Source organism: Haemaphysalis longicornis, unplaced genomic scaffold, assembly GCF_048455015.1.
Source record: "Haemaphysalis longicornis isolate Haplotype H1 unplaced genomic scaffold, Haemaphysalis longicornis Haplotype H1 scaffold_9, whole genome shotgun sequence".
NCBI lineage: Eukaryota > Metazoa > Arthropoda > Arachnida > Ixodida > Ixodidae > Haemaphysalis > Haemaphysalis longicornis.
The window spans coordinates 33738874-34192965 of NW_027526460.1; the positions used below are offsets into that span (position 1 = coordinate 33738874).

Below are 454092 nucleotides of genomic sequence, written 5' to 3' on the forward strand. Positions count from 1 at the left end.
GACAAATGCTAGCTAGAAGTAAATCTCAATCCAGCTAGAAATGAACTAGAAACTGAATTTCTAGCTAGAAATTCTGCTATTTCTAGCTAGAAATTTGCATTTTCTAGCTAGAATATTTCTAGCTAGAAGAAATTTCTGGTTCAATAATCCAGCTAGAAAAAAACATACATTTTCACCTGGGATTTTAATTTAAAGGAAAACAAAAAGCTCTGCTGATGTCCTAGACCAGTGGTTCCCAAGCATGAGTGGTCCGGTACCCCTTTGGGGATTGCAAGAGTGATGGGGGACACCACAACGATGAACTATGTAGATGCTTGTCAAGTTTTCATAATGGCAAACAACTTTCACCGCCAGAGCCGGCCACTTTTCACGCCCAATACTTATTCAATTCCCTCCTTGTATGTCTGACTTTTTTTCTGGTGAAACAATTTGATCTTGCAGGTAAAAGTAACTCAATCACCTATACCTGCCTTTTGTGCGTCTGGATTTTCCCAATAGTTGGCATGTTTAAAAAAAAAAGGAATTGATAAAGCGGTGTTTGATACTGCAAGCGGAGAAAATAAACGTACAAGTCATGCAGCGAAGCCCCCTTTTTGCATTCCAGCAAGGCTTGGCAATAATGACTAATGAACTGGAAAAGGGAGGGGGGGGGGGGGGGGGGGGGAGTCGGGGAGAGTTTTACGGATCCCTGAATTGCCCTCGTGGACAATTCTTTTTTTAGAACACTGCAACTTGGGGGGTCCACGGACCGCCATATGAGAACCACTGGGCCCGGGAGAAAGTTTTCCCCCCTCTATGCTACATTAACATTTACCCAGCTTTTTTAAATGTGCTGTTTCTTTTCATCCAGCAAAGCTTTTCTTTCCTCCATGGTCGTATCAGTGCTGTAAAAAGTGTAAAACGGAGTCAGGGAGTTGCGATTTTGAAATAACCGCCTTCTTGTGTGCGTGACTAATAGCGTCCTCGATAAACACGCACCGGTGTTGCCCCCAAAACCGGCGCGGTGCACAGTGCCCCACGACGGTGCGTACCGGCACGGAGCGTTGATCGAGGACAAACGGGGCGGTTCTACCCAGGCGCCATCTCTTAATCTAAGAAATCAACTCATAAAAACGTTCACAAGTAACAATACAGCACTGTAATGAGACACAGCGCTATTTGAAAGTGGTATTTATTGAAGGCCAATGATTATATGTACGCACAACTTAAATCCGTCACACATGCGGAACAACGTACCGCCACCGCTTCCACTAAACAGCTACATACAAGCTGCTTCTAATCTTCGTTTGAGCCATAATGCGAGTGCCTGTTTTGTTCCGCCCTTCCGTTACAGCAAAACAAGTAGGTCTTCATCGTCTAGGCACTCCGGTAACAGTTCATGATAATTCGATCGAACGAAACGAATGTCAATATCCCCAACTTTCTGGCAATGCATGCAGCCGTCTTTGAAGTACACAAAGTTCGCGCCCTCATTTACAATCACTGGCCGTTGTTACCGCCCGTTATGAGACTGTCGCATCGTTGACCGATGAATTCACAAGCACGCCATCCTTGTCAGCAACAATACACAGCTCCGTCCGCCTTGACACGAGTGCGGCGATGCGCCGTCGCTGCAGCAGACGGCGGAGGAAGCTCCTTCGCCGGCATCGTCCGCGATGCATCTCGGGACTGCACGCCGGCGCACCGTCGACTCTCTCGGTGCGCGGCGGTGCAACCAAAAATTGCCCCGCGACGGTGCACCCCGGTTTATCGAGGACGGACGGTGCACACCGGTGCGGTTTATCGAGGATGAAAAGGCGCACCGGTGTGCCCCGGTGTGCACCGGTGCGGTTAATCGAGGATGCTATAACGTAATGTCCTGACGTATGATGCAATTTAATTAACCAATTTGTAAAAAAAATACATTTTCGCGAGGTAGGTTTTTGTGCTCGTGTTTTAAACAGTATCCACAAAGTACCAGAGCTACTATGCAAAATACTAGCGCGCCGTTATTTCTCGCTGTCGGCTACTTCTAGCGAAACGATGACCTGACGTCTGGGTACTATGAAAACGATTGTGGCGCGCTCTAGAAACACGTAGCGCCACCTTTTTCGCTTCTCTCACGCTGGCGATCTGTGAATCTTCGTTGCGATTCCCAGGTAAGTGTCTACTAAATGCGTCAAACATTTTTTTTAATTTCTACCCACTATCCTCCAAAATCTTCTAATAGTCCCCGCCTCATCTGGGTACATAGGAGTTGTAAATTTGAGCTTTCGGTACTTCATAACCGAGCAACGATTGTGGTATTACTGTTAGGCTTAGTCTTTACGAGCGGCGTGGTTTTGCCTGTCGTGGATTTGCGTGTGGCAGCTCAGGAGATAAACAAAATAAGCACTTCTGAATTAACGTTTATAGTAAACTGCTTGGCACGGCTTTACCGTTCCTGTCAATATTTTCCTGGAGTTGTCATGCCATTCTGCCGCGCCTGGATCGCAGCTTGATGCGATTGCCGACCTTACGGGGTTAGGTAGTGATTGTCACGAACTCGAAAAGCGGTGATAGTGATTTGCTTCGTTCCTTCGTTGAACCGTTCTGTCCGCCAGTCTGACCTTCTGTTTTCGATCGTGAGTTGCAGGAATCAATTCGAAGCAAGAGTTACGATCTCAACATAGGCGTCGTTACCGCGACAGGCGTTACCAACTGTTAGAAATCAGATAAATTTGTGGTGAACTGATAGTGGGAATAAATGTGAACGATCGAACCGCATACATTCATTATCCGGCTATCCGCACAGCCGTTTCCTTTCCATTTCTGCTGTGTTGCGTCGAAGGTGGAGATGTAACGCTTACTAGTGTAGGCTAGCTCGAGTTTAAAAGTGGATAAATTTTGGCGGATGGCGCGAGTGATTGCGGGTGGTCGTTGCATTTGCTCAAGGTGCAGTCGTTTTCTCTTCACCATTTCTGATTTACAGAAAACAGCTGAACATGAAGATTGTTATCCAGTGTCAGGAGAGCCATGCCGTTGAGGTGACCGGCGACGAGACCGTTGCCTTCCTCAAGGTAAGATGATGGGTCGTAGTTACCGAATGAAGCGTGCATTTTGTTACGCGCGGAAGATAAACTGTAAATGGTAGCATTCACTGTTCTTAACTGTTGTTTCGCACGAAAGCCGTAACAAGGTATGGTGTACGGCCAAAGTCAGGTAGCAGATGACATTGAACTCTGCTCAGCCACTATAGGCCAGTCGAAAAATTGACATATTGCTGCAGGGTTACTTGCTACTAGAAGAAGCGAATATGTGGGTTCTAATATTCTTAGAGTCGGTGCGTTGCACTGTGCCAGCACCGCAGCATGGGCAAGACGAGTTTTCAGGCCGTGCTTGAAGTAAAGCCGTGAATGTCACTGTGGGAGCTACTTCTAACAAGTTTACAGTATAAATTCAGGACAAAGGGCAAGCTGGTGTGGGGCATAAAGACAGTTGCTTTGAACAAGCAGGCTGTCTGTCAAGCTACACTGGTGTCCGAATGTCATTTGAACCGAATGCCATTTGACTTAAATGAGTGGCTTCGAATGCCATTCAAAATCCCCCGTGCTTCACTACAACTTTGATGGTACTTGAAAGCTTTAACAATCTTGACTTGGACTTGGAGCCCTCCGAACGCTTTCTGACTTTAACGCTGTGCGCGCGAGTTCAAGAAATGTCTCTTGGGGAGCTCATTCGACTCGAATGTCATTTTAACTGAATGCCATTTCAAAACCCAGTGGAGCAGCACAACTTTACATTTGAGTCAAATGACAACCGGTTCAAATGACATTCGGGCACAAGTGTAGCAGGGGTAGTATGCACCTTATTGCCGACAAAGAAACATATTGGGTTCCCTGCAGGGTTCTTCCCAGAAAGTGCTGTGAGGTGTCCATATTCAGAACGTGGCGGAAGGGGGGGGGGGGGGGGTCAAGAATTTCAAATTTTCATCACAAAAATTGAACGCCTCAGTCAAATACCGAATATTGTGGTGCAGCAGCGCGGTGAAAAAATTGAGAAAGCGGCATCGACTTGAAGATTTGCACGCAGCTGGCAATCTGAGACTTCAAAGCCACTTGCTCAGACTTCTTTTCGCGTAACCGGGTGGAGGGAGGTGTGGTCCGCTGCCACTGGCGCTGCTTTTGCACAGTAGCCGTTCCTAGATCCTTAAGCCCACATTTCAGACGGGTGGTTCAGTGGGAGTGGTGGGCGGCCAACCAAAGGCAGTGGGCGGTGAAGCAAAGGAGTGGGCAGAATTTCTACCGCTGCCCACCGTGGGGAGAACCCTGGTTCTGTGGTAGTGAGCTGTAAAGAAGCATGACTGTGCCGGCATTTCAGTTGCGAAGGGGAGCGTGTAACAGAAGGTATGTGTTTTGCAGGACTACCTCCACACCGCTGAGGGCATTGCTCCCGAGAACCAGCGGCTATACTGCGATGGGGGCAAGCCGCTGAACGATGAGGACGTCCTGTCCGCCTGCTTGACTGAGGGCGCCCTCGTCAGTGCTGTTGTGCCTCTGGTCGGAGGTGAGACCAGGTTTCTTCTCTCTCTCTCTCTCTCTTTCCCTCCCAAAAGTGGTCATCTTTCTTGGCTACTTAAATGCGGAAATTTTGTTCTGTCCATCTGTGTGTCCCTCGATTCGGCTGCCCTGGCAAAGCTGAGAGTTGTTGAACGAAACGGAAATTTGTAAATCTGGTGGCAATGTTAATTCTTATGAACATCGTTGAGCAAAAAGGAAACATTAGGCATATTTGAGGCAAAACATCAATACATAAGTGATATTTGCAGTGCCTTTTTTTTTTTTTTTTAATTAAGAACACATTGTCTGCTTGATAAAATGAAAAAATGTTCCCAGGAAAATACAAAGCAGTTCAAAAAGGAGTCGCCTGCAACTCTAGCCCTCCTGGCGGCATTCGAAGGAGTCAAATGGCAACAGTAATGGCAGGTTCCAGTTGATGGCGCGAAGAATGCGTGGAGCAGCAGTACACGGTAAATTTGAATATACTTGAGCAAACCTTTAGCATGTTTTTCTTGGAGGACCAATACGAGAGAGCATGAGAGGTGAGCAGGAAAGAGAAGAGAGGCATTTACCTGGCAGGTGTGGCAGACAACTATAGTCTTTCACGACATTTTCGACGAAGTGAGCAGATACGCGGCTAATTTTTTCGCCTGCTTCAATTGTTGCCCATTAAAGTGGGATTAAAGATGAGTCGGGCATTGCTACCGAAGGTATGAATAAAGTTTCAGCCACTAGGTCAGTTTATGACAGTTTCGGTGTCCGATGAGCAAGTTTGTGTAGTGGCATCAGCAGTATTGTTTTCTGTTGGCTAGTGGGCAGAATGCCGTGGCCGTGTGTTCGGAAGAGCTTTGATAATTGTGGCACTGTTTGTTGATGCCAGTGCTGCACTAGCTGTGGGCCGTCTGGCTCACCTCGTACGAGTTGGTATTCTTTGAGTGCCTGAGAAAGGGCCGCCGCTTACATGCTCCACAGCTTTGCTTTTACAGTGGTGACGTCATTCGTGATAGCTGTTGCAGGGGTGAGACAGCTGCGCATATTGCGCAGATTTGATACAAATTTGTTTTCCTGCGCCAGGCTGCTCCAAAAGCTTGAAAATCGCAAAAATTGCGCCAAACTGCTCCAAAACAGTCTGAGAGCGAAGGATTTTAACGCTCCCGTCAGTTCCAGTGCAGAAAAATGCTTACTGACGGCATAATTTTCCAGCACCCTCAAGGTGATGCTGTTTGTAAAGGGTTCGTTGATTAATCATTCCATAAAAAAACCTGCATAAAATTGTCCCCGAGGTAGTTTTTTTCTAAAGTCACAATGTCGGGTTGCACGTGTTATATTCTGTGTGTTTTTAAAATTTTCTCATCGAAAACCATTGCAAAGTCCTGTAGAAAAAATGCTTAGGTGTACTGAGGCGTCAAACTGCTTGTGCAAGTTGATGAAAAAACGGCAATTTTTGGAGCGCCGTATCTCCGGAACGACATTACTGGGCACCGCCACCTTGGTGCGATGAAGATATGAAAACATGGCCACCGGGCGAAGCAGTTCCTTGTGGTTCAGGCAGAGCGCTCTTCGACACTTTCTACCTTGGTTTTAGTTATGGGGGTGGCGGGGCTTACATTCAGTCGTTTGATCGGTTGCTGGAAGGGGCGTGACTCAAAAGACGGGAGCTCATCAAAAACAACACGGCGCCCGCGAATTCGCCGTGTTTCGGCCTTGAGTGTGAGGCCGGTATGTGCTTGAAGGGAAATTTCGGACTCATTGCGGTGTTATAAAACACTTGAGTTATTGATGCCTTTCCCAGCGGACTTGCAAGCGACGGGAATGGGACGATCAACGCTGCAGAAGTGGTGGCGCAGGCTACATTGCCGCGAAATGTTCAAGCAGTCTTCGATAGCTGGACGGGCTATTATTGCACGCTAGTAATAATGGTTCATTTATCTGAAGTGAAATTTATTGTCAAAGGAAGGGAGGTGGATAAACATACCAACGTTACTCAGATTACGATCGTAGTGAACATGCGCCTTGGGGATTGAAATGGGAGGGCTGGTGGGGTGCGACGACTGTGACCTCGCTTTGGCCGTGGCTCTACACTTGTGCGTAAAGACGAGTCTGCATGGGGTTACAAAAATAACAATTTTGGCATTCACTTGATAATAAAAATGCCTTACGATCGCTTAGTTTTTCAATTCGATATTATCAATGGAACTCCACGCTATCTATGCATAGAGCCTAAGAATTCAAAATGGCTAGTAAAAAGGTAGTGCAGTTCGTACTTTGTGATACTCTGGTAGAAAAAACTTTATTGAAAGGGTGTTTCAGTGTTATGTACGTTCAAAACCAATTAAAAAGTGCACTTTTCACCCATGAGTTGCCAAAAATTTGATTTTTTTGACTCCTAAGGTGATATAATAAATGTCGTTCTGCTCCAAAATCGATATTTCGCTGCTCCAAAAACTGCTCCCAAATCTGATTCAGCTGTCTCGCCCCTGATGGTGGCATAACATGGTTTAAATCAGCACTGTCTGCAATCCAGTGGCATGGGCTTGTTCAGTTCAGAGACTTGCACTTAATGCCTTATCCATCTTGGCTTAAGGGGGCGCACTGGTCTTAAACCGAAAAAGTCTATTTCTGCAGTTATGATGATTAAAATTGGGGGCAATATGGAGTTTTTCATTCTGACTAGATATAAAATTTGTTTTTCTGTAAAACGACTATATTCACATTTATAACGCTTTTTACATTATATTTTTTGACAGCTTTTTGTAAAAGAACTGCTGGAGGAGGGATGCAGCTGAACAAGGTATCAGTGAACTCTGCACAAATCAAGGAGTGCAATAAGGCTGACATTATCATTCTGTCTGGTCTGTAGCAGAAGCTTTGACCGATTGAAGTTTGGGCCTGGAAGGTGGGAACTAGAAAAACCACTTTTGCCTTCAAGGCCCAGATTTGAAACCGTCGTAACTTCTGCTACAGACCAGATAGGGTGGTGTTAGCCTTATTGCACTCCTTGATTTGTGCAGCGTTCACTGGTAACTTGTTCAGCTGTGTCACTCCAGCAGTTTTTTTTTACAAAGGCTGTAAAAAAAATCAAATCTAAGAATCCAGGTAAATTAGAATATAGCAGGGGTGAGACAGCTGCGCATATTGCGCCTTTTTGATACAATTCCATTTTCCTGCGCCAAGCTGCTCCAAAAGCATGAAAATTGCGAAAATTGCGCCAAACTGCTACAAAAGAGCCTGAAAGGCACGGATTTTGATGCTCATGTCAGTTCCGGTGGGGACGAAAGCCTCCCGCATCCCAGTGACCGCTTTTATTGGCGGTCAGTTGCAAACACAGAAATGGCAAAAATAGAAAGACTGAAGAAATGAAGCAAACGATAGCTTCTGAAACACGATTGGCTTTCTGTCCAGGTTCGCTGAAACGGCCTTCCCGATTAGGCCTCGGTGTGGCTACAAACATGGCCGCCGCCTGATCTGCCTGCTACTGCCTACTTCACGCGCTCACTGCGCATCGCCGATATTTTCCCTGGTTTATTTTACGCTATCAGCTGGGTTCCAGTCTATTCATTCTATCAATTGTCGCTCTGAACAGTGACGTTAACGCGGGGATATGGTTTGAGATTGGTGCGAGATTACGAGAAGTTGCGCGGCTCGTAAAAAAAGTTTTGAAATGTGGGGCCTACGACTTCGGCGTGGTTTGTCCTTGAGTGCGAAACGCGGTGCGTGCGTCTATAATCGGGTTCGTGAATTGAACTTTTTGGCTCGTTGTGGTGTTATAAAATGCTGAGGTGTTGCTATGCTTCGAAGCGCGATCGCGAGCCTCGGCCCGGGAGGGAACGGTCGGCACGAAAGTTGCGGGCGGCGCTGCGGCGCCGCGACCTGTCCAGGCAGCGCCCAATAGCTGCAGGACTGCATGGTTCCCATAGCACGCGACTAATAACACTTGATGTATGCGAAGTGAAATTTAATGTCCAGAACTAGGTGGCTAAACAGTAACGCTACTCAAATGATCACCGGGTGGACGTGTGCCCCACGGACTGCAACAGGTAGGCATGCGACCGTTAGCTCGAAGTTGCTCAACTGTTGCCGTGACTACTCGTTCGTACAACGCAGCCTGGGATTACAGAAATAATAATTTTAGCATTGAAACGGTAAAAAAAACACGCCACAATTGCAGAGCCCTTAAATTTGATAATGTTAACGGCAGTTTTGTTGTCAGTGTTGTGTACAGCCACAACACAATCTCACCAGTTAGGAAAAAGGTAGTGCAGTTAGAACGTTGTGATACTCTTTAAAAATTCTTTCGCGTAAGGCTGTTTCAGTGTACGTGTATTCAAAACTGATTGGAATGTGTACTTGACCCTTCAAATTGCTGAAATTGTGATTTTTTAAGCTCACAAGACGATGTATTAAATGTCCCTACCTGCTCCAAATCAAGCTTCTTCTGCTCCAAAATCGAAATTTTGCTGCTCCGAAAACTGCTCCCAAATCTCTTTGGGCTGTCTCACCCCTGCTGTTGCTGCTGATAAGAGGATTATCGGCTTCGTTGCAGCATGAACTTCCTTTTCTTGCGTCGCCATGCCGTAACACAATTATATTCATGGTTTGACAAGTCGTTGGAGCATTGCGCAGTTTTAGGACAAGCTAAACGTCCGTGAAGCAGCGCTGGTGATGCCGATGACAGGTTGGTGCTGGGCTCCCGCTTGCAGCACTCGCCTGTCACCAGACCACCGCCGATGAACATCGCTCACCGAGACTGTTCACACCTGATAGTGACAAGTGGCAATGTGAACTTGGGTCGTGGGGTCGTTTCCAGTTCTGTACAGTGAATTTTCTTCTGTCCTTCCAACAGACGCTTGTCAAAAAATTTCACTAGTGGAGCAAGCACAGGTAGAAATTGAAGTGAAATGCATGCTGCTCACCTGAAACTGCCAATGGGATTGTGGGTTGCAAAAGAAGGGAGCTGAAAATAACGTAAAACTTGTTTCATTCAACGTAATATTGCAGGCACAAACATGCACAGTTTTTGTCGCGCCACGGCACTAGCATTACTCTTTTTTTTTTTTTTTCCACAAAGCAGTAATTTTCAGTACTGTTGAACCCTGTGACATAGAATCTCATTTGGTATGCACCGACTGAACTAAGAAAAATCTGGAAAGTCAATCAGCCATTTCGCCATTTATCTTCTTGGCCACGATGGTTTCACAATATAACATGTTTCTGTGATATGATTCCCACGCTGTTTGCTTACTTGATTGAATAAGTGCACCTTGGGCCACCTTGCTGACTGGACGAGTCGCTGTTGTTCAAATTAAATAAATGCTTTTCTTCCGGTGAATTTGCTACGTCAACGTGTTCTGGCGCAGTGGTGTGGGCTAACTTGTTTGCGATGACACTGTCATGCAGCAAGGGAAGTCAGTCTGGGGGTGACTCGTTCTTCCATAGTCATGCCACGGTTGGAAAGCATTGGGAAGCCATCACGCAACATCTGTGGTTCGCATATACAAGAGTGCCTTAAACCAGGACAATAGTTTTGGATACAACAAGCAGATACGTTGGCTGCAGCAATACCTCTGTGCTCATTCTCATTTCAGGTGCCTAACCTGCCCTAACATTTGCATTTTTTTTCCCCCTTGGGATCATGGCTGCAGTAAAAAAAAAGAACATGGTGCTAAGCAGACGTGGACGAAGGCAGAAACAAACGACATTTACGGGCACCATGAATGCTTTGAACTATATTCTTTTTGATTGCTGCCATGAATCAACTGGCTCAACAGCAAGTTTTGGATCATGGTCTGAGTAAAAAAGGTATTAGCTAAAGCAGCCAGCGATTTTGGCAGTGCAACAACTTTTCATTCTCATGTGCTTCGTATGTGTGTTGTGTGGGCTTTCTGCTGTGCACCATGCACTACAAGTGCCCCCTGTCGGAGTGGTACTCTGTGCAACACTCCATACTCGTGAGAGCAGTCAGTACTGCTAAAACAGGAATAGTATAGGATGAGGGTTGCACTTATCTTCTGGAGTGGTCATTGGCAGAATGCATGCAACCATCAAGGTGCAAGCGTCTCACGTGTGCCATTTCTTCTGCGCCTGTTGCACCCCGTTTCATGCGTTGATGGGATATATCTTTCCGTGTAATTGCTTTGCAATGGGGGTTGAAATGCTGCTGTACAATTTATTGGATTGTTCGGAATTTTAGCAGGCAACGTTTAAAACTGTGCATCCCTTTTCCAGGTAAGGTCCACGGTTCCCTGGCCCGTGCCGGAAAGGTCAAGGGACAGACCCCCAAGGTCAGTGTGACACCTTGTTGCATTTGTGGGTAGTTACGCAACAGGGGTGGCTGGCTGTGGACGGTGTGACCACTGGGTGCCTGCTTGGCTACTGCTCGGAGTGGCAAGTTTTTGGGGTGGCTCAAGATCTGGGGTCAGTCTGAAATAGATGGGATCAATTTCCTCAGTCTGCATTTTACTAGCGAAAAACAGACGTGGACGAAGAAGTACACACGACTTTCGCTAGACTAAAACTGACATTTTACTTAGCGTCCGTGAAACAAAGACAGATAACATATCACCACGCCCTTCCCCTACACCACCCCACACACGCCAGCCTATGTATCGCACATGCGCCCTCGTAGGAAGCCTATCTCCTTTTCTGTAAGGTTGATTGAAGGAGTACTCACACAATTAACTCCTTCCCTGTAGACATAAAAAGCCTAGTTAATCTCGTGACGGGTTTGGTCACATCCAGATCCTAAAACACGTGTTTTATCAAACACCAGCGTACAACCAGGGCACCGCTTGCAATGATCAGTCAGATGGCCTCCCGCCGCAAGCGATTAAACTGCTGCACGGTGCTCTCTCAGTCTGTCGTTTAAACACCGCCCTGTCTGTCCCACGTAGCATTTGCCACAGGACGACAGAATGCGGTCGATGACACCTTCTTTGCAGTTTGCAAAACTGGTGGCATGTTTTCTGGTGCTAGCCTGCCGTGGCTCGTTTACGGCGGGGCACATCCGCATCAGCTTGCCAGGTGCGATTGCCAGCACTTCCACGCCGCATTTTCCCCCCACTTTTTTGAGGCAGTGTGTGAGCTGATGCACGTATGGCACGGCTACACGTCGCAACCTGTCCCGGTTGGCGTCTTCTCCCGTATTAAGAAAAGGAGATAGGCTTCCTGCGAGGGTGCATGTCCGAGACAGGCTGGCATGTGTGGGGTGGTGTAGGGGAACGGCGGGGTGATGTGTTATCTTTCTTTGTTTCACGGACATTAAGTAAAATGCCATCAGATAACCAACTAGCCGAACTTTCTGCCTTAACTGTAACAATTTCCTCGGACTGTGTTTCTTTGTTCGGCAGCCCGCATATTAATTTTCATCCAAATAATATTAGCTGTGGTTGAATTTTTTTTTTTTGTAGATAAATCAACCATTCCATTTTCCGGAGCAAAAGGATAAAAGGGGGCACATACCAACATGGCTGTTTTGCAAACATGCTGTCTGAAAGCGAGCAAGGCACTCGGGGGGGGGGGGGGGGGGGGGGGGGGGGGCTGTTGCAGTGTTGGCCATACGCATTTTGTAAACATGCTCAACAGACAGATGTATGCATTGTTGCATTCTGTGCAATAGAGGTACACCTGCTTACCTAGCAAGCAACCTGTTTCTCATACAGGAAAAGGTGTAGCAAACAGACAAGAAAAAGGTACCATTCGTGAACCTACATTTCAACCTAAGCCATTGAATGCACTAACACGATTTTATAAACAAAGCCATGGTTCGGTGACTCAGCATATGGGTGGAGGATGCAGCACGTAGTCGTACTTCTACAAGAAGGCGGGAAATTACCAACTGTACATTACTGAATTACTGTACCGACAATACTGTACCGACTCACTTGAGCTACCACTCTTGCATATACTCAACGATAAAGCAATGGGAGAGTAGCAGAAGCTCTGTGTTTACATTGGTAGATTGCAATGCTGCTTGGGTGTAACTTTGTTTTCGGTTGCTGTGTTACTTGTTGCCTGAGGGGACCCTATAAAGTCTCCTTTGGGTTGTGAGGTGAGGCCTGGTGAATGAAAGAAGCGCTTGCGTTCTGTAATGCCCTCGCAGGTGGACAAGCAGGAGAAGAAGAAGAAGAAGACTGGCCGTGCCAAGAGGCGCATCCAGTACAACCGGCGCTTTGTCAATGCCGTGGCCACCTTCGGACGCAGGAGGGGACCCAACGCCAACCAGGCTTCCTAAGAGAGGACCGCCCATCGCTACCATGGCACATTAAAAAAAGAGGCTTTCTCACCAAAATTGAAAGAAAAGACTCTGCCCTTGGCATGCTTCTCACATCACTTTTTTTTTTTTTTAATCCGATTTCAGTACACAAGGACCGTACCATCACGAAAGACACTTCCTGTATGAATGTAGAATGATTTCTAACACTGGTGGCACGGCTCATACATGATAATTTTGTTAAGCGCAAGGAAAACTTTCGGTGCATTTGAAGCAAAATTCTTGTGGGTAACTGAGGTTTGCAGTGTTCTTTTGATCAAACATCTCCACTAACGTGAAACCTGGGAGTGGCAAAGCATGCAGTGTATAAGTGTATTCTTGTTGCCTTGGCATTTTTGCCAACGGGGATGAAACCATTTTGGGGGTAGAGGTATACAGCTTTGCAGTAAAAGTCTCTTGTCTTTGAAACACGAAGCATTCTAGCGCAAGGCGTTGGAAAACGAGCGTCCTGGTGTTTTTTTAGTGCGTGTTACAAAGCACGAGGCGGAAATGAGTGTCCCGACGTTTTTTTAGTACACATTACGTTCTAGCACGAGGCGTAAACGAGTTCCCCAATGTTTAGTTCCGTGACTACATGAAACAACAGTTACGACGACAGGAGATGCCAACAGCCTCAGCCCCTAAGGGGCTTTGCCCCTAAAATACACAATGGAGTGGTTGTGGCAAAACAAAATTGTAGGCCCTGGTTAAAAAAAAAAAAAGCTGTGTCGAAAAGGGGCTCGATGAAAAAGTGACGGGAAATCTGCGAGATCACCATCATTCATGTGGCCCGTTTGGTCATGCCTGGCGTAAACCAGGCAAACATCACTCGTGGTGGGAATTTCAATGTGATGAAGTAAGTGCTCTACATTGCCTTAACAGTTAACACTCGGAAATTCCTCAAAATATTTGACTCGCAAGCCTACCTTGCGCAGATAAACCACCTCAATATGTTGTACCTGGCAAGGAGGCAGAAACAGAAATGCTACATAGACAACAGTGTAAACAGCTAAGGTGTAAAGTCAAGCTAGTTGTGTTCCTAGGTGTTCTTTTTCCACCTTGAGGATGCTGGCTTAGGAGTTGGACATAACTTTTTACATGTAAACTGCAGTCTGTCCGGCTACTTTACTGTAAGGAGTGCAATCTGGGGCATTTAAATTCACAATTTTTTTATTTTGTGTAGTTGTAGGCTATTTCTGCTGCAAGATTCTGTTCCCTTGTGAATGCAAGCCAGGAATTTCCTGTGTGCATCCAATGCCATTCACTGCTTGACTTGGAACATCATTCTTTTAAGCAACTGTTAAAAGAGCTCCGTGCTCTCCCTTAGTAGTGTAGGGGTACAATTGTGGGTTTTGGAACGGACACCCAGGGTTTGAGTCCCAATGTGCTGTTTTTTTCCCCAAGCCCCATGGTTTTATTTTACTTCATAAAATCTTTTAGCCCAATTTTGTGCATCCTTTAGGTCGGGTTAGAGGTAGGGCGCTGTTTATCGACACATTCAATTAACCTTTGGTGCTGGGCTTGTACCTCGAAACGGAACATAGCATTTCTGCTGCATACAAGGTTAATGCTGCAGTGTTATGTGAGTGACTGCAGCTGCCCTGTATGACGGTTCTAAAGTGTCCAAAGTGGAACAAAGGCAAAAAGCACGCCATAATTTCTTGCGATAATGTTTGACCAACCGTTACATTGATAAAGTTCTTCGTTCTGGCCATGATAAAATACAGATCTAATGTCACTCAGCCATTCACGGGTGATTAACTGAAATAATGTGAAGGGCAGCAGGGTTTGCTTGCTGACTTATTTGTCTTTAAAAGAATGCTCCCGAGCCCAAGGTCGCGGGTTCGACTCTCGGCAGCGATTGCCACTTTTCTGCTGGAGGTGGAAAGTGAGAACGCCAGCGTGTTTGAGATTATGGCACACGTTAAAGATCCCCAGGTGGTCAAAATTAATCCAGAGCCCTCCACTACGGTGCGCCTCATAACCCAGGTGTGGCTTTAACGCTTTAAACACCACAATCAATCTTTAAAAGCCTTCTTCAACCATACACGGTAGTGGGGAATTTGCCAACTTCTTGAGATACTGCCGTCGTGAGTCTTCTGGATGATGAAAAAGCTCCCAGGAGTAAGGTGAGTGGGTGAAGCAAGGAGAGCCCAAACTCTGAGGAGTTCCCCCACACCCTCCATAGTTACGCAAACATACTCTCGCTGTAGACATTACATCAATCCCCCTTACCCAAGCAGCCGAGGCAACCACTCACCTTCATGTCTACCCCATTCAGTTCTACAGCACCTGCCATCTCTGCCCTAAACCTGGCACAGTGGACCATCCGGATTGGGAGTGCCAACAATCGATCCCTTGCACCCAACGCCTGTCCCACATGCCAGCAGTGGCTTGGGCCGGCTGACCACGTTGGACCTCTCGACTCGGCGCCTGCTCGGGTCGAGAGGTCCAACATGCAGCCAGCAAGGACCAGGCCATTTCAGATGGACCCTGCAGGGCTGGTGTACGATCTCGCACCAATCAGCTAACATTTAAATGCATTTATTCTCTCTCTCGTTAGGTCATCTTTATTTGAACAAGGGTTAATAATTCCTTAATGTTTACAGGAAGCCGGTTTTCCATTCATACAGTATAACGCAACATTTTATGTGTTGTTACGTGATGGCAGGAGAAATGAGGTGAAGGATGTTTGATAGTGAAGCGTTGTATGTGCATAATGGTGACCATGGCCATGGCAGCACTGACACCGGACCGGCTCTGTGCGGCACAGTGCTTCTTATCCACTAGGATCATACGTGCCACATCGTCTTCTTTCTTGTAATACAGCCCCTGTGCTGAAGTCGACCGTCCCGACCTTTGCCACATGCCATGGACAGGTGCGGTGAAGATGAGATTAGATATCGACAGTGATATTCTTGCTGCCACCAATGACGATGATGGGCTCCCTGAAGAATGGCCCGAAACAGCGATGTTGGGGACACCACAAAGGGGTGCCCAAAGCCACTGGATACGCGCCGGTGATCTGCTTTCAGATTAAGCAAGATTAAGTGATCTGGGCAGGGTAATTCCGCCTCATCTGGTCACATCGGCTGGCCTTTGCAGGTCATTGGCTGGGGACATTGAGCTGGGGATGTCCGCATTCATGGCTCACCGGGGCTGGGGCAGGCCGACACTGTCCAGAAGGCTTGGAGCGAGGCGCCGAGACAGGGTGAAGCTGATGAACCAGATGGGGATGAAAATTTCCACCAAAGGTGTTATGAGGATAACAAAAGAGGGAACACAATGTATTCTCAGTATTTACAGTAGAGAGGAAGGCAGGGCGGAATCTGACATAGTCCTCTTCTTCCTTCAAGAGCCCAAAAACATCCCTTGTCTTCGTCGTCGTCGCTCAGCAACACCGGCGGGTAACAGTATTGTGACAATAAAAGGCACCTTTCTGTCGTGAAGCAAGCTAAACTGCAAGTTGCATGCATTTTACTAATTAGTTTCTCAATCTAATTATTCACTGGCAAACTTTAGAAGCAAATTGCACTGCCATATTGTTCATAAGACAGCTGAAGCGCTGAGCACTTAGACGTGATGCTGCATTTTTCCTTTGTTAGAAAGGCTGCCGCAGTTAGCTAGGCACTGATTTAGCATAGGTATTGTGCAAACATTTTGTCGGCATTAGCAAATGTCCCGAAGCTGCGTTTAGCTAGGCTGCACTAAAAAAATTATGGCCATTGCATCACTGGTGGCAATTTGTATGAAGTGATACGAATGGGAAGCAGTTTTTCTCACAAGCGTCGTGTGCAGTTGACAACAGTTTCCTAACTTTGCAAGTACTTGAGTCACTGCCCAGTTTCTGAGCATTGTTGTCCTGATATGGGGCACTGCCTTCCGAATACAATGTTTAAATCGCTGGTGTACTGCGTTTTGTCGGTCTCCGTCTCCGTTCGGTCTCCGTTCGAGACCTGCATGTCCAATCGTTGAACGTACCTCAGCCGGGAGAAAGTTCTCTCGACATCACACCTTCCATTAGCTAGGCACAAAAATGTCAGTGCAGAATTTGCCAGCCGGGGGTAGCGAGCGGTCTGGCCAGTGTCCAGCGAGTTCGAAAGCTTAGTTTATGGGGCTTGCTTCCAGCAAGTACTGGGTGAGAAGGGCCGACTGTCCAAGGCCCCTAATTTTAGGGACCTTACGACTGTCAGCCCACAATTGTGCAGATCGATACTTTGAAAGGGTCTATTCGTGGAAAAATCAGGTTCAACCCGATTCTCCTGAAACAAGTTCGGGACGTAAAAATCGGGTTTTATCCGAGGACGAACCCTACCTATACTGCCCAATGCCCCTTTGGCTTCCTGGCATCACTGCTGTACCAACACAAAATTCATCGACACACAGATAGCTACCTGCATAACTAAAACATTGCTCTCATGTGAGTAAAACCCACTGAGTGCTCAATTTAGCCTCTCGATTAAGATCACCTTCATGTACTGCCTTTTCATTTCCAGCCATTTTCGCACAGCAATGCTAATGACGTCTCTCCCTGAAAGACGCAGCAAAGTCAACAAATTTAAATGAAGATCCATTGGTGAATCTTTAAAAATGTGTAAGTATATCTCGTTTCTATCCTTTGCAAACCTGAGGCTTGGTGAATCAAGGCTCTGCACACACCGTGCGGTGGGCCTTTAGAAGTCCGCAACACAACGTGTCTTGCACAGCTCTCGTACAGTGCACCAACTGTGTGTTGCACTCTAACCATCCCAGTGGTCATGTTCGCTTGTTTTAGCACTGTCATTCCTGCTGTTGTCCACCAGTAACAGCATTTCGTCGCCATCATTTTCATTCCTCCCTCATTTGCCACCCCAACCTGACTGCACACTCTACTTCCCAATACAGTTGAACCTCGTTATAAAGAACACTGACATAGCGAAATATTGGCTATAGTGAACTAAATACAAACTTTGGTTGGTCAGGCCCTATTTCAATGACACTTATTCTTTTATAATGATACTGAAACTAGGGAGAGTTGCGCGCGATGTCGGATATAACGAAGAAACATTTGGCTAAGAGGCTGAGAAGCTACTTGTAAAAACCCCCCTAGTTCGAAACTGCAGAAGTATACAGGCTCTTTTGTTCGTAGACACCGTGGAAAACTTCATCCTGCTCAGTGTTGTGAGTAGCCACCAGACAAAGATCACATCCTTCATCAAATAAATAAGGATGCAGGCTTGTTCTGCCAAGTGAACCTTGTTCTGTTGTAATTTCACGTACTCATGTTCCGGTTCATTGAGCTTGAAATGCAACAAGGAGAAAGGTAAGGGTTACCTTGTTTGTAGTGGACTTGAAGCCTTAAAAAATGCACTTTGGTATCAAGTATTTTTGTGCGAGCCAGATTGTCGATTTGTTATAGCCGATTTTTACCTCTACTGTTGCAACGAATGTCAGTTGTAGCGAACTAATTTGCCTTCTCGATACTACTTCATTATAACGAGGTCCGAGTGTACATACAAGTGGGGATATCGGGGGCCCATCAAGACTGCATTACGATTGCATCAGTTGAGGCAGGTGGCGGCCCACACTTCGACTTGACATCACCCCCGGCTATGTTAGCTGCAGTGAGAGCACCACAGCCACGCAATCTTTCAGGGATGGATTGACAGCGAATATTTTTGCTGACATGCCTTATCTACTGCTCATGCAATAATAGGAACTGTGTTTTGAAAGAAGCAGCGTAACTCGTGTCTCAGTGCTGCACATGCTATGCATGTAATGCAGCCGTTGGAGTCCCACGACACCAGTCTTGCATCCATTTGCACTCACGTGGGTCCACTATGACAATGCGTGCCACAAAGCCATCGAGATTAGACGTCTTGCTGTATAGCAACACGCTGTGCAGAACAGGCCCACCATCACTGACTGAATCGAGCACATTTATTAATACCTGACAGCAGTTGTAAATGAAAAGGACCGGTTATATACACAGAGAGTAAGTAGTGAACACAAGGCACAAAACAAAAGCCACCGCTCTCACGCTACGACGGGCTGTAAATACTGCGAATTCATGGCAAACGTTAAAAGCTGGGATGAATCCGCATACCCCCGGTTCACACGTATTTTGGCCAGATGCTTGAACTTGATGTGAGCGTTCAGGAAGCTGTCCTCAATGCTTTTCACTTCCGCGGGAAGAATGTTTTTGATGCCCTTGTTCCACAGAACGTGCAACTTGATGCACAGCTTTAGCATTGTCAGTATTGGCTCCTGCAGGTCGACGAGCGGCTCGCCCAACAAGCACTGGCGAAACGCTTTGGCAACAAAATCCTCGTGGCACTTTATCACAGTGTCAAGGTCCGTGGCTCTCTCTAGATCCCCGTCAAAGACCAGTTTGCTGCCATGAAGGGCTTCTTGCATAAGACAGCTGTGGAAGGCAATCAGGAAACTGATGATCTCGAACCTAAGGAGCTGGAGGGAATGGGCGGTCTGCTTCATTGCAGGCGTGTCCGCTCTGCAGCAAAGATCGTGGAAGCTGAGTTCCTCAAGGGCAAACTTGGCACATTTAACCTTGCAGAGGAAGACAAAAATGCGGTTGTAAAGGGCGAGGGTTTTGTCGGTCAAGACAATCGTAATTGGCCACGCAACGCTGTATGTGAGGACAACGTTGTCGAACCCATCCAGCCATAGCTTGGGCGAGCTCTCTCTCAGCTTCATGCTGAGGCCTTTCAAGAGAGGCGTTTGGCTATGGTACCAAGACAGGGCTTCTTGCAGCGCAAAACTCAAGAAGGACAAGTTTTGCCAGGTCTCGGGAGACCTTGACAAGAGTCTGGAGAACAGTTCGGTCGTGAACGAGTGCATGATGTCGCCGGCAAACATGAGGAAGTGATTGTGGACGACGTCAATGTGCTGGGCGAGATTGCACCCTGACTTCAGGTAGTGGATAAACTTGGCACTGTTTTCCGAACACCTCTCTGCTACAGCGTTTCCAACTGCTTGCTTAATCTGAAGCAGAGTGCACGAGAGGGGGCACTTGACATCGATCTCACTCAACGCGGGCTCGGGTGGCAGGCCGATCAACCCTTCACACTTGGCCTCTTGAGACCACTGGATCAATTCTTCCCGTATTTCCTTCACGTTTGCTAACCCTGTAGATTGCTTTGGAATTGCATGTTTGCTCTCTTGTATGCTTCCTGTGCTGCGAATGCTGCTGATGATGGAACTGTACAGAGTTCCCGGTTTACTCGGCAGAACGGCCCTTCTGCTTTCTGTGGCATGAACCAGATGCTCCATTGACTTGCCTGCCGATATGATTGGGGCTAAATGTGGGCCTATAACTGTGTCCGAACAGCCTGGATCACAGACGCAGAGGGAATCCTTCCAATAACTGACTCCAGCGCCCTCCGAAAATTTGGCATCCTCGTTGCGCCGGATCGGAAACTCTTGGAACGGATCCTGCAATATCCCGCTGCCGCTGAACGTGTCGATGAAGTCAATGTAGGGTTTCACGCTGTCTAGGTAGAGCGATACTGTCTGTGGCAGCACATTTTTTTGGTTCACAACAGTCGCATTCTCCAAGGCATGCTCTAATGCACTGAGCAGCTTCACTGTCTGTTGGACGCGGTTTTCTGGGCAATCCGTCACCACGGCACAGCGAAAGATGTTGTAAATGTGGCAGACTCGCTCAAAGTGGGGCTTTGCGTCTTCAAGCAACATTGCTAGCGTCAGTGTCTCTTTCTGTGCTATGAGCATTCTTTCCAGCTCCACGATGCGCCTGCTGTAGGGTTGTAGCTGCTCGAAGACCGAGCTCGCAAATGCCTTTACGGTTAATGTAGAAGACTTGGCTCCGGAGACTGATGAAATAAATTCTTTCAAATGCACCACGTAGGACGCACAGCGGCAGATTTCCTCCAGGACTGTCTTTACGGTACCAGTGGTCACATGCGACAACTTGAAGTTATCGTTAACGATGAATTCATTTCCGTTCCATGTGAACACGAATAGTTCCTTCGTGCCGGACATCATCCAGAGCGTTTCGCGCAGTAAAAGCCGCTCTGACAGCAAGGTTCGTTCGCCGGTAGAAATACCGTGGCTTTTCAGGTACTTTTCCCATTCCTTGACAAGATTTGCGGATATCGAAGTGCTCGAAGGGGCTTCGACTTGCGGGTCGCCAGGGTTCCAGTAGGGGGGCACAACGTAATCTGAGAGCGCCATATTATCGATGGCTATCGCCTGAGCGCTTGCTGCAATTGGGAACGAACCGAAGTTTGATCGGACATGCTTGTGTGCGCGTACTTGCTCATCTGAACACTGATTAAATGCAGTACTCAAAATTGCGCACTGACGGCGCCATAGAAAAAAGAAAACTACTTGGCTTGACTTGGCCAGCTAAATTTGTTTGGAGCTAGCTGATTGAACGATCTGCAGACGATCCAGGACGATCCGACATTAGACAAGTCAGGAAGCGCTCTTTTGCGCATTGCGTGTGATCGTGGTCGGGGTGCACTGCGCGGTCCGTGTCATTTTGCGGAATTTGGTATCTGTGTTAACGCAACTTTAAACAGCTCGAGAGATGGCGATCCCCGAGCAGATCATCATGCGAAAGATCAAGAAGCGCCAGAAGACCAGAAAGAAGTTGCGAGCCCTGAAGGAGCTGGAGGACGAATGTCGTCAAGGTAGGCTGCCCGCTCCCGTCAGTTTATTACCACGTGTATGGCGTGACATACTTTGTGAACAGCAGCTGAAAGCTCAGCGTTTGTTTGTCTTTTCGTTTGTTCTCTTACAAAAGAAAAAAAAGTGAAATCGAAAAAGCAAGAAGAGACTGCTGACAACGTTGACGAAGGCGCTGGAGAACCCTGCCAAGATGAGCCCACCGCTGAAACGGCTGCGGAGCAGAAAGGTAAACGACACCTACATCAAAACCGCTTCTCTGTGCGCAGTCGATACCTTGCGATCGAAAGCTTTTCTTGCCGCAAAGATGCCGGCTACCCAATTTGTTCCCTCTTGCGTTTAAGTTCGCTAATAGGAGCTGTTTGTGCTAGAGTGCTTGTGAGATTGGGCTAAAATGAACTGTTGACAGGCAGATTTATGCTCCCGACCAACTGGTTCGGAGATTTTAAGAGTTAAGGAAGAGTCTGTATCTGCTTATCTGTCGTGTGTACTTTCGTGGCTTTAATCTGATCTCTTTTTCTCGTATTTAATCAAGACGAAACAGAGGCCGAACACGCCGAAGAGACGACGGAAGCAGAGCCCGAGCCTTGTGAGTGTCGTCAAACTTCTATTAACATCTACCTTTAATGACTGAAACGTCTGATACTAACTTCGTGAAAAAGACAGAAAATCCTCGTTGAAGGCACGTTTCTTAAGTGGTTTCGCGGTGCTGAGTTTTAAAAGATGGAGGAAAATTTGCTGCCTTGTTTTCCTATTTGTCTGTGACAACGTTTGAGTCCACGCTAAAATCCCCCCTTTTTTTTATGTGATTTCTGCGCCGTGTAATTTCTAAATTTCTCAACAGTGATAGAACGTTTAATACCCCCGTCACACGGGCACTTTCAATCCGGATTGAAGCGAAGCACGATTGACCTTTCGAGCGCGTTCCACGCACCGCCGCTGCTACACGGCAGGTTTCAATCCTGATTGAGAAGTTGCACCGGTTGCGCTCATGTACGCCAGACGGTGCCAAAAATGTACTTCGCGGCCGGCGTCTGGTAACTTTGTGCGGTCGTAGGTATGTGTCACTGTATAAATGTTATCGCACGTTTGTTTGATTTAAGTTCTTTGACACAATTTGTGGCGTTAGTTGAAGGTGTCACCTTCTGTGCCGTTAATCAGTGGGGATGAGAATCACCGCTTTTTTCTGATCGCACTTGGAATCCCGAATCACACTTGGGAAACCAGGGTTGAGTTCGAGTGGGATCAGGCTCCATCGCGATTGAAACTGCCGTGTAGCAGTGCCCGATCCGGATTGAGATCTATCCGGATTGACTCAATAACGATTGAAAGTGCCCGTGTGACAGGGGTATTAGTTCAGTGACAGGAAGTTGTATGCACAAGAAGCCTTGGCTCACTTTTCCAACCTGTAGTGGCACAGATTGAAATGGCATTAAAATCTGTGTTTTTGCAGGGTTTTGTCTCCTCCAATGAGGAGCTGCTGCTCCTGTATGCTTCATTATTAATCTGAACGTGCCTGCTGTTTTTAATGGTTTTGAAGGTACGTTGCGCTTGCTGTGAACATAGAGACGGGCACGGGAAAGTCTATGTTTTTTCCCGTTCCCGTCTCTGTGTTCACAGCAAGCGCAACATACCTTCAAAACCATGTTACACCAACTAGCCCAACATCAAGCTTTACTGAACTGCTGTTTTTAAGAAAAGCACAATGAGCTCTACACGGTGGTGTTTCGTTTTTACAAAATCATTTTCTTTAAGCTCTGTGGAGCCGCGTATTTGGCAGAATTGCAGTTTTAGTTGGTTAATAAAGACTGTCTTGTGGTTTACGTGAAGATGGTTACTGATGCTGTTTTTGTCTCTCTGTCTCGTCTCTTGCGCATGGCGGCAGTGCCAGGGACAAGCTTCGGGGTGTTATCCGACACTCGGTTCAGTTCCCTGCGCGGCAAGGTTGCAGACGCCACCCTGAAGGCTATTGAGAGCATGGGCTTCACGCAGATGACCGAGATCCAGGCCATGACAATACCGCACTTGCTGGAGGGACGGTGAGTCGATGTGTGACAGTGCTGGCTTTAAATGTTTGCACTCTTCTCATCACTGGACTGCCCATCTCTTTACATTTCTTCTATTTTGACTAATCCGATGCCCCCCCCCCTTCCCTTCCCCATCAGTGCCAGGCAGGTTGCTTTCACTCCTGTTTTGTGCCCGTGGGAGTGACTCGTGTTCGGTCATTTTGGACAAGTAGTGTCACAGGCCAAACTGACCGAGCGGCTACATATCTCCTCTCACAGGGCAGTCAAAGACTTTGGCTTCTCTCAGTGGCAGTGTCAAAATTACTAAAACAAGAGGATGCAGTGTCTGTGTTCTCCTTTTCCAAATGAAGTGTTGCCGTCAGTTGAACTTTTTGCATGCCCAAAACATTGGGAGGGTGTTGAATGGAGAAAGTTGGCAACAGTGGCTGGAAAGGCTGCTGAACAGGGGGAGCCGATTCATTGGTGTAAAAAACTGTTCAAGCAAGAAACATACAAAGTGCTGAGATTGAAGCTTTCTTTTTATGTCAGTGCCATAACTAAGCTATGAGGAGTGCCACAATCAGTTCGCACCACTGCTGTAGCATTTGTCAACAGGCAAAAAAAAACGAAAAGGGAAAGCAAAGGGTACAGTTAGATTTGGGGATTGTTAAGCTAAAGCTAAAGTTGAGGGCTTGAGTTAGCTTAAACCGCCCGGGGTCTTTTAACACAAACCTCGCGTGTTGTACATAGGCGCTTTTGCTTTTCATCTCTACATGAGAGGTGTCTGCTTCAGCCCAGTTTGAAACTTTGGCCACTGTACCACCCCGGTGCACGTTGTAGTTTTGAGCCTTCCTCCCCTTGCACGTTGGCAGGGACGTGGTGGCGGCGGCCAAGACCGGCAGTGGCAAGACGCTGGCCTTCCTGATCCCGGCCGTGGAGCTGCTGAGCAAGCTCAAGTTCATGCCCCGCAACGGCACGGGCGCCCTGGTGATTGCGCCCACCCGGGAGCTGGCCATGCAGACCTTCGGGGTGCTGCAGGAACTGCTGCAGGGCCAGAACCAGACCCTGGGGCTCATCATGGGTGGCACGAACCGGCAATCGGAGGGTGCCAAGCTGGCCAAGGGCGTCAACTTCCTCGTGGCCACCCCGGGAAGGCTGCTGGACCACCTGCAGGTACAGTACGGCGGGGCAGTGGGGTGGCCAGGAATATTTTTCAAAGGGGGTGTTTTACGCTGCCAGATAAAGAGAGAGAGAGAATGAGAAGATGCCACTCTCAGGGTGGAGGGGGTATGCCGTGCTCAGAAAATTTCCAGGTGTGTTCTGACACCAAAACACCCCCCTGGCTACGCCCCTGGTACGGGGGTTGCATGCCTTGGCTTCACAGAGTTTGCCTTGCATGCAAGTTGGCTAACTGTCCACTGGAAAAGCAGTGATTTTGGGTAGTCTAAGAAACAATTTTTTCCCGCTCGCACAAAATATCCAACATACAAGTGTGTGGTTTCAAATTGTAGAAGAGTAAATTTCCTTTGCAGTAGTAATCGTTTCAAACAGAAATCCTTATTTGAAAAAAAAAAAGAAGAAGAAGAAAAAGAAAGCTGTACAGAAAAGTTTTGGGACAAACACAATGAAATAACCAAAAATGCCGGTGTTGCTTCACACAGAAAAAAACACAGAGAAAAAATTTAAGAGATACATTTTGTGCATACAGTGCTATCAGTGCAAAACTCCTGCAAATACTAAATGCCTAACTAAAATTTCTTGCCTTCAAAAAAAAAAAAATTCTAGCACTAGTGGGTTTCGTTCTGCTGTAGTTCCTTGAACTTGGGAAGCATAGATTGGCCGCATGTGCATTGCAGAAAACCTTGAGTTTTCTGTGATGCATATGTGTCCAAATCGCTAAAAATGCGGTGTTTCCGTTGCGCCGTAACATGCAATGTCGACGGCATATCCGTATCATCCGAGTGCCCGTCACATGACACTGGCGATGTACAAAATTATGGTGTGCAGGAAAACAAACCAAACAGGATGCAAGTGTCTCTACTACTTAGTAGATGGCTCCAGCTCTGAGAGCACACTCGGAAAGTGCCAAATTCGAATTGCAAAAACGTCAAAACTTGAACTTGAAAGCATCGATAGTATACTATCGATTTGAGTAGGCGTGGGCAGGAAAGTGTTAAATGGGACCCACTATTTCATCACCTGTGGGCTTAAAAACCATCCTGCTCCAATACGAAATGTTTAGCAAATCCGTAGCAATGTTCCTAACAGCCTCGTTTGCTTGTTTTAGAAAAAATGTCACTTGTTTACTGAAATAAAAAATAGGCAAGAAACACATTTTAGTTTAGCTAGTTTGCACTAGATGGCACTAGCCTTCCAGCAAGTGAGAGTTTCATTTCTTTGTTTCAGTACAGAAAGGACACATTTCTAAAATAAGCAATTGAGGCCGTTGGGAACATTTCTATGGATTTGTAAAACTTCTCATATTGGTGTGTGATGCTGCTCAGGCCTGGGGTCATAGATTAGTAAGTCCCATAGGAATCTTATCAGGTGAAATGGTTTGAGAGCATAGTCAATAAGTGCAAACAGTATGAAGATTAGATGATGAGAAAAATAACTTCAAAACTGGGTGAAAAGATTTTTTTTTTGTTCCTTATTGTGGGCATTGTTCGCTCACGAGAACGACATAATTGAAGCTGTATAGCCGGTATTCAATGGCGTGGAATGCATGCAGGCAACCAAGTGCGTGCTGCCATATCTGTGGCCAAGCATCTGTTGCTAGGCGACATTGTGCGTACGGCCCACAGATCAGGCACCCCTCTTCTCTTGCATGCAACCAACCCTGCGAGAGCGCCGTCACTCGTTACGTTGGGCTCCGCGGGATGGCGGTACTTGTCCATGCTAAGCACGACTGTGAAACACATGACTGTTTCACATTACAAACTCTACCTCAGCGAACGCAATGTATTGCCTCGAGTTCAATGTGAGCGCGATTAATAACATCTCTGTTGACGCCACTGTTTAGAATCGGATTGGAACGGAGCAGATGACGCAAGCCAATGTTTTTTTTTAATTCGGCGTGCAGCCGCAGTGGCCCAAGCAGCGCCGTGTCTGTGGCGCATCGGCCATGTCTGTGGCCGTTACCAGCGTTTCCAAGCGAAGAAATTGACCGCTAAACTTTTCAACGAATACCGCCTATAGTGGTTACTGGTCGGCTGCCTTTCAGTTGCTGCAATAAATGCTCTCGATGGCCATTGTGAAGGAAGTCTCTACAAAAGCAGAAGCTGGAGGCCTAATCGGCTGCGACAAGCAACTCACACACTGCCGCTCCCTGCTGGCAATAACTGAGCTATCGCAGCGCTTCCGGGTGCAAAGGAAAGAGTGCAAATGTTTATCTGCAGGGTTGTGGGGCCTCTTTAGAGCTTTACGGAATGGATACAGAAATGTGTTCGTTGAACTCTTATGCGCGGCTGCATTTAGGCATCGGGTTATTTCGGAGCTTAATTTGTTGGGAAAAGCGCACGAGAAAACAAAAAGAACATCATGCAATCGTCACGGCTGCAGCAGCGCCGTTACGTCACATGCATTTGCAATGTGGTTTACTGTCTCACTTAGCCAAAGTTCGGTTTTCATCTATTTTGTGGTTTTGTTTGTTTGCACACACAATTTGTGTAGGTTTAGCATGTTCACAATCAGCCAAGTTCTATCCTACGGACTTGCCAGAATCGATAGCATCACCAAATTGGCAAAAAGCATGGTACATGGGGATTGGCATGTTTGAACCTATTCTTCTCGTTAATAAAACGTGTAAATCTTGTCTCTAAAGCTGAGAACGTGGCTCGTAGATACTAAGCTTTAATCAAGTGAACAACTTTGCTTTCCTCTCTTTGGCATAACTCTCATAGCTTCTTCTGGTCATATGATAGACATCAGCTGAGGGTGAAACATAACATGTCTGGTTCAGTGGTTGGACATGGGGTGACAAGCTGTTTTATCCACCTTGTTCAGGTTCTCGAAAGGACGGCATATAACTAAAAGGTGCAACGTGGCTTTGTCGTGCCTTTTTTTTTTCTCTCCCTCTTATCGGGAGGCAGCATCGTGCCATTATGAAATGCTAGTTTCGATTGCATGGTTAAAAAATAGCAAGGGAAAATCACACTATGGTCACATGTCTGATTTGGACCCCGGAAGAGGCTTAGTGAAAAGCTGCACTCTCATTTTAAAATGGAAAACAATACCAGCGATGACAGAACAAACAAACAAACAAAAAACGATTGTGGGAGGTTTTTTTTTTTTTTTTTTTTTTTATTATTACATGGGGTAAGAAGTTGGGCCTTCATGGTGGGGGATCATTTGAAAAGTATATTGCACTAGGAAGAAGTTCTGCTGAGGACCCAAAAAATGGAAAAAAACGTAATGCCTATAACCAAATATCGCACGCTGCCCCCCCCACCCCCCTCTCGCCCTTTTTACACGGTGCTGTTGGGGTAGTGTTCATTGGAACAGCAGTTAATAAGGGAAAGGAGAAATGAGCATTGAGCTCTTTGCATCCTCCTTGCCCCCAGATTCTGAGGATCCAAGTTTTGAGGCCACTATGTGGGCAGTTCCAATGACGTAGTTCTCCTCAGAGTGGCTTATCTGAGCGTTAAATCAAATTGTTTCTTCTCATTTAATTTCCAGAACACGTCAGAGTTTGTGTACAAGAACCTGCAGTGCCTCATCATTGACGAGGCGGACCGTATTCTTGACATTGGCTTCGAGGAAGAGATGAAGCAGATCCTTCGGCTTCTTCCGAGTAAGTCCTGCTTTCGAGGGCTGCACTGCGAAACCGCTCTCATCTAAGCATGCGTGGACTCCGAATGTAATACAAGAACTTTGGTCAGCTGGTGCATAATCCATACCTGCCAGGTTTCCCGAATTTTCCAGGAGACTCCCGAATTTTCATGGTTTAGTACGATTGTACGACCGAAACAAAAATCTCCCGAAAACGCACCCGTCTTTGGCCAAATCTTTTTCCCAGTCTGGCCACAATGCGCCGGAGGTATACCTGAACCCGACACCAATCGGCATCGTTATCAGTGAAGTGCTTAAAAAACGTAGTCGGCCGTGCGCAGACGGTGAACCTGTTCGTCCCATTGTTAGTTTACTGTTAATGGAAGCGCAGCGCCACCGCCACTTTCATGTACGCACGAGCACGGCCATTCTGGATGGCAGCTCTGAAGATTTAGCAAGTCTCCAGTGGTGTAGCTTGTTGTTAGTTTAGACGAAAGGACAAAACAGTTCAGTTCCTGCTGTTTTGTATTGCGCTTGCAGTACTATTTCCAGGACTGTCTGAAAGGGGCGGCGGCAGCCACGTCGAACACTTAAGTGGTGTAGCTTGTTGGTAGTTTGGACAAAGAAACAGTTCATTTCCTGCTATGTTGTAAGTTAATAAAAAACAGTCTGTAAGGTTACCCATTCTGTTGTTGCTACAACCCCCCCTCCGGTCAGATCTCCCTAATGCCATCCCGGCAAACCTGGCAGGTATGATAATCTTCAAGGATTGTCCAGCATTAAAAGTTACTAACAAGAGCAAAGAAAGGGGATATCCAAGGCTGTGTGTATACCCTGAGTGTGCGCTTTGCATGCCATACTTTCTTCAAGTTACACATCATCTAGTCAAGTTCACTTCTATTCCACCAGGCGATGTTTAATGTGTTTCTTTTTGGAAATGCCACTAGAGCATTTCCAGCATTGAAATTTGTAAGAAGCTGTACCGTGCTCGTCATCCTTTTCTCCACTTCTTTTGTCACTGGACATTGTCTTTGTTATGCCTTGCTACCGTTAACTATAGCGATGCTTGGAAAAGAAGAAAATATGTGGTTGATCCTTCTTTCATAGGAATCGGCAAAACAAAAGTGAAATGTGTTTTCACAGGAGCAGTTGAATGTTTATTGTGCATCGATATGAAGATGTCGATGTTGCGACATCGATATTGCGAGTTCGGCAGACGGATAAACACACCAGCTTACGCTGCTATACGCTGCCCTATCGAGGCGCCAACTATCGGCGTTCATTAGCGTCGTGACGCACTACTTCGCGTCGCCTCTCCTAGATGGCAGCACCACCTGAATGGAGCAGTTAGAGGGAAGGCCATAAGGCGCATTTGTACAACCATGCGGGCTTGACTTCATGGCCCAGTAGGCAGAGCATTTCACACCTCCCGTTGCGGCCAGAGTGATCATGAAGTCGAATCCTAGCGCGGCCACGTCAATTGAGAATTTTCTGGTGAAGTCATTTCCGTGACGGATATGATGTCGGTGAGGTTTGTGTACCCCGGCATAAAACACTTTTGTGTTAAAAAGTTGCACTAGTTATGCAACATACCAGTGCCGCAGGCATTTTTTCTGCTCATGGTGACATTGTAGTCGTTATCTTCGCTGATGAAGTTGCCCAGGCGGGGTGCCATGTCAACTGCACACTGTACGAGGTATCCGTGTGAGGGTACATAGGAGCATGTCAAGGGGCCAGAGGTTCGACGTTTTCCTCCACAGAACATTGGTGAGGAGAATGTGTGGCTCTTGCAGTTGTCATCACCATAGACTTGCAATGTGGCCTTGAAATTGGATCTATAAGAAGCTGAGCTGGAGTGCCAGGGGTGTGTTTGCACCAAGTGAGGCAGCGCTGTCGAAATAAGAGCAGTCCCTTGGTTGGAAGAGTATTCTTTTGGGTGTTGACAACATTTTTCAATCGCCTGTTGTGGTGGCTGAGGTGTTGTGCTGCTGAGCCTAAGGACTTAGGTTTGATCCTGGCTGCGGCGGTTGTTTTCTTTTGATGGAGGTGAGAAACACCTGTATGTCAAGATTCCAGTGCATGTTACAGATCTCGAGGTTGTGGAAGTTAATCCCTAGCCCTCCACTACAGCGCGCCTTAAAGCCCAGGTGCTGCTTCGGCGTGCAAAACCCCAAAATTTGAACCCTTTTTTTTTATTATTTCATGAAAATAGTGATCGGATATTGCCACTTTAGAGAATATGGATGAGGTCGTTTGGGGGAACTTTTTTTAAGGAGTTTGTAGTCTTCACTTGTTCCCCACCCCCTTCTTTTCGATGAAAGGAAGTGAATAAAAGAACAAAAGCAAAGCTTGTGGCATCTCTTCATAAGAAGTTGTATTTGAGCCGTATTTAGTATTAGACAAAACGGCTTGTCCACTAACAGCTGTTTACGGGTTTCTGAAGGCAAATTCATTGTCCTTTTATGACCCTTCTATTTTGTTCGTCCACATCACACGGTGCTTGGGAAACTAAATATCCACCTTCGGGACCCGGGCAGTGAAGTAATTTTGTAGGGAACAGACAAAGGAGCGACACTTGCCGATCACAGCCATGCCTGTATGTCCTGCCTTTGCAGAACGGAGGCAGACAATGCTGTTCAGTGCAACACTGACCAAGAAAACAGAAGACCTGGTGAAAGTGGCGCTCAAGACCGAGCCGCTCTACATTGGTCTCGACGAGCAGAAGGAGAAGGCCACAGTGGAGGGCCTGGAACAGGTGGGACTGACTTTTCATAGCGTGGTGCTTGCATTTCCTGCTTCCCTTGGGCTCAGTGCAATCAGGGACTGGCTTTTGGGAGTGTGCTTTCATTTATTCACATGGCTTGCTTATTCGAGCTGTGGGAGCGCAATCAATTTTGTGACAAGGCCGTGTCACCCAATATTTCTGGCTTTGTCTGCAGCAAGTAATGAGCTTCAGATACGAACGATAACCAAGTTGCAGTGCATACTTCTGCAGAACATTTGTTAACTGGAGTCGCTGCCAAAGAATATAATATCCTTTCAGTGAAGAGCAATGTGCCCTGCCAATGTTGCTGACGGCTTGGCTTGTGATTGTGTAAAGTGATTGTGATTGTGCTCCGTTAACTCACCGCCAATACACAAGGTTCGTTTGTTTTGTGTTCAGCAGGGGGCACTCTTGCAGAGCACAATTTTCAAATTGTGAGCCACAGCATTCGTGCTCATGTCTCCGGCTACTGTAGAGATTTATTTTGGTTATAATGCATTTTTAGTGTTTCTGCTTGTGCTGTGGCGTGATATGAAGTTACTGCGATCGTCCATGGCATCAGCAACCACACCGAGATAAAAAAATATGGAACAATACCTTTTCTATTTCTGCTGCATTTTTATGCAAGGTAACAAGAAAGTAAATCCTCAAGAATTGCAGTGTGTGTATGGAGAGGGGGAGGGGGGAATTATGCGAGTAAATATGGTATGTTATTCAGTCAAAACTCAATCTAACGAAACCCAATGTTATGAATTCCCTGACTTAATGAACAAATTCGGATTCCCCCGCAGGTTCCTATACGGCTAAATTATTTTCTGAACTCGAACTAACGAAATATATTTAGTGCCATATTCCTGATTAACAAAATATTTTGAGTTCCACAAACCCTCAACATGAACAAGAAGGAGAAATTGCACCCAGTTCCTGGGAACAGCTTCATCTGCTTAACGAGGTGGCAGCAGATCTGAGCTTCCACGGCTATCTGAGCACCGATGCAGACACCGACAGGACGGAGGTTTTGAACAGTGAAGAAATCACACATTTAGTTTCCGGCACACAAAAGGTGTCGGAAGTTGCTGACAACCCAGAAACTGTTGAAGCTCCTGTGCCCACTCCAGGCCAGGTTATGGGCGCTGCTGACTTGCTCAGGTGCTTTGTTGGGGATTGAACATGCTTGCATGCTACGAAAAGTTGTTCCGACAAATGCTAACAAGGCGTTTGCAAGCAAAAATCCCAAGCTTTTTTTTTTTTTTTTTCCAGGAAATAAATTCCTTTCCCGCAGAGCCCCTAGTGTTTTATTATTATTTTCACCGTGGACTTCAAGCTCATTGCTAAATTATCGGCTGGTGAGCACTGCAGCCCCCGCAATTACGATGTCATGGTGGCTGCTGGGATGCGCCTTCCTTTAGACATCAAATTTATGGAATCAACTGCTTGTAAAATGACAGTCCTGATTTTACGAAGTTCTCGATTTGACGAAACAGTTCGTGGTGACTTCGTGAGATCGGGTTTTAACAGTATAGTAGGTTCAAACTAAAGAACAATGGTTTCATACTTACAGGCTACGGAACTGGAGCACCCCATTTGAACAAGCAGCACACTCTGAACTAATTTTTCTTTTGGAGTGTTGTGTTCCGCTGTGCGGCCTGTAGTATTGTCATCCTTGCGGGTGTCCTCTTCTTTCCCCCAGGGTTACGTGGTGTGTCCCTCAGACAAGCGGTTCCTCCTGCTGTTCACCTTCCTCAAGAAGAACCGGAAGAAGAAAGTGATGGTGTTCTTCAGCTCGTGCCTGTCGGTGAAGTACCACCACGAGTTGCTCAACTACATTGACCTGCCGGTCATGAGCATCCACGTAAGCGGCGACACATGGCCATTCTCCTCTTTCTATCTGACAAGTGTGGGATAGAGTGTGTTTGGCAATCGTGCTTTTGAACAGGAGTTCCTGAGAGCATTTTGTTGCATTTGCAGGGAAAGCAGAAGCAGGCGAAGCGGACGACAACCTTCTTCCAGTTCTGCAATGCAGAAACCGGAATCCTGCTTTGCACTGACGTCGCCGCCAGGGGCCTCGACATTCCCGAGGTCGACTGGATTGTCCAGTACGACCCGCCTGATGACCCCAAGGTGTGGAGGGACAGCTTCGCTTTGTTCTGAGATGCACCCCGTTTTGTGGCATAGTTTGGTGCTTTGTAGATGTGGTGATGACGGTGTCATTGATGCTTGTTGATATTTTGCTTTGTGGCCGACATGTCACTTGGCTCGTCGGGCAACGGGATGGGGCTGTGGTAGAACACAATCTTTTTTTTTTTTTTTTAACAGCATGTTGATGCTTTGATGAAGTTTTCAAAATGGACTTCTACATGGGTGGTGGTGGTTTTTACTTTGCCGTAACAGTAGAAGAGAAAGTGCACTAAAATGAGCTGAAGAAGAAGCCTGCACCAGTGAATAAAAGACAGGGCGAGTGTGAAATGCTGTGCAGAAGGAAACGTTTATGAAATCTCCAATTGCTGTGAAGAGGAGTGTAAAATCAAGAAGTGTGAACAGAAATGGGGAAACAAGGAAAGTATGAAATTTAACACCTGTGGGTAGCAGAGAGTTTGTGCAGGAGCAAAGGCAATGATGGCCAAGTGAGAATGTCCCGAGAGTCTTGTATGGAGGTGTGACAGCCATAGAGTTTCATACTAATATATACTAGAGGGAAATTTGGCGCCACTGTCTAGGGGAGCCGCGCTTAAGCGAGCGTGCCGTCATGTACCGGGTAGGCACGTTCCACTTGTCCTTGGTATGGCTCACGAACAGGCGTAAAAGTTGGCTTTGGCTGCAAAAATGCAACAATATTACTGCAGAAAAGTAATCGAATTTGTTCTGTTATTATAAAATTAAAGCTTCAGAAAGATTTATTTGTCAGGGATTATTTAGAAGCTTCATGAAAGATAAACAAAAAACAATGTTACCCCTTTTGACTTCGAGACGAAAAAGAAGCCATGTGGCTAACCGAGCCAAGGAGGCGAGGAACGTCGCTAGCTTCAATGGCGCCGCCCACGGCGGCCCGCGAATGCAGCGCCAGATTTCCCTCTAGTATATATTAATATGAAACCCTATGGTGACAGCAGGCTTTTTGAAACGCGAAGGATACTGGAGGGCTGACTTCAAGAGCAGTGCCTTGAAGAAGTGCCTGTACGTCCAGTCCACAGGGACTTGACAATTTTTGCAATCTTGGCCTTACAGAGGCCATGAAGACAAAATACAAGAACTAGCCTTTGGTAGCTCACTCAGCTTCATTACAGCTATGGAATACGTTTTTTTTTTTCTAACTGCAAAAATGCAAGAAATATTGAAAATTTTCAAATTTAATGCTACAGTGACGTAATATGGGCCAGCGCTTTTTAAAAGCATGTTTATCAGAGTGTTGACTGAACGTTAGCATTCAAGTGATACCATCAAACAGAACCATAGTCCATACCACAAGCTGCATGCAGCACTATGGAGGCTACATTGTTGTTAATAGAGCATCCACTGAGGGCACCTAACTCACCGCAAAGGGGGTTTTGAAAGGACCTTTTCGTCTCCCCTCTCGGCCGGTGCCTATTGTCACTTTCCTTCACGGTGAGTTAGGCGCCCTCAGTGGGCGCTCTATTGACAACAATGTAGCCTCCACAGTGCTGTATGCAGCTTGTGGTATGGACTATAGAAGCCCCACTGCAACTGCCCGGTCATGTTTCTTCATGGGGGCTTAGGTGGGTGGCCGCCAGTCACACAAGCATGGTTCTGTGACGTCATAGAGAAATTGCCGGGTGGGCTACCACTGCTTCCGCTATTTCCTGACTATCCCTATTAACTGTTTGAAGTTTGCTATAGAATTAGTGTCGTCGTTATCGGGACAAAGCAGTCTTTTGTCACCCCACTCATCTTTTGTCTTCATTGCGCCTTTAACGTGTGTGTTTGGGTGTTCTTTGTTTGCGCAGGAGTACATCCACCGGGTGGGCCGGACGGCTCGAGGGGAAGGCGGGCGCGGCCATGCGCTTCTGATCCTGCGGCCCGAAGAGGTGGGCTTCCTGCGCTACCTCAAGGTGGCCAAGGTTCCCCTGCAGGAGTTCGAGTTCTCCTGGGCCAAGATCGCCAACATCCAGCCACAGGTGAGCTGGAGGAGGAGGAGGCTTGGAACAGTGTTCAGTTGTGCTCAGTGTCCGAAGTGAAGGGAAGGGAATTGCAGGTGAGGGCTGACAGCTCCTGGTGCTTGAGTACAGTATACTTCTCATTTTTGCACGGTGCAAAAGGCCGATACAAAAAATCCACTCTGTGGAGGTGGATGACCTGTGGTTATTGGGTGTCCAAAAGCTCCCGCTCACATTGTGCTGTCGCTGGGGAAGCGGTCAGCGGGATTGTAGCCATGCTGCCGTCTGGCATTTTCCACCTCATGGTATTGGGATCCGGAAGAGAGTCATGCTTACGCCTGGTGTCTGTGGCCTAATTGTCTTCCTTTTTTTTTCTTTTTCTTTACGAGTCCATGTCACTGTGCAACACACAGTGTGGGAAGGCCAGCTTGCAAGACCCAAGCTTACACTGCCCCCTTAATTAAAGTCAGCTTCGCTTGTAAGCACAAATGCATTGCTGGAAAGACATTCCTTGTGATGCAGTATACAGCTTCTTGTATCAAAATATGAAGTGCAAGAGGCAAACAGGTAGCCGTAGAGAGCGAGTGTGCCAAACTGGGGAGGAGTGTAGCAGCTTTTTCCATATGGGGAAGTTAGTGTATAACGGCTCTGCTGTGAAAGGGGCATACTACTGAAAAAAAGGCTATTTGGCTGTGTGTATGTGCCTTGGGAAAAACCAGTATGGAACGAGTGACTGTCTAACTTATTACACCCTCACCTCTGTTGTGTGCAGCTGGAGAAGCTCATCTCGCAGAACTACTACCTACACATGTCGGCCAAAGAGGCGTACAAGTCGTACGTGCGCGCCTATGACTCCCACCATCTCAAGTCCATCTTCGATGTCAACACTCTGGACCTGATCCAGGTGGCCAAGTCCTTTGGCTTTCTGGTGCCTCCAAACATCGACCTGCGTATCCTTTCATTGAACGAGTGCCTAGGTGCAAGAAATGCTATAAACAGGAGACAGAACATGGTGCAATAGAGTTAAAAGCACCAAGACAGGTGCAATGCTCAGCGTTGCATTGCAACATGTCTTTCTCCAAGCCGTGACTTCTGCTGGGCTATTCTTTTACTGTGAATATCCATTAGGTAGCCCAACCCTTCATATGTGAACGTTTGAGAGCAACTTTCAGTTCTGCATTCAGCTATCACGGTGACACTTTTGTCCTGAAATAGAGACTTGGCAGTCTTATTTTTAAAGGAATACTGACGCAAAATTTTGGTGTTACGTTTTCTTCCCAGCTATGGGTGCCTACCAGCCCACTAATCATAGAATGGCACATTAGGGGGTTGATCGCAGCATAAACAATCACTTACGGCGTCGTTTATTCGTGTCAGTTTCGGTTTCAACAAAACGAACGCTGAGCGGCTGCCATGACAGGAGGGTGCCCCTGACGTCTGGACACTCACGCAAGCGAGGGCATGCGCGCTTACCGGCCGACGTTTTTACCATCCCCGCACGCCCGGGCAGCATGACGTCAGTCCCAAAGCCATGGCGTGATACACATGGCGTAGCAGCGCGTGCCAACTGCAGCCAGTGCGTCGGCCACGTAACGGGAGCCCCGACATCGGCAGTTTGGGGCAAGGAGCAGATGTCATTCTGGCCCGCTCTGGGCTTTTTCGTGCGGGCAAAGATTAAAAGTGGATTTAAAATGTGTTATACTGTGCGGTTACTGTTGAACCTTGCTGGGAGATATCTCCTGATAAAAAGGAAGCATTTTACTTAGTTATGTCAGCTTTGAAATTTTGTGTCACTTCTTTTTTAACACTGTCTTGCACCGCTAACTCTCGTGTAGAGTCACCACGACTGGAGGCAGCAAGGCACGTTTTCACAGCAGCTGACACAAACAGAGCGAAGCTCTCTCTGGGCTACTTTTTCTCTTTTCCCTTCACACCATTCCTTCCCATTCCTCTTTTCGCTGTTGCTTTACTTTTATTCCATGCTGAGCTCTCTGCTGCTCGTGCCGGTTGGCTATGCCGACGTTGCTCAAGGCAGAAATGGGTGCATAAGAACTGTGCCTTGAAAGATATGGCAGTACATGCAATTGCATATTTCTTTAATATAGGGATCAACAGCTTTAGCATGGACTTGAATCAGGGCATTGTGGGTCGCTAAAGGAATGAATATCCTGTCATTCTTGTCTCTGCTTGGGTCCCTTTTTCTCCACTCTTGGTTAGGCGTGGGTATTTTTCTGATTAGCTGTAAATTACCGCCTGAAGGTAAAGAGGAAATCATGTATTCAATATATGATACTCTATCAGAGTTCCCACATCATTAATAATTGCAGTTTTCTCAACCACCATACCGTATTTACTCGTGTAATGAACCCACTTTTTTTCCAGAAAATTTGCTGTGACTCTGGGGGGAGGGTTCCTTATGCAGGAAAAATTGCAACAGATTTCTAAAAGTTGAAATTTCATACAATAAAGTTGCCTTACCATTTACGTAAAAACACGTAGGTAAATATGTAATGAAATTTCGTTTCTATTCCATACATGCTAGTGGCCCCCTGCTTGCCAAGGAGCTGTCTTTTTCGATTAAGTCGCTTGTGGCTTTACATTCATTGTTGGCCCACAGCGCACAGTCTTCCGTGCCATCAAGGCACTCCGAAATTTCTTTTCTGACACTGGGAAACTTTCCTTCTTTGGGCCCACGAAACACACGGCGATCCCTGTTCACCGCCCAAAAACCTCTTGTTTTTGCCTGCAGCGTACATGCACTGGGTCAACACTAAAATGCTGTGTAGCTCATGTACTAGCCCATCGTACGGCGTGCACCAGGAGCACAAAAAAAGGTCGGAACACAGCTGAACAACACAACCACGGAGTGTAATGGCGAAGTCGCGGAACAGCAAGAGTGCAGGAGTGTGGAATACGTTTAGTGCTTTGTTCGCACCCCGCCAAAACCAGCCAGAACAGCAAAGGGCAGGGAATGAGTGCGGAGTACATTTTGTGCTTTGTTCGCACGCAGCAACGTTTTTATGGCACAAGAAGGTTTATTTTGTGTTCAGCAGGTGGCGCTCTGCAAGCACGCAATTTTTTAATTGTGAGCCACAGCATTCGCGCTCACGTCTCTAGCTACTGTTCAGATTTCTTTTTGTTGTAATGTAGTAATGTATTTTTAGCATTTCTGCACGTACTGTGGCATGATATCAAGTTACTGTGATCATCTTCAGCATCAGCAACCATGCCGATATAAAAAAATATTCCCGCTGCATTTTTTATCCAAAGTGACAGAAAAGTAAATTCTCAAAAGAAAAGTGGAGGGAGGGTTCATTACGTGAGTGGGTTCGTTACATGAGTAAATACAGTACTTAGGTGCAGCAGACATGTGCCCATTAGTCTTTGTTCTTATGCCTAACTGCACAGTATAAATGTTTCACTAATGTCTCTTTTATGCCCTTTGGTCGAGTGATCATTCGAGAATTCTCACCGGACTGACATAAGCCTGAGTGAAATGTTAACAAAAAACAAAATGCTGCTTTTCAGTGGTGCAAGTGAGATCCTAGCCTAAGGCTGTTGTGCCTCAGGGTGGCGAGTGCTGTGTCCTTAACTCGGTCTTCCCTCAGATGTGGGCAGCAGCAAAGCGCGGCCCAGGAAGAAAGGCCGGGCAGCCAACTACGGCTACGAGGGGGCTCCGCCCAAGAAGCGCGAGAAGTCGGTCATCTACAAGCCTGTTCCCGTCGGCACCGACAGCAGGAACAGGCAGTTCTCCCGGTGAACACCGCACAGCACCATACCACACCACCTCCACTGCTGGGCCTACAGACCAAGCCATTAAATTGGACCGCACACTTTCATCGTTGTATTCCTTCAAATTCCTCTACCAGTGTAGGAGAGGCATCAGCAGGACAGGTTCCATGTTACTTCCCAATAACCAATGTTAATTTTAATGGACTTTCCTGTATGATTATAACATGTTTGCCTATGAATAGTGTTGAGTATTTTGTGGCCCACTAAAACAACTTTTGCAAGTTCAGTGCGTTTTTCGAAATAATGAGACAATTACAAGGTAACAAATGGTAAATTCTGTTTGGTTATAACGAGACCTTTGACCTTCTGCTGCTTCATTTCCCACAGACGTCATGGTGTCTTCAAATAAAGAACACCAAATTCGCACATTTGGGTGTGACATGGTTTATCCAGCTACAGCACTGTTAGCTGTATAGAGTAACATGCTTATCATGTAGGCCACGGTTATTACATTTGCCTGCAGCATACTTTTGGTTTCGCTAATTGATTATCTATCCATGTAAAAAATCAAAGCACTTTCTTATTAAGAGAAAAATGGTTAAAAGGTGGAGCTTTCTTCCAAGCAACCCGGAGTCAATGTAAAAGTCCAAAATCCAAACTTTTTTAACTGTGTTGGAATGGTGAATAGAACAGACGTCAGCTTCATAATGCGAGGGGCCCAGGTTGTATTTCAACCACAAAAAACCTTTTTTCCCCTTGAAGTGTTTAATGTGCCTTCGCTTATCATCATCATCATTTTGTGAAACTGTGTTAAGTTGGCTTTCCTGCAGTGCGTTTTACTTGGGACAGATGACGCCGTCAGTGAGGCATAGAAAGTTTCGCTTTAAAAACGAACTAGCATGGGGCTTCTAGAAGTGTGCGATAATAGCGTCTTGGCACATAGCTAAGTCAAGCAACCCTGCCATGTGATATTATTGGAGAGCTACCAGACAGCAATGCGAGGCTGGAATGAATAACTTGAAGCAAGAGAAAGTGGCTGAATGTTTAACAAGTGTTCTCAGAATGATCCCGAATTTTTTAAGGAACCAATTCACACACAGTTAAGCTCACATGCTTGACACCACAGGCATTGCCGAGAACCGTAAGGAAAAGTCAGATTAAACAAAAAGCTTTTCTGAAGCAAAAAGTCCGAAATATTCAAAAAAACCATTGGGCTGCGTGAATTGATGGACTTGTCTTACAGGGGCCATTCAAACAAAACACAAGTTCGGTTCATTCGAAAGATTGCTACGTTAGAATCATACTTGCACCACTTTTAACCTAAACTTTGCTCAGAAAGGCTATATACATAATTAGGAAAAAAAAAAGGAATGGCCATGTGATTCACTAGCTCATTTCCTGCACTATAACCATGACGTAATATGCACAACTGTGCGATTGGCTGAGGCTGGCAATAGCAAACGCAAGTTAGGTGGGGCTTATAAGCTTGCAGAAAGAGCTATTTTCGCTTAAATGTAATGCATGTTCATTTTATAGCAGTAAGAATGGTGGGGCAAAGAAAGTAAACAATGGTAAATTAACACCCCAGTGTTAATTCACCCCAGTGCATACTGCTGTTGGCACTGCGTGCACTATGCTTGTTATAGCTGCACAGCAGTCCAGCGCTTTGGGGTTGCCTCACACGACTCTGGCCGATTGGCACAAGCGACATTGTCCTATGTGACCCTGTTTGTTGAGCATACCAAATGTTTCACAGAGGGTGCGTTCCAATTTACCGTTTAGACAGCTTCGTTGCCGTCTTCGCGGACAGTCTGCCATGTTAAGCCCTGTTCCAATTCGAACGAAGCAGTCAACGAAGACTGCTTTGAGGAGACAGCATCGAAGTCAGCAACAATGCAGGCTACCTTCCTGTCTAAAATAATAAATGACGCCAGCGCCACCTTTTTGAGTATTAATGTTAAAACAAAAGCACTTGTTATTTTATTGAAATATTTAGCATAGTTTACTAGTGATAAAGATGACTTTGTTTCATTTTTAAATTACGGAACGTTTGTAATAGCAACGGTAATATTAGTTGCGAAACTTGCGGCTTGCAAATATCAACATGTCTGCTACGACGCTGTCGTCTGCACTGGTGTTGCGTTTGTGACTGCGGCGCCGTTCCAATTTTATTCCTTTAGACGTCTAGTTAGACTGCTCCGTAGGCTGTCTACTAAGCTGTCCGCAAATTGGAATGCAGCCAGAGAGATTACTTCTAACTGCAACAAAAGCAAGCCTGGTGCAAATACGGTCAGAAGCAAAGTGAGGGCATACAGCGGTCCTGCACAGTATGGTGGCGCCATCTAGACTGACGGTAACCAAGACGTCTGGGGTCTGCTGCAGGCTAAATGGCGCACTAATGTTCACTTGAAGACCGGTCCTCATTGCGTCATTGCAGACGTCACGAAACGCATGATTTGGCAGGAGAATCAAAATTTTAACTCAAATTGATTAATTTTTTTAATGAATAAAGCATCGTTTGCTTCCGGACAAGCGCTGGGGGCACTATAAAACCAAATCTTTTGAATAAAACAAACTTGTATTTTGTCTGCATGGTCCCTTTAAGCGTGACCTGCTTGCAAACAATCCGGGTCTGCCGGTTATAGAGAACGTTCAGTGGCAAGTTCAGAAATCCTTGTGGGGTGCAACAGCCGGCTCTCCGACGAAGGGAGAGGGGCCGCCAGCTGAGCTGCTTCTCCAGCCTTGAACCACTAGTGCAAGCTGCGCCAATATTTTTTTTTATATATATAACACATCACAGGCTAGGGTTAATCAAGAAGGTCAGGCTGCATTTTAGGCCTCCTTGTACTTCTGTTTGCACTGCATTCGCTTTATGACTGGCTTCCATAAATTTGCTTGTCGCTCTTGGTCAGGCCAAATCATTCTTTAAGGGGACGCATTCATACCATGCATAGCTGTGTACGCTCATCTTCATGACAATCGTATGTGGGGCCGAGGCTAACAACAGGCTTTATTAGCCTAGAAGTACATGTAATTACAAAAGTCATCATTATCATCACCACCAGCCTATCTATGCCCACTGCAGGGCAAAGGCCTCTCCCATAGAGCTCAAATTACCCCGGTCCTGTGCTAACTGCAACCAATTTATCCCCGCAAACTTCCTGATCTCATCTGCCCATCTAACTTTCAGCCGCCCTCTGCCACGCTTGCCTTCTCTAGGGATCTACTCTGTTACCCTCTGTTACAAAAGTAGTTGCACCTAAAAGGCAAAGTAAATTGAAATATATAGTGGACTCCCGTTACGATGAACTCAGTTTTAAGACGAACAACATTTCTGCTCTCTTGTAACGTCCATAATGCCAAAAACCTCTGCTTAATTTAAGACGAATTTCTGATAATACAAACAAATTGTTACGGTGCCTTCAAGTTCATCTTAATGGGAGTCTACTGTACTACTGTGCAGCTTCACGACCGGTGACTAGGTGTGCTGGGAGTTTCACTAGACCGCATGTGGCCTCCAGCAAGGTAAGTCTATGAGTAGTCTTGCCATGGTGGTCAGTCATGGGACTAGTGGCACCTACAATGCGTGCAGACCATTGAATGCGTGGAGACCATTGAGTCTAATGTTTTTTTCTGCATGAAGTGCGCCATCCGCTTCAATGATACGGGAGTAGGAGCAATAAACATCTCTATGGAGCAGACCATCTCAGTTCTTGGGAGACGAGATTCGTGGGTGGGTAGGGGTGCCGGCCAGGGAAGCAAAGTTCACCAGTGCATGGGCATGTGTGATGTAGGTCATGGCAAAATGAGCATACACCGCTGCGGGATCATGCGATATTAATTTCTGTGCATATGGTAGGCTACATAGCCCCACTATGACTGTGGGAAGAAATAGAGGCCATCCATGGGACCACTTAAGTTTCAAGTTGATAATGGCAAATAAATTTGAGAATGAAGCTGCTGTTTGCTTGTTTGCGTTACCAGTTAGCAACATTAATTTTAATTAATGGGTATCTCGGTAAGGGAAGGGGGGGGGGGGGGGGGGGGGAGAGCTTTTAAGGCCAATCGCACTCAAAATTTTGTCCTCTTGAAAACCTTATCTCTGTACAGTCTGCAAAAAAGACTGCAGATGCAAAATGACAACTGAAATGCGCGTATCCACGGGGCAAACTGCCATCAAAAAGCCACGATTTTGGAATTGAAATTGAGAAGAGCGCGGTTATCATGGCGAGGCTGAAGCGATGTTGCAGCCGACGGGCGAGCGGCCGGTCGGCCGCAGCAAACCTGCGCGGAACGCTTCGCCCTCGTAGCAGCCCTGGGAGCAGTGCGCCCAGCGGAGCTCGATCGGTTCTCCAGTCTGACCGGAGGACGAAGGACTAACCAGAGGCCAGAATATATTTGGCCGATGTGAAATTTGAACGCTGTTGGAGGTTAATGAAGTAACTGTCCGCTTGGTGTTTGCTCGGACACTCTGTCAGTGATAGCCATGATGGGGTCCCTTGTCCACAGCCCTGTTGAAAGATATCCGCTAGGAAGCCTGCTTGGAGATTCAGTCGACGTTGGATTTTGAGGGGCATCGTCTTCCTCCAGCAGCGCTGACAGATGTCTGAGGACTCGTTTCCTGTATGGACTCGGTTGCCTACAGGCGGGTACCTACAGGCAGCAGGGTGAAATATGTGCATGCTGCGGCAGTGATCGGGAAACTATAGACCATACTGTCAGGGGCTGCACAGAGGTACGACCACCGCGGGGCGAGGGGGAAACGACGTTGGCGGAGGCTTTGGGATTTGGGGTGAGGGCACAACTTCAAGGCCATAGAGATGACGAAGAGGCGACTGAAGTAATGGAGGAAGAAAAGTAGGGAAGGGATGGGTACGCAGGCGGAGTAATCATAAGGATGAGAATTTAGAACAGCGGGGGCAGAAAAAAAGGGGGGTGGGAGCGATGAGAGTTCAAGACAGGAGTGAGGAAGAGATGGGGGGGATGAAGCAAATCTATTAGGTAAGCTAGGAGTAGGGCAAGTAAGTGTAATAAAACAGGCAAGTCGGTTGCTGACAACCGACGCCCCGATTCAAAGGGAGAGCCACTGATCATCATCATCATTAGCAGGAAAGAGCTTGGTTGGGTGACTGGCTCATGCGTTTGACATTAAAAATAGGGAAGGCAATGACACAAATAAAAGCTGTCTCCCTTTTCCTCTGCACCATGAGAGACGCGAAATCTATCTGCGGAGGCTCCTCCGCCCATAGATTTTTAAGTATGAGCTTCATAAATAATGGAGACTTATTACAGCCTGTATGAAGAAATCTCAACTACTGTCAACCATCAACTACTGTGCTGTAAGCCATGAGAACTGTTAAGACGCTGCCGTACCTCCACAGCAGCAAAAAATTGCCCGAACATCCTCCTCGAGTGGCAATTGCCCGACGAATGTGTAAGCTGCAGCTCCGATAAATATCGAACCACTCTTTACCGTCAGCTTTGCTGCTATACTCTATTGTCTTGCTAGGAAGACATCTTTAGTATCAATATAAGACGTCTGATATCAAAGTTAGCGCCTTTTATTAAATACATTCATGAGACCTGATAAGATAGATGCATTTCTGGGAGGAAACTTTTCAGGGGCGATATAACCGATCTTATATGATGACCCTGGGCTGCGGTGGCTTGATAGCGTGACCGTGGACGAGCTACGACGGCAAGCCGGATCCCTAATTGCTCTGCACTTAATAAAACGTCCAAACGAATGGCGCACGGGCGTGTGAGTGCAGGAAAATTGAATGAGTCCGATTGAGAAAACTAATTTGCTTTCGCCATGCAAGAAGGGGAAAACGTGAGGGGTTGTAGGGGAGAGAAAACAGGGTGTTGCGCGGATAGAGCGACAGAAGAATCGTTTTTTGGCGAAATTTTCAGCGAATTAGAAGCACATACGCGGCAAGTCTTTTTGTGGAGAAGATTTGTGCATCTACCAGTAAAATTCTGGAGGACGTTGTGTGCTGTGGGTGCCCTATGATACGAAGGTGCTGAGCTCGGGCTGTTCGGAAATCCAGACGGCCCCTAGGAGATGCATTATCCACGGCCATTACCGTGACCGAGGATGAGGGCCAGACCGGACAGGACGCCCTATAGCCTGTATTCATGCTGTATTCAATAGCGAGGCACGCATGCAGGCAACTATGTGAGTGCGCCGTCACTGGTTACGTCGGGCTCCGCGGGATGGCGGTACTTGTCCGTGCTAAGCGCATGATATGGGTTGGACCTCCCTGTTCTGTGGTTGGACATCCCAAGCTCAAGCCCGCCGAACGCAATGTAATGCCTCGACTCCCATGTGAGTGCGATTAATAACAACTCTGCTGACACCAACCGTTGAGAATCGGGTTGAAACGGAGCAGACGACGCACGCCGGTGTTATATTTTTCTTCGGCGGGAGGCCGCACTAGCACAAGCCGCGCCATGTCCGTGGCGCTTCGGCCATGTCCGTAGCCGTTTCAGTGTTGCCAAACGAAGAAATTGACAGCTGAACTTTTTAATGAATACCACCTATACACGTGACTCGGATCGCAGAGGTGACACGCGAAGACTTTCTTATAAGCGCGACCCTGTTGCAGCGGGGGGTAATGACTCATGAGGACCACGCGTAGAGGCAGGGCGCTTGACAGGAAAGCAGTCCTGTGGTCCATTCATGATAATGACTCGTGGACGCCAAATCAAGATAATTAAAAGAGAAAGCAGGGGTAGGAAATGACAACGCGGTGAAATGACCGGTGTAAAGTTTCTCTTTGTAGCATATGCGGTCCTTTCAAAACTCGTTATTGCGTATCTTATTGTTGTTGTTCCTTGAGGTATGGACATCCCCATTCACGGGATCGGCCAATCAACAATAGACAGTGAAAATAAAAAAAATTATTTTCTAATTACGAGGCGCCATTTAGAAACGATGACTTAGACCGGTTGGAAAGCGTTTTAGATCTATAAACAACAGAAAAAAAAAGAACCGTGATGCGAAAAAACAGTGAGCGCATTCCTCCCGAGCCATATGATCGTGCTGCGTATGTACACTATGCTGCTCAAGGCAAATCTAACGACCCGCTTTGCCTCACGTTCTTGCATGTGTTATGCCGGATTTGTGAAGCGTTGCCGTTAGGGGGTACGTATGAATTTCCCTGGTCTGAAAAGCTCACATAGCTGACACTGGGTTTCGGGGGCGGTATTAAAGCAAAGCTAAACTAATCTCGTCGATCGTCTCGCCGTCGCGGTAAATTTGACCTTCATTTGACCGCAGCTCATAGAGTTTCATACTAATATATACTAGAGGGAAATCTGGCGCTGCATTCGCGGGCCGCCGTGGGCGGCGCCATTGCAGCTAGCGACGTTCCTCGCCTCCTTGGCTTGGTTAGCCACATGGCTTCTTTTTCGTCTTGAAGCCAAAAGGGTAACATTGTTTTTTTGTTCATCTTCCATAAAGCTTCTAAATAATCCCTGACAAATAAATCTTTCTGGAGCTTTAGTTTTATAATAACAGAACAAATTTGATTAATCTTCTGCAGTAATATTGTTGCATTTTTGAAGCCAAAGCCAACGTTTCAGCCTGTTCGTGAGCCACGCCAAGGACAAGTGGAACGTGCCTGCCCGGTACATGACGGCACGCTCGCTGAAGCGCGGCTCCCATAGACAGTGGCGCCAGATTTCCCTCTAGTATATATTAGTATGAAACTCTATGCCGCAGCTACGCCGCACCCTTGGCTACTCATCACGTGACTCGCCGGGCCGAGCTCGCGGAGGAGGGAGATGGCTGCTACCGGCTCTGCGCATGCGCTGTCCGCAGCTGGTTCGCGCCTGACCACGTGACTCGCCGCATGCATGTGAGCTTGGCCATGAATGAGAGCGAGGCTGTTTTGTCTTCTGTGAGGGTTGCGCGGTAACTGGAGGCTTCGAGTCATCGTCGGTAAGCGGTATGCTACCACCCCGCGGATACCGTCCGGCATGTTGTTCGGCTCGGAAAATGCCGGAAGCGGGACGGCAACCGCAGACAAAGGCAGGCTTTGGACGAATAGTATAATAATTACTGCTAAATCAAAAAGTTAACGAAGTAAAACAATCAGGCTAAGCCAAGCTTTCGCTTTGGGTATCCAGGGTAAGCTGAGTTACGCAGCGGCCATTTTTCTCAAAGCGGGTGCGAGTCTTCGGACGTCGGGATGCCATTCTCCAGACAGTGTCAAGCCGATAAATGCGCGCGAATGCACATCGATGTTGCAGCGAGAACTAGGTAGTGCGCACACTTCGAGGGTGTGGAATCAAGGTACTCTAAAGAGTCTTCGTGGGATGACTTCACAGCAATGCTCCCGACTAACGAATTGAGGTGGTGCAAATTGGACGAATGGGCTTCTTCATTCACCGAATTTGCACACCTGGTCACTTCAACTGGTCATTCTGCAGCGCTGTAAGACGACCTACGGTGACTATAAGTGTAGATCCCACAGCCGTATGCATCTAACTAATCCGAAAATAAAAACGGCCGTACATCCCGCAATGCGCGACTTGGCGTTCCTATACTGACTACACTGGCATTCTCTTGAGGACTATGGTGGCACAGCTCGTCTTTAACGTGGTGGGAACAGAAAACACACAAAAACTGTGATTGATTCCTCTGTCAGGAATCGGTAAAACGCGAAAGTGAAATGTGCAGCGAAATCCGCAGCTGAGCATGATTTGTGGGTCGGTGGCTGTCTTGTGGGTATGCTTGGCGAGCGATGTCCTGGTGGTGGGTCGCTTCGGGAAAGGTGTACTGGCGTAATTTCTGTGACGGATATGACGTCAGTGAAATCGGTGTATTCCGGCATAAAACACTGCCATGTTAAAATATAAAACCTGAAAACGAACAACCCTAAATATAACGTACTCTTTAGTACTAAAGGTTGCTTCCCCGCAAGAAGACCCTGTGTGCAGGGGCGCACCCTTTACAGGCCGCTTGCTTCGTTGTACTGGCGTCACATCCGTGGCGGATATGACGTCATCGAAATCTTGGTGTACCCCCGAATAAAACACTTTCGTCTTAAAAAAACTGAAAATTCAAGGCGAGAGTACTATAACCAATCTCAATCATAAAGTGAATAAATTACAAGGTTTATTTTCTTCTTCTTTGCTTAATCCGCCCGCGATTGTGGCCGCGCTCAGCGCGCGCCACACCGTTCGTCGATTCGGGGCACGGACTGGTCAGCCTCGCATCTTTCGCTGGAGGGCCGCTCAGGGCCCGGTCCTCCGACTCTGCGCGAGGGATGCGCACTTCCTGGTACGTACGACTCGACCCTCTGCATGATCGAAACTTCCGAGACCCGTTACGCTACCGCGTATGATGTTCCGGAGCCAAAGCTCACGCCCCTGTCCTGGCCGCCGCCGGAATGGTTTCCATAGTGCGAAGACGCGTGCGGATACGCGTCCCTCTTCGGTCATGCGCCCCCTGTCCGTCCGAGCAATCCGGTTCCCGACGCGATGCGTCAAAATTTCTAGCAGGTCCGATGCTCTCGGGAGAGGGCGACGCGGCGGTTCATCCGGCAGCCAAACCGGTTTTCGGCGCGTAGACGCGTGCGGGAACGCGTGCTTTTCCGCTCATGTGTTTGACCCTTAAAGGGGAAAAGGGGGCATGAAGAGAAAACACAAGTTTGGTTCATTCAAAAGATTGCCTCGTCAGAATCATACTGACACCACTTTTAACGTAAACTTCGCTCAAATAAGCTATAGAATTAGGAAAAAGGGGAATGGCCATGCGACCCACTAGCTCATTTTTCGCAGCAGGACCCATGATGTCATACCAGCCAGCTCTGGGATTGGCGGAGGCCGGCAAAAGCAAACGAAAATTAGGCAGAGCTGTCTGGACGGCTGAACGGAAACACCGCCTGGGGCTGGCCGACAGCTCTGCCTGCCAGCACTGCCGCGCACCTGTTCAGTCCCTGCCGCACCTGCTCTTCGAGTGCCCTGAGTATGCGGCAGGGAGGCCAGAACTGTTGGCAGCCCTGGGGGGAAGGGCTCGGCCGCTAGACGAGCTCCTATGGCCACCGGGCAACACCAGGGAGAGGGACAGCGTCCATGGGGCGCTGGGCGGATACCTGGACGCCTCTGGGCTCCGCCTGGCGCTACACTCCCTGTGACTGTGGACCCAGTGACTGTGTGTCTAGACTTTTACTTTCTTTTTTCTTTTTTTTTCCTCTTGCGGACCAGACGTTGTGTGTGCGTGTGTGAGTGTGCGTTAACTTGTAAATATGCCCCTCTCTCCCCTGTCTTCTGTAAATATGTCACTGCTATCCTCTGTATCTCCTCTCTATGAATATCTCACCCCTGCCCCAACTCCCACACCAGCAGGCGTTCCGGTGTCCACCCCTAGGTGTGACAATTTACGCCTGCTGGTGGTCTTTCCTTTACTTTTCTTTGTCAATAAATTCATTCATTCATTATAAGCTTGCCGAACGAGCTATTTGCGCTTAAATTTAGGGCTTATTCTTTTTAATGCAGTAAGAATGGTGGGACAAACAGTGGAAGTAAGAAAGCACACGTAAACATAGAAGTACCGATGCGTACTGCTGTTGGTACTGCGCGCACTATGCTTGGTTTAGCTGCAGGGCTGCGGGGCTTTGGGGTTGTCGCAGGCGACACTGGCCGATTGACGCAAGCAACGGTGTCTTACGTGACCATATTTGTCGAGCGAGCAGTAAGTTTCTCGAAACGATTATTTTCTGTGTCCGAGAGATGGACGCGTAAAAGCCGCTGTCATGTTTAACACAACACACATTTAACGCACTCTTGAAAAACCCTAACGCAAAGACCTAGTTCCCATCGAGCGGCCGTGGCTCAGTCGACCGAGCGAAAGTCGGCGCACTAGTTCTGGACTGCGTCGACATAAGCGGCACTCGTCCGCGCAATCAAACTTCGAGGCAGTGCCGGTTTTTGCGAGGACTCGATAACTTAATGGGAGAATATTCACGACATTGCCGTCTCTGTGCGGCCTCCCTATATCCCGAACTTCGATATCTCCGCGTCGTAGACGCTGACGAGCCACGCTCCGCTAACGTTCTACTATATACATCGTTGGGCGCGACAGTGCTGTCCCGCCTATGCAACTTGTACTCGCGTGTTTCTTTGAACGCACCGAATTTTTGTGCAGCGCAGGAGCAGGAGCAGAACTCGAGTGAGGTCCATTCCATAATGGGATGACTTACCGAACATCCCATCGGCTAACTTGCTGGAAGTTGAACCTACCGAGTTGGTTTCACATTTCCAGCTCTCTCCCGTCCAGCTCCGGCAAAAATCGAAGCAGTGCGTGTAACCGGAAATGTGCGTGCTGGGCGAAGAGTCTTCTCTCTCTCTCTCTCTCTCTCTCTCTCTCTCTCTCTCTCTCTCTCTCTCTCTCTCTCTCTCTCTCTCTCTCTCTCTCTCTCTCTCTCTCTCTCTCTCTCTCTCTATCTATCTATCTATCTATCTATCTCTCTCTCTCTCTCTCTCTCTCACACACACACACACACACGCACACATACGTGAAAATTAAAATAAACATAAACTTCTGCTCTGGAAGCAATTCTGGAACAAACGTAATCATTCCTCGCTAAGATATTTCTTCTGGATATCCGCCTCGATATGCTACAAGTAACGTTAAAATCCCTCGTTCCAAGTCCCAAGCGTAAAACCTAGGACCGGACTCCTACACAAAAATTTCCCACAAATACACAAGTTTTAATATTTCAAATATCGCCGGTACGTATCACTTGTCCTTTCGTTCTTTTCGTTCCGACGTTTATTCTTTATTTACTTTAGGTAAAAATCTGAAGAGGCTGAGTCGCTGGGAAGTAAAGTGATGGCGACAGAAATGGAACCCCAGGTAATCGACTTGGATAGTGAGGGCGAAATGCCGGAAGAGGCTGGAAACAGCAATGACCAACCTAAGAAAGCCAGGCAAGAGCATTGTAAGTACAAATTTTACACTAGCATATTTTTGGGAACAGTTTAGAAAGTAAGAACGCTGTAAGCAGGTTGTGCTGCCCGAAAAAAAAAATCGTATTTTGGAATGCAAAATTTGGCAGTAGGTAGCTAAGTTGTCTGCTCGAGCAAGAGGACTATCTGTTTATTTTATTGTGCGTTGGTTCTACAATTCTAGAATTACCCTCTGTCCCTCGAATTAATCGACGCGCTCAGTTTGATGCGAGGTTCGGTGGCTCTTATACGTTCGTCTACACCGTGAATACTACGATTGTGTGAGGAAGCAACCTTAAGTACTACAGAGTGCGTTATACTTAGGGTTGTTCGCTTGCGCGTTTTATATTTTAACACGGAGGTGTTTTGTGCCGGGATATACCAAGATTTCACTGGCGTCATATCCGTCACAGAGCTGACGCCAGTACACCTTTCCCGAAGCGACCCACCAGCAGGACATCGCTCGCCAAGCATACCCACAAGACAGCGCTGCACATTTCGCTTTCGTGTTTTACCGATTCCTATGACAGAGCCATCAATTACAATTATTTTGGGTGTTTTCTGTTCCCACCACGTCAACGACGAGCTGTGTCACCATAGTCCTCAAGAGAAAGCCAGTGTGGTCTTATCAGTATAGTCCTGCGTCAGTATAGTCCTCATGGGAACGCCAAGTCGCGTATTACGAAAGTACGGCCGTTTTTATTTCCGGATTAGTTGGATGCATACGTCGCGGCTGAGGTCTACTCTTATAGTCACCGTAGGTCGTCTTACAGAGCTGCAGAATGACCAGTTGAAGTGACAAGGTGTGCAAATTTGGTGAATGAAGAGGCCTATTCGTCCAATTTGCACCACCTCAATTCGTCATTCTTGAGCGTTGCGGTGAAGTCATCCCACGAAGGCTCTTTAGAGTGAAAAAAGGTACCTTGACTTCACACCCTTAAAGTGCGCGCGCCACCTAGTTCTCGCTGCAACATCGATGTGCGTTTATCGGCTTGACACTGTCTGGAGAATGGCATCCCCACGTCCGACGACTCGCAGCCACGATAACAAAAAATGGCTGCGGCTTAGCCCAGCTACCCCTGGATACCCAAAGCGAAAGCTTGGTTTAGACTGATGAAGTTTTTGTTTTATTTCGTTAACTTTTGGTTTAGCTGTAATTATTATACCATTCATCCAAACCCGGCCTTTGTCTACGGTTGTGGTCCCGCTTCCGGCGTTTTCCGGGCCGGACGGCCCGCCGGGCGATATCCGCGGGGTGGTCAGACGTTGCTTGCCGACGATGGCTCGAAGCCTCCAGCTCCCGCGCACCGCTCAGAGAAGACGGCACGGCCTCGCCCTCATTCATGGCCAAGTTCGCATGCAGGGCGAGTCACGTGGTCGGGCGCGAACCAGCTGCGGACAGCGCATGCGCCGAGCCGGCAGCAGCCATCTCTTCCTGGAGCTCGGCCCGGCGAGTCGCGTGATAAGTAGCCAAGGGTGCGGCGCAGCTGTGGTCAACCGAAGGTCAAATTTACCGCGTCGGCGAAACCGCTCGACGAGATTAGCTTATCTTTACTTTAATACCGCCCCCAAAGCCCAGTGTCTGCTATGTGAGCTTTTCAGAACAGGGGTCTTTAATGGCAACGCTACAAATCCGGCATAACACAGGCCGGAACGCGAGGAGACAAAGAGGGTCGTTAAATTGGCCTTGAGCAGCATGGTGTCCATACGCAGCACGATCATATTTCTCAGGAGGAATGCGCTCACTGTTTTTTTTTTTTTTTTCGCATCCGGTTATTTTTTTTTCTTGCATTGTAGCTGCGGCGCAAGCAAGCAACGGTGTACTGTCGGGAACGCCATTCAGTTCCCTCAGCGGCAAGGTGTCCGACGCGACGCTTAAGGCCATCAAGGCTATGGGCTTCGAAGAGATGACCAAGATTCAAGCAAAGGCGATCCCTCACTTGCTGGAGAAAAAGTAAGTTGGCGAATGTCAGCCGCCTTGATCGGAGTCCTTGTGTGTCTATATAGGTACTATTAAAGTGAAAGCTTTCTCAGTGGGGCCAATGGCGTCCTGTCAAATAACTAGTACCTCACTTCCCCATATACCGGTTGGTCGACTGAAAAGCTCGGATAAGATCTCTGGACACACGGCGCGTGCGCGAAACCGGTCTTCTATGGTGTCAAAACGGTTACTTGAAAATAGCGAAACAGGAGCGGTTCTAGATAAGACAATACCCGCATCGATCATGAAGAAGGAGTACAATATTACTATACCTTTATCTTCTAAACCACGTATCGGTATACATTTAGATCGGTCGTAGGTGCGTTAACTTAGTGCGCGGATAATCCATCGCATGGGTTCGTTCTTCGTTCGCGATTTGGGTCTTTGAGGGTTAGACGATCGATTGGGCGCACTTTTAGCGGCTGTTTTGGCGCACTGTTGACGCAGTTTTTGTTTGAAAAAGCTTTTACGCTTCTGTCAACTTTCTTTACGAAGGGATGATAGTTTTACAATGGTCTCGTCTGCTAACGTATAAATGACGTAATCAAAATGGAAATTTTGAATTTTCGGTGCATTTCAAAATGGCGGTAACATGTGCAATGGGTGTAAAAAGGAAGAAAGGGACCAGCGCATTGTCATCCCGTTCTTCCTTGTCCCGTCCATTGTGCTGTTTGGCCGTGCCTTGACAGCAGACGGTAATTCTGTAACTTTACAATTCGCTATGAACTATTTATGGCAGGTAAATGAAACTCGGCGTTATGACTGAGTCGTCCTAGCGGCCAATTTCCGTGTAATTTTTTCCCCCCAAGATATGCCTATATTAGACTGAGAACTACAGACCATTCATCAGAAAGTTGGCTTTGCCGCAATATTCAAACTTGTGTCGGCGCTACGTTGTCCGCGTGCGCAAAACTTTTCAGACGCTAGCCATAGACGGCTTCGTTGTAATAAATGCAACTACGATATTACTCTCAAACGTTCTCCATTATTGTATTTATTACTATTATACAACGCCAATGCGACTATATGGTGAGCAGTGTAGAATCTCTTTGAAGCGCTCAAAACTTTATGTCCACCGACCGCCATCGGCCTGCTACTGCAAGCCACAATCTTTCATGGTCTGAGGCTAATCTCCATTAACTAGCATCATCGCAATGCTGTCCCATGCTGGACAAACGCATGTCTTGCTTCTTCTTCAGTTCGCTGTCACATTAAACTAGGAACTACACCGTCACTCCTCTGTCCCCTTAGAGCTGGAGTCATGGACCCTTGGTGGTCGACGGATCCCGCAACCACATTTTCCAGCCCACTGCGTACACCCGTGTAGCTGGAGTAGAACGCGATTATCCGTTTAACAGTAGCAACAAGGACTAGAAAGACAACACCGACGAAGCACAACTGATTTATTAACACACATCAAACATATATACTATACGTGCTTGTGGAAAATAGAAGTAAAATAAAGTTGTTAGTTGCGCTTCGTCCGGTGTTATGTCTTTTTAGTCTTCGTTGCCACAGTTCTAAGTGCTTTCCACTGCAGCTATACAGCACCAACTAGCCCCCACATATGTCCTGTTTGCGCACATCTCTTATTGTTGCTGCTTACAAATGCGCGAAGTCGCTTCCAGCCTGCAGGTTCCCAGCGAAATTGCTCCCAGTGGAAGCGGCGGTACCATACGGGGCATGACGAGTGGAAAACTTACTGTATTTTTGCGCGTATAACCCGCACCAAAAATGCGAAAATTTCAATGGCAAAGGGTGCATTTATTACGCGGTTTTTTTTCTTTAATGCAGCTTCACGGCAATGCGCGTTGTGTCGTGAAGCTGCACTGCGCGTTTTGCCGTGAAGCTGCACTGCGCGTTGTGCCGTGAAGATGACCTTGTGTACAACAGTGAGGACTGCGGCTCAAGTGGTAGCTCCAGCGAGAGCAGTGGCACTGAGTGAATTGACTTTCGCCTTGCAGTCAGTGTATTCTACGTGCTAAATAATGCTTTTTCTGTCTACATAGTATGTTCTGTGTTGCTTGAGCAGTAGCTTCGGTGCAGCCTTTCCTACATCAAATGTGTGGACAATACGTAAGGATTTTTTTCTTTTCCGGCGGGCTGAAAGTGGGGGCGCGGATTATATGCAGGGGAAGGTTATAGGCGCGAAAATACGGTATTACGCGATCGGTGGCTACCCCGCAAAGTGGTTGTAGAACAACCATTGCGGCGACGGGGTAACCTGCAGTCTTGTGTCGAGCGCTTGCAATGCGTCCTGCAGGGACGTAGCGGCCGCGGCGAAGACGGGCAGCGGCAAGACCCTGGCCTTCCTCATCCCCGCCCTGGAGCTCCTGTCCAAGCTCAAGTTCGTGCCGCGCAAGGGCACGGGGGCGCTCGTCATCTCTCCCACCCGCGAACTGGCCCTGCAGACGTTCGGCGTGCTCGAGCAGCTGATGCGGTGCCACAAGCCCATGACGGCCGGGTGTCTAATCGGAGGCAACAGCCGCCGCGCCGAGGCCGCCATGCTCGCCAGGGGCGTCAACTTTGTCGTCGCCACACCCGGAAGGCTGCTCGACCACCTGCAGGTCTGTCAATGGCTGTCTTCGCAGTGGCGACCATAGGCGTTTCATATAGAATAGGGACGCATGCTCGTATAGGCAGCTCGGCCGGGTTGAACGGGGCATAATATGCTTTACTTTAATACCAGCCCCCAAAATCAATGCCTGCTATGTGAGCTTTTCAGACCAGGGAAAGTCATACGTACCCCCTAATGGCAACGCTTCACAAACCCGGCATAACACAGGCAGGAGGCAAAACGGGTCGTTGGAACGCGAGGAGGCAAAACGGGTCGTTGGATTTGTCGTGAGCACCATAGTGTCCATACGCAGCTTGCCGCATACGGTTTTGAAGCCGTACGTGTATGCTGACGACCACCAGTGCCACCGTCTCTACGTGACGCATCAAGTATATATACGCCTGGTAGCTGCAACAAGTAATGCCGAAGAGTTGAATGAACTGTTTTAGAATACGTTTCATTGGTACGCGTTTGGAATTTTCTTGCAAAGTTTTAGAGCGCCCGTGTGTGTGGTTACATGATTGTAGCTTATCAATACTATCACATTGAAAGTCCAGTTTGCTTGATTCTGGAATGTCGACCCATTAATTGGGCTCGTTGCATAAAGTGCCAACTTGAGCAAGGGAACGACGCATCTGATCCGTGTTGCGAGGCTGTTGGAAGAATTTCTGGCTACAGTCTGACGCTTAACCGCCGCGAAGTCGTCGTACTCCACGAGGCGCAACACAAGGCACAGCTGACTTCCTGCTCTTCTCGTAAATACGTCCTCATGGGGCTTCCTTGGGGGAACAATTCACGTGCAGAATCGTTGTGCTTCATTTCCATTTACATAAACTGCTCCGACAAATTTTCCCATTCATCTCGTACTACGCAGGGGTGCGTGATGACAGGGTTCGCGATGGTACAGGTGTGATAAGCTTGAGGAATGATTAGAGGTTTGATAAGCCTTGCAAGACGTGCTGACAAGTGCCCCGCCCCAGCGGTAGTACATTTTATTATAATGCATTATACTACACATTTACTATAATACTCGTGGCACACCACCAATGGTCACAAAAGTTGTTCAGAAATCAGAGCACTATGTGCGAGATATGTCGCCAAAGAATCAATGTTAGCGCGCCGTGTATTACGATTTGTTGTGTTCATGCGTGTTTCTTCTCAAAATAGCCCTCGTTTTTTAACACGAAAGTGTTTTATCCTGGAATACACGAAGATTTTACTGACGTCATATTCGTCACGGAAATGACGCCAGTACAAGGCAAGCGGCCTGTAGAGGGTTCACCCCTGCACACAGGGTCTTCTTGCGGGGAAGCAACCTTTAGTGCTAAACAGTACGTTATACTTATGGTTGTTCGTTTTCGGGTTTTATATTTTACACTAAAGTGTTTTATGCTGGGATACACCAAGACTTCACTGACGTCATATCCGTCACGGAAATGACGCCAGTACACCTTTTCCGAAGCGACCCGCCAGCACGACGTCGCTCGAAACGCACACCCACAAGACAGCCGCCTACCCGCAAATCATGCTCAGCTGCAGTTTTCGCTGCACATTTCACTTTTGTGTTTTAACGAATTACTAGGACAGGGGAATCAAGCACAGTTTTTTTTTCCTTCTCCAGAAAACGCGGAGATTTGTGTACAAGGACCTGCAGTGCCTCGTCATTGACGAGGCTGACCGCATACTCGACATCGGGTTTTTACCACAGATGAAGAAGATTCTTCGCTCACTTCCAAGTAATCATTTTTCTGTTGACTACTTGTTAAAGCGGGAAGCCAAGCTGTGCCACATTCTTGGTCTCGGTTTTTAGTTACGTATCGGGGTGTAATTAATAATCATACAGCCTTGTACGGTAGCTCCCGTATAAAAAAGAATGAAACGATATCAATTCTGGGCCTTAATTGGATGTGCATACGCGTTCGGGGTGTTTTGCGCAATTGAATAAGTCTAAGAATAAACGTTGATCATTCCAGCACCAAAGTAATAGGTCCAAGAATTAAAATTATAATAAATTAAAATTAGAAATGTTGATTACTCCAGCAACAAAGTGATCAGTAATCACTTAGGGGTGTGTCAGATGTCTCAGCCTATTTTTAGTGTTTTACTTAAAGGGTTTACGAAGCCAAAATGCAAGTTTGGTTCATTCAAGGGCCTGCGTTGACCCAACAACAACAGTGACACCAAATTTAGAGAAAAATGTCAGCAGCTAAGCTAGAAATTGAAGAGCAGGGGCGTAATTCTCAGTTTTGTCCATTTAACGCCCGTTTCAAAGTGTGCATTTCGAGCGAGCCCTGATTGGCTGAAAGCAGACGATCAGGTGTGACACAGCAGGTTTCAGTGCGCGTCATTGGTCAGAGGCCTCGCGATTGCGACTACGTCACGACTGAAATTGACGCGAAATGGGCATCCTTGAAAAGGACACAACTCAGAATTCCGCCGCAGATGCAACAATGGAGGCTAACCGTCCGCTTTCTCGCCTAGTCTTTATGACATCACAAGAATTTGCCTGTGCGATTGGCGGCCGCTGATGAAAGCCACCGCCACGAAACATGGCCGAACGTCCGTCTAGTTCCGTTTGGTAGTCACACTGAAATTGATCATTACCCGTATACAACGTTACTGCTGATGTCATGTGGCGCGAAATTGAAAGGGCTTTCAACATTTATTTTTTATTGTTAAAAAACGTCGTTCAATCGAGGCAGAAGACAGGCCCGCGTCACCCGCCTCCCAGCCGAATACCACAACAAACCGGACACCCGATACACGGACGTCGCTCCGTATACATCCCGCCCTGCTCACGCACTGGTTGTCGTCGACTCCAAATCGGTCAATATTACCTCCCTCAGCTTTCTCCACGCAAGCACCACGACGGCTGAAGAGACAGCCATCGCTCTAGCAGCGACCACTGCTTCATCTACGTGGCAATCCTCACAGATTCGCAACAGGCTTGCCGCAACTACTGTACAGGTCGCATCTCTCCCTCAGCGCTGAAGATACTATCATCAATCAAAGATCCCCCCCACATCCAGATTGTGTGGACACCAGACCATTCTTCCCTCGAGGGAAACGAGGTGGCACACGCCGCTGCCCGCGCTTTACAAGATGACCTTTCCGAACCCTCCATCTATCCCCTGGTCCCTCTCCGATACACTGAAATCTTATATAGTTATCGCGAACTGCGACTTCAGTACCCTCCTCCTCACCCATCCCTCAGCACACAGGCAGCTCGCATTTGACGTCGACTGCAAACCAACACATTCTACAAAACCTCGATACTCCACTACATCTCACCCTCCACACACCCCTACAACTGCCCCTCTTGCTCTGTCCCAAACACTACCTACCACCTGGTGTGGGAATGCCCCTACGCGCCAAACCCCCTCCCTTCCCATCCCCTGAGCAGCGGGAGCGCGAGCTGGCCAGCTCACGGTGCGAGGACCAAGAAAGCCTCATCGCTCGCGCCCAAGCAGCTGCGCTAGCTCGCGGCTATCTGGACTAAGAAAGCCACCCACTTTTATGCCCAATAAATATTTTCCAATCCAATCCAAATTCGGGGCGGGAATTGAGTGGGTAACCAAAGAGATAAAGTGGTATGTTGTCTTCATGGCCAATTTAGAGAGTAGGATAAAATAACATTTTTAACGTTTTGATTCAGCCAAGCAATTTTACTTCAATGTTAGCTTGTCAAAAGGAGCATGAAATGCAATAGACTCAACGGAAGCGCACCGAATTCAAACGATCAGCTCTGTGCTTAGCACGCTCTAGTACTGGGCATCGCCAAGCTGCTACACGCGCGCGCAGCCAATGACTGCACGTACAAGGACGGCAGTGGCCTTGTGCGCTTTGGTCTTTCTCCCATAATGGTCTCGTAATTTCCACAGTGCTTGAGAGGAGCGAAGAAAGGGCGAAAGCGCCAGGACTGGCCCATTTTAGTGAACGGCCCTTTTTAGTGAACGATAAATGTTTAGTGAGCGACAACTTTTTTTTAGTTTTAGCGGCCCTTTTTTGTCAACGAAAAGGGCTGGCCGTTTTTAGTGAACGATAACTCGGCTAATACTTAACACTTTTAAACCATTTTTGCGGGAGGACGTTCTTTGGATAGTACTCTAGCGATTGCGCGTGTAAAATTGCAACCTCTCGAACCCTGTTTAGGGCCTCTCTAAGGATAGTGGAGTTAAGGCCCAACCACATGCAGCGTATTTTCGGCGTCGCGCGAGCGTCAGCGTCGTTCGGCGTCAACGCGCGGTCCCGCAGGAGAGGGCGAGTAACCGCATGGGACCGGCGAAATCGCGCGCCTGCGTGCGCGCTCGACGCTTCTTTCGGCGTCCAGCACGAGATTGAACAGTCGCCGGTATTTGTCGCGCAGAGACTTCCATTTTTTCTGCATGGTTTCTGCGGCACAAACACACGAAAACAACGACGACTTGTTACAATAACTATGCGCACAGGCTGCAGCGCAGGTGACAAGTGCCTTACCTCCGTCCGCAACACCAGGCGCCACGGCTGCTGCCACTTCATCCCACAACGTCTGTTTGCGGGGTTTGTTCATGTTATCTCTGTGTTTAGCCTGCCACAGAGCGGGGCGGGCTGCGACTGCAGTTATTAATGCCTCAGCGTCGATGTTCGGCAAGCCGGCCACCATTAAAACAGCGAGACGGACTGGCACAACCAGAAACTGGCACCAGCGCCGCTTCCGCCGCTCGCGCCGATATCTGGCGAGCGTAGATATCGGCGTCGTCCGAGCGTCAGTCCGCGTCGCCATGCATTTTGGCGCGCGCGCTGACGCTCGTCGACGCCGAACGACGCTGACGCTCGCGCGACGCCGAAAATACGCTGCATGTGGTTGGGCCTTCAAACGCACCAAACCCGGCCCCTGGGCTACGAGGCGTGCTACAGTAGAGCGTTGCGGATTGGTCGTAATTTTTGGCCCCTGTCAAATACATCCGCAGCTACCGTGAATCGAACCCGCAACTTTGTGTTCTGTGGAGCAACCCCTTAGACAGAGCCTCAAGGCGGGTAGGCGCCGAGTAATGCGAACCTGCATTCGCGGGTCTATATTTTGGACGTCGCAAATTCTCCCCTTTCATGAAATGTTCGCAGAAACTGTTCTACCGGAAATGTTTTTGGATGCTCTACAGCGCTTCGATAGAAAATGTTCGCTTACACGCACTCGTTAGTAAGCTGTGCCCTTTTAATTTGTCTCATTAGTTAATGAAAACACCGAAAACTTTCGTTAGATGGAGATGTAAGATAGAGAAGATTTTTAAGCAATATAAAATTTATGCGAAATTTATATGAAATGTAGGTGCATGCAACCTGCGGTTTGCTATCCTGGCGACGCCACCAAATGTTGCGACGAATAGACTCGAAACAGACTACACGCACAAAGCCTTTGACATAGTAATAATGTGATTAGGAAATGTTCACACGTCTTTTCCGCGCCCTTTTGTGGATGCGAGGGGATTGAGAGGTCGTTAATATCGATGGCTCGCTTGCTGTTCTCTAACCTCTCACAGGGGAAAGGCAGACGATGCTGTTCAGTGCCACGCTCACTGGAGACACGAAGAAGCTGATGAGAGTGGCCTTGAAGCGCGATCCCCTTTGCATTGGCATGAACGAGAGCGAAGACCAGGCCACCGTGCAAAGCCTCGACCAGGTGGGCTCTCGGATGGTGTACCAGTAATGCTACGGTTCATAGGCACCGTATGGCGCCCTCTTCACCTCGAGGCACGCCTTCCCACACCGAAGTGTGCGCCGTTCTGCGCCAATGAACCTTTTTCCAAGTGTTTTATCTGCGCATGCGCTTGGAGGCACTGCCATTACTTTTGGGGGCTCGGTGTTATCTGAGTCGCCGCTGACGACTTAGCCCTCATCCCCACAGCCGTCACCTTCTCCGTCACGGCACCGTCACGTCAACAAAATGCGACGTTGGCGGAACGGAGAAGTGTTCAGACTGGATCTACACGGAGCTTTCCGTCAGATTACAGGGTCGTCTTCCTAGTGATCAGTTTAGCCTAGAATTGAGCGTTTTTAATCTGAAAAGTAAAGAAAATGGTTTGTGCTCACTTTTCGCTAAATTTAGCCGTAAAAATTTGTTTTCTGATTAGCTGGTTTAACGCGGGGCATGGTCCCGTCACGTTGACGTTACGGAAACGTAGAGCTCGACCAGAAATCGGCCGAAAAACGGCGCCCATGACGGAAGACGGTGACGTGACGGTGACGTGACGGGGTGAAAAACGGCTGTGGGAATGAGGGCTCAGGCCACATTCACACAGCCGTCACCTTCTCCGTCACGGCACCGTGCACGTCAAAAAGCCGCGACGGAGACGTAACGGAGCAGCGTTCGTACTGGAGTTCTCCGTCAGAGTACAGGGTCGTTTGCCTAGTGATCAGTTCAGCCTACAATTGAGCGTGCTTAATCTGAAAATTAAAAAAAAATGCCGTGATATATACGATACAAAGTGCTGTGATGCAAAAATAAGTTTTCTGATTGGCTGGTTTACCGCGGGGCGTGGTCCCGTCGCGTTGACGGAACGGAAACGTAGAGCTCCTATTCCCGTCACCATCGCACCGTTTTCGGCGAAAAATCGCACAAGAAACCGTCGCCCATGACGGAAGACCGTGACGTGACGGTGGCGTGACGGTTCTCAGGCGATTTCTCGCAAAAGACAGTGCGACGGTGACGGGAGGCAGAGCTGTATACGTTTCTGTTCCGTCAACGCGACGGGACTACGCCCCGTTGTAAACCAGCCAATCAGAATATTTAAATTTTTACGGCTAAATTTATCGAAAAGTGAGCCCACGCAGAAATCTGAGCCATTATTTATTTTTTTGAATTGCAGCAATTAATCGTATACATCACGACATTTTCTTTACTTTCCAGATTAAGCGCGCTCAATTCTAAGCTAAACTGATCACTAGGCAAACGGCCCTGTACTCTGACGGAGAGCTCCAGTACGAACGCTACTCCGTTACGCACTCCGTCGCGGTTTTTTGACGTGACTGGGCCATGACGGAGAGGGTGACGGCTTTGTGAATGAGGATTTACGCGGTGGGCACGCAGAGCCCAGCTCCAGACAGAATATTGTCGCTGATGTTCGGTGGCCGCTGGGAAATTTCTGAGTCACCAGATGGCCTGTCACCGGCGTAGGAAAAGCGAACTTCGCGCACGAAGTTAAAAAAAAAGTGCAGAGTGATCACCATGCCGACCGAGCCCCTCCAATAGGCCGGAAGTTCCGCCCCAAAATTTTTTTTCTCATCCGTGCATCTACGTCTGCTTAGAACCTACTCCGTAGCTCTCATTTCTATAGAATTGGAAGGTATGCATGCAGGAGGGTTGTCGTCCACCTGTACTTGTTCCCGTTCTCGCCCTCACTGTACGGCCAGAGGGACTGCCCTTTCTGATGCTCTCAGCATATTGCAGGGTTAACCACGTTGTACTTGCGATTATAATCACGTTGTACTCCGTTATTATAATCAAGTTATACTTATGGCTATAGCCATAAGTACTATCTTGGTCACCCTAACTATGATCAAGATAGTACAACGCCACTACCAAGATAGTACAAGATAGTAAAACGCCACCACCAGCAACCGTGGTCGAAAGAGCCTGTGCTCTCCCTAGCGGTATTCTTGGCGTGGAAAAGGTCAATTATTCCTGTCGAAGCTATGAGCATGGGGGCGACTTTTACAGGGCCCGTGAAGAGAAAATACAAGTTTGATTTATTAAAAAGACTGCTTTTTCGCCGATAACAATTGTACAAATTTCACCACAGACTTTAGGGGGGAAAAAGAGAAACTCCCCACACGCGTTTTGGCAAGGCCTTTATGACGTCACAGAATCATCTTCGCGCGATTGGCGGCGGCCCACCAAAGCCACTGTCAAGAAACTCGACTGGGTGGCTGGAGTACGGCCCTTCCGGTTGCATCACTTGAATGCTAACGAGCAGTTAACACACTGATAACTGTTTTTGTGTGCCTTATATGCGGCAATTGCGTCACTGCTGACGTCATGTAGAGCGAAATTTGAATTTTTTAACACAAAAGTGTTTTATTCCCGCATACAGAAAGATTTCGCTGACGTCATATCCGTCACGGAAATGACGCCAGTACAACGAAGCAAGCGGCCTGTAAAGGGTGCACCCCTGCACACAGGGTCTGCTTGCGTGAAAGCAACCTTTAGTACTAAAGAGTACGTTATACTTAGTGTTGTTCGTTTTCGGGTTTTATATTTTAACACGAAAATGTTTTACGCTGGTATACACTAAGATTTCACTGACGTCCTATCCGTCACGGAAATGGCGCCAGTACACCTTTGCCGAAGCGACCGGCCAGCAGGACATCGCTCGCCAAGCACACCCACATGACAGCCGCCGACCCGCAAGCCATGCCCAGGTGCAGGTTTCACTGCACATTTCACTTTCGTGTTTTACCGATTCCTATGACAGAGAAATCAACCGGGTTTTTTTTTTTTCAATATTTCTTGAGGTTTTTTTTTTTTTTTGGTTAACAAGTCTTTTGTGGCTGGAAGAGAACTGAATGAGTTACCAAACGTCTAGTTATTTCAAACTGAACAGGGTTGTCCCCTTATAGCACTTACTTCTAATACACTTTAAATACGATGGCAATGCTCAACCGGAGCGCGACTAAACAACGATCGCATTTCCCCCACTTCTGCAGGGCTACGTAATCTGTCCGTCCGAAAAGAGGCTCATCCTGCTATCGGCTTTCCTCAAGGACAAACAAAACAGGAAAGTCATGGTGTTTTTTAGCACATGCCTGTCAGTCGGATTTCACCACAAGCTACTCAATTCTCTTGGCCTGCGCTCTTTGATGATTCACGTGAGTGCCTCTACTTTATTTTTCAGGTTAACAGATTAGTATTGCTGTCATTACGTATTATAAATTATTCGCTCGTACCTCCACTGTGGTGTTCTCGCTTTGGCGTTTTTTAACAGCAAAGCTGTTTAAGCTTTTAATTCCGCCGTGGAGCGTTACCAGAAAACTCAGCCCAGTCGAGCGCACGTGAGCGCGCCTCGTGAGGAGCGCTCGGCGTCTTCCCGGCTTGCGCGTGGGCTTGCGCTACGTGAGGTGCTAACAAAAGTCAATACCGATCGCGCGTGAGCGTACGCCTCGTGAGGAGCGCCCGGCGTCGGCCAGCTCGACCTTCTAGAACACACTGCCCAGCGTTCGTGGGGTAATCTCTCGCATGCTGTTCTCCTCGCCAGATCACGTGCGTTCGCGCCTCACGTGGGGAGCACAGAACAGCTGTATATAGCTACAGACGCCGAGTTCGCGAAGCTAGTTGCCGCGGGTTCTAGCGCGCGTTCCGCTTTGGGAGAGATGTGACAGGCTGCGGACCAAAAGGTCGGGGCCCGCCAGTCATGGAGAACTTTCAGCGGCAAGTTCGGAAATCCACCTGAGGTGCTGCAGCCGGGTCTCCGACGAAGGCGGAGGGGCCGCCAGCTCTGCTGTTTCTCTAGCCTTGTACCACTAGTGCGAGCTGCACCAATTTTAGATGCGAAGCATCTCATGGTCGGGCTATGTCCCTCCCTTGTTGTTGCGCCGTCCACACCCCACTGCGCATGCTCGGATTGGTGAACGCCCAGTGGTGTTCCTGGAGCGACAGTGTTGCCGGTGTCTTCCTGGGCCGGCACGAGACGAGCACGCTTCCCCTTTAAGGGCTCCTGGAGCGACAGTGTTGCCGGTGTCTTCTTGGGCCGGCACGAGACGAGCACGCTTCACGCGCCTTCGACGTTTCATCGTCGTCGGCAGCGGCGTGCGTCGGCGAGTCTCGGCGGGCCGTGATTACAAGCAGCCCACAACCATCCGGGGAACGTGCATCGACCTCATCTTCAGCAACTTTAGGGTTCATCCTCTACAACAGCCGTTAACTTTACATTTCACAGACCATAAGGCGGTCATAATCAAAGCGGAACGCCAACCACAGCTCGACGTCACGTATACGTTGAACATGATGATGATAATGCTTAAATAAAGGCAAACTCGTACCACGTACAGCGTCTCTCTCTCTCTCTCTCTCTCTCTCTCTCTCTCTCTCTCTCTCTCTCTCTCTCTCTCTCTCTCTCTCTCTCTCTCTCTCTCTCTCTCTCTCTCTCTCTCTCTCTCTCTCTCTCTCTCTCTCTCTCTCTAATGCCTCTCCACTCTAACACCCCCCACCCCCCTCCAATAAAATTACACCATCTTACCGTAGGGGAGCCCTGAGTAGGATGCGAAACAGCCATGGGGTCAACGCAATTTCCCATTTCGTAGTTCCGGTAAGTGAAAAGTTTGGTAGTTACCATGGAAACCAAACGGTAAATATAACGGTAGCTACGTACATATACCTAACGTAAACGACGAACTGAAAACTAATGGGCACTTGAATCGACCCCATGGCTGCTTCGCATGCTACTCAGGGTTCCCCTGCGGGAAGATGGTGTATTTTTTTTTTTGGTCAGCTTAACGCAAGTTCAATTCAACGCCACACGTGTAACGCAATAGTGCTTTCTCGTATAATTGGTTTTCGCTGCCTGGACTGTCCATTGCTCATGGATTCTGCTGTCTTCGAATCTGTATACGAAGGACACCAAACATGACTGTTGGCTGTCGTCCCTTCGTCTGCCTCGCAGGGGCGACACAAGCAAGATGTACGAACGAAGACGTATTTCGACTTCACCGAGGCAAAATCTGGAATACTGCTGTGCACCGACGTTGCTGCCCGAGGCCTTGACATTCCTGACGTCGACTGGATTGTGCAGTACGACGCTCCTGGAGACGTTAAGGTTTGCTCACAAAGGCTGCTGTTTGCGGGTCTTTGTCTTGCGTCATTTTTATTGTGTATAAGGTATTCGAGAGTGCTCTAGAGTTAAGGACAGCAGAGGTTGATGCACGGTTCAAAAAGTACCCGAAGGGGTGCCCTCACTTAGTTTGGAATCTCCTGGCCACAAAGCAGTGACGGGGTTAGGCAGTGGTTCTTTAGTAGGTGTCGGTGGACCTGAAGTGGCCCGTGAGAGCACTTGAAGGAATCTGCGAATTTCTTCGCGACACTCCGCTCTTCCCTTTCGCGAAACCTTGCTGCCAATGCAAAACAACTGGCTTTGCCGCATGGCACGTACTTTTCGTAAAGTCGGCTTTTTGGTCGGCGTTGCAGTTGTGCAAAAAAGCCAGACGCACAAAGGGGGGGTATACGAATAATGTCAGGTGACTTCGGCTTCCAGAGTAAATTGTTTAACAACGTGACACGCGTTGATATACTTGATCGTAAGGTTCCCTATCCCTTGTTTAGTTCCAGAGGGTCTTAAACAAGTCCGTCCCGGGTACGCTGCCGGTTCAGAACCACTTCAGTTGAGAGACATCGTGAATATTTACGAGGGAAGTTGCTTCTTGTTCGTCATTATTTTATCTCTTTATTTCAAAATTTTATTTGCCCAGTTTGAGTGGATAGTAAATAGCTGTGTGCGCAGCTCGTCGGGTCCGCGGCCGTTACAGTGCAAGGCAGCCACATGGGCAGGCGATAATACAGACATAACTGCTGAAGTGAAAATATAAAAAGTGATCCGCATACATCACAAGCCTAGATATAAAAATAGTAATTACTGTGTACAACAGCAACAAAAACCATAGCCGCGAACAGCAGACGAGGAAAGTCTTTTTCGTGGAAGGAAAAAAAAGTTCGACAAGCTGTCTTTTGGTACCAATGTACCACACGCTTTTGAACTGTCGGCCTATAGAGACCGTGAAGAGCTCACGTGGAGGGGCGCAGCACAAACAAGAAAAGCACGACGAAACGTGCGTTTATTTTACTTGACATCACTATTAAAAACACGCGGTGTGACATATTTGCCCACCATTTGATTGCAGAATCGCAACAACTTCAGTGGGCAAATCATAAAAAGTCGTTGGGGTCATCTAATCATTCCTCTGCTGCTCAAGTTGCAACGAATTGACGAATCAACCTTTTTATTGTGTAAATTACCGGCCCGGTCAGGTACCCTCAGTTCAGGGCACCTCTAATCTGTTCATTAAAAAATCTTCCAGACGGTGATCTATAGGGCCGGGTACTGGAATGCTGCTTTCCCTTCGGGAAACAGACCGAATCGGGATGGGCAGGGCAGTGTCACTCCTCAAGAGGAGTTACAGGCTTAGTAGGAGTGCACATCTTTTAGGGGCGAGCACCTTAGGGGCTGGGGCTGTTGGCGTCTCCTGTTGTCGTAATCGTCGTATCATTTAGTCACGGTACTAAAACACCGGGAAGCTCGTTTACACCTCGCGCTAGAACGTAACGCGTACTAAAACACCGGTACACTGGTTTACACCTCACGCTGGAGCACTTCTTGCTTCAAAGACAAGAGACTTTTACCGCAAAGTTGTATGCCTGTACCCCCGATGATTTCATCTCCGTTGGCAAAAACGCAAAGGTGCCAAGAATACACGTATACACTGCATGCTTCGCCCCTCCCTTCAGGTTTCACGTTAGTGGAGATGGGCCGGCATTTTATTTGTAATAATGCTAACCTATTATATAAGGCCTTACAGAAGAGTGAGCGACCAATTTGGCAACTCGGGTTCTAATTTGCTTATTTTACTTCACTAGGATATGTTTGTGTCCCGCACTTTGCTTCACGTACACTTCTAGTTTTTTTTTCTATACATCAATTTCAGGCACGGATAATGTCGGCAGAAGTACCCTTAATAGCTTTTCTGCAAAACGCGTCAGCAAGCAACCAGATCATGACGATCTAATCACGTATACTTCAGTGTCCGTGCAAAACCAAGGGCACCAGTGCTGGGTATAGGAGCTATACTTTTTTTCCGACAGACGTGCACTGTTTGCGACTGCCTGAATACTTGCTATGTCCTGTATGACGTTACCACCAGTGTAATCGCCAGGACATAAGGTAGAAAGAGCCGCAACCCCGCATAAAATTACACAATAGCTGTCCGAGTTTCGTAATCCAGGAAGGAAATGTTTGCTAACTCAGGCAGCGTCTAGAATTTGAGGACAGCGTGGCGTATCTGTGTCTGCAAGTATATAAAATCAGAACGAAGAAGTAACACTGCGAACACTGGTAACTCGCAGGACAGCTGCCCCTCGATCACGTTACGATTTCCGTTTTTTTTCTTAACTTCCATTTAGGTAGTGGTAGTGCGTCTTAGTAGTACGCACTTCGTCCTTAAACTGCACGAAATTCGAGTTTAGCTAGGCAATAACCTAGCCTGGTGTTGCTGGAGCGCTTTGCCTTAAGTGCACTCGGCGTCCCTCGCAGGAATACATCCATCGGGTGGGCCGCACAGCTCGGGGTGTGGACAGTCACGGTTCCGCCCTTCTGTTTCTTCGGCCCCAAGAAAATAAGTACCTGAGACGCCTCCAGGATGCCAAGGTGCCCCTCCACGAGTACGAGTTTTCGTGGGACGAGGTGGACGACACCCAGGCGCAGGTAAGCGCAAAGAAAAAAAAGGTGGATGCCGAGCGAAGCTTACTAGCGGACGACGTAGAAGCGAAGCAGAATTTACGTGAAAAGTATTAGGAATTTTTGTTCTTGAGCGTTGATGACGGTTTAAGAAAAGACACATACACGCACACACGTTTGTTTCGACAGCACTGTTTTTAAATAATGGTGCCTGTCGACAACTAATCTACTCAAAGTGTGTATCTAAATGATACAAATAATTAAATGATGTTTTGATATTGAAAATGGTGTTATCGATAACTAGTATACTGAAAGTGCACATCCAGGTGATGAGACGTATAAGCCAGAGGACCAAATCATGTTTCAATGTGAATGGCGGGCGACTTTGGTAGTGACCGCGTGGTAATAGCACACACACAGGGACGTCCGTCTTCGGACGCCTCACGCTATAGAATGCCTCGCGCTTCAAAAATCCGTGAAGCGTCGGCAGATTTCGTTTTCTGACGTGAAAAATACATGAACCAGACACCTAAACTTCTCTTAAAATGTTAGGGACGTTTCAGTTCGTAACTGCAACGATGGTTCGTATCATCTACTGAATGTAAAATGTGTCGGGGAGTAATCATTTAAAAGCCGATGGCGGACGCCCCTTTCAAAAAATTAACCCTTAAAGGGACCCTGCAACCGATAGACGCTGTCACTCTTTCCTTCGCGTCTGGCAGCACTGCAAAAGCTATCGTTGTCGCTACCACGGAGAGGCATGCTCGTCGTAGCCGATCTTACGTCTTCCGTTTCTGCTTTGCTTTTGTGGCTTTCTTTTTAAAGCTGCTATGAAATGCGTTCATTGCTGCGACTGAAGGAAAACCGGCCAATAGCCGCTACACCGCTGTAATGACGTAATTCCAGCGGCCGAAGAACGCCAAGAATGGGAAAGAGAGAAAAATATTTTGAGCAAGTTTTCAAGTTATCTGATGGGCATATAGTAGTGATTTTTGGCTGACGTTCTTTGCTACCCCCTAATGTTATTCTTTGCGATCCCCTGGACGTGCTTGTTGATTACACTATGCAAGCATTCAAGATTTCGAAAAAAGTTGAAGCAAGTGTTCCAGGGACCATTTTGAAAAAAAAGTTGGATGTAGTTACCGTTTTTATTTATTATGTAGTTTCAAGTTACCTTGAACTGGTATAGGCCATCAGGGGTGACAAAAGCGGTTTTTTCCTTGTCCAAGTCATCTACAGAAATCTGCCAATAACCGGAACGGAGGTCAATGGAAGAAAAGTATTGGGCACCATGGAGGCAGTCAAGGGCATCATCGATGCGGGGCAGGGGATATACATCCTTCTTGGTGATTTTGTTCAGGTGGCGGTAGTCGACGCAAAAGCGCCAAGTGCCATCTTTTTTCTTCACTAACACCACCGGTGAGGCCCATGGACTGCAGGATGGTTCAATTATGTCCTTTTTCAACATTTTATCGACTTCGCTTTGGATGACGGCGCGCTCGGCATGCGACACGCGGTATGGTCGTCGGTGAATGGGACTAGAGTCACCAGTGTCGATACGGTGCTTTACGGCCGTCATTCGTCCCAAAGGACGATCGGGGAAGTCAAAAATTTCGGAGTAATTAAGCAGCAGGCGGCGAAGATCATGGGCTTGCTCTTGTGAGAGGTCCGGGCTCATCATGGTCATCACCTTGTCAGTGGACGCAGGGGCAGCTGTATGAGTAAAGTCACAGTCAGGGGTAGTGGTGGCCAAAGTTGAGACTTCGTGGTCGTGTAAGGGGCACACTGACGCAAGCGTGATTCCTTCCGGTAATACCTGTGCATGAAAACCGAAGTTCAGGATAGGTAGAGACAGTCTGCTGCCAGTGATGGAGGCGACTGAGTGAGGCAGCGTTACATTTCGCGTCAGCAGAACGTCAGTCATTGGAGTAATAACATACTCGCCATCAGCAAGAGTGCCGGGGACTGCCAACGAAACATACGTGATGGCCTGAGGCAGGAGACGGATGTGCGTTGTTGAACACAGGCGGGTCGGATGAGTGTTATCGGCCACCGGCAGACTAGGTAGCTCCAGGCTCAGGAATCCTCTGGCACAGTCGATGAGCGCTGAATGGTCGGCTAAGAAGTCAAGGCCTAAGATCACGTCATGTGCGCAGTTTTCTAATACGGCAAACAAAACAGGAACAGTACGGCCAGCAATCGTAACACAAGCAGTACACATTCCAGCTATTATGGGCGTTCCACCATCAGCTAGTCGGACATGAGATAGGGCAGGCGTCAGGACCTTATGTAGGCGAGAGCGTAGATTTGAGCTAATCACCGATATTGTCGCCCCAGTGTCAATGAGCGCACGAACAGGAATGCCGTCAACTTCAACTTCTAGTAAATTGTCTGTGGTAGGAAGGGTCAGAAGAGGATTTGCGGGCCAAGTCGAGAATGCAGCTTCACCTCCGGGAGCTGCATCCTTTAGTTTTCCGGCGAGTAGCGGTTGGAAGTGGTCGGAGATGATGGTCTCCGAGACTGCGGCGAGCGAGACTGACGTCGGTGCGGTGAGGGCGAGCGGGCGAATCGGGTCGTCGAAGTGGCGGCGGAGTCGTCTGGCTGCTGTTGGTTACGAGATGTAAAGCGGCGGGGCGTACTGTCGAAGCGGTCAGGGGAGAAGTTATCACGAGGAAACTGGAACCAGCGGCGCTGACAGTAGCGAGCAACATGTCCCACACGCCTGCAGTTGAAGCAGATGGGCCGGTCGTCTGGTGTTCTCCACTCAGCTGGATTGCGATACCGGGAAGAAACATAGTCGCTGCGGAAAACGGCTCGTGGAGGTGCTTGTCGCAGCGGGTGGTGGCTCACCGAACAGACTGGATGGATGCCCATGTTAGCAAATTCCTCCCGAACAACCGCTTGAATAAGGGAAACAGTGGGAAAGTTGCTCTCCGTCATGCGCGGTGGAACGGCCGCTGGAGCCATGGCTTCAAGTTCGCGGCGTACAATCCTGGTCACCACATTGTCAGAAGGCCCAGTATCCATGCTGCGTGTCACCGGGGGTGGAGGCGATGGCAAAAATGCTGCTTCGCAGGTTGAAGTAGCCGCGGTATTCGGAAGCCGTGCGAACTGGGTCGTGATACGACGGCTTTTGGCTAGTTCAAAGCGCCGGCATTCCTTAATTATCGCGTCGACCGTGTTGCAATCCTTGCAAACCAGCAGATTGAATGCATCATCAGCGATCCCTTTCAGTACGTGGCCGACTTTTTCTTCTTCATTCATTCCGTCGTCTGCGCGCTGGCACAGGGACAGAACATCCTGTATATAGGCCACATACGGCTCGGTCGACGTCTGAGCGCGAGTCGCGAGTTCTTTTTTCGCAGCAAGCTGGCGGCACTCTTTCTTTCCAAATACCTCACAGAGCCCTGCTTTGACGGCGTCCCAACTAGTAAGGTCTGCTCCGTTCGTTTCATACCATGTGAGTGCTGCTCCCTTCAGGATGAAAGGAACATTTGCGAGCATTATAGTTGGGTCCCAGCGGTTGAAGGCACTTACTCGTTCGACAAGTTTGATCCAGTCTTCAAGGTCGGTGTCATCGGTACCGGAGAATTTTCCAGGCTCACGGGGCTGCGCCATGACTACGAACGGGGCTGCGGCGGTGCCCCCGGTACCCGAGGTGTTGGCAGTCATCACGGTTGAGCCGATGCGACGCCCGCTTCGGAGATCCGTGGCGATGAGACGTTACCCGGCTCCTCCACCAAAAGATGTTACGGGGAAAATGGTATATTGCAGGGGTAATTGAATATGCCACACGGTGGGGAACACAGTAGCACACAGTCTCAAGTGGGTGCAGCCAGAGAGCGAGATCGTTCGTCCTCTTCCTCCTCGTCGGTGAACCGTCCACCGCACCAGCTGTCCGGGCTGGGCCCAATCCCTCGGTGTCCATATTCCTTTCAGAGGGTACATGCCCAACCCGTGACAATATTGTGCGTTTGGCATAAACATCCCGTGTTACGTAAGAGGCGGTACGTGTCGACTTCTCGTTAATTTCATAAAGTCGGTCCGCGGAGGCCGCGTATCAAATGCTTGTCATAAAATAGAGGGGCACGTAAGTTAGCTTTTATCCGCTTTATGTTGTGCGCAGATCGAGCAGCTGGTTTGCAAGGACCGCTACTTGCGAGCCTCGGCCGAAGGCGCCTACAGGGCGTTCATAAATTCGTACAACTGCCACTACAGACCGATTTCGACCGTCGAAGACCTCGACCAGAGAAAAGTGGCCGCGTCGTTTGGTCTTCAAGAGCCCCCAAGGAAAAGGGGACGAGGTATCCTTCTTTGATCATTAAGCCGCATGTAGGGTTAAACGAGAGGCTAGCGTGACCCTCATTAGTGCATTATTAAAACATAAGATGTTTTGTCTAGAGCAAAATCAAATCTAATTAACAGTGTGAAATAGAGAAAATATGGTACTGACTATGGAACACAATGCGATTGTTAGCGACAGTTGTTAATGCGGGAAAATGAACAAAGCAACAAAAATGCGAAGTAATGTTCACTGGGTGCTCTTTAAGGTGGCTTTAAGGTCAACATAACTGATGTTAAAATGAATTTGATTTGAATTAAATTGAACTAAAGAAGACATTTGTGCATTCTCGTACGGCCATTTGTTGTACGAGCCGCTGGCACCTCTTGCAGGGGTCTAGCAAATACCTAGCTGAACTGTTGTTGTGAATGTATTCTTTAAATAAACTAGCTCAGCAATAAATTTTAGTACAACTAACCGATTTTATTCAAATCATCGCCCTTTTTCATTTCACGTTTCACATGACAGCCCGGCTTTGCTGTAACTTTATTCTTGTTATAGGTTAAAATGCCACGCCGACAATGAGCAGTTCATTTTTACCGGAGATCTGACTGCAGGTTGGTATACGTCTCTAACTTTCATTTTCGTTTTTATTTTCAGGTTTTAAAAGCAGCAGTTGGCCGCAACCGAAGAAGAGGGCCAGGTCAGACAGCTGGGATAATCGGGGGTACCTCCCGCCCATGAAGCGCAAAAAGAAGTTCAGTTTCAACGATTAACGATCAGGCAGACAGTTGGCAGCCAACCACGGTTTTCCGTTCTTTCATCCAGGAAGTGGGGCTAAGCCAGTAAAATTTCCTTCGGCCCTTGTCTCTCGACTCAGTTAAAAAAAAAAAAAAAAAACAACAACAGAAGCCCCTCCGTGTAACGATGACAATTGCAACGCTATTTTTTTTGGCGGAAATGAAATGGCGAAGGGCCGAAGTCAAAGCCGCTGCAATCAAAGTCCAAGCGTCAACGATCGAAGTGCAAAGTGCGAGTCAAAACCCACTCAGACGACAGCCAACGATTCCCTCACAATGCTGAACCCCCCGCCCCCCCCCCCCCCCTTCCCCCCACACTGCATCGTAGTCGATAGACCATCGTGGTTGTTTAAAATCAAAACTGCCAAAGTCCAAAGCCAAAGTCGTCCAGTTCAAGTAAGTCCACAGCCAACGCCCGCTTCAACGAACACTAAGGAAATGCTGAGCGACTCGAATGCGATGATGGCGCAAAGGGATAGACGTCGGATTCATAACGCAGGGACCAAGGTTCGTTTCCGATCACGGGAGGCATTTTTTTCTTGTTTCATCATTATCATTATCATTATCATTATCATTATCATCATGTGCCCGCCCATTGTGTAAAATTGGCTTTCCTGCAGCGCGTTTTTGTTACACCATCAGGGAGACCAAAAAAGCTTCGCTTGAAAACGTTACTGGGGGCGCCCATAAGTAATGGTAATGAGTGAATCGGCCGCTAGAGCCTGACGGTAGCTGGCGTGTTCACTCGCCAAGTGCCCCAATGGTCAGTCATGTTGACGTCGCATCCACGTGGGAATTGGTGAATGAGCCGTTACCTTCTGGCGGCAGCCGTCATCGTCATTCGTTAATTTTCTCGGGTGGGTATGTGACCAGTCTGAAGACCATTCAGAACTCCCTGCTCATCAGCTACGAAGGTGTAGTATATAAAGCCGCCTCATAAAACCAGCACGATGCACGCGATGCAACAGTAAACTACAGCCTGTAGAAGCCGTAACGCTCTCGCGCACGCAGGCAGGTTCGAGGAGAAGGGCCGAATCGGTCCATCAAGTCTAGGATGCCTCCAATACCTTCTCCAGGAAGCCAGCAAGGTATACTACGAGACATGTTAAAGTCGGGTGCCATTACACATATGCTTCATGAAAACCCGCGGTCCTTTTACACTGAGGGCGGGGGAAAATAGGAGTGGCTGGATCATATTTTTGTGATCACGTTGCTCATAGCAAGTGGACCCCTAGACCCACGGAGTAAAGTCACAATGTCAGAAGGGATTCGGCCGAGATGGTCAACGTGAGTGAGGATGACCTCGCGGAGTAAAGCCGTCATTGAGCCTAAAGGCGGTTTCATTCAGTGTAAGCACGGGATAGGACACCTGTGCCAAAAATTGATTGCCTTACATCTCTCTAATAAGTGAAATATTTTCTTCACAAATGCAGCATACCTCCTGTCCGGTGTTGGAGATATGCTGCCACAATTTAATGCATTTGTAGTTTGTGCGTTATATTAGGTTAGAGCATAACTTAAAATAAGCTTCCTGGATAATCTTTGCAGGGTGCGTTCCATTTCTCAAGGAAACCAACCAGAACCCTAGATCATGGTGCTCTTGCTGCTTTGAAAGTACCTAACTATGTCACTCGATATGTGCGAAACCTGTTACTGCAGCTCCACGGATCTATTTGGAAACTTGATCCTTTGTTCCGTACACTCTTTTACAACGGCAGACTATATGCGAGTTCGGAGCAAAATCATCTAGGTGCAAGGAGAACCACAACCTCGAACCATGCTTTAGGATTCTTGTATATTTCGTTGCCAGCGCGTGGTGGCAAAGAATGGCCTCGAACAGCGCAGGGCAGTAGCGGTTGGAGGTCATTGGGAGAAGCCTGCGCCCTGCGCTGGCCGAGTTTGATGATTATGATAATGATGATGATGATGATGATGATGCTGATGATGATGAAGTGTTTAACTTATCTATCTTTGCGTTTCAATGGGGGAGCTGTTTGTTCCTTTTAGGGTGTTGCTTGATGGTTGGTAAAACGTTTTTATTGAGATTTGAGGGACGACCAGTTGATCTCGCGTCATTCAGCTTCAGATCTTCCCAGGTTCCATGGGTGGGAGAGGATGGGGTCCGGTTGCGTAAGACTAGGTGCCGCTCTCGGCAGTCTTGTTTGATATCCCGTATGCAATATCCGGCTCGATTCACGGGGCGAACGTGGCACGCGCTTAGTGGTGCGGCCGTGGCAGTCTCTCGTACCGCTGCTCCCGGGCCGTTCTTTGGGCGACACGCTAGTGCGTGAGCGCGTCGGATGCTTTCCAGTGGGATTCGAATCGAGGCTCCGCGGACCGATAAGGCGGCGCAGGTCTGCTTCTCTCTCACTCTCTCGTCCGCCGCAGCTTCTGTGGCTGTGCCTGCAGCTACCACACGTCTTCTGTTTATTCGGCGGCATGAAGCGCTCCGTGGTTGGTGCGAAGCCCGACGGCGACCATCTTGTCGGTGAAGACAAAGACCCTAAGAACCGCGACCTTCCGCCTCCGGGATGGAAGCGTAATCCGTGGCTGCTAATGATGAAAGGAGTGGACGAGCTGATTTCGGCGCACCTCTTTCTGGCCGCCACCGAGACCGCGCCGCTGGCCAAGTACCGGAAGATACTGTCCACGTTTGAGTTGTCGGCGCACTGTGCCATCTGGTTCGGCGGCCTCCTCTTCCTGACGTGGTTCTTCTCCGTTGACCGTGCTCTGCGCACCTTCTTCCTCAACGTTTTCCTCGCCCTGTTCATCGACGTGGTGCTGGTGGCCGTGCTGAAGGCAGCCACGCGTCGTCGGCGGCCCGGTGTGAGTCGTGAACAGTACGAGCGAGAGCCGCTCTCGTCCAACCTGAGCTTCCCGTCTGGCTTCACCTCCCGGGCCTTCCTGGTCACCCTGATCGTGGTCAAGCACAGCCACCTGTTCCCGCTCTTCAAGCTGCCCTTCCTGCTGTGGTGCATGGCCGTGGCCGTATGCAAGCTGCTCATGGGCAGGCAGTTCCTGGGCGACTCCTTGGCGGGCGTCGTTCTGGGCTACGTCGAGTACTACTGGATCGTGTGCCCCCTCTGGATGTCCGAGAGGACGGCTTCCCTCTTCTATAACTCTTTCAGCACACTCTAGAGCCCGTGTACGAGCCGATGCTGTGATCTGTAATCGATGAGAAGATGGACATCCGTCTCTACCTAGCCCGGAGCCAAAGAACTAATCGTGGGTTCTTGCCTTTGTTGTTCAGTTTCGTAATAAACTTTCTGATGAAAAAAAAAAAAAAACATGCCAAGGTATGTTTCTTCTCAGTGTGCATGAACCAGTATGGCATGAACATGCATTATGTTAATATTTGGACACACATGTCCTTGCACGGTGGTCTGGACTACGCGCAGCAAGACTGGTCCTCAATGTCCGGCATTTGAGCTACGTAATAAGTTTGTTTGCGGAAATTAGCGGGCCTGATAAGTGTGGTGGAATCGTCACTGGCTTCTTGCTCAACTCAAACGCGAAGGGTCGAAAGCTATTCTCTGGATCTGACGCAAACGGATGGTTGTGCCCCATTTTAGAGACATGAATGTGTAGCGTGTTTGGCCTTTCGCAGTCATCTCTACTCAGAGCTACTTTGGGATTCTCTTTTGCTGGTTCATAGCGTATCTACAAATTTGTGGGGTTTGTTTAATGCAATTCATTGTGTTTAACCTATTTCCGTTACCAGTGTTTGCGGAGTCACCCCGCGTATACGCTGTTTCGCGTCTCGTACATTGCGGGCGTCTTTGCCATCATCATGATCATCACCGTCATCATAAACCCTATTGAAAAGAGGGGGGTTGGAGGAAGAAACTATTCCTATTCGCAAGGCGCACAGACGGTGGCGCCGCCCGGTCGCAGGAGGAGAAATCACCCCATGGAGGATCGGCGAGCGGAGCCCGTCGGAGCCCGCACGCCCGCGCGTTGGCCGGCAGCTTATTATCACAGGGATTTTGACGCCGTTTCACGTGATAAAAAGCACAGCATTCACCGGATACATGTTATTTTTCTAAAAGGTGTCGTGCTTGATACACCGCGTGCAAGAGATTGCGACGCGCTGCGCGAAAACTAGGAACCTAAACACGAACCGAACACTGCGCATGGTGTGTATTGTGATGTTTTAGCCCCTCGTCTTCATGCAATGCTCTTAAATCCTTGCAATTATGTACCAACTCGTCTAAGCAATAACTCTGCTGTTACAGGGTGGACGCCTTTAGTTTCCGTCGCCCTTACTTGACGTTTGTATGCATATGACAAGTTCGATCCAGGTCGCCGATATGTCCGTCGCCCTAATCGTGCAAGGCACGATAACAATTCGTTGCTATAATTTGATTTTCTTCGTGCTCATGTTCTTACAAAGCAAAGCAAGAGTGTAAGAGCGCAGGCATGACACATTTTACTCGTGAGATGCTATGCTGAACCATAATCTGTTTTCAAAACCTGCCGCTGTTGACCGTTTCTTTGCTTTGCGCATCGTGCGTTGTGCGGACGCGTTTTCAGATATAGGCTCATATTAACAAAGCTGTTTGTACGTAACACACCGCGAGGGCAGTTTTTAATTTGGGGACACCTTGGTCATCACCTCACATTTCACAGACAACATGCAGGCTTACCCAGGCGCGCTAGTTTATAACCAGCATATTACAATCAATGATTTACGTGCGAAGAGCTTTGTGTTTTTTCCTTGGTTGTCCTTGTTTCAGGGAGTAGCTTCTAGCAATGCAGAAAACGTTAGTTGATAGTAAGAAAGCAGCTCAAACTGGTTTTCAGGTTAATCCTCTGCATAGAAGCTCCAAGCGTTTAATCAGCTCCAATAGAGCCACAAAATTGTTTGGCTGGTTTGAATGTGTGTTTTTTGTAAGCAGCATCCAACGCTCTACTAATACTGCCTCTTGTCAAAATATTGGTTTTAGTAGGGAGCAATGCGACCAAGGCTGCAACGGCATCGACCGCTCGGTATTGTTTTAAACAAAAAGAAAATGTCACGTTTAGGTACTTTGATTAGAAACGTTTATATTCTTGCCTTCGCTGGTGGTAAAACAGACCTAGTGGGAAACTATTACTATTCACGCTGGCCAGGCCATTGACTTGCGTGTTCTGCACGGAGCGGCAAAACGTACCGAGCGGTATACTATGAAAATGCCTTGATTTGTCAAGTAATTGGGCGGTAATAAAACGCCTAGTAAGCGCGCGTACTCTAAAAAGTCTCAACCGCTAATGAGTGATTTCTACTAATTGTGGTGGTGACTAGTGAACCAGCGATATTTGCAGGCAGAAACTTATCTTTGTAGCGTCACAAATCGAACGCTGGCAGCCCTACCGCCGCTGCAAGCGACGTGAGCAGCTTTTGCCATATCTCTTCACCTTCGCTTGTGGGGTGAAATGTTCGTCTTAGTTCTAATGTGGCGCGTGATATCTTAGTTAAGGACAGCCATTAAAATCTGGAGTCACCGCCCCCTAACGACGTTAAAAAGTAGAGGTAACCCCTTTGCTTTCAACGCGCACACAAGCGGCGGTCCGCAGAGGGAACACCAGACAGCCATCTTGGATCGCTTTGCGCGCCTCCTATAGGGCGTGCCCCTTGCGAATAGGAAGGAGCCATCTTTCCAGAGCCCCTGTGGCGTTTGTCCCGGCCCAGGCCCTGTCAATCAGCTTGTGCTGGTCCTCCAGGTTACCAGCGTAGTTGTAATAAGGTGAAGGAAAGGGGTAAGCATGCGGCATTCCGTTTCACTGCGGTGCACTTCCTGTGCACACCCAACGCCATCTACTGGTTTGCTGGGAACACTCCTCCTATTCTTTTTAACAACCGCTAAAGGACATACGCTGTTCTGCATTTGTAGGGGTATAATCGCTGGTTTCGGAGGTAATGGTCTAGGTTGGAGCCCCAGCAATGCTGAACTTTTTTGAAGAGCCGCGATTATTTTACTGTACATACCCTTACTTAAATTTTACGCATAGTTTTGGTAAATAAAATTGGTTTGGTACCTTCTACTGTGGTTCAAGAGCGGGGCGCAGCATATCGACACATTTAAAGGGGTCCTGAAATACCTTCCGCCGATGCATGGATGTACATGTACCCAAATAAAGCAATGTATTTGCAATCTCCTCCCGCAAGAATTTTGTTAAAGCGATGAGTATTAGCTGAGAAATCGTAAATCAAAAACCGCGCATTATCGTCGCTCCGCGTTTCCTCCTCCTTTCGACTTACTCTCCGCTGTTGACGGCGCGCGAGCTTTGCCTCCCATGATGCTGCGCTCCGCAGCGGTTACGTACTTCCGCCATTGCGCTGCTACTGTCGTCTGCTACGGGCAAGCTTTGTTGACACCATGAATCCCGCACTTCGCTCAAGGCTGGAAAACCGAACGAAAAATCTGGCCGCATGTGTGCGGCGGCCTGGCCTTGCCCTTTCGCGGTGTTCGTTGGTGCAGTTGCTATCGGTGGCACGTGACTTTTTATCGGCGGCGAACTCGCAGCCGTACGGGGAAGATCGTGCGCTCGTTCCCTTTGATGCACCGACACTGTTTATCCAAAAAGTGCCGTATCAGATGTGGCCCCGCTGGTGCCGGGTCTTATTTTGCGGCGGTCGTAATTCCTGCCGGCGGCATGTGAAAAAGACATTTTAAATCGATACAGAACCCGTGCACAAAACCCTTCAATCATGTGACCAGTTCAGCTTGGGGCGACGCGTGGTGGAGAGCGGCAACGTTGGCAAAGCATGCTCCACCGCGGCTCTGAGCTTTCTAGCGCTGGAGCGAGCGCCACTTCTTTGAGAATCTCAAACATCGGTTGCCTTGACAACAAGGCACAAACCACTGTAGAACTCAGTTACGGTTGCGTGTTCCCGGTTCAGCTCGGGGCCCCACCTCGCGACATGTGGGCACTGCAGGCGTACCACCCACTCCCATTGGGAAGTGCGAGATGCGTTTGACATTACAGGAGGCGATGGTGTGTGTGTGTTGTGGACGTCTTTGTTTCGCGATGCAATGCGACGTTGTGCTTCTGCGGGTGGATAGTGCTTCCCATGGTCTGGGTTATCTTTCTCGAGCGACGTACGACTCAACTTCGCATGAGGTATGTGCAGTGTGCGTGGCTAAAAGCCATCTCGGCTTGTGCGCCGGAGTTAAGTGACTTGCTGTTCGTCCCCGCAAACCGCGCGCGAGGTGAGTGCCGAATTTACGACGGGCAGGAGGAGGCAACCCATCGTCTTTCAATCGCGGTTCAGACTTGCAACGCATGTTGTGACGTTGTGTTCGTTCGAAACCCATCTCTGGATTGTTTTGAAGTAGAATAAAATGTATGCGTCAAACCCGGGCATTCGGCTCAGGGCGTTCTCTGCGATTGCACGAAAGAAGTGCCACGGGGCTTCAACGCTTTCTTTACGGAACGTACTCAGGTAAGGGAATATCCATGTCGTGTTATGGCCGTGCTGCATTTAATACAAACGGTTAAACGTTTGTTTACACTTGTTTCGTTTGTCGTAAAATGTCCAAGCACTCCGGCACTCCGCCGGCAGATCAGCCGGCGAGCCGACGCTGAGCAGACGACTCATCTCTTTGCCGGAAGTGCGTGAAAAAGCCGCCCAATAGCAGGATGTCTAGCTCATGACGAACATCTGGGAATCGATGATGTAGACATGTGAAGATGGCGGCGTCCAAAAACACGAAGGAAAGGGTGAGAAAAAAGCGACAAACTTTGCAACAAAAGTGTGAGCTTTCCGCTGCACGTAAAAGAGTAATACTTGGCACAGATGACGTTGACGACCCAATCTAACGATTGCGCTAGTTCATTTAGTGTGCTCAAAACGCCTTTCAGGGCCCCTTTAATTAATGTCGCTCCGGAAGCGCCGGGCTCGTATACCTGTCTCGGAACGGGCTATCACTCTGCAGCACTATAGGCTCCGTTCTACCCAATACAATTAATTTTCAATACTGGATTTCTTGCCAATAATCTGCGGGTGCATCCGAGAGAGAAAGGAACTTACCGTGCTGAACGGTGGGTTATATTTTTGCTATTAAACCAAATTCGTCTTGGCCAGTCCCTATGATTGGGTAGATGCCATTTTCTGTGGTGAATACTAACCATCATCATCATCATCACAGCAGCTTCCTTTTGGCGGGTGCTGTAGCTATGGCTCGGTTCCCGGTGGCATGGCGCAAGCCGTAGTACGCGCAATAATACGTTAGTACTAGTTTTAAATGCAGAGCATTTCAGTAACTCACGATGTCACCCGCGTTGACGTCCGTAGTCGTAGTCCGCACCCCTCCCCCTACACTATATAAAAAAAAATACTATCCGGCGCCTGGTTTCGATCCCTCGACCCTGCGGGCGGAACGCAATGTACATGGTGCTCTACCCACTGCGCCACAAAGCCGACACAGAATGGGAGGCTACGAACGCGCCTTATATCCTTGACTCATTCAAACTACGTCAAGAAGCTGCTGATACAACGCATACCACCAACTCCCCAAACACTTAACGTTAACGCAATACACCCACCCCCTATGCGACGCATTTACTCGAGTCCCCCTCGCGGGGAGATGGGCCCAATTTTTTTAATAGTGAGTGTGCTTTTGCCGGTTAAGGACCAACTAGATGAGTGGATTGGCGGAACTCAGTCATACAAGATGGGGAAACGACACGTCTGTTTAGCGCAGAGGCGTGCATCAGTGTGGAACATAAACGCTCTGCAGTCTCTCATTCAATGGTTGAAAGTTGGACTAGTTTAATTGCTTTGACCTGAAAGGGGCACTGACACAAAATTTTGAAGGCGAGATAACGTCGGAGATAGATTGGTGGGAACACATATACATCATCTGCAAAATATCAGCGGCGAATACAGCCTAGAACATATTTAAAATCAGTTTTGAAGTGTGCGAAACGCAACCGAGCAGCCAGCAGAGGACCACGCGCAATTGTAAATAAACAACATCCAAACACGTCACGAGTTTGTGTTTGCCGCTTCCGCACTACCGGCGTTTTACGCGGGCTCGCCCGGCTCGCCGCTCCAATCGGAGGGCCGGAGGGCGGAGCTTCTGCTCTCGAGAACGAACGACCCGATCGTTGGCGGCGGAGGCGCCGTGATTTCGTAAGCTCATCGGGCAGCTGGCCGCGACCAAAGTTCTACAGCGATTCCAGGCACTGTTTCTATGACTGTTTGTTACCATTGGATGCGAAAACGCGCCGGAGGCACGAAAAGCTCACTGAGCTAGCCGCACGGTCGCTGTGCAGGCGGCGGCCACGGCCGCGAAGTGGCCCAGGCCGGCGCAGGTAGCTCGAGTGATAGCTTGTTACCGCTGCACGAAATTGTCCCCAAGTCCCGACCATAGTGGCTTACATGAGAAAGGAGTTAATGATGCGATGGCGGGTTGCATTAAAAATTGTCATCTGCACCGCTTACGAGAGAGGCACTCGAATATCCGCCGCAGTGCTGAGCCGAACACATCTGTAGGCGGACCTGTAGGCAGACCGGCCGGCTGCTCCCAGCGCGCGTCTTGCCACCCACCGTCTCGAGCGTCGCGCGTCGTCTTTAGCCGCGGTAGCATTTGCACTCGCAGCGCCTGCGTCACATCCACGGTCGCTTTTTAATTAAGCGCCTCACGAGATCAGTACGTGGGGGCATTCGCAGAAACTGCCGTCGATGCGGATTCGACAGTGCTACGGCGGCTCTGCTCTGTGATATCCCTCCGATGGTCACGTGGTCAGCTTTGTTCACACAAAATCCATCGTTTCGCGGCACTCGCTGAAACCGAAACTGCGACTGGCCGCATTTAAAATCCCTCTAATTAAACAACCGTCGCACGCTGAAGCAAATGAGGTTTCTACAGGTTATAAGTAGGTCACTAGCTACTTATCGCGACGAAAAAAACAAGATGCTAAAAAAGCCAGGGCAAGGTCGAAGAGAGATGCCCACAGGACGCTCACATGGTTTAAATCGTAATTCTGCTAGTTGAAGTCTAAAGAGTGTCTTTGGTGCATCTGTCTTCGCCCTTGTCCTGGTTTCGCTATGGTTAACCGCATTCGCGCCAGGGTCCATCACATTTCCTGCGGTGCTTTGGGCGTTCCTCTTCTTGCGTGCGCTTTAATGTGACAGAAAAACGAGGACGGGACTAAAACAAGCAGATACGCGATCGTACAACCAGAACACTGCAGTCAGCCCAAAACTGAAGTTTTGGCATTTTTGAGCGTAATTCCTCTAGCTTCAACATGTTTTCCGCGGTACCAGGCGGTTATTTTAAGTTCAGAATGGTGTCAGATCCCGTTTACAGATGCATGTTCCACGAGTGCCTGGTTGTGTCGACGCTCTTGGGCTCGGCTTGACGCCGCCTCTCCGCGCGTGCTCTGTCATTCTCTGTTCTGCCGTTCTGTGGCCGCGGATCGACGGCGCAACCTTTTTTTTTTTTTTTTTCTTACAGCGGAGGTGAATTTTCCCAGGATATGACCAAAATTGCGTGCGTCTATATCGGGTCGCGTCGACAAATTATCGCACGCGCTGGCTCCAAAGATAGTGTAAAATGCTCCGTAGCTCTCACTCTAATATAGGTAGCTTGTGAAAAATCACACTGAAATTGGTTGCTAGAGGACGGCTCTATCATTACGCCGAAGGTTCATTTACTTGTCGTGATTAGTTCACAGTGAAGGAGTAAACGTCACAGAATACCCGCCTGCTATCAATACGTGGCCGTCCAGTATATGGATACAGAAAACAGCTGCAACTCTTGTTTTATCGAAACTATCACAAAACAGATTACGTTAGAAATATATTAGCGTTAACTCTTTTCAACCAACTGCTTGGTGGTGATGAAAGACCTGCAAAGTGGAAGGGCTCTAAACTATTTTCTACATGCCGCGTCTATTTCGCGTGAACGATAAGGCCACTTAAACATGGCGAGGACGACCTGAGCACAGAGGGGGCTGATCAAGGTTAACCAGTGCGGGTATGTAGGTGTGCCCGTGTACTTCAACTGAAGCACGGACGGTCTCAGCTCCTCTCCACTCAGTTTGTGCTACCCATAAAGTGCATTACTCGAAAGCTTGTCCTAATATCATCTAGTTTATTTTGCAATTTTCGTTTCATCTTACTGCGGCCTCCCCCCTCTCTTTAGCTTTCTGTTCAGAGCTATGCAAAAGCAAAATTCGAGAATGCTGGTGCGCCGGTAGTTGAAAAAATGGCGGCAACAACGGAACCTTTTGTGATCTGCACCGATGACAGTGAAGAAGAAACCGAGCTCGAGAAATGCAGCATTGATGATTCGGAAGAAACGCCTGATCCTCCAATAATCTGCATAGAGAGAGAGAGAGAAGAAACTTTATTTAACAGTCGTTCGTTGCGAACTCCACACTGGACGGAGGTGGTTCCCTGTTCACGGGAATCCATATGCTGCTCTCGCCGCCTGGCCCCTGGTGACCAGTAGTAGCTGATCCTCCAGGGCGGGGCTGGTCAGCAAGATCCTCCATCTCTCGTTAAAGGGTAGAGTGGGGTTGGTGCGGCGAGACTCGGGTAAGGGGGGCGGGTGCTTCGGGCTAAACCTACACTCTCCTATCATGTGCTGGAGAGTGCCTAGTTTTTTACAGATTGGGCAAGCTTCTTCGAATTGGTTTGGGAACATGCGGTTGAGTGGACGGGGGTGCGGAAAGGACTCTGTCTGGATTTGCCGGTATATAGTTTGCTGTTCCTTCGTGAGTGCTGCGTGGGGTGCTGGTAGCGTCCTCCTATCGTGCCTGTAATAAGTGGTTATTTCCCTGTAGGTAAGCAATGGTTGGTTTTTTGCCTCTGCTGTGGACGTGGCCCGGTAAGTCAGTGCTCGGGCCTGCTGGTGGGCAAACTCGTTACCCTCCACCGCAGAATGGGCCGGTACCCACACTAATTCTACGCTTTCCTTCGGAGGTTTTTTCTCCTTGAGCACTCGGAGGGCCAACCGGGACACCCAGCCGCACTGGAAGCTTCTGTAGGCTTGCTGGGAATCCGTGACCACCTTGGTCTTGTCCGGTAGAGTAAGGGCCAGAGCAATCGCCAGCTCCTCTGCCTCTTCAATGCTCTGAACTACAGCGGATGCACACGTCAGCAGCTCTTTCGTGGTTGTCACCGTTGCTGTTGACCGGTTCGTGCCGTCATTCATGGAGGCGTCCGTGAAGATAGCCCCTTCTTCTTTTGCCAGAAGCCTGTTGAGAGCACGAGCTCTTGCCTCCCGCCTGCCGCCATGGTACGCTGGGTTCATGTTCTTGGGGATGGGCTTGGATTTGATGGCTTCAAGCCATTCATCTGGCAGCTGGTTTCTGTCCTCAGATAGCGTCGCCTTCCAGCCGATTTCCTGCAAGATGCGTCTGCCCGCTTTTGTTTGGCTCAGCCTTTGTTTCTGATTGGCGAGATGGGCCTCAATGAGCTCGTCGACCGAGTTATGCAAGCCCATTTCCAAGTGTTTGCATGTAGACGCGCTCATAGGAACTCCAATAGCTTGCTTTGGTACAGAAGATGAGACTGAACCACCAGTGATCTGCATTGATGATACAGAAGATCCGCCTGACCATCCTGTACTCTACAGGGATCATCCTAGAGGAAGATGTTATCGCGCGTTACAAAATGCATTTGTCATTGTACGGTTCTGAGTGATTGAGCAAAATGTTTTTGTGCAGGGCTACGTGGTGTGTCAGTCACACAGGCGGTTACTGCTGCTGTTATTGATTCCTCGAAAGGAAGCGGAGCGAGAAAGTGAGGGCATTTTTCAGGCATTGTCTTTCAGTCAAGTACCATCATAGTCTCCTCAGACATCTAGGTCTGCCTGTCGACAGCATTCTGGTCAGAGCCAGTACTTTCTTTTAATTAAGCTGAAAGTTTTCTACTGCATGACAGCTAAGCAAAGAGGTAGAACACTTTATTTTGAGTGACTGAGTGCGCGTGCTGTGGCGTGTGGCCTGTAGACGTGAGCTTTTAGTGGTGTCATACAAATGAGCATTAGGACAAAGTAGAGCAAGCGCATTATTGGGAAGCAGGATAAGCACATTATGCAAGAGCGATTGCCTTACATAAAAAGCATCTCTGCCATTGCGGCTGATTATGTGTTGTAATTTGGCAGGTTGTTTTTGACAGGGTAGGCAGGAAGCACCACAATAAAAGACAACCGGGGTAACTTTCTTCACCACAAAGAATATCAACTTCATCGTTCCCCTCATTGCACCAGCCATCTAAAGCAGAAATGCGCACTAGCATAAGTATGCTTTTGAATATAACGCCAAATCGTTTAGGTGCGCAGCTTAGAAAATCTTCTCAGTGGGCAACTGCGTTTCACCTTGCTTCATACTAACCTTAAGAGTGCAGTGAAGATCGAGTACGAGCGGGATCCTACTACTGAATATCTTAGGGCCGTTTTGTCAGGACATCATTCTTTAGGACATCATTTAGGACAATCATTCTGCTTGTAACATGAGTGGCGAAGCGGGGAGCGAGATCATGCCAGCATGATTTTTGTAGGGTACAATTTATGATGATGCATCTATAGTTGCTTCCCCCTAGAGCTCCCATTGCCATGCACACTGGTTTCAGGTCAACGTAATCATGACTGTACTCAAATTTGTCACTTCTCTTTCTTGATGCTCAAAATGTAAACACAAAAGCCAGATCAGAAAATTGTTTGACGATCCTCTACGCAAATCTTGCAGGGAAGAGACAAACAACAAAAGCGAACCAACACATTCTTGGCTTTCTGCAAGGCAACGTCTGCAGTACTGCTATGTACAAACGTCGCGGCCACGGGACTTCATATTCCTGAAGTCGACTGGATCGTCCAGTACGACCCGCCCCATGACCCAAAGGTTTGAAGCCAGCATTTTCTAGAGCGAAGGTCCTAAACGCGAGCTTTGACTTTCAGAGAGAAAAAAAATACATAATAAGAAGAGGTCTGCACCAACGCGCATCACAGTATTGGAAATTGTGAAACAGAAGTGGACATACATTGGTCACTGTGTGCCTCATTCCCCCATCAGCAACAGATCTTTTTTTGGTTTGTAAATTTTAAGTGCGAACGGAGTGCTACTAACGCACAGCAGTGGTAGCAGACGCTTGAATCGTGCAAGGCTTACGCATGTAAGGCTTTTCTGCACAACCGCGGGATCATACAAGAAGCCAACGGAGGGGTGCGGTGTGTCATGCGGTGAGGTTCTGAAAACGCATGTGGTGGTGGTGGTGGCCCGAGCCAACTTTAATTTTTTTTCTTCCTTTAAATTTTTGAATTGTGAGAAAAAAAAATCGAATTTTTTGAACGGCTGAAGAACAAGGCAATTTGCGAAGTGATCAGAGTATCTAAAATTAGCAAACTTCTAATTTATAGCCACTGGAAGTATAGAGGGTTAGCAGAGCAGTGAGGTGTCGGAATGGTATGGAAAGAAGTGCAGAAAATAAAATGAAGAAGAAGCAAACGTAAAAGAGGTAATGTCCCCTGAGGCCTCTGCTTGCGGCACTACTGACCTCATTTCTAATCGCTGAACTTTTTGTTGCCTGCACGTTGAAACTTCACTCTTAAATGGGCCGCCATGCCATGAGGACAAATTAAATACAAGTTTGGTTCATTAAAAAGACCTATATGACCCGATAACAATGACAATGATTTTATAGCAACCTTCGAACTAATAATCTAGATATTAAAGAAAGCATACAAAGCATTGGTGACTCGCCAGCCATGTTCTGGCGTTTTCTCTGTGACGTCACGGAATCTTGCTTGTGCGATTGGCGGCCGCTGTCCTCAGCCTCCGCCGAGAAAAGACTAGGCGGTTGTAGTGGGATATGCTACCACGCAGTTCACACATGTATTACACATGCTTTTAGTACTGGCTCGTCACACCTGCCCATATATTCCATCACTCTAGTGCGAAATTTGAAAGTTTTTCTATATTTCTTGCGCTTTTCTGGTTAAAAAAAAGCGTCTTACGTGGCTGTAGCGGAGCTGAGTGAGTTACCAAAGGCTAGTTCTTTCACACTGAACAAAGTTGTATTTTGTCATTTCATGACCCCTTTAAAAGTCCCCATTCGACGACTTTCATGGAAGTGGTCCGGGACTTCGTGAGCATTTGGAGCTCTGTGCAGGAGTACATTCACCGGGTGGGCCGAACAGCCCGGGGTGTGGGCGGCCAAGGCCAGGCGCTGGGATGGCCCGCCGCTGGGATGGCCAACATCGATGCACAGGCAAGGGAAAATGTTAGCTGTCACACTCGGTGCTTCTGGCCATGCCAAAACGGAGCAATGTGCATTTCCATCAATGGTCATTACAAATCCCGGTTTGTGCAAGGACTGAATAGGGTGCGTGGATTACCAATGTGTGCGGATGCATAGTCACTCATGGGACAAGCCACATTGTGTTTTTTTAACAGCAGAGCTATTTAAGGAAGCAGAGTGTGAAAAAAAGAAAAATCAAAGCCCCTTTCACATAACGAGAAAGGTGGTTGAAGCACGAAACTTTCACTGCGCAAAATTAAATAGGTGGGTGGTGAAGAGGTAAATACGCTAAATACACCAAAGTATATTAATAAGAATTGTCCCAGGGAAAAAGACCCATTGAAAGGGACCGCTTTCATTAAACGCCCTTGGTTGGTGTATTTGCCTCTTCCTCAACTTTGACCCAACCAGACAGTTCTGTCGAAGATCACATTTAGGTAAGTGGGTGTTTGCAGTTGATTTGTTTGTATTCGATTCATTTCAAAGTTTAAAGAGCTTAGAGTATGAGTAGCTGCTTAGACCGGGTAACAATGGTGCAATCAAATAGACATTGGCTCCATAATGCGAGAGACCCGGGTTCAATTCCAACCAGGGGAAACGTTTTTTTGTTGAGGTGCTTCGTGTTTCATCCGTCATCTGCCCTTATTGGAAACTCACTGTGTAAAGCTGGCTTTCCTACAGTGCGTTTTGGTGTTGCAATCTCCGGCGCAGGTGAAGCATAAAAAGCTTCGCTTTAAAAACGCTGCCTAAGCAACCTAATAGCTTTTTTAAATCTTCAGTGCTATGTACATTGTAGTCAATCCACAACTGTAAGTGGAGGCCTCATTAACACTTTCTATTTTTCAGACACTGGCAGGTTTGCGCAACAAAAAAAGAGAAAGAGAAGCGGCAACCATGTAGTATACTCGCCCATAAAATGCACGAGGTTCTAGGGTTTCCTTTGGGGCTGATAGTGGGACGAATGGTTGTTAAATTTTTTCCTGTTCTTTTAAAGTTTATTCAAGATGCAGAAGGTTGAGATTGGCGATTAAAATTCTCCAGAGCACTATTTGTCATGAGCATGTTTCGTTTTGGCATAAAAATTACATCACAGTTTGTGGAGGCACGCGACACCCACAAAAGGCCCTTGCCCAAGGAAGAGATAGGTGAGTGGTAGTCGCATTGCTTGCGATGTGTAGTTCAAACTCACCATGTTCAAGATGGCCTTTTTAATACATAAAAAAAATAAAAGCCGTTCCACTCAATGTGAAAGCTGCCGAAGTGCAGAGCAGTGATTCGCCATAATGGGCTGTAGCGCCTTTATCCGCTCACTGCTGTCACCCAACGCATTTCAAATTTCCCACCTTCGCAGTGCTCGCGCGCCCCCTGCGTGAAACTGCGCCAGCGGGAGTTCTGTTCTTTTTTGTGCTAGCTTTTCCTTCCGCACGTGCCAGCATTGCACTGCCGCTTTTTTTTTTTTTTGCTTACTATCGTAAAAACCGACCCAACGAGTGTTCCTAACTAAATGAAAGCGGGTGCTGCCAGTTAATTACATATATTTTGCCTCAAATGTACCTACAGCTTTCTTTGCACTAAACAATGGGGAGATGTATGGCAAGCGCAAGAGTTTTGAATTCTTATGACTATATAAACCGCTTGGCTTTCGAAGCCTATGGGTTACGCCGCAATGACAGCGGCTATGAAGGAACGCCGTATGGCTCTACTTGGGTTCAGCAAGCGAGCTACGACAACAAGGCGTGGCCCTAAAGTGCTCTGCACTTAATCTTGTTACATGGCGGCAGGTCACAAATGAGACGTATGATGTGATGGCGTGAAGCTATTTATTTACATTATGTACTTAGCGGCCATTACAGAGCTCGAGCAAGGTGCGTGCCAGGCACTTAGTTGTCGTTGTAATCGTTCATGGATCAAGTTGCTGTGAGGCATTGCCCACCCGAGTCCCATGACAATATCTGCCGTACTGAAGTCATTATGCAGAAAAAGCAAGCAACTCAGAAGCTTTGCTACGTTGGAAATATGAACTATTAGACGGTGCCATGCGCCAGGAAAACCCTGCAGTGCTGCATGCTTGTAGATTTGCCATTTATCAGATTAGCACAGTAAGCTTAGGAGCAAGCAAAGGCCTCCTCATTCTTTTACAACATTAAGTGCTACCTTTGCCAAAAATCTTTGCGAGCGCATCGTCGACGTAGACTAAGAACTCGAAGCTCCAAAACATTGAAGCCCTAGAGCCCGGAAGACCATTCTATGCCTCACAACCCACCATTGTCTCTTACAAGGAGCCCCATCGTGATTCCCGGCAAGTTCAGAGCAAGCTCACAAATGCTGTTGCACAGCTTCACTGGTCACTCATTTCTTACGCAATGAAGTGTGTCTCAGAATTTCTCGCCTACAATTTGGAACACTCCGAGCACATGAAAAGTTCGCCTCGTTGAACGTCATGGACTTTGAAGAGTGCTGAATTGACTCAGTGTGCAATGTGTGGCTGCATAGGCTGTGTTGAAACACTGTGCTGTGACATTCTGTCACTTTAAGTAGAAACTCCAGTGCATTCACTCCTTGCTTGGATACACGACACTGCTGCACTTCATGCAAATCTCTATCACACGCACACACAGTCAACTGCATTTCTGCCACGAGAATTTATTACATATTTACATAACTCCAAATTTCTCTACACAATTTCAGTGCAGACATTCTTCACTAGGACCAATCGCTGCTTCTTTGCGACGGGGTAACACAAAAACACAGCTCGCGTCCTCGTGAGCCGTCTCAAGCAGGGTGACCGCATGCTCAGGTGAGCTTGAAGTGGCAGAGGAGGCCCCAGTGGTCGCTGGGGAAGCACCGGTGTGGCTTGAGCCTCTCCAGCCCCACCAAGCCGAAGAAAGCCGGCTTCATGACGGCCGGCTTGGCAGCCCTGATGTACACCCGGTCGAAACGGCAGCGGGGCTTGAAGCGGCCGTTCCAGGTGACGTTGTCGTTGCGCGTCATGTCCCACGTGTAGCGGGCTTCCTTGCGCTGCCCACAGGTCTCCCACAGGTCCCTCATTCCCTGTGGCAGGCCACCCAGGTCTTCAACCTGCAAATGAAAGCAACAATACCTCAGCAACAATGACAGCAGATGTTTCGATACAGCTTTTACACAAAATAGTGCGAGAGTGATAGTTACCTGTAGCAAGTCGCTACTAGTAAAACTTCCCTCCCATAGCAGCTCAGGCATTGTGCTACCGAGGACGACGACTCGGGTTCAATTTACAGCCTTCACGGCTGTTTTTCGACAGAGGTACAAAACAAAAACACTCACGCGTAAAGATATTGGAGCACTTCAGAAAGGTTCCCAGGCCCCTGCTATGGCACAACTCACCGCCCTGGCGTTGCTTTGGGGCATAAAACCTTAATCTGAGCTTTTTTTTTTTGGATTAAATTAATCCCTACCCTTTGATGCAGCATGCCTTGTAGCCCACGTGCTGCCTCAGCGAGTAAAAGAACATGAATTAGTTAACAAGTCAGGTGTATAAAATGGAGCTTGGTCATAATTAGGCCTTCCATTTTTCAGGTCATAAATTTTGAAAATGCCTTTTTGAACACTGCATCTTTCAGACACTGCTTTTGAAGGATTGGTTTTTAATTAATACAGTATTATGTTATCAAAATTTGCCTGGTTTGCCATTTGAAATCCCTATGCCAAGCTGTGGACGAGTGAATGGAGCTCCGTGTAAGGTTCAAAATATACTGCCTCTCTGCCACCTCCAATGGAAATTATTGATGTTGCCAGTGCTGTCACTCTTCTTACATACAGTAAATTTCCTTCAATCTTAAAAATACTTAAGAAGACTTGAAAGCCACCCATTAAAAATTGTTTACTACACTGAGGATTCTGCGCTGTATTTGTTGCCAATGGTAGCTTGCACTAGGAGCCTTCAGGTGATGGTGTTGCATGCAGTGCGAACTCACTCACCGAAAATTACTCAACCACACTACAGTTTACGCGATTGCAACAACTGTAGACACGTCAAAACTGCTTCTACCAGTGTAGCTACAATCACATTGTACATTGGTGCAGTCAAGACTCTGAGACTGCACAGATTCACCAGATGGATAATATCAGCGCAGGCCCTTACTAATGATGGACACGGACCTTTAACAAGCAAGAGTAATAAATGCACCGCATATAAGGTGACCAGTGCAGCTTGGCTTCATTTCTGTTTTGCAGTTTGTATGCCCACAAAAAGATTTTCAGCCATATGCTCTAAGCTCGTAGCAAAGACTGCCAAAGCGATGTTTCTACTGCTTGCATTCACTGGCGAGGTGCGCATGCAGGCAACCGTGTGTGTGTGCCGTTGGTGGTTACGTCGAGCTCCGCGGGATGGCGGTACTTGTCCGTGCTAAGCACATGACTGTGTTGCACATTACAATCTCTACCTCAACGAAGGCAAAGTATTGCCTCGAGTCCAATGTGAGTGCGATTAATAACGTCGCTGTTGACCCAACCATTGAGAATGAAGTTGAAACGGAGCAGATGACGCACTCCAGTGTTATTTTTTCTTTGGCGTGCGGGCGTAGCGGCCCAAGCCGCGCCATGTCCGTGGCGCGTCAGCCATGTTGTGGCCCTTTCCAGTGTTGCCAAGCGAAGAAATTCACAGCTAAACTTTTCAACGAATACCACCTGTAGTGTTTAAAACTCTTGATTAAATGATAGTGCAGAGATGGTATGGCAAAATTTCTCAACAGCAGGTTTTTGCAGCGCCCCCTAGCAACACGTGCCTATCGTCTATGACCATTTCTTCATGCAGGCGCCCACAGGTGGCGACACCGTCCCATACCCATGCCCGACTGTCCCACTTTCACGAAGCCATCCACAGATGGCATCACCATCGTAACTTAGTGCTGACGGGGCGGTAGCTGAGTGCTGACACAGCGGGTCGGATGTCTGTGAGCTAGAACAAGGAAGTTTTTCTGTCGACGTCTGCCTGGCTGGCTTGCTCAGTTGGCCACACCATTCCACACAAGGCTTGAACATCACAGTGTCCATTGGCATAGTTTGGGACAAATTTGCAATGGATCCACCAATACAGTGGCTGTGGCCAAAAATGGATCTGCAACCTGCTGTTTAGCAGCGGAATAGTCAGGTTCCTACTGCCCCTCCAGCAAGTTGGACTTACCATCATTAAAGGGACCCTGCAACACTTACCATCGACTACTCGGACTGTATACTAGGGTAAAGTCTGTTGTGCCAGCAATCTCCTTCCGCAAGAATTACGAAAATCCGTTAACTATCACCAAAACTATGCACGATGAGAAATCACGCATAACTGTTCCCTCTCAACTCAACCGTGGACAACGCGACAAAAGCTGCACGCTCTCTCTGGGAGAGAGCGTGCAGAGTGCAGAAGAGCGGCGTCTTCTCCGGCGGCCTTCGATATATAACAGGCCGGAGAGTTTTCCCCTTTTCTCCGAAACGTGGAGGGGTCTATTTCCGGTTTGGCTCCACAAAAAAGCAGGCACGGCTGCCTGCTCGCAAGCGCACGCTCGGGTTGGTAGGGCGTTTTGAAGCAATAAACGGTTGTTGTCATGTGATCCGGCCGAAAGGGGAGTATTAAGTCTATCACTCAAACTCCACGTGCACTCAAAACACAAAAGAAACGTCAAAACTCTGAGTACAGGCTCAGGCATAGAAGAGGTTGGTACACAGCACCGACAACAGCGGATCGTCGCAGGAAATGCAAGAAATAAGTCGCGAAGCTCACCAGTGACAGCCAATACGCAGCCATGGCCTCAATGACGTCTTTTGGGCCATGCCAGGGGTGCATAATGAGGAAAATTGAAGGCAGCGCGGTTGGTTTTTCCGTGTCTTCACAGCGATTTGCGTGCTCATCGCTTCACGTGCGCGTGTAATATTTGGCTCAGGTACTCCTGGCTGTGTAATCTAAACGTCGCACAGGTTTAATTTCGCTGCTGAAAGAGTGTTGCAGGGTCCCTTTAAGCTCCATGGACACAACACGTCTATGCAGGGGTACAAGAAATGTGTCAAAGGTTACAAACAGCCCCTCCTTACCTCACTGTCTCGCAAGTTCAGGTCACCGCCAAAGATGACCGTCCTGTCCTCGGGCTCCTTGAGACACTTCTTGAAGCACTTGAAGAGTTGGACCTTGCGTTGCTCACTGAACTCAGCCGTGCTCTCCAAGTGGGTGTTCATCAGCGTGATGGGGTAGCCCTTGAACGATGCCTGCAAAGCAGTTGCAGAATGCAGCAATGATGAAAACACGGCTGGCCACACAGGGGGCCACCAATTACATCAAAGAGGGCCATAAAGGCAAAATAGAAGTTTGGTTCGTTAAACTAAGAGACTGCCTTGTCCCAATAACAATGATACCAATTATATCGCAAACTCTGAACAACAAATCAAGGGAAAACAGTTGGAGCAGTGGCGACTGCCCAGCCACTTTCTGGCTATTAAGTGCAGAGCACTTTAGGGGCTCGCCTTGTCGTCGTAGCTCGCTTGCTGGACCCAAGTGCAGCCACACAGTGTTCTGTCGTTGTGGCGTCCCACAGAGGCTTCGAAAGCCAAGCGGTTTATATATACTCGGTTACAACTCAAGAATGGCACCACCTCATGTAGGGTATCACTCCGGCGAAGCGCCGGACCCATGACGACAGTGCGTGCGCGTTTTGAAAGGGGTTTGCTATGAATGCGAGATATCGTCTGCTTTGTCTCACGCAATTTGTTTGTCGTCACTGGAGTCGTTTATAAGCATATTAAGTCCAAAAAATCACGGGAACGGCTCACGCCATGTTCAAAGTATTCCCAGTAACGCCCTACTTACGCCGCGCAGAGAAAGATCCGGCTACGGTGATAAGGCACAGCGGCAACTTCCAGTGCCGCTCTTAAGTTGTCACCGAGTATAGTCATAAGCGTTCGAAACTCGTGAACCGCTCGTGCTTGTCATACATCTCTCCATTGTTTAGCGCAAGAAAAACTGCAGGTACATTTGAGGCAAAATATACATAATTAACCAGCATCGCCCGCAAACAGTTAAGAATGCTCGTTGGGCTGGTTTTTACAATAGTAACGAAAAAAAAGTGGCAGTGCAACGCCAGCACGTGCGGGAGGAAAAGCGAGCACAAGAAGAACAGAACTCCCGCTGGCGCGGTTTCATTCAGGGGCACGCGAGCACTGCGAAGGCGGGAAATTCAAAATGCGTTGGGGGGTAGCAGTGAGCGGATAACAGCGCTATCCACTCTTCAGGTCCCTTCATCGGCTAGGCCGATGAAGGGACTTTAGCCTGGCTAATAGGAGCGCCGCGTTCACCTGGTCAGTGCGAGTTTGGCCATAGATGAGAGCGAGGCTGGGCCGTCTTCTCTGCGCATTGTGTGGGAGCAAGAGGCTTTGAGCCGTCGTCGGCAAGCGGCGTCTGACCACCCCGCAGATATTGGCGAGCTGCTTCACTGGAGAGGGTCCAAAATGCCAAGCGCTTGAAGCTAGCATTGGAGAATGAGGAAGAGCGAGCCATTCTGCTCGCGAAATGCCAGAAGCGGACCAGGCTAACACGATCTTTCAGTTTGCATATCCATGGTTAGCTGATCTAAGCCACAGCTATTTCTAAAGATGATAGTCTTTTTTGGGCTACTTAAACCCAGAAATTGTACTGTAAACGGTATTGTGCTTTCGGCAACCGAATTATAAGCGGTACATTAATGCATTGAGTTCCATGGAGGCCTACCGGTGGCCAGGAAAGCCCACTCTATATCTATATCTGGTCCCACACTATGAACGGTTACCTTATAAGTGGTCTACACTGTAGTAGTGAAATTTTCCTCCTAGTCCGGTTCAGACTTGCTTTCCCACTTGGTGTAACACAGGGAACAACCTACCTTCACGTATGCTACATGCCGGCCCATACAAGTGTTTGAAAATGGGTAGATGACATGGCTATCGTAGACGACTGTAGCCTTCCTGATCAGTGTGACCGTGAAGTACTCGATGCTGTTTCCCACAATGCACTTGAAGCCAGGGAGCAGGCTCTGATAGAGCCTGGCCGTCTCAGGTACCACCTCTTGGAGAAATGCCACGTCTATGCCGGCACTGGAAAAAGAAAAAGGCAAGTCGTGCACAAACATGATGACCACTGGTCACAAAATTGTGACAAAGCACAGCGAACAAAAACCAGCAGCTATTTATGCATTTTCATGCGTTTGCAACCATCGTAATCACAGAGAGGACTTTTTGGCTAAAACCAAAGAACACCGAGAAATGTATGCCAAAGAGACTTTGTTGTTGAAATACAGTCGCAACCAAAAAAGGCCCGTATCACCTTAAGGTCATCAAAATTCATTTGCGATCGAAAAAGGCCGGTATCACCTTAAGTTGAATAGACCTTGAAGACGAATTGAGTTCTGCGACAAATTTGTCATCTTGGGATGCTGTGAAGCTTGCCACAAACCACACGAATGTGCCACAATATTTGGTGCACTGCCATTAAGTGTTTATGCTCCATCATCATTTCATTTGGCCTCACAAATAACCATGCCAACCTTAACAACTACTCCTCCACTTCAGCATAGGCTCACATTTTCTTTATACTTCTAGCATGAAAACATGCATGGCAACACCGAAAGTTGTGTTGCTTACGTAGCTGCACTTGCTATATTGGTACTAGACCATTCATTTTTCGTGTTTCAGCTGCGGTAAATTTCATAAATAAGCATGCAATTTATTGCACTTAAATCGTTAGTTTTCAAACCCTGTCACTTAGATTGCAGATAATCTCTCTTTCGGATACAGCTACTGCATGTTAAGTTCATCCAAATGCTCTAGCTTTTGGCAAACAAACACTAGGCAGTTATTTCAATTTCCAAATTCGTCAAGTTGTTTCTAATCCGTCCTGGCTGAACACGAGAGAAAGATGAAAATACAAACACAGCAAAACCGCGCTCTTGTGGAGAGGCTCCATGCACATGACTGAAAAGACCTCATTAACTTGCATGCAAAACAATAATTCCAAAATAAACCTAGCATCTCATTTCCAAAACGTACTAAAAAAGTACTCTGGATGAACAAAAAACAAACCGAAAGTCATAACCATATTATAACAAAGAACCAGCAATTTTCAGGGTGTTCATCAATTCAGGTACCTAACCTTTTCAAGTGAAATTGCTAGGCTAAAATGATGATGAAACCTCACTTCAGCAATGCTGCTTGCATACTACAGCTCCAAAAACCAAAAATACCTTCCAGCAGGCCAATAACAAAAAAAAGTAGGCAAGCACAAGATGCCCCAATCTTTATACAGGGCCAAAATACCAGAAAATGACCAAGTCCTTTCCCGCTGCTTGTTTTGCTGTGGAAGGAAGTGTAGTAACAGTTAAAAAAAAAAAAAGCTCCCCACTGTGCCAAAAATAGATTTACACAAATCATACCACAGTCAATACTGTTATTGACTGTGAAGACAAATTTTATGTTCATGTTCATTTGTGTTCATTATTTTATGCTCATTTAAAAGAACTAGACTTTGGTAACTCAACTCCATTTCAGCCAGTATAGACGTGTTTTGTAATCAGAAAAAACATGAAAAATGTCAAATTTTCGCTAAAGTGAGCAGAAGCGACCAGTGTGAACAGAAGCGGCCAGTGTGTTAACTGCACATTAACATTCAAGTAACACGATCAAACGGAACTAGGAGCCGCACTAAAATCGCCCATTCATGTTTCTTGGGGGTGGCTTAGGTCTGGGACCACCGATTGCACAAACAAGATTCCGTGACATCATAAACACGTCGCCAGAAAACGGCTCGGGACTTGCCACGGCTTCGCCTGTTTTCCTTCACCCTTTAGCGGCCAACCCCGAGCTGTACTCATCACACAAGTTTGTACCACTATCGCCAACGACAAGTCACACTCGCCCGGCCCGATTTACCGCTCCTTCCGCCGACAAAAACGTATAATTGCTTTGCTTGCAATTTTCAACCCTAGATGGTGGTAGTTATCTAAGAAAAGCCCATTTCGTGCCTTTCGCAAATGTTTCAAGCCTGGCAACAGCCATTTCATAATGGCGCTTGCAAGTAGAATGCCCGTGATGGCAATGCTCCAAGAAAACGAGGCACTTCTTGGCGCAATACAGAAAGCGGCGTTAGTGACAACATGGAATTTAAGAGACAGCGACTCGGGTGTCGAATTTACCCTGCATATTGCTTCAGATGACAACGACGCACTGAGCAGTGCACGCGTGTGGCAGCGTGTGAACACTGATAACCCACCATCTGCGCCTGTGCAGTTTTCCTTCTCTTCAGTGCCCAAAATCTTGCGTGTATTGCATCAAATGAATGCTTTGACGTGCAGTACATTCTGACCCATTTCCACGGCATGCATTGAAGGACAGACGCCCTCAACAGTAGTTTTTTTTCTTTCTTAATTTCTGCACTAACTGTAAACCGAAATCAATGATGGAATATATTTTAAGAATCAGGATTGCATGGAAAAAATTATGACTACTTCTAAAAAAATGGCAATTTTATGGCGATCTTGGAATTTTTTGGAGATTTTATGGCGATAAATGGCGATCTTGGAAGTTAAATTGGCGGCTAAAGGGTTAATATCTCTATTATTTGTTTATATTTCGCGATACAATCGGTATCAGCGTTATTGGGACAAAGCAGCCTTTTTAATGAACCAAGCTTGTATTTTGTCTTCATAGGCCCTTGTATGTCCCTTTTTTTCCCGTTAAGACAGGTGCAAACAAGAAGGGTGTCAGATTGACTGGAAAGACTTTAAGGGGGGGGGAGGGGGTTTGAAGGCTAAGCAGCCCAAAAGGTGTCAGAGCCCAACATGACGTCTGTTGTGCCTTGCCTCTCGATGGTGGAGCACACGGCCTTTGCACGAAGCACGAGGTTCTTGTCGTCAATCCCGTCCGTGTTCCACGAGATGAGCTTCAGGACGTTGGGGCTCTCCGGCAGGACCTCGGGGGCCCTCGGACCGTTGCTGCCGCTGGTGGCTGCCTCGGCAAATATGGCCGTGGCAGCGGCTGCAAGGCTGGGCCGGCTGCCACTGGAACAAGCAAACAAACAACGTTGCAAGCCTGATCTAATCCACTTAAGGCCTCAGAGCCATCCTTCGGAATGGTAACAATAAAAAACAGTACTGGCAAATAAATGTTGTTTTTGCTGAACCCATATATTCTTGTCTACTTTTTTATTTTTGTCTACTTTTTATTTTTGTCTATTCTTGTCTACTTTTTTATCTACTTTTGTATTTTCCCTCCATCAGCAATACAGCCTCCAGCTCGATCAAACTCTCAACCTTGCTCATAGCAGCACATCTTAGCTGCTTTGCAGTGTCTCAGCAAATGGTGCATGAAATGCAACTGGGAGACAGGGTTTGAAACCTAAGTGTGCCAACACTCAGTATAACAAAACACTTACTCCACAACAAGCACGACGTCTGCTCTGTTGTCCTCCCCAGACACCCTGACAGCACCCTTGTTCTTCCGGTCTTCAAAAAAGTCGTTGACGGACCTCTGAAACAAGGAAGCAAAGCAAAAAAAAAAAAAAAAACAGGATGAGGGTATCTGTAATGAGAGGAAGTAATAAAGTCCTGCAGAATAAATTCTACGCACATAGACGTTTATGCAAGCTGAAAAAGCACGACTGTGCTGCTATAAGGCGGCCCTCCAGTGAGCAGTGAAACAAACAGCTATCAATTTCAATGTAATTGGGCCTTGAAGGCCATAGGATGTGGCTGCGGATGTAGTACCTATGCGGACTCGTCTCCCTGGTGGAATATTATGAACCCTAACCTGTTGTTCCTCCTTTTGGACACAAACACCTAAATCAGCTGCCACTAAAGCTCAGAGCATGGATGTTAGGTTGCTACATTACCAGCTTCAGGTATATGCCGGGAAGCCATTGGCAGCTGCATTTCCTCAGAACCAGTAGCACGCCACCTCAGAGACTTAATAAGGTCAGCTCCACGAAGTGGAATGCCTAGCAATCAAGCTGTTAGAAGATGAATGGCCAGGCAAGAAAGAGTAAGGCACCAGTGCACCTATGTAATTTTGGAAAGGAAGGTAAGATTTAGCCCCATTAATGATATACTTTTGGGCTGCCGGCTAGTCAACCCATAGGCAATGTGAGCTGGTGTGTGAACCGTCCTTCATAAGGGGAATCTTTGCAAGGAATGAGCAAGAGAAAGCGTCTGATGGCCTGTGTGCAACACTGAACATACAGTTACAGGCTGGAACCAAGTGTGCAAGCAGGTGGTGAATGCTGAACCATTTACGTCTACAACACAAGACTGCCCATGGCAACATCTTACGACTGACACATTTCACAGCCGAGAACACCTTGTTGTTGCAGATGTTGCAAATGCAGTCGAGAAAAGCTGTCTGAAACGTCACGGGATCCCTATGTCAACTGGAAGGGGAACGGTCCCATTTTCGTTAAAACGAGCATGCATGTTAGCGCAAACATACGGTTTTCATCTGGAAATTAGCATCCAGCAGCATTTGCAAAGTAATTTGGAGGCAGACCATATGGTATAGATGGCAAAGAACCTTCTAGAGAAAAGGGATGACTCATATGTGGCGCTCCTGCCCAACTGTTACAGCAGAAGAAAGGCCGCAGGGTTCCGGGTCATGGAACACTGCTGCCAGTCCCCTCCTGCCATAACACCTACCATGGTCTACAAGGACAATAGTGACTTTCCCCAGCCTTGTTCTCTGATAGGACGCAGACATCAGACAAGATTTCCCAGCCTTCCGGAATGCCTGAACCCACATACTCCAAACCATCAGAAGTCAAGGGCACAGGTGCTGCCAACAAGGCCCAACCAGCCAAAGCCTTCAACTCTCGGCATGGCGCTAGTCAGTCACCGCCTTAACAGCAGGTGACCACGTATGTCCGGGAACACTCCTCAGCCCTGCCCGAAGGCCTCGGTCATTCGTGGTCGAAACATCAAGGGGTCACTGTTCTAAGAAACCGCCGTCACTTGGAGTGGTTCGAGTATGACGCGACGCGGGACTCGACGTTAGACGAGGAAGAAGCGAGATCAAACTTGCGGTTCATTTTTTGTTCCTGATTCGACGCGGTCTCCAGGCCTCTATCGCACGACGTCCGGCCGAGTGGTCCGACCAGACGCGCTGGAATAAAGGCAGTGGCTATTTCCGCTGCTGATTGGGTCGGTCGCCGCTTTCGTGGGTTTCGAACACAAACAATTCGTGTTTGCGCGAAGCACCTCCCTCGTTGTCAGGTGTCAATTTCTGTTTTAATGCGCTCTCCTCGGTCTTTTCCACATACCTTGTTGCGTGAAACGCTGAACCAAGAACAATACCGTAAGCCCTTTTGCCTAGCACGGGCTACAACGCTTTCAACGCCCTGAGCGCGTCGGGCGCGCACATGTGCGCGCAAACGGAGACGGAGCTCCAAAAGCAGGTTCCTAACATACGAGATGCTGCAGCTACCCCTGATTGCATTTAACACGAAGGTTACACCGAAGGGGGTCGTTCTGGTCAAACAAATCTCGAACGAAAGCAAGCTTACCTCAAGGTTCCACGACCTGTCTTGAAGGTAGAACTGCGCACAGGCAGTGTCTGTTTGTGTTATGGCAGCGAATTCTTCGCAGAGCTGTTGGCACACCTTGCCATCAGGAATATCGTCATCAGAATCCGAGTGCTCGGAGCTGCTCATGGCCAGGCTGCGACGGCAAAAATTTTCGGTTAACCTGTCGCAGGAAATATCGCTACTATCGCCCTTCTACCGCGCTTTTCGAGGCAAACACTACAAACAAAATGACAGCGCCCTGGATCGAGTCGGATTGGCTATTGGGTGAACTTTCGATCCGGATCATGGAGGAAAGCTTTCCTCCATGATCCGGATGAAAGAGCCCAGGGTTTACGCCAGTGTTTTTAGATTACGCTAGCCGCATAAAATCTGAGGGCGGTCGGGAAGCGCGCAGAATTTGAACGACGACAGTGACTACACTTCGCTTTGCAGATACGCAGATACCCTGCACGTTGCAAAATGTGCGGATATGGATTCTCCAGCTACTACTTCAGCTACTATACTACTTCAGCGTCCATAAATGCTACTATTTGTTTTAGAGTAGCCGACATAAGAATGAAAGTTTTGTCTGTTTTCCTCAGCCATACGCTTTCACGCGAGAACGGCGCGAAACGGAAGTCAGATTCAAATAATTGGGATTGCATAAATTTCTAACACAGCGCTGCCAATTTCTTCCTTTGGTAGGCGCAAGAAAAAATCACACAAGAAATTCCCGAATTTTTGTCATACCATATCATCTCACTTCTAACGGTACGTTAATATTAAGACTACGTAGTAGCCAATGGGATGCCTGCTTAATATTCACAACGGCATTCACTATACGGCATCGAACAGCTGAGGTTAGCCGAGCCGTTCGAGATTTTGCGCAACGTCGAATTTGAAGAGAGGTTGAGGACGAGGGGAGGTATACATGGTGTCACGGTGTTAAAGGTGTTCAACTAACACTGAAGCGAGCTTGTGTAAGCGGACCACATGTTTAACCGTGAGGTCGAGGAAAAAATCTCGGGCCGTCTCCACTAACATGAAACCTGGTGAGGAGCGAAGCATGCAGTGTATAAGCGTACTATTGGCGCCTTGGCGTTTTCGCCAACGGAGATGAAAGAGCCGGGGAATTGAGGTACACAGCTTTGCTGTAAAAGTCACGTGTCTTTGAAGCACGAAGCGTTCTAGCGGGAGGCGTAAACGAGTATCCCGGTGTTTTTTTGTTTTTTATTATTATTATTATATATACGAAGCGTTCCGCGAGGCGTAAACAAGTGTCGGTGTTTTGGTACCGTGGCTACATGATACGATGGTTACGATAACGACATGAGACGCCGACAGCCCAAACACTAAGGGGCTTTGACCCTAAAATCAAGAGAACTGATGCGAGTGTGTTGAGAACAGACAAGAATAGTTAGAAACACGGGTACAAAGCTAGCGAAATCCCCTATCAGCACGAGGCATGTAGTGAGGATTTACGATGGAACAGCGCAACACAGAGCACACTCCTGTCACTTGTTTTTGTCCTTCTTGTACAAATTAATCGAGCGTACTTTTTGTGGTTATCTGAATGCAGCGTTACAGTATTTCCATGTTTATATATATTCAGGCCGAAGTTAACAGGTCTTAATAACTGAAATAATTCTTTAAAAACATGTTATGTACCGGGTTTCTTTTTTTTTTTTTTTTACCTGTCTAAAGTTGCTGCAACTGCAGTCGAATAAGCGACCAAATTACTATAATTTGGAGAAAATTGTTTTCCATTTATTAAAATCTGGGAAAGAGGCTGCCTCGCAGCATTTGTCCTCTCCGACATAAATTACTTTAAATGATTGTAATTATCGCCCAGCGCTGTAATAATTCCCGTCCCTTGTAACTCCGTTATCAAGGCGCTGTGGTTATGAACCTTTACCAGCTCACCCAATTCCCGACGCCACTACTGTTTGCTGTCTCCATAGGGTTAATAAGCGTAGTTATTTGCTGTGGAGTACCCTTCAAAGGACAGGCTCGGTAATGGTGATATTGGCATTGACATAATGAAAGTCCGGCTTTTTTTTTCTTTTTTTAAGCTGCAATAGCATGCATGACAGTGATGAAAGCTTGGCATGCGCTCAAGAGGTCCCACACGCACCCTTCCTCCTCTCCCCTCTGGCTTACGCCTCTGATGTATGGTCGAACATTTCCGGTTTAGCGTGCAGTGGAGTTGGGATGCGCGCTACAGCTCAGCGCCCTGTATGCGCTGCTCAGCGTTGACGGAGTAGGCGGTCAATTGAGCGGCGCTTGCTTTCCATACGGGCCGAGGAGCAGCGAGGCGATAAGGCGGCTCGCAGAGGCACAGAGCCTGATTGAGAGGGCTCTGAGCGGTTCTCATGGGTATAAGGCCGCCGCTTATCGCATGCCGTCCATTGTACAGCCTCCTTATTCGGGCGGTGGCCTCTAATCACGCTGTATGCTGCGCTCGATAGGCTGCTCTGCACGCTCGTTTACAGCGTACTACCTGCAGATAAGGCACGCAGTGTCCAGGAGTGAGACCTTGTTTGTTGATCGCGCTATGTGGACACCCGCTTCGCTTTCGGGCACGCCTGAAGGTGGCTTATTGATGCCTTTCACTCGTCTTCCCCTAATGTCCCTTCAAGGGCCTGCAAAGTCGGCTTCTCCACGCGGCATTCCTTCTACTTAGTATTATCATGCAGCGGCATGACCTGCTGCAAACTGCAACAGTGTTACCTTAGTATTACCTGCAACATGGAACTAGCGTTCTGGAAACGGGAGGGGGATAAATGTCTGCCAGATAGAGACTGGTTGCAGAGTGGTGACGAGGGTACACAGTCGCCTGCGCGATTTCTTCGTAGCGAAACATGCATTTAGAATGGCGTACCTGTATTACGGTGGGAACTGAACAGGCATGCGTGCGGCTAATGGTCGACATTTGCGACTGAGCTCGTGCCGGTGTCAATGACAGCATTACAACTGTACCGGCGGAGGCAACACTGAGTCGCTCGTGCCCGCCATAATGTGCAAGAAACCGTACGAGTCAGTCGCCAGGTGCTTAAGTATTTTATTTTTCTTAGCTCCTTTCGGTGACCTTACAAAGTAAAGTATGATCAACTGTTTCCGTACTATGCATTACTTTTACCTAATTTCCCTTCGACATCTCATGGCCGAGATGCATACGCAGCAGCCGCAAGCTTAAAGGGAACATGAAGACGGAATACAACCCTGTTATTTTAAAGAACTCCTTTGATCAGAGGAGAAGGCTACGTAAGGGAGGGGGGGGGGGGGGGGTCGGAGGCTTAAGCTTTTTCCAGTGTTTTCAAGGAGTGTAATGACACTCCCGAATTCTGATAATGACATTCCCGAAAGTGTCATTACCAGAATTGTGTTACCTACATCATTTATGGTTTCTTTTGAGTTGCACCTATCTTTTTTCTTAAAATTTCCTTGTGGCTGAAAGCTTACTGCATCATCGCTGGCGCGTTGCGCTGCTGAGCACGAGGTCGCGGGTTCGATTCCCGGCCGCGGCGGTCGCTTTTCTGATGGAGGCGAAAAGCAAAAATGCCCGTGTGTTCGAGATTTCGGCGCACGTTAAAGATCCCCAGGTGGTCAAAATTAATCCGGAGCCCTCCACTACGGCGCGCCTCATCGCCTGCGTTGCGTCGGCGCGTTAAACCATACAATCAATCAAATCAGCATCATCGCTGGCGCGGACGTGCATGGCTTTCAATTGATACTTTACGTTAATATCTCCACATTCTGTTCATAGGAGGACCATCGCTCTACCCTCTAGCGCACCAGCGGCGGTTCCGTCATCGGTATTTTTTTTTTACTTATTTCGAATCCTTATTGTGAACTCAATGTACACAAAAATGCATTTAAATACGCAGACGGGAATAATTATTTTATATTTTTAATGAGAAGGACATAGCCTACTAACAATCATTTTATAATGTTAGGGGTAGCCTACGCTCAGGGAATGAAAATGCTGCTCCACCTTCACCTCGTCTCAAATTGTTTTGCGCAATTTTTGACCCCGAAAAAAAAAAAAACCCTGCAGTCCTCAGTGAACAATTCGGCAGATTTTTATCAGGGGCTTGCCAAATAAATGCACGTGTGTGTTGTGTGTCTCAGTATTCTTTCTTTCTTTCTTTCTTTCTTTCTTTCTTTCTTTCTTTCTTTCTTTCTTTCTTTCTTTTTTTCTTTCTTTCTTTCTTTATTTGGTACCCACAGCGCCTTTTTGGCATTACAGTGGGGGGGAATAACAAAAAGCAATACATCAACTAGTCACATTGACAACCAAAGATCAAAAATGTTTCAGAGGCCGCGAGCCCCTTTTAAGATACATTCGTACACACAAGGAGGAAAATACAAATATAAAAATTAAAGAAAGGATGTGCCATGCCCTTGAAATTTCGGAACTGACGGTTGTCAGTAACAGCACAAATGGTACAGAATATCAGCGAGCTACAATAACTATAGAAAGAAAAGGCCGCGGCAAGTCGCTCCCTTCACTCTTAATCTGGTTCCATGTAAGTTCCAGTTAAACGGGGCGATCCACATATTTTTATATGGATCCAAACGAAGAATAACTGGAACGATAGATATAGGTGGATCTTATCTGGAACTGTCCATTTGTTTTCTTTAGGTTTGTGTTTATTATGTGGAACCGAATAAATGAGGGGATGCGCTGTCGGCCGTTCCAGTTACTGTTCCACTTATGTCCCAGTAAAAATTTTGGACAGTGCTTTTGTATATTTTTTGCTCGTGTCTTGTTCCACATAACTTGTGCGCTGCAGTGAAGTATGCACTGAATCGTGCATTAACTGGAACAATGAACCACACATATATTTGACGCGCTTTGGCGCACAAGCGCACGCAGAAGCACTTGCACGCACACGCCCACAGACATAGATACAGACACGAACGCACACCCGCGCACCCACACATACACACACACATGCATGCAGTCACACACGCACACACGCACGCACCACATAAAATTTAATAAACTTCGTCGATATCTATGGAACTGTCTTAGAGCAGTTTACTTATATAAGACGGCTAAGACGTATTTTTAGTGACGTTATTTGACAGAAAACAATATGTCCACTGCTATAACAACCCCGTACAAAGCATGAAAGGTGCGAGAAAAGGGTATCTTAGCGAAAATAGAAATTTCACGAACCCCTTTCAGGTTGTCTGCGGCGCTCAGACCGCTTTAGTGAATATCGTCTTTTGCTAATTGCAGACGCGCAGTACGTCTGAAATCACCAATGACTTGAATTTCAGAAGGACCAGATGTCCCCAGGTTCTCCTTCTGCGTTTGGGATAGAGCCGTGGTAGTGCTGAAGAATTCATTGGGCTTTTGTGGAGAGAGAGAGAGAGAGAGAGAGAGAGAGAGAGAGCGATCTTTAATGAAGTCTGGCGATGTTAGCTGGGCTAAAATGCCTAACTTGCTACGCCCTCATAAAGAAATATATATAGTTGTTGAGACTATTGCAAGTTCTGCATTTGGTTCACAAAGCGTCGCAGAAACATTGTTTTTTGCTCAATGCTCAGCCATCAGCTCGCTGTGTTGTAGTACGTGCACAATTTTAAGTGCTTTACAGGAACGTATGAATGGCTACAATCTGCTGTAAAATAGGTACTTAGTCCACTTTATTTATGCCCTGATGCGGTATATACATAGTGTTAACCGACTGTGCCGCATTTTACACTGCACGCAGCAAGTCACGAATGCAGTTATATATGCTTGGATGTTCGTTAGCATTTTTCGTCTCGTGCATGCTATTAAGGGTGACTCACCTGATCCAATTCATATGGGACTCACTAATTCATGACGCAAATTCATGAGACTTACTAATTCAAAAGCACCATGTACCGATACAAGAAGTTTTACAAATTCACAGAAATGACACTAACGACCTGGTTTGCTTCTTCTAGAAATACAGTAGACCCTCCTTAAGACGAACTTGGTTAAAACGAACACTGATTAAGAAACACAACATTTTTCTCTTGTAACGTCCACAATGCAATACACCTCCGCTTAAGACGAATTTCGGATAATACGCATACATTTTTACGGTCCGTTCGGGTTCGTCTTAACGGGAGTCTGCTGTATATCGTTTCTTTGCGGAGATAAAAAAAAAACAAGAAACGCATTTTGGTTTATCCAGTCTTCACTGGAAGGTGCTAGCGGTCTCACCGTGCGAGAGTTTTATTTCTTTGTTTCAGTAGAGAAGCGACATATATCTAAAATAAGCAAACTAGGCCGTTGTGAATATCGGTATGTATTTGTAAAACAATTCGTATTGGTGCACGATGGTTTTTAAGTCCGTTGGTCATGACGTAGTAAGTCCGATAGGAATGCTAACATGTGAGTCCCTTTTAATTTCCACAAGCAAAAACAAGAGCCTCTTTGCAAAGAGCGGTTGACTGGGTGAACGGAACTAAACCTAGATATACCACGTGATACCTGCATTATTTTGTATGTATTAATGCTGAAATGACATTGTAATTCCTAATTATGCTGTGCAGTAACGGCAAAAATACGCAGAGTTAACTTGCTGTTGTTGTGTCTTGTCATAGTAATTGAAGTTCATTGAATGACCCGCCTTCTCCAGCTGCTTCCCCAGTTGCTGTTTTCCTGTAGTATTGGTGTTCAGGAGGGAAAAGGGCTGGGAAACGGGCCGATGTAATATTACTTACTAATTAGCTTTATATAACGTCGGTATCTAAGAACGTCGCAGTATATTTTATTGACTAAGGAAAGGCTTGTTGTCAAGAAAAGCAGTAAATGAAGCCACGCCCTTTTGCATTCATTGTGAACAGTAACGGAGAAATTGTCGTGCAAAGTTAAGCTCGGATATCGCACGCACTCACGGCCCTCCGCGAGAAACAACTTTAGCCAGTACTAACGCGCTAACGCGACTATTATCTGAGCTTTGTTTCGGCCTCAGCGGGCGTAAACGTCCGCTTAGACGCATACGCCCGTTTTCCGAATCCAATAAAAGCCATCACGTGTGCCGAGTTTGTATGAGTTCTTATGCGGGCGCATCGCCAAAGCCTCCGCGAAAACGAAAGTACGCCGAAGCCATGAGGAAAAGACCGCCACTCCAGTAGCGCATTCAATGCGCATGCGTCAGCAGCAGCACGGCAGAGCTGTTTTTGCGTTGATTCACGGTACAGTGGGGCTGCAACGGGTACGATGACGACGGATGAAAATCGGGACTGCGTCAACACTTTAAACGACAGCAGCGCTCCCATATTCCAGGATTCCCTCCGCTAATTTTACGGTCTTCCGCATGCAGCGCCACCAGTGGCACTCCCAAGCGGGTTTCTCAATTGCTCGCGCGATGCGCCTGATATTTACTAAAGAAATTCTCGGTCACGCTGGCGAGAACCGTTAGCGCCGTTAGCAGTTTAAATTGGGTTGATTGCGGCGTGCAACTGCGAATTTTTTCATATCCCTGGGCTGTATTTCCTGCTCGACGAAGTGGAGTTTTGCCAGGAGGCGCAAAAAAGGTCAGTGCTGCTTATTTATGTGCTGGTAACGGTTGTTGTTCAGTGACATCCTTGTTAACTGCGTCCGATAAACATACCGCGTCTATGCCCGTTCCTGTGTCGTTCATGCTTGTGGTCGCGGCGTGTAATATTTTGTGTTGGAGAAACGTTTGCAGCCGTAATTTACCAAAACTCCCGTGTTCGTGGGTCAGAGTCGGCTGGACATTTCTGACTGCGTACGTCACAAGTTCCTGGTTTGCGCGTTTCATGAGTGGATGTTCCCTTACTGTGTGGCTTTGCTTAGTTGTATATTGACGGTAGCTGTGTATGTCTGCGGTAGCGAATCTTCTCGGATTAGTCGCTCGCGATAATCGCGCGTGCACACGTGTACAACTTCCAAGCAAGTTTGTCGGAGCGTCCGTCCTTAGATTTATTGGTATTTTTAAAACTTGCGTGGTAATTGCGGCGTTGTGTTAGTCTGATGAGTAGAATGCCATTTACTGTGCTTACCAGACCGGGAGTCTTCGACCTTGCCCGTTGCGCGCAAGGTAGACGCTATTTCGAGTTGTGTTGATGTGCTTTCAAGGCGTCAGCTTACGTTTATCTGTGCAGTGTGTTATGCAGTTCCATGTTTCTTCTAATTCCTTTGACCAATTGAGATGATCTATTTTACATTGCCTGAAGTGTAGAGAAATGGAAGGGACAGTGGTTGTCTTAGCAGTACCGCAGTAACAAACGTTTCTTTTGTAGAGGGGAAGAAATATGTGGAAACACGCAGCGGGTATATAGAAAGTGTGCTGCCGTTTCTATGCTGTTAATGTCAGTGGTAACTTGAGACTTCAGGATAATTATCCAATATCCATAATTAGTGGTTGCTACGCCACGAACCGCGTTAGAAATAAGCCACTCTTGCATTTTTATGCCGTCAATGTCGGTGGTAACCCTAGAGTCGAAATAATTTCCGACAACGCTCCGGTGATAAGTTCTTGCATCACTATGTGCACCCAACATTTACCAATTTCTCTGCTTCCTTGAACTTAGAAAATATACTGCGAAAGCAGATTGCTACATTCTGTATTCGATCTGTGTAACCTGTCCAGATGCAGACTATGGCTGACTGTGGAGAAATTTGTCTCTACACTGGTAGTTTGCGACAATTGTTTTCCTTTGTCTGAAGAACAGAAATTAAAACGAATTATTTCCATTCCTTACATATACCTGTGAAATCATGGCTGTGGCATTCACTGTGGCTGAAGACATCTTCGGCACGCCGAGGCGTCGTCGTGACAAGTGTGACAGATTGTGAATGCATTGTGGAAGTCATAAAGCCACGAAAGAGTGCCTCTTGAGTGTTGCGTATTATACAGACGTTCACCACTCCGCATGGAGCAATGACAGGTGAGCCTAAAAATGTTCAAATATTTTTATATTTAAAATTGTTTCGCCTGAAAACGTTACCAGGGCTCGTGATGCAAAATAAATTTTAGCACAACTAATCAGGCCTTGTACGAGATCTTGTAGCACTCCCTTCTTAGAGGGAAGCGTAAATTTATGCTTCGATATTTTTATACTGTTTTTTTTTCTAGGAAATAGGGCGGACCAGGACTTAAAACAATGGAACAAGGAATGCATACTGCCATTTTCCTGCTTCTTGAAGGCGTGTGTTCACCGTTCTTGAAGTCGTGTGTTCACAAAAAGGAAACACGTGAAAGCCGTTGTACGGGATGAAATCATTGCATTCTACAAGTAAGTACGCACTCCCAGTTCTGGAACTTTGATGGTCCCTTTTTAGGTAGTTGCATTATACGTGATGGCTTCGGAACACCATTTCAGTGACAACTTGACCTGTAGGTGAAAACGACAGTAAGAGCTTTTGGGAACACGTTGGCAAAACTTTCCTGGAAAATCACTCCGAGGAGGCCCTGCCAGGAACGCCTGCATCTTAATTTTAGTTGGGTAAGTTGGCATTTTATTTTTGTTGGACTCAATTTATGGTAGTGTTTATTGAAGCTGGCATTTTATTTTTGCGAATCAATCGTGAACTCCAAATTGGGAAATACCTTCACATTCAGCCTGTTTCGGATGCTGCAACATGTGGACAAAAAGACTATTATTTTGCATTCAAGTTTTGCAAACATTTTGCTTTCACATTGAGAGTTGCTGCTGTGATAATACGGCGCCACGGCCACGCCCAATGCGGTTGCTTTCCAAAATTAGGGAACTGCCATTGACAGTCTGTGCTAATATTTTTTGTACATTGTTAGCAGCATTCCCAGAAAAGAAACCAAGAAATCGCTGATATTTCAATCAATTACTGTGCTATAAGAGGGGTATCCTAAGCAACTCACTCATTTAAAGCCATCGTCTAACAAAATTTTCTTGTTCCTTCCTTAAAGGTACATGACGTGGTCCAGTTATTCTCGACGTCCAGTTATTTTGAGAGAAGAGAATGACAGCGTAAATATTGTCTGCAAGAAACACGTCATGGATTTTCCGCCTGCATTGTCGCATCAAGATGTGGTCTTCCTCCTCGCCGTATATTTCATCTTAATCTCCTGAAACTTATGCGACTTTGGAGAGTTCTTGGGACTTTTGCAGAGAGTTCTTGGCCATTTAACAGTGGCCTGGTGTCATTTAAGTTTAAAGCTCTGTTGAAAGACTTGATGTGGTCACTCTACTTGGGGTTTTAAAATATTGTTAGACGTTTAAGCCTATTCGGAAAGATATGTCGTGGTTCAAATGATTGGTAGATGCAAGCGGCATGTCTACTGCAAAAGTGAAGTCGTGCTTTCCTTTGCAATTTTTCATTATTGGCACAAAGCGCAGGCTGCCTTTGCCGCTGCTCTGTTACTATGTTAATGTAGCTAATGGCACTGCACTGTAACTTTTTTATTATTCAAGTGCAGCTCGAAATTTTTTTCCATGGCAGTGCTGCTGTTGATGGATGCAAACGTGAAAGTAATTATTTACACAGACGGTTTGGGGTTTTAATAATCAATTTTAGTACTGTATCTTAGCTGACACCTAAGCCCTAGAAGAATGCGAAATATACATATTTGGCTTGAAAAAGTTGTTTACTTTGGACAAAGTTGCATTTCTCGCTTGTTAGAGGCAGTGCTTTGGTCACAAGCATACTGTCGTCATGATAGTAGGGTTTGTATAGCACGCAACTGAATTTTACCTCAGATAAATGTTTCGGCTGGAAAAATGCTTCCAAGTTCGCTTGGTAAAATTGGTCACCTGTATGTTTCAACGCTAGCTGGCTTGGTTATTTGGGATGTCTGTATTGTTCTTGAGGGAACTAATAACGTCTTTAGAGTTAGGCTGCTTGATAAATTTTAAAATGCGTAACATGCTCCGAGCTATCTGGTTTGTAAAATTTTGTAAGATTCACACTGGGTGCTATGAGCTTTTTTTTGGATAAGTTATTTTAAATAGCTACAAATTGTCGGGGAAAGAACGCGGCTTCAGTGAAAGGCTTTTTCAGGGCGCGTATATAGTCGGTTTTGGCTACAGTTAGCTTGATATTACAGTTAGCTTGATATTGATATATGGTGTATGTTTTAGTTGTGTAATAGTGCCACATGCTTCCGGTAATTTTTTCTGTGCAAATGTTAAATTGTTAGTATTGGCTCCGGTGTTCTTTTCCTACACTCTTCCAGGTCTTGTGATAATCCAACCGTGTATGGCTTGTATTTTTGGCTTTTCCCTACAAATTAATAGCAAACTGCATTTTTTGGAACCGGGATGCGTAAACATGGTATGGCAAGCGCTGTGGGTACTTCCGCATTTGCGGTACCTGATTTCATGTCATAAAACAGCAGATTTTATGCTCAGTGTTGTGTAATGCTTTTTGAGTTACTGCGAGGGTAGATGTACAAGTATGTTTGTGACGCGGTTGCGCTTAAAGCCGTCTTTATTACCCACGTGTTTTTAGCAAAAAAAAATGGTAACTATTAGAAAAAATAGGAAAATGCCACTTAGATCGTTTTGGCCACTTGATATCGTTTTGGTATTTGATCCTGTACGCTGGTCATTTTCTGCCCAAGTGGAAACAGATATGTCTCCGTATCTCAAATGTACGCAATAATACGAGCGAATAAAATTTCCTTAGTGTTTTTAAAAGCATTGTATCAGTGCTAATAGTTGGTTTGGTGTGTATTTTAATGCGAGTCTTGTTTCTTTTACATGCAGCCAAAACCCAGAACAGGATTCGGCGGATGAAGCCAAAGTCTCTGTGTGCCGCTCCAGGTATCTCAGACCAACTTTTATATAGAACTGTGCTCCGATAGGCAACTGTTGGGAACTGTCAGGGACCACACTGCTGCGGTGGTTTCTGCTTTCCAATTGTTGGTATCACTTTGGACCATATGTCAAGGCTGCGTTAGAATGGTGCTTGCGGTTTCCTTCTGATACCAATGCATCCGCCAGCCTGGCAAATGACCTCAGTTTATACCAACAGGAAAGCAGATATGTTGGAAAAGTGGAGTCCCATAGACAGCTTCTCAACGTCTATCGGAACACCGTTTTATATAAACAGCTGGTCTGAAGGTACCTGGAACGGCGCACCGGATAAATCCATAATCATTTTACGTGGATCAGTGTTCCAGTAACTAACACTACCAGTTTATTTGGAACAGTGATCCGTATATTTTTATTTGGAACGCCGATCCAGATAATATAGCTGCAAAAATATGTGGTGCACTGTTCCACTTACATTTTCAGGATATGTGCAACACGGTTCCAAATATATAAGTGGAACTTTTTTGCAAAAAAGTTCCAGTTACTAAGTGGATCTTATGTGGATCCAGATTAAGAGTGTTGCTTCCACTCAGTTACTGTCGCACAGGAAATATTACACACGGCATCAACTCATTGCTACTCATTGCAGTAGACAATTCTAACGACTCATGGAAAAAATTTGATCCTCTAATAATTCACATTTATTAGGGAAGGAGACATCGTCGCTTGCATGTAGAGATCATAAATAAATAAAATTCATTCAGTCCCCAATATGAGGCCAAGCCGGATTCACCAGAAATCAGAATCAATAGCCGCCATGCGGGGTAGCACTTATACTCAGACCCGCAGTAAAATAAAGGCGGAGCAGCAGTCACTTCGCTCGCTCCTTTTAGCCTCCTAACGAACTCGAACCAGGACGCCTGATCATAATGCAAACGTTGAAGTAAAGTTGCTATGTTGTGTTGTTCTAAATCCTGTCCGGCCAATTACCTCCAGTTACGCTATTATAACGATAAGAGGGGAAACTTTCACGAAATCTTCATTATTGTGGAAATGCAGGGCGTTACACGCTTCGCCATTTTCCGTAACTATTTGATATTTTTCTTATTTTTTATTTTTAAAATTTTTGCTTGGGCAATTATGTCTATTTACGCTATTATAACGATTACCGGTGAAACTTTCGCGAAATCTGCATTATTATGAAAATGCAGGGCGTTACACGCTTCGCCATTTTCCTCAATTTGTTAATATTTTTCCTTCAAAATTTCGTCCGACCAATTATCTCCATTTACGTTATTACAACGATTACATCTGGAACTTTCCCGAAATCTGCATGATTATGGAAATGCAGGGCGTTACGCTGTCCTGGCTGTGGGAGAACTCGGCAAAGAATGCTACGCATTAAAATTAATCGGGAATAAAGCATTAATGAACTAATCTGAAGTTTAATCGATCAATCGACCATCCCTGGTGTCTTGGCGCTGGGTTTTGTTTGCGGCCGCCAATCACACAAACAAGTGCTTGTGACGTCAGTAGGGCTGGAGAGAAAGTGTATGATGAGTCGCAAATGGTTAATCCGTTTTCTTTATTATCTAGGTTAACTGTTAGAAGTTTGCGTTAACAATGGGTGCCATTATTCACGTAAAAAAAAGTTTCTCGCTTATTTGTTCCAATTTTTTTGTTTATTGGTAGGTAACAAAACAGCATGTGCGTATTCTGCCTATACATTAACTATGCACAATGCCCATAACACAAAGGACCACGTAAGGGCACCTCAGGCACACATGTTCTTGCAAAACGCCTCTATGTAGCAACGCCTACTCACTGCGGCATCATCCCGAGGCAGCCACAATGCTTTCTTAAGTGGCTAAGCTAAGTAAGTAAAACAACTGTGGTTGACTCCTCTGTCATAGGAATGGGTAAAATACGAAAATGAAATGTGCAGCGAAATTTGCAGCTGAGCATGGTTTGCGGGTCGGCGGCTGTATTGTGGGTGTGCTTGGCGAGCGACATCCTGCTGGCGGATCGCTTCAGCAAACGTGTACTGGCGTCATTTCCGTGACGGATATGACGTCAGTGAAATCTTGGTGCATCCCGGCATACAACACTTTCGTGTTAAAATACAAAACCCGAAAACGAACAACCCTGAGTATAATGTACTCTTTAGTGCTAAAGGTTGCTTCCCCGCAAGAAGACCCTGTATACAGGGGTGCACCCTTTACAGGCCGCTTGCTTCGTTGTACTGACGTCATTTTCGTGACGGATATGACGTCAGTGAAATCTTCGTGTATCCGGGAATAAAACACTTTCGTGTTAAAAAGCAACGTTACGAATGAAAGGTGAAGAGATCACGCGTGGTTAAAATACCAAAACGAAAATGAGCGGCTACGGAGCAAGCCGCAGGGGCATGTCGAAGCCTGCGCTGGCTTTCGCGTCCGCGCACGTCACAAACTCGTCACAGCTGTGCAGCACACAGCGGGCGGGGAGCAGCTGCCCAAGCGTTTCGGCACGTGCGCGAAGTGGCGGTAACTGGGCAGCGGGCGTTGCCTTTTACGAGCTTCCAAAGCTGTCATAAACCTCATCGTGTCATCACCAGAGTACAGGAAATTTTATCTCCCAGTTGCGGCTGGGCGGCTGCAGTGCATCATGTCTGTGTGTGCTTTTGTTTCAGAGGAACACCTGGGGGCCCTGGTGAACACGTGCGGTAAAGGAACTTCCTGTTTGACGGTGGACAACTGTTCACGGAGTGCGGGCGGCAAAGCGAACTTTGGGTGCCTTTGGGTGATAGGTTTGCCCCGTGGCAAACCTATCATCGGGGCCTCGGACTGAGGGGCAGAATGCATTACACATTACTTCGTAGCTACGGGTGAATGTGTGCGGCTTTGTCGCGCCATGATATGGATATGAGGCGTTTTTTTTTTTTTTTTTTTTTTTTGCGAAATGAGCCAGATCCACCTAACTTGAATTCGAGAAACGAGCGGAAGTTTGCTGCCGGACCTAAATGCAACGCCGTCAAAGCTATTATATGATACATTTTACATGTCAGCTAGGGGACGTTTATGTCCCCAAGTAATTAAAAATTACGCCGTGGATTTGAGCGGTAATAAGTTTGCATTTGGCTCATATTGAATTGAAACACTCAAGTTGATGTGGGATTATTACGAAAACTTTGTTTAAATTGACTATTAAGCATGGTACGGTTGAGTTTTGTGGAAAAGTCACTAACAATATGCAACGGGGCTTCAAGAGTTGTAGAACTACACCAGGAGAGCAGGTGAGCCTTCTAGTCACCATTAGCAGCTCTTTTCGAATTTGTTCCTAGGATAGTTTTCTTTGGCACTCCTGAATGCACCCATGAAGTAAGCAAGCTCTTCATTGCTTTGCCATGAATTTCCAAAACGCTTCACAAGAAGGATGCTCATGTCTTCTTCACCTTAATGAAGTGGTGCGTATACCTATCAGAGGGAGTGCGGGGGGGGGGAGGGGGGGAAAAGGGGGGGGGGGACTGCCACTGTTTGTAGGCGGCGGCTATATATAGTTAAGTACCAAAACATAAACATAACTAGAGTTATTTCCTAGGGACGGATGAGCCGAAATGAAATCATTGTGTGACATCTCTCAGTTTCATTTCGTTCACTTTTTCTTCGGTTAATTCCGTCATTGACATCTGGGGTCAGATGTCTCGCCCATTTCCGAATGGCTGTCCGAATTCATAATAAGCCAGCTCCGAGAAGAAAAAAAAAAAAAGAGAAAATAACCTCCCGGAAACACCAACAAAATAATCTAAACAGTCAAGCAAAAATTGAACTCCCATTGGGCAAATGGATTTGGCTCATTTTTATCCGTGAAACCACGGGATCTGGTTCATTTTCGACACGAACTATAGTCTCCGTACACGTTTTCAGGCGTTATCCGAACTATTTTCTTGCCAACCCGTTTTTTAGGGGAAAGTTGCCGAGTTTTTCTTGTCAGTGCAGTTTTATCCGACTCAGTTTCGGTTTATGGATATGGCATATTTCGAAAAAAAAAAAAGCGCCTCATATGCCTTCATGGTTGAAGGCTTACGAAGACGTGACCATGTGAAAATTGCGCTGTATATAAACATTCCCACGGCCTAGTGTTCAGCCAGTTACAGCCAACCGCGTATATACTATATATACAGAATTTGTACACCACTATCGATTTTAAAAATTTAAACACGGTAAACAGGCAGAACACGGGACGAAAGTCAAAATCTTTCCTATTTTCCGTTCCTCGTGCTGTGACCGTAAATCTTGGCCAAATGGGGACAGCCCAGGGGATGTGGTTCTGACGACCACGTGCTCGTAGTGAGGAAGCCACGTCTCCCGTCCCCTTCTCGCAAGCAAGCTTCCCTCGTCCGTCCAAGGAGCAGCGGAACTTGACCCAGGGAGGAGGACATGCTGGGGGCAAGCGGCTGCACATATGGTATCCATTTCGGTGTTCTGTGTGCCTAGGCTATCGTTCAAAATGTATTTCGTCTGTGGGGATGCCTAGCTACAAATGCGCGCCTCGTAGATTAGAGAGAGCTGTTTGTAGTTCCTGGGTTAGATTAGAAAGATCTGTGTGGCACAGGGGCCGGGTTGGATGCATATAAACAGGCTCACAGTGAGATAAGCATAGGCGCGCAGCAATCGAGCGTCCCTCCAGTTCCTCTACCCTCTTCTTGGCCAGCTGTTGTAGACTCACCCTTCGAACTCCGAGACGACGCAAACGGACCAAATAGGTGGCTCAACAATGCATCTTTTTCGCGCTCTCCATTTCGAGGAGGCATGATGATTCAGCACTCAGAACCACAGCACGTGAAGGTAATACGGTGCTTAATGGACAGATGGCTCATGTTCAGTGTCCTTCTCTTGTTTTCGTTCTTTATTACTTCGTACTAATCTGTGTCGGTCAATTAATTAAGACATCTGGCAATTCAAATTTTTATGTTGAACAGAGACACCGCTTTTGTATATTTTCCTAAACCTTATGACTACGTGAACTTACGAACAAAAAATGTGCTTCGTAGTGCACGTATTGATAGATTTACAAGCTTGAGAAAAAAACTCAGAAAGGCATTTTTTTTCAGCCTCAATGTCGTAATTTCGTCTTCACCGGGTCTTATTCTTTGAAGCGTGCAGCTCCACTAAAATGAAGCAACAGTGATATCTATCGCAATCGGCACCATTGAAGAACAGTTAACCAGAAAACTAGCAGTTTTGCTTTCGCTCTCTATGCGCTAGAGGAACTTTTAGGTGATGGCGGCACCATTGAAGAACAGTTAACCAGAAAACTAGCAGTTTTGCTTTCGCTCTCTATGCGCTAGAGGAACTTTTAGGTGATGGAGTCAACTGGCGCCACAAGAACCGAAAGGGTTAATCCCTCAATCTCCCTCGCTCATACAGTGCTGTAGAACAGAGTCCATAGAGTTTATAGAGTTCTGTCAAAGATGTTCACATGCAAGCCCCATAATCTCAACAAGAGGTCGCAGGGCCGCCGTGTGGTGTCCGCGCGCATTCGTAGGTCGCCCTTGCCCGCTCGCGAAGATTTCAAAAGAGAAGTCTCACAAAAAGAAAAGTTTTCGCGAGTGCCTAGTTTGACAGAAACTGGTACCTAGTTTTGCGGGTCCTCGTATTGCCTTCAAAAGCCATCCACCGCATTTCGAGGGGAAAAAAAAAAAAGAGAGGCAAGAGCACGAAGTGGAAGGTAAGGGAACCCGACACACTCGTTACGCTGCCTCCACCTGATTTTGCTACAAATAGTGAGTTTCGAATAGAAGAGGGAACAAGGAGGGTCAGATTTGGCATTAAAGAAGGCAAGAAGGTAAAAGGGTTTTTACAATTCAGCAATAAAATATTGACTTTTTAACAATTTTTATCCCAAAACTATTCCCCTGACTGAAACAAAACTCTCTGGTCCTAAGAACAACCGCATCAACTTTATCACGAAGAACCGGACGACAAAATGGCAGCGAAATGCTTTGCCCTATCTGACACTGACTTCCTTATCCGCGTCACCCATCAGCCCGGCACACGTTTTCCGTCGCGTCGGAAGTAAGAAGAGTAACAAAACAAAACAAAACAAAACCAACATAGCTACATAAACAAAACGAAAGAAGAAACTTGAGACGTTGAGAACAGTAGCGATCCATTATTTCACCCAATAATTTTCAGCACTTAGGTAAGATTAACGTTCGACTTTTTCACGGCCCCTGAACCTGTTAGTGGTTTATTATTGGACCACTCCGTATTTATTGCTGTCATTATATGCATAAGTTATATGCCTACGCTGAGCATTTAACCCAGGAGTAAACTTTATTGATTCAAAGCTACCGTTGAAAGCCGCTTCACCCTATTACGTCATCACATCCGCACGCTCAATATGTTAATTCGCGTCGCCAGCTATAAATATGCAGCTCCAAGAAGACAATAGGTGAGTGAACGAATAATAAAAAAAGAAGAAGCCTTTTTATAACTTTGAGGAGCTGTTTAGATAAGAGGCCTCCCCGACCTTTTATTGCGAATTTCCCGTTCAGGCGTGCTCCAGCACGCTCCCAAGCCAATATCCTAGCCTCGCAGTGCAGAGGAAGTCAAAAATAAACGAGCGAAAGGAACAAAAATTAGGAGCTCTTCCGAAGGGGGATCGTAGGGAAGAACCCTTCTCCGCGGCGGTAGGGCATCCCTTGGTTCGAGCGTGCCGGTACGTCCCTCCCCATTATATTTGCGTTTGGCTCCTGTTTGCCTCAACCCCACCCGAAGTTGCTCCCCGGCTTGTGACAGCCTCTGTTTTAAAGCAAACAGCGGCGGTGGGCTTCCTAGCGCGGCCCGCGTAGTGTCTGCTACGCGCTACGATTATCGACCGCCAGCAGACGACAAGAAAGCCGGCGGCGGGAAAGCAGACGCTCGCGCAGCACGCGGCGCGGCAGCACCGTTCAAGAAAGAGGAGCTCTTCCTTCCTCCGTCTCTCTCCACTACGCATGCGCCGTAGCGCGCGCGTTGAGGGGGAGGCGGCCATGTTGTCAACAGTAGCGCAGCCGGTCCGCGAGTCGTCGTCAGGCGCGCCGGCAGCTGCTTGGCTTCGCTGCTGCCGCTGTGCGCACCGGCGCGTCTCGTGAATGGCCGCCGCTCGATCTGTGGAAATCAAAGCTGTCCAGTGACTTGTGTGCCGTGCCGACGTCTTTGAAAAGGTTTGCCCCGAATAGAGCGCCCTTCGCCGGTAAGCGATCGCCCTCTTTCTCTGTTTGTCCACGAGTGAATGTTGTGAGCGCGCGGATGCGCGCCGCCGGAAATGATGCGAAGCGTTTGGATTCGTCTACGCATCTGATGATCTCGCACTGCGCTTGTAGAGTTAACATCGGCGACTGCGAGCTGACGGTAAACGTCGGAGAGTTTGTGAGTGTAAGTCTGCGCTCGGATTTAAAAATGATCTTGCTGGGAATTTCGAGCGTCGTGCAAATTGCTCTTGGAGCTCCGCACGTGCGGGTTCGCACACCGGAGCGTGACAGAATCGATGCTCTGGATAGCTGCGCCGAATTTGATGTCCCGAACTCTAGTGTTATACCTGGCGTAGAGAAGTAGTTCCATGACCATCGTTTTTTGCGAACTTACGTGCCAAGAACTCTGACGGGGATGATAGCGCGCGTTTGTGAGAGCGTACATTTCACAATGACTGGGGCCCTAATTCAGTACTTAGGCACCCGGCATTGTCTTTTTATCTTATTGAATTTATCGGGACGTTTCTAGAAACACGTGCGACTCGTTGTTTTGATTCTATATCGGGAACACTTTCCAGGTTGTTACGAGGACAGGCTTTCCCGCAATGCTGGCATCCGCAGCGACGTCTTCTCCGCATCAATTCTCGTTTGCACGGCGTCAGTTTTTCGTGTTTCCGATAGTGACCGCGGAGATGGCGTACTTCCGTTGTTATATCGAGCCAGTCATCGTTACGCTATCGCTCCTGCATTTCTTCTTTGAGGGATGACTTATCTGCTTTACACACTTTCCCTTTTTTTGCTGCAAACGCGCGTACGACGACGATGACAACGCTTGCGCTGCGCGCGATAACGAAATACTGCTTGTGGGACGTGATGCAGTTCTCCGGGCCTCCTACTTAGCCGGCGAATCGCCTATTTATTTTCTCTGCACGCATACGCGATAAAGAGTGTCTGGTCGTGTCAGCGCTCGCGTCATTCGAGCCGCGTATGTCTCGGCCGGAAACGTGTTCCGACGCGTATGCTCCACTCCGTTCAGGTGTGCGCAGTGCCGGCGATGCGCGAGCCTGTCTAGGTTGGTTTGCATACTGCGTCAAGTAGTGATTAAGCGGAGTGGCTGGGCCAGATCGTCGAGTGCTGAAGTTTAAATCAAAATGAAAAACGTTTACCTAAACAGTGTTCTGCCCATTGTTAGTTCTTATGGATGGACTGGAGTCCTGTCGAGTTTTTTCTGTAAGTACGACCAACGAATCGACTGATTACATTTGACAAGAGACGTATCTGTCAAATGCGTTACCGCTTGCCGCATTGAAGTTCGTTTTGTGAGGGGAAGCTAGATGAGCAAGGAATACATAACAGACGTTCATTTTTCTTTTCTTTGAGAATTTGTGAATTTGAATTTCCTTAGAGTCGCGTTGAGTAATAACTGGAAAAAAGAACAAGCTGCCAGTCTATTGCAGAAGAAGGGTGTGTTGCAATTTTAGTGCAGCTGTCGGTGACTTTTACTTTGGCTGCCAGACGATCGCCGATATCTCCCGTGTTGCGACACCGCTACAAATTTACCGCGCTCACAAAGATGGTGATACTTGTGATGGCTTATACTTGGCCTTCTTGCCGGTTTTGCGCGTCTTCGACAAGGATCATTTTGTGCGTGCGGTCAGAGCGAGCGATAACCTGACCTCCCAACACTGCGAGGAGAAACAACCGCACTGTGAAAATGGTACGAAAGCTCGTTAGTATTCTGAAGTCGTTTATTCCTCAAATTTGGATCCACATGGCAAACCTGCAACCGGTCCTTTTTTTTTTTTTTCGTGTTTCTGATTATTCGTATTGCAGGTACTAGCCGTACCTCCCATGCAAATTGCACGCTACAAAGTACGCTGTGAATATTTTTGCTTTGAATCGGCTCCACCAAATCATCAACCACAAAAGTAGAGACTTCTGGAAATAGCATAATTAAATGCGCGCGTTTTGTACGCGCTTATTGCCCATACAGAGCAAGCGATTCGTGATGCATGTTTAACTACCTAATTAGTACGCCTGCGATATTTATAGGCGCTGCCTGCTTAAAACCGTAAATAAGTGTATTTTAGCGTACTCGTAAGTGCACCATTTTTTTCTGCGCGACTTGTTAATTAATCACTAACCTCACTGCAGAGGCTTGTGGTTCGTTAATTAGAAACCGGCGGTATTGCTTTACGGAACGTTGCATTCTGCCAGAGTCTGGGGCTATAAAGTGATAATAAGAGGCTTAATAAGTTTGCAGCAACAACTTTTGCGATAGAAGCTGAGAGCAATAACGGCCGTACGTACTCCCTAAAATCGCTCAGCTCGAATATCTGGTGTGTGTTTTGTGAAGTTGATCCGAAAGAAACCACCACGACGGCGCGCTCAGTGACCGAAGTGTGACCTCGGTTTCATTAATAGCAAGGTTTTAATTTCAAACGCTGACTTGAACGCGTGGCCGGTCGAACCGGGCTCAGATATTATGCATTCTTATTGCTCTGAATTTGAGCTGCGGGGATGTTGATCCTGAAGCGTGGCCGGAACCTTCGTGTCTCCATTAAAGCCGAAGTTTAAACTTTGAGAGTTTTGCTCGCCGTAGCCTCGCCTGAGCTGTGAGGCGCGCTGTAGCGGAAAGCATTTAGACCACCTTGGGGTCTCGACACTCGGTCGTTTTCGCTTGTCCCCTCCGTCTGAAAAGCAGCCACGGCGGTGCACGGGATCGAACCCACGTCCTTGGGCTCAGCAGCACAGCGCCTTAGCCACTGAGCCATTGTGGCGGGTGAAAAATTTGAAAGGTAGTGTACATCAAAGCGAGAGGGGAAATTTTTAAAGTTAGACAGCTTAGCCTGTGGCACTCGGTGCCGTGCGTCCGATTTTGATTTGTGTCATGCGCGCGCGGTATGTGAACTACTGTGTCGCAGTATCGAAAAATTGGGGTGGCTTATGATACACTTATGATGAAAGAGGCAGCCGTCGGTGTACGAGGTTTTGATGCTGACGCACATTTTACTTACGAACAAACGAAGAAAGCGCCGCGGTTAATCATCGAGACCAAAATATTAACCTAGAAGAAGCTCATGTTCGGATAATGAAAACTCGTCCGGCCGCCTAGTAGATTCGCAGCAGCAACGATATGACGCCGACCGCAAGTGAAAGGTTTGGAAATAGGACCTTTGGGCTTCCCTAGGGACGCGCCGCACAATGGTGCAGTAAACGCTCGTTACAACGTAGTCCTCGGTACAGCGAACTGACTTCCCTATAGGCGGTACTTCGCTAAAAAGAGTAGGTGACTTGCTTTCAATAGACAGCAGTGAGGTCCAGAGACGATTGGAATAAGGCGAAATTTCGAATAAAGTTAAATTTCGTTATAATTTCAATAAACGTTTTAATCAATCAACGTCGGGATCAGCGTATTTCCATTTAAACGGCCGTTCTTCGCGTGCCATGTGCGGCGCTGGTTGTTTGCTACCATATTGCCAAAGTTTTCGCCATAGTTTCAGTTTCAAGTTTCTGTTTCACTGATGTGACAGTAGCAAGCGTCGGGATTTCGATGACATTCGATCTGCAATTCCGTAACCTCCGTTTGGTGTTTTTTTTTAGTTTAGTTTAGCCTAGTTTTTTTATTACTTGTTTAGTGTTTGAGCAAGCAGCAGTGATGCCGTTGTTGTAAGAACCCGGCGTTGTCGTTGCCCCTGAAGCTTAGTCGAAAGTGGATAGAGGAGGAGAAGGAGAAAAGCGAAAGGAAAGGCCGAGAGGTTATTCAGGCTTAGAGCCCGGATTGCTACTCGGCACTGGGGAAGGGGTGTTCAGGGGATAAAAGAGATGGCAGGCGAAAAAGGGTGGATAGGAGCGGGGTCGCGCACACACTTTAGTCCCTTCGTGGGCACTAGAGTCTCTCAGCTAAACCTGTGAATTCAGATCAAAACAAATCTGTCACACAACTGCAATCCCACTTGAGCCACTGCATCGATCAGAAGGATCGCCCGTATTTCTTTTTTTTTTCTTGCCCACTTCTTGGAAGAAGGTCTTGATAGGCATACGACTGTATCCGAACAGGAGTGTCGTGTGTGTGTGTGTGTGTGTGTGTGTGTGTGTGTGTGTGTGAGAGAGAGAGAGAGAGAGAGAGAGAGAGAGAGAGAGAGAGAGAGAGAGAGAGAGAGAGAGAGAGAGAGAGAGAGAGAGAGAGAGAGGATGTCGCCCGTTCCCTATGAATACGCAGACTGAAACGCGGCAGTGCGCTGTAAAGAAGGCCTTTACCTGTCCTCCTAATGATACATAGGAAAGCGTCGGTACGGAAAACTGACTTCGTTATAAGCAGTACTTCGCTAAAAGCGGTCATAACTTGCTGTCGCTGCACTAAAGTTGGGGTCACAAAAGAGGATACTCTGAATAAAGAGACTTCGCGGTCTAACGGGGGTTTGCTGTAGTAAGAAATAATTTTGCTGAAATGCCTGGGGATTCGCTTCTTGGCCCTTGTAGCCCTGGTTGGAAGCACAAGGAATAATTCCGACCCGGAGCGATGGCTCAGGGGCTAAGGCGCTGTGTGCTGCTGAGCCCAGTGACATGGGTTCGATTCCCGACGCCGCGGCGGCCGCTTCTCTGGTGGAGGCGAAAAGCGAAAAACGCCCGTGTGTTCGACATGTCGGCGCACGTTAAAGAACCCCGGGTGGTAAAAATTAATCCGAAGCCCTCTACTACGGCACGCTTCACACCCTGCGTAGCGTCGGCGCGTTAAACCTCATAACCAACCAAGCAGGAATAATTCTGTTGCCGAATGCTATTCTCAAGGCACACATATGCAATACATGTTCTTGCCCTGCATTGCCGTCATCTCAAAGATCAGCCCGTTGAGACTCGAAATACCAGAAGTTACGACTCAACAACGTGCGTGGTCGCGAACAATAAACCTGCCCAGTGACGAATGCGTTTCAAAGTTAGAACAAAGAAATGTCGACATGTATGTAAAAGCAGTGCAACCATTACGCAAGCGGCGGCGCTTGGGAGGTGCAGATGTCTTTAAAAGCCATTTGCGACAGCAGCAATGTATGCGCGTCTATCCTCATTCCGCTAGTTTCCTTTGCGTAATTGATTTCGCCGACCGGCTTCCTCCGCTCGCATTAGGCAATCAAAGGCGCTAGACTCGACTTGGAGCGGCGTAAAGCGACGTCGCCGCAGCTCCCGTTCCTCGTCAGTGTGTTTTTCGCGTCCTTCTTGCGATAAGCGGCTTTTAGCCGCGCGCCACCAAAGCGCTGGTTCCGGACTATTAATTAAGCGAGATTTCTCCCGCGCCCCTGCAGCCATTTATTTGCTCTTATTAGGTCTCTTTATTTAGTCGGAGTGTCGCGACGCTTCTTCGAGGGTTTTTTATTCCCCTCCGCTCTTTTTTTTTTTCCGTCGCCTTAGAGATTCGCCTAATCTTGAGTGCCTCCTCAGCGCCACCTTTCCCGTTTCCTCATTGCTTCCTGCGTACGAGGAACTCTTCGCGGATGGCGTTGACCGGGTGAACGTACTTTAGCGCAGGCGAGAAAAAAAAAAGGCCCTTTCCGCGTCGTTCGCGCTTGTGTGTCGTTTAGCAGTCGCGATTTTTTTTCTTGTTCGTTTATAGTGTCCAGATAGTCATTTAGCCAAATAAGCTGTATGGAACGGTGGGTAAAGTCGTTCGCGTGGGAATGACCTAATTTAGACTTCGGGGGGCGGACGTGTCTGTTTAGTTGTTATATTAAATTGACGATGCTGCCGCGGAACCCGTTATATCGGTTCTTCTATTACATTCTGGAAATATATCTGCTTACGGGGTCTTCAAGACCTCTGTGTAGCAGGTGCGGAGAGGCCCTATCCGTAGTTCACATACTCATTCAGTGCAAGGCACTTCACACGACACGACGGAAGCACTTCCCACCACTGTTAGACTACACATCCCATTGCACCCAGCTCTTTTCCTCTCTGACGATCGCATGTTTTCTGTCCAGCGTCTTTCCAATTATTTAGCAGAGGTAAAATTTTTGGACTTAATTTCATACCACGCATAATCACAACCTGGCCTTCTACACCAGCCATCCTCATTGTTTTTCACTGATTTTGCTTTCGTTCTTGTTGAGTGATTTTAGTGTTTAGATTTTCATCCTTCCGACATGACCACTGTTTTGGCGCTCTTTGCCCTAGTTGGCCTTGCGCCATAAACATACAATCATCATCATCACATTATGGAAATAATCGTGGTCGCGTAAGCTAGAGGGCCGTCGGTGACATCTTGTAGTTTAAATGAAAAGACACAGACTTTAGCTGCTACGCGGTGGCATTGTGGTGCGACTTGGGGGCGTAACGAAATTTTCGCCAAAGCCAGGATGCGCCACATTTTTTTGTAAAGAAAAAAATTGGAGCGTAACGGGAAATGCGCTACGGAGGACGAATAACGGCCGGACCACCGAGTCTACCGAAGAACTCTTTAGAGCCTGGGTATGCGGGTGATAACTCGGTGCAGAGATGAAATGACGAGAGACAGAATGAATAAGTGAATTTATTGTCAAGAAAAAAAAAAGTAAAGGAAGGTCCACGTAATTTGACACACCTTGGACACCGGAAAGCCTGGTGGAGAGGGGAAGAGGGGAGGGGATGCCAGAAAGGTGGATGGCTGGGGAGAAGGAGAGATGCTGGTGCATTTGTGGACTGCGCTATAAACCTTTTCATCAGTTAATCTTTCATAAGGTCAGGACATGTCCTGGGCTGTGTTGCGCATGCGCAGTTACATCTTCCTGTCGACTGCGCCAATTAGAGGGCCGCTGGCACAGCCCACTGATAAAATGGCAGCTTCTAGGACGACGAAGTTAAAAAGGTGCATAGGCGTCGTATATCAGATTCCACTTAAATGTGGAAAAGCCTTTGTTGGCCAGACCGCCCGATGTATCAACAACCGAGCACGGGAACATGAATTGTCGGTAAAGAATAAAGGAAATGCGCATTTGCCCGCGCACTGCGATGCCTGCAAGTGTGAGCCACTTCTGGGTGAGATTAAGATTCTGGGTATATAAAGGTATACACATGCTGAAAGCTAGAAAGTAACCTATAACTCAGCAACCCTTACGTGTATACTTATATAAAGGTTGCTGAGATATGGGTTACTTTTGTACCTTATAAATTATAGGTTACAAAAATTCGAAAATGTATACCTTTATTAAGGGTTACCCAGCTTAGAGTGATAGGAGCAGAGATGCGACAGCACGGGAACTCTTGGAAGCTCTTTTTATCAAGCAAAAAGGCGACAAGTGTATCAGCGATACGTCGGTGGTCCTGTTTAACTCTGAGAAATCGTTTTTCGAGTGTTTCGGTGATTGACGCATATACCTTGTGATAGTCTTACTGTGGCGCATGCTGCGCATGCTCTAGTCGTTTCTATATTTACCGGCTCCTGCGGTGAATAAAGTTCAGTTGAAAGTTAGCGCTTGCCCCTTCTCCTTTCTTGTGTCCTGTGTGTGGTTTTTTTTGCGCTAAACATATTTTTAAGAATGGATAGGGTGACGCGGGTTGCAGGAGTTGTCGGGAGTGTGTATGAAATGGGACTTTATCCTAATGCTGATGTCAAAGTCATCATGATGATAATGATGATCGATGATGCCACCTCACCAAAAGCCGGGAAAAAAATCACGGTTCGCCTCGTTGTAAGTGACACACGTGGCTCATTCATGCGTGCGCACAACCCAATGGCGCCGTTCGACTCGGCGAGCGCGGATATCCTCGGAACAAACAGATTGTGTCTATTTGGTGCGTTTATACGAGCGCTGTAGCTTAACAAGGCACGGCGGCGAAGTCTCCTCCCTTTCGACGTATACACTTGCGCCCAGCTGCGGGGCGCTCTTGAAAACAACAACAAAAAGTGCCGCATCGGTGCTCGTGCACGTCACGCGAGGAACACCTGAGCCACGCAGTCTGGATAGGTTTGTATGCGTCTGTGGAAAAAAGCAAAGTTTCTCTCTCTCTCTCTCTCTCTCTCTCTCTCTCTCTCTCTCTCTCTCTCTCTCTCTCTCTCTCTCTCTCTCTCTCTCTCTCTCTCTCTGTTTACTCCTCGCGCTTTTGCGCACATGCGCCAATACTCGCTAAGTGTACTCTTCTCCGGGCTATTCTGCGATTTTCCTAGTTAACGCTTGACGGGCTCCATTTTCTATCGAAACGCGGTGAGGGCTGCGTTTTCTCCGAGTAAGCAGAGTAAGCACTGTAACTGCACTATTGAATAAAACTAACGAAGCAGCCGTACGAACTGTATGCAGCATATACAAGCGCTGTCAGATCTCAATTGTGACGTATGTTTCATTTTTACATAATAAATAGTGATGTCGGATTTTTTTCTTACGCTGCGGGCCTGCTTCGACGTTTTCGTTTTGTTTGTATTTTTTCATCTCTTTAAAGTCTGTCGGGCTGCAGACGGGCATGGATGCACGCGCTGGCGTGCTTTAACGTGTATAGCGCCTTTCGGCATTCGTCCGAAGCGGCGCTTTTGTCCGCGCGTTTTTTGTCATGCGCGCCGCGCCAGGAGCATTGAGCAGTTGTCGTCGGAACATTTGTCCTTTATGCATGCGGCGCACGTTCTTCCAGTGTGCGACGACGAGACAAAGAGCGAGTCGGCGCGCCAAGAAAACCCGCTGCTTCTGGAAGACTGTTCGCAATTATGCAGATGAGCGGGACCCCTCCGATGCCTGATGGAAAGCAAATTGCGAAGGGGTACTCACTGCACCCCCCCCCCCCTTCTTTCTTTTTGCTATCCTTACGTTAATATGAAGGGCGGGCGAATGGACTGAACCGAGGACACTTGGGAGGAGGGAGCGACGTTTATGCTTCTTTTGTTGCGCGCAAAAGTGCCGCAGGGAACGAAGGGTTAATGGCGACCAAGCAGGAGGAGCCTTTGTAGTATATGGCGCTGTTCCGAGCCGTTGGCGTCCCCTCTGACCGGGATCTTGCAATCCCCGATCGCTTCGCTATGCAGATACTAGCGGTGCCGTGGGTTGGCTTCGCTGCGTCTTTTTGGAGCTATGTGGGAAAGCGTGCTGGGCAAACGCTGGAGTTTGGCGTCGAAGGCGGGCTGCTGGGTCGGATCGAAGCGAGCTCATTTGTCTTTCCTGCTACTTGGAGTGTGCATATTTGTTCCGTTCGCGTTCGGCTAGGCTTGCGTGTGCGTGGTGTAATTGCTGGAGGTGCTGTAGCGTTGCGCAGATATGCTTTGTGAGGTCAGCTTTACGCGCTTTAGCCTTTCATGCGAAAGGAGCGTTCCAGGGTGAACTTTATTAGGTTGATGGAAAGCTGGGTTGTATAGCGCATAATTGCTAGGACGAAAAAAAAAGTGTAGCGTGGATCCTTCCTAAGGTTGTTTAAACGTGTATTGGAGCTCTGTGGTGGAACGAATGTTCGCCGTTGGCGATTGTTTATTTGTTTTAAATAAAGTGAGTTATTATGGGATGACTATAGTTCATACCACAAGCTGCATGCAGCACTGTGGAGGCTACATTGTTGTCAATACAGCCCCCGCTGAGGGCGCCTAACTGACTGCGAAGGGGGTTTTGAAAGGACCTTTCCGTCTCGCCTCTCGGCCGGTGCTATACCCGGCGCCTATTGTCGCTTTCCTTCGTGGTGAGTTAGGCACCCTCAGTGAGGGCTCTATTGACAGCAATGTAGCCTCCACAGTGCTGCATGCAGCTTGTGGTATGATCTATATCTAGAGTTTATTATTATCCGCTGCATTAATGTCCTCTATTAATTACGTCCAAACGAGAACCCCGACGTTCATCACAACGCAATCGTCAGACGCGAAATGAGCGACTTCTAACGCAATAAGTCTTGTTTGTGGCCTTCGAGTAGCAACTGAGCGTGGTATAGTGCGCATGTTTTAAAAGTTGCTTTACTAGAAAAAGAGTCACTTTTCGCGCGGCACAAGCACGCCCTTCGAAATGCACAGACGTATCAACGAACTTGTTCTTCCAAAGCGGCGCTTATATATGCGACCTTATACGCGAAGGCCTTATTTATAATGCCTTCTGTGTCACCGCAGTTTATTTTTATCTCTTATGTCAGCTGCACGTTTTACAGTACCGGGGAGAGCGCTCAGAAAAGCTGTTCGTAAGGCCCGCGGTCACACGTTAAAAATCTAGATTCTTCGCGGAAGTGTAACGAACATCGAGCGGCGTGTGGGCCTGTCCTCCTGAACTAACGAATGACAGGAAGGTCATTCTCCCTCGCAGTTCATAGAATGGCCGAAAAGGCAACCAAATCACACCGCCGCGTCGCAAATGTATCGCGCGTTCGGATCGTAAGCCAAACGGCGCCACGTTATCGGTGGACGCAGCACACGGGCCGAATTTTTCGGTGCCCGATGCATCCTCGTCCGCTTTATTCCCCTCCCGCACAGGATGTACGTGGTACCGCAACGCGGCCGCCGCATACCGTGCGATTGGATGCTTCGTTACCGAACGCAAATTACGAACATCTCGCGTGCGCGCGCCCGCTGTAAGAAACGCCGACGTGGCACGCAAACACGTACTACTGCTTGCTGTCCGGATGGAATTCTCGGCCGCGGTTTTTTTACCTGGAGCTTTGTTTTAGCCCTGGCAGTGTTATTTTAAACGCGAGAGGAGGAGGAGAAGAAGTGGAAAGGGTGAAGCGCTTGTTTACGAGCACCCCGGCTTCGGAGCGGCATTTTACGAGCTCGGTCGTTGCTTGCGCTGCAGGCCCGACTTCTCCGACGAAACTGCTGCGTAACGACCGCAATTCGCTGATGGCGGCGCCAATTTTCTTGAGACTCTATGGGAGCGGGCGGATCGTGAATTACTCCCCCCTCTATTCTTTGTGCCCCCCTTTATATGCGTGTTATCACCTCCATCCCGCCTCTTCCTCCTCCTCCTCCCCCAGCTCTCTTAGCGCTCGTTGGGAGCCTGCCTGGATTAAGCCGAGCCCGCAGCCTTGAATCTGATCAAGGCAGCCAAGCAAGACGTACTCGGAAGCCGTGTTGTTGCTAGCCTTTTTGTTTTTGTTTCGCTCCAGGTACGCGACTTGAACTGAGGGACAGAAGAAAAAAAAAAAACGACTTTCCCGCGTTTTGGGTGAAATTACCCGATTCAGAGACCGGAGCGGATACCCGTGCACACTTGGTGGACATAATTTAGTCTGTATGTACGTTTAATTGGGCTGCGAAATAGGATCACGGAAAAGCTGTGTTTGTGTTGAGGAACTGCCTTCCGCGTTCCTTGAGCACGTTGTTTACAACCGGTCGCCTAGCAGATTTCGGGCCGTCTCAAGAGGTGTTAGTGAATGTCCGCCTATGTATGTTCGTGCGTGTTGCATTTCGTTGCGCTGGACATAGAGCAGTAATCGCAATGAAGAAGAGGTCGTTGCATGTGGCAGCCAGGGGCGGGCAGAAAAGAAGATAAGAAAGACGGGGATCATTGGAAGCCATGCACATTAATAGCGGTATAATGTAAATACAGTTGTTTTTTTTCTTCGCGCCGGCTTCCGACCTTTTTCTTCCACAGTGCGCGTTGTGTGCGCGCGGCTTCGTTCGGCATTTGCCAAGCATGTGTTCGTGGCGAACTGGCCAAGCGTAGACAAGTGCACGACGTGAAATTTCGTGTTGTTCCTTAGTCGGCTGCCTATAAAGACCTTCACGTGTGGACTGCTTTCTCGTTTTGATGTGCTCGTTATAGCAATCTCGCGAGTAAAACACACTACCCGGAGCTGGCATTACACAAAGCCACGAATGACTCATTTGGGAAGCGTTATATGCCGTCTATTACGACGCATCGGGGTTTTCGGGGTCAATGTGTTTAGACGGCTCGGAATTCGAATAACGGTGCTCGAGGCCCGGCGTGAGTCAGTGTATTGCAGCCGGTTCGACAGACTCCAAGGCTCATTTTTCGTCTGGTATTTAGTGAGCGTGCGATACCGGAGGGTTACACCGGATGATGGCGTGGTCACCTTAGGGAACCGCGTTCGCACTGAGGTTATTTAGAGTTCTGCCGTTTGGGGCTCATGTAATCTGATCACGTGCTCATGTATAGGGATGCCTTTTCCCAGGGCTTCAAATAGAAAAAGAAACAAGCACGTCGTGCCATTTTATTGCATACCGTCTGCTGAAGCGCTCGATTGTAATTTTATTTCTCCTCCTGCTTCTTCTTCTTCTTCTTATATTATTATTATTATTATTATTATTATTATTATTATTATTATTATTATTATTATTATTATTATTATTATTATTATTATTATTATTATTATTATTATTATTATGTTGGTGGCGTTTTCTCGGTCATGATGGCCTGTAACCAGGAAGACATCGTATTATAGTGTCGCGAAGCCCCGGTTCCATTTGCTTTTTTCAATTTTTTAGCATCCCTCTTCGGCCACCGAGGCCCCGCTTTTCTAAGAAACGTGTTGCCGAGTGTGTGTTGGCCCGTCGGCCGACCAGGAGACGACGGGGAGCGAGCAGGCGCCTCGGCTTCTGTTACCTCGGCCGCGGCGTTCCATGCCCCCCCGTGGCGTGTGCGCTGGTCGCGTTCGGGCTCCGTGTCTCCAGTGTTCTTCCGACGACTTTCCCTTTGTCTAACTACTTGCTCTACGCCCGTAATTCTCCAGGCACGCGTTTTCGAGTCGAAACCTTGTGTCTGTGTTTTTGGTCTTTTCACTTTGGCGGGGACATGTCTGATTGGAGCTAAGAAGCGTCCTCCTGATTGGCTGCGGGTGTGCCTTAGCCTTTTTCCGCGCGGTCCGCACACGCTAGGATGCGCTTTTTCCCCCAGTGCGTCCCCCCAAAGCAAATATAACGCGGCCCCTCTGGCGATTGCGAGCGGTGAGGGCGAGCAACACCAGGAGAGCCGCTTGCTGCCGATCGTCGGGGCCAGACGCCGGGAGCCCTTCGCCCGTCAACCATGTTTCGTTAAGTACTCTTAATCTTTTGACTGTCCTTTTCATCTATGTAATAAGTGTAATTGTGTCAAGTTTGTATGTGCCAAATTTCATCAATGCCATCTGTAAAGTAAACAAGTTAACCTTAAAACTTCTTCGACGTCTCGACTTTTTCCTTCCGATCTTCATGCTACAGTAGCGGCAGTAGGTAACCAAAATACTCCGTTACAATAGAATAAAAAATTTGCAATTAATTTTCTGTTTATGTATTGGTAGGTTATTCCTAGACTGCTTCAGGAGTATGAGTCAACGTGTTTCTTCGTTAATATCAACGCCATTAATTTACCCGAAAGCAGCAACTTAACGGTTCACATCATTATCTTCCCGCTCTTGTCTCCTTTTTACTGGCGTTGGCGACGCTCAAGAGCGGCCGTACTACCGCAACAAGAGCTACATCATTACCGCGCTTCAAAAGAACGCGTGCCCCAAGTGACCGAAGCGCCAACAGCTCATTCAAAAACAGGCCCCCCATAAAGCGTCGCTTTCTACGTCGACTGGCGCCCACGCCTGCAGCACGCTGACGAGAGACGGGCCTCCCTGGCGTTGCGCAAGCGAGGAAGAAGACGCAGCGAAGGAAAAAGTGCCGGCCGCTTATTTTTCGCCGCCAGCTGCGAGTTTCTCTTTGCTGAGTTCAAGAATCCCGCGAGCGCGCGGACAACGGCGTCACCAGGAAGCGCGGTCGTCCTTCACGGCGGCGGCAGGAGCGAGCAGTGTGTGCCGTGACCTGCGGCGGGGACCCTGCGTGACGGCTGACCTTATTCCTCAAAGCGAGCGCTGACGCCATCCGAGACGATCCTTCCTTTCTTTTGTCTTTTTTTTTTGTTCATTCCTTAGCAGGGGTTACTGTTGATGGCACTTCGCTCTCGTCTTCCATTGTAGACGTTCTCTTCTATAGGTGAACGTGCCTGCGCACACAAGCTATGTAAGATGACACTGGCGGTCATCGATACGATGGACTGATGTTATTTCTTACCTAAACGTGTCTTCTTTTCGCGAAATATGTTTGAGCCGAATTCCCGAAAAGCAACTCTCCTCTCTATGAATCTATCATCCTCTGCCCCAACTCCCACACCAGCGGGCGTTCCGGTGTCCACCCCTAGGTGTGACAATTTACGCCTGCTGGTGGTCTTTCCTTTCCTTTTTCTTGACAATAAATTCATTCATTCATTCTCATCCCGGTCTGGAAGGAAATCGGGTGAAAGGGCTCTGCGGTTTCAGCTGGACTTCGACGGATTGCTGCAGTAGCCTTGCCCAAAACGTCTCTTCTTTAGTCGAATCGATGTAGCCGAATTACCGAAAAATTCAGCCCAGTCTGGATGGAAATAGCCTGGAGATGTTCGGCGGTTGCTCTGGGACAAAATTTTGGTTGCAGACAGGGGCAGCATATCCAGTTTATTTCTCAGGGGAGGAGGTGGCGGGTCAGCGTCTATCAGTGGTGGTGGTGGTGGTAATGGTGGTTGTGGTGGTGGTGATGATGATGATGGTGGCGGTGGTGGTGGTGGTGAGAAAGGGGAGGAGAATAGTAACTTTTTTATTTACCGAAATTCCGAAAAAAATTACAAATACAAGAAAATTAAAAAATCACCTACTACGCTTCTTTTACGACCTAAGAGGTCATCTTATTGCGGGTATAAATTTAAAAATGAAGGGGGGAGTGGGGTGTCAGGACATACGAAACCCCCCTGTGGATCCGCCAATTGTCGCAGACGAGGTGTAGTCTGAACGGGCTTACAGCTTTGAAACACCGGTACCGCCTACCCCTCGCATAAATCCCGAGACGAACCCAAGTGCGTCGTAGGTCCCCTTGGCAGTACGCGTTGTTCTGATGCACGAAGTATTCTAGCGCAATCTGCGGCGTTTTGGCTCCGCAGTGAAGCCCTGCTTTCAGATTTTGAAGCCTCGATTCAAACGCGCTTATTCATTCACGCAAGAGGCTTACGTTCGTCGCGCCAAGAGTGTTCTGCGCATCCTATTCATTGTGCGTCCTTATTTCTTGCGGTATTGTTTCCGCGATCCATTCTGACCTACAGCGCAAGCAGCGCCCGCCTGCTACACGCCGGAGGGGCCTCGCGACGGGGTTGGCCGCGGCGCAGCACTGCGCGCTCGCTCGCACGCCGGCGGCTTTATGGCTCGGGCCTAACGGAGCGTGCCGCGCGACGGTCAACGCAGCCTCGAGCGCGGACCCGTAAAGCGCGTGTACCACGCGTCGCCCTACACTACTACGTGGGAGGGGAAGACGTGGCCTCCGCGGTCGCGCAATGTTCCGCCGTAGTCTCGGACCATTTGACCGCCGTCGCAGACTCCCCCTTTCCGGCTGCATGCGTTGCCCTTCCACGGGGCGAAGGCTGGTGGGTTAGGCCTAGTCTCTGCGAACGTTGAACGAGACCACCGTTGTGTGCTTGGTTGTTTGTTTTTCCTTTTTTTATTCTTCCTCTTCTTCCTTGTTTTTTTTTTTCATCGTCATCGTCATCGTCGTCATTATCATCTTCATATTCTTTTTTCTTTGTTCCTTTTCTGCTTCTTCATCTTTCTCCTCTTATTATGTGTTGTTGTTGTTCTCCTTCCTCTCCTTATTGTTCTTCTTATTAAACATTCGTAATTTCAACGCGAGCCAACCAGAAATATTCGCGTACGTTCTCGGAACCTCCACGAGTTTTAGAGTTTGCCTTTCGTTCGTGAGCTGTAGTGATTGTACCTGCTCTAAAATCGCGCAGTAAAGCATTTTGATGCCTCCAGAGTTCGCCTCATTGTTTTATAAATTAGCGTTTGCTGAGCTCACTTCGAGGCGACGAGGCGACTGTTTGCTTCATAGGCAGGAAAAAAGGAATAAGGTATTCTAAAAGCAGGCGACGTTTCGTGCTCCACGAAAGCCCTTGGACGAGTTTTAACCATGCTAGATGGTGTCGCAAAGCACTACGAGTGATCAAAATAAAGTGCTACGTCCTGTGCTGCAGCCCTGAATCTTCGCAGCGGACGTCTGCGGCACAAATCCTCGTAATGACCCCGAATATTTCTCCCAGCCGACATCCACAGACTTGGCACACGTGCGCCTTTGCATTTCGCAGCTATCGCGAGGAAGATTGGCATTGGCGGACTATTCGAGACTCGCACAACCGAGCTTTCACATCCGTGAAAAGCGTCCGCCAGCGCACGACCCACTGAAGAAAGCCGCTTAGAAAAGGACTTCATTAGCTGTCTTCCCGTCCTTAGCTGTTCCTCTCAATTCTATCCACTGAAAAGGGGAGAAACTGCGATGTATATGGGTGCGGTGTAAATAGGTTAAGTGAACGATTTATGGCTGAACTGATCTTCAATTCACCCGAATATACAGAATACCTCGTTAACTCGAACTCTCATATCTCGAAAAATCGGCTAAGTCGAAATTTTCCGCGGCACCGAACCATTTCCTACGCGTCCCATGTATTTCTTTCCCTTTATTTCGAAGTATTTTTGGGCCAAACTGCGGATATCTGAGAGTGGAACGAAAATTTCGCCGCGGCGGACCGTGTCACAAGATTCGCGCGATGCTGCCGCGCGTAAGGCCGTCGATTTTTTTTTTCTTGTTTATCTGCGCCTACCACAAAGCCGATGTTTTCCCCGAACGTGAAGTCTGAGCCTAGAGGCACATCAACTTCGTCGAGCAACCCTGTGGCACGTCATGTGACGGTAAAGACATGCGCAGAGGTATACAGTGTACAAAAATATAGAGAAGCTTAATTCTTGTATACCGTGTACTATAAGCTGCTGCTGAAGAGCTGGTAAGTAGTAGCGCCCTTTTTTGCAAAGAACTCGATATTTCATGGCAATTCGCGCAACTTTGCCTATCTCTAAAACCCGCTTACCTCGAAATAGTTCGCGCTTTTTACTACTTCGAGTTAACGAGGTATTACTGCATATCAGGGCAATAAAAAATAACGGGATAAGTCATGGAGTCAGTCTTTCTCACTCTCTCGTTCTTCGTGGTATTCTTTTGCAATTCACATAATCTGGGAACATTTATTCGTTATTCTCGAATATGTATGCACTAGAAGCCGTGCAGGGCTGATATCTTCAGGTTTCATTAAAGACCCGCTCTACCTCTCACTCTCTCCTTTCCTATCTCCCCTCTCTTTGTCTTCCTCTCTCAATCGTTGTAACGTTGTTCAGTCGAACGAAAAAAAAGCCCTTCTTCCCGCAATTGCCTACGTTAACTACTCACCAGTGAACGCTATTTGTGTCCTGGCGCACTTACGGCGTACTCGGCATCCTGCGCGCGGAAACCGTTTGGTGCTTACACGCTTACTTTGAGCGCAGCCTTGTCAAGCGTCCGCGTATATCACGAGCAGCGGGTTCGTTCAGCCGTTACAAAGGCGTTCTAATCCCCAGACCTTTTCGGCAACCTCCGCGCGCGGCCGGTGGGGCGGTCGCGTGAAAACGACAAAGGAACTATAACAGCCGCAGATGTTGCCAGCTCGGTACATGCGTTTCGCTTGCTCGCGAAGCGAACGCGCTTCACCGCTTTCCTACCTCGCCCCCCCTTCTTGTTTTTATTTATGTTTGCACCCGATGCCGCCTCTAATCTTGGTAACACGTCGTGTACACATTTATGGGCTGCAGCACTCCAAGCGCCCGCTGTCGTTTTCTGTCCCTAGGAGGCTGAGACCGCCTGCATATTTATCTTCTCGTTTTTCCTTCTTTTCCCTCCTTTTATGAAGCGGGCGCCGTGAGAGGGCGCTGTCAAGTGATGCGGACACGCATCGCTTGGCCTCGTTAACTGCCTTTCACCTAAACGAGAGGAGAAACAAAATAAAATGTCGCGAGAAAGTGAAAAAAAAAAAACGGCAGTTATTAACTCCCTCTTTCACCAGGTCGCTGGAAACTTTGCCTTTGGAGGGAAGGGACGTGTCTTGATTTTTTTCTTCGCGCGTTCGTAAAACACCTTCTAGGTTACAAAGGTCCTTCGCAGTGTTGTCATGCCTATTTTACCGCTTGTCTTCAGCCCCTTATTACCTGGATTTCTTCGTGAGTGTCACCCGCCGCGGTGGCTCAGTGGCTAAGGCGTTGCGCTGCTCAGCACGAGGTCGCGGGTTCGATTCCCGGCCGCGGCGGCCGCTTTTCTGATGGACGCGAAAAGTAAAAACGCCTGTGTGTACGAGATTTCGGCGCACGTTAAAGGTCCCCAGGTGGTCAAAATCAATCAGGAGCCCTCCACTACGGCGCGCCTCGTCGCCTGCGTTGCGTCCGCGCGTTAAACCCTACAATCGATCAATCAATCTTCGTGAGTGTCGTCTTGTGGTATCGAATAACAAGAAGAGCGCAGAGTATGCCAACGTCTGCGCAACAGTGACGCTTATCAGATATACCTGGCCGTCTTATCTAGCAGGTGTTGTTCGAGCGTCGCCACCAGCGCGAAAAAGAGGACCTCAGGCTAGTGACACCCACCAGGAGCTAAACATGATTTCGCCAGCGCAATTGGCCAAATCCGGAGAGTGCAAATGGCAGATGTCCTCAAGTAATTTCCAGAAACAGCTGATGACGGGAAGGACCCCCAGGATTTCGTTTTCGGTGGTGAACGAGCATTCCTGCGTCGCGCTTTCACATTTTCGGTGCCCTTATTTTACTTTTTTTTTTTTTTTTTTGCCGGCAGCAGTAGCGGCAGCAAGCAACCCACCGGTTCTCGTCGGCTCCGCACGGATGCATGAAGCCGCGGCTTGGGCGTGCACCGTCGCTCACGATGTTTCGCATGCTTGGCCGTGCGTTAAGTCGTTTGTCGGGGCGGTTGTCGCTCGCAAACGCTCAATAAACGAGCCGCGCGCGTCGGCCGGTTAGAAAGAAATAAACAAACAAAAAACAAAAGAAAAGTTTGAAACACGGCGGGGTTCGCCGGACCACGTAAACGAGCCAAACAGTTTGCCAGAGGTATACACTACTCGGGCGCGGAGATTGACTTTATTGATCTTTCCTGCATTCTCTCTCTTTTTTTTTAATCCGCGCCGATGGGCAGAGTCGCTGGATCAGCATTATCGCGGATGCAATCTGCGCGCACCCGTGCGTTACGCGTCGGACGACGATCTGATGAGGAGGTGCTTATTACAGGGGGCGATGCGCTGCTGCGGCAGCAGAGCTGGAGGAGCTGACGACGGTGTCGGGCGGCGCTGGCGCGTCGCATCAATATTAATGACCGCGCATCTGCGCCCGTATTAGCAGGTGTGAGGACAACGCGTGATCTCTGACCCGGCGCGCGTACGCGCCGGCGCGCGTGGCTGCCTTTAAGGAGCTCCCGTATTTATAGCGCGCACACGTCGCGTGGACGAGTGTGAGCAGACGCGCGGGTGTCATGCGTCGCGGCCGGTCCGTGGTCAGGTGGTAGGGATACGACCTACGCGGAACACTTGCTGGACGAAACAAAACTCGTTGTTTTTAACAGCAGAGCTGTTTAAGCTTGAGCTTGGTCCGGTGGCGTTAGCAGAAAGTGTTAGAAAAAAAATTGGGCCCATCTCCCCGCGAGGCGGACTCGAGTAAATGCGTCGCATACGGGGTGGGTGTATTGCGTTAACGTTTAGTGTTTGGGGAGTTGGTGGTAGTGAATGCGTTGTATCAGCAGCTTCTTGACGTAGTTTGAACGAGTCAAGGATATAAGGCGCGTTCGTAGCCTCCCATTCTGTGTCGGCTTTGTGGCGCAGTGGGTAGAGCACCATGTACATTGCGTTCCGGCCGAAACCAGGAGCCGGATAGTATTTTTTTTTATATATATAGTGTAGGGGGAGGGGTGCGGACAACGACGGTGCGGACTACGACGGACGTCAACGCGGGTGACATCGTGAGTTACTGAAATGCTCTGCATTTAAAAGGGCCCATCTCCCCGCGAGGGGGACTCGAGTAAATGCGTCGCATAGGGGGTGGGTGTATTGCGTTAACGTTTAGTGTTTGGGGAGTTGGTGGTAGTGAATGCGTTGTATCAGCAGCTTCTTGACGTAGTATGAATGAGTCAAGGATATAAGGCGCGTTCGTAGCCTCCCATTCTGTGTCGGCTTTGTGGCGCAGTGGGTAGAGCACCATGTACATTGCGTTCCGGCCGAAACCAGGAGCCGGATAGTATTTTTTTTATATATATAGTGTAGGGGGAGGGGTGCGGACAACGACGGTGCGGACTACGACGGACGTCAACGCGGGTGACATCGTGAGTTACTGAAATGCTCTGCATTTAAAAAAAAAATACCGAGCCCGCGTGAGCATGCGCCTCGTGAAGAGCGCCCGGCGTCGCCCAGGCTTGAGCGTGGACCTACGCCACGTGAAGAGCTCGCAAAAAATACCGAAAAAATAGTTCACGCGCGTTGGCGCCTGAAGTGGGGAGCACAGGACAGCTCGCGCTACAGACGGTCAGTTTACGAAGCTGGTTGCTGCCGGTTCTAGCTCGTGCTAACGCGCGGTCCACTTCGGGAGAGATGTGAAAGCCTGCGGACGAAACGATCCGGGCCTGCCAGTCATGGAGAACTTCCAGCGGCAAGTTCAGAAATACATGTGAGGTACAACAGCCGGGCCTCCAACGAAGGGAGAGGGGCACCAGCTCTGCTGATTCTCCAGCCTTGCACCACTAGTCCAGGTGCACCAATTTACTTTTTGAAAGCGCGTATCTGATATACTTATTTCTGATGTGGATGGGAATTTGTGCGCGGGCGCGACGATTGAGGAATCCCGTCTGTCTGTCTTCTGCTCTTCACGTCCCATATTTTTGTCGCATAAGAAAATTTACGCTACCCGCAAAGGTCAAATAAGACCGCTTCTATTGCCCTTAAAGATGTCTTGCCACCAATGCAGTTGTGTATACCCTGAAGCCGACTTTCAAGGGGCTCGGTGTAGAATGCGCCATGGGGACAAACGGGGTCTTATGGAGGTATTTAATAAAATATTTAAGGGTCCTCATATCTTTCCCGGTGATGCGTTTGTATAAAGCAGTGAAGCAGAATTTAAAGAGGCTAGGTGTACAGCGCTCCGTCCAACGTTGGCTCCGTCGGGGTACATCTCTCATGAATGTGTTGAATAATGGGCTCGGTGTATAGATAGCGCTCCATTAAAAGGCCCTTTTAACTTATTACTTTGATATGAAACTGCTTCTATCGCTTCTGGAGAAAGATGCTTTCGGGAAGTTTCAGCGATGTACTTGTGTAGAGCAGTAGCGCGAGGGAACCAAGTTCGATTCCGACCACGGGAGGCGTTTTTTTATTCTTTTTAGCGGCTTGACGTGCCTTTGGTTATCATCCGATCATCGTTTCGTGAAACCCATTGTGTAAGGTTGGCTTTTCTGCAGTGCAATTCCGCTTTTCGACGTCATCAGTGAGGCATAGAAACCTTCGCTTTAAATATAAGCCACGAGCGCACACGTCCCGCAGCGTGTGCAACAGGCTTTAGCGTCTCGGTCGCATAGATGGCGGCTCCAACAATAGAAGCTATATGTAACCACACAGCGTTGTTCGGGCGCGCACCGCTGCCTGTGAAGCATTCTTTAAACCGAAGGAAGCGAAAAAACGCGGCCTCCCTACCGGTGCCCACACGTCATTGAAATTTGAAATTTGTTTCTGAAGAAGCTATTTTGTACGCCGCGGGCGCCCGGCTGCCTGCGATGCTCCCGTGACAGGTAAAAACGTCGGAGGCAGGCGCGTTGTCGGAATGGAAATCGGGTTTCTCTTGTGCCAGATGTATTGCGTCCCCTCCTCAGACCCGCATATCGCTGGGGTAACTTGCAGCTTTGAGGAGGTATATACATTGGAAGGGAATGCGGGGGGGTGTGGCTCACGACTGTTTGGCTCAGAATCTGCATGCCCTTGTTCGCTGTGGTGACTCGGGCCGTTCAATTTCTCCGAAGACAGACACGAAACGCCGTTTCGTCTACGGACGTCTTTAGGTGGGGAAAGAAGTACGAACAATCGGTCTCTTTGAAAACGGAGACCGCGGAAAAATTTGGTATCCCTGTGGCAGCAGTTTTTTTTTAAACGATCTAGATTCCAGGAAGGAAGGAACAGTACAGGAAAGGCAGGGAGGTTAACCAGGATATTGTCGGGTTGGCTACCCTACTCAGGGGGGAGGGGATACGGGAAATGAAAGGGAAAGAAGAGACAGCGGTATATATTAAACGAGAAAATCAGAGGAAGAAAATTAGGTAAAACACAAGGCGCGACCATGGCAACTACAAAGGCAGTACAAAAGAGGCACACAAAACCAGAAAATGCACAAAACTAAGGCGGTACACTGATACAATTGGCGAGCTAAGAGCACTGCACTGTAGTAATGACCCTACAATCGTTCAGACAGGCCGTTGTCCTTCAAAAAGTGAAGTAAGGCTTTTGTAGCCTTTTCGGCCTGTGACGGACAACGCCTATGACAGATTCCTAGGGATTTTGCTAACCCGCAATCTATGCTTTTGCGGCTTTTCCGGGCGTTCTCAGCTTGTTACTTTAGGCACTAAACCTGCGTGCAAGAGAATCCTTTGAAGATGCACGTTTCTTCAAGCTTTGAGGGCGGTTGTGTCCGGGAAATTAATTACCGGAAAAATTCCCGTCGACTTCCTAGATAGGGGTCCCTCCGCCCTCTACCGTCTTCCGCACAAGCATCGACGAAATAGTAGCTTTGCCGAGTCCTCTGATGCTCTCGTCGCAGGAAATGTAACGTACAAATGTAGAGTACTGTATTTAAATACGCGAGAAGAGGGTCCGGGAACTTGCGCCTCTCCGCGGCACAAGAGGAAAAGAAAGGTCCTCTTACGCAACACCTCTCTTGTGGGGATGACGGACACCCCGAAATGAACGACACATGTTTTCAGAACGAATTACCCCCTAGAGTGCTGCAAGATTCTCGTGCTGGAGCCACTACAACTACCACGACCGTCGAAACAGCGTGTGTCCTAGTGTACAAACAGAAACAAAACGCTCGAAAAGGAATGCTCGCTGCAGTTCCGCCGGAAACCTGTCGGGGTTGGGAGGGGGAGACGCGCGGATTCCAGGGGCCCCTCTTCGCAGCGCAGTGTAATCTGCGGGGGCGACGCAACTCTTGCTTTCACCGCACGAGCACACCGAACGCGCGTTCCAATTACTCTCCATCGTCCGCGTCATCCTCTTCTGCTGCTGTCGTGTCCTCGTCCGCTGCCTGTGTCGCACCACGGTGATCTCTCTCTCTCTCTCTCTCTCTCTCTCTCTCTCTCTCTCTCTCTCTCTCTCTCTCTCTCTCTCTCTGATAATTTCGCTTTCATTCCTCCTCTCCCTACAGATCTCCACACCGCTCCTTCTCCTCCACGCCGTCGTTTTTGCTGTCGTCGTCCGTGCTTCGGCGCCGAGCCGTTGCCGCCGCGCTTGCCGGATGGTGATCCTTCTCGAGATTGATGAGATTCCTGAATTGCCTTTGGGAGCGTGCTGTCTCTCGATGCGAACGCGCGTCGACAGCGTCGCCGCCAGTGGGGGCTGTGTACGTTCGCCCGGTCCCCAGGGGGAGGCGCCACAGCGCCGAAACATCGCGTATAGACGGGCGTATCGTTGAGAAGTTTGAGCCCCGACGCCCGTTGCGCCCGTATGACCGATGGTGCCCGTCCTTTTTCGCTTGCCTGGGCTGCGCCGGTTTGCTGAAACTTTTTCCCCCAGTCATTCAGTCGTTCCAGGAGGGGGCTTCGGGCGGTCAGTGACAGATTGCATCGCAACTTGTCGAGAGTTCCGAATGCGCGTATCATCGCGCGCCGTGAGCGCGCGTATTGGCTGGGAATTGATAATTTTAGCGCGGAGTATCGCTAATGTCGATGTGTCAGGTGATATGTTCTAGTAACATGTTTTTTTTTCCCTTTCACCAGCTGTCACTATGATGGAACACGATCAAAGGCGCGCCTGTTCTTTCCCGTCACATTCGGTAGCACGAAGCATGTGGTTCATTTCATAAGTGGTATATTTTTTGTTTGTCTGCTCAAAGCAGTTTTGAGCAGCTCCAAGCAGATCAGTATTTTATTTGCCCATAGAACGTCTATGGCGGGAGCAGTTTTGGGCTGCTTGGAGCTGCTTAGAGCTCCTCTGAGCAGAAAAAAAAATACCTAAGATGAGGCTCGAATGGGACGGAGCAGAACTTCTTGCGCTCTGCTTACTCTATAGCCCGGCTGTGAGACTCCTAAATTGCAATGGCTCGACGCACAGTCCGCTGTCTGGTGTAGACCATCCTTGTAAGCATCTCGAAAAGCGGTCGTGAAGGGGGGTATAATACGGCGGGCTTTTGCAGCCCAAGAAAAACTTCTCCGCCTCCCCGACGGGGATTCCCATCGGAACGGAGGAATTCACGCTGAGGCAGGAATGTTCCCTCTCGCGGCGGCATTCATGGCACCGAGCCTCGCATTGTGCGCGCCGTGCTTCCGCGATGTGGTGCGAGACGATCGGAAGGCATCGCGTGATGTGAGCGAATCTGAGGAGCCCCCGCTACCGCTGCGCCGGCCTGTCTCGCTGACTAATGCGCGACATCTGCGTGATGGGCCGCGCACCGCGAACTACCGCAACCGCTCGCCGAACCGATTCCGCTCCCGTCCCCGTCGGCCGGTTATAAAGTGGCCGCCGTTGAGCGAGGAAATATGGGCGGACGCGAGACGCGGGGCGTCGGGAGAGCCGGCTCTATTGAAATTACTTACGTCGCCTCCGATAGGGTGTAATTCGATTATGGCCAACGTATCATGGCCCCTCTTTTTCTGCTTCTTTCCCTGCCTTTGTTGCGCAATAGACGAGCGGGTCGATCATAACGGCGCGGAGCATACCTGCGCTGCGCACCATACGGCTTACGCGGTTCTCGGGGAAAATGCCGTGTTTTGTTTTGGCCGACTTTCTTTTTATGCCCCGCACCTAAGTTTAGCTTTGTATCCCTGGGCGAATTCGCTATAAGCTTTGAGGTATTGTTGCGAGCATTCGCTTCAGATGCCGTTATCCGCCGCACAACTAGTGGTCATCGTAAGAATTGAAAGAATAAAGAAACCCACAAATAAGAATATAATGATCAGTTTCACCGTTTTTCCACTAAAGCAAAAAAAAAATTTACTCATGCGTGTATAACACAGAAATAAGGGTTGGCAGCCAAGAAAACCTCGGAAAGCAAAGGGGAGGTTGTGGTAGGTCATTGAAACAGATAAAGAATTTGGAAAGAAAGAAAGAAAGCGGAGGTCGTGGGTTCGGATCCCACCTGGCGGGCATTTTTTCTCCGCTTTCTTTCTTTCTTTCCAAATTATTTATCTGTTTCAATGACCTACCACAACCTCCCCTTTGCTTTCCGAGGTTTTCTTGGCTGCCAACCCTTATTTCTGTGTTATTTCTACGAGCCCCCCCATTTCCTATTCTGATTCGCTATATATATATATATATATATATATATATATATATATATATATATATATATATATATATATAAATTCATGATAGCGAGCGCGAGCTTTACTCTCGGCAGCAATTTCACTCGAGAAGGAATAATCCAATTACGCGATCGCTAAGTTTAAATCCAGGCCATATAGGTTTCCTGAGGCGATTTCCGGAATGGCTAAAGGCAGCAGTTACGAAAGAAGCCTGGACGCCTTCTGGTCGCCTGCTTCAATGTTAAAGCTGAAATTTGGTTTCGGAGCTCAACGCTGCGGGAGGCTAGTATTTATGAAACGCAACTACGCGTCGACAAGTTTCGCTGTTTGTCCGCCAGAGTCTTTTCTGGTGTCGTGTACGCTCGGCTAGCTGTTTGAAGGATACGTACGGTTTGATACAGGCACGTTGCACCGATGTTTGCCGCGCGAGCAACAGCGCAATTTTCCATATCCTGGTGGTTCAGGGAGTCACTTCTATTGCTAAAGATGCCATGCCCATCGCGACTTCTGTTCGTAACATTCCATCTGAGCAAGCGTCGCCGCCCTGACCGAGATACCAGCAGCCATGATTATTACGAGTGAAGCCACGGGCGCCCACACACAGAAGGCTCTTGGTAATGTGATAACAAAAGCCAAAACGAACAAACAGTTTAAGCGGCGCAAGTGACAAGAGGTCAGTCGTTGACATTGTAGCCGACCAATCAAGTCGTCTACGTAATGGGAAATGCAAGGAGGAACCGATGCATTCGTCACGGCCGTCTTTCTTTACGCCTTGTCTCAGTGTCAGCCCTGTAGACCTGGCACGGAACGGTGCACAAAGTGGGTGATAACGGGTCCAGAAATGTGCCACTCATTTGTCGTTGCCCTGGCGTGCGCTACGGGAACCTTATAGGCCTCCTGCGCTGGAGTTTTGGCGACATGCAGCGCCCCTAGCGGCCGACGCCTCTGGGTAGTACAAAAGCAGACGACCCTCGCCGCCCTCCATGTGTTTTCAATTAGAAGCCAGAGTGAAAGTTGCTTTTGGCGCTTTGTGGCGTGTTTCAATGACTGCATACTGTATGAAATAGCCCTTAAAGTAGCTGCAGAGGCTAAACAAAATAATATCCGCTAAAAGAAGCCGATTTGTCGGCTTTCTTTTGAGCGAGCTGTCGCGGTGGTCGCGGCGTGGGACAGTATCGCCAGGTCGGGTGGTTTAACTGTTTGACGACAGTTACAGTTTTTTTCTTCTTGCGTGCGGTCGACAAAGGAAAGTTCACGAGTAGCATAAACACGGAACGCTGCTCATCTTACATCCTGAGGTAACTGCAAAAGGTTGCTTCATCGGAAGCATGCAAGCGAACGCAAGAATTGCGCAGCCGACTCAGCTGACACTGCTGGCCTGGCACCGCCTTTGAAACGAGTGGAAATTTTGTTTCGTATTTTCGAAAACTAAATGATTCTTGCGTAACGTTTTACGCCGCACGATTTACGAATGGCAGGGTACATGTATACTAGCGAGTAGGTGGGGAATAGCGCCAATTAAATAAACAAATTAAGCGTTATTAAAGGACGCAAAACACGCACCAAATCACACGCCCGCTGCCTGCGGAGATGTGTACTTCTATAACATCACATAACACAGCCGTATACACGGCGCGGGGCCCCGAATATTTATATACGATCATCACTGACTGTGTTGGTTTTCTAGTGCAGGGTCGTCGAATCTGAACGCCGACACGACGGGACAAGAACAGAGAACTGGCGTCCTCCAGTTGAATCCCCCCCCCCCCCCCACCCCCACATCTTCACACTTCGCCAGATTATTGTCAAATATTATTACAAATTCGCTGAATTTTTTCTCTTTGCATTCGAAGCCCCCCTCCTCCTCCTCCACCCCCCCCCCCCCCCCCCCGCGTTGCCGTCCAGCCCTCGCGCCGTGTCGGCTGCATGGAACTCGGCCGTTGCTGACCCTCATTCTAGGCTATTAAGTGCGAGCTGGGAATGTATGCTGCAAGAGCATAATTAAGTAAAGTATGAGCAAACAAGGAAAGCGAGCGGCCTCTTAGTTCGCCCGACCATGTTTACGCCCACTAATTTCGGAATCGCAAAACAGATTTCACGCTTCTGACGGTCGCGGCATTTTGTCACTGAGACACGCAACAAAACGGCAAGCTAACGCTGCACCATGTATTCGTAACGGCGACGCAAACGAGAACTGCTTAATGAAAGTGCACGCATAGTGTGCAGGTACGCAAAAGAGCGGCGCACCGCAGCAGGCGAGCCTGCGGTCCGCCGGACTCGCTGGCTTTTTAAAGCGCGATCATCGCCGATTGCGTCACTCTTCTTTTTTGATCGGCTGTTTTTGAGAAGTCTTTGTCACCTAGAGTATTAGTTTAAACTAGAAAATTTACTTAAAATTTCACTTCGTACGACCATCGATCGGAGAACCTGCGAGTAGCAGACGCCGTCACGGTCCCGGTCAACGTTGGTCCCGGTACTTTCGTCGGCGCTGTAAACATGTTTAGCGCTGCAAAGCTTTTTCCCCTAATGCCAAGTTGATCGCTGAAATAGATCGGACGCGTCGGGGATGAGGTGGTGACCACTTCGCAAAATAATTGGGAGTGTCGAGCTCATTTTGCTTCTGTCAACACGGGATCCTATGGGACCCACGCAGCTTTGTACTACCCGGAAGTACTGCCCGGAAGCCGCTTGCGCAGCGCCCCCTGGGCAGCGCAGGAGGCCTATTAGGAACAGTGCTGCGCTCACAGCTGCCTCTGTCTGGTGCAAGGTACCTATACCAAACTGATGAAGCTTCTATTAGCTCTGACCATGTGTACAAGTGAGAACGCATGTTAAGATTGAACAGTGCTCCACAACAAATTTTCGCATGCCTACAAACAAATAATTTAAAAAAAAAACGTCAGAAACGATCGCGAGGTGTAGGAGCAGAGCTCGTGCTACACTCTTTGTAAACGTTTTGGTACTCGTACATTGATACTTCCGCGGATATTATTTGCTAGGCTTCTATTTAACTGTATACCCATGCTATAACTGTTCGTTGCACTATCTTCTAACGCAGCTAGTCCACCCATAATTCCTTCGCCCGGCATTCTCAGCGGCTAGCACGGAAAACTTCGACTTCGCTGTTTCCTTGTTGATCAGCACCAGGCCGTGAGAAGACGAAATATCAAATCGATAAAATAAAATTATGTGAGTTGCTGCGACGCTTCCCCAGGTGGTGTGCACCCACGAGAAGGGAAGGAGTTGTTTTATTCGTATTTTCTTGCTCGTGGTCCCAGGTATGGAAAAGAGGAGCGGGGGGGGGGGGGGGGTAATATTCATTGTATTTTTTAACCGGAACCGGCCGTGATCTCCGGAAACTTCCCGTTAACAGCTGACGCTGTTGAAGCTACAATGCTGTGCACGTGACTGTGCGAGACATAGCTGCTACAGTTCAACGTTTACCGCCCTCCACGAGGCCGAACTTCCGGGACTATTTTGCAGAGCATCATTACTTACGCCCAAGGTATTATTCGGGCCAGACACAACGAACGTCCCCTTCTTTAGTAGCGGAATCCAGTGTAAGGATTCTGAGTGGACCGGCTGCCTGTGCGTTTACCAAGACAACACATTTCGCTTTTCGTTCCCTCGCGCTTTTGAAGACACAAAAAATGTTATCCCCCCCCCCCCCTCCTTTTCCAGCTTGCATGGCTTATTTTGCCCTTTCCGTCCAAGCTGTTGTGAAGCAAGCAGGCGATTTTCGCGGAACCACCGCACTGTGGTTGCTTCCGACGTTCGTCGAGCGCAATTCGTACTGGAAACACCTGGCGGCCGGCATGAAGCAGGGAGAGGGCGTCAGACGACTTACAGCGGAGATTAAGCGAGAACAAATAGCACTCGCCGCGCAACATTGCTTGCTCCCGACCCTCCTGGGCGTACGTGCGTGCAAGTAATGGCTGCAGACGGGGGGGACAACATCTGCCAGGAGAACAGATATCCCCACGCAACGCACCGCGGCATTATCGTCGAATGAGCAGGCGTCCACCAAAAAAGCAGACTCGCCGGCGAGACGGCGACAGGGGAGATCTTCTGCGACCGGGTCGCTGGTACCACTGATGTTGAAGCGGCGCCGTGCCGGCGCGCCGCCGCCGTTGTCGACCGGGCGTGGGCGCGCGGATCTTCCCGAACTGCCGACCGCAACGGCGGCGGTCTCTGCTCTCTGGCGCGTGCGGCCCGGTGATCTCGGTGGGAGCCGGCCAGACGGTGAGCCGAGCCCCGTCTCCAGGACGTCCCACGCGCGGGGTGCGTTCGCGGCACGCGAGCGCTCGGCGCCGCGGGGTCGCCCTCCCTGCTCTCGTAGAGGGAGTGGATGTACGAGGAGTAGATACGCCCGGGTTTCAAGGGGCATCGCGATGTCCCCCCCCTTACGTAATGCCCTCGGGCCTTTAAGGTGGAAATAAATGAAATGGAATGGATTGAAATGAAATGAAAATGCCGAAGCAGACAGGGTGTAAACGCTTTATCAAAACGAGCAAGTTTGCTGCTAGGTGGCAGAGGCATCGTCAGCACTGTGGCGGACGTCCTTAGTGCGAGGTGCCCTTTGTCCTGGCTGACGGTCTGGGCTCTGTCGACGACTTTTGCAGAGATAACACCACTAGGATGACAATTCGTGGCCGTGTACTGTTTTGTTTCTCGCTTGCTTGGATTGCGTTTCTTGGCCTTTCGTTTCCACTCCGAACCACCCTGTACCGACTTTTAGTCGCCGTTCGATAGTGTGGATCTGCCGCGACGTACGAGGTGGCTGCTGCTACTCGCAATCCGGCGTGCCACAGCTGGTGTTCAAGGTCTGTGCGGAATGTGCCTATTTCGGCATAAATGGAGCACGTCGCGATTCGGACACGTTATAAAAGGTGGAGCACGGTTTAACAGTAAAAACATGTTTGTTGAGGCATCGTTTTAAAAGAACAAGAATTGCGATAGACAATGTCAGATTTATCTCCGCAGTGCTCTGCGCGTTTCCGAGTTGAGGCGTAAGCCGCACTAAGCGTGAATACCAGAGACGTGCGAAAGGTGACCGGAATGCGCCATGCGGCAAAGCCAATAGTACAACGTGCGCGAAATATATGTACTCAAGATGCATTGAAATACGAACAATAGAACGTGTGGCCTTCCGTTCATGCCGTACAGGTGCCCCAAAAAGTAAACGGAGCACGGCTTCCTGAAAATATAATATTTTATTTTATGCGGCCGCCAGCATAAAGAGAATACGCGCGGTCTGATTTTATTCTAGAATGACTTTCTTGAAAAGTAATTTAGAGGTTGCTGGATAGACACACGACCGAGAAATCCCCTCAAAATCTCCAACCCGCGCTCAGTGTACTTTTGGGGACACCTGTATATCCTAGTGACAGGCGGCCTATAATAATTTGCGAGAGTTCCGTGTCCAACTACGACGTGGAAAGAGCAATGTTTGGAGTGTGAGCATAGTGATTTGGGTCCACTGCCATGTTTGGCACTGGAGCAATGTACCGTTTTCTCAGTCACTGCACAGCATGAAAACGGTGCACGATGAAGTTAGATAAGGAGCACGAACCGGCGCAAAACCAGCCCATGAGCCAAATCAAAATGGTCACACGTCTGCGCAGATCAAGGTTGGACGCAAACTTTCACAACCTATTCCAACTGTGAACCGTCGTTAGAATGTGCGGCATCTACTGAAAGCCACGTGTGTGCTCTGTTCTTCGTATTTCAATGTACACGTGCCGTCATAAGTAATTGGAACAAGGATTTGTGAATATCACAAAACATTTGTCTTACTGGCTTCGTGACAGCCATTACCCGTTCACAGGGAGTTTTTTTTTTTTTCTATTTGGAAAGACTCCTTTCAAGCGCACACCAATGCTGCCGGGCACTTTCTGGAAGAAAAAAAAATCATGTAAATTTACGAGACCGTGTTCTAATTACTTTTGGCGACACCTGTACTTGATAGTACACCACGAATGGAGGACTACTCTACACCGACATGCCGCTGGCTTTCGCTCTCAATCTTACGCAATACAGTAAGGGTAGTCACGCTTTCTTTTTCGGAAGTGGGGAGAGAGGTGGTGCCGCCTGCAGTGCAGCGGAACGCTCCAGACGTCGTCGCATCCTTCCGAGTCATCGGGAACGGGATATGAGCTCCTCCTCCGGCAACTTTCTCGCCGCGTTTCTTCTTTTTTTTCCAGTTCAGTACATACTGTATTCGCCTCTGGGATGGTTGCTCCTTCGTACGAAGAACTCGCGGCTTCTTGCCTCGCGGCCGCTGCGCGCTCGTTCAAGAGCGCTGTAAAGGCGGGAAGAGCGCTCTGGCTTCGTTGTTTATTTGGGACACGTGGCGCGGCCGATCACACGAGTGCGCGTGGAGCTTGCTCCTGCGAGCGGCGTCTTCTTTGCGTTCAAGTCAGCGCTGGGAGATTCCGCTTCTTTTCTGGCCCCCGCGGCATCTATGGCTTCAGGGAGAGGCGAGCACTTGGATCGAAGTGGCGTGTTTGTAAACGTCGCTGAGCGTTCGTAAATAAGTGGCTGGCTGCGCGCGCTTCGAATGCCGCTGCCATAAATTCCAGCGGTGATGACGACGCGTGCTCCGGGTGGTGCCGCGCACCGTTTTGTATAGTTGCCTCCTTCTGTGTGTCTGCGATGTTTATGTTTAGTTTCTCTTTTAGGGTGGAACATCGATCGGTGGGCCGCGTGGGTTCCGGAAACTAACACTGTGTGCGCACCCTGGGTCCAGGTAGTTTTGTAATTCTCGCATAATTGTGGGCTCTTGCTAATTTAGATCAGCGTGGTTTTCATCTTTCTCTCATTTATGTATTTCACTATCCATGGAGTTTTTTTTTTTTTGTTTTCTTTAGTGACAGTTTGGTGGGTGAGTGAGGTTTCTGGTCGTTTAAGGAGGCCAGCTTTCGGAAAGTTTGCCGGGTGATAAGTTGCTTGGATTGTACCATGGGTTTCCTGCAGATACTTTCTACAGCTGAAAGCATTAGTGACATAGTTGCCAAATAATTTTCGCGTGCGTCTGTACCTCGGTCCGCATTACGAACGGGTTCGTATCTGATTGGAAATGAGGCGGCTCTTCGTCGTAAGCAGAGGAAGCAGAAAGTTTATTCCCTCTTTCTCTCTTAATTGAGCCACTAGTCCCGTTATATGAATATGAGGCGTCCAAGTTTCTTTCTTGGAACAATGCAACCATCCAGTTCTCCTCTACGCTCGAGATTGGGTCCCACCGGTCGTTACGGGAAACGGGAGGGAGGAATGGGCTGAAGCGCCATAGCCTCTGAAAGGAGCGGGACTACGACACCACTCCGTTCTCGTGCGTGTAGCACGAGGAACACCACTCCGTTCTCGTGCGTGTAGCACGAGGAACGGAATGGTGTCGTAGTCCCTTGTAGCACTTGCGACTCTGTAGCACTTGCGACAAACGCTTTAACTCTTTCCTTCGCGTCTGGAAGCACTGCGAAAGCTACAGTTACCGCCAGCCCGGAGCGACACTGCGTGATTTGCTCGTCGCAGCAGATGCACCTTCCGTTTCTGCTTTGCTTTTGCGGTCTTCTTTTTGAAGCGGCTATCGAGTGCGTTCATTGCTGCAACTGAGGGCCGCTACACCGCTGTAATGACGTATTTCCGGAGGCCGACGAATGCCAAGACCGGGAAAGAGAGAAACATCTTCTGAGCAAGTTTCTAAGTTATCTGATGGGCATGGGGCAGTAATCTTTGGCTGAGGTACTTTGTGACCCCCTAATAAAGCACTGGATGTGTTGGTTCACTACGTTTTGCAATCTTTTCAGATTTCGAAAAAAAAAATAGAAAAAAGTGTTACAGGGTCCCTTTAAGCACCGCTGTTCCTTATGAGCGAGACCATGATCATCGTCCCCATGCGACTGGTCATTCCCTGCGCGAATGAAATTTCTATATTTGGAGGAAATTCCCTAGCGTCAACAAAATTTCTTTAGAGGAAATGTTTAGGGAATTTCAGCTCATTTCTCTTCTTGGGAGCTGGATTACGTTATCTCTCGGTCTGGGGAGTCCTTGTGAACACGCATAAGACAGCGCGTTTGCAGAGGGAAAGTCCAGCACTAAGCCGTTGGTATTGGCGATTGGCCGGCGCCTCATTCAATTGCGGCTTGTCGCCGTAAAAACACCCGGTCACCCCTTATTAAGGCGTGCAAAATTTCTTGCGGCACAAACAAAAGGCCCGTACACAAAGCTCCCGTGCTAATATACGCGAGATGCGCGCGCGGGCGTTGTCGTCCCTCCTCCCTCTCCTCTTCCCTCTCCTCTTCCCTCTCCTTTAAGTCCCGTTCTTCGATCGGGAAAACGTGCGCTGCTTGGCGCCTTGCCGGCTCATTGTGTTATCGGCGGCCTGTCAGGACGCAGCCACCTTTGTCAAGTGGCGCTCGCCGCAAATCCGGTTTCATGGCGAGAAACCCTTCACATGTCTCGCGGCGGAGGACAGCCCTCGTTTCGCCGCCCGTTATGCATGCACGCACACACAGAAGCGCACGCCTATTGGCGGTGAGCGCGAACACAGGCGGCGCTGCGAAGCCCACCTCCGTGACGTCAGCTTAGGGATTCTCGCATTTGTCGTCTGCTTCACTCAGGCTCGCTCTCCCTGCTGTTTCTTTGCGCTCGGTCAACGTCTGATGCTTGTCCGCACCAGAATTGGCATGTGGGTAACTTTCTATCATAATAATAGGCTTAAAATCGCATACACTAACTCATGGTGTCAATTAAAGTATAGTTTTGGATACCGCGACGGGAGAAACATTGCCGGCGCCACCCCATTCCTTGCGAAGCCGGTCCTGAGCGGAACGCGAAGAGTCCGAGCTAGGCGTCAGCTTCTCAAGTAAGCATTCGAAAAAAAGGAACAGTCAGCTGCTAATAACCGACAACAGCGAAAATGGAAGACCAAAACAAATTCTAGGCCTTCAGGGCTGTCGGCTTTGGCAGAAGGCATCACGATTCCCGGTAATCATATGTAAGGTAAAACAGTTTTTGCAACCTTGCCCGAACGTGTTTTGTCACATCACTTTACGTTGTCAAGGCATGAAAATTTGCCGACATGCACTATAGACTGCAAAAACTGTAGGTTGAGTTCCAAATAACCCAGTGTGTATATACGCGCGTGCTGATTCTATACCAGGCATCTAACCAGTATGGAGGTTTATTGAACATAACGAGTCACGTCTTCGTTAAATTTATAGTAAAACATATATGTTTGTTAAGACTTGGAGGGATATTTCGGAACATTTTGCACAGCCATATCTTCCCGATATTCGGATATGCGTTATAGGAAAACTGCACTCAAGAGGAGGAGGAGGAGTAAGGGGAGGAGGGGAAAACTTTATTTAACAATTAAATCGATTTGGTTAGTGGGACGGGTCCTCAGTCCAGGACAAGAAAGTAAAAGTAATTTTCTTCAAATCATAGAACGCCATCCCGAGTAGAATAGGATTTGTTCTTCGCGCCTGGAAGGGTTGAAAAGCAATAAAGAGCTACTTCGAATTCTTCTTCGGTTTCGATTCTTGTAATATATGCAGGTATACTATTTATTACGTTAGTTAGCGAGTATATCATGCCTTAAACACTGTAATCATGTCATCATTGTTCGAGTTGAGAGTCAGTTCGTTATGATAACGATATAATTACGATAGAAATTCGGAGCACAAAAGCCGCCTTCGAGTACTGTAGACCACGTCGTTTAGGGCGCGATCGCGGGGGCGTAGCACAAACCTTCTCATTGTATTTGCATGTGAATAAACAAAGCACGTTGCGGATATACACCTTCTTGCACGCAGCCGTAATGAAACCCAATTTGTGAAGAAGGGAATGTATGACATACAACATGAAGGAAGTATCCACACGACCTTTGTGAGCCTCCCAGACATCCCGAAACCTCCTAATAAGAAGTTGGTGACGGCGCAGAAAAATTAATGCGTTGGGCAGAAAAAAAGCAAGCAACATTAATCTGATACAAGACAACAACGGAAGAAACAGAAGAAAGCCACTTTATTTCCTGCTGTGCGATGCGCGTGTAGATGCCGCTGCTTGGTACGTAGCATTAAACTGTTGAGTCTTCATAGGAGCATCTCAAAAATACTGCAGGGAAGCCTACGCATTTTGAATACTTATCGAGAAGCTCTGACCACTGATCCTCGCGAATAAGCAAGAAAGGACGAGTTACACACGATCTTCTGACCGATACTCTGAAGAAAGATGTTCTCTATCTCTTCGTGTGTTGCAAACTTGTGGGGAATACAGCTTCAAATTATTCAGATGCGTCAGAAGCTGGCAAAATAACTTAGTCGCTAGAAATACGCTTTTTAACGCACTACAGCAACGAAGCGGGTGATTTCTAGCCCAGGCACTGCTGCCCCTCACAAGCGGAGTGTAGCAGACGACAGCGGCGCGAGTCCCTAAGCCGACGTCAGAGCCAGGGGGCGCCACTCAAACATCTCACCGCCAATCGGCACCGCGACCTCTTCCAGGGGGGGATTCCATCTCTCTCCCTGTATATATATATATATATACACTTATATATATGCTCGCATTGTGTATACGCGAGACGGCGTCCTCTAAACGAGTACAAGGCAGGCAGCGGGCCGCCGATAAATTGGACGGACAGTGGCTGCAGCAGCAGCTTCGTCGCGGCGCCAATGGGGCCCATGATGGATGGCGCCGACCCGGCATTAATGGCCGCGCACCGTTGGGCTCGCTGCTGCTGGTACCGGCGACTGAGCAGCGGCGCTGACTCACCGCGCCGTTATATTGTCCCGCTTCCCGTAATATATAGAGGTCGGACGCACCCCCGGCCTGAGAGATTGGGATGCTTGCGAGTGCTCCGCGAGCGAAAGCGAGGAAGAAAAACCTGCGCGGGTGAGGGGCGGGGAAGGAGAGAGTTTGTGCGGATACATTTCGCCGAAATAAGTGTCGATAGCACGGATTCTGGGCACACCGCACCGTGGTCACCACCCCGCGTCGTGGTTAGCCTCTGCTTTAGTTGATTTACCATTATTATTAAGACGAAGGCCTTAGATGCCTCATCAAACGCGGAAAGGGGCCGTCGTCGGTCAACTCGAATGGCACCAAATTGGCCGCCACTGTTAAGATTGGAGTGTATTTTGTAGAATATAAATAAATAAAACACATTTGTGTTCGTGTGGGATTTGAGCCAGGATCGCCAGAGCAGGGGCCGAGTGCGCTAACCACCGCGCCACTCCCTGCGCGAGGGGAAACAAGAATTACGTAGCCTGATGCCTGCCCGTGACGGGTGAACGCGACGGCACGGGAGTAGAACAGGTACGCGCGGAAGAGCCCTCTGACTGTGTGGGAGCTACGGCGGGAATTGCAGCCAATCTGCCTGTCGGGGTATGATTTCCATGAAAAGACAGAGAAACGAAAGGGAAGCAAGAGACGCGAACGCGATAGCAGTTTGATAATCGCTATGCTTCCACCTTCCAAGCACGTAAACAGACTTAGGTTCTCGAAGAACTTAATTGAAAAAGGACGAGCAATATCGTTGGCGTCCTCGGCTTGACTTGTGTGACCACGTAGCAGTCGTCGTCGCAAGTTGTATGACGGTGGCTCCACTTCCGCTGGTTCGTGCTCTTCATTCTGGTGGTGGTAATATGTGCGGAACCTTCGCCTCTACGTGCTGAAACGTGCTCACCGAAGGTGGAATGTTGTAGGGTGAAGCGGTACAGTTGTTCCGGACGAAGTACATATATCGAGGTAGCCAGTGGATCTGGTTCTGCGTCCATGGGTGCGTGAAGTTATTGGGTACATGCATGATGGATGTTCGTGTTCTGCGCTTATAGAGTTCCGCAATTACGCAAGTTCATTTTCTTTTCTGGTGGGCAGGGGGCTAGGAAGGGAGGCCTGTAAGGTATTGCCGATTTTAGTGTCGATATACGCTCACGTGCAACCAAGCGTGGGGAAAGAAAACGTGTGTCACGCTTCAGCAACTTTGTGCTCAGCCATGAGAGACCAGCTGCTACCCGTACACGCGCATCGCTATCGGGTTTGGGCCGTCTCTTAAAAGAGGCGCTCACTCGCTCGTTGGTCCCTAATGTTTCACGGACCTTAGAACTTACAGCGCTAAAAGAAACAGACAGGGACGTTGTGTATGTCACATAAGATGTCGTATATATGTCACGAAAGGACAAATACGAGCTACCCTTTTAACTCTAAGTTCTGGTATTTGTGATTACTGATCAAACTTATTACTCAGCATCAAGTTCTCCTGTTTGGAATTTATGTCACCTTGATATAGGCTGTTAGCAAAAGGTGGTACGCCTCAGTGGCTAAAGGAATTGGGCTGCTGAGCAAGAAGGACGCCGGTTCGATACCGGCCGCGGTAGCCGCTTTTCTGATGGAGGCGAAAAGCGAAAACACCCGTGTGCTCGAGATTTCGGCGCACGTTCAAGATCCCCACGTGGTGAAAATCAATCCGGAGCCCTCCACTACGGGGCGCCTCATCGCCTGTAAGTAGGCGCGTTAAACCTCACAATCAATCAATCAATCAATCAATCAATCAATCAATCAATCAATCAATCAATCAATCAATCAATCAATCAATCAATCAATCAATCAATCAATCAATCAATCAATCAAAAAGGTGGCACGCAGGAAAGCTGAACGCACAACTCTCAAAATTTCCGTTCACGGAATAAGAAATAATGGTGCGGCTCGCGTGCCCTTTAAAAATTGCGATTAGATTGTTAGAAATACCACTAGTACGTGGCCGTTGCTTATGGAAATCCCGTGGTTTGTTAATTCTCGTTCATGTTCTGGCGCTCGCGTACCCTCCGTCGCCGAGTTTGCTTTAACTGTCTCGTTTAACGTACATAGTTTTGCGACATCATCTTAATCATGATCATAATCATCATCGTTATAATCATCATCGTCGTCGTCGTCGTCATCATCCAGTCATCGTCTAGTGCCGAATAGGCCTCTCCCATGCTGCCCCAACCGTTCCTCTCTTGTGATGCACGCCTAGTAGTATGCACTCCTATCTCATTTTTACGAAGTATCACGTTAGGAGCATTTGAATGAGTGAACAAACATATAGGAAAATATGGGCCACTCGCCTTGTGTTGGGACCATGGTTGGGACTTGTGGTGCGGGAAGATGAATGGGTGTGTCGGATTAAAAGCTGATGCCTTGGTGGAGCATTTTGTTCCTCAACTCCAGGGCGGCGGCATTTACCACGACCTATATTATAGTTCAGATAACTTCTTTCGTGCTCTTCCGTAGTTTACTTAAGTGGTCGAGCTGAGATTTCCTGCAGAGATATGCAGGTAAAACCAGACATTCGCGTTTCGCAGGGTAGTCTCGTTTTTCGCTAGTTTAAAAATAACTATATGATAGCGAACACAAAACAGCGTCGATAGGTTTGAGAAAAGCGACTTTTTTTTTATCATCTCCTCGCCGAACTCCTGCATAACCGCAGCCCCCGTTTAATAGTAGCAAGCGCACGCAGTCAACTCCTGTAGGGCCGCTAAGCGACGCACACACACATGCACGTATACATAAGTGGCTTTGAGACAACGGCACCGTGCAACCACAGCCTCCCTTATCGCGAGGCGTCAGCTGCTCCGAATACCGTTGAAACGCGCTCGTTTTGGGCGCGCAACGCCCGCCGCCGTGCAGGAAAGCATCTCTGCGCGGTGTTTTGTTTTCGAAGCCGCCTTCACGCACGTATGCTTCCGCTCTTGTGTCTTGTTTTCTCCCTGTTTATCAGCGCGCGCGCGCGGTCTCTTTCGTGTATTCACCCGGTATACGCGTATATCGATGCGCTCTGCTTTCGGACCTGTTCCTACAGTCCGCAGCCTCTTTTAAGGCGGCGGCGGCGGTGAGATGTAAGCCTTTTCTTTTCTCCGAGATACCAGCGATGGACGTGTGCGGGCAACGGTGGCTCGCGTTCGACACCTGCGCTCTGTCTGCCCGCCTCATCTGTTAAAGGGAAAGCGGCACAGCTTCACGCCGCCTCGTTGTGGAGGCCGCTAGGTCCGATTCGTTCGGCCCAGATATGCGGAGACAAAAGCGCCGCTGCGCCTTTAGTCGCCTTGATTCGGCGCTTTAGCCTGCTTTCTTGGCTTGGCTTGGCTTGCGAGTTTTGCCGGTGTGTGCGCGCGAGGAAGGAGAGAGTATGTATAACTCGCGGTTATTTCATTCAGAGAAGCGCCGTGAGCGAACCTGTCTGTGTACAGTGTTCGCCTACGCTGACGGGAGTGAGTGTGCGTGCGTGTGTGTGTTGAATGGGAGGCAGAGACCTTGTGCGTTCGCGTTGCGGGTGGTCTGTTTGGGTCGGCCGTGGCTTTTGTACCTGCGTGCTCTAGAAAACAACGAGCCGAGTGGCGGAGAAGATTCATGTTAGCGGGACGCCTTGCCTGCTTGCTCAAAGTTATGGGGACACTGACCGAACTTGTCGTGGGCAATCCGCAAACTGCTTTTGAGACCATTAAAAAAAAGGAAACCAAGGTGAAGCAGTTGCTTGACAGCTCCACGAGGCTGAATATTTCGGCTTATATATTTTGCGCTATGTATTATCATTTTTCGTAACACTACAGTTACTTTCTAGAGACTGTTCCGGTTCACCAATTACAGGTACTACTAGCTCAAACAACGTGAGTGTGATTTCACGGTTATTAGAAGAAAATTATGTCTATGGATAACTTTTGCGCGAGCGTTACTTCGCTCTGTTCAGTAAGTTGCGGCTCTGAAAAGTGGCCAGAGAGAGCAAAGGTGTGGTGTTTTGTTCATTTAAATGAAAATGAAGTGAATTGAAAGGATATGAAATGAAATGAAATTACACATTCTAGAATAGCACTACTGAACGTTTACGCAGCCTGTGGTAATACAGGTTTCGTGAGCGCGCTGGCATGGAGTTCAGTGAACAGTAGCAGGCAGGTTTCGTGAGCGCACTGGCATGGAGTTCAGTGAACAGTAGCAGGCAGATACTGGAGGAGTACTCCCAGCGGGTTGCACGACGTTGAATCTTTTAGTTTACAAAATCCTTGAACTTCCCTCAATTGATGGGACACGCGGAAAAAAAAGTACAACAACCATAGTAGTATAATATGGTAGCGCGTCTCAAAGAATGCCTATCGCGGCTGCATACTCTATGCTGGGGAGTTCAACAGATGGGAAAAAATAGTTAAGCTTCTTCAATTCTTCTTTCGCAAAAACCGAAGTCGCTGGCGCAAGTGCGGGTGGTGATATAATTGGCTTTCACTGCTTGCACTTTCGCCTTATTATTTTATTATTATTTCGCCATCATATTTCGTCTTATTATTTCTTTGTCGTTTCCGGGAAACGATGGAAGTAATTCCCGTGGCTTCGTAGCCACCTGCGCAAAGTGGTTGGTCAGCCGCAACTAATTAGTAGCAGTTTTCGAAGAAACCCAGCTACCACTTGCACGCGCCACAAACTCGCGACACGGCCGTTGCACGCCCAGCCGTGGTGTTGTTCTCTGGTGAGGCCGCCGCGTTGTACAACACACGCTTCAGGGTCGTCGGCCCTGCAGACCCGGAATGAGAGCTCGATGACGGCGCCGCCCTGTCAACTGCAGCTTGATTTACGCCAGGACTGGCAGGGAAGCCCGCCGCCTGCGGTTTCTCTCTGGAGGCCAACACCGCGCACAGCCACGATGCGCCCCCGGGGACCGAGCGACGAACCGCGCGCTCCGACGCATGCAGCAGCGCTGCGTTTGCGCGACCCGCTAGGCCCAACGTCTCCATCTTCTCCCCCCTACCCCTCTTCGAACTCCGCGCGCCCGTGGCATAGGCTGCAGTAGCGCACGACCGTCACCGGGCGAGAGCGGAAGGCTAGCGACTTTCCCCTCTTAACGGGAAGCTTGCGTGTATAGGTTGTCGCCGCGTAATGGGTCGCCGGGAAATGGCTGAGAAGTGACACCGTTTCTATTGGTTGGTTTATTGATTGATTGTGGCGTTTAACACGCCAACACTACACAGGCGATGAGGCGCGCCATAGTGGAGGGCTCCGGATTAATTTTGACCACCCGGGGATTCTTAACGTACGCCGAAATCTCGAACACACGGGCGTTCTTGCTTTTCGCCTCCATCAGAAAAGCGGCCGCCGCGGCCAGGAATCGCACCCGCGTCCTTGTACGTTTTTGCTTTTCGCCTCCATCAGAAAAGCGGCCGCCGCGGCCGGGAATCGAACCCGCGTCGTTGTGCTCAGTTGCACAACACCTTAGCCACTGAGCCACCGCGGCGGGTACATTTCTTATTGGTCACGCCCGTTACTTTTCGCGCAAGAAAAAAAAAACATTTAAAAAAGGAGCGGCAAGTATAGGATAATATCAGTTTGGGACCCGTTTAAACGTCTGTTGTCAACGTTTGGTTAGTTTCAAAACGTCGTCGAGGAAAGTCGAGGAAAGAAAGGTACTTTGAGAAACAGCGGGCAATCCACAGGCGCGTATGTTGTTTCCCGTTCGAAGCCTGAGCAGCTTGAAGAAGAGCGCATAAACGTGGACAGAGAAGCAGACAACACGGGCGCTGTTTGGCTCTCTCGTGAGATATTTTTCATGCGGACTCTGGATAAGAAGGATGGCGACCAAATTTTCTTCTCTATATATACACATTTTCGTATCAGCATGCGTGCTTGGGAATGCGATAGTTCTAGTGCCTGCATATGCTGCAGCTTTGGTTCTGCTCCAGTTCGCAAATGGCGCCAAGCCAAGCAGGGGATTGGCCAAGAACTGTTGCATTTGCGGCACTTTTTTTTTTTTTCTCGTCTTTGGTCGGTCGACGTGGTTAAACCCGTGCTCCGCCCGACGTACGAAGCTTCGTTGTCATCTCTCCCGAACCTGCCACAGAATGAGCGAAAGTCAGACTGGAACCCATATACTTTTCGATGGGATGTGTATTCAACCGCGGCGCTCAGTTCTCGCAGTCACAGCGTCGAAATAGCTGCGCAAAATTTCCTCCGTCTAGACCTGCAATAAAGGTCAAGCGGCGGCTGAAGGATCATCGACGCACCGAAGCTAGGGTTTTTGGAAGGCTTCTAAACTCCGCAGGGGCTTCCGCTCCGGGCGAGAGTATGGCGGCGAGCAGCGTCGACAGGCCCTTTCCAAGCGTCGCTGCGAACCCGGGTCTCCCCTGGGGGACCTCGTTAGCGAGCCAATTGCCTATTCCAGGGGAAAAGGGGAGGAAGGGGGGAACTGGGGAGCAGGGTCTGCCTCGGTTAATTTCACGTGGCCGATGCGCAGGAAGCGTAGTCTTCGTGCTTCGACGCAGAAAGTGCCTGCAAGGCCCACGTTCTTTCAGCGTTTTCCCTCCAGCTTGTGCGCCATTTATTTGCAGGGCTGCGCGACGCACCTCTTGTATAAGTGAACCCGCCGCGCAGTCTTTTAACTCCAGTTTTTGTGTTCGTGTGATTAAGAACTTCGACTGTCACTTTGTGTTTGTACCTTTCCTTTTTTGGTCCGTACGCTTGACAAGAGTAGAATGTGAATTGACGTATTGCAGGGGTTATATCCTTATCTATCAGGTGGCGTTGTTCTGTGTTGACGTTGCAGACGCGACTGTAGGTGCTCGATTGTCGGCGCGGGTGTAACGCACACACATGAGTGATATACAAACGAGGAGGGGAGGGCTTTCGACAATCGAGGAGGTCGCTGCGTTGACGTTTCTAGTCACGTAGTCTTTCGCTGCCGATTCGGCGCGCTAGCCGGCCCGACGTAAACGAGTCCCGACGCAGCGCGGTTTGTTTTCTTCGGCCTCGAAGAGTCGGACTCGCTTTGGCCGGCGCCGAATTGCAATGGGAGGGTGGATTTGTGGATGATGGGTCCCCCGCCGAGCTCGGGGGGTCTGTCTGTTGTCGGCAACGCGGGCAAACGGAGAGAGATTAGGGCGGGACGCGGAACTCTTTTGCCCCGGGCGCCTCTGAGTAAGGGTGTGAGCACTCTCGCGGGAGGTTAGTGTTTTGGGAGCTAATTGCGGTCCGGCGGCGGCGGCTGTGGCGGATTGATGCTCGTCTAAGCGGACGTGAAAGGGCGGATTGGTTCGGATTGAACGAGAATTGGCCGACTTCGCTCCCTGCCATTGGCGCGTGCATCTACCCTGCCGCTTTGTCGAGCAAATTTTAGTTCACCTGCAGCCACCGTCAACATTCAAAAGAATGCGCCAACTTTCGCATATGATGCATTAGCCGCCAGATTGCACGTTGACACGTGGTTCTGAAAAGAAGTGCCGGATTTAAGTTAGGCGTTACGCCGCTTTGTTTATTAAAGCATATGCCGGTTTGATCTGAAATGTCAGAAGGAAGCTGCTATAATGACACCATTTGGTATGAAGCCTCGTATGACAGGAGCTTTGAGACAGACCTTGTGACGATTCACTATGGTGTTTACAAAAAAAAAAAAAATAACACTGTCAATATGGCCCCCATTTCTTTTATTTACGTGGGCAAGCCCCGCATCGCCGCCTTATTGGTGCCCCTTGCAAGACCACGTTTCTTATCCTCTGCCTTGCTCTCGGTCGCCGTTTGCAGCCAGGAAAACTTTTGTGCGAGAGGTGAACTTTCACGCTAGGATTTTTTTTTTTTTGCTTTTACAGTTCACTTCGGCGTTTACAGCGGACTTTTTTCGAAACAGCTATAGTCATGATGACGATTAAGATGATGATGATGCCCTGGTGGCGGCGCAGGTGGCCACCCTAGTCAGCCTTGAAATGACTAAGGATGACAAAACATACCGAGTTTATCTAGTCATCATAGATAGATAACCGCCGCGATGTTCCCGTGTACAGTCAAATGTCGATACAACGAATTTCAAGGGACCACTAAAAATAGTTCGTTATTTTGAATGATCGTTATAGTGAAAAAATAAAAAAAAATGCGCGGTAAAAATTGTGAACGTAACAAAAGCGTTCACCTACCTTTACTGGGAACACGTGCACAATCGCGTTAGCCTCTAACGCGGGTCTGGATGCACGTTTATTTGAAGAAATCGGTGATCTTTGCCTGACGCGTGCCACTCAACTGCTGCAAGACGAACGATTCGAAGCTGTCCACGTTCTTGTGCACTGCCGCGGTGGCATTAGTGCACCTGCTAAAAAAAAACTACCACCTCCCCTCGCGGGAACCCCTGTGTAGATGCGACGCATAGGGGGTTCACGTTGCAGCGTTGGACAGCGGAGGAACGGCGCTGGAACGATGGAGCGGAGCGGCGCAGGCACCGCGTTTTATAGCGCGCATAACGGTGAGGGGACGCGCCGGCGCCAGTGCGTCTGCCGCGGCTGTGACGCAACACAATCCAACACAATCCACTTTAATCCAATCCAATCCAATCCAAATCCAATCCAAGCCAAGCCAAGCCAAGCCAAGCCAAGCCAATCCAATCGAATCCAATCCATTCCCCTCGCGAGAGAGTGTTCGCTATCGGAGAGGAGAGGGGGTGAGCGGCGGAGAGCGCAGCTGGCGCGGCGAGGAGAATGGAGGAGGGGCGAACGCCGACGACGCCGGATGCAGGGACAAGGCGGGTGAATGAGATGCGGTCGCATCTAAAAGTGCGCATTTTTGCTACGCAGTGCGCTAGGAGCAAGTTGGTACCCTCGGTGCAGCTCGGTGGTCTTTTGCCAGGCCTTCAAAATTGCTGCAACCATCGATGGTGCCATCCCCCACTCCTTCGAGATGTCGATTTGTTTCTTCCCAGCGTCCACTTGACGAAGAATATCCATTTTTTCTTGCAAAGGAAACTGCCTCCGTTCCTTTTTCGTGCACGCTGCTTCCGGAGCACATCGCGTACGTAGAAACAAAAACAGCCGTATGACTAGCGTGCCGACGTAGCTGCGTAGCTAGACGACGGAACAAAGGCGGCGACAGAGGCTAGCATGGCGGCGAGAGCCCCCAAGCACAGGCGATGGCGATAGAGCTAACGCCCATTTAGTATGCTGATCATGATAGTTGTACATGCCCACCATTAGCCGTTGTTCACACCAACACGAGTTATTTCGTACACTCGGAATTCGTTATTTTGAAGTGTGTTTTATATGAGGTTGATAAAATTCGATACGTTATTCTGAAATAATCGGTGTTCTGAAATTCGTAGTAGTGAAATATTTTTACATAAAAATTAATGGGGATTTGGTAGGGGATTTCAAATTGTTTGTTAATCTGAAAAAAAAAATCGTTAATCTGAGGTTCGCAATAACGGGATTTGACTGTGTACCTTCCCGTGACCACGTTTCAGACCGACTACAAGCGCAGCGTACCCGGAGGGGGGCGGTTGCACGGTGTCTTGTGTTGTATACGCGCGTGGGCCGTTCGTCTGCACGCCCCACAGCCCTCCGCGGTGTTGTTCCCCGCCTGCCTTCATATCTCCTGTCGCGCAGGGCAGCAGCGGCTCGCCGCTTTACGTCAGCGACGACTGCGCGCCCTCTGCACGAAAGTTAAACGCGGTGTTTTTTACCGGCGCAGTTCAAGTAAAACAAACGAAAAGGCGGAGGCGTATAAGGCTTATAACTGGCCCAGGAGGGCGGAGGCGAGCGTGGGTTATGCTGAAAGGAAAGTGCGACGCGCATTGGAGCGTGCAGCCATGTCTGCGCGCGTTCGTGCTCAGCTGACAGCCGTGTGTATGCACACAGTCGCAGGAGCAGCTAAGACATCGCTCGCTTTGTTTCCTTGATTCCGTATACAGCGTCTCGAGGGAGGAAGGAAGGAAGCTGAAGAGACGTGATCGTGACTCATGTCCGCTTCAGCGCGAACGTCGTGTCTTTTGGAGCGCGGGACCCGCGTGGGCCGCTTGTATGGTGATGCGCAGCTGTTGCGTCTTGCCCCTTTTGTCTCCTTCTTATCCTGTATAGAGCCGTCGCTTTGTCGGTGCGTATCCTGCTTTTGAAAGGGCGCTGATTGTACAACACTCGGACCGCCACTAGTCTGCTTCCCACCGGCGGTTGGAAAGTGTTGAAACAACACGCGTGATAAGCAAGATCGGTGTCGTCCACCGCGCAAACTCTCGTCGTCGACGATAGCGGACGGTTTGCAGGATAGGATGAGACTTCACTTTTTAAAGCGAAGCTTTTTACCTCTACCCCCCAAGGGTTCTGTCGTGACCGTTGCTGTCAACAGAAAACTCGCGCGTACAAATAAAAGAAGTTGCTGGCACCGCCAGGAATCGAACTTGGAACGAATAAAGAAACGGAGCGAGAGCCCGTTGTCTTACCGATTGAGCTATGAGCCCCCGCAGAGACGGGGGAGACAGGCGGTGCACTCACCGAGCACATCTGCGGGTTTACCCCCTGAGTTCTAGCTGAATGCCACGTGATAGCATCACGCGACCTCTCACGCCGCTGTGCGCTCCGGAGCGCCCATGGCAGATGTATGCGGCCGTGTGCGCGCCTTGCGCATGCGCTAGGAGTTATACAAATTAAAGGAAGCTCACAACAACGCATGGCATCTCTCTTCTCCGCTCTGCCGCCGATCTCGTCGGCTCCGGCGGCGGCGGCAGCGACGCAGAAGTGAGACCGTCTAACACCGAGTTTGAGCTTTTTAAATTTTATACAAAAAGAGTTTCCACTCATGTGCTTCACCAATACAGCTCAACCAACCGCTGTTCATGAATCATGCATTGATTTAACATTAGGAAATAATATCTCTTCGGAGTAATAAAGGGTATGGTCAAGTGCTTTTAATTGCCTCTGGTTTCACTGTTTGTAGAGCCACGTGTGTGAATTTAAGTGACGTCCCATGGGTAATCGTTGTAGGTGTCTTGCACAGCTTCGGTTTCCAGTAACATTCGCACGGTGGATTGGCGCGCATGTAAACGGTGTCGAACTGTTCACTGCCTGTTCTGAAAGTTACCGTAAAGAAGGCTTCACTGCGATATGCCTCATTGTGGAGGGAAAGCGACGTAATGAAGGAGGACGTGATCGGGGTTAATGTAGAGTAAAAACCAAGTTCTGTGAAGCATTTTAGCGCGAGAGAGATAGCTGTGCTGCTTGCGAAAAACTGACCAACGATTTACGTTTTCCGGTGGAGCCGAAAAAACGCACTCCCTTGATCGCCTTGTGTGACGACTGCATAAAAAGAAAAAAGCATGCGCCCCTCCGTCTAACGACGACCGGACGGTTGAACGCGACGCTTTCTCGTGAGCGATTCCTCGGTTGTCGTCTGAGTTTGAATTTTGACTCGCAGGCGGTTTGGACTTTGGCTCTTTGAGCTTTGACTATGACGCAGTTTGGACTTTTGATCGAAGGCTTTGACTTCGGCCCTTCGCCATTTGATCTCGCACAAAAAAAGCTTCGCGTTTAACCATCGTCGTCGTTAGACGGACGGGTGCGTAATTTTCGGTCTAATTTTGCACGTATGCGTTCCTCTACAAATCCAAACTGCTTCGACCGTGTCGGAATGGCAAAATCAGATAGACTTCGGCTTCATAACGCGAGGGACCCAGGTGCGATTCCGACGGCGGGAATAGTTTTTAAGTGCAATGCACTTCTTAAGCGACCCTGAACCTGCGTCCACCGGCGATGTCCGCATCACATACCCACGTGGGGGATTGGCCAGGAATCTCCTCGTCTTCCTTGGCAACGGGGGGAGATGGGCGCGCGCTGCCTGGCCGCTGACATGGCACATACCCACGTGGGGGATTGGCCAGGAATCGGGCGTGAGAAGGGCTAATGCACCCGCTTAAAGGAGTACTGACACGAAATTTCAAAGCTGAGATCCGCTCTAGCAATCAAGTACAACGACAACACAAATAGGTGTCTGTGAATAAATGCATCTTTCTTTCTTTGTAGTTGTGTGTGTGTGTGTGTGATCTCTCTTTCGCGAACATTACCGAACCGCGCAAATTCAACTCGTGCATTCGCACTTTCACATTCTTCCCCTCGGGGAAATGCGGGGAATTTTTCTTTTCTTTCACTTCACCCACACCAACGACCGTCATCATCATCATCATCATCATCATCATCGTCAGAGAAAGTTGGCTCTCCTGCAGTGCGTTTTTGACGGGACAAACGCCATCAGCGATACATGGAAGGCATTGCTTTAATATTACGTGGGCCGAAATGACCAATCGGGAAAAATGTGCCGGTTGCCGGCGGCCCTGAGACGCGCATCGTTGATTATGACGCGAGGCTTCATAAGCTTGTCGCCCCCGTGGTTGTAGCATTCAGTGTTCGTTATCGGTCATTCCTATCGATAGGAAAAAATCCTCCAGTCCGTGCCAGTTACCCCAACAATAGACGCCAGCACAACACCTGTTTCACGACAACAATTTCCATGATGTTACGTGCTATGCTCCAAGTATAACGTGTTCCTGTATCTAAAGCGTACACCGGACTTAGTCATACTGCTCGTTTGTGCCAAAGCCTCAGCGGCCTATACGAGCCGCGAAAGCCTCACAGAAACTGTCTCACATAACCACCTCTCCTCATGAGTGTGGACGGAGACGCACATCGACCTCGTGCTTGGCTCCCTTTACGTGCAGCCGGTATAGTGCTGGGGATCTCCTGTCCGGTGGTGTGCGTCTCGAATGCAGATCTATACGGCAGATTTTCTTGCCGACGGGTCCCCCGGCACGTCCTCACTTGCGTTTTCTGTTACACGAAGTGTTACGTTCTGCAGGGATCCTCGGTTTCTTCGAAGCTTCTCGCTGTGCCTTCTCTATCCTTAGGCGCCTTTTGTTACAATGCCTTTCTGCAGGGACGAAAGGTGCGCTACGGGTTTCGCGTTCTGGGCGTGCAGCGAAAAGCACCACGGGCGATAGCTGTTGCAGAGCGGCGGGCAGTTTGAACATTATGCGGAAGCACGCTCAAGGAAAGGTGTGTGTGTGTGTGTGTGTTTAAAAGGCCGTGCAGTTGTTCTTGAGGCTTGTTCTTGAGAATGCAATCGTTCTAGAGAACTGAGGATTTGAAAAAGGGCACGGTAAAAGGCACGCTCACAATAGCTTCTAATTCGTCACGGGTTTATCGTAGCCAATGTATTTGTTGTTGCGGGATGAAATACCAACGCCTTTAACGTAGATTAAATGACTAAGAGGGGATGTTACCTCCCAACCTGAGGGCTGGATCTAGAGACTCGAAATTTCGGGAGCAGATACCCACCATAACGTAGGGGCTCAATAAAGATCCATTGTTTTTTAGGGGAGAGGCCCCTTACGGGCTGGGGCTGTTGGCGTCTCCTGTCGTCGTCGTCGTCATAATCGTCGTTCGTCTCACGTAGTCACGCCACTAAAACACCGGGAAACTCGCTTGCGCCTCGCCCTAGAACGTAACGCGTTCTAAAAAAACACCGGGACACTCGTTTACACCTCATGCTGCACTTCGTAATGCGTACCGGGACACTAGTTTACGCATTGCGCTAGAGAGCTTCGTGCTTCAAAGACAAGAGACCTTCACAACAAAGCTGTCTGCCTCTACCCCCCAAAGGTTTCATCTCCGTTGGCAAAAACGCTAAGGCGCCAAGAATAGACCCGTACACTGCATGCTTCGCACCTGCCCAGGTTTCACGTTAGTGGAGATGGCCCGGGATGTTCTTTTTATTATTATTACACCCCTACGGGAAGCGGAAACGGGTAAAATGTCGCTTTTGGAAATTCTGGATTTTCTCGGAGGCACCCCACTCAGATATCAATCTGGTTTGTTGCGCATATATGTAACGCTTGCCAGTGTCCACAAAGCAATTTAAGGGTTGGTCCCGAACAACGCCTAACGAGGAGCTTCTATAGAGGGAGGCTTTTTGCCTGGTCAATGGCTACGCGGATCGTGAAGTTTTGGTGAAAGGCCGACCAATGTTTCTTATCGGCATGCAACTCATGCTGGACACGGGCGCTGACAGGTGGGGTAGTCGAGCTTGGAGTCCCCAAGTGGTTGCCATAAAGGAAGTGAATACTGAAGCACGTGAAGACATGCATTTTACGTTTCTTCTGCCGTCGTACTTTGCCGTCAACGGAATGACCAGCGGGTATACTTAATTCATCACGTTGATTTCTAGTTTCACGCGAATAGGCAAGGCTGAGTAAAACAATTCAAAAGGGGGTGAGACACCTGCCGGATATACGATGGCCGGAAGCGTGCACTCCGTGCAGTGGTGAACGTGGTTGTAGAGCATACCGCTACACCTCCTTCCGGGACGCTTACACACTCCGAGCAAAGGCAAATATATTTTGCACGAAGTCTGCTGACGCTGCGGTGAATTAGCATAAGTGCGCGTCTAGCGTCTGCGGGGTTTCAATTTGTTTCCGCGCGTGTACATTGAGTTTGTGTAAGCGTTGAAGAAGCGGCTGCAGAACCCTCTCGGCCCTCGGCGTTACTCGCAGTGGCAGGGAGGCAGGCAGAGTTGCCTGTTTGCTTGGAAAACAGATATTTCCATCAGCGAAATTGACAGGCCAGCAGCGGCGGCAGTGGCGGCGCCTGGGGCACGCCAGCTGTGCGTCGCTGTCGGAAGCGCTGGAATAAAGCGACAAAGGAAGGGGTCGGAAGGGCAAGCGTGTTGGGGGAGAGAGAGAGAGAGAGAGGAAAAGGTGCTGTCACAGCCGCCTTCGACAAACGCCGCGGCACGGAAGACTCTTTTCACGAGACAAGCCGGACAGGCACGCGCGGTATCAATTTTCTATGCGGCTGTGATTGCGGGTCCCGCGGAAGGTTGCTTCGATCCGCTGCTGCCCGTGGACACGGAAGAGAAGGCGGCCTTTTCAGCTACGCTTGCGGGGGCATTTGTGCTTCAATTGCGCTTTGTGTACGAGGCTTTCCTGGGTTTCGAAGTGGTGTTTTTTTTCATGCGTAGCATTCTTTGCGGACTAGCGGCGCAGAAAGGACGGTACCGTGTAACGCCCTGCAATTACAAAAAAAAAAATGCATGAATGGCGGAAGTAACACATTTAATCGTTATAATTGCATAAACGGAGATAATCGGTCCAACGGAATTTTGAAAAACCACAAAATACAGAAGAATTGAACAATAATTTTCAAAAATGAGCCGAAAAAATCATAAATATGCATCTTAGACACGGCCCCCAGAAAACGAAGGCTAAGCTAGAAAAGCCCGGTAAAGATTGTGGAAATACGAGCGAAAAAATAGTGAAGACGGACCAACCCTGCACTACGCCTTGCATCTGCGGAAAAATACACACTTGGCCAAGTCAATGCACTTAATCGCTATAATTGTGTAAATTTACATCATTGGTGAGAGGAAACAAAAGAAAGCTTAACAATAATGAGATAGCCCGAAGTATTTGGCTACTCACAGCCAAGTCTGGTTGTAAAAAACTTACAGTGAGACAAGAGGCGTAAGAATGCAACGCATTGGTGGATAATTCTCTCAATTTCTGCAGATTTTTCTTTTGTAGCTACACGGGATAGCTCTGGGTGTACGCTTCGTCTCTCTCCCTTTCTACCTACCTCCGTCCCCTCCCACTTTCGTTGCCTGTCTCTCTTTTACTTTAATGCCTGTACTCTGTCGCATTAATTTAACTACGTGACAGGAGACAAAAAAAAAATGAATAAATAAAATGCGTAAAAGCAAAGACATAATAAGATTACAGTGTTTTAAAAGAAGGTGATCAATGATCGCAGGTGCATGTCGGAGATGCAAGGAACGGGCCGATCTTGCACATATATTATGGGCATGTCCTCAGGCGACTCCTCAGAGCCGCAAAATTAGCAGTAATGAGCAGTGGGAGACCGTACTGCTCAGCTCAGACCCGGCGTATCAAGTCTGGGCCGTCCAGTTAGCCGAAGACGCTGCTAGGACCCAAGGGCTCCTGGCCGACGCCTAGGGTGGAGGTCTAGCTCTCCTCCACAAACTGGACAAATAAAAGTTATTTCTCTCTCTCTCGACCCTTCAACACTCCCGATGAAACGGTCTATGATGATGATGATGATGATGAAAAGAAAAAGAAGTGGTTCAGTTATAGAGGAAAAACTGTGACGCTGCTAGTACGGGCACTTTTATTCAGCATTCTATTCTCGGCACTTAATGGGAGAGGAGGTACAGTGCTAAGTGCTATTTTCGTTCTTTCCTTTTTCCCGACTTTCTTTCTTTCTTCCTTTCTATCTTTCTGTCTTTCTTTCTTCCTTTCTTTTTTCCCGACTTTCTTTCCGTTTTCCCAACTTCCGTTCTTTCTTTCTTTCTTTCTTGCAAACCTTACTCTTTTGTTTTCCAAGGGGTCCCACTCCGCCACTATCGACGTTCGTCGGGCCTTTTCTTCTGAGTTTCAAACGGACACTTAGTCGCTTTCTTCTCCGTCCACAGCATTAACGGGGGCTGACGCGGCGAGTTCCACCAACTGAAGACTGCGAACAATAGAAGTGTGGGATCCTCTCCTTTGTCCGTATTTTCTTGTACTTGTTACTTTGTTTTTTTCGCCGCAGTGATCGACAATGTCGCAACACTTTTCCAAGCGTGCGAGCCTGTGCGTCTGTGTGCGAAAGCGAGCCATTCGTGCGGCTCGGGAAGTTACTGAGCGAGAAATCTTTTGTTGTACGCAGCACATGCTTTCTCACTGCGTTCTTGTCCGCTATCAGGGCTCTCGATGCGTCACCCTGCAATGACTTGTCAATGTGCCAACGAGTAGGTTAAAACGCGCGTTATTAAAGGCCAATCTGGTAATTGACGTATGGCGTTTTCGTTTCTTTCAGAGCGTCCCTTGTATACGTCAGGACCGTGTCCGTTACCCTGCTACGCGTACAACGACTTCGACGCCACGTTTGTGAAGCCTATGATTAGGCCACGTTAAGTATGGGTTGTTACAGTGTAGCGCGTTTTATTTTTCCCTCCGGGAATCCTTCCTTTTCCCACTCGATTGGACCGCATGGCTTTCCTTAATATCAGCCATCAAACCTTCCAGTGCAGCTTGACATATCTGTTGATTGATTGATTGTGGGGTTTAACGCGCCGATGCAACGCAGGCGATGAGGCGCGCCGTAGTGGAGGGCTCCGGATTAATTTTGACCACCTGGGGATCTTTAACGTGCGCCGAAATCTCGTACACACGGGCGTTTTTGCTTTTCGCCTCCATCAGGAAAGCGGCCGCCGCGGCCGGGAATCGAACCCGCGACATTGTGCTCAGCAGCGCAACGCCTTAGCCACTGAGCCACCGCGGCGGGTTGACATCTATATCTGTGATGCTTCTTAAATGATGTACGGTCCTGTTGTATTTGCGGTGTCGCCGAAATCCGCTCTGAGGAAGCCGCTCCTTCGAACCTCGAATCAACACCGGCACGATAAGAAGACTCATAAACCCGCCCACAGCTTTACACTAGCTAAGCGTTTGTCGAGACGCGTCCCATTTTCACCATTGCCGGCTTACATTTTTGTGGCGTTTTTCCCATTTTCGCCATTCATACTAAAGAGTGACTTCCGATTGACGAGTGATGACCGCTTTCTCCTTATCCATTGGTTATTTGTCCACTGTACTTCCGGGGACGAGTGCGGATGATAAACTGAAAAGGCTGCTATGCGACGAACACGGTGTGCATGATTAGCGGCTGTGCACACACTATCGCCGCCTTATCGCGCGACAGGTCAACGCCACTCAGACGACAATGCTCGTTGGCGTTCTAAAAACCCTTTTCCCTTGCCAAGCCCTTCTTTGGCCCGCCATTTCGCGCGTAACTCTCGTTGTCATTTACCACTCAAAGCAGATGGCGGTCAAAACATCCACCGTAGACTGCGCGCAGCGGGCCTTGTCGTCTGGTGGTCGGCGTCGAAGCCCGGTTCCCCCTCCTCTTCCACGGTCTCCCGGAGCATGTTCGACGGTGGCGACGGCGGCCATTTCCTGCGCCGCTATTATTGCGCGGCTCTTGGCCCATTTCCGTCGGCGGCGATCCTCGCTCGGGCTGCGCTAGCAGCCGAACGACGAGCTGCCGTCCGCCGCCGTAACTTATGCTTCCTGCGGTGTACGCCCACGTGGGCAAGTTTTCGCGCTCGTGCGTGTCTCGTATACGGGTGGAGTAGGGTCCCCGTTGGACGAGACACTACCGGAGGTTGTCGCTTATGGTGCTATCAAATCTTGTATGACACTGAAGGAGAGTGAGATAGAGGAGAGAGAGGGAGATGAATTGTGTAAAATAAATAAAAAAACGTTTTAAGAGCTAGCGAAATGGCGGCAGAGAAAGAGAGAGATGATGTCACAGTTTAAATAGCTGGGTAATTCAGGTTTCGTGAGGGTCCTTCCTTGCATTGGATAGCGCTGGATTTCTTGTTTTCTCCCAATTTGTACGCGTGCACCATAGTAGCCCCAACGGTCGAATAGAACTAAGTGTACCCTATTTATGTGTTCGGCCCGTATCGTGGCTGATGTTGCGCATCGATATTATCATGCTGTGGCAATATATCTCACGCACCTCTGAAAACGCGCGCTTCTGTGTTGGGCTGCAATCTTTGGGCTCCGCGAAATTTCTTGGGTTGTAAAAATTTGTTTTGTTGTGGCAAAATATGAAGATTTGCAACAGCTATGCCACTTCATTTATCATGTAATGCTATTCATTATAAGGTTCGGCTAGTCTTCATTCCTTTACGTATATATGCCTGAAATAGAGGAGAAACGAACTGGTTATTGTTTGGTTTCATTTTAGCTCCCGCTGTTATCTGGTTCGCACGGTTCGTCTGAACAACGTGATCTACGCGCGGACCATACGCATGCACGGTACCTATAGCCGGGCATAAAACATCTATATGGCCATTAAGAGTGCCTACTTTGGCGAAAAATAGGTTACGAACAAGCCCGACGAAATTTTCTTTGGAACCACGAACAAATACCGTCGAAAAATATCGACAGATGGGAAGAGATTGTGTTAACAAAATATCAAATATGTTGTTAATGTAATGTGTATTTAATACGACCGTAGTTTGTAGGTCATGTGTAAGTTCAAAGTAAAACACACATGACCTAGACCGGTTTGGTATGGTTGTATTAACGAGGTATGGTTGTATGGTTGTATGGTTGCTAGGTATGGTTGTATTAACGAGGCCGTTAGATAGTAGTGATGTTTTTGTTTATTGCTATTGATGGAAAAAGTCTTTCTCTAAAGCTTCTTGTCTATAATGATTTCTAGTTTCGATTCCGGTGTTTTTCTGCGTTCAAAGAATTACTGCGCTGTATTCTGGTCGTTCCGGCTCTTAAAAAGCTTCCTATACAAAACCTCTTCCTGCACTAAATCTTCCGCAAGTCCCGACCTCACTGCTACACGAAGTGCTTGGGCAGCTAAAGCCTGCATTCATATGGCGGTCTCCGTAAGATGTTTCTTTCCCTTAACTTATCCTCACTCTCAGTTTCAGATGCCGCGGATAAAGCAGCGTAGGCAGCTAAGGATAATTATTTTCTTTCCCCTTCTCCTGCAACGGGAATATAGAAATGGAGAAAAAAAAAACAACTAAAGAATGCGATTTATCACACACGCGCAATGTCCACACCGTGCAAAAACAACTCTCTCGTACTTTGGGAAGGCGCAACTTTTTACAGTCGTGCTAGCCAGAGATAATCGGGGAGAGCCATCCTTACGGTGGGTGGCATTGCCGCACGTGGCGATGGCGATGTGTGCAGGCAGCGCGTGTAGGCAGCGCGTGTATTCGCGGAGGCCGCCTCGCGCGAGGCGTCATTACGGCGGCCGGAGCGAGACAATTAGACGGACGCCGGTGCCCCGTAATTGGAGGGAATTGCGAGCATCTAGCGGGACTCCAGCCGCTATCGCGTGGCCCCTTTCCTTTCAAAAGCTGACCGCGATTTTTCTGCGCCCTCTCACCCTCGTGCAGGCAACGTCACCGCCCGTGTACGCTTCGCTACTGCGCTCGCGTGCGTATAAATAGCGCCCGGTGCGTGGACTCCACACGTATGCGCGGCGTCGTAAAGCTCGCGCGCTTGATTAAAATCTGGCGTTCGACGCGCCGAAGCGACATGCACCGTGGCTTTGCGGAGGGCTACCAGACTAGCCTGGACTTCTGCAGAAGTTGCCAAAGCGGGAGCGTTGCGGTGGTTTATCCTCATCAGGTATAAAGCGTTCGCGGACTGAAATCGGACCGGTGACCTTGCTCTTGTCAGTGCAGTAGTTACTCTGCCCCCAGGCAGCGAGTGAGCGCGTTCTCGATGAGAGCCGTGAGAACATCGTCACCATTGAACCCCTTAGGGTTCGTCCTTCCTTCCTAAACGGTTTAGTTGACTCTATATCGATCGGTTGCAACTTGTTGAGTCCCGAGATAGCTTCATAAGTCTACCTACCGCTTTCCTCGGTGCGTATCAGTGTCAAAAAGGAGGATAAAGGTTGTTTTAAAGCTATTAAAATTCGCGCTGTGAAGCAGGAGTTACGTCGCAAATACACGCGTGCGTTAAAAGCCATGCAAAAGGTGCTACGCGAGAAATTTGGACGAATTTGTTTCAGATTGATTGTTCTTCTAATCCGCGTGGTCAACCTTTGCCTTCAAAAAATATTGCGCACGTTCTGTCTTTCTGCGAAAACTCTAATTTATAGTGTATCGTCTAAGTGGAGTGCATCTTCCGGCGGCGAAGCGCACAAGAGTCGTTTATAGAATTTCGTTGTCATATACAACGGCCGCCTTAAGCGTGAACAAGCATCCATCGCATCTTGACGGTTGCAGTTAAACATAGCTGCATATAATGTGCTGAGCGAGCGCGAAGCGTCATTCGAAATGACGTCATCGTTTCGTTCGCAAGCATTTTGACATTTAAAAGTTCGCGCCCTTTGACGCACCCCGCGAATGTCAGCGTACATAGGTGGAGGATTTTTGCATATATTTCAGTTGTGTTCGCAGTCTAAATGGCGCCGCAGTGAGCGCTACATGGAACACTCCAAGAAATAGCCGTAGATCGGCTTCCCTACGGCGCTCTAGAGGGACAAATAAGCGTGACCAAATGTGCGAATTTGGCGAATGATGTGGCCCAGCACGCACTCCGTCCGTCATGCGCCTGGACGCAGTGCTGCACATTTGAGGTGACTAATTTTAAAACTAAAAGGTCGGGGCAAATTCGAGGTCACAAGCAATTAGGGAAGGCTTCCGGTGACACGGCTGTTTGCCACTGGGTTCAATGTTGTTATATAGACCTGAGGTGTAAAACGTGAACTATACTTGCATGTGAGAAGTGTCCATCTTAAGTGTACAGTAAACACCTTGAATTCTGACCCATAAACAAGAGAGAGAGAGAGAGAGAGAGAGAGAGAGAGAGAGAGAGAGAGAGAGAGAGAGAGAGAGAGAGAGAGAGAGAGAGAGAGAGAGAGAGAGAGAGAGAGAGAGAGAGAGATTTGTCACGAGTCCTGAGATGTCAGCCGAGCTAAGATGCCTATCTCGCTGTGCCAGATGAATCTGCTGGCGTTGATATTGATAACGATGTAGATGTTGAAGGTGTAGCACACGCATTCACGACGTGCTGTGTGTACGCAGGGAAAGAAGCACAGGGTACACGAGGACAAGGCAGAGAAAACGTAAAACAACTGTCTCTTGAGGCATATCAAATCTATTAGGCTCGATGCCTCGTAGGCTCCGTCACTCGCGTCAGAATTGACGCTCTTTAGCCGCTTATTATGACGGCAGTCGGCGGCGGATTCGCTACGCCTTGACACGAAGATATACACGGGGGACCTTCGCGACAATAGCGTTTCGTGGCCAATAAAAAAGCGTGAAGAGCGTGGGGACGGCGCTGCTGGCCGCGTCGCATTCAGACGGACGTGCAGCCTTGCGGAGACATTCTAGCAACTCTTAGCGACGCTTGACACGTGCCACCTTTGCTCAACGCCAATTGTGCGGTGTGGTACTGTATGCACGCTTAAGAGCCTGGCAGGTGCGTGCGCAAAGGAAGGAGACGAGACGTCCCCCTTTTTCTTCTCGAGACGCGCATTGTTCCTCGCTTAGACGTGGCGTGCCGAAATATCTCGCGGTGTATAATACCGTCATTGCAAATGCATGCTGCTGGTTTCTTTATTTCCCGTTTTCTCTAGCTTGTTAACTGTGCAAACATTTGGAGACGCCGTCTAGGTGGCAATGTTAATGCACTGTGTCGACACCGTCTGAGACATTATCATCTATGCCTCAAAAAGCGGTCTATCTAGGGCTCTTTAGCCGTGGTGTACGTCATTTGTAAGTGATCTCTCTTCAAAACGACTTCATAAGGCCTGAGCCGCCCCTTCCCCTCTTCCCCCCGCTGGCCACAGACCTTCGTTTCCATTTAAGCTCCCAACAACAATAGCAACAACACGGCGTTGGAAATAAGTCACCAGTAGGGTTTGAGGTAGCCAATGGGAAGACTTGAGGAGTTAGCCGGGCGGTAAGGGGTCGTTGTAGACCATGCGTTACTTTACAAGCCCGTGTCTTTGTACCGGGGTATTCCTTGCTTGCTGCGGTGAGAACGACGCATTGACTCGAAGTGGATTCTCTTGAGTGACTACACGTACACAGTGCTTGCATGCGACTGCTGATTTGTAAGACGGAAGTTTGGATTTCGGGGCCGCCGCCCCCGTTGCCTTATCGCTCTTTGGCGCTGTTGTATTGAGCAGTATTCAAAGAATCTCTGGTCCGACCACTCTACTGCAGCGTAAATGGATCCATTCTCTTACTCGCTGAGCCTATGCGTTTCGTCTTCCACTCATCAGCCTTGCGCATGACGCCACTCACGCAGCCTTGTATAGAAGCAGTCTGAGCCTTGGGAAGTTTTCTACTGTTCTAACAGGAACATGCAGGAAATATGCTGCCAGAGACAACGTACGCCGATATTTGCAAAGTACACCCGCCCGAATATTTACCGATATCACGGGAGCGTCGACCGTTCTGTGCACCCGCGCCGTAAAACGGGGCGATACCGCAAACTCGGCTAGAGTTGCCGCATGCGCACTAAGCGCTGGCAGCGGCGGCCGTCGTCTGCTAGGCTGTTCCAAGAGCAGAACGCTGCCCGGATTCTTTTGTTTGCTTATCAAACTTCCTGCGGGACAGCCGCTAACAGTGCAAAGAGGGCAAGTGAAAGTGACTAAATCTCAAAATGTGAGTTTTTTGGCGATTTGTGAAGTACTTGGCGGCACGGGCTTTCTCGTTACCGAAGACGGCGAGCAGTGTGTTTAGCGGAGGTAAGGATTCTGGGTTGCACTCAACTCACAGAAGAGCCTAGCAGACGACGGACGTCTCAGCCAGTGCGTAGTGCGCATGCGGCAATTCTCTTGGTGTTTTCCATGTCACCCCGTCATACGGCGCTGATCAACCAAACGGTCGACGCTGCCGTGAAATTTACAAAACATTGGGCGGGCGTGCGCGTGATTCGAGGTTCGGGGGGCCAGTTGTTTACCAGCTGCTTTTGTTTGCCCTCTAGAACTCGCCATTCCGTCCCTCATTTTCCGCAATGGTCCCTTGAAGCTGGGTGTTCCTTTCATCTTGCCGGTTCCTTTTTGTCCGCCTCGATGTTCAGCACTGCATTTAAGCTTTCCCAGAGCATCGGTAAACAAGCGTCCACGTATTAAAAAAAGAAACGCTTTTGGTAAAGCGTCGTTCCTGTACATGGTCTAGAATAGGTGTCCTGTGGGACCCGGGAACGGGGTTTTCGTTGTATGCCTTGTCCCTTTGCATATTGCAACGAGGTCGAGCAGCGCTGCAGTGTACACTACGCGGGGGCTTAGTCGCATGCGTTAGTAATCAGGCTTCGGGAGAATTTTTTTTTCTTTTTGGTGCGATTGGCTTTGCGGCGCGTGGCACAAAGCCCGAGCTGGGTAGAGGCTTCAGCCTCGGGCTAATTACGGCCGCATTAGCTGCGCGGTCTGCTGGTGGTAGCCCTGCGAGAGCGGCCGTCGGTTCTGCAAACGTTAGAGACACCAGAAAACGCCTTCCAGATGAAATGAAAGCCCGTGCGTCACCTCTTCCTGCTCATTCTTGCATCTCAGCAACATGGGTTGTACTGACGTCACCTTATTAATAGAAACGTGCGTCGTTTCAGGTGATTTTAAAGCCCGTCGTTGGTTGTATTATGATGACACTGGCAGGAGGCTTTCGGTTCCACGAGTGTTGCTGATCCCACCCAGGGGGGCGCAAGGTCGTTGGTGCGACGCGTGCCTCTATCTGATTCCTAATCAACTTTATAGCCGCGTTCCGCAGCTTCTCTGGGCTCCATGCCGACAGAGCTAAGGTTGAAACCACCGCTTTGGATTTTTTTTTTCTTTATCTATGTCAGTCTAGGCCTGTAAGATGTTCACCTGGTTAGCGTGCATCTTCTGGGACTCTGGCTGTGGCTATGGCTGAAGGTTCTGAACAGGGTATTGAGCAGAAGGCTCTGAGTAAAAGTAAACACTGGACGGCATCAGTTTGGATCTATGCTGGATGGATTCACTATAGGGATGCAGTTTTTTAACTCGCAACAAGTTGTGGTGATGCTGCGAAAACAACTGTCAAGAACGCCACTTGGTCCTCAGGTATCTGGGGAAACCTTTGATGAAGTACAAATGGAGGAGGTGCCATAGCGAAGAGCAAATGCGCTTTGAAAGGTCTGTATAGCTGATTCAATAAAGTTAAGAAACGTGACTAGGGTTCGTAGCTGCGTAGCGCTGGCTAGGGCCAGAAAACACAGCTGTTGCCACTTATTCTGCTGTAGAAGTTTCGTCTGAGTCCCGCCTATTCGTCTCCGTGCACAAGTTTTTGAGACTGCTTTGAGACTGCTTTTGAGACTGCTATCATCACAACCTGTGATCTAGCGCATTCCTTCCAAACAGGAATTGAGGCTGAATTTCTTTCTTTTTTTTATTTTGCAGAGATGACGACCTCCTTGTGCTTCTTGGGTTGACTAAAGCCTGGACAAAGAGTAAGTGGTTCCGTAACTTTTGTACAGCGTGTTCTGACTTGGGCCTTACCCATCCCGCGTGAAGCTCCGCGACAACGACAAACATCTCTCGTTCGAATCGTTATCATGGTGGATACATAGGCGGTAAGGGGAAGGGGATGCAAGACGTCCTTTATATGTTTAAAGAGACTTCCGTACATGTTGAAGGTTGAAGAACCATAAGGACAACCCGTATAGTTGTCGACTTTTTTGAAGGAGCGGGATGCACGGTACCTTCGTTGCCGATTGATTGTAGGGTTTTACGCGCCGACGCAATGCAGGCGATGAGGCGCTCCGTAGTGGAGGGCTCCGGATTAATTTTGACCACCTGGGGATCTTTACCGTGCGCCGAAATCTGGTACACACGGGTGTTTTTACTTTTTGCCTCCATCAGAAAAGTGGCTGCCGCTGCCGGGAATCGAGCCCGCGTCCTCGTGCTCAGCAGCGCAACGCCTTAGCCACCGTGCCACCACGGCGGGTTCCGAAGCACTATCTGTGATGTGGTTGTCATTAGCTTTCTGTTCTTTTCTTGTGTTTGTTATTTTAAAAAAATGCTACACTTGTTACCGAGTGTGCGGCTGAATGTGCCGAAAATGTCACGTATGAAAGGTGTGTCGTTGGGGTCGCTTAGGTTTACATACTCACGAAGTGTTTCGTGAAAAAAAAAAAAAAAAAAAAAGGTACGAGTCAGCGCTTGTTGTGTCTTTTTAATGTTCTCCTCCCGTCCAGCCTCCGCGTTGCTGCTTGTATGATGAATACAAACTTTCTACCTTTTTATTGACGAAGGTGAATAGGAAAAGAACGTACAGCGCCCAATGTGTAGGCCACAATAGTGACGAAACATCTATAGTGCGTAAAGTAATTAATGACAAAAAATATAGGGTGACTTAACGCAGCTTCCTTCTGGAGGCGCAAACAGTTTGGATCATTTTGCCTCGCTAGGCGTGTACAAAATGATCTCACTTGTTATTTTTAACATGTGTACGTCGCATTTAGCACAAATTCCTGCTTTTGAATATTTGTTGGTGGTTTGTGCGCTTGTTTGGGACTCGGCATCTTTTCTACTGCGTTGGCATTTGTACTTTAGCGCTGAATGAAGGGGACATAAACGCCCTCGTCGAGTTCGCCTTGATAACTTATTTTGTACACACGCATGAACGATCACTCGTTATCACGCAGACACGTTCTCACCGTGTAGGGCTGGACTTGTAGATCTTGCTTGCCCGTTTTCAAGTATCTGCTGTCTATCGCTTCAACCAATTCTTCGTCGGGTTGACACGTGAACGTCAAAACAACCCAAGCACGCGAAATGAACATTAGGACAACTAACAACAGCAATGTATTGCGGTAAATACGCGCATCCGGACAATACAGCCCGGAGAACTAAGCGTGCCCGTTGCTCGCTCGTAGTACGCGAAAGAAAAACAACCCTTCATCACCCGTGGTCCAGCTTTCTCGCGCTGTTCTGTCGCTCCGAGGCGCCGGGCAGCACGAAAGGTCACAAGGCGCCCTGGCGCCGTCGCCGGATCCCCTTCGGTCACGGCTGACGTCTCCTACAGCAGAGAGAGGACTCCGGCGAGCAACCTCTGCGCAGTCTCCGGGCCTGCCGCCGGCCCGGGCGGGCAGCAGCAATTAGCGTGGGCGACGGTTGCCCACGGGGGCAAGCCGTGAGGGGAAGGCGGCTCTGAAGGATTGCCCTGAGATTGAGCGGCTTCGCAGACGTCGCCAGCAGCAGCGCTAGCCGCGGCACGGCTCAGAGCTGGAGAGATGTTAGGGGCGAGTGGGAAGGAACGAACGAGCGTCACCTGCGTTGTCTATTATTCGTAGCCGCCCTGTATCTTCCATCCAGCCTTCTCGTCTGAAACACTCCCCTTGCTCTCAAGCTCCCGGTTTCGCGACGACAGGGCAGCGGAAACACGGTGGGAGGGCGAGGGTGATGGAACAACGTGACCCCGTGTCTCCGCTTCTCACCTTTCTGCGGGTGTCCCCCTTTCTCGCTCTAGATCATACTGCTCGACCCTCGCTGGAGACGTTAATGCCCCACGTTTACACTTTCGTGACGGCCGGCGGCCGGCCGGCCTAGTAGTTGCCGCGGCCTCTCCCTTTTTCGTCTTCCGTCTTGCTTGCTGCCCCGGCGTGTCGCTTTCTCCGACGCGTAATTGCGCACCGCAGAGAAGCCGAGCCTCCGGGATTGCTGCCGCTCGGATTACGCTGACCATGTTTCGTTTCCTTTTTGTTTTCTGTCGTCCAGTCCTTGGTAGGCTTTTTTCCCCTCCTTACCGCGGTTAGAACGACTCTCGTGGAGAAAATTTCGGTAATGAGAATGTCGGCTAAATGTATCTTGTTCCCGGTGTTGCTTGGTGTTGCTTTATTGGAATGGAAAAGTCTGACTCCGTCGTATTCGTGCGTATTTAAATTTACTCGCGGAAAGTCGGAATTTCGGCGCATGTTAGTAGGGAAAAAATGCAGAAAAAGCCGCTCTGCTGTATACCAAGCACCCTTGAGTCGGCTTCACTGCCAAACGCAGATGCATTGCTTGAAAAACATTTATTTTGGGGCACTATAAGAAGTCTGTTACCAAAGTATTATGTCCCAGGGACCTTTTATTAGGTACCTTCATAAGACCCTATGTATCCCTATGAGACTCTGAGCCCTTCAAAGTCGGCTTCACCACTCTACACAATTGCATTGATAGGAATAAAAATCAAAATCCCTTTTGGCTCCGAACACCTTACAATAATAACAGATTCCCAGCAAGCCTGCCGTAACATTCAACGTGGGCGCATCTCACATCCGGCATTACGCATCGATCAATCCCCTCACCGAGCTGTCTGGACCCCTGTCGTTTGGACCCCTCGCCACTCGTCCCTCGAGGGAAATGAGGCGGCTCACGCCGCTGCCCGCGCCCTTCCACACCGGGCATTCCCCTCAGGAACAGAACCCACGGTCCAGCCCTCCTCCACCTCCTGCTGTTCCATCACGCTACCACGACATGCTGCACCATTATCGCAACCTTCGCCTTACTTTGCCTCAACCTCACCCTGAACTAACCAAGGAGGAAGCGAAGCAATCATCTGGCGTCGATTACAAACAAACACCTATTACAACGCACCCATCCTCCATGCTATTTCTACCCAATACACCCGCAGCTGTCACTTCTGCCCCTCTCTTAATACTACCTACCACATGGTGTGGATCTGTCATCGCTTACCCCCAATCTCAAACCATCCCCAGAGCAGTGGGAGGACCTGCTGACCAGCTTCCGTCGCGCTGACCAGATCTTTGTGGTCGCCCGTGCCAGGGCTGCAGCCAAGGTCCAAAAGTACCTGGACTAAGGCGAACCCACCCCACCTAGTGACGGCTCAACCACCACCGTTTGCTCTATTAAATGTTTATTCTCTCTCTCTCTCTCTCCCTTTTTAAGAGAAAAATAAATGGTCAAAACGCGAAGCTTTCTCCCATTCAACCTGAGTGAAATACCAAAATCCGAACTGCTTCAACCGTGTCGGAATGCAATCGGATAGACGTCGGCTTCATGGCGCGAGGGACCCAGACTCCATTCAAACCACGGGAAGCGTTTTTTTCCTGAAATGCTTCGCGTTTCTTCTTCTTCTTCTTCCTCTTCTTCTTCTTCTTCTTCTCCTTTTCCTTCTTCTTGTGCCCTTTGTTGAAACCCATTGCGTAAAGTTGGCTTTCCTGCAGTGCGCTTTGCTGTTACAGTCTACAGCGCAAGTGAGGCATAGATAGTTTCGCCTTAAAATTTTTTTTCAGGGTCAATATAAAGAGTCTGAATTACACTACGAAAGCCCTAGCGCGTTTTATTAACAGCGTTCTGGTATGCGGCGGCAAAAGCGTGAAACATCCAACATTACAGGCGGACAGATGGATTTACTCGTTCAGTCCGCATAGACGTGTTTATTAAGCACTCACAAATGAAGTACCTATCGAGTACGAATAATAAACCTGTACGTCGTGTTGTTCGCCTCGCGGCGGGTCTTTGCGTACTCGTGAACTAACTGACCTGAGCGCTAAATGTTCCCAGGCATGTAGGAAACTATACTGCTGCGAGATTCAAAACCAGTGTGCTGTTTTTACCTCTGCGCTGTGCTTGAAAAGCACCATCAGCATTACTGCCTCCGGTCTTCTTTCCTGGTAGATGGTATTTTCAGCAAAGCCCTCGAGTTGGGACAGTTTTCGTCTGGCGGTAAGCGCATACGCGAAGAAGTGGTGGTGGTGTGTTCGGAAGGCGGACGTGTCTCGAAATTAACGTCGACGTGCGCGATCCCTCCCCGCTCTCGCGTTCTTCGTCGCCCTTGGCGCCCCGTACGCTCCTCCTCCTTTGCCGGCCGCTTTTGCTGTTTTGCGGCCGTGCTGCTTTCGGGGCCAAAAGCGAACGCGGAACAGCAGCTCGGCGACGCTAATGGCGCGTTGTTCGGGGCCCTCGCGCGACTAACAAAAACAGAGCTGCGCCATTTGCCACCGCTGATGACGGCTGGCGTGCCGCCTGGCATGGACCGTCGCAGCGCTGGCGCCTTTTTGTGTGTGTGTGTGCACGTAGAAACGCCGAACGTGGCTCGCGGGTGCGCTGTTGGCTGTCGCAGCTTGCCGGCATGAATCGGAAGGTTCCGCAGCCACATGAGGTGGAGGGGAGGGCCCAGCACAGCACACGCGACGACATCCTTCCTCTGGTCGAAAACAAATTCGAGCCGTTCGCATGCCTTTTTAATACTTCGATGACAGACTGGGAGGAGGAGGAGGAGGAAGAGGAGGAAGGGACAGCGACGATGATAATGCAGACTATGGTTAAGGAGGTAATTGGGGGAAAGAAGAAGAAGAAGAAGACGAAAACGTGGAAGCGGATGAAGAGAAAATGGAGGGGGAAGAAGAAGAGGAAGAGCAGGAAGAACTTCTGAGCCTCCTAGAAAACTTTAATAGATTCCCCCTCTGATTGGATTCCTTACGCTGTCAACTTACGTAATTGGTTTAAGGCTTTTCCAGTTATTTTTTCATCTTAAATATTTACTTTCAAAAAGTATTTTAAACCTCCCTAAATTTCCTATTTACAGGAGCTTGTAAATAAATAAGATCTTTTTTCGTACCCCTGATGTTTGGCTGATCCCCTGTTTGGGTGTGTGCCCTCCTCCTCCTCTTCCTCCTCCTCCTCCTCCTCGCAATACTCATCATCATCATCACCACTTCAGCATTCATGTTGTGACTCCAGTCAGAACTGCTTGAGGGTATGGTTTTCGAAGCTAACTCTCCAGGGATGGCAGCTTCTCTGGTCTGCTTGTCAAGTACATGCCGTCGGCGCGTAACCATCTATCTGCTCGCGTGAGAAAAGACTTCACTGCTCGCATTAGGGTGAAATGCCACTGCTTTTCGCAATCGCCGCGCTGCTCTTCGCGCGCGAGACAGTTTTAATGAACTTGCGAGGTCAGTTGGAAAGACGGACGGACTGGTATCGAGCGGGGAAGGGGTATTCTAAAAGTGCGTACGCATTGAAACGCAGTGCTAGGTGCCCTACAAAAATAGTTTCCCTCGTCGCCCCCCTCCCCCTTAATGGCAGGCACTCACGAGTCTCAAGATTGGGTAGAAAAGCATCGACATGGAATGCCTTACCTAAGAACGGACGGAGCACATCTGCTCCGGCAGGAGGGAGAAATGGCGCAAAAAAGAAAAAAAAAAGGGTTGACAGCTGCGCCCTCTTGTTGACACCTTTACAGCTTTTGCCTTGAAATGGTTCTTAAAGAGCTGCTCCCAACATCTTGCTCCGCATAGGAGCGTGGGAGGAACGGGTGTTGCCCGCGGCCGCCAAGCCGGAAAGCGGACCCCACGGACGAGAGCGCGTATAAATCACGCTCGCTTCTTGCGCGCCGTTGGATCGTGGCAGGGGGCGGATTTTAAAAGGCGCTCAAACTTTCTCCCGGCTCCTTCTTTTATTTTTCTTTACTTTCTTGCTTTAAATAAGGGGCGGCTGCCGGAGCGCATTTTCGAAGCCTTGCCGTACGTGACTGAAAATAGATTGGGCCTCGCAGCAGGCTGAGTTCTGTAGCGGCTCCGATTCCGCCTCCTGTTCCTTTGCGTCCGCTGTTATTTTGTTTCTTTCGCGCAACAGTTGCAAGGACTCGTAAATTTTTCGTTCGCTGGTGCGGCTAGAGATGATTGAGCTGACTCTTGCTTCTCCGGAGTGGGTGTATTCTATGTAGTCTTCAACGGGACGCGAAAACTAAGTTTGCTGGGAGAAGAGGCTATGACACATGACTTCGTTTTTATGCCTTGGTGCTTCGTGGTTAAATATATATCGCACGCGCAGTTCGTACGGAAGTCGGCGCAAATTCGGATATTTTGTTTTGGATAGCAGTTCTCGGTGCAACATTAAATAAATAAATAGTCTACTACATATGTTTATATTGCTCTGTTCACTGCTTCAATTCAAAAACTTGAGATGGTTGGAACGGTTCTTTTGATGTGAAGTTATTACATGGTCCACGAAGCAAAGAAACTGGTGTAGGAGGCGTCTGTAGCAGCGAAATGGCTTCCAAAACCACGTGACTACGGCGCGTTCTTAAATGCGAGCTTCGCTTTTATGAAACACATAGAAAAAATATAGGCTGGTTCCACGCCTGCGAAATCTGCTGAAACATCCGGACTGACTTAATTCGGCAAGCTGGCGGCCACCTTACGCAGGGGCGGGGGTCGCTCGTAACGCCACTCGCCGCGGTATGTACGACGTACTCGGTGCTCAACCACGGAGGTCTGGTAGTTTACCTGTGCATATATAGGGCGGTGGAGATCGCGCACTGGACGGCCGTCGAGGTGGTGGCGCCATCTGTCGGCCCAGCGAAGTACCTTCGCCTGGCATGACGGACATCAACGGACATTGCGAGCCCCTAAACAGCTTCTATGTTAAAAGAACCGCGCTGCTAGGCAATGCCTGGGCATGCGCAGAATCTTGTGTAAAGCGGAGAGTGCGGCGGCTCTGCGGCGGCGTTCAGCATCCGGCGGCAGCGACACGTCAGCAAGCATGCGCCGCGCTGGCCCCACCCGGCGGGGCAACGGTCACCAGCTGTCCAGGCCGCTGTGTGCGCAAAATGATTGCTGTCTAGAGCCAACATGCCCACGAAGAAACTATAAGCAGCACAAATTTAATCACGAAACTATAGTTCATTTCAAAAGCTACGCGCAGCACTGCGGAGGATACATTGTTGTCAACAGTCCGCCCACTCAGGGCGCCTAACTCAGAGTGAAGGAAGCGACAAACGGCGCCGGGGCCTTGCTGTTCTATACCTGCTGAGAGGGGAGAAGGCAATGCCCTTTCAAGGCCCCCTTCACAGGGAGTTAGGCGCCCTTGTTTGGAGGATTGTCGACAACAATGTAGCCTCCACAGTGCTGCACGTAGCTTGTGGAGGGAACTATAAAACATATTACTCGCAGCGTAAAACTAATGTGCACTCAGCGGAGTTCAATCGGACAGCTCATAACAATTGCTGTTTCTTCAACTAGAGAGATAGTTGAGCTTGAACTGCCCTGCGTTGCTTCTAAGTGCCCGTGGCTTTGCAGGAAACGGAGAAATGCAGCTGTGTTAACCAAGCAAGGTCGTCCGTGGTCACGCAGTGGATAATGTATAGGCTCCGATAGACTAGAGCGCAGCGCAGTGCTGCGGGCAGGAGGCTTTGAAGCCGGCTGTGTGTTGTTTGGACAGCATACTGTAGTGCGCATTTTGTATTCGTGCAGTTCACCGGCCTTGCAATCGTCGTTCTACTCAGTTCAGGGACACAGATAAGCTAAGCTACGCTTTTTTTTTTTTTTTCAATGCCGACACGCATCTGTAGCACATCTGTGCCAAAACTGAACTCTCAAACGCACACTTGGTTCGCTCTCATAAAACGGCATACACTGACATTTATTTATTTTTCGCGTTCAAAAGGCTGCAGGGGGGGTTGTGGAGAGGAGAGCTGCATATATGGTCGGTGACCGCATTAGGCATTGATAGAACCATTCATGGCAGTGGTGACGTAGGTCGTTCATTATTTTCCGAAACATCGTATCATTGTCGTTCTTGGGGGATGGTGTACGAACATTTGGAGGGAATAATCCGCCTTAATGCGTGATCATCACTGACGCATAAAATTCACTCTGTTGCCGAAAAAATCGGCCTCCCCAGGTCCTTGTGGCTAGAAAGATTCCCAATGGCTGCGTGTGGCCTGAAACCTCTCAACAGTTGCAGTTGGGAGAGAACGCGGGTATGATCGGCCTAATGTTTCCATTGGCTACGAACGAACGTATGTGCCGGTTAGACGTCCACACTGACTGCTACGCGGATGTGGTTGCTAGCGGCTCACACAACGGCCAGACGTTAGCCCTAACAGTGCTCGCTGAGTTCTAACGTCGTCAACCGGTACACACAGCTCGACGTACTATGAGTGATGCATACGCCGCGAATACAACAACATCATCATCATCACCACCACCACCACCACCACCACCACCACCACCACCCTATATCTACGCCCACTGCAGGGCAAAGGCCTCTCCCATTAATCTCCAATTATCCCGGTCCTGTGCTAACTGCGACCAATTTATCCCCGCAAACTTCTTGATCTCATCTGCCCATTTAACTTTCGTCCGCCCCCTGCAACGCTTGCTTTCTCTAGGGATCCACTCTGTTACCCTCAATGACCAACGGTTGCTATCCTACGCATTACATGCCCTCCCCACGTCCATTTCTTCTTCTTAATTTCTGCTAATATCTCCTTAACACGCGTTTGTTCCCTGACCCACTCCGCTCTCTTCTTGTCCCTTAATGTTACACCTATCATCTTCAGTTCCATTGCTCGCTGAGTCGTCCTCAATTTAAGTTGAACCCTCTTAGTCAGCCTCCAAGTTTCTGCCCCGTAGGTGAGTACGGGTAAGATGCAGCTGTCATACACTTTCTTCTTCAGGGACAATGGTAGGCTGCCATTCATTATCTGAGAATGCCGGCTGAATACAACGTAACCACTCAAAAGGATTGACCAGTGACGACGGCAGTTGTCCTACGGCGCTCTATTTAATCGCGCTCTCACCCCAGCTGAGCTGCGCGAGCATGCACAGTTCGAGAACTGGCGCTTTACGCTCCGGAATTGCACCCGCGCATGAAGCTTTTCGTGGTGCGCCGGTGCGGCAAGGGAAAGGTGTCTGCCGTGCCCTCACTGTCTCTATGCGCAACGTCATACTTGTCTGTATGTATGTTGGAGTGATCTTAGATATAGATTTACGTTAGAAGAACAGCCCCTTCTCAGGCAGTAGGTGCAGCGAAAGGCGGCCTCTTTTCAGCAGCTTCCGAACCGAATTAAGTTCTCGGCAGCCGTCACTTGGCATCCGTCTTCGCCGGTTCATTGCGTATCATGCGGCCATCGATATGCGGGTGTGGGCAGTGTTTGGCTTCGCAGATGAACGCCTCGCTTGCCCCGCCCGCCAACGTATGGCTTTCGCTTTGCCAAACCCGTGACCCACGCGTCGTTGATGCATATGAAGCAATGATAGCCCACCTTTTACGCTTTCCAGGGCAGATACGAAATCTGTTTTGTGCGTTTATGCATGTCGGTGCGTGAGCGAATCTGTAACGGTACGGAAGCTGCGAGCGCTCTCTCCGGGCGGTTTCCACTCTGTGAAGGTCGCGCCAGCGTTTTTTCGTTCTTGTACTCTTACGAAGCCGAGGCTTGAGCGAGTTCATGGAAGTGTATCGTAGGTTACACCCTCGTGGGTTGGCGCTCGTCGCGAGCGATCTTAATGATGCCGACCTCGGGGCTAATTAAGATCCCGCAAAGATACCAGGGCGCGCAGTATACCCCCGCTGTCAGCTCAAATCGTATCGGCAACGCGCGCCGTGGGAGCTGTCGGGCATCATAACTAATTTGCGCCCCACTTCACCCAAAGAAGTGAAAGGATATACATACACATATGTCTATATATTTGTTGCGGAAAACCTCCGCTTAATAGGGATTGCTCATAATACGAACAAATTTTTATGGTCCCGTCGAGTCCGTATTAACGAGAATCTACTGTGTCTTCTATGTGCGCGTGTGTGCGTGTGTATAATATATATATATATATATATATATATATATATATATATATATATATATATATATATATATATATATATATATATATATATATATATATATATATATATATATATATATATATATATATATATATAGAGAGAGAGAGAGAGAGAGAGAGAGAGAGAGAGAAAGAGAGAGAGAGAGAGAGAGCTTTTTCTCCATAGGCTCGGCATTTATCAGCTTCTCGAAAGTGACACGTTAGGCTGACGGAAGTATTCTTTTGAGTACATTGTATGTATAGGACACCAAAATTTGCCCCATAAGGTAACACTGTAAGTGGGTATTCGGGGTTGAGCTTGATCAAGCACTAGGGTAGGAAAACAAAATACAAGTTAAGCCATGTGGTGCTTCTTGTGCAAAAAAAAAAAAAAAAATCTCAATATACAAAAAAACTAAACTGAACGGGCCTGGCATTCGCCGTCGTCGTGCATTCCTAGTACTGAATTCGCAAATGATAAAATGGAGCACCTGCCGTTACGATGCGGTCGTATACAGCGCCAACTGCAAGCAGAGAAAAAAATGCGTGGGACTTGAGGCCTGCATTTTTGGTTGTAGGTTGACGCTTCTTGCAGAAAATCAGCTTTAAATAAAACCATTTCACGGAGAAAGCGCTCACCTTAGCGCGCAAAAGTAAGACGGAAGGCGGAGAAAGTGTTTCGGCGCCGCTCGTTTTCTCCTTCGCAGCCGGGCTTCACGACGTCGGGCGGCGCGAGTGTTCTTTTCCTGACCCAGAAATAGTGGCTGCGCTGACCAGACGGCCGATGTTCTCTCTTTAATGAGAAAAGGCGAACAGGTAGCGTCGGTGCTCTGGACGCGGCGTGTTCGGGGCGTGGTCGCGTTCGCGCTGTTGCCGACGGCCGGATGGAGCAGTCGGGCCGAAAGAGCCCGAATGTCCCGACAGTTGCGTGCAACGGAGCCGGCGCTGGGCTGCTAACGCTCATCACCGCCCGCTCTTCGCTCGCGAGATAACAGCTACTTACAGTCGCGCTCGGTATGACGTGGAAATCTCATTATCACTCATATAATGGAAGTCTATAATTGAACCCGTAAGCACTAGAAATGGCCTTGAAGTTACTCTATTAATGAAGCCATTGCCTGGCACAGGCACATTTTTTTTTTTTTTTTACCGTAAGCTGTGCCATGAACTGCATTTGGTCTAATTGAATGACCGTTAAATGAATCTATTCCGACGTAGGGCTCACTTACCGTGGTGTGTTCCGAAAATGTTGCGAATTTACGGCATATATGTGTATATATATATGTGTGTATATATATGTGTATATCTAGCGAATATATATCGCTAGATAGCCTGCTATGAGGACCCATCGATTTGCAGCCGACTTTGAAGGAGAGAGGGGGTGCTCGACGGCGCGGGTGATTAGAATGAATGAATGAATGAATGAATGAAATCTTTATTGAAAACAACAGGTGCAGTTGTTAGGGCACCTGCCCGGTGGAGGGGATCCCTAGTCCGGGATCACCTGGCTGCGCCTGGCTGCGCGGGCCCTTTGCACCAGGTCAAGCTGGAACGTAGGGTCCCTGCTGGTCAACCGCGCCGTCCACTGTTGTATGGGGGGGGGGGATTGGTTGCAGGTCCGGTGTGGATAGTGCGTACATGACTGGGTGGTTGCTGAATAACTTACTAATCCTTTGTCATTGGTAACAGGGAATTATTGTCTCTCAATAGTGGGGTGGGGGGGGGGGGGGGGTCACTAGTACATTGTATGTAGTGTATGTAGGAGTGAAAGCAAGCTGTATATGTGAACCAATAAACAATGAAATAAAATGGTCAATTCGTCGTTAGACACTTGAGATAAAAGGCGCAGAAAACATTGCACCTGCATCAACACCAATCTACTTTTATGTTCAGGTTATCAACTTGCGCGATTATTCTCGCAGCGTGTATTCGACGTCTATTTTAATCTCGCACTTACTCACACTTGCAACCTACTAACGATACAGGAGACTCTGTCCGCAAACGTTCATTCGGCACACTCGCAGATGCCGATCGCACAGCCGCTTTCATCAACCCGGGGAGCGCCAAAGCGCCGCTTCATCTGCCCAACTTGGTCCCGTCCTTTAGGTATATTTATATCAGCCACGATGGTTGTCGTTGCGCGGTGTCTAGGAGAAATAAAAAGAAATGGTAAGCCGAGTCTTGACACACTGCAGCCGCATGCATGCATACACAGAAAAGAACTACAGAACATGACACGAAGGCCGTGCCGACAGCAGAGGCGGCTTTCAGGAGGCGTCGTTGTCTCCGTCGTGGCCCTGCTTGGAATGTCACCGCGCAACACCGCCAAGATCGAAATGACTCCTCCGCCTACCGCAATTATCGTTCGGAGATAGGTCTCGTGACCCGTTATGTTTGAATGGTTGGAAAAGAAACTTGTTCAGTAGGCTGTGTCTGATGTTTTGGAAGAACGCCTAATGCAAGTCGCGGGGAAAGGTAAAGTGATGCTTTCTGACCTAGGAGGTGTTTGCCGAGCGCGTGCAGCGCGGCGTGGTCGTGTCGCCGACTGGCGACAATGGCCCGGAGAGCAGCCGGAGGCAAGGGCCGTTATTCTCGGACAGCCGTTATCTCGCCTCCCTTCTCGGCTTTCGCCCGCGGCGAACATCGTTGGCCGCACGCGCGCTCTGGCCGCCCGGTGGGGGTGTCCCTTTTTGTAGTGGCTGTACACCCTGCGGGAATGCTTCTGCATGCGTGCGCTCACCCGTGTTTCACACAGAGTCTGCCGGAAATGTTGCGCTCCAGAGAAACTTATGGGCCATAAATACTGGTTATGGAGTTCGTAGCAGCTGACCAAGCCTTTAACCGAAGTAGTATATCCGCACCGCTAAATCCGAAGCTACCAATAATACTTGTTTTATCATCGCACAGGATCTAGTGCGAGCAAAGGTTTGCTCGTTCGTACGCACATACGCCACAGAATTCTCATCACCATCATCATAATCGAATCCCCCATACCGCTGGGAAAGGGGGGGAGGTGGGTTGCACCTGGGTCATGAGCCTGCTCTCCGTGGTGGAAGAAAGGCACAATCCCACACCTCATGTAATTGCGTAGCGGGCGGAGGGAACGAGTTCGGTATCGGGATCCTTACGAAGGACAGGGGCATATATGAGTAGAAAACCGTGTTGATTGGCAAACCAGCGTACACCTCGGGCAGTGGTGCGAGAATCCCCCTCCTTGGCCCGACCTCCCCTGCGAAGTGCGCCGTGGGGTCGAAATGTCGAATCGAGGGGTCGGGCTTTGGTACGTCGTGCATGTCGGTCTTTCTGATTTGCAGCCGTCTGCAAGTTTTTCACCATCTGCGAATTCTAGGTTCGTGCTCTGTCCGCAATCTGAGGTAGCACGTTTCTTAATTTACCGTAAACAAAGAGTTTCTGCCAGGTATTTAACAGAAAGCGTTGAATTCGGCACCGAGGGCAAAAGGGGATTTACAAAAATGATTAATTATCTTCACGCAAACCTGTAGTGGCGGAGATATTAAGGTCTCATTAAAGATAAGTGGCTAACACTAATTTAACCCACTGCAATGAAGAAAAATCAACGTAGCGCTTATTTTTATCAGGTGTTTTGAGAGATATACTTCTGCTGTGGTCGGCAACCCTCAGCAACAGTTTCATCATTGTACCTGTGTTCTTAACTTACTCAAAGAAAAAAAAGGGTATGTGCTCAGCTTTCTTGAACTGCCCAAGATTCTCGCAATGAGGTATCGTTAGACGATGCTCAGGAATGAAAAAGCATTGCCGACAAAACAGGACTTAATAACTGTACAGCGAGTCAATCTGTGATTTGGGCTGAAATTTCCCGAAAAGTCGGCATAAATTGTTTTTCAGCACCTCATTTAACAAGGCAGTGCTAAATTGCAGTTGTATATATTTTTTATTTTGCCTACTTTTCGCGTAGGTGGGTCCTTGCGAAAGCGCCGAGGCTATTTTCGAAAGATTTCAGGCGCCGTTTATTATCCGTCACTCTTTCCCGCTTGCACGACTTGGAACGGCTCAACTGAGAATCCATTTTCATTAGACGGAATTGAAAGCTCCAACCGACTTCATCCATTTAGATTCTCCGTTCTCTCAGCGACTGGGGGAGAACCTCTTACTGCTAACGTTCTAGATGAAATGTCCCTGTCCCGTGATTTCTTTTTCGTTTGTTTTTTGTTTCCTTTTACTTGCCTCTTAAAACTCCCGGTGTTGAGGTTTTATTGTACGGTCACCATTATCATTGACGAGAACGAAAAGGCGATACGCTCACTTTTTATCTTCGCACGCGCTACTTCATTGCAGTTTCATTCTTATGCAGCACTTTTGCGGCCGCCGTTTCATTCGTGATTTCTCGCCCTGTAATATTGCAGTAGTTGTTGTGATAACCGTATTTTTGCGGGAATACCCGCATCAATAATGCGAAAATTTCAGTGGCAAAGTAGGGGTGCGGATAATACGCGGGGTTCTAGTAGCGTGAGCTACACTGGCCGTGGTTGAGCAGTTCCGCGTGGCTCCTGGAGAGCCGTGCTGCGCATGCGCGAGGTGCAGTGACGTCACACGACACACAGAGGAGGAGGAGGAGGAGGAAAACTTTATTGTGAGTCTGGTGATGTGGGAGTGACTTCTCAGTCCAGGAGACCATGGGACGACCTTGCTGTCTCAGCCCTGGACACCAGGAGTTGCTGTGCATCCAGGCCGGCGCTGGTCGTCAGGTTCTCCCACAACGTTGCTCACTGCCCAGCGTCTTCGCCGACCTCCGTTCCGCACGTGGCGGCCCGGTCCACTTGATGATCATGCGAGGGGTGGCCGGGTGTGCAACCGATGGCTCGTGCGTCGCAGAAACACCGGCGTGCGCCTGTGAAACCAGCTTAGCTCTGCAGCGATTGGTGACGCTGCGCCGGAGCCGCTTGATAAATATACATGCGTCACATAATGCGTCTACCGTGAGTGTGTCATTGAAGCAGCAGTAAACATGATAATCAAGCTAATCCTAAACAACCAGGAAAGCAAAGAATAACCAGCTGACTTAGCTCACGCTACATATATCCTGGCATAGCCGAGCTAATCCACTGCTAATTTTTCATTTAGTGCAGCTTCACGGCAATGCGCGTTGTGCCGTGAAGACGACCTTGTGTACAACAGTGAGGACTGCGGCTCAAGTGATAGCTCTTGTGAGATCAGTGGCACTGAGTGAATTGTGACTTTTGCCTTGCACTCAGTGTGCTCTACTTGCTAAATATACGCTTTTATGTCTACATAGTATGTGATGTGTTGCTTGAGCAGTAGATTTGGTGCAGCCTTTCCTGTATCAAATGTGCGGGCAATACGCAAGGATTTTTTTGCCTGTTCCGTAGGGCTGAAAGTGGGAGCGCGGATTATATGCAGGGGCAGGTTATACGTGCGAAAATACGGTATTTATCTTTTAAACTTCACTACAATCTGTGCCTTGACCTTGGTTGTCGCAGGAGGGGTAGATGGGGGAGAGGAGTTGGATGATTGGGAAGGGGGGGTTGGGGTGGGTGAGTGTCCCGGATAAATGTGGTCCGGTATGCCGGCATCTCTTAGTGTTCGTTGAGGCCTGCGACCGTGCGTCGCTATACATGACGAATTGCCGGCAGCGTTATGAGTAGCACTGGACACTCAGCGCGTCTCCGATGTAGGAGTGCTATGGCGTCCTCGTATTTACTCCGCAGGGTACCAATTCGGCTGTGCCTTTTCGTTTTGTTTGGAATGGTCAGGAAACTCGCCTGCTAGTTTTGTTATCATAGGAATTGATGCCTGCTCGTATACAAGGGATAAATTGTGTACGTGCATGCGTCGTCGTCCGCCTGGTCGTCGTCGTAGCCGTCATCATGACCCGCGATTTGTCTTCCAGTCGGAGGCAGTGGCAGATAAGTTAAATAGATAATGATGAGGCCCTCGACCAGGAGCGTAGACACGAATTCATCTTGACAGGATGGATCGCAGTGTTTTTTTCCGTAGAACTAGAAGCAGAACCGTCATCACTCTTCTCCAGAGGGAAGATGAGTATCATCCGCTGCTGAAGTTATAGAGCGGTGGATTGAAGACGATCATGTGAAGTTTGCGTATCTATAGAAGCACCTGCGACGCGTCATCGTCCCAAATCTTTCGAAGAAGAATTAACCCAAAGCCTTATTTCGTTACTACTTCGGTCTCCCGTTGAAAATAGAATTGACCTAAAGCCTTATTTGGTTAGTTCTTCGGTCTCCCGTTAAAAAGACGAAGCTGTCGTGGCTGAGTTGGCACTCGTCAAGGTGGTCCAGACGCTGGGATAAAAATGGAAATCTCCGGCCGCGTGTAATTGAAGCGGCCTACTGTCGAATCTTTCGGGATATAATCGAGTTCGCTGAGCGCGAACGTGCCTTGAAATTGCTGGCGCGAGTGGATCGAGTCTTACGAGCCTCTCGAGGCGAAAAGTATACGCCCTCCATCCACTCGGGCGGAGCACAATCGACGACGCGTGAGATCGCTTCGGAAGTTTGTCCCCCCCGTACGCTGGGGACGTATAGCTGCTCTCGGCAATGTCTCCTTGATGTTGTCGGGTAATTTGTCTCCTGGAAACCATACACAGATAGCTTTTTTTCCTCGTCGCTTTTTCGAGGCGGATAAGGTTGGTAAGACAGACAGAGGGGACACTGTTATTCCGAATGGTTGCCTTCGCACTTCAGCGTCTTTCTTGCGGAGGTGGTCTTGGTGATTTGGTATCGTTAATAAAATGCTGTCGCTAATAAATAAATTTGGTGACGTTAATAATATGGAGGATACGAGCCTTTGACTGTTGGACGCACTGATTACCTGTCACACGTCGTTTTATTTTTGTCCAACTAGCGCGCTGACCGCGTAGCCGACCGTGAAGAAATATCCCTTCCCGTGTTATCTTGTTAGCATCTGTATAGTCGCGTTAAAGAATGCGTAGCATTGATGTCTTTTGCACAGGAGCATCGGTCACATGCATGGTCCAGTGAAGCTGAACATCATCTGACCAGTTTTTAGGAAAAAAGCGACATTAACTCTATGCAAGAACTTTGTTTGTTTGTTTGTTTGTTTACGCTTAGTGCCACAGATCATCGTTTAGTTATAAACACGCACGCGAAACAGTACTTTACAACTTCCGACTGGACACTTCAGTTGGGCTCCTGCGTCTACGAGCACCGGATCTGTTGAGAGCCAACATCATATATGCACGCCTAAGCCCGTTGAGAATCTGGCTGCGATTTAGGCGGCGTGACCGATCAGGGATTATAGGCAATCAATAAATTTTCGTTCGCCAGCGCAGTAAACCAGAGCCTCGTGGGTCACCGTGGCCTCCGACATATGCTAATCTGAGCTTGCTATGAGGTGCACCGTGCATCTTATCTTCCGTTAAACCAGTTGGCTCACCAGGGCCGTACCAACGCTTTCTCATAAAAAAAAAATTAAAATAGAAGTACACACGTGAGTAAGCGGCGACGTGTTATCACAAGAAAATTGTGATGAATGCCTTTCTACGTATGGTGCCCTTATATGCACCATCATAATCATGTGCATCATCATCATCATCATGTCTACGCCCACTGCAAGGTAAATACCTCTCCCATAGATCTCCAATTATATCAGCCCTGTGCTAACTGCGACCAATTTATCCCCGCACACTTCTTGATCTCATCTGGCCATCTAACTTTCTGTCGCCCCCTGCCACGCTTGCCTTCTCTAGGGATCCACTCTGTTACCCTTGATTAATGACCAGTGGTTATGTGCATATACAGCTTGAAAAGTTTCACAGCGGAAGTTCGGGAACGTGATTCTGAGAGGCCTACAGTGTCGCAGTTTGTGTAATTTAAGAGATTCGCTTGCCCATATAAGCTCAAATGTTAAATCAGCCTAAGCTGCGCGTGTCTGCTTTCCTCATCAACCGGGAAAGGGGCTGCTGGACTGCCGGACCATTGATTATTGCGTTCCGAAGTTTAAATGAAATAACACATTCAGTAAAGAACCCGCTTGTTTTAGCTGTCGCCTTGTTCCGATAAAATGAAACAGAGGGGAGGGGGGAGGGGGGGGGGATAAGACGTATAATGCAGGACATACGTCAGCCAGTGTTTCCGTACTCGACTGACTTGCTAAACAAGTTTGTCGTTGAAACAATTTCGTGATATCTCAGCGCCTTTACACCCGGCACCGCCGACAGTCGCGGTAGTAAAATCCATTTCCGCCCACGCTTCTGCGGCTCATGCGTCCCGTCCGTGGTCCTCACCGCGTCGTGCAGCGGAATGGTGACAACAACGCACGTCCGCGCGCGTCGGCCGCCCTCCTTTTGGGCGCCGTCCTTCTAACTCGGCGTGGCGGCGACTTTTGGAGATCGATGGTGGTCGAGCCCGTTTCGAAACGCGCCCTGGTTGAGACAAAGGGCGCCTTTGTCTGGCCCGCTTTGTCTCGGCGACCTCGTTGTCCCGTGCGTCTCCTCAATTTGTCCGGACGACCACGACGCAGTAGAGTGAACGCGATGTGACGCCGCGGCGCCACAGCAGAAGAGGGGGGGCAGCGCTGCTGCGATGTCGCTGCCGGGCGCCGCGTTGGAGACTCTGATGGCCCGTTAACTTGATTTAGATGGGAGCCGGTCGTGCGGTAACGGTCCTTGCTAAGCCGAGGGTTTCGTCCCGCCCTTAAAAACTGCATGTGCGCGAGGGCCGCGCTGTCTGTTTGGAATAAAGGGTCAGTTTTTAAGCTAACGCTTGTTTGCAGAACGAACTTGCGTCGTTCGTGAATAAAACATAGCGAGGCAGGCCTAGCTGCGAATATCGCGTCGCCTGGGATGTGCGTCGTTGTTTTTTTGCGGAGAGCTTGGAGTTGTGACGGTGTGTACGCCTTATACGCCATTCATTGGGGAGATTGAGCCGACCGGCTGATTGTTTTTTGATTGTAGGGTTTAACGCGCCGACGCAACGCAGGCGATGAGGCGCGCCGTAGTGGAGGGCTCCGGATTAGTTTTGACCACCTGGGTATCTTTAACGTGCGCCGAAATCTCGTACACACGGGCGTTTTTGCTTTTCGCCTCCATCAGAAAAGCGGCCGCCGCGGCCGGGAATCGAACCCGCGACCTCGTCCTCAGCAGCGCAACGCCTTAACCACTGAGCCACCGCGGTGGGTCGGCTGATTGTTTGCTTGACATTGTAGACATGAACATTAAGTTGAATAAAATAGTTATCAACGAGTATTGGTTGATTGATTGATTGATTGATTCATTGATTGATTGATTGATTTTACCTGTAAAGTCAGAGTCCAACGAAACGTTCGCATTGCTGACATTATGACCTTACGGTACACCTGATAATGAATTGCGGTGGGTTGGCTGAGGGCGACGACTTTTTTCATTATCACCTGGTGAGATATATAGATCATAGAAGAGCCATTTACACTCATTGAATACCGCATCATAAGCAAACACTTCGCTGAACTAAAAACTAGAAAGGGAGGTTTGAAACGTCGCGTAGTTTTGTGGTTGTAAACTGGCACCTGGTGCGTTCAGTAAATTAGGTGATAAGCAATAAAAAGACCCGGCTGCGGCGGCCGTTTTCCCGATGGAGGCGAAAAGCAAAAACTCCCGTGTGTACGAGATTTCGGCGCACGTTAAAGATTCCCAGGTGGTCAAAATTAATCCGGAGCCCTCCACTACGGCGCGCCTCATCGCCCGCGTTGCGTCGGCGCGTTAAACCCTGCAATCAGTCAATCAATCAAGCAAAAAAAAAAAAGGGGGGGGGGGTGAGGTGAAAGAAAGTGAAACACAGCTGCACTTCAGGTCCATTCTGCTCTAATTTCGCGCGCTCACTTAACCAGAACTAATTTTTATGAACACGTGCTTTCAGGACCTTTCTTATTTTTGCTCTGTAATCCCCCAAATCCGGGAAATCTGTGGCGGAATAAAACGTAACAAAGGCGAAAAAAAAAAATGCGCAGGATTTTTGCGCACAGTAGCTGGTACGAACCGTGCCCAAGCAGTGAACACACTGTACACTGGAGCGGACCGGGCACAGAGAAAGTCAAGCATGAAAGTTCGCCGCTCAACGTCCGTCGCTAACGCGCCAAGCGTACCTCACAGCTGTCCCGACCTCAGTGCCGCAACCCAACCCCCCTGCAAAACAACCTGCTGTGTATGCGGTGCTTGCGTAATACCCTCAATAAAAAGCTGTCCGCTCGAGTGCGAGGTGGCGCTTCCCTGCGCGTACACGAAGAACCCCGCTTTACACGTTAGTCGTCGTGCTAGATCCTTGTTCACGCTTATGTAGGAGGCGCTAGTTTCTGTAGGTGTGTGTGCGTATATATATATCCTGCTGACTTCTAACACACGTCCGGGGAGGGGTGTATGGGGTGGGGGGGGGCGCTTCTCCGTTCGAGGCCCCGACTAATGGAAAATACGCGGAGCGCCCGGGGTCGTTGCGAGAGTAATGAAGCGCGCGCCATGCGTGTCCGGGGCCCTGGCTCGTTTATATTCCTCCTCCCCCTCCCCCTCACACACGTGCACACCCTCTCCATCCATGCTCCTGTCGCAGCAGAGGGTGCGAGAGCTTGGCAAGACGCATAGGTGCGCATAAATTGGGCCGTGCGCACGCCTCGTATAGCTGCTCGGACGGCCGATATATCGCGCCGCGTGGAACTTTACTAATCGAAACGCTCCCTTGCTTCGAGGGATCACGCTCATCTCTCGTCATATCTCTATTTCTGTTTTTTTTTTTCCTTTTTGGACTGCGCGATTTTGTTTTGCAGCTCACACTGGTGGCGCCATGCTTTAGGATGGGTCATATCTCTAGTTTTGTTCTTCTTCCTTTTTGGCCAGCGTGATTTTGTTTTGCACCTCACACTGATGGCGCCATGCGTTAGGATAGGTACTTTGAGCTCTTGGTTAGTGATTTGCTGTCTTCCGGGTGTTCACATGTGCTTGCTTTTCTTTGGACGGTGTAATGGTGAAGTCGATGATCTTGCTTGTGTAGAGAAATCTTCCCTGTGCTCTATCGGCACTGAATAATAAAGCTAGGAAAAGTTGCCGTCTGTAACAACACGGTCGTTGCGGTGTTGTGCGGAAATGGCTTCACGTTAAATAAATAAAAAAACTGGCTTTCTTTCTCACACTCTCGCTAAAAAGATAACACGGAGAGAAATAATGAGTGAAACGTCTGTCACGAACGCTGAAGAGGTCTGCAGCAGATGTGGCTGGCTGTTGTTATACGCTAACTGCCTCGGGTTCAGGGCGCGTAGCAATTAGTCACGAAACAGTTTGTGCGTGAAGGTGCAAGGCGCCGGCGGAGGCAAAGACATTTCCCACGCGCCGGGAGACACGCTGTCGCAAGAAGAAAGCGGGGCAGTAGGCGATTGGCTCACGCAGCAGCTGTGTCACGCACAAGACTGTCAAACAAGCGGGTATCAGAGAGAGAGATAAAAACGTTTATTTATCTTAAAGAGAATGGAGTAAGAGCGCGGTCAGCCTCCCAAGTCCAGGAGGCCGCGAGCCCGCGCTGATATCAAACATTTTTATTGTTGCAACCGAAAAGAAACCGCGAGTGAGAGGTCACGAGCTCCAAAACTGTTATGGGCGGAATGGTGAATATGAGGCAACAAATAAATGAAAAGAAAACGAAGATTTGAAGTAGACGAGCTAGTATGAAGTGTTTGATGACCCACCTGACGATACTCAATCCGCAGAGCTTTGAATAGCCGAGTTGGAGTTGTGCGAGCTGCATTTTTGCATAGTCGTAGTATTTATTTATTTATTTATTTATTTATTTATTTATTTATTTATTTATTTATTTATTTATTTCTAATAAATGTGAAGAAAAAAATCAAAGCCCAGACCCATAATTAAAATGCACAGACAGGCTAAAGCTAATCTTTCCGACATACCTATTTTTCTTATGAGCAAAAATATGGTGTGGTTGTGGCGTCATTATTATTGACTCCATTGCAGGAAAATTCAATATTTCTAATTCTAATTCTTTATCCCAGATATTCTTTATATAAATTGAAAAACACCCTCAATATTTGGAGAGACAAGGAGATACAACTTACTGATCACTAGAGGTAGCTGCAAGAAATTTTTTATGCATAGATGTCAGGCTAGCTACCTGACTATAGCTCCGAATAACGGAACGGGTGGCCATGTTTTCTGGGGAAGTCATGCGGTTAAAATGAGAGTTTCAGATCTCGGCGTCCAAATCGACTCCGCCCGTTGAAAGCATGGTGTTTGCTTTATAACTGCGACATTTACCCTGCGCTCGTACGCGCCTGGGAGCTACTTTCTGCTTCCAAGTTTGAAACTCAAATTTGACTTCGTGCACACCGCAGCCAGGACTAGTCTAATTAAACCCTAAGTTTAACGCGCTTGAGTTCATCGCACGCGAGTTAAACGCGCACGAGTTCGACGTGTACGACTTAAGCCTGCTAATTGTTTAACGCGCGCAAATGTAGCGCGCACACGCTTTCCGAGTTTTACTAGAGGCTGCTGATACATGTTGCAGATCTTTAGCGGTCGTTATTTATATATTCTCGACACTCCCCCCTGCTGTCCAATCTGCACGCCGAGTTGCAGAAAACACATTACCCGCACACCCGGCCGCTCATCCGGCTCGTCTCTTCGTCAGCCCTAAGGAAGACACCGCGAAGCCAGCAGACACGTCCAGGACACACACTCCGTATCCGCGTAGCCGCTGACCCCGGCGTTGTTGGCGCCTTCCGAAGACCACGTAGACGACGCCGTCTTCCCCCCGAGAGGGCTTCGGAATTAGATCTGACCGCGCGCGTCCCTCCTCTGCCTTCGCCGCCCTCCCACGGAGTGCAGTATACTCCATCAACATTTTCTACTTCTCACGCGTTGAGCGCGCGGCATTCACACCGTTGCGTAGGCGTTTGCCGGGGTTTTTTCCAGGGGAGCGGAGGAGATGGGCTCGAGCCCTGCACGCGAGATGACTTTCCCTTATACACGCTCATCTTTTTTTTTTTCACTCCCTCCGGGACTCCCACGCGAAATTCCCTCAACTGGGCGAGTTATTCTTTTACTTTCGTCCCGGAAGCGGCGGTGCTAGTCGCATTTTGCGGCAGATTAAGGGCGGGGACCCGACTCCGTAATTGAGTTTTTGCCACGGACCGTGCCCGTGCCGTGCGCCGCGCGCAACGCTTGTTACGCGGTTATTCTCCACACTTTCTGATCTTTTGTTCTCGCGCGCTTTTTCCACCTCTGGTCGCCCGCTGCCCTCTCGGCCCGGCCTGCCCGAACGCACGCGGAGCCTGGAATGCTTGCTGTCAGCCGGTGCGTTACTCGTGCGGACAGACGCGCCGGGGGCAGGGCAGCCCAGGGTGAAGGGGCCGCGTCCTGTGGGGAAGGGAAGGGTGGTCCTGCCGTGTCTCGTTAACGAAAAGGATTGACGTGAACCGGGCCGCTTTCGGAAGGTTCTTTTTTTTCTGAGCGTATATCTTGCCTGGGGCGTGCAGCCGGGTGCTGGCTTTGTATGTGCTGCGTCAAAAAAATGAAATGGCTGCAGTGCTAAGGATCGGACTAAAAGGCGTGTTTTAAAGCGAAGCTTTAGTGACCTCACTGATGCCGTTGTTCGCCAATATGCCCCGAAGGAAAGCCAACTTTCTCTGACGATGATGATGAATGATCGTGGTCGGAAGTGAAAAAGCAAAAAAAAAAAAAAACCGCTTCCCGTGGCGAATCGAACATGGGTCCCTCGCGTCATGAAGCCGGTGTCTATCCCATTGCTTCATTATTTATACGTGGTCGAAGCGAACGCCGAGCAGCAGGTATCCGATTCGCGCCGTACACCCCAAACCCAACCGCTAGGCCTACGGTGTGCACACCTGAGGGTTCCTGTGGGTATTCTAGAAAACTTGTGCGTACCGTCAGAGTAGCAGGTACTCGCAGTGTGGGATTGGCCAACAAAGAAGAAAGCTTCGCGTTCTACCACCGTCGTCGTTGTTAGACGGAGGGGTGCGTGATTTTTGTGTGGGAATATTTTTCGTCGATGTGGAGTAGGAAAATTTGGAAGACACTGGGTGGTATTTTTTATTAAAAAAAAAGCCTGCAGTAGTAACGGATAAGGCTGATGATGATAACGTGATGATGCTGTCGGTAATGATGGCCACGATAATAACGGAAAGGGTTGCATTTTCCTGTGGTCTTGGCGTGGAATTATCAATGCGAATTGCGAAGTGCCAGGCTGTGCTTTTGCGGTATTATAATTTCGTATTCCGAATATTATCACTTACCGACGTTGTTACTGCGTTTTTGCTCTGCTTGTAACATTTACTGCGTTTTTAATTTTCTTTGTTCAGTGATACCAAATTCGGGAAAAGCGGGGGGAGATTCCTAATTATTTTGATTTTTTTTTCGTAACTCGTGCACATATATGTCACAGTCTGACATTTATTTGATGAGCCTTTTCAATGGCACCGATGATAGCTTTAGGGTCACTCAAGTGTACCACCTTCACCGTGGGTGGTCTCCGCCAGAGCACATGTGTACGCTCGCTGTAGCGGGCTCTGCGTGACCTGTTGTGATCTTCGGCCAAGTACTTTTCAGCACAAAGATGGTTACCGTGAAGCGCCGGAGCTTCGGGGAACTGACGAGAGCACTTGCTTCGAAGGAGGCAAAAATCAAGTGGCAAGGTCCGCGCAATCACATACATGTTCCCCAAAACACACGTAGTTGGTCGAACCTTGCGTCGAAGTCGTTGCGCCTCTACCGCAGGTATTTTCTGAGAAAGGTCGAGGGTGTCTCTTTAGAATCTGCTGTACTCGCTCTTTCTTGGCGACATGGCCGCATATGCTAAACGCATTCCTGACTTCTTTTTTAGTGGAATTGCGAGGTTCCCCTAGTGCGAAACGCCTAATACAGCTGACGCTGCAACAGTAAAACTTCGCCGCAATAATGCCTTGTGTGCGGTGGTGCACTCTTTACAGGCTACTCCGCCCGTTTAGTATGTATACGGCGTTCGCCCAGTGCGACACGCCGAATAAGCTGACACTATTGGTAGGGCTTCTCCTCAATAACGCCAAGTCTGCAGTGGTGCACCCTTTACAGGCCAGGGCCTTCGTTTTTGGCTCACCCGTATGCCGCTATATCGCCTATTTCGAAACGTACATTTTAATTGCTGACGTTATAGCGAACATTCGCAAGATGTGGCACGTACTGCCGCTGTCAACAAATGTTACGTTGATTTTTTTTCCCGCTTCACACGGATGCACCACCAGCTCAACCGCGTCACGTCGTTAGCCGCAGTCCCAGAAGATTTCCCCGCGCCACCCGTCTTCACTGCGCGCACATTAGCGTTTTTCGCTGTCTCACTTGGCCCTCGGCCACATGGGGCGCACCAACGTAACGTCGGGGTCGAGACCGCAGAGGCATCGTAGATCTACGCGGCTCTCAGAAACGCAAACCATGTACAGATATACATAGCGACGTATATAGAGCGACGGAGAGATATAAAGAGCGTATATACGACGCGTGCTCCGCAAGCGGAGCCGACCGTGATCCCCGGAGGCCCCCAACGGCCTGGTGTGGGCTCGGTCTTTTTCCGGCTCGCTGGGAACGCTCGCGGAGAAAAAAAGGGGCGCACGAGAGGAAAATCCTCGGCCGCTCCCGGGCGCGTCGTCTTGCGCGCACCTTAGAGACCGAGGCTGTGGTGCGTGATCCGCGAGCCGGGCGCGGTGACAGGGCTAATCGCGAGCCCCGGCCAGAGGTCCCGGTGACTAATGATGACGCCACGGCGCCTGATCGCCACAGGGTTCCCTCCCTCTGCCTCCTCCTCCTCCTCCCGCCAACCATGACAGCCCATATACTATATGTTCTACGTGGGACGCGCGACCACGGACCGCGCACCACATCCGCGTATTCGAGCGCATACTTCTGCGGGGCTCCTGCGAGACGCCCGCGCGGAACGAATGCTCGCGTGCCCGCTACACCACTTTCGAAAACCCATTGGCTGGCTTCAGTGGATGTTACGATGGCTGTGTCTTATATACGTGTCTGGCTGCCTCGACCGCCTCGTCTTTTTTGAAGCCCAGCAATATATCGACGGTGCCATCGTTGCCTCTATTTCTCCTCCCATTTTTATTTCCCGGTCTCTCGTTATATATATGTAGGCAGTACGGCGCCCACCGCCATACTGTCTTATCATTCTGTTTTCGGTGCTTATTCCCTTCGGCCGGCCGCGTATGTTATCCCAAGGCCTCGATATACAAAATCTGTTTATTTCCTGTCTTCTAACCTGGTATTTCGTTTTTTTTCCCTTCGTTTGCACCGATGGGGGGATGTCTCTGCGGGGCTTAGCGGGATATGCGCGTGTGCGCGCAGCTCTTTCCAGCTTTCATCTTTTTTCTTCAGCTAGTGCACCTCGGACTTTTCAAGTTACGGCTGGATTAAATGTGATTTTGAGCAGCGGGGGTTCAAAAAACAGTGGGGCGGTTCCATGCGCCGCGAACTCTCGAAATCGCGCAATCTCGCTACTGACCGCACATTTGCGCCTGTTAATATGTAAAAAAAAAAAAAAAAATGTTCTGCTCTCAGTCTCCTCTTGCCATCATTGTTGCTGTTGTCTTGTAAGGTAAAGGTAGTTTAGTTTGGGGAGGCGTGTACACGTCAACTGGCAGAAAAAAGAAACAATGCCGTTTTGATACGCTGTGCCCTTCTATTCCATAGTGTTTCCTTTCTAGTTGTTCGAGCCGCTGCCGATGAGTAACATCTGTCACGCAGATAGAGACGCCGCGGGCATCCCGATGAACTCTTGTTTCGTAGACAGTAGAATACATGTAGTGAATAATGGGATCGCCTTATTGTGTGGCATTAGCACGAAGACACACAGCTCAGACAGGAAAGAAGACTCGCCGCGTTTCGTTCGCTTTTGTTACGCGCTGGGCGATGATAATGTCAACCGTTTCTTAGTTTTCCATGTTTTATCTATTCACGGCAGCATAAAATGCGGGAAGAATCTGCGGACTCTTTCTTTGTATTGTAAGGTAAGTTGCTTCTCTTGCGGCTCCGCGTACTTATCCCATTTAATCCACCTGTTGCATCAGGTAAGGTGCGTAACTCACCGTGGCATATTTTTATTCATATGAAGCAGCAGCAGTTTTTCTATCATTTATGGTGGCGGAACGCGTCGCCATGAAAACTGTTTCCACTTTAGCTCCATAGGGCGCGTTTTCGCATTTTCACGCGCCTGTTGCATTTTTTTGCTGTGCTGCACCTATATATCCCCTCATTTTACGAGCTTCTTTCGGTGTGTATACGTGCACCATGGGAGCTCCGCTCTTACACTCTGGCGTTCCGTCGTGCTGCTCCGTACCACTTTCGCCTGTAATATCTGTCGCTGGAAATTGCTTTGAAACGATTTCAAATTCCCGCCACAGTTATCCCCGACAAAAAGAGAAAGGAGTAGAAAGAGAAATCGACTGGATTGATCAACGATGCAAAGCGCGACCACACTCTCGGTCGTCTCTTCTTTTGCTCAACAGAGAGAAATTTTATTGTCTTCATTTGATAAAAATGAAACAAAAAGTGACCCCTTTTATATTAATAACGCACATTGTCAAAGGGAGTGAGGGAGTATCTTTTCGTTCCTTTTCATTCCTTTTTCATGGCGCTTTCAATAAACTGAATGGCTCTCTGCGCCCATTACTCAAACAGTGGCCCGCCCAGTCCGTGTCATTATAACTGCCGTCTTTAGCCCCTCTCGCTGCTGTGAACGACGCCAAAAAAAAAAAGAGGAAGAAAAGAGAACTATAGAAAGAATTGTCGGAAAATTTTTCTTCCAATTTTGTACATCTGTGGCTCCATCTTTGGTGTCATTAACCGCGGGGTTATTCAGTCGAGGCCTACGCGCCAGAAATTAAATGCCTTTAGCTTAGGCAACGCGAGCAACGATGTCATTCTTGCATTTCTTTCTGGGACTGCTTCGTGCGCATGCGCCGAGCACTGTGTGTGCGTACTTGCATGTGTTTCCTTGCATGTCTCCTCCTTTTCAGTTCAAGTACATCGCTCTTTTCCCCTCGGAAACCTGCGCAGCTTTTCCTTTGCCTCGTGTACAGCAAGCTTTACCTTGTAGCTTAAGTGCGAACAATTCCTTTCCCCCTCTCTATCTCGTGTAAGTGAAATGTTGTACTTCGCTTAATTAAGACGACACCGTCTGCTGAAGCTGTTTTTACAGCCCTTAATAGCGGTACTATTACGTCCAGTGACGAACCGTTGACAGGCTCCCCTAATGAACACCCTTTGAGTAAAGCCCGCCTGCGTATACTTATCGAGCCTTCGCGTTGAAAGCGTCTCTTGTCTCTGAGGCAGTTACAAGTGAGCATCTCGATTCACTCGGCTTTCTAAATAACCCCCTTCCTTCCCAGCTCGCATTAAAAGCCTTCTTTATCTTCACCCCTTCTCATCGCCCCTCTACTCCTCCGCCGCATTGCGCGTCGTTACGAGCTAACGCGCGTGCGCTTTTCATGCTCGACGCTCTGCCGACGCGAAAAAACAAAACAAAAAAGAAAGGGTAGTTGCAATTGCAGTTTTCCCCGAGACGCTGTTAAGAACGCGCAGAGGCAACTCGATTCTCCGGCATATAGTGCCTTTGTGTCCCGCACTTGTGCACACGATTCTTTCCGGCTATGCATGTGGCGCTGTAGTGCGCCCTGCTCTCGACGCAGGCCCGTTCGCGCAGCGAAAAAGCGCCATTCGCGAAGGAGATTGGTCTGATTAATGACGCCCGCTGCTGCTGCTGCATTGCCGCACGCACCAACCCCCTCCCTCCGGCTCGCTCGGGCTTCGTGTATCGTGCGTTTGTGTTGCCGTCGTCTGCCCGTTTTCCTCGGTCGTCGCTGTTTCTATTTTCTTTATTGCCGGAACCCTGGGCGAAACCTCGCGCTCGAAACCCGGCGTCTTCGCGCGCGGCTCGCATTTCTCCCGCTATCCATTTGCCTGAACTGTTTCGGGAGTTGGGTGCAGCGAGCGGAAGGCTTCGGCGAAGGCTCATTAAATCGGAGTCAGTGGATGTATGTGCGCATCTGTGCTGGGTAATTCCCTTAGAAAATTGTTTGCCTGAGCGAATATTCGAGTTTACGCTGTTTTAGGCGATCTTTTATGGCCTACTATTTGTTGGACCGCGGTTGTTCGCCATGGTTGCGTATGTTCGCCTCAGAAATAAAGGAGGTAATTACTACAAAAGAACCTGGCGCTGCTGGGAAGTTTTACCTAGGGTACTTTCCCCAGAGCTGCATCGTAGTAGAAGGAGAAGTGTGGATTACAAGTACAGTATTATAACCATGTTCTGTGCACGGATTCAGCGCCGGCGAATATGCTCGCTGTGGGGAGGAACCCCGAGGTGGCTGTGATTTTAAAGCCTTTTGGGTACGCACGTGTCAAAATGGACAGGTAAAAAACGGATGGCCTGTTGTAGTTCATGAATGTGAAACCATTACGAGTACTCCTAAGTTAGGGGTCTAATTCTGCAACTTCCGTTTCTCCACGAATTCACTACTGTTTATAATGATTAGTGGCGGAACGCTGTTTTGTATTAGAGACCATTGTCGCCGTTGCGTTGGCGCCAAGTTGCCTTACGGTGTATCACACGCGCAATCCATTGCTGGGCATAAGTGTACATAAGTGCAATAGGATTGACGAAGTGTATATCGAAGTAAAAAATCATGTTACGTACCAATTGATGATCTCCTCCTTCAACTTCTGCTCAAACTCTGCACACTGCACGCAAATTGAGGCTGTCTGGGTATCCTTAACGTCAATGCTTGCTTTCTTTTTATCGTGAGCCCTCGAAACGAAGCGGCCCCTCGTCGATTTGAGCCTCGCACCCGACGACGGCCAGTTAGGATCCGACAGAGCGAACAAAAGGACCAATGCCACTCGCAACCGGGCGGCTGCAGCAAGAGCGAACGGATACCAAAGCGAAGCCGTGCTGCCCCGGTCCTCTTGTTCTTATTCTTCGCAGCTTCGCCCTATTATTGCTCCTTTTTGCACTGGCGATGTCCTAACGAGACGTGGAGCTCACTCTTCTAAAGTGACAGTTTCGTTTATTGCGGACGCTGAGCTTTTATATGTAACCATAGCACGTGTCTCTACAGCACTGCCTCTGGTTGAAGATACGCTGCCTGAATATTTTGGTCCCGAAGGAAGAGAAAGTGGCTGGCTGAATGCATTAAGGGTGGAAATAGTTTACGGTATCCCGGAGGAAAAAGGAGAATGGTTTTAGGCCTCGCGCTAGAACGCAACGGGTAATAATAATAATAAAAAAAAAAACACCTGGCCACTCTTTTACGCCTCGCGCTAGAGAACTTCGTGCTTCAAGGCAAGAGACTGTTACAACCAAGCTGTGTACCTGCACCCCGAATGGTTTCATCTCCGTTGGCAAAAACGCCAAAGCGCCAAGAATAGACTTCTACAGTACATGTATGCTTCGCCCCTCCCCAGGTTTCACGTTAGTGGAGATAGCGCGGGATTTTTTTCCGGGACCCGTCTCTGGGTGTCCACTTTGTCACCCTCGTAGTCCACCGATTTTCATTTCGCCTAATTACGTGGCCAGCCCAAGTCATTTTTCTTCTTTTTCCCGTTTATTTTGTCGGAGGGAATAGTTGAAGGTATATGATCAGGTGATGATGAGGAAAGGTGATCAGGCGAACATGAAAAAGGTCTTCCGCGGCATTCTAGAGTCTTGAAAACATGTCTTGATTTAGGCGGTTGGTTAGGGTGGTCACTACAGTGTTTGTTACCGTGCACGCAGCATTACTTCACACCCAATTCAGGCGATGTGTTCCCGCTCACATTGGCATGTTTCAAGTTAAAATTGCTGTTTTACGAGCCGAAGTTACTAGGAGGCTATGGCGTGCGCCGGAGTGGAGGGCTGCAAATTAATTTATGCAATCTGCGATTTTAACGTATGCAACACATGGGTATTCTCGTTTTTCGTGTAAATGAGAGAAACGGCCACAGCGAAAATCAAACCCGCTCACTCGCGTTCAGAGCAGCGCAACGCCTTTACTATGGTCACTAGATAAGGTTACAGAGTATCAGCACTCTTTTCCCCTATTGTTCCGTGTAGCCGCAGTGATCATTCGTCAGTTCGCATCACGTTACATTTGCTTACACTGCAACGGTTCGTGGGCACCGCCATTTTGTTTTTTATGCGTTTTCGATCGGTCAGCTGTGGTAGTCTAAGCTTGTCCCCACTGCTCTGCGGCTGCGCGCGACCGGCGTCGTTCCGAACGCGAATCAAAGATAGCGCGCTTCGCAGCATTTCATCTGCAGTAGTTATCCGGAGATGCGGTGTTGCTGCGTCTCCGGCAGTGTTGTTTACAAAAGACCCCGTCAAAGTTAGCGGTGAGGCCGCTGAAGCGGAAATCTGGCAACACTGATAAACACCAAAATGGCCGTCGTCGCTCGATACTCTGTATCTTATCTAGTGACACTAGCCCTAACTAGAGACTCATCGTTGCAGTGAACAATCTCATGGAGGGCGAACGAGAGTTATGTCTGTTAGTAAGCATAAAAAATTGCCTAAAAAAGGCAAAGACTTGTTTCAAATGCGCGAAATTGCAGAGTGTGGACCTTCGAGGGGGATCTTGTAGATTTATGTGTCCAAACCTTAGCCAGGCTCCGGTTTTAATGCGTGTCATTCTGTTATGATCGTCTCAGGGGAAACCCCAGAAGTAAGGACGTTACGAAGACAGTGCGGCAGCGCTGAGCGCCGCGAAGAAGGAGCAGACGCACTGGTGACGTGTAGAGACGACGGCTTCCCACGCTAGAAATCGGGGGAGCGTTTATTGTTTCCAAGATATCCCCCTATCCCTCGTTTGCCCCGCGCCCGAGAAGCGGAGCAGTGGCGGGCACAGGCGGCCCCTCGCTTGCAGCCTCTCGCTTCGTAGTACAGTGGAATACACGAATATAACACATTCTTTGCCAAGAAGCCCCACAGCCAGGGCCGCGTAACGCCCTGTACTTCTACAAAAATGCGAATTTGGCGGAAGTTCAACCTGTAATCGTTATAATGGCGTAAATGGAGATGGTTGGTTGGACTGAATTTTTAAAAATAAAAAAATTGGTTGTAAAGGGCTCAACTCTAGACTAGCGGCATTAGAATGCTAGGCATTAGCAGTCAATTCTATGAAGCTTAACAAAGTGTACTGTTGGGCGAGTTGGTAGTTCACTTTAAAAAGTAGCTACAGCGCAAGTAGAAACAAGGACGCAGCGCTCGTCCCGTCGTCTTTCTGTGTCCGTGTTTCTATTCGCACTGTAGCTATTCTTTAAATCCTGTGAATTTCAGCAGATTTTTTTTTGTGATGTGTATGGGCTTTACTTTTTGCCACGATTTCCTTATGAGAACTTCTATCTTAAAACTATTCATTGGCTTTCGCTAATTAGTCATGCAGTGTTTACACATTTTGTTGCGCATAATGTCCACCATGCCCTTACGCCAGCTAAACTCGCGTTACAGGGCTGAGTAATCCGAAGCGCTTCACTACGTTTCACTACGCCTTGACAACAAAAGCCATAATTTCATCTTTGATTTTTAATGTCCCCGCTCTAGTTAGACTATGCTCGCTGGAGAGAAATCCACTGAAATGCACATTTAGTCTTATTCAGTGACTAAAAGCGCATTTCACCGTTGTCGCAGACGCCCCAAGAGAATGGAACCGTTTGAAATAAGTAAGCCTGGCAGGCATATATTAACTTCTTCAGATCAGCAGGGCGGTGTTCTAGCCACGAGGGCGCACTCCCCGCGCTTCGCTCGGGGCACTGACCTCTTTGCCTGCCTCCTCACATCTTCTTTTGTCACCAACGGCGGCGTCTTCGCAACTGTCGCATTCTCCGGGCGGTTATGAGCGTCGCGACAAAAAATAAGAGGAATGAAAGCCCGAGCACCACGCCGCAGAAAAAGGAAAACACTTTCCGATGAAGAGTTTTTTTTTTTTATTCCTCTTCCCGGCCTGGTTTAAAACCCTCTGTCCGCCGCTTTGTTCGCCCAACCCGCTCACCTTCTTTCCATTTTCCTCGTTTCTCGGTATACTCTCGGCATTCGCCCTGGCTCCTTTCTTGTTCCCTTTAATGCTGTGACGTCCACGTCAACTGCGCTTATTCCTTCCTCCAGCGCTCTCCTGCTGCTCTTTCTCTATTTTATCTTCACATCTTCGTTTGCCGGGGGACTTCAACTCTTTTCATCGTCAGCCTCGAAGGTCTATAGCGCGCCAACGCTTTCTCGCCAGTCTTCGCTGGCGCAGATAAAAAGGCCACTGGGAGCCGTCGCTCATCAGGGAAAATTGGAATGAGGCCGAACAGACGTCGGGGGAGCGCTTCCGCGGATGAAAAGGCGGAGGAAGAGGGCAGGGTTGACGCCGTTTAAAATAACGGTAATAACGAGGCGGCGCGGGACGTTTCGGCGTGGGGGAGAGCGGAAAGCACACATAGACAGGCGGTGAGGGGAGAAATAAGAAGTAACGGGAGGGACGGAGAAGGCGGCCGATAAAAAGTGAGCGATATTAAAACAGGAAAATATGGTATAAGAAGCGAAGGGCCTGTATTGGGAGCGGGGCATGGACGTCCGTTCGGTATACTCTGAAGCTATGCGCTGCAGATGGGAAATTTTAATATATCGCGGCGGGAGTGGCGGAGAGGTATGGGAGCGCCGCTCGCTGGCGGAGAAGGCATGCCGCGGACGCTGCGTCGGTCTTTCGCCGTGGGCTTAAAGGGACGGAAGGCTTCTCGCTGGGTTCGAGAATGAGAAAAAATAGAAGCGTTGACGCTCCTTATTACTTCTTATCTTTTCTTTTTTTTTAACAGGCGAGGGAAATTAGACGCCCCGCGACGATGGTCAGGGTGCGCTTAATGGCTCGCGTATATAGGCACCTTGTTATGTAAGATTGATAAGAAGTATTAACTGCCCTGTACTCCGTTCTGCGGTGGATGTTCTCGGGCACATTCGGGGGGGTTGCAATGCGATATGAAAGCCCAGTCGGGGTCCTACTATCACAGTCCTATTGAGGCTGGGCTGTTTGTGGGAGAAGTTACACTATCGCAGTAGTACGCCTGTAGACGTATATGGCTCATGTGCGAGGGATGGCCGGGACCACCGAGCGTTTGTGGAGTGAAGTTCTTAATGACGCGTACTACGAGTTTTCATTGGCGATGGCGACGGGTTATGCGGAGAGAATTTTATGTGCTAAGGGCATCTTGGTGAACCACGGCAAGTTTTCTTTCGACGTTGCTCTCTCTCTCTCTCTCTCTCTCTCTCTCTCTCTCTCTCTCTCTCTCTCTCTCTCTCTCTCTCTCTCTCTCTCTCTCTCTCTCTCTCTCTCTCTCTCTCTCTCTCTCTCTCTCTCTCTCTCTCTCTCTCTCTCTCTCTCTCTCTCTCGGTGTTGCTTTTTTTAAAGCCCATTTCAGCTTGCGGTTATACTGTGGTTATGCAACATCACTTGAGTAGCAACAGTGACTCTGAACAACACGTAAATATATATAAATAGGCAGCAGCGTGGCGAGGGCGTTGACTATCATCCACTAACTGCTATTGCTAATTATTTTCCTGTGGCTAGTGGTGCATTGACCGAGCTTACACGGTTAAAAGGTCAGTTCTCACCGCAACGACTGCCATTTTGTTTCCGAACTAAAAATGGAAGGAACAATACAATCGGAGGCTTTGGTAGAGCACGCAAAAAATATATGCGCTCGGAGTTTTGGAATTTGTGTTTTGGATTGACTTCTGTCATATTTTACATTTTTCCTAATTATGTTCTCGCTATATTTTTTTTTCTCGCCTCACTCTCGCCTTTTTGAAATTAATTTTTGCGCACGCTGCTGGTCATAGGCATACATATTGTTCGCTGCTATCCATGAGCAAGTTCACGCGTGGTAATAATGGTGCACGAAACATCAGCGGACCTTTACGGCAATAATACTTCGTGGCAGAATAATGGTGGGCAGAGGGAGGTATTCAAATTAGATGCAAAAACTGATTGTAGTGTTTAAACGCCACTGCGCGCTTATTGCTTCTCCCATGTTGGCGTACCGAACCACGTCGTGTGAGATGCCAGTCATGTTAGTCACGCACTCGCCACGTGGGGCTGTGGGCATTCCGTTAACGCCACTTTTAAAACTTCAACATCTGCTGTATCCTCGTCGCGAAACCTTCAAAAACCTCCCCGAAGCAAACAGCTGCGCGCCATGCCGTAAAAATTCAGTGCATGTGTTGTGATACGAGCCAATTAACGATTCCTGATTGAGCCAATGCATTCCTTGTGTATGCCTCGAATAACCTAATAATAATTTGTAGGTAGTTTGCGGGTGACTGATCAACCTCATTCGGGTTCAGAAGCGCCCTTTGAGTTAAATACGTTGCTTAGGTCTTCTCGTTTACGATAGATGACGCACAAATAAGGAAACGCAATAACTCTGGTGCGTGAACGGTAAATTTCATATCTGACTCTGCTGATTAGCGTCTAGTTCAAGGACGATGCTGGAAATGAAAACAACTCACAGTTATGAGAAGCAAAGGTTTTTTATCACAAAAAAAATATTCTTGCGCTTTCTAACTCCTTTGGGAACGCACATACGTCACGGATGATGGCAAAGGAATTCCGTTGCACATTGTATAATAACGGGTCTAGGCTAGGCGAGGGAAGTATGCGACTCCGATTCATGCTTATTCTTCGAAAGTGAAAACCGTGTTTTTTTTTTTTTTTCGCCGCAGCACGGGGCAAGTCGTGAGGCGTGCATTTGCCGAGAAGAGCCCACGTAGTGTCAGAGGTCGCTTCCTTTGTTGTCTGCGTTACAAAACCGAGTATTAAACAGCAACAACAACAGCAAACAATCAATGCGCGTGCGCGGCCAAACAGAAAAGAAATGTTTGTTCCGTCGAGCTAGCCATACACGCGAAAAAGGTTTCCAGTGCCGTCGTGTGGCAGGCATTAAGGACGCACATTGTTCGCGCTACGCTCCGTCCGCAAAGTATATCCCCCGTCAGCTGTATACGTATACGGCACTGACGTCGGCCCGTTACCCCATCTGAGTGTGTAGCGCAGTCGAGTGCCCTCGGAGATTTGGAGGCTGCGCGGTCAAACCGCTGGGTATCAGCCGTGTTATCAGCTATGTATGCTGTCGACGTGTTACCACGCGGTGGTTCCTCGGAGGATTGTCTTCGCTCTGTTTCCCGCCTCTTCAATCAGCTGTTTGAGCGCGAAGGGCGCGAGGAGACCTTGCGAACGGGTGGTTTTCCCACACTGCTGCTTTCTCACCGGAATCTACTAAAAAGAACGCCGCGACTCAGCTCGCATGCCGCTATAGCATGCGAGCCGTTGTGTTGTATATATCATCCCCTAATTCGATGCGCCGCTGCAGGCTTTCACAAAAGCCTACTCCTTCCTCATCGGGATGGCCAGTAGTGCCCAGTGCGACGCCTGCGAGGTTGAAGAGTCAATCGAACATGTGCTTTGTCGTTGCCCGCAGTATTCATCAGGAAGACGTGTTTTGGCCGCCGAGCTCAACCGATTGGACAATCAACCATTCACACTAGAGAGAGAGAGAGAGAGAGAGAGAGAGCTCTTTAATGTGGGCTGGAGAGGCCAGCTCTGCTAGCGGCAGTGCTTGCTACGCCAGATGGGGATGATTACAATGCAGTGAAGTGAATGTGAGAGATCGGGAAAGCAGCAATAGAGAGAAAACAAAAGTTAAATAAAAATGGCACGCAATGTAGTGCAAGGAAAAAACTCGAAATAAAGGTAAGCAAAACAAAAGAAAAATTGAGCGAATCGAGCCCAGGAAGCGCAGATCGCCTAACAAGAAAAAGGAGTCAAAGCGTACACAACGACGCAAACGCGTACAGACGTAGCCATGCGCACAATGGAAGAATTACAAAGTTTTGTCGAGTCCAGAATCTCGCAAAAAACGCAGAAGAATTTTTGTCCCTATATATGAGTCATTGTTGTTGTCCCAGGGTCCAAGAAAGTGACACAACTGAAGGCTTGCTCCGCGTCGAACACGAGACAGGCAGCTCGCCGCTGTAACTCGCGCAGCAGAAAATCGCGGGCATATACACAACAAGTGCTCGGTAGTCTCGCGCACAGCGCACGTGGGGCACAGTGGGGAATCCTCCCACCCTATTCAGGAAACAGGTTTAGCCGAAAGACTATAGTGCCCGCAAAGGGACTGAAGTGTGTGCGCGGCCCTTCTCGCTTCCCCTCTTTCTTGCTTGCTTTCTCTTTCATCCCCTGCACACCCCTTCCCCAGTGTCGAGTAGCAATCCGGGCTCTAAGCGTGGATAACCTCTCGGCCTTTCCGTTTGCTTTTCTCTCTCTCTTTTCCATGGCGGCGGCCTCAGGTGTGTTTGCTGCATGGGTAGTGTGACGTGTACGAGGTTTATATAGCTATACCCTTCTGTCTTAGAGGCGCGCAAGAGTGAGTTATCGGCGTCCACGCGGAGAACGCATATTCCCGTTCTATACGGAATGCCAATATCGCGAGGGAGAAGGCGGCCGCACGCTTCCGGAGTCTTCGAAGACTTCGTAATATGCCGCCCAGATCACTCCTTGTGGGATTAACCGTTGTCTTCGTTGAAACGAGTTGGAACTTATGTTTATTGAGGCTGTCTTTCCTGCGAGTATCGCGCATGTCGTCAGCCTGACATTTGCTAATGGGGTCAGGGCTGACGGCTCACAAGTCCCTTTTCTCCCGTAGAGCGACTGCACTTCAGGACTGTATACAGGTGTTAACTAATACAGGTATGCCTAATCGAGCATCAAGGTTCCCGGATCAGCAGCCGTCGGCAGCGTTTATTTATAAATTAAAAATCAAGTTTTAATCCGCGACTTTACGTAGTTCTTCTTGCTTTTGTCAACGACGTCGTGCCTGTAGGCAACAAAACAGCGACACTAGCGTAGCGTTATTTGGCTGAAAACTTTGATCTTGAAAGTGTTGAGAGGCTGTCGCAAATTTCGGACCCATTTAGTTTGCCCACGGGAGCAGTTAACACGTCGGACAAACAAGCACGCACCCACAAGAGCGTCTACCCGAGAAGCACCCGCAGTGCCCGTTTGTTTACCGACAACGGCACCCGAGATCTTAAGTGTTACTCCTTACAAAGATACGTACACGGAGCTCCGGTGAGATTCCGCGCACCTGCCGGGCCACTTAACTGCACACCGCGGACTCCTTCCGCGAAGCTTTCCCCAACGCTGCGTCTGCTCTCTGCACACCACGTTCGCCTTCGTCCTCCTAGCCGATTCAAACGTTCGTTAGCTACACCGGCGGGGTATACGGAACCTGCGAGGGCTTTGTAAGACCGCTAAAAAAGCCATTGCGAATGAGGTGCCATAAACAACTGGACCGTGGGGCACCCAGAAAAAGACGAGGAAAGAAGTAAAGAAAACGAGAAAGATAAAAGGACCCGGTGCCGGCGAAGAAAGTGCACCCCCCTCGCGGTGTTCGTCTGCTAAGTGTTTTCCCACCTCCATTAATTCTTGTTCTCTCTGCAATCCACGCCGAGCGCCTCCCGGGCCTCCACGTGGGTGCCCCAACGTTGCGACAGCCGCTCTCTCTTTCTCTCTCTCGGACGCTGCTCTACCTTTCCGGTGCTCCCTTTAATGGAGACCCCGTATGTTCTCCAGCACAGCGGGGGGAACCGGAGCTCGGGTGGTGGGCGTGTTGTAACGGCGCTGTCGAGATTTCCCGCCGAGCCCTTTGTTTTCCCGCGCAGCGTGCGACGCGGCTTCGGCTGCGGGCTTGGCTTTGTTTCGCGTCGGGCGCTGTTTTCAGGTGCAGAGCCCGCCGTTCCGGGCCACGGGCGGACGAGGAACGACAATGGACATTGGTATCGAGGGTATAAATGTCACCGGACCACCCGTTGGCCGCCGCCGAATGGGTTTCGAAACCCGAGGTAGCTGTGTCTCTTCTGGTTGTCTCGACCCTGTCGTTGGAGGTGGAGGGTTAACTGAATTAGATACTCTTAGTAATAAGTGGGATTTGAGGCTTACCCACGGTTTACCTGAACCTGACGGGGCAGGGAAATTCAGCGCCCGTTGACTGCTGCGGAACACGCGTAAGGTGAAAGAGCATAGACGGATGTTTTGGAGCCACAGAGATAGATAGATAGATAGATAGATAGATAGATAGATAGATAGATAGATAGATAGATAGATAGATAGATAGATAGATAGATAGATAGATAGATAGATAGATAGATAGATAGATAGATAGATAGATAGATAGATAGATAGATAGATAGATAGATAGATAGATAGATAGATAGATAGATAGATAGATAGATAGATAGATAGATAGATAGATAGATAGATAGATAGATAGATAGATAGATAGATAGATAGATAGATAGATAGATAGATAGATAGATAGATAGATAGATAGATAGATAGATAGATAGATAGATAGATAGATAGATAGATAGATAGATAGATAGATAGATAGATAGATAGATAGATAGATAGATAGATAGATAGATAGATAGATAGATAGATAGATAGATAGATAGATAGATAGATAGATAGATAGATAGATAGATAGATAGATAGATAGATAGATAGATAGATAGATAGATAGATAGATAGATAGATAGATAGATAGATAGATAGATAGATAGATAGATAGATAGATAGATAGATAGATAGATAGATAGATAGATAGATAGATAGATAGATAGATAGATAGATAGATAGATAGATAGATAGATAGATAGATAGATAGATAGATAGATAGATAGATAGATAGATAGATAGATAGATAGATAGATAGATAGATAGATAGATAGATAGATAGATAGATAGATAGATAGATAGATAGATAGATAGATAGATAGATAGATAGATAGATAGATAGATAGATAGATAGATAGATAGATAGATAGATAGATAGATAGATAGATAGATAGATAGATAGATAGATAGATAGATAGATAGATAGATAGATAGATAGATAGATAGATAGATAGATAGATAGATAGATAGATAGATAGATAGATAGATAGATAGATAGATAGATAGATAGATAGATAGATAGATAGATAGATAGATAGATAGATAGATAGATAGATAGATAGATAGATAGATAGATAGATAGATAGATAGATAGATAGATAGATAGATAGATAGATAGATAGATAGATAGATAGATAGATAGATAGATAGATAGATAGATAGATAGATAGATAGATAGATAGATAGATAGATAGATAGATAGATAGATAGATAGATAGATAGATAGATAGATAGATAGATAGATAGATAGATAGATAGATAGATAGATAGATAGATAGATAGATAGATAGATAGATAGATAGATAGATAGATAGATAGATAGATAGATAGATAGATAGATAGATAGATAGATAGATAGATAGATAGATAGATAGATAGATAGATAGATAGATAGATAGATAGATAGATAGATAGATAGATAGATAGATAGATAGATAGATAGATAGATAGATAGATAGATAGATAGATAGATAGATAGATAGATAGATAGATAGATAGATAGATAGATAGATAGATAGATAGATAGATAGATAGATAGATAGATAGATAGATAGATAGATAGATAGATAGATAGATAGATAGATAGATAGATAGATAGATAGATAGATAGATAGATAGATAGATAGATAGATAGATAGATAGATAGATAGATAGATAGATAGATAGATAGATAGATAGATAGATAGATAGATAGATAGATAGATAGATAGATAGATAGATAGATAGATAGATAGATAGATAGATAGATAGATAGATAGATAGATAGATAGATAGATAGATAGATAGATAGATAGATAGATAGATAGATAGATAGATAGATAGATAGATAGATAGATAGATAGATAGATAGATAGATAGATAGATAGATAGATAGATAGATAGATAGATAGATAGATAGATAGATAGATAGATAGATAGATAGATAGATAGATAGATAGATAGATAGATAGATAGATAGATAGATAGATAGATAGATAGATAGATAGATAGATAGATAGATAGATAGATAGATAGATAGATAGATAGATAGATAGATAGATAGATAGATAGATAGATAGATAGATAGATAGATAGATAGATAGATAGATAGATAGATAGATAGATAGATAGATAGATAGATAGATAGATAGATAGATAGATAGATAGATAGATAGATAGATAGATAGATAGATAGATAGATAGATAGATAGATAGATAGATAGATAGATAGATAGATAGATAGATAGATAGATAGATAGATAGATAGATAGATAGATAGATAGATAGATAGATAGATAGATAGATAGATAGATAGATAGATAGATAGATAGATAGATAGATAGATAGATAGATAGATAGATAGATAGATAGATAGATAGATAGATAGATAGATAGATAGATAGATAGATAGATAGATAGATAGATAGATAGATAGATAGATAGATAGATAGATAGATAGATAGATAGATAGATAGATAGATAGATAGATAGATAGATAGATAGATAGATAGATAGATAGATAGATAGATAGATAGATAGATAGATAGATAGATAGATAGATAGATAGATAGATAGATAGATAGATAGATAGATAGATAGATAGATAGATAGATAGATAGATAGATAGATAGATAGATAGATAGATAGATAGATAGATAGATAGATAGATAGATAGATAGATAGATAGATAGATAGATAGATAGATAGATAGATAGATAGATAGATAGATAGATAGATAGATAGATAGATAGATAGATAGATAGATAGATAGATAGATAGATAGATAGATAGATAGATAGATAGATAGATAGATAGATAGATAGATAGATAGATAGATAGATAGATAGATAGATAGATAGATAGATAGATAGATAGATAGATAGATAGATAGATAGATAGATAGATAGATAGATAGATAGATAGATAGATAGATAGATAGATAGATAGATAGATAGATAGATAGATAGATAGATAGATAGATAGATAGATAGATAGATAGATAGATAGATAGATAGATAGATAGATAGATAGATAGATAGATAGATAGATAGATAGATAGATAGATAGATAGATAGATAGATAGATAGATAGATAGATAGATAGATAGATAGATAGATAGATAGATAGATAGATAGATAGATAGATAGATAGATAGATAGATAGATAGATAGATAGATAGATAGATAGATAGATAGATAGATAGATAGATAGATAGATAGATAGATAGATAGATAGATAGATAGATAGATAGATAGATAGATAGATAGATAGATAGATAGATAGATAGATAGATAGATAGATAGATAGATAGATAGATAGATAGATAGATAGATAGATAGATAGATAGATAGATAGATAGATAGATAGATAGATAGATAGATAGATAGATAGATAGATAGATAGATAGATAGATAGATAGATAGATAGATAGATAGATATAGATAGATAGATAGATAGATAGATAGATAGATAGATAGATAGATAGATAGATAGATAGATAGATAGATAGATAGATAGATAGATAGATAGATAGATAGATAGATAGATAGATAGATAGATAGATAGATAGATAGATAGATAGATAGATAGATAGATAGATAGATAGATAGATAGATAGATAGATAGATAGATAGATAGATAGATAGATAGATAGATAGATAGATAGATAGATAGATAGATAGATAGATAGATAGATAGATAGATAGATAGATAGATAGATAGATAGATAGATAGATAGATAGATAGATAGATAGATAGATAGATAGATAGATAGATAGATAGATAGATAGATAGATAGATAGATAGATAGATAGATAGATAGATAGATAGATAGATAGATAGATAGATAGATAGATAGATAGATAGATAGATAGATAGATAGATAGATAGATAGATAGATAGATAGATAGATAGATAGATAGATAGATAGATAGATAGATAGATAGATAGATAGATAGATAGATAGATAGATAGATAGATAGATAGATAGATAGATAGATAGATAGATAGATAGATAGATAGATAGATAGATAGATAGATAGATAGATAGATAGATAGATAGATAGATAGATAGATAGATAGATAGATAGATAGATAGATAGATAGATAGATAGATAGATAGATAGATAGATAGATAGATAGATAGATAGATAGATAGATAGATAGATAGATAGATAGATAGATAGATAGATAGATAGATAGATAGATAGATAGATAGATAGATAGATAGATAGATAGATAGATAGATAGATAGATAGATAGATAGATAGATAGATAGATAGATAGATAGATAGATAGATAGATAGATAGATAGATAGATAGATAGATAGATAGATAGATAGATAGATAGATAGATAGATAGATAGATAGATAGATAGATAGATAGATAGATAGATAGATAGATAGATAGATAGATAGATAGATAGATAGATAGATAGATAGATAGATAGATAGATAGATAGATAGATAGATAGATAGATAGATAGATAGATAGATAGATAGATAGATAGATAGATAGATAGATAGATAGATAGATAGATAGATAGATAGATAGATAGATAGATAGATAGATAGATAGATAGATAGATAGATAGATAGATAGATAGATAGATAGATAGATAGATAGATAGATAGATAGATAGATAGATAGATAGATAGATAGATAGATAGATAGATAGATAGATAGATAGATAGATAGATAGATAGATAGATAGATAGATAGATAGATAGATAGATAGATAGATAGATAGATAGATAGATAGATAGATAGATAGATAGATAGATAGATAGATAGATAGATAGATAGATAGATAGATAGATAGATAGATAGATAGATAGATAGATAGATAGATAGATAGATAGATAGATAGATAGATAGATAGATAGATAGATAGATAGATAGATAGATAGATAGATTTAGTTGCCAACTGGCGTTCCTAGACGTCGGCCACCAAACTTTTTTTTGTTTCAGCAGCGGACGCCGACGTCAATACGAGCGGGCCCGTACAACTTGATATTTATGGACTGCGCGTTTACAAGTTAATCGCCCTGGGATCAACCACTACTTTAATGCTGGAATTGCGAAACGCACATTTGCGCAGTCGACTGGATGGCAAGGTGCGCATGCGCAGTGAGAAGGTCTTGGGCTCTTCCTTAAACGAGATCCGGAGTTGGTTTCCGCGGAAATCGACCCGTACCTGATTATAGTAATTACTCTTCTGACACTCTTTTGTGCCTCTTACAGGTGAATGAAAAAGGAAAACTACAGAAATGCTGCCCCGTGGCAGCCATTCACTGCACCTGGGGGCGCGAACTCGAGACAACAACGGCTATCTGTCTTGTACCGCGAAATTACAGCGCTAACAAAAACTGCCAGGCATCACACACGCGCACGCGTAAAGGTATCAACACCGTGTGCTTGTCACGTACGTGTCCCGACCTTTGTTATTTGCCCCTCGTTGCCGCCCCATCTCATAATGACCGTATCCCTCCCTCTCCTCCGCTTTCAGCGACTCGCGTGTGTACCCTTTTGCAAGCTTATTGGCGTGTGCACCCGTAATTTAGTCCCCCATTCGCAGTGAGAGGCGAACAGGTGAACGGCTACAAGGGGAGTAACGCTGTTGTCACCCGCCGAGCTCGCGAATGAAGACGGATGCGCGCGGTACGGCGCCGTTGCACAAAAGCGTCGTCGTGGATTCGCGCGTGCGGGGGTCGCCGCTCGCGGACAGCCGACGTTCTTTCTGTTCGCCCGCCGCCGCGACACAGTGCGCTGCCTGCTGCTGTGTTCGAGCGCGGGTTTCAGTCCTTGAATCGCGCCGCGAATAATTGATGCTCCCCAGGGGAATAAGGGCCCCGTTGTTTCTCGCCTGCGTCGCCGCTTAATCGCTTGCGGTGTCGCCGTGCCTTGGGGCGCGTGCGTGCGTGTGTTCACGCTCCCCCGCTAGAAAGATGCCAGGGGAGCGTGACGCTCACGCTCTCTACCTTGTTCTTTTCGCTTTCATCATTGCTCTTGCTTTCAACATTTTTTTTTTGCTTACCTTGCGCTTGTTCCCGTTGCACGTGTGACACGTTATACTTGCTTGCTTGTTGTTGTTTGTGTTTTTAGGATTTTGTTCACGACATCATTTCTCCAGTTTCACTGTCTTTTGACAGGTGTTGTTAGCTAAGCTTCCGTGAATTTTTCGTGTCCATTAACAAATCCGCGAGTACAAAAACTTAGCTCCTGACTATGATGCATAAGCGCGAGGCGTCTGTGTTTGCTTATTTTTGTTTGTTTATTTGTTTGTTCCGCTTTTGCTTTAAATGGACAAGTTGCCGTCCTCCGTTGTGGATTTCACTTATTTTGTCTCATCGTAATGGGTAGTCCGCACTTTCGCACGCCAGGTACGCTCGAAAATTTCCCAGCATGCGGGACGTGTGAAGACTTTCCGCGTAAAGGTAACGTGTCCCGATTTTCCACTACTAACGTATACGCCTACCCCCCGACTCTATACCATCTACCGAGATTGAATGACCGCAACTTCCGCCGAGAGTTCCTGCCTCAGAGCAAAACTCTGGGGCACCTCAGCGTCGCTGGTCATACGCCTTCATAGAGTGGAACGGCTTTGAATTTTGTTCCGCACTTCTGACTGACTTTAGTTGGACTTGTGCCATTCCACTAGCTTCACTTCACTTTCCTTTTTTTTTTTTTTTTTCTCACTTCTAGCTGGCGTGAATTGGACTTATGCCGACCGGTCATCACCGGGCCGACCGATCATTTTCAGCGCGTGTTCGGCTGCACCTCGAAGCGGTGATCAGCGCCCCTCACGTCGGCGCGATAATGTTTTGTAAGCAACCGCTCGGACATCCGATTGCGTGACGCCCTTGGCCGTTTCCTCAAGGCGACGGAAGGGTGGTGCGTGGCCGGCGAAAGCGTCGGCAGTTTGGCCAGTCTTGGATGAAATCTGGTCCTAATGAGACTGTCTGGCGTCTCAGCTAGGCGCACGAGCGGAGAGTTGTGAGCGTGATTTCTTACATACATGGCTGCTGCGTGACAGTGATGGACGAAAGGAAAAATTGGCTGACGATTATTCCGATCGATGACGCGAACGAAAACTCAGCGCAGCGTCGTGGTCATTTGACAACAACGTGACGACGTCGGTATACCGCATGATGACGTTCTGACAAAACAACGTGAATATCTTCCTGATATTACATCTAATTGGTATGGCATCTGTTATTTCATTGTGCGATGATAATGCGCCATTATTTTTTTCGACGATGCAATAACATCATTGCAGGGTCCGTCTAAAGATGCGTAAAAATGGTATAATGCAATACTGTTCCGTAGGCATTGACGAAGAAGCCAGGCAAAATATTTTGTACTAAAATTCAAAGGGGTTGTAGACGGACCACTTTTGAAAGGCTATATTTGCACCGTAAAATTCCTCACCCGCTTTACTGTCGACGTCTTCGTGGAGTTTGTTTGCTGTAGCAGTACCTCAGGGTTCTGTGCTTCGGAAGATTACCACGGGATATATTTTTTTTTCTCTGTCACCAGCGCGTCTTCTTTCAAGCATGTCCTTGTTGAAAAATCTCTTTTCGCGACTGATTCTATGGCTGTCACCCGCCGTTGTCGGTCATGGTGCCTTGTAACCTTAGTGTAACGGTGCCGGAAACCCCGCGTGTATTGTTTGAAATTTCTAAACAAAACACTCATGGCTCAAAGCACACTTGGGTCGGCGCTCTGCGCTGCTTTCGCGGAACGCCGACAGCGTGCAGAGAAGAAAGTGCTGGCGATCATCCAACGCGCCTTCTCCGTGTCTCAGGTCTGGCTGCGATCCAGGCAGGGCGTCTGGCCCCTGCGGCGGAGTATGCTCCGATGTCACACGCTAGGCGTGAGGAGCGAATTGAATGTAGCACATTGTGTAACGCGGTTTCGCCGACGCGCCGCTGACAGGTCGCAGTTCTCACGCGGCCACTTCTCGTGCTGGCCCACTGCACCGGATCGCCGGCGCGCGCTAAGAAGGTCGGTGCAGCGCGCCCTTCTTGACGCCTTCTAAGACGCGACGAAAGCCTTCTCGGCGGCACCTTATGGGCCGATCTTGTCTAGCCGGGTGCACGGCTACTTTAGCGCTAGCTCGATGACGTCTCTTGGACCTTAGGAGACCGAAAGAAAAGGCGAGGTACTAGTACGCGTCCTTTGGGGATGCCCTGCCGAGGCTTTGTTTGTGTAGGACGTGTTGTCCGAAGCCCGCTCGCCCCAGCGCACGCGGAAGTGAAGCGGCAACGGCTTGTGCGTGTTTGTAATACGCAGGAGCAACGCTCACCAGCCTCGGACGCTGATGACTTTCCTTTCGAGCTTTAATTTCTTTTGCGGTTATTTTTTTATTGCTTACTGCTAACTCCCCGAGACTTGCTCCACTTTAATACCCTGTATGACCCCGGAAGAGTCACAGGGGCTGTCATTTTTCAATTTATTATGCACAGCCGCACACATGCGTGGAAGCTTAGGGATGCTGAACAAAATACAGGGTTATGGCCTTGGACATAATTGTGATTTCCAGTTGCGAAGTGTGCGGAGTCGTTTTCTAATCGCGTCTTAAATACCGGTTGCTTTGCTTCTGCTATTCCACAAGGACAGTGGCGAGTACTCATGGAATAGCGCTCCGTAAACTTCCGTGACTATGAGGCGGATTTTGAGCGCGGGGTTGGGTTATTTAGATGGCGATGGGAATTGTGAAAGGTGTGCAGAATAGGATGCTGGATAGAGATTCGACTTAGAAGAACGGGATGTCTCCTTAAATAAGTATTGCCTGAAGGAAGCTTCAAGCGTGTCCTTTTTATGAACTAAAGAAAATAAAATTGTGTGCGTCTTGAACACGCTCAGCGTCTTCTTTGACAATGATGACCCGGTAACAAGGCAAACTCACCACTCATCGGGCAGCGAATGGGTGACCAGTTGCCGTTTCGTAGGGATGAGGGATCGGAGGAACGAATTTGTGCGGAAAGGACGGCCCGGGCGGAAATGCGAGGTAGATCTTCGCATCTTGAAGAAATTTGAGAGCGGACCATATAACACGTGCACAGAGCTGCGAAAGAAGGTTGCCACGTGATTTCGCAGTAGCCGCTTAAGAAGAAGAGGGGGAAAAAATGGCGACCGATGACCGATAAAGCAACGGGAAGTTTGTTATTATTGAATACGATTTTTTTACCAGCTAGGAAAAAGAAACAGTTACGCGAGGCTTTCTAATACCACTGTACCTGTAGTTTTAATGTCATTCCGCGTGGCACACTGACATTGCCAGTTTATTCGGCGCATTTTGTACTTTTTCCGTGCGCTCGCTGAATAGACTGTACAATTTTTAGTGCCAAAGCGCCGCTAGCCTTGCAAACGGTATTTCTTTAGCCTTTGTTTATGTAAAATCTATCGTGAGCTGGTGAAAGAAAAATAAACCCTGCCGAAACTGGCGTCGAACCGCCGTCGAAGCGGCGTCGAAACAGCGGTGACCTCGACGAGATCACCGGCCGCCGCTGTGACACGGGTTGGTCTCAGCTGAGGTCGTGCTTCCTGCCAATTTAAACCGGCGTTTTGTTTCCCTCCGTTCTTCCGGCCACTTCTGCCGTTGATGCCGGGAACTGAGAGATGGAAATTTAAAAGCGACAACACAAACGCGCGAGGTCGAGCGTGACTCGGCAGGCCGTGCATTATAAATCCTCGGAGGCCAACGGATAACGGAGGCTTTGAGACACGCCCGCGCGCGGAAAGTCTCGCGGTCAGCATCAGAGTTGTGTCGAATTGACTCCGAGTGAATCGGACAATGCGCAGCGCATGCCGTCCACGAGATATGGACAGGCAGGCCGGTGTTCCGTAGGTGCGTGTGTGTGTGTGTGTGTGTGTGTGTGTGTGTGTGTGTGTGTGTGTGTGTGTGCTGCTGAGCCCAAGGACGCGGGTTTGATTCCCGGCCACGGCGGCCGCTTTTCTGATGGAGGCGGAAAGCAAAAAAAGCCGGTGTGTTCGAGATCTCGGCGCACGTTAGATACCCAGGTGGTCAAAATTAATCCGGAGCCCTCCACTACGGCGCGCCTCATTGCCTGAGTAGCGTCGGCGCGTTAAACTTCATAATCAATCAATCAGTGTGCTCGTGGTATGTACAGAAACGCGAGCCGTATGCATACATCTATTTGTTTGCTCTAAAAAACAAATAAACAAGTCACGATACGGCAAAGTGACCGCGTCGCAACTCCGCATTTCGGTTTCGCTGTTTTTAACTTTTTTTTTTCGCGGGAAGCGAGGCGCTTTGTGTAAACGCTTCATTGTCTATTCAGAAGTTCGTCATTGTTCGACGCACCCTCCCTCTCCGCCTTCTCCATTCTCTTCTTTTTTATCCAACGAGGTCACTGAGGGGGAGAGTACAGGGAGAGCACAACGCAAGGGGTTTCCCTTGCGTTTTGCTCGCATATGAGCAATATTCTACTTCTACCCGCTCTCTCTCCCTCTCCCTCCCCCTCTCTGCCCCGCTGGCGCAGCTCAGTTTTTGTTCCGTCCGTTGCTCACAATCGCCGCGGTTTCCGAATCGCTCACTGTCAGGCAACTGCTCTCCCCCGCCCCGCGTGGCGCCCCGCTAGCTCGGAGAGACTCGGCGGCCGACCGTGGACGAGACCGTAGACGGCCGCGCGCCGTTCGTGATGACGGTGACCTCTGCGCGTGTGGTGCGGCCGTATTATGCATGCTGTTCGGCGGCGGCACCCATCCTTCCTGCGGCAGCAATGTGGCGCTTCTTCTTAGACCTGCACGCCGTCGCGTGATCTCTCTTTCTCCGGAAGGTCGCCGCTGCTTGGGTGTCGCGTGTTGTGTGTGTTCACGGAATAACGACGCTGCGCTCAGCTGAGTTTGATTGCCGTGACGTGCGTCACTCCGGGATGTGTCTCGCGCCTCGGATGCTTCCCAGGTGGGTCCCGGCAATTTTTGTTTTTTGTGCGATCGGGGCGTGCGCGTCAGGGGTGTCGGTTTTGTCACTTGCAATTCGCGCGCGCACGTCAAGTACTCGAGTCCCCGAGTTGAGGTTGCGTGGACAATGCCCGTGGGAAAACTGCGGTGTCATCGTTGGTGATGTGTCGCAACCTCTTGAGCGCAAAAAAACTCGCATACTGACAGTCACTCCGGCACAAAAGCGCGCACCCGAGCTCTACGCACACTGATGCACGATTTCGCACAATCAAGGCAGCTCACACTAACACGCAAGACTTAAAGGTAGCGAAACTGTACCCAATCTTCACGGCCATCACGAAGGTTTAAGTCCACGATTGCCGCCGATTCGCTTCTTCGCTGCCGCAGCGATCTTTACTCCATCGTTGTTGCTATCAGTGTAAGCTTCTTTCATTTTTTTTTTTTTGCCGCAACCACCTTTACTCCATCATTGTTGGTATAAGTGTGAGCTTCTTTCATATTTCTTTTTGTAAGTGATAATTGGAGGGGGCGTACCCCGTTCCGAGCAATTGTTGCCATGACTACGGCGAACGCTGGAGTCTTTTTCGTTTTGAGCAATTGTTGCCACGATTACGGCGAAAGCTGGAGTTTTTTTTTTTTCTTTTTTGCCAGTTGTGGCCATTCTCCCTAAGTGGGTATGCTTGGCTTGACAAACGTGCGCTGGGGCACTGGGCGGTTGCCGTGAGGCACGGGCGCTGAGCATTTTCTTGGAGGAAAAAACCTTAATGTGCAAAAATAATATGTGGGGTGGCTTCCTAGTCCGGAAGTCCATGGGCAATCCTGGCTCTGTCCGCTCGGTCAACCAAGATCATCTGGTCGTCGAGGCTCGAGCTGGACAACATGCTCTCCCACTGCCCACTGGAAAGGTTGGGAATGGGGGGAAGGTCGGGGTTCCGGTCGCGCTCCCAGACGACGTGATAGAGTGTGCCTGAATTGCCGCAGAACGCACCCTCCGGGTTTTGCTAACTGCCGGGTGGTCGCCGCGAGGCCCGCGCTCGCATCGCGCTCTCTACTATTGCTTGGTATTTTTAACTGCGGACACGAAAAATTACGATTTGCTAGGCAGCTACGCGGTCTAGCAATATAAACCCAACTGATATATTTTGTCGCTGTTATACGAGATGCAGAGAGGTAATTGGACGAGCCTATGGTTGGCAGCTCCGCCCTGTGTCACGAACCCATGTAGTGGAAGCGACGTCACGAACCATCCCGCCACGGCTTGCAGAAGCCGCAAGGAACTACACCTACGAGCATCAACACTGGGCCGTCCACCAGGTCCTGCGGTCGCTCGAAGGCATGGACTCGCGGGTCGGCAACGGCGAGCTCACGCCTCGGCTGAGTAGTAGCTAACCACCAGGACGACGCCGAGGCCCACGTCGCGGCGCGTGAAAACGTCGTTCTGCCGGCTTAAATAAAGTTTATTCAATCCAATCCAATGGGAGAACAAGGGACGTGATAAATGCTTAGGGACGAGATAATCTTTCGACAAAGAGTGATCGCGAGCAGCTTGAAATGGAGGAGCGCCCGTGCACAGCTCGAGTGTATATTGCGGGTCAAGGAGCCAAGTATGGATTGTAAAGGAACAGCCGCCGAGATTGAAGAGATCGGGAAAACCGCCAGCCCTACACGGCCTGAGCATGCGTATGCAGTGGAACGCACCACGCTCGTGCGCTGTCTTGACGGAGGAGCTGGGTATAGGAAACGCTGTTCACCATAGCATGGGACTGAGAAATATAAGAAATTTGGTTGGACGGAAGAGGATTTGCCGAACTAGGCGACCGTTGTATAAGGCCTGGTTCAGAATGTTGTCGCAACTGTCGTAATATCTTTAAAATATGGCAGCATTTCAACTCCGTGGATGATGGCGAGGGTGTGGAGTACGGGGACTCGTTGCTCGAAATGGCATCCAAGTTGCGCCCCGAGTGATATCCGACTTGCGCCCCGACCGTCATTCGATTTGAGCCGTGAGTTGCACCTTAATTATTCCCTAAATGAAACTGCAACTCACGGCTCAAATCGAATTTCGCTTGATTTTCGCTGGATAGTTATGTGCGCATGGATGGACGCGGACGGACATTGGGAGGTCCTAAGGTACTCCGCACCGTTACAGGCGAGGGAGTAAGCCGTTTGGCGGTCGTAACCCTATGGGCATGACGACTGGCACTAACTCTGTCTGGTCTACCATTCACAGGCTCGAATCCTGCTGGTGCCTGTGTGATTTTTTCGTGATTGTAAATGCTATGCGCATGGACGCGGATGGACATTGTGCGGTCCGAAGGTGCTCCGCACCTAATAATGACGTCATTTCACGTCTCAGCCAACCGAACTGTGTGAAACGCCGTTTTTTTACGTCCATAGCGCACGATATGGCTATTGGGTCGGTAGTCTGAACATATCCAAACAAGTGCTATAGCACTCGGTCTTGTATACGCGCACGTCTGTTTCGAGAGTGCCTTTCAATGGTTACCTGTTCACCTGCTGGGTACGAGGTTAAATTGCCGAAAAGATTGGCCAAGCGTATACAGCTACGATTTAAGGTGCTTCGAAAGAAGGATTGGGCACAATGAGGGTCTTTTTTCCCCCTGCAACTGTTGCAACCGATGATGTTGAAGCCGCTTATGCATTTAGAAATGCATAGGCGGATATGATAAATGTGCTTCGGTAACTCTAGGGTACACGAAATCGTTTAGGGTGCACGAAAATGTCACCCTGTGGCGGCGTGCCGCGCCTTTTGCCGGCCAGGATGATAAACGCGTATGCGACTTGAACCTTCCCGTTCGCAACAGTTTCGGACAAAAAAGGGGGGTGGGGTAAACTTCGAAAATAGGAACACGCGTATTTTCGATACGCGTTATCGTGTTCAACGCAACCACACTATAACACAATGTTATCTGTTCATTTATGAAAATTCGCTTGTATCCAGCCTATAGTGTTTTACTCTTTGAACAAGCTAACTTCCTGTTCCGCCACATATTTTATTTTCCGCGTTGCTTGGTCATTGCACCGAGGAAAATATCTCTGAGCAATACTTATGCAGTGCAAACGCGGATGCGATAAATGTGCTCCAGTGAATTACTGTGCGTACCCGCTATAATTCTTAAAGCTGACATTGTTATTGACGTATATCGCGCACTCCGCCGCCAGAGAAAATTTACTGGGATATTTCTACTTCGTCCAAGTGCACCTTTCAAGGGCACTGGCCTGCTTTGCCCCCCCTTCGATGAGGTATGACCCGGGTTGACCGCGATCCCTATCTCAAGCCACGTCGGCGCTGTACACAGCAGTAGAAACCAGGGGTCGCTCCTGATGCATGCGCAACGGGCCTTCGTATATACGTGCGGCACCTTTGAGCCAGGCCGCGTGGGATATGCGTCGCCATGCAAATGTGCGCGGTCGGGTCACGCTCCGAGCGGTTTCGAACGCGAATTTCGGGGAACGCCGAGCGACAAGCCGCCGTTCGTTCGACGGAAGCTACTAGTTGGCTTAGGTTCGCCCGTTCGCAGTTAAGTTATACGTGTCGGAACAGGTAAAGCGTGCCTGCTTGGATCGGTTCACAGTGGCCGTCGCGGAGAAGGGGGTATCTTTTTTTTTGCGAGGCAGGGTAAGTTTTTCGGGCCGCTTATATTTTTTTTTTGTATATAGGATACCCCAAAAAGCAATAAAGGGGCTACAAACAAGCTTACTCCAACCTGTCACAAGGACCGACTGTCCTGAGGCACTCGATTTTTCTTTATGCATAAAATTACCCTATTTTTGTACCTGGAACATTACGTTCCCGGACGGCCAAAAAATAAAAAAAAAATAATTTAATAACGTATGGGTACGAGCTAGTTGGTACTCCATCTAAACACCGTATAGCGCAGTAGGCTAGACACAGGACGAAGGGGACACGGACGAGCGCTAACTTACAAAATGCGGCGAGTGTGAACCCTTGTTCGATGCATGCACTCTGCTATTTCGAGACTCTGATCAGCGCACGCGGGAGATTATCGAAGCAGCGGAAATGGAGAAGATTGGTGACTGCGTAAGCACGACGTCCATATCTTTGACCTCGAAGGAGCTGGCTTTCTTGGATAGACGCTGCTGATTATGCCTGCATGACGAGGTGGCTTCGCAACCTTTCGTGATCACATGAGCGTGATAATCTTTCCTATGTATATGTTTTCGTGTTGTTAATAAAATTCAGTTGTAAGTTAGCGCTCGTCCGTGTCCCCTTCGTCCTGTGTCTTGCCTACTGCGCTATACGGTGTTTAGATAAAAAAAATAAATCCCGGACCATTTCCACTAACGTTAAACCTGGGAAGGGGCGAATCATGCAGTGTATAATTGTATTCTTGGCGGCTTGGCGTTTTTGCCAATGGAGATGAAACCGTTGAGAGTAGAGGTATATAGCTTTGTTGTAAAAGTCTCGTGTCTTCGAAGCACGGAGCTCTCTAGCGCCGCGAGGTGTAAACGAGTGTCCCGGTGTTTTAGTACCGCGACTACATGAGACGACTATTACGACGACGACGACAGGAGACGCCAACAGCCCCAGTCCATAAGGGGCTTCGCCCCTAAAATGAATTCTATGACAATATTAGTAATAGTAGTAATTCCAGTGAAACGAATCAAGGCGAAGCTGACTCCACTGATAGCGCAGTACAGGTCTATTCCGCCATTGCACAGGCTGCGCTATTTTAACGCGTAAGCGCGCAGAATGAGTGATGGAGCGTAACCAAAATTGTACCGCACCTAAAAACAAATCGCACCAAAGTGGCTATTTGGGAGCCTTGGTTAGACATGATCATGAACAAAAGACGGCTCAATTGGAACACAGGCAAAACGAAGCCTTGGCACACGCGAGCGCTGCACCAGACCACCACAAAACCAGACCTGGACCAAGGAACAACTGCTGCCTTTATGTTCAGAGTAAACCACCAGCTGTTTCATGAAATACTTTCTGAGGCTACAGCAGGACAAAGTCGCCACAGACATCGCCGCGAGTGCAGCCGCACTGCCCAAACTTGCAGTGCTTTTGTAGGCAGCCCTCGTCGCCTGTTTGTGCACCTGTTCGCACGGGTGTCATCGTTACAGCAGCGTCTCAAAAGCCTCTGCATGCGGGCTGAAGCGTTTCAAGTCGGCCGTTGTCGACTGTAGACGGGGTAGAGTGTCCGTTCCGCCCCGTCGGCTGTTGCCGTCAAACGCCGATGCTGCCGTCCTGTAACGCGATCACTCATTGTTGGACTCGGGAACGGCGTTCACTTCTGCTGCTGCTTCCCACCAGGCTGTTTCCGGGGAGACATTTTTCTTTTTTTTAACATAGTGCATAAGGTTCGAGATGTCATCTTTTCGTCCATCGAACCTTTTCGAGAGAGAGAGAAACAACTTTATTTATGCTCAGGGATCAAACAGCGGAACGGTCGGCAAACTGCGTTTTCTCGAGACAAACATACGCATACTCAGAGGACGCGTCTCACAGTTGAAGTGGCATTACAAGGCAATATGTATAGGCAGAAATGTTTGCTGGAGGGCTTGTTGACGCACTGTAGCTTGAAGAAAAACAGCGCAGACGACGGAACAAAACAAGGGAAACACACAACACAGCGCCCGTGTTGTGTGTTTCCCTTGTTTTGTCCCGTCATCCGCGCAGCTACAACATGTATAGCCTTTGCGGTACATTTTGGGTAACATATCAGTTGATATGTGTGAGATACATGACGCGTTGTTGTGGAGCTTTGTGTAGAAAAAGTGTCAAGTAGCACCTCCCTTTCCCCGGACTGGGATGTACGGCAGTGATTCGCCCATTGTGGCGAATCACTGCTCTGCACTTCCGACAGCTTTCACATTGAGGGGAACGGCTTTAATTTCTTTGTTCTGTTATTTTTTTTGGTCAATTCTCCCTCCCTCTCTCTCTCTCTCTCTCTCTCTCTCTCTCTCTCTCTCTCTCTCTCTCTCTCTCTCTCTCTCTCTCTCTCTCTCTCTCTCTCTCTCTCTCTCGTGGTTTTAGCGCCTGAATTTAAGAGAAGAGGTGTGTGCTGACGTGGCAGGACCCGGGAAGCAGTCATTCACCACTCTAGCATCTCGTTGCTCCTTCCAGCTTTACTAGCTTAGATTACGCCAGACGAAGTTAGTCCAAATTTCGTGTCATACGAATAACTGTGTTCCGATAGTTACACCGTGGACGTAAGCACCCGGGTTTCCCAGCGGTTTGCTACAACGGCGCCTTCTAGAGAATTTTCGGAGGATGTTCACAGCCCTCGCCTGCTCATAGACGAATGAGGCAGACATCGCACGGAACCACGACCGGCGTTTTTAGGGCCACCACTATAAGAGTGCGACGTTACCCTAAGCCCCTTCGAATTAGCTTTCAGAGCTTTCGCTGCATCGCGATAAAAGGCAGCCCATCTTTTACGCGCCATCTCTCTCTATTTCCACCAAAATGTCGTACACCGCGCACGCTTGTCGCCGACGATTAGGCGCAGCTTCCGAACGGGTAACTGCTCAATAAACTTGCCGTAACGACGTAAACAACGCGCGGCCATCGTTTACTGCTCCCCCCCCCCCCCCCCTTCTCACCGCGTCCGGAGCGTAGCTGGGCTGTTTCTCGTCTCCGCATATTTTCACTTCTGCCTCTCTCAACACCTCTGTCCGTCCTCGCCAGCGATCTTCTTTCCTAGTGACGACGCTTAACCAAGCGCTTCGCGCGTTCGAGCTTTGTCGGCACGCCTGCTCCGTGCATGCGTGCTCATCCGCGCTTACGACCGGGGGCCGTGATTCTCAAACCACGGCTTTCCGGCCGCGCATTCGGCTGTTGCAGGCTCCTCTCCAACCCTCACCGCGTGCGTGCGAACTAAATGACAGTGGAATGAAAGTAACAAAGAATCGGGGGATAAAAGAGGCAGGGGGAGAAGGAGGTGGAAGGGTGGGAGACGTAAAAAAATCTCTCCCCTTCCCTCCCCCGTCCCTGCAGGCTGAGATTAATCTTAATGAATTCCTGATGCCGATGGTTTGCGAGCTTAGCGTTCGGCTCCCGGCAGCAGCTCGCATGCATAATAGATCGGCCGCCGGCTCGCAGCGCTCCGGGAGTACAGCGCGAGTCTCCGCTGCCGTTCGCCTTTTCTGATGGTTATTTCCCCTGGCGAGCTGGTCTTTAGCGTCTCATGTTGCATGAGTAAAAAGGAGGCGGGGCCTTGGTCTCCCGGCGGTTTGTCACGAACACGTGTTGGCGAATGAATAAGGCACCATTCGCGGGGCCGACGGCGCCGGTGCGATTGCGTGGCGTACGCCTCGCAACGGTACCTTCGTCGTGATGCCTGCCGGTCGCCTCCTGATGTAGTGGCGAAACGGGTGCGCATTTTCGGTATTCGTTCTGCCGGGGCCGCCGCGTTTTCGGCGCCTCTGTGCATCTATTATTGAAACCCGATGCTGGAGCCTGCGGGCGCGCGTGGACGAGTTGCCGAGGCAAGCTCGTAACCATTCCTACCCTGGACACCGGTGAAGGCATTGCGTTGGCCGGTATACGGGAAAACGAAACAAAGCGCAAGAGGTGCATATACGGTGTGCACTCACGAGATCAACGGCTATCTACTCACGAGATATGTCTTGTGGGTGCACAGGGTGTAAAGGGTGTATAGTGTATACAGGGGTGGCAGTAGCAGGCTCATGAGGCGGGGGACACAGGGGCCAAGAAGTGCAGCTACAGCCGTTTTGCTGTGTGCTACGGATGGTTCTTAACCGACCGCTTCGCTTGTACGTACTTTAATGGGCTTGAAGGCTGTGTTCTCATGCTGTTTCTTCCTTTTCGTTTATATTTCTTGCTTGCCTTATAAGTGAGTTGTAGTAGCTAATTACGCTTGGCGAAGTGTGAATGTGCGCCAAAACATCAAACAGCACAACGATTGTCCGATGCGGTGTTTATAAGTTTTCCGCAGCGCTCACTTCCGACCTGCGATATATTGAACACCCTCGGCAAGCTTGTCGTTGGGCGTGAGCGAGCGAACTTGAACGCAAGTGTCCCAGGAGTCTGCTCAGAAGATTTCTTCTGTAATGAAGCAATAGCTATGAGTAATAATGTATCAGGAGCACCGCGCACCGTTCGCATTGCGGGAATGAAAAATATACCAGGCCTTATCGATTAAGAACGAGAAAGAGGGAAGTGGGGGTCCGGTGAGGCGAAGGCCCCACCGTCTCCGCCTCATCGGAACACGAAGACAGGATCCTGCAATCAAATCGCATCAGTGCCTTGCTCAAAGCCGTGCCATCGCAGTCAGCAGCCCACGCGAGAAGATATCTGTTACCACTGTAAAGGCCGGGGGAGGGGGCTCTTCGCTTACGCAACGACTCCACCGGATGATTCCGACGGCTGTTATCCCGGGTGGTTCCCCGGACAAATGACACAGCGTAACGGGGCATCGGCTCCTCTCTTTTTTTTTTATCCCAGCGCCGCACTCTGAACGGTTCACGCTCTAATGCGGCGCCACTCGTCTGCGCATCAGAACAAGACCCCCGACTGCGATGTCTTCTTCCCGCATAACGAGTTTCTCCGGATCTTGCCTCATTTTACACTCGCGCGAATTCGATCTGCGGTGCCATTCGCTCGTGGTCCACAAGCACACATGTACTTTTTGTAGCCTCTTCTGCACCCCCCCCCCACCCCCCCGCGCCCCGCCCCCCCTTCTTCCAATGCCGTTTTGTTCGGAGCAGCCGAAGTGCGCGGCGCCCTGGAAGAAACAATTACGCAGTCTTATGGGCCGTTTCTGCCTCTTCCTTCAGCCTCCGCGCGTCTCCGTTAGTAGACGGGAAGGGAGTCTCGCAGACGCCGCCGTCAACTCAATCGTCTCTGAATATTTCACGGCCACGCGCACGCCGCGGAAAGAGATGGGGGGAAGTCCGCGGATTCCGGTGCGCGAGCGTGCGCGCAATAAAGGAAGCGAGAACGACGGTTGTCGCCGAACTCCGATAAAAATAACATCGGCAGTGCGGACCGCCAGCTCCGATGAGAAAATGGGAAAAATCGAAAAAAAGTGATTTGAAGGGGGGAAGACGGGGCTATACGTGGCAGCCGGGGAGTGCATCCATCGCAATGTCATCTTCCCTAAATACGCGCCAGTGGTTTACGTTTCTGCAAAAAATGTTGAGGAGTACGGGGAGAAGGGGGGGGGGGTAGCCAATTTTTGCGTTTGAATTATGTTTTTAAGCTTTTTGTTGTGTTTATGCGCTCTTTTTTGTATTTTCTCAGTCTGCCCGCCAGCGCCGATTTTCCTTTAATTCCTTTCGTTATCGATTTCGTAAAACCCGCTCGCTCTTCTAGGGCCCGTCGGTTAGAGAATAGCACTACGCGTGCTACCATTTTCCCGCGATATGTCCCTCTTTTCTTTTCTGCTTGGCTGAGAGCATTTGCCTTCGCTGTTCCTTGCGCGGTTGTCGTTCGGCTCGCGGAACGTTGTTCGAAGGGGCTTCGATCTCCCGTCGCGAGGGCAAGGGAAAAGGGTACGAACATTCGCGGAACGCGAAATGCCGCTCGATTATTACTTTTCCTCGTTCTTACGTATACCCGTGTACGCGCTACCACACATGGTCGATTTGTTCAACCGGAATAGCGTCGGGACTGGCTTTATTTCTCGTGTACGCCCTCCATAGGACGGAGTCTATTTTGTTTTTGGGAGCTATTTTTTCCGTGATGCGTAAGCCGTGGTGCGGCGTTGTCGGCATTGCGTCTGCGCTACTGTTCTTTCCTTGAGTTTTCTCTCTCTCTCTCTCTCTCTCTCTCTCTCTCTCTCTCTCTCTCTCTCTCTCTCTCTCTCTCTCTCCTTTATATACACATCATAGCGTTGACTTCTTTTCCTGCCACCCTTCGCGCTTATTCTTGAATGGTCGCAACAAAACGTCGTACTCCATGACTTTCTCCACCCCCCCCCCCTTCCTCCAACGGGATATTGTCGCATCGACTCCCTCCGTCGTCGACTTTGAGTCATCGTCGTCGGGTTCATCTTGTTATGTCAACAGGACGTGCCTCGGTGTGCGACGTCACTTTCAGTTACCACGTCCGCCTCTTGGGAACTATATATAAGTGCTGCGCATACAGTTATTTTAGAAGGTGATGGTGCTACAGTAATTATAGTAACGTTGACGTGAAATAAACTCGAGCACGTTATGCGCACGACAGACCATGCTGGGCGGGGAACTCCAGCGGAATTGTTCGATCCTCGTTTTTCCATGGGTTTTGCGTTATCCCGCATTTCGCTTTAAGCGCAACTTAAGGGAGCAACAATGAGATTTTAAACAAAAGTAAAATTCTGACTGTTCGTTGTGCGTGCCGAGAATTCAGGCGTTTGGATGTCTTTGAAAGGTTCCTGGGGCTAAAGCGATACGCGACGGGGAATAGTGTAAGAAGGTAAAGGTTTATCGGTTTTGATTTCCCTTTTCTGAAGTGTTGAAGAACATAGTTACTTTTGGTGTAGATTCAACGCCGGGTATCAGCGCATGCCTCGAGGCAGACGCCGCACTTTGTATCACGTGTGCGTATGCCTTCTTTGCCATGCTATATACTGCGTGGGGGATTTCGTCCTTCTACATCATCGAGCGCAACAGCATTTAAAAATATTATATAGAACGTTTTTTTTTTTTGCTCCCCCCGTTTCGCCTGCGCAACAGGGGTCAAAGCGAGCAATCCTGGTCAACGTAGTCCGAAATTTGTTTTACGCTCATTTTGAAAAACGCTAGCGCGCAGTAGCCTCTTTTAATTACCTCGAACACGCGCTTCTTTCGAAAGGTCTGGTCAAACTTAAGAGCTCGAAAACGTTAATTTATGCATAGGACTTCTAGTCATCATGGAAAAGCTGTTGAGCCGTTTTTAATTAGCAGCATACTGAGTGCTTTCACGGTCTGCGGCCTTGATTAAAATCGCCCCTGTTGCGTTTTATCGGGACATCATAAATGTTGTTTCATCTGCGCCCTCTTCGGAAGGAAACACGGTAAAAGATCATTTAGGATGTCGCAACAGTTTGCGTACCTAATATATAATTCTGCCGTGCTCGGAGTACCTAGCTGTAGAAGTTTACATAAAGAGCCCTTTACTGCCCTGCTGTACGGCACATCGTAATCTGAAGAGAAAGGGAGAGAGGTAGAAACGTAAGCGTAATCAGAATAAACTTAATGATGTTCCTGCCGTGGGCCCTATGGTTATGAGTCCGTTGGGAAACGTCGACTGTGATTATTCATTTTTTACGACCCGACACAACTGAACAAAAATATTTTGGCCGGTCCTAATAAAACCGTCTTAATTTCTTCTCCGCAGCGTTCCGACAGCCCAGTAAAAGAGCGGGATGGACTATCTAGGAGGCGGACTGGTAAGCGAACTCTGCATTTACTTCATGCAAATGCGGTGATTAAGGAAACTGCCCACGCTTGGGGAGCTTGTCGCTGCCGGATTTGGTTGTCGCGTGTCGTTCGTGGAACCGTTTTAGCAACTTGCATTAAGGGGGCAAGTCGTTAGTGTCATATCTGTTCCTAGCTTAGGCAATGAAAACACAAGTCCACGCCGTGTTTTATAACTTCAGGGGTGAAACGTAAGGAGAATAAAGAGAGGAAAAGAGAGTCACGGGACGGTAGGAAAAGCTGTTTTATTCAAAGGAGCACAATCTACTTTTTTTAATTTCAACTAAAAGGCTGAGACAGCAGTGAAGTATTTTCTCTTCACTGTCCTGCGTTCAGCTCACGTCTGGCCGATTTGATCCAGTTTTCGTTTTCCCTGAAAGAACTTAAAGTAGCGCGTTTTTCGAATCATATATTGCCTGCATTAGAAGTGTCTGATGATTTTTAACAAAAAATTACAAATAATACTCAATTCTAAAGATGGAAGCTGCGCTGGAGGATAAGAACTGAAAAAACAGTGTCTGTAGCATGCTTTGCATACATGGCGACTTCGGCCTAAGGGAACGAAATGCCCTACCTTTTGTCTTAGTCTAAGGTCCGGTGAGATTATAAGCAAAGTTAGCATCGTTTATCGAGCATGTTGGGATTAAACCTCGCGCTCTGTCATTTCAAACGGTTACGCCTTCTTGAATTGCGTATCGAATGGACGTAGCGAACCTGTCTGACGCCAGAAAATTATCGGGTTCAACGGTGTCTAGTTCTTCGTTACATCGCTATGTCAGTATTTAGTTCCATTGTGTGGGGAATTGAAAACATATGCTATATCGCATACACTAAAAATATTTTCAAGCACAAGCTTTTCGCAAGTACGAGTATATCCCTTGTTTGCTTCGTTACCGGGCCAATCATATTATCGTGCAACTAGAGCATTATGGTAAGTATACAGTATTTGTGTTGCGATAAAAATCGATGTCTTTTGTCAACTTTCGCGAAGAACTGACTGTGAAAGTGTATCACGAAACTTGCGCTAAATAGACATAAACAGACGAAGGAAGACGGACGATGCGCAACTCAGTTGCGCATTGTCCGTCTTTCTTCGTCTGTTTATGTCTATTCAGCGCAAGTTTCGTGATACATAATGCACCAATTAGCCCAACAGCACATTGTACTGACTGTGAAAGATTTAGTAAAATCGCGGAAACTTGCGTAAAGCGTTCCGCTGTTTGACACCTTTTGCGCGTAGATTTTAGTAGGGGCTTAGCAAGAACGAAAACAGCGTTATGTGAATTCGCAAAAGCTGGGGTTTATTTATGTCCCTTATTTCGGTATGTGGCTGGGGATTCGTGATCTTGCTGCCGTATTGGATCTGCTCCCCGACAGCCTCGTTTCGCTAGATTCATTCAACCTTCACCGCAGTTTCACTAAGCCTGCGGAGAAGCCACCTTTACAGTCGAACTCGAAGTTGCCCGTTTGCACGTTACATCCTCGGCCCCATTTTGCGCAGTATAACTGCTTTCGAAATAAAAACTTGGAGGTGCTGACCGGGAGAAGGGGGTTCTTGCTTAGACCTTCAGAGCTAGAAACCCCACCAGAACAGCGCGTTGTGGTTTTTTTTTTAGCAAACCACCCTCTCGCCTCTCCGCACGCACAGTAACAAGTGACAAACATATTGCTGATTTTTGTACATAGAGTATTCACGCGTAGAGTTAACAAGTTAAAAACTCCCAGTCAGGCTGTACGTGAAATCAAAGCTCTCATAAAGTTTCTTCGGAGCACAGAACTGGACAGAGTTCTGTGATTGAAAATCTTTTCATTTTTATGGTTTCTTTTGTTTTTGTTGTCTTTTTTGTTTTTATTCTATCATCTAGCGTTGCAAGCCAGCGCGATGGCTCGGCTAACCACGCTGGTCTCCATTAAACTTACTCTCTCTCTCTCTGCTATAGTTCTTTGAATAAAATATAGCAAATAAAGAATAAATAAGTAAATAACAACAAAAATAAACCCGTCAAAATCAGCAAAAACACACACATTCCAGGATTTTCGGTTTGATTGATTCACATGTTAGGAAGGCTGGCCTACAGCAGTGAAGTGCTTTCATCGAACTCTGTAACAAAAGCGGATGAACAGCATTTTTCTAGTTTCCCATTCTGTGGAGACATTGGGGCAGGATCGGATAGCACGCACTTGTTGGCAATACTAACTACAGGCGGATGATGATAGCTTTGGTTGTAATAACCTTCACGACCACGGTGATGATCATGATGATGATGATACTAAAGCCTACCGTGAACGAGTGGTTCCTGTCGTTTTCTCGTTCGGACAAGCAAAAGCACACCGGGAAAACACCGAAATTATGTGCGGCATGCTATCGCGGTGTTGCGTACACGAGAGTGGGAGGTCGTCCGACGAACGAAACGACGGTCGGGTGCCGTCGGACTTTCTGCGCCACTGGCGCCGCTTCGGGGGCCCATTGTCAACCGTTCTTTTTCCCTCTTTGCTTCCGCGTTTCCTCGGGGGAAGCGGAAACGACGGGAGAGGTGAGAGGAAGGGGGAAAGGCGGAAGCGAGGCTAGTAGCAACACGGAATCAATGGGGAAGTAGGAAGGGAGAGCGGGAAATGAAGACCGATGGGGAAGCGCTCCCTGCTCATTTCCTGTGGATTTCCGAAAGAGCCTCGCGCCATTGTCATCCCAGTAGAACTGTGTGGCGCTTGTCAAGTGACGACCGAGCCGCCCACGGAGGACAGAGGATGGCGAGGAGGCGGAGGCGGGAGGGATGGGAGAAGATGGAAAGGCATGCGCGTCGTAATGCGAGGAAGCCCGAGATCACCACGTTGAATCCGTTGCTGCTTATCGCGTATACCTGCAATGTTATCACGACCTCCTGTCCGAGCAGTCGCATTCATTCGAGTGCCGGACTTCAGCGCCGCATTGAGTGTACACGCGGACGATATTTTATTTCCGTCTTGTTCGGCATGGTCTATGTGTTCTCGAAGTTGTCTGAGGGAGGGATCGAAAAAGTCACTGCCAAGCACTGTCTTTGCATGTTTTATTATTTTGTGCAGTGCTCCAAGAAGGTCACACCGCAGGAAGCCACTACGTCTGCATGTTTAACAATTCAAAGTTTAAAGTTGTCCGGGTTAATCGACATCTGTTTACAGTCTTGGATTTCGTAGCAACTTATGTTAACCTGGGTTCAAATGTTCATCACACGTAAGAAACGTCGGTGCCGTCGAGTTTTAAGAACAGGGGCGTGTTTTGTAGCGCAAAAAAGACGGGAACCTAGAGAAGAATATGGACGGGACAAACGCTAGGTACTAGAAACTACGTTAATTAGTGCGGAAAGTTGGGCAAGTTGGTACTGGGGCATGTTTTCTAGCGCAAAAAAGACGGGAACCTAGAGAAGAATATGGACGGGACAAACGCTAGGTACTAGAAACTACGTTAATTAGTGCGGAAAGTTGGGCAAGTTGGTACTGGGGCATGTTTTCTAGCGCAAAAAAGACGGGAACCTAGAGAAGAATATGGACGGGACAAACGCTAGGTACTAGAAACTACGTTAATTAGTGCGGAAAGTTGGGCAAGTTGGTACTGGGGCATGTTTTCTAGCGCAAAAAAGACGGGAACCTAGAGAAGAATATGGACGGGACAAACGCTAGGTACTAGAAACTACGTTAATTAGTGCGGAAAGTTGGGCAAGTTGGTACTGGGGCATGTTTTCTAGCGCAAAAAAGACGGGAACCTAGAGAAGAATATGGACGGGACAAACGCTAGGTACTAGAAACTACGTTAATTAGTGCGGAAAGTTGGGCAAGTTGGTACTGGGGCATGTTTTCTAGCGCAAAAAAGACGGGAACCTAGAGAAGAATATGGACGGGACAAACGCTAGGTACTAGAAACTACGTTAATTAGTGCGGAAAGTTGGGCAAGTTGGTACTGGGGCATGTTTTCTAGCGCAAAAAAGACGGGAACCTAGAGAAGAATATGGACGGGACAAACGCTAGGTACTAGAAACTACGTTAATTAGTGCGGAAAGTTGGGCAAGTTGGTACTGGGGCATGTTTTCTAGCGCAAAAAAGACGGGAACCTAGAGAAGAATATGGACGGGACAAACGCTAGGTACTAGAAACTACGTTAATTAGTGCGGAAAGTTGGGCAGGTTGGTACTGGGGCATGTTTTCTAGCGCAAAAAAGACGGGAACCTAGAGAAGAATATGGACGGGACAAACGCTAGGTACTAGAAACTACGTTAATTAGTGCGGAAAGTTGGGCAAGTTGGTACTGGGGCATGTTTTCTAGCGCAAAAAAGACGGGAACCTAGAGAAGAATATGGACGGGACAAACGCTAGGTACTAGAAACTACGTTAATTAGTGCGGAAAGTTGGGCAAGTTGGTACTGGGGCATGTTTTCTAGCGCAAAAAAGACGGGAACCTAGAGAAGAATATGGACGGGACAAACGCTAGGTACTAGAAACTACGTTAATTAGTGCGGAAAGTTGGGCAAGTTGGTACTGGGGCATGTTTTCTAGCGCAAAAAAGACGGGAACCTAGAGAAGAATATGGACGGGACAAACGCTAGGTACTAGAAACTACGTTAATTAGTGCGGAAAGTTGGGCAAGTTGGTACTGGGGCATGTTTTCTAGCGCAAAAAAGACGGGAACCTAGAGAAGAATATGGACGGGACAAACGCTAGGTACTAGAAACTACGTTAATTAGTGCGGAAAGTTGGGCAAGTTGGTACTGGGGCATGTTTTCTAGCGCAAAAAAGACGGGAACCTAGAGAAGAATATGGACGGGACAAACGCTAGGTACTAGAAACTACGTTAATTAGTGCGGAAAGTTGGGCAAGTTGGTACTGGGGCATGTTTTCTAGCGCAAAAAAGACGGGAACCTAGAGAAGAATATGGACGGGACAAACGCTAGGTACTAGAAACTACGTTAATTAGTGCGGAAAGTTGGGCAAGTTGGTACTGGGGCATGTTTTCTAGCGCAAAAAAGACGGGAACCTAGAGAAGAATATGGACGGGACAAACGCTAGGTACTAGAAACTACGTTAATTAGTGCGGAAAGTTGGGCAAGTTGGTACTGGGGCATGTTTTCTAGCGCAAAAAAGACGGGAACCTAGAGAAGAATATGGACGGGACAAACGCTAGGTACTAGAAACTACGTTAATTAGTGCGGAAAGTTGGGCAAGTTGGTACTGGGGCATGTTTTCTAGCGCAAAAAAGACGGGAACCTAGAGAAGAATATGGACGGGACAAACGCTAGGTACTAGAAACTACGTTAATTAGTGCGGAAAGTTGGGCAAGTTGGTACTGGGGCATGTTTTCTAGCGCAAAAAAGACGGGAACCTAGAGAAGAATATGGACGGGACAAACGCTAGGTACTAGAAACTACGTTAATTAGTGCGGAAAGTTGGGCAAGTTGGTACTGGGGCATGTTTTCTAGCGCAAAAAAGACGGGAACCTAGAGAAGAATATGGACGGGACAAACGCTAGGTACTAGAAACTACGTTAATTAGTGCGGAAAGTTGGGCAAGTTGGTACTGGGGCATGTTTTCTAGCGCAAAAAAGACGGGAACCTAGAGAAGAATATGGACGGGACAAACGCTAGGTACTAGAAACTACGTTAATTAGTGCGGAAAGTTGGGCAAGTTGGTACTGGGGCATGTTTTCTAGCGCAAAAAAGACGGGAACCTAGAGAAGAATATGGACGGGACAAACGCTAGGTACTAGAAACTACGTTAATTAGTGCGGAAAGTTGGGCAAGTTGGTACTGGGGCATGTTTTCTAGCGCAAAAAAGACGGGAACCTAGAGAAGAATATGGACGGGACAAACGCTAGGTACTAGAAACTACGTTAATTAGTGCGGAAAGTTGGGCAAGTTGGTACTGGGGCATGTTTTCTAGCGCAAAAAAGACGGGAACCTAGAGAAGAATATGGACGGGACAAACGCTAGGTACTAGAAACTACGTTAATTAGTGCGGAAAGTTGGGCAAGTTGGTACTGGGGCATGTTTTCTAGCGCAAAAAAGACGGGAACCTAGAGAAGAATATGGACGGGACAAACGCTAGGTACTAGAAACTACGTTAATTAGTGCGGAAAGTTGGGCAAGTTGGTACTGGGGCATGTTTTCTAGCGCAAAAAAGACGGGAACCTAGAGAAGAATATGGACGGGACAAACGCTAGGTACTAGAAACTACGTTAATTAGTGCGGAAAGTTGGGCAAGTTGGTACTGGGGCATGTTTTCTAGCGCAAAAAAGACGGGAACCTAGAGAAGAATATGGACGGGACAAACGCTAGGTACTAGAAACTACGTTAATTAGTGCGGAAAGTTGGGCAAGTTGGTACTGGGGCATGTTTTCTAGCGCAAAAAAGACGGGAACCTAGAGAAGAATATGGACGGGACAAACGCTAGGTACTAGAAACTACGTTAATTAGTGCGGAAAGTTGGGCAAGTTGGTACTGGGGCATGTTTTCTAGCGCAAAAAAGACGGGAACCTAGAGAAGAATATGGACGGGACAAACGCTAGGTACTAGAAACTACGTTAATTAGTGCGGAAAGTTGGGCAAGTTGGTACTGGGGCATGTTTTCTAGCGCAAAAAAGACGGGAACCTAGAGAAGAATATGGACGGGACAAACGCTAGGTACTAGAAACTACGTTAATTAGTGCGGAAAGTTGGGCAAGTTGGTACTGGGGCATGTTTTCTAGCGCAAAAAAGACGGGAACCTAGAGAAGAATATGGACGGGACAAACGCTAGGTACTAGAAACTACGTTAATTAGTGCGGAAAGTTGGGCAAGTTGGTACTGGGGCATGTTTTCTAGCGCAAAAAAGACGGGAACCTAGAGAAGAATATGGACGGGACAAACGCTAGGTACTAGAAACTACGTTAATTAGTGCGGAAAGTTGGGCAAGTTGGTACTGGGGCATGTTTTCTAGCGCAAAAAAGACGGGAACCTAGAGAAGAATATGGACGGGACAAACGCTAGGTACTAGAAACTACGTTAATTAGTGCGGAAAGTTGGGCAAGTTGGTACTGGGGCATGTTTTCTAGCGCAAAAAAGACGGGAACCTAGAGAAGAATATGGACGGGACAAACGCTAGGTACTAGAAACTACGTTAATTAGTGCGGAAAGTTGGGCAAGTTGGTACTGGGGCATGTTTTCTAGCGCAAAAAAGACGGGAACCTAGAGAAGAATATGGACGGGACAAACGCTAGGTACTAGAAACTACGTTAATTAGTGCGGAAAGTTGGGCAAGTTGGTACTGGGGCATGTTTTCTAGCGCAAAAAAGACGGGAACCTAGAGTAGAATATGGACGGGACAAACGCTAGGTACTAGAAACTACGTTAATTAGTGCGGAAAGTTGGGCAAGTTGGTACTGGGGCATGTTTTCTAGCGCAAAAAAGACGGGAACTTAGAGAAGAATACGGACGGGACAAACGCTAGACCAACTTGCCCAACTTTCCGCACTAATTAATGCAGCTTCTAGTACCTAGCGTTTGTCCCGTCCGTATTCTTCTCACGGTTCGCGTTTTTTTTGTTTTTGCGCTAGAAAACACACCCCAGTTATCCCAGTACCAACCTGCCCCACTTTCCGCACTAATCAACGTAGTTTTAAGAACAGATTGGCATATGGTGCTAAGTTGTTCTCGTGCTTACTGTCCCTCTCTTTTTTGAATGCAGCAAAGTACACCTTCAACTTCACCGTACTCAAATGCGTCCGCAAGTTACTGCAGATGTGCTTATACAATGCTGACACGACTTACCAGATACAAATAGTAACAGAATAAATAAATAAATAAATAAATAAAGAAAGAAAGAAAGAAAGAAAGAAAGAAAGCTATTCAAGAAGCGGAGCATGCAAGCTCTCTATAGAAGGGGTGGAGGGCACAATTTATTCGATAAACGAATCTAACGGAGCCTTTTTGTTTTACACGGCGTTAGAGCATACAAAATACTGCAGCAACCGTTCGGATTAAAGGTACGGATTTTCTAGTCCCCGTTTCCGCATTCCCGACGAGCCGTCGTTTCGGCAGCAGACGGAGTGCCCGGAAGAGCTTGAAGCACGTCTTATCTGCTGCCCAGAGGTCAATGAGCGTTCGTTGCTTGCTGTGCATTCACGCATGAAGCGAATGCCGTGCAGAACGCCGGTAACCGACTGTGACGCCGTGCCACCACGGTAACCGTGCACACCAGTCGGCTTATAAAACGGCAGTCACCGCTGACTACGGCTTTGCACGGCTTATGCGAGGCTTAGGACCACACGTGGTTTATGTGCCGTGCTAAAACGAGGCATTCATTCCGAATTTGCATACGATCACATCTGAGGGCACCATTTTTTTTTCTCTCTGTTTTTCTTGTGCTTCCGTGGTGAGTTGTTTCTGAAGTGTTTATTTTAATCTTGCTTCTGAATGGCAAGCTTAGACAAATCTTTCACAATGACGGAAACCTTCCCAGAAGAGATTCTGTTCAGTCGCCGTACTGGTAATTTCGTTCACCAAAACAAACGTATCAAAATAATGCGTACGCGCTTTTATACAGAGTTTACATAACGCAGGCTTTGTTCAGAATTCAAGGCGTAACTAGTTTAGAGTTCCAGTAGCAATTCTGATGCTCAAAGCTGTCTTTTCCCTGGAGGGGTTCCGTCTGCGCGCAGCAGACCAACGCAACGTTGCAGCAGACTGAGCATCGAAGTGTTACTGCGAGAGGTCGGACGAGGGGCTTACACGTGGCACACAAATTTTCAACTTTGCGCCTTATCTTCCTTCACTTGCGCGCGGGTATTCCCGTTCGCAAAAGCTTTAACCGCCCGTGGCGATCTTATTGAGTCACTGGCGTGGCTTTATGACGACGTTTTGCGTGAAGCATGGTGTCGTTCAAAAATACCTTGTAAGTTCTAGTTATTTTACTTTGTAGTTACCCTTCCGGCTAAACCGTTGTCGGTGGTTCTAACGGAGCGTATTCAAAATATACCCTTTAATTTTTTTTAGCACCGCGCCGCATCAGATGGAGCATAACGAGTGTCATTTGAGACCTACAAGCTGGCCTCGGATTGCCCTACTTGCATTCGCCACTTGTTCAAATAACACGCCTATACGTTCCTTCGTTCTTACACGCAACGAACGAGGGCATGAATTTTTACGTCCACGACAGTGTGTAGGAAACTACTGTCTTTCACGATTATACGAGCACCGAGGAACGTATTCTTTTCACGATTGATTGATTGATTGATTGATTGATTGATTGATTGATTGATTGATTGATTGATTGATTGATTGATTGAAACATCCTTAAGCAGATAAAGTAGAACTTATCTTTCCCTTCAACGCCTGCTGAAAGAAAAGGTTGAAAATTTGTAGCCACCTTGTTCGACGACGAGCGGACGAGTTTGCCAGTTCCTCCCAGCTTCAGAGAACTGTAGCAGCTGTCGACTGCCCCGTATTGGTCAATAACACTCGTCATTACTCGGTCGTTAAATCCTCCCTTTCCCAGGCCACATCTTTGGGGCTGCGCCCATTTCTTCGGTCGTTCGTTCACCTTTTGGCGCATTGTCGCGGCATGCGCATTTCTCAACGTCACCAACTCGTGACACCAGAGGCACCGAGTTGCGTTTTATTTCGTATTTTCCTTTTTTTAGAAGAAATAGCTAAGAAAAGTTAGCAGGAGCAACTAAAGGAATAGGGGAAGAAGCTGGGACGAGGTCGTTTTTCACCGCCGAGCCCTCATATTGCCGCCACGGCTGTCCGCTCGCCGGGGCGGTTGTGTAACGACGCAGACGTCGCCGCTGCCGTCTGGGAGCGTTGCACGCAGACGCTCGCTGCGCGCGATTGGAAACGAATGTGCGGACATTGCGGGCGCGCGTTATTTCTCCATTCGTCACGGGACGAGGACGCAATCCCCTCACTGAACTTGGAACGCTGCTTTTGCTCCTGTTGGTGGTGATGAAATATCGAACATGCTGTCTCGGCGAGTGTACAATAGTCGCTGCGTCTGCTGGCGGACATACTATTAGCGGCAAGTGTTCGCAGATTCATAGAAGTTTCAGATGCGAGACATGTCTTCTTGTTCTTGGCTGATACCTGCAGAGAGAGAGAGAGAGAGAGAGAGAGAGAGAGAGAGAGAGAGAGAGAGAGAGAGAGAGAGAGAGAGACTTTAATGAAAGCTGAAGAGGTCAGCCCCACTAACGGAAGGGCTTGCTGTTCCAGTTGGGGTGAATATAGTGAAATGACAGCGGAAAATAGAGAGAAAAAGAAAAGGAGAAAAAGACAGGGGAGGGGGAGGGGAGATGCACACACATGTTATTAAAGGAAAGCTTTACTACTTTCGTCAGGCGGTTTCGCCGCGGATGCGCGGGTTCACCTTTTGACCTCAGACACACCCCCTGCGACATACCCCTCGAAGCGCATCGCGTGATTCGCCGGGCCCGCTTTCGGCGCTCCGCACAAGACCCCGTTTTGAGTCGTTCTGCTCAAACATGAGCGGCGGCGATCAGCTGATCTGCAGCCGACCACCTCCGCAGCGTCCCACGCATGCTCCGCTGGGTCGTCTCGGGCTACGTGACTCGTCTTGCGCCGCGTTCGCCGCGAAATAGGAACGCCGCGTGCGCGTGAATGATAGCGAAGTCGGGTCTCCTCCTGTGAGCGTTGCACGGGACCTAACGGCCTTGAGCCGTGGTCGGCAATGCAGCTACATCAAAGGTTAACCAAGCGAAACCAAAATCCAACCAGACGAGGCCAAGCTTTTTCTTTGCATATCCAAGGTAAGCTGAGCTAAGCTGCAGCCATTTTCTTTTGTTTTTTTTAACACCTTGCGGGGGTGGGGATGTAGGGGAGATTTCGGCGGTTGCTCTTGTCCATGCTAATATTTCCGGGCAACGATAACTAGGCTTTCCCGTAGGGGTGCCTCGCAGCGGGCACACTCTAGCCTGCGATTTAGGTACAGTTAAGCAGACTTACAACCGAGCAAAACGGTTACAGAGTTTATGTGAATATTTATGATCGTTACATCGAATGATGGTTTTACGACGGCATCGGGAACGCTGAATACCCGCACTGCGTTCGTGTTGGTGAATTTTTATGATCGCATTGACATACGAAAATATAGCATACAAGAAATATTGAATATGGCAACCTGTGGATGGCATAGGAGTCTGCTGTTGTCTCAGGAGACTAGAGTGCTTGTGCGCGTTCGCGTGCCTGAAAAAGTTGCCGTTCAGCCTAAGAGGGAGTGGACTGAGTGCCTTCGATGACCCCCCATATCTGGGAATGTGCCTAAATGGTGATCTCACCTCACCTGCACAAGTCATTATTTCAAGAATTGTTAACGCGGCGATCCAACAGACGAAATAGGAACGATATCAGTACTGACGGTTACTGTCTCAGCAGCAATCGCTATATAGTTTAGCAGAAGTTCTGAAGTGATGATTTTTCTTCAAACACCGAATATCACGGAGAGGTAGCTTTTGCCCTGGTAAGAAATTAGATTGTCTTTGAATGTTATTTTAATGGGAGAAAAAAACATATTTATATACAGTAGAACCATGGTTGTGTATTTCACGGGACCGCGAAAAAAAAAATAAGCGTAGTAGCCTGGAAACGCATAACACGAACATGCCGCTAGTACCGCAAAAACATGCTGTTAAACATTATGAAGAAGACATAAGCCATGATTCAAACACAAAATAAATTTACTTGGCATTTTTAAAGTTTAAAAACATCTCTGATACAACTTTGGTCCTTCTTCCGGGCCTGTGGAATGTCATTGCCCTTCTCAAATTGTTAGATCGCTTTTCTGATGGAGGCGAAAAGCAAGAACGTCCGTGTGTTCGAGATTTCGGCACACGTTAAAGATCCCCAGGTGGTCAAAATTAATCCGGAGCCCTCCACTGCGGCGCGCCTCATCGCTTGTGTAGCGTGGGCGCGTTAAACCCCACAATCAATCAAATTGTTAGATGGCCTTGTGGCGGCTGCTTATCGCCGAAGTGGCTCACATATCATCGTACAACGGCCAATTTGTTTGGGTTCTACAATTTAGTTCAAATTCTACAGTGGCAGTCTAAACTCTTGCGCGATACGTATTTTTTTCTCGTGTCGGTTCCCTGTTGACCACCAGCAGAACATCGTTTGTCTGAAGCGCGAGGCCTTTCCGTTCTCTTTGCGCCATCAATGGTCGTGGAGATCGCAAAGTCTGAAACATAGTAAACTCCCTAGCAGAAACGGCTGGTTGAGGTGTCGGCGTAACGCCAGACACTTATCGGCCCCTATCTCCCCTTCCCTCATCCCCAACAATCACTTCCTCCTCCTCCTCCCTAGCAGAAAACACGTGCAGCAATGTGTACCGGTGGGGTCACGAGGGCGCGTTCCCGTGCGAATAGGGTAGCGACAACTGTGACGGTGACAATGATGATGATGCTTACCGGGGTTGTGTCGTGCCCTCTCGTTTCTGAGATTTCGGTGTTGTGCCAACAGCACTCGTTGGGGACTACGCAGTTCAGTGCCTTTCCATTTTTCCGCGCATTTTATCACTTTAGCTGTATTTCTTCATTATTTCTGCCCTATAATCGTAAGCGGAAATGTGGTATGACGACGTACACACAAGAGCAAAAGATTAAGGACCACGAAAGCAGCAATTTTGGGTTATTTCTCTGCCGCGAGGCAGTTCGGGGTACTGCGTGCCGTATTTTTCACTACTTCAGTAACTATACGACATCTCGCATGCACACGGCAGTTTGTCGGGCTGCTACCGGAAGAGAAATAACCTAAAATTGCCATTTTCCTGGTTGCTCCATAAACTTTTGATCGTGGCTGTACGTATTAAGTGGGATTGGAGTACATTTTAGCGGAACCGCGCTACCACGGCGTTGTATCCGGAAAAAACGTAATAGTGAGGAACGTATAAGCGGGGCGCCTTTCAATGCCAAATGGAGGAAATAGGGGCGGTATACGCATCTTATGTCTTCGCCCCGGAAGTAGCGGTGGGGCGCCGACGGTAAGATGGCGACGACTGGAAGACGACGTGTCATCCTGGCGGCGGAAATAGAGGCGTCGATTCTGTGAAAGACGGAAGGGGCGACCGTCGCATTAGTGGGAACATTTGTATCGGTCGCGCGCGCCTTTCCATCGCGACACGCGCCGATCCGGGCGCGTTTTCTGCCCTGGCGTCGTCGCCGCCGCCGCCGCCGCCGCGTGTCGCCTGTCAGGGCGAGGTTTTCTCCGGCGTGTCCCGTTTTTCCTTAGACACGGACGCGTGTGTGTGCGTTCACGGTATATATACACGGAGCGTCGGCACGCCGTCGGCTTCTTCAGGCTCCGCTGTCACGTGATCGATGGCAGCGACGAGGCGCTGTTTCCTTCCTGACAACCACCGCCTCCCCCCGCTCCTATTTTTTTCTTTATCCGCCGGATGTTTAAAAGGCGCCTTTTGTTTTTAAATTTTCGGTGTCGTTCTATTCTTTTGTTCGGTAATATTTCATTGCTTGTGCACTCAATCGCTCGTCATCCCCTTTATCGGCACCTTCCATTACCTTTCTTTCTTTTTTTTTTGGGGGGGGGGGGGGTAATCAATGACGGTCGGCGTTTTCGTTAGGATGAGTATCTTTCGTTTCGATTATTTGGTTAACTTCCGTTTTAGCTTCGCAGTCTGTAGCGGTGCATTTTAGTGCACTGCACGGGCCCGGGCTGGCCAAAAAGCCCGAGCCCGGCCCGGCCCGCGGGCCGGGCTCGGGCCGGGTAGCACACATTTTCTCGGGCCCGGGCCGGGCTCGGGCTTGAACGAAAAATGTTTCGGGCCTTGCCGGCCCGAGCCGGCCCGAGCAGTGCCTGAGGCACGGCAGTGTTGTGAGGCTAATTCTAAATTGTTGATAGCAAGAAGTTTTCCCATTGATATTTGAGGTTAAGTGAAAAGAAAAAAAAAGCGAAGTGCAATGTCACTATGGCGCCGTTAAAAAAACATGATAAATAGACGATTCTGCTCAGAAAGCCTTCACATCAATTATAAAACAGACAGTTTGGGCAGCATAGTGGGAGAGAGCAGGCCAGACGAGGGCACTCCAGACACACAATACAACATGTTTTTTGAAATAAAACAAACAGAACAATGGCGATATAGACTTCGCACTGTCTACTGTTGCCACCTCCGTGGTAGCAAGCGGCTAGCGGTAGCAAGTGGTAGCAATCCTAATTATATTATTGTGATCACAGTATTTCCCATTCATTGCTTTATGTAGTCGCTTTATGCTTACGCTTTTAGGTTAAAAACAGCAAACGTTTTCGGGCTCATGTTTATAGCCTTTTGGACTCGGGCTGATACTTAGAAAGTCTGGCGGGCACGGACTTATTTCATTTAAATTCTACCGGACTCGGGTCGGGCTCGGGCTGCTATTTTAAATTTTTGTCGGGCTCGGGCCGGGCTCGGGCTCACATTATAAAAATTTGTCGGGCTCGGGCCGGGCTCGGGCTCCCGTTTTAAAAACTTGTCGGGCCCGGGCCGGGCCCGGGCCGTGTCTCTACCGGGTCGGGTCGGGCCGGGCCTAGAAATTCCGGCCCGTGCAGTGCTCTAGTGCATTTAACTTCAAACCATTACCACGGGCAGCACAGGCTTCTTATATGCTTGTGTGATACAGCAAACTCTCAATAAAATGAACTTCAAGGGACCGTAAAAATTCGTTCTGTTTAACAGGAGTTCTGTTTACTGCGATAGATGTACGAAAGTGCAAATTTATGTGCCTATACACTCTTAATACCATTTCATGGAACTCTAAGCACTAGAAGGTGAATGTAGCTGATAGTTTTTCAGAAAGCAAGAAAACTACAAGAGGTTTAGGCACAGCGTTCACGAAGTTGATTTGGCAACCACGAGTCGCTGTGCACTACAAAATGCATCAATTATTCTTGTTTGAGTCCTTGCAACTGCATCTTCACGGAGGCTAGAGTCCTCAACTTCGCAAGTGCTTACGAGCCACCGAATTTAGAAGACGGCATCGCGGTAATGAAGCGCGAATAGCACCACAATGGCACAACGAGGCGGCAGGAGCTGATCCCTGTAGCCTCGGCGTCTTGAATCGAGACCGAACGACTGGAACAAGAACTGCGATGTTGCATTCCTTGCGCTAACACGGCTAACCACTTACGAGACGAAGCTTACGAGGCCAACCAGGCTAAAAAAAGAAAAGAACGTGGAGGAAGTAAAAAGAAACAAACGAAAACGAAACAGCCGGAACTGTGAAAAGCTGATTCTTATGCCAATGGGTTTCACAAGAAGTTCCATTTCTGGCTCCGTTTACACGGTGATGCGGGAATTTTAGTTCCGATTACCGAACGTTTTTTACTTTGTATGAATACAAAACCAACCAACTTACAGGCTACTGTTCCGTTTAAGCGGCAATCCCGTTTAAGCGATTTCCGTTTATCGAGATTCTACTGTATAAAATAAGCCTTGCCCTTTTTATTCTTATCTTTCCTTCTCCTCCTCATTATGTATGTATGTGTATATCTGTCTTTTTTTTTTTACTTGGTGTGTGGGTACGTGATAAGTTGACATAGAACTGTCGATTCCGGCGCTTTTAAGGAGAGAAAAGCAAAATGTGTCCATTGAAATATTTTCTTGTCGTTTTTGCAGACTCTGCATGGCGTATTCAGTCTTCTGTAAGCGATGAAGCATCATCGATTGTGTATGGTTTGTGTTGTAGATTCGAACATCGTTCTAAGCTTTTTCTAACCTTAGGTGCTGTTGTCAGGATTGTATACAGTACAACCGTTTCACAAAGTCAGTATTTTGTACACAACGAGTTTTGTAGAAACCTCTACGATGACTTGTGCAATTGTTCGTCCGATATTTCTACCCTTACATTTGCGCCTTATCGTGTGCACCTCTCTAGAACTTGACAGTTCCGCTTTTAAACCTGATATGGAACACAAAGCAATGTTCCACACGCGCTACTAACTGTGTGAGGCAGCTTTCCGGAACACTCAATAACTCTTACAAAAGAAAATCCCAGAAGTATGGGGGTGTAATGGAAAGCTGGACATGACAATGTCTTCGTCATGTGGTACATTGGACCAGGACGACGCGACTAAATGCCGTTATATAATTTTACTTCGCTCCACATTCAGCCCCTTCAGGACCTGCTTCGTGAGGTTGGCTTTCTCTCATTGACGCAGGCATGTCGCAAAGCACTCTTTCCAGGGAGTTACTAGATCGAAGTTCGGCTAGCGGGAAGAAGCTTTATGACTCACGCCGGCCGTCTTTTTCCTTTTTGGCATGAACATCTGAAAAAAGCGTTTCGTTTCGCCGTCGAGCGTTACCCGAAAACTCAGCCCAGCCGAGCGCACGCGAGCGTGCGCCTCGTGGGGAGCGCCTGCACGTCGTCCAGGCTTTTGCGTGGGATCGCGCCACGTGAGGAGCTAGCAAAAAAATGCCAAGAAGAAATACCGAACGCACGTGAGCATGCGCCCCGTGAGGAGCGCCTGGCGTCGGCCAGCTCGACCTTCAAGAACGCTCTGCCCAGCGTTCATAGCGTAATCTCTCGCGTGCTGTTCTCGCCAGTTCACGTGCGTTCGCGCCTGAAGTCTTCTCGAGCCTGTGGTACTTAAGAACAAGAAACGTGTTGGCCCTTGTTTGTTTGTACGTGTCTTCTTGCGGCTGGATTGTTGCTGCACATTACAGAACTGATAGCGTTTCTTTTAGAAGTGAAGCCCCTTAGGGGCTCGGGCTGTCCGTCTCATGTCGTCGTCTCATGTCATCTTCGATGTAGTCACGGTGCTAAAACACCCGGCCACTCGTTGACGCCTCGCGCTAGAATGTATAACGCGTACCAAAAGAATACGCCGGGACACTCGTTTTCCAACGCCTCGCGCTAGAACGGTTAGTGCTTCAAGCCAAGCTGTATACCTCTACCCCCGACGGTTTCATCTGTGGGAAAAGACGCCAAGGCGTCAACAATACACTTATACACTGCATGCTTCGCCCCTCGTTCACGTTAATGGAGATGCCCGGGATTTTTTCTTGCAAGATCTCACTCAGACGCATTCTAAGAGTTGTTGTGCCGATATTTACGCATCCCCGTGGCTTTCGTTCTTGGTGGCGTTCGAATGTCTTTGCGATGAAAGCAAACGGGAAGCTCAGCGGCATTCAGTTCGTGGACGACGTCGCAAGCCCATAGTTTTATCATGGTGCGCGGTGTTGGCCTTTCTCGGTCGGGCAGAAATCTTTCGGGCAGTTATAAATCGGTGCGCCGCTATGTGTCGCCAGCCGTATATCTGGCAGTGGTAAAATAGCGGCGTTCCATCCCCAGCCACCATCACCAGCATCGCTGCAGCGGGAAGACCGAGACGACGTCGACAAATGTCGTCGCGCCGGATGGTTTCGAGCGGCGCGGCGAAGCGTGTGCGTATTGATCGCCTCCTTCCCCCTTTCGTTTTCTTTCTTTTGCGCATTACAGCCGCAGCCGCCGAGGCGTTTACGTCGACGGGATACGTCCCCCGCTTATTTCGGTTATTAATGCGCTACACCACGGCGTCTGTTACGGCCGCTGTTATTTGGAGCGTGCACCCATTTTGCCCTTTCCCTTTGCGCGTTCCAAAATAAGCAGTGGTGATAAGCTCTCCGAAGAAAACACGCAGCAGAGTTGTCTCTCTAGCCACAGTGGGATTGGAGGTTATCTGTTCCAGAAAATGTTCAATCAATCAATCAATCAATCAATCAATCAATCAATCAATCAATCAATCAATCAATCAATCAATCAATCGAACTGTCCCTTGGGGGAATTCCAATGTACACATAACATGGTCAGATGCTGATAGTTTTAGACGCGCATAACCTCTCACTCACGAATTTAAGGACACGATCGTCGCTCGTATATGGTGTACGCTTATGGTGCACCCACACAGGCGTGTGCATATAGGCACTGCTACCGTATGCGCGAGGGTACGCATTGCGTACACGCAATGCCCAGGCCTCGCACAAAATGTACGTCGGCACGTTATGCAAGTACGTTCGTAAACATGCGTGTATAGCGCTTGTGTGTAGATACGTATGCATGGAAAAAGACATGCGTACGTGCGAACATACACATATGTACACGTACGTTTGTTGTACGCACTCGTACAACGCAACGTAATGTAAGTGTTTGCATCGTGTTTACGCACGTGGTAGCGGTATTCCTGAGTCCTTAGCATACCAAGATGCCCCGATTACCTTGTGTCTCGTGGAATCCTCGTACAGACTTTCTTCGCGGGGCGGCACTAATCGGGGCTCCTATTAATCATGCTGCTAGTTCTTGGGACATCGAACTACGACCGCGGTTGATGCGGAGTGTGAACAACCGATTTTCCATCGTACACCGTACAATCTTCACAACTGAAAACGGTAATGATGATTTTGTTTATTCGTGCGCATGCCATGAGAGATCCAGTCATTGTCGTTAAGACGTTCGCCTACGCCGTCCGTCAACGTGATTTTCTATTCAGGATAAATATGTAACGTTAGGGGGGTCTCATCTGTCTAGAACTGCGGTGTGTATAAATGAGGGGTCACTGAGGAAGGCAGCCGCGTACAGCGAAGCCTTCTAAATTCGCACTCGGATTAAAGTGAAAACTTGCTCCTGTTAAGCCAAGTTCGAATACACCTACAGGTTTAAGAAACGCAGAATGGCAGTGACAATCACTTGTTAGTGAGTTGGGAAAATATGCCAGAAATGTTTGACCAAGTTAGAGTTACCACACTTGCGGGCTGTGGGTTCCGTCAAGCTGGGCCGATTCATAGCTTGAGCGCTAATTACGGCAGCATGATTCCCAATTAAAGATGTTTTTTCTGTCTGTCTGTCTGTTTCTTCCGTGAGAATTAACGTTATAACCAAGGTTATAATGTTACTGAGTCTTACGGATCACTATTTTTTAGAATAGAATTGGCCTCAAATAACAAAGACATCCCCATCCCTTTCACGAAGCCTCTTCGGCAGACCCGTTCTTTTCCGTACACGCCTAAAGCTTGTTTCCGCTCTAATTTCCTTCTTCGCCAACATTTACTTTAGTCGTTGGCGTTCCATAGGTCCGTACACCCTAGGGGTGTGTTCTATTTCCTTTCATTTTCCGCCCTTCAATTGACAGGATGCGCCCCCTCAGGTGTCGGAACCCGCGCGGACCGTTGCTTCCGGAGCAGACGCAGCTATCCTGCGAGGCGGTGTTCCCCACTTCCGCCGCTGCTAAGAACGTCTCCTCGAGCGGTCCCGTTTGTTTGTTTGTTTGTTTGTCTTGAACTCTGCTTCCGGGAAAACATACGTCTCGCTGTCTCGCGGGCACGATTTATGAGACAGCTCGCGACGCACCCTTTCAAGGGGTTAGGCGGCGTCAGCACGTCTTGCACGCGCCTCCTTACTTAATATGTGCCACGTTCACTGACGCGTAAACGTCGGCTGCGGATCGGTGTCAATGGCGATCAATGGCGGATGAGGTTCGACCGTTAGTTTGAGTGCCGGGAGCATAGGTTGTTCACTGACTCTGAAAGTAAAAAAAAAAAAAAACTTTCTTAAGAGAAAGACGGTTAAAACTCGAAGCTTTCTCCCATGCAACCAGAGTCAAAGTCTAAGCCCAAAATCCAAACTGGTTCGACCGTGTCGGAATTACGCAATCGAATAGGCGTCTGCTTCATAACACGAAGGGCCCAGGTTCGATTCCGACCACGGGGAGCATCTTTTAGGGGGAAGACCCTTAGGGGCTAGGGCTGTTGGCGTCTCCTGTCGTCGTAACCGTAGTCCCATGTAGTCACGGCACTAAAACACTGCGACAGTCTGTTACGCCTCGTGCTGGAACGCTTCGTAACGCGTACTAAAAAAACACCGGGACACTTGTTTACGCCTCGCGCTAGAAAGCTTAGTGCTTGAAAGACAAGAGACTTTTACAGCAAAGCTGTATACCTGTGTACCCCCCCCCCCTCTCCCCCCGGACGGTTTCATTTCCATGGGAAAAAACGCCAAGGCGACAAGAATACACTTATAGACTGCATGCTTCGCCCCTCTCTAGGATTCACGTTAGTGGAAATGGCCCGGGATTTTTTTTTGCTAGTTTAATCTCTCTCTCTCTCTCTCTCTCTCTCTCTCTCTCTCTCTCTCTCTCTCTCTCTCTCTCTCTCTCTCTCTCTCTCTCTCTCTCTCTCTCTCTCTCTCTCTCTCTCTGTGCGTGTGTGTGGTGTGTGTGTGTGTGTGTGTGTGTGTGTGTGTGTGTGTGTGTGTGTGTGTGTGTGTGTGTGTGTGTGTGTGTGTGTGTGTGTGTGTGTGTGTGTGTGTGTGTGTGTGTGTGTGTGTGTGTGTGTGTGTGTGTTGTCGCATAGATATATCTCATTAACTATGTATGGCACAGGGCTTCGTATGCACGCAAGTTTGTTTTGTTCCATATTTGCAGTCGTTTTTTTTCTTTTTTCATATGTGCCAACCAGACATGGCAGTAATGAAGTTACTGTAATTAAATTACAGTAATTAAATTACTTTTTGCTGTAATGAGTAATGTAATAAATTACTTTTGAGTGTTGGTAATTTAGTAATGTAATAAATCACTGCAGCCCAATAATATCATGGACATTACTCATTACTTTTCCAATTACTTTTGACTGCATGAACTCGAGCGTAGTAGGAGCAGCGGCATCGCTGATCGTACTGTTTTCCAAGAGTACCCGAAAATGACAAAATTCTTCATTATGTTCTACACAACCCTGCCCTCATCCGCGCCAGCGTCGTGTCTTTTTAGCAAGGCAAAAGACATTCCGTCGTACAAGCGGGGACACTTTTCCGATGCCCACGTTGAATTGCAGCTCCTTCTGAGATGTAATAAAGATATCTACCATATCAACGCATAGCGCTGTAAATAAACTGTACATAAGTTGGTGTATAAACAAATATTTTTAGGATGGCAGTGTATATGTATATGAGTGTAAATAAAGTGTATATGAGTTAGTAGTGTATGAGTGATGAATTTTTGTTAAAGTAATATCATTAATTTTGAAAAGTAATAGTAATGTAATGTAATTACTTTTGGCCACCTGTAATTTCTAATGTAATTTAATTACATTATAGAAAATACCAGGAAAGTAATGAGTAATGTAATTCATTTACTTCATAGAAGTAATTTTGCCATTTCTGGTGCCAACCGGCCCTAGCGTGTACTGTTATGACGCGGCGCAGACGAAATGGGACCACGGCAACGCGATTTGTACGTTAACTACTGAATGAAATACAGTCATTTCTCTTTGTAAGAACGTCATATTGTGACTGCTTATGAAATATGTGAGCACAGCGACTCCGCGTGCGCCCTGCACGCACGTACCAGGCTGCCACGGGCAACGCAGCATTCGCAAGGCAGCCCTGCGCATACCCTCACTCCCGAAACGTTGCCATCCCATTTACGGCTGTACATACAAATACGCGTACAGCCCGTTCCTGTTCTGCGCGAAGAAAGTCCCTCGAAAGCCAGGCCCCTATACATTTCGAGGGGCGTTCGCTCGCGTTATTACGAGTTCCGGTTCTGCGATTACTGCCCCATCATCTGCACTCTGTCCATCGAGATCCGTTCTCCCGGAAGTACCCCCCCCCCCCCCCCTCTCCATCGTTTCACGCTACGCGTCCGAGCTCTCCACGTTGCCACGGCCTTCTCCTCTCGGGTCCAAACCACGCGCTCTGCGGGCTGTCCTCTCCTTTCGGTGACCCTTAATTAGTAGAACCCTTTTCGACGGCTGCTCCATGCCTCCAGCCGCTTTGCATAACGCTCGCTCAACGAGTCGCCCCTACTTTCTCCTCCTTCTCCGCGCCCCCTCTCCCCTCGTAATCTCAACGCTATCGAGGTCAGAAAGACGCCTCTGCATCACGCCCCCTCTCTCTTTTTTCTTTTTGTTTTTGAGGAATAATACTCGGGTTTCATCGTGCTGTGGCGAAATATTCCTCGTCCTTTAGCGGCTGATCAAGGAGATGTCAAAGCGTGTTGTTCCTCCTCCCACTACTGAAAGAACGCAGTGTGGGGGCCTTCCCTTCATGTAGGAAGTGTTTACCCTCTCCCTTCCGTCCATTCGCGCTGCTTCTCTTTCCCCGCACTTCGGAGGGGGCCACTCGGACGGAGCCCGGAGGTTCGCGGTGCGCGGCTTTGGTCCGCGCGCGTCTGCGTATGTGCGCACGACAGCTCGGTGCCCAGGTTCTACACATAACGTGCGGGCGCGCATATGCGGCCATGTGTGTGTGTGCGCGCCTGCTGTCGTGCCTCTAGATAAGAGGAAAGAGGGCTGGGGAAGCTAGCTTTTCGAACCCTCGGCTGTGTGGCCCGCTTTGGCTTCTCCCGACGCCATCAGTAATTAGGGATTGCAACGCTGCCCCCCTGTTCCACCCCTCCCTCCATTCCGTGGTGGATACAGCCACTACTCAACCCCCGTCACTCCCCCCCCCCTTCCCCCCCCCCCCCACCTTCCCCATTTCTGCCCCTCGCTGCTTACGAGCTGCCCTTGGGTTTGAAACGTTAGTTTCCCTAATGGTGAAAGCATTATCGCCGTTCTCAGCTGACAGTACCCTCCGCTTTTCTTTTTGTACGGTAGTTTGAGCTCGCACGACCAGTTAAGCTTAGTACTTCTACTATCTTCTCGTTTTTTTGGTGCGAACTTTGCGATTCTTTACGGCCTGGCAAACCTGATTAGGTTGCCGGCGCTTTTGTCAGAGTTTTTAATTCGAAGTTGCTGATTAAACTGCTTTGAAAACGTGGCTTACGGCTCGTGCTGAAGAAAGGAGACGTCGGGATCCCCGCGGCTACAAGGAAATGGTGCAAATGCGCAAAGAAACTTGTTTTTGTTCTCCATCACGTCAAACCTACAGAGTGATGCTGAAGCATCGAAGCTGGCAATAAATTGCATGCGAACCGAATACGTGGCCTTCCGCAATTATTTTCTGTAGGAAGTGCGTTTAAAACTACTTATAACCCGGTATCTACAGTCAAACGCCTGTATAACGAAGCGCGTGAGAATGGGGTAATTGTTTGTTATACACGTCACTTCATTATATGCGTCGCGCAGTTCCATGACCCCCTAATAAAGCGGATAGGCATAAGCAGATAAGCATAAGCAAAAAAAGTGTTTATTTACATAAACTTTAAGCTCCAATAGGCAAAAGAAAGTCAACAATTTTCTTCTGTACAGTAGTATGCCGCACTGAATGCAGGACCACCGCCGACCTGATGCTGCCGATGTTCATTGCGTGCTGCGGTGAGAGGTCAAGCAGGGACGAGATATATATATGCAGCGCGTCAATTGCCGCTACGGATTCGAGGGCAGTCGTAACGCTTGGCTGCTCTGGAAGCTCTTCATCTCTGCTCGCCTGATCATTTGTGGTCTGCTTTTTTTTTGCCGTTGCGAGGTCGTCAGTTGTCAGGTCAGAGCAATTCCAGGACCTGGCCTCCCACCGACACATAATCTTCGGCCGTCACAACCGATGCTGTGTCGCAACACGCGCAGCACGTGTTTATCGATTAAAGCAGCTCTGTGGTCGTAATGCATAACTCACAGTCGTCGGTACACCTATCAGTTGCTCGTTATCACGTGTTCGGGTAGGGGTATTCGTTATCAAACAACAATAATGCAGCGATGGGTAACGCATTAATTTCTTCGGTAAAGAGGAAAATTCGCTGCAGTGGTCTTCGCTGTAGTGGCGTTCACAATACATAGAAAACGTAGGACTCTGTCCAGGCCATGTGGCATACTTCGTTGTACAGGCTATTTCATAGTAGAAGCCTTCGTTGTAGCGGCGTTCGACTGTATTGGTTATTTAGTGCAGCCTTCTGCCCCAGGAATACGAATAAAGCGTTAAAAATTGGTTTATTTTATTAGAACTACACTGCACCGTTCTTGGCGAATACCAGAGATATTTCGAGGCAATCTATGGTGTGTTGAGGTGTGAGGTATTATTTGGTGCTATGCGATGGTGGATGTTCAAGTCCACTTTCAGTTTACAGCTTCAGAGGCATAAAAGCTGCATTAAACAGCAAATAAGGCCACTGCGGTCGATGGATGCATATGAATGAGCCGGTCACAAATTGCAGTACCTAATCCAGTTATGTTTCGAGTATTTAAAAGCCTGCATGCCTTGTAGACACGTGACTTGAGGAGTATAGGATACGTTGGTTATGAAAGTTAATCTTCTGTGAGATATAAACTCTCTTTGGCGCGCTGGCTAATTTTATAAGGACTTGCGTCAGACGCGGCCAAGACACCTCTCCGAATGATATTTCTGGACGATGTATACACTAAAAACAAGGCCGAATTCGTTGTCCGCGCTGCAAAACGAAACCTACCTGTCACTGCGCCAATATCAGGTCTAAACGAGACGTCAATAGAATTCACTTGCGCCATAGATATTCGGAGGTGACAGTGGTGATATGCCGCTGCCGTCGCCGACGCGAAGAAGCGCGCAGTACCGCGTCCCCGGTTAGCTCTTGTTGGCGTTCGAGCACTCTAACAACTCTAATCAGGACGCAGCTGTTTTTTAAAATGCCCTAAACGTACTATTTGCTTACAGACATCTCAATAACAAGATGTTTAGGGCGCGGAAAGCCAAAAAGAAGCGAAAGAGAAAGAAAACACTGCATGAGCCGCTATCAGCTGCGCTGCGGACATCCCGCAAGCGCCGCGGAGAAGCGGCGGCAGGCGGCGCAGCGATCGCGAAGCTCGAGGCGTATAGACTGCGTCGAAAGGGATATCCTGCACTTAATTTTTAATAAAGCCGGGCGTCGAGTTGCAGCAAGAAATATCATAGTTTCCCGTGAGGGTGTTTCCTTTACATTTTGTATTCAAGAAGGGAAAACTTAATACAGGAAAATCACGCATTGCATGTTCAACTGTCTTAAACATTCGTTCTTTAATCGTAAGAAGGTGTACTTAAGTACAACAACGTGCGTTAACAGGGCTCTCTTGAAAAGCTTCAACGTTTCCACCTTGTTTCCTGTTTCAGGAGAAATAACCGCCCCTTACACGGTTTTACACATGTTTCTCAGCGCTGTGTCCAACCCGAGAGGGAAGCCTGTACAGCAGCGCAATCCGAGCTCTGTACTTCCTCTAATTTTTTTCCCCCGACCCTCAGGTTCCTTCTCCTCCGGGAGCAGCTAGCGTAGCTCTGATGAGCAATTAACGGGAGGAGCGGTCCTTCGCCGTAGACCCTGATTAACGGCAACCCCGCTTTGAACCGAGGCAAGCGGCTCCAGGCTGTAGTACGCGCGTGAGAGAGGGCTAGAGAAGGAGAGGCAGAGAGAAAGGCTCCGCGGTTAATTCGGTAATTTCGTCGGCAGCGCACGTCTAGTAGCCCCCGTGTGCGTGCGTTTCTGCGCTCCTATTCTACGTAGCTTGCTCCGGAACGAAAGTGACTGCGCGGCCGTGGTAGACGGAGGAAGTAAAGAGCGTTTCGGTGGCTAAGAGTGCGCAGTGCTGAGGCAATGCTCGTTTGCGCATGGGATTAATGAGCGCAACTTGCTTCTCCCTTGCGCGTGTTTATACCAATGACCCCTCCCCCTCTCGCCCTGCTAAGTTCAGCTGTCACCTCTCCTTAGTGGTTTTGCAGCATCGGGAGTCCATCCAGAGAAAAGAGAGAGAAAGAGGCGTTGGTGGGGTGGGAGAGAAGGAAAGCGATCTATGGACGGCCATGTTTTACGCCGCCAGGGCTGAAGAACTCGCTGTAGGGTGCGACGCTTGAAATCCTTATGGAAACCAATGTATCAAATGGTGGGGGTTGAACGGTTCATAGATTTGTACGCTAGTTATAACAAATTGAGTGGAGATGGATTAAGTAAAAAACTGATTTGAGCTTCTTCTGGCTCCTGCGTTATATTTTTATTTTATTCTCGCGCCCTATGTTTAGGAAACACTGACCGTGTGCATTGGAAGGGCCGCGGCTGATGTTACAGCCGCCTCCCTGAAAAGCGTCTTATTTGGAGCCGTAAAAGACTGCAGAAACAATTTTCCTATATGCTCTATGGAGCCGCTATTACATTAAGCGGTACCATACGAGGTTGAATGAATTCTTGAAGGGAAGGGTACTGTCATAATATAGAAGTCAAGAATTTGTTTTCCAGATCTGGATACTCGTAAGATACAACTTCGAATGAATTGAGTTTGTGTTCTAGGCAATCGCTGCATGCGATGCCTTTGATGCGCCTTTCAGGTGGCTTAGTGCAGTTTAAATAATATACGAGAATACGTAGTCGCGGGCACATTTTCACATATCGGCGTAACAACAGGAACGAACATTCGGGATGTCGGTTGGCCGTATTGAAAAGCTTCCACCGCATTGTATCCGGCCGCATACGTATTTTTCTCAAGCATTGCGACTGTGTGTGGTGGCAAACGGGAAAACAAAAAGAAAATTGGCATAGCGTGCACTAGTGGTCGAAGCGGTGCCAGCTCCGCTCTAAACAGCGGAGCTGGTGATAGACCTAGCTTTTTGCGATCTTGCTAAGTTTTGCTAGGTTTGCTAGGCTTTGCTAAGTTTCGTTAGGTTTTGCGGTGTTTTTGCTAGGCTATACGCTATTCTTTGAGGAATGAGGTCAGGTTTAGCCGGATGCAAGACCGTTCCGGTCTGTCCTATACACTGACAGCGGATACTCGGGGAGGGGTGGGGGTGATCTAGGTCGACCCCCAGCTCCCCTTTTTCTGCAGCCTTGCACCACTATTGTGAGCTGCGCCCTTTTTTTTTGTTTTGTTTTAGTAGCCCAAGAGAGACTCAACTTTAAAATGTTATAATAACGGGCGCGCATGCGCATATGGCTCCTGTGATCACACTCGAGGAGGCGCGAAAGCCGGCTTCACTGTTATAATGCCTTATCTACGGTTGTGCGCCGTTTACTGGCGGCGTAGGTTTTTTTTTTGTATTTTTTTTTTCTGCTAACGCCACCAGACCAACCTCGAACTCTGCACTGTTAAGAAAACATCACAGAACTGCAGCTTTGTTCCCTTAAGAAGTATGTACTTATCCTGTGTCATTGAAACAGTGCTGCTCTAAGGTTTGCGTTTTCCCAGGGTAAATGTGAGTTTACTCCGGTAGTTTGAGCGCAACCAAAAATATTTGAACTTTATTTCTTCATCCTTATTAAAACGTAAAAACTACGCGATGTCTACAAAAACGTCGCAAATACTTGGGATTGGTGCCTGCATAAAATACACGTGGGACAGAAGTAGATGTAAAAAAAATTGGGAAGAATCATTGATTTTTGCTTAAATTAAAGGCCTCGAAATTGTCTGTTACGGTATCCGTTTCCGTGTATACTCTTCCTTTATCGCTCCGCAGATGTGGCTTTGCTAACGTTAATGAAACGTTCCGCCGTAACTGATGCCGGAGCGATTCGTTTTCCAAAGCAACGATGAAACCAAGGCATTCGCGCGCAAAAAAAACTGGCGCGCGAAATTCTGGCGCGCACAGCAGCGGAATATAAATTGCGCGCCGCTCGAGGGAGTCTAATCGCGCGGATGATGTATTCGCGGTGTGCCACTGTTCCACTCCATTATAACGCTCGCTCGCTCGCTTCCCGTTTTAATCTTACTCGAATCGTCTCAGCTTTCATACATAAGCTTTAAGATCGTCCAGCACACTGCGCACGTTCTGTCGTTTCCTTTATCGTTCTTTCTTGTCGTTGTCGAGCTACAAAGGCAACGATGATGCGTCTCAAGAACGTAACCGCAAGTGATGTATGCGCCATCGTCTGAATATATCATGGTAGCTCCGAGGTTTATAATTGAGGCTGTGCGTCACGCAGTCTGAAGCAGCGCTGGCGTACATACCCGTCTTGAGCGCTAATTTAGATTCTTCTTTTCGAAGTGCATATAAAACTCCGCATATAAAACTCTGCCTATGTACTTTCAACGAGTGGTGTTACAGATGCAATGAAGTTTTGCCAATGGTAGCGCCACTTTGCGTTCGTATGCGGGGTGTGTGCAGCGCCCGCCAGCGCTGGAAATTTAATTCCCTTTAAACGTGACTCAATTCCGTGTCGCTTTGGCCATTAGCGCAGGCGCGCACTCGGGAGTTCGCGTTTTGCCGTAACGAGCGCCGGGCGTGTAAAAAGCAGTGCGGTTATTAATCACTTGGATCGTTGGCTTCGCCTTCGATGGAGTCGCAGTCCGTGCAAAATGAAGGCGGGGTGGGGAGGGCGACTTGAAAGATTTTGCTAAGTAGATGAACGCGACGAGCTCTCCAGCGCCGCCTTCCTTCTTTATGTTTCGTTTTTTTTCCTTCTTAGCAGATTTTTAGCAACGCGGCCTAATTAATTTGGAGACTTTGATGTCCACTTCGGCTGATGTTGATCGGTAATGAGTATTAGAAGCTTCCGTGATTTGGCTCGCAAGCGATTCTAAGGGTTCAAGCTCCGTAATTTTGTTCTCCCTTAGTTGTGTTTTAGAATTTCGCCCGAAGTTGAGGTTCTGTTTCATTAACTTTTTATCAAGGCTAAAGCTTCATTAATTATTGGAGGTGCTTGGAGATTCTCGTTCGATTGCGCGTTGATGAACGGGAGCGGTGCTTAACTTTTTTTTTCTTCTCCAAATTGGAATATACTAAATATGCATTGTTCGTGGGAGCCGCTTGTGAGGTGTTGATTGATTGATTGATTGAAACGTTCCATTTGTTTAAAGATACATGTTTTGTGGTTGAAAATTCAGAGTATTTTGGGAGGGTTACGACATTGCCCGGCCATGGAGGGAAAGCGTTATAGGAATTATGCTGGGTTTGTTTTATATGCACACATGCTGGCGCGTCGACCGGCTTAACGCGCACCCGAAATTTTTCAGGCCATTTCTCCAGAGCCACTTCCAGTGACATACTTTCGGTGTCCGACTTTGCGTAAAAAAAGTACTGGTTTACTTGTTGTGTCGAGATACGACACACAAAGGAAGGCAGAATGTACGGGACCCAAACATGGTTGAGCATGTTATCAAAAGCTAGATGTTTTTTTTTTAATAACGCAAATATGTAAGTTGCTTTTATGGTTCTTTGAAGCTTTTCTGACCGACATTTCCCCGCTGAAGGTTTTAAGTGACGATTTCAGCAGGAATTGGGTATAGGAATTGCGGCATCTTACCAACTGCACGAACGACACGGTCTTTAAAGCGCGAGACACATGCACGACTGCGCCGTCGCATGCGGTGCACGACTTGTCGGAAATATGGCTGCCCCGACTAGTCGTACATGTGAATTCGGGACACATGGCCCCATGCGCACGTGGAACTAGCGTAGGGCTCGGAACTAGCCACTAGCCACTAGTGCCTCCGCGAGGCTTTGAAAGAAATCTTTCACAGTGACGTCATTAGGACGTTACCTTTCGGCTTTTATTGGTTGCGTCCGCACGACGGTCGCAACGATCGTGCCATTGCATCTGTCTCGCCAGTCGCACGTTGTGAGCCTCCTCCTACCAGCGTACGAAGCCAGAACCGGTCCTGTGCGATCGTCGTAACGATCAGTCGCATGCTAATCGCATGCTGTAATCGTGCATGTGTTTCGCGCTTTGAGCGCGAGACACATGCACGACTGCGCCGTCGTAGGCGATGCGCGACTGGTCGGGAATAAGGCTGCTACGACTAGTCGTACGTGTGAATTCGGGACACATGCTCCAAAGTGCGCGTGCGATGCGCCGACCACTTTGTTTGCTCCATTATTGCCTCCCTGCTCCGGTGTACTTCGACCGATTGGGACTCATGCTAGAGAAAGTTGGAAAAGTCAAAAGAAAATCCGCGTTTAATTTTACGGAATAAAAGGGCTATGAAGTCATGCAGTAAGTTTTATGTGGTCAGTCAGCCAAGGGATGCAAGAGCGCTTAGAAACGCCATAGTTTGCTCGTGCCACTGACGTCTCTGGCAACGAGTGCCCTCCGCATTCCCGCGTTTTGCTCGTCAACTACTGCTCTGATGTTGGAGTTCGCTTTCTTCGCTGCAGCCATGATCCACTGGACGTACAAAGCTAAGCTACTCCTTTTGAAAAAGAAAAGTTCTCAGAAAGGAAAAAAAAAAAATAAACGAAAAGAAAGCACTGGGTTTGGCCAGCGTGGAGGAGTCGCCTTACGGAGAGCGAGCTTCGGTGATTACCTGCGTTGCTGGTAGCCGCTTAGGGTACTGCGCTCCCTTACAGCGCCTCCTCGCGGCCTTGAAAGAAGCTTTTACACTGACGTCGTTATGACGACACCTTTGTTCTCTCATTGGCTGCGGCCGTACGATAGTCGCGACGATCGTACGATTGCATCTGGCTCGCCTATCGCACGTCGTGAGCCTCCTCGGACGAGCGTGCGACGCCAAAACCGGCCCTAATGATCAGTCGTAATGATCAGTCGCATGCTACTGGCGTATGCTCTAGTCATGCATGTGTCTCGCGCTTAAAGGTTTCACCTGTCGCGGTGCATGTTCAAAAGCATAAGGAAGCTGCACGCCGCGCTTTCGAGAACTCTGGAGCGCTTTTCGGTGTTGAACTACGGTGGTGGAACAGCCGACGAAAAGTTATTTCGAAACCGCGCAGTGTTTGCAGAGCAAACGCGTTTTGGCCGTCGCTTCCAAACCAAACAAGCCAGAGACTGCGACCATATGAGTGCGCATAAGTCCACTTTCCGAGACTCCGACTATACGTCGTTTAAATACGCCCTCGTGTTCATCGGGAGTCGCGGGCTCCCGGCAAACAAGCAAAAGTAAGCGGCTGGCACAGAGCTCGAGTCGCGCGGATTCGTTGCCGAGCGCTCGTTGCGCGCCTTTCCGCGTGCACACCTCCGGCGCGATCGAGAACCCGCGCAGCCCGCGCAGTGATGGATGACGCTAACTTGGCGGGGGTGCTGGCCCGGGCCGGTCTCTCACGTGGTGCATAATTCATTGCCGCCGAAGACCAAGTGGAGCCAATTTCGATTCGCCAGCACCCGAAGCCGCGTATCGAAGCCTGCCTTATACGCATTTCGCCAGAGCACGCTGAATCACGAATCGGGGAGCATGTGGCGGCGTCTGTACGTTTGGGGCGGTAGTTTAACTCGTGCGCCAATTAATCTTTAGGGGAAAGAGAGGATGTATCCGTGCATGACCAAAAAGGAGAACGGGTGCCCGCTGTAATCCAATGGTGGGAACAGCAGAGGGGACAACGCCCACCCTTGCGGTATACACCGCCTCCCTCAAGCCAGGCTCAAATGCGCGAGAAAGGCGTGCGTGAGAGCCAAAAGTGATGGATCGTGCCACACTTATTTTTTAAACTGCGACAGGCGCTGTGTGCTCTAAAAACCCAGATCGCCCTTTGTTCAACTTCACATGCTGCATAGAGCGTTCCGGATTGCGGCCCAAACCGTGTGTCGTTGCGGTTGGTGGGCGCCACCGCAAAAGAGTCAAACTTGTCGGTTTTAGAGACTATAACTAGGTCCCCTTAAACTCGTTGATATGACTCGTAGAATCCTTGTTCTTCTAAGTTGCGCGATACAGAATAGCAAGGCAGATTAAAGAAACACAGAGTGAGCGACCATCCAGAACTCCTTATTTGCGCCAGCCTTGTGCAATTAAACCTCATGGAGTAGCCCTCTGTCTCATTATTCATCGGATTTATTGATCCGCAGCTATTTTATATATTCGAAAGAAAAAAAAAAGCACAACAGATGACGACCTTTTGCTCTCCTCGTGAACTGTAGCAGGCGTGTTTGTCATGTGTTTTGGTTCAATTTCGGTATGCAATATTGTAATGCTCACCTATTTCGCAATGAGTGTTGTCTCTTTGCGCAGGAAAGAGGATATGCAGGGGTAGTTGGAAGGCCATGGATGAGGACTTCATATTGCAGTTGACATAAATAGGCTGCTTGTGGTGGTGGTGGTGTCGATGAACTTCGAGTGTGTCGTCATGGCCGAGGTCACCAAATGGGGTGAGAAATAGGGTGAAACAAAAAATTAATTTAGAACTAAAACTTTAGAACTACCCCTCAAGCGGTGCACTAGAAGACCTTTGTACTGTGTAAAAGGGTTATAACATGTTTCAACGCTCCCCAGGGCTTCACACGTCCGCTGCTGGCGACAGCTGCAAATTGTCCATTCCTTGTTAGGAATGATGTGCGAACGGGGGAAACTAGAATTTACAGCTTTTAACAGCGACCCGGCGTTAAGGAGCCAAATTCAAATTTTAAGCTCGTATATTTGAAGAAAAAGAAACGTGCCAAAAGCAGCGTACTCGGTAAGGATGTCGGGCGGATTCACGTTGCCGGACTGAGTACAGAAAAAAAGAGCCAGCAGGAGATCGAACTAAAACCGCGCGGTGACGTAGATGAAGACCACAGCAGTGATTGGCACCCGGCGGAGGTGCGAGCGTGGTGCGTCCAAGGAGGTTCCTTGGGTGCGTCACAGCAGACGTCACGAAATTGTGCGAGGACGATGGTGCGCACGAGCAGCGGGATTTCTGAAACCGCATCTCCCGCGAAGAAAGCAAGTGCGCGTGAAACCGACTAAAAATCACATTTTTTATTATAGTGCCAAAGTATTCTAACATTACTAGAGAACATTCCCTCGAACTGGCATCATCAGATGTGCACCAGAAGTCATTTAAAAATGGCGCCAAACGTGCACTTACGTGGCCCCGCCTAGTCGCTGCAAGTTTTGTTTGACGCACAGTGGTATTTATTGTTATATTTTCTTCAAAAATGCGTGATAATGTTTATTTTTATAATTACTGACAAATACAGCGCATATTTATTTGAATTTTCTCGTAGCTGACTATATGCCGTAATAGCGCTGCTGCGTTAGTTGAAATAGCGTTGCGCATGCATTGCGAAACGTTTGTTTACGTCAGGTCGGTCGTCTGTTCTGTTTGCGCGACGTAATTGGTTTCTTTTTCGATATATTAGAGCGATCTTTCACGTCTGAAGTCCACTGTGATAGTAGCATTGCATCGCTTTTCTCAGACTCCGCGCAAGAAGCGACAATTTGAAAAAAAAAAAAATAAATAAATAAAACGAAAAGTTTGAAATGGTATTTTTCGAAATACCATTTCCGCTGAGGAAAGGAACATTTTCTCTTCAACTACTTGAGTTTCCGGAAGCATTTTTCGTGAGTTGTTTATTAATGCTATATACCCATTATGGACCAGATTAAGCATGTTCTCACTAAACTTTTTTTATTTGCACTTTATTCTGTCGACAATGATTAAAATTTGTGTTTGTGCTATGTAAATATTAAAAAAAATCAATGCTATTGCCACCATTATTTTTCTGTTTAGGAAGAAAGCCTGAGGCACTTAGCACACATAGAAAATGTTTCAGCTCTGTGCCTGTAAAAACATTTCTGCAAATGTTCCTTAAGCCGAGAAAAAAGCTAACTTTAAAATTTCATTTGAACACCTATTAAATATTTCTGGGTGAAATTCTGCGCACGGTTAGTAGATATTTCTTATGCTTACTCTGCGAAATTTTAAGTTGATTGCTCTAAAAGCAGCGAAGTTAGCCGCAGACGTATTTGGACACCTACGTCCACTATGCCCCCCCCACCCCCTTTCCCCCTTAAGAAACTCGGAATGTTGTCCTGCACGATCTTTAACCCGGCGAAGTGATTATGTAGTGCTTGCAACTTTAACGGTGGCCAATTAGGGTCTTCGATAGTCACCAGCCCATTCATCAGCCGTCGGTGGATCAGTGCGGGGGTAATGCGTTCCTCAGTGAGTAAAGATATACCGTCGCCCCGCGTCAATCTGGTTTATCTTTTTCTCCTCGAGTCTCTTGCCTCGTATCTCCACCAGCAACACCGCATTCCTGCGCTTACATCCCCTACTGCTGGATACTTGTGTACTCCACATTTTCTTCGTTGTTCGTATCGCGCAAATCTACCCAGCCGCACTTCTTCCTCGCCAATTTCAGCGCGAATTTCGTTGGTTTCCCGAACACGTTTGTTCTATGTTGAACGATTACGCTGGCCAAGCGTTTCTTGGGGGCGTTGAGGTCTCAAATGAAATTTCTGACGGACCCGCCTGTGCTTCTTTGCAGGTGATGCTGTGTGGGCGGATTCAAGTGTCTGCAGGATGGAGCGAAAGGAGAAGGCGACATGGCCAGCAGCCTCCCTGCGCGAATTCTGGGTATGTCTGCCGCTGCGGTTTTTCTTATAGCAGCAGTTGTTGCTAGTGTGGGTGTACATTTACGCCTGCCATTGGGCCTAGCTATAAACCTTTTACACATGTCTTGAGGCAACAGTTACGCCCAGAACGGGTAACTAGTAGTTCCTCTAAAATGCTAATGTATGCAGCCGATGAACTTCGATTTCAGCGAGATGACATAAATCTAAATCCAAACTGCGCTTTGCCTTTGAACCTCTTCACGTACGCCCGAAGCCTTTGTAAGACTGTGGCTCAGTGCGTTAGTCCTCAGGCGAACTATATCGCGCATCGGTCGCCGGTGCCAAACAGAGAGCTTGGCTCTGGTTTTGTTTATAGTAAGTAGGGCCACCTCTTCTGAGAGGGTGCCACGAAATTAAGAACTTTGAACAGCGGCATCCAGCCAGTAAGACCGTACTTAACATACGCACATCCACACGCACCCACCCTTACACCACCACGCACACATGCCCACACGGACACACACATACATGCACATACACCCACACGCACACACACACGCGCGCATTCCGTAGAGATGGTTACAAAATAACGTAGTCTTATTTCTCTTGAAGACCCTGACCGCTTCTTTCCTGTGTGGAGCTACGTCGAACTTACGTTGGCTGGACCGAGAATTGAGCGTGGTACGATTAATGACCATTCCCCTACGGCAGTTCCCTTCCAGCAGGGAGCAAAGGGATCCGGGCAGCAAACGGTTGCGATCGAAGAAAGCTTGGGCTTGTTGTCACTGGGACCGTCTCGTCGTCGACCACCGACCTGTTTTTCTTTCCGCAGCCTGGAATAACTTCCCGCGCTGCCTGCTGGTATGTCCGACACCGCCATGTTTGGAGCCGGGCGCGAAGGTGGGGGGAGGCAAAGTGCCCGGTACTTTCCACCCTGCGGGGATTCCGGGAATGCTTACGCCCGTCCGAGAAATGGGCTCGCGACAGCTGCGACAACACCGCGAGCGACAACCGCACTCTTCTCTTCCCCCCCCCCCCCCCCTCGTCTGGAGCTCTAGAGCTTTTTTATTTGCGTTTTTTATCTTCAAAGTTCGATGGGGAAGTTCTGCGTGTACGTACCAAAATATTGACCTCAATTCACGGTCCTGTGTTCCTCATCGACGCGCAGTTGTTGAATGGAAGCGCAGGCTACTGCGCTTTCTTTCTTTGCGGGGTTCTTGTTTCCTACACCTTATCTAGGTGTTCCCCCTGTATACCGAAAAATTCCTGACCTGAATTCGCCAGTAAGAAACTGAGAAGGGAGCGGCGTGTGCCAGGGAGCTTTGCTTATCTGAACCCGCCCTGGACGTCGGCAGATGGTGCCGACCTGTCTTCGCTTTTTTCTGTGCGTGTTAGCGGTTGTGCCTGTGTGTTATCCGGCGTGTTTTTTGCGGACTTTTTGGGAGGAGAACTTTCACCCGGTTGCTTGTATTTCCTTTCGGATAATCTGTGAAAGAACGCCGCCTGAATTGCAGGCATCCGCCACAGTGACCTGTTACGTCTGGAAGTGTTCCTGCTTCAAGGAAGTTTTCCCCGTTGCTTTAAAAGCGATACAGTGTTTGAAGAAAAGAAAATCTCGGCTGGCGTCGTGGTATTGGGGTTCCGTTTCTGGCTCTAGTAAGCTTATTTACCTTCACCTCCGGTGTTTCTCTTGGTTTAAGTGAAGTCGTGCGACCGCAACTGCGATGCTTTGTTACACTTTCACAAACACTACATTGTTTCTGGCTTACTGTATTTTGCGACACCTTTTTGCGGGTCGTGGTATTGCTTCTTGGAAGCCGTAAGCGACTCGAATAGTCGGAACTATGAACGTGGGGATTCAAAGTCAGTTAACGCGCCACTCTAAAGACCTACGGGCGTGAAAGACCCTAATCCGCAAAGGCGCGTGCGCAAAAAAAGAAAAAAAAGAAAAGAAAAAAAGAAAAATATTACCCCTCTCTTCCCCTAAAAATAACGAAAACATTTTGCTTCATTTTGACGTCGTTTACTCAGCAATTAGACGGTAGAGACAGGAAAGCTTTTTTTTTTTGTACCCAAAGCGTTGTTCTAAATACCTATTATGATCTTACCACCTCTCGTACAGAGAACGTGTTGTGACATGGTTAGCTATATATGGACATCCGGGAAGATTACAGAACAGGACGCCGAAACGACACTCCAGAACTGCACCGAAACACCGCAACGCGTGTACAGTGTGGCCAAAACGGCGTGCGTCAAAACATCACAGCGGCAGACTGACAGAACACACAAAAAATATTTGCAGGAACTCTCACGTGGGAATTGAAAAGCATACGCAACTCTGCTATACGTCTAGTCTATGTAAAGTCGGCTTCACTACTCTTAACAAATGCAATGCTCGGAAGACATCTTTTGTGGGCAATAAAGGTGGGGTTGTTCGTTTTCGGGTTTTATATATTTTTTCACAATCGGGGGGTAAAAATCGGGTACTTTTTTTCAAACTAATAATCGGTGGGAAATCGGGATTTTTTTTTTTTTTTTTTTTTTGCAAAACCATACCGAAATTCTAGATTTTTCATGTTAAAGCTGCAGCTTCCTAGTTCTAACGCGTTAAAATAGGTGTTCGCTTCAAGCTGGTAATCGGGGGGATATCAGGATTTTCTAGCAAGTACTCTCCTAAGTTTGGCATTCGTTTGGAAATTGATCAGTAATGATGACAGTAAAGAGCATTGATAGCTTCTAAAAAATGAAACATTTTATTTACAAAAAGCAGGTCGTCGATATTTTACACATCTGTGTTTACATAACATCATTAGCATGCGCTATGTGTCGGTCTCTCTTCCAGGCCTGTCCGATCATTGATGCTGTCTCAGCTGGGAGAAAGTTCTCTCGACTACACAGCTTCCATTAGCTAGGTACAGCAATGTCAGTGCAGCATTTTCCAGCGTGGGGTAGCGAGCGATAGAGTCATGCCAATGTTCAGCGAGTTCGAAAGCTGTGTTTGTGTGACCTACTTCCAGCAAGTACTGGTTGAGAGCGGCGGACCGTCAGCCCACGATTGTGCAGATCGTTACTTTGAAAAGGTACATTCGCGGTGAAATCGGGGGATTAACCCGATTCTCCTGAAACATGTTCGGAATGCAAAAATGGGGTAAAATCGGCTTTTTACCCGAAAAGGAACAACCCTAAATATAGGCTGTCTTTTTTGTATGAAAACAAAATCCGGCAGGCGCCTCGTAGGCGTTGTGAAATCCCCCCCCCCCCCCCCCCTACCCCCACTCTACCCTGAGACGGCCAAACCGCTTCCGCTCACTGACTAGCCAGACTATCAATAATTAATGGTGACTCTGGCTAGTCAGTGAGCGGAAGCGGTTTGGCCGGTTAGGTAAAATCAAGACAGACTGCTCTCGCGGCGGCCGTTATGCGACACTAATTACGCTGTCGGGGCACGTTGGCGAGCGAGTACGGCAATTTCACGACGCCTGACGTTGTTGGCGAGCTTCACGAGCACGGCACGCATATCACTGCTATCGCGGCCAATGCATATAGCGCTAGAGCTGCAGAGGGGGAGGGGGGGGGGGAGATTTCACAACGCCTACGAGGCGCCAGCCGAAAAATCCAACGCCCCTTTGTCTATCGACAACGGCGGTTGTTGAAACGCTCAGCTTTTTCGTGAGAGATTCGGTCGCTGTCGCTGGGGTTCCAGGGTTCACAGAGTTTGGGTGACGGGACGGTCGCCATCAGTGAAACCAGGAAAGCTCCGATTTAATTCCGAACGTGCAAATCCGAAATGGCGAGATCGGATAGGCGTCGCCTTCATAACGCGACGGATCCAGGTTCGATTCTGACCGCGGGAAGGGTTTTCTTCTTGAAGCGCTTGGTTTTATTTATTTGTTCATTTGTTTACATACCCTAAAGGCCCCGAGAGGCATTACATAGCGGGGGTAATTTAAACAATCAATATTTAAAACACATGCAACAGAATGGGAGAGAAGGCACGAGCAGGAACAGGGACATCCGGGTGAACTTGAACGACAACATGGCGGGTTCAAAATCGGATCAAAGTCGCGTACATTCAACAGCCACTTTCAACACTCAAAAATCGCTTACAATCAATGCACAGTTCTTGACTCGAGATAAGCAAAAATGGCTTTCTTAAATGAAGCAGATTCTCGTATTCCCACTATGCATTCCGGTAACGCATTCCATTCTTTGATTGACAATAAATGTGCCTTCGCTTATCTTCATCATCATAGTTATGTTACACACTGTCTTTCCTGCACTGCTTTATGGCGACGGGACGGTAGCCATCAGTTAGGCCTAGAAAGCTTCGCTTTGATTCCCCATAAGACCCCGTGTGTCTCTTTAGAACACTACGCACGGAGCCTTATTAAAGTCGGCTTCGCTGCTACGCACAGTGCATTGCTAGAAAGACATTTCTAGGTGTCACTGAAAGTCGGCTTACAGAGAATGATGAGGGGCCTAGGGAATTTTATTAATGCTAGCTTCTTATGCAGTAGAAGTGTGACACAGCAAGCGTTGCAGGTGGACGGACTAATTTACTCGTTGGGTCTCTGTAGAAACGCTTGCGCACTCAAAAAATTATCTTCAGAGAGGTTGCGTTCTCTTCACCACGTGTGCGCAAGCTCTGCGGCGAAAGAAGTGCACGAGGAATGTAAGTGATGAGTGAGCGATATAATAGTTTCGTATTCACAAAAAATTAACAGTGGCTTAGCTCGGCCATGCCAGGATATACGTAGCGTGAGCTAAGCTTCAGCTGGTTATTCTTAGCTTTTTTGGTTGTCTAGGATTAGCTTGATTATTATGCTCACTGCTGCTTCAATGACACACACATGGTGTACGTATTATGTTACACCTGTATATTTATCAAGCGGCTCCGGCGCAGCGTCACCAAGCTGGTTCCACAGGCGCACGCCGGTGTTGCTGCGACGCACGAGCCATCGGTTCCACACCCGGCCACCCTTCCCATGATCATCAAGTGGACCGGGCCGCCACGTACGGAACGGAGGTCGGCCAAGACGCTGGGCGCGTGGGGTGTGTGTGAGAGACGCTGGGCAGCAAGCAAGGTTCTGTGCGCCGTGTGACGTCACTGCTCCTCGCGCATGCGCAGCACGGCTCTCCAGGAGCCACGCGAAACTGCTCAAACTCGGCCAGTGTAGCTCACGCTACAAAATGAAGACAGCGAAGCGCTACGAAAGGAACACATAGTGTGTCTCCGCACGAGAGAGCGAAGAGATTTCGTATTTGGCGCGTGCGCTGTCGTGGGGCCGTTTTATCACTGCACCTTTTCATGACACGCGTTCAATATATCCTCGTGCCATTTTTACGCCCGCTCTTTTGTCGTGTGTCGTTTTGTCGCTTTGTTGTTACGTGACACGCCGTTTTGTCGTTTGTCTTTTGATATCGAAATATGTCAGGAAGACGCGAAACTATATAGGTAATCTATTTCTAGCGCCTTGATCTCCGCCTCTGTGCGCACTCCAAATAACGCGCTTATTACAAATTCTACCACGTGTGCATTTCTTGGCCATTTGCGACATTCGACGCGTCCAAGCTGTTCTTTGTCCAATTCTCTCCCGCAGCGATCCCTTCCACCCAAGATTCTTCTGTCCTGTGCGCAATAGCAGTGCCACCCCACTTAACGTATTTGCGACGCCTCTAGCACGGTGTGTAGAAGGCCATTTTCTCTTTGTTCTTGTTTCAGGCTTTGTAACATTAAATAAGATGCGCACATGGGCAGATGAGATGAGCAGATGAGATCAAGAAATTTGCGGGGCTAAATTGGTCACAGTTGGCACAGGACCGGGGTAGTTGGAGAATAATGGGAGAGGCCTTTGCCCTGCAGTGGGCGTAGATAGGCTGGTGATGATGATGATGATGAACATTAAATCACCCCCTCCCTCCCTCCCTCCCTCCCTCCCTCTCTCCCCCCTCTCTCTCTCTCTATCTCTCTCTCTCTCTCTCTTTTTCTTTCTTTCTTTCTTTCTTTCTTTCTTTCTGCTACGCCGCTATCTTCAAATTTTCGTGGGGGACACGCCACAGCCATTGCGCGCCCATTTCTTCACCTGTACTGTGCCATAGCGAGCCATTGCTCTGATTAAGCCCTGTGCGGCATCATTGTTCGGTCCCTGTGGTACGGTGAAGCCTTGACACTGTTCTCAAGGGGCGAGAGGGGTTTCTCAATCAGGGCTGCTATGGGCCGGCTCTTTGCATCCTTGGAGCAATATCTCGTATTGCTCTTTAGCACTCCCAAGCAGAACAGGGAGCAGGCTGACTCTGACAAAACTGTTCTCCCGAAGAACAGCAAAAGTAAAAAGAAAAGGGTTACCCGCTCACCCGACACGCCACACGCCCCGGCTAAGCACGCTGGCAACAAGACGGACGAGCCTAATTTTGCCGATTGATTCGCTCCGTACAGGGCCCGTCTCTTGAGCAAACTCGCGGCGATCAGGCCTCCATCTATCTTGACACAGTCCCCGCAGTCAGCCAACAGCGCCGGGTTAGTCAAGGACGTGCCTTATGCGCAGCCAGCGGGCGAAGGGAGCCGAGAAAAGTGCAAGCGTCGGCATCCGCGCACCCTCGCTCACTGAGCGCATGATTCCGAGCCGGGGGCAGTGAAAGTAAACGACCCGATTCCCCCCACCCCTGCGGCCCTCCCCCCAAACTGCCGGCACATACATACAGTGCTTACTCCGATCCCTCTGCTGGCATGTACCCTACACTGGGGTGCGTGGGAGAGGCTGCGTGTGCGCGCCCTCCCGCCCGCCCGGTATGTACACACACACACACACTGTCGATGGTTCTCGGCGTTCTGCGGACAAATGTATGCACCCTTCCCGGACATTTTCAATCGAAGACGGCGGCGGGGGCGCCCCTCCTTTCTGTCCGGTCTTCGAGTTCCCCCCTTCCAGCTTCTTGTAACTCGTCTCCGCCGCTCTACCCTCGTCCCATCATCTTCCTCATCCGTCTGCAGACTGCTTGCTCTCTCCGTTTCGGGAGCACGTTTTCCCCTCGGCGTGTTCATAGTCGAAAGTGTGCACAGCAATGGCCGCGCGGATGTGTATTTCCTCCTCGTTGTATTTGTATCGTACGGAGAGAGAGACCGGGCGTGTCCGTAGATATCTTCCATTGTCTGTATAGTTTTCTGCTCGCGTCTGGCGAATATATACACGGATGGCCGTCTAGATGTAGGCTATCGTCGGTGCCGACTTCTCTATGAGGCGCGCCGCCGTCTCCTTTGAAATGATCTCAGCCGCTCCCCTCCCGTACACACGGCGGGGCAGGCAGGAGGAGAACGCCGGCGGGAGTGTTCGTTGGGCGTCATCTCCTTCCCCACCCGGCGGCAATCGACGCGGCGCTGGGCCGTGGGCGAGCGCGCTGTATCGCCGGCGCTCGAGCGCTCCCATCTCCGGTCGCCCGTCCTGCTCAGGAAGTGCGCAGGGATGCGCGTTCGAAAGTGAAATTGGCCTCAGGGACGGGAAGGGAGGAGCAAGAGGAGGCGACGAAGTTGCCCTGTTGCATGCAGATGCGCTCGCAGTGACCGGTGATTGCGCGAATCAGTTTTTTCTCTATCTCCCTCTCACCGCCATAGCGCCTAACGGGAATGATATACAGCGCACAGCGTGAAAGGAGCGGAGGAGTGGAAGGGGCGGTGCTTGCATGTTTGCTGTTCTATTTCTTTCCCCTTGTTTTGGAGTGATCTGGGGCTCTCCTGGACGTACGCTCGGTGGCTTCGAAATACTTTACGGGAAATCGGAAAGTAAGCCGAGAGTAGGTGGACGAGGCGTTGCGGAGGTGTAAATTTTCCTCCTTAGAAGAGCGAAGTCTTGGTAGCGCAGCAGCTGTGGCCTGTCTGATGATGAAAGCGGCGTTCGTGGTTTTGTGTACGCGCCTGCAACCTGCGGTTCCGGATGGGGGCGGGGGATGGGTGAAGTTCCGTCGCTCTGCGCCTTTGAATCCGGAGAAGTTCGGCGCCTCTCATCAATTTACGCGCATAAAGCGCGGTTTTGCGTGCACGAGAAAAGTACCGAAAAGGTAGCGACAACACACACACGTACGTTTGCGCTGCCCTACCATGAAAGCTGCGTGTGAACATTGGAGCGGGATTACTCCTCAGAATTCGGAAAATACCAATCGGCTGTTCCTTCGGGATGTGTGTTTTCGGATGGTTCGATATTACCGATTTTTTATTATTTATTTTGTTCAATTGAATTCAATTTTGGGTGGCCCCTGCGCTAGCATGCAGTCACTTTCGTAAAGATTCGTACTATTGGCTCGTTGCTCCATGTAGGGCTGAAAAGTCTTCCTCTTAGTTTTTCTTGGTGAATTTGAATTCCGACTGAGGCGTAAGAGCTTACATGGCGGAGCTCTCCTTTCGGGCACGCAAAAATGAGAAACAGGTATCACGGGATGCGCTCATAGATCGCGCCACGTAGCCTCACGCAGCGGCATCCCCTCATCCGCGCGCTCGACATCTGAGCGGCAACCGGACTACAGTTAAAACTCGATCTAACGAAGTCACCGGGAATCGCGAATTATTTCATTAAATCGAGAACTTCGTAAAATCGGGACTGTCATTTTACGAGCAGTTGATTCCAGCAAGACACGGCGCTTTTGTTGTACTACTTCCCCGCTGAGCGGAACGTTCTTGGCTCTCATATCCTTGAACCGGGTAAACAGGGCTTCCTCGAACATCTAGTGCGGGCTTGTCTTGAGGTTAATTTTTTTCGGCGCAATTCCAGACGAAATGGCATGGATTATGGCGTCCTAATTCCCTTCAAGATTGTGGAAAGCGTGCTGGCCAGGATGTCGTGGTCTGCAGCCATGGGACTGCTGAGGTTATCTCGTAGAGCTGAAAACTAGGTGTCTCGTTTGTTTCCCTGACGGGGCGAAATAATCTTCGTGGCGTTCTGACGAAACACATTCAAAATGTGTCCCTTTTTAAAGGTGTTTGTCTCTCTAAATCCTTCGTTAAATCGGGAATAGCGCTGAATCTATTATGTTAGTTCGAGTTCATAAAAGCATTGAGCCGTACAGGCACCTGGGAGGGAATCCCAATTTGTTCGTTAAATCAGGAAATTCGTAAGATCTGGTTTTGTTAGATCGAGTTTTGACTGTACTAGCGTATGCAGCACTATTCTGGGTCGGCAGCATTTAGGGTACGTTGAAAAGGGTTGCAAACATTGCATACCTTCCCAGATTAAGGCTAGGGTACATAAACCATGTTTTACGTATTCCCTGTCGATATCTTAAGAGCGCTTTTTAAACCAGGAAATTGCGCTAGAAAGTGCCGTTTACATCACACCACCCTCCCCGCCGATTTTATGGCGTCGCTTCAGGGCTAAATTTATCGTCATTCAAGATCACATGCAAATTCTAATTACTTAGTTTTGTGGCTACTGAACGGCGTTTGTAGAGAAACAAGTGGTTGTCAGGCCATCATTGAGAACGAGTTTCACATTTACGGACTTGTCAAAACACCGAGGAACATTTTTACGCCCCGGTGATTGCGAGAGGATTTGTTTTAATTAACAGTCGTTTCTTGTTGAAATTCTGTCGTATCAGTCGTACATTGAAATTCTGTCGTATCAGTCGTACATTGAAGTTTCGCCTTGCAATCTAAAATGCGGTGTCGCAATTTTAGTTCTGCGCACTTAACAGCATTCTGAACTTCGCTACTCGCCTGCGAGATATTCGATTTACATCCAAGGCAGACGAATGCAAGATCTGCTCAAATCTTTTTTTTTTTCTTCCTTGTTTCGTTGAAATGCCAGCATTGTGCTTGCAGGGCTTTACGGTGGTTTGTATTTCTAAATGGTTGGTTGGGTATAAATGATGCCCCCGCGCTCGATGTCTTCGCACCACCCTCCGCTGTCATCCTCGGATCCAGGTAATCTTTTCGGAACACGCCAGACTACGACTCACTTGACCGATGTTCTGGCGAGATACAAGATCCCCCGGCATAAACTCCCCATCGCACGACACGTTACTTCATATCGCACAGCGTATATCTGGCGTATATACGTGGCAACAAGACCGGCCGCATTCGTCGAAATCCCCGGATGAATTTGGCGATCCCTGTCGCCGCATATCAATGCGGACAGGGGGAGCGGTGCGGACCATCAATCTGACTTACTTATAAGAGTGACTCGTGTAAAAGGGATTCGCCGGGGCGGCCGCGAGAGGGAGGTGGCGACGGCGGCCTCTGTGCTTCGTCGAGACCCCGAGGTGACGCACAAAGACGCCGAGGAAAGCCGCGCCTTTTCAGGCTCGAGCATCTCGGCTTTGCCGGGCAAACAGTGAGGCCATGGGCCGTTGGGAACGCCGTTGCACTCTCTCCGCTCCCCGTCGTCTCTTTTCTGCATTATTTTTTTTTTATTACCTTGGGTGGTGCTGCGCCCCTTAGGTGGTGAAGGAGGGGCGTTGTGTGCGGTATTCCCATCTTGCGGGGACTGCGCGACAATTGAATAATCTCCCGCACTGCTGGCGCGACGTGCGAGCGAGGGGAGCGCCGCGCCGTCCGCGGCGCGGTGGCCTGTATAGTTGGCTTCTCCTTGCCCATTGGGCTCGGCAGCCGTTAGGCTCTAGACACCGTCTGGGGTCGGCACTGTTCACCCAGCATGGCCGCTGCTTTCCACAGTGCCCTCGACTTTTTTTTTTTTTTTCCTCTCGCAGTGTATGCGGTTCGGTCGCTCTCCTGTGGGGAACCGGCTCGCCTTCCCAGCCGTTCCGAGTCGCGAGTTATTCGAGGCTGAGCGCTTTTTTTTTTTTCCTTTTTTTTTTTTTTTCGAGGGTCTTTGGGGACACGCTGCTCGGGTGAGACCTCCGATCGATTCCTGCGTATTGATGCGTTCGCCAACAACGCGACTGCGATCGGCATTTGACTGAGTGTGTGTATTGCTCTGCATGTAGCGCAGTTTGCGTGCATTAGAAGGGTCGGTCGGTCGGCCTGATGGGTCGTACGCGCGTGAGTGAATAAACTTTATTTGCCCAGTTTAGCTGGGGGTTGCGGTCCCCGCTTTAACTAGACGACGGCCAGGTATCCGGGCATCCCCGGCGGCGTCGAAGGCGAAATTGAACTAGTGGTGCTAATGACTTTGCTGGCTTGGTAGTTTTCTTCATTTCTCCTGATGTGATCACTGCTTATAGGTTTGATGCAGTGGGTCCGGCCGCTTGGTTGCAGCTGATCGGCCACTATTTGGAGATGGGCAGCTATCACGTGCTTGGTTCGGCGAGTACTATCGCCCTACCTCCGCGCTCATCCACCAGTTACCGTTTTTTTATGACTCTGTTCTTGGTCGTATTTTATCATACAATTTGCTGCGGCACCAGCGGCAGCAGCCGGCGGATGTGGAGCTTGTAATAACTCTGTCATAAAAGGACACACACACGCACAAAATTTGTGGTAAGATGTGATGTACATTCGGTCTAGGTGCACAAGCAGGCTTCGTGTGGTTCATTTTCGTCCTTAACGAGTCCACATGGATGTTGCTTGTTCCGTTCGACGTGTGTGCATTATCCTGTTCTCTATCTGCGCCTATCGCCCTTCCCCCCTATTGGCGTTGCGTCTCTTCCGTCTCTCGCTCCGTTGCTGATCCCGGAGGCCATGCGCACGAAACCTCCGCCGCCCTCCCCAAGTGCGCAGGCGCAGCGGGGGCTGACTTCACATGTCCTCTTTCTTCTCCTTTGGGCCACCATTCGTTCTTCTCCGCTCGCGCAGCACTATCGTTCGGTGTTGCTTACGAGTATGCGCACGTGCTCTTGGTAGGTGCTTGGCGCTTGGCAAGTGCAAAGAGTTCTGGTGGTCGTCGGCCTTACTTGTGCTTAGCGCACTAGAAAGTGCTTTGCAGACACTCCGAATTATGGCTGGCAAAACGGCCCCCAAAAGCGGTATTAGTCGTGTCCTGCGGAAGTAAGAAAATTCAGTGCCCTTCCACTCTGTGAAAGTGGATGACCAGCGGAGCTATGTGTGGATTGTTGGTTGGCCACAAACTCCCGCTAAAACCGCGCCGTCGCGCCGGGGAAGCGTTCAGCTGGATTGCAGCCATGACATTCGATGTCCCGACGGCCATCGCGCTTACGCTTGGCATACGCGGCCATATCGTCGTCCGTGGTCGGCTTCCGCCTCGTTCACGCCCACTGCCGCCTATTTTTTCTTCACAGGTGACAGGTTTTTCGGCTTTACTGCGAAGAACACTTTGTGGCGAAGCCAGCTTACAATGACCGAGCTTACACCGATCTTTCCGGAGTCGGCTTCACTCCTAAAGACAAATGCATTGCTGGGATCAAGATGTGAAGTGCCGGAGGCGGGCAGTTAGACGAAGGGAGATGGTGTGCCGGAGTGAGGAGGGAGAGGGGGGATTTTCTCGGTGTAAACAAAAATGAAGGAAGCTCATTTTAACTCGTGAGACTTGAAGGTATAGCCAAGCTGTACGCAACCTTCCCGACCCTCACGAAGGTTTAAGTCCACGATTGCAGCCGATTTGCCTCTTTTTCGCTGCCGCAGCGACCTTTATTCCATCTTTGTTGCTATAACGGCGAAGAAGAAGAACATCGAAAAAGCAGAACGAACGAACGAACGGAACGCCCACTTTAAACCAGGCACCCGCAGGTCCAACGACGTGTGCCCGATCACGTGTTCTGTGTCGAGCAGGTGGCGTGATCCCTCTCCCCATAATCACGGCCGGGTGGGTAAGCCGTTTGACTCTCGGATACTAACTCACGGTCGTAGCCGAGTAATAATTAATAAAAAGAAAACGGTCGTAGCCTAGTGGGTAAGACGACTGAGTCCAGCTCTGTTGAACTACCAGACACAGGTTTGAATCTTTCCGGTGGGTTTTTTTTTTTCCTTTATGCTGAGTTTTGCGAAACGTTGGAATCAACGCTAAACAGCTTCGCTGTTAAAAGACAGGTAGCTAGCCTATAACAGCTCCGCTGTAAAAACTAGCAGCCTGCGAACTCAGTAGGCCGCGCATGCGCCTAACGCACCCCGATGCATTTCTGCCGGTGCTCGCGCATCCTGTTTACTTTCGACCCGGTAGCTCATCACCACCTGTGCCCACACCAACTCCCCGCTGTCGCGAATTCCGCCTCTGCGAAGATGAACGTGTGCGAGTCGTGCGCGAGGCATCGAGAAGTTCCTGGACATGGGTTGCTCGCTGGACGACCACGTGTGGAGCCACCCCCCAATCCCTCCTCCCAACGTCCCGACCATCTCCCATCTCCCTTTCCCCCTTTCACTTCTTGTGCGCCCCTGTCGCGTCCTTCCGCGCACAGTGGTGGTCCATTTCTTGGGTGCTCGCGAGACTGGCATATGGCCAGCTTCTTTTTTTATTTGTTGGCGCTCGCTCGAGTGCATCGGCGCGCACGCGTCCGGCCTGGAGGGGAGGCCGCCCACACTTCGCTTCGTCCTGCGCTTTGATTTCTTCCCTTTTGTCGGTTATGTGTTTGAGCAGCTTTGGGGGCATGTCTACACAGAGCAGGTCGCGCGCTGCCCGCTGTCCGGCGCACGCGAAGGGTCTGGGCTGGTTGCTTTTCATCTGAAATTCATTGCTCGCATGCGTGGCCCGGATGCATTGTCGCTCGCCCCCGTCCGCTAGGAACGCCTGACTTCCTTGCGATCCAATAAGTGGCTCTCGGGTGTAGGAAAAAGCAGCCGAAGACGAAAGCAAGTGCGAGTGAATGTCGCGCAAGAGGCTCAAGCTGAGGGACAGGTTGGAGGGGAAAGAGACGGGAGGCAGTTTCTTGGGTGGATGAGGTAAGTTTCTTCCTGTGGGAGGTGGGTTCGAGAGTGGAGTCTCTCGGACAAAGAGAAAAGAGGTGAAACGGTGGACGGGAGTACGTGCCGAGGCGATCGAAGGCAAAAGAAGACGGATTTGCAGAAAACGATGCCGGACTTCCTTCTGCTGCGAGTATTCGCGAGCTGCTCTACGGGTCCTGAGAAAATGAAGCACGTACGAACTGACGGATTAGATTTCGCCTTGCCGGTGTTGGGTAGCATCAGACGCTTTCTCGAAAGTGGTGCAGATTTAGGGTTGCTTGGTACGCACTTGAAAAAAAAAAAGTTATGGTTGATTCCTCTGTCACAGGAATCGGTAAAACACGAAAGCGAAATGTGCAGTGAAATCTGCAGCTGAGCATGATTTGCGGGTCGGCGGCTGTCTTGTGGGTGTGCTTGGCGAGCGACGTCCAGCTGGCGGGTCGCTTCGGCAAAGGTATACTGGAGTCATTTCCGTGACGGATAGGACGTCAGTGTATAACGGCATAAAGGACTTTTGTGTTAAAATGTAAAACCCGCAAACTAACAACCCTAAGTATAACGTACTCTTTGGTTCTAAAGGTTGCTTCCCCGCAAGAAGACCCCGTGTGCAGGGGTGCATCCTTTACAGGCCGCTTACTTTATTGTACTGGCATCACTTCCGTCACGGATATGACGTCCCTCAAATATTTGTGTATCCCGGAATAAAACACTTTCGCAAAAAAAAAATCCGGACAGAGACGGCGCAGAATGAATAAAGAGACAGCACCTTGACATCTCTCTAGTCCTTGCGGTGTTCCATTTGCTTCTTTTTTTTTTTTAAGGAATTTTTCCTTCGTGATCTCAGTACTGAGCGCCACTGCGCTACTGTGCACCGCGGCGTTATTTCTGAGCTCGTGGGTGCGTAGTGTCGATCCAACGCACTATGCGCCGTTCGCACCTCGTTCTTTTGTATCCTTTCTCTGCCGTACATGACCTCGCTCTCTTTCTCTCATACCCATCTCACGCCGTTATGTGCGAGGTTTTAAAGCGAAGCTTTCTATGTCTCACTTGGGCCATCGTTGCGCCAGAACTAACTGCAGGAAAGCCAACTTACATAATCCATGGGTTTCCACAGAGGCACATCAAGCGCCTCAAAAGAAACAAAAAGCGCTTCCCGGTCGGAATCGAACCCAAGTCCCTCGTGTTACGAAGGCAACGTCTATCCAACTGCGCCATTCCGACGCGGTTGAAGCAGTTTGGATTTAGACGTTGGCTTTGCCTGAGGTTGCACGGGAGAAATCAGCACGTTCTAACCATTTTTCTTAAAAAAGGGTTTTGGTTTTTTAAGTTTTAGTGCGCGGGTTTTAAATGGGTTGGCTACGATAAGCTTGCATGCGTACTCCGAAGCCTGTGCGCATACTCTGAAGCTTTGCACTGGGTTGCACACCCACAATGTAGGACGTATACTCTCAGAGGTATATCGGGCAGCGCCTTATAAGCAAGACTTTACGCTGAGTCTCATGCACACACGTTAAATGGAGCGAATATGATCCATGTAAAACAGTTTAATGATTCAAACGAGCCAAATGAGGCCCACCTAGTACGAATCTCCATCAAGTTGTGCCACGATGTTTTGATTCTGTTTGCCTGGACCGTTACGGGCTAGTAATCATAATGTTGCATTCAGTCAAAATGTGCGTGGCAGGCTGTCAGTGATGCTGACGACGACTGTCTATGTCAACTGGATAAATTAGAACGGCTTAGTGCTAACTAAAAAATGAAAGAAGATTTGTTGTCTATTGGTAAAAGGTTCCAAAGCACGGATCCGTTTCGTTCGCCCATACGCGCCACAAGATGTCATCCTTTTGTACGCAGCGTGCTGCTTCTCCGAGGCCCGCGCACCGGCGCTCGGCCTTCGACGTCACGACCCCGCACCGCACAGGCGCGACGGCCGGCTGCGGAGGTTTCGCCCATCCCGAGAAACAGATCCTGCCGGTTTTAGGCTCCTACGTTTACGCATGAAAAAATAGCGCTAACCTATCAGTGCCCCGGAGACTAGAGCAGCACTTGAGCCGGTAGCCGGTGTAAAGTTTGCCGCTTGTTATGATGATCGTGCTGTCATCGACACTAAGTCATTTCCACCTGCTGCTCAATCATTTATGCAGCATCCGTCAACATGTTTTCACCGCTGCAGCGGCACGTCTTCCCGGACACACCGCCGGGCCAAATCTCGTTTGCCACAGGCGGAATGTAAGGAACTCGGCGTATTAAAACGGATGGGCTGCTGTCAGACGCATAAAATCACGCGACGGTGCACCCCCTTGACGTGTGTAGCGCCAGGTCTCGTTCGCATTGCGGGCACGTGTGCGGGGGGCGTCCACAAACGGCTGAGGCGCACACTTTGAGAAGGTATACGCTCTCGCGACCACGAGTCGGCTCGCATTAACGCGCTCGGTAACTTTGCACGACAGACGGGTCTCCGTCGGAGTGGATCCTTTCGTCCTCTTCGTCCAACTTGTGTTGTTTCGGTTTTCTTCTGGTTTCCCGCTCCATTCCGATGCCTGCTGCTTTACTTTATGTGAGCCGAATCCGGGCGAAAATCCGCAGCAGCTTTCCTTTTCCTTCGAGATCGGTGGGGCCGGGGATCCTTCCTCCTCGTCGGCTGCTCGTCGCCAGGATCAGCAACCGAGCTGCGGCTACCTTCGTGTCTGGCTGCCTGGCAGAGGTGGCGATTCACAAAAGACGAACGAGAAATAAACCGCTATAAACGCGCAAGCATGCGTGGAAGGGAAACGGAAGAGGAAAGTGGAGGGAAGAGGGCTCTGGGCAAAAGGAAAGCGCTAAAAGAGACCTGCCTCGAGTGATAGGGCTGGCGCCTGAAGTAGGTAGGTTGGGGGGTTGGGGGGGAGGAGAGCGAGAGTATAAGGAAAAAAAAAAGGAAAACACCGTGTCGATGCAAACAAACGTACAAAAGCATCGGCTCTTGCGTCCGCGCCATCGGTTCCTCGAAATCGGGAAACGGCGACGACCGGTGTGCTTTGTTGAGAGTGTCCGCTTGAAGGCGCATCTGCGTCATGCGCTGCTCTGGGAATGCGTGCGTGCGCGAACGTGTGTGTTCATACGGTTGTTCTTTCATTGTCGTGGCCGGTGAAAAGGGTACCTCTGCTGACCGTCCTGCGCGGTGCGTATATTTATCGGGCATTTCCGTTTTCGCGAAAGTGTGGCTTCGTAATCCTGCACGATCGTCTGGACGCCGTGACACTTGAGGGCAAGACGTTATGCTGCCTTACACGAGGTCGCAAGTTTGATATACCCGGCGCAGCTGTTGTGTGTGAGTGGCAGCGCCAGCGTAGTTCCAAATACGATCACATTGTGTCCATGGGGAAGGAATAGGGCGGCAAGTGCGGGGTCAAGGAATCCCATCATAGTCTGGGGTGGTAAAGTGAATGGGAATCGGGAAAAGAGTGCGCATATCCTCTTTGCGCAACCTTTTAGAGCACTAACGAGCATTGGGGAACCTGTGGGAGCTGGCAATACAAAACACTATCGCTTTTAAAATCGTCCATGTGCTCCGGAGATGTGATGCACACAGTTATGTCCAGTTGTGCATTTCTGCCTCTACATTATGCAAAAAAGAAAAAAAATTAAAGCCGTTCCACTCAATGTGAAAGCTGTCGGAAGTGCAGAGCGGTGATTTGCCATAATGGGCTGTAGCGCCGTTATCCGCCCACTGCTACCCCCAACGCAATTCAAATTTCCCGCCTTCGCAGTGCTCGCACGCCCTCTGCCTGAAACTGCGTCAGCGGGAGTTCTGTTCTTCTTGTGCTTGCTTTTTCCTCCCGCACGTGCCGGCGTTGCACTGACATTTTTTGTTTGTTTTACTGTAGTAAAAACTAACCCAACGAGCGTTTCTACCTAAATGAACGCGGGCGCTGGCGGTTAATTACGTATATTTTGCCTCAAATGTACCTGCAGTTTTCTTTGCGCTAAACAACGGGGAGATGTACGACAAGCGCGAGTAGTTCACGAGTATCGAACGCTTATGCCTATATAAACCGTTTGGCTTTTGAAGCCTCTGGGTTGCGCCGCGACGACAGCCGCTACGACGGAACGCCGTGTGGCTCTACTTGGGTCCAGCGAGCGAGCTACGACGACAAGTTGAGCCCCTAAAGTGCTCTGCACTTAAAAAAGGAAGGTGTGGTCTTGCGTTTTTTCCCCTCGCCGCAGCGACCCCAGTCACGCGCTCCGAACGCACTGCGCGCGTGGCCGACCGCAGACTGTGCCTGTAAACAGCCCACACAAAAGCCGGCGTGTGGGGAGCGTGGCTGTCGGCACCCGGGCTTTCCGACTGACACCGAGGCCAAAAAACAGCTAGGATGAAGCGAGCCCCGTTAGGCAAGAAGGAAAGGGGGTGGGACAGGCGTCATCTTTGATTTCGGTTCCAGCTGACGTTCCGAGATAGACGTATTTTCCCTTTTGTTCTTCCCTCACCCCATCTCCCCGCTCCTAAAACAAAACAAAAGAAATAAACGTTATTCCCGACGTAGCGGGGATCGGCTTGACTTGACTTGGCTTGGCTTGGGCTGGCTTGGCGACGCTTTCGCGCTAAGACCATCGCCCTCCTCTCAGAGTGAACAGCGGTGGCAGCAGAGCAACTCCCTGCAGAACTGCCACGCGCCTTTCCCTTTTTGGGGAGCGTGTTGCTTGAAAGCTTTCCCCGGTTCCCCTTTTCTTGCCTTTTATTTCTGAACCCGCGAAGCTGTGGGCGCCCAGGGGACACGAGGTAGTGCCCGCCGACGGTGTTTGCCCTGGCGCGCTTGATTGGCTTTTGGATTAGCTTTTGGCTTAGTATTGCCGTGCGCATCCCCTCGGACCGGACTCCTGTCCAGCCGCAAAGGTCTCGGCGAGTGTCGTATACGTAGGGTGTTTTTACTTTATATACCTTGTAGGATTCGTGCAGCGGTGCAGAAGTTTTAGGAACGTCAGCGTGGCCTCTTCAACGATGCGCTCTGCTGGTGCTTCCAAATTCTCCGTGCCACCTCAGCCTGTCGCTTGAGAGTTTGCTGGCCGGTAACTTCTATTTATGTACCGGGGCAGCTACTGTACAAATAAGCGGGAGTTTCAGTTTCCTCTAATCGCACGTGATAGAACCTGCAATGCGTAACGACGCTGCTAGTGGCGGAAATTAGGCAGCGCTCATCCGGTATTGCGAGGAAACCAAAACGCGACGCCAAGTAAAAAAAAAAAAAAAGTAGAGAGAGCTTTAATAGTAAAAATCTCGAAAAGTCTAATTATACAGGGAGAGAGAGAGAGAGAGAACATTAGTGATCTGGCGAGGTCAGCCATGGACTAGCCGCCCGACTTGCTACGCGTTGGGAAGATGAAATGAAAAGATATGGGCAGATCTTCCCCGTACACACGACTTTTCAAACAGACACACGAAAAGCGCACACAAAATCAGGCGAAACAGCCATTTGTCCGAGAGTTTGCAGCTGGCTGTCGAGTCCAGTGTTGTGGAGAAACGTAAAGAGCGCGTTTATTTTGCAACATGCCATTGGCTCAAGATACCGCGAATAGATCTTGACGGACACGGGGATACTTAGAGAAACCTTAGCGGTGTTATTCGTTCAATGTCGTAGTAAGTGCGCACGCAAACAATGTGTTTCAGGTAATCGCGAACTGCACAGGTCAGGTATAGGAAGGGGGAAGGCTTTTAAGTTTAAAGTGTTCAGTGTAGGCCACATTGTGCCTGATCCGATGCAGGACAGCTTCATCTCGCCTGCACAGAACGCTTGGCATCCGAAATCGGCAGTCTGGGTCTATAGCGTATATACAGCTGCATGTAGGTCCTGTTGGGGTCAGTCCACAGCGAACGCTGTGGACTGAAATAGTAGTGTAATGACGGTATATCGTATAGCGGCAATGTGCTCTAATGTGAAGAATTTCACAGCAGGCAGAGGCAACTTGTCTTTGCTCTGGATCCCGAAAATTGTGAGTGCAGTTTTCCCGAAGGAAAATATCTATTGTGGCTTCTATACGGAGGACTGAACTCTCACGTAGTAACCAGATGAGTTTTATGCGAGGAATGTCGTACTTTTGAAACGTGGTCGTGAAAGAGCGGATAGCAGTGCGCTGAGGGAACGCCCTATTTTGAAACAGTAATTCGTTTCGTGCCCGCAATAAGCTTGTTTATTTTGAGCCTTCGTTTTGCGTTTGAAGCCAGTCAGTTCGATACTCGCTCTCATACAGGAAAACATGGCAAACGTATTCGCAGCGGGAATTGGGTGGCTCACGCTTGTAATTATTGCTGTTTCACTCTCGCCAACTCTTTTTGCACAGTAATGATCCCACATATAGGTCACGCTACCGTTAACAGGTCACTAAGCTATGGCAAATATCGATATCCCCAGTTTTCTCCTGCGCATACGAGAATACGCGCGACTTCTCGGCGTGCGAGACCGGACAGAATTGTGTTAGCTCGCTGTATTTGAACGTGGGCGCTGCGGCCTTTAGCGGACGGCTCAGCAAATATTTGTGTCGCCTTATTTCGGCGTACGGGAGCGGCTGTCGTCCGCACACCCGCTGATTGTGCGCTCGACTAATCTCGCCTGATCTCACTCCTCGCGCCTTTCGATCGAGCGCGTGGGATTAGTGTTCTCAGTGTGCTCAACCCTTCCCGAAGGCTAAACCCGTTAGCTCGCGGAAGAAAATGCCGCGTTGTTTAGCGCACTGCAGGATTTCCGAGGTTTGCTCTTTTCGTGGAAATGCGGCGTGAGGACAAAAACAGGGAGCGATGTTTGTACTCTAATCCGCTACGGTTGTAGTATAGTAATCGATATTTTGGCATAAAAGTTGTGTATGCTTGGTTGGAATATAAAATATTTTGAATTATGCAGACACATTACCCCTCCTCATCTTGTAGTAAACGCGAAAATATATGCCGACTATGCCCTCTTATCATCATCATCATCATCATAGTCATCATCATCATCCCCTCTCCCTGTCACTATTAGAGTGCGGGCACACAATTATACAAACCGACACCACTGCGCGTATGGGCTACTCTTCGGGCATGTAACATTTTGCTGGACGAACAGCCGCAACTGTCGGGTACGCGCCCGAATTTACTAGCTTAGGCCTAACGTTTCGCTTTGATGTCTTACGGCGTCAACCGATGTCCGCAGCTTGAAGTGCACTGAGTGTCTGTCCAATGGGTACCGGTTGACGGCGCTAGACGTTAAAGCGTGAAGTTAGGCATAACTTCCATTGTTTAGGCTTAGCGTTAGGTGACCTTAACGATCAACATACCAAGCGACGTCACAGGCATTGTACGTCGAGCCGTGGGTGCACCAGTTGACGACGTTATACCTCAAATCGTACCGTCATAGGCATACACAGAGGCAGACGTTAGGCGTTATCCTCGCCGCCTTTCCTCTGCTGCGGATCAACCTGCCGCCCGCCATTAGGAATTACCAGTAAGAACTCCTCCAATATAGCTTGTCTCTGTTGTCTTTCTTCGTCCTTTGTGTAATTTCTTGTACTTTACTCGTCAGCAAGGAATTTCAGAGCGCGTTTCTGTGAGCCAATGGGAATTTACCTGCGCTGGCTGCATCCAAGGCGCAGTGGACGTGGATGCAGCCAGCGCCTCCTTACTTTTATCGTATTCATGGTTGCATGCGTCATTATTCTTTCCCTCTATCTCCCTCTCCGCAACCTCCCTCCCTGGGGAGTGGGGGGGGGGGGGGGGGGGGTGAAGCGGCCAGCAGTCCCCGCTGATTATAGGGGGGAGCGAACTTTATCACCGACATAGGCCGGGTTCAGACTGTTGCCGTAACTGTCGTAATAACTTTAAAGAATGACGTCATTTCACGTCTCAGCCAACCGAACTGAGTGACACCCTGTTTTTTTACGTCCATAGATCACGATATGGCTTTTGCGTCGGTAGTCTGAACATAGCAGTACGCAACGCTTCGATCCACAGCGGCGCCACATTCATAACGTGCTGTGGAAATCGCTAGTAAACGGCTTCAGGCTTTCCTTCTTTCTAGTTTGAGATGAAAATACGGTGCCTTTGAAGCTTACGGCCAACATTGAACGGTTCTGGCAGAACAGCACAGCGGCCACAGGAGCAGTTTTTGGGCAGACATGTACCCGTGCGTCGTCTGAAGCTGGCATTTTACGAAAGAGCTGGACTTTCTGCATCTGTATGCTTCGTCGATCACGAACGTTAACAGCACACAAATCCCAGCTGTCGCGCCAAATTCCCGCATGTCTGCGCCTATTTGCGAAACATCCAGAACTTAACGTGTGACCGTGCGACGGATTAGCCAGGATCGGTTTCAGGGGATCAGGCGTACGGGCGGCTTAGCTTTAACCAGGCTAAACCGTCTGGGGCCTCACCAGCGGTTCCAGCTTGCTCTGAGTATAAAGTGGCCTTACACTTCACGAAGGGTGTACAGTTCTCGCCGCGTCTTTCGCTGCTCCATACGCTCCAACTGGTTAGTTTTCTTCGTAACTAAGAAGTGACGAGTTTGTGACTTGTAGATGCCGTCAACAGGAGAATATACTCAAATTCCAGCTATTTTCGAGCTACAGCGCTGCATGTAGCCCCCTGCGGTGCGCAAGAATCGGGATTCATTGCGAGCACTTAGCCGGCCAGACATATGTCTTGCAGAGAAGTATATTGAAACGCAGCTTTCTGTGCCTCGCCCGTGGCGGTTGATGTCGCTGCATAACGCACTCCTGGTAGGGCAACTTTACACAATGGGAGGGCACATAACGGTGGTGATGGGTTTCCACGAGGCAAATCAAGCGCCTCAAAAGAAAAAATGGCAGCATCTCCACTTCGTGGATGATGGCGAGGGGGCGGCGTACGGGGACTCGAAATGACATCCAAGTTGCGCCCTTAGTGACCTCCGATTTGCGCCCCGACCGTCATTCTATTTGAGCCGTGAGTTGCACCTTGATTATTCCCTAAATGAAACTGAAACTCGCGGCTCAAATCGAATTTAGCTTGATTTTCGCTTGATGGTGGTGTGCGCACGGATAGACGCGGATGGACATTGGGACGTCCTACCGTTACAGGCGAGGGAGTAAGCCTCGGGAACTAATTCACGGTCCTAGCCCAATGGGTAAGACGACTGACACTAACTCTGTCTGGTCTACCAGGCGCAGGCTCGAGTCCTGCTGGTGCCTGTGTGATTTTTTGCGATTGTAAATGCTATGCGCACGGACGCGGATGGACATTGTGCGGTCCTAAGGTACTCCGCACCTGAAACGAAAACGCTCCCCGTGGTCGGGATGGTACGTGGGTCCCTCGCGTTATGAAGCCGACGTCCATCCGAGTGCGCCGACACGGTCGAAGCAGGTTGGATTTTGCAATTTGACTGAGGCTGTATGGGAGGAAGCTTCACGTTTTAACCGTCTTTTTTTAAAGAGAAGGGGCTTTGATTTATTATTATTTTTTTACAAACACACTGTGCATGCCAAATCGGTGAGCCGTCGGGTCGCGTAGCCTGCAAGATACGGGGACGAACGGCCAAGCATTCGCCGCCCGCGTTTCTGTGTAGATATGTCCGAGCGCGAGTCGCCCGTGTCCTGTCAGGATAGCGGCGTTGTGGCAGGAACTTAGTAAGATCAGATTCTGGAGCCTGGAATCTCTCCTTTAACTATGTGACCCCTCTCCTCGCTAAAAGATTGTCTCTCCGAACACGCCGTGTCGCCCTTAGCTTACCCCGGCGTTGGTCAAGTGTGTACGTGCTCTAAATAATAATCAAGAGACGCGTCCAGGGTCGAAGAAGGAGGAAGTTAGAAGAAACGCGCGTTTTTATCGAAACCTCGGGATGTATTTTTGTTCTTTTTTACGCTAAAATCGTGCCATCTACCTAACGCGGCGTAAGTCTCGTTGGTCGCCGGTTGTTGTGACTCGCATATCTAAGTCGACGGGGCGACACGATGCATAAGCAGTGGCACAAGTTTGGGTGTGCTTTTACTGAATGTCTGCTATCCAAATGTGTTTTAGCGCGTTCCCGCAGAACGTCTTGTTTCCCGCGGGACTTGTCTTGTTCGGGGAGAATAAGACACGCTCACTGAGGCGTGAGAAGCGTAAGGGTCGCGGATTAATTTCGACCACCCGGAGATCTTCAACGTGCGCCGAAACCTCGACTCTCAGGCGCTTTCGCACTTTAACCTGCGCCAGAAAGACGGCCGCCGCGGCCGGTATCTAACCGGCATCTTAGGCTCAGCAGCATTACAGCTTGAACGTGTTGGGAGGAGATCGTATCCACGCGGATATAAGTTGGCCGTCCGAATTTAGATGGCAGTAATGCACATTTATTGAGCAAAGGGAGGGGAGCAGGGGAGTGTGGTCAGCCTTCTTGGTTGAGGAGGCCGCAAGCATGCGCTGTTTACAGGGCTGTAGTCATCAGGGCTTGCTGTCAATTTCTTCGTTTTTTACTGCTCAAGGGTGGGTTTCGGTGGAGGGTTCGGGTTGTGTGGGCAAGGCTAACGGGTAGGTGACGACGGGGAGGCTGTAGTTCTGGCATAGGGGGTAGTGGGTGAGGATGATTGGGTTGTAGTAGATGGAATTGAAGATATAATATTTATGTTTCGAAATAAGAATAGCTCTTTCAGCGCTTTTACAAAACTGCTGGTTTGTATTGGCGATCGCCAATACAAACTAAGTTCTGAGTTCTAACTGAGTTCTAAGCTCTCGAGAGCTTAGAACTCACTGAATTTTGTGTACATAATGGCCTCAACAGGTCTGTCGATGCGTCCTTCACATCAGCCGCTGCCTTCAGGGTGGATTCGAATTCAAATCAAATTGCCGGTATATAATTGTTGTTCAACAACCGTGGCAGGTTCACACCTTTAGACATGGAGGGTGTCGGTTGAGAAGGGGGCTCTAAGACGGAGACATTTCAACTGATGACGTGGATACTACGAATTTATGCAGTATTCCACCGCGTCGCGTAGCTTCATCGTATAAGTGCGCGGGATGTGGGCGTATGATGGGTAAAAAAGATTTCGGGCCCACCATGGCCGTGAAGCTCCTGTCGGACAGCGATTTTTGCTCCGGCCACGACCACCGACTGCGTTCATAGCCTAGAATAAACATGTCCTCAGCTGCGACAGCTTCTGCCTCCCAGTATTTTGCCTGGAACACCGTTTGATGGAACACCGTTTGGAACATCGTCTGGAACACCTCGCGACCAACAAAGCTTGATTCTGCTGCGTTTTCATAGATTAATTCCCGAGTAGTGTCGAACAATTTCGCGTCGTACTGTCGAAATTACGCATAATTTTAAGCCGTTTAAAGTACTCGGAGCGGCACACTCGTCTCCAATATTGCAAGTTGTGCGAGGCTAATACTAATACTACTGTGCGAGGCTAAAACTAATACTACTTTTTTCTCCGAAATCTAGACATGCCATTGCTTCAGCTGCCATGGCGGATTGGTCTCGATTTTCACGCGCCCATCAGACGGGTTGAACAAAAAAAAATTCACGCATCTCCACGAAGTGAATCATGACGAGTGGGCGAAGCACTGGGGATCGTTCTTACTGTAAATCACCCGTGACATTGCCCACTCGCGCATGTAAATGAGTGACAACGCGTGTGTACAGTAAAAACAATTCTAATGCAATCCAATGCGATACAATTCAATTTAATCAAATCCAGCCCAATCCATTTCAATCCAATCCAATGCTCCTCGCGCATGCGCAACACTGTGTACACGGACGCCAAGCCCTGGAGAGAGCGAGGTCCTAAGGTGCTTCGCCCCTAAAAAAGGCGCAGAAACAAGTGTTCCGAGCCGATGGTCTTCCCAAACAAACGCCGACAGCCCCGCGCGGAAGTGCACTTTGGGCAACTTCACCGCACAGCATGGCGAGGTGACACGCCCCTTGCGCTGTCGGGAACAGCGGTCTCCGCTACTACAACGCCTGGGGCGAGATACAAGAGGTCGTCCCGTTCCACTCCTCACCTTTTTCACCTCCCGCGGAACGCATAGACCGCCACGTTGAGCAGCTGTTCGTGTCGCGATCTTAGTTTCCATTTCCCCCCCGGTCTATCGCGCTGCATCGCGCACCGCTAGACGGGGTTAAATAACGGCCGCTGCGCTTATCAGCCGCGGGGGAGCCTGACGGGCACCGGCTCGGTTGAGAGAGCGCCGTATATATCGAGACTCGCTTGCGTCTTCCTGTTTCTTAACTTCTCTTCCTTCCGCCCTCATCGCCTTCTCAGTCCCATCGCCACCTCCTGGCGTCGCCCGACGGAAGAAATGGCCTCGTTTCTGACTTTTTTCCATTTCCGATTTATCTTTTCGTTGTTGCTAATATCACCTCTACGCCGTGTTCATGAACTTCATGCGGGCTGTGATGCGTCGCTGATCTCTTTTCCTTTTTTGCTCCTCCTCCTACTTATTGCGACCATTCCTCGATGTCGGTTATCTCTTTTCTGCGTTTAATACGTTCGAGGCAGTCTTACACCGGCAGTATCGTCATACTATACGAAGGTGTTCGGTCTGTATCAAATACGCCTTTACCAACGTGGGAAGGCATTGCTGTTTAGTTCTTCCCTGTGGGCTGTCTAAGGACGTCGATGAAATAGTTTATTTTCTAAATATAGGCTTAACGCGTGAACTTGTGCAAGCCGCCACTGACATCATCAAATGGCCTACTGGTGCTCTCACATTTTTCACTGAAGACATCCTGGCCGGGCAGGGCAGGGCAGGGCAGGGCAGGGCAGGGCAGGGCAGAGAGAGAGAGAGAGAGAGAGAGAGAGAGAGAGAGAGAGAGAGAGAGAGAGAGAGAGAGAGAGAGAGAGAGAGAGAGAGAGAGAGAGAGAGAGACGTCGTCATAGCCATCGTTTGGCAGGGACAAAAATCCGGCTCGAGCAATAATGATGACTATCTCAGGGGTAACGACATGTGTTTTGTTATTCATCCAGAGCTTCGCTTTTATGCTAGCAGTTTCTCCAGCAAGCGAGCAGGCGAGGAAAATCGAAATCAAGATGCAATGGCTGTTCGCGTCATCGGGAGCGTTACCGCTATGCAAACGCCGACGTCGTTTATTCTTAGCAATATCCGCGGGTCGCAAATTCTACGCAATGCGCATACTGGCGGGGTCATTGAATTCGCTTTTTGCTGCAGCTATTTCAGTGTTCTTGCCCGCAGTCTCCAGCCCTGTGAAAGAATCAGCGTGGCAGTGCGGATAAAGGTCACTGGCGGAGAGAAATGATGCGGCGGAGAATCGCTGCGAAGATGGATAAACGCCAGACGGGTGAATGCGAGAAGGATAAATGCGGAGACGCGTCAGAGAATATTTCTACACGGGGAGGATATCTGTGCCGGGTGGAACCGAAAAGGAAGTCCAATACGGGGCGGAAAATGGCTTTCACCCTAATCGACAACGACGCGCTACGAGTCCCGAAAAATAACTATATTTCTTATTTGAATTCGGTTCTGCAGCACTCAAACTTTTTTTTCATCACGCCATGTACAGTATGTTCAGAGAGATATCATTAACGCGCTTGAAGGCGTTGCAGGAATGCTTGCAGGTCGCAGATTCGACTCCGAGTACGTGCTTTTTTTTTTTTTTTGTATTCGGGAGCGAATTATGAATACACTCGTGCACGCGGCATTCGGGCGCGCGTTAAACATCGACATGCAGTCTTAATTCGTATCCCTCCACGACCTCCACAACGCCGTTCCTTTAATCCCATAGGCGTCTTCGGTGCGTAACATCCCGAGCTTCATTTGAATCTTCTATGGTGCCTTTCAAATGGCGCGGGTTCATCGCGGGCGTTGTAAAGATGCGCTACAATTCTGCCGCGACGGTAAAAAGGAAGACTTAGCATAGGGGGTAGCGCACGCTACGCTAGCTGCGGCGGGTACCGGGACCCGGCCGCGCATGCGCGCATTCGTTCCCTGACCGGGCGGTCCCCCGCGCCGTGCCCGCGCGCATTCGCAGTCGGGTCCGGGTACCCGCCCCAGCTAGCGTAGCGTACGCTACCCCCTATGCTAAGTCTCTCTTCTATTTTTGTCCTTGCTTGGCGTATCGCAGCACTCCAAGCCCTCCAGTGCTAGAAGCACTGGGCTGCGTGCACAATTTGGCGAGCACAAGATGGACCCGCAGGCAGTATACACTGCACGACAGAATAGCTAAGCGGTGAAGTTACCAGTGACTGCGCAACTGGGGTAGCTTTCGCATACGACGCACGTGGTTTTCAACTCGGCAAGGCACGGCATAAGCAGCCCTCATTTAGAAATGCGCTCGATGTTGCTTGAAACTAAGCGCTTGCAACGTAGATATCAGTTTAATGGACGAATCTGACCCCAAATACGCGCATTACATGACCTTCACATCAAGTCAGGCGCCACTCTTTTTAGCACTACTTTCTGAAGCGCCACCTACCGCCCATGCATCCTCTAAGGGGGAGGAGGTGGTACGCAGAGTGGCGCGCATGGTGCGGAAGCGGTTGGTGGTACAGGTGATGATGAAAACATTTTATTGTGCAGAGCGGAGCGTGTTATGGCCGCTCGCCGGTGGGTGGTACGGAAGACTCTCGTAGACTGACTTCGTAGTATAGGAGAGTCGCCAGACAGCAAATCTGGCTGTACCGCGCTTCATGGAGTCACGGTATCCAGATTGCCGGGCCAGTTACATTCTTGTGAAGCAGTGGTCCTCAAATGTCAGTGGTACGCAAAGCCCCCCCGAAAACTCTCCTTCCCTTCCACCCCCCCATTCTTTGGCCCTTTCTGCATAGCCTTGCTGGCAAAGCAAAGGGGTGGCTTCGCGGCATGACATGTGCGTTTAATTTTTCCTCGTAGCACGTGGTTTAACGTTGTCTTTTTGCACAACATTACAGTGATGCGGAAAAGCCAGACACACGAAAAGCAGTAATAAAGGGGCCCTGCAACACTTCAGATAAACGCTTTCCCTCTTTCCTTCGCGTCTGGAAGCACAGCGAAAGCTATAGCTATCGCCAGTACGGAGCGGCACTGCGTGATTTGCTCGTCCCACCAGATATGCCTTCCGTTTCTGCTTTGTTTTTGTGGCTTTATTTTTCAAGTTGCTATCGAAAATCGTCCATTGCTGCGACTGAAGGAAAACCGGCCAACAGCCGCTACATGGCCTTAATGACGTAATTCGAGCCGTCGAAGAACGTCAAGACCGGGAAAGAGAGAAAAATCTTTTGAGCGAGTTTCCAAGTTATCTGATGGGCATAGGGCAAAAATTTTGCAGGGTCCCTTTAAAGTGTTTGGGGAAGGTTTAGCTGCGAGAGCAAATTTTTTGACAATATCACACTGATCAGCATACAAATAAGACACAAAGTTCGGGCATTGAACAAGTATGTGGATGACCTCTGCTGCAAGAGCAAATTGTTTGACATTATGACACGGATCAGCATGTTTCATCGTGGTGTCCCTCATCACTTTTATGGGATACAGGTCTATGGGTTGGGTATTAATTTAGATGTAGCTGCTATTTTAGCCACGGATTGTATGACTTCTTTCAGGAATGACCGCATTTTCGCAGATTGTGTAGGACGCGATGGGAGCTGGTCGTATCGCGGTCTCGGCTGGGTCAGTTAACGAGAGCCCGTTGGAACAGGGAGATGCGCTCATAATATACGGCCTGTCTCTTTATGGCGGGTAACAGTAGCGTGAATGTCGAGATCGCCTGCACGATAACGGAGAGAGAGAGTGAGAGAGAGAGAGGGGGGAAGGGGAGGGAGACGTAATGGATATGAAAATAAATGAGAGAGCGAGAGAGAGAGAGAGAGCGAGAGAGAGAGAGAGAGAGAGAGAGAGAGAGAGAGAGAGAGAGAGAGAGAGAGAGAGAGAGAGAGAGAGAGAGAGAGAGAGAGAGAGAGAGAGAGAGAGAGAGAGAGAGAGAGAGAGAGAGAGAGAGACGTAATGGATATAAAAATAAATGAAAAAGACGGAGGAAAACGGGTGAAACGAGCGAGCGAGCTTACAACGACGCAAACACTAGCAGACGTAGGAAAGCACACAGCACAGTGTAAAAACAGAGTACCTCGCGTAAAGATTCAGCGACAGATGTGAACGAATTTACTCAAGGACCAATCCTGTGCGAAATCATTTGCATTGCATCTAAAAAAGAATAAAACAACCAAACAGACAAAAAATTACGCCAACCGATGTAAACGACGGCTTTCTCTCGAACCTTTGCGTGACATTCAGTGGTGGACACACTCCGGAGCTTGACACACAGCGTGGACATGTCTTGGCAGCGTCTGTTGCGCTTCATTTGCGCACATTATATGTGCACTTTACGCACTAACACAAACAAATTGAAAAAAGAAATGCATGCCAGGACACTAGGTTGCCAGCATAAGAAAGAAAAAAAATATAGATCGTCCCAATCTCCCCGCCCACGGCGACCCACTTATAGTGGGAGATCGCTCCGCCTTTCAACCTCGGAATAGCGTCCTCCGCTCGGTCGGGCCCTTATGGGCTTCCGCGCGGCCATTCAACGCCGCATCCAACGGGATCATGCACTGGGCACGGCCATTTCCTGACGGCCCGCTCGCCATAAGGAGGATACTTTCCTCTCGGAGAAAGCCCCGCGGATCTGTTTCGCTGGGGCGCCATACTGACACCGCATCGTGTATTAAGAAGAAATTGGGGGGAAACGAGGGGACGTCCGGGCTTAGACTGCACGCGAGTCACGATGGCTTGCGTGTTTGCGCCGCCACGCAGCCTCTTCCGCCGCATCCCGGATCAGCGCGCGGCGCTGCTGTAGCCTTGATGAGCAATCAGCGGCTACATGGCGGGCCCGTGTTTGCGGCCTATAAATGCGCCCGGTTGAGCGGTGGGCCACACAGTGAGCGCTTTTGTGCGTGTGCGTGTGTGTCGCGTGGTTCGCAAAGCCTGTCGGAAATTTTATTGCCGGTGTGGTGTGCCTTGTGAGGCCTTTGTATGTATGCCACCATCGCGTGCCTGCGAGACGACGTTGAGGTTACTTATACGTGCGTTGTGACAATCCAGGTGCCTTGTATATGGACATAACTATCCTATTTGCGATACCGCGCTCCTTGTGAAAGTACTGTGCACATGCAGGAAAAGGGAAGGAAGCGGTGCGTTTGTTAAATTCTGTGTAAAGCAAATGCAATGCACTTTCTTTCTTCTTTCTTTCTCGCTCTTCTTCCTTTTTTTTTTTTTGATGTTTGCTCAGTCGCTCCAGTCTGTGCACAAATCAACCGTTTGATGGCCGTTATAAACATTTGACGCGCTTGCCGACTTTCTCAGGCAAATGGTCTTTTTTTATTAGGGCGCAGCACTTTGGCAGCCGTCTGTGGGCGGAGCCGGTTGTCGGCGTGACCGAGGGAACGATGGCCTGGACCGACAAGTGAAAAAAAAAAAGCGAACGATGAAAGAAAGCAAAGGAGGAGGGAGGGGAGGGTGGTTCGCCGTGGCGGTGCGAGCCAGCGCCGCCTCCAAAAGTGTGCGGTGGGGGAGAGGAGGGTCTCGTCTACTCTGTTTCTTCGACCGTGTTTTTTTTGTTGCGCTTCAAATCATGGCAAGCAGTATGCTGTGCCCGCACGAGGCGCTCGACGGCGCGACGCTGGGGCGAAAACGTGAGGGGGCCGTGCGCGTGACTATGATGTGCGTTCGCATAAGACGCCGTTCGCGGTCCCTTCCTGAGACGCACTTCGCGCCGCCCCGCCGCAGAGGCTCACCATAGCTGCCGTCGAGAGGACCCACGAGTGAGTGCTGCATCAGCGCACTGCTGCTGAGACCAAACATTGCATTCGCCCAAATATTGCGCCGAAGTATCGTAATCGCCTGTTATTTATTTATTTATTTATTTATTTATTTATTTATTTATTTATTTATTCTGTCTTTCTCTCCTCCTTTCGTTCTTTCTTTCCCCAGACTCATTTCCCTCTTTCATTTCTTTTTCTTTTTTTTACTACTCTTGTATGCCGGTATGCTCCACTTCTGTCCTGTTTGGTGTCGGCGATATTCAAAATCTAGTCACACAGCGAAGGCTCCGGAGGTGTCGTTTGTTTCACAACGGACAAAGTTTTCAGTTCCGCCTCCTAGCACGGATAGGTACCCGTATTTGCACGATTCTAACGCGCACTTTTTTTTTTTGCTAAAAGTAGCTTCGAATAATTGGCGCGCCTTACAATCCGGCTAATAGCAGAATAGCAGAAATATATCTATATATATATATATATATATATACACGTGATGTTTACGGATTGGAATACGTTTGATTTTTGGAGGAGTATATATATACTCCTCCAAGTATTGGAGGAGTATACTCCTCCAAGTTTTGGAGTATATATATATATACTAAGCTCAAGGTAATTTTACTTGTCGACAGTGAGGGAAACCGAGCAGCATTATGCACGTCGTTAGGCGTTTCGGAGACACGAGTGCGCGATTGACGAAAACAAAGCAGGGCTGAACACTTTTAACGTTGCCCACGCAAATTTTAATGCCAGCAGGAGGTGGATAAGCAATTTTATGATGCGCGAGGAATTTTAGGTGCTACAGTTGCGCCCGTCAAATAAAATGTCTTATTCCGGGTACTTGGTGTTAAGTCATTTACACCTTCGCGGTAGAATCGGCGTCAAATAATTTTTCTTTGGAATTTTCCTACGAAAACTTACCCGTGCGCGCGTTACAATCGGAGGCGCGTTGTAATCCTGTAAATACGGTAATTTCACAATTAGCGATTCTCACTCCTGCTGTTACTCGCGTTACTTTACATGTTTCTCGCGTTAGCCGCGCCGCCTTGAATTCTCACTTCGAAACGAGCGAGGTGAAAATGTTAGCCGAACGCTTTCGATTCTGACCATCACGCCTTTCTTCCCCTTCCTCGTCGGTTTACCCATTTGTAAGCTGCCTGGGAGCAAGATAAGAAAAAAAGTTCAAAGTCGCTATTCGCTCCTGAGGAGAAAAGTGCTTCGCCTGCGTGTCGACTTTCGCTTCGGCATCGCGCTCAGGGGCTCGTTAGATTCGATCCGCGATGGTGAATTCGCTACCGAGCCCGATTTAGCCGGAGAGCAGCGAAAGGTCACCCGGGGGCATAAATTTTAAACTGCGGCGCCGAATTAATGAAAGCGCTTGCGGCAGTCGCGGGGTACTTTCGAAAGCTTGCCAAACCTGGCTGCGTATAGCCGCCTTTTCGGCGCACATCTTTCTAAGCGCCGTGGCAGTTCGGATATGTTATTTGCATACGTGCATCCCGGGGCCTGTAACGCCCATGTCTTGTTTTAGTTTGCCGAGAATATCGCGTCGGCCCGGCTGCAATTGTCCATGAATGGGCGAATCGCTTTTCGCTTTCGGGATTTCGTTTTAATCGCAGGCGCGCACGTGTGTTGCAGTGAAGCGCCTGATCTCAAGTCCGCGCGCAAACGCTTGCCCTGTCTGCGCCTCAGACATCGAGCAGCCTTTTCTTATTTAGCTTTACGTGAAACCAGAAGTTATCCCGTTACATCTGGCGTCCGTATTGATAGAGACGAAGCAAAAATTAAGGAAACGATGTGTTCACGCGTATGGAGCGAGACGTCGCCGTTGCACCGGTCAACGAAATAACTGAAGTCGGCTGCGGCGGCTTCAGAGTTTTCCGAGGTATCTGACCTGTTCAAAGTGTCTCAGGGGTATAACGATCAATTGTAGGCCCATGAGCTGCACCGTTTCTTATAAGGAATAGCGGACTCGGGTCCTTTATTTCGACGCCAGCGCTGATTTTGCGTACTTTAAGAGCGGCAGATGTGCGGCCTTCGACTTTGGTGCGCGCATTATAGAGCCCTTTTTTATTATTATTAAAGAGTATCTTCGCTCACTTTTCCGGGAAGTTGCGTTAGAAGCCTCGCATGTTGCACTGCTACGCAACGTAGTTCTTCGCGCTTGCTGTTGTAAGCACGAAGCCCGAAGATGCTTACCAAGCAACGGGTGCTTAAGATCGTTGTGCGGGATCTCGGACGAAGGCGTATCGGGCCCAATCGATTGGCCGCCTTAAACCGTCCGGATAGAAGTCGTAGGCATTTTAACGTCTCGGGTCTTCGACTGTGCGTACATCTGTGCGCACAACGCGGTCGTTGTGTGGCTATTCGGTGTATTTTTCGATGTATAAAAACATTCTATGTTCAAGTCCATTCCGATATTCGTATATACAGCTGTCTTTGCTTTCGTATCGTTTCCGGAACAAGCATGCCAAAAACGTCCGCTTCAGCTTAAAAAACGAAAGGCTAGAAGAAGTAAAAGTATACACAACTACCTCGGACAGGCGGTTAGTGCTGACCCCAGCCACGAGAGAGAAATCTGGCGCAGAATAAGTTTGGGTTGGAGAGCACTCGGCAAGCACTCCCAAATAATGAAAAGTAAGCTACCTGCACTCAAAAGAAAAATCTACAACCAGTGTCTACTGCCGGTGATGACAAATGGAGCTGAAACTTCTTACTAAACCACCAGAAAGCAAACTTAGGTCGGCTTAGCGGGCCATGGAATTAATATTGTTCGGAATAACACTCAGGGACAAGAAGCGAGCTACCTGGATCAAAGAACAAACTGGAGTAGAAGATTTCATTGTTGAAATAAAGAAAAAGAAATTGACTTGGGCTGGTCATGAAGGGAGACGAACCGACAATGGTCAATTAGGGTAACAGAGTGGATACCAAGAGATGGGCCTAGAAGAAGGGGAAGGCCATTAATCCGCTCGCCAGATGAAATAAGGAAATTCGGGGGTAAACTGTGGACCCGAGCAGCGCAGGACAGGAGCAGTTTGAGGCCAATGGGAGAGGCCGTCGCAGTGGACCTGAGTAGGCTGCTGTTGCTGCTACTGTTGCTGCTGCTGATGATTGTTTTCGTATTGCCGTCTGTTTGATCAAAAGTTTGTTAAACGCGGTGACGTTTTGCGACGCTGGGTTTATGCACTGGACCCAGTTTCGTCGATTTCCACATAGTTTTAAAGGGCAGATGTAAATTTTCATCCAAGAGTCAGCTGTGCATATGAGTTATAACCGCAAGTAGCTTCTGCTATGCCCTCATTTGTAAAACGGAGGGGCTGCAATGCGTTGGCTTGCTTCGAGGGTATTAAATGCCACTACACGCGGCATTTCTTGTTTAACGCGACCTAAAATAGGCACCAAACCTCCCCATTCCAGAAGTAGTGATAATGCAGTTCGTTACTCTCGATAAATTTGTCGATTAAGTCGCAGTATTTGAAGGGAGTAAAAAAAAGAGAGGGGTGGTTGAAGATACCACGCGAACCTTTTACGAAAACATACACGTGGACATTACATACCGTTCTATAGATGGTATCCACTGAAAAGTTTAGTTGTCAACTTCTTCGCTTGGCAACACTGGAAACGACCACAGACATGGCCGAAGCGCCACAGACATGGCTTGTACCATTGCGGCCGCACATCGCAAAAAAAAAAAAAAACACCGGCGTACGTCGTATGCTCAGTTTCAACCCGATTCTCAACGGTGGTGTCGACAGAGATGTTATTAATCGCACTCACGTTGGAATCGAGGCATTACTTTGCCTTCGGTGGGGTAGAAACGTCCAACACGGACAAGCACCACCATCCCGCGGAGATCAACGTAACCAGTGACGGCGCACTCACGTGGTTACCTGCATGCGTGCCTCGCCAGTGAATACAACCTATACGAGACAAGCTAACCAAGACTTCCAGCATCAGGAATCGCCGAGGTGCCGTTTCTGTGCAGAGGTGGCGGTATGACGCGAAGCTGTAACGGCAAAGAGAGCTCAGTGGGTCTGATAGCGCCGCGTCCCTCCCGATGATGCTGTTACCATATGCATGGGATGTGTACAGCTTCTGCCGCCTCTCTCAGATGCCGCCGACACAGAAGACGTACACAGGAACGCGCCAGCGATATATCTCTCGGACGGACGCTGTCGCGGAGGGGGGAACCCGGGAGTCGTCGCGGGGCCAGTCGTCGTCCCTGCGGGCCGCCTGCTCCATATACATGTAATACATCAGGCGGCGCGGGGAGCGTTGAATCGTGAAATAAGCTGCTGACGCGCCGTAATCCTCCCACCGCGCCGCTGTTGCTGCGCTGCCCACAGTAGCCGCACTTTTGAGGATGTTGAAGGGGAAGATGCTGCACGGGACTGAGGTAGCGTCGCCTTGGTACGTGGACAGTACGGGCGGCACCAAGACAAAACGACGGACGCGAGGTTGCTGAAGGGACAAAAAATAAACATGAAGGCTCTGGAGCGAAGATTGAGGGACAGACGCTGCAAAATTTGAGGGCTTCTCTCTCCTTTATTTTTTTTTTTTAGATATTTCAGGACCTCCTCCGGCTGTTTGTCCCGTTTATCATTTGCTTTTTAGATGGGCTTGTGGTGTGTCGGCGCTTGATGTTTGAACGATCGACCCTGGCCATGCCGGCTGGTTTGGCAACACGTTGGGTGCCGGCGGCAGGACGCGATGGTCGCTTGCGCTTTACGCGCGAGTAGTTTCTTTCGCGTCGTCCGCCTCCCCCGTTTTCCCTTCTCTCTCTCTTTCTCTCTCTGTCTGTCTGTACGTGTAAAGATTTAGCTGGCATGCTTCTCACCAATCCTTGATGGGTTTTTTTTTTTCGTTTTTCTTTAGAATTTGCGGCGAGGCGGTGAAGGCGTTCATGGGTACTCTTCAGATATTGCAAGTTTTCATTGATTTGGACAGTTATCCTTTACCGAACGCTGCGTCCAGCTTTACGAATGCAGTGAAAATGTGATGGATAAGTGAGCTGGATAAGTGAGATGGCTATGCTGGCATTGGCATTGCAGTAGAGCTCGCAACGTGTCGGGTTCACTGTCCACTCACGGTTTAAATTGTACCTTCTGAATTCCCATGAAACAACAAGCAGCATGAGTGCTTAGTTTCCACTTTAGTGGTTCATAGTGTAGGGTGAGAAGTAAGCATTTATTGAACTGTGTGAGTTCCTTTCTGGGAGGCCTCCTTAGTCCAGGAAGCCTTGGTCAGTGGCTGCACGGCGGGCCCTGTCCAGTCGCTGCTTGTCTTGAGGGCGTGAGAATTGGTCAGCTGGTCCTCCCACAGCTCCAGGGTGGGGCTTGGTAGGGGAAGTGGTGATGGTTATTGTCGGAACTCCCACACCACACGGTAGAGAATGTTGGGTGTGGGGCAGTGTTGGCAAGTCAATTTGTGCATTGTTGGATAGATGGCATGGAGTAGTGTTACGTGGGGTAGGTGTTGAGTTTGCAGCTGTCTGAGGGTAATGGCGTCCTCTCTGGCCATTTTGGGGTGTTGTGGGGTGTAAGTGCGGAGATGCAGTCGGTAGCGGGCGAGGACATGCGTGTAGTTTCTTGGAATGTCGTCGCTGGTGGTCATCGATGGGTCTGCGAACGAGGGGAAGTCCCGGAACGTATGCTCGCTGGCAGCGCCGTGGGCCGCTTCATTCTCCTCGAGGGATGCGCGGCCTGGGGTCCAGATATGTGCAGTTCGGGAAAGTTTGCAGTGTGTTCAGGGTGCGAATGGCTTGAGCAGAAACACGACTTAGTTGGTAATTGCGACAGGTGGTTTTGGAGTCTGAGATGACAGTGATATTAATCTGAGCCCGTGGTGGCAGCGAGGGCGATGGCGATTTCCTCTGCAGTCTCTGTGTCCAGGATTGCGATTGTGGCCGATGTGAGTTCTGTACCATGGTTGTTGACAACGCTGATGGCATGCGCAGATTTTTGAGGTACCGGGCAGCATCTGTGTGGCGGACCGCGGGTTTCTTGTCTCCGTAGGGTTTTCTGAGGGTGATGGGCTGTTCTTCGGTACGTATTGAATACGGGATGCATAATTCTAGAGATGGGAGCAACGGTAATAAGTTGGCGTAGGACAAGGGGGATGCGCTGTTTACTAAATGAGGTCTCCTGTAAATCGTAGCCAAGGCGACGTAGCGTATGGCGACCCCTTTTGGTGAGTTTGAGTCTTTCGAGCTGGCTGATCTCGTGGGCTTTAGCGAGTTCCACCCAGGTGTTGTGCAGACCTAGATTCATTTGCTTGTCGGTAGAAGTTGCCGGGGGTAAGCCAAATGCAAGCTTGTAGGCCTTCCGAATAAGGATATTCAGCCTGTCGCGCTCGCTATTCTTGAGACTTAAGGTATGGAGTGCCGTATGTAATCCTACTGATGATTAGGGCTTGGTTCAAGCGTATAAGGTCCTGCTCTTTGAGACTGTGGCGTCTGTTGCTTACGCGGCGAATGAGATGGGTGACTTGAAGTACTGTTTCTTGTAGTTTTTGGAGGGTTGCAAGGCCTGCTCCGTCTCCCTGTGAGGTTAAGCCGAGAATCCGTAGGGTATTAACCAAGGGTACGGAGTTACCATTGACTGAGAGTTCAAAGTCGGGAATGAGGGCGGTGACCTTTGCTGCGTTTTTTGAACAGATTTGTCAGGGGCACAGGAAATCCCGCGAGCCCGAGGTATATTCTTGCGTGGTGCTTATCGCTGTTTGGAGTGCGCCTTGTTCACCCGAGCTTGTACGCGTCCATATACGGATGTCGTCTGCGTACAGACCATGGTTTATTTCTGTTATATTGTTCAGGAGTAGCGGTAGCCCTCGCATTGCCAAGTTGAAAAGCAGCGAAGAAATGACAGAACCTTGGGGGGTGCCTTTTGGTGGGGTTTGGTGACGGCCAATCGTACGTGGGCGTGCGGTCGGTGAGAGAGTCGCGCACGTAAAGATATGTTTTCTCTCCGCAGTAGGTGGAGGATTGCATGTACTCTTGATGGGTGTGCTCTTAAATGGGTGTACTCTGGAATGGGTGTACTCTTGGTGGGTGTACATTGCATGTACTCTTGAAGTACGGCTTGATGGGTGCCGTTGTCAAGTGCACTTTTGACGTCAAGTGCGAGAATGGCGCTCATACGTCTGCTGCTGAGATTGTCCAATAAGTCTTCTTTAGGCTTATAGAGTTCTTTTTTGAATGACTGGACGAGCCGAAGCTACCCCTGGGGTATGATGTGTGCCGAACTGGAGGGCTCTGGATTCATTTAGACCGCCTGGCTTTTAACGTGCGCCGACGTCTCGACACACTAGCGTTTTTGCCTTTCACCTTCATCTTTGATAGCGTTCATTGGTGGTGCAGCAATGCAGAAATTGAGAAAGTGTCGTTTTCTTTGTCTCACGCAGTGGACTTCGTCTGATGGAGTAGGCATGACGGCTGACTCGGGAAAACACTTGGCAGTTGCCGTTTTCCTGTTTCCACTCTTCTGAAGGTGAGTTCAACTATCTGCCATAAGCACAGTAAACAGACATTCGAGGCTTCACTTGCGGATTTAGGAAACAAAATACCGCAAGCTGGACGAAAGATGAGAATGAAAGTACACGGGAGAACCGTTCTGTGTAACTCTATTCTCGTATTTCGTCTAGTTTGCGCCATTTTATTTTTTAAAGTCATGCACAAGACAAATATTGCTATGTTCGCGGACGGAGTTGTAGCCTCGGGCGCTTTGACTGCGTGCAGGGACCGCTGTTTGTCAGATGAAGTGCATGTCTCCCCATGTCAGGGTAATATGTGAGGGGCAGATGTGTATAACGAAGTGCAAGCGAGCGGTTATGGGCACTTTCATTTTAAAAAAAAGTCGGGGGTGTGCTGTTTTTCATTTGCTAGGACGCATCATGACAAGAAATAAAGTAAATGTATTGCTGTGTCCAGCTTTAGTTATTTTAAGTGCAGAGCACTTTATGAGCTCATTTTGCCGTCGTAGCTCGCTAACGGTCGATGCTACTGCCGGAATCAGGCGGCGCAGCAAGATAACGGACCCAAGTAGAGCATCCTGTACCGTCGTCAGGGGACCCGCCGCGGTGGCTTAGTAGCTAAGGCGTTGCGCTGCTGAGCACGAGGTCGCGGGTTCGATTCCCGGCCGCGGCGGCCGCTTTTCTGATGGAGGCGAAAAGCAAAAACGCCCGTGTGTACGAGATTTCGGCGCACGTTAAAGATCCCCAGGTGGTCAAAATTAATCCGGAGCCCTCCAATACGGCGCGCCTCATCGCCTCCGTTGCGTCGGCGCGTTAAACCCCACAATCAATCAATACCGTCGTCAGGGGGTCACGCTGCAGGCCACTGAGGCTTCGGAAACAGCGCTGATTAATTAGTCATAACCGTTCGAACCTCGTGAACCGCTGGCGCTTGTCATACATCTCTCCGTCGTTTAGCGCAAAGAAAAGTGTGCAGGTACATTTCAGACAAAATCTGTGTATATAACCGGCAGTGTATATAATCTGTGTATATAACCGTTCATTTAGTTAGGAACGCTCGTTGGTTTGGTTTTTACGATAGTAGGCGAAAAAAGCCGCCGCGCAAGAACAAAATGGCGCGTTCGAAATGCCGCAGAAAGGCTCCAGCCGCGCAAGAAAATATGGCGCATTCGAAATGCCGCAGAAAGACTCTAGCCGCGCAAGAAACAAATTACGCGTTCGAAATGACGCAAAACAGCTCCAGCATACGAAACTAAAGCAAGCACAAAAAAAAAAAAAAAACAGAACTCCCGCTGGCGTAGTTTCAGGCAGGGGGCGAGCGAGCACTGCTAAGGCGAGAAATAATTTTAAATGTATGGGGTGGCAGCAGTGAGCGGATAACGGCGCTGCAGCCCATTATGGCGAATCACTTCGCTCTAACACTTCCGACAACTTTCACATTGAGTGGAACGGCTTGGAGCAATTATGTCAGACAAGCTTCAAGAAGCCTTTGTTGTAAAGGGCACGTGGCAAGGCCGTTTCAAGGCCACTGTAAAACCATCCAAAGCCATTTCGAAGTTGTTCAAGACGGTTTAAAACTCGAACTCAACATGTCCTTGAAGAGCATAGACACGCGTGACGCCATAGCATGATATGGCGCCATACTTTAAAACATACCGTCGTGACATAATGTGAGGTCACTTCCGACTGTGGCGCCGCCAAAGGACTTCAAGAGTCGCGCACTGCAGCGAAGCAGCAAGGCGCAGATATCCTGCGGCCTAAAAAAAAGAGTGAAACGCGAAGGTAATGCGCGCCACACAGACACGTAGAGAAGAAGGCGTCAAGACTTGGCACAGTCATTATTGTCGAGCTGTAGCGCTCGCTCCTTGATGCAGCGACTTGGTCCAATATGTCTTGTGGCGACTGATTCTCACAGGATGCTATTTCGAGCTGCAGGGAGCGGCGAAAGACGGTCTACAAACGGCCCCATAACTTTATCAATCTTCAGCCTCGTTAACGTCCGGAAGTTAGCCGCGTTCAAGAAAGGGCATCACTTACCCGCCATTTTAACCATTCAATCACATCGGAAGCACGTCAAAGGAGCCGTCTAACTTTGTTGTAGCGGGCTAGCGTCCGGAGATAGTGATGCGATATGCAATCTCCACTCGCAGGGAGAAGGCGCCATGAAGCTGATTCGCTGGGTCGAGGTGCACATTGGCCGCTCGCGCAAGAAGGCCAAGAAGACGCCCACCAAGGAGCAGGGGTCGCCTCGCTGCGGCTTCTCTCCGGAGACGCCCGTGCGCGCCTCCCCGCTCCCCACGACTCCGGCATCGAGGCTCCGGGACGCCGCCGACAGGGAACAAGTCTGGCAGCGCCGCGGAAGTCCGAGTCGCGCCGAGTCTCGCGCCAGCAGCACGGCGGTGGCGACGAGCGCCGCGGCGGCGGCGACGGCGTCGCTCCAGCCGCGGACCGGCAACCTGTCCAAGCTCCCTGTGGCGCACATCCGCACCAGCTTCCTGGACCAGGCTCCCGTGTCGCCGGCGGACGCCAGCTCGCCTCGGCAGCGGAGTCGCATCAAGACCAACCCGTGGATCCCGTCGCCGCGGAGCCCCTGCGGGAGCAGCTCGGCCGACTCCGGCTGGGCCGGCTCGCGCTCCTCCACGGGCTCCGAGGGCTCCGAGCCGGGAGACATGGCGCTGCTGCTGCACGAGCCGCCCTGGCGCGGGGGACACTGGGCCTCGCTGGGCTCCCTGCCGCCGCCCGCGCGCCTCGCCGGCGAGTCGCTGCTGTGCGGGGCCTCGCCCCTCCGGCCGCGCACCTCGTCGACGCTGGACCGGCGGCCCTCGCCGCTGATCGGCTCCAGCGCCAGCGACGGGTACCTGCGCGCCGCGGCCGCCGCCACGCCGCGGAGGCCCGAGTCGGCGCGGCTGCAGCGGCGCGACGCGTGCGGCGCGCGCCGGGCCCTGGTGGGGACCCGCATCAGTGACGACGACAGCAGCACGAGTAGCGAGGACGACGACGAGGCGTACTCAGAGGACTTCCTCCAGTCGGAGGACAGCAGCGACGTGGTGACGGTGGTGAAAGCGGCCAGCCCGCAGACCGACTCGGCCTGCGACCCGGGCAGCTGCACCACGACGCCCCTGTCTGAGTGCAGCAGCAGCGGGAGCGCGCAACTCCACTCGGCGGCCGAGACGCTCGCTGACAAAGTGAGGCGGCTGCGCGCCCAGAGGATGGTCGTGCAGCAGAAGATGCACGAGGCGCGGGTCGAGGAGCAGGCGTCGCGTGAGCAGCGGATTCGGCTCCATCGTGAGCTGATGCAGTTCCGCCGGCTCATGCTGCTTCACACGCTGCAGGGGCTGCGCTCGGACCTCGAGCAGCGCACAGCCGTTCACGGTTCGGGCCAGGCGGCGTCGCACGAGGGGCAGCTACACCATCAGCATTGACGCCCCGTTCTGCACGTAGTAGGCCGGACACGTCTGAGACTCGGCCGCTGTACATACGAACGACTTGTCTGATGTAACCAGCCTTTCCTCGCTGTTAGCGGAGCTGGTGCCTTTCATCTATTCCAACGGCACCTTCCCAAACAGAAACGCTGCTTGGGCAGTGTCCTTCGAAGAGTGCCGCGAAACGCGAACACACCCTATTCAACCTTAAAGCTGTCCAAATATACCGAGGCGAGTTTCTAAATTCAACAGATTCCCGTTCAAGGCTGCAGCCTTTGAGCGGAAAGCGCTGAGCAATTGACAGCCTGTGGATTAAAGTGGATTAGCTTTGAGCCCTATTGAGACATGGCATCTTGGTGTCCAGCGCCGCCGGTTACATCAAATGAAAGACCCTTGCGACATGGCGGCTTTTGTCCTGTTGCGGCTTACGCCCTGAGGCACGTGTTTTCAAAGTTCGATTGTTTCCACTTTCAATGCCATCTGACTGAGATAAAGAAGCAGCACCCGCCTCGAGCTTGTGGGCTCTACTGTAGTCAGGATTGCCACACGTTGCTTATACCGAGTCTGTACATAGCGTGCCTACTGGTTTCCCTTTTTTTGTCCCCACACACCTATGTAAGGCATCTCCATTTTCCCTGTCATTGCACAGAGCCGAGTTCATTCGAGTATGGTAACAGGGGTGCGATTTCCCAGCAATGGTTCAGCCAGGAGAGATTTTTATCAGATGGCTGTTTTCATTATTGTTGTTTTTCATATAGGTTGAACTGCTGCTGTTTGTGCAAATGCAGACGAAGCCGCACCTCTGCTTTCCTGACTCATGGTGTATTTACTTGCATGAATCCCCCTCCCCCCCCCTTTTTTGTCTGTGTGTGTGTGGCATATGTATTCTGCTTCTGGCACCACCAGGATTGTTTTGAATGCCTTCATGTGTGATTTGTTCTTCTAGTCATTTCGGAGGTGTGCCACTTGTGTACCACAATTCCTTTTACTTTCTTTATTCCATTGTTTTTAAGTTGAGTACAAGGTCGTGTATTCCACCTTTCCTCCCCCCCCCCCCCCTGCTTTTCTTTCTTTCCCCAAGTAGTGATTATTTTGGGATTCATTTATTTATGCTTCTTTGTACACTCGAAATTGCTGTAGTGCTCTGCTTGTATTTTGTACATTATCTCTGGAATTCTATTCCTATCCTACACCTGCTTTTCGGTCCTATTCTAATCTACTCTAATCCGTGCTTCCTCACGGATTCCTCGTGTGTAGTGTTCATTCTGTCAAGTGGCCATGCGATTCCCTACACTGCTTCCATTTTTTATTTTTCTGGGTTGTCCTACATGTTAAAATGGGAGCGCACAGTTGTCTGAAAATTAACTGTGGACATACCTTTGTTTTGCACCAAAAAACTGCGTAGTAAAATAAGCTATAAGTTTTGTTTTGACTTGTTGAAAATCCACTCGCCTGCCAAGATGCTATTCGAAAGCAAGAAAAACTGGTCACGGGACGTATTAGGATACAAATTCAAATTTAGAGCTTTGGCCAAGCTTCCAAGTACAGCAGAAAATCGCTCACAGCAAGAACTTTGTTTGTTGTTAGACAAAGTCTGCAGACCAGAACGTTCTTTATGGGCTGTTATGCACCTCGCTCTTTAAGTAGCCATTCTCCACAGCTCTGTGCGCTTTTCCCTTCAACCCAGGTCTCGACGCGCCACGCGCACCTCTACCCGTCAGCCATGTAGAATACGGGATGAGAAGTCGTACGCAGCGACTGTCGAGATTATCGCGCTTTTTTTCCCCCCCGCAAAGTCTCCTCAACTAGGTACCTCCAGCCCCTGCCTGGAGCTTGCTGTAGTTGCATGCTTTGGCTTTGCTTGCGCCGCGACCATTTTTTTTCACCCCCCCTTCCCTTCCCCCTCTCCCTCCTCTTCTTCTTTTTCTATTTTGCATCCCAAACTGGACCCTCCCAGCAGATGTATTTAAAAGTTGCTTGCAGTCAGCTCTGTTGCAATGGTGGGAAAGTGGTTTTTCACACATTTACATGCTTTATTTTTAAGCGAACTGAACAAGCTTACTAGGTTCCTCAGTGTCTTTCTCATTTCCGTATGACGAGCTGCATGGCTACGGTTATGGCTATGCAGTGATGTCACACCTGTATGCTTGTTTCTGTTCACAAACTACTTGTTGCAGTTTGAAGCAATGCCTTGCGCAAAAACATTCAGAAGTGTAAAGCAAAGCAGATCACGTTATTTTTTCCCCTCTCAACTGCTAAGATGGTCCCACATACTACATTGTATTGTGCATTGTGTGCGATTCTCCCCAAGAAGTGGAACGCTTTTAGGGTCAAGAAAATTGTATGTTGAGTCACACATCCACATGTCTGGGTAGAGATGTTGCCCGCCTTAGGCATTGCCTGTTGGAGAAAAAGGTTTTTCAAAGCCAAAAATTAGAATTGAATAGATGCACCCCAATCTCTTGGGCCACGTTGGCCTGTTTTCGTTAGGTATATTTCTTTGGGGAGTAACTGTTTTTGCGCGACAGGGAAGCGCTGACATTGATACATTCTTGTTGCTTCTTCTGATAAGCCAACAGCAAGTCTCCTTGGTTTTCCCCTTTCTCCCACCAACCCCCCCCCCCCCCCTTTTTTTTTTTTCAGAACACCTTAATGAAAATACACCTGACGAAAGCCCCGTGGTTTGTTGACATAGTGTGTAGGCGTGCGTAGTGCTATAGATATCACCCTGTAATACCCACTGTAGCACTTGCTTGAAGTGTAGGCAGCTTAGCACTGCAGTGTCGTCACTGTCGCGTTGTCCGATTGTTCCTCTAGTTAAACGGGGACAAACTCCCTTTATTCCTGAAACAGTGCAATTTACCAGACGCGAAATGAAGTTCGGCATCTACTGATGCGATCAGATGAACAAGCATCAATACCACCCTGACTTTAAAGGAAACGAGAGGGGTGAGAAGGGTCGAGTGCAAACCACTTTTCTGATTATGATGATGATGATGATGCATCATCCTCATCAGCAAAGCTTGCAATTTACTTCTGCCAAAAGCTGATTTACTGAAGGTCAGACCACCCGGAAACCCAACACTCTGAAGTGCAGAAGTGGCAACACTGAAATACTTGTTCGCTCATATCGTCGAAGCCTCCAACGTCGCTCAAAAATTACCCTCAAGCGACACGAGTTTGCCAACCATTCTTTCCTGTCAGTGGTGAGACATTACCAGTGCTGAGGCGCTACCTGATGCCATAGAGGTCCACACTGTGTTTGTGGATCAGTGCAGTGATCGAGTGGACAACGGCAGGACGATGTTATCTCTTTTCGTTCACTGGCTAGTAATCTCAAGAGCAGTTCTTCTTTGCGGAGAGATTAGACGTCCTTAGATTCTCAGCGGTAGACCGTAACCATCTTTTGACGTCCATGCGAACAAACCTAACGGTTGTACTCTACTATTTGCTCAGCTGTAGTGGAATAGGAAATCGTTGACTAGCAACTTCTAGCGGCCAAGTCCCTATCACCAGTTTCAATGCTATAGGCACTCCGTTTCAAGTACACTTGTCCTTGCCACTTGCTTTTCGCTAGACGTAAGCAGTTACCCCTGTTCTGTCCTCACTGATTGCCGTTGTTTTTGCACTGTTAAACCTCACGCCCTTGCCGTCGAATGCGTGTGCCGTACGGTGACAGCACTTTGTGGATCTTGAAAACAGAGTGCATCGTTTTGTGATATGAAATGGTACCTCAGAAGTTTTTTTTTTTTTTTCCTTTTTTTTTTACAAAACTGGAAACTAAGGACAAAAAATATTCTAACTGCCAAGTGCCAACACCTAAGGTACATAACAAGCTCTTGTAACCCCTAAAATGGAAATCGAGATTCTGTCAGTGAAAATTAAAGGAGTACGTTCCCACTGAGCCAAAATATTCTGCATTCGATACATACCGATATACACTTAAAAGAAGTTTCTCAGAAACGTATTTTTTCACTGCCGCGTGTTTATAACCTGCACATATTTTGTGACCTTTTGTATCCAGCATGATTGAAGCAAAATACAGTGAATGCAGAATGCTTTATTCATCTTGGTTGTGATCACCTTGCTGTTCATCTGGATGTTACGTCCGATGTGAAATGAAATACATAGTGAAATTGGGTTGCACAAATAGAGCATAATTAGGAGAATCTACAACAAGGGCTTTAAAATAGAAGCAACTCATATTCGTATTGCGCTTTCTAAATGTACCCGAATGGCACTCTACCACAACCAAAAAAATATTGCAACTTTCACGTTCGCGTTTCATTTGTTGCAGGCTGTATGCTCTGGGGCGTCAAGATTGTGCAAGACTTTTGTTTCTCCTTCCACCAAGGGCGAAGGCAAACATTCTCACTATCCGCCCATTCGATTACACGCATGCTCCTTCCTCTTGCATCCTTCCACTCTACTGCTTCCTGTTTTATACATGTATATATACATATGTGTGTGTTGGTCCCCAAGCCCGTTTCTTTTCGTACCCTCGTTACGTGCAAGAGTTAATATAATCTCATTTGTACAGGTCACTTCGCTTTAACCAACATGCTAAACACATTCCACGATTGCCATGTGATGATGACGATGAAAACGGTACGCTTCGCGCAACTCCTCTGCCTGCGACGACAGAATTCCCCATGCCCCCTTCCAGCGGACTCGTTGCTGTACATGTTCAACGGAGCGTGCATAATAAAGCGTGTTGCAGCCATGGATTTTCGAGTGTGTGTGTCACTCCACTGCTGCAATACCTGGCCACCTGACCTGCAGTGGCTCACTGGCTATGGTGTTGCACTTATGAGCGCAATGGAAACAAACTATAAGATCAGAAGATCATATAGATGATGTTAATGAACCAAAGTTGTGCATGGTTAGCCCTACAGACCTCCGCTGTGGGGAGCCTCGCAGTCCAGGCATCACTTTGGCACTTTGAACTTTAATGTCAACATTAATTGTGGTCTGCATACTGAAGAGTCCGCTGCCGTTGTTTTTATTTTAACTTAAAAGTTATTCTGCTGTACGAACGAAGCGGGTAGTAATACCGACCGTGCCTGGCTTGGTGTCTTCTTACCTTTCAGAAACAGATTGCCTGGCGAGCATGGACAAACTTTCAGACTTTCGTCAATGTTTCTCTGTGGAATTTTCAGCTTTTTTTTTTTTTGAAATCAAGAAGCTCGCTCGTTCACACAATTTCATTCATTCATTCACATTGGCCAAATCCCCCCCCGTATTTTTCTGATGCCTACGTAACGCCACGAAACATGCCTTTTTGTTCCTTCTGCAGCACACAAGGGAAATTAAGCTGTGCCTTTCAGCAGCAGCGAACAATAACTAACTTGCAGCAGCTGCTGTTTTAGAAACACCCCACAAGAAAGTTTTTAAACGTATGATCCTTAGCACTCTGGCCACTAGTGCATGCTTTGGACCCTCAACCGTGTTTGACAGCTGCAAAGCTACAACTATGACTATCATCATTGACGCTGTGTAAATGTTTGCTGGTATCCTACCACCTGTTTTTATGCGTGGTCTGTAAAAGGCAAATTGCCCAATGGTACGTGGTATTGCTGGAGTCAGGAAAGAATTATAACATTAGGTGCAGTGTTGTACCTTCCTGTTGCGTGCTGCACCATGTTTTTAAGTTTTTTTTATGCGAAGTAAGTTTTGTTGTCGAGGTTCGTGAATGCTGCACGAAAAACAAACCTTCAACATCAGAAATGGTAACGTAGTGGGTAAAACGTAGCACTGCTGCCAGCCAGGTTGTAGGTAAAGCCCCTTCATCAGCTTAAAAGCCGATGAAGGGACTTTAGTCGTGGGTTAGTTACTGGATATGCAATCGCATTTGCAACCGAACTGCAAAACAAAAACTAAAAACATTGGATTGCATGGGGCTTAGTGCTCGGTAAATTACTTCGTCTTTGCTCACCTTGCAGCCGAATCCTTGGGTCTGCGCATTAAAACGCGAAATTTTAGTTTCGCGCAGCCCTTAGGAGGCTGCAGACTGTCCATTTTACAGGAATCGTCCTGTAGAGGGTGCTTCACTGCAGTATGAGTTGCAATGAGGTAGAACCGCATTTCAGGCGTGATTTGTTGGCTTAGATCTGGAATATTCGTTTTTTTTTCCGCTCCCTACCAGTGCGCTGACTGTGCCCCTTCCTACAGAATAAAATGTTTATTGGTTCTTAATTTCAGAAGGTACCTTTATCTTACTGCCCTCGAAACTGTTTTTGGTTTGCGTAATGGGGATAACATGTAATAACATCGCAAATCACGGACGGGCGGTGACAAACGCATAAAATAGGTCAAGCTCTTTTTGTATCGTTTGCTTCTGGTCTAGTTCACTATAGAGTGAACTAGAATAAAAAATATAGTATACAGATCACTTCCCACCCAGGAGGACCTCAACTGTTGAATTTTTGTGGGCTTTGTGGCTTATCTTTCAGTCAACCACCATGCTTTGAGAAAAACCGCTTATCCTTTTGCTTTTTATGTAGCACAACACTAAGCCCCCACCGAGGCCATTTTGAAGACTCTCCCCAAAAAATGTTTCCTATCTGAAACTTCGTGTACTGCACACTGGCTATAGGCACAAGTTATGACAAATAAAATTTGGGCCTAGCTACTTTAGCTAGTCGCAACCAGCCTGCTATACTAAAATACCTTAAATCACATCTGCTGAAACCAATAGACCGCTATGTCAAGGACCACTACGAGCTTCCTTGCATTTATATGGTATGTAGCCCTTCATATGTTATGTCTTGACTCATTGCAATGACACCACGCAGCGAGTGAAGACTTCAGCCGCATTGCATCTTTATCTGCATGACCAGGCAGACTGAAAAAAATAAAGAAGGAACTACTAACAGACAATATTTAAATATGGCATACCGAAAAAAAAAGTACTAACAGACAATATTTAAATTTGAAGCAGCCCTATTACCTCTTCAGCATATTATCAGTCATCAGTTTTTTTTTGACAAGTCCTACAGCAGCTTCAAATTGGATATGGCCCATCGAAAGTGACAGAGACAAAAAAATAAAAATTACAGAGTTGCAATACACAATAATTTTAATACAAAGGCAGTATATGTACAAAGCATTTTTGCGCAGTTCAGAGAGATCAGCATATGCGGAAAGTTCGTGTAAAACACAGTCATTATGCTTCCATCAACGTATTTGAAGCCCTGACCGCTGGAGGATGCTGGTCACCAGTGAAACGATCCAAGTGCTTCGACACCAGCTCAACTCTGTAATTGCAATTAAGTCGTGTTTTGAGCACTTTGCGACAAGTACTGATCCAAAATATGCAACCAGACAATAAATACTTCTGCAAATTTCGGCACAATCAACCAGAACAAGTTTTCACTTCACACAAAGCAACAAAATTAACCGCATCACTTTCATCTTTTCCTACTAATTTCCCGTTAACACTTCAAGTAAATGACTTATGGTTCATAGCTGTGTTTTGTTTGAGACAGTGAGGCATTCAGTTTTGGTGCCTGGCAATGAGCTCCTGAACTGGGGAACAGCACTAAAATGAAAACTTTTTCAATGCACTCTCCCAGAATAATTCTTGAGTAGCTTCAGGACTTCACACAGCAGATTTGAGAACCACAACTGATCCTCAGGGATGCACCAATCAGTGATCCCTTTGAAATAAATTTCTAGCATCAGCTATCAGATAACTGTGCGACCAAATAATTAAATTCCTAGTTTGTGCAGACTTTGGAAGGCATTTCTGCCGATATTTAGGGTATGCTTAAGGATGGTGACCATGACTAACCTGAAGCTAAGTGGCAATTTTTTTTTAATTACGCCTAAGTCACAGTGACATTCCATTTTGATGTATCGTGTAAAATCAACCTAAGTACATATGATTGTTAAAGTTCAACAGTCAACTGTACCACAAAAAAAAGATTGCTCACTACAGTAAAAATGCACTACAAGCAAATACTAAACTCCCCCCACAAAGCCAAAAATACTTTGAACGGATGACATTAATACTGACAAATGCATCGTTGCCCCCTGCAGTTTTCAATAGTAAAAAAATTATGACAAACTCAGACACGGTTTAAAAATGTAAAAACAACAAACTCAGACACGGAAAAAGCTGCATTCTAGTCAGCTCTTACCAAACTCCACAGTGCAGCGACCCACGGCAAAATTTTTCTGTTTCAAACATGGCACAGTACACAGGAAACAGCAGTGGCAAGAAACGTAGAGCAATTTTCAAGCAAAGTAAATAGTATTATTATGGTCTGCTGTGCTGTTGTCAGTTGGGCATAAACCTGCAGAAATTTGCAGCTAGGCATTCCAATTAAGCAGTGGTTGGTGATGATAGGCAGGCATACAACGCACCCCTTCAAGTATGGCTACACGATGCCAGAGGCAAAATACACAGGGTGTGCGGCCAGGAAGGAACCACATCCTTTGGCGTAAGAAGCTGCAGCATTTAATTCCTGGCACGAGTGAAATGAACAAGATCATGACCGTTCTCCTGACCTGTTATGGAGATTCAGACACCGGCATCAATATCCCAACCAGGTAATGTTTCTAGTGTTGAAAATAGCAGCTCCCACATGTGCACCAAGCTAACATTTATGTTTGCTCAGAGAACAGATGGGAGTATAAGCGAGACTATAGGAAACGCTCTGTATCAAGAACATAATGGCCATTTTCAAGTTACAGTGCGCAGTGCATCTAGAAGTCTTGCGTTCTGCTGCAGATTCTGCTCCCAAATAAAACCGCATTTAATTTGAAAGAAATAGCATTTGGTAAATCATCTAACTGAACTTACTGGTTAAGACAAATGATGAAGGATAGCAATAAAGATATGCAGCAGTGGCCCCTTCACAGTACGTTATGCGGCAAAACACAGAGCACTCATTACAAAGCTGCGATTTCCTGTTACGATTTACGACGACTGAATGTACGGTGCAGCAGTGGTTTTGTTTCAAGTTCATTGGGAGCTTGTTGAATACAACTAATGCTTCAATTGTATTAATTGTTGCCCTAACTAGCTACAATCATAGATTTCTGTAATGACAGTTTCTCATATTCCAATATTTTTATAAGTGGGTTGGACACTATGGTAAAACTTGTATACTCTATCCTTGGAGAGAACGAGAAAATGGTTCAGTATAAGAGACAATTCCTCAAAAAGTACACAATGTACAAAAATTTTTAAGGGGATGTTCAGACTCCGATATTAGAGGCGCGCAAGTTCCACAGATTGTTCCACAGGTTGTTCCACAGATTGCTCCACTGTATATACATAAAGTGCACTGGTGCAGGTTTGCCACTCTAGTGCTGTCCCTCAAGCCTAAAGCATTTGTGAACATTGTTGTGCATCACAAAATTTTTATATACAGTAGAACCCCGCTCTCACGTTCCTTAGTGCTGCGTTTTCCCAACTGCTACGTTGATTTTGTCTAGCCCCTGCGCAGCTCACATAGAGTCCCATGTATTAAAATTAAAAATCCCCACTGTTACGTCGTGGCTTAGAATACGTTCCCGGATCATTCGTCGCAATCCAACACTCCGAGCCCGCCCGTGCGATATGCGCGGACTGCCATGTTGATGTTTGAGAAGCCTTGGCCAGGCTTGGCTACAGAACTGACTGCATGAAGCTGCACACGGGTGCGATTCGTCACCACTAGATGGCCCTATGTTACTCTATGGTATCACCCTCATCACTGCACTTACAACGTTAGTTCCACTTCGGAATGCCGGAAGTGAGCGTTTGCCATAAAAGCACTCCCGCAACAATAGCACGTGCTCTCGTCGTCATCGTGCGCTTCAAACTTTGAGAACACCATTGGACTTGCCACCGCGAACTTTGTCGTGCCTTGATGGCATCGTGAAAACGGGAGGCACTTTCCCTTCAGGAAAAGCTTGACGTACTAAATGCAGTAGACAAGCATCCAGTGCGAAAGAGATTCGACATCGGTAGGGACCTCGCATTGCCACGCGTGGTGTTTTCCAGCGACCATGAAAAGCGGCAATCCTACATTCTAGAGTTTTGTAAGGTACGAAAGCCAAAGTTGCACAAATACATGGTTGCACGTCAAAGCTACACTGTTTTCGTTCATTTTCGAAGGTTTCCTCACTGCTGCGTTTTCCTGGTTGTTACGTTTTGTTTTCCCAGTCCGGTGGAAAACGTGTGAATGGGGTTCCACTGTATTTCTTCCAACTCCTCGTAAAGTGTGCTTGCGTATTGAAAGTCATTTTCCTACTGAAATTCCCAAAATAAGAGACGTTACAAAATAAATGAACAGTACAATACAAAACAATCCACAGTTGTCATTTCTAAAACTATGCATTCAGCACAAGCCGAATTGAGTCATTTTTCTTAGTCTTCCCATAATGATGGCCAGCTTCTTTATCTTTAACAGTTTTATCGCTACACATAGGCCTGGTACATAACAGTCTACAACTGTGAAATTGTGTCTAGTATACATCGATGGCGGCAGCACGAACATCACAATAAGTTACACAGACCTGTCATGGGAATAGAAAAATAAAGCCACCACGCCATCAATGACCTTTGCTGACAGCCTATTTGAGGACGCCCTGTCATCAGGCACATTTCAAAGAGTATACATAAAAGCTGTGGCATATCACACCTTTTTAAATGTGAGAAACATCTCTCCATAAAAGCTGCACCCGGCACCATCAGACGACCTTAATGAAAGCCGGGTGAGAAAACAAACCTTCTTCCCGAAAGAAGGTAAACAGACCACTGTAAAAAATAAGCAGGGGTCAGTCAAGGCAACTGCAAAGATCGTGGCCATCCTGAATACAACAGGGATACAACATGGGCAAACTATGAAACAAGTATTTCAAACCAAAAGGTTCAGTCATCAAATGACACCAAAAAACACTGAAAGAAACAAATCTATTTCAGAGCTGCAGTTACATACATAGTGCACAAGCAGAATCTGCTTATCTTTCTACCATATACAGTTAAAGGCCAACTGCACTCAAAATTTCGACCTCTTGAAAACCGTATTTCCGTATAGTCTGCTGAAAAAGAAAGCAACATGCAAAATACAACACCTGAAATACGCGCGTGGACGCCGCAAGCGGCCAGCAAAAATCAGCGATTTTGAAACCGAAACCAAGGGGGAGCGTGGCCATTGCAGTGACGTTGCAGCCATCCAGCGAGCGGCCGGACGGTCAGCCCCTTGGGAGCAAGTCTGCGCGCAAGCTCTACGCGTGCACGGGGCAGCAACTGGGTGAAGCGTGCACAGCAGAGCTTGACCGGTTTTCCAGCTGCATGGCTGGCCAGAGGAAGAAGCCTCCTTCGGCTGTAACGTCACAGGCGCATCATGGCTGTTCACGCGATCCGCCAGCAGGTGCAGCGTGGTCTGTGGTGGAGCTTTTTTAAACGCTTCTGACTGATTAACGAGGCGTTTCACGCGGCTACCACTCGTGTCCCAGCTGACTTGGTGGTATGTACTACACATTAAAAATAAATTTGGTCAAGGTGAAATTTGAGTGCAGTAGGCCTTTAATGAAAAAAATACAACTAGCATGTTGAAGGTTAAAGTTCAGGCTCTTTCATGATGACTCCTTATGAGTTGTCAATGTGAAAGCAGTCATGACCAATTGGAACGCCTCCAAGTGCCCCTAATAGTCTTGCACTGTGAATAATGTTTTTGGGTTTTGCTGCAAGCTATGCTCTCAAATCTTGCGATTAATCTGGCGCAGGTCAAATTTTAAAGTTTTGGCATTAGCATGTTGGCTGTAGACCAGAATCATTTGGACGATAATGCAGAGAATTTTACTGCCACGTAGAGCGGCCTGCCTTGCTGGTGACTGCTGCGCTGCTGGGTGAGGGAACTTGTAACGGGAACTCGTTTCAAAATTGGGAAGGAACGAGGAACAAGCTTTCATTCCTGTTTTATAGGAACGTGTACAACACTGGCCACCGGTACTGCTGGTCTACACCGTAGGAGCCAGCGTTTGCACGAGAGGTGTGGCTGTTCCAAGCAATTCGCAGCAGTCATCAGCTTCGAAAATACATTGCTCTGCCGAATGAGCAGCGCCGCAACTCCTAATTCGCAGACAACTTCGCCACACACAGTGCACATTTGTGTTTTCAACAAATTGATAACCCACCAAATTCGCAACTCTGTTTGTAAAAGATTCCACTCAGGGCGGTGTCAGTGCGCGCGTGGCTTGCAGTTCAAGGAGAAATGAATTTTTGAACGTTTTTTCCAACACCCCACGTAGGTAAGTAAATGCGTTCATGTAAGTCCAAAACAAAAACGAAACTGCCTGCACGATTCAATCTATAGCAACTTTGACAAGCCATCGAACGCCAATCCGAATCCAGAACTACCCATTACGCCCATTGCGGTGGACGATCGCAGCACCAGATTCCTCTCTAGTTGTTATTGTATGTAACTCTATGGGTTTATAGGGTGTTTTGCTGCCACAGACACCGCCAATGCTGGCTTTTTTGCTCAATAAATCATTTAATACTTTCGCATTAAAGAGCACACACTGATGCACAGCAAAGCGTTATGCCTGAACATTGCAAGCTGACGTAATGCCCTGCGGTTTCCATACATAACAAACAAAAGACTTAGATGACCAGCACCCCAATACAGAAAAATCATACCAAACAAAAATGCTCCCCATTACGTGTTTATAAAACAATACAACAAAAGACATTAAAATACTTTGAACTTTGAAACTACATGCACATAAAAAAAATGGGCTCTTTGGGCATGCTATCAATTTAAAACCTTGCACTTCTATTTTAAATGTTATTATTACACAGCAGTGTGGTTGCCTTATTCGCGAGACAGGAAAAAAAAAAATTCTGCGCACGAAAAACTGGCAACAGAAACCAAGTGGCACATTACAACCATTGCACAAACTTAATTTTACCGATACAGGCTTCCTTATACCAAAATTACAGGAATTTCATTCAGTTCAATAAAGTTAAATATATATGGTGTTCAATGGGCATAGAATTATGCACATCTCATATATTCGCTACATTGAAGTCCACTATGCTGAGGTGTAACCGTTGGTAGCCCAAACTTCACAGTCCACAATTTAAACTGAAAATTTAACTCCCGATTTCGAGCAAGGCACTCTACACTGATTCTCAAAAACAAACAGTAAACAAATGGTTTCTGTATACCAAGCCCCATGGTGACATACAGGGCTAGCGGTGTGCAAAGCAAACTATACTGCCTCTCATTTGAGCAAGCAGCATTTGGCAGAACGAACATACTTGTAAAATTTGTACTAAACAATTCTGAGCAAATTTCACAGAATTCTTCCCGACACTCAATTTTCCTGTTCCTTTTTTATTTCAGCCTCTGATTTCCCACCAATAACCAAAATCCTGAAGTCACAGGACATACACAACATTCAAATGCATTTTACAGTTTTGCATTGTAGCCGTCTCCTTTTAGGTTGAAAACGTATGGGGATGAAAGCCGCAAGACAATGCTCCACATCAACTAGACAGAGTGCCACTTCACTTCTGTTACAGCCATAGAAGGTTAGGGCTGTAGATGGCAGTTTTCTGTAAAACGTATTCCTGATGCAGTCGCTAAGCTCCACATGGTCGCCGAATAACAAAGTCAGGGCTGAACAAATCCTCTTGGTCATTGCCCAAGGATAGGGGGCAAAGCAAGTGTAGCTTCATAATGCTCAAAATTACGTCAAAATCATTTACTGTTCTTCGCAATGGGCCTGCGAGAAGCGTCGATGAAATTAAGCTACAGCTAAAGCCAAATCTTCAGCCTTGCTTAGAACACCCTCACACTGCACATGCACGTACAACAAATTCTCAGCAGATCTTCAGGCATGCCCCAAACTACAAAATCCCGTTCCCACCGGAACGTAACAATACAACGTGGTTACAATGCCGCTTTGAGAAACGAAAAACAAAGCGCCACGTTAGTGGGGAAAGCTGGGGCTAAAAAGAATATGCACTCCGTAGACAATAATATAAAACAACGAAACTGGTACGTACTTTCAGAACTACATACACGTAACAACAAGACAGACACAAAGCCTTGCAAGTTCTATAGCAGCCCTTTCTACCATTCGTTTTTTCCCTTGGCCTGAAACAGAGGACAGCAACACATGGCAGCTTAGAGCCTGCCGACCTCTTGGCAAATGCTCATCCACTCAGAGCTTGCCAAGGCAAGCAAAAACTGCAAGCACGAATTGGAGGAAGTGCGGCTTAGAAAACAGATAAGCCGCGGCTCACACTCCGTACCTACAGCTTAGAAAGTGCACTGTTTCTTACGCAAACAGTAGTTCACACCGCCCACCTGCCACCTACTCACACTTTGCGGGAAACTCCGTGCGACTTAGCTGCACCGCCGCCCGGCCGACTGTAGAGGAAGATGGACCCCATGACGAGCGCCGCGCCGCCCATAAACTGCCAGCTGAGCTGGAACTCGAACGCGTACACAGACACCACGCACGACAGGACGATGGCCAGGGAGGTGGCGAAGCCCTTGAGGATGTTGTCTGCGTACTTGACCACCACTGCAACCAGCAGCCCGCCAAGGGCCTGGAGCAGGATCACCGTCCAGACGAGCGCTCCGTACCCAAAGAAGAAGCCCTTTTCCTGGACCTCGGTGTAGTCGCTGACGAGGGTCGTGAGCAGGCCGAAGGGCACGGCAAACGTGCTCAGCTGCACGTTCCGGATCCACACGGACACGTCGCTGCCCTTGAGAATCTTCTCGAAGTAGACGCCCGCGAAGCCAGACAGGCCGCACGCGGCCAGAATGGCTAAGAAGCCGACCAGAGGCCGCTGCACGTGCCCCGACACGGTCGTGGTGGGGCCGCCGAGCTGAGCCAGCTGGACGAGCGCCACGCCGATGAAAAGCACCACCAGGGCCACCCACTGCACGGGTGCAATCTTCTTGTTGAGCAGCACCAGGGAGAAGAGTGCGGTGGTCAGGATCTTCAGCTGGTACGTTACCTGCGATGACGCATGGGGAGAGTCGTCAAAAGCAGACACCCCTTCCCACACAAGATTTATTTATTTATTTATTAGTAATACCCTCAGGGCCAATGGCATTATAGAGGGGAGTGGGTACATTCATAAGAATAACAAAAAAAAAGCAGCGAGAGAAATACATATCAAACAAACATCTTATACAAAATTAGGCAAAACAAAAAGAAACGCAGCAAGCAAGCATAACTGTACACAACAAGCAAGAATTACACAATGCTGACTATGGCATTTTTGAAAAGCGTGTGATTTACAATGGTTGCTGTAGGAGAGGGAAGGCGATTCCATTCTAATGACGTACGGGGAATAAACGACTGAGAAAAAGCGGTCGTTCGGGTTGATGCAATACCGACTTTGTGAGCATGATCAAAGGCGAGAAGAAACGTACAATGGAGGCAAAATGAGTTCTTCATGCAGATGTTGGTGATAAAATATTTTGTGGAACAACGAAAGTCGGGAAATTTTACGTCGAACTGCTAGGGATTGAAGGTTAAGGGTAGATTTCATTGTTGTTACGCTGGCGGTTCGGTTATAGTTAGACAGGATGAAACGGGCAGAACTGTTTTGTACCATTTCAAGTGAGTTTATGAGATTGTTACAAGAAGGATCCCAAATACACGGGGCGTATTCTAATTTAGACCGAATAAGTATTTTGTACAACAGTAGTTTAAGGGAAGATGGTGCCTTAGGAAAATTACGCCTCAGGTAACCCAGCATGCGGTTTGCATTGTTAATAATATGTTCAATGTGAACGTTCCAGGTGAGGTTGCTTGTAATGTTAACACCGAGATATTTATAGGAAGAAACAGAGTCTAGGGCGATGCTATCAAGGTAGTAAACAGGTAATGGTTTATTTTTTCTAGATACACGCATAAATTTACACTTGCTAACATCGAGTTCCATGCGCCACTTTAAGCACCAAGCCGTTATAGAATTCAGGTCAGTTTGAAGGGTGGTAAGGTCATCGTCACAGATTATTTCTCGGAACACTACGCAATCGTCAGCAAATAAATTTATATTAGATGAGACGCACGACGTTAAATCATTAATATATATTAGGAAAAGCAGAGGGCCGAGAACAGAACCTTGTGGCACACCGGATTGAACGAAGGTATTATTAGAATTTTGGTTGTTAATCGAAACAAACTGCGAGCGAGTAGTTAGAAAAATCTCAAGCCATGCAAGAAGTTTCGGTTCAATATTAAGCTGACGTAACTTGTGTAGTAGTAGTTTATGGCACACCTTGTCAAATGCTTTTGAAAAGTCTAGATATATGCAATCAGCAGATGATGATCGATCAAGTATGGCATGAAGCTTATGTGTGAAAGATACTAACTGTGTTTCACATGAGTAACTTTTGCGAAAACCATGCTGTGATCGCGTAAAAAATAAATTTGATTCTAAGAAATTAACAAGGTGTGAAAAAAGAACATGTTCGAGTATTTTACAAGGGATGCTAGTAAGTGAAATGGGTCAGTAATTAGGCGGCGAGTTTTTGTTTCCTGATTTATGAATCGGAATCACCTTCCCCACCGTCCAGTCGGCAGGCAAACAACCGTCGTCAAGTGATTGCTGAAAAATCTTTGTTAAAATGATGGATGAATAGGCGCAAGTGCTCTGCAAGAATTTAGGGCTGATGTCGTCACAACCGGGAGCGGAAGAAACTTTGAGTGTTTTAATTACTTTAGCAATTCCACTTGGTTCAATAATTATTGGAAACATATCAATGTAGTTAAATGTTTCAAGAGGTGGCATGCAGACGTTTTCGGAAAAAGAAAAATTACGCACAAAGGTTTCATTAAAAGTCTTAGCGCACTCCCCCGAAGGAATTGCAGCACCGTCGGTGTCGGTTAGATGAACGATATTGTTATCACGAGGATTGATGGTGCGCCAAAACTTTTTAGTGTCAGTAACTAGCATAGTGGGTAATATGGTACGAAAAAAGTTCTCTTTGGCTGACCTTAGTGCCGCAACATAGTTATCATTAGCCAGTTTGTAAGCCGCCCAACGCGCATCATTACTAGAAAGTTTTGCTGATCGGTACAAGCGTTTTTTCTTGTTAGATAAGCGTTTAAGGTTACTTGTATACCATGGAGCATTACAGCTGGAAGAGATAGAGTGAACAGGAATGTATTTCTCCGTGAGATCGCTAACTTTTTTAGTAAACATGTTCCAGTTATTTTCCACAGTTCGATTATCAAAATCGTTAATAAAAGGGTCAAGAAATTCGCCTAGCTCGTTGTTAATTGCTTTGAAATTAGCACGGTTATAGTTGCGGACAGGTTTACTTAGTTTTGTTGTTTTGGGACGCAATAAATTTAGACTAAATGTGAGTAAAGAATGATCGCTCAGACCTGGTAGATGTACGAGGTTAGAAACAAAATCAGGCATGGTTGCAAGTACTAGATCAAGAGTGTTAGCTGTACCGTTCATTATTCTTGTCGGTTCTTTGACTAACTGAGTTAGCGAAAAAAGAGAGCATAGGTCTAGGAATTCTTGAGCAAACGTAGAGAAGGGAAAAATAGTAGGATGTTCATCAGCCCATTCTATATTCGGCATATTAAAATCACCCAACAAAAATAGGGGGGACGTAGGATAACGAGAAACAAGTATGTTTAACACATCGTGTAGCTCACTTACAAAACTAGACGAGTCAGTAGGGGGGCGATAACAGGCGCAAAATGACAACTTTCGTGACCCTATTTCAACAAGGGCGCATACAACTTCGAGGTTAGTGCTAACATGGATGCGCTGGGATGACAAATCTTTCGAGATACCTAACAAAACGCCACCGCCTCGCCGTATCGTTCGGTCACATCGGTAGAACAAAAAATGACTATGGTGTGGAATTTCGTGATCTTGAATGTTTGAGTGCAACCACGTTTCAGTTAGTACGATGATGTCAGTGTTACAAGTGTCAATGACAGATGTTAAAGCATCCCGTTTGTTAATAATACTCCGAACATTCGCGAAAAGCACGGATACATTACACCACCTAGTTCCACTGCCCCTCGCGCGTCCCTATGTTAAAGCACGTGTTGGCATTGGATGGGAGAGTACTTGGTTATCTTTTTGCTGCAGCTTTAGTTCGTTTATGCTATCAGTGAAACTGTTGGCCAAGTTTCAGTGACAACTGTTGGCCAAGAATGGCATTAACTGTATAGGCGGTATTCGTTGAAAAGTTTAGCTGTCAATTTCTTCGCTTGGCAACACTGGAAACGGCCACAGACATGGCCGATGCACTGGAAACGGCCACAGACATGGCCGATGCACCACGAACATGGCGTGGCTTAGGCCACTGCGTCCGCACGCCGAATAAAAAAAAACGCCGGCGTGCATCGTCTGCTTCGTTTCAACCCGATTCTCAACAATGGTGACAACAGAGATGTTGTTAATCGCACTCACATTGGACTTGAGGCAATACTTTGTGTTCAGTGAGGTAGAGTTTGTTAACGTGCAACACAGTCATGCGCTTAGCACAAGTAGCACGAACAAGTACCGCCATTCCGCGGAGACCGACGTAACGAGTGATGGCGCACTGACACGGTTGCCTGCATGCGCGCCTCGCCAGTGAATACAAGCAATAGTGTTAGTAGTACAAAAACCTTTACTGTTAGGATGGGAGCAGTATTCCCAGCCAATTGGTAGAACTATGCCACTCGTGATTGATATCTGCTAGCGGTATCACTCCCTGCTAATACAAGTGCAAGCCCTGTACGGGTTTTTAAAATACACCAGCTAAAAATGCTGCAGGAACTTACAGTCTAAGGTAAGCTAGGCAGCAGCTTCCGTGTTGCTGTTAAACGAGAAAATTGCTGGCATCCAACCCTAATCTTCTATATGTTCTTCAACCCCTAAGCAATGTTTACCAGGCATCAAACTACATAGCACAAAGTCAACTTTTAAACCCAAAAATGTCAATAAAACAACATTGCGTTATTTTTAAAAAATGACAGCAACTTGATTTCAATTGCGAACTATTTTGGCATTTATGCAAAGCATCCAATCCGGACGGCTTGCAACACAAGTACTGGAGTGCCTTGTGGCTCACCTGTGACAGTGATCACTTGACTACCCTTTTTGGTCTAATGCAGTGCTGCTAAGCTGAAATGCATCGCAGCATGAGCTGCTCAACACAGGACATGACTTAAATCTTGATTGTTGTGTGTTCATCTGACTGAAAGTCCCAGCTTAAGCAAGTGAAAAGATGCGTACATTTGTGGGTGACACTTTGCCACCGACGCTTCCAGAACAAACCTGGAAGTGGTGCAATCTGTCGGACTTATCAGCAATACATTTTTCGAAACCAATTGTGACACAGACGCTTCCTGCAGTGGCAAGGCTTTAGCTTTTGATTGAAGCAAAGTTGTGTGTTGCCTCCACTGTGTCTTTACACATTGGCGCTACAGAAAGCACTTCCACTGCCTGCGTGGCTCAGTGCGCAATCTCCACCTACTCACCTGACACGTGGCCGCATCTAAATGAGTGGCTCCAACGTAAAGCAGATTGTTCTGGATGTTGTACACCATAGACGGCACAGCTACCTGAAACAGGCAAGTCGAGGAAGGGAAAAATGAGCCTGACCAATGTTATCTCGCACAGCTATTTCTTGCGATTCTGCTGGTACAGCACGCCGCACAAGCTAAGCACTATGTCGAAGTGCTACCCACAAAACATTTCTTTCAGCAGGAAACAAAGGCAAGGTGTGATCACGCGCCCACTTGAGAGGCACGTCAATGAAGGTTGGTTTCAGTTCAAATTTTTAGGGGCAGCCGAAGAAAAGTTAAGGAGGGTACGTCGATCACGCAGCCCAGTTTTGAATGCCCTGCACTTTTGAAAGGAAAGGTGGGAGGCATCCTGGTTACAAGCGGGTTTGCATAAAATCCTACGACCAGCCTTTATTACAAAGCTGTGCCCCTCAGTGAGGTAGCCTGTAACACATACCAAGTACACAGGGTGCAAACAAGACAAAGGCTAAGTTGTAGACCCAATAAATGCCGACTTGAAATTGATTGTAGGAATTAACACGTCGACACAACGCAGGCGATGAGGCGCGCCGTAGTGGAGGGCTCTGTATTAATTTTGACCACCTGGGGATCTTTAATGTGCGCCGAAACCTCGTGCACATGGGTGTTTTTGCTTTTGGCCTCTATCAGAAAAGCGGCCGCCGCGGCCGGGAATCGAACCCGCGTCCTCGTGCTCAGCAGCACAACGCCTTAGCCACTGAGCCACCACGGCGGGTAGAGCTTGCTCTTTGTTTTATTTGCGGCCTATGTTCTTATTACATGAACCCTACATACGTGGCTGTCGTACTTAAGCGGCATGTAGACTTAAGCAATTTTTATTTTATGAGAGTTGGCTGTGATAAATTTTTGCATCAGAATCTTTTTTCACCAATAAGTGCACTATTTTGCAGCAAGGGACTTTTCAGCCTCAATGACACAGTGGCTGCTCAGTGGCTAAGGTGTTGCGCTGCCGAGCACGAGGTCGCAGGTTCGATTCCCGGCTGCGGCGGCCGCTTTTCTGATAGAGGCGAAAAGCAAAAACGCCAGCGTGTGCGAGATTTCGGCGCACGTTAAAGATCCCCAGGTGGTCAAAATTAATCTGGAGCCCTCCACTACGGCGTGCTTCATCGCCTGCGTTGTGTCAGCGCGTTAAACCCTACAATCAATCAATGAAACTGTGTCTGTCAATGCTCACCTACAACACCTTCGCGATTCTAGTCTTGCACATGAGTGCCAGCTTCCCAGGATTTTTTTTTTCGGTATGTCGAACCACAACCAGACCCAGTCCTTGCAAGTACACGAAGGAGGTTGTTCTGATTGTTCTGTGGTTTTGCCGCGCTATAAGTACGACGCGTGTCAAATTGAGTATTGCTGTGTAGTGTGCGGGTGGTGCAACAGACATTTCCCAATATCAACCGAGGTGTCTCGCCCAAAAAGAAAAAGAAGCACACTTCCTTCCTACAATACATTGACAGTTGCTCGTTGTCTGAAAACGGGCTTTGCAGTGAAGCAAAGCGGCGTTCCTGAGCAATTTTCACACATCTTTTGCAGCTGTTAAAAACGCTTGTGCGTAGAGATTTCGGGGCACGTCAACGATCTCCAGGCGGTCAGAATTAATCCGGAGCCCTCCACTACAGCCAGCCTTATATCCCAGGTGTAGCTTCGGCACATAAAGCCCCCCCAAATTTGGGAGGTGTCTTTCTTTGGCTCTACATTGAGATAGGCAAACGCAGCACCCACTTACCTTGAGTGTATCTAAAGGTTGCAGCACCACGACCCGGTGGAGAGAAGAACGCCACTTCTGGAAGCTCCCTTCATCGATGCGCACCATGACGAGGCACGTGACCAGCTTGATAACCTCTGCCATTATGACCGCCGTGCTGGCGACAAAGAGGTCCTTCTGTGTGCGTGCCATCCGCATCGTCAGGTTGAGGGCGGCGTTCTGCACCGTCAGCGTCACCAGGGAGGCGTACTTCAGGGTATGCTGCGTTCCTGCAAACCCGGATGAAAGTAAAGCAGATCTACAGTTTGCAGCCTTTTTTTGTTATGTTTCAACAAAGCTGCTAGAACAACCAATGTGATTTGTAGACGTGGTGGCTGTCTTCTTGCAACTTGTAAACGTTTAATTCTGTGCAAGGGTGCAGGCCCGGGTAATGATATAAATACACTGCAACAAATGACATTTTCCCGTCGAAGGCAAGGTCTGCTTTGTGATCGGTTTCATGACGATTCGCAACATACCTGCATGGAAGTGAATCATTCAACCCCAGCAAAAGCATATCTGAAGCACACGTCGCACTTGTCCATCTAACACAGTGGGTACGGACGGACGGACGGACATTTAAAGACAGATACACGAGAAAGACTGTTTTTGCGTCTCTAGAAACACTTGAATTGAACAGGCATGGGGAGAGACAGCACAAATATATAGGGAGTAAGTAATACGTACCAGTTTTGATCTGTTCAGCAACGCTGGCGCTTGACCCCAGGAGCAAGACCTCGTCCTTTTTGGTGCCCGTCATGATAACGCAGGATAAACACGAAATACAAATGATATCTATTGGTACTAGCAACTAGATTTGCCGTACTAAACACTGAAGTATCAGAATCTGCGATAGAAGGTGTCAATGTCTACAGCGGAGGGATCTAGCGAGCGCGAGTCTCATCTGAAAGTAATCATGCGGAAAAATAGTCGCTACGCTCTAACAGTAGACATCAAAGGCGGGTGACAGAAGTGTCATAAATGATGCCGCTAACGCGGACGTTTTGACACGTTCGCAACAGTAGCGGACGAGAACCGTCGTGATGTGCAGCGCCCGCCTACGCTGCCTACGTGTAATGCGATCTCGAAACACCGGCGATAGCGTTCCAAACGGGTGCTACATGTGGCGGAAACGTTTGCACATGCATGAAGGTCTCGCCATCCGTTAAAACGGTAACACGATTCACGTCGAGCGCGTTTCAGGAACACTTGCGGGGGAACAGCGCTCAAGTCTCGCCCACTCGCCGGCGCGAGCTTGGAAGAAACAGAAACAAGCAGAACAAGATTTCTCGGTAAACGACGCTGGCGCCGCCTCCGTTTTATGCTACAAAAATTGTTTAAAAAAAATTTTGCTAAACATAATTTATTGTATTTTTACTTACTTTTACTCTTAGTATCATTGTACTAGGACAATTTTTATTAACAGTAAACTTTTTGTTTTGCAATAATAATAGGTTTGTCGTCCTTGGATCTGCGCCCCTGTCGCATGTTCTATGCGTCCGCCGGTGCAGAACGCATGAGCGGCCGAAAGAAGCAGAAAAACACGTGTGTAGTGCGAACTCGCCGGTTACATTTGCTAGCGCAGTCTAACGGTATCACCCACGGTGCAAGAGGCCAATGTCGTACTGCAAGAGCTTCGGTAAGCCTTCGGACCAATGTTCCGGTTTTTTTACTGCGGCTGATGCAACGCGCTGCAGATAAAACCGGTATGCCCGCACCTTGCGGTATGTGCGTGTGTGTTTGTAATGTACGACTAGTTCGACTGCTCGTTAGTCAGCGTTAAAGTATTCATCGTGATTTCTGATTTCTACGGGAGCGCCTCAGTGTCGCGCAAGGTTTGCTGGTTTCGTTCGAGCGTTCTATTCGTCCCACAGGCAAGGACCGGGTCATCTTCGTCACGAAGGAAGATCACGAGAAGCCGAGTACGATACAACTACCCGACGACCCGGAAGATGAGAGACCAGGTAACGCGAATGTTTTGCGCAATGCTGCTATACCGCTATCTTCCGCCTTCTATCTGTACAGTCGCGTGGTAATCTATACGCTGAGCCATCTAAAGCGCTAACGACTGACGCGTGAATATTTGAAGGACGAGGTTTCGCTTTCCTGTACTACCGCCTGCTTACCGCTCCACTGGCGCCAAATCGCCTTTTGCGGTCATTCATTTCGAGTCAGTTTCATCCAATTTCCGCTGCGAGCGCTTGGTATTTCAATTGTTACGTTGGCCTCCTCTGATTTTGTTGCTCGTTTTAGAGCGTGGGAAAAAAGGAAATCTCGACCCCCGTGAAAATGGAAAGAGCATTTCTAGCAAGAAATCATAATTTCCGGCTTCATTTCTGACTCGATTATTCGATTCTAGCTGGAATCGACAGCTTCTAACTAGAAAAATTCTTAGTCTAGCTAGAGACGATTATTTCCAGCTTGCGGGGTTTTTTTCTTCTAGCTGGAAATGTATAGCTGGAAGTAAATCTCAGTCCAGCTAGAAATAAACTAGAAATAGAATTTCTAGAGAAATTCTGCTATTTCTTGCTAGAATATTTCCAGCTCGAGGAAATTTCTGGTTCAATAATCCAGCTAAAAAAAACATATTTTCACCTGGGTCAGATTTAAAGGCTGCGTTTGTGTACTTCCGCTTATTGCCTCTCGGAATATGGTCAAAAAGCGTTTCTATCCGTTTGCAAACATCTGAAGCGAATAACTGAAAACTGCACACTCACTCCTAAAGGTGCTTCAATTTCGTCCGTCTAACCGGAATGCTTGCCATTAAGCACGAGGTCACGGGTTCGATTCCCAGCCGCAGCGGCCGCTTTTCTGATGTAGGCGAAAAGCAAAAACGCCCGTGTGTACAAGATTTCGACGCACATTAAAGATCCCCAGGTGGCCAAATTAATCCGGAGCCCTCCACTACGGCACACCTCACCGCCTGAGTTGCGTCGGCGCGCTCCGCTTGCAATTTTTGTGGCTCATATAATCAAATGAAGGACCGAGTGAGTCAAACTGCCAAGCGCAGCAACACATACAAGGTGCGGCATCACTTAAGTATCACACCTGACTAACCCTGTTGACTTGAGCACATGGTAGATAGTGTGTCATGATTTTGTACAGCCCTGTTTGGTGGCTGCAGACTTACAAACCACTAAAAGCAATATGGCTATGTTTGACGAGTGCTGGGTTGTGGGCCGTAGGTAGAGACAGAGGTTTATTTCCTTTGAGTAGCGCGCCAGATAAGATATCAGCAGCAGCCTTGCTCCAAATTCGCATCAGCTTGGAGGGTATACCTTCAGTCGTTCCATTTCAGAGGCTGTCCTAAACCTTCAAACCAGTGATAAACCATGAATTGCTCCAACTATCCCCAACACAAGCATTTGTAGTGATGTAGGGGTTTGAAATGTCAGAAAACTAGCACGAAAACTACGGACGGTGCCTTGAAGTTACCCCCGGCACTGCAGGACCATGATTCATTTGCTGTTGCATTCAGCTTGTTCTACTCCATATTCAGTTTACGTTCATTTTGGCAGTCTTCACTCTGCAATATCAGTGTATGCCTTTTTCTTCCCATGAGCTTCCTCTTGTAAGGATATTGTCCCACCATGGAGTAGTTGGCACTGCTTTGTGTGTGTCCTTTCCGTTGTCCATAAACTATTTTTTGAGCAAACCCCTCCTCCCCTCTCTCGACACATCGCAAAACCACATTGCCACCCTGTTGTGTTCCCCAGGTCTGATCCTCCCCAACGGTGACATCAACTGGAACTGTCCGTGCCTCGGCGGGATGGCCACGGGCCCCTGCGGTCCGCAGTTCCGCGAGGCCTTCTCCTGTTTCCACTACAGCACCTCGGAGACGAAAGGCAGCGAGTGCTTCGACCACTTCAAGGCGATGCAGGAGTGCATGTCCCAGTATCCAACACTCTACCCGGCCGACGATGATGATGAGGACGACGAGAAGGAGCCAGCATCGCGCAAGGTCGACGCGGGCAAGGAGGAAGTTGCCGCGTTGGGAGACGCCGTCTCAAAGGCGAACGCTGTCACAGACCAACAAGCTCACGGGCAGGAGAAGCAGGTGGCCAGCCAGCGAGTGTGACTGTAGTTTATACTAGGAGTATATGTAGAACACGGAGGCGCTTGCCAGAAGAGAGCCTTTTTCTCAGCCTCTTCTGCGCGAATTCTCCAGAGGCAGAATGCGCTGCGGAGTGGAACAAACTCACTGCTGTAAATGTTGCGCGAACTGATTTCCCGGCATTGTAAGTTGCTTCCATTTCTCTTTGGCGGTTAGCAATGTCGCCACGAAAGTTGTGGGGAGTGACTGTGCCATCACGATATCGAAGCCATTGTATAGCCCGTAATTGCCCTCGAGTTATGTATGCACAGTGTTTAGTGAGGTGGTTCCAGTTGTTTTGAAGTATGTGAACTTCAATTGTCTAAAAATGTGTCACCTTGTGACGTGTGCTGGAATGAGAGCCATTGATGCAAACAGTTCTCTGCACATAAACTGTACATCCCTAGTCTAACGAACGTTCATTTTCAAGCATTTACATTGACATACTTGCGATATTCCCATTTGCGAGTGCACGCATTTTGCACCAGCAGTACATAGCTTCGACCCTTGCTAGTTTTCATGTTCATAATAACCTTTACCTGACCTTATGTTCGCAACGTGAAGTCTAGGAAATAAAAAAAAATTCACAATTTGTTTTCACTTCTGTTCTTTTGTAGTCTCCTTTGCATGTGTAGCATTCACATATACCATTTTCATTGCAGACGCAACGCTTGCATAATGCTTTAGTCAAGTGAAGAAACTCTTTGTACCCTAAGCCAAGAACTGCCCACCCATGGCTAGAGATTCTGTCTATAACCAGTCTGTACACATTATAAATGAGTGTGTGCTTGTGTACCACTGAAGTTTCATATGAAAAAGGTATTGCTGTCTGTGACTGTTCATTAAAGACTCTGCCATGGTATCTATAGTAGTTTTCTTCTTGGCTTCAAGCATTCGTGGCTGTGCCATTGACTTTCCTGCTGAATGTCTGCAGATATTGGTGATGAGCTTGACCCCTTCTCTTAAGAATATGGGTTACATAGCATTAGCATTAATGCTATCATTGCCATTTCACTGTGGTGAAGCAGGTGAATTTAACTTTCAATTTTGATTACAAGACGTTTAACTTTTGGGCATTCTAATGTCCAACCCATAAAATGGCCCATGTGTATGAGATTTCAGCGTGCATTAAAGATCCCCAGATGGTCAAAATTAATCCGGAGCCCTCCACTACGGCACGCCTCATCGCCTGTGTTGCGTTGGCACGTTAAACCCTAGAATCAATCATCATCAACCCATAAAATGGCCACACTTAAAGGGACCCTGCAGCACTCTTCGAGCAGTGCTAATAAACCTGCACAACATTTAGTTTGTACTGCCAGGAATGCCTGAGCCCAATATTACACGTGTACGCGAATCAGTAAGCTCGCAAATTGCTGTGAAATAGGCGGGCAAGCCAACCACGCGCTCCTCAATTTGTCATTGTGCACCGCTTTAATTATGTTATTACGGCGGTGGTTGTCCTACTGGCTGCTGCTGGTCAACGTCGCGGCTTATTTCTCGCATTTCCAATGACAATCCACCGTCGTAGGCGCTGTGCACCAACCTCTCTATGCCTGAACTTCTATGCCCAGTTTTGGTGTTATTTTTGTGTTTTGAGTGCGCACGGAGTTAGAGTGATAACGCTCTTAACCAGACCACTCAACAAGTGTTTATTGCGTGCTCCACAGAACAGGCACCAATGTCTTCTTTGTCTTGCCATAGCTATGGTCTTGCACCACACCAGAAATAGACCACTCCACATTGTGGAGAAGGGAAAACTCACTGGCCTGCAATATATCAAAGGCCACCAAAGAGAACGTCACGAGTCATTCCCCTCTCCAAGAGAGAGTGCACTGCCTTCATCAGGTAGTCCAAAGTCGAGTTGAGAGGGAACAATTATGCGCGATTTTTCATCTCGCGTAGCTCCGGTGATACTGAACGAACTTTTATAATTCTTGTGGGGGGTAGGTTGCTGGGACAATAGACTTCACCCCAATGTGCATTCCGAATAGTCGGTTTGGTGGCAAGTTCTCCAGGGCCCATTCAAGAAGGTCTGTCAGATGTGTTGATCCCGCTGTGCTTATTTATTTATTTACTTGGAGTACTCTCGGGGCCAAAAAGGCATATTACAGGGGGAAGTGGTTACACAAATTAAACACGAAAGTTATGCAAAATTGAGCTGTAAGGTAATACGTCAAGTAGATGTTCCCAACTATATATTGTTAGCTAACAGGCTTTACAGCAAATAGAAGTGCGGTAATTATGAAATGGAAATTCGAATGAGAAAAGAAAAGCAAGAACAAGATAAACCATGCACAGGAATAATAACTTGTCGCTCTACTAAGTGTTTCTGCGGAGAAACTTAGATGTACTGCAAATCGAGAACAGTCGGCTGGAGAAATGGCATTGATATTTTTTTTTTTAATTCAGGCAGATCACCAAAAGGTTTTGTAGGCTCAGCTTTAATTTGATAGTCTCTGTGGAACTGGAACTCCTTACAGGGACCACATCTTACTTTCATGCTACTAAACATGCCTCAAAACCCAGCCTTGGAGATGCTGCTCAAGGTAAGGACAATAAATAAAGGTACCAGTGACTCCCTGGAGAAACCAAAAGCTCTTATTTCAACATCGTTGGTAATCTAACAGGGTGGTGACAAGCTGTGGCTCTTGGGGCATCGGTGGAACTTGCTTCATCGAAAAATACCAACACCACACCAAACTGCGTGTACCAGTTGTAATCATGAGCTGCCGTTTTTAAGACAAACAATGAAGACAACGTGCCTTGAGAAATGTTCTGCCAAACCACCTTGTCGAACTTTTCATTGTGACAATTTAAGTAACTAATGGAATAATTTACAGTAGCTGCCATACTGTCATGTACAAAGATGCAGCAGCTGCTTATGCATTTAATTAGTTTTAGCCACTAGTATGTGCTCGTCGTCAACAAGCTGGTGCAGTTACACTTGTATGACACCCTTTTTGTCTCTGAATGGGAATTTTATAAAATTGCAAAGTAAACGATGCCTTTTTTTACGAACGTTAGCTTCATGCGAATTAAGATGGCGCAGCCAGCACTAGGGCTGTGCAAGTCCACTTGTCAGGAACTCTGGGTGATGAACAAATTCCACGAGGTTTGTTGCTACAGGGCTCTGGCTGCTGAACCCCTTTCGTCGTTTGGTTGCATTTCAATAATGCTAATTTAACCTTTCTTGAATTACACCCCAACTGAGGAGCTTTACTTTTCACATTTCACTGTCCTGCACCTACATCCAGACTTAGAAAAATATACCCATTCTTCTATTGTTGGGTCTGCCTTTGTAGAGGGGCGGGCCCTCTCAAATTAGACTGCAGGGGTCTTCAATTTGTACTCCCAGGCTGGCCAGGGCCCTGTGGTGTTCTCACATGCACTTTCTGTGGTGTTTTCTGCCTGAAAGGAGTTTTGGTTTTGTCAAGGATTGGTAAATCACGAGACATGACATGACATCATTTCCTTCATCTGAACTGATGTACAAAAGCAATTACTGAAAATGGCACACAAACAGTACTTTTAACTAAAGTAATTATTGAACATGGTGTGCAAACAGTTAACTAAGTGAATTCCTATTCACTTTTCACATTTGTGTGGAGGTACAAAAGTGTACGAAGTAGTACAAGGTGCACCTCGTTCAAACCCTTTTATCCTAGGTCTAGTATAAGTGAAAAAATCTTTTTGGTGCTGTCGAGGCATGAAACTGGGCACGACCGTTCACAAATGTGTAACCGATTCCAATATCTTGGGTGCACGTCAACTAGCCCGTGTTAACTTTCCACGTAGTACAACTATTCCATTAACCATTTAATTAGTGGTTGCTTATGCGGAGCCCCAGAACAGCTAATTCATGCACGCTCACATCACACACCCGCACAAGGTGAATCCTCTTTATTTACAACCTTGTATTGCACAGCAGTGCTCTGGCAGGAAACAAATGGGACAGAGGCTGGTGGGGGTAAATGCCACTCTTATTCAATAAATAACTTTCTACACGTAACAACTGCTTCACTCTCGGCTCTCGAGCGCCTCCAGCACACGCTTGTCAGGAGGTGCCAACTCTTCCGGTACAACAACTTCGTCTGTGGACCCTTCCGGAAGAGCTTCGTCTTCCAGAGCGCACAGCAGCTGGTCATTCTCGTACGTGGGGAAGTAGAACCTGGAACAGCCGCACAAACATCATCACCATTGAGGTTGGCACATTCTTACGCTACAGGACAATGTCTTTCCCAATCAGTTCTACCATCTTGGAACAGCACTCGAGTTCCTAGTCCATTATGCCTAGTCCAGTCTCGTTCCTAATCCATTACGTCAACAGCAGGAAGCTTTCGCTATTACAGATAAGAGATCCATTGGTGTATTCTTTAGGAAAACGTGAACAGAAATAAATCACCTCCACGCGTACCAAGCTGTACACTTGTAGTATTGAGCAACCACATGTAAACATCATAGTGAACGCTGCTTTAATGGGATTGCCTCAAAACTACGAGTTCTCATTGGCGTTAAATATTTGTGGAATGTTAAAGAGAGAGAATGCTCGCTCAAAACGTGCTTTCCCTCTCTGCAGTCTCTTTGAGTGGAATCATGGGCTGTCGCTTGTGCTGCCAGAATGCTCCAATGGCACATGTCCTTCAAGGGTGCAGTAGCTCAGATGGTAAATATGCCCTTTCTAAGAAACATTTTAGTTTTCTAAGGTGCATCATTTCAAGAATTCCACAAAAAGCCAAGCCAATGTGTTAAAATTTATTGACAAAAAGCAATTCACCTTATGCACATTGTTTAAACAAAGCACGCTTTTTTTGAAGCAATTGTTTTTTAATTTCTTCTAACTGCTTTTGATTTTTTAAAGTTTTTTGATAACCAAGCTGGAATTTGCAGGCATAATAATTATACCTAGGCAAAATTCCAAAGTCACTATGCACAGTGGGGAAAAAACTACTACTCTTGAATTCTTGTTGTCACATGCTCATCTTTTCCTAACATCTAAATGAGATGTCGTGAAAAGAAGGATCCTATTTTTCAGCACCTTTCTAGGAAGATATTATGACTATGCACAAAAATGTACATTTTGCCAGTCAGACCTGTTGACAAATTTTTAAAATAAACTGCTTTGCACCATAGCATCATGGTAGCATTCCACTTACTGTGGTTGGTCCCAGGATGATTGGCTGACAATGCTGTTGTCATGTACACTGCTGGACAAGTGAGAAAGCAGCTGGGAACGAGACTGGAACTTTTCTGAGCACACAAAACATGTGTTCAGGTACACCTGTTGCAGAGGAAACAAATGTACGCACCAATGAGAACACAATAAAATATTGTTGGCCTATGGTACTGCCTGATAACAGTGCCATGAAAACAAATATACTAATCGAGGCAGCAGCAGCAATTCATTGATACAGAAAATGCCCCCCCCCCCCCTCTTTTCCCCCAAAAGACTGGTGCCACTATCCTATAACTATGGTTTGCGTTGTCACAGATTATGAACGACAAAATGCAATTGGCGAAGTTTGTGCAAGCATTACAAAAAATGTAGCATGGTACTGACATAAAAATACAAAATAAACGTGCGTGGGGACTTTCTGCTGAGGATGTTTTCAGAAAAACACAAACAGGTTCTCTCACTGCTACAGTTTCGCTCTCGGTTCTGGTCAAATGTTTCATCATGTTTGATTGATTGATTGCAGGGTTTAACGCGCCGACGCAACGCAGGCGATGAGGCGCATGAGGCGCGCCGTAGTGGAGGGCTCCGGATTAATTTTGACCACCTGGGGATCTTTAACGTGCGCCGAAATCTCGCTCACACGGGCGTTTTTGCTTTTCGCCTCCATCAGAAAAGCGGCCGCCGCGGCCGGGAATCGAACCCGCGACCTCGTGCTCAGCAGCAGCGCAACGCCTTAGCCACTGAGCCACCGCGGCGGGTGTTTCATCATGTGGTAATCGAAATATTTATGCAGGTGAGCATGAGACCCATCATTCCTCTTTCTTGTCGCCGTCTATATCAAAGAGAACTAGAAGAAAAAGTATTAAGTTTACAGGTGCAATAAACTGTGAGACCATGATTAAGAATTGTGCAGACATTTTCTACGATTTCCCAGGCGCCAGCACCATCCAAACTCAATTGGCCTTGTAAGTAGATTATTTACAAAATTTGTTACGTACTTTTTTGCATCAAGACAGGAATGAAAGAAACAAGAGAGATAAATGCCATTTGTTTACTTCTAAACAAAGAAATCATTGTTTGTTGCAAAGAAAAATATGATTTTCAGATAAACTAAAAGCAATTTAGCCATAAGTGTTCTTTTCATGCCAGACGCCATGGTGGCTTTACTATTTCTATGCCCTCAACTCTACATCCCAGTCAAAAGAAAAAAAACAATCATTCTTGTTCCTAAAATGAAGCTAAAGGCTCTGTGCTATTGGCTCGATTTCGTGGGTCCAGTTGATGTTCAGAACTTGAAGCGTGGCTTCAATAACTCTCATACCTGCCGCAGTGGCTCAGTGGCTAAGGCGGTCTACTGCTGAGCACGAGGTCACGGGTTCGATTCCCGGCCGCGGCGGCCGCTTTTCTGATGGAGGCGGAAAGCAAAAACACCCGTGTGTGTTCGAGATTTCGTCGCACGTTAAAGATCCCCAGGTGGTCAAAATTAATCCGGAGCCCTCCATTACGGCGCGCCTTATCGCCTGTGAAGTGTCAGCGCGTTAAACTCCAGAATCAATCGATAACTCTTACTTTTTTTATGTCATGCAGGGACAGTGAAGTAAAACTCTAATGAAAGCTGCATCGCATATCAACTCATGTTAACCATTTTTTTGTCTCACTGCTTACCAGAAGTCTAGAACTTGGTGTATTACTAAAGCTCAGAGGAAAAAAAAAAAAAAAAAAAAAGCCCCAAGGTTCCCATTGCAGCCAGCCCATGAACAGCTGCAATAGAGTCACATTGGTTGGCAGTGTGGTTTGATGCTATCCCAGTCTTAAAATTTATCACCTAATTTATGGTGAACATTGGCTCTCCTTCAGTTCAAGCGCAGTTTAAACAAATTAAACGCACTTGCAGTCTCCTCAATTGCGAAGGCATACATTTCCCCTGTGCTCACCTGCTTTCGTAGAAAGTTCACCACTTTTATTTGTTGGTAGAAGCCGAGGCCTTCCCTCACTCTCGTGAAGTCGAATTTGTGCACGTCCTGAAATGCACCCCAGAACAAACATTTTGGCAAGAACAGAACAGGCCACTCCTTCAAGGTGAAGTTCACAAAAACGCTTCTCACATTCATGTGCTTTGTGATGGTCAGGATGTCAGCGTGCGCTTCACTGCACATAAGACATATCAGCTGCGTTTCTTCACTCTCATCTGCCCAGTCTTTCCATTCACTGGAAATAAAGGAGGCTGTTGATGATGATTAACACAAATTGCACTTGATAAGTGAAAATGTCATTAGCAGCTCCAGGTAATGATTTAAGAGGATAATAAATTCTAGTGACGTCTACCATGCAATGGTTTCAAAGAAATACTAAGTATTATACATACAAAGAAGGTCAAGGAAGAACAGACGTACAGCTATTCTTTAGAAAAATTTTCCTTGAGGGGAAGGAAGTCACACTGTTCATTTCGAACACGAGCAGAGCATTCTTTATGAACAAAACACCCCTTTACAAGTTGTTCCTGGACCCCAGAGCGAGGAGATGCGAAAGGTAAATATTATGGTTTAAATTTTGATATTCACCGCTGCACACTTCATGTTTAGTAGTCTATCAGCTCAACTCACGTACTACAATTTGCACACAGACGCATAGGTTAATAACGTACACTTCCTCCTCTTCTGAGTCTTCATTCAAAGGCTCGCGGCCTTGGTCTTGCTCAGGTAGTTCATGACGTTCTGGTTCCTGCAAGCCATGAAGATGTTATGAATTAATCTTTGTTGCCACATCTGACAGAAAATTCGAACGCCTCCAGCATACGGAATGTCACTAACGGCATAGTTCACGACGTAGTATTTGTCATATGCCGTGTTCCGTGGGTTGATCTTTTTATGCTGCTTTTTTCGCATGTGCTCTTTCAACGTCTGCCAATCCTTGAATGTTTTCTCGCAGTACAAGCAAAGCATTCTGCAAAAAAAAATAAAGCAAGGCGACACAATAGTACATTGCACATTTATCGTTGCCCAACCAGCAGTATGAGCAACGTACTTTTTCAGCTTGTCTTCCAAAACGTCCAGAAGCTCATCCACATAGACTGGAATGACCAAGATATCACTTTATCCACACTGCGCCAACACAGAAAAACTGAAGGCAGACGAGGGATGTTACCTAAATTGTCAGGTCTTCCTACACTGAAGTTGTGGTCGTGGGCCATGTGATTGAGGAGGGTGGCTCTGCGGGTCGAACAGTTATAAGCTCAACCATTGTCAATTACATCTCTGAATGAAGGCATATACCTGTTTTCAGTGAATATTTTCTTGCAGAACAGACACATCCTCTTGAATGATGAGTCAGACCTCTCGAGCTCTTGATGAGAGAGCACGGCCCCCTAAAGAAAGAGAAGCGAGGGCACGGTTTTTTTTCAAGGCCATAAAAACAGGCTTATATTACTACCGTACCAGCCTTGACCTCCGCAGACCCTTACGAACTTCTATATCTTCTGGCAACTTGTCAGAAAGCAGGTAGTAATATTCGCTCGTCTCTGTAAACAAATTAATGTATGATCGGGTAATAATCATTTCACTAACTATTCACTGGTTCCGGTGTCCAGCAATGTTCTCACCGACATCGTTCTCCCCAGTGTTCGTCTTGATCATTACGCACACGTCGGTCAAAGCGGGGGTGTTTTGGAACCGCTTCTTCCAGTAAGAGAAGTACCTGAAAAAAAGGCAGTAGACGCACGTGCTGGTCCCAAAGTTTACCCCGCGTGCCACTTTATATCTTACCCTGGTGGATCAGAAACGCCAGAGAAGTTGCTGATGACGAACTTGTGCTCACTTAAAAGGTGTTTCAACAAGTTTTGGAAGTTATCCTTGTCAACGAGGAATGATAATTCGCATAATAAACAGGCCACTTCGGTTGCATTTTCTTCACTTTTTCTTCTGTCATTCGATGGTAGAAACAGCGGCTCTGGAATGTTCATAGTATTTGTGATTAGACAGTGTGTAATTTAATACGTACAGTTGTTTTTTTAAGGAAAAGGCAACGTCAACGTACCGATCGTGGTAGCCATGAGGGGACAAACCGAAACTGAACTGAACTGGATTGCCTCGGTGCAGGCCAAGCGGCTACAACAACAACCACAACCACAAAACTTTTATTTTTAAGCTACATTGTTCAATTTTGGTTTTAACTTATCTGTATTATGACTAAAACTTGTTTTTTTTATTGTTATAATGCATATGGTATTGTTTAACAATACTTGGTGAGAATGTACATTGACTTGTCGGGCTACATTGGGCGCCGTGTGGCATTCGGAGAGAACCCCGTTGCAAGGTTCCTTTTCACCCGTCGTCATGAGTGGGTTTTCACGTAAGGTGTGCGCTCCTGACTTTTTTTCGCTCTGAAGTGACTTAAGGAGTTTCTTTTGCTTGCCGGTCCCTTTCTATGTAAATTCGTCGACAGTTACTTTACCGTTCAGCATAATGCAGTACATTCTTAAAATGGCTTTTTTTCCGCTTAGTTCGTTTCACGTGGCGTTTGATGTGCCCTAGTTCAATATACCTCGTTGATATGAATGCGTTGAATGGAGCCCAAGCAATGTCTTCGTTGACATAATGGCATGGTAAATATTAGAATTGTGCCTGAAGTTCCGTAAGTTTGTTTCCACGAGCTGGCTTCGCTGTCACTTCTGTGTAGTTTTTTGTTGACGCTGCGGCATGCTTTAGGCCTATCGGCTACCACGCCGGTAATCTTGCTAATGGCTCATGCTCTTGCTTGTCCGTGCGAGAAGCACTTCGAAATTTCGTTGAGACTTCGCACGAAGGTCGCATTTATAATTTTTTAATAGCCCGCCAATGTATACATACGTTCGATTCGTTTGTGGGGATTCTTAGGACTGCTTTGTTGAACTCCACGTGGAGCGAATTGTCATTAGAGCTAATTTCGCGGCTAGTTCTCCACAAATTAGTTTTGCGGGGTTACTGCCGGTGCGAGCAGCATTTCCCTTACACGCCTTCATTTCGTTGGTGATTATCAGACTTCGCTTGGGGTACGCCAAGATATCAGTTCGGTTGGCCGAAGTCCGCAGCTCTACAATATGCCTCATGGCGCAAGTTTTGCCTGATCATGTGTTCAAACTCTTTTTTCAGCCCATTATCATCGACGGCCAAGGCCACTTGCTTGGCCGTCTCTCAGCATTGATCGCGAAAACGCTGCTGCATGGTAAGCATTTTTCGCAAACTTCGTTCCACATTGTGCCCTACATGATGATAAATTCACATCCACACGTATGAAAGCAGTGTGATTATACCCTTTAACCATGCATCACCATCTGAGTTTTCGAAGCATGTCCCAAGCGTCCCTGCTGTTCTCCGGCCCGTTGCTACAACCTGCGTGTCGTTTCTACTTCCCAGGCCAGCGCGTTGTCGTGGTACGATGCGAGGGCATCTGCATCTCCGGGAGTTTCTTCAGGAATAAGTGTGAGTGAACATTTTCTCACCTTCTCAACCCCACCTTACCTGTCGCATTCTAACGGCGTACCTCTGCCTTCACGTAATTGCAGTGAAGTACCTGTCGTTCCTGCGCAAGCGCTGCAATGTGAACCCGGCGCGCGGCCCGTACCACTTCCGGGCGCCCAGCAAGATCTTGTGGCGCACGGTGCGGGGTATGCTGCCGCACAAGACCAAGCGTGGATCCCTGGCTTTGGACCGGCTGAAGATGTTCGAGGGTGTGCCGCCACCCTACCACCGCATGAAGCGCATGGTGGTGCCCTCGGCCCTCCGCGTGCTCCGGCTCAACCCCCGACGCAGGGTAACGGGAGTGGACGCCTTTTTCTAGTTGCGATCCGCGCACAATCTGCCATCCTTGGCTGTCGTCTCGGGCATATAAACAGAGCGCACACTCAGCCTGCTGCTTGTAGGGCAGCTATGCTTACTAGTGCTGTACGTTATTTCCACTTTTTTGACAGCTCATGGGGAGTTCGTTAGTACGTGCGCACAAAAGAAGCTTACAAAGGGAAAAAGCAGAGACTCTAAAGACTGACCATGTTGTGAGCACATGGCTACCAGTGAATGGGTACCAAAGATGGAGAAAAAAAGTAGACTAAGGCACTTTGCCTGCTGCAGATTAGTCTCGCGAGTGTGCACCTGCCTTTGTGGCATTCATGTGACGCGGGAGGCGCTGAAGGGCTAGAATTATTCGCGCATGAGTTTTTTTGACGGCGAGGCAGTTAAGGAGCCTTTCTGACCGCCATTTCTTAGTTTACTGTTGGCGGGCACAAGCCCTGGCACTAGAAAAAAAAAAGGTGGCATCAGCGGGGAGTGCAATAAGCATACGTTTGGCTTAGTGGCTAAGGGGTTGTGCTCTACGTCGACGGACGCAAGTTTGATCGCGGCCACGGTGGCTGCGAAAACACCCATGTATAGTGGTTTTCACTTGTCAAGGATCCCCAAGTGGTCAATTATTCGAGCCCTCCAGCGTGCCTTGTAGCCCAAGTGTACCTTAGGTGTGATGTGCCCCCAATGTTTGAATGTAATAAGAGGAATGTTAGTTTTTAGTGTTCACTGGACATTAGCATTTCAAGGGGCCCTGCAACACTTACCATCGACTACTCTGAATGTATTTTGGTGTAAAGTCTATTGTTCCAGCAATCTCCTCACGCAAGAATTGTGAAAATCCGTTCACCATCACTTAAACTACTCGCGATGAGAAATTGTGCATAAAGGCCCAACCACATGCAGCGTATTTTCGGCGTCGCGCGAACGTCAGCGTCGTTCGGCGTCAACGTGCGCGCCCGCAGGAGAGGGCGAGTAACCGAATGGGACCGGCGAAATCACGCGCCGGCGTGCGCGCTCGACGCTGCGTCTGTGTGTGTTGCCAGACTTGCTTGCCTAGCTCTGTGCCAACATAAACAAGTTGTGCAGAGTTTTTTGTAATTAGGCTTTAAAGTAAACGTTTATTTTTGTTTATAAATGCACTGAAGTGATAACGTTGCTAAACCGCATCCAACTGCGTTGTTTAAATGCTGAAGAAAAACTGCCGGCTGAATCAAGCCGACGAAAGCCTTTCGTTCGAGCAACAGTGTGCCGCCATATTCGCCACGGGCGCCACGGCTGCTGCCACTTCGTCCCACAACGCCTGTTTGCGGTGTTTGTTTTTGTTGTCTCTATGTTTAGCCTGCCATAGAGCGGGGCGGGCAGCGACTGCACTTATTAGTGCCTCAGCGTTGATTTTCGGCATGTCGGCCGCCATTAAAACTGCGAGACGGACTGGCACAACCGGAAACTGGCACCAGCGCCGCTTCCGGCGCTCGCGCCGAGATCTGCCGAGCGTAGATATCGGCGTCGCCGGAGCGTCAGCCCGCGTCGCCATGCATTTTGGCGCGCGCGCTGACGCTCGTCGACGCCGAACGACGCTGACGCTGGCGCGACGCCGAAAATACGCTGCATGTGGTTGGGCCTTAATTGTTCCCTCTAAACTCTACCGTGGACAACGCAACGTAAGCTGCACGCTCTCTCCCGGAGGAGGGGCGGCTGGTGGGTTTTTCTCAGCGGACTCTGATATATCACCGGCCGGGTAGTTTTATCTGCAACGTGGAGGGGTTTATTTCCAGTCTGGTGCCACAAAATGCAGGCATGGCTGCCCGCTTGCAAGCGCGTGCTCAGGCTGGTAGGGTGTTTTTGAAGCAATAAACTTCTGTTGTCGAGTGGCCTTGTTGAAAGGGCAATATTGAGTCCGTAAAACAGGCGGATCGTCAGAGGAAATGTGAGAAATAAGCCGCGAAGTTGACCAGCGACAGCCAATAGGACATCCATGGCCCAAATGACATCATTCAGGCCATGTCAGGAGTGCATAATGGGAATTGAAGAGAGAGCGGTTTACTTTTCCGCGACTTTCACGGGGATTTGTGCGCTTCACGTGCATGTGTAATATTTGGCTCGGGTATTCCTGGAGGTGTAATCTAAACGTCGCGCAGGTTTACTTGCAGCACAAAGTGTTGCAGGGCCCCTTAAGATGGAATGATCAGACTGAGCTACAAGTGCCACTACGAGAGCGTCCTGGTGTTGTCACTGGGTGCCAATTGCATGAGGAAAGTAGTCGGTGAAACGCCACTGTTTGGTCTTTTTCCTCGTTATCTAAATTAATTGTAAAGGTGTGGGATTTAGTGATCTAGGGCAGGCATCAGTTCAGCTTACTGTTGAATGTTTTCTGGAGAACATTTCTGGTCTAAGAAATTTGTACTGTAATTTTTTTCAGCGTAAGGTGAGCCTCACTTTGCATAAATTTAACTTCCATTTTCTCTAGCCCAAAAATTTCTAGTGCTGTGCCTGTATTTCCTTCGTTTTTACTGTCATAAATATAAGCACTAGTTGCAGAAGTAATTTTTTGTACTAAACATCCTAAGGGACATCCATGCCAATTTTCATGGCTTGCAACTGAGAAAAGCCAGCAAAAGAACTCTGAAAATGGACATTACCCAGTGGAGAAAAAAATTCAAATTGTGATCTCAAATTGTTCATGTAGCATGGGACTATACGGATATAGTTTGCAGTGCCTGCATCGAGTTCCCTAATCTAGAACTCTCGTGTTGCACAAGTTGCGGTTGTGTCGACCTGCTTAACTGGTCACTGTTGCGAGGTTGGTAGTGACAGCTTTAGTGGTCGAGGTATAACTTTGGAGATATTCCAGAACATCTTTTGGGGAGGACGTGGCTTTGGCTAGTGGTAGAATATCGAGATAGCTCAGCAGGTGATCATGCTTGTGCCTATTGTGAATATGCTAGCACTACTTTCTTGTCAATCATGGAACTTGCCCATTTCTGTAATGCAGTTCTAGAGTAGTCCTTCGTGGCCAGTGGCGGCAGCACAATGTGATGTTTATGCAGTAGAAATCACTGCTGGGGGCACCCACATTTAGTAACGATTTCGTAGTGGTGCAACGCCAGTCACTTTTTTTTTTTTTTTTTAAGACTTAAAACTTCAGCGAGTTCCCACTTTATAGGACAGCAAGACCCCCTGATATCAGATTGGGAACTTGATTTTCTCGTGAAATTACAAAGCTGACTGATGACATCACACTTCAGAAAGTGGAAAATGTGGAATACCCACCACAAAAGGCCACACAAGCAGTCAGCTACCTGTGGTGTTGGGTGATACTGCTCATTCTCAAAATTGGGAGGAAATTCAAAGGGCAATTTCTAGGGTTGTTGCATGTTATTCAAGTGAATTCTTACTTTTTTTTCATAAGTTCTGGATAGTCATATATAAGCAAGCGAAAATGGAGTTGATTAATTTTGAAATGAATAGTTGTCTCTAGTCTCCTCCTCTTGGAAGAAATTAATGCACAGGTGAATGGCTTGACAATCTGTCAAGATCCAAGCGATCCAATAAGCAGCCATTGGAGTGCCAGCCCAAATATGAACGTCTAAAGTGTGCTGTTCTTCCAAGTGATGAGCTTCTATTCCTTACCTACATTGAGCCCCCTGAGAGGGCGATGGAATCAACATTGAATGCTGATCTTTCACTGCGGTGCGTGGCCTGTCACGTTCTGTTTTTCTCCTGTTGCTAATGCTTCCATTCCCTCTGGTGGCCTCCCCAGTACTGCACCCTTGGGCGTCTGGGCCACGAAGTTGGCTGGAAGTACCAGAGCGTCATCGAGTCTCTTGAGCTCAAGAGGAAAGCCAAGGCTGCACTCTACTACAAGGCCAAGAAGACTGACAGGGTAAAGTGGCCTTGCCTTTTGTGGCTTGCATGCCCAGGGAGTGTTCCTTTTCAAGCTGCTTTTCCGCAGTGCCTTTGTTTTTTAACCTACGTTGGCAGGCAGCACTGCTGTTTTTGCAGTGTGCGACGAGTTCACAGTGGCTTAATGTTAGTGGTTTGACAAGGCTGTGGGATGCAGCTTGAAAATGTGCATTCTTGAAATTGTAAACTCCATGATGCTTGTATACCTACATTGTTTGATACTTCCGTGATATCAAGACTTTGACTGAGAACCCGTGTCACATTTAACCTGTGGCTCTGTTTCTCTGGAGGCGTTGCTGAAAGGTTTGCGTCCTCTCTCCCCTTTCCAGAAACTGCTCGCACAGGCCAAGGAGCTGTCCACCAAGCAGATCGAGCCCATGGCACAGGTCATCAAGAGCTATGGCTACGCCGTTTGAGTGGCATCACGGAACTGTAATAAAGTTGCACAAAGTGGGTGCTGCTTGTGCCCTCCTGTCTATTTTTGGGAATGGAGAGTGCGCTGTTTACACTATTTCTGCACAAATGTTTAGCAGCACCACGTGGAAGGTTTCCAGCATGCTTTCTCAGGTTTGACAAAATTGCTCTTCTGGAGTACAAGGGGAAGAGTACAGGCGATACATTTGCATGGAATTGTTTGTTTTCATTGGGTGGCATGAGATTACCTGGGCATTGGGCACAGTTGTGTTCAGGCCTCTGGTGGAGTTCAGTCGTGTACATTTTGAGCAAGCCCCAACTGCGTGAAGGCAGGCAGTGACAGCACAAGTGTTTTCTGGGCTGTGGTACCTGAAGTGCAAGCTTGCCGCAGTGCAATACAAGATATTGCAGGTGATTAACTGTGCCCCACTCCAAAATCAACCTAAGGGGTATGCAAGCATCCTTATGACAACCTGGAGAATTGTACACTACCGAAAAATGGAGAGGGTGGGGGAGAATTCATTGTTCGGGTGCAAACCATGATTGTACTGGATATACCCCATGGCCAATGAGGCTGAATGGCAAAGTTCTTGTGGCAGTTTTGTAAAAGGAACAGGTGTGTTCCAAGCACACCAGCAGGACCACTGGGTTGGTGGCTTCGCAAGTGGCTCGTCATGGTGTGAACCAGGTGCAGCCGAGGCGCTGGTCGACTGGTTCCCTTTGATTACATGGAGGGCTGTGCAGATAGCTGTAGAACCTTTCTCCAATTGGGGGCTGATGTCTGAATATTCGAAACATGCTACTTCTGAGGTGCAGAACTGCATGTGCTTTTGCTATCCTGTTTGAGTGATTTATTGGAATAGAAAGTGAAGAAGTGTACTGGGGATATTTTGAACTCATTTGGGTGTTCAGCATACAACCCAGTCTTTGTGAATGCAAGGGGATAGGTGAGAACAAGTAGGGACGAAGATAAGGAGTGCGTAAAGCTACCTGGCAGGCATTGGTTGGGCTACAGCCGTTTGATGAGGTCGGTCTCGACGAAGGCCAGGAGAAGTCAGAGCTTCCCGTCGGGAAAAGCAGGTCCATTAGGGTGTAGCTGGGCAGCCCGAGACGCTCAACTGCGGCGCGAAGCTCTGCTCTCGACGCATCGTGCTGGCGGCAGGAGCAGAGCAGGTACTCCAGGGTTTCGGGCTCTGGGCAGTCAGGTAATGTGGGGGACGATTGGCTGCCTTGTCGGTGCAAGCGGGCTGCCGCATTGCAGCAATCGAGCCGCATGCGGAGTATGGAGCGGGCATTCCTGCTGCTGATGCGGCCAGGCAAAACCTGTGGAGCTTGGCCGCTGATGACTCGAGTCCCGGTGCATCGTCTCCACCTCCCGCGCCAGGATGGGTTGTGCGGCGTCGAAGGGCCTCGGGTCGCGGGAGGCAGGGACCGCCTCCTGGGGAGCAGCACCTCCGGCCAGGGCGTCAGCCACCTGTTGGACTGATCAGTGCTGCACAGAAAAACGGGGGGTGCCGCGAATGCCCTTCAGTGAATGTAGTCAGCTGCAGCATTGGAGGTATATGCCTACTGCATACTAATGATTCCAGTGGTTGAGAACTGCTATGGTGGGGGTACGAGGGAACATCTCCATTGAAGGCTGCGCATTAGGTAACAGCCACGGGAATTCAGTTCGGTTTACGGCTCACCAAACGAGTTGCAAATTTAGTGTTTCTTGTGTGACCAAGCGTGCTGAATGGCATTTCAAATCTGCAACTTGAACGTGTAGCTTGGGGCGGGTTCAAATCAGAGTTCTTCAAAAATAGAGTAACTCTGGTTCAAATGACGCGCCAAACGGCTTCTCGCAACTTGGATTTTGAACGTGTAGCTTGGGGCGGGTTCAAATGACGCGCCAAACGGCATCTCGCATTTTTTTTACGGCGCCTTCAAAGGTATGTGCATCAACAATATGGCTGCGCCCATGAGAACAACATGAGATCGCATTAAAAGCAAAGTAGTAACGGCGCACTTTACGTGGGCTCGATTTTAGTAGCCTTAGCTTAAAAGAATGAAGTAAGGCTTGTTACGTCGCTTTCTTCGAGGATTAAAGAGTCGTTATCTGTTCCTAAAACCGGTTTTGAGTAGCGCGAAGCCAGTCGCCTAGGGGAGAAAAAAACCGGTTTTGTAAAGGCGGTGGCCGTTTGTATTCCTGATTGATACGCAGAAGTGTGTAGTACAGTAGGACCTCCAGCAAGGAAAACCAGTTTTTTTTATGGCTGCTACGACAGCCTCCCGGTACGTTTCACGTAAAATAATCAGAAAGCAACTAAGGCGACACTTAATCGCGCGTCTTGGTGCAGGTCGAATGAATCGGACGACGAGGGTCCACCGGAACTTTCGGACTACGCGAAAGCCGCCCTAGAAGAATTTTTACGGGAGCGAGAGAAGCAAGAAAAAGGTCCCGTACCGGAGGAAGACTGGGTGCGTGTGTGTTTGTTTCCCTATCATCCAGAAGTGCTGGAACGTATATTTGAAGATTGGGCGCATTCATCTGCGCCCGTCACGGGGAGGGGGCAAGAGCGTGGCACTACTACTACAGCCACTGTACTACTACTTGGCATGAAATGTTATCGTTCTTCATCATAAGCAGTAGTACCGTAATCCCGCCCCGAATTTCGTTTTTCACTCGCGAGGAGCGGGGAAATAAAAAAAAGCTCACTGGGGCAATTTTCTCTCTAAAACTGGCTACCTGCGTGTAGACTTCGTATTGGCGTGGCCAATGCATGACGCTGTTTAGACAGTGTAGGTAAAAAACAAACAAAAAACTATTGTTTATAATCACGGGAACGGGGGTCCTCAGATCCTATTTTTTACTAATGTGTGGTGGCAGACTGTCTCATTTCCCTCCGTGGGAAACAAACAAACAAGCAGCCAAGGTCTCGCTATGTCTAAGTTTGATATTTCATTATAAGCGATACTTGGTTAAAAGCGGAGACAATTTTTTATTGCGTACAATGGGGGCCACCAAACCTGCCAAATAAAGCAAGATTTCAAATGCAGAGGTTTTTTGTATAATGGGCATTTGCTGTAGCTGACAATATTTAGCTGGAAGAAAATGTACAAACGTAAGTTTAGTGGGAACCATTTGTGTCTTCAATGGTCGATTCGTATTTGCTTGCTTTAGGTTCAATTTTGTGAATATATTTTGTCAATTTAGCTACCACTGCAGACAAATCAGGGGTGGACTTCACCGTTAGATTGCATACGTATCCCACTTTTCCTAACAATGCGTGGGTATAAGCTAGTTGGTTGGTAGCGAATGTCTGTTATTTTCGCGCTTAAAAGGACCCTTTTCCTAATTTCGTGCTGGCAGAGCTACAAGAGTTCAGTCAAGTTGCATTTTGTTTTATTTCATGATTTTGAAACTAACTGCCTGATGGTGATGTGGTGACAACAGTAGGTGACAGTTTACACATGTGCCTGACGTAAGTTAGGCTGCACTGACTGACACTGTGTCGAACTGTGGTGCGTGGTATTAAAAATGTAACGAAAACCTAGCAATACAATCTTGGGTGCATGCGGTACTCAATAAAGCTAATTTTTCTAATCACCTGTGTGGATTGACGACAAGACTGGCATGTGCATATCACACGCGTGCAATGAAGTTGAAAAATAAATTGCATTTACTAGCTTGCTTGGGTGGTACACTTACTAGGTGATAGACTTGCCTTCTCTCTGCATTTTTGTTGTCGTTGTTGCTTTGTGTTGTGGGAGTAGTAGATTAATGCCTGTTTCTTTTTTGCATCTCCCTCCCTCTCTCTCTCTCTTTCTCTCCTTTTAGCAACTAAGTCAGTTCTGGTACAGCGATGAAACTGCAGTGGCCTTAGCAAAGGAAGTAATGCGGGCAGCCGGAACTGATGGAGCGTAAGCACAAATTTTTAGCCATTGTTTTCAGCCTACAGATGTGATTAATGCGCGGTGTTCTTCTGTTAAGGCGATCTCGCGTTTGCCCGTTTCTTGGATGTATTCAAAAGGTAAATTTCGGCATTTCACCCCAGATGAAATAGGTCAGTTTCGGTGTCAGAACACCCCCCCAAAATTTTACAAGTGGTGCATCTGCATCCCTCCTTTCTGCCTTTCCTTTTCGCCCATGCTTTTTGCACACCTCTTCTAATAAATTTAAATGTAAAAACGATGATTAGATAGGCAAGTGAAAATAAGATGTTGTTTGGTGGCAGACTGTCTTTTTTTATTTTTTTTACCGGCAGGGTATAACAACCCCCAGAAAAAGTGGCCGCGTAACTGCTCCTTTCTTTGCAAATGTCCACAAGATAGTCTTTGCCGACATTTGCCAAGTAAATGCCTCCCTTCGCTTTCCCGCTCACTTCTCATGGTGTCCCTCTTGCGTCGCGCTCCTCCCAAGGTAAACATGGTAAAGGTTTGCTGAGGTCAATTTAAGTTTACCGCGTTCCACTGCTCCAGGCCGGGTGCCTCGATGCCAGCACTGCTGTACAGCGGAGATGTGTGTGAATCGAGGCGCCCTACTTCATTGTTTATAGAACCACGTTGCCCTAGTCCATGTGTGTTCCAAGCAGAATGTGGAACCTATCTAATGGAACCTTAATTTCTTAACTGTTGCCACTTGAATTCTTAAAATGCTGCCAGAAGCTATAGTGGTGCGGTTTTTTTTTTCTGCAGTAGATGTAGTATTTCATTTCGCAAAAATCAAGCATCTATGAATTCTTTTATAAAGGAACACTGTAAATATCCCTTGTGTATTAATATTCTGTCTTATATTCGTGTAATGTATTGTTCAGCAATGTTGACAAGTATGAACATACAAACCGGACTTAGACGTTTAGATTTCGGTGAATTGCGCAGACTTCGTTTCACTGTTTTACTTTGGCTGGGCGGCTGAATCGAGTCACAGACAGACAGATATGCAGACAGACCAAAATTTCTGGATTTAAGTAGCCCAAGAAAGACTATCATCTTTAAAATATTTCTGGCTACGCCAGTGATCAGTGGGGACATACTTTCCTCGTCTCTGCGAGTTCACCTGGAGTGGTTACTGTAAAAAAAAAGAGAGAGTCGCAGTCCTGCCGCAACATCATGTACCCAAAAACAGTTTTATCCACTCCAACCTGCGAAGTGCTGATGTAAGCAGTTGACAAGGCAAAGCTAAGTGCAGCACAATTGTGGACATTTTACCGATTTAGTTTAGTGATTATTTCAGCAGCACTGGAGATTTACAGCATTACAGGTCTGCCACAAAAGAGCTTCCTCCTTTCAAAAGCTGGTTTGCCCATTACATAGCCAAGTCGACTCTTTCTGCCATATGTGTAGTCGCTATTAATGAAAGCTTTCTTTCGAAAAAAAAAAGTTAACTGCAGCCACTTGGAAGCAACGCGATTCAAACAAGGCCCCCCTCCCCTCTTTTCTGCACTTTCAGGATTGCTTGCATATCATGTCCGACGTTGTACGCGAAGCTCCGAGAGCTGGGCTGCGCGAACGAGCTCAAATTGCTGGAATATGACCGGAGATTTGAATGCTACGGGGAGGACTTCTTGTACTACGACTACAATGCGCCCCTGCAAATACCCAGTGATTGGCAGGGCAGATTCACTGTGGTGGTGCTCGACCCTCCGTTTCTCTCCGAGGAATGCTTGTCGAAAACGTCCGAAACAGTCAAGTTCCTTCAGCCCACTTTTACAATCCTTTGCACAGGTGAGGCCTACTGTAGCTACATTGTTGTTGCATTTGTGGTGCTCTCTGCTTGTGTACAAGCTATAATGGTACATACAATAACAATATCATTTATTTTGGCTAACGAACTTTTGGTTCATTCAATCTGCCTACATGGTTCGTGCAGTTTTTCCTTTAATTATACATTCGCTAACACAAATTCTGCTTAATTGGAACAAACTTTGGGCCTTTTCGAGATCAAATCGGGCAGTAGAATCGAGGGAAAACTGCATTGGCACAAACTTACCTCTTGCAAAAGCCCCTAGTCATAGAAAACTTTGATTTGTACAAGCCTGTTGAAAAGACAGTCTGGTTTAAGTGCTCTGTGCTGGCAGTAATTGCACAACACACATCTGGGTAATGACCAGGTATGCCTGTTAGGTGCAAGAGGCAGCTGTGTTTTACATGCACCTCGGTGCTGTAGCTTGTAGGCTGCTGTTATCAGGAAAAAATGAGATGCAGCTGTGGTGTGTGCACGTGTTGTGTTTATTGTAAGGCATCTAGATTTTGGAGGCATCGAACAAACAGGCCAGAGAGCAAGTGAGATGCAGAGTTCACGTCCATTCAACATCATATAGCCCAACTTCTCAAACGAAGGGTTTGGGCTTCATCATTTATGTCCCGACTGCTTCACTCAAACTGTCATGGAACTAAAGGCACGCAGTCTTGATAAACAATTTGCTCAATGTGTACCCAAACTCGTTCAGACTGTCATTTCCACATACAAAAAGCCATGGTATGAAAAAAAAAAAAAACTTTATTGTGAAGGTTAGGTGTTGAGTCTGCTGATAACACATAGTGTTTAAAAAAAAAAAAAGATGGATCGCTACAAGAAATGACAGGACAGGCACTGTTTTAAAGCAAGCTTTTACAAGAAGCAAGGCAAGTTCTGCACAAGCTTTTGTGCACAACCAAGAACTGCGCTAGTTTTCAATTCAGTTCCCAATTGTTAATATCTGTTGTTTTTAAGTTTTTTTTTGTGCAGCGTGTGCTTTGCTTGGAAAGCAAGGTTGCCATGAGTGATAGAATGAATCACTATTTACTATCGTAGACTAGCGAATGTTGCCAGAGCTGTAGCTAACAAAATAACAACATTTAGTTGTACAACTCGTTCGGGAATTTTCTGCATAACAGATTCCATGCGGCACCGCAAATATTTCTGTGCTTGATTCCTTGCACTCTAAACTAGACATCAGCGTGAAGCTGTTGAGGATAATGTTATGTGCAGCCTTGAAAAACTGGTTGCCTTCAAAGGAGAAGTAATGGGCAGCAATTTGTAGTGAATGATGTTCATGTGGGGAGCACTTTTCTAGCTAGGTCTTGGCGTCATCACGTAGAGTCCATCTCTGTTGTGGTTGCTTTCAGGTGCAGTTATGGAGAGCCTTGCCGAGCAGCTGCTTGGACTTCAGCCCTGCAAGTTTAAGCCGACGCACACGCGCAAGCTTGGCAACGAGTTTAAGTGCTTCGCTAACTACAACCTGGATGAATTTTGCTGCTAGACATGTCAAAGTAGTCTGACCTAGTCCTGTTTATGCTCTAGTCCAAAAAGTTGCAGTATTTTTTTCATTTTTTAGAAAAAAGTTCAAGCCCAAAAGGAAGAAACAGCTGTGCAATGAATTACTTACACTTTTGCTTGCAGCTAAGTCCCACAAGCCCAAAATAAATATATGCCGTAATAAAGTGCGAGAAAATGCGTGTTTTGTGTGAAGACAAAAATACCATAGGTGCCGTCTGCACCTGCAGTCCAGAAGTAAGACGAGAACAAGGTATTCCACTGTCAACTTTAATAATCTATGCAAAACGTCTTGCTCAATTCACAAAATAGCTTGGAGTTTGAATCCGCGCTACAGATTGGGAGTTGTAAAACTATCAACGTACATGACCTAGAAATTACAATTTACAGAAAGGTTCAAAAAAACTTTGCTCAATGCTTGATGGCTCGTAATCTCGTTTGGAAGAACCAGTTCACACCGACCTTGCTGCCACTACGGTTTGTTTTCTGTCTTCAATGTCTGCTGGTACCTGAAAGAAAAACACGTTTTGAGCTTGCGCGTGCAAACCAGTCATGCAGACACTGTAATAGGCTGACAGATTGTATGAGCACGCTCATGATAGCACTTATCTAAAGCAGACGAAGCACTAGCACACTTAGTAAGCCACTCACGAGAAATTATCACTGGGTCAAACATTTCGTCTCACACTGCTTGCTGTAATAGCGACTGCTTTAATCAGTTGTATCAATTGCATACTTCAACGGTAAGTTGCATGCAGACAACCGGTACACATGTTCAATTGTGGATCACCCCCTCCCCCCCAAAAAAATATGTTAACATAAATGGCATATTCTTCGGAGACCCTTCAGCACAAGGAACACTATTAACGCAGTTTTGCTCGCCACTGTCCAGGGTGAACATAGTTCAGCCCCATATTTCAAGGACTGGGTAGGTGAGAAGCCCCTAGAATACTCTCATTTTCTGTTTCCTACAGTTCTGTTCGTAAGAAATAAGTGAAACAAGGTGTACCTGTATATCCGGAGCAGCTGATACAGTCCCGTCAAGGCAACGAATATGTTGACACTAAACAGATTGTAGTTCTTCGGTATGATGACCATCGAGTAACGAGACCAAATAATTCCTGCAACATTTGATGCTGTTAGCACGAACACCCTTCACACTCGGCGCTCTGAAGATCGGCGGTAAATACACACGCACCGGTAGCGGCTAGGGCAGTAGACTGGGACGCACTAAGCTTTTCAGCTGGCCTCGCCAGGTCACCGATACCAGCGATCACAAGCGCCTGCACGATAGGTAAACAAGGTTTAAGACCGAAACAAATGCGTATGAGCAAAAATGAGACTTGCGATGGCAGTCTTACCCATTTAAACGAAGGCGCCCAGAAGAAAATTGTCTTCGGACCTGCAAAAAACAGAGTACCAAAGAAAACGAGTTGCACTCGAATGCGTGACGCCCGATTTCGGCGCGCGGTGCGCACGGATAAACCATAAACAGCAACAAAAATAGCGGACGGAGTTCGGCACTGCCCTCTGAATTTCACCCTAGTGAGCATGAATGAATGACGACGGGGAGGGGAGTGCGATCTGGTACGCAGCATCCGCGCAGTGATTCGGAAAACTTTCTTTCTATCTCACCTGCTGGATGTTCCCACAGCGGGCGCAGTTTTCCAGGTACAAATTTGTCCGCTGTGGTCACAAGGGCACGGTACAGAGCAGCCATGGTCGGATCGGCTGCGACGACGAGGAAAACGGAACCCGGCGGCTCCGGCGGTTCTGCGGGAATTCAGAAAAACCGCCAGGGGGCGGAGGGTCGTATGATCGACCTTGCTCGCGACTTTTCGTCAACTTCGTGCGGCCTTTGGAGTGGCTGCTGCCCCAAGTGCCGAAAGTAATCCGGGGATTATCGCTGCTCTGCCGGTTTACTTTTCAAGTTTCGGGGATCGGTGACTGCCGCTGTGACCTGGGAATGCGTTTGTGGTGAACTCCTGTCGACAGTGTTGTGTGGGAGCTAAGTGGCAGCCATGCACTCTTCGGTAGGACGGATCGTCTCCGATGTCTTCGGCGGGCAAAAGGTAATCGGGATACAACGCCCAAGGGCTGACTACACAAAACGGAGATATCGATATAATCACAGCAATTTGGCTAGATAACCTCTCTAGCTGTTGCAGTTTTTTTCCCCTCATTCTCAAGCTCGATCTCAAGCTCCCCTCATTCTCAAGCCTGTAGGTTAATTGTATCGCTTCTATGATGTATCGCTTGTATCGCTTGGTTATGATGCGCCACGCAAAACTAAAATGCGGTATTTAGTGCACTTTAGCAAAGCCAGCGTATGAACTGCGTCGTAGTAAACTTTGCAGTTGATCTGCGTTAACGCGTCAAATATTCGTACTTTGGTGTTTCTGTATGTCTGCGCCGTAAGGAACTAGGGCGCCACTGCCGTGAATCGAACCCGTGACAGTAGTTCACCACCACGGCGGTAATCTAAAGCTCCAGGCGGAGTTCTTTCGTTATAGCCGGAATTCGTAATAAGCGCACATCCACACAGTTTTTAACAAGGTTGCTGTCGCTTTATCCCCTTTGCAGAGGTGCATCTTCTCATTCATCAGCAAGCGAAATGCTTCAGAAGCAACCTTCCAGACCAAGGTAAATGTATAATGCGAACTTCTGGTTACTTCCCATGGTGCGCATGGCAGGGTCGTTCACTGTAGTTCAGTGTTGGGCTTTCATTGTGACCAGGTATTGACCCTTGAAATATAGAGTAGAGAAGCATGCTGACTTCATACAGTGCTAGCAATTTTCACTCATGTACATAAAAGTTTGCTTACTGAAAATGCAGCAGTTATGTTTGGCATGCGTTTAGATGCTGTGAAAAAGTAAATTGAAGAGTAAACAGTGTCATGGCTTTGTCTTTGATGCTTGTGCCTTCAAAAAACAGTGGATGCAAGGGATTTGTGCATTTGTAGTTTATTTTGTGCTTATTGAAGTATCTATCAGGCCATTTAAACCACGAAGATATAAGAAATATTCGCTGTGCTGGCTGTACGTACACTCTGTGAGTCTTCGGTGGAAACTAGTTTTGTCCAGCACGTGCCGATCTCTGTGTACGTAAGGGTTGAAGAGAATTTCCGGAATTAGTTAGTCTATATTGGCAGAATGCAGAGCTGTGAATACAAATATACCATTCGCTCCAACAATGGTTGGTTATTACTGCCAAAGATGAGGGTGTGAAAACTGGTTTTGCTGCCATTACATTTTTGTGCTGTACTATCTTCAATGTCACAATCTGTGTCTGGGGGAAGAAAAAAGGGACGTAGGTAAATACTTATACAGAACAAATGCTACTTTATTGGGACTTCTGCTGAGTACACATTAAAAGGGCATGAACTTCAGGTAGTAAACAAAGTAAAATGGACTGTATTTTTATCAGCACCAGTTATCTTTGATTTGATTTTAATCAGTCGTCTTGCTTCGGTTTACAAGTTCACTTGGAAGAACTAGGCAGGTTAACGCAAGAACTAATGTGCTTACTTACTGCCTTTATAGTTATGTATGTGCATGTGTGCGTGTGTGCATCTTTTGCACAGGCAGTGACAAAAGTCAGGTGATATGTGCTGCCTGCTTGGCCATCCACTTACCAATCAACACTCTGGTAACCTCCGCAGTGACTTGAGGGCTAAGACATTAAGCGGCCGAGTCCAAGGACGCAATTTCGGTCCTAGCTGAAGTGGCTGCTTCTGTGGTGGAGGTGAACAGCGAAAATGCCTTTGGGTCGAGATTTGGGTGCATGTTGAAGATGCCGAGGTGGTCAAAATTAATCCGGAGCCCTCCACTAGGGCGTGCCTCATAGCCCTGGTGTAGGTTTGGCGCGTTAAACCTTTCTGTTCAACTGCGTGGGCATTTCCTACACCCTTACCTAGGTTAAACACCATAAGGGAGGAGCGAGCAAGGCAGGGCTTTGTCGCCACTCGCATGGCTCTCTTTGTGCGCCTTGCTGTCATGACAATAAAGGACGAGAGAGAAAAATTCCTGTTTTAATCGTTTGCAAACAAAGCACCGTATTGCCGTTTGTGGTACAACATACAAAAAGTGTGATCTTTTCTGTGAGCAGTGGGCGGGGCACTTTATGATTACTTTTGATAATTTTAACACATTGGCCAGCAATAAAAGGATGCTGACAGTCGTGCCAGCTCAGTGGTTTGAACAGCTTCGTAGTATACTAGTTTTAGACGCTTAAAACGGAAAAATTTGTTTGGAAATGCAACCATTGGTAAGAAAGGAAGAAGGCACTCAAGATATACAGAAAAGTCTGATCAATTCAACCTTCCTTTATTTAGAAAGCCAAATAACCTTTAACGCTCGCAAGCCAAGCATTGGAGCTTGTGGGGTACGTATCACGTGCACTCATAATTTTTGGCAAAAGTACCAGTGCATGTAAAGTCGAATGGCTTGCTTCTATGATTGTTTTCATCATTTATATTTTTTATTGTTATATGGTTTCGAAAATTTCTCCAGCTTTTTGAGATAGGAATTAAGGATAAATATTTTGTAAGAATTTAAGCCTTGGGTAGTCAGTGAATCATTGCAAAAAGAATGTACAGCGTAAAAAGACGTTGGGAAGACGCTCTGTTGCATTTCTCCTGTATCCCTGTCTGCTTGTGCTGCACATGCAGATGCAGCACATTGTTATGCTAAGATTGTATTCCATCAGTGACCTTGACATTGAAAGTGTCCTTTGCCTTTGCGATTCTCAGTTGAGTGTGCTGTGTGAAATTACCTTGCAGCCTTACAAGCTGCACAAGCTGGACACAGGGCCATCCACGGAGGTCACGTGCACGAAGGAAGATGGACTCAAGTACTATCGGCAGATGTTCGCGATACGGCGTTTGGAAGCCTCGGCTAACAGCTTGTACAAAGCCAAGATCATCCGGGGGTTTTGCCACCTTTATTCTGGCCAGGTGCGGCATCTCTTTTTTCTTTCTGTGCTTCCAGGCATTGGAAAAGGAACAATCACAAAGTGCTTAGCTTCTGAAGTGACGTTATGCTTGGGGTTGTGTCATTAAGTTTGTGTTTCAGGAGCGGTCAGAGTAATAAAAATTGCATTGCTGGGTTTATTGGTTTTCCTAACTGGCCAGATGAACCCTGAAGGTTAACCTTTTCTGAACAGAGACAATTTTTAAGTAAGGGAGCCACAGATTGTCCAATGAGGGCCTGGGCCTACATATGGGCAGAAAAGTTGGTCTGAGTTATGCACTAATTAATAATAATTGTGCAAAAACTTTCCTGAAATTTCTTGCCTCTTTTGTTTCGAGTTACTCGGAGAGAAACGAACAGAAAAGTGCTACAATGTGTAAGCTTTCTTCTTATCCTTCATTGATGTGACAGTTGTGATGGTTTTGTTCAGTCATAAAGTTTAAATTGCCAGATATTTTCTTTGTTATAACTTCCTTCTGATGAATAAGCAAATTCCCACTAGTCAGTTATGCATCGTACAGCAGTCTCATTGTACCGTCTCTGGTGGGACTTCGATGAAATGCAGGGCAGTCTATCGTGCCGTGTAGTAGGCTCATAACGCAATCTTGTCAGAATTGGAACGTGCAATCTGCAGTTTTTTTTTTCTTTTTCATTTCACACTTGGATGGCGAATGTGCCAGATATGTGTGCCTTGTGCTACATCCTAATGATCAAGTTTTTCTCGGCGTTGCCCCAGTTCCAGTCTGTAGCATTGTGAACACTAAAAAATTTCAACAGTCATCGTGTGTACAAAGTTTCTGTTGGCCAGATGTAGCATATTCTTGTTTGAATTTGAGGCATGTTAAGTACTGCTTTCATGATGTGTCTTGCTCTATGCGGTCACCTTCAACAGAAAAGGAGAGACTGAGTTAACACTCTTGGTACCCCATCAAACAAACTTTCTCATCAAATTCCTCCATTTCTGAAACTGGTTCTTAGCAAGCAGTTGTCCCAAGAAGCACATTTACAATGTCCATATGTCTTCCTTGCGGGGAAAGTGGAAGACTGCCACTTTTCTCCCATTCTGTTATTAAGCACGTTTACTAAGTGAGAGAGAGAGAAATAACTTTTTTTTTGTCCAGTTTGTGGAGGAGAGCTAGACCTCCACCCTAGGCGTCGGCCAGGAGCCCTTGGTCCTAGCAGAGTCTTCGGCTAACTGGATGGGTTTTTTTTTTTTTTAACTGTACTTAAACGCCAACTACACTCAAAATTTCGAGCTCTCAAAAACACTGTTTTCAATATGTCTGCTGAAAACGAAAGCAAGATGCAAAATACAACAGCGAAAATACACGCATGAACGCCGCAAGCGAGCAGCAAAAAATCAGCGATTTTAAAACCGAAATCGAGGAGAGCGCGGCCTTTAAAATGACATTGCAGCCGGCCAGCGAGCGGCCGAACGGTCAGCAGTTCGGGAGCAATCCTGCGCGCAAGCTCTACGCATGCACGGGGCAGCAAATGGGTGAAGCGTGTGCAGCAGAGCTCGACCGATTTTCTAGCTGCGTGGCTGGCCAGAGGAAGAAGCCCCAACCGGCCGTAGTGTCACAGGCGCGTCATGGCTGTTTACGCGATTCGCCGGCAGGTGCAGCGTAGTCTGCAGTGGAGCTTTCTTAAACACTTCTGACTGGTCAACGAGGCATTTCACGATGCTACCACCCATGTCCCAGCTGATTTGGTGGTACATACTACACATTAAAAATAAACTTGGTCGAGATGAAATTTGAGCGCAGTTGGCATTTACTTATTACAATACTGTCAGTTCCGGTAAGGCGTTGCGTGGAGGATTGGGTAACACAATTTAAACACAATTTAAACGCAATTTAATTTAAACAATGTTTGATATGGCTGTTTCGAGCGATGAGGGATCAGGGATGCTGGCAGTCACAGGGCAGAAATGGTTCCATTCCGATGCAGTCATGGGCACGAGAAAATTGAAACGCAAATTTGTGCGGCAGGATGGATCCCCAGGTGATCAAAATTAATTCGGAGCCTTCCACTATAGTGCGCCTCATCGCCTGCGTAGCGTTGGCGCGTTGAACCGCATGATCAATCAATCTTCAACTTTGAACTTGTGATCAATACATGAGAACATTAAATTAATCATCATCATCATCGTGAGCCTGTTTGTGTCCAGTGCAGGACGAAAGCCTCTACCAAAGATTTCCACCCACGCCTATCGAGTGCCAGCTGAGTCCATGTTCTACCCCCAAATTTTCGTAGCTAATCTTGCCGAGTTCTTGGCTGACCCCTAGTGCGTTTGCAGTCACTTGGCAGCCAGTCGGTCAAACGGATGGTCCACCTGTTGTCCCTCATTCGCATTACGTGACATTAAATTACTTTCATTTATTTAAGTTGCAATTTTGATTGTCTGGCTCTGTTGAAGCTTTTTGTGAATCATTGTGCCAGGCATTAGCGCCTCCTTAGTGTTGCTGTCCAGGTCTGGAGAAAAGAGCAGGAACTGCTGACATGCTGTATAAACAGATACAAGTTTGTGCCTCATGCTTTCTTGGGTTCGGCCTTGCAGGAAGCATGTGCGGTGGGCATGGAAGCCATGCTTGAAAAGGGAGACAGCGTCATTACGGCGTACCGGGCACACGGCTGGGCTTACCTGCGAGGCTTAAGCGTAGCAGAAGTCCTTTCTGAACTCACAGGTGAGCTCAAAGTAACAAGGGTTACCTGTCTCTTGCCCATTAGTGTTCCTCCCCCTCTAACTAACATTTATTTTTCGTTGTCCCTTGTTCCAGACTTTGTGGTAGAGCCTTGTGCACCACCAGTTGCAGGCCCAAAGTTTTTCTCTTTGGTGTCGAAATGAGATTCCCAATGGTGGAAGGGTGGGAAATCTATAAGCATTGCACACTCACCAACTAGGCTCAAGATAGAGGGACTTAATACTTTCCTGTCCATGCCTATTCAAATCGATAGTATACTATCGATGCTTTTAAGTTAAAATTTTGACATTTTCCCATTCAAATTCGGTGCTTTCCAAGTGCGATATGAGAGCTGGCGCAATCTGCTGAGTAGTAGAGACACTTGCATCCTCTTTGGTTTGTTTTCCTGTGCACCGCGATTTTTTAAAGCATTGCCGGTGTCATGTCATGGGCACTCGGATAGTAATATGGAGATGGCGTCTATATTAAATGTGTATACTTCACTTTTGGCATTCCTGTGCACACACTGCAAAGAGAAATGTTTTTTGGCTAATTGTCACAAGGCAGGCATTCAAAGCTAGGTTTGTAGCATAAAATGGTAGCATCTCCACTCCGTGGATAATGGCGAGGGTGCGAAGTACGAGGACTCGAAATGACATCCAAGTTACGCCCTGACCGTCATTTGATTTGAGCCGTGACTTGCACCTTGATTATTCCTAAATGAAACTGCAACTCGCAGCTCAAATCGAATTTCGCTTGATTTTCGCTTGATGGTGGTGTGCGCACGGATGGACGCGGACGGACATTGGGAGTTCCTAAGGTACTCCGCACCGTTACAGGCGAGGGAGTAAGCCGTTTGACTCCTCTCGGTTACTTACTCACGGTCGTAGTCCAATGGATAAGACAACTTACCCGAACTCTGTCTGTTCTACCAGACACAGGCTCGAATCCTGCCGGTGCCTGTGTGATTTTTTGCGATTGTAAGTGCTGTGCACACGGACGCGGATGGACATTGCGCGGTCCTAAGGTACTCTGCACCTAAAAAACATATCTACGAAAGAAGGCACTCCCCCTCCCCCATTTGCTTTCTTTGTTTCAGCGTGCCTGCTAGAGTTCAGTAAAAAGCAACAAATATGTGTAACCGGAATATTGGGTGGTCACAATAAGAGCCAGTAGAGCACTAACTAAAGTTTAGACTTGGGCTGGTGTGTTCTTCTGTATATTGTGATGAACAACAGCACGTAGACGAGGACAAAGAAAGGAGAACACAGCAGCCATGTTTGTGCTTTCCTTTCTTCGTCCTTGTCTACGCGCTGTTGTTCATCAAAATTTCCAGTAGAGCAGCTGTGGTGGGTGGTGGCATAAACACATGTTACACAACTGACTGAATGTCCTGAATGCCGCTTTACTTGGGGAATAGAGATGCACCCAGTAGAAGAGTGCTAACTGCAATAGGCTCATTTTGGCACTTGGGCACTCTTCTCTGTTCTGTAAAACTGTCGAATGCTCACCTCTAGCTAGCTCTGTACCATTTGTTTTTTTCTGCACTTTCTGCACGCACCCAGTCAATTTGTAAACAGCACGAAAAAAATATTTATCCAGAGGGTTTGACAACCCTAGCTGCACCCAGAAACTTATTCAACAACACTCTGGTTTGAACTCAGGCAGTGAATTTTCGTGGCTGCTGCAAATGCATATTAGATTTTTTAAAAAGTAATGGATAGCAGGTGCAATGTTTTGCAGCCATATCTTATAAGTCTACTCAGTCACAGCAATTTTACCACGACTTGTGGTATGGCCGGGCCATTCTCAGTGAATTCACCTTAGAAGCACAGTGACTGGAGTTAGATGTGCAGGAGTCATTCTCTTCTTCTTTTTCTTTCTCCTTCCAGGAAGGGAAGGGGGGTGCTCACGGGGCAAGGGCGGCTCGATGCACCTTTACTGCCCCGAGTTCTACGGAGGAAACGGCATTGTTGGCGCACAGGTGAGGGTGTTCATTTGACCCTTAACTGCCATCTGTTAGTTCACCTTTGACTGTATCGCATGGCTGCCCAACGGACTGATGCAGAATTGAGGCGGCTGCGCGGACCGAGTGCAAACTGCCCAGAGGTGGGGCCTGTGTGGCGTAATGGGACATAATTCCCGGAGCCCCAACAAAACATTGACGTGTGTTACGATTTTTGCTGCGCACAGGCCTGTCTGTGTCGTCCACAGCTGATGGGCAGACCTCTTTGAGCTTGACTGGCTGGAAGCTTCTGTTTCGCACATCTTCATGAGCCTGTTGGACGTCACTGAGCGGCTGAGCCGTTGTGTACAGGCCTCTCAAAACCGTGGCAGTAATGTCGATCTGAAATTTGTTCCAAGCAACGTTTGATGCCCATAATTGCAGGAAGGCACCTCAGCATTTTTATTAAGCGAACCATATTAGTTTTAAATCAAATGTTGGTGTCAATACTCCTGGGAACAGCGTAGCCAGCTGACCTGTTCAGGCTGGTCATGGAAGTCGCCTGGCAACATAAATCAGTGAGTGCTCGAAACGCCTCAACGGACATGGCATATTTTCTATTTTTCCATGACCATCTTTTGATAAGAGCAAGGGTGCTCATTGTCCTCTGTTGTATCCAATGCACGACAAAACCAAAACCACTGATGCGAGGGACACAGACACTACTCGCACCGGCGGGAAAGGGAACCTTTATTGTTTGCACACACTATATATAGCTTTTGCTGCGGCGAGTGATGATGGTGGCACCACTTTAACCCAGTGCTCCACCTGTGGCACGAACACGAACGAATTCACACATCGCAACATTTTCATGTTCTCGTTAAGCTGGGAGTACATACAAAATTAATCAATGCGTCTTTGTGGGCAACTGTCAGCCTGGAAAGATGTGCATGTTGTAAAAGACTATCCAGGGAATTGTTACGTTCGTAATGATTGCAAATAAAATGTTCTGCTTTACGTCTTACTTACCCTCTTGATTGTTGCTAAGTTTTGGTTTGTGAAAGGGAACCAGCCCTGTTAGCATATTGCAGAAATAACCGAGATTTTTTTGTTTCTAGGGTCGAATGGCATAAGGGTCATTTCGCAAAGAACTGCTTACGAATAGTTTTCTTTGCAGTGTGTGAGAGAATGAGATACCCGAACATTTGCATTCAGTGGCAATGCACAGTGTGACATCTTCCAACACATGCGAAAAGTTTCTAAATCAAGCAGGCTCGATTCAGGTTATGAGGGCCTGAAAACAAAACGCTTCTTGTTGCACTACTTGCCAGTTCCTTTGTTGTTATTCGTGTCATGTTCCTTGTTGTTCTGATTGTTGAGCTCCTTATCATGCCCTTTGTCCCTTTTCCTTTATCCTCTTTGTTACGTTGCACTTTTAGGGGCGAAGCCTCTTAGTGGCTGGGGCTGTTCGCGTCTCCTGTCATCGTCGTAGTTGTAATCGTCGTTTCATGTAGTCACGATACTAAAACATCGGGGAACTTGTTTACGCCTTGCGCTGGAACGTAACGTGTACTGAAAAAACACCGAGACACTCGTTTACACGTCGCGCTAGAGAGCTTCGTGCTTCAAACAGGGTTCGCACAGGTCCTTGAAAACCTTGAAAACCCTTGAATTTAGAAGTGTCAATTTCAAGGCCTGGAAAGTCCTGGAATTATTAAATGGTCCTTGAAAACCCTTGATTTTTCCTGAGAGAATCATTGGCCCTGTTTTTCACAAGAATTTAAAGTGTTTGTCATGGATTTTAGGCATTGACAAATGTGAAGAAACATTGTAACAATCAAGTTTCAGTGTATTGCGTGCAATTACAAGTTTGGTGGATTTTCATTATTACAAGGCAACATTGGGAGCAGGCACTTGTCAATCCAATCCATATCACGACACAATCCAGTGAAAGCCAGCTTCTATTCTCTGTCTTGCATCTTCCATCTAGTCTGTGGACGCTTGCTCATTGCATGTTTGCTGTGCCTCATACACTCCATCTACGTTTGCTTTTACGTGCAAATGGTGGACGTGTACATAGTTCATCCTGCCTTGAAGCAACACTTGCTCGATTTAATTTCAGCTGGTACTCTTGCTGACAAAGCAAGAGATGCAGGCAACATTAGCTAAGTTTAGAAATCAAACAGCTTCAGCAAAACACAAAGGAAAAAGAAAAACCTCTAAATACCAGCCATGAAATAAAAAAAAAAATAAAGCTGGGGGAGCATATACAAACCCGTTAGCACGTAGGTATCTAAATGTGCACTAATGTGCTTAGGTATTGTGCAATAAAAAACTTTTGCATTGTGTTGGAAAAGTTATAAATATTCCCAGATAAAACATTAGATGGGGACCTTCAAAATGTGTTTTCTGGTCCTTGGAAGTCCTTGAAAACCCTTGAATTTTTGCTTTTGAAGCTTGTACGAACCCTATTCAAAGGCACGAGACTTCTACAGCAAAGCTGTATACTTCTACCCCACAACTGTTTCATCTCCGTTGGCAAAAACGCCAAGGCGCCAAGAGAACACTTGTACACTGCGTGCTTCGCCCCTCCCCAGGTTTCACGTTAGTGGAGGTGGCCTGGGATTTTTTTTTTTTTTTGTCACTTTCTTATCATTTCTGTCATTCACTTCACTGCGCTCATCATGTGTAGCTTCAGTGCATTACATAAACGCCCAAATAATTTTAGTCTGAGTTTTTTACCTTCTCTTCTCCTTCCTGGTGGTGGCAGGTTCCCCTGGGTGCCGGGGTGGCACTTGCACACAAGTACAACGACAACAAGCGGGTGTGCCTGACGCTGTACGGGGATGGGGCGGCCAACCAGGGCCAGGCGTTTGAGGCGTACAACATGGCCAAGCTGTGGCAGCTGCCCACCGTGTTCGTGTGCGAGAACAACGGCTTCGCCATGGGCACCAGCGCCGAGAGGGGCGCCGCCTCAACCGACTACTACTCCCGCGGGGACTACATCCCGGGCATCTGGGTCAGTCTCTCCGCCCTCCTGCTCCTCTGGGGAGTCTCTTCTAGAGCCGGTGGTGTGCAAAGCAGGCAAGGGAGAGGGGCCCATTGCTCTGAATGGATGTTGACAAAGCAGAGGTTTGTCTTACTTCAGCGTTATAGTACCAGTGAAATCTCATTGAACTTACTGGTAAAATAACTGGAAGGGCAGGTATTGCGTGGTTCCGTCACCACTCTCTTCCCAAACGTAGTCGGCACTTTGTGCATGCCGATGCTTCAAATGGAGCAGCATTTTCTTTTGCCATTCGAATCGCAAGCGTTAGAGTTTTCGCCTTTGCACTACGGTGGACCTGAAACTGATGAGCTTAGTTTGCGCTAATGCATGAAGGGGTGGCACAGGGTTGCAGCGAAGGTGACTGTTTGTCCAAGACAACGGTTATGTACACCTCGAGCTGGGGCATAGCATGGCACAGAGATTGCAGTCGGAGTGACCCAGCTCTCACAGGAATAGGGAAACACTGGGGGGAAGGAGGGAATGTTGGTGGGAGAAGTAGTGTGGTTAATGAGTAGCTTGTGGATTGGACCAAGGAGGATCGTTCTCTGATGATCTTGTCAGTTGAATTCAGCATTTAGTGTGTCCACAGGAATGGCACTCATCTTGAAGCTGTGAAGAGCAAAGTGAATGTCTTTGTCTATGCTTCCCCGCTGTAGCACTGCTAGATTCTTTATTTGCTTCTGAACAGTCGCTTACAATCCATAAATTGATCGTACATCCACGGATCGGCAAGAATAGACCATTACAATCTCGGTTTTCAGCCTGTTTTGAGTGTACAGAACTTTTATAGGTCTCATGCAGCCTAGCTTTTTAGTATGCGTGCTCTTATCTCTGCACATCCTTGTCCACGCTTCATCAAGGGGGCGGTGGCCAAGACCACTGAGAACTGTCCTCACACACGCTTTTTACAATCCCTTGCCCAGGTGGATGGCATGGATGTGTTGGCGGTTCGGGAGGCCACTCGTTTTGCCGTCGACATGTGCCGCCAAGGCAAGGGCCCCGTGGTCATGGAAGTGTTCACGTACCGGTACTACGGCCACAGCATGAGTGACCCTGGCACAAGGTAAGATTCCCAGGGAGCGCCGTGCCATCATCTCAAACTGCCCTCAGTAGCCAGCTGGTCGAGGGGAGCGAACCTCTGGTGTCAGGCAAAAAATCAGTTGTCCACAGCAGCCTCAAGTAAATTCAGGACTGGGAGTTGACGTGGGCCGCTGTACTTTTAAATAAGCACTTGTAAATTTCAAGCCTTGAAGAACTGAAGAACAGCAGAAAAGCGTGGGGGTTAGCGGCAAATTTTCTGAAATTATTATTTCTGAAACTGGTTTCCCTGTCATTCATTACCAGTCAGTAATGAGTATCCCACGTTGATTTCCAAGTCATCCTGGGGACAGACTCTCGAAGAAGCTTTGATACACCTCAAAGCATACAGTAGCATCTCCTAGAATGTAACGGAAATGCTTTGGGAGTCAATCCTCTGTTGAATAATTCCAGAATCAGTCCCTCTCAGAGCGCCAAATAAGCAGCCTAATGTCAGTGGCATTCAAATTTGAATTCACTTGTCTGGAACCACACAGAAAGATCTGAGGGGATTTGGGACGTATGTAGTTATTTTCACCTGTCAGAGTTAAGGGGGGGACACTGGTCTTAAAAAACAACTTCTTTTAATTTTAAAGTAAACTTTGCGAAACTTGTCAGTCTTGCTGCTTTTGTGTATACTTTTTTGCGCATTTCTTATGTTTCGTTGACCAATAAACTGTCAAGAATTACACCTTTCACAGAACTGCTGTTATGTCTTTGAAAGAGAAATCTATAGCCTACCATTTCATGCATAGCAATGCTAGATGTGTTCAGTAGATCAAGAGAAGAAAAAAAGTTTTCTGGAAGCATTACAAATCGGCCATTTTTCCGCGGTCGCAAAAAAAGCTAAGCATGATTACATTACCCAGCCATGCTTTGAAACAATTGCCATTGACAGACACACACATGCACACACACACACACACACACACACACACACACACATAAACACACAAATATCAGAGAGACTCATTTGCTTATTAAGGCGTCTTAACAAACGTGGTGTGTTGTGCAGAGTTCGATAGCATGACTGAATAGTCTCATTTTCCACCGTCACCCTAACTTCACAGTATGGTAAAGCGATAAGGGGCATAGGTAGTGGGGCTCATCGACATTGCCCTTCAGGTAGCCCGATTTTAACATTTGCGGTATGGAAGGCGGGAGCTGAAGACTGTACGTGTATGTTCAGAGCATGCTACTTGATGGTGCAAGGTGCCACATCTCTGTTCCTTTGGCAAATTAGCAACTAGTGCCCCTTGATAATGCTGTTGTCAGCCACTTGGATCTCTGGTCCTTGCAGTTACCGGACGCGTGAAGAGGTGCAGGAGGTGCGGACCACAAGGGACCCCATCACGCTCTTCAAGGACAAACTCATCCAATCACAGCTCGCCACAAGTGACGAGATCAAGGTAACAGGCACTGCGGGGGCTCTTGTTCAGTGCTCGAGCATGCCGATTCAGTCACGGTTGCTTCATTTGGCGCACAAAATTGTGTATTAGTCTATGCAGACACTTCTACACAACTTAGTAATGCAGGTAATGCAATTTCAAGCTTTGTATACCTTGGTTGGCAGCATAGCAGCAGCCAGAAGTGTGTAAGGGGAGCCATATACAGCTACTTCCTTATTCAGGAATACTGGCAGTGTTTGGGAGCGTATGGCGTCTCTAAAATATTTGTTTCCTGTACAGTTGTGTCTGCGATATCCCACAATCACTAACTTAAAAGGAAATTAACATTCGCTTTTACGCGTAGCTCAAAGTTCCTGAACTTCAGCACTGCTCGAGAACTGTGCAGACCTGAATACCACACTACCATATCAGAAAAATGAAATATTTCAAAGCCACCTCAACAGAAAAATCGCCCTTTAGTTTTGTGTGAGTCACCTGAAATTTTGAGCAACTGCTTCATAAATGGTGCGACCAGTCTGGAGTGTTTGTTAAGACTACATGTACTGTTTTTTCACCTGATGAATGGTGAGCCCAGTTGCGCCACTTGCCTGAAAACGTCTAGTAGAGTCAAACCCAACTATATCGAACCTGTTTACATCGAATGATCTTTTATATCGAACTATTTCTGGACATGGTTCTTTTACAATGAGAATATATACATATAGCAAAAACTATGTTTGTATGGAACAAAAATACCAGCGACAACCGATATATTGAATGCCAAATGCCGCAGAAGGGCCACCACAAGTTGGCTTTCCCTCGGGGTGGAGGAGTAACTTTTCAAACACACTCCTCAAACTGGTTTAGCCTGGCAACTCATGGGCAGCAGGTGGCTCTTTTCCCTCCCTCACCTTGCTGTGCCTGTTGTGACTGCACCTTCGCGCCGTGTAGGCATGCTGCAAGACGAGCCGTTGACCCTCCCCTCTCTTGCAAAAAATGATCCTGGCACACTTGCCATGCTTTTCTTTTTTTTCTTCTTTTGTTCGTTGTGTTTGTGTCGTTCGCGTTTTGTGGGCTTTTTTGGAAGTGTAGCTGTGGTGGCTAGCGACAGTGTCACTAAATAATAGCACATTTAGTGGGTTTAGCTAGTGCGAAGCGGCCAAATTCGCCCTAAATCGAGTTGAACCTGGTGAGAAGTCGGACATCCCCATCAGGTGCGAGATTCTTGAGAAAACCTTGTCGAAATAGGCTCTGGGCAGATGTTACCATACCTCGGCAAAACTGGGCTCCACTCACTCGCTCTCACACAGAAAGATATATTAAGTGCAGAGCACTTTAGGGCTCGCCTAGTTGTCATAGCTCGCTCGCTGGACCCAAGTAGAGCCACACGGCATTCCGTCACCACGGCGTAACCCAGAGGCTTCGAAAGCCAAGCGGTTTATTTAGTCATAAGCATTCGAAACTCGTGAACCACTGGCGCTTGTCATGCACCTCCCCGTTGTTTAGCGCAAAGAAAACTGTAGGTAAGTTTGAGGCAAAATATATGTAATTAGCTGGCAGTGGTTAATTACGTTTTTAATTAAATTTAGTTAATAACGCTCGTTGGGTTGGTTTTTACGATAGTAAGAGAAAAAAGTGGCAGTGCAACGCTGGCACGTGCAGGAGGAAAAGCAAGCACAAAAATAACAGAACTCTCGCAGGCGTAGTTTCAGGCAGGGGGCGCATCAGCACTGCGAAGGCGGGAAATTTTAATTGCATTGTGTGGTAGCAGTGAGTGGGTAATGGCGCTACAGCCCTTTACGTCAAATCACTGCTTTGCCCTTCCGACAGCTTTCACATTGAGTGGAACGGCTTTAATTTTTTTTCCTTGCGCATGCATTCGCACTCATACTCACCAGTCGCCCTCCCCACTTGCACTCACTTGCACTCACACTTACTACACGCCCTCACCACTCACACCCACTCGTGCTCACGCTCACCGCTCGCCATCACCACTTGCACTCACTCACGCTCACCCCTTGCCGTCACCACTCACACTCACTCGCGCTCGCGCTCACCACCCGTCGTCACCTTTAGCACGCGAGTGTGCGCAGTAGACCCTCTATGAGTCATGAAACCGGAAGAGTATTAGTGCATTATGGCGTCAGAAGTCCACCCAATCATATTCCTAAATCGACACGCCACCAGAGAGTCAATTCTAGCAGGAGTGCATTGACAACACATTTCTGAAGCTAAAGGCGATCTCGCCATTAACAACCATCACAGCGAGTGGCTCCTGCGACGAATAACCAACGCCGAGTACAAGCGCAATAGTGATTTGATTGATTGTAGGGTTTAACGCGCCGACGCAACACAAGCAATGAGGTGCGCCGTTGTGGGGGGCTCTGGATTAATTTTGACTGCCTGGGGATCTTTAACGTGCTGCTCACCGCAGAAAGCCCCGCAATTCGCACGAGTAGCGCAAGTGCACTCGGAAGTGGTGAGCAGGGCTCACGGCGAGTTGCTCTTGCACTTGCGAGAGGTGAGCGGGGCTCACTGCTTGTGGGGCTCGCACTCACTCGCACTCACACTGGCCAGTCCAAAACGATAGTGAGTCTCACTCACCACTCACTCATAAGTGGTGAGGAGGAGGGGTGTGTGACTGCCCTCTTGAGTGAGCCTGTCGGCCTATGGATGTTACTAAAGAAACCGCCCGAAATTGCTTCAAATCGGCCGGATTGTGCGTGCTGGTGAGGACTGAAAATCCTGAGGAGTGCAACGAAGCTGCCGCCATGTTGCTGAAGTGTAATCGAGCTATCGGAATTTTCATAGGCCATTGCCGGATCAACGGTCAGTGAGTTTGTGAGTGTGGATGATGGTGTCGTGACCATGGGAGGGTTCGGAAGATTACATTGCCGACATTGTATCAAGCACAAGTGATGGCAGGTGTAACGAAGAAATCAACGATGATCCTTTGCCCACAACCTCCAAAGCGATTGGTGCATTCGCACTAGTCCAGTGCTTCTTTGCAAATGGGAAAGATTGCGGCCTCAGCAGCTCCAACCTTTTAGGCAGTGCATAGAAGTGCGTACTGTCTCGGGCAGTGAGGTTGTTCAAGCAGAAGATGCAGGACTATTTCATGCAAAAGTGAGGTAGTTTCACCAATAAAGTGTGTTTATAAATGCCACATGCTTTTATGACGTCCGATTCTTTAGCTTGCTTATACAGTCTACGCCCGTTACAACGGACCCTGTTAATCCAGAAAAAAACGTCCGCTGTAGCCGAAGTATGCAGTATCCAACCCCGGGGGGGAGAAGGGAGGGGGATATATGAGCGCAGAAGTGGGTACTTTGACCGGCATTGCATATACATACTATAGATGCTTTGTTCTTTCTACACGCCTGCAGCACCTCTGCAAAGTGTTCGCACGAGGGCAAAGAATCGCCTAAAGACCGTTTCCAAAGCTTAGCACCGGCACCTAGAAAAGGAAAAAGCCTAGCGCATGCGGTCAAGTGTATAAAGACGCATGGTAAGCTGGCAAAATTAAACAAGACTATAACTAGGAGCAATTATTAACCAGCTATAAAAATCAGTTGTGGCCATCAGAATTAGCTAAGCTCTTTTAAATCCCTTTGTGACGAGGAACGTTTACCTGAAACCGTTCGTCAAACAAATCGGATCTCTGCCTGACGTCCCCCCAAGGCAGCTTCCACATTTTTTATGATTTTAGTCTGGTCATTGAAGCAGCTTATACGAAATAATCTGATGAACAGCTGTGAAATCAAAAGTTAGACCAGTAGGACTGCGCACGGCTACCGGAAGATTGCACACAATGGATGGGAACCAACCCTCTACTTAAGGCATTTCTTACCTTTTTCACCAAATGGAACGGGAACGATGCATACATGAGAATAAGAAAGACCGAACTTCACTGAACCCGAGTTCTTTATTACATAAAAATACTGACGAGGGCAGACTCGACTCCGGGTGGACCACTTTGCGTATTCGATAGCACTGTTGTTCAATCTCACCGGAGTCACGTTTATCAGCAGCGGCCTTATTCTAGACGGTCGAGCGGACTGTCTGCTTAGACAAGCTTGTACTTCTAGCGATGTCGGCCTGTTTTTCCCCATCTTCTACAGCGTTAATTATGCTTAATTTATCCAACAGTGAAATCAGCTACCCTGCTGCTCATGCCGCTAATCGCACAAAAAAAAAGGCCACTGGAACTGGCTTGGCTGCGCCAACGGTCTTGCTGCCAATAATGTTGTCAGGCATAACAGTTTTCTTGCCAAACTAAACAAATAAAAAGCATATCGGGTGCCGGCCTCATGGAAGTTCGCTATAAACATTCAGTCGAAACAATTTTGCCTAAAATTTAGTCTGTTGCAGCCGATAGTCCGCTCTAGCAGGGTCCGTTGTGAGTGGAGTGGACTCTATTTAAAATGCATGGGGACCAAACAAAGCAACAGAAATGGTCTGTTGTAACTGGAAGTCCATTATTGCCGGATCCGCTGTAACGAGCGTAGACTGTATCAAATTATCCCCTATATCGAACTGATATGTGTTTCTTTTGCAAGTTCCATATAACTGGGTTTGACTGTATCACATTAAACCTGTTTGCATGTTAGCAGGAAAGTATTCTTCAGTTCTGGCCTATTTTCTGGCAAAGCAGCTTTATTTGTTATGCGACTACATACTCTTTGTACTTAGGGAAGTGTAAACTGCGGAAACACGTGTGTGCGTGTTTGCATGTACTATATGAATACACCCATCAGCTGCTATCATCCTCATCATTCTTACTGTTTCCTTTCAAGGATGAACTACCCCAAAGTTTTCTTCGGTTGTTTTTACAACTCAATGACCTTTTTAAATGCTTTACAATATTCCATTTCCCCCCCTCCCTCTCCTGCAATAAAAGGAAAAATTATTCTGGGTTGAAAGCCAATATAGTATAATCAGGTGAGGCTTAAAAGCCAAAATCATTTTTTTAAGAAGAGCCAATTTTCAGGGTAAAATAAGAAGAAAAATATTCTACTTTCCATATGTTTCATATGTTTGGGCAACAGGCACATTGTGCATGGGAGGTGAATCAACAATGCCCACATATAAATGAAGGTAAATAAAAAGAAACAGCAAACAAAACGTCCTAATTGCGGAGGGCAGTAGGAAAAAGTCCAATCGAATAGTGAAAAAAAAAGGAAGAAATTGGGCTAGGAAGCGGAACTTGTCTTCTTTCATTCTTACAACTCAGTGGCCTGATGGGGTTGGCTGCCTTTCTCTTACCAATGTCCAGAAAATTGAGTCCGAAGTGAAGGCCGAAGTGGACGCCGCAACAGAGGTGGCCAAGACGGGCAAGGAGGTTCCCCTGGAGGAGCTTTACGCGGACATCTACGTCAACCCTCTGCGTCCCAACGTTCGTGGGACGACGCCCTTCACGGAGCACAAGCACCTTCGCATCACCAACCCATTCAACCTCAAGTGATGGCGCATAGCTGTTGTCCCCCTAGGGTTTAATATTTATTACCCCCCCAGCTTTGCTTCGCTGCTTCCATCTTGGCCTCTTGTTTCCCAAAAGTGCTGTTCTTTTGTTTTTTTTTCTGTTTCCTCAAATAGACGCACACCGTAGCATGCTCAGTCGTCTCATTGTTCATTACTTAAAGGAGTGAGCTGCTGAGCTATCATTGCAATACTGAGGCTGCCTGTTTAATAGGTTGTTGTGTCTGTTTTCCAGTTAAAAAAAGAGAAAGGGTGGCAACAAATGGTGCACCAATAAATAGGTTGTTTCCTTGATTGGTTTGGTTGTGCTTTGCTTCAGTGCTGCTTGCCTTGGGGCTGGAAAATGCTTACTGGAAAACATATTGCAGCTGGTAGAAAAAAATTTCTTGAAGGCCTTCATCTTGCAGTGGACTTAAATAGGCTGATGACGATAATGATGACGGGCAAGCTATGAAAAATTCTGTCTCATTCCTTCCTTTAATTTGTTTTGCTAGTCATATGCATCTAAGTGACCAAGTGTCCACAAAGTGAATCAAGCTGCTATCTTGATGCTAGGAGGTTTCAGTGCCCCTTAGGTTCAGTTTCATTGTATTTCATTTACACCTGTTTTTTAGTTACCTAGTTGCGCCCAAAAGGTCTGTGACTCTTCGCAGATGTCGTAGTCAAACCATACCTTGTTGGGCTGTTGGAATTGCACCTTTCTCTAATTGCTGACGACAATCACAATGGTGGCGTTTTTATCGAAGGGCTGCATTCCAGAAAACTGAGCTAATTTAAGCATACCATGAGAATGTGGTTATTTTTGTGACACAGAGGCAGCTTGACCAGGTTGTTGTGTTTACACCACTCGTTTATTTTTTCGTTCCTGGTGCCGGCATTTTGTTTGCCAGGAAATAGGGTTTGGCTGACACAGGCACGATTACAATCACAAGTGTGCGAATCTTTGGCAAACAAGGATCCTCAGATACAGTTCTAACAAAAGCAGCTGAAAACTGGTGAAAATATGTGAAAAAGCATTTCAACTGTTAGAAACTGGTGTCCTTTAAGTACATGTATATTATCTGTTCACATTCACTTTTGGGAGCAAAGCCAACGAGGCATCACTGCATTGAGGGCACATCATATATGGGCTGGTTGCACATGTTTTAACAGGATGAAGAAACTGCTCAAAAATAGATGAAGCGAAAGCAGCAGCTGCTGTATGCACTCGCAGAACTGAAACATTTCTTACATAAACTTCGATAGCCTTTTTCACTTACAAAATGCTGTAGAGTCATAACTTTAATGTGCTCCATGACACCACTTCCTGTTTATCACAGTTGGCCTCCTCTTGGACTCCCTCAAAGCACCATGCCACTTGGTTTAACAGCTTACTAGTACCCCCCAAAATAGCAAAGGACTAGCCGTAACAACATTTCAACAGCTATCGCGATTTTCCTTCCTTATATCCGTGTGCTCCACTGGTTGCTGTAAGCTTTTTGTAAAATTCAGTTATTTCGTGCAACAACGCTCACTAGCTTTCGGACCCTGACAAAGCACACAAACTGACCATCTGAAGAACTTGAAAATTGCTTGGAAAGGGGCACTGCTTCTGCAATGAAATGTGTGTAACAATCGCTAACTATAGTCACCGGTAACTTGACTGCTTCAATATTTGCTTACATCGATTCCAGTTTCTTTGAACACATTCAAACAGAAGAATTTTCGACAGGCTTTTTAACAAGGGGCTGAAAGGAGGATTGACAACCACTTATTCGGCACACAAAGCTTTTGTGGGATCAACCAAACGAACAGGATTCCTTGTGAACAGGAAAGCAGTATCTGAATGACTGAGAAGTAATGGAAACGGTGAAATTATTGCCAAAATGAGAGACTCTGGGGGTATAACGGTGCACATAACTTTCCCTACTATGATGTACTGCCCAGTGTCACAGACGGCAATGCCCAGTGCCCTGCAGTGAGAGGCGACAGTTCATATTCACTGGTAGTAGTTGTTCTTGCCCGCCTTTTGGGGGGGCACGGGGGGAGGGGGAATCGGTCTCTGTGGTTTGGTGTCGCCCGACGGTGCTGAGGACGGTGGCTGCAGGCCTTGAGGGAACAGGTCTGGCGGGAAGAAGTCCTTTGCAAAGTTGGGTGGGAACACTCCACGGAAGAAGTCAGGTGTGGTGGCACTGCGGTGTCATTGAGGAAAAGGGGTCAGTTAGTCTGATCGTACAACACCATTATTTTTACTCGTAGGCGTCGTATGCAGTTGACTGGCTGTCTTCACACTCATGGAGAAAGCTAGTGTGTAGAAGGAAGGTAGTGGACGGTCGGGTGAAATTGCTAAGAGTTTATCGAAGTAAGCAGAAACATTACATTTGCTGATTTCGACCTGGTAGACTGCTAAATCTGGTAGAATTACTGATAGCATTGGTGTAACTGAGATCAAATGATCAAGAATGGGGCTTGCTATAACAGAGCAAAACAAAAACAACAAAAAGTAAATGCTGTTCATGGGTTGAGGTTAACCTACTAGAGTTTAGCGCTTGAACTGTTTCTTACGTGTTCCCGCATTTGTCCTGGTTTTTGCCGTGCACAACAGTGACTGTTCCGCTAGTACCAGTGAATGTGACAAATTATCTAAGCTATCACTGTCTACACGCCCAGAGCAACTCCCAAAAAGCGACTAATCAAAATTGATAGCATCACTTGCGGGAGCTGCGAAAAAAAGGTATTTTTACTTCTATTGCTTCGGCTATTTGCATCTAGCTTCAATGGCGTTGCAGCATCAGTTTTGACAGTCCCCGTGTCATTGAAGTCAACATAGCAAATATTAGCCATGGTGGTTGTTTTGCAATGTTGCCTAATGCATAAGTAAATTTTCCCGTGTAGACAAGCAGTAGTTGTAGTAATTGTGGGCTAGTTACTTGTGTGGGCCGTGGTCATGCAGGATGGTCGGGAGGGGTTGTCGTCCAAGGTCTCAGTGAAGGCGAGCAGGGGAGCTACATGTGAGCCGTGTGAGGGCAAGTCAGTAGCACAGAGAGAGAGAGAGAAAGAGAAAAATGATGAAGAGGACGTGCAAGGGGTTTTGAAAGTACAGCAGCGCCAGAGGGCTTGCCGCTCGTTCCTTTACGTGTACATATATGAACAATAAAGGGCAGCAAGTGGCCGTGCAAGATGGAATTTGGAAGACAAGGGTTCACAGGTTTGTTATTATTATCAGTTCGTGAATCAGCCCCTTTGTTTAAGCTATTGAAAGCGTGCAATTAAACTTGTATCTGGTAAGTAATGTTGAATTAAGAAGTGGTAGGCATTGCAGTTCAGGCCATGCTTTCTTACGGAACTTGATTGCTGGTGTATGCACAGACTGTAAAGTAAGAAAGAGGTGCAGTCTGGAGGCAGGAAAACATGTAGACAGGCATGTTAGCACATAAAAGATGTTGTCTCACCTGTGTCAATGCTTCTATTTCACTCACTTATCTGTTTTGCCTACTAAGCTTGGCAAGCTGTAAATGCTTACCCGTCAAAATTTTGGGCAGATTGCCGCTAGGCAATTGTGAAGGATACTTGAAATGTATGCAGCACAGAGAAATGCGATAGCACATCTGGCTTTAACCAAGAGGCATTAATTGTGCTGTTGGTGCCACAGACGGAGTTTGTATCTGTGGTAAAGCGGATAGCATGCTTGCTCCGCGATGAAATCTAGGACTCAAAACCGGCCTAGGAGAACCAAAGATTTTTTTTCAGGCTGTCTACCACTGGAGGACGGCCCACTGCTTCACCAAAAGTTTTGGGCAAGTAGCCCAAGAACATTCCACATCAATAAATGCGGTAATTGTGGTGGTATATACAAGAGTTGTCTGCAGATGTCTTCCACTGGCACTTTTGCCATAGAGCTTTCGCACTTCATGCGTGGGAACAAGAGATAGAAGAAAGTGCTTGTGTGTGGAAGTCATTTGTGAATTAAGGGCCATCTTTCTTACGGGAAAGTGTTTGCAACCCCTGAGCGGCTTGTCACCCCTTGACCATCTCCACCGGCAACGGAGGGCGGCAGCAGATCGCGTGGCAGCAACTCCTGGGGGAAGGACGGCAGCAGAGCACCCTTGGGGAATCCCAGTGACCTGCACAAGATCGGTGATTAGGCTCGCAAAGGCATAAAAAAATGTGGATGCAAAGAACACGGGCATTCATATTCTCTTGGTGGATAAAAAGGATTTGAACTACGCATTGCGCTTGTTTTACTCCGCAATGAGCACGCGTATTTTCACAAGAAGACAACAGAGAGAAGTGCAAAGTAGTGCTGTGGGCCCGCCTCCTGACGAAGCTGTGGCTTTGTCAATGGGTGGGCCCGGCTTTGACGGGGCTTTGTGGCTTTGTCGGGGGTGGGCGGCAGATGGTGAAATTAGGCACCAGATAGTGAAAATATGGTGAAGTTTTGGGGATACTCCTGTGAAGGTACCATTGCAGCTACACCAAACAATATTTGGTGAAAAGTGTTGAAAAATTTGTGTTAACTGCTTAAAACCATGGTTTTCTTTCCCTGAATGGAAGCTTTTCCAGCTTCTAAACACACGAGTAGCTCAAATTACTGGACTGCATGTGTGTTTTAATGTGCTTGGTATGTATTTTTGGTTTTCACCACCCCTTGCAAGTAATGAAAGCTTAAATGTAACAAACCACACTGAATGATATCCTTCACAATTCTTTATGCAGGATGCCCCACTAGCGTTTTCTTTCTTACATTATTATCCCTAGCTTCTTTTGTAAGGCATGGTGGTTGTACAGTAACCAGTGAAGTGTTAAGTTCTCACATAATTTGAGAGAAATATACGTTGTACCATGTCTTATGTTTGAATATCAAGATGAGCAGTAAGTACACTGACGGATGTGCAGTAACTTTCCGTGCGAGCATGCCTATAGAAAATGGAGCATGTGTTCTTTTAATAGCGCTGCAACCAATATGAATACAGGGTCGCTCCACGATGGTATATACAACAGCAACAAAAACTCATCTGTTCTTTGGCACATTCATGCGCAGAAGGGATTCAGCGCAGAAGCCAGAATTGGGTCATTCCACGCCAAACATCCCAGAGTCCGCTCTACCATCTCTGATTACGCTATAAATATTTGTGGTTGATCACTTCTTTACTCTATTTGTCCTCCTAGCCGATTTTTGGTGAAAAAAGATTTTTCTCTTACAGATCGAAATTCGAAAATCGTGGTGGTTACGAAAATTTGCGCTGTGAAAAAAAAATTTAACAAAAATGAACATTTACGGAGCACAGTGTAATGATTCCAGGTGATATAAAAAAATGCGCTTCCTTGCTACAGTTGACAGTTCATTGACAGTTGCTAGTGTGTCTGAAAATGGGCTTTGCCGTGAAGCAAAGCGGCGTTCCTGAGCGATTTTCACATTTTCTTTACAGCTGTTAAAACATTTCTAGAGACAATGCAGCTGCATACTTTGTTTCTATTTCTGTAGGTAAGTGTGTAAGAAAGACATGGGAGACGTGAAGCGATATTTTCAGCTCGGTAAAGGCATGGACTTGGAAAATTTTGCAAAATTGCTCATGTTCAGACGCCTGTATTTGAGCGGGTGTACAAACAGCATTTATTTCAGTAAGCTTAATCGGAATACTTTTTGTTTCAAGTTAGAAATAATTTTTATATTGAGCGCCCACCACGGCCTCGGACGGCGGGCCGGAAGTCCGCTTCACTGCAATGACGGTTCCTGAGCGGCAGCGGAGAGGTGCGGCGGCAGCGCCGGTCGATATCGTTGCTTTCTTACGGTGCTGCCGGCTTGGTAAAAGTGCATGATTCCACATGCATCCTCAGGCCTTCCGCGGTGCCGCAGACGAAAGGGTGTTGTTAATCTTTTGCAGTTCTTTCACTTACTTTCTTGAATTACTAGGTATCGACAACTTGTTTGGGACATACTCCTTTTGCAAACAAGGTACGGCTTCGTTGCACGCTTCAGAGCGACAGACGCGCGGTGAAATATACGCGGATTTGAAGCAAGCACGGGGTTCTTGGCGCACCTCCAAGAAAAGCAGGACGGCCCATCAGCGAAGGAGCAAAATCTTCAATAAGTTTTTATGAGGACGGTTCCGTTTCGTACTAATGTAAAAAAGAAGAGAGCTGAGTTTTGCCTTCGGCATGGTTAGGATACATTTCTAACACACAGAAAAGCATGAAAGACAGGAATTCAGCTGGAAATTAGCAGAGAGATTCAATATTACTTATTCTCTAATATTAATCATATCGGGCTGCTGCAATGGGAGCCTAAAACTTGGAAATCCAGACGAGTAGTAATATACGAAAATCTCAGCAACTAAGTGGGTTACAGAAACCACTTTTTGAGCCTGGCAGAAACAGATCTAGCAGAAAAAGAAGAACCACTTCGTGATGAATTCAGCAGAAAATTGAAAACAAGAAGGACGTTCGGGACAGTATGAGTAAGTCACAACAGGTGGCGGGTAACGAGCCCAAGGCAGAATAGGAGGTAGGAAGGAGAGCGAGGGACTTCAGTTTGGAGAGCAAAAGAAAAAGGAAAGGGACGAAAACATGACAGGCAGAAAGAAAAGGAAGGAAAAGGCGGATTCCGCCAAACAGAATGAGGAGCTAGGAGTTCCCGCAACTCGGAAAGGACGAATGTGAGGATGAGCCACGGAAACAGGTCGCAAACGAGGAGGAGGAAACCTTCAAAGCTGAACTGCAAAGGAAGGTAAAAGAAGTTGACGCAAGAATTCTCAGTAGCCTGATAAAGGTAACTCGAGTAACTGAAGACGAAAGGGCAATGGGAAGATTGGCAGATGATATTCAGGAGATGAGGGGCCTAACAATAGACCTCATCGCCAGGGTGGCAGAATTGGAAGGTGAACTAGCAGCACTAAAAAGTATCCCACAGAGGACTTTCGCAGACGTAACGAGAAGTAGCGAAGCAAAACGTCACTCGGACCCTGACCCTGAGGAAGGAGAAGGGAGGAAGCAAAGTGTTTTGCACATCAAACTGAAAGACACAGGGGAAAAAGACGCAGCAAAGGTAGCAGAAGCTGAACTGAACAAGAACTTTGAACCATCACAGCTTGGGTTAAAGAACGTGACACTGCGGAAAACAAGACAAGGAGTTTTGGTCCTAGCCGATGAGGAAGAGGGACTGGACAGGCTCAAATCAGAACTGGACACCCATGAAGTGCTCAAAAGCAAACTGGCAGCGGAATTCCCACGAGGAAGACAGCCGGAAATCTGCATTTCGGGGGTGCCGAACGAGACGCAGGAGGCAGAAATCCAGGAAGAACTTGCTAAACAAACAAACACGGAGGAAGAGCAGATAATAATAAAACGGAAGATACAATCAAAGAGGAGGAGTGAAGTAACCGTAATAGCTCAAGTCCCAGGTCCAGCATTCCGAAAAATCATGGGGCAAGGACGTGTGAGGATTGGATGGACAATGTACAGGGCAAACGAAAACCTGTATGTCCCAAGGTGTGACAACTGCGCCAGGTTTGGGCACCCCTCAGTGGCGTGCAAACAAAAAAACCCAACATGCACAGACTGCATAGGGCAGCATCATCACAGGGAATGTCCGGCATCAGAGTTCTTCTGTCAAGAGTGCGTGCTGTACAACCGCAAGGCCGGACGGGACGTACTAGATGTAAGGCACTCAATGATGGACGTGAGATGTCCGTCTTTCCAACGATTTCAAGATAATATGCGGGAAAGAACCAACTACGACTAAATGCAAGAAGGCAAGTTGGTCAAAGGCATCTAAGTAAGTAAGACGATGGTGTGAGAAAGGGCCATCTTGAAGGGGAAAAGAAAGGGTCAACAGAGATAAGTAACTCGGGCAATGACAACGATTCAAATAAAAAATTCAAGGTACCTGAGGCAGAGTTAAAGTTTGTACAGATTAACCTGGCAAGGTGCTTCAAGGCGAATGAATCGCTGAATACGTTCCAAGGAGAGAACATGATAGATATATCGGTTGAACAGGAGCCATATATACAAGAAAAAATAATAGGCTTTCCAATTAAAACACGTATAGTGGCAAGTGCATATTGCCCAAAAGTGGCAATTCTTGTTCATTCAGAAGATATCCTAGCTTTTCCAATTTTAGTTAAGAGCGAAATAGTATGTACAAGAATACAATGGAGAGATAAAGAAATAATTGTTATAAATGCTTATTGTGCACCAAAGAATGATCTTAACCCAATAATGGTTGAAATTGAGAATCTGCTACATACTGTAGAAGGTAAACACTTTCTAATTACAGCTAGGGGACTTTAATGCAAAATACGGGGAAGGGGGGTCGGGGGAAGTAATCAGTTTCTGAGTTTTACAGAAGGGCTACCAGGACACAAGGGACAGCAGTACAGGGGAAGATGAAGATCGGATCACGGCAGAGAACGAAGACGGCAGATCAAGACAGAAGATCAAGAAGAGTCAACGTTGAGCATGAAATTCCACCATCGAGGAAGCACTTAAACTGCATTTGTGTTTGCATATCAAGATCACATGTATGAAGACCGACATGTTGACTCATAACCGAGCTTCCACATATTAGTTTAAAAAATACCACTGATTGCCGCCCGTCCCCTCCCTTGACTTGGTTTCGCGTGATAGATCTATCTTCTTTCTTCTTTCTTTCTTCTTTTCCTCTCGTAAAAACACTCTTTGACTTCGGTCCAGTTTGTTTATTTTTAATTGGCGTCACCCGTGATACGTATGTGGTACTGGTTGGGCTTTTATTTTATTTTATAGCCCTTTATTTTGTCTGTCTGTCTGTCTGCCCAGAAGAAAAGGCGTAATACGCGGTCACCAAAAGCGGTTGTTCTTGTTAAATACGAGGAGTGGGGAAAAACGTGCCCTTTAAAATGTGGATTCTCTTGGCAGCTCCACGTGCGCCACATTGCGTTTTGGCCTGCGCAAGCGGGACCCACACACGTTGCATGTGCATGGTGCACCAAAACTTTAAACTCATGCTTAATTCCGCAGGCTTCAGGCAAACTACAGAAGAACTGGTGTCGACAAAAATCGACGACAATGAAGACTGCATGTGCAGCCGCTTTCCGGTGTAACTCGGCAAAGATGCCTTTCTGAGCACTCAGGAGAAACAGAATTGAGGACTTCAACGAATCACAGGTATTCGCTGCAGGCAAGAGAAAATAATTTTAAGTGCTGCGGAATTTTCCGAAAAGTTTTTAGACGCTGTAGATCTCGAGAGGAACATATAAGCAAAGAGCAAGCAAAGTACCTGCGAGAGCTAAAAAGCAGCCTAAAAGATGAGATGATTCTTCTTTTATAGTTCGCAGAGAATTATAGCTTCCTCGTGAGAGATGCTTCAAAATCGTACCACTGGGTAAATGCACAAGCCACGATACACTCCTTTGTGGCATACCGTCGTCCAGGAGAGACCGGGGACCTTAGGGTAAAATTGCTTTCCATTACTTGGACTGTCTTGACCTCACGACAGCGGCCGTGGCTACATTTCAATCTGAGGCGTTAAATGTGATTCTTAAGCACGAATGCCCTAGCTGCTGTCCAAAAAATTCACTATTTTCCCGGCGGGGCATCATCACAGTACAAGAACGAAAAAAGAGTCTGTATTTGGGCTACTATGAAAATGACTTCAATTTATCGGCTGAGTCGAACTTTTTTGCAACGTCACATGAAAGCGCGCTTGCGACGGGGTTGGCGGCACCGTTGAGCGACTGGAAGCCAGGGCCAGTCTTTAGACACCTTACCAGGGACAAATACTTACACCCCATCACTTTTTACATGAGGGGAAAAGATTAATGAAGGTATATCCCTGCTCTGGGTGAAAAGACAACTCTCAAGAAGGTATTTGAGTCGACGATTCCTTTGAAAGGTACGCGCGTGCACCTTTCACCACTTTGTGCCATCATACACTACGAAATTATTTACGAGGAAGAATATCCAAAGCGGCAACGAAAATAATTCAAAGCAAACCAATCCTGCCCTTACGACATATCCGTTTGATATCACACTCGTCTCTCCCGGGAAACGAGATGGCACACGAAGCGGCCCGAGGATTCCGCTAGCAGGCCGACTTCGAATACAACGTGCCGTCATCGACGGGGGGGAGGGACAGGCTGGCTACATATCAAGAAATTACCCAACATTATAGATTAGGCCGACGCACACTTCCAGCCGCTCATCGTACACTTAGCAGAAGGCAATCAGTTGCATGGCGCAGCTGGTACAATCGAACACCTTCCCACACCCCGCCCTGTGCCACCGCAACTTTCCAGCGATATACACAGATAAGTGCAAGTGGTGCGGCGCCGCAGCCGCCACGCCCCAAAACATGGTTTGGGCGTGTCCCAGTAAACCGGAGACACCAGGTGTACGCATTACGAGGCACGAGCAATGGGAGGCCACGCTGCTTAGCTCCCAACGCGACGTCCAAACAGCAGTCGTCCAGCCGGCGGAAGACGCCGCCAGGGCCCATGGCTTCCTGACCGCCGTCTGAAGGGACGAGGACACTGCCACTCCCAAGCAGTGACTCCGTCGATCTTAACAGAGACGACTATAATAAAGTTTTTATCATCATCATCATCATGATCGCTACGAACTGTCAATGCTGGGCTCACGTCTTACTGCGCACCACCCAGACTTTCCAATTGTGGCAAAGAACCCACGTCGGCGACCGCGATGAAAACTGCAGCCTCTTAAATGCACCGAGGCCGAACTGGAACCCCATCAGCTACTACACCTCTATCACCTGCAAGAACGCAGCATTGCGGAATTCATTTAGGAGCCCCAACAACTGGTCATCTGCCGATGGCACTCCTCCGAAATTCCCAGCTGAGCTTCTTTAAAGCAGCTGGCCGCGTGAAAAATCAAAACGCGTGCGACCTGCGCTGCCGCCGCACCTCTTCGCTGCCGCGCAGGAACCGTCATTGCAGTGAAGCGGACTTGCGGCCCGTCGTGTGAGAACGTGGTGTGCGCTCAATATAAAAATTACTAGATTCTCGCTTAAAATGAAAAGTGTTCCGATTAAATTTTCAGAAATAAATTCAATTTGTACACCCTCTCAAAGGAGTCTAATCCTGTATTTTTGCATGAACTGCCACACACCGCGATAAGGGCCGAAACATGAGCAAAATTTTCGCAAATTTTTACGGTTCATACCTTTACCGCGCTGAAACTATGCCCGCTTCCCGGCTCCAATATTTTTTCTTTTGCGCTTACCTTCAAAAATATAGACAAAGTATGCAGTGGATTGCCTCTAAAAAGGTTTTAACAGCTGTAAAGAATGCGTGAAAATCGCTCAGGAACGCCGCTTTGCTTTGCCGCAAAGCCCATTTTAAAACACACTCGCAACTGTCAATGAATTGTAGCAAGAAAGCGCGCTTCTTTTTCTATCACGTGAAATTATAGATTTTTAGCTAACCGTGTTCAACGGTCCGCTCCGGTATCGGCGGCACCATGGAGGAAAGAATACTTCTTTCCTTCTTTCTTTCTTCTTTCCAATGGCGCTCCCGCTTGCTATCAGACCGGAGCGGACCGTGAAATACGGTCAGCTAAAACTCTCTATTATCTCACTGTGCTCCCTATGTTATTTTTTCTCCGTATATTATTATATTTTGAAAGGATTGTGAGCAGCACCTAGTGCTCCGGCGTAAGGAGCAAAAAATGTTTCGAGATGCTTCGCCAGTCGGCCGTCACCTCTCTTACCGCCGACGATGACCGTGCAAGGGCCCCGGCTTCGCCCAGTTAGCCAGTGAAAACACAAGATAAAAATACGAGAGAAGTTGCGAACGAGGCGCGCACGAATGAGCGTGTTCCCATGACTAGCTTGAAGCGCAAATCGACGGGACATTTTCCGCTTGCTGTGATATGAAAACCGCGTATCTACACCAACCATCCTGCACTTTTACTCGTGGTGCAGACAAACAGGAATACCGGTGAGAGCACAAGAAACCTTGCTTTACACGGTACGTATATTATGTCCTTTATATTATATTATACTTGTTGTATTATATCGCCTGTTGATCCGGAAACGGCGGAGGCGGCCGACGTGTTTAGCCTGTTCGTATATCACAACTGTTTGTGTCTGCGCACAGGCGTGTACTCAAGAGGTCAAAGTATGCAAATACGGCAGGCATTGGACCGTGCAACTGCTTAGCGGTTCCGCATTGTCAGTGCTAAAGCGCACTTCAGACAGACGGGGTTTCCTTGACCACCTTTTGGTCCGGTAAGACCGTGAAAAGCCTGCCCCAGGAAGTCCTTGTCTCGGCATTGCACACATCGCCGCACAGAACCCACGTGCCTCGTTTAAGGCCTTGACATCGCCCGGGCCTTTCGTTTTTCGACGAGTAAGCAACGTGATGGCGATACTGCAGGAAAATATGAGAAGCTTTTCGAAATGAGCCAAATCCACCTGAACAAAAGTTCAGAAACAAGCGAAAATTCGTGACAAGGCCAAAATGCAACGCTGTCAAAGCTATTATATATTAAAAGACCAAATAATAAAAGACGCCGACCACAAGATAAAATAAAACAATGACGCTTTATACTATTTTGTTTGTTCTACATGTCAGCTAGGGGAACTTAGATTTCGCAACGTTTCATTTAGGTCCGTTAACAGTTTTTTTATTGTTTCCAAAATTCTGTTCAGGGGAATTTGACTAATTTCCAAAAGAATCTCATATATGCATACACGAAAAAAATCTTCTATATATTGCATACACAGGGAGCCATTCAAACGGCTTTGTTTTGTGCAGTGGCAGCCTATTTTACCATTACGCAGTATTGTCGCAACCTACTTGTTCCCTTGCGGGTGAACATATTTGTTCGGCCGGCACATTCCAAGCATAACGGATGCGATAAGTTACGAACACATCCGTGGGCGTCAGCATGTCTTGAGGGGGGCAAACCAATATTGATTTGATTGATTGTAGGGTTTAACGCGCCGACACAACGCAGGCGACGAGGCGCGCCGTAGTGGGGGGCTCCGGATTAATTCTGACCACCTGGTGATCTTTGAGGGGGGCAAACCAACGCCAAAATCTCCTCTAGGGGGCGTTGGGCAAACCTGCGTTATCGCGAGGGGAGACGGCGAGGGGGAGGGTGCAAGTGCTGGGGTGCCTTGGTGGGGGGGGGGGGGGGGGGTAGGAGGGGGGCGGCAAGTGCTCCTTTTGCACCCCCTGCCGACGCCCACGAACACATGGTACTAAAATCGCAGAGACAACTAAGCACTCCTGATGTGAATGCGAAGCCAATTGTGACCGATTGCCGTACTGGCATGCCGCTATACTGGTCGCCGGTACCGGCTGCGGTTACCGGTTGACTACGTCGGAGCTCAGAACATGACGTTAGGCCTAATGTCAGGCCGGCACATACCCGCGTTCGCATCGCCAACGGAAAAGGGTATTTAACGGAAACGTACTTCACTTAATTGCTGATTCTGTTTTAGCACGCTCAAGCAGGCCTCAGTAAATGTCTGTAATACACGTTGCAAAGCCACAACTTATTCACCAGGTCCACGTATATAGCTTCTTTAATGGCTCAGGGTCTACTTTTAGTCGGCTATAGATCCACCGCGCTGTCTTGGCGTTGGGGATGCGCGGTTCCTGTCTCGCATTCCGGATGGCCTTGTTTTAATTCCCATCCAAGTCCAAATGTACCCAACTTTCTCTTCGACGCAGTTACTTTACTTTCATTACCTTTGGGCCATTGTGTGTGCTATATCTTTCCTTACGACGCCGGAATTTCGACCTACCCAGTCAACTAATGCTTTCGCGGTAATATCTCCATGCTTTGCGGAGCACTCCGGCTTTTGGCACGAGGTGAGGCGAAAAGACCAGAACGCTGCTGTAACATGCGTATTAACATCAGACACTACTGTCACGACGATTGAGGCGAAAAGAGCGCAAAGGGGAAACAAGCACGCATGAAATGGAGGTGGGGAACACTTTAGGTTTCCTTAATTGTTGCTGACGCATCGTCAACCTCGTCATCACCATCAATATCATCATCATAATCTGTTGGAGGCTGTAGCAGTATGAAAGCCTCTCCCAATGACATCCACCTGTGGCTTTCCCATTATTATCCCCGAATTTCGTATCGCGTCGTTTCATGCAATGTTCTGTCGTCTCCGGCTCTTCTCTTCCCGTCCCCTGTAGCCACCGCCAACGTTTTTGGAAACGTATTACACGACAGACCCAACTCGCCCTCCTCTCTTTAATTTCAGCCGGAATGTCATCTGCCTCCGTGATGCCTGCGCTTTCGGCTTCGCTGCCGACACAGGCACAGCGCCAATAATGCTGCAGAAAACACTCGGAGCGCTGATCCGTGGAGTTGCAAAGAGGCGCTGAGGCACGCAGAATGAGCTACCGTGGTTGCTACAGAGAATTTTCCTTGAGAAATTTCTCCTCTGACACACATGATGCAAAAGAAAGTTGAGGACATGCATAGAGTAAGCAATCCAGTGTGTTTTGGTTTGCACGAGGCTTGGAGATAACGAGGAATTTTTCACAAAAGTAAATTGATCACCGACGTATACTCATAACTTTACCATCACTCTGACACTTTGGTATCACTCATAGTCGAAGTTGATTGCTATGGAGGTCAAACATTGCCGTCAGTGGGCTAACAAAAAAGACGTCAGAAACGGCATTCAGTTTTACATCGCGGGAGCTTTCACGCCCTGCAAAGTCGACGTCACCTGCCGTGCTGAATAGCGTGAGACCTGCGTATACACTACATACAGACTGATTCATTTGCTGGCGTCGAGAAGCGCTAACAGCATTCAAGCGCAAACTTGCCGCTACAGACGCATAAGTGGCCGTGGACGAGACCCAATACATCATAATTACAGGAACGCCCACCGGACCTGTGCATGTCCGCTAAACAGCTGAATCGCACGTCCGGAAGCGGGGTAGATCCGCATCTTAGGTGCTCCCGTTAACAAAAATCAGGAGCATGGGAATGGATCTGACAGCTCAATCCAAACTGGCAGTAACTCGATCCTTCACCTCATCACGAGGATAGCGAACGAATTCAGAAATGCCGCAACGTAGATGGGTCCACAGCCGGGCGGGAGGAGCGGCGGGCGCGCACTTTCATGAAAGTGCGCGCCCGCCGCTCCTCCAGTCCGGCCGTGATGGGTCCTGCGCGCTTTGATTTCACACAAACAGATGGCGCTGCACAAAGTGATGTAGAGGGCTGCCCTGCGCCTAGCCACAAGTCTTCCTGGTCCCACGGAGGTAGACGAGTTGTGCCCATGAAGATCTGCCAACACGTGACTCAATCAATCCGGCCCACGTGCCACCCTCGAACATTACATGTGGACTTGCCCTTGTGACCCTTTGCCTCAATATCCAGCAGCGAGCTATGAAGACAGGCATTGGGTAGCTCTAGCCAGGTGGTTCAGGAGGCCCTGGTGCGCAGAGCTACCGAAGTCGCGGCTGGCCTTCACCCATCCGCCACCAACCCTCAGTGACTGTGGCCCGAATAAGTTTCCTCTCTCAATTTCCTGCGCAACTACGCAAGAGGGAGAGTTTCTACGGCAGTGGCGCATATACTCCGGACCCGTTCTGAGACAACAGCAATACAAGTCCGTCTGATTTGGACACCGGCGCACTCGTCCCTCCAGGGGAACGAGATGGCACACGAGGCAGCCCGAGGATCCTACAACGAGACTGACCTCGAGTCTGAAGAAGCGCCGTCTGACACGGGGGAAGGTATAGGCTCTGGGCATACCAGGAAATTACACAGCACTATAGGCTGAGTCGTCTGAAACTTCCGGCGGCTCACAGATCCCTTACAAGGGGACAATAAGTAGCCTTGCTTTGGCTGCAGGCATACACTTTCCACCACCCCACCCTGTGCCATCGACAGCACCCAGAAAGGTAGCAGGACACAAAAATGGTGTGGACTATCAGCTGCTTCACTCATACACATAGTTTGGGCCATCTCAAACCTCAGCCCGCCAACCCCGGATTCCACATAAGAAGTACGAGCAGTGGGAGCTGCTCAGCTGCATCCCACAAGTACAAGTTGCAGTCGTCCAGCTGGCAGAAGACGCCGACAAGTACCACGGGCTCCTTGCCGTGGTCTGACCAAGCGCCCACCCGGAACCTTCTTTTCGAGTGCTTACGCTCAGTAAAGAGGACAAAGTTCTCTCTCTCTCTCTCTCTCTCTCTCTCTCTCTCTCTCTCTCTCTCTCTCTCTCTCTCTCTCTCTCTCTCTCTCTCTCTCTCTCTCTCTCTCTCTCTCTCTCTCTCTCTCTCTCTCTCTCAGGGTATTCGAATATGGTTCCTGTCGCTCCGACAGAAATTTGACGACAACGATTGCTTCTTACTGCGAACACTTTGGAGCGCATATATATTCTTCAACTAAGAGAAAAGCCAGCAACAAAGGAGCTGCAGCTTTGTGCGATCCTGCAAGGCACGCGGCTTGCCCTTGACGACGGCCTGGGGTCGGAGAAGCTGAAAAAAAAAATCGTATTTATTCGGATAGCACCGCGGCAATCCGCGACCTCAAGGGGCCTCCGAGACGCCAAACCACGGCTCATCAAGCCGAAGTGCCTGCGGACCGGGACACTAGGAGGGTCCGGCATCCAAACTGTCATGCTACGCCGGCCGCCTATAGATAACGAGCGGGCCAACGGACTTGGCAAAAAACTCTATCATCGCCCTACCCACGGGCATGTGTTCCGGCGTTCGATGACAAAGCCCAGAACGTGAAAGGTGGCAACGTTGCCGAGGCGACTTTTTGTTTGCCGGACTATAAAACCGGCGACCGCGAAGAGGTTGTCTCGGGGAGATTTGGGTCTGATTAATAAGACCAAGTCGGGCTGCACGATATATAACACGTTGCAGTTGCCACGGCAACGTAGCGGCCCCGGCAACCTGCAATCACCGCTACCAGGAAAGTGCTATGCATGCGTCATAGAATTGATATGAAGTGCATATCATCTTGTTTTGAAATTCGACCAGAATCGGTTCGCAACGACGGTGTCGTATATGAAGTCTGGATGTGGCCGTGAATCGACGTCAAAAAAAGGGCCAGCTTATTGCAATAAAGATTCGCCTGCGAGGTTTCAATAGTAAGCCACACTTACAACTTTCCCTGTTTTCTTTTCTAACTATAGACCTCGCACCATTCTATTTAATAAACTTGGTGTTGTTACTATACTTTTGAAGTGAACGAAACCTAAGGAAATGGACTTATACATCGACGTTGCAATCGCATTTACTGGACGACGATTCCGGAAGAGGGTGCCGGGTCCAGAAGATTCCATCGCGACGGCGTTCGCTGTACATCCGATTATGAAATCAAAAAGAACTAAAAGACTTAATTTTGTCGCTGCAATTTCCACACATAGTGCATAAATGGTTGTAATGAACTTAAATTTTATTATAATTTCGGGAGAGAAAAAAAATGTCAGAAGCCCGGCGCAAATTGAAACAAATGTCAGAAGCCCGAAGGAAATTGATGACACATATAATGAAGGAAAGAGAACCTTGCCGTGTATGTGTTGGCGTTCAGGCATAGCGAAGGTGTACGCCCAACTTGACAGATGCATCTGTCAGCTAAGCAAAAAATAACTCTGCCTCCGTATACCGCACGGCCGTCGTATATGGCATGCAGGTGCACCACTCGTCATTCGAGCCAGAGCTCACATTGCGCTAAAAACCAGGCAGCGCGGTTATCAATGCATACATGCGTCCTTCTTTCGTCACAGGCGACAGTCAGACGCCTCCTGCGTACACAAGAGGCTCAGAATGTTGGCGGGGAGCCCAACCGCTTCGGACGGATGACACGCCAGAAGCGAGGACAGTTTTATTAGACGTCGGCATCGCGCACGCGGAATGGTTCACGCATCATTTCACCTACACCTCGTTTGGCAGAAGGCCCGTCCCGGCCCGGAAGACTTCTTTCTTGACTCGTTCACCCTACGGCATGACGGAGGTTGTTCGTGTCCGTGTGCTGCAGAGAGGCCCCCGGAGGAATTGCCGTGTGTGGTCGGAAGAAAGGCTGACGTCACGCGTGTTGCAGACGTGTCTTCTCTTTGCGGGTTTTAGTAGCTCTGCTCTATGCTTTTCAGTGACGATGGTTGAGTGTAGGATGCTGACCAAGTGCTGCCGGATCTTCTGTCAATTTTTCAGCCGAGCCTCCTGCGACGTGGACACATGTGTATGGACAACGTGTCAAATGTTGGGGGTTGAACGCGCCGAAGCTATACGCGCCCTAGGGGAGGGCTACGGATTTTGACCACCTGGGGATCTTTAAGGTGCGCCAAAATATCGGCACTCGGGCGTTTTCGTTTTCCGCCTCCACCAGAAAGGCGGCCACTGCGGCCGGGAATCGAACCCGCGTCCTTGGGCTTAGCAGCACAACGCCTTAGCCACTGAGCCACCACGGCGGGTTGTATGGGCAGCCACATCTCCTGTATAGTCCGGCCGTGGGACAACGTACACGTTCTTTCGCGATCTGCAGCGATCTGCGCCGGTATGGCGCTGCGGAATACGGTCTAGTAGATGTATGTCTGAGATGTCAAAGTTGCTGCACGTCACTGCATTTTTGGGGGGCGGATTCCCGTGACTCCCCGTACATGAATAGTTATAATTATCTGAATATTCTATGGCTGCGTACTGCGAATTAGATCTACGAATACCGTTGAAATCCGGCAGTCTGTGGGGAGTTTAATGTTTTAAAAGTTTGTTGTAACTTAAACCGCGGCGACAGACGGAAGCGAGAAAGGCAAAAAAATATTTGCATTCTTTCCCAGTTCCTTAATTCCTTTCTACAGCGCCTTGATTCCTAGACACTGATCTTCTATTCCCTCTTCTATCTTCCTTATATTTCCTATCCTACATTTTGATGCCAGATACTTACACTACAGCCCCCTCCCTAAACCCTCCTCAATGTTTAACACGCGGGTCGGCTGGGAATCTGTATACGGTGGACTCTCCTCGTATGCAGTGAACGATGTCTGATCTGCAGTTCGGCTTATTAAACAGATGTCTTTTTTGCGTTGCGCCTGTCACAGGAAAGCAAAGTGGCTGCTAGGCGTATCCCAGCGTGCGTCCCGGCCAAGTGCATTACTTCATCGGGGCAACAGGGTCTGCACATGTACATAGGCTCACGCTGCCGTTCCACCACGGTATAGCATAGCGCAGATGAGGCTCGTCCCGGTGGTGCGCGGGAAACAATACCGTCACGCCAACTGTGCAAGCGCCGTTCTATAAGTGGGTCCCGGTACCTTAGCTCCGCCTGTTCTTGCAAACGAATCAATCTTAGCCCAGGGGTCGCACTCTTAGCAACCCCATCTCCTTTTCTCTTTCAATGTTTAAATTCTAGTGACTGTACAATGTACAGCTGCATCGGAGTTCGGCCGCGAAAGAAACTTTACTTGCGTAGAAATTAAAAAAAAATCAGATTGTAATTTTTTCCCTCAATCTTTTTATGTGGTGTTCTCTTCTGAGAGTGTTCGAGTTCATATTGAAGTAAAAATTTACACGACCTGAGCTTTACAACTCACCGCAAATGAGAATTCAACGAATTTATTTCGGCGTCTCTTTCACGCGTGTTCCGGGCTTGTGAAAGGGCGAAACATTACGAAAGAGCCGAGTGGGTGTCTTCGCAGTGATGTCGAAGGGGTCCGGCGAGATTCCGAAAGTGCCTGTCACGCTCCCCCGCCTTCGAATGCAATTGTTTGTTCCGGATAAACGCGTTTCTTTATTGTTAGAAATACATGTGACGGATATAAGAGGCAAGTACTATCGACTGCCGCAGCGAAGTGAATATAATCGCGGAGGCAGGGAAAAGATTAGTGACGCTCGCATGCAGCAGTCCAGCCTTGAATACTTCTTACGCCAGTGAGGTTATCTATTGGACTTTGCTTGTGAGGGATACTTACATAAGCGTAAAAAAAATTAAGAAAATTTACTAATAACAAAGTTAAAGGAATCAAATCTAGCTTGATCCTGCTTTTTATACTCCCACAATACACAATACGTCCCTAAAGTTCTTGTACGTATTTCTGCATCTAAGTATTAGTGTTCATAAACAACCTTCAGAATTTCCAGGAATTCCACTTCCAACAAAGTTAAAAGAGTAGAGTATATCTTAGACGTTTTTTCACAGCTCCCAAGATATCTCTTAGGACCGTAAGGTTATTTCGGTGGTTTTTGGATACGAGGATCATAGAGCTAATGTTTCAAAAAATTCCAGGATTTTTAAATATTTGATTAATATTGAAGTTAAGTTAATAGTACGTGGCCTAAATGGGCATCTGAAGCCCCAACAATATTTCCTGAACATTACAGAAGGTTTGCTAGGTTTTTTGCTTCTAAAGATTAGTGCGGTTAGTGTAAAAATACGTACATACACTTAGACGCGTAAATTGATTGAATTAGTTCTGGCGTCTAAGGATGACGCATACAAATGTCTAAACGCATTTTTTTTTCACAGACACTTTGTCGTTTAGTAAATTAAAATGAACCACACCTAGATTCTGTACAATATTTCGACTTGACAAAATTAACGTGACAGCATTGACATACATGATATAACTATACTTCTGCTACAACCAAGCCTTGGAGCTTGTTAACGAGTGAGCACGTCACGAAGCCTGCATCTGGCATCTGGTCCACCTAATGTGCGTACCGCGAACATTGAGGGCGGTGTCCCCAGCCCACCACGGTGACCAGACCATTACGGCGAATACAAACAACTGTCCTGACTCACAACGTTGAAACCGGACTGAGGCTGCTCCCTCACCTAAATTGGTTTTGTCTTATACATAAATCGATGTGGCAGCCAGCCAACATACAATTCGCGTTGTTAGCTTTTCCTTATGGTCTTCACGCGCACGCGTGCAAGCTCTTACCGCTGTGGTGAACTACCCGTAATTGCCGTTTCGTGTAGGGCACTTGCATGTTGTTTACACCGGCCGCGCCGTTGTGGGGGCGTAGTTAGTTCGCCCCGTCTCACCTGAAGAAGTCGAGGTGGGGGTCTCCGAGGCCCGGGAATCCCGGGAAGGCGAGCTTGGACGGGTCCGGCAGCAGGCTGCGCGCCTCTACGTCGCCTTCAGGGTCATCACGGATGAACTTTCGCCGGCCGTCCTTGCCCACGTGGTATTGTGTGAAGCGGCTCTTGCCCGAGGAGTCCTTGTAGCCCGAGCGGCCCGTTATAATGCCGTCCGGGCCGAAGCTCTCGTGGTGGTAGGTGCTCACGGAATAGGACTGACCCTGGGCTGCCGACGGCGAGCTCCAGGAGCACAGCAGGACCGCCACGAGCAGCGCGGCGAGTTTTGTATTTGTAAACTGCGGCAGTAGGGGGGGGGGGGGGGGAATAAAGCGGGGTTTATAATGGTGACACTATAGTACAGCTACCTGTTTTTCGTCATTAGGCAGAGTACGCGTTACTGAAATGACAATATAGAAGTGCCCTGTAGGAACCCGTTGTAAGGACGTTGCAGAGGATTTTGCTACATTGAAGAGAAGCTTTAGTACTCTCACTGTCACTGACGGTATTTGTAACGCGAAAACGCCGAAGTGAAAGAAACAAACGCTTTCCGTGGTCGGAATCGAACCTGGTCCCTCGCGTAATGTAGCAGGCGCCTATCCGATTGTTCCACTTCGACATGGTCGAAGCGGGTTGGAAAACTTAGACGACAACCAATAAATCCGTCGCGAGAATGCTTCGCGTTTAACCATCGTCGTCGTTTGACGGAGGGGTGCATGCTTTTATATCTACCCGGCCAACACTTATTTGTGGCAAGGCTGTGGTACTGTATTCGACGCTTTGTCTCGCTCCAGCGACATCTTTACAGTATGTAGGACTATTATGTTAGGTAAGATTTGGAAATTCCAACATCAGGGGAATCGGGGACCTCGTTAGCGGGTGGTGGTGATGGTGGTGGTAAAAACTTTATTTATCCAGAGCTGTGAAGAAAGAGGCACCGGCTGGGACCACCGGCACACTACAGTCCCCTAGTCGACGGCTAGGAGCCCGTGGGCCCTAGCGGCGGGTGGTAAACCTGAGGCAGCCTGAGTTTCATTTCTTTTTAAAGACGATAGTCTTTCTTGGGCTACTTAAACCCAGAAATTTTGGTCTGTCTGTATGTCTGTCTGTCTGTCCGTCCGTCTGTCCGTCTGTCTGTCTGTGACTCGATACAGCCACCCGGCCAAAGCAAAGCGATGCCTGCGCAATAGTCTTATATAGTCGCAGCTAAATCTACCCGTCTATATACGGTGTAATGTTTATACTTGTCAACATTGTTGAAAAAGAACAAGACATTACGCAAATATGAGACAACAAATCAACACAGAAGTGATATTTGCAGTGTTACTTTATAAAAAAATCAAACATGCTTGACTTTTTCGAAATTAAATACTTCATCAACTGCAGAAAAAGAATTCACTCCGCCGTCGCCTGCTGTCGCCCGCGCCACTGTAGCTTCTGGCGCCATTTTAAGAAATCAACCGGCAAAAAGTTACGCAAGGTTTCACTAGATAGGTTCCACGTTCTGCTTGCAACGCACGTGGAGTAGGGAAACGCGGTTCTATAAACGTTGAAGTAGGGCGCCTCGATTAACGCTCGTCTTCGCCGTACGGCAGCGTTCGCATCGAGACACCCGGTTTGGAGCAGTGGAACGCGGGAAGTTTAAAATGATTTAAGCAAACATTTGGCGTCTTTACCTTGGGAGGAGCGCGACGCAAGAGGAACAACATGAGGGGTGAGCGCGAAAGCGAAGGGGGGCATTTACTTCGCCAAAGCCGATAAGGACTATAGTTTTTTGACGGCATTTGCAACGAAAGGAGCAGATACGCGGCCAATTTTTATGATTCGCTAAGATCTTCGTACAGCAAAACTTTTGCGTTTCCCATTAATCTAATTCGTACCTTCATCTAATTCGAAAACAGCAGCGTTGAACTGAGCCACCTACGGTTACAGCATCCGGAGGTAAAACCACTAGGCCCAGAAGTAAGCTTGCCTATCGTGCGGCGGGAAACTCACCATTAAAGCTGACGTGCAATCCCCGATTAGCCATTAATGAGCCACTTCGGCGGCCTGATCAACACGAGGAGCATTGCAGCCTTTGTCCGAGCCAGAAAGACTCGTTACGAGTTACACTCGAGGTTGCGCACTGCGTTTCCCGCCAAACAAATGCTCTTCTTTTGAGTCAACGGAAACTAGAGACGAAACAATTGATAGTCACAACGTGGAAGCAACGAGAGTCCTCGGAAGCCTCTAGAAACAAATTGCAGCGGCACGACCTCGACCTCCATCTATTTGTCGCTTTCCCCTCGCACGACCGCTCCGGCGTTTTGTTTCCTGCAAAAAGCGGAGCGCTATTTCTTTCCGTTCGCAAGCGTCGTCTCACTGACCATTGTCGACGAGTCGTCCTCTTCCGCGTGGTTCCGGGCAGCCTTCGAGAGACGAGTGTAATCCAGCGCAATCGATTAGCCCTCTGCCGAAGAGTATATATAGGAGGGGAGACCTGGATCGGGACCGCGTCTCGCGTCTTCTAGGAAGCTCCGAGCGGTGCAGGAAGCTAAAACCCACGGGGACTGGGCGTCCTTGGGTGAAGAGTGGCCCTGTCGATCCGAGACGCCTCGCAGACCGACGACGCCGCTACCATCCTCGCACCTATTCGTCTCCGCGTGTACGGGGGCCCGTCGTACGTGCTTTCCCTGAGGAGGAGAGGGCGTCGCAGCCGCCCGGCTTGACCATAGCCGGCAGCGCTGTTCTGCGCGTCATTGTCACACGTACACACGAGTAGGCGAGAATTCGTATCAGCATAGGCATGCTCCGTGCCGCCACTTTAATCTCTCCCTTTTTTGGTTTTCTCGGTCATTTCGGCGCCTTTTCTTTCTAGAACACGGTGGACTTGAAGGGAGGCCGCGTGGCAAGACTGCTAATCGGCCCTGGAGCGTTTAAGGCTTAAGACGAGTACTGTGCGTGCCCGGACTGCGTGGCACGGGCAATCGCGGTCCGGGCGACACACACGCGCCGCCGCTTCGGGATCTGCATTTAGTCGACTCCATTGCGAAAGAGAGTCGCCCTTCACGGCGAGCACATGTTCTTTATGCTGTAGCCGGAATATAAGAAAAGAGTAAAGCGCGATCTTCTGCCTGCTTTACGGCTTGCTCGCTCCTCTTTAAGGGTCTTCTGTCTACAGCTGGGCGCCGGCATTGCGGAACAAGGTCCACGAGCGGATGACGCTTTCGGAGTCGCCGAACAAGTGCCGTGAACGTCGCGTAGCGCCGTTAATCGTGCTGTCACGCAGCTTTGATTGCCCCTCATGACCCGTCAGGTGCCAGAGGGCAGGCGATGATCAATGCCTGCGGTTGCTGCTCTGCCGGCCTGTATACGCAACGCCGGATTCCTGCCTTGGGGCGAGAATAAGCATGCAACGGTCGGGCGCCGTGTGGTACGAAGGTCGCGCTCCGACTCGCCGTGTCAAACGAAACCGAAAGGGAAGCCCATTCGTCGCGTCCTCTCTGTCCCCACGGGGTCACATGACTCTAGCGGCTGACTTTAGTTCCGGCCATCTCTGGCCAAAAAAGGATCATTGCTATGCAAGATACGCGGTTCATTAGGTGAATCTCTTGAAATAATTATCTCGCCGCCTGGGCTTCTGTTGGAGAATAAATACCTAGACCTCGAATAGAATGTACCTTTTTCTTCAAATGCAACTTGCTTTAATTTAAAGTGCTTCAGTGTTTAGCGATAATTTTTAACACATACTGTGATGTGTGCCTGTCTTCAAGCAAAGATGCGTCTATGGGCGCTTACGTGCTTACGGAGGTATCTTTATCATCACCACAACCATCCATCATCATTCCGAACGTCATCGTCACATTTTCACCATGGGTAAGGTTTAAGACTTAGCGAGCCTAGGTGATTGTTAATTGGGAAGCATGAAAATGGGTGGGAGGTTATAGGACGGACCTACGGACGGACTGAAAGACACACGAACGCACACGCGCACACACGCATGCACGTACGCATACGTATACGAACGCGCGCATGTACACACACGAATGAACGAACGAAAGAACGAATGTACACACACGCAGACGCTCGACGGGGCACTAACGAACGAATGCACGCACGCACGCACGCACACACACAAGCTACTGGAGCGCTAATTCCAATGGTGTCAGTTTCGGTTCACGAGACGCGAAATCGCTTTTTGTGCCACCGTCATAAGCTCAACATGGCAACAAAAGCTACCGGAACTGTGAGCTGGCAGGTTCCCCAGTCTGCTCGTGTTTGGTGCGCCTGCTTGCTTGTGAGCCCTCGTTATAGTCAGTGCTATACGGTGATATAAAGTCCAGGAGGGGCCGGGGGGGGGGGGGGGGGGGCGAGACGGGTGGCGGTGTGCATGGGAATCAAATTTGGAGCTACTGCAGAGAAATTATGCTGGGGCTACTGTTCGATGGTTTAGATTCAAAGCGACTGCAACGGTGCTCTTTAGAGTAGCTTAGCATTTGCCGAAAGTAATCGAGTGGGGCACGTACTCCATGAAAATAAATGACTAAATAAGTGCTCATTGCAGTTCCATTTATATGCGCAGGCAGTCTTGGCGAACGCCAGCGGGGTTTTTGGCATGCATGTTTCGAGACAGACAGACAGACGGAGAGAGAGAGAGAGAGAGAGAGGAGAGAGAGGAGAGAGAGAGAGAGAGAGAGAGAGAGAGAGAGAGAGAGAGAGAGAGAGAGAGAGAGAGAGAGAGAGAGAGAGAGAGAGAGAGAGAGAGAGAGAGAGAGAGAGAGAGAGAGAGAGAGAGAGAGAGAGAGAGAGAGAGAGAGAGAGAGCAGGAATATTTTAATTAGAAGGGAAGGCTCTAGGCCCCTTCGGAAGGAGTGTTAGGCAGGGGTTTACCCAGAATTTATTCAGGGGTTTATCCAGAAGGAGTGTTAGGCAGGGTTTATCCAGGGGGGGTGGGGGATCGAAACCCTCCTGGGTGGGTGTTGGGGGGTGGTTGGGGGGCGTGTATAAAGCCCTGGGCAGGGTGCTCGGGGTTGTGAAAGCTTTTTTGGGGGTGTCAAAATCTTTCGGGGGGGGGGTGCTAAGGGGGTGTCGGGGGGGGGGGGGGGGTTGTATAAATATCTAATGTTAGGGGGTAGGGTTCCGCGAAATTACCTTTAATGGGCATTCTAAATAGACCGTACGCAACGGGGTTGGTTCCTTCACAGGATCCCGCGTACAGTCCGCGCTGCCTGTGCTCTCGCCAAGCCATTATTAACTCACTTTGATCTGTATATCGTCTATCCACTGCGGGAAATGTGAAGACATTAAAGAAGCCCCGAACACAAAATGCAAGTTTGGGTCATTCGAAATATTGCCTCGTTAGAATAACACTCACACCACTTTAACTCAAATTTTACTCAAATAAGCTATATAACGAGGAAAGCAGAGAGTAGGCATGCGACAGCCTATTTACTTTTCCGCAACGAACTGATGGCGCATCGTGGGTAGCTCGTTGCGATTTGGTGAGACGGAAAAATCCGACGCAAATTGAACAGTGATTATAAGCTTACAGAACGAACTATTTGCGCTCAAATTTAATGCACATCCTTTTTATAGCAGTAAGAATGGTGGGGTAATCAATGCAAGTTACGAACGAACACATATACATCGAAGCACCAGTGCGTATACGGCGCGCACTATGCCGGCCGAAGTTGCACAGCCATTGGGCGCGTTGGGCTGTCTGACACGACACTGGTGACATTGCTAGTTACGTGACCCTGTTTGTCGAGCATACCCAATCTTTCACGAACGATTACTACTAACCATAACAAAAGTAATCCGAGTGCAAATCTGGTCAGAAACAGAGAAAGTGCGGACAGCCGTCTCTATGAAGGCGGACGTAAACAAAAGACAACAAAAGACACCCTTAGTCCTACTGGGATCCTCCTGTCCGAAATAACTTGGCTCCCAGGACGTCACAGTTATCGAACTTCCTCCCCGGCTGCGGGAGGTGGTCAGTTCGAATTCCCCCCGCGGACGCAGAACGCTAAAAATGTGTACAAGCGGCTCTCGGCCTGGCGCCTGGCCTTCTCAAAGGTGTCTGCTTGAGAAGAGCTCCACGCACCCAGCTCCGTCTCTTGGAGCAGCTGTTTCGAACTTCCTGCTCGCTCCCATATCCGCATGTGCTGCTAATAAGAGTACGGAAAAGCAAGCAAAGTCACGGAACTTTGTAATTAGCGCTTAGCGAATCTACGCGAGCCTTAATGCGGCAACATATTATCGACCCAACTTCTACGCAGTTGCTGAAGCAATCGCACGCGTGTGCGCGACCCCGGGTGGCCTCTGCTATTACACCTCAAGGCAAAAGAAGAACACCTTGTTTACAAACGTTCCTTAGCAACAACCTGGTCTCGCCATGGACACCTCTTCAAACAGATGTAAATGCGTTGTGCAGGATGTTAAGCCCCTTCAGGGAACGTAAAGGGTAAAATCTGTTCATTGTTAATAATTTTTATGCGCCGAACTTTTATAGTGGTCAAGCTGAAAATAATCTGTACACCTTAATATGTTAAGGATGATGACATCTCGCCCGCAGCTTAACCGTGTGTAACAATTTTATACCATTTGCACAGGACATTTACAAAATATTTGTTGGCAGTCTATTAGTTTTCGGTTGGCTCCTTGTTGGCTCTTTTGTGGAGATGAATACGTTACAAACTTGACGTTGCCAGTGTTTCTGTGGTTGCGCAAACCTGTAAGTTTAATTTTGCTACACAAACGGAGATCTGGTAAAGCAAACACGTTCACTACCACATCTTTAATTTCAGAACCGATTCGGATATGTGATACAAATTAATTTTGATACTACCACTATAATCATAAGCATTACGTGATTGGCTGTGTTAAACGTCCGCCTCTAAGAATTTTGACTAGGACCTCTAACGTCCGGTCAGTTACCCGGTGACTGAAAAAGAAATGCCAAGGTTATCCTTATGTATAAATCTGTAGACAAAAATGTACCTCAAAGTTATCGGCCGATTTCACTTACGTCGACACTCTGCAAACTTATACAACATATTGTCGCTTCCCAAATTTACAACCTCCTCGAACATAACCAGTTATTTTTTCGCAAGCAAAGCGGGTTCATTATGGCGGGTCATGCGCGATACAATACTCGAATTCGCAAGGAAGGTTCAGTGACAGGAATAACCTGCTGATAAATCACATTTTTTTATTTTTAAACGCTTTTTACCGCGTGCCCGCTGCTCAGATTCAAATGCATCTGCCATCCGATTAGACTCGCTAAACTATAACGACTTAGAAATTTTCTTCTCCTCCGGCAACAATTCACTAATGTCGATAATCGTTTCTCGCTCACGTCTCAAGTAACTTCCGGGTGTACCCCAAGGCAGCGTCCTTGTACTACTGCTATTCCTAATATAAATTAATGACTTGCCAGAAGGAGTGACCTCCCGCATACAAATATTTTCTGATGGCTGTGTAATCTACGAACCCATAAAACGGTAACGATCCACCATGCATTGCAAAACAAACTAGACATAATTATCAAATGGGGCGACGGATAACAAATGGTTCCCAACGCAACCGAATATCCGGTAGCCCCGTTTAGCCGAAAGCATGACACTTCTACTTTTTGCCGAGTAAATAACCATGTACTTTGACAGGTTTTGAAATTAATATAGGCGCGTAACTCACCTCAAACCTTTCATGGTCTTCGTACATTACTATCATCTGCGCCATTGCATCCAATTCACTAGGATAATTACGACTTAACCTACATTTTTCTCTTCATAACGTCCTCAAATTGGCTTACAAAGCATTTGTTCGCCCGCAACTAGTTTGCCTTCCCCACACGCCAGCTATTAAACCAACATTATCGAAACAATTCAAAACAGTGCTGCCGATTTATTTTGCGTAATTACAGCTTCAGCGTAACACAGCTGAAAAATAATTACTCACTTCAGTCATTATTCTCTAGCTGAATCTATTCTCTTTCATGCCTTTTCTTTCATAAATACGTTGACACAACCTAACTATACCTCTAGACTTCCTCTCGAACGACCTTCCAACATATCAACTTAATCACACAGCCGACTTAGCTTCAGACATATGCGTGGCAAAATAAATTCCTTTTAGAGCATCCGTTTCGCCTCGTGCCATCAGATTGCGGAATAATCTGCCTGATAACGTAGCATTTCGCTCTAATTATGAATCGTTCCGTCACAAATTTATTTCGCATTTTGCCTGACAAGCTCCACCACAAAAATATGTATGTGTGTGAGTGCGACATACCAATTGCGTAGTATAATGATAAGAATTATTATTATCTGTCCTTTTCTTCACTCTGGTTTCTCTTGCACTTTATATATTGTACTGCTTTATATATTGTACTGCTTCCCTGACATGCTCTATGGCATGCCAATGAACGCTATTACTGCTAGCGAACATCTTCGGTGTATTGTACAAATTTATATTTCTATGCTCTTACGCTCTAAAGTTTCTAGGCTGCCCTTAGCTCTGTATTACTTTTATCTTTCACTTATCTATATTCGCTTTTATATTATATAGGTTTTAGGCTTTTTCTATGCATTAGTTACGCACTACTTGCGTGTAGTACTAGCAGAATCAACGCGGTCCTCCCAGCGTTTTTTGTTGTTTACTCTGTAATGTAGCCCCATTTACTCAATGCCATACACACTGTGCCTGTGATGTAGCTACAAACAAACAAACAAACAAACAAACAAACAAACAAACAAACAAACAAACAAACAAACAAACAAACAAACAAACAAACAAACAAACAAACAAACAAACAAACAAACAAACAAACAAACAAACAAACAAACAAACAGCCAGCCAGCCAGCCGCCAGACACACAGACACACAGACAGACAGACAGACAGACAGACAGACAGACAGACAGACAGACAGACAAACAAACAAACAAACAAACAAACAAACAAACAAACAAACAAGTAAATAAATAAAACGACGCAATGCGTCAGTGGATTAATTTGTTCAGGGATGCTGCGCGTTTACAATTGGTGCTGGGGCGAGCATGTAGTGATAAGGACTGACAAATCGTAGACCAATCAGGTAACAGACTTGAATCCGAAGGGTGGTGTGAGAAGTGGTGCGTACAGAAAAATAACTGCGTGGACGGATGAAAGAAATTTCCGCGCAAAGAATGGATTCGTGTGAGGCAGGATAAAAGCGGTCGAAAGCAGGAGGTCCCGCCTGCGGTTTCTTACCTTGGGAACCCCTTTTGTATGCCTACATTATGTAATCGCACATCATTGTATTTTTTAAACAAACTTTGAAATTTTGAAACTTTGTATGTGGGGAAGACCTTAATTCTACAGTAGGCGTTAGCCGGTTGATGGTGATGACCTCCTTCAAACCTATGTTTTATATCTTGACCGCGCGTATCCCGCTCATGTACTGTATTCTCTTGGGTAATTTTCGCTGATATGACGCGTAAGGAATCTTCCATAAAATCAAAGCCCCTTTCTTAACAGAAAGATGATTAAAACGCGAAGCTTTCTCTCATGGAGCCTGAGTCAAAGCGAAAGTCCAAAATCTACTCTCCCAAAGCTCCAAACTGCCAAAGTTTAAAGCCAACGTCCAACCCTACACCACTAAAGCCTGAAGCCAAAGTCCAACCCTACACCACTAAAGCCTGAAGCCGAAGTCCAACCCTACCTGAGAAAGCATTTCATCAATATCATCGCTAACCATGTTTACTGCCAAACTGACAGCCATTTTGCGCATTACGAGAGGTCCGTTAGGTGTGCAAAGACATCCCATTGTTTTTTTTATTTTATATGGTGTATGTAGTCAAGGGTTCGACGAAAGCTCGTCTGGTCAGGCATTGCATGAATAAATAGTAAAGCGAGCACTGACCAAGTCAGAAAAGCACTAAGACGGTTCGTAACCCGTACGGGTTCCTTGTTCACAAACTTCTTTCACGATCTCGTTCGAAATTTCCTTGTTCCCAAACGCCTTTGTACTTTTTGCCTTGGTCAGTGAACGCAGTACTATTTCTTCTTTATGTGGTGTATGATTGATGTACCCCTTGTGAAACCCATTTCGTATGGCTTTCCTGCAGTGTGTTTAAAGTTGACTTTTCTGCAGTTTGTCTTTCTCGGACGTTAACGCCATCAGTGAGGCATAGAAAGCTCCGCTTTAAAATCCCTGCTTACAACTAGATTGCAGCGCGAAGCAGGTGAACAACCGTCGTAACAATTATCGACGCAAAATGATACCGACCCGTTTCCGCTGTGCGACGTCACAAGATGTGGTAGCGCAGACGACTGCTGTTAAAATGGCGACAGCTGCAAAGCTGTGGCTATTCCGACGTTACTGACGTCAAAATACCGACGGCTGGCGAACAGCTTCGCCCACATTGCTCACAGCCATTACATTGAGACATGCTAGAAAATAAAAATAAATTCAAACCAATTACCACCACTGCTTTAAATATGCGTACTATTTAAAGAAATATAAATTTATATTTTTAATTTAAAGAACTATAATATTTAAAGAACTATATTTCGCATTTCACACTCCAAGGGACGAGCACGTACAGTGGTGTGCAGTAACAAAAGTTTTGTAAACGCCTCGGTTAGATGCGTTAAGTTATCAGAATAATATTACATAAACAGAAAATCTTGCTACGGCTCGCGCATGTCTAGACTCCGATAGAATTTTTAACGCTGTGCATACGTGCCGAAAAAAAAGAACATAAAGACGGCTACGTGACTTCGGATTGGTGACTCAGCGGCAGCTGAAGCAAGCTGCTTTTCACATAACAAAGACGGAGACCTTGGGTTGTTTTTTTTGGGTCGGGAAAACCACCCCTGAAAAATATGTGCGATAAAGAAAAGAGATCCTGAATACTTGACGGAACGGTACAGCCAAACAACGCATGCTGCGACTTCAAAGATCCCCTGCCTAAATGAGAATGCAAAACCTGATGGAGAAAATTTTCTCCCCGTGCGGTTTTTCCGGACAGCCATCCAACAACTGGCCGGGTACGTGTGTGTGCGTGTGTAGAATAAATTTACTAAATTATTTAGCCAGGCAGCCAGGCAACGAGCACACGTGGTTATTATATTGAAACTTCGATGCGTGCGTGAGCTTCGGTATTAAATGTCTCGTGACATTATCGGCTTGCACTGGTACGCGCGTTTTAATTCTTTGCTGTACATAACCTTTTTTTTTCACAAATTCGTCAGTAACTGCAGTCAATTATGCGTCAAGCGATCTGTCACATGAGCTGCTTTTCAATAACACCTCTAACGTGTCTGGCGGAAGGGGAGAAGGGCATTCCTTTGCATTAGTATAAAGGATTATAAATAAATCGCGTTACAAACACACAAAAAAACGCTTCAATTTCTTTTACGTGCAGAAAAACGCGAGAGGTGGGGCCAGGGGTGCGGATAAAAATTTGCTAGACCATCACAAAATGTGTGTGTTCTGATTTTGCCAAATGCGGGCTATTTGCATGCGAGCTATAGAATGCAATCACCCAGAAGCGCCAATTAAACGCCGTGCTACAAACACGCTTTAAGGTGAAAACACTAATGCCTCATTAGTAAGGTTATCCGGCGTTGTCGACCGCGCACAGCAGACGGTACCAAGAAACCGCGCCGTAAAAAAGAAAAATTGGTAGTGTCTTTGCTCGGCTATGCCAGGATGTACGTAGCGTGAGTTAAGTTTCAGCTGGTTATTCTTAGCTTCCCTGGTTGTCTAGGATTAGCTTGATTATCAGGCTTACTTCTGCTTCAATGACACACACACGCTATACGCATTATGTGACACATGTATATTTGTCAAGCGGCTCCGGCACAGCGTCACCAACCGCCCCAGAGCTAAGCTGGTTCCATAGGCGCACGCCGTTGTTGCTGCGACGCACGAGCCATCGGTTGCACACCCGGCCACCCCTCGCATGATCATCAAGTGGACCCGGCCACCACGTGCCGCCCTTGCGCAGCTCGGTGTTGCTGCGACGCACGACCCATCGGTTCTACACCCGGCCACCCCTCGCATGATCATCAAGTGGACCGGGCCGTCACGTGCCGCGCTTGCGCAGCACGACCCTCCAGGAGCCACGCAAAACTGCTCAACCTCGGCCAGTGATCTGCCGGGCGATATTTATCAATGACGTCTGTAGTGCGGAATCGTATTTGCGCCCCTTTCTTTGCCTTCGTTTCATTGTTCTTTGGCGCGAAATACTTCAGCAGGCATGCATATCTGGTGACACACGCCACAGCCTCCCCATAATCAGAGTCCTGTGCGGCTGGGGTGGGCCTGTTCTACTCGCGCGCAGTTAAGTTCACTTGTAACGTGGCACTCACTGGTCCTCCGGCATCGACAGGTCATATATATGCCAGGAGAGCACGTCTGGGTGTGGAGTTCCGTTTGCTGATAAGGCCGCTACGACAAGTTAATGCGTCAATACTTCGGCCCCTACGAGGTTTTCCGTCGGGCTAGCGATGGGAACTATGAGGTTATTTTTGAAGGAGGAGGAGATAATTTTATTGAGAATTCTTGAACGACCCAAGGGGGAGTCCCCACGTACGCTCGACAACACGGCCCGAAGTTGTGCAAGGATGAAACGTTACTCCTGACAATTGAACTGATTGATTGATTGTGGGGTTTAACGCGCCGACGCAACGCAGGCGATGAGGCGCGCCGTAGTGGAGGGCTCCGGATTAATTTTGACCACCTGGGGATCTTTAACGTGCGCCGAGATCTCGTACACACGGGCGTTTTTGCCTTTCGCCTCCATCAGAAAAACGGCCGCCGCGGCCGGGGATCGAACCCGCGACCTCGTGCTCAGCAGCGCAACGCCTTAGCCACTGAGCCACCGCGGCGGGTGACAATTGAACTTCGCCATTGACGCAATTAGGGCCCGGGCGGCCAATGAGCAGTGTTATTTCTGTTTACAGCGGATCTTTTCCGGTGCTGGGCTTGGCGACAGTCTGTCCTGCTATCGGGTCACGCTCCTTCCGGAGCAGGTTTCTCTTTCCCCCAAAAAACTCGCTCCCAGCATAGAAAAAAACTCATAAAAAATAAAATCAGGTACCAGGCCTTCACATTTTAATATATTACGGCTTCTATCATTCCTAAAATTGTCTTCACAGCAATACATTTGTGTTGAGCGGTGAAGCCGAGGTTAAAGAGGTTGATGTAAGCTTGGTTTTTGTAAGCTGGCTTTCCCACATTTCGTATTACGCAGTGAAGCATAGCCATCTACGAAGGGAGTATGATTACAGAAAACGGCTCTAACTCTTGTGTTATCTAAAGTATTCCGAAACATATTATATGGAAATTAGCCCCTAAGAGGACCCTACCTACGCCGAGTTTTATTTACTAGTTGCAGTTATTTCACAGTGAACTCGGAAACGTTACAGAATTACTGTGTGCTGTCAGTACATAGCCATCTAGGGAGGGAGCATGGTTACAAAAAGCGGCTGTAACTGTTGTTTTTTCTAGGGCTATCCGGAAACCAATTACATGACAATTATCAGCTAAGACGACTGTAACATGGCGCACCACCGCGCCGCTTGTAATGCTTCTTCACCGAGTGGAAGTGCATTGAACTCTTATTAATTCTGCGGCACTTGTCGCCGCATCGAAACGATGACTTCATCGGGAGGTTGGGGGGTGGGGTGTTGGGGGGTGATGCCGCTGTTATAATTCGGCAGTTACACAAACCAGGGTATATTCCACAGACCCAATAATCGTAACTGAGGGGGTGAAGAAATGGAGAATCAGTTTGAGCGTTCCGCCATTTCTAATTTCGCCGGTTTCTCCTCATATTTTGCAGTACTGTGCAGCCTCCGTGCTTAAAGCGCCGTTATCTTTCATTGTATTTGTGACAACATAATATATAATATAATATAATATAATATAATATAATATAATATAATATAATATAATATAATATAATATAATATAATATAATATAATATAATATAATATAATATAATATAATATAATATAATATAATATAATATAATCAAATAACATTTATAGTCAAGCTTGTTCCGGGTCGATTATATTAGTTTATTTTCCATGTATTTCGGTTTCTGAAGGATGCAGTGATTTGGGACGAAAGATGGCCCCTTACTCACGTGTTGCAGCAGGGACAGCCCCGAGCCCATAAAAGGCAGAATGTGATTTTACGACATTGGCAAGCTTCACATTCGGCCGGCGTACGTGGAGCTCGCGTGAAAAAAGAAAAAGAAACGAGAATCATTCTGCTGCAGCTGCAGCTTCTATTCTCTTGACTGAGTATTGGACTTTTTATTAACTTCTAGCACACCTTCACCGACACTGCGAGACGAGCTTATTTACAAGTTCAACTAACGTTTAGTTTGCGCGGTGCATATTATATAGGGCACGCACAATAAAGCGTCAAAGAAAAGCAACAGCGTGTATCTATCTGGCGTTCGTGTGCGTGAGTGGTGAGTGTGCGTTCGGGCATGTAGACGCGCACGTTAGATATATCGTTGATAAATCGAGGTTACAGCTTAGATTCGAGTCGCATGGGAGCGACGGTGGCTTCCCTGCGTAACTGCGTTTTACGAGTCGAAGCGAGAAGAAAGCCTTCGAGAGGATGACGTTCTTCTCCTGTCATCAGATGCTTCTGCATCGTATTTTTTCCGGTGCGCATACGTCGTGCAGGTTCAGGCCTTGTGGACACGAAAGCGCGAGAACAAGCTATCAGCGAAAGAAAAAGGAAGCAACAAAGAAGGAATAAGGAAAGAAGGGAAGAAACGAATAAAAAAAACAATCAGCTGAGAGAAAAGCGGAGTGTGTTATCGCTACAGCCTTCAACAGCGGCCTTGTGTTGACACGTCCTCGGCGTCGGCGAAACGGTAGTGGTTGGCGTCGCAGGGCATCGAAGCGTCTGTCGAGTACGGGCAGCATTCTTTACGTCCTCGAGATGGGTGACAGACATCGGTTGCGTTATAAGCCTCGGATGAGTCATCCTATTGCACGCTTACGAGTGTTTTCCAAAGTGAATCACTCTCGGCCACCCTCGAAAACTTGAAGGTGCCATGAAGACAACGTACAAGTTTGGTTTATTAAACCTTCCTGATAACAATGAGAAAAAAATTATCGCAAACTTCAAACAAGTGACAAAGATACCAAGGACAACAGACGAAGCAGTGGTGACACCTGTTACTTTCTGGCGACGTCACAGAATCTTGTCTATGACGTCACAGAATTTTGTCTGCGCGATTGCCGGCCGCCGACGGAAGCCACCGCCAAGAAACATAACTGCGCGACTGTGGTGGGGCCTCCAGTTTTGTTTGATCGCACCATTTCAATGCTAAAGTTTTTAGCGCTGGACCCTATTGCGTCATACGTATTTCATTCTTAACCAAAATGCCAATAAAAAATGGCCGCGTATCTGCTCCTTTCGTTGCAAATGTCGCCGAAAGACGATAGTCGACTGGCGCCTTTGCCATGTAAACGCCTCCCTTCTTTTTTCCGCTCACTTCTCATGCTGTTCCTCTCCCGTCTCGTTCCTCCCAATACAACATGCTAGAGGTTTGCTTAAGTCAATTTAAATTTGGCGCGTTCTACTGCTCCAGGCCGGTTGCCTCGATGCCATCGCTGCCGTACGGCGGAGACACGCGTGAATCGAGGCACCCTGCTACAATGGTTATACAACCACATTGCCCTGCTCCACGTGCATTCTAAGCGGAACGTGGAGCCTATCTAGTGGAAACTTTCGTTGCTATTGCCGTTTGATTTCATAAATGCTGCCAGGAGGTACGCTGGCAACAGCAGGCGGCGGTTTTCTGCCGTTGATGTAGTATTTCATTTGCTATCGCAAAAACCAAGCATTCATGAATTGTTTAATAAAGGAACTGCAAATATCACTTATGTATTGATTTTTTGCTTTATATTTGCGAAATGTCTTGTTCTCGTTCAACAATTTCTACAAGTATGAACACTGACACCGGTCTTAAACGTTTAGATTTGGCTGTGAGTATATAAGACTTGCGCAGAATACTTTGGACGAGCGGCTCTAAGTGAAATATGTGCGTGTTGAATGTGTCTATGTCGGGCTGCGCGTTCAGCCGATCCAAATTGTCACGCGCAGCTATTTGCTAGGTTATACATGGCCAGTTAGTAAAAGACAAGTAACTGGTTAGGCCGGGTTCAGGCTGTTGCCGCAACTGTCGTAATAACTTTAAAATGACGTCATTTCACGTCTCAGCCAACCGAACTGCATGACATGCCGTTTTCTTTACGTTCATAAATCACGATACGGTTTTTGCGTCGGTAGTCTGAACGTAGCCTTATGTTCTGTTAGTAAGTGCCACGACATTTTTTTTAAGAGTTCGTCGCTGTAGCGTGAAATTCGAAAAATATTTAATATGTCTTGAGTTATTTTTTCGCTTCAAAAGACGCCTTTCATGGCTGAAATGGCGCTGAGTCTCCAAGAGTTAGTTCTTCCAAATCGAAAAAAGTTGTATTCTGTTTTTATGCCCCTTTAAAATAAAGCGAGTTACGTAAACATCGTGTTCTAGGCAGGGTGTCGAAAAGAAAATTATTCGTCCCTTTCCTAAACGAAAAAGCGAAATACGCGAAGCTTGATGGTAAACGCGCAATGAAGGACGAAAACTGAGGCCTTCGTAGCTTGTTGGCCTCCACTTCCGCCGGACCAACTTCGGGGCCCGCCCGACGCTCACAAGAACGCTCACGATTACGCTCACGGGCTCCGATGACGCACCGCGTGCTCGCATAACCGCCTGTCTTCCGTGGCCTGCCCATAGACCTGGGAACAGGAATTCAGGTCATTATCATCTTCGGGATTTACTGTATGACGTTTAGAGAGAGGAGAGAGAGAGAGAGAGAGAGAGAGAGAGAGAGAGAGAGAGAGAGAGAGAGAGAGAGAGAGAGAGAGAGAGAGAGAGAGAGAGAGAGAGAGAGAGAGAGAGAGAGAGAGAGAGAGAGAGAGAGAGAGAGAGAGAGAGAGAGAGAGAGAGAGAGAGAGAGAGAGAGAAGGCTCTTTATTGAAAAAGCAGATAGTTTTGCCGGCGTTTTGTAATCGCTTACATGCTTCTCTGCTAGGGGTCGGGAATGTAAGGAAAACAGGCCCTAGAAAGAGGTGGGAAGAAAGAATAAGAAAAAAAAAAAGAAACACCGGCGCGGCTTGACGTTCTTGACGGACTATTCTTCAGATTGTGTCACAGAATTCACAATTTTAAAATGTGACCAGCGTCCTAGAAATAAGAAAACAAAATTTTTAGAGCCTGACGCTGCTTTGAGGGGCAAGTTCATGGTCCTAGGATAGTCTTCAAATTTACCGGCCCTTGATCTAGGCGTTCAATATGTAAAAAAAAAAATAAAAAAACGGAATCTTAGTGCCAAGTAGGCCACATATTCTAATAAAATATGTTCAATGATTTCTACAGAAAAACAGTTGCCGCAGCTCTGCAAGTTTTGTTAAGGAGGAGCAGGTCTTCCCCCCACCATATACCGCAGGCTCCGATGTCTCCTACCTTCACCACCTCGCTTGCATTGCTGGACACAGTGTAAAATGGCAATGGATACCTGGCCACTGTGGTATTATTGGAAATCAAAAAGCCGATGAAGCGGCCCGTATGGGCCTGAACCACAGGAGATACCGTAAGGTGTTATTTACAAAAACAGAGGCTTCTATCATGGCGCATGCCTTTGTAGTAACTGAAAGAAATCCGCTATGGTGTAACCAAACGAATAACGAAGTCTTGTTGCACGCGATTGACCCGGAATTGAAATCAAGACTTCCAAGACATCCCCCTCGTAGCCTAGATACATTGTATAATCGCCTACGACTCTCGGCTTACACCAACAGTTACCTTTTTCGCATCGGACTGACGACCAACTTGTATGGCGTTTAGCATACACAGATCGCACGTTGAGTCCATTATTTCAAGCTTCGCTTGAAAAAAAAGAAAAAATACTGGTTCGCCTTCGAGTGGACTCGTAATGTTCTACTTTCTATCCGCTGGGAACCACTCCCTTGCCGGACTAATTCGCCAACGGGTCCACGACCGTTGAACCGTTTCAAGAATCACTTTCGTTATTTAAATTAATAACCACGTGAGAAAACCTGGATTTCATTTCAAAGAAATGGTTTCATGGAAATGGTTTCCACGCGTGAAAATGTATTTCCTGAAACCCAGGAGGTTCAAATCACCGTCCGCTATACCCTTTACTCCTGGCTACACTATTTCTGCCTCAGACATCTGGGGATCGACTTTATGGCAAAAGGCCAGTACGTCCAGATTGTGAGAACCGCATACGACATTGGGGCGCTTTGCACGGGGTAAGCAAATTCATTTTTGGCTGCCAGTGGCTGACTCGATAACAAATAGTTAGACTGTCCTTTCAAGTCTTAAACCGCACGTTGGTCGTGGCTTTTCGGACTCGATGGAGGGATGATCTAGCCACAAAAATTTGGGGGGAAAGGGTCAGCTAGCACTCGACAGACGTGGCTGGAGATCTTCGGGAGACGTCTTCGTCTTGCAGTGCACACAACCATGATGCTGCTGCTGCTGCTGATGATGATGATGATAAGGTTTCCCAGCAAGCATGTTGAATCGAGCAGTTTGTGCTTACTAACGCTGTCGTATACACCAGAATGCAGTCCTCCACCTCAACTTAGTCAATCCTGAAACTAGTTTTTGGGCATTGGTGTGGGTAAATTTTGTAAGCAAAAAACCCATTGTATATATCACCGGGCTGAACACATTCGTAAAGGAATTTGTAAAAACACGACATTTACCCCAAATTCTGCTTCGCAGTGTTAGGGGTTGATTAGGGGGAAACATTGTAAAACAGCTTTTAAACATTAGTATCGGTGGCCTATTAGCAAACCAGAGTTCGTTATCTGAATGGGCCTGCGATAAAACAGGGAATTCGCGAAAAAAAAAGTATTTTGTCCTTTTTTTACTCTTTTAGGGGTTATTTTTGAAAAACCCTGCCGTATTGAGCTTCTGCAGCATCATAGGAATTTATTCTCGGAATTTCAAGCCTCTAGGCCCAGCTGTTTGGCTGGCCTTCATTCCAGTAAGAGTGTTGTTTCCAAAAATACCCCTCGCCCTTTAAGCGGCTTAGAGTGAATTACTTAAAACTGCTTATGCGCATTTGTATGAGCAACATTTATGAGCGTAAACCGATTGGATATAACGACAGCGCCCACATGTACTGAGTAAACTGCAAAAACAGCTAATTTACTCCCTAATGCAGATTCGCGCCGGCAGGGGGGGGGGAGGGGCTAAACACTGAAACTACTTTTACCAGATCCTTACGGGCTACACATAACCACAAAACTACTTCGATACCTTAATGAGCCAGCGAGATAATCACGACTTTGCGATACCACCCTTTTTACTTCGTTAAAAGTGTAATTTCGAAAAATCAAGCCTTAGCGTGCCTCCCATGATAGAAATGACCCCCACCCCCGATGTCTAATCTCCAGGCCCAGTACTTTCGGCTGGGCGTTGATGAATCAGTCATTCAGTCAGAGTCAGTTATTCAGTCTCTCTCTCTCTCTCTCTCTCTCTCTCTCTCTCTCTCTCTCTCTCTATATATATATATATATATATATATATATATATATATATATATATATATATATGTGTGTGTATATAACACCGAAATAAGGGTTGGCAGTTCAGAATCCAGAAAACCTCGGACCTACCACAACCTCCCCTTTGGTTTCCGAGGTTTTCTTGACTGCCAACCCTTATTTCTGTGTTATTTTCTACGAGCCCCTCATTTCATATTCTGATTCGATATATATATATATATATATATATATATATATATATATATATATATATATATATATATATATATATATATATATATATATTATACAGAAACATAGGTCGGCAGTCTACAACACCAAAGGAGGCATAGGCGTGTGGTTAGGCTCTATTTTTTACTATGGGTAATGAAGTTAAGATTTTTTAATATAAGGAAGAAAGAAAGAAGAAAGAAAAACACGCGCCCAGGGTGGGGACCGAACCCACGCCTTTCGATTAGATCTCGAATGCCTTACCAATTCGGCTATCTGGGCGACTGTGTCCTCCTTCACTTTCTGGGCTATTTATATTTACTAGAAGTGTATCTGATGCTTGAGGGTGGTAGCCAGCGCCACTCTGACTACACGGGGAGAAGGGGACCTTCTTTTTAACCCCCGGGGCGTGACTCAAACGTCTACAGCCTGTCATGAGCGGGTAACTGGCGGGAAGCCCTCTTATGCTACCTAGGCATCATTATATATATATATATATATATATATATATATATATATATATATATATATATATATATATATATATATATATATATATATATCAGCAGCATCAGCAGCAGCCTGTCTGCACCCACTGCAGGGCAAAGGCCTCTCCCATAGATCGAGGGCCTCTGTTCTGGCAGTCTTGGTGCCATAGGGAGCTTAAGAGGGTTTAACGCTCGTCGACCACTCTCGACATGTCGTAGACACTCTAGTCACGGCCCGGGGGTTAAAAAGAAGGTCCCCTTCATCCCGAGAAGTCGGAGTGGCGCTGGCTACCACCCCCAAGCACAGGAAAAAATTACATTGGCATAAATACCCCAGAAAGTGAAGGGGGAAAATAGCCCCGCCGGTAACGTAGTGGTTATCGCACCAGACCGGTATTCTGGAGGTCGTGGGTTCGGATCCCACCTGGAGGGCATTTTTTCTTCACTTTCTTTCTTTCCAAATTCTTTATCTGTTTCAATGACCTAACATATTCACTCCTTTGTTTTCCGAGGTTTTCTTGGCTCCCAACCCTTATTTCTGTCATTTTATATATATATATATAGGGAGCAATAAAACCTGGAAGATGGTAGAGAACACAAGAAAAGAAAACTTCCAACAAGGTAGACACCACGATTATTGCCAAACCTGTTGACCTGAGGCTTGCAGATAGCTCCTGATAAGGACTCCTCTCACCGCCTGTTCTGCTTCCGGCGTTTCTGAGAACTTTTCGGTATGCCGCGCGGCAGGGCAAAAAACACCCTCTCATTCTTTCTTTCCAAGAATTTCCCGGAATAGTATCAACCCCCGGTTGACTTCCCTCTGACCTACTTCGCGGCTCAAACTATACGACCTTCTTTCCCCCTCAATATCTCCCCTGACATACTCCCAAACCATCCGCTTTCTCAATTCCACTTCCTTCTCTCCTCTAACCTGGGGACCTACCCCTATATAAAGCGTGCCAGCCAGGCGAGAGGTTGCCCTGACGAAGGTAAGTCTCTTTCCTGAAACGTTGGCAACAATCCTAGTTTCTACCTTGTTTGAAGTATCCAGGCGAGAGATTGCCCTGACGAAAGCAAGTCTCTTTGCTGAAACGTTGGCAACAATCGTGCTTTTACCTTCTTCAAAGTTTTCTTTTCTTGTGTTCTCTACCGTCTTCAAAAGTTCTACTGCTCCCTATATATATATATATATATATATATATGTATATATATATATATATATATATATATATATATATATATATATATATATATATATATATATATATATATATATATATATATATATATATATATATATATATATATATATATATATATATATATATATATATATATATATATATATATATATATATATATATATATATATATATATATTCTTTCTTTCTCACGTTTTTCTTTCTTTCTCACGAAATTAATATTAATCATAAGAAAAAATGTAACGTCACTAACAGTAAAAAAAAATATTCTAACCATTCCCCTATGCCTTCTTTGGTGTTGTAGACTGCCGGAATTTCTTTGCGTATTTCCTAACGAGCCCCTCATTTTCCAAACCCTATTATCGTGCGAAAGCTTAGCGAGGGCCTCGGTTCTGGCAGCCTTGATGCCAAGGTAGCATAAGAGGGTTTCCCGCCGGTTACCCACTTATGACAGGCTGTAGACGTTCGCGTCACGCCCCGGGGGTTGAAAAAGAAGGTCCCCTTCTCCCCGTGTAGTCTGAGTGGCGCTGGCTACCACCCTCAAGCGTCAGATACAGTTGTAGTAAATATAAATACCCCAGATAGTTAAGGAGGACACAGTCGCCCAGATAGCCGAATTGGTAAGGCATTCGAGATCTAATCGAAAGGCGTGGGTTCGGTCCCCACTCTGGGCGCGTGTTTTTCTTTCTTTCTCACGTAATTAATATTAATCATAATAAAAAAATGTAACGTCACTAACAGTAAAAAAAAAATATTCTAACCATTCCCCTATGCCTTCTTTGGTGTTGTAGACTGTCGGCATTTCTTTCTGTATTTCCTAACGAGCCCCTCATTTTCCAAACCCTGTTATCGTGCGAAAGCTTAGCGAGGGCCTCGGTTCTGGCAGCCTTGATGCCAAGGTAGCATAAGAGGGTTTCCCGCCGGTTACCCACTTATGACAGGCTGTAGACGTTCGCGTCACGCCCCGGGGGTTGAAAAAGAAGGTCCCCTTCTCCCCGTGTAGTCTGAGTGGCGCTGGCTACCACCCTCAAGCGTCAGATACAGTTGTAAATATAAATACCCCAGAAAGTTAAGGAGGACACAGTCGCCCAGATAGCCGAATTGGTAAGGCATTCGAGATCTTATCGAAAGGCGTGGGTTCGGTCCCCACTCTGGGCGCGTGTTTTTCTTTCTTTCTCACGTAATTAATATTAATCATAATAAAAAAATGTAACGTCACTAACAGTAAAAAAAAAATATTCTAACCATTCCCCTATGCCTTCTTTGGTGTTGTAGACTGTCGGCATTTCTATATATATATATATATATATATATATATATATATATATATATATATATATATATATATATATATACGATAGAGAAGTCAAACTGAAAAACATAACATTTATTCTAATGTTTGAACCGGGGACCGGTCTTTTTCAAAGATACAAAAAGTGCAGATCAGTTTGGTTTAAATACATTTCAGTTGTGAAAACCACAAGAGTCACCTGATTCTAGTCAGTTCCTTCGGTTTTGGTTCACGACGGCCGAGAAGGTCCTTCGCAAGTTGTAGCGAGGCTCTGATGGAGCCTGGGATGAAGCCTGGGATGCTGCCGCTGGGTCCGATGGAGCCTGTCCTGAAGTTTGGGCTGAAGACCGGGATGCTGCCGCTGGGTCCGCTGAAGCCTGGGCTGAAGCCCGGGATTCTGCCGCTGGGGAGGCCGGTGCTGGTGGAGGGGAGGTTGGGGCCGGCCGCTGTCTGGCCCGCAGAGTGCTGCTGCCACGTGTCGTCTGCGCTTGCGTATCCTCGACGTAGGGTCTGGTTCAGGTGGCTCGCCAGGATAGCCACCTGCACCAGACAACTGAAATGTATTTAAACCCAACTGATCTGCACTATTTGTATCTTTGAAAAAGACCGGTCGCCAGTCGAAACGTTAGAATACATGTTGTTATGTTTGTCAGTTGGACTTCTCTATCGTACAGCGAACCTCATAGCCAGGAACCTTTTCTCTCATATATATATATATATATATATATATATATATATATATATATATATATATATATATATATATATATATATATATATATATTCCTGAGGAAGACCTGTCTCAGGTCGAAACGTTGGAAATAAAGTCTCCGAAGAGCGTACTTCTACTTTGTGTATATATATATATATATATATATATATATATATATATATATATATATATATATATATATATATATATATAATTACACGAACGAGCGCTGCCTAGACACAGCAGAGTGTGCCTGGACACCTACCGCCTTCTGGTTGTGCCAAATTCCCTGCCGTTTCCGTCGATTAAATTCCATTATAATATATGAATAATTTGCTTCAACACCTCACGTATACCTTCACACACGAGCATCTTAACTTCGTGCGCCTAATTGAAATTCAGCTTGGAGAGTGCATCGCACGTCCGCGGTGGTTTTCCATCTTGCTTTACAACGCCTTCCACGTTACAACGGTATGCAGTAACGGTACAGCGCATGCGATTTTTTCGACTGTCTCGTGGCGTGTGTATGAACATCCATGCACTGCATTAAAAATACCCATTTCGACAAGGAACAAAAAGCATCGGTATGTGCTGATAGGCGATGAAGTGCGTCTTGTGTCTACAGAAGACATGCTCTACTTAATGTATGATATGCAAACGAGAAGCGTACGTGTAGGCGTCTCTGGGAAGCAGCTATTAAATCAGAAACTGGGTCAGTGATTACACCAACGTTAACAGAAAAAGTTGTTTTACGATAGCATAGGTGGCTCTGTGCCAAGGCGCTTCTGCTGTTAGAGAGACCGGTGTTTGGCCTGTTGGTGCAGAATTGTGAAAACGACGAAACCCAGCCTCCGGAGACTCGTAGACAAGGCAGGAAACACACAAAAACATGATACAAAAGTGATCCTCGGGCTCTCTTGTCCTCTCAGTATCCTTTCCTCGCCCCCAATTATATTAATGAGCGAATCCAGAAGCGAATCCAACACCCCGAACGGAAGCGTCGTAGTGTTCGTTGAGGAGCTGAAAATGCTGTTCCCACGGGCTGACCCCGCAGTTGCAGAGGAGAAGGTGCCCTTTTTGATGCGGGGAGTCAAACTAGGGCTCTTCGCTGGACTCATTCGCTACCCCCTAGCAACCATCGCTTAATTTGTGACTGAGGCTTCGATGATCGAGAGAACCCTGGACATGGGTTCGAGGCAGTACGATCGAGACCCTAAACGCGTTTTTGGCGTACCCCGTCAACCCCCCTGAATTTGCATCCGAAGACTTACGGGAACCAATCCGCGCTGTCGTTCGTGAAGAACTCATGAAATTTTCCCCAACCACGCCGCAACCCCAAGCCGCCCCCCTGACCGATGTGATCCGAGAAGTCCAATCGCACTGGGAACTTCTACACCGTCGGAAGCACCCCGCGAACCACAAGACCTACTCCGCGGCTGCTCGTCGACCCCGCCCTGCTCCAACCCGTCGCCAAGAAGCCCCGCCTTACCACCGTCCACTGTCACCTGCAGGACTCCCTGCAGCCCAAAACCAGACCCCAAAGAAGACGAACCCCCGATAATCGTCTGCTGTGCTACCACTGAGGAAAGGCCGGCCACATCTACCGCCGCAGCTCCTACAAGAGGCTCGGTTTGCGAGGGTTCTCCGTCGACGCCCCACGCCCCCGACCTGGCCAGCGCCCTACTGAGATCGAAGAATACCTCTCCAACACCAACCGAGGACCAGCCCGCTTCAACCGTTCACCGTCGCCCTACCAGTACCAGTCGTCGAACCGCCGTAGCACTGCTGACTTTTCACGTGGAAGGTCTCCCAGCCCACGCGGGGGAAACTAAAAGCAGCAACTTCTGGAGGTAAATTTGCACGACCGCGGAAAAATGAAAACTCTCCAAGGACGCAGTGACTCGCTCAAGACCAGGATTCACGACATGCCCTCAGCCCGACGACCCCACCGAACCCAGACGAGACTTCCGAACACGACGACAGCTACACGGCGCGACGCGTACCCGACATGACCGAACCTGCCCCTGAGAATACGACGAAGACGGCGACGCATAGTGCCCGACTGTCAACATGTACAAGCAGAGATACGACGCCATGACGTACCCGCAACTCAAGGAAGGCGCCCTCCGACGTTCAGCTGTCCATCGACGGATTTGATGTAGTCGCCCTCATAGACACGAGAGCCGACTACTCAGTAATGAGCAGACCATTTGCGTCTAAGCTGAAGAAAGTTATGACCAGATGGGGCGGTCCGCACATACGCACAGCAGGTTGCTACGTCGTGACGCCAAGTGGAACGTGCACATCGCGCGTCACCATAGACGGCACAACGTACCCTGCGGTGTTCGTCATTTTGCCTAACTGCTCCCGTGACGTAATTCTCGGAATGGACTTTTTGACGGACAACGGTGCAATAATTGATCTACAGGCCAAGTCTATAACATTTTCCTCCGATCACTGCATGACGCCTGAACCGAACCCCGAAAACCATGCTGCTGTAAGGATCGCCGACGATCATGCCACCCTGCCACGCCGCGCAAGCATGATGATCAGCGTCTACTGTGAAGATGCGGTTCCTGATGTCGACACTATCGTAGAGAGTGACCAAAGGTTGCTTCTCGGACGCGGTGTCTCTGTCGCAAGAGGCCTTGCGCACTTTAAGCAACGCCAATCCCACTTTTTGGTCACTAATTTCACCGACGAGTACCAGCATTTAAACAAGGGCGCTGCAATTGCGTTCCCCGAAGAAACGCAAGAAGCAAGTACGAGATCGCGGTTGCCGAATTTGAACGCGCACCCGAAGATACCTTCAAGCTTCCTAATCCCTTCGACGTAAATCCGGTGTTACCGCAATGCAGAACGGAACAAATTATTGGCTTTGCTGCGTCGCTCGGGAGTGTTTTTCGTTGAACTCAAAAGTACGTCAGACACCTCTAGCGAAGCACCGAATAATAACTGAAGAGGGTGCCTGACCTACCCGACAGTCACCGTACCGCGTCTCTTCACACGGGCGGGAAGCCATTCGGACTCAAGTCGGCGTCATGTTCAGCGACGACATTATACAGCCATCGAAAAGGCCCTGGGGTGCGCGGATCGTACTGGTGAAGAAAAAATCGGCCGCGTATCTGCTCCTTTCGTTGCAAATGCCGTCAAAAGACGATAGTCTTTATCGGCTTTTGCGAAGTAATGCCTTCCTTCGCTTTCCCGCTCACCTCTCAAGTTGTTCCTCTTGCGTCGCACTCCTCCCGAGGTAAAGACGTCAAAGGTTTGCTTAAATCATTTTAAATTTCCCGCGTTCCACTGCTCCAAACCGGGTGTCTCGATGCGAACGCTGCTGTACGGCGAAGACGCGCGTTAATCGAGGCGCCCCACTTCAACGTTTATAGAACCGCGTTTCTCTACTCCACGTGCGTTGCAAGCAGAACGTGGAACTTATCTAGTGGAACCTTGCGTAACTGTTGCCGGTTGATTTCTTAAAATGGCGCCAGAAGCTATAGTGGCGCGGGCGACAGCAGGCGACGGCGGAGTGAATTCTTTTTCTGCAGTTGATAAAGTATTTAATTTCGCAAAATTCAAGCATGTTTGATTTTTTTATAAAGGAACACTGCAAATATCACTTCTGTATTGATTTGTTGTCTCATATTTGCGTAATGTCTTGTTCTTCTTCAACAATGTTGACAAGTATGAACATTACACCGGACATAGACGGGTAGATTTATAAGACTATTGCGCTGGCATTGTTTTGCTTTGGCCGGGTGGCTGAATCGAGTCACAGACAGACAGACGGACAGACAGACATACAGACAGACCAAAATTTCTGGGTTTAAGTAGCCCAAGAAAGACTATCGTCTATAAAAAAGACGGCACATATAGGTTTTGCTTTGACTACCGGTGACGAAAAAATCACCAAAAAGGACGTGTACCCCCTCCCTGGAATCGACGATGCCCTCGACCACCTCTGCCACGCGAAGTAGGTCTCATCGATAGATCTGATGACCGGCTACTGGCAAATTGAAGTGGATGAGAGAGACCGAGAGAAGACTGCATTTATAACCCCGAACGGTCTATATGAGTTCAAGGTGATGCCGTTTGGGCTGTGCACGGCGCCAGCAACGTTTAAAAGAGCCATGGACACTGTGCTAGCCGGCCTGAAGTGGCACACCTGTCTCGTATACTTCGACGACGTTGTGGTATTCGCCCGAAATTTCGGCGAACACCTTACAAGATTGGAGTCTGTACTCGAGGCTATTCGCACGTCGGGGTTAACGCTAAAGCCTGAAAAGTGCCGCTTCGTTTACGAGGAACTCAAGTTTTTGGGACACGTCGTCAACGCCGCGGAAGTCCTGCCTGACCCGGCGAAGACATCAGCCAAAGCAAACTTCCCAAGACCGAAAGACAAAAAGGGCGTGCGAAGATTTTTCGGACTGTGCGCATACTACCGGCGCTTCGTCGCAAACTTCGCACGCATTGCAGAGCCACTCACGCGCCTGACAAAAGATAGCATCCCTTTCGCATGGGAAAACTCCCAAGAAAAAGCATGTTGTGAGCTGCAACAACGCCTGCAAAACCCGCCCGTGCTCGCTCATTTCGACGAAAACGCCGAAACGGAAATGCACACCGACGCCAGCGATATAGGCTTGGGTGCCGTTCTCGTCTAATTTTTTGGGAAAGTTCTGATACAACAAAAGTTGCAGTCGTTTTATGCCGAGCGTTCGCGATTAAGTTAGACTTTTGTGTGTTCGAGCAAATAGCAAGGCCTTTTTCTCGCACACATGAAAAACGCACGGAGCCAAAGCGATATAAAGCTTTGCTTTAAATCAATGGCAACGAGAGGCTTGTCGTGCATGACTCCGCAACTATTTTTAAAGTACAACACGCTATCTTTAAAACCAGAATAAAAAATATACCCTGCAGAGTTAAAAAAAAACAAAAAAAAAACACGTACCCCCCCCCCCCAAAAAAAAAAAAAAAAAAGCCGGAGCTCCAAAATAGGAATTGTCGAATAAATGCCGAAGCCGCTCTGCTTTACACCGAGCCCGTTTAAATTCGGCTTCACTGCTACGAATTACAGGGAACACATTTTTTATGCGCCATATAGGCATTTTGATACCGAAGCAAGACGGCCCAAGAGCCTTTAGGCCCTCTTTATCCGCATAAAAGGTTATACATCGATTCCCTTAAAGCCGGCTTCACTACTACACACGAATTATTTGCTGGAAAATTATTTTCCTAGGGCCAATGTAGATAGCCATATCAATGTATGAAGTTCCTAGAACGACAAGTATTCCTACAAAACGCTATACACCGAGCCCTTTGAAAGTAGGCTCCTCTACTACAGAAAAATGTATTGCTGGAAAGATACTTTTGGCTGTCAATGAAAGAGTCGGATATCAAATTACTAAGGTCCTACCTCGGTAAGGTCATCGGTGCTGATCTCAACCACGAGAACTAAATCCGGCGCAGAGTTGGTATGGGCTGGGGTGCATTCGGCAAACACTGTCAGATTATGAAAGGTAAGCTACCTCTATCACTGAAAAGGAGAACATACAACCAATGCGTCCTGCCGGTGGTGACACATGGAGCGGAAACTTGGCCTCTTACTAAACAACTTGAAAGCAAACTTAGATCAGCTCAACGGACCATGGAACGAATAATTCTAGGAATAACACTCAGGGACAGGAAACGAGGAAGCGGGTAGAGTAGACGATATAATAGTACAAATACAGAAAAAGAAATGCACTTGGGCTGGCCACGTAATAAGGCGAAATGACAATCTCTGGACTACCACGGTGACATAGAGGACACCGACGGACGGGTCTAGAAAAAATTGGCCGCGTATCTGTTCCTTTCGTTGCAAATGTCGTAAAAAGACAATAGTCTTTGTAGACATTTACCGAGGAAATGCCCCCCTTTGCTTTTCCGCTCGCCCCTCATGCTGTTCCTGTACCGTCGCGTTCATTCCAAGGTACACACTAAAGGTTTGCGCAAGGCGATTTGAATTTGCCGCGTTCCACTGCTACAGACCGGGTTCCTCGATGCCAGCGCTGCAGTACGGCGGAGACGCGCGTGAATCGAGGCGGCCGACTAGAAGGTTTATAGAGCCGCGTGGCCGTGCTCCACGTGCGTTCCAAGCAGAACGTGCAACCTAGCTAGTGGAACCTTTCGTTGCTGTTGCCGCGTGATTTTTCATATGCCGCCAGGAGGCCGCGGTTTTCTGCAGTAGATGTAGAATATCATTTGCTATAAAAAAAACCTAGCATCCATGAATTTTTTAATAATGAATACCCCGAGGACCGGCCAACCGGTGGCACGTTATGTGGGACTGTGCCACCGAACCGGACAGTGCCAGTTTCGAGAAGTATCCACCGAAACTTCAAGGAGCCATCGAGTCAGCCAGCAATATAGATAAAAAATGGGCCATCCAGCAGATCTTCACCGCGCTTGAAAGGCATGGGCTCCGGAAAGGAGCTAGTGCTCAGTAGGGCTGCGAAAGGGGATGCAACGTTAGGCCGCGTTGAGGCGGAGCCGTAAATCGGCCCCCGCCTACTGCAGGATCTTTGTAAATAAAGTCTTTTCCAATCCAATCCAATTTTTAATAAACGAACACTGTAAATATTCCTTGTGTACTAATTTCCTCTCTTATATTTGCGTAATGTCTTGTTCTTGTTCAACAAAGTTGACAAGTATGAACATATAAACCGGACTTAGACGTCTACATCTGGCTGTGAGTATATAATCAATTTTATATTCTCAATATCAATACAGTATATATATCCATTGAGTATATATTCTCAATATATACTCAATATCAATTTTACTTTGGCCGGGTGGCTGAATCGAGTCACAGACAGACAGACAGACAGACCAAAATTTCTGGGTTTAAGTAGCCCAGGAAAGACTATCGTCTTTAAAAGAGGAAGGCAAATTACTCGACTGAGAGACGAAATAAGGAAATTCGGAGGCAAGGAAAGAACTCGAGCGGCACGCGACAGGAGAGGTTGGAGATCGATGGGAGAGGCCCCCGAAAGAGTGGAGGCTTCATTGTTATGCATGAGTGCATTGCTAGAAAGACTGTCCTTGGTCTAAGTGTAATATGTCTGATATCTTGCAGATGGACGACGGGGTTCGTCGTTGAGCCCGTATAGAAATTCATCCAATAAAAATACCTCCGCTTGATTTAAGCTCGCACAGTCGGAATTGAGGCGTGCGAGAGGGAGGCATTACAACCAGAAACCTCGCAAGCGGTGGGTGTCTAGAGGGATTGAAATTTGAGACCAACCACCGCTGTCACGCTTCAATACAAGCACGGACGGTTCCGGTTCCTTGTTTAAAGCAAACATAGATGTCCGGACATTGCCAAGGAGAATTTTCAGCAACGTATTTGTAGTGAAATGAATACTGCGTACCTATGTATTTTGAAACTTTTGCTGTTATAAGTGCGTGCATCCCTATAGAACTGATTTCCGATATTAAAATCCGGGTTCATTGGTTGACTGGCTTGTTGTATGGCGTCCCATCACAAGTGCGCTAGAATACGTTCCACCAATAAACACACGCACGCGCGAACGAACCCAGAGGCACATACATGTATCGAAAGGTCGGCACGCTCACCTGCGAGTGCACTCACTCACCCACCCCGCACTCTCTACTCACAAGTGAGTGGTGAGTGAGCCTCGCCATCGTTTTGGACTGGTGAGTGTGAGTGAGTGCGAGCCCCACTCGCAGTGAGCCCCGCTCACACCCCGAGAGTGCGAGCGCTACTCTCGGCGAGCCCCACTGATCACTTGTGAGTGCGAGAGCCACTCGCCGTCAGCCCCGCTCACCACTCGCGAGATGGGTGCACTCGCTCTATTCGCGCTTTTTTCGGGGCTTACCATGGTGAGCGCCGCTTTTGTGCTTGTACCCGCTTTTGGCTATTCGTCGCAAGGGCCGCTCGCTGTGATGATGGTTAATGGCTTGATTGCTTTTAGCTTCAGAAATACGTCGTCACTGCGCTCCTGCTATGGGACACCGTAGAATTAACTCGAACTTTCTGGTGGTGTGTTGACTTACGGATTAATGTGGATGGACTTCTGACGCCGTAATGCACTTTTACTGTTCCGTTTCATGATTCATGGAGGATCTGCTGCGCACACTCGCGTGCTAGGGGTGACGACGGGTGGTGAACGCGAGCGCGAGTGACGGCGGAGTGGCGACGGCGAGGGGTGAGCGTGAGGGCGAGTGAGTACGAGTGGTGAGGAAGACTGATGAATGTGAGCGCGAGTAAGTGCGAGTGGTGATGGCGCGTGGTGAGCGTGAACGCGAGTGAGTGTGAGTGGTGACGGCGAGCGGTGAGCCCACGTGAGCGCTAGTGAGTGCGAGTGTCCACGGCAATGATGAGCGCGAACGCGAGTGGTTGCGAGTGGCGAGGGCGAGTAGTGAGCGTGAGTGCGTGAGGAAAAATATATTTTTCTGTGTGAGTGTGAGTGCGAGTGAGTGGCGTCCAACGACTTGCCAAGGTATGCATCTTACTTGTAATTACATGTATCTTACTTGGAATTACTTGGAATTCCTGGAATAACTCGGACTTACTTGGGCTTGGGGTGCATGGAATGAGGTGCACGGATCGTTGGGAACAAACAATCAAGTATTGTCTTGTTGGTAAAATCGGCCTCAAATATTAAGCGCGAGAGGGGGCTTTGTTCTGCAAATTCTTCGTCATTCAAAGGCGTCACAGAACACCTGACATACCCAAAAGCCTCGCTGGGAGTCATGCGGCGTCACTACTCCTTCGGGTACTCTCCAACCCTTCCTCTGGTCGGTAAAGAAACGTGTGTGGACTTGGCTTCCCTTTTGCCGGATGTCACTTCTAAAAAGAACATCTTATACCCGTGCCACGCGTACACGAAAAATGACATTAAGTCTTAATGCAATTAATTAGCTGATACACGCAAAAATCTAGTGCCATTCGCTCTAATGACTTTTTTGGCTTAAGGAGTTCCGCAAAACTCATTCGCCTTCACGAACGCCTTAAATCTGCCTCCTCTCGAACGCAAAATGAGCACCAAATGAAACCAACGAAACTCTCAGCAACAGAGTGTTGACGCGGAAACGGAGCTGAACTTCAAAATAAGACGATTTTTTCTGCACTTTTGGTGGCGAAGTTCTGAAGAAGACGAAGTTCACTAAAACAGCAACAAAAGGCAAAACATCCTGTTGCTCGTCGTTTGGAATTTTACGGATTTGGCTACCGCTGGCAAGTGACGGCAGCTGCTGAAGCCACCTTTAGAAACGGCTCACACTATTTTTTTAGAAAACACTACCTCTCATAACGTTTTTAGCGCTTGTAAGACGTTTTTTCTTGCATTAAAAGCTTCTAAAATATGACCGCATTTCTCTTTTTGATCATTATCACCATCCTGCCTAACACACTTCATGCCTTTGCGTTTTCGTGTGTCGCACGGCCCGCCCAAATAATGTCATTTGGTATCTTAAGGCCTTAATAGGCCATGAAGACAAAATACGAGTTTGTTTTATTTGAGAGATTTCGGGTTTTATAGTGTCCCCAGCGCTTGTCCGGATGCAAACGATCTTTTATTCACTGATAAATTAATCAATTTACGTTAAAATTTTGATTTTCCCGCTAAATCGTGTGTTTTCGTGGTCTTCAATGACACCACAGAAGCCGACCGCTCTGCAGCCGATTGGAAAGCCTTGTTTACCTTTAGTGAACCTAGATGGCGCCACCATACCGTGGCAAAACTTTTTCTGCTTTTGGTTTGTTTCTGCCCGTATTTGAACCTGGCTTGTTTGTGTTCAGGGATAAAATAATCGTTTCGTGAAATAGAGTGCTCGCTGGACAAATATGGTCACGTAAGACACCGTTGTTTCCGTCAATCGGTCAGTGTCGTCTGAGACAACCCCAAATCCCCGCAGTCCTGTGCAGTTAAAGCAAGCATAATTCGTGCAGTACCAACGGCAGTACGCATCGGTACTTCTATGTTTACGTGTGCATTCGCAACTTCCACTGTCGGTCCCACCATTCTTACTGCTTTAAAAAAAAATGTGGCCTAAAGCGCAAAATAGCCCGTTCGGCAAGCTTATAAGCTCTGCCAAATTTGCGCTTGCTTTTGCGGGCCTCCGCCAATCGCAGAGCTGGCTGGTATGACATCATAGGTTCTGTTGCGGGAAATGAGCGAGTGGGTCGCATGGCCATTCCCTTTTTCCCTAATTACGTAGCTTATTTGAGCGATGTTTACGTTAAAAGTGGTGTCAGTGTGATTCTAACGAGTCAATCTTTTGAATAAACCGGTCTTGTGCTTTGTCTTTTAGGCTCCTTTAAACACTTAATGTCATTTTTCGTGTTCGTGTGGCACGGGTATTAGTTTCCATCTCGCAAACTCGCTCCTCTCTAACTCGCTGCTCTTGCACTTTGCTACTACCTCTACATTTCCCTCACTGTCCTCTTTCCCATCTCTACATTTCCCTCCCTCTCTTAGAGGAGACATCCTTATCTAAGGGGCGCCAAGGATAACCGCTGTTGCCCTGAAATCTTTTTGACGAAAGCGTTGGTATCGGGCTGAGGCTGTCCCCTAGTACAAAGATTTACCTTCTTATTTCTTACCATCTTCCAAACTTAATCGTTCTATTTCTCTCTGTGTGTATAAATCAGTGTCGAACCGAACAAATATACGGGTCGGATCGGGTTCTGATCGGGTTGGGGTGAATTCATTTCGCTCCGCTTCTGTTCCGACTCGACTAAATCACGTACCGAACTGCTCGCGGACCGGTTCGATCAGTTGAATTATCAGTGAAGGGAAAAAAGAAAGCTTAGTAGTTGAAAGCGAGCGTTAAAACAAAATCGAAACAAAATTTAAACAGCAAGAAGCTATAGAAATTCAGAGAATCGTCTACTAATGCGGAGCATTCTTATGCCACTTGCCCATAGTAGTTCTTTACAGCCAAATATAGCCATCAGTAGTGAAAGGCGTTGCACTGTTTTACTCTTTTCAAGTTTCCTTTTGTTTCTTTTCTCCAATAATGTAAATTTAGACCATTATAGCTATGAAGTGCCTCTACTACGCTAGTTGTTTTTTTTTTTTTTTGAAGATGGAAGGTATATTGCGGAGTTGGTCGGTTTACGCTATTTTTTATTCGTATTTTGAACGTTTTTCTGCGGATTTTTTTCTTTTAGTCTGCGGTTTTTGGGGGACGTGTATAAGACGGATATTTTTTATATTTATTGTCAGATCCTTTTTGTGAAAATTTTAGTTTTTCTGTTTTACTTATTTCTTGGTCTTGTAAAATTCTGTCCGACCAATTATCTTCATTTAGGCCATTATAACGGTTAAAGGTGTTACTTCCGCCAAATCTGAATTTTTGTGGAAATACAGGGCGTTACACAGTTCACCATTCTCGCTATTTTTATTTGTATTTTGAACATTTTTTGCTGACTTTTCTTGTTTTTTTTTGGGGGGGGGGGGAGATGTAAAGAAGCATATTTTTATTTTTTCGGGTTACTTTTGGGAAAATTTCAGTTTTACTATTTTATTATTTTTGGGTTTTTCAAAATCTCGATTTACGGCATTATAATGATTAAAATTTTATTTTTATTATTTCCCAGTTTTTCCAAATTCTTTCCGATCAGTTATCTTCATTTGCGCTGTTATAACTATTGAAGGTGTTACTTTTGCCAAGTCTGCATTTTTGTGGCTGTGAGGGTGCTCGGCGAAGAATACTAGGCATTAAAATTCAGAACACTGCTTTTTACCAATAACAGTAATGCAATTGCAAAGATAACTTTAAGAAATTGGGCCAGATAATACGAAAACAAGACGAAGTAGTGACAATTTTCCGGCACTTTGTAGCCCAGAGCTTACGTCGTCAGAGGAACTAGTTTGGGTGTTTTCACAATTGATGGGGCAGGTGTGTCCTGTCAAAAATTTTTAATTGGGACATGAAATTTGTGTATAGCTCCTTGTGAACAAGTACTATTATAGCTGAGGCTAGTTTTCAGAGAAAAAACTTTCCGTTTCTGGAAAAAAAAAAAAAACCTCCATGCTGGCTCGAACCATACACGTGTTTGACGAATCGCTCCAAATTCGAAACGTTTGCCTCTGTAAAACACAAGCTATTGCAGCCATCACCACAGATTTTTTTTCGGTGGAGACTGCATACCTTAAGATGAGTTTATCGTATTTATTTTTGGTTTCCGGTCGGAATTCTAAAAAAAAATTACAAACGACATATTTCCAAAATTTTTGTTTCCGTTTTTCAGCATCTAAACAAGCTAGGGAGTTCAATTCTTTCAGCAATATTTGTCACCATTTTCTATACCTCTTTGCTATTTTAGTTCATGTAGCAAACACGGTTCCATTTGAAAAATACACTACACTGCACATAAGTCGGGCATCTTGCTCTAACTTGAAAACCAGCACGGACCAGAGCTTCCCAACGATCAGCTCCTGAAGCTCGTCTCAATAAAGTTTTCCACTCACTCATCCACCTGGGATTGTTGAACGGATATTAAACAATCACACACACACACACACACACACACACACACACACACACACACACACACACACACACACACACACACACACACACACACACACACACACACACACACACACACACACACACACACACACGCACGCACGCACGCACGCACGCACGCACGCACGCACACGCACACGCACGCACGCACGCACGCACACGCACACGCACGCACACACACATTCAGCTTTTCGCTCTTCGCACGCTTATATGTTACTCCTGCAATCCTGTATTCCCAAAATTTACCACAAGTTTGCCACACATACTAGAGGCACTTTTTTGATTGATTGTGGGGTTTAACGCGCCGACGCAACGCAGGCGATGAGGCGCGCCGTAGTGGAGGGCTCCGGATTAATTTTGACCACCTGGGGATCTTTAACGTGCGCCGAAAGCTCGTACACACGGGCGTTTTTGCTTTTCGCCTCCATCAGAAAAGCGGCCGCCGCGGCCGGGAATGGAACCCGCGACCTCGTGCTCAGCAGCGCAACGCCTTAGCCACTGAGCCACCGCGGCGGGTTAGAGGCACTTTTTTACCTGAACTGGCTGCACTAGTGCAAGCAGTGCAGCATATGTTCATTTTTTTTTTTGCTAACTGAAATCTCCAGTAGCACTCAGCACTGGTCTGCACGACACTGCACTAATCTGCACCAGTTCAGGTAAAAAAAAATGCCCTACTATTCACTTTGTTTTCTTCCGATGACGTCACCACTACAATGCGGTCGCGCTACAGCAGCCATTTCACCTTCAGCTCGCTTTTGGCCTGCCGTTGAGCGCGACGACCTTAACTTTGCGTGCAGACGTCCTCGTCTGCGCATGTGTCGGGGACGTCATCGTTTCGAAACCAACCCGACCGACGTGGCAACGAACCAGCGAAAGGGACTCCCCCGAACGTATAGTGTATGCCAGATGGATTTCTCAGGGTCACATGAGCACTCCGGGGCGTCTTCGATGCCCGACAGCGATGGATCACCTCTGCACGCCGTGAGACGTATGTTCCGTTCCTTGAGTTCGACGTCACTCGGCAGCATGCGGGGCTCACCCCTGCTGTATTTATTTTAATTCACGTAAACCTATTTATTTTACCTTGTTCTCGCAAGATCGATTCGGAGAACTTTCGATTTTATTTTCTCTTCCGAAATTTGGTATGAGAAGGAAGGTAGCGCTGACAGATATCGCAGAAAGGGGTAATTTTCCTAATGCGAATTTCCTTTTCCTTTTTCCTGGCGGTAAATAAATGCGTGCGTACATAATTTAAACAAAGCGCCGGTGTCTCATCGTGATGTATAACAGGGGTGATTACGTAACACCAAAAAGCGATGACGAAGATTATTGACAAAATTACTTTACTACCGTTAACAACCATGCCTTAGAAAGGGCGGCGTCAAAAGAGCACGCGACAAAAGTGCACGACGACAAAAGAACACAGCGACAAAAAGAGCACATGACAAAAGGACAAAGCGTCAAAACAGCACAGCGACAAACAATCGCGCTTTTATAGAACGGCTAAATGGCCAATTATTTATAGTTTTAAAGTGTGTGGGGTGTGAAAATATTTTCTGTGGGGTTTTCTTATTTCGCGTTACTGTTTATAGAAAAAAAAATTTCGGATATCGCTACCTTCAGAGAACGCAGCTAATGCCTGTTCAAATTGGGGCACATATACTACAAGGTATGAAGCAAACATAAGATGCTGTGTTTTTCATATTTCATATTATATTTGTGCGATTTCTCAGCATAAACAGTTTGTCATACATTTTCTGAGAACGCAAAGAATCTCCCATTATTGCTCTTTGAGCTACCTGTCGCAAGCTGACGCTCCTTCTTTTGGAAGACGACAGTCTTTGTCGGGCTACTGAAACGCAGGAATTTCTGTCTGTCTGTCTGTCTGTCTGTCTGTCTGTCTGTCTGTCTGTCTGTCTGTCTGTCTGTCTGTCTGTCTGTCTGTCTGTCTGTCTGTCTGTCTGTCAGTCAGTCAGTCAGTGACTCGATTTAGCCACCCTGCCAAAGTGAAACTAATTCTGCGCAATAATCTTATATACTCACTGCCAAATCTAAGTCCGGTGTCAATTTTCATACTTGCCAACATTGTTGAACAAGAACAAGACATTACGCAAATGTATGGCAGAAAATCAGTACATGAGTGATATTTGCAGTGTTCATTTTTTAGAAAAATTATGAATACTTCGTTTTTGCGACCGCGAATGAAATACTACATAAACTGCAGAAAACCGTCGCCTGCTGTTGCCCGGGCTATTATAGCTCCTGGCATAATTTAAGAAATGGAACGGCAACAGCAACGAAAGGTTCTACTAGTTAGTTTCCACGTTCCACTTGGAACGCTCGTGGAGTAGAACAACGTGGTTCTACAATAAACGTTGTAGTGGGGTGCCTCGATTCACGCGCGTCTCCGCAGTACGGCAGCGCTGGCATCGAGGCACTTGACTTGGAGCAGTGGAACACGCTAAATTTAAATTGACTTGAGCAATCTTATAGCGTGTTATCTTGTGAGAGAGAGAGAGAGAGAGAGAGAGAGAGAGAGAGAGAGAGAGAGAGAGAGAGAGAGAGAGAGAGAGAGAGAGAGAGAGAGAGAGAGAGAGAGAGAGAGAGAGACGTTTATTAGCACAAAAAGGAGGTGTCGCGATTGTCTTAAGGGTGGTGGGAACGAGACGGAAGAGGATCAGCATGAGAGGCGAGCGGGAAAGAGAAGGGAGGCATTTACTTGGCAGGGGCGCCAGACGACTATCGTCTTTCGTCGACATTTGCAACGGAAGGAGCAGATACGCGGCCATTTTTAATACTTATTTCGCAATGTAATACGTACATTTGTGTTGGTAATTTATAGTTGCTCTTTACGTGTGCTGTAAAACAATAATTTTCGCACTTTTGGTGCTTCGTTAGGACAGCCTGAGAAAAGGAAAGTTGTGTTCCATTTATTATGATGTTTACATACCGCGCAATATTACCTTCCCTGGTTATCGATCGCGATGACGCATGTGCATATAGTATCCTACATCATATATATTGCCTTAAATGTAAAAATGTGTCGTAATTGCCCGTGATGCCAAATATTTGCAAATTACAGTGCACGAGATATAAGCCCCGTGCCACCCGGCCTTCTCGATCTGCGCAAGTTTTCCTGAATCGGGAATGCTCTGGCCTACCATCACCTCTCCAAAGCGCACAAATAGACGGGGTCAAAGAGGAGGGACCCACACACGCGCGTGTGTGTGTCCCTCCTCTTTGACCCCGTCTATTTGTGCGCTTTGAAGTTTTTCGATATCATGCACCAACTAGCCCAACTTGCGGTATTGCTACCATCACCCCCACTGTCGTTCGCGCTGGCACCAATGTTGGAGTCGGCGTGCCGTGATTGTCCAGGAGCATGACAGCGAAACAAGTTCCGGGAACGACCCTGCGCAATCGTCGCCAACACTACCGCGCATATCCAAAGGCACTGTTACAACAGAAATTTCCCCCTTGTGTGGTTGTTCCCGGATCTTATCGAGTTGCCCGGCATTGGCAATCGTGATCTCGTCAATATCAGGAATTAATGACATTTTCCACGACCTCTACCAGCGCATGCGCTGGCGGGCGCCGCCATTACTTTTGGTTGCTCGCACTTATCGCAGATACCGCCTTTAACAGATGCGGTATAGGGACGCGGATCAACTCCAAACAGCTGAATCAACTCCAAACTGATACTGGTTGGAATTTCGGGGTTTCTACAAAGCGCTAAGTCATCGGATGGTCAGGCACGGCCACTAACGGCGTTACAGATAGCAAGTTGCCCATCGCAACAGGCGGCAAAGGGAGCCAGAGTGCCAAAAAAATTGCCGTGTATGGAAGGCGCGCTACGCCAAGTGAGGCTAAGGTTAATCCCCAAACTCACCAGATTCGCTTCGCTCGCAGCGCGGCATAAAATGTAGCGGTCGTACCAATCAATGCTGATTGCACCGATCATCACTATAATACCGGCCAGCAACGAGAATTCAGTGTTAAATATAGAACTGTTTCTTAGCTATGCAAACGTCAACGCACTCAAGTAAACCACACTGCTCCCATATGCGCCTGCTCGACTAGCACTTTATTTTCAAGCATTTTCGTTCGTTTAAACATGCGGTAAATTTGTCGACTTTCGCTTTACATCGAGCAGCTTTCTTTTGACGTGAAGCTCGTCTATGAATGTGGAAAAGCTCACAGGGAAGGCTCGAATTTGTATAAACTGTCCAACAGTGCCATTCTGTGCGTGGAAGCGCCGTCATTCTCGAGGGAAAACATTCTTCCAGCGAAGGGAGCACTAATCAATGTCAGCCTTTTTAGCTGCTGCGGCGTATTCGTTATAACTGGAGCGCCACGTTTGTAGCAGCTCCGTCGGGGTGGCTTGTGAGCTCAACGAACGGCAAAGCTGGGTATGGCGGTCGTCCCAGGTCAATGCTTGCGGTGAGAGCCACAGTTATCTACGGGATATCCTATTAAGGCGATCAGAACCTCGTAAAAACAAATTGCTTTTACCGTGCCCCTACCGGGCTTGCTCAGCTGAACGCAGCAAAAGCCATCGCGCACGATATGTTCACTGAAAAAAACGATGAAAAAAATTGGCCGCGTATCTGCTCCTTTCGTTGCAAATGCCATCAAAAGACGATAGTCTTTATTGGCTTTTGCGAAGTAAATGCCTCCCTTCGCTTTCCCGCTCACCTCTCATGTTGCTCCTTTAGCGTCGCGCTCCTCCCAAGGTAAAGACGCCAAATGTTTGCTTAAATCATTTTAAATTTCCCGCGTTCCGCTGCTCCAAACCGGGTGTCTCGATGCGAACGCTGCCGTACGGCGAAGACGAGCGTTAATCGAGGCGCCCTACTTCAACGTTTATAGAACCGCGTTTCCCTACTCCACGTGCGTTGCAAGCAGAACGTGGAACCTATCTAGTGGAACCTTGCGTAACTGTTACCGGTTGATTTCTAAAAATGGCGCCAGAAGCTATAGTGGCGCGGGCGACAGGAGGCGACGGCGGAGTGAATTCTTTTTCTGCAGTTGATGAAGAATTTAATTTCGCAAAAGTCAAGCCTGTTTGATTTTTTATAAAGGATCACTGCAAATATCACTTCTGTATTGATTTGTTGTCTCATATTTGCGTAATGTCTTGTTCTTCTTCAACAATGTTGACAAGTATGAACATTGCACCGGACATAGACGGGTAGATTTAGCTGTGACTATATAAGACTATTGCGCAGGAATTGTTTTGCTTTAGCCGGGTGGCTGAATAGAGTCACAGACAGACAGACGGACAGACAGACATACAGACAGACCAAAATTTCTGGGTTTAAGTAGCCCAAGAAAGACTATCGTCTTTAAAATATTGCAGGATCTTTCAACATATCCTTTCGCGAACGCGTACGTCTCTCGTAACTTAGGTTTGCCGGCGAGCCTCGTGCCTAAGTCGACTTACACCCTCGGCATCAGACTCACTGCAGCCACTTTTTCAATATTCACTATTCAGGCTGCTGCTACAATGCCGAAGAAGCTGAAGGCCAACCAGGACTGTGAGGGAAATTTCTGACGCATATTAGTTTCTTTTTGTTATACTCACGTTATGCGTCGGAAGCCATTGGGAATTCACCGCGCGCCGAGTGTTTTTTTCCTGTTTTTCATTTTTCTTTTGAATATGAAACAGTGCGGGCAAAGTCCTTCTTCCTGATCATTCTTTTAAAGACGATAGTCTTTCTTGGGCGACTTAAACCCAGAAATTTTGGTCTGTCTGTATGTCTGTGTGTCTGTATGTCTGTCCGTCTGTCTGTCTGTGACTCGATTCAGCCACCCGGCCAAAGCAAAGCAATGCCTGCGCAATAGTCTTATATAGTCACAGCTAAATCTACCCGTCTACGTCCGGTGTAATGTTTATACTTGTCAGCATTGTTGAAGAAAAACAAGACATTACGCAAATATAATACAACAAATTAATAAAGAAGTATTATTTGCAGTGTTCTTTCATAAAAAAATCATAGACGCTTGATTTTTGCGAGCTGAAATACTACATCCACTGCAGAAAAAAAATTCACTCCGCCATCGCCTGCTGTCGCCCGCGCCACTATAGCGTCTGGCGGCATTTTAAGAAATGAAGCTGCAACAGTTACGAAAGGTTCCACTAGATAGGTTCCACGTTCTGCTTGGAACGCACGTGGACTAGGGAAACGCGGTACTATAAGCATTGAAGTAGGGCGCCTCCATTCACGCGCGTCTCCACCGTACTGCAGCGCTCGCATCGAGGAAGCCGGCCTGTACCGCAGTGGAACGCGGTAAATTTAAAATGATTTACGCAAACCTTTGGCGTCTTTACCTTAGGAGGAGCGCGACGCAAGAGGAACAACATGAGAGGTGAGCGGGAGAGCTAAGGGAGGCATTTACTTGGCAAAAGTCGATAAAGACTATCGTCTTTTGTCGACATTTGCAACGAAAGGAGCAGATACGCGGCCAATTTTTCTGTTCTATGCTATAGAACGAAACGCGCTGAAATTTTTTTGCTTTATTCTTTCGCATGAACGCGAGCTATGCAAGCGTGGAGTGCCATCGAACGCGTTAGCAAAAGGTAGGCAGCTGTGGGCAGTTTTCTTGCGGACGATATCCGGGTGGGTGTGCGTTCGCTGGACGCCGGCCGGGTGCCCGCTTTTGCCAGCCTAGCCAAGTAAAAGTTTCGCGTTAAAAAAAAAAAACTATTTCAGCACACCGCCGATCCCACAGATGGTGGGCACTTCCCCCAGGGTGAATCGGGAAGACAGAGCATAACGGACCGAGAGAAAGACAAAATAACAACGATGTCAGGCCGAGAAAATGCTTATATATATATCGTAGAAATGGGGATTAAATGCAGCGCAAGCCGGTGCAGTGGTGTCATAAAGAACTAAAATAAACCACACAAGCAATAAGAAATTCGGCATGCGGAATCGGCGCGCGTGGGCAGGTAGTTATCTTTTAAGCCGGTCGTGACCATGGCGTAAGAAAACGTACTAAAGTTCGTCAACAGCGCCCTCAAAGAGCGACTTCGCGCATGAAGTTAAAAAAAAAAAAACGGAGCGTGGTGCGCATGCAAAGCGAGCCTCTTGGCTATCACCGCGGGCGTGATTCGTGATTAGCAATTCTGGGCAACAGCGTCAGCGGCAACCATGGCTGAAAGAGCTCCCGATTGTGCATTTCGTATTGCCTGCTGCGAGCTCTACTTGGCCTAGAAAAGGTCCATTCCACACACAAGTCGGCATCAAATAACCTTAATCTGGCTGTGGCGCGTGCACGCACACACGCACACGCGCACTCGAACACTTGCACACGCACACACGCACAAGCCCCGCACACGAGCACACGCAAAGACACGCATGCACGCACGCACGCATGCACACAAATGCACATACGCACACATACAAACACGAACACACACACACACGTACGCACTCACGCACACACGCACAGAGTGTTCGGTCGGTTACCGTTCGGGATCGAGCGACTTCTTCATATTTCTGCGGTTCAGTCCCGGTTCGACTATGACTCCAGCCGAAAGCAACGCCACCAATGCTGTAAGAAATATAGATCAAGTATTAAGGATGCCAAAACAAAATAGTTTGCTGAAATGCTATCCAAGTTTCTTGAAAAATCACCGCGTAAGTTTTAGGAATATCTAAGCAGCCATAAGCGTATAGCACGAATCAGTCTTCACTCGGAAGTAACGCGACCTCTGCCGATTCTTTCAATAACTACTTCAAGTCACTGCTTACAGTTGCTTACAGTGCTTACAGTGCTTACATTGCTTACAGTGCTTACAGTGCATAAGGTCTTGTACTTAAACCACCATATAGGAGATTCCCTTGGCCCACTTGCAGTAACAGGAAGAGGTGTAGTGAACTTGTAATTGAATTTAGACCTGAAGAAATCACCAGGACCAGACAACACCAATACGTTTCTTTATCGTTACGCGAGGTGTTAGTTCGTTATGAATGCATAGTCTATAATAATGCACTATCATTGTACACATTACCAAACGAATGGAAATTAACAAAGAATATTTCTGTTCATAAAGGTGGATGAAAAACTGACGTTACATACTTTAGACCGATCTCGTTGACTTGTACAGTAAGCAAACTTCTTGAAAGTGTAATTCAGAAACATATTATCCCTTGCCTTGTGAACGAATGAATTTTATC

The 454092-nt window shown here is 47.9% G+C and overlaps 15 protein-coding genes and 1 long non-coding RNA gene across 24 annotated transcripts; 10 read left to right on the forward strand and 6 right to left on the reverse strand.

Annotated features, from left to right (window-relative positions):
- Positions 1-2021: 2021 nt before the first annotated feature.
- Positions 2022-12815, forward strand: Rps30 (ribosomal protein S30). The gene is made up of 5 exons (XM_077685255.1): positions 2022-2138; positions 2951-3038; positions 4380-4524; positions 10743-10798; positions 12616-12815. The coding sequence occupies exons 2-5, from the start codon at positions 2964-2966 to the stop codon at positions 12745-12747; spliced, it is 408 nt and encodes a 135-aa protein (XP_077541381.1). The 5' UTR covers positions 2022-2138; positions 2951-2963; the 3' UTR covers positions 12748-12815.
- Positions 12816-18666: 5851 nt separating this feature from the next.
- On the reverse strand, positions 18667-21110 carry LOC144152682 (gamma-tubulin complex component 5-like). The gene has a single exon (XM_077684064.1). The coding sequence runs from the start codon at positions 20953-20955 to the stop codon at positions 18781-18783; it is 2175 nt and encodes a 724-aa protein (XP_077540190.1). The 5' UTR covers positions 20956-21110; the 3' UTR covers positions 18667-18780.
- An 88-nt stretch (positions 21111-21198) lies between these two features.
- Positions 21199-38900, forward strand: LOC144152683 (uncharacterized). Its single transcript, XM_077684065.1, has 12 exons — positions 21199-21416; positions 21530-21640; positions 21947-22000; positions 23297-23450; positions 24290-24590; positions 28095-28209; positions 30803-30942; positions 32642-32803; positions 32920-33072; positions 34914-35084; positions 35836-36013; positions 38672-38900. The coding sequence occupies exons 1-12, from the start codon at positions 21314-21316 to the stop codon at positions 38821-38823; spliced, it is 1794 nt and encodes a 597-aa protein (XP_077540191.1). The 5' UTR covers positions 21199-21313; the 3' UTR covers positions 38824-38900.
- Positions 38901-52555: 13655 nt separating this feature from the next.
- LOC144151750 (ATP-dependent RNA helicase DDX18-like) lies at positions 52556-73835 on the forward strand. The gene is made up of 9 exons (XM_077682876.1): positions 52556-52707; positions 54998-55301; positions 56913-57027; positions 60808-60947; positions 63971-64132; positions 65923-66075; positions 68560-68730; positions 72830-73007; positions 73646-73835. Exons 1-9 carry the CDS (start codon positions 52646-52648, stop codon positions 73759-73761), a joined length of 1401 nt encoding a protein of 466 aa, XP_077539002.1. The 5' UTR covers positions 52556-52645; the 3' UTR covers positions 73762-73835.
- A 1969-nt stretch (positions 73836-75804) lies between these two features.
- On the forward strand, positions 75805-76923 carry LOC144153135 (polyisoprenoid diphosphate/phosphate phosphohydrolase PLPP6-like). Its single transcript, XM_077684789.1, has one exon. The coding sequence runs from the start codon at positions 76225-76227 to the stop codon at positions 76921-76923; it is 699 nt and encodes a 232-aa protein (XP_077540915.1). The 5' UTR covers positions 75805-76224.
- A 14724-nt stretch (positions 76924-91647) lies between these two features.
- LOC144153940 (tyrosyl-DNA phosphodiesterase 2-like) lies at positions 91648-102827 on the reverse strand. The gene is made up of 6 exons (XM_077685714.1): positions 102549-102827; positions 100434-100528; positions 99862-100059; positions 96892-97102; positions 95075-95245; positions 91648-92098 (listed from the first exon to the last, which is right to left on the reverse strand). The coding sequence occupies exons 1-6, from the start codon at positions 102693-102695 to the stop codon at positions 91814-91816; spliced, it is 1107 nt and encodes a 368-aa protein (XP_077541840.1). The 5' UTR covers positions 102696-102827; the 3' UTR covers positions 91648-91813.
- A 7014-nt stretch (positions 102828-109841) lies between these two features.
- Positions 109842-114176, forward strand: LOC144152062 (uncharacterized). Of its 2 annotated transcripts, XR_013319043.1 has the most exons (5): positions 109842-110072; positions 111308-111449; positions 111638-111797; positions 111885-112007; positions 112448-114176. It is a non-coding gene; the product is annotated as an uncharacterized LOC144152062 (long non-coding RNA). The 2 variants fall into 2 exon arrangements; XR_013319042.1 differs by lacking the exon at positions 109842-110072 and having other exon boundaries at positions 110081-111449.
- A 7135-nt stretch (positions 114177-121311) lies between these two features.
- LOC144152740 (uncharacterized) lies at positions 121312-325124 on the forward strand. Of its 4 annotated transcripts, XM_077684156.1 has the most exons (6): positions 121312-121511; positions 182500-182549; positions 243902-243953; positions 277953-278041; positions 316907-316992; positions 319126-325124. In XM_077684156.1, the coding sequence occupies exon 6, from the start codon at positions 319138-319140 to the stop codon at positions 320395-320397; it is 1260 nt and encodes a 419-aa protein (XP_077540282.1). In that variant the 5' UTR covers positions 121312-121511; positions 182500-182549; positions 243902-243953; positions 277953-278041; positions 316907-316992; positions 319126-319137; the 3' UTR covers positions 320398-325124. The 4 variants fall into 4 exon arrangements, with proteins under 4 accessions (XP_077540282.1, XP_077540286.1, XP_077540285.1 ...); XM_077684160.1 differs by lacking the exon at positions 243902-243953; XM_077684159.1 differs by lacking the exon at positions 182500-182549.
- Positions 325125-327449: 2325 nt separating this feature from the next.
- Positions 327450-342958, reverse strand: LOC144152183 (UDP-N-acetylglucosamine transporter-like). Of its 2 annotated transcripts, XM_077683408.1 has the most exons (6): positions 342359-342958; positions 341654-341901; positions 339865-339948; positions 334728-335371; positions 331032-331147; positions 327450-327653 (listed from the first exon to the last, which is right to left on the reverse strand). In XM_077683408.1, the coding sequence occupies exons 1-5, from the start codon at positions 342429-342431 to the stop codon at positions 331081-331083; spliced, it is 1116 nt and encodes a 371-aa protein (XP_077539534.1). In that variant the 5' UTR covers positions 342432-342958; the 3' UTR covers positions 327450-327653; positions 331032-331080. The 2 variants fall into 2 exon arrangements, with proteins under 2 accessions (XP_077539534.1, XP_077539532.1); XM_077683406.1 differs by lacking the exon at positions 331032-331147.
- A 190-nt stretch (positions 342959-343148) lies between these two features.
- LOC144152184 (mitochondrial intermembrane space import and assembly protein 40) lies at positions 343149-346626 on the forward strand. Of its 2 annotated transcripts, none has more exons than XM_077683410.1 (3): positions 343149-343310; positions 343546-343635; positions 345388-346626. In XM_077683410.1, the coding sequence occupies exons 1-3, from the start codon at positions 343289-343291 to the stop codon at positions 345747-345749; spliced, it is 474 nt and encodes a 157-aa protein (XP_077539536.1). In that variant the 5' UTR covers positions 343149-343288; the 3' UTR covers positions 345750-346626. The 2 variants fall into 2 exon arrangements, with proteins under 2 accessions (XP_077539536.1, XP_077539535.1); XM_077683409.1 differs by lacking the exon at positions 343149-343310 and adding an exon at positions 343329-343377.
- A 3100-nt stretch (positions 346627-349726) lies between these two features.
- LOC144152767 (zinc finger protein 277) lies at positions 349727-355112 on the reverse strand. Its single transcript, XM_077684203.1, has 13 exons — positions 354973-355112; positions 354702-354885; positions 354539-354633; positions 354375-354457; positions 354213-354304; positions 354085-354149; positions 353965-354010; positions 353751-353883; positions 353585-353661; positions 353046-353148; positions 352875-352961; positions 350921-351045; positions 349727-349935 (listed from the first exon to the last, which is right to left on the reverse strand). The coding sequence occupies exons 1-13, from the start codon at positions 354986-354988 to the stop codon at positions 349785-349787; spliced, it is 1257 nt and encodes a 418-aa protein (XP_077540329.1). The 5' UTR covers positions 354989-355112; the 3' UTR covers positions 349727-349784.
- Positions 355113-355206: 94 nt separating this feature from the next.
- Rpl13a (ribosomal protein L13A) lies at positions 355207-361134 on the forward strand. The gene is made up of 6 exons (XM_077684204.1): positions 355207-355292; positions 356067-356139; positions 356331-356396; positions 356480-356727; positions 360514-360636; positions 360986-361134. The coding sequence occupies exons 1-6, from the start codon at positions 355272-355274 to the stop codon at positions 361070-361072; spliced, it is 618 nt and encodes a 205-aa protein (XP_077540330.1). The 5' UTR covers positions 355207-355271; the 3' UTR covers positions 361073-361134.
- Positions 361135-362440: 1306 nt separating this feature from the next.
- On the forward strand, positions 362441-368489 carry LOC144152005 (EEF1A lysine methyltransferase 1). Of its 3 annotated transcripts, none has more exons than XM_077683189.1 (5): positions 362441-362628; positions 363410-363530; positions 364891-364973; positions 366502-366776; positions 368160-368489. In XM_077683189.1, exons 1-5 carry the CDS (start codon positions 362456-362458, stop codon positions 368291-368293), a joined length of 786 nt encoding a protein of 261 aa, XP_077539315.1. In that variant the 5' UTR covers positions 362441-362455; the 3' UTR covers positions 368294-368489. The 3 variants fall into 3 exon arrangements, with proteins under 3 accessions (XP_077539315.1, XP_077539317.1, XP_077539316.1); XM_077683191.1 differs by lacking the exon at positions 362441-362628 and adding an exon at positions 363011-363122; XM_077683190.1 differs by lacking the exon at positions 362441-362628 and adding an exon at positions 363023-363344.
- A 74-nt stretch (positions 368490-368563) lies between these two features.
- LOC144152007 (mitochondrial pyruvate carrier 2-like) lies at positions 368564-370093 on the reverse strand. Its single transcript, XM_077683194.1, has 5 exons — positions 369943-370093; positions 369669-369709; positions 369506-369590; positions 369317-369428; positions 368564-368816 (listed from the first exon to the last, which is right to left on the reverse strand). Exons 1-5 carry the CDS (start codon positions 370025-370027, stop codon positions 368780-368782), a joined length of 360 nt encoding a protein of 119 aa, XP_077539320.1. The 5' UTR covers positions 370028-370093; the 3' UTR covers positions 368564-368779.
- LOC144152003 (pyruvate dehydrogenase E1 component subunit alpha, mitochondrial-like) lies at positions 370093-389193 on the forward strand. The gene is made up of 9 exons (XM_077683188.1): positions 370093-370379; positions 370891-370950; positions 373089-373262; positions 375839-375965; positions 377855-377946; positions 380678-380926; positions 381880-382019; positions 383334-383442; positions 388697-389193. The coding sequence occupies exons 1-9, from the start codon at positions 370329-370331 to the stop codon at positions 388883-388885; spliced, it is 1191 nt and encodes a 396-aa protein (XP_077539314.1). The 5' UTR covers positions 370093-370328; the 3' UTR covers positions 388886-389193.
- A 535-nt stretch (positions 389194-389728) lies between these two features.
- LOC144152006 (uncharacterized) lies at positions 389729-412506 on the reverse strand. The gene is made up of 4 exons (XM_077683192.1): positions 412251-412506; positions 409852-410183; positions 392865-393002; positions 389729-391070 (listed from the first exon to the last, which is right to left on the reverse strand). The coding sequence occupies exons 1-4, from the start codon at positions 412251-412253 to the stop codon at positions 390878-390880; spliced, it is 666 nt and encodes a 221-aa protein (XP_077539318.1). The 5' UTR covers positions 412254-412506; the 3' UTR covers positions 389729-390877.
- Positions 412507-454092: the final 41586 nt, after the last annotated feature.

Coding starts and splice junctions, on each gene's coding strand:
- Rps30 (XM_077685255.1), top strand. CDS start 2,964: ATGAAGATTGTTATCCAGTGTCAGGAGAGCCATGCCGTTGAGGTGACC. Junction 4,525..10,742: donor TGTTGTGCCTCTGGTCGGAG/GTGAGACCAGGT, acceptor TCCCTTTTCCAG/GTAAGGTCCACGGTTCCCTG. Junction 10,799..12,615: donor TCAAGGGACAGACCCCCAAG/GTCAGTGTGACA, acceptor ATGCCCTCGCAG/GTGGACAAGCAGGAGAAGAA.
- LOC144152682 (XM_077684064.1), bottom strand. CDS start 20,955: ATGGCGCTCTCAGATTACGTTGTGCCCCCCTACTGGAACCCTGGCGAC.
- LOC144152683 (XM_077684065.1), top strand. CDS start 21,314: ATGGCGATCCCCGAGCAGATCATCATGCGAAAGATCAAGAAGCGCCAG. Junction 23,451..24,289: donor CCGCACTTGCTGGAGGGACG/GTGAGTCGATGT, acceptor GCACGTTGGCAG/GGACGTGGTGGCGGCGGCCA. Junction 33,073..34,913: donor ACCCGCCTGATGACCCCAAG/GTGTGGAGGGAC, acceptor TTGTTTGCGCAG/GAGTACATCCACCGGGTGGG.
- LOC144151750 (XM_077682876.1), top strand. CDS start 52,646: ATGGGCTTCGAAGAGATGACCAAGATTCAAGCAAAGGCGATCCCTCAC. Junction 55,302..56,912: donor GGCTGCTCGACCACCTGCAG/GTCTGTCAATGG, acceptor TTCCTTCTCCAG/AAAACGCGGAGATTTGTGTA. Junction 60,948..63,970: donor CCGTGCAAAGCCTCGACCAG/GTGGGCTCTCGG, acceptor CCACTTCTGCAG/GGCTACGTAATCTGTCCGTC.
- LOC144153135 (XM_077684789.1), top strand. CDS start 76,225: ATGAAGCGCTCCGTGGTTGGTGCGAAGCCCGACGGCGACCATCTTGTC.
- LOC144153940 (XM_077685714.1), bottom strand. CDS start 102,695: ATGAGCAGCTCCGAGCACTCGGATTCTGATGACGATATTCCTGATGGC. Junction 100,529..102,548: donor ACAGGTCGTGGAACCTTGAG/GTAAGCTTGCTT, acceptor TCCTTGTTTCAG/AGGTCCGTCAACGACTTTTT. Junction 95,246..96,891: donor GGCATGTAGCATACGTGAAG/GTAGGTTGTTCC, acceptor ACTGCTTTGCAG/GCATCGTTCAAGGGCTACCC.
- LOC144152740 (XM_077684156.1), top strand. CDS start 319,138: ATGAAGCTGATTCGCTGGGTCGAGGTGCACATTGGCCGCTCGCGCAAG.
- LOC144152183 (XM_077683406.1), bottom strand. CDS start 342,431: ATGACGGGCACCAAAAAGGACGAGGTCTTGCTCCTGGGGTCAAGCGCC. Junction 339,949..341,653: donor AACCTTTAGATACACTCAAG/GTAAGTGGGTGC, acceptor TGCCTGTTTCAG/GTAGCTGTGCCGTCTATGGT. Junction 327,654..334,727: donor CACGGAGTTTCCCGCAAAGT/GTGAGTAGGTGG, acceptor TTGCAATTACAG/AGTTGAGCTGGTGTCGAAGC.
- LOC144152184 (XM_077683409.1), top strand. CDS start 343,353: ATGCAACGCGCTGCAGATAAAACCG. Junction 343,378..343,545: donor ACGCGCTGCAGATAAAACCG/GTATGCCCGCAC, acceptor TTCGTCCCACAG/GCAAGGACCGGGTCATCTTC. Junction 343,636..345,387: donor CCCGGAAGATGAGAGACCAG/GTAACGCGAATG, acceptor TGTGTTCCCCAG/GTCTGATCCTCCCCAACGGT.
- LOC144152767 (XM_077684203.1), bottom strand. Junction 354,634..354,701: donor GGCGTTTCTGATCCACCAGG/GTAAGATATAAA, acceptor CCTTTTTTTCAG/GTACTTCTCTTACTGGAAGA. Junction 354,458..354,538: donor CACTGGGGAGAACGATGTCG/GTGAGAACATTG, acceptor ATTTGTTTACAG/AGACGAGCGAATATTACTAC.
- Rpl13a (XM_077684204.1), top strand. CDS start 355,272: ATGAGTGGGTTTTCACGTAAG. Junction 355,293..356,066: donor TGAGTGGGTTTTCACGTAAG/GTGTGCGCTCCT, acceptor CTCTTTTTTCAG/CCCATTATCATCGACGGCCA. Junction 360,637..360,985: donor AGGCCAAGAAGACTGACAGG/GTAAAGTGGCCT, acceptor TCCCCTTTCCAG/AAACTGCTCGCACAGGCCAA.
- LOC144152005 (XM_077683189.1), top strand. CDS start 362,456: ATGGGTTGTGCGGCGTCGAAGGGCCTCGGGTCGCGGGAGGCAGGGACC. Junction 362,629..363,409: donor AGTCAGCTGCAGCATTGGAG/GTATATGCCTAC, acceptor GTCTTGGTGCAG/GTCGAATGAATCGGACGACG. Junction 364,974..366,501: donor GCAGCCGGAACTGATGGAGC/GTAAGCACAAAT, acceptor CTGCACTTTCAG/GATTGCTTGCATATCATGTC.
- LOC144152007 (XM_077683194.1), bottom strand. CDS start 370,027: ATGGCTGCTCTGTACCGTGCCCTTGTGACCACAGCGGACAAATTTGTA. Junction 369,429..369,505: donor TACTGCCCTAGCCGCTACCG/GTGCGTGTGTAT, acceptor CAAATGTTGCAG/GAATTATTTGGTCTCGTTAC. Junction 368,817..369,316: donor CAGCTGCTCCGGATATACAG/GTACACCTTGTT, acceptor TTTTTCTTTCAG/GTACCAGCAGACATTGAAGA.
- LOC144152003 (XM_077683188.1), top strand. CDS start 370,329: ATGCACTCTTCGGTAGGACGGATCGTCTCCGATGTCTTCGGCGGGCAA. Junction 370,380..370,890: donor ATGTCTTCGGCGGGCAAAAG/GTAATCGGGATA, acceptor TCCCCTTTGCAG/AGGTGCATCTTCTCATTCAT. Junction 375,966..377,854: donor AGTCCTTTCTGAACTCACAG/GTGAGCTCAAAG, acceptor TTCTCCTTCCAG/GAAGGGAAGGGGGGTGCTCA.
- LOC144152006 (XM_077683192.1), bottom strand. Junction 393,003..409,851: donor CCCCACCTCGACTTCTTCAG/GTGAGACGGGGC, acceptor GATCTTGTGCAG/GTCACTGGGATTCCCCAAGG. Junction 391,071..392,864: donor GGGGTTGCAAACACTTTCCC/GTAAGAAAGATG, acceptor ATGACACCGCAG/TGCCACCACACCTGACTTCT.